This window comes from Watersipora subatra, chromosome 1 (assembly GCF_963576615.1).
Source record: "Watersipora subatra chromosome 1, tzWatSuba1.1, whole genome shotgun sequence".
Taxonomy (NCBI): domain Eukaryota; kingdom Metazoa; phylum Bryozoa; class Gymnolaemata; order Cheilostomatida; family Watersiporidae; genus Watersipora; species Watersipora subatra.
This window is the reverse complement of record NC_088708.1, coordinates 4,662,612-5,239,327: the sequence shown is the minus strand read 5'-3', so window position 1 is coordinate 5,239,327 and position 576,716 is coordinate 4,662,612. Positions and strand designations below refer to the sequence as shown.

Sequence of the window (576,716 nt, the reverse complement as noted above, 5' to 3'; positions counted from 1 at the left end):
TTATGCAGATTACCTTACTTTACCTGGGATTCGTTAAGAGCAACACTCCGAGGCAGTTCAATTAGAAGTTTTACGAGGTTTTACGGTACATTCTATATCACTCACGCTTTTTTAATAGATACTTATTGAATGTACACACGTATTCTGTGTTTAGGTCAAACGATGAATAGTTTTTTGTAGCTCAGACAACGTATACGTTTAATTACAACATTTTTTAAGACGTTCTAAACATTCAACATTCCGACGTTGATTCAACACGGAATCAACGTCGGAAAACTATTCATCACGGGCTAGCCGAGTCACGCACTCAAGGATTTTCGCCACGCACATACAAAACAACATGCGATTTTTGTTTTGTATGTGCGTGGCGAAAATTCTTGCGCGCGTGACCCGGCTAGCCCGTGCTATTCATCGTATCGCAGTATAAATCAAATTTCACCAAACTTTTAGAAAAGTCGTTGACAAAAATATTTTGCCGATGGTGGTAATAACGACGCTTATGAATTACGAAAAGATGAAGTTTACCTCTATGGCTTTGAATAAAGTGATTTTCTAAAGCGAAAACAACCGTTTCGGTAGCTGTTGGGCAAAAAAACAGTTCGAATTAACAGTGTTGAGTTCGAGTTATCTATAGCAATTTATCATTACGTGGGAACGGACCAAAGGAAATGTTCGAATTAACCATGTGTTCGAGCTATCCGTGGACGAGTTATCCATGTTTGACTGTACTAACAGCTGTGACATTTTGTCATTCAACCTTTCATCTACCTTAAACATCATCCTTAGACACGAGGGGGAGAAGCACAGGACAGCGTGAAAGCTGAGTAATTGAATATTTTAAGTTGTTTTAAAGAAACTTAATGTCTATTCCTCAATGTTCATTTTCCTTTCTAGGTTTACTCCATGATACCGGTGATTCGGAGGTTGACCAACTCAAACGCAAGGTTATTGACCTTCAAAAAGGACTCAATCAAGGAATTATATACACTATATATACATACTGCCGTTTTACTGTAAAGAATAACATTTTTGTCCAATTGTTACAGTGGGTGGTGTTTTTGCACATTGAATCATTCATGTATTTCTGTAATATGTGTCTTTAAATTCTTTCGTTTGCTTGGGTTGTGTTCATAATTTTGTTGTTTTAGGCACAGAAAGAGAAAAGGGTGGGTGAACCCAAGCTTAGACAGCACAAGATAAAGATGCGCATGTTATTTAACAAGGACCGGCTATCCGCATTATCTCGACGAAGCACTTGCGGTCTTGCTTGGGAGCTGGAGACTGTTAAAAAGTCTTTAAAGCTACGCTTCGCGTGTGGAACAACGGGCTACACAGAATTGTTAACCATGGAATTTCCTCTTCCTTCCATATGAACTCTACAACAGCAAGTGCAACATATAAACTTTTCTCCCGGTGTGCTGCGCTTAGTGTTTGAATATTTGAGCCCAAAGGTATATATATATATATACATGTTATGTTTTCTAGACAAGTCTTGATCCAGCAAAAAAGTCTTATCATAAGTTGCAAAAGTTTCGTTTATTGTGAACATATGAAACTGTTGGCGTTCACTCCTATCTCATGTTTGTTAAAATGTACCCAGTTGTCTGAGATCATTTTTATAAAGTCCAAAGATGTAAATATATTAAGATAATTTATACATTAGATCTTACAGTGATTATTGTATGCTACTTTAGGTTGCTTCTATGAGAGATGTTGACAAGCTCTGTTGTCTCACCCTTGATGAGATGGAACTGAAGAAAGCTGTTGAGTATGACCCTAGCAGCAAGAAAGTATTGGGCCAGATAACACTGCCAGGCCATCAAGGGGAGGCAAATCATGGATTGGTCTTCATGCTGGGTGGTAAGAGCATGTCTTCTGATTGATAAAGAATAGTGGTTTAATTCATAGATGTAATGGAGACAGTAGCTAGCTTTGTAACTACATATTGGGATCAAGCTTTTTTATTAAATAGATTTTTGGTTTTCCCTGTTGTCGGCATAATGTTGTCGGCCCTGTTGTTTGTATACATGATTTTCATGGCTTTCTTAGAGTCCAAGGGTTGTTCATGAACTAAACAGTGATAGGCAATACATCATTTATTTGTATTTAGCTTGATTCAATTTATCCTTCAATTTCATTATTATCACAAATTCAAACTGTACCCATTTATCCTTTCACATTTACATATGGGTGATTTTTGCAGGCATAGCCAAAAGATGGAAGCAAGTGGTCGGGTATCATTTTACTGGTCGCTCAATGTCAGCTTTCAGCTTAAAGATCAACATAATAGATATCATTGCCAAGGCGAAAGCACTCGGGCTGAATGTCATAGCAATCACCTCAGACATGGGTCCTGGTAACCGGAGTATGTGGAAACAGTTTGGAGTCACCAGCAAAATTAACAGTCTATTTATATCCGCGGTAATTGAAGGCAGTGCTGAGTTCATAGCTGATGTGGCGCATGTCATCAAAAACCTTGCCTTGTCATCAAAAACGCTTTCCTCAATCACAGGACAATAACTCTCTGCTACCACAGTCAACAAACATCATCTGCGTGTGAATACAGTGGAGAAAGGTCACGTCAAAGACCTCGTTAGATTCCAGGAAAATAAAGATCTTAAACTGACACCTTACTTTAAGTTAGGCGATCTGACTAACAGCGCTCACTTTAGAAAGATGAATGTTGGCAAGGCACTGCACATATTTAGTAACTCAGTGCAGGCCTGCAGTATCTCGTTGAGAAGGAGGGACGACCTGTGTCATACCTGACCACCGCTTGGTTTGTCAAAGCCGTTGACAAATGGTTTGATCTGATGAGCAGCCGCCATCCTGTAATGGCTCTCTCCGTGTATAACCCTGCGATGTATACTGCTGCACTTGCATTTCTTAGTGATTTTCTCACAACTGTCCAAACCTGTCAAATCGGACAGAAAGCAACATGGAAGCTAGTACAGGCAGGTTTACAACTATCTACAACCACTGTTTTGAATCTATGTAAATCACTCGTAGCTTCTGGAAAGTTGCAGTTCCTGTTAACATCACGGCTGACACAAGACTAGAAAATCTTTACTCCGTTATCTGCAGTAAAGACCCTGTACTATCACCCCGTGACTTTAAATATGCTTTAAAAAATATTTGCATCGTTCAGTATTTAAAAGAAGTGAAAAGTGGAGACTATGCGATTGATAAACGTCAGTATTTAGCGGAGTTTCTGCCTGCTAACTTAATGCCTTCGGTCGATGAAGACTACTGTTGAGATTCCATCAGCATTCACAACTGGAAGTGTTTTATGTGAAGCTGAGCAGCAGTCTCACTATTATCTCGGCGGATACTGCGTTCAATCGTTGATGAAACTGCAGCAACTGTGCAAGACCTGCACAGACCAACTCCGTGTTACGGAAAGCTGTCATAGAACCAATCAAGGTTCACCCAGCTCAAGAATTTTAAAGATGGTGCCCTTTTTGAGGTGAGCGATGAGTTCTTTACTGAGCTTATGAAATGGGAGGTTGCTGTACGTGCCTATGAGACAAAAATTAATCTGCCAAAAATAGCTGAAGTATTGACCAACCATTGCTTAGAACTGAGCGCCGGCGCCGTGCACTGACATCGATAGGCTGCCAGCATCAGCTAGGGCATCATCTGGCGAAAAAGTTCGTAACGGCACGCCTGCACTTCATGTGTAGAAAAGCCACTGAAGCGCGGAAAAATGGATCGTCTGTGAGCTTTGGGAGTGCTTCAATGGCCATGCGAGATCTTGTGCGAAGAGTTGGCGTCATCAGTTAACTCTTAGCTTAAAGCGTCTGTTGAGGATCAGAACCGAAGAGCGCCTTCTAAGCCAAATGTTCTTTTCATTACTAGCTGTTTATATTTTCTTGTGCTTAATATTTTTCAGCTTAATATATTGTCAAAATATTAGTAGTATCCAACTGCTCACCTGAAGCCAGTGTTGTGAATGCTTTTTAACAGAATTCCAAATTTTACTGCACTATTATTTTGTTTTTGTGGTTTGTCACTGCTACATGAATTATATTTTTATTTAGTCACGTGCAGATCTTAATATCTGTAACTGCTTGCCTGAGCCTGGTTTTTGCATATGTATTGCGATACTACATGTATATACAATATGTTTTGCTTAATTGATCTTCAGCTGATAATACCTTGGTGTTTGTGAGACGGAGAATTGAAGGAAATGTATCCACAGGCAATATTCAAATGAATATTGCTTGTGGGTACATTTCCTTCAAGTTTAATATATTCAAATTAATATTGCTGCCAGCCACTATGTCATATCTGATTAGTTGCGGCATCATGGTTTTTACACAAAAATTAAAACGTAATTCCTTTAGAAACCCAAACAGAAACTGGTTGCCGATACAAAACCTATCAGTACTCGAGCTATAAATCAATATAGGTAAGATGTTTTTTAATTTAGGCTTTAAAAGGGTTAGTTTCTTAAATAGAAAACAATTATCAATAGCTTCTTGTAGGGAATTTTGTCCTCTTTCAAATGGTTTATAATGCAACCATCAATTCTAGAGCGACTGCCCATGGGAGTGATTTTTTGTGGTTAATGTTGCGGCCTCTCCATTGTAACTTATATAAAAATAGTGGGCGTGGCCAGTTTGTTTGGAATCGAGCGAGCTCCCGTATACGCTTCTGTTGGTCGCGGGACTCTGTGAAACTATACGGCACTGGCAAATATGGAATAAAAAATGCTAACTCAGTTTTTACCCCGATGGCTACTGATGTGAAGTTTATGAAAGACGATGGTAGTAAGCTAGCAAATGCATGTGTGTACCAATCGATGGTAGGTAGTCTCATGTATGCGGCATCTGCTACTCGTCCTGATATATCTCATGCGGTGGGAGTGTTATCTAGGTACAACTCATCACCAACCAAAACGCACATGACAGCTGTAAAATAAGTACTCCGAGATCTCAAAGGCAGTATAGACATCTGTTTTCACATTGAACAACATAATGGTGAACTGTTCGGGTATACAAATGCTAGTTGGGTGGACAATTGTGATAACCGACACTCAATCTCCGGATTAGTATTCATGCACGGCCTTACATCTGTTAGCTGGTTCAGTAAATCGCAGAGAATTGTTGCCGTGTCTATCACCAAAGCAGAATATGTAGCGCTGTATGATGCTGCAAGGGAGGCTGCATGGCTTCGTCAGCTATACGACACCGTTACTAACTGCCCGACTCCAGCAAATAACGTCTATGTTGACAACCAGTCAACTATCACAATAGCAAACTCAGGTTCAAACAAGAAACAAACTAAGCACATTGACATAGTATCACCACTGCAGAGAAGTTATCAAAAATGGTCTCATAGTAACTTCTTATTGCCCGACTGAGAAAAACAAATGACATTTTCACAAAACCACTTGCTCGCCCCGATTTGAAGAGCTCCGTAAACTACTCGTTCATGGACAATAATAATTCACTTGTTGGTTACGTGTATCAACTATTTTCCTCTGCTAATTGTAAAAACTATGTAGGAGTATTGTTTATGTAGGTTTAATGGAAATCATATCAAGGACACAGTTCGAAGTTGCTTCCTCATGTTAATCAGAGGGGCAACTCCCTATAATATTCTTGTCTTTATCTGTGCAAACCTATCACTTTACTGTTTCCTGTTTCTCTCTGTATTCAACTGTTTGAACAAATACAAGACTATGAGAGTCTAATCTTAAATAACTACCGTACTTTTCGGACTATTAGCCACTACTTTTTTCTGATGTTTTGAACCATGCGGCTTATACAAAGGTGCGGCTAGTCTGTGGTTTTTTCTTTCACCGCTAGGGTGCATTAACCGGAATTAGAATCAACACTGAATAAAAAAGAAGCAAGTAAGCAGACGTTTCTTTTTTATTAAGCTAGCAAATAAATCAGGATTATAAATTAAGCATTATGGGACGCAATTGAAGAAGTTCGTATGAAGCAAGTTTCAAGCTGAAAGCCATCGATCTTGCTATCCATGAAGGAAACCGTGCGGCTGCACGCAAGTTTGACATCAATGAATGTATGGTGAGAGGCTGGAGGGGGCAGTATGAAGAGCTCATGCGATGCCAAACGTCAAGGAAAGCTTTCAGAGGGCATAAAAGCAGGTGGCCTGAACTCGAAAATGTATTATATGACTGGGTAAACATTCAAAGAGCAGATGGCAGAGGTGTATCCACCGTTCAGATCCGACTTAAAGCCCAAACAATAGCGCACGAAATGAATATTGAATATTTCAAAGCGCGGCCGTCATGGTGTTTAAAATTTATGAGACGTAAAAACCTGTCCATCAGGGCACGGACCACTCTCTGCCAGCAACTTCACCCTGACTATCACGAAAAGATTACAAACATACACACATTCATTGAAAGTAAGATACAAGAGCATTCCATTAGACTAGACAAGATCATAAACATGGATGAAGTACCACTTACATTTTATCTGCCTCTGACTAACACGGTTAAAAAAACTGGTGAATCATCCATGTGGCTGAAAAAAACTGGCCACGAGAGGGCACACTGCACATGTGTGCTGGCCTGCGCGGCGTCTGGACGAAAAGTTCCTCCTATGGTGATTTTTAAGCCCAAAACTATGCCTAAAGAACAACTACCGACAGGTATAGTGGTCAAAGTTAACGCCAAAGGATGGATGATTGAAAGGCTGATAAAGGAATGGTTAAGTGAGTGCTACAGCAAGCATCTGGGAGGATTTTTTCACAAGAAAAAAGGGCTGCTTATTTTAGTTAGCACGAGGGCGCACATCACAAATTCGGTAAAAGAGGTGATCAAGAAAACAAGCTCATTCCATCTGTAATTCCTGGAGGTACAACATTTGCAGCCGCTTGACATCGTGTGAACCGGGCATTTAAAGCAGCACTCCAGGTTGAGTGGGAGACTTGGATGACGAGCAGGGAAGTCATTTACAAAAACCGGCCGAATGCGAAAAGCATAATTTTCTGATGTCTGCCAGTGGATCCTAACAGCGTGGAGTTCTGTGAAAGAATCCACTATCACCAACGAGTTTAGAAAGGCAGGACTGCTTCGCAAGCCTTCAGAGCCAACTTCACCGGAGGAAGATAGTGACACCGAGAGTGAAGCAGACGTGGACAGATGTGATGAAGTGCTGATGAGATTGTTCAATTCCAATACTGAAGAAGAAGACTTTATCGGCTTAAGCGAAGATGCTTAATGTGAAGTGGGTGAAATAAAGTTACCGGTAAGTAAATTCATACTGGATATTATCTAGTTCTGCGGCCGATACAAAGGTGCGACCTATGTTTTGTTTAATTACTGTTTTTTTAAAGAGAGTGGGTGCGGCTTATAGAAGGGTGCGGCTTATATAAGAGTGCGGCTAACAGTCCAAAAAATACGGTAGTAATTGCCTATAAAATCATGACATTTCATTGGCTTTTGACATAACCAATGCAACCAAATACATTGCCAAATATACTTCAAATTCTGCAACCGCAAGTACTGAATACACAAGTTTACCATCAAATTATCAAACAACAGCTTCCTCCTGAAGCCAACATACAACGCACTACAACTGCTTTACTCCTCAACACTATTGCTAGAGATGTTTGCGCACAAGAAGCAGTTTATGTCGTTGCCAACTTACCTCTGTATAACTCCTCATGCAGCTTTGTCACTCTTAAAGTTGATGGTCAAACAATACAAGACAACTTACCTGGTCAAGGAAGCTTTGATGTGCAAAAATACATGGCCCGTCCTCCTGCCTTCCATCCCATGTCTTTCTTTGCATTCACAAAATCATTCAGACTTATCCAACACCGTAATGTAAACTTCCTTACAGCTCACGCTCGTACCAGTGGAGATGCAATCATGCAAATCTTCTCCAAATACAGCTCAGATCCAGTTAGTGACACGTTTGCCAAGTATTGCATGCAGTTTTTAGTTCTGCATAAACCTTTCACCCAGTGGAACCAATTGCTCGCAGGCTTTGAGAACCCAGTCGATGCTTACACACAATTTATTCATGAAAACCCCCTACTCGTTGACCGAGAATAACCACTTGATAATGCAGTAGAACAAGCGGCGACCCAACTTGCTCAAGGCGCAGAAAACATTCCTGAAAGCCCTCCCCATGAACATGAGCCCTGGATGGGCCTACTTGACCAAGAAGATGACTGGCCTCTTGCTTAACCTGCTTTACAAGCCAATCCGGATTTTAACTAGGTTGCCGATAGCCAAGATCTCCTACACCTTGTCCCACACGCTCCTACTTTTCAAATTGATGTTCGAAACAATAACAACCCACCTCCCATGGAAATACCCCTTGTTGGTAATGCCCAACTTAACAATGAGCAAAGGCATGTCTATGACCGCATAGACAACCATTCCCAACTTCCCAATTCTCCTCCCCTCAGAGCACTTGCCCTTGGTTCCGCTGGAACAAGCAAAAGCTTCCTAATTCGAGCATCGCATCAACTATCCAGTCAACGTTGCAAACTTTTGGCTCCTAATGGTGTTGGAGCATTAAACATGTCTGGTTGGACCATTCATTCTTTCCTACACTTTGCTAAACCTACTGACATTCGGCAGCTAAATGGCTTTGCTTTACAAATTCTTCAAGCTAAATGTCTGCAAATTAAATACATCAAAATTGACGAACTTTCAATGATTGGCTGCCGTCTGATAAATGCAATTGATAAACGTTTGCAAAAAGCCTTCCCTGAAAATTCTGACCATTTTTATGGTGGCTGCTCCATAATCGTGTTTGGCGATCTTGGTCATCTTCTGCCTGTTTTAGATGCCAGAATTTTTCAACCCAACATCAGGAGTGCTGTTTGTTTGCATGACAACTCAGCTTACCAAACCTTTGATAGTGCGTTCTTCTTAGCCCAAAGTATGCGTCAAGCAAACGATCTAATCTTCCACGATATATTACTAAGATGCCGTGATGAAGAGTCGACCGAGCAAGACTATGAACTCCTGTCGCGCCAATTTCCTGGCATTGCTGATCATGACCCCGTCTTTGATACTGTTACTCGTTTATTTCTAACATGTGAATTGGTCCGCGACTAAAACTCAAACAAACTTATGCTACTTGACAATCCCATTGCTCAGATTAACTCAAAACACGCTGGCCGCAATGCTCACTTGGCATCTTCTAATTTTGCATGCGGTCTTCAACGCAGTGTATCAGTCGGTTCACGAGTTATGCTTAGAGCAAATCTTTGGATTGAGAAGGGATTAGTCAATGGTTCAATTGGTACTGTCTTGCGTGTCATATCCTGTGCAAATCAAGGCCCACCGCATTACCTGCTTTCGTTGTCTGCATATTTCTAGATTATACTGGTCCAACATTTTTTTGTGAACACCCCAACAGTTTCCCAGTTATAACTACCAAGCATACTTGGACAAGTGCGCAGGCATTCCTCTCGATCTAGCATGGGGTTTGACAATACAAAAAAGTCAAGGTCTTACTATGGCTATGGCTGTCATTGATATAGGCCACCACGAAATGACCGCTGGAATATCGTTTGTTGCTCTCTCTCGAGTTCGAAACATTAATGACTTGTTAACAATTGTGCTAGGGAGCGCATCACTCGATTAGCTATCAATGACCAAATCCTAAGGCGTAAAAGAGAGGAGACTAGCCTATGCGACCTTTAACAGAACACCGCACTTATCTAACAAAACTATTTCTATTATTTTCTATATGAACTTTTTCTAAACACTTTACATGTCTCCTTTTCTATATTTCCATTATTATGTTTCCTTTGTTACTAGTTCGTATACAAAATACTTTACATATACTTATATAGGGCCTGCATATAAATCTATTTACAACATTATTCTATATCATATACCATTATTCCAATGCTATTACTTTATATACAACTTTACATACCCCATATGCTTTCCATTCAAAACATTCCTAACATTTTTCTATACTTACACTTCTAAAATAGAGCTTTTTCATCTTTATATATCTATTTATATTACACTACCAAATACAACTGCAATATCAAAACAATTAACCAATCACTCATATAACTAGTTTCAATCCAAATTTACCTCCAAAATTAATTGCTAGTTGCATATTATTGGAGTCATGCTCCCTCAAATTTATTCTATATCATCTTGAACAACTCTCATTTACGCTATAGGGCTACTCTGTTAATTCCTGATGACAACTACTTTTTCAACAACCAGCAGTACCCTTTCTTTTTCTCATTAGCACTTTGGTCGTGGGCTGTATGAGAGGGGAATTTCTAGTTGAAATATTTTGGTTCGGCTCTGGGAGAGCTTCCTGACTCGATGAAAGAAATTGAGATTTGGTTTCTTAGATGAAAAACTCTTAATGCTTATATTTAGGAAAAAATCTCCGTGTTGTGGTTCATAATTACTGTTACGCATGAATTGTTTTGACGTCACTGCTGTGCTTAATTGGCAGTCAGTCGAACTGAATACAGTACATGATCTGCACGCATGTGATCTTGTTGCTACAAGCTATTTTGGCCATTTTTAGCAATGGCTGTGAAGTTATCTGACTTAGTACGCTGCTATGAGGACAACAACTCTGATGACTTTAGTGACTGGTGTGATAAGTTAGAGTTGGTTGCTAAATTGCAAAAGATCGACGATTTATCAGCATTCATGCCATTGTTTCTGGCAGGGCCTGCATTTGCTGTGTACAAACAGTTATATGAGGAAGTGAAAGCAGACTACAAGCTAATTAAGGAGACGTTGACAGCGTTTAATGTCAACAACTTGGGCGTTTACGAACAGTTGCGAGTAAGGACACTATCAGAAGGAGAAACGGTGGACGTTTACTTAGCTGATCGGCGACGTCTGGTTGCTCTCACTGGCCAAGAAAATGCTGATCCCATACTAAAATGTGCGTTCATGGCTGGATTGCCAGGACAGGTATCTACACAACTAAAGTCAATCAGTTCAGTAGAAAAGCTGGAGCTCACTGAGTTGGTGACCCGTGCACGAATGATGTTGCCAACAAACAACACTACAAGTAGTCATGCTATGTGCTGCTGGTCAGGTTAACTCATTTAGAGGAAAGAAATCAGCATGGCTAGTGAAGTGTTGGAACCGTGGCCAGTTTGGACATATTTCCCGTTTGTGTAAGCAGCAACCACGGGAGAGGGAAACGCCGGTGTTGGAGCGTCGTCAGTGCCGGATGTCTCCCCAACATATAAGAAAACGCAAGCGTGTTGGATTTAAAAAAGGCATACCTCCAACTGCATGTGAAACAAGTCCTGCAGAAGTTTCAAGCAGTCAAATACCATGGTGAGTTGTATGTCATGACTCGTATGGCTTTTGGATTGAACGTTGCACCAAAAAACATGACTAAAATCTTAGATGAAATGTTGTCACTTGATGAGCAGATTAAGCTGGGCACGGACCATTATGTAAATGACATTATTGTGAATGAAAGTGTTGTGGCAGTGAAGCTAGTGAAGGGGCACTTGCTCAAGTACGGTTTAGTAACCAAAGAACCTGTAAAACTGACTGATGCGCGAGTGCTAGGGCTGAGAGCGACCGAGTCTAACGGTGCACATGTTTGGCAACGGGATGGTAGGCTACTAACGTTGAGTGATAACGTGACTAAGAGAGAGCTATTTTCAGTATGCGGAAAACTCATTGGACATTATCCCATTGTTGGCTGGCTAAGGGTTGCCTGTGGGTATATGAAGCAACTTGCTAGTGACACTGATTGGGACAAAAAGTTGCCAAAGAAAATCGTAAATATGCTGCGTAGAACATTAAAGAAGGTTGCAGTACATGACCCAGTAAAAGGAAGTTGGAGCGTGGAGCAGACAAATGAGGGAAATGTTTGGTGTGATGCAAGTAGCATTGCAATAGGAGTTTGCATCGAAATTGGTGGACAGATTGTAGAGGATGCATCGTGGTTAAGACAGGCGGATGATGGCTCGCATATTAATGTAGCAGCGATGGATGTGGTGTTAAAAGGCATTAATTTAGCTATCAAATGGAATGCGCGGCATATGCATGTATATACAGACTCGGCGACAGTGCAAGCATGGGTTAACTCTGCTGTGTTGACCACACATAGGCCAAAGGTCACTGGTCATAGTGAAATGATTTTCAGAAGGCGGTTAGGGTTGATCACACAATTAGTTGACGAGTATGGCCTCACTGTGGATATAAATATGGTAAGGTCTGTCAACAATTGTGCTGATCAGCTGACTAGGGTGGAGAAATGGCTAGCACGTGACATGCCATATGTGAGTGTAGCTGTAGAACGAAATGTAGAGTCTGAGAATGTTGTGCAGCAAATACATAATGTACATCATCTTGGTGTGGCAAGGACATTTTATTTAGCCAAACGCAAGCCGGGCACTGAAGCATCATTTGAAACTGTAGAGAGAGTAGTGAAACAATGTTTAACGTGCCGCCGGAATGATCCCGCTCCCTTAAGTGGGAAAAGAGCACTCTAGAAGTCTCCGAAATATGGCACAGGCTAGCAGCTGATATCCCTCATTACAAGAACGTTCCGTACCTGACCTTGATAGACTGGCCCTAGTCGTTTTGCAATGTGGGCAAAGTTAAGCAATGAAACAGCCGAAGTTGTATCGGCGCAGTTAGCACGTATATTTGGAGAGGGGTGCACCAGCAGAGCCGCTGTCAGATAATGGGCCGTGTTTTAGGAGTGCTCACATGGCTTCATTCCTGCAGAAATGGAACATGACCCACATATTCATTTGTGCTTACCGTGCCTCGGGGAAAGGATTAATAGAGCGTAATCACAGGACTATTAAACGAATGGCTATGCGTACTGGTCGAAGTTTAGAGGATATGCTGTTCTGTACAACAATACACCGAACAAAGAGGGAAGCGTACCAGCGAGCTTGCTGTATGGTTACGCAACTCGTCTACCAGGCATAACCGTAGACAATGTTACAGGGAATGACTGCTCGGCCAATACGTACCAGGTGAATGACACTGTCTATGTAAAACCAGTCAATGCGAAATGCACAGCTACCTGGCAGGAGGGCACGGTTACTGGTATTTTGTCTAATGTTGCCGTCGAAGTTGATGGAACTCCATGTCATATTGCAGATATTCGGCCTGCTCGGCAGAGGTCCCACGCTCATCCAGTGGGCATGGTCAATAATGCTCCTGTTGAGGTTTCCCTCGATTGTCATGCAGACGAAATAGATAGCGATGACAATATACTTGCGCTATACTATATCTAGCGATGATAGTAATGAAAGGAACAGTAGTAGCGACGAGGGTGTGGAAAATGAATGTGACAGTGCTCTGTTAGCACATGTACGGAATCGGCGGCCACCACGTTGGCTGGCTGAATTTTACGTTTCATAAACTTTGCTGCAAAGAATTGGCTGTCAAGTGCTTTGTATATAGTATAATTTAGTCTATAATCTTGACAATCATCCTTGCTCAGTATAGTGTACGTACACACATTTGCATTTTGTGTTTCAACATTTCATTTTGTGATCTTATAGACCATGGAGGCATGTGGTTCATAATTGCTGTTACGCATGAATTGTTTTGACGACACTGCTGTGCTAAATTGGCAGTCAGTCTAACTGAATACAGTACACGATCTGCACGCACGTCATCTTGTTCCTCACGAAAATTCCGATCAGTAAAACTTACAATAAGAGAGAAAAAGGAGTCCTCAATATCTGAGGTACAGTATGTTAAAACATACTATGTACAAAAACTGAATAGAGTGAATAATATAGATGTTACACCGTCAATCGCTAAATATGTAATTCGCTGTATGGTTAGTTACAGAGACCTGTTATATAAAATAGGCGGAAACATCCATCCATGGATGAGTATAATTGGTGGATTAGGGTTAGCCACTCATTTTAGGATTCATGGCAATTTCTCAAAATTAAATAATATCAAACTAACTTCCTTTAAACAAGGCTATAACCCGCATACTGTAAAAAAACATATTTAACTGAGCCAAACAGATTATTTAGTCTTGTAAGGCCAGAGCTGTGACGAGTGGTACTGAGTCGTGCAAAATTGACGTCTTAGAGATTAACTTCATCCTGTTATTTCATCACTTATGTGACTTTCTGAAAACAAGCAAGATCTCGTGAAAACTTATTATTGCAGTCCTCACCTGCTAGAGCTCATGGAGCTGCAATGTGACGCCGAGTGACTCAGTTGGAACAAACAGTTCTCTCTAGACAACTTCTACTGACTAATGGATGACAACTGGTTTCCAAAATGTTGAACATTTGCTAAGACAATGCTGAGCTTTTTTGTCTTCAACATATTTTGCTCAACATATTGTGCAACATCAGAACCACTAATTAGGTAGCTACATGTATATGTATATACTCTTTGCAGTGAGTCTTGTGTTGGTGGAGTAGTAAATGCAGTGCAGAAAATCTTAACACTAGATTGAATAGGTCAACTATCATAAAATCATTAGAAGTGTTGTAAAGGAAGAATATATGAGGCTTGAACAAAGCACCGATGCTGAGACAGTAGATATAGACATTCTTTACAATGGTACACGGCAAAAGTGTAACTAATGTAGGGTTAGTTGAGACTGATAGGGTATTTGGTATGTCTAGTTTATTTGAAGTAGTTTGTAATGATTGTAAGACCATAGTTATGGTGCAGCACACATCCCCGAGTGTGGTAAATGGTAAGGCTTATGATATCAATAATAGGTTTGTGTATTCTTGTAAGAGTAATGGGGTAAGTTATGAACAGGCACGTAGCTTTATTTCGGATTTTAATTTACCACTGCCTATTACGAGTAATTCAGACTTCGCTAAGTTAGGTAAGTTAGCTACTGCATGTTCTACAACTTTAGAGGAGCATTTTAGAATCATTAGGAATATTGTGAAGGCAGAGTATCTAAAGCTTGATGGACGTAGCACTGATGTAGATACTGTAGATATAGCTGTAAGTTACGACGGTACATGGCAGAAGCGTGGACATACTTCATGCAATGGTGTATTTGTTGCTATATATGTTCTTACTGGATATGTTGTAGACTTTGAAGATATGTCAAACTACTGCCAGGTATATGAGAAAGAACCGAAGAAGGATGCGAGTGATTACGAATTCTGGAAGAAACACCAAGATGCTTGCAAGAAGAACCATGATGGCTCGAGCAGTGCTATGGAGAAAGAAGCAGCAAAGATCATCTGGCAGAGATCTACAATAGGGCCTTTACGATATACTGCTTATCTTGGTGATGGTGACAGTGCAGCGTAAGATGCGGTGTGTAGTCTGTGTATGGTAATGTCAGCGTCAAGAAGTGCATAAATCATGCTGATAAGCGTTTGACGACTCATTTGAAAAAACTCAGATTCATATAGTAAATCAGCGACGCTTGTTTCCGGGAAAGGCAAGGTTACAGAAAACTTGATGATCTCTTTGCAGTCTTATTATCGCAGTGCCGTCAGTCGGAATCCGGGTAACATTGATGGAATGAAAAGAGAAATTATGGCCGCGCCGTATCACATCACGTCTGATGATTCGCACCCGCAGCATGATTATTGCCCTTCTGATAGCTGGTGTTGGTATAAGAATCCCAGCAAGTCGCCTTCGAAACCTGACTTACCGAATGCTATGTTGAGTATGATCCTGTCTGTGTACGAGAGATTGTCAGAGCGGTGTGCAAATGTGGGTACGCAGAATGCGAATGAATGCTTGAATGGGAAAATCTGGCAACGTTGCCCGAAGACCCAGTGCCGTGGTAAGCGTGCAGTGACAGTGAGTGCAACGATGGCTGTGATGGTCTTCAATAGTGGTAGGACTGAAGTATTTAGGGTACAAAAGTAATTTAGTTTGCTTGTAGGTGAGAAGTCATTGCTGCATGATAAAGCCAAAGATGGGCAGAAACTGAAGAGAAAAATCCTCAGTAGCAGCCAAAGGAAATCAAAAGTACGTCGCAGAACTACTGAGCAACAAAGACAGCGACATAAAGAAGGGGTAGCCTATGCGGCCAGAAAATTTGGTGCCCAATTCAGAGGTATGGTGAAGTGCTAGTTAGAGTATTATAAATAGTAGTATTCAATAGTAGTAAGATTGAAGTATTTAGAGTGCAAACATATTTTGGTTTCGTTGTAGGTAAGAAGAAATAGTTGCATGCAAGATGAGCAGAGGTTGAAGAGAAGGAGCATCAGTAAAGACAGAATAAGTCAACATCATGGTACGGTTTACTTCCTCCTCTCGGTCATCGGCTTTTTTCTTTTGCATCGGTAAGGTTGACTTTCTTTTGCAGTTGGTTAGGAACAATCTCTTGAAAGAGTTGAGATTATTTCCATGAATCTGTCGAAGTAGGTCAACAGCACGTCGTAGAACTACTGAGCAACAGAGACAGCGACATAAAGAACAGAAGTTGAAGAGGTAGTCGGTAAGGTTTACTTTCTTCCGCAGTCGCTTGGTTTTATACTCTTGAAAAGGTTGAGTATAGAATTGACGGAACTGCTGAAGTAAGTCAACAGCATGTCGCACAACTACTGAGCAACAGAGACAGTGGCATAAAGAGCTGAAGTTGAAGATAGCATCAGCAAGGTTGACTTTCTTTTGCAGTTGGTTAGGAACAATCTCTTGAAAGAGTTGAGATTATTTCCATGAATCTGCCGAAGTAGGTCAACAGCATGTCGCAGAACTACTGAGCAACAGAGACAGCGGCATAAAGAGCAGAAGTTGACGAGGGAATCGGTAAGGTTTACTTTCTTTCACAGTTGCTTGGTTTCATACTGTTGAAAAGGTTGAGTAGAGAATTGGCCAACTGCTGAAGTCAACAGCAACTACAAACAAGAGCAGCAGTTGAAGATAGGATTGGCAAGGTTGACTTTCTCTTGCAGTTGGTTGGGAACATTCTCTTGAAAGAGTTGAGAAACTTTCCAACTCTCTGCCGAAGTAGGTCAACAGCACGTCGCAGAATGACTGAGCAACGGAAACAGTAGCATAAAGAAGAGCAGAAGTTGAAGAGAGAATCAGTAATGTTTTCTTTCGCAGTTGTTTGCTTGCATGCCTGAAATCAGTACCTTTGTTGTTATTCTGTAATTCATGGGTCACGGTGTTGTCATATCGATCGGTATGATTATTTTTTGCTCAAAAATTTGTTTTGTAATCGATATCAAAATTCTGTTCCTACCACTTTTAGAAGCACATTCTGAGCTTCAATTTGACACCAAGAACAAGCCTTTTGGTGTAGCAGCTGATTCACAAAATCTGAATGGTAGACCTCTGAAAAATTTTATTGATGGCCACATCTCGAAAACTACTGCATCAAACAATGATTTTTTGGGTGGTTAATAAGTACCTAGCTTCCAAACAGTGCAAAATTTCAGCTCTATATGTCCATTTTGAGCGAAAATAGGTTTTAGGGTACAAAATGACCCATGTTGGATTGCACATGCTGTAGGTTATACTTTGATTATTGTCGCTAACTTTTAATAACTTTTGATTTCCAAATACAGTTTTGTTAATCTTCTATTCACAATAGTGCTATACTAACCGTGAGAAGTTATAGGCACAGATGTATTCACTTTTGGTGGTGACTCGGATCTAGTTATTATTGACTACTTCTTTAAATGAATTGAACCTCTGCCATTAAAAACTCAAAGATCAGAGTGAAAGGAATAATTTAAACCATTTGTGATGCTATTTGGGATCGCTTGCGTCCTACTTATCTGGCAACTCTATCTACTGAGGATACCTGGCTCGATATCGCCAAAGGGTAAGATATTATCAATAATTGTTCATTTTCTCTCAGTTAAATAAAAAAAACGTTGTTTACAAAAGTGCTATTTTGTACCTGCTAAATTATCATGTATGAGGAAACACTAATTGTTATCTTAAATACTTCAGTTGTTCACATCAATTTATGCATCATGTAACATAATGTCTCAACAATGAATTGACAGTTGATTTTATTCGTATTACAGATATGAGCAATCATGGAATTTTCCCAATTGTTTGGGAAATCTAGATGGAAAGCATTGCCAAATTCAAACACCACAAAACAACGGCTCAATGTATTTTAATTACAAGAGGATTTTTAGGTAACAAGATGTTTGAAAAGCATTTCTTATAGGATTGTTTTTTCTTATTTCCCCTCTCCCTCACCTTCTCTCCACACATTTCTTTTCTAGAGTTGCAATTTTTTTATTAGTGATGAGCCAACCTGTGAAGTATGTCACAACATATAACCATGTTGCCATTTGAAACCAAGTGTTGGGTCTTAGCAATCTGCTTGTAAACTAACACATTACTTGTCACATGGCAAATATCTTTTCAATTATTTTAGTGCTGTACCTATGGCATTGTGTGATGCCAAGTACCGATTCACATATGTTGATGTTGAAGTACATATTCACATATGTTTACTGCCGGACGATTTTCAGATGGTGGGACTTTAAACCAGTCTTCATTAAATTAACGCTGTAATGGAGTCTGGCCAGCTCAATATACCACCCCCAACAAACTTGCCAGGTAATTAACAATTTTGTTAAATCACAAATTTCTTGTTTTCAAATATTTCCACAAAGTGCTGAAATATCACTTAATATTCATCGGCATTTGATGATATCCTCAATTTCCCAGAGTGGCATGTACAATAGGAGTCATTTGATGATTTAGTATTTATTTCAGGAACTTCTCAGCCATTACCATTTGTGATGGTAGGAGATGAGGCATTCCCTCTTAAACCATGGTTAATGCGTCCATTCTCTGGGAGAGTGCTAGACAGCCATGACAAAAAAAATTTTACAATTATCATCTAAGCAGGGCAAGGAGGACCGTAAAAATGCTTTTGGCATAATGACTTCTAGGTTAGTGTTCTCAATACACAAATCTGCAATCAACTTTACTACTTGAAACACCATGTGCACAAAATTTCTTTCTATTAGGCACTATGCGACATTTTCATTATCCGCGGTTTAAGATTTACTTGAAATTTTTAGATGGAGATGTTTGAGGGATAATACTCTAGTCATGTCACCAGATAATGCGAAGAAAATTATTCTAGCCACTTGTGTTCTCCACAATCTTATGAGAGAGCAGAACATAAACCCATACAGCCCACCAGGGTTTGCCGACTCCATAGCACCTGGAGGAGAAATCGTAGAAGGTATCTGGCGAATCGAGACACCTGCTTATAACCACATACAAACAAACTGTAGCTATAGTCAAGATGCCACAGACATCAGAAATCACTTCAAATCCTACTTCACTGGACATGGGGCCGTGGAACGGCAAGATGCCCATGTATGCAGAACGCAATAAACTCTGTTGTTGTATATTGTATGTAATTTTAATGTCACAAGAATTTTGAAAGCAAATACACTATTATATAATTAGGCAAAATACATTTATCATTATTATATTATTAAACAAAATATATTTATTATTATATCAAGCAACAAATATTTATTATTATTTTATCAAGCAAAGTATATTTACTAAGTTTGTATTGAAAATGAAATCATAATATAAAGCTATTCGTTCAATTCCTCAGTGTGGGCAGCATGTGCACTTCTGGGAAACTTAGCCCTAAATATTACATTCATTATCTCCCTCATAACTAGCTCCTGCTCCAGCTCTTCGTTAATGGAGCGAATGTCTCTGGCTACTTCTGCCCCAAAACTGTCTAGTCTATCTTCTTGATTCATTGAATCAAAACGTTTCAGCAATTCTTGTCCGAAGCCAACTTCGGCACACTTCCTCTTCAATCTCTTCAATCTTCCTCTTATCTCTTCAATAAAGAAGGAGCTTGGGGTGTTTGGGAGGCTGATGCAAGTGAGAAGATGGTAGTAGATAGGCATTCTTCGTCATTGATGCTCACAGCAGCCACCTCCTCTAATCTACTAGTCTAAACAATTCGACAAAACTGACAAAAAAATTTCACAAAACTATTCTTCAAATATGAAAAAGTCCCAGCTGTGGTTCAAATTAAATCAAACTGAGTGTGGCAATCATTTTGTAGTCAAATACCAAGCAAAGCATGGACATAACCGTCACTATGTGGCCATCATAAAAGCTTGTGATAAAAAAATTAGGGAGTTTGAAGTACAGTTTCTAAAGAGAGTTAGGGGGCCTGCGGTTTAAAAATTGTTATATAGGAAAACAACCCGTCTTGGGCAGCGAAGGAACAAATACTCACTATCCTCACATGTCCATTTTTAAACAACAAATTACAGTATGTTTGCTGAGTTAGATACAACTGCTATATCTAGATGTGAGCGATTGTGTTGTTCAGATCTTTTGCAGTTATTTGCATTCTTAGATGGATATTCAGCTGAATAGCTTGCTATTGTGTAATTCTGTTTAAAGTCTTTACTAGTGTCATGTACTTACGCTTGTTGTTATGTGTAATGCTTAATTTTATAAACTATTATTGTGCTATATTACTACATATAAATATGGAAAACTATGCTAAATTAAAATTACAATCAATCTGAGCTATTTTTCGTTTCAGTATACAAAGTACTTTGCATCAAACCAGATCAGTACCAGACCTTCCTTTCGTTCAGGATTGTTTTATTTCTCTTCAATAAAAAACTATTCTGGCCATCATCTCGTTAAAAAGCACAGACTGATGCGAGCGTTGTTTGAGGTGTCGACAAAGATCAGCTTATACTTTTAAACTAGCCACTGTCACATTTGAAAATGTTTGCACAAACTCGTGATAATTTTTTCAGTTGTTCGGTTTTCCCATCATATATAGATATTCATTTTCGGACCAAAAAAATCTGAGGACGACTATAGAAAAGGAGTGGCAGAAGAAAGCTGAATTTCACTTTTAAAAAGTCCTCGGAATTCATATGGCTTGTTTTCGCTACCCAGACCGATCATCAAAAGCAAATGCTAAGCAGATATGGCAACGAAATAAGTTTTATGAATGCAACCCATCGAACCACCACGTATGCTCTGCCTCATTTCTTTGTGGTGGCGAAGACTTTGTGGTGGTGAGTGTTGATATTTACAGCTATCAGTTAAGTGACAGCTATCAGCAATGTGACAGCTATCCGGAATATTTGGACATACCATACAAAGGACATTATTTTAATTGCTGATCAGGATTTAAACAACCATGCGTTTATATGCTACCTTTAGTAGTGGAATACATTGGTAAACCACAAACTTTATTCAAACTGCAATTTTGTGGTACTTCTTCATATTTAAAATTTAAAATTTTTGCAACAATTATAACTTCATAAGATGTGAAATTTTCTCAGCTTTACATAAAGTATGTTCTATATGAAAATGTGAGTGCTTTTATCGTTAAAATGAGATCTCGTGGACCCATGTCTTAATCTGTAGATAATCTTGATTTAATTGTACCTGAACGCAAAATTGGATAATGTAATTGTACCTGGAGTGGCTAGGCTTACAAATTACATGAACAGCCCTATAACATAGGCTCTACCATCAGTGTATTACAACAATCTTTATATATGTAAAATTGTTAAAATAAACTAGATATGTGTGTTAGAAAGACTACCGGATTAATCAAATGATTTGCAACAGAAAAATAAATGCCAGATGCATGTAAACATGCAAAAAAATTCATAATGATCTGCAGTGCCAAGTTTGTATTTCTCAAAACATAATTTGGAAACAATTTATAACACTTCACTCTCATTTGTTTCTCAAGGCTGTCAACCTTTGCCTTAAAACTCAATTAATTGTATACATAATTTAATTGGTAAATGTTTCTGCATCTAATAGGCATAATGACTCTCAATATGTCATTACGTCATTAAGGTTGATTTGGTTGGACAAGTCACACATAATTGCTTATGCTGTTAGTCTTTTAAATACTCTAGCCGAATGAATTGTTTGCAGGTTGGCAGAGTGTGCCGTGATGCTGATTGATGAAATTAGCATGCTGTCAGTCCAGACTTTATTGACATTATCTGCCATGATGCACGATATCAAAAGAAATTCCTTGCCTCTAGGAGGTGTGCATCGCATAATTGTTGGTGACTTCTTTCAGCTGGCTCCAGTTGCCAATCTGATCAATGGGGACATTGGCGAGCCTATATATCAGCATGTAGACATTTCCGCTTATATTCCTCACAAAGTGAATCTAGTTGAGGTATGCATCCAACTACTGACCACACCATACTATAACCCAGTACTCTGCACTAAACTTCAATACAATCAAACCTCAACACTTGCAGTAAATTTGTTCCAATGTTCACTTTTTTCTCAAAATTCTTGTTGGAGCAAATTTTCTTATGAGAATACATTTTATTTTGTTCAATTACTTTTTAACTAAAACCTCATGTGATTGGAATGCTGTTGCAGATAGTAAGAACAAGGGATATGGTGTTAGCCAATGCTGTAAGAGAGACAAGTGATGGTTCAGTCTTGGCAGAGACCATGGAATTCTTGAAGTCCAAATGCAGACCTTTTCCGTGTTCCGATCGCGACAAGACTGTTTTTAACGCGCGTAATTTTGACGCATGGGCCCATAATATTGCTTGTGTGAACCGATGATCTGGAAAAGTTGAAAAACATCTGGCAGAAGATTCAGACTCCAAGGAAATACTTCGCAGAAGCCCTGCTCATGAGGAATGGCTATTTGAATAACACAAAGTTAATAGTTGGCCCGAAGTTTTTAGCAGCGAAATTTTTGAGTCTTTTATTCTAAGCAACACCTTGTTATTTAGTATTGCTTACATTTTATATTGTAACTGTTCTTAGTCTGTTAATGTATACAAAATGATCTTATTACCTCAATCTCTTAATAGCGTGTAATATATTTCTGTTTAATTGTTGTTCTGCATCGCTTGAAGTTATTTTGTGTGGCTATGGTGGTAGTGACATGTTATTATTACACTCATACACTTAGCTAGGCGTAAAGAGATTGCACATTTTATTTCTGACAGGCACTACTCATTGCAGCAATACCACATGCATGTATTAAGAGTCTGTCCTTCAATTACTGATATGCATTCATCTTGATTTGGCTTATCATTTACCCATGCTGTTGCATTGCACAATAACAATGCATGGATTTATGGTACTATCTTTTTCTATATATACACTATAGATTCTTTTTTTGAATGGAGCGCCAGTTTTTCTTATCATCAACTTGACAGTCATTAGTAAATGGCTCCCGCGGAGAGATTGTTGCAATGGAGGATACTTGGGGTAAGGTCAAGTTTGAATGTCACGATGATCCCATTGTTATCAAACCTCACAAGTTTATCTAGTAAGTTTTTAAACAACTTCGGGATGGCTGCACTTCATATCAGTAGTGAGTTATGTAAGGCAGTGTTATTTGGGTAAACGACAGTTGTGTTGCTAAATATAGATCATACTGAAGATCTGTAATGGTACGCCATGACTCTGTTGTTTAGCTTTTTTAGTTTATAATCACATCGTTTTGTTCGTAGTTTCAACCCCTCACGTCAGATGACTAGTGGCTGCAGATCACAGTTGGCTCTGTCATTAGCATTTGCGTTTACAGTCCACAAAGCCCAAAGAATTACGCTTAATAATGTTGAAGTATGCTGCAACAATATGTTCGAGCCTGGACAATTGGCTGTAGCTATAGGGCATGCTAGAACTGCAAACAGGCTATGCATCACGAACTTCCATCCTGAGCGCATTGTACCACCATCGGCACAAAAATTGAGCCAGCTATCTAGAATGAGTTCTAAAAGCATAGTAGATGACTGTAAATGTTGCAACATGTCATCTTTTCTTCCGCTTCATTGATCACTTGCTGATCAACATTGATCAATGTCTGACAACTTGCTATCGAACAGCTCAAATGAGGAAATGGATGCAGTACCCACTGCCTATCCTAACCACAATTGTGCGCAGTTAAGGTAAAAACACACTAGGTGATAATAAGAGCCATACCACGCAGCATGGCGCTAATCTGCGCTAGAACTTGCTGAGCGAGCTTATGCAGAGCGATAACACTACTTTCTCTACACAACTTTATCGCTAGTGAGATGCAATTCGATTGATTGGTTTTTTACCAGAATGCAATTTTATGGCGGGTAATTATTTCTTATCGATGTTCACCAACATGCAGCAGCAACTATTTGCTATTTTGTTACGACTGAAAAATATTCAGAGCGAACACTGAATTGTACACGAATTCAATAAAACTACTCCTAGTCCTGCAAACCATAATAAACAAAAATTACAAAAAACCCAAGTTGAAAACCAACATTTGGAGTCGATCGTTGCGAAGGTTGACCATCTTGAGGATGGTAAATATCTAATATATTAAACATGAAAAACTACTACAAGATAAAATATATAAAAAAAACGTAAAATATTATCGTTAAAAATACAATAATCGTTTTTTTCTTATGTGGTCTTGTAGTGTAGGCAGTGTACAATCTGTGAAAGTGAGATAAGTTTAATAACAAAAGCGAAAGTTGTTTACATTGGTGCCTAGACGGCGCCATATTGATTTACCTAAATATATTAACTACGAAAAAACTAATGATACGGAATTTTATAGACAGCTTGTGAGGGTGCCCATTATATGGTTTGCTAGTGAATCACTCAAGTCTGTTTAGGCGCACGCCAGCAATATCTCTGTCCTCCTCATGAAGCTCGCGATAAAATCGCCTAGTGTGTTTGGACCTTTAATTTTGCATGAGAATTTATTCGCAGCCCCAGTCACTGAGGAACGGAAGATCTATAATGACAAAGTTGAAGCGATATGTTCCAATTTTCGCTTAGGAAACACTTGCGCGCTTATAAAGCAAAAGCTGGCAGACTTGTGGCAACAATTTGTTACAACAAAAACTAGTTCCCAGTTCACAGACTTTATAGCTGCTAGCCATGCTTACTCAATCGGAGAGTTGCAAACAAAGTAAAAACACTACAATGATATTTATCTTGACATTCTGGTCTGTTTTGAAAAACTTGAGAAAAATTTATATGTGAACAACAACAGGTTGCTAGTCTGCCCTCACCTCTACAGAAACTGGCGATGATCAACCTTGGTCAGCTGCTGGACAGGGTACTCTAAGGAGGCTAGCTGGGCGTACCGCCCTAGATGCTAAAAAACACTTTCAACGAAAAATGAGAGCAGAAGTTTTTCAAGCACGCGACATCTCACAGCTTGATTCTATTTTAAACCACGTGCGCTATTTGAAGACCTCATCTACAGCAGTTCTCGCAGGCTGCTATCCAAATAATGCTGAAGAAACAGAATGCTGTCAAAATTATACTCGAGCCAGAGTAAACCTGCACTCTTTCGCCATCGACTGTTGGTCCTTTCATCGTGCCAATAGATAGAAATACTTCATGCAGTACAATGCCAAACTGTCTCTTACTCAGTCCTGAACAATGACCTCTATAATGTTCATATGCAGAGCTGACAAAAAAACTCTCTGTGCCTTGAAACATTTCCGAACGCATAGCTTTCAAATGAAAAATGACAGGTGTTATACTATTGGTTCCAGATATATGCGCAATATATATGTGCGATACATACGCGCGATACATACGCGCGATATATACGCGCGATATATACGCGCGATATATACGCGCGATATATACGCGCGATATATATGCAATAAATCTATAAATCTCAGTGTTGGTCTTTCTGCACTTTTGTCTTTTTGTTTATTAAACCCTGTGTCCAGTTATAGCAATTAAAATCTAGCAATGAAAAATCCACAAAGCACAAGATCTGATCTCGGAACCTCAACATCGAACACCAGCAAACTTACCCATTGGACTACACTTGCAACTAAGCATAGCTATCGATAATAGTGAAAATAATCATTCATTGGTTGAGTGTTTTAGAAAAGACTTTAGTAGAGATCTAGCTGTTCAGGCAAGTTACTCAAGTTCATTAAGCAATTATTCTATTAACGGTGCAACGTCGGGCTTTCAGCTAGAATACATGTATATAGTAGTAATCTATAGGACTGCAATGTGGAGAAGAAAACTATGGCTACAACGAATATATTATTTTGCAACTATAAAATTGACGCTGATAAACAGTTCTATAAATGATAGTACAATGTATATTGGCATATAAACTAAGAAGGTTGGATAAAAAATTGGAATGACAAGTTGCATTTAACTTGCTCGACTGCCCAAGTGCACATGGAAGATTATACAATGATCATTAGAAACTTGTTGCAAGTAAATACCATAAAGAGTTTACAAAAGTTTGTTCTTGAGTCACACAATCAAATGATGTCTCACACGAACAGCTGCTAGGTTTTATAGCAGTCAACTATCAGTTTTTTTACTATTACAATTAATCTAAATAATTCATACTAAATTACCATATTTTGGCTGCTACTTTAGCTGGTTTTTTCCTTCATTCATTATGATAGTAAATAAATATAACCCAAAAACTAGTTAAATTTCACAGCTGACTATCGGCCTAAAATCATTAGAGCGCGCAACTAACTTTCTCAGCAGCCACCAGTACGGCACATGTCAATCTAAGTTCAACCATGTAATCTTCTTGGCTAATAATTATTGTCGATGCAGAGCTTCGGAGTCGGTTCTGAGGTTGATGAACTGAAGGGCAAATCCCAAAGTTCTTGCATTTTGGTAAATACGTGTTTGTGGCCAATCCAACGAGGTCAAAAGTTCATTGCATAAGCTTGTCCTGTAGCCGTTATATATCGAATCCCGATATTCAAAGATCTACATTAAACGTGTGTTAAACGACGTGTGTTAACTTTACGCGACATTAAAGTGCCCTTTGAAAGCTGTATATCCTTAGAAGAGTGAGTGTTTTAATTGGTAAAATGTTTGGTTTCTAGGTTATTTGAGGTATATTTTTAATTGAGAGCATTTCTAAACGTAAATGAGATGGTGCGCTTTTTGTAGTATACTCTTCTCTTTCTTCTCACCGTCACCTATGGCAACGCTCGGAGTACCCGTGGTATACACGCCTTCAATGAAAGACCTGCTGTCAAATCTAGACTCTAAGGTAGAGACAATTAAAACCATGGTTTCAGAAACAGTAAAAACTCTAGATCCTATGCTGAAGCTCCGGGCAGTGTCTCGGCTACAAGAGCAGCTAGCTAAGCAAATAAAAAGGAATTTAAAACTATTACGAACACAATTCTGGAACAAAGACTAAGGAAAAAGAGAGCCTCAAGCCGTTTGCTATTGCCCATAACATAGATAAAGTTAAGGGGAATAACTGTAAGAAGAGTGTTTCTGAGTTAATGACAGAATTAGGAACACCTGAGACAAACATGGTTCACATCAGACGTGTTGGCAAGCAACATGAGAATAAAATTATCTTCATTAGAATTGGATTTAAATCTGAAATAAAGAAGTATGATTTCCTAAGATGTCTCAACTTAACAAACCCAAACCCCCAATTTTTGCCACCAATGACATGACCAAACAATAACGAGCAAAAGCATATGCTCTATGCCAAAAGAGAAAAGAATTGTCAGACACTAATCCAGAGACAAAAAACAAGATTAAAAACAAGATTAAAAACAAGATATATAGGGCTCAGGAGACAAACTATTACAATGTTAAACTCAATAAAATGTATACCTGGAATGCCAACGGCTTAAGCAACAGAACACACAAATTAAATCTTTCGATCTACACCCACTCGCCTGTCATAATAGCTATTACAGAAACCAAGCGTGATTCCAGTGTGAAAGATGGAGAACTGACAAAACCTTTATACAATCTACCGTCTAAACCAAACCAAAGGCCTAAGCTTAGGCGGTGGTATCCTTATAGCCATCAAAGACAGTTCACTCATAAAGATGATATCATTTGTAGACCAAATAATAGACTCTGAAACTCTTACTCTGAAAATCAATATCCAAGGTCTGACCTTCTATTTTTCTTGTTTTTAACACCAACCTAGTATCAAAAACATAGATAGCTTACTCGACTGGGTCAAATCTCACACTAGCGCCTTTTTTGTTGTTACAGGCGACTTAAATTTACCTGAAATACAGTGACTGGAAAAACACTGAAATCTAGTCGAGACAAGAAAACGCATACAAATTTTCTTCATCTCATTAAAACACATGGCCTCTTACAACCTGTTGATTTTAGAACGCACATCAAAGGAAACACACGATCTTGTCTTATCCTAGATGGAAATTAAAAAGGCCCATGGAGAGCGAAGCACTTCTGACCATTTTCAGGTGAACTTACCCGACTACATTAAACAGACAAACCCTACCAAACTAACATCCCTTTTTAAATAGAAATACAATCAAATTATTCATGTAAAACTTACCATCTAATCCCAAGCATTTGATAGACAAGTTACTAACCTTATATCTGTCAATGCTGACATAGATGAAGTCTGGGAATCATTTAAAACTGGAGTTGTAACAGAGGCTAAGGCCTCAATCTCTCACTACCCTCTCAAAGCAAGAAAACAAAAATTTTCAATTAAACACATAAGCATTAAGGACATTCACAAAAAATAGACGGTTCAAAACATGTAAAAAGTACCCAACTGCCGAAAATAAAGAAATACTTCAACTAGAAAAAAAAAGTGTAAAAACTTACAAGAAAAGACTAACTTCCTAAATATTCACATCTTTCATGAATTGACGAAAAGTAATAATAAACCTCTCTAAGTTTATATCAGCAAAAAAAGGCTCCAGCAACACTGTCAAGACCATGCATGATCAAACTGGAAAACCATCAGAAAACATAGTCAACACCTTTGCTGAGACTTTTCTCAATTTCCATGTTTAATGATGGCACTAACCCAATGTTTTTAACAAATGAAAACAAACCAGTAAACCCTACAAAACAAAAACCCCAAGCAATAACAGTTTCCGATGATGGTGTCTTAAAACTCTTACAAAACCTAAACCCCTCCATAGCCGCTGGCCCAGATTACCTGATCACCTCACTGCTAAGGCACCTAGACCCCTATACCGCACAGATGTTCACCAAGTTAACGCAGCAATTTGTCTCTACCCACACTGTCCCTGAAGGATTTACCATCACTGAATGTGAGACAAGTTCTTTTGTAAAGTCACAGGAAAGCCCCTTTTTTCACAAATACTTGATGAAAGGCCAATAGATAACATCTGTCACTCACTTTAAAGGTTGACTTGCAACAAAATTCACATTACAGTTATTTGGTATCAAAAGATTCACCATGTCTTACTCTCTTGTGTTGTAAGTGCCAAATATGTGGAAATGTGATTACAAGCTCTTAATAGCTCAAAAACGAAAAGCCGCCGTAGATTAGAATCTTTTTATTTCGATGACATAACCACGAAATTTGGTTATCGTCTTGTCACGTATGTTCTTACATGAATTGAAAGGCCTATAAAAAGTTCAATATAAAACTTATCGTAGCACTAGTGCTGGATAACGATTCGAGTGCATTCGGTTTTTCGATAGTTGTTCTCTCTCGGTTCATCGATTTAGACGGAGAAGACAACTGCGTATGAAGACAACTGCGTTTGCGCATGCCCAGGCAGCAGCTTCCTGAGCAAATTTTCGTGAAAGCATTGACCGTTCAGCAAATGATTTTTTCTTCATCCAAAATGTAGCAAGACTTGACTGTTGCCAAATTAATTCGTGATGTTTTATAGTTAAGAAACTTATATTTGTAATATCTTATTATGGCATTAATCTTCATTGATTGTAGTTGTCCTTAGAGTATTGCAATTTTTTTATTTATATTTATTCAATCGTTTGGATACAATTGATTAGATACAAAGGTCATTCAATTAATTTTTTCATGCAATTAATTAATGAAATATGATTTACTCCATCAGTAACAGTGAGAATGATTACCAAATTAACACAGTCGAATTCGAATTACATACATAGTGATACGAATAGTAGGAATAGAATGCATAATGGGAAGACTTTTTTTCTTAAAAAATATTAAGTTATAAAAATTAAATAGCAAACATATATGTGTACAGAAAGAATTGTTATGATCATTATTATAAACTTACTCAGGTAATACCATAGATATATATACCTAGATTGGCCAATAGGGAAAAAGCCTGTCAGACATAAATAGCACGACGTAACGTCACTGTATTGTACCTCACGCTTGACTGCACTGTTGTTTACAATGAATCTAATGGGAAGAAGGTAACAAAATTACATTTATTTTCACATAAAAACCTTCTTGTATACATAATCCAGTAAACTAAAGCAATTCTGTGATAATATCTGATAACCACCATAGATTAAAACTATAAAAGCTATGAATTGTTGCACACAAATCATGAGCCATCATGGCTTTATTTGCAACCTCTCTTATCCCCATTCTCTCTTTTCCCCTTCTCCAAAGAATAAGTTAGAAGGGGAAAAGAGAAAAGGGGAATGGAGAGGGGAGGGGAAATAGCCCACCCACTCAAAGAGCCAGACCTTGGCTAGGTATATAGACTAATATGCTGAACTAAACATGACTAAATATGATGAGTATGCAAGTATGTCTGAAGTCAAAAATGAGACAGAATGATTATTTTACAGCTGGCTATGTAGCTGGCTAGGTCACCAAAGCTGAAGTGTAATGATTGTATCACTAGCATCGTGGATGTTACCAACGTTGATGTAAACCAAGCAACGAATTCCCTAATCACAGTTAAGAATCAGGGTGGCTTGACTTTGTCTTCGCCTGTGGTGATTGAGGTTTGCAACCACAGCGAGAAAGCGACAAGAGTGTTGCTTAGTAGTGCTGGATTGGTGAAAAACTTTGCCAGGCTAGTACTAATTGCCACCACTAAGAAGCCAGTCACGAAAGGACAATACCAAGTTATTTGTACAATATGCAAAAGCAAGTTAAAGGTTGACTTGCAACAAAATTCACATTGCAGTTATTTGGTATCATAAGATTCACCATGCCTTACTCTGTTGTGTTGTAGGTGTGAAATATATGAGAAGGTGATTACAAGCTCTTAAAAGCTAAAAACTTATACAGTCATACTTCAACTTACGAGCTTAATGCGTTCTGAGACTGAGCTCGTATGTTAATATACTCGCATGTTGGCGCAATTTATTTATATATCGAACAATTAAATATATATTGCTTGGTTTCCATACTCTAAAAATGCAAATAAAACACTCAAAACAAGATATTGTAACAGAAAGAACATGTTGGTTATTGTCATAATTTACCACATGCTTTCAAAAAGCAACAATTAAAAAATAATACAAAAAATGTGATTATTTAAAATGTAAAATTAAATATATACAATAGCAGCTAATGCTAGCATTTGCGAGGGAGGGAGATAAGTTATCCTTCATTACAACAGTTGTCTTTGATAAATTTGAATTTTATCAATGTCTTAAAAGACAAACTCAGAAGCAAACCTAAAAGCAAACTTTCATTTTTAACTTGACGTAATTAAAATTTCTTCGGCGTTCGTAGTTTAAAGTTTCTCGCTGGTTAGCTAATTTTTCCTTTGTTTCGCTTTCACGACTAGCCGGCCGTCTTAAAATAAATCTATCTAAATACGTTCGCCTTTGTCGCCCTTTCAACATGTTGCGATTAGGACGAACACATGTGTCGTCACAAAGGATTAATGCACAACCACTAGCCAACTTGTCCGAATGTCTATTTTTATAGTTTTGATAGATAGCACTGGCCTTTTCACGTAGCATCGTTTCAGTTACGCTGTCACCGGAGAATTGTTTATCTTTTATCCAATTAAATGCCTGAGCAGTCTCTCCATCAGCGGTCGTGAAGATCGCTGCGCCGTTTAGAAACTATGGTTAGTACTTTTGCGAACTAAATGCCCTGAATATAATCCTTCTGTTTGATAATTGTGGATGTATTTCTGTCATATTGCTGAGCTAGCTCAATCACGCATACACATTTCGCATATTTTTCAATAATTTTCTGTTTAATATCAACTGTTATCAGTTGCTTTTTCTTTGCATCATCTTTCATTTTACTGGCAAACTTTCAGTCAACGCAGAGTACTTTTAATTCACATACAGTGTAATTCTGCACTGAAAATCGCGCACAAAAACGCAGTACCGAGGTATAAATCTGAGTAGTTGAAAAATACAGAGTGATGCTGTTCTCATAAAACACCTTCGGCATACTTGGCAACTGACTCACGTGCTCGTATCTCAAACATGGCTTGTATGTTAGTACTGAAACTTGCTTAAAAGCTGGCTCGTATCTCAAGTTTCTCGTACGTTGGAGCACTCGTAAGTTGAAGTATTACTGTACTTAATAATGTTTAGTTCAACATGATAATAGACTTTTACCTAGCCAGGGTCTGGCTCTTTGGGTGGGTTGGCTATTTGCCCCCCCCCCCTCACCTTTCCCCCTTCTCTCTTTTTCCTTTCTCACTTCTTCTTTGGAGAAGGGGAAAAGAGAGAATGGGGATAAGAGAGGGTTGCAAATAAAGCCATGATGGCTCATGATTTGTGTGCAACAATTCATAGCTTTTATAGTTTTAATCTATGGTGGTTATCAGATATTATCACAGAATTGCTTTAGTTGACTGGATTATGTATCCAAGAAGGTTTTTATGTGAAAATAAATGTAATTTTGTTACCTTCTTTCCATTAGATTCAATGTGAACAGCAGTGCAGTCAAGCAAGAGGTACAATACAGTGACGTTACGTCGTGCTATTTATGTCTGACAAGGCAACCGATGGGAATAGTTATTATTGGCCAATCTAGGTATATATATCTATGGGTGATACTCACAAGTCACAAAAATATCACTGAAGGAGGATCTGAAACCGAAGTTGTAATGATTGAGGATGAACCCGAAGAGGATCAATCCACCTCTAATGTGTCAGCAACCCCTAAGAATCCCAAGATGAAAAGAAGTGCTTGCTGGACATACTTTACTGTTACAGATGAGAGCAATAAGGACTAGGTATGTAATGTAGTGAAGGCTAACACTGTTTTTATTAATATAAATCCTGGGTCGCTCAGAGATGGAAGTAAATTTTAGCCATTCACCGGCCAACTGATTGTATTATGTTTGAGTGATGTTTTGATAACAACTTATTTTTCATGGTATGTCATTTGTTGTAGGGAACCTGTGACTTATGTAGCAAATTCGTCAAAACAACCGACTCGGGTACTTCAAACCTGTTTCAACACCTTCTAAGATACCATCCAGCACAGTACAGCGTCTCGCCAAGAGGAAGCACATCAGCTGCTCACAGTCACAAGTGAGGTGGCAGAGATAATGCAGATGAAGATCCTAAACAAAAGAAGCTATTTGACATGATACCTTTCGACAAAAATAAAGATGAGCACAAAGAATTGGTACGCGCAGTAACCAACTTCATAGTATCTGGAGCTGTTTCTATTTACACTGTAGACAAGCCATCATTCAGGAACATGCTAGCTGCGTTAGAGCCTAGATTTCAATGCCCATCAAGAAAATTCTTCTCCAACACCGCCATACCTGCCTTGTACAACTCTATGAAAAGTGAACTTGTATCGCAAGTAAACAACTTGAGTGCATTCAGCATCACCACAGATGGCTGGAGCAGTATTGCTGGGGACCCCTACATGTCATTGTCCATTCACTTTATCGATAGTGAGTGGTTACTACAGACCAGGTGTTTGGCTACTATGTATCTGCCAAAGGCACACACAGCTGAGACCATATGTGACTTCATACGTGAGGTTCTTTTAGAATACGATCTCTACTTAGAACAGAAGGTATTCATAACAACGGATTCCGCTACTAACAACGGCAAAGCGTGTAAAGACATGGATGTAAATAGGCTGAGTTGCTTTGGGCACATCTTACACAATGCGCTGAATACTGCCATGGAGAAGTCTAAGGATATCACTGCTCTTGTGAAGGCAGTGAGGAAGACAGTATCCGTGTTCTCTTATTCACACGGCACACGAAAGAAGTTAACAAAGGTGAAGAAAGATATGGGAATAGATGAGAAGGCTCTTATTCAAGACGTTTCAACCCGCAGGGGAAGCAAATTCAAGATGCGGCAGAGGTTCTATGTACAATACAGAGCAGTAAATGAGGTCTTTGTTAACAGCCGAAAACACAGAGATTTAATTCTTTCTCAATCCCAAATCGACCTTCTAGGAGAGCTTATCCCTTGCTTAGAGCCATTCTCTGTTCTGACTGACCTCTCAGGAGATCAAAATGTAACACTGTCGTCTATTGCACCCACACTCAAGCGAATCCAAAACATATGCAAAGCTAATGAAGATGATGATAGAACAGAGAGTGAAACAACAAAGTTGAAAAAAGCGGTGTGGAGTTATATCTGTTCCAAATTTAAAGACAAGAACATAAACCTGCACATAGCTGCAGCGTTGTTCCTGAATCGTCGCTATGTCTACAGGTGAGTTAGGTCATAGGTTCAAGCCGAGCTGTAAACCTGTTGAATCATGATTCATTGTCATACAAAAATTTTTTTCTTGCGTGTTTAAATAAAAAGGCTATTAATTGATTGGCTACATTGCTTATTAATCACTATTGCAGATCTCCTCAAATTGAAGAGTGGCCGACAGAAGTGAAAAATTTCATATGTTCCTCAGTATCGGTGGAGAGCGAGTGTGAACCTTCTGGTGCCTCCACATCCCACGGTCAAACGTCCTCCCAGTCATCAACAAACGGTGAGTGCTCTTATCTTCTCTTATGATGGCCATTTGATAATTAAACTTGAAATCATCTCATTGTAACAGGAAAATAAAAAGCAACATTTTTTCTGTAATCTCTCATTCTGTAGATTCCTAGTATGGCAGTCTAACATCGACAAAATATAGTATAAGATAGATAAGTTTTTTTTCAGTTAATTTTGCAGAATTTCATAGTTTGGTGGATTTTCTAATAGATGACGAAGAAGGGAAAAGAGATATAGTCTATGGTGATGAGGTGGATACAAGCCAATCAAGAATAAGCAAGGAAATTGACTTCCTACAGGCGATATATCAGAAGATAACCAATGCAACAGACATATTATCATGGTGGAAGGCTCACCAATATGAGTTGCCCCTCTAGCATCATTTGTACGCCGTATATACAGTGGGTGTGCCACCAGTGTGACCAGCGAGAGAATTTTTTCTCTTGCTGATCATATTGTGTCAAAAAAAAGGAGTTGTCTAAAACCAGAGATGGTTAATATGCTAACATCTTTAGCATTTAACGGTAACATTAATGGGAAACAGTAAGACTGATGCTTTCAAGCCTTAAGGTGTCAATTGTAATCAATAGATTTTGCTGCATAAGTCAGATGTTACCAAGTACTTATAAACTTTTATTTTATTATCCTGAAATAAAATAAACCAGAGTTGAGTTGAATCCAATGTAACACTAATACAATACCATAGCTAATGCTAATTATTTTTCATAGCTTTGTGTTCTCAGACGGATTGATCTAATTATCACTATTGGGTTCCCAGAGCAGCTAGTGCTGTCCAATTTAATAACGATATCACATCGCTAGAGCAGCTGTCTTCTCTTTCTCGGTTCGATGCAGTTCATAATGCCGATCTCAGTAAACCGAAGTAACAAATGAAGATTCGGTTTTCAGGAGAAAACCACTCTGAAATTGAATGCATAGTGCAGGTAGACATCGAACAGCTCTACGTAGCACTAGTTTATGTCAAACACTTCGGGTTTTACTGAAGACCCCGTATCAAATATAGATGCTCGCTACTTTACAGATTTGTTTCGGCATTATTCAATCGTCAAGTCGTAATCTGATCATGTGACCCATTACTTCGCAAATAATTTTTGCAGCACTTTTCGATTATCACAGGTGACCAACAGGCTCATCATGATTATCAGACAATGATATGTACTCTTTCGAGCTAAGGTTAAAAAGTTTAACGATTTTTTACGGTAAGTTATAAGATATCAGTGCTAAAAGTGACAGCATTACAATGACGATAAAACAGACGCGAAAGAACAATAGACACAGTTTTATTGAAAGCGTGAAGTATATTTGTGAAAATATTTCGACGAATAAGGTTGCAAAAAAGTGTTAACAGAAACCATCTCTCACAGCTACATCACATTTGAGCCGTTTTGAAAAGGGAATCCAAACTACGGCAGTTTCGTGTGGCTGCGACTTTCTGTTCATTTTTGAGCTTTTAAGAGCTTGTAATCACATTTCCACATATTTTGCACCTACAACACAACAGAGTAAGACATGGTGAATCTTTTCATATCAAATAACTGTAATGTGAATTTTGTTGCAAGTTAACCTTTAAATACCTTGGAGCTATCATTGACAACAAACTCGACTTTAACCTCCACATAAAAAAGACCATAACTAAGTATTTATTCACTCAATACAATGAGACCTCGGTTCTGGGAACATAATCCGTTCCAGGTTGTCCGAAAACTAAATTGTTCGAGATTCGAAACAATTTTTCTCATTAGAATAAATGTATGTAATTTTTAATCCATTCCAAGTCGAGAAAACAACTTCAGTAAAGTATTTCACATTTTACACCATAAACTGTACTGCATACTATAAATAAAAACGGGTAGATATAGATCGTGTTCACTTTTAATAAAATGTTTTCTATTTAAGATGATGGAGAAAAAAAGTAAACATTTTGTATGTTTTGCTCTAAAAACATCAAAGACATTAAAGGTTAAGATACAATAATAAAAATTGCAGAAATTGATAATGAAACAGCAAGAAGATGCAACAGATCAGTTACATCAAAAATCGCAGAAAAAATAAAGTATAAACAGCAATGGCATGTTTAGTTCACATCTTTGAAGGAGAATCCTTCAAGACAATTAAGGGCAACTCGAGGAGAGGGGTTATCTCCCTAGCAAATCTCTTCAGTAGAGGAGACATCATCTCAGATGGTTCCTCCCTTTTTGTACAGAATTTATGATGCATAAATTGCTTCTTCAATTGTTAACTAATGTTTCCATGCTGTTTCCGAAGCTGTTCTAATTCCAATGGGCATGCTCTGGTTCGGTCGAGAACCGAATTTATGTTTGAGATCCGAGACGAACAAATCTCAAAATCCTTGGTCAAAACCCGAATTGGTAGAGAAATGAAGCGTTCGAGAACCGAGGTTCCACTGTATATGTTGATGAGGTCCCTAAGAAATTGCTCAACCGAAAAAAAACCCTTTCTTTTAAAACCATCTGTCGCCCAGTCCTTGAGTATGCCTCAACTGTCTGATCCCCATTTTTATCGAAGCACATTAACTATCTCAAATCGGTGAATATGAAAACTTTTAGGTGGATGTTCAACCTTAACAAAAACGACATAATTCCGACTTCATGTCTGAGTGGTCATGGGCCACTCTGGCTGAACGTCGAAGAAGCTCAAAACTAATATCCAAAACTAAAACCTTAAACAAAACCATTACTGAAGAAATTGCAATCCCGGTAAATTTTTACTTTAATGCCCACCTACACTATACACACCACAAAAGTACCAAAGGTACCATTAACACAAACATAAAAACCCTTTCTTTTTAGTGAGGACACATAGGTTTACTTGCAACGAAATTCACAATACAGTTATTTGGTATCAAAAGGTTCACTTTTGACCCTGTCACACTCTGCTGTGTTGTATGTGCCAAATATGTGGAAATGTGATTACAAACTCTTAAAAGCTAAAAAACGAACAGTTAATCGCAGCCATCACGAAAACGTCGTAGTTTGGAATCTCTTCATTTTAGTGACGTTCTAAATCATTTTGGTTATTGTTTAGACACGTGGTGTTGTGACGTGAAATGAAAGGCCAATAAAAGGCTCAATATACAATGTTTTAAAGCACTAGTTTATGACAAACACTTCGGGTTCTACCGAAAAGCCCGTATCAAATATAGATGCTCGCAAATTTAGTTTTGTTTCGGTTTGGTCTAATCATCTAGTTGTAATCTGATCCTGTGACCCATACTTCCTGCCAAACAGTGTGAACAATTTTTACAGCATTTTTTGACTATCACAGGTGACCAACAGGCTCGTCATGTTTATCAGAGGATGACATGCACTCCTTTGAGCTAAAGTTGACAAAGTAAACGAATTTTTATGGTGGGTTTTGAGATATCAATGCTCAAAATGACAGCATTACGATGATGAAATGAACGCGTAATGACAAAAAACAGTTTTATTGAACGTCTGAAGTATATTTGTGAAAATATCTCAATGAAGTTGCATAAAAGTGTAAACGGAAGTCATCGTGTTCAACTACGCCCCATTTGAGCCATTTTGAAAAGGGATTCTAATCTACGACGTTTTTGCAATGGCTGTGACTAATTGTTCGTTTTTTAGCTTTTAAGAGCTTGTAATCACATTTCCACATATTTTGCACCACAGGTGTCCTTTAGCGGGATATTGCCGAAGCCGGGCCGTAGTCTACACACACAAAAAACAACAAAGGTCCACGTAGTTATGAGCAAAAACAAAAGTATCCACCTAAATATCTCACCAATCCGATGAGCAGCACACACAAAAACTAAACCAATCGACAGAGCCACCCATCATGTCAAAACATTCCAAGTCATGTCTTGCACAACTCGCCTTATGTTTTCTCAAAACTTGTCCCAAAGTCCCTATTAATTTGAGACTATTTGATTGCTGTTTTAGAAATGGTTGCAGCTAGCCTAGCGTCCTGATTGAACATCTCAGTAACTATCGGGGCATTGCTAAAGGAGGGAATCAAAAGGTTCGGGAGCACTCAGCATTGCTCCGATAGTTACTGAGATGTTGAATCCGGATGTTAGGCTTGTTCATGTTTTGAACAATTTGGAGTTATCCTCCCAAATGCAGTTTTGAATATTTACTTTGGTTTAAAACATTTTATCATAAATATTTGGGTTCTTTACATCGTGTCCAATATTCTACTGAAGAGACTGAAGTAAAGAAATAAACTCGAAGTCAAACACACATATGATCAAGTTCTGTCAACAACAACCAGTCATTTAATACTAACTTACACACCCACCAACTATAAAACAAACAAGTCTAGCGGCGACCATTTCTAAAACAGCAATCGGACAGTCTCACATTATTAGGGACTTTGGAACAAGTTTTGAGAAACCATGAGATGAGTTGTGCAAGACATGATTTGAAACTTGGAATATTTTGGCATGATGGGTGGCTCTGTCGATTGGTTTAGTTTTAGTGTGTGCTGCTCATCGAACTGGTGAGATATTTGGGTGGATATTTTTGTTTTTGCTCACAACTACATAGACCTTTGTTGTTTTTTGTGCGTGTAGACTACGGCCCAGCCTCGGCAATATCCCGCTAAAGGACACCTGTGTTTTGCACCTACAACACAGCAGAGTGAAACATGGTGAATCTATTGATACCAAATAACTGTAATGTGAAGTTTGTTGCAAGACAACCTTGAACAATTAACTCACATTTTCCCTACTCTCTCACTTGATACCTTCGTAACACTTTTCATCTCCCAACCTGTTGTTAACTTCAAAAGCTCAATAAATAATGTAAACTAAGAGTTATTTTCTCATGTTCCCAATAAAGATATCGCTCTAATGCCCCATTTAGTGATGAATGCAATCAACTAAATTGACTGACTTGAATGCAGCACCTAAAATATAGAAAACAGCAAAATGCGTTCAAAATAAAACTTAACATGGAGTTGTACAATAGCGTTTAACTATTGGATATCGCAGTCAACTTCATTAATAAAATGTCAACAGCCAATCGAAAACTTCGACAAACAAAAATACTCTAAATGTTGTCTAAAATGCGTCAGTAAGGTAAACTAAATAAATTGAGAAAAATTAACCCAACCTACACGCAAAAACCAAACTTGATTAACATTTTTTAAATGCGTTGTTTCATCTACATGTATTATTGCTATCAAAGCAATAACCTGATCGTAGTAACTTCGGCAGCAATCATAAAACCTCGCTTTTATGAAATGATTATTGCAATCAACTCTGTAATACTCGCCAGCTCTACCGCGAAAGCGTTATACAATAACAAACAAACGCTAAGCTTTTTGCGCCCGTGCACACGTGTAGTTCAACTTGACAATTGAATAAAGCCGACTCGTTACTAAAAGTTGCACGAGCATATTCGATTCGGTAATAAACTACTTTGAACATTCAATAAATTAAAGAGTTACTAAGGATCCTAAACTATGTAATTGTGAATTTTCCAGTCCAATGAGCGATAAGAGAAAACGTCAGTCCAGTGTCGTATAGTTTCGCAGAGTCCCGCGACCAACAAAAGCGTATACGGGAGCTCGCTCGATTCCAAACAAACAGGCCACGTCTACTATTTTTATATAAGTTATAATGGAGAAGCCTCAACATTAATCAACAAAAACTACTCCTATTAGCAGTCACTTTAAAATTGATTGTTGTATTATGAACCATTTGAATAAAAAATAAAAAATTTCCTACAAAAAGCTACTAATAACGTTTTTGTAAAAACGTAAAGTAAATGCAAAAAAGAGCGGTATTGAGAGCGAGGTATGAATATTCCATTAGAGATCAGTATATCGATCGGGTTTGTTTGGAATCGGACGTTTTTGTTTCCGGTTTTGGTCGCAAGACTTTTTAAAGCTATATGACTGACAGTACAGAGCTGTATAACTTCACAGAGTTTCGCTGCTAACGGATGCGTATATTGTGTTGGATCCTGCGACCAACACGTAGAGGCGACTAGGTCGGCTTATTCTACCGGTCTGCATTCACCCTTCACAGAGGCTGTGTGCGGGTTGCCCGTGACCAACACGCGGAGGCGACTAGGTCGACTTACACCACCGGTCAACATCAACCACCTTGCACAAGGGATAGCTCCCAGAGTGGGTTTTGTACCAGGTCGACAAGGTCGACGGGGTCGACGATGCTTCTATGAATTTATCACCACAGCACAGCCCATAGACTAGGTCTTTAGAGTTAGCTATATGCTTGGTGTGGTTCTGCTATCGCTCAAGGTAACAGAAGAAGTATGGTTCCAAATGCAATGCATATATTTGAACAACTAATAAGAGCCGAGGCCCTGCCTTAAATACATTAGATTATGTAAATGAAGTACAAGGACCAGCCTTCTTTAGGGGCGTGGTTACAAAGAGAGCAAAAAGGGAATATAACTCCTATTAAAATTTATACAGAAGGATGGCAACCTAACGTTCCATCACAATATCAGAGCTCGCACGGCTCCAAACAAACAAGCCGCGCCCACTATTGTTTTATATAAGTTACAATGGAGATGCCCCAACACTAACCAACAAAAGTTACTCCCATTGGCAGTCACTTTAGAATTGATTATTGTATTATACACAATTTGAAAAAAGACAAATTTTCCTACAAAAAACGACAAATGATTTTTTGTAATAAAATAAAGTAAATGCAAAAGAGTGAGATGTTGAAAGCGAGGTAAGAATATTCCATTAGAGATCAGGATGTCGATCGGGTTTGTTTGGAATCAAGCGTTTTTGTTTCCGGCTTTTGGTCACGGGACTCTGTGAAACTATACGGCTCTGCGTCAGTCAATATCAAAAGTATGTGTAGACAACTTTACTAAAATTTTAGCTATCGGTATGTAGGGTAATATCAATTGTGTAGACTATTTATTGCTAATAGAAAAAAGGTCAGAAAAAGCTAATTTGGCATGCATATATGGATGATGTAGGCAAATTTTATTAGTAGAAACTTTTAAAAGATTATAAAAACATTGTTAGTACAGCAGCAATTATGAAGTAGTAAATTATAAATTAGATTTTTTTACTGGAAATGTGTTTGAGTCGTCAAGTAGCCCAAATACATTTGCATTTAGTGTTAGCATTTATTGTGATTCTTTATTTACTCTTTCTACAATTTACTCTTTCCACAATGAAAAAAACTCGCAAGAGTGGGGTGGGGACAACCCCTAGCTCTAGTTCTCTGCGCTTTAACTAACGCTACAACCTGCTGAAACCAACTCATTTATGCTCTGCTGAATCCAACAGAGTGCGCTGAACCCAACGCTGCTGACTGTACAACCTGCTGAAACCAACAGGAGGGAGCTGAACCCAACTCACTTCCGTTCTGCTGAAACCAACAGAGTGCGCTGAAACCAATGCTGTAACCTGCTGAAACCAACAGGAGAGAACACAACTCTTGTAAGAATAATTATTTAATTATCCTATTTATTTGTAGTCATTTTGTGTGAGCTTGCTGTTAGTGACGATTATAAACGATATTTCTCCAACAATAACGACTTTATTATAGTAATACTAATCATGCATCCAATTCAAGAGTCACACCCAAGCTGAACTGCCTAAAAATTAGTGGCAGTATTTATATTACATAAGCGTTTGGCCTAGAGATTGACGGTTATCGTTCAAACCGACCAATCATATAGTCTTGCTGACTGCCGAGTTTCTAAGAATTTTCACATACAAAACAATAAAAAATTATTGCTAGACAATGAGCCATTGTACCGTAACAATCTAAACACTAACAAAAAGCCCAGAAAATTCTACATACACTGGGTAGCGAACAGTAATTGTAAAAAAAACAATAAGACATTTCGATAACGAAAAGGGCTAATTACAAAATCTTATCTCGAGAAAACGTAGAACAAAAACGGAAACAATATTGTTTAAGCAATCTTAAACCACTAACAATTAATTATAACAGAAACTTAGAATATTTTGACATGTAACCATGAACATAAAAAATGTCTTCCTATGAGTGAACGGTAAGAAATAAATTATAGAAGATTGTTCACTGCGTAAAAGCCTTAATAAATGGCGTCTGTTATCTTTTCTAGGTCAACCACTATCCCAGAAGTCTCTTCTCTATATATATATATATATATATATATATATATATATATATATATATATATATATATATATATATATATATATATTGGCTACGTCACCTTTTCCCTTTGATCAGTTCACCATGTTTTTCTGCGCCGGGTGTCCGGAGCGCCTTGATGAGCCTGACGTCCATAGGACCGATAGCATCCAAATAAGACAACTCTTCGGAGTTATTCCCCCACAGTCTTTTTCATGGCCACTACTCCTTTCATAGAGTTTGTTCTTTAGAATATCTTGCTTTATTTTTACGTTTACAACAGTTAGCATTTATTGTGATTCTTTATTTATTCTTTCCACAATTGATTATGGTAACAATATAGGTAACAATAATGCATAAAAATGAAGAGGTGGCTGCCAAAAAACACAGTGTTCAAGACCACTCAGCCAACGTTCGGTCTGTAATACTAAAGATGGTTTCGGACATACACTACATCAATGATATACAGCCCCCATCATGGGGGCTGTATATCATTGACTACATAAAGATCAACATAATCTTATTCTCATGATCGTTGGTGCATAAGCCGCAAACTTGAAGATACTCAAATATGTATCTGATAAAACGACCGCTAATGTTTTATTTTGTATACTATACGTCATTTATCGTCACAATATAAGTAAAAGTCTGCATAAGTCTACTGGAAAATCTCAGTCCAACGACTTAATGTTTTGGCAATTGTAAAGTGAGCATGTGCCTGAATACTTTCTCTCATTTTTCATGCCCATGAAGTAATGTTGCTTATACATAGTTGCTTACAGCTGATAAACTAGGGAATGTATGAATATACAAATTTGTCTAATTTTGTCTCCGATTAAAAGCAATCATGAAAGGGCACGAAAGCTTTTGCCAAAAGTTTTTTCTTACCAAATATGATAAAATGTTTGTAGACAGTTTTTGGTAAAGGTATTGGTTAAGGTTGTTAGCTTTAAAATTATTTTTTTGTATTTCATTTTTCACAAATCTCTCCATGTAAAGAAGCTTAATATTTTGCAAACAATCAGCAACAATAAACTTGCATTAAGTCAAGATCTATTTTACCTCTCTGAGCATGAAACGTCAAAATCATTTGACTTGTTGGAGTTTTGGTATGCAATAACTCGGCATTCAATCTCATATACCAGTTCATATACATACCTGATATACTATAGTTCATATACATATCTCATATACTAGTTCATATACATACCTGATATACTATAGTTCATATACATATCTCATGTACTAGTTCATATACATACCTCATATAGTAGTTCATATACATATCTCATATACTAGTTCATATACATACCTGATATACTAGTTCACATACATATCTCATATACTAGTTCATATACATATCTCATATACTAGTTCATATACATACCTGATATACTATAGTTCATATACATATCTCATGTACTAGTTTATATACATACCTCATATACTAGTTCATATACATATCTCATATACTAGTTCATATACATACCTGATATACTAGTTCACATACATATCTCATATACTAGTTCATATACATATCTCATATACTAGTTCATATACATACCTGATATACTATAGTTCATATACATATCTCATGTACTAGTTTATATACATACCTCATATACTAGTTCATATACATATCTTATATACTAGTTCATATACATACCTGATATACTAGTTCACATACATATCTCATATACTAGTTCATATACATATCTCATATACTAGTTCATATACATACCTGATATACTAGTTCATATACATATCTCATATACTAGTTCCGTTGTAAGTTGCTTAGTCTGCTGGTGTTTGTTTAGTATATGACAATAATTCAGGTCAGTTTAAAAACTGCAGCAAAATACAATCAACATCATGTGAAATGGCAGCATAATCTTGTAGTTATTTATTATTAGTGTAATATTGTAGTAAAAATTGTAGTTATAATTTAATCATGAAAACTGTCTAACAAAGTCTTGGTATAAACAAAATATGGAGTGGCAACATTTTCTCACGAATGTTTTAAAAAGTCCTTTATCACAAGTTTATTATCTATAAACAGTTACTCAGCGATTGCTATTCTTGAAAGAGCAAGGAAGTGGGATTTCTGTAGCAAGCATTCATCTAATGTAACTGTCATTAACCTGCTATGGATAATCTTTACTGGGAACTTTAATATACAGTGGTGTGAAAAATAAACGAACCACCTTATAAAACTTGATCATTGCTAGCGCTCAGCACTCAAGGTGATTAAATCCCTCATTAAGCTTTTGTTATTGAGTAGAACCTATACATAGTATACATCAAAAAAAAGCTTAGAATGAGTAGAACTTGATGAAACTAATTTTAGCTTAAAACAACAATGTTAGATAAGTTTTAGAGAGAGTCAAAGTTAACAATTATTTTTGGCATTTTCACTCATTTTGAATAAAATTAAACCTCTATTTTATTTATGTTCAAACTTAAAGCAGTGATGCTACTCAGATCAAAGACGTTGTGTGAAACAATCTTCATGTCATTACGTTTCGCACAACAGAATAATTTGTCTTTGAAGTTGCTAACTTGCTATAAAAGTGAACTTCTAGCGTTGGTAGATTCATTCAGTCAAACCTCGACATCATGCGTCGTCATCTTAAAGAAGCAAAGCGAGCAGTCATCGTACACCTTTACCAGGAAGGCAAATCACAGCGGGAGATTGCCAAAGAAGTAAAGGTTGCTAAAAGTACTGTTTGTAACACCATCAAACGATTCCTGGTAAAAGTGTACAATGACTGCTCGCTTTGCTTCTGTAAGATGACGACGCATGATGTCGAGATTTGACTGAATGAATCTACCAACGCTAGAAGTTCACTTTTATAGCAAGTTAGCAACTTCAAAGACAAATTATTCTGTTGTGCAAAACGTAACAACATGAGGATTGTTTCACACAACGTCTTTGATCTGAGTAGCATCACTGCTTTAAGTTTGAACATAAATAAAATTGAGGTTTAATTTTATTCAAAATGAGTGGAAATGCCAAAAATAATTGCTAACTTTGACTCTCTTTAAAACTTATCTAACATTGTTGTTTTAAGCTAAAATTAGTTTCATCAAGTTCTACTCATTCTAAGCTTTCTTTTGATGTATTTTATGTATAGGTTCTACTCAATGACAAGAGCTTAATGAGGGATTTAATCACCTTGAGTGCTGAGCGCTAGCAATGATCAAGTTTTATAAGGTGGTTCATTTATTTTTCACACCACTGTATATTTCATTATTCTCAATAAAGGTGGTTCAAAAATAAGTCTATAGACTTATTTATTGAGAGGAACAGAATAAGTCTATAGAGTTATTTATTGAGAAAAACAGAATGAGTCTATAGACTTATTTATTGAGAGAAACAGAATGAGTCTATAGACTTATGCTGTTCCTCTCAATAAATAAGTCGATCGAATTATTTATTGAGAGAAACAGAAGTCTATAAACTTATTCTGTTCCCCTCAATGGAAATTTTTGGTGAAAGGCTGAAGTTAAAGCACAACAGAAAACACTACATGTGTTATGGTTTAACCCTTTGCACGGAGAGTTATTACTGGTTGATTGACAACAGGCTTAATCTTTGCCTCACGGCATGCAGCTTGACCAACAGGAACTTGTCGCCGATGATAATGATAATACGGTGGATCGGCTCGTGTAAAAACAAGCAGCTACCAATGCTCGCTTATCTCATTTTTTTGACTAACTGAATAATTTGGAGAATTAGGAATGATATGGTCCACAGAGACAAACGGGAATGTTTGCACTTCACCTGGCAGTTATTTGTGTGTCTGACACTTTCCTCTCGAATTTCAAAATCTTTAGTGAAAGGCTTAATTTGGTTAAAGCACAACAGGAAATACTATGTGTGTTATAGTTTAACCCTTTGCATTAAAATGATGAAGTTAGATTAATGCAGGATGATTATATCCGTGGCTGGCCCAAAGTAGGAGTCAAACTTCAATCTCTCTCTTTAATTTGTTTTTAGAGTCACAGGATTACTAATTTAAACTAGTAGCGACAAAGATTTAAGTAGAACAAATGGTTATTGAGTATTTAAATTGAAGAAGATAGTGGAATTAGTCAGAAGAAAATACACAAAGCAAAGTGGAGACATTCCGCTGCAGCCGTACCGCAGTCAAAAATGATAAGAAGCATACCTTTTTTATCTCTGCCAAACTCAGTGACAGGAGACAGAGTCCGTCAATAAATTTGATAATGAATAAACAGGATTTGAGTTTAACTGATTCAGATTGTATAAAAAGTGTGTATACCGGTTTATTCTCATTTATACAAAAAGCGCATTTGAAACGCTAAACCTAGATTTCCCACAGTAGATATGCTGTTAGACAATGACCAGTGTACTTCAAGCAGATGATGTAGTTGCCAAGGGAGTTAACACTTAACAATTGTGGAAGTCCAGTTTGGAATAACATGACAGTGCAAGGCAGCCATTCTTGATTACAAGAACAACCTGTTCCAGTCATAGACACCAAGAACATCGGCAATACACACCGTTTGGGTGCACTATCTCCTATAGCCGAATTATGTGAAATTTACAGTTAAAACATGGTAGGCTAAAAATAATAAGAAACCTAAGAATTTAATCTGTAGCAAGGATTTAGACTCTGAGATCACACCACAGCATGTAGCGAAAAGTGTAACAAGTGTCTCAATACAAGGGGCAGACAACCTCACTTTATTTGTTATCACATAGTAAAAGTTTTCTAATACTCTTCAGTGCTAGTACTAAAGGCACCTCTTGCATGAACATGTTGTTAATAACAATTTATTTATTGTTGGTAGTGCATGAGTCTGATACTTCGGCCTAGGCTGCATTCAAAGAATCAGTAGATAAATCATGTCTCGTAATTATACAAAAAGTGAAAAAGCTGGTCATTATAACTTCATAGCTAAGCTGTATTATGTGCTGCAGTAATTATAAAACTAAAATGCAATCAATCAAGATAAACAGTTAAGAACAATGCACAACAAAGAATATTTAATAGCGTAGATGAAAAAAGTCAATAAAGAGCAGACAACTCTTTTCAAAGTTATCCATGTTGAATAGCTATAGCAAATCGAAGAGCCTGTAAAATCGCTTATGTTTAAGTTTCGCTGTTTCTTCTACCCAGTGTGTCAAGCATTTCAGTTTCATTATTCTCGCCCTAAAAAATTTAAATGCAAACATTCTATATTCTTAGTTACAACTTTTCAAGCAGAATCATTGGCATCACCTTTTTGGTTTTGAAAACCTTAGAACTACATACATTAACTGCCTGCAACAGAAAAAAAGGAAATTGATAAAAGCTATGATCCTATAGATATTAAATAATTCATCACTATACAATTCTCAAGAGAATTACTGCATCTGTTACAGGCACCATCCTGTCACAGGCAGTCGTGTTTATGTCAGCTTATATTATACATACGCTTAGAAGTAATTTTGTACACCACTGGCTGATACGGAGTGAGTTTCTTTTTTGGAGCTCCATCTCTTTGCTCTCCAACTGTAACGATCAAAACACGATGATGAAACCTTATTTGTCTATCTGTTGGATATTCAATTCACTGAAGTTGCTATAGCCTACAATAGATTGCTATAGAACATTGGCTCTTACCTAGCAAATCTTGCTGCCTTCCTTTTGGGCGTGAAGATTTAGAAACACCGGAATTGCTTGCACCATTTATATCTAATCCTGATGCAGAAGACACAGCAGCTACAATCGCCACGTCAGCTGCAACTTGCAGAGCAAGCCCAACCGATTTCTCACCATTTACATCCATTTCTAGCGATATAAGATTTTTGCTTGCCTTTTAATGCTTGCTGCAGGCAACTGTATTTGTACAAGTTATGAGCCTTTAATGATTTTGTCTTGTAATTGATCAGGTTAATTGAAAAACTGCCAACTAGTCAGATCTGCTACCAGTTAATCAAATGGTGGGAGTAATTCATATGAACACGTTAAACAAGACCTAGTCATAAATAGTGTTGATTCCCTGAAGATTAAACACTGGTACATGAAGGAAAGCACACTTTATGCAAAATAATTTCTAAACTTTTATAAGTGTTAGGTGACTCATGTTTTGTAGCTATGAAGAGTTGGTCATGCTGAAAAATAGTAAAATATAGAAATTTAGAGGCGATGTGCCAAATTACAAACAGAAAATAGATTACTTTCCTTTTCCAAGAATTTTAAATCAATGTGGTTAACATATTCTAACATAGCAGAATAGACTAGTACCAAAATCACAAATACAAAAATATATGAAGGCAGCATCGATATAGGAAGCAAGTACATATAATTGGGAAGTCATCACAGCCAATGAAAATAATTTCTTGTTTTGCTTCAAGTGATAGTTGTGCAAATACATGTATAAGAATAATATACACAGAGTTACAGCATGCAGTTCATGTTCGTAGAGTTAATGGAATTTGCTTTTCAGAAAGAGGAGTTATCAGCCCAGGGGTAACTGTAGATGAAGAGCACTTGCCTCCAACTTTCTCCTGATTAGTGTGTATGTCTGGAAACGGGTCAATGTACAAGCCTCCTGTGAAACAAATAATATAATAATAATAATATAATAACATAATAAAGAGTAAGAAGGGGTTGAAAGTTTGCTGTAGAATTGTGAAGAAATTTTGCGCAGTTCTGGTTCAATTACTGCCAAACTGTTTTATAAACAAATTAGGTGAATGCCTGGCGTAGCAAGGGTAATAAAAGACTTTTGCACAAAAACTTTATCCTTCAACTTTTTAATGAAGGTGTTTGTTTGGGCGCTATAAGTTTAATTAAGTTTATACCATACATATATATATATATATATATATATACATATATATATAATATATATATATGGTGTAATATAGGTGTAATGAGTATGTACACAGTTAATCTATTGTAGGTCTATCTACAAGTAGGCTGTGTAGCTTAGTGGATGGAACGTCTGCTTGCAGACCAGTAGGTCCTGAGTACAATTTCAATGCGAAGAGGTTTTTCATTCCTTTAACCTTGTTGCTATAGCTGTACACACGAACAACAGACAAACACTGTAATTTATATAGATAGATGATAATGGTGCAGCCAATCACTTAGTCATTGTGTACCTTGAGTCAAACTGTGTGGCTCAGCACACCATTTGCATATGGCCAAAAACCGCGTGGGGCATCTTTAGTAAGCTTAATCAAGACCCTCAGATTGCTGAGTAATAAATCAGTAAGCATATTGCTTCTGTACTTGAAAAAAGAGAACTAACTATCTGCTGACTAGGTAGAGCCCAAGAAAACATGTTTACAACCCACGTTGAGTTTCATTAAGTTTTTACAGCAGTTTCTTTTTATGCAATTACTAGCTGGTTAAGATGCATTGCAACTACTGGGCTTCACAAATGATCGAATTATGGACTTCAGATTATTGTCTGCTGAGCAATAGTACTAGTGACCGCGACTATTCTATTTCTAACAATAATACATGTAATAATAATAATCTCGTGGTCCATGGTAATAACTTTTCTGACTCGGAGCTCAAGCTGCTACTCATGATAGTAGGGCAACAGGCAAAAAAGAGTCAAAGCTCAATCTGCAACACATTTTACACTTGGTTTTATGGCATCAGCTGACATAAAATTTTACGCTAAATAGTTTGCTATCAACACATTTCTCATAGAGCTTGTAGTCCACAAGTTAAGACAACTTATGTGCCCAATTTGAAATATTAGGTTTTACCAAATATTTAACTATGTCTTTCAGCAAAAAAATTAGTTGGGTAGCGAAAGAGTTGCGATAATCCAAATTTATAAAAAAGAGGAGACATCTTCTATTCAATGCCAAGTGTGAAATATTTTTTGGGGTGGAATGTTTCAGTGAGTTAGCTTAAAAAGTAACCAAGTCAAACTTACGTCATCTTTAATACAAAGTAATGAGCCTCGGTAGACAATAAGAGACACCGATAGAATTGATTGTATGAATTACTGTAAATTGTTTTAAAGTTGCTTCTTGTTATCCTTGACACGTGTCCAAATTGATGTTCCACCTTTTATTCATACCAAGTCGTCAAAATTTAGTTGCTAATTAGAAGCCAACAAAAAATGACATATTCATATGTCTTTGGCAGCTATACATAACCAAGGCGTTGTCCCTGCAATTTAGTTTATCATCCGTGTTGCTGATGGTAACACGATAACTTTGACCCGTGGTAGAACTGATAATAAATCTTTAAAATTCTTTTAAGCGCATCACTGGCATGTTAATTACATCAATGGGCTCCGTTCAAATAATATTGGAGACTGTCAGTTGAAGCATCATCTCACCACCTGCCTTATAGACCAGGACAGGTGGGGATGTTTGTTGTTTCCCTAGCAATGATGTCAAGAAGCAGAACCCAGCCAAATCTTTTTATTGATTTTAGTACTTTTTGTTTCTGCCTAAATAATTCTTGACCAAGATATTGGAGTTTTCTTATCCTTATCTCCTAGTGTAATAACCCTGCTTAAATTTTCAGTGTACTGAAACTTCATATAAACTAACTATAAACTGAAACTTTTTTATAAACTAATGAGCCTTGGCACACCGTGACAGACAGTATTAGCCAATGTTTTTTTGTTAGACTGAGAACTATAAATGGCAGTCTCTCAAGGTAAATTACGTACAAACTAAACTCTGAATTGTATTAGACAACTATCAGCGACCATCTTTGCATTCAATGTTGCCATCAGCATTCTTTCAAGTGTATTGCTGGCATGTTAATTACATCAATGGGCTCTTTGATTTCTGCCTGAGCAACTACTTCTTGACCAACAACCTGATAAAGTTGTCATACTCTTCTTTTTGTCGGCGTAATAACCATTCTGACATCTCTGTGTACTAAAACTTGGCTATGAAATCGACCCTTTTTGAGTTTATCTTTTAATCCACTACCTTCAACTATTGTAATGTGGAAAATCAAATTAAAGCATTTAAATGACAAATGCTATGTTACATAAATCTACTCTATTATTGTTTTTGTTATATCTTGCTATCTATCCATATGCCCATTAATACCAACCTTGAAATAGTTGTGATCCCAAATCATTGCTCAGGTTGATGAAGACTTGTGGTTTGTTGAGCAGTTTTTCCTCGGAGTATTTTACCTTGGTTTGTGCATCAAAGATTGTTTCGGGTTGGAAGACAACGCGTCGCTCCTTCGTGTGAGCATCAGCGTCACTGAATGCTGACACTGGAACATTTTTATGAGTAGCTAGATAAGCGGGAGCTGCGTTACGATGAGGCAATTTTGTAATGGGATTTCTAGGATAGCAGTCTTGCAAGTCTGGTTGATAGTGGCCCAGCAGCTTACATTGAGGCGAAAAGTTCCAATCATCTTTGACACGAAACTTATTGGCATTGATTGCCAATCGCTTTTCTCGAACTGTGAGAAGCTTATTCTCCTTTGGCGGTGTGGTCTTTTCGTATATAGCATAATAATCAGTGCTGTCAGGAAAGGAATCCATTGTGCGGTCTCTGGTTATCGGGGTCAAGGACTTCGATGCACCAGTTAAAATGTTTGATCTTTCAGGCATGCGGGCATCTGATATAGAGTTAGGTACATGAAGACCGCTCATCTGTGTGTTTTCTTTAGTACCCAAACCAACTTTAACTTTCTTACCTGATTTAATTCTTCCTAAAATCAAGAAACATCGTTAGCGAATGTGAAAACTGATGGCGGGAGAAACCAATTGTTTAGAAATCAAAAACCAGGTTGAGACAAGCCATTGGTCTCTTATAAATATGCAAAAACACTTGCTTTGGTAATCAGAGTTAAAACCATGCTACATACACATGTATTCTTATCAACAGTTGGCATGCATACAAAATGTATTCCCACTGGGAATATAAACCATGCTACAGCATAGCATACACATGTATTCTTATCAACAGGTGACATGCATATTCCCATTGGGAATATAAACCATGCTACATACACATGTATTCTTATCAACAGCTGGCATTCATATTCTCATTGGGAATTACATGTACACTACCACTATGAGTTGTCATGTACACTACCCCTGAGAGTTGATAAGTACACTATCCCTATGAGTTGTCATGTACATTCTCACTGAGAGTTGTCATGTACACTACCCCTGAGAATTGACATGTACACTATCCCTATGAGTTGTCATGTACATTCTCACTGAGAATTGACATGTACATTCTCATTGAGAGCTGACATGTACACTACCCCTATGAGTTGGCATGTACACTACCCCTGAGAGTTGATATGTACACTATCCCTATGAGTTGTCATGTACATTCTCACTGAGAGTTGTCATGTACACTACCCCTGAGAATTGACATGTACACTATCCCTATGAGTTGTCATGTACATTCTCACTGAGAATTGTCATGTACATTCTCACTGAGAGTTGACATGTACACTATCCCTATGAGTTGTCATGTACATTCCCACTGAGAGTTGTCATGTACATTCTCACTGAGAGTTGTCATGTACATTCTCACTGAGAGTTGTCATGTACATTCTCACTGAGAGTTGACATGTACATTCTCACTGAGAGTTGACATGTACACTACCCCTGAAAGTTGTCATGTACATTCTCACTGAGGGTTGTCATGTATATTCTCACTGAGAGTTGTCATGTACGTACATTCTCACTGAAAGTTGACATGTACACTGCCCCTGAGAGTTGACATGTACATTCCCCCTGAGAGTTGACATATACATTTCAATTGCTTCTAACAGATAGATGCACCAAAATAGGGCTAAAGTATTGTTGTAATGCTTCCAACAACCTTCTTTGTCAGCAGCAAGGCCTCTGCTATTCAGCCAGTCTTTATAAGCATCGGCACCACAGAACTGTTTTCCGGCCCTTTCATCTTCTAGAATTGATAGATTCTCCAACTCGTCAATCATTTTTTTTTTTTTTAGTTTCGAAAGTTCCTTGGCAACTTCATCTTTTTCCTGGTGCCATTGCTCAGTCGCTAGGATTCTGTAACAATTTTATAAAGAACTAATCTAATGGTTATTGAGGTAATAAAAAGATAACATCTTTTTGTCTACTTTGAAATAAACGAAACAAGTATTTAAAATTTTTTTTTATAATGACATGTAAGTACCTGGCACATTGTCGATGACCCCAGAGTTTTGCCAAATCAAGGGGAGTATGACCTCGATAATCCTTAACATAGATTTTTGCTGACCTCTCTATCAAAGCCTTCAAACATTGTATGTGTCCTTCGGAAGCTGCTTGATGCATAGGAGTTATTCCATCGTCATTAATGCTGCCAAAAAAAATGTTTATGCTGAGCGAAGGTGTAGATATTTAGAATACATTATTATTGGGATTAGACAAACTATTGTTTAGTAGACTAGACTATTATTTGTAGATTATAGTAACTTCAAATGCATGCTTAACTTACACGGAAAAGTCGGCTCCTTTACGAAGGAGATATTGCAGTACAGCAAATGACATTTTGCCAGTCTGGTTGCTGATAGCCAAATGTATTGGTCTCCATCCTGTAGAGCTGGCGAGATTTACATCATGGTTGAATTTTTCAATAAGTAACTTGACACAAGCGAGTCTACCATGAAGTGAAGCCAGATGGAGAGCCGCTAAACCCTGTAGAAAAAAGTAAGAGTTTCAGATTATAAAAAAGTGTTCCAAAGCTTGAGACTGGTCTGACAGCAATAAGTGTCTACAGAAGAGTGCCTACATTTTTATCGAAGTTAATTTGCTTCGAGTGCCTCACACTCTGTCTCAGCCATTCCTCATCTCCAATTGAAGCTGCCATGAACTCATCTTCACTGTTCCGGTCCTTAAATGTTGTGCCATTTCTGGCTTTCAATCCGTTCTTAGTTTTGCTACTGCTACTTGTGCTCATGGCACCTGATCTTCAAACCTAAAAATAAACCAATTGTCAACAAAATGCGACTACTTTGCAATAACATTAGAAAATTGGGAAATTTTTTCCAAGCTTTTAGCAACAATCTGATGACAATATATGAGAGCTGTTTTTTATGAATAGCACAGATAACATTGTCCATTATCTTATTTAAAACCATTAAAAGGTTTGTTATGAAAAAGAAACAGTCTGCACCATGCAGAAAAGTGAGACTGCTGGAAGGTAACAAATTAACTATGAATTCTGCAAAACATTGAAGATGAGAAACACAAACTAAAAATTACAGGCAGACATCTTTTATATCGAAATTGCAAAAACCCAAAAGCAAAATTTAAAAAACTTATGGATCTCAACACAATAGCTTACGTAAAACCTATACAATCTACACAAAGTCACTATATTTTAATGGCTCAATCTATAGGGGAGATCCTTCAAATCTCAGTAACTTAAAGTAGGGTCGTTTAGGCATCTAAAACTTTATTAAATGCAAATACAGGATAATTATTTTTATTTGTGAAAGTTTACTCTTAAAAATCTTAAAACCACAGGCATATTTTATAAGTCATTGAAATCATTAACACAATTGATAACAACTATAGAATTAACGAGTTAATTTAATAAAAATTGGCAATTGTAGCTCTAACAGCATTGTTTTTATTGCATTACTAGCTGTACCACCCAGCGTTGCCCGGGTAATAAAAAAGTCTTTGGACAGAAAATTGATTTGTATTTAACATATAACAACATTTCCCATTCTTACTTTCAAACTACATATCATGAGAAAGGTGTTTTGTGTAGTTGAAATAAGTTAAGGAAAAAAATAAAAACAACTGGAAAGGTTTTAAAACTTTGGCAAACAACTGTACCTTTCAAGCTAGTAGCCTGTTGTCCAGCTCCGCTGTTCTAATAATAGCTATAGCCAGGATGCTTACCAACAGACCAACATATATACATACATACATACTTTGAGCAATATATATATATATATATATATATATATATATATATATATATATATATATATATATATATATATATATATATATATATAGATATATATATAGTAAGTTTTATGATTTTAATAAATTTTACAAAAGTACTATTTAAGGACAAAAAACAAGTTAATAATAAAGTGCTTGAGTGATTAATCAATTCCTATAAAACTAATTAGACTGTAGTAATTACTTAATCATCATATGTATAAAACTATGTGAATACCGATGCACGTATTAACATTTTAACAACGATTAAAAACTTTATAAATTGATCCATTCAAAACGTTCGTGTGCAACGACGATTCTTGCCATTGATAGCGAGTTAGATTCACAAACCTGGTGCATGACAAAACTTTCTAACTTGGTAAGAACTAGAACAATATTTAACGTTGCTATGCGTTGACAGGAAATGCCTCGACGAAAAGCTCGAGACTCACATTAACACCCGACACGTCGAAAAAATTAGTCGTCGTTATACAGACTACCACTGTGAATCTAATCGCATCAAATGTATTGGCCGCAGAATGCTACGAGAAAAAGGCGTAATCAAATGCAACAACTCCATTTACTTACATTTTCTCAAATCAACACTTCCGGTTGTTCCATTATATTTTCATTGGTCTCACCTCTTGCTCGTTGAATTGTGTATACAATTGGTTACTCATCGATTCGTTCAATCGATATTAATTTTTATCATAAAGTCAGTTTCAGATTGTCAATATCAGCAATTAGTAAAGCTTAACCATTTTTATTCGTCGAAAATATCCAATAGACTCCATTGTTTACAATAACGCGCGGTCTACTCCAATGTTCTTTTCTGCACTGTGAGATTTCATTTATTTTGCATGTAGCATGGGAAATATTTGACAGTTTCCCACTCTATAGTTAAAAGACTAACTTTTACGTCATTTCTGAGATTAGAGCATTAAACCAAGATTTTGTAATAAATTAACACGTCCCCAGACCTGCCAACCCAAGAGTGGGGCAATGCGTGAGATTTGGTTTTGGGGCAATTGATGTATCAATGATAGTATATAAAATTGTGGAAATTGGCGCAAAAATCTCACGCATTTCCATTTTTTCTTTGGGGTGATTGCGTGAGTCTCACGCCCAATGCGTGAGAGTTGGCAGGTATGCACGTCCCTGACGGTTTGCAAATATGCAGCTTGGGCTTATAACTACATATACATTAGTTGGTTTATTGCTTTCAAATCTGTCAGTGTGCACATTCTTTGAACATTTACCTGGATCCGAAATTACTTACCGCAGACCTGTATTTAAATGACATCTTTATTTTACAAACCAAATTTAAACAAGCTTATAATTATCTAGCAAATGACTTAAAAACACTGAATTCCATCACACAACCATTTTTTATACATTTGCACGGATGGCTGCTTAGATATACAAAAATGCTAGCTATTATACATGCGAACAAGGCTTTAGATTGTTGCATCGGTTATGGTGTTAAAAAGACCAAAGGGCATCTTTCACCAGATCATTGAAAAAATCACACGTAAATACATGTACTCATCTATTAAAACCAATATTTTTTGTAGTGATTTTAGTTAATTTTGATTTGGGCAAATGTGAAAGTAATTTGAAAACCAGCTTGAAAACGAATACCAGGACTTGAGATTTAACTCAAATCATGGAGGAATATGTTTCCATATGGCGCCTTACAATGCCTCGCGTTGCGCGTCCACAACTCGAGTTGTACAACTCGAGTTGCACAACTCGAGTTGTGAACACGCATCGCGACTTTTCAAAAGTAAGGTGCAATACACTGGTATTACGGTAGCATAACCGGAGATCTGGTTATATTAACAATGGTAAATCAATAGGCACCCGTTAGCTGCTAGAAATTAAACTATGTATGTACTGTAAAACTAGAGCTAATAGCGAATTATACTGCGCCGAGTTTGCAACTCGAGTTGTACAACTGGAGTTGCACAACTCGAGTTGTACAACTCGAGTTGCACAACTCGAGTTGTACAACTGGAGTTATATTTACCAACTCGAGTTTGTAAAAATAACTCGAGTTACACAACTCGAGTTCATCAAAAATCCAGGCCGAGTTCTTTTAACAGCAACTCGAGTTCAACAACTCGGCTTGAGAACATCTCATAATTTCATTTTTTCTAGCTATATTTTCTATATATGGAATTTATTTTGGTGCATCATTAAACGCCGTTGAAATAATTTCTATGTTCATTTTCGGTGTTCATTCAGTTTTTTGTCAGGTTCTAGAAAGATAACTCTTTTTTCATTTGAAAAAGAAGTGGCTTACCTCCCCAGACCTGCCAACCCAAGAGTGGGGCAATGCGTGAGATTTGGTTTTGGAGCAATTGATGTATCAATGATAGTAGGGTCAAGTGGGGTAAGTACACCATCAAAAAAGGGTAATTCAATTTCGCAGTCTTACTGCTTTGCTTTAACTAAATATTTTAGTCTAATATTTGTCGTTGTGAAACTCCAGAATGTTCTGAGCAAGAATATCAGCACTAAAAGACTGTTAATTAAATATCATTGCTTTATATGAAGCGCTAAAAATGTGTGTCTAGGTGGTGCATTTACCCCATATACAGGGGTAAGCGCACCACCTAGCCTTCTTTGCCATTGTTATGCATTGGTTGATAAACAGAGGCAAATGCACCAAATTGCTGATATTGAAATTATATAAAATTCGATAGAGATGAAAAAAGTTTTTTTGAGCTCGTACCGCACCACTGAAATGTTGATCGTATTGAACATTAAAATTTTAAAAATTAGCAATTCTACACCATTGCCATGCAAGTGACCAGCTTTACTCAAGTGAACCACAAATTTGACATAGACTAACTCAAAAGTATAACAAAAAAGACTATAGAGATTGGAGAACTTAAAATGAGATTGAACTGTCTCTTTTGATGGAGAACTACATGTTTGCTGGGTGGTGCACTTGCCCTGCCCTTGTTATATATTAAGGTGCACATAGGTTAATGTTAATGTGTACTACATAGGTGCACTTGCCCCTGTCTCTAAAATTATCAGGGGCAAGTGCACCACCCCAGTTAAAATAATACAAAATTATTTGTTTGGATTAAAACAAGAAAAAAAGTATTCTATGGACAGACACCAGTTGCACTCAATAGTTAGCCAAAACAAATATCCACTAAAATGAAAGTTATAAAATTATCAGTGAACAGCTCTAAATTTAAAGCCAACTACTTAAATAGCGCATTTACGTTTTTGTTGCTCACTTCACAAAAACTTTGAAATCCAGAATGCAGGGACTATAGCTTCCTGTGGAGGATCATGGGTAATAGTCCTGCAACTCATAGACAGCTATGCAGGGATTGGCTGATAAAATATCATCAGCTGGTGCACTTGCCCCATTGGTGCACTTACCCCACTTGACTATATATATAAAATTGTGGAAATTGGGGCAAAAATCTCACGCATTTTCATTTTTTCTTTGGGGTGATTGCGTGAGTCTCACGCCCAATGCGTGAGAGTTGGCAGGTATGTACCTCCCTCATAGATTGTTTTTAGTTTGCGTTTTACATTCTACAATTGTTTTTGTCTCGTTATATTTATAAAAATAAATATGCGCAAATATCGCCAATAAATACATGTATATAATTTAAATGTGTATATATTTAAACTATTATTATTAAATTTCTGTAAATGTTCTGTAAATGAGACACCCCAATTACTCACTGCTTTTTTACAAACCTGTGTTAGTTTTGCGTATAACACAACTCGAGTTAATCATAAACCCAGGCCGAGTTGTACAATTCGACAACTCGAGTTGGACAACACGGCAACTCGAGTTGTGAACGCGCAACGCGAGGCACTGTAAGGCGCCATATTTCCATGTACTTGTGCTAATGATTAAATTATGATATTTAACATAAGTAAAAGTTAGCCCAGCTATATAGCACTTCTAAGGTAAAATTAGTGATTACTGTATTAAGTTTGAGTAGCAATCTTAGGGCAATAAGGCCCAGTGTAGTGAGAAATACCATATTTTGTCAAAGCTATTTTTCTGGAAGCAGACACCTGGCTGAAAAATCTGAATTGCAAAATTAAAAACATAAGCCAAATTGAAGGGAAGTTGCACCTTTGTATATAACTGCTAACTTTCTTTAACCTTCACTAATTTTAGTATTTGTATGCTTGTACTGAATGGAACCCCAAAATCACTCTCCAACAACGTTCAACATCACAATGCTGAGAGCATAGTTACTAAATGTTAGACAATAGGCTTTCATTGGATGGAGTATTTTCATGTTATATGTTTAGCTGTTAAACCACTCATTGAGCAAGCAGTGAACTTGCGTAATTTTCGGGTAGTATTGTTTATTAGCATTAGCAATAAAAACCAGTAGTGTAGTTGCAAATGTTTGATTACTCATTTTACAGCAGATCTGGAAGTGAATTATGTTTAATCAAGCTAAGAAGTGAGGAGTTAATTTAAGCTGCCTTATTTGATCACAAACCTTTTGCCCCAGCATTTACCAGTTTAAAATAAAACATTATTTGAAAAGCAGAGTTAAAAAAACCTAATCAAATTATGCAATGATTATCATGGGGGTGATAGAAAAAAAGTGCCCAGAACACAAGATTTTACTCGTATTTGCTGCTTCGCGTGATCTTACCTCCAGTTTTCTTCAGCCATATGGCCATCATCGCAAAATTTGTTTATTTGATAGGTATGGCAATCAGCGATGCTTGATTTAAAAAATTTAATTGAATTTGATTATAAAAATTTTTTGGTTGAAGACGACAAATAAGGCCACTTTTTATCAATTCATTGGAAATCTAATCATACTTACCATGTACTCATTATCGTCTTAAAAGTTGTCATTTTAGATCACTGTAGCAGCTTTAGTGACATCTAGTGGCATATCAAGCATACACAATGGTTTTTACACTACAATGACATTACCATACCAAAACCTTTTGTTGTCAGGCTGGCACATCCAGTTTATTTTCTCATCTTAAGAGTATTTCATAAGCATGAACTTATTGGTCAGCTATTACCTAAAAATGTATATGGTTCACTACACAACTTCTCAAGATAAAATAAAAAGCGAAAGTTTAGAACTTGGTTAAAATCAGCAAGGGAAACTAAGCTAGGCAAGTACCAAGATATTATTACAGCATCAAGCTGTGCTCATACCAATTGTTTTTGTTGTAATGTTACTAAAACATAATCAGCAATACATAATAATTATCCAAGCACGATTATTCTATTTACTGAAACAAATTTACGCATAAAAAACTATAGTTTAGCTCCTACAGCACTGAACTATTGTAAAATTTTAGTTTTAGTTACATAGCTTCAATTTTTATACGCACAATGTCCAAACTCACATCTTAGATTTACTCGTATCTAGTCCATGTTTGATGACAATTTATTGGTTATCGTATTGGTCAAAAATTAAAAACTGATTAGTGGTATACATAATTAATTTTAATTATATATAATTAATTTTAATTAAATATAATTAATTAATACTTCAGACTTTTAACTCATTACAAATCTTACCTTATAGGGAAGCATCAAGTTCTTTAATTACCGAACAATGCTGAGTTTTAATAATTGCTTCCTTCCTTCAGCACTTACTAATGATGCAGAATCAATATAATTTCCTGCACTATTTACTAATTAACTATATGCTGTCAGCATTTAAGTATCACAACAATCACTGCAATGACTCACCATGATTTGTCACCCATTAAGCTGTGTTTGTTGTCGCTCTGAATGAGGTCTTTGCGAAGTCTAGCGCGTTTTATTCTACTTTAGCTGATACGTCTGGCTGGGCATATGGAAAGCATTGGGCCTGATTGCAAGGATCTCAAGGTCAAGTATGACGAATGTTTTAACAAATGGTTTGGAGATTACCTACAGGGGAAAAAAAGTGACGCATGCCACTCACTGCTTCAAGAGTATAAACAATGTGTGCACAAGGCACTTGGGCAGCAAGGGATTGATATCAGTGAAGCCTACAAAAAAGTGATGAACACCCAAAATGATATGTCTCAGACCAGCTCTACTAAAACTCAATAATTCCACTTCTGTATTTATAGTAATATCTTTTGTAACAACAGATTCGCCAATATAATATGTATATAAACAAATAAAATGCTATGAAAATTTTTTCTCTCAAGTCGCTACACAAGTGTAGATACTTATTATGAATTTGAATTCAAGACTAAGCTCTGCGGATGTAGCTAGTTGATCTAAAGTTTGATCAATAAAGGCTGAGCAACAAGTTGTAGCCATTGCAGGCTTCGGCTTTCCCTCACTATTCATTACTTCTCTTCGATGCAGTCATTGACTAACCCGAGAAGACTTGCGTTTTCTAGGGCTGCTGCAACCCTTTCCTTGTCATTGATCTGCTTGTTTACTGCAACAATGTAACATGCTTTACTGGAGGATAAAAGATATAAAAGACACAAATATGGTTTACTAGTAGATACTGAACAAATTTATGCGTTTTAACAGAGGGCATCAAGTTTTGTAGATAGAAAAGCACTGGTAACTGACAGTTTGTTGCTGACTTTTTAGTTATGTTATGTGAATTATTATGAGAATCACAAGGCAAGTTTCATCAACTGTGTCTATAATTGTCTGCAATCCATCTGCACAATTTGTCGCGAGCCGCTGTGAAATGACACTTTAGTTTGTGATTTCACAAAGAGTGAGATTTTCGCAAACTAATATACCGAGTAATACCCTGTAATTGCTATTGGCTATTACTAAGGGTAACTTGCCCATTGCTAATTACTGATGGACACAAAATGAATTTCATGCTCACTTTTGTGCAATTTTTCCAGAGGATTCAAATGGTACAGCCATCCAGCTCAAGTGCCTTCAAAATGCTCATGCATCAAGCATAATGAACTGGAGAAATCATAGTTGTGTTTGTATCTATCACAGCCAATTAACCAGAGCACTTTTCTTTAATAATGAAAAGACATAAATGAAATGGTATAGTACAAGTTGACAAGAATGTAATGTAATTGCAAGTGTCACTTTAAAGCATGAAAAATAGTTAGTCAATATGCCACAACCCTTCAGACTACAAAAAAGACCTGAAACCATGTTGGTATCACGCCTACTATCTATCTGGAACTGTAGACCAGCGGCGATGATTGAGGTGGCCAAACTTTAAACTTTCATGATACCATGAGACATGCTAAGTAGTTGTTACCCTCTTCCTCAGTCGAATGAGTTCCCTGCTTTATCAAGATATTAATCTTTGCCCTATATGGCAGCGTCCTCTTTAACTTTTCCCTGATGCACAGACCTATTTGTGTTGCTAGACTGCAGTGCGGCACTGTAGGAGTGAATGTAACTGTAATAGGGACCAGAATTGTTATCAGAAATTTTTTTATAACAGTCACTTATATATATGCATGTATATATATATATATTTGTACGGCAAGACATTAATAAGTTTAAGAGCATGTATTTTCAAGTGACAGATACCACAGTTAGCAATTAATAGGAAGCTAAATTGGTGAGGTTCGCATGTGATGAAACCTACAAAACCAAAACTCGGGACCTTTTCTGAATGAAACCACAAGATATCCATTTCATATCAATGCTAAAAATAGATTCAAAAAGTGCTGCAAAAGGCCCTTTAACTGCATTGGTCTAATTTAAATAAAAATTTGTAGATGATTTGACCAGCACCTCTACCTGAAAATTCAAATATAATATAAGATATGACTTCTACTCTTGGCTAATTGAACTCCAACCTTGCCAAAAGCTTGATATGATAAACATAACCTCACGCAAAATTCTATTACCCCTTTACATACGAAAATTACCTGTGGTTTGAAGGTATGTATCAGAAAGCTTTTTGACAGAAACGCTGTCCTCTGTTAAAACATTCAACTCTTCCAATGTTGCAGCTTTCTCTGGATCCCTAATGTCCTTTATGATATCTGTACAGATTAAAATTAAAAATTATGCTTTTAAGATTATTAATTATTGTTAAAGATCATGCATAGGTAGCATGATCTTGACCTACCTATGTTGGTTCATACATACAAGTGCATAGGTGATACTGGGCAAATAATACTACGTGCATCAATTAAACCAAATTTAATCTTTGCTAAATTACACTAGTATTTACGTATTGCATTTGTTTCAACAAACAAAGATAAATTGGAAACTGCCAGCATACCCTCGAATGAAGCATGCTTTGCATATACCACACCAATGATATACAGCCCCACACTGGGGGCTGTATATATCATTGACCACCCTAACATTGTGTAAATGTTTTAAACATACCGATAGGTTTAGATCTTGAAAATTTTCAAAAGCATTATTTTTTAAATGTTTTTTCTTGTAACAGTCATTAATATAACAAGGACATTTTTGAAGTCAAGGTTAAACATACCAAATATATCAAGTGCAATTTCTTCCTCTGGTTTATCGTCTATAGGTCGGAAGTCTTTAAATTTAGCCATTCAACCTAAAAAATATACTGCATGTTAGTCTGCATAATGATAAAACGCCATATACAAAGAGTACATACTGAAGAAATACAATTTACAGAACTGTTCACAAAACTGCTCTAAAAATTATTGGTAATGGTATTTGAGCTATGCTGCATTTATATTATTACCAACTCGCTTGAACCGTCTATTTAGAATGATCTCAGTTTTAAGATGAGCATTGCCCAAAGATCATTAAAATGAAAAAAGTTATTCTTCAAAGTTAACAAACTCTATGAAACACTCACTTCCTGCAACTAAAACATGTTTAAGCATATAGAAAACAATGATATTCTATTCGTGTAGAATAGAGCTTGTTAATCTGCTAAAACAAAAAAGCTATAAGTACTGACAACTATGTAGAATACGCAACACAAGTATGATCACTGGTATTCTAAATTTGATCTGTAGAAGTACTTGGTACGTATACGTTCGAAAGAGCAACGAAAACCAACCCGAAAGTGACAAAAACAAGAGAAACCAGCAGACGAAAAGTAAACTTAAATATTATTAATAGCTTCATTTATATAGATAAATTCTAAATATTGATGCCAACCTAGCCCTGTGTATGAATTCCGTGCAAAATGCGATACAACCCATAACAGTCTGTACCGCACACTTATTACATAGCTGAAGACCAGCTTATAGTTTTGGCGCAAATGTGAGGAATGCACATTTTGTAGAGGCACGTTCGTGTATTACAGTTTTATTGCCTGCATCGTTCGAATTTAAGAAATTACAAATGATCAACTATAGAAAAAAAAACGCAAGCTACATATCAAAGACCGCTGCGCATCTGACATTTGCGATTTGCCAGTGAAACGTTTATATTCTCTATTTTTCTTCCGCAGTGCCTAATCATTCACTTCTTTGTAATTCTTTTTAGACACATTGTAAGTATATTTCAGAGTAATAGTGAGTAAGTATTAGTGAGTAAGAAAATGATAAAAGTTAAAATTGATGAAAATTTCTAAAAAAGCATTAGAAAGAAATGAATGAAGAGGCAATTCAGAAGGAAAATAAAAAATATAACATATTCACTGGCAAATGGCGCACCAGTCTTTGATAACATGTAGTTTGAAGAAAGGATGAGAGATCAAATTATACACATCGACATGGGTGCACTCAGAGCCGTATAGTTTCACATAGTTTTTGTGAAACTATACTACACTGGGTGCACTTTATTACCGAAACGTATACCGCTGCTCTGATGTTTAGATACTCGGACTACAGAGGTCGATTCAAATGTAGACAATTACATGTATAATAAAATAAATAAAATTTAATCTAACAACGCTAACTTTTTTGATTATGTGTGAATAGTTAAGATAACTTACTGAAATACAGACCGATCAAACTGGATAACTCATAAAACTGTGTTGTATCATCTAATCATAATCGCTGATAATGAAGTGCAAGCTAGAAAGTGGAAACACGATTGGGATTGAGAGAGCGACAAACAGCATGGTGCCCTTCTGATTTGTATTCTACTCGGGGAAAAGTAATGCAATAAAACATAGGCCACACTAACATGTTTTACATTACAACATTTATGTATGTACTTGTGTATTTTTTGTAACATGTGTTCAGACCTGCCAACCCAAGCGTGGGGCAATGCGTGCGATTTAATTTTGGGGCAATTGATGTATCAATGATAGCATATATAAAATTTTGGAAATTGGGGCAAAAATCTCACGCAATTCTCACGCATTTTCATTTTTTCTTTGGGGTGATTGCGTGAGTCTCACGCCCAATGCGTGAGAGTTGGCAGGTATGCATGTGTTTCCACTGTGCTCTTCATGAGTATCTGGTATCTAAATAGATTCTTCCGGGTATATAGCTAGAAAAACGGAAGAGGATTTCTCCCATAAATTCTATACATTCAGACTGTACACTGTACTGTCGCGGTCAAGTTGGGCTTATTGCTAGCTAGATAGGGATGGTGTTAATAAGTAGGGAGTAGTAAACAATGCATCTGGTTTATTAGCAAAGTTAGCCGAGACGCGATAGTTCAAGTGTTTTTGCACAAGTCTAGTTGAGTAGCGTTGGAGCTAGGATTTATAGAACCGACTCACTGCTTACTTAGGTATGAGGTGGATAGACTGGAAAAAGACTGAGCAAGATAGTATAATTGCCAGCTGTTGTTGCTGTGAAACGTATGGTACCAAACTACAGATAAGAGCATAAGCAATTTGCTTTACTTCATGGTGACCTTGTACTAAATATTACAGATTGGCTGAACTATAGCACTGCAACTATTGCACCTGATAAATGCTAATAAACCTGATACAAGGAATGAGAGAGCAGTTCTCTATAGTATGTCCATTACTTTAATGTGCCTTTCTCATGCTGTTATATCTGTTACAGTGCTACAGCGTGAAATATTTTTGAAACTGGCTAATATTTTGGTTGTTGCACAAGTCTGCTGCCTTTTCGATCTGAAACAACACGAATTTTGTGTATGTTATGGCAGATTTATCATTTTTACAAGTTGTAAAATGTTGGCATGGTTATTAGTCTTTTTTGCTGTAATTCTAAAATCTTAGGTTTTATATCCTGATAGATATGCTTCACTTTATTCAAATTTGCACATTGTCAAACTTGCCAATGCTCATCTTAATGTGGCGATGTTCCCTTTTTCTTTATCGCCAAGGTGAAATTTCAAGTGAAGTCATGGGGGGAAGTTGTACAAAAGTACTTTTTCATTTTCTGGTTAGTTAACTTTTACCTTGATGTTATAGGAAAAATGAAGCTGCATTTTTTACATAGTCATTATGACACATGGCTTGGTGCTAATCTTTGTGAAGCATGTTTCAGACTGATCAAGCAGTTTGCTAAAAGTATTGTGAAAAACGTTGCAGCCAACCAGTCTCCGATTGATGGAATAGAATAATTTTCTGCAAACAGCTTTGTACTAGATGGAGCGGTTATGCTGTTTCACTGGTGTCTAAATAATGTTATCCAGTTGGAAGGGTGTATGAGCGCAAATCTTTGCTCTGTTTAAGCACATCAATTACATAAATACTTTTATCATATATTTCAGTACATCAGAGTCTTGGCTTTTGAGTGAGCCTATATTTAATACACAAAGAATAATAGAATTATGGAAAACAGGGTGTCAAAAGTATGTCCTGCGATAAAAAAACACTTGATTGTGGTTCCCACAATTTGATATCATAATTATCATTTAGCCTTAGGTCGTCAATTCCTTTCGCTGCCATTGAGGCTGCGCTTTTCTGTGATAATCGGTGCTCTTAAACCCAGAGAGCGCTAATAATAAACTAGCGTTCTAAATAATCAACAATGTCTAGGGATCGTGCTAACGCCCGACCAATGCAAACACATGTTCTGGGTTAATAGATTTCGGGTGATTGTTAGAGTTTACTTTTTTCATCCTTCCATTCATTTTAAATATTTATAGTAATTATAATCACATCGTTTTATATGATGACATTGTTTGTCCCATACAGAAATGATTAATAACTTGATTAATAACTAATTAGCAATTAAATATTAAAAAGAAAAAAATATGAAAGTAAGATCACACAACACCAAATATAAAAATTTTGATGTCACAGTTTCCGAGCCTACGCCATTAAACATTTCTGCGGTAGACCTCTGGAGAAATCCCATAAACACCAACCGATGTCTGTCTCACCATGACAAACAATGGCTCATTTAAAAGCCAAGCTATTGAAGAACCTGAATAAGCTGAAACAGTAATTATGTAATTGATGTGCTTTAAACAATTGTCATGCATACCTATTTATGCTATTCATGTTAGTTTTTAACCCTCATAGTCCAACCCTTGAATGCACAAGCTCTTCACTTAAGCTGAAGATAGCAAGGCTAAAAGAAACTGACTCACAGACTATGCATAAGTCCTATCCTTAGGTGATTGGGAGTACTCTATCTAGTGTTGGTTATAGCGTATGATAGGATTTTATCATGAAAGACTAAAGTTTGAAATGAACTTGGTAGAGAAGGCCAGGTAGACGCGGGTTATCCTTTCAGAAAAAGCAACCTGATAAGACCAAACTCAGTATAAGCCAAGATAGGTCGCATATCCTTGTAATTCATTAAATTATGTTTTGTTGAACTCTTTGCTCCTGCTACTTGAGCATTTTAGTTGTATGCTTTCAAGAAGCTTGCATTTAATGCAAGTCTCATTCGAAACCATGCGGTAAGAGGTTAAACTAATATCAAGTTTATCATAGGATGCTGATGTCATTTGATAAGTTTTTTTAAAAAGGTTTAAAAATGTTTTTCTTTTAGGCTTTAAATATGGAAGTATTTGTCCAAGAACTTACGTTGGCCAAGCCAGTGGAAACTAAGTCAGAAATGCTAGAAATAGCGAAACTAAAGGATGAAATTACACAGCTAATTGATGAAATGAAACCAATGGTGCAAGGTTAGTTTGCTCTTTCATTCCAATCACTAGAGTAGTATCAGTATGAAGCTAGATACAATTTGTAATTTCAATTTGGCTTTATTATACATGTGGTCCAATTGAACATTTTTGATTGCTTAGTTGACACACTATCACCCTTTTTATAAAGGCTTGTTTTTCTCTAAATGTAGACATGACGAAAAATGTCAAAAGAGTGCGCTGCACACAAACACAGCTGGGTAACCAACTAGATCGTCTACATTTAACATCACAACAAAAAGTCTTCTCTACAGACCTGACTAATCTTGAGTAAGTAAACATTCATTGTATCATTCAAGGATATTTTAGTGAGAGTGGAGTCTAGCAGTTAATTTTCTTCAGTTATATTCTGGACATACCTTCACGATGGAACATACATCATCATATTGCAGTGTGTCAGAATAAGTTTTACAAATTTACTTCTTAATTTTTGTACATAAAACCAAAAATGTTGTTGACATCCCATCGAAGTGAATGCTAATATGTAGTGTATTACACTTTTCTGATGCACTTGTCCCCCACTTGTCATCTTTAGTTATTGTGGTTTGCCAATCCACAGCCCCTATCACTATTCATTTTAATCTAGAAGCGCCAGTAGTAATTCAAGTATGATGTGTAACACTACATGATGGGGATGATGAGATTGCCAAAATTTTACAACACTGCCATAATTTTTATAAATAATTTACAGAAAAAAAGCTTGTCATAACATAAAACTAAATACTTCAAAGTTTTTTAGTGCATCATGGCAACACTTCGTGGTTCGTTTTGTGGGTTTTGCAGATATCTGAAGTGCTCGAGATGACTGCTAGCTGGTTTGATGGTTTAGAATGCGGTGTTGTAGTGGATAGTGCAATATTGTTTCTACAATTGGCATTGAATATGATTTTTGTTGTGTTGTAGAATAAAGGTAAAACTTTTGTCTAGGGCTACAGGTGTCAAATTTCATAGTGCCAATTCAGGAGGTAAGTGTGTCACAAGTTTTGATTGTGCCATTATGAATTAACAAAGCTGTAAGCCATATCCTTCAAATTATATATATGTAATAAGTTCATTTATGATTTTAGGGCATTTCATTCTATTATATACATAGAATGCAATTTGCATGTTTTTAGTCAAAACATTAAATTGTGGTTTTGTTTATCCTGTTAGTCAAATTCAGTGTAGCTTGTATAAAAACTAAAAGTTTACCACGTAAAAATTGTGCCATCTTTCATAATTACATACAATATTATTCAGGTTGATAGGGTTGTTTTTGTACCAAATCACCTTTGAATAATCAGACTACCCTCTAATATATTTCGTGTGATTTCGTGGAGTCTGTCTCAAATTCTCCTTTACCATGTATCGTACACAAATATTTGCAGTATTATATTATTCTAATGAAAAAACAGCTGTTTCATCCCATAGAAATTGGAGGTCATCAAGTTTTAATAGCAGCTGGGCTACCAAGTCACCATTTAGCTCACTGCTCTGATTTGACTCATATTACTGGTTAATCAATGTCTCAGCACAATCATTTCTTCTTATACGAACAGTGCTAGTATTTATACTTCTGCTGGTGACTCGCAACTTAGTTTAATGCAAATGTAAAACAATACACAAATCTTATATTATATTCTTTTAAATTGTTCATCAATCATTTTATTACCGAGCTGCACAAAGAATCTATAGCTATTACAATGAGATCTAAACTTTCAGTCTTTCCATGAACAACCATCATGTCTATTCAATTTCTTTAGAAGTCTGTTTCTGAGGTTTTCAGCGTTCTGCTGGCGAGTAACTCTTGAAAATTGCTATTCAACTATTTGATAATATGAGTTGAGCGTGGCATCTGTCTGCCGTATCAGGTTTGTACACTCAAAATCAACGTAACGTTGTAACGTTACATAAATCAAATCTCTCTTCTAAATAAGAGCAAGAGTTATGAAACTTATTTCTAGGCATTCAAGATGAAGAGTTTAGTGTTGACTGCTATCACTACATCTAAATAAATAATGACTAAATTAGATCAACATGAATATATGCATAGCAATTTCTTGCAGTCTTAGTTCACTGCTTGCATTCCTGTCTCATCTGTCCGATACAAGGCTCCCCAATTATGGCTATTGTTTCAGTGCTAATGCACAAGGCAAAGGTGTGCAGCTTCACAATCCCAAAGACACAGTCAAAGCAAGTGACAATAGATTCTATGTGGAAGTACTTGGAGAAACCTTAGTCATGTTAAGACTAGATATTGCATGTAATCCCTTCTATATTTTCCAGACCCAAATAGTGTGCCATTCATTTACTTTTTTATCTACATTAGATAGTGAATTTTATGCTCTTGTAAAACATCTATTAACTTATAATTTCAGTATATTATTAAAAATATATTTTATGTAACATGCTGTATAATACATATAAATATATAGAAAAATGATTATATGATGACATGGTCTCCTTGTTTGGTAAACAACTCGTAAATTCGACGCGATGTCTCTTTGCCAACTCTTCTAGTAGTCTGTACAACACCACCACCTCTTCGTATCTGTAAGGCACAAAGTCCTTACAACTACTACCCAATTTAATTTAAAGGGAAGAGGCATATGCAAAGCAAATACTGTGGTAGTCATTTGTTACTTACACGAATATCTTGTAACAATAGCTCAGCCTCCTCAGCACTTGAACAACTTTTATATGCCTAAAAATAGTACAGAACGATGATTAGTGCCACTTTTAGGACATTGTTTGACTATTTTTGTTACGATTCATGCAAGTACTCACCTGGTAAAGCATGTAAGGAGAAGGCCATTCTGTGATGATACTGCTTGATACATCGGATGATATATTCCTAGACTCTTGCAGCATCCGCTGCCACACTTTCAGACAACCTTCGCTGTTCTTTCCTATCCTTAGCCCAGTTGTTTTCACTGACAAGGCTTGTTTTTCATATTTGCCCCTTCTAAAATTTATGAAAGATAAAAAATTTTATTTTAATATACCACATGTAAAAGGAAACAACTTGTTTTAGAACAAAATTTTCTATTTTCTGCCGTTTTCTGAGATACATTGGTTAGCTGCAAATGGCTAGATTTTTAAGTCTATAATTATAATCTGGTAGAATACACAGATGTAATACAAGTCACTTTATCAGCCTAAAATCAATGTGGATCAGACTGTCACAATGGCATGAATAGATATCACAATTTACTTTCGTACAGGGTTTGAAATAAAATCTTTATATGTTTCGTGCCGAGTTTGATAATAAAATTTATGGTGAGTACTACCTAACCATTTTGAAAATGAGAACAATCATTTTTAGTTATTTAAGTTTGCGTTAAGTTGTTAACTTTTTATTCTAATCTCAGTAAAAATATTGCAATATTTGTAGCAAGTATTTACTGAAGCTAGATGTATGTCATTATTGTAAGAACTTTAAATACGTTTTTTTATCTGAATAAACTAGCCATTGGAGAGAGCAAATCTTCAGCTGTATGTTAATCACAAAAATAACTGCCTTACAACCCAAAGAGCAACAGCATGCATCTCTTTTTCCTCACATGGAGCGGATCCATTAGTTGGACGCACGATCAGGGCAATCCAGCTGATAGCCGCAATATGAAGCGCTACATCAAGCCTTCATCTCACATGCAGCTCTCATGAGAGTGTTTCAATCAACTGTCAATGTAACATGGAAAGCCTACCTTCAGAGTTTGGAGCAATGCATATAATCACAATCACCTACTTTACTGGAACTTCAGCAATAGCTTTGTTTAAGCGCAGCAGTGTTTTGGCTACTCGCTCTTCTGTTTCAAGATTGATCACGGCTGTATCTGAAGTTATTTGCAGGGCAGTCACTGCCTAAAAGCCGACGAACAATTAATCTCGACTGACAGCAGCAGTACAGGAAAGAATAATGCGGATTTGCAAAAACCTTACGTTGTGTATAAAATGTGTACCAAACATAAAATAGTTTGTGTAACACTTACCTCTTCATATTGCAGGCGAGTGACAACTTTCATAGTTTTGTTTTTCCTAGAATGATGTTGAGTTCCGAGAATATTGTCCTTGTGCACCCTGTTGCTCTGAGTCTTTAGCGATCTATGACCACGTAAATTGTTTCTTACACCCATTTATATCATTAAAAGCTCAATACTACTCCATGCTATGTCGAATACTGACAGCTGACTAGCTGTTCAGTTATATGGAAGGGATATAAATGAAAATAAGGTTCAGCTAGAGAGCACAAGAATATGAAGATAAACACATAATGCTACTAGTTTTTGTCATTTTATATATGAGGTAAATTCCTACAAACATGTTAAGGTAATGAGGTGATGAGGGTGTTCTGTGAAGAATATATTGAAAGCTTAAAAACAGAATGTTGATATTTCAGCAATCAGCTCTATTACCAGAAGTGTAGTTATAATGATCTCTACATATACAACCTATTACTTGAATTGTAGGCATCAACAATATTAACGCTAACAACATTCTTAGACATCTGTAGCAAAATTAATCAATTTTAAAATTAAAGTATTACCCAGTTTTCACAAAAGAATTGTGCCGTTTGTCAACCGCGTCAGTAATAAAGCATAAAGTGACCAATAAAGCTAACGTTAATACTAAAGTGAGAAAATGGAGCAGCAATTAGATTTTAATAAAGTTAATTTATATAACCACAAATTACGGTCTTTTCATTGTCTTTCCCTTATATTGATTTACCGTATATACAGGAGCAAACTCGAGAAGGCTACCAGACTAATATAAGTCAACAGTTATTTGTGGTTCGTGGAATGATTAACATAAAGATAGTTGCCTTCCTTGACTCGGGAAGACAACTCCATAAGATTGTTAATGGATGTAGAAAGCCTTGCTTTGAATTGATGATCAGGTTGAAAAACAGGCTATCAGGCAATTAATTTACAATTCAAGTCATAGAAAAGTTCCTGGCTGAATTACAAATCAAATATCTCTGCGTTAAAATATTTGAAAAATTATGGTAATTACATTTGGATAAAATATAAAGCATTATTTACAATTTTACTTACCTAAAGTATTTTTCACAGCCAACCACAATTATAGAGGGTTTAGATTGACACGCTTTCCTCAAGTTGTCAACATAACTCCCCAGAGAAACCGAAGTGTCATTAGTACACTATAAAATGTTTGTCAAGCATATTAAATTGTTAAAGACATCACTTTGGACAGTTCAACATCTCAAGTTATATAGTTGAAATTACACAAGAATAAATATTACCATAGAAATTGACGAATACCCCAAACAACAATCATATTTCATATAGAAATAAAATTATGTTGAAATTGAAATATTTCATTACGTGTATAACGATTCTATTTAGTATCAAATTTGTATTGATGTTGTGTAAAAAAATATCAAGAAAGCTTTTCTTATTTCAGGAAAGCCAGCTCTGTCCACTACGAATTCAGAAATTGTTGAACAGATAGTCCTAAAATAACAAACAGAATTACTCACAGGTTCAACCAATTGAACCATATCAGTCATTGGCAATACCACAGCCATGTTATCTTCCAGATGATAACTAGTAGTACTAGTTTCTGAAGAAACGTGCTTCCTTTTGAACAAGATAACATTTTTGGCTGGAGTATCAGTGTAGGTGAGCGGTACAGAATTAGCCAAGCACATGGCACTGATACAGACGCCCAGTGTTGTGTTCTCTACATTCTTATCCACCTCCAACAGCATGTGCTTCAAATATAAATGCACCAAATAGCAGTTTGATTCAGAACTTGTGACAACAAGATTATAGGTTTAACAAAAGTACCGATTTGTGAAAACATGATCTTCACATTTAGCCCCTACTTCTGACAGAGCATTGCTATTACGCCTCTTGAACTCAAATCATTTAGCGCGCAGCAGAACAAACAAGAAAGACTAGTTATAACAGCACACAAAAAACATCGCAACGCTGTATTAGGTGTGAAATTTTGAGTAACTCATAACCACTGATATACCCGATGGCATTCTCCTGGCTGTGCCGCTCTTCTGGCCTCTCTTTCTGCAACTTTCATGGCTATCGCTCGTTTCTTCTCCAACTCTTTTCTTTCTTTCTCTTCACGTTTTTTTTGTTGGATTAACACTTTTTCTTCTTTACCATTTGTTCGTTTAGCAACTTTTTCTGTAGCTAGTGAACTTGGTGGCCGTTTCTTCTAAAATAAGAGTTGCCTATGTATGGCAAGTGGTCAATGCGTGAATGCAGTACCTCAGGTCAATAGTATTTAGATGATATACGAGCACCTTAATCTGGGTGAACTCCACATCTTCCTTACATATACTTGTCAGGTTATTAACCTGTACATGCTGCGAAGATTGATTAAAGAATTCTTGATCTGTTTGTTGGTTGGCAAAATCAGCTGCTTGAAAGTCAGAATTATGATTGGTCAAAGGACCCATATCCGCATTTATATCTGGCAAGGATTCTAAGTCACTTGAACAACTGTATCTCTCCGTTGACCCACTATACTCCTCAGTTTTCTCACTGTCATAGTTAGGAAATATTATGGGTTTCAATGTTTTAACATCAGTTTTAGTTTCCTCAAGCATCAGCTCTTCATCGTCACTGCTTGAGAGCTCTATGGTCTCACTAGGCATGGATGGAAGCGATTCCAATTTCTGTTTGGTCACTGTAGGAGTTACACTAGTAGGAGAACTGTTTTTTGATGCAGGAAATAATGGAATGTCATCATCGCTGTCATCCAGCAAATCAATGCATTCCATTACTAGTTTCCTAAAAAAAAAATAAGAAAGGTGTTTAAACGAGTACAGGAAAATAAATATATTTGTGTCTCATTTAATTAATGACAACTTCAAATATTCGAGGGTTACCTTGCTTGAAAAAATTTGTGATGTTATGAACTATAATTGGTCAAACCTTTGCTCAAGCTTATTTAGTGGCTGAACTGATAAAAACTTTGTGCTTTTACATATTGACATGACAAGTAACTTAGCACAACCCCTAAAAGTAACCAAATTAATCTAGTATTTAAAAAAGTAAGACTAGCAACATTGGTTGTCGGAGAAAATCCAAAACTTATTGGTAAATCCTTCCTATCTGGTTTATTTTCTTTCTCCTGCAAAGTTTGCTTTGCATACACATATCATATATATAGTATTTATGCAAAGCAAACTTATACAACATATACATAATATATATAAAAGTATATATATTATATTTTTATATATTATATAATTATACTAAATTTTTTATATATACTATAATATGTAAAGAGCATTTAGCTGTTAGTCAATCGCTACAAATTTGTTTCAAGCAGGTATAGGTCTGCTTTCATCCTAATATGATGAAAGCATCCATCTTTCTCAAGTTATATTATAACTTGAGAAAGATGGAATTGAAGATGGGTCATTTGGTCTCCAAATATGCTTGCTATGTTTGGTTTTCTTTCTGCTTATCTTTTTTTTCCAAACATACTTGTTAAATTTGATCTGGTGTCTTTTACTTACATAGCTGAATGGTGTTTGTAGTTGTTGTACCAAGCCTTAAAGTCAGTCGCACAAAGTCCTACATATTTTTCATCCGTGTGTTGTCTGTTCTAGTCACAGTTGCTTGATACACTATGCTCTTAGTCTTGCAATCACCATCAAATGAACAGTCATTTTTTTGTCTGCAAGTTATAGCGGTTGTAATCGTATGGTTTTGTGGCTTTTTGATAATGGTTTTAGTGTGTGCATCAAGCAAAGCCTTCGGGTTTTGCATTCAAGAATAGCAGTCAGGAAGGTGTGTGTGTGTGTGGTGTAGTAAATATGTAGTGGAGCTTACGGGACCAGTGAATTTTTTTCTACGAATTGATATTAATAATGACTAGATAACGTTGACTATACATGGGTTTTGTAGGGATGCAGTTGGTTTCGCTATATATTCAAACGTATTCTTTTCAAAGAAGCGGCTTGCTTTTTTTATCTAGTAACTAGTTTCTGGTGTGCGTAGCAACTGAGAACTTTGCTGATACAAAGGCCTCGATGAAATAAGTTAACTCGACGACCAACAACCACTAACAACTAGACTAGCAGAATCATGGTCGGTACTCAAATATTTACACAGCTTTTAAAAGAAACTCATATGACAAATTTTTAATTATCATTATTTGAGACCTTTGAGACATTTATAATAATGTATTTGTAGCTAGATTTAAACTTTTATTCTAGCAACCATGAGCAAATACAAAATAAAATATATGCCAATACAGGTAGGGCTAGACATTTATCGCAATAGTCGATGTCAATATGAGAGACAGAGGCAGGCATATTTTTTATATTTTTACCGCGATCATTCTTCGTCGATTTTAATCTTCAAATATCTTGACAGTGAGAGCGCTTAAAACATTAACAACATCTCAAATAATAGAAAAAGATTGATACTTTCTGTTAAAACCAAATAAAATTTGGCGCAATCACATCTTTTAACACACAATTAGAAATTCAGGAATGTGCATCATATGCATTAAAGACGATTAACCTTAATGTACGTTCATGGACTGTTTTCATGAAAGCAGTCTAGCAACTTGTGTTAAGAATCTACACATATACTGCAAGCTACCTGGTTGAAAGTGAAAAAAGTTCCAGACAATGCCAGGCTTAATGCTGGCGTAGAAATAATTATTTAAAGTCTACAAAGATATCATTAAACCAACCTTACATAAATGCTGCAAAACTGCCGCTGCGTTTTTGGAATTGATCAGAACAGCTACTCAAAAATGACTAAGATCAACGCTAAGAACTCATCAACTTCTGTTCTTCCATAATAAATAAAACTTATATGCCGATATAACTATTTGAAAATCACAAAACTCATAACAAGGAGCACTATAATATAAAAAAGCATGAGAAAAAAAAAATTAACAGAAAAAAATAAAAACACGACTCGAGTATTATACACTAATTAGTGCAAATCCATGAAAATACAACATTAACCAATCTTATGCGTATTCAACATACTCGGACTTGGCTACTGTAATTTATACTAATCCAAACATAATTTCACTTATGGTAGTGTTTAGCCTAACAAGAAAAAGAAGGCAGGACCAGTCATAGACTATAGTCATGAGTTCAATCAATAGCGTAATCAATCGTACATAGCAATATTCTGGTAGTTATGTGTATGCCAAAAACACTGAAAAATTGATAAAATACTATGGCAATGTTTGTTAGCTAGACTTTCAAAATATTCATTTTTTAATTTCATGTAGCTGTCTGCAGAGATTTCATTTCAATCATAAGCTCTATGTGATAACATGTATGTTTATCGAATTAAATCTCGCTTCAAGGTCATCACAAAAATGTTTGCTAATGTTTTGTCACTTGATAAGCCTAAGCATTGTAGAACTGGTCATTATATAGATGACATACTGGTCAATGAATCAGTGGTATCTATGTCATGAATAAAGAACCATTTGCAAAGTTACGGCTTGATATCGAAAGAGTCTAAGAGACTAACCAACTCAGCAAGAGTTACGAGTCTGCGAGACAAAAAATTCACATCTGGTTTCCATGACTGGCATGGAACTAGCGAGCAACCTAAATTGCAGCTAAAGTCACCAAAAGCAAGTTACCCTAGGACACTTATATTTCGCGAATATTTAGTTTCGTGAGTAGCACACAGAGTAAAATTTCATTGCAACTTAATTTCGCGGCTCTGATGAGTGCGAAAATATAGTGATGTGAAAATAAATGCAGTGGAAAAAACATTACATTCCTCAGGTCCAGTTCACTAATAAGAAAAAAATCCAATTTGAGAATAGTTCGTATTTGTAAACCACAGGTTGAAATGTGTGGGTGAGATCGACAATTCAATTTGATCACTTGCTGCCATTTGTTTCTTAGACTATCAATGACGTCTAGGTCCCTCCCGCCGTGTTTTTCACACTAAAATCCCAAGAAGAAGAAAAGAGATAGGTAACAACCAACTTCACAACCTAAACTGTATAACCCTTACGCTGCCATAAACACATTTATGCGTTTTCTAGGGACCACTGCCATAAACACATTTTTGGACTTTCTCAGCAATTGTGCGGTAACCTGATTTTATTATTTGTTGACCACATAACCCACGGTCTTTAAGAGTTTTATGAAATTGACTGTGTTGTCCGAAGATTTCTCTATAAAATCAGCCTAAAACAACGAAGCAATTTTAAACTTTTGTTTGAGAATTTCTAATCTAGAAACGAACATTTTTCTGTGAGTTCATTAACTACCCCGCGCGAGTCATAAAACAGGTAATTAGTTGTTGATGACTTAATAGCCAATTTAGATTTTTTATACAGATAATTAAAGTAGAACTTGAAAAAATACTGTATACATATCATGAAGCTATATCGGCAATTTCGGTAAAATGGCTGGCACTAGGCCGGTAACGAATTTGTACATGGTTGGCAGTGAAAGAGATAATGTGGTTGGACCTGATGAGGGTTGATATTGTTTTTGGATGGTAATAAAATTCATCACTACAATAATTATTCTTCAATTTTATGACTTCACCTACCAGACTTTCATCCTCATTAGTTACAAATTCGGTGACAAAACTGATATAATCTTAATTTGCTTTGCCATGCTGCTCAGTCGGTGTATTAGCTATAATGAGTGTACCAGAAATTTCCCATTTATCCCAACCACAGACGAAAATTGCCTGCATTTTTAATATTACGATTTTATTGTGGATATCAATGAACAAAGCTATTTAACTTCGCGTTTTCGCTCGTTCGTTATGATAGTTTAGTTTCGTTCATTAAATTTTCGCGAGAGGATGACACCGCGAAAACGCGAAAGTTAGGTGCCGCGAATACATAAGTGTCCTAGGGTATATTTTCTTTGTGGAAAGTATTTTGGACACTATCCTGTGGAGAGGTAGCTATGAGTAGCCTACATTTACAGGAAACGTGAAATAATCTCATGTGAATGGAACAATGTAATACCGGATAATATAAGAAGTGTTGAAGGAAGTTTTAGGGCGTGTAACAGAGGGAGGCACTGTTCGTGAGCATTGGAGTGTCATTACTACAAAGAATGGTAGGGTTTGGTGCATTGTAAGCAGCACGGACATTCGATGTTACATAAAGATAGACAATAACATTGTAAATACTTCTTAGTTAGGAAACGTCAATGGTGGTGCACATACTAAAGTTGTCAAGCTAGATGGCATGTTAAAAGCCATCGATATGACAACAAAGTAGCCATTGAGAGGGATGGCAATAATGACAGCCTTGGCAAATGTATTTGGGTAGGCCAACTCTATACTAGATAGCAGCGAGCATCCCAAAGATATACATGTAATAGTAAAATGGCTTGGTTTAATCAATGAGATGATCAAGGAGTATAGGTTATCCATCTAAATGACCTTAGTATAACCAGAAAAAAATGAAGCGGATGAACTCGCACGAGATAAACATTAGTGCGTTGCTTCGATAGCATCAGATGATCTCATTAACAAGTTGCATGCTCAGCATGACTCACTTCACTTGGATGTTGAGAGAATCACTTAACCGGCCAAATCTAAGTGGAGAGTAAATCGCAACAAAAAAAATATCAAAAATACAATGAAAGAATGGCATTCATGTAAGTGAGTTGACCCTGCTCCAGCTCGTTGAAGACAGGACAGAGATGTGGAAAGTAACTGGCAGAAACTAGCTACAAACATTCTTACTATAATGGAGTACATACTATATCTTACCGATCATTGACTCTGGACCCACAAAAAATTCCGTGTAAAAATGAAAAATAAAACTATCAAAGTGGTTAAAGAACATATGGATCACATATTTACAAAAAGAGGACCACCAAGCTTGGGACCCATACAGGGTAAAGCACGTAGATATGATTGAAAGAATTCAGCCACATGCTATCAGATTTATTAAAAATGCAAAGAGAGATTTTTCAGCAAAGTTAGCAAGAGAAGGGTTAAATCTAGATTTGCTAAAGAACAGAACTAGTTTTCGAAGACCATGATCAGTTCCCAAGTCAAAATGATTCATATAACCAAGTTATTGAGACCGTTACCAATATACAAACAAGATCTGGTACAAAAGCCTTCACATGTAACACAGATCCTTACCTTTTCATTTTCTTACCATGCACCACAAAGGAACTTAAACTAACTTAACACTATCTCTTGAAATTCTGCATACAGCTTTTTCATTCTTTTTATTTTCCTATGTCATAGTATAGTATAATCCAGAACATTCTAGACTAATACTCATGCTTACATTATTGCATCATTTACTAGTCTTGTTTATATGTCATACTGTTATACGCTTGTGTGCATGGCAAGAATTGCGCAAGTCATGTTTTCTATTATTCTGGCATATTCTAGAATATTCTTTTCTACTATATAAGCAAACTTCCTGGTTATGGCAAATCAGTTCAGTATTACACTTTTACATTACAGTTCAATACATTGTACATACAGCTCTCCTCTTCTATTCTTCTATAATAGACATACACACTTACGTGGATACAGAAAAAAACTTTCACATGGTGTCAGGAGTGGTATACCTGATCCACTACTGATTATCTACTTTTACTAGCAGGTCACTATATTTGGAATATTATTTTCAGCTACAGAAAGGGAATTACTCTCTAGCCAGTTGCCTTAATACAGCATCATGGCTGATAAGTATAAGGCGCCTGTGATGGATTGGTCTTCTCCTGGAGATTTACATAAACGGTTCAAGCTCTTCAAACAGAAATGCAACCTGATCTTCGATGGACCTCTCGACGACACAAAAGAGACCAAAAAGGTAAAGACGCTTCTACTTTGGATTGGTGATTAAGGACTGGAAATATACAACGCTGCTGACTGGACAAATGCAGGAGACAAAGACAGGCTAGTACCAGTATTAAATAAACTTGAGGAGTACACTAAATCTCAAAGCAACGAAATACTGGCACGTTTCCAGCTACGATCACTCAAACAAGGAAGTATGACCCTAGAAGAGTTTATTACAAAAACACGTCTACTCATTGACGATGGCGGATATCCTGAAAATACAAAGGATGATACACTCAGAGACACTCTTGTCTTTGGACTGAACTCAAACAAGGTACGGCAAGATGCTATTTATTGGGGAATGGTCTAACCCTAAAGCAAGTATACGACTTAGCTAAGGTTGAGGAAAGCGTCAAGTCACACATGCAGGCTATCAGCTCAATGGAAGAAAACAACTCTACCATCTGTGCAGTGCATAGCAAGAAAAAAGCAAGCACTAGAACTTTCCAGAGCCACAACCAACAGGTTAGACAGAAAACTACACATAGGAGCACAACTCCGACCTACCCACAGAAACAGTACAACAAATTCAAAGGCTGTATGAGATGTGGAGGAAAACACGACAAGATGGATGACTGTCCAGCTAGATCAGCTCAGTGCAGATTTTGCCACAAGACAGGTCACTTCATGAGAGTTTGCATGAAAAGCATTAAGATTCATCAGAATGCAGACAACTCAGATTATCAGGATGAATACACACCTGATGATGTACATGTACCCCAAGCTCAATACACCAACAACACATTCCTGGAATCAATTACAAGCATCGACAACATTCAGAAAGACCGAGACTACACAAATAGAATCTACGCTAAGGTAATCATAGACAAATCTTACACTATGAACATGAAGGTTGATACAGGAGCAGACACCTGTATAATCACAACTGATGATACCCAACTACTCCCAAACCTGCCTGAGATCAAACCATGTCACAAGAAACTACGAGGATATGGTGGGAACATGATACACAATGTTGGTATAGCACACCTCAACATCACATTTCGAGATCGGAGCACCGATGTAGACTTTAACATAGTCGAAGCACGTGGATGCCCATCTATGATTGGCTGCAGACAAGCTCAGGAACTAGGAATGATATCGGTCAACGTCAACAATCTATCTGTTACAAATAGTTCTCCAGAACAGTCTACAATAGCAAAAGCTGCAAAACATGGAACTCTAGACAGAGAGATGGTGTTAAAAGAATTCGACGACTGCTTCGACAAGATAGGACGTCTACCTGGAGACAATTACCACATAGAACTGGTCGATAACCCAAAACCGGTGATACACCCACCACGCACCATGCCTATACATATTTTGCTACTATACAAAGCAAAACTGGACAAGATGATCACAGATGACATCATTACAGAGGTTTCAGAACCGACTGACTGGGTTAACTTAATAGTGTGCAACAGTACACTAACATCAGATGGAAAAAATAAGGTCCACTGTGTTTAGACCCTAAAGATTTAAACAAGAGCATCAAACGAGAACACCACAGTAAAACTATAGATGAAGAGATGCCATTGCTACATGGAAAGAAATACTTCTCCCTAGTCGATACCAAAAAAGGATACTGGCACGTGGAGCTTGATGACGAGTCTAGCCAACTCTACACTTTTAACACACCGTTTGGGAGATATCGATTCACGTGATTACCATTCGGGATCATTGTCAGCCAAGATGTATTCCAACGGCGACTAGACAACATATTTAACGGAATGAAAAATTTCATCGGAATTGCAGACGACATTATCATCAGTGGAGCGACGCCACAGGAACACGATGAAGCTTTACTCAACATGCTACAAGTAACAAAAGAAAGCAACATCAGAGTAAACTCAGATAAACTACAGTTCAAACAAGAACAGATCAATTTTTTTGGCCGCACAGTATCGAGCTCAGGTCTAGAACCTTCCGCCGAAAAGCTGCAGGTAATAAAGAACCTGAAACCACCATCTGATGTAAAAGAACTTCAGACTATTTAAGGTCTAGTTACATATCTCAACAGATTCTCAACCAAGTTGGCTAAACTTACATCACCACTACAAAGCTTGGTAAAGAAGAATGTCCACTTCAGTTGGGAGCCACACCATCAGGAAGCTCTGGAGAGAATCAAATGTGAACGGTGTACAGCACAACTGATCTCTTTCTACGATCCAGATCCAAACGTCACAACTATCCTACAATGCGATGCGAGCAAAGTTGGACTTGGAGCATGGCTACGACAGATTGACTCTACAGGTCAAGAAAAGATAGTAGCGATGGCTTCCAGGTCATTGACAGACACAGAATCCAGATATTCACACATTGAGCGCGAATGCCTAGCTGTCGTGTATGGGCTTGAGAAATTGGAATATTACATCCTTGGAAGAAAAGTAGCTGTCGAGACCGACCACTAACCACTCAAGCAGATATTCAAGAAAGGAATTGCAGAAGCTCCAGCGCGACTGCAACGTATGCTGATCAGATGCCTGAAGTTTGACCTTGAAGTCAAATACAAGCCAGGGAAGACAATTCCCATGGCTGATGCTTTATCATGTGTGTGTTTCAAGAAGACCGGTAGAACTACACAGCACAACAAGGATATACATTTCCTATCACACTCATCAGAAATGATTAATCTACCACGACTCAACTCTGAAACAGCAAGTGATACTACACTGAGGAAACTGAAGAGACAAGTCTACGAAGGATGGCCGCAAGTAAGAGCACACTGCCCTGAGGAACTATGGGACTACTGGAACTTCAAATGTGATCTTGTGATCGAAGACGGTCTAAGTCTTAAAAATGATCAAATAGTTATTCCAACATCACTACGTCAACATCTACTCCAACAGATTCACCAAGGACATCAAGGTGAAACGAAGTACCTACTCAAAGCTAGAGAATCAGTATTCTGGCCAGGCATGGCTAAAGATATACGTGAAATGGTGCAAGCATGCGAACGGTGCAACAAACACCAACCGGCACAGCAGAAACTACCACTACTGCAACCTGAACTACCAACCAGACCATGGGAGAAACTAGGCACAGATATCTTTGAATTCAATGGTCAGAAACAACTAATCGTTGTAGACTACTACTCAAGATATCTAGTAGTATGTACTCTGACAAATGTTACAGCTCAGACCATATGCGACCAATTCACCAGCATATTAGCTGAATTTGGACTACTTTCAGTAATAATAGCAGATTTCGGATCCCAATACACCAGTGAAGCATTTCGAAGCAAATGCAAAGCCAGTGGTTTAGAATTGACCTTCAGTTCTCCATACCACCACCAAGCTAACAGTGTTGCAGAACAATTTGTCGGAAACATCAAGTCACTATAGAAGAAAGCCCTAGACGACAAAACATCGATCAAACTAGCGTTATGGTCGTACAGGACTACACCCTTAGACGATCATATGGTATCACCATACGAGTTGCTATTCGGACAAAAGCCGAGGACTTTACTACCAAACATAAAAAGCAACCTCTCATCAAACCATCCTAGTAACACTGAACATCAAGATGCCAACCAAAAAAGACAATTCCATTGAGCAAAATTCTACAACAGACGATCTAGACCAACAACCTCTACAAACCAATAAGGCTGTTTACGTCTGGAATACCCTGAAGAAAGTATGGGAATCTGGTAAAATACTATACTGGCCTGATGCCATTTTCAAGCCGAGAACATACTCTGTGGAAATCAATGGTCCACCTTACATCAGGACCCGAGAACACCTAAGACCCCGTTCATCGATAACAAGGGAATCATCAGTGAGCTCTAGACTACTCAACCTCACTATTACCCAGCCGACTCTATTACCATCACAACCAGCCCCTCCGGCAGAAACAACTACTGAGAACATCACTCAGACTACAGTTACGCCCTCAGCACCTATTACGACAATGCGAGGTACAACCTATATGCCCAAGCCTCGGATTACACACGCAGGACAAGTAACTAAAGTACCAGCGAAGTTTCAAGACTAACTTTCATTATCATCCAAAAGAGAGGGATGTCATAGTACAGTGCAACCTCGGTTCTCGAACACAATCCGTTTCAGAAGGTTGGTCGAAAACCGAGTTGTTCGAGATCCGAAACAGGTTTTCCCATTAGAATTAATATATATAAGTTTTAATCCGTTCCAACACCTTGAATGTTTACCTTTTTAGTATTTTATACATTATTTTATGCATGAAATTGCACATTAAAATGCTGACCAACACATAAAAAGCAATGTATATCTCAGAAAATGTTAAGCAAAATGGCAAAGACACAAATAACATAAACATAAATGTAGCCCCAGGCTAATCGTACGTTCGCGTTGTCGTAATCTTCCATACGAAAGATTACGCTAACACGAACGTGTAAAAATAAAAAAAAGGATAAAGAAAAGAATTATGAATAGGATTTTTTACTCGGCTACAAGATGTTCTTTTCTCTTAAAATATCTATTCAATGACACTTGCTTCTGCCTTCTTTTTAGCACTTTTCGGAAGTGGTTCATGATAGTGTCGTTAAAACCATTGATGACTCTGGCGGCTGCAGCTTTATCGGGGTGGTGGAGTTCGACAAAATTCTGTAACTCGGCCCATTTGCTACACATTTGTTTAATCTCGGACAATGCGACAACAGTTGGTCACGGGGAGAGCGATCTACACCCGTACACCGCTCAGCATCCCACCCTCATGTACGCACTCACGCGTCCTACCGGCGTTCGAACTCCGATTTTTGTTCGAACAACGAAGCAAGAATTTCTTGAATTTTTTGTTCGGACTCCGATTTGTTCGAACTGAGAGTCATTCAAAAACCGAGGTTCCACTGTATAGTATAATCCAGAACATTCTAGACTATTACTCATGCTTAGATTATTGCATCATTTACTAGTCTTGTTTCTATGTTATACTGTTATACGCTTGTGTGCATGGCAAGAATTGCGCAAGTCATGTTTTCTATTATTCTGGCATATTCTAGAATATTACTTTCTACTATATAAGCCAAGTTCCTGGTTATGGCGAATCAGTTCAGTATTAGGTACAGTATTGGTATTAGTACAGTTATTACAAGTGACACCATAGTGGCTTTAGAGAAATACGTCCATTTTTCAAGGCAAGTCCTTGACAAATGGACAAAAAGATTTATGAAAAATGTCATATTTTAGTTCAAAGAGTATTCTATTATGTTTTAAATACAACAATTAGTTACCTTGATATGTTTGAATAGTCAGAAAATACATATATGCAACAGTAGTTAGAAATTCTGAACAATTCAGGGAGTGGCCATTTGTGCCCCAGGGGTAGCCAAAGCTGTCCCGGATGCGGGGCAGCTTTGGCCATTAGCCAGGTACTTTTGTAATCTGTTTTTCCGCTAACAAAAGCAGTATTAGATTTTTGAAAATATTTGTTTTAATACATCAAATATATGTGAATTGCATGTCCAAATTTCAGAAAGTTGTAATTACTATCACACAGGTTATGGTGAAATAAGTGAATTTTGGCCAACGGTGCCCCGGTTACCCCTACACTTCTACATTACAGTTCACTACATTAATCATACAGCTCTACTCTTCTATAATAGACATACACACTTACGTGGATACAAAAAAAAACTTTCACGTCCTACTAAACTGAACTAATGTTAGACTATGTTTTATTGCAAAGCATTTCAGTAAAAAAGCTAGAGACCATCAAAGAGATCCTCCCCTTCCCCATCATAAGGGTCTAGAGGATTAATGAAAAGCAAGATACTATCAAACAACAGAATGTATTAAAGCCTTAAAACCTGTGCTGGAAATGTGAAGTGTAAATCAGATATTCAGTTGCCCTTATAAGGCTTCAAATAATGATGCATTTCAACGTAGATGAATATTAACTTGCTCTGAAAAAAATTTTAAGACTTGCTGATGTGGTACAACAGTTCAAAAACACAGAGTATTGCTTGATGTAAAGAACCATTTAAATACCGAAAATAAGTACCAGAACAAACAATGCCAACAAAGAATGTATTGCGAAATCCTTATAAGAGCGGAGATCATGTCCGTGTAAAATTAGGCAATTCAAAATGTACCAGTTTGAAATATTGTGAAGGGAGTTAGGGTACTGACTTAGTTTCTAACACAGAAATAAATATAAACAGCATAACCACACATGGTGAAGATATTAAAATGTGTAAAACAATTATACTTATAAAGCAATATTAACAGACGTTCTTATTTTCCGGGAAAGTTTTGCACGCATGAAACTACGTACTGTATCTCTATATTTTGACCAAAAAGCGCTCTTTGTTTTGCATTTGGCTGACGATGGAATCGCCAAGTTTTTAAAATTGTGGTCGAAGAAAGGATAACTCCGTAATGCTAAGCTTCCGACCAAATACGGTACTGTATTGTAGGTATAGTAGTACTGTAGTATAGTACCTACCTAAAAGGCTGTGGGTCGAGCACGCAAAAGAGCTCTAGAAATGATGTTCCGTTGGCACTCCCTTTCAGTGGCCATTTCTGCAGTGATTTGGCCTAATTTTGGTATAAAGAATTCAAAACTGAAAAATTGCTGCAGCTGCCATTTTCACTTCTGCTAGAAAAATGATTTTTAAATTTTATCTCCCCTGCAAATAAGATTTCCATAGAAGCATCAGATTTGCAACATTTTTTCATAATTATTTTGCAGTGATTTAGGATGTCAGTGGTGGAGTCAAAATTTATTTTCTATCTACTTTCTAACATTCCATATCTTACAGTTGTTACACGTACATGTAAACTATATACAAATACATGTGCATATATATGGTTTAATAGCTTTATTTTACAAAAAAAATTCAAAACCCCATAATTATGTTTTAAAACTTGACACTGATGAATCAAAGAAAATAATAAGAACACTGCAAGCATTATTATTAGTATTATTATTAGTAGTATTATTAGTAGCCAATATCATCAGTCTTACAAAACAAGCTGGTTTATTTCAAAATATCGCATACCCTAACCATTTGTTCAATCTGCTGAGTTCTTTATCATTGTCTTCACTATCAGCATCCTCTACTACTGCTGCTCCAGTTTTTATTTGTTTCAGCGCATGCATGTGCAAAGCTCTGTGTAAGGCAGCTCTGCCATGATACCGACACATCAGTTCCTTCGATGGCTAGATTTTTGACACTCACATAGGACTGCTTGTAGAATATCAGGTGAGGTGATGATCCTGGTATGACACTTTACTGCATCCTCATTGTTTTTCTTACCCAGTATCCACCCATGTAAAGAAGGAAATGGTGCATTGGCAAATTGTGTTGTTACCTCTTTCCATATACACGTAGGTAGCTGCTACATAGTTGGCACAATGCACATGTTCTTTTAGCGACTGAAGGCAGGGAGGGAGGGACTGACTTGCTCCAAACCTGAAAACAAAAAGCCTGTACCTTAGTCATTTGAAGTCTGTGCCATTTTCCTGGGTGCTCTCTTCTTGGCCATAAAGTCTGCACATGTAAGTCTCACAGAGAGAATAAAGTTGCCCCAAAACTTAATTGATTCTCAGTCCTTTTATTGCCTGCTAAAGATCGACTTCTGTTTTGATGAGTTTCCTATGACTCTTTTTCCCTTAGCCTGCAAAAGATGAAACTGCATCACAGACAGAAAAATCCTGCAAACCTATGAGATTTCCACATTGGTAGATTATATCCGCGCTTAGTACCCATTGCACTGACATCTAATAGCCACTTCTCGTCTCTCTGTTCAATAAGAAAGATAGAGCCGGCAATTAATACTCTTACCATGGGCAAGTGCCATGATAAAAACGCTATGTCAAAATATTTGATCACTGCCTGTGAATAGTCATCAGCAGCATGAGGTGCATGCAGCAAGAGACGCGTGTCTACCTCCTCGTAATCGCAAGCCAAAGTAGGCGCTTCTGTAGTGGTGAGTTGAGCATAAGGGTTAATATTAGGCCGGTAGCATGATCTTGTTGTTGTAGTGTAGAGTATCAGGGTATCATGCTTGACTGTGGTCTTTCAGTGTGAAACATGGAATGGCATCCACAAGGATGGCCCCACATACTCAATAGCTTGAAGTCACTGCATTTATGGTAGTTTGATCATGTCTGCCATAGATATGAATTGGTCCTCTGAGAAAGTTTTTAACCCGGTTGCCCTCTAAGAACCTGGGCTGTACTATCTAAAAACGACAGTTAGAGGCACAGCTCTCTGCTAGTCCCTTTACATAAAAAGCTTCAAGATACCATAGGTAATTGTTGAACAATCTTCTTAATTAACTCTGTCAAGGCAAGATTGATCAGCATTTTCACCCCTTATGCGGTTGTGTATCAAACATGACACAGATATACTCGTCATAACACTTGCTATGAGAAGCCATCTCGAAAGCAACGATCAAAACAACCGAGCATCTTGATTAAAGTTCTATAAAGTGCATATTCTTCCTGTTTGATGGTAGCAGCATGCTTCAATCCATCTGCATATGTAGGCAGATGCCCGCTCATAAAATTAGCATGTTGTTTACACCAAAGCATACTAGAACATGTCAATATGTGGGAGGCCATAGTTGCTTGTAGGGCGATAAGATGCCAATCATTGGTACCATATCAGTACAAGTTAGACTGCAAAACAAAATAGGTTACTGCTTATCATTTACTCAATCATAGTCAAAGCAACTGAAGAAATCATATCTTAAGTTAATTTACAGGATAGATGGACATACCAGCACACATGAAGGACAGCTTTGAAAGTAATTGGTTTGTGTGAGTAGTACTGCACTTTTTCCTCACAAATCGTGCATACATGTTTAAATGTAGGTTTTGATGCTTATAAGTGGACAGCAGAATTGGATCTTGCAATGTTCATTGTTTGCCCATCTTCATCTTGACAATGTGTATCATGAGTAGCAGGTTTCCGACTTTCTTCATGTGGCTAAATGAATGCCAAGACAACGTTGACTGAAGAAATCACTATCACTTAGTTAGCTTACACTAATAAACTATATTGAATAAATGTGTGATTTGTCCATTTGATAAACAACAGCAAGACTAATGGTTAATGTCTAGCAGAATTGAATTTTAGTTAATTTTTAAATTGAATACAAGCGTCTTGATCGGTAGCCACCATTACTCTTTAGTAAAGATTATCATGTCAGCTTTCCTTTCATCTTAATAATGATTATTAATTATGTAGTTTAATCACACAATAATTATTTTATAGAATAAGTATAAGTCACATTATTTCACCTTAAATGTTTGAGTGGTAAAGTATCACAAGTCTAAAAAAAATACTCACCTCACTGTGTTTTTCCTAGCAAGCTCAATTTTGCTGTTGTTAGTTGGTCTCTAATTAAAGCATGTTGTGCGAATCTGGGGGCCCTTGTAGACAAGTTGAAGGCATACACCATTGAAAACAGACCTTTCAGGCTCTTCAAAACGTCTTTTTCCAGATTTCTAGACAGTGACTAAGTGTTTGATTTGCGTGCTTAGTCAATATTTATTAAAATAATTTCTGGAGAACCATTTATGTGGACTACACAAGCAATGTCAAAGCTCAAACTATGAATGCACGGCATGAAAGCAAATTACAGCAGCCGATGCTTTGACCGTGACCTTCGTATTAAATGGACAAACCGTGACTCACTCCATAAAGAGTCAGTTACAATTCGGCGCGAAAGAAGACAACTCCTTAAAATCTGCCAAACTCAAAATGGGACAATTCTCCCACCAATGAGAATGGTAGGCATGGCAACTCATTGGATATTAATTTTACACCATTAAATCTGTCTACTAAGTGCAAAAAACTGCCATTGAATAAAGGTGCCAACAGAGATGCAAGATAAACTGCCTTGGCCCACGGCCTATAACTGTTTACTGCAAGCCGACTAGCTCACCAATTTTGCGCCAACTAGTGAAACTACTAAGCCGTTTTATAACACAATACAAGTACAATAGTACTAAGACTATCTTTGTGACCTTGTTGTTGTACTATGGGATTTGTGACGCTCAGAGTGTATTGACGTTTGACCCCAAAACAGTAGTGAGTGGTCGCGGCAGTTACTGGGAGTGGATAAGTGGATAAGTGGATACAGCTAGTGAATAAAGCTAGTGAATAAAGCTAGTGAAAAAAGCTAGTGAATAAAGCTAGTGAATAAAACTAGTGAATAAAGCTAGTGGATAAAGCTAGTGGATAAAGCTAGCGGATACAGCTAGTGAATAAAGCTAATAAAAAAGCTTATAGACAAAGCTAGTGGATAAAGCTAGTAGACAAAGCTAGTGGATAAAGCTAGTGGAAAAAGCTGGTGAATAAAGCTAGTGAATGAAGCTAGTGGATAACGCTAGTAGATAAAGCTAATGGATAAAGTTAGTGGATAAAGCTAGTGAATAAAGCTAGTGGATAAAACTAGTGGATTAGGTAGTATTAGGCAGTATTGAGGGGGTATATAAGAAAAAGTAAAAAGAAAGATGACTTCTCCTTTTTTGCTCCAATTCCATGAAAATAGGTACACTTGTTTATAAAAAATGGGACAGCTGACAAACCTTTGATATTTATTCTGTGACTATTAACGAAAGGGTGTAGGTATTGATGGTGTAGTAAGTTTAATGCTTGTCCATATCCTTTTTACAGGCATGCAAGTGAGGTGAGGAGGAAGGTGAGGAGGAGAGGGGAAGTGTAAAGTAAATCGTGTTGGTTATGCTGAGTAGATTGTGTTGTGATGGAGTTTGGTTACTGGAAGCTGGTGTTCGGTCAGCATGATGATGGTTTGTGGGGAAGACTTGTAGAAGATATCAAATGGTGTATCGAGAGCGCAGTTGAGAGGAGAGGTTATGAAGATGGAGATAGACATCCTATTATGAGAGGTAGAGCTAAGTTGGTGCTGTTATTGAGAGAGCTATTAGACACAATGGTAGAAACGTGTTAAAGATGCAGAGTTTGATGGTGCGAATTCTATTCATGAAGGGGCCATAGAGATTTAGCAGAAGTATTATGGTAGATAGGAATACATGTTTATGAAAAGCATAAATTTCTTACGGCTAGGCAGGCAGTTGGTAAAAGTGATATAGAGTTTTTGCAGTGAAATAAGAGTTTGAGCCGAGGTAGCTAATAATACTGATAGAATGAGATTTGCTGTAATAGAGGCAGTTAACGGATTGAGAGTGAAGTGAGTAAAGACTTGATGAAGAATGCTGATTTGACATAGGATATGTTGAATGAGGCATTGAGGACTCGTAAATGGCCAATAATTCAGATAGATTCTTGAGAGTGGAGAGTGGTGGTGGTAACTTGAGAAGTGAGATTAAGGAGGTAGCAAGGATGTCAAAGGAAAGCAGTCGGAAAGCAGTACCCTACAGGTAGTGATGCATAGTATGATTTGAGAGGTATATCTTTTCCAAGAAGTAGTTATAGAGGTAGTAGAAAGTATTATGGAGATGGCACTGAAGATCGAGATGCTAGCAGGTGTGAGGTAAAAAGTCAAAAATATAGTGAGGACAGGGACAGTAGGAAGTATAAAGATGATAATGAAGAGCGGTATGTCTTTAGGTAAGGAGCAAATAGTAGAGTTTGTAGTAAACATAAATATTGCTACAATTGCAAGCACATTGGTCATGAGATGCAGAGTTGTCTAACCATTAAATGTTCTTTTTGTGAGGAACGCAGTCATGCGTCTTAAGACTGAAGAGATAGGAGCAGAGAAGTGTGTTATGACAGAAGTTGAGGAAGCAGCAATAGGCAAGGAGGTAGCCATAACAGCAGCGATGGGAATTATGCCAGCTGAGATAGCAGTAGAAAGAAGTATGGCCAGGTATAAGCGAGAGACAGTTGGTATAAAACACAAGAGACGGATAGGCATGATGAAAAGTACAGTGACAGTAGCAGCGGTAAAGTGTATGATTTTCTGACTCTTGGGGTACATATGGTGAAGACCAATGATTAGGCTTGAAAATTGCACAGTTTTTAAAAGTCAATGAAGGGTCTGTTGAGTTTACGTTCGATACTGGTGCTGAGGTGGTGATAGTAACTAAAAGAACAGTCAATAGGTTCAACTATGGTTAAAGAAGCCATCAACAGCTTTAGAAAGTGTTGATAGTAGTAAGTTGAACATAGTCGGAATAGTGGTATTTTATTTGGAAAGTAAACACAGACTATGGATGCTGAGGTTCATGTAGTCAAAGAACTGAGAACAAACTTTTTGGGCATAACTGAGTTAAAGCAGCTGAAATTATTGGCTGTTGTATATGTGTTATGTGAGGGCAAATATGAGCCTGTTGAGGAGTTCAGTGGTATTCGGCCACTTGGTTGATTTTATCAAGACCGATTACCGCCCCGTTAAGTGTCAAGTTTCAGATGATGCCAAGTTCAGATGATGTCAAGTTACAAAACTTGACAAATAAATCAAATAAGAAGGGTGATGTTGAAAAGAGCTGTACAGGTCAAGATTTGTGGGCTGGTGAAACCAGTCGAGGAAGTGAAGTAATAAAAAGGTACACCGGAAACCAGCACAAGAACAGTGGTGGAAAGATTGGCACTCAGGAGAGGACAGATCAAGACACTAAAAAGGTAGAAGTGTTTATGGGTATGATGGAGAAGGTAGCCATGCTAAAGTGAGTGAAGATGCTAAGAAAGTGGCTAAACCCATATCCGTAATCAGGAAAGTATGAACTTTTAGCTGAGGTGTCCAGCAATGGAATGTTGAACAGAGATGGTTATGAAAGAAAGGTAGCGGAGATTGAGGGTGAGGAAAATAAGGTACAGAAAAAGTTTGAGGAAAAAATGGCTAGGCTGAAAGTCAAGCATGAGGCAGCAGTAACCTAGTTAGAGAATGCCGAGGCATTCAGGGTGGCTATAACAGCAGTTAGCCAAGGTTTGGAAGAGGATTATCGATAGTAGACCTGCCTCAATTAAGGGTCAGGCCGAGATTGATAGGTCTGAGCCTATGACAACAATCATAGGTCTGAGCCTATGCCACCATCTGTGCAAGCAGTTGCGACCCAGGTGAAACTCCGCCACAGACAGAAGAGACGGAAGAAGAAGTTGATGAGGCGCTATTGACCCAACCAACAGGCTCCGGTCTAATCAGTATAGGTGGAAGTGTTGCTGGATGTGTTGGTGGTGGCAGTGGTCAGGGTGATGCAAAAGAGAGTGCATACTAGCAATTACGTTGGCGTTAAAGAAGAGAGTAATTTTTGGCAGTGGCGCAGTGGCAAACAAGCCGGAGGCATAGTCTATGGAGATGACTCTGACGGAGTCAGGTAACGAGAGTCACAATAAGGTACATGTAAGTTACTCTGTGTGCTCTTTAGTAGTTATAGTTTAGCTAGAAAAAAGAAAAGGCATGTTGTATTATGGGACTTGTGGAGCTCAGGATATAGTGACGTTTCAGCTCAAAGCAGTTGCGGGTGTTCGCAGCAGTTATGAGTGGATAAAGCTAGAGGAAAACTAGTAGATTAAGTAGTATTAGACAGTATTAGGTGGTATATAGAAAAGTGAAAAGAAAGACGGACTCTCATTCTTTGCTACAATCCCATGTAAGTAGATGCACTTGTTTATACAACACTTATAGCCTTATCTCACTGTTAATGCAAAGTATCATAGAAGCACTGTTAAGCAAATCTTGCTTTTTGCAAATGTGTTTGTCATTCTATTTAGCAGCTATGCAAACTCAGTCAAATAGCAGTAGTATTATATACTGTTGTGCTTGATTTATCAGCACTTTTGTCTACAAATCGCTTGGTGACAATTTATTTTTTTAAATAGAGAAAATGTAATACGATCAATTAACACATAAGCAGTGGCTGTACTCAGGTACCCTGCTGGAATCTTTAGTTGGACATCAAAAAGAAAAGTAAAACATAGACCGGAAAACAAAGAAGTTGTTAACAACGATTGAAATGCTTTACCCAAAAGCTAGTGTGTCACGGTTGTGCCTACCCAGGGAGGAGGTTGAAAAATGGACTTACATCAATAATAAAAACAATACAGGAAAAAAGTATAGACTGTCAGATCATGTGAAAAACAGAGAAAGGTAACAACAGGTTACTGAAGTCATCGGAGAAAGAAAGAAGCAAGAAAGAATACAAAGAAATGAGAAAGGAGAAGAAAACTAAAGACTAGACAGAAAAAGGATTACATGGGCAATAACCTTGGCTACTGGCAGACATTGAAAGCAAATAAACGTATGCATGTATAAAATAATGACTATATGAAGAAAAAGACAGAAGTGATGTTAACAGCGGCTCTGGATCAGGCACTACCAACTAGATAAATAAGGAAATGTATTAAAAAGCATATAGTCATCGCATTGTGCAGTCTATGTGGAGAGCAGGAAGAAACTACATTCCATGTTTTACGTGAGTGCAGTAAGATGGCAGCAACAGAGTACAAGAAAAGACACCATAGAGTGGCAAAAGTAGTGCATTAGAATCTATCTAGATAGTGTGGATTCAAACTATCCAACTACCACCAGACATAAACAGTCTTAGACAATGAAAAGGTAATGATAGTACGAGATATGAGCATAGAAACAGAGCATGTGATACAGGCTAAATGACCAGATATAGCTTTGAAGGACAAGGAGCTAGACTCGACCCAGGCCCGTATTCCCTGGGGTGGCTGGCCGGCCGGCTGAGCCACCCCAACTTTTTAGTGATTTTCGGTGGCTAATTACTAAGAATTCCAGTCTAAGCTCATTCACTTGGAATTTCCAACAACTATATTACTAGCTACTAGCGTTCTATATTGTCTGCGTGATGATCTCGCCAAATGAGTGATCTTGTAAGACATTGTTAAGATTTGGAAACTGAACTTTATTGCTTATAGTAGGGGTGTGAAGAAGAACCCCAAACTTGCATTTTCCTTATCGTAATATAACCAAATCAAAACATCGATGAGAAGCACTATGGGACAGACTCGTTTAAATAATTTCTAATATTACACATATATAACGATGTTGAAATAGATACAGAATCAGTTGTGAAAGATTTCTGCTGTGGACACATGCCAGAACAAGAGCTATTGCAATAAAAAAAGTAATAGCTCTTGTTCTGTCAGTGTCCCTTACAGAAATCTATAGTGTCAGGAGTTTTACATCGGAATTTTATTATCGCTCGTTGAATAAAGAAAAAGTTTTGCCTTCCATGAACCACAAACAATATATTTATGTAAATTTTGATGCTTACAATTGATTGTATTTATGCTTAGTTTGAGAGTTGTTGATGCTTAAAAGGTTCAGAGCTTCGAGGCGCTGCCTCAAGCCTTGTTGGGGGTTTACACCGCCACCAAACCCAAAAGGTGTTCATAACTAATCGCCTAACATTTGCCGTCCCAATTTGCAACCAGAGAATACAGGCCTGGCTAGACCACACATGGCTGATTGATATAGCTGTACCAGAAGATAATAGAGTAAAAGACAAATTACAAAAAAAGTGGAGAAGTACCTGAATTTAGTAAGAGGGTTGAGGAAGGTCTGGAAAACATTTGTGAGCATTTGTCCTTAGGGGGGTTTAAACATCAGGTGCTGTCAAGAATCTGGAAAAGAAGCTGATCAAACGGAATATTGAAAAAAAGGAAATCCCAAAAGTGTAATTTGCTGCACTGCGGGGATCGGCTAGAATACTAAGGAAAGTTTTGGATCTCCCAGGTTAGTTGTTCTGACACGAGTTCCAAAGACACCGACATCAGCTTAACATCGTGCTGTGTTAACTCCCAATAATAACAATAATTACGATAACAATAATAAAATTCAACACAAACGCTATCATGACAAAGTAGTAGGTAAAACAGTGCAACAATGAGTACATTACAAGAGTCACAGTAAATAAATAACAAGAGCCACAGTAAGGGCATAACAAGAGCCACAGTAAGTACATTACAAGAGCCACAGTAAGGGCATATCAAGAGACACAGTAAGTACATTACAAGAGCCACAGTAAGGGCATAACAAGAGCCACAGTAAGTACATAACAAGAGCCACAGTAAGTACATAACAAGAGTCACAGTAAGTACATTACAAGAGCCACAGTAAGTACATTACAAGAGCCACAGTAAGGACATATCAAGAGACACAGTAAGTACATTACAAGAGCCACAGTAAGTACATTACAAGAGCCACAGTAAGGACATATCAAGAGACACAGTAAGTACATTACAAGAGCCACAGTAAGGGCATATCAAGAGACACAGTAAATAAATAACAAGAGCCACAGTAAGGACATAACAAGAGCCACAGTAAGGACATATCAAGAGACACAGTAAGTACATTACAAGAGCCACAGTAAGGACATATCAAGAGACACAGTAAGTACATTACAAGAGCCACAGTAAGGGCATATCAAGAGACACAGTAAATAAATAACAAGAGCCACGGTAAGGACATAACAAGAGCCACAGTAAGGACATATCAAGAGACACAGTAAGTACATTACAAGAGCCACAGTAAGGGCATATCAAGAGACACAGTAAATAAATAACAAGAGCCACAGTAAGGACATAACAAGAGTCACAGTAAGGGCATAACAAGAGCCACAGTAAGTACATTACAAGAGTCACAGTAAATAAATAACAAGAGCCACAGTAAGGGCATAACAAGAGTCACAGTAAGTACATAACAAGAGCCACAGTAAGGGCATAACAAGAGCCACAGTAAGGACATAACAAGAGCCACAGTAAGTACATAACAAGAGCCACAGTAAGTACATTACAAGAACTATAGTAAGTACATAACAAAAGCCACAGTAAGTACATGACAAGAGCCACAGTAAGTACATTGCAAGAACTATAGTAAGTACATAAACAGAGACACAGTAAGTACATAACAAGAGTCACAGTAGGTACATTACAAGAGCCACAGTAAGTGCATTACAAGAGTTACAGTAAGTACATTATAAGAACTATAGTAAGTACATAGCAAGAATGTGATTGTTCTGTACTTGGAAGAAGATGACCTGGTTTATGTGTAAAGTATTTAATGTGATGTCAACCATTCCAACACTTTACCATTCTGCATTCAAAAGAGATTCTGATGGTGTGTGGTTTCATTTTAGAGTCATGCATCATCTACTACAGCGGTAGATTAATATGCAGCTGCCTGATGACTGGTTTATACTAAAATGAGCCATAAACACCAAATACCGGTAGTGTGTATAAATTTTATTCGATCCTTTTTTCAAATGATTGTCATATTTATAGATATACTATGGTTCCATTGAGGCGAATTAACAGGTTATTAGAGGTTTAGTTGTATCATCGCGTAAGGTCTGTGATGACAACAGTCGGATCCAAGGTATTATGCCACAATTCTGTGTAATAGCTAAGCTAGGATTAATGGGTAGCCAGTCTATTGAGCCAACAAGCTTGATCCATATTGGATCATTTTGGCACATTACCTTCATGTAAAAGTTTTAGTTCATGTCTACGTGATGAAGGTTGGACAACTCTAATCAACAAGAGCTTCATGTAAGTAGGCAGCGTAAAAATTAACTCTTTAAATAAAGTTAAAGTTTTAGATAAGTTAATTAAAAGAATTTTTAGTTTATGCCTTGCTTTTGATAAAAATATAGAGTTGTCTGCTCTTGAAGGGTAAATTAGTAAAGTAAGCGATTCTTAAGCTATAATGTCAATTCTTATACTATAAAATCTAAGGTTTTGTTTCATTTTCATTTATATCTCTCAGTGATGTAGCCGAGATAGCAAAAATATGCCAACTATTGATGACAAATAATGACAATACCATGGTTTGGCTGTAACTTAAACACTTTAGCAGCATTCAAGAGCTGTTATATGCAAACCCACTACAACTTATTTACTGGTTAAAGGTCAAAGATTTAGCGTACATAAACCACAATTTTGTTAACGAAATCACACCTTATCAGAAGAGATAAGCCGCAAGATGACTGGCTATAAGAGATTTGTGATAACACTATAGCATCACAGTTTTAGCTGTTAGCAGGACCTGACAAGTACCTCCAACATTAGCTAGTCGCTATAAATTTCTACATGGCAGACGAACGACAGCCAGTAAGCTAATTCTTATTATATTTTTGAACAAATCGTCAGCTTTTAGGCAAAAGGCATGTTTAATGTCTCGCATAGAAAATATAGCATTGTAACAACATTTGCAATCTTGCTATTTGCTATATTTAGCAACAGTTGCTATTGCTAAATGTTTGAGCTAAATTTCTTTGTAGCTTCTTGATTTTAATCAAAGCAAGCGAAAAACTGATATTTTTAGCAAATCACTGATGCTAACTGAGCACAGCTGCTAAAAGCTTATAAAAAAAACTAGAATCTTGAGATATCGTAACAAAATTACATCTGCCTTTTTGCTCGACGCTGAAAGATTTAGCTTGATTGAGAGTTTGCCATGCCTACAGTCAATAAAAACAGACTGAGTATGTTATAGCTGTATGTACCAAACCCTAAGACTGATATACATATCGCTGTCCGTCATTGCCTAACAGTTATGGCTATAGAGAGTGCTGTTGCACGGGTGGTACAATGAGTTGGAGTCGTGCTAACAGCTTCATCTTTTTTGTCTTTAAAAGTTAAACTAATGATGGCACCTATTATATTCTCTTAAAATGTGAGTGTTGTCAGGATTGTTAACATTGTTTTCATCTAGTTGCTTGCGTCATACCCTGACATTTCTGGTTTCCTATTAAACAGAAGAAAACACACATTGAGTCACTAATACAACTATTAAGCTCGAGTGATTGGGATCTGTGATTGAATCACTTGTAATAATCAATGTATTGATCAGCTAATCAGTTATGTAAGCATATACATAATATATACAGTGCTTATCTTTAGACCAGACTCTAAACTAACTATATAATCACCTATTTGAAGCAAATTTGTTCGATTGTGCAGTAGACCGGTTCAGCGAGGCGATTCTATACCTACGAACGAGTGCACGCTTGGTTTGTCGATAAATTTATTCTCTGAGAAAAAAGCATTCCATTGACAAGAAAAGACCATTGTGTTCATTAGATGCATGGTTGTGGACAGATTAGTTATAAGCTTATGCCGAGGCATAGCATATGGCAATAGGAGCTCGTAGACACTACACCTGAGGCCGACCTGCACAACTCGCCTATATACAAAATACAAAAATTTCGTACTCAGATAGTTGATTGCCGACAGGAAAATCATATTCATTTGTTAAACCTTCTGCTTCACATGTAAAAATGTCAAAGACAAAAGTTGCAAACTCCTTGAATCCAGAGGTAAGTGACAACCCTCTAACCAGAACTAAATAACTTTTGAGAATAAAATGTTATTATTTTTCGTGATGAAATGTTTTTACTGGCAAGTTTTGACTAGTTGGTGTCAAGAGTTTGAGCATCTGTAGTGTCTGTTATTTTTTACCTTTCTTATTTAAAACACTAGGTTACAGCTTACTACATTATTGCTACATCATGGTCCACTAGCAATATGTAAACCTTTGTAAGGATCAAATTTATAGCGCTGCTAGTCTAGTACCCTGACATGTAAGATAATCATCTATAACAAAGTAAAATGTCCAAACACTAAAATACAATATTACAAAGAGAGAGGTTGAGTCCTTGATATGTAATTATGGGTTCTTTGCTACTGGTGCGGGGCTCTAAAGAAACCACTACTAAGGTTTTCAAGGTTGACTAAGACGACAGAGTTGTCAGAAGTGCCAGACAACAACTCTGATCATTCTATAGTTCAGCAGTCTAGAAGGAGAGGATCACATGACTGACAGTTGATGGATCCCACTCTTTGAATGGACTCTAATGACACGAACAAGCTTTTTTCAGTTGCTCAATGAATATAAATGCAACCTTGTGAGGTGTTTGATTGAATGAAATGGGGACAGCTAGAAGACAACAGACTTCGCACTGCAGTGCTTATTGTTTGTGTTTATATAGCTATTCTACTGCTCTAGGATTGTTGGCAGTATACGACCATAACTCCCTAAAATCTTCTCATATACTAGAGCTTGATTGTTTGTCTCGCCTGAACGATTTTTTAAGAGCAGAGTCTAGTTATTCACACTTCAGCATATCTCAGAGAGAGTAGGACAAGTTCATCGAGTAGCCAGTAATGTCAGAAGACACTGTACCAATTCTTTCCAGCAGCTCAACAAACATACAATCTATAGAGGATGATGTAAGTTGTCTCCATGCATGGTTTGCAGGGGTACGCTGAGAAGGTCATATGACTCCATCTGTTGCTTATATAAGTTAAAAATTGTTATACAACTCCGTGCAGTAGCTTATCATCGGCATTCAAGTGCGCAATGATCGGTTGCTCACTCCTTATCAGCGAGTCAATGCTGATATTTGGGCTGCACTGAGCTAGTAATATACGTCCTTTTTCATTTATCTTTGAGTCAACAAAATATGTACTTCATTTGGAAGGCCAGCTGATGAGCGATAAGCAAGCCAACAAGACCACGCTTTACTTGTATAACATATCTTACATTTTAAGTAGCTTACTGTCATGAGTAGAGGAGCTATCTCTTGTGGCTTTCAGCCAGGCTTAACAAGATTATGTTGTTTTCTTGCTGCTACAAGACCTTGAAACGCGACAGAAATAATTTGCGTCAGACAATCCCATCGATGTAGAATTGGGAACCCACAGTGATTGGTTACTATAAGACAGCAGATATTTTCAGATACCTCAAATTATTATCAGAGGAATCTGTGAAAAATCTTCACCAGTTTTGAACGCAAGAAGACATCCTTTTTACCCATCCCACTATATTTCATACATAGTGTTGATGACACATAAAATACAGCATACAATGTTTGCTTGTTGTGTGTTAAAGCATGAATTAGAAGGTACATCATGCACCTACATGTATTTTAATTGAAATCAAGAGTGCAGTTTGATTCACCACTAACTAACTCAGTCTCAGGAGTGTTTATACTCACCCCGCTGGGTAAGTAGAAACACTCCGTTTTAGAGACGAGTACGAATTATAAATATTCAGAATCGCGCACAAGTGTTGAATGGAGACACCTTCATGACCTTTAACCTTTTATCTGCAATGCTAGCAACAACTGTTTTAGCTTGAGAGTCATTAGTTATAGACTGAGTATTGGTTGTGGCAGATATTAGAAGCAGTCAATAGAACAAATGAATAGTATACCAGTGCATTAAGTAGCTTGAGATTGGCAATCATACTTACAGAGACGTATGTGACCAATGTGCATTGTCAAGGAAAGCAGCTCGGTCTGCGTTTCTCTTGAATTTAAAATGAATGCTGCCTATGATATGAGCTGGTGAGACCACAGCAGCTTTCTCCAATGGAGACATCACAGTCATGTTAATGATTTTTGTGGCCTCTGTCAGTAGTTCCTTATTATCAACTTCATACCTCACGGCAGCGCCATTCATCATGAAGTGCCTCATCCTGGTGTCCTCCAAAAGAATGTTCTCTACGCTACACGAAATACTGCCAATCAACACAAAAACCTGTATAAATAGTCGTTTATAGAAAATGTAACTTCTAAGTCATCTTCTTGCTCATAGAGTCAAAATACAATTTGCTGATAGCTTTTTTATCTGGTCAGAAAATGGGTTTTCGGTGACGAGTAGTAGGAAGCGTATTTGAGTGCTGACAGCCGCTAAAAGCGGTTTGGCGGTCCTTGATCTCTCTTCATAACAATTATGATCCTTCCTTTATGTGCTGCAGCTGCTTGGTGGCCCTCCTGCTGGTACTTATGGAAATACATCAGGGGAAAAGACAGGCTTACCAGTACAGCCTCCCAGTTCAGAGGTAAACAAAGAAAAAACGATATGAAATATTCATGATACATATATTAGTGGTATTTATGCTAAAGTCTAAAAGTATTTTATCTCCTGTACGTAGTGCGATGATGTTAGCACTAGCCAGACTTCAGCTGAGTAATACACCATTGTTTTTCTGCTTGTTTTTTCTTTGAGTAAAATAATGAGCTCCAAATATTTTTTTAGCCAAGGAAGCTGCAACAAAAAATATAATGCTGGATAGAGAATTAAAAGGTCATATTATTGGAGATAAATCAGAGGATAGATTAGCATGACAACTCAACTGGTAACAGTGTTTGTTAGATTATCCTGAACAACCCGAATGTGGTTTCATTATGGTGTTAAAAAACTAAAAAAATGGTAAACATTTTTAGGGTTTTCTGCTTCTCTACAGATAATGTATAGCCTGATTACAAGCACATTACTCGTTACCTACGCCTGAGACACATAGTATAGGTAGCAACACGGACATCCCTCCCTAAACAAAATCATTAAAACGACGACAAGAGCTCAAACTCTATAAATAAAAACCTCTATAAGCCAGTTCAAACACCCTGTTGGGTTGTTTTGATTGGTCAGGCCTGTAAAGTACCTCCTGTTTGTTACTTCTACCAGGGCTGCTCAGCCTATTCTAGTCACAGATAATACTACTGATTTCAGGTTCCAGGAGAGAAGACATTCAACAGATATGTAGGCTCCGTAGTATCTTTTCACAATATCCACTATGAAGTAGATGCATCAGCTGGTTGCTGCAAATGGAGTCCAAAGGAAATCATCAAAGATGTCAGGTTTGATTATTTAAAATCTTCCGTTGATGAATATCTAGCTGTGATTTTACTGAGAGAGTCAGCACTACCTCTACTCTGATATTACTTATGTTAATATTTGTTGAACCATTTACATGATTAGATGTTATAAATACGGTGGAAGCTTACCAGCTATATCCAGCAAATTCTATTACCAGCAAAAAGAATTACAGATAATCTAAAATAGCAATACTGATCAATAAAGGCTGCTTTTCACTACCATCTATAGAACTTCCTTGAAACTTAATAGTTCTATCCTGACATAATTTTATTAGATAACATTTTGGGTTTTTCTAAATACTTTGAATAGTTTTAAGCGTGACTGATCAACCACAAACCAACAACGGACAATAATAAATCATGCAATATGTAGAGCTGCACTTCACATATATTAAGGTATTTACTGATTCGTATTTCTGTTAATAACTTTTGATATTCTGGAATAAATGTGTTGTAGCGGCCTGTTCAAGCCTGGCACCATGAATGCTATTATGGGACCAACTGGCTCAGGAAAGTCATCGTGAGTATACAATGCTTCTCTAGAGCTAGTTAGTAATAATCAATGGGTTTAATAGAATAGTGAGGCTATAAAGTTTGCGCTAGCTATTATGTAGTTCACTGCTGTCACACAGTTCACTTGCTGTCACACAGTCTACTCACTGCCACACAGTTCACTCACTGTCACATAGTTAACTCACTGCCACACAGTTAACTAACTGTCACACGGTTTGCTCAATGTCACACAGTTAACTCACTGCCACACAGTTCACTCACTGTCACATGGTTTGCTCAATGTCATACAGTTAACTCACTGTCACATAGTTAACTCACTGTCACATAGTTAACTCACTGTCACATAGTTAACTCACTGTCACACAGTCCACTCACTGGCACAAAGTTCACTCACTGTCACACAGTTAACTTACTGCCACACAGTCCACTCACTGGCACAAAGTTCACTCACTGTCACACTGTTAACTCACTGCCACATAGTTAACTCACTGTCACATAGTTGACTCACTGTCACACAGCGCACTCACTGTCACACAGTCCACTCACCGTCACACAGTTAACTCACTGTCACATAGTTAACTCATTGTCGCACGGTTCGCTTACTGTGGTGTAGTTTACCTGCCAACAGCTAAATATTTTAGCTTTTTAAACTTTTGAACAACTCATTAGTTGTGTTCCACAGGTTGCTAGATATCTTAGCTGCACGTAAAGATCCAACGGGTCTATCTGGAGAGGTGCTTATTAATGGTCACCCACAGCCAGGAAACTTTCGCCTAATGTCTGGATATGTTGTCCAGGATGACGTGGTAATGGGCACACTCAGTGTCCGAGAGAACATTCGATTCTCTGCAGATCTCAGATTGCCGAAAGGATATTCAGATGAAGAGAAAAAGGCCAAAGTTGATAGGGTTATTAGCGAGCTGAGTTTAGGTACGTAGGTGCATCAGTTGTAGCAGTCGGGTATTTAATAGCTGTTGTGAGCATCTCCAGGCGGAAAAGATATCTCATAAAAGCTGACGTTTTTTGCTTATATACACCGTAGCTTACCAAGTGACTTATAGTCACAAAGCAAACTTCAAGCTTTTTGGATTTTGATTGCTTTCGTTACATAAATGTAGTTATGCTGCGAAATCTTCTTCAACATGAGATTTGCTTTTGAGCTCGTATTTATTTTTAGGTAAATAATGAAAATCATAAACTGTTATGTATTGCAGGAATTTTAATAGCAGTTGCAACTTATTTTAATACATTTTATACAGACTAATAGTCTTTTCTACATCATTTGTATCTTTGATTGTTGTCAATGGCAACATAGTAGCAAATATAATCATCTACAAGTGCTTTGGTGTACACAAATGCTGCCATTGTTTATTCCAGAGAAATGTGCTGACACACGATGCGGTGATGATTTCACACGAGGTGTGTCAGGTGGCGAAAGAAAAAGATGCAATGTTGGTATGGAGTTGGTCACAACACCTGGAGTACTATTTCTCGATGAGCCAACTACTGGTCTAGATGCCTCAACTGCCAACTCTGTCATGAAAAATCTCAAACGGTGTGTTCTCTGTTGCCATCAATCAAAGCCAAGAAAATTGATATTTTGAGTTAACAATGCAGTTACTAAAAGTGAAACACAAAGAAATCTAGCAATTGTCATGTATTTATTAGAAACATGATATTTAATATTGAAGGTTTTGTGAAACGAGTACTGTCAATGTTTACAGAATTGCTGACATGGGAAACACTGTGATATTCTCGATCCACCAGCCACGCTACTCTATCTTCAAACTGTGTGATAACCTGTGCTTGCTAGGCAATGGTCGAACAGTCTACCATGGCCCAGCTAATCAAGCCATCCAGTTCTTCGCCTCATTAGGTGATTGTAGCCCAGCATTCTTACACACATGTAAAACCATCGCATCCCATTATTACAACTTAGCGAGTTTTTTTAACATTCTATTATAAATTTTACAAATTTTAGGATTTCATATCGAGGAACACGATAACCCTGCAGACTTTTTCTTGGACGTTATTCTTGGGAATATAGAGTCGACAACCCCAGAGAAGCTGCAAGAAATTGTTGCAAATGAGCCAGGGGCTGAAGCCACTGTGGTCATTGTCCCTGAGACGGAAAACTCCGCCGGAGACCGGGTACAATTATAGCTCACTTTAATCTTCTTTATTTTAAAAAGTTAATTCTACAATTTTTTTCCATCACTTATCTAAAAAGACCTAAATTGCATAACTAGTAGAACCTACCAAGGTTGTATGAGTGGAAACAGACCTACCGAGGTTGTATGAGTGGAAACAGACCTACCGAGGTAGTATGAAAGGAAACAGATCTGCCAAAGTTGTTGCAAAAGTTCTAGCTGTTGGTCCAAGTTCTTAACAAATCATGGCAAGTATGGCACATCATGGCATCAAGTACATGTAGGTACTGAAAAAGGCCAAAAACTGTAAAGGTTAGTTAAATAATGTTAACGATGGTCTGTTCACGGGTGGTCTGTTCACGGGTGCTCTGTTCACAGGTGGTCTGTTCACGGGTGGTCTGTTCACGGGTAATCTGTTCACCAGTGGTCTGTCATAGGTGGTCTGCTCATGGGTGGTCTGTTCATGAGCGATCTGCTGTGCAAGGTGCGCTACTAGCTAAGTAGATCTACCTTCAATGTTATAATTTGTTTAACAATAGGCATCTACGTGTATTTATTTTGGCCCTCGCTTGTTAGGGCTTTGGAGCCTGCCTGTGGCTAAACATGTACTAAATCTCATCATGAGTGAATGCAAGCAGAACTTGCAAATATAAAGGACAGTCTACATTGTCATGAATGTTTTTAGATGTTGACATCTTGTAAATAAACCCGTAGTTGTGGCAGATGGAGCTCTTTTCATGGTTTCTGGTTCATTTATTACAGATAAATGCAATATCAGATGCTTTGGCCATATGTTATGCTAAGTCAGAATGGGCTTGCAGGACCCAGGAGGAGCTGCAGCCCTATCAGGATGCTTATTTGTCCAGTAATGAGCACCTTCCTACAAACCCACAGATTTCACAATTGTCTTACCACACTAACCCTTGTGTGCAATTCAACATTGTGTGTCGGAGAACTTTTAAAAACTTGATGAGAAATCCAAGGACTTCCTTTTTACAGGTAAGTCTTAATGCTGTAGCAGAATGAAAAGTTGTTACATTATATTCATAAAATATTGAGGCCATAATGAGGAAACTATTTATAGCATGGATACAATACATAGAAATACACAATACATAGACTTCAATACATAGAAATAAGCAATACATAGACTTCAATACATAAAATAAACAATACATTGCCACAATACATAGAAAAAGACAATACATAGACCGCAGTGCATAAAAATACACAATACACTGACCTCAATACATAGAAATACACAATACATATACCTCAATACATAGAAATAGACAACACATAGACATCAATACATAGAAATACACAATAAACAGACCTCAGTGTTAGTTCAAGCTTTGCATAGGTAAATTGGCAGTGTCATATGTCATAGCCTCATCAACACACTTGCACTCACTGCTCAGACCAGGTGGATTAATAAAACAGAAGATGTTTTACAGCTATATCTCTGTGTTTTGTTTTTATTTTGGTCAATAAAAAATAGTTTTTACCATTGAATTTTAGGTGATGACGCTGGCGGTATTTGCCGTAATAGTTGGAGCGATCTACTTTCAGACGCCAGATGACTGCGCATCTGGTGTCCAGAACAGGTAAATGATTTCTTTCACAATATTTTAGACAAATATTTTATCCTTACAAAGATCAATAAAGAGCATATAGCGTTTGTCGATTAGTGTCAGTAACACATGCATATCGGTCAAACAGCCCATCTTCTACTTTCCATCAGTGTTCTGTTTACTTAACAGGGTTGGAGCCTTCTTCTTTATGCTAATGAATGTCGTATTTGGCAACCTCTCAGCTATTGATCTCTTCATCAATGAACGGAGAATATTCATGTAAGTATTCTAACACATCTCTGAGATTTCATTAACTTACGTAATGCCTAATCTCATATGTCGACACCTTGCGGAAGCATATCACATTATCGCTGACTAGAAGGTCCCAAATTGACAATCCATAGTGTCTTGTACCTTTAAACTTAACATTTAGAAGTCTCCACTACAGAGTTTGCCGTTTAGCCTTAAATATACCTATTCATGTTTTTAGCAAGTCATGCCTCACATGTGATGGGCATATCACACGCAACATGTCACATGTCACAGTGCATGAGCGTACGCGTGTATTTTATTTCATCATGCGTAGCAGATAGTCATATCATAGTCACATTAGCCTTATGGGAAGACTAATGTGAAAACCTCTTTACTATAAGAACACAATGAACAATATTATGAGTTAAAATTAAATTATTTAAGTTTTTAATATATTATTATTTTCAAATATATTTAAGTATTTAGAGCAACTTAGTGCAAAGAGATCTGGATAAGGATGAGGAAAGAATCATATTGTTATCATATTGAATCATATGTTAATCATATAAATATGATTAACATAAAATAATCCCCAAATCAAGTTAAGATGGTTATATAATATATAATGGACATAACAGACATAATAGATGGTAGTGTTAATGCTGATGTTCGGGTCATTTGTAGATGTGAGAGACCTTACCCGCAATAAGTGATGGTACATGTAGACATTTTTATTCACTTTTACTCCACTTTCACAAGGACCATAAAAAAATCCTGTTGAGTACCTTATAATATCCATTCTTGTTTTCTTTTACAGCCATGAGAATATTAGCGGGTTCTACCGAGTTTCTGCATTTTTCTTTGCCAAGCTTTTTTGTGATATTCTTCCCAACAGAAGCGTTCCAGTTCTTGGCTTTGGCATCATTACCTACTGGATGATAGGTACTATATATTTGGCATTTATTAGTCAATAAACCAATTAGACAAAATTTATTGTCATTCACTAGGTAATCTAAGTCAAGAAGAAGTGTGCTTTACATCGACTATGGATATTAAAAATTACAAATTTTGCCATCATACCACATCACATCACATCGTATCACATCATACCACATCGTATCACATCATACCACATCGTATCACATCATACCACATCGTATCACATCATACCACATCATACTACCTCTCTCTTTGTCCAGATCAAAAACTCATATAGTCTAGCTAACTTAATAAATGCATGACTTGAAGTGATGTTTAGGATCAATTATGGATAGATTAACATCCTGAGAGTCTCTCAACCTGAATTAGAACTCCAGACATCATGTCTGAGAGATGTGCTCAAGCAAGCATAGACAGCTGCCCCCTTAATGTAGTTAGCTAAAATAGCATGTTTTCTTTTGCTGTTGGAATAAGGAATCAGTCAATAGTCAGTCTTCCAACCGAGCCCAGTATTTACTTTGGGATCAACCACCATGCAACATACTGCTACTTACATCTACAGCCGATAGTTAGCGACAACCAATAAAATACTATTACATCTTTGCTACCAAGACCAAACTGACACAAAAAATAAAATTAAAGTGCATTTTAGTAAATAACATATTTAAAAAAATTGAAGTTGCGTGTTATGTTTCTGCACAGAAGCAATTAAATAGAGTATTAAATTAGAGGAATGGTTTATTGCACACTCCAGAGACAACTGATTTGATAACAGAAAACCCAAGTATTTATATGTTTGGTCATAGAAAAGCTTTGTAAAAAGCTACAAGCATTATTAATAGCTATAATGAGACAGTACTATATAATATTAGCTTGTATAAAGCTTTAGCTAAAAAGCATAATGTTTGTTGGCAAAGTACCAGTAATACTTGGCACTTGCATGACACCTCCTCACTAAGCTAAAGGTTCTTTCTGGTTCTCTTAGACCTTCGGGGTTTGTCTCTGCTATACTCATCTCCATCAGGTAGACGAGGGTTGCGTGGTCTTCTTCTAGACGGAGGTTGCTCTGTTACAGTTGTAGGGGCTGGTAGTTGCAGTTTTGTCTCCTCTGTTATATCAGGTTTATCTCCAGGGTCTTGATCTTCTTCTGTTGAGTATCTTGGTCTGAGTTGTTCAACATGTCTTCTCCAAGTAGGTCCCTTTGGTACCACTTTGACATTGAGACTACGAGTTCTATATATCTTAGTAACAATGGCTGGAACCCATCTAGGTTGTCTGTTGCGTCTAGGTCCATGATACAAGGCATAGCATGGTGCTCCAAGATTGTAGCTGTGTATCTTGCTAACTGTCTTTTCTGCCGATCGGTTGACTTCTCTGGATTGATGAAACTGTGCTATGTGTGCGGGTGATGGCAATAGGGTGTCAATCTTGCATCTCATCTGTCTTCCATTCAGCAGCTGACTGGGAGAGTATCCTGTAGGAAGTGGTGTCCTTCTATAGTGCATCAGGAACTGTTGTAGTGCAGATTTAGGTGAGAGTGACGATTTCTTCATGGCTTGTTTGAAGGATTGTACTAGTCTTTCAGCTGTGCCATTTGTAGCTGGATGGTAGGGTGCTCCAGTGAGGTGAACAATGCTTCTCTCTTGACACCACTGCTGAAACTCTCCTGAGGTGAAGCTGGTAGCATTGTCAGTGACTATGGTGTGAGGGTATCCAAAGTGTGCGAATATCTCCTCTAAGATGTCTGTGGTAGCTCTGGTAGAAGTAGATGACGTCCTGTGTATGCATGGATACTTTGAGTAGGCATCTATCATCACTAGCCATTGGCTGCCCATGAAGTTCACTGCATGATCTAAGTGAAGACGACTCCATGGTTTCTCAGGTAGCATCCAGGGATGTATAGGATACTTCTGTGGAAGCTTCTGGTGTTCAGCACAGGCAGTGCACTGTCGGCTTGTCTCCTCTATATCAGAGTCAATGCGAGGCCAATAGACAGCCGTTCGAGCTAGCTTCTTCATTCTTTCCCTTCCAAAGTGTCCAAGGTGAAGGATCTTTAATACTTCCTGTTGTAACTTGACAGGAATGACTACTCTGTTGCCATATAGAAGACAACCTTCAGTGATAGAAAGTGAATCTGAGATCTTGTGGAAGAGTGACAGCTGAGTCTCCTTCATCTCTTTGTTACCAGGCCATCCTTCTGCTGTGTAGCGCATTACTGTGGCTAGTGTTGGGTCTTTCTTTGTCTCCTTTGCTAGAACATTGTAGTCTGTAGAGTTGAGCTGTTGTCCAATAGTGTGAATAGTGCATACTGTATCAACATCATCCTCATCTTCTCTTGCATCAAACTCTTTATCAGGTCCAACTGGCAGTCTTGAGAGGACATCTGCATTTTGATGATGCTGGGTAGATCTGTATTCTATGGTGTAGTCATACTGATTTAGTATCAGTGCCCATCTTGCTAGTCTGTTGGCTGCTAAAGCTGGAACTCCTTTGGTAGGTCCTAGAAGTGTGAGAAGAGGTCTGTGGTCAGTTACCAAGATAAACCGTCGACCATACAGGTACTGGTGATACTTCTTTAGAGCAAATATGATTGAGAGAGCTTCTTTTTGTATTTGTCCATATTTCCTCTGTGTGCTGGTCAGTGTTTTTGAAACATTGGCTATTGGTCTCTCACTTCCATCAGGATAACGATGAAATAGTACAGCTCCCAGTCCAGTTTCTGAAGCATCACATGAGATTCCAATGTCAAGATCTGGGTTGAAGTGTGCTAAGACACTATCAGTTGATAGCATATCTTTCAGTTTGTTGAAGCTCTTTTCTTGTTCAGTGCCCCACTTCCAGGTCTCTCCTTTGCGTGTCAGTTTGTGCAATGGTCCTGTGAGTTGTGACAGATTGGGTATGAACTTGCTGTAGAATTGTGTAGCTCCTAAGAAAGATCTTAGCTGAGTTAAGTCTGTTGGGACTGGCATCTGTTGTACTGCATCTGCCTTCTTTCCTTTAGTGATTCCCTTTGAAGTGAGTTTGTGTCCCAGATACTCTACTGTAGGTTGAGCAAAACAGCACTTGTCTTTTCTACATCTGAGCCCTCTTTCTTCTAATCTTTGAAGAAGTCGACGTAAGTTTTGTAGATGGCTCTCTGCATTGGCTCCACTCACTAGTATATCATCTAGGTATACTGCTACTCCTGGGAGGTCTTGTGTCAGTTGCTCCATGATTTCTTGAAAATACCCTGGTGCTGAGCTTATGCCAAAGGGCAACCTCTTCTGTAGTAGTACTCCTCGGTGTGTTGATAGTGCTAGTCGTCGTTGACTTTCTGGTGCCAACAATATTTGATTGTAGGCATCTGCTAAATCAATCTTTGTGTAGCAATAGCCTCCACCTAGTTTTCTGATTAGATCTTCTGGTAGTGGGATAGGTTTCCTATGTGTTTCTAGCTGATTATTGATAGTCTTGGAGTAGTCTCCACATACTCTGATCTTCCCTGCAGCTTGACCTGTTGTAGATTTGCGTACAGGTACAACTGGTGTTCCATACTGGTTGAATTGAGTTGGTTCCCATATGCCTTTAGCTACACCTGCTTCGTATGCTTGGTTGAGCTCTTCTGTCAAGGCAATAGGAACTGGTCTGGGTCGGCAGAAGACTGGCTTTGTTGAAGGTTTGAAGTTTATCTCTATTTCAAAGTTCTTGAGACATCCTAGCTCGTCTTTGAATATTTCTGGAAATTCTTTGCACATCTCCTTACACTTGATTTGTAACCTCCCATCTGGCTGGTTCTCTGTGATTGTTGATACAAGGTTCTGTTGTAGCTTGTCATCAATAGAGATGCCTAGTTGCTGTATAGCAGTTCTTCCTAGTAGGTTGAGATCTTGTACAGCACTAATCACAAATGGTAGTCTGACTTCTTTCTGTGCATCCAATTGGGCAGTTAGCTCACATCTGCCAAGCGTCTCTATGAGATGTCCTGAGGCTGATTTGTAGTTAACTGTAGTAGGTTTTAGGTTTGGCTTTCCTAGCTTCTCCCATATTGATTTACAGATGAAGTTGTCACATGCTCCAGTGTCCAGTTCAAGTGTGAAGTTGTCTCCCTCCAGTTTGATGTTTTCAGCAAGTTTCACCATCTTGGTTGATGTGCATTCTATCATCTTTACTGGTTTTTCTGCTGCAGATGATTTCTTTTTCTTGCATGCTCTTTCTATGTGACCTTGTTTAGAACAAAAGTTGCAGGTGGCTGCTTTGAATCTGCAGTCATCCGCTGTATGGTTAGTTCGGTCACATCTGTAGCATAGCTTTCCTTCCTTCTGCTTGTCAGGTGTAGAGTTGTTTTTCTGGATTGGTTTGTATCTTGATTTCTGTTGAGCAACCTTGTTGACTTTAGACGAGTTTCCATAAACTGTCTCTTTGGCAACTTTAGCTGCTTCTTCTGTTTCCTGTGCTACCTGTATAGCTTTGTTGAAGTTGAGTTCATTGTCCTTGACCTTGAAGAGAGATTTTAGAACTGCTTCATTGTTTACAGAGCAGATAAATCTTGTTCTGAGAGCCTCATCTAATGGATCTGTAATGTCTATGAAGGCACATGTAGTTGCATCCTGACGAATTCTGGCAGCTAACTCTTGAATAGTTTCTCCAGGTTTCCTCTGCATGTCACTCCAATACTTGTAACGCTCTCTAACAATGAAGCGCTTAGGGTCATACTGGTCTTTGAGAAATTCCAGTATTTCATCCATGTTGAGGTCGTTGATCTGCTTGGGTGTTGAAAGCTGAGCTGCCATATTACTAAGCTGCTTGTAGAGTGTAGGCTGTTGGTTGGTGAGAAAAGTGCCAGCAATCTTGTCTTGATGAATAGAATTTGCTGCAATGAATGTGTTGAATCTGTCTATGTAATCTGTTAGTAGCTCTGCTGTTGGGTCAAAACCTGGGAAGGCTGGAACAGCGGTTGCAGCTGTTTCTTGTTTCCGTTGTAGGTTTTGTAGTAGTAGCTCCATCAGTTTCTTATTCTCCTCCATTCTTTCATCTTGCTGACGTCTGTATTCCTCTTGTTGCTGCTTGAACTCCTCATGCTGCTGTTGTCTATGCTCTTCTTGCTGCTTTCTCTGCTCCTCTTGCTGCTGTCTCTGGTCCTCCTGCTGCTTCTGCATTAGCTTGATCAGGTCTGCTACTTCTGCCATTGTAGTGGTGCAATTTTGAACAGTTACTCTTGTAATAAACTAGAACTCTTTGTATCGATTTTATCAATGATAAAATCTGAACAAAACTCTTTGTAACTGTTCAAAAGAGAAATCCTTGTCGCCAATTAGCTTCTGTTATGTTTCTGCACAGAAGCAATTAAATAGAGTATTAAATTAGAGGAATGGTTTATTGCACACTCCAGAGACAACTGATTTGATAACAGAAAACCCAAGTATTTATATGTTTGGTCATAGAAAAGCTTTGTAAAAAGCTACAAGCATTATTAATAGCTATAATGAGACAGTACTATATAATATTAGCTTGTATAAAGCTTTAGCTAAAAAGCATAATGTTTGTTGGCAAAGTACCAGTAATACTTGGCACTTGCATGACATTGCGTTTTTTCCTATTCGGTGATAAACAATATTTGCTGTAACTAATTGCAGGTCTGGTGAATCGCTGGCAGAGCTTTCTATTTTATTTGCTGACACTCCTGCTGACCTCATGGGCTGGCTCATCTATAGCTTTCGTCTGCAGTGCAAGCACAAGAACCCCAGCTATTGCAAGTCTCGCTTCAGCAACCTTATATGTGTTTCAGATGGTAAGAGCTGGCAGGCTACACCCATGATTTCTAGTTTATGTTAAAATATGGTAGATATATTTTATAAATTGCTAGTTAAAACAACCTTATTTATTAACAATTGTACTCAATACTAAATTTTTTCGACATACTTTGACTTTAAACAGTGTCTCCAAATAACAGTAGATGAGTCTTTGGTTTATGTTGATTAATGATTTCGATGGGTGATCTGTAGCTTTGGTAACATACCTATGTATCGATATATAGCTCTGGTTAGATTATGATAAGGCACTGTGTATTCCACTAGTTGCATGAAGCTTTCCGAGTGTGAACTATTACATCTATGTATATATTTCTCAAAGTTTGTGTTTATGTATGTGTATATGTGTGTATGCGTGTCCAGCTATAGCTGTTAAAATCTTGGAAATGATATTCCGCAATCTGATGGATTTGAACTCATTTAGATTTGCTTTGTTGTATACTTTATGCGAAGTAATTAATAAACTTTTCACAGCCTCCGCGCTTATAGAAATTTATTGGCTGTCTTCTAACATGTTTTAGATCTTCAGTGGACTGCTGGTGAACTTGGATTCACTGGGCCAGTGGATTCAATGGGCCAAATACATCAGCATATTCAGCTATTCAATGCAGGTACGTAAACAACGAGTACTGGAACTTCAGTTCGCGCATTGAGAGAGGGAGAGAGTGAAGGAGAAAAGGAGAGATTGAGCAAAAGAAATCTGTTTTGTGTTGAATCTTGTTAGTAGCGCTCGGTACTTTGTGATTGTAGGCGCTGCAGATCAATGAGTTTACCCATGTTGATTTCAACCTTACAATACCCGATACCAATCGAACGGCTAGCTGGTAAGACATTTTTTACCTTTTTTCTCTTTGTAGTATTATCTCTCAATGAATGTGCGTCATCAGTGTTGTCATGGAGAATATACCAGCCATCTTAACATTTCTTTGTAGTGTCAAAGGGAACGCTAATGCTTGGTTGGAGAAAAATAATATAGCCTACAAAACTGACTGGGACTTATGGAGAAACATAATGGCGCTTGGGGCTATAACCGCTGGCCTCATGGTGATCGCGTATATACAGCTGCGGCGGATAAAAAAGTTGAAATAAGCTAAACCGATGGAAGTATTTAAAGCTGTGACAACCATGCAGTTAGTCGATAGATATGACGGTAACCGTTTCATCATTCCTATAGCAATGGCCAATGGTGTCAGTCTAAAGTACACGCTCTATTCAATAGTTGAATATATTTCTTAATTCATGCAGCTCAAAGAATTAGGAACCAAAGTTTCAATTATTTTCGGTTTTATTATTACATGTACATACATGACTTCTCTGACTTGATTGATTCTGACATTCATAAAGGAAATCATAATTCATTAATTAATTAATATAGGACAGGATATTGGTGAGCACAACGCAACAAGCACACAACCACATTCCTATGAGCAAAACATGATTGCAATTAAATAGAATAAATTTGCAGAAAAACAGTTAATATGTCTCCAAGTAAAATAGCGCGAATGATTTTCATAAAATCTTTGAAAAATGCACTAAGTATAAATATAGACTATTAATATATCACATTGTGGGTAGAGTACTTGTAATAACCAGAGCTGAATATAGATACAATCAAACAGCATCCTGAACGACGACCATATTGTGTTTCATATAGAAATCGCTGATCACGCTACAGACTCGCTTAACAGCCTCGTTATAGCGATTACCATCGGCTATCAGACTGTTCCGAAAGGCATCAGTCGTCGTGTCAGTATGGGGGTCATCGGCCAGCATTGTTATAAATGCTTCCTTGTAAGGCATTGCTCGCAGCCCAATCTGTGTACAAATAAAAGCATACATGAACAGAGCCACAAGACTAATCATAGGGAGACAATTAATTTGTTTTCTCTCTTACACATGACTGACTCTGAATGCAGCGATAATATATTAAAAATTGGAGTCAAATAATCACACACGCTTATTGAAAGCCAAACTGAACAGATCTCAAATGTAATAAACTGTAAATCTGTCCGAGCGTACTTGACTCTACGCTGATCCGACAAGTTGCACGTACATAAAATGGAAAGCTAGTTGGTGCTCCTCTTACGACTTTAGGGTACAAATGACAATGATATTTAAATGCTGTCTGCATTTAAAGTTTGTCCATTTACTATTGCAATATAGTTAATGTTAGTCAAATGTGCTGAGTCGGTATATCAACAGTGCTTGTAAGAATAATGTGTACAATCTTGGCTGAAATTTATAACTTTGAAGTTACATTGTCCAAAGTACACAAACCAGCTCCAGTAGACTGGCTAGGTTTACAAATACAGTGAAACATGGATAACTCGCCCTCGGATATAGCGAACACATGGTTAACTCGACTGGATTTGCTTGGTCCGTTCCCACGCAATGATAAATGGCTCTATATAACTCGAATTCAACACTGTTATAACGAACTGTTTTTTGCCCAACGGCTACCGAAACGGTTGCTATCGCTTTAGAAAATCACTTTATTCCAAGCCATAGAGGTAAACCTCAACTTTTCGTAATTCATAAGCGTCGTTATTACCTCCATCGGCAAAATATTTTTGTCAACGACTGTTCTAAAGGTTTGGTGAAATTTTATTTATACTGCTATACGATGAATAGAACGGGCTAGCCGGGTCACGGGCGCAAGGATTTTCGCCACGCACATACAAAACAAAAACAGCATGTTGTTTTTGTTTTGTATTTGCGTGGCGAAAATCTTTGAGTGCGTGACCCGGCTAGCCCGTGATGAATAGTTTTCCGACGTTGATTCCGTGTTGAATTAACGTCGGAATGTTGAATGTTTAAAACGTCTTAAAAATGGTTGAAATCAAACGTATACTTTGTCTTAGCTAAAAAAACTATTCATCGTTTGACCTAAACACAAAATACGTGTGTACATTCAATAAGTATCCATTCAAAAAGCGTGAGTGATATACAATGTACCGTGAAACCTCATAAAACTTTTAATTGAACTGCCTCGGAGTGTTGCTCTTAACGAATCCCAGGTAAAGTAAGGTAATCTTTCCATAAACTTCAAGAAAGATCGGCAAAATTGATCGTAGGTGAAACGCTCAAAAGAAAAAGATGTCTTTTCTTTGAGCATTTCAGCAACGATCAAGTTTTGCCAATGTCAATCTAAAAACGTCCTGGCAATAACATCACCTCAAACAACAAACCAATCTCAAGTGATAGAAAAATCTCTATAATTTTTGATAAGAACGTTTTAAACTTTACATTAGAAGCATTTAATTTGAAACAAGCCATTTGTGCTTTTGATTTATATTATAGTTTGTATATGTTCATGTATCTACTAATAAATAAGTAAATACATGGACTTGTGACAGTGCTCTGATAACTTGAACACTCTGATAATTCGAACACTTTTGCTCGGTCCCTTGAAGTTTGAGTTATCCGAGTTTCACTGTAGTTAACTAAAGTGGCAGGCACATTATGTCAACTGCAAACACAGTCAAAATTCAGTTTTTGCATATAGATTTCAGCATTTAAACAGATGATAGCCTATGATAGCTTATATTAATAGAGCTATCAAGCAAGAAAGCACAGGAAAAACTGTTAAAAACAAAGGTAACAGCTACGCATCAAATTGACAAGCTGTGAACACATGATACACATATACTAGGAATAGATCAAGATGATACTCACTGAAACCACCCCTTTAACTACAATGTTATGGAAGGGCTTGAGTGTCCGCTCATAAGCCAACGATACAGCTGTGTAAAGAGTGTCGTGCTGAGGGTACTCTCCGACAATATGCGCCACAAACAACAAACCTCTGAAAAACACAAAGGCAAGCTATCTGGTGAGCTGATATTAATAACAGACCAAAGAATAACTAAAAAGATTTATGTTGTGTCAATAAATAGTGAATTCCAGTATAATGTCGAGCTGCTACAGTCGCCACAATTATTCAAAAATTTGGAAAGTTAACTGGATCTAAAAGGAAGTTTTACAAAACTAGAAACAAGGCTTAAACAATGAACATAAAACATACGAATCAATAAATTCTGATTGTTTCAAGATCACAAACAAAACATCTTTGAAATATTTCAAATATACGAACTTTTCGCGCTAGTCTGCCACCTAATAGCTCACTATTTGCAAGTTTATGTTGAGAGAAAGGTTCAAGGTGAAGGTCAACATCCACCACGTCTACACGTCACCACGCATGGACTAGGCACTATCTAGAGATGTTATTGACATCGCTGCATCTTACAGCAAATGCTACCTGATAATAACATACCTGGTGAGCCAAAGCAATGCCTGGGTTGCCGAATTTGGGTCTAGATGTTGAGAGTGCTCTATTTCATAGCTAACCAACTTTTGTAGAGTAGAGAAGGTCTTTGGATCTGATGTCCATTTCTGCTCTATTTTCTATGATATAAAATAGCCTCCCTGAGCCAGTAGAGCAAGGCATAACCAACCTACACATTCTATTTGTTGAACTAATTGCAAATGAGCAATCCTTCTAAACAGATTGATCCAATGGAATTTCTGTCTAAATGATCATTTAATGAAGCCCGTATACAGTTAGTTATGTCAAAAGATGGCATCAGATGATGACCTAGTGTCTCGGAAAAATAATGGTTAAAAGCCCAGAGTGTTGCATCATGGCATCAGCACGCTTTAAATAACATGCTTTATGTAACACACTGCACACATTGCAGGCTACCTCACACACTGTACATGCCACACTGTACAAACACACTGTACATAATATACTCTACATAACATAATGTACATAGCATTCCGCACATAACAAACTGTACATAACACATTCTACATAGAAATGCATAACATATTGTACATAACACATTGTACAGACCACGCTGTACCTATCTTTTGCATACTTACTTTTACATTCCCTAGAAGGTCATTCTTCACTGGTGAGAATGCTGCTGAATTGAGTTTGTCTACAGCAGAAACAAGAATATTAATGTGATGTCAAAAGTCGAGCAAATGACATGTTTATCGGATGGTGTGTAAGTATCAGATATAATAATATAAATCGACCTCACAGTTTTATTGTCAAAATAGTATCAAAGCAAAAATTGACAAACTAATGCTAATATAATACATTTTTAGTACATTTCCTACATGCAATTTGATTTGATTATGCGAGAATGAGATTTTTAGCTCTTCGCAATCACTCTGCAAACTCAAATAATACAAGTCTCACTTCAGTATCCATAACTTTATGTTAAGCATATTACAACTAGACACATGGATAGGCAAATATTTGTATAAAACACAGTAAATGTATATGTTTAGCATACCAGAAGTATACATGCGATACTCTGATAATTATGTGCATGTAGACAAAAAGTAGCGATGAAATAACCATACCAAACAGTTTGGCAAGTTCTGCTGAGCACGCTATGAAGTCACGAGTAACTACCCCCTCGCCGAGGTGGTCAACCATGCAGTTAAAACTGGAGCCCATGGCGTTAAAAAAGTTTCCTATAATAGGGGGTGTAAGAGGTTCTGATGTGTGCTGACTGGATACAGACTCTTCAGCTGTGATCAGATCAGCGGCAGATTCGGAGGAAGAGGCTGGCAATAGAGGCTCAGCGTTATTAGGTAATTCTCTGGTTATTCCATTGCTCGTATGGTGAACATCAGCAGGGCTGCAATGGGCAGACTGAATAGCTAGAGAAATAGCTAGTTAATGAAAACTCTAAGTAATTGAATAAGAGATGCAGTTTTGACTGTCAATACTTTGATTTGTTTGAGTATGCGCGTATTAATTATTGTTATGTTCACAGACTAACAAATTTGGTTAGGAATCATCATCAGCCCCTCATCACAACCTCAAGGTCTTATGCTAATACATAAGATATGGCTCACTACCTCAGTTTGTGACATTATGGCTTTGCCAATCAATCCTAAGCAAGTTTGAGGTTTTTAGTGGAGTTGTCTTTTCTTTATGCTACTAATTGAGCCTTTTCTTGAGAAAATAACCATCTCTGTAGCTTGCCAACATCACTGAATGATGGATCACGTAGCATATAAGTATGCTATCGATATAGAGACGATTCAAATAGAAAACTGGTAGTTCAGGTTAGAAGAGGTCTGTTTATTACACCAAGTAGTAAAGATGAACACTACTCACTCATTCTCTGTTGTATGAAGAGCAGACATGAGCGAGGAAGAGGGAGAATCTACTTCAGTTTCTGCGTTCACTGAGCTCTGTGACGTTGACCTGTGTGTAGTCTTGAGTATGGAGCGAGGAACTCTGTACATCAAACATTTGCTAATGTGTACCATTTTATGTACTAGTGTATGTACCAGTTTATGCACTAGTGTATGTGCCTGCGTGTTCCACTGTGAATGGTACAAAGAGTTACAGTTAATGAATAATTTCAATGTTAACATAACCATCACAAACGTCTCATGATATACCCACTGGAACACCCACTATTATCTACATGTATGTATCTGTTGACTTTATTCAATAAGTAAACACCATAAATAGTATGAGGAGTTGTGTCACTACATACAACAAGTCTTAACCTGATATAAATACATGTATTATGATTGGACAGTTCATTTCGTTACACAATTCATTGAATTGCAAAGGATTGAAATTTGTAAACTATTTGAAAAAATAACAAATCTTTGAAACAAGAAAAATTAGACAATTCTCTTTGGAATCTAGAATATGCTAAAATAAAAAATAAAGCTGAAACGTAGCACGACGCATATGCAACTAGAGATTATCGACGCGAGTTAGTATATTTGTGAGACATTGCAGGCGTTACCTCTCTTCAGTAGGGGAATGCGTTAAGGTAATCCGTTTCATGCCAGGGCTGACCGGAGATGAGGGCTTCGTTACTTCTCGACTCGAGGAATGCCGCAGTCGAGATGGTCTATCAACCAACTTCATACAGTCTTCCAATGTGTGAATGAATGTGTCACATGTCTCACTGAGCAGCACTGCGCATTGCTCAACTTTCTACAAAAGAACAGCAACAATTAATTCTCATGCGCTAACATGATTAGAGCAACAGGATAGAACAGACTGATGACAAAATAAAAATTAGCTTGTATTTACCGAAGCAATCGTAATTGATAGGAGAGAAGGCTAGAAAATAATATATGGCTCAATAATAATTGCTCATTTACAAATGTTTTCTTCAAAGAGAGGCAACTCTAGAAATGTACACATAGTTAAAATAAGATGCCTAAGTAACATGATGACTAAACAAAAAAATTGTCTAGTCATCAACAATTGTTTCTTAAGCAACTTCAGTGACATCGCACATGTTTTCGAATAATTTAATCACAACTCATCAGAGCTAATATTCATATCCTTAGATTCATAATCATAGTCTGCAACTATAAACAGCCAAATCACTCGCTGAACCATACATACAGGTACATGTATATAGTACCTCCCATTTTTCAAGTTCACCAATTTAAATCAGACATGTTTACATCATTGTTAAATATACTTATACGATAATTGATAGCAGCAGATAAAAGATAAAATTTCAAAGATCGGTGGCTGACCTACCCCTATCACACTTTAACAGAACACAACTGACATATATATATAGTTAGTGGATCTTATAAGAGAGGCAGAGGAACTCAACTCATAGCAGACTTCTTATCAACTGCTAACATCAACTGTAGGCTAGCTAATGTATACTATTGATCTAAATATACATACTAGATAAATACATGTAACAGGCTTTTACTAACTTACTGCTATGTTGTCTAATATAACAGTGAAAATAAGAACACATTTATCAAGTAATAGTAGAAGTACTCCTACATGGTTACTAATGTTTATAGTTGTAACATTAATAATCACATTGACTGGAAGGCCAGTACTAACCAAAGTTAAACATTATACCATACCAGTAGTACCGCATCATATCAGAGTGACTCAAACCACAGCCATCAGATGATGAAATGCATTATTGTTGCTTAGAGCTGTATTTGAGCTTAGCTTGCTACCAGTGTGCTGCCATTAACTAAAACCTTGATCAGATTGAGAGATTTATACAATCTAGAAAAGAGGCACAATCTCAACCGCTGTCCTTCATCTAGTTAAAAAATAGGGAGAAGATTCACATTACACGTATAAGATTCACATTACACGTATAAGATTCACATTACACGTATAAGATTCACATTACACGTATAAGATTCACATTACACGTATAAGATTCACATTACACGTATAAGCGTTTTCGCACGTGTTTCTATAAACGTTTCTCCTTGTCTTTACACTATGGCTAATTCAGTTGAAAGGCTTTTTGCTGACTACAAAAAGATGTCAGCATGAGAAGAACTTCGAGGGATCACCTACTTCAGCGTTTACAGGTTCGCTTGCTCCCGCCTCCTTTATAGCTTGCACTTGCTGCATCAAGAGATCGCAGTAAATACGCAACTCCGACTTCTTCTGTTTCACTCCTGAATGCAACAGCTTGTGATCTAAATACCATAAAAAATAAGCTCAAGATAAAAAAACTTGTAAAGTTTTGATTAAATTATTTTAAACCCAACAACACACAGAATTTGGTTTCATAAACTCTTAAGCAGAGGAAACATTCAAAAGAATACTTGAATCTGTTTGTAAGAAGAAACCCGTATGTTCATATGTCAAGGGAGCAACACGCATGATTTGAAGATGGAAGATAATAAAATCACACCTTGACATAAGAGTGCCCCAACATACGAGCAAATCGAGATATGAGCTAAATTTCGAGCCAGCTTCTGCCTTAAAATACAGAAAACCTTAGAGATACGAACTGGTTCTTGATGGCCACTAAATGGCAAAGTATGCGAAAGGCAGTTTTCAAGAACAGCATTGCTCAGTCTTTCTCCTCGAATCAGTTTTTAAAAAGTCAGCTAAAAGTTATAATGAAAGCGAGGCATAAAGCGCCAAGAAACAGATAATACAAAATTAAGATGACAAAATTAACGTTAAGTTTAGTAAAAGATTAATACTTACATGTAGCTGTAAGTGTGTGTTTAGTAAGTTAAACTTGTTTAAGTTAAATTCAAAGTTTGTGTTATTATACGTAGTGTTACAAGTCTAGTGTGATGTTATTATACGTAGTGTTACAAGTCTAGTGTGATGTTATTATACGTAGTGTTACAAGTCTAGTGTTATGTTATTATACGTAGTGTTACAAGTCTAGTGTGATGTTATTATACGTAGTGTTACAAGTCTAGTGTTATGTTATTATACGTAGTGTTACAAGTCTAGTGTGATGTTATTATACGTAGTGTTACAAGTCTAGTGTGATGTTATTATACGTAGTGTTACAAGTCTAGTGTGATGTTATTATACGTAGTGTTACAAGTCTAGTGTGTAAAACGTTTTGTTATTAAGTCTCTCTCACACTGCCATTAGCCACTACATCTGCCTCGAAGGTAAGAACTCCATACAGTACTTCTGTAGTAATATTACATTTTATTGCAGATCATAACCATTAAATAGGTGTTTGTTACTTTGTGAGCATAAATATTGCATTAACCCTTTGGCTGGGTAAACACCAAAAATCTCGTATATCGGTTGCGTGGGGACCGTTATATTGGTTGCGTGGGGAGACATTTATAAAGCTGTCGCCTAGTAACGTTAAACAAAGGGTATGAACGCTAGTAAATTTTAAATATCATCAACAAGATATTAGTCGATGAATTACAATATGAAACGATTATCTGAGAGGCGTTGCCTTGAGCTAAAAGCTGAAGAAATCGGGCCTCCTTGGAAAAAAATGGAAGTTGGAAAAACCAGTCAACATTGGCTCGACGTTCAAAACGGCAAAAAATAATAATTTATTTGATCCTACGATCGTTGGTGATCTTTTGTCTGATCAACATAAAAATAATTCAGATAATAGAAGTGATGTAAATTTTTAGGAATTTTTAATATACGGAGAAAAACGATCGTTATAGTAGCTCGCGCGGCTACGCTGTAGCATTGGACTCTACCGAAAGGAATGCTTCCAAGCATTTCATACAGGGACAATTGTACATAGTTGTAGCTTTTTTGTAGTAGTACATATGTAAATGAATGTTTATGTACAAAATATTTTGTTAATAGAAATAAATTTGAATTTGAGCATGTTCATAAAATACTGATTTTATTGAATTTTCAAAAATAAATTACACGACTTTCGGGTGTTTTTGCGGAGCTTTAACCCAGCCAAAGGGTTAAAACAATAGAAAGCCCATTTTTTCATCATAATATATTGTTTTTAGGAGTTTTTTATAGTGTGGGAACGAATTAATTTTTATTTAATTTTTCATATAGGAAATATTACATTGAGATACGAGAACATTCACATACGGCCACATGAAGGCCTTAAAGGTTGACTTGCAACAAAATTCACATTACAGTTATTTGGTATCAAAAAATTCACCATGTCTTACTCTGTTGTGTTGTAGGTGCCAAATATGTGGGAATGTGATTACAAGCTCTTAAAAGGTCAAAAATGAAAAGCCGCCGTAGATGGGAATCTGTTTATTTATCTGACGTAGTCATTACAGTTTGGTTATTGTCTTGTCACGTGATGTTCTCACGGGAATTGAAAGGCCAATAAAAAGCTCAATATAAAACTTATCGTAGCACTAATTTATGACAAACACTTTGGGTTTTACCGAAGACCCCGTATCAAATATAGATGCTCGCTACTTTACAGTTTTGTTTCGGCTTGATCTAACCGTCAAGTCGTAATCTGATCATGTGGCCCAATACTTCGCCAATAATTTTTGCAGCACTTTTCGATTATCGCAGGTGACCAACAGGCTCGTCATGATTATCAGACAATGATATGTACTCCTTCGAGGTAAGGTTAAAAAATTAAATGAATTTTTACGGTAAGTTATAAGATATCACTGCTAAAAGTGACAGCATTACAATGACGATAAAACAGACGCTTAAGAACAATAGACATGGCTTTATTGAATGCGTGAAGTGTATTTGTGAAAATATTTCGACGAATAAGGTTGCATGAAAGTGTAAACAGAAACCATCTACCACAGCTACGTCACATTTGAGCCGTTTTGGAAAGAGAATCCAAACTACGGCGGTCTCGTGTGGCTGCGATTAACTGTTCGTTTTTCAGCTTTTAGGAGCTTGTAATCACATTTCCACATATTTTGCACCTACAACACAACAGAGTAAGACATGGTGAATTTTTTGATATCAAATAACTGTAATGTGAATTTTGTTGCAAGTCAACCTTTAAGCTTATATGTCGAGGTATGATTGTTTGGCTAAATCAAACTACTTCAATAAGACTGCCAAGCAATAGTATTCTCTAAGGCTGGAAAGAACTAGAAAACTAACAAGATCTACACCGCCACTTAACCAAAATCTCCGGATTAACAAACAGACCTTTCTCCGATATATAGTTGGTCGGGTCTGACAGAGTTTGCAACATTGCTTTGCAGCTGCCTAGAGCCACAAGCCATAACTGCCTTTCCTTCTCACTTGCTGCCTTTAGATAGAAATGTTGCTCCTTTGCAATGTTCAGCTCCAGCTGACACGGATCAGAGGCGTTCGCTAAAAGTAGACCAAAGGGATTGGCTATAAGAGACGGAGATAAGAATACAGCATACAGAATAAAGTGATGATATTATTACTATGTAGGCCTACATCCCTGGGCCATTGATAGAGCAATTCGCATTAAACTAAAACCTTGAAAGTGTATATGATTGGTAACTCATCCTAAAAGTCGGGCATATCTCGATTTCCCAGTTTCTTGATAACAAACATTCCATTCTGAATGAACAAATTCTTGCAACATTAAAAACGAACATTTAAAAAATGTTCAGTTCACCAAGAATTCACGTGTCGCTGAAGCTCAAATGCAAAAAAACAATTCTCAAACAAATGCTGAAAAAATAAACTGGAGGCGTATTAAAAACAAGAAAATGTTTAAATGGCCGTTATTACTACAGTGCACCCCGGGTTCCGACGCCTCGTTTTATTTCTATTTCGCCTTACGATATGGACCACGACGATTTTTCGTCCCCTAATTAGGCCCTTCTTGCCCTACGACATCAACAAAAGTGTCTCTCAAAATTCAAACATTGTGGTTGGTGGTTGGAATAATAAAGATGATTATTCACACAACGCCTGAAAGAGATTATTCCCTCCCACAATGCCTGAATGAGATAAGAACGATGCTCGCTCACTCTCAGTTCAGCACTATCCGTTTCAAGTTATGGTGAAAACGAAGCTGGAAACAAGTAATAAAGATTAAGACAATAAAAAAATTAAAGTTCAGTAAAATACATACTAAAACTTGGCTTCAAGTGTGTGTTTAGTAAGCTAAATTCATTTAAGTTTAAATTTAAAGTTTATGTTATACGTCTGTCTCAAAGGTAACAGTTCCATACAGTATGTACTGTAGGCCTACATAGTAACGTTACATTTTATTGCAGATCATAACCACTAAATATACTAAGATTAATGTAGGTAACCATAGTTACTAAGGTTAATGTACTATTTTGTTACTAATTTTTAATATATACAGTACATATATGAAATTGTGATGTTTTTTACAAAGAGGTGATTGCATTAAATAATTAGTACTATGAGTTTCTCTACCTCTATATACGACATTTTCGCCTTACGATGCCAGCACCGGAACGAATTAATTTCGTATGGCGAGGGTCCACTGTACTTCCATTTGTTATTAAATGGCACTACGTAACATAAAGTGCAAGTTTAATATGAACCACATACAAAGAATATAAAAGTCAGCTTTGTGAGCAGCATACAAAAATTTAAATTAAAAATTGTGTAGTATTATCCAATTTATTACACAATTCTTCTTCATTATATTTTGGACTCACAATTATCTGGGTAGAAGATATCTGGGAGGAAAAGATGTGTCACAACATGGGATAATTAGTCAAGTTATGAGATCATTTTGGAAAACTGTTCAATTTAAAAAAAAAACAATCATTTACCGATTGGTCATTTTTTTAATTTTGAGAGTTTGACCGAATTTCACTTTAATACTACTTATAGATTTAAGCAAAAAGACAAAATCGATTTGAGAGTCTACTACACTGATTTGTCCTCTAAAACATTACCGTGAATACAGATAGTATTTAGGATTTTCAGTAGACAAGCAAAGAATGACAAGGGTAGAACTACTAAAATTACACGTGAATATTTGAACTCAGCTCCGGCATATAGCCTAGCACCTTATAGATTATCTAGAGTGTAATACATCATCGAATAAACTTCTTTAGCTGCTAACTATATAAATCAGATCAAAATATCATTAATCTGTATCTATATCAATTGATAACTTATTCATAACCCTGATGCATTAGTGCCCAAACATGATAGTCTTACTGTTTAAACTACAACGAAAAATGCTGATTTCACAAACTTAATCTACCAAACTTGTTTATTGAATACAATTACGTCTTCCAACGCATTCTTTCACTTTTTGAATTTCAAGTTGGACAAATATCAACAATTATTAACTAAGTTTTGTTTTGCCAATCATTCATGCTTAACTACATTCATGTTGACGCATCTGTAGGTATACCATGACCATCAATCAGCTGCCTAATGAGTCCAAGAAAAAAACAAATGCGACACGGATTAACAGTGCAATTTCAAAAAGTTCTCTATCCATCCAACAAGGCAGTGTCTGTGAGAAACTAGGTACTTTATTTGTAAACAACATCAACTGTAGCCATGCACTGTAATAGTTAGTATATAAGCAAAAGCTGGGAAGGGCAGTTATCATACAATGGTCAAATTCGACTTACGAAGGACATTGCAGACAGACATCTTGATAGAACCTCTACAGCCCTTGCCAACCTCATCTTGCGAGTTATAATACGATAAAATTCCATTGTCTAGTATAAACCAGCGAGGCTGCCAGCCTAAAACAGAAGATTGCAGTTTTCATAATTGATGTTCTAACAGGAAATGAATGATAAACAATACCTTAGCGATGCCAAGCTTCCCTTCTAAATAATCACATTTAACGGTGTTAAACAATTTAAAAGGAGTCTGACATTTTTGTAAAGGCCAGAAGCTGGTGACAAATAAAAATGTTTACATTAATGACTTATCTAACAGTGTTTAAAAGACATGAAAAACTTTACGAACAACAAACCATAGCCCAACACTTGTAGTTTTATCAGGCTAATGGAGCTTTTAGCAGCAATTTCACCGAGTACATGCAAAGCTTCCAAGACATGAACCTTGAAAATGGCACCATATACATGTACATTACAAAAGAGTGTGTGCCTTACAGAGAACAAACTTAAAACAACTGATTCAGAAACTCTCATAACTTTTGATGTGATGAATTGACTAATTTGCCTAACACAGAAATGATATCGGACCTTCATTTAACATTGGATTATGTGACCCGCTGAACCAGGATATATGAAAGTACACATGAAATATATGATAAAATAAGAAAACTGGATGGTAACAATCTGCACAACACTTATGCAGATTACCAATTTTTGATAAAATGTATAAACGCTGAAAAACTGACTTTTTAATTACCGCTTTCATAGTTCAACTATGAGAACCTGCTGATCTGATCATGTGTTCCGTCAGTCAAAATGCCATTAAAAAATCATCCCGATTTGAGGGATTACGCTTGTTTATCATGTTACGGAATCTCATTTTATGGAATCTTGTTATTTTGGAACCTACTCTTGTCGAAATTGAGGACTGTGATAAACACATGAAATTTTAGCTGGCAAATCTATCAAAAATATAATCACAGATAAACTTCTTGAAAAATCTAGACAAACAAGTGTCCTGAACCCGAACCCAGCTATCAGAGGTGTTAGGAAAAAACTAGCACAAGAACATAATTTTTAGATGTAACCAACAATAAGTACATATTGCAGAACTCTGGACAACTGTGGCAGCTGTTGTTGCTAAATAGCTTTCTAAAGATAACAAAGTCTCAAACCATAAAATTTGACTAATGGTGTACAAGTGTTTGCCCCATAAAATCGAGTTGACTGGTTATAACAGGATAGGCCTATACATTTTCTTGAACGGTACAAATCTCTAGACAAGAGCAGTAGCAGTTTATTGACTTTCACTTTGTAGTGTTCAGTAAAGAAGCTCTACTTTAAATTTATGTAAGTGTATATACTTATATGTTGGAGTTACTCTCTTGTTATGGTCATGTAAAAAAGTTTGATTTGCCTCCGATAGGAGTTAGCTTTACCTGGGCTTAGATTAAAATAAATTTTTGTTGATTAAACTTCAATTTGGAGCTGTCTATTATTAGGAACCCCTAGATTCTATATAAATAGCCACTGAGGCAGCAGATTTAAGTAGTTCGTCTATTTCTAATGGTACATTAACGAGTGCTCGGTCGGTACAGTAACAAGTGCTCGATCAAGTAATCACGGAAAGATGTTGCAAGTGGTGGTTTCAACCTCTACTTCATTTCTAAGGCAACAATATATACAACAAAATATACAATATAAAACCAGGATAAAAATGTATGATTTTGAGTTGCTTTGTGGATTTTGTCACCTGAACAATGCCATCAAAAAAGCTCAGTTTATTGCCAATTTAGGCAGTGAAGGTCAGAAGACATTTGTTTAAAGTATAAAGACTAAAGATGATAGCTTGGCAGCAGCCAAGGATGCAATCAACACACACTACATGGGTATAGTTTGTGGAGACACAATGAGATATACGTTTATATCATCTGCAAAAGTCAGATTTTAGAATTGTTGAATAGACGAGGGGCGGTCATTAATAAAGAGGAGGATGAAAGGGGGTCTAAGGACAGATCCCTGAGAAACTCCTGATGTTACTTGGCAATGGGATGATAGAATACCATTAGTAATCACTCTAAAAGTTCTTTGGGCAAGCCAGGCTTTAATCCAGTTTATAATGAGGTCGTTAAACCCATAACTTATCAATAAGTTTAGTGAGACTGACTACATGAAAGACTTTTGAGAAGTCTAAAATGATGGCATCGGTAGGAATTACTAAGGTCATAGTTATCAGCAAAATCGCTTACAGCTGTTAATAACTGGCTGGCACAGCTTCTCCCTGACCGGAAGCCATGTCGGGTGTCAGATAGGATATTAAAATTGTCAATATGTGAGTGGATATAGCATAAGACTATGTGTTCAGCAACTTTCGATATAATAATAGCTAGGGCATTGGGTCTATGGATAAGGGGCGCGGTTTTACTTCCTTTTTTTGTAGATCGAGATCACATTAGCTGTCCGCCAATCAGTAGGGACTTGACCAGAGGATAGTGAGTAGGCGATAATGATTGATAGAGAGTCAGTTATGTATGGCGCAAGGAACTTGATGACAGCATATGACAATCCGTCCGGGACACCTGATTTCCTGGGATCAAGGCTTAGTAGGCCTAGCTGTTTTTTCAGGCCAACTGGATTAATATTTATGCTTAGATTCTGTTTGGGATAGGTATTAGGTGGGGTGTAAAGAAGTTTTCCATCATCAGTGGTGAAAACAGATTTAAAAGCCTCAGCAAAGCATTCTGCCATAGCCGCTGGAAAGTTTTCAATTAGAATGTCACAAGATTTGATATGGTTTGATGATCCCCGTTTCGCTCCTATAAACTTGAAGAGTGGCTTTGTGTTGCCTTGTTCTAGTTCGCTTGTTATGTGGGTGTTGACTTATCGATTGTAATCATGTTTTACCATTTTTTTGACTAAGTTGATTTGGTTAAATAATCTTTTTTCTGTTGGCTTCTGTGTTGTGTATTTTACAGTTTGAATAGCATTTTCCTTTTGTTAATTTGAAAAATTGTATTTTTTTTATCCAGTATTTTTGGTTATATAGATTGTAGGATGTAAGTATGATAGGTATGAAGCTAAATGCAAGAAACAGAATGATACAAGATCAGACGGTGGAGAAGGTGAAGGGCAATAAAGTTAGAGAACCATTGCTACTGAGAGCCAACGAACTGAGTAGACAGCCAAACATGCCTCTTTACAGGATGCTCTAAAGATCTGTGTGGCAGTGTCTAAATCAATCAAACACCAAGCAAGCTTTTTGCAAAAAATCACTCCATTACGAGTGGAGTGACCAAGGTAAACTCTGCAGAGAAACCTAATCAGTCTCATTCAGCTCCCAGGAACGTAGTCAAATGTTATGCCTGGTTTTAAATGGGTCAATTGACTTGCCATTTTGAAATTTTATAGCTCACTAAGTTTGTCTTGAAAATGAGTCAGCATCTATTATTGTTGTTACAATCTGGTGGATCATTTTTATTAACAATGTTGAACATTGCCTTTGTTATTGTAATGCTGTTATGATTATTACCCCAAACCCCCAAAATTAAAATAGCAAAACCATAACAAATGATTTGTATAGCTTACCAATATGTCATCTTCCGTGGATCCCCCACTGAGAGCATTTACAGTATTTATTCATTTTGGCATGCTGACACCTTCATATATACATTTTATATGTATACAGGCCTGCCAACCCAAGAGTGGGGCAATGCGTGAGATTTGGTTTTGGGGCAATTGATGTATCAATGGTAGTATATATAAAATTGTGGAAATTGGGGCAAAAATCTCACGCATTTTCATTTTTTCTTTGGGGTGATTGCGTGAGTCTCACGCCCAATGCGTGAGAGTTGGCAGGTATGTATGTATAGGCCTATACATAAAAATTTAAACCAGTGACCTTTTTGTATTGAAAATCTAGTCTGAAAAATTTCATCAATAAATAATCATCAAACGAAACAGTCATAAACATATGTTTGGTAATTGCTAAGATTTTAACAAAAACTTACCAGACCAATAATTGGTCCACTTCCATAACAAACCCTCCATGTGTAATACAGAAAATTCAAAGCATTGTTTCGTTCGTGTTTAACCAAACTAACAAAAATTATTAATAAACTTATTAAATAATTTATTAATTTTTTTAATTTGCAATTATAAATATGTAATATATTTGATGTTAAACATTAATAAGCGAAACAATAGCTTGTATGCCTCAGCATTAGCCATGCGACATTTAGCCTGTAGATTTATATTCTTTCATTATACCTTTACGAAGCTTCACAAAAAGCTTCCGTAATTTTAAGAAAATTCTTTTTTATTCACTTGGCCTAATAAATGGTAACTTTTCGAATTATCTTCATTTATCGTCTTTTTATCGTATTCATAAAACGCAGCAAATTTTGACAAAATTTATCTATTTGTTTAGCTAAACATGGTTAAGCTTTCTCCAGAGCTTATTGAACAATGTGCTTCTTACACAAACCCAGTCAAAGATCGTGAAATAGATTTTCGAGGTAAGAACTACAATCAACTACAACAAGCAGTCTACCACTTTTTATTATATTTCACAATTCATAGTTTATAGTTCAATTAGTTTGAGAATTTATCAAGTAGTTATAGTAAACGTTATAGTACGGTTCACAATCTGCTCACAATAATTTAATATAATCGTAATTAAACTTTGTTCACTTTTATTTCATCGTTTAGGTTACAAGATTCCGGTCATTGAGAATCTGGGAGCTACTTTGGTACGTACGGTTGGCCTATTTATGCTATTTTAGTTTAGCTGTAATTTTTCAAATTACTGTTAAATATGAATAAATTAATATAACCGTAATTTTGTTAATAGATCGGTCAAATGACTCTACCATGGGCTGCTGTTATTAAAACTAGCTCCGATTATAAGAGAGTGGCAAATGCTAATTTGAGTGTCTGTTGCGTTTTCGATTAGTATTTTAGCTTGAACCATTTCAAGTTCTATTTTAGTACTGAGAATAGTTGACTAACATGTCTAGGTAATCATTATTCGCATGTTTCAATGATCGAGGGCAAGGTATAGGTTACTATAATTTTAGTTTTGATTTAGTTTATATTTGGACGTAAAGGTGAACGTAGTCATAAATAAATGTCAAGAAGGTCTTCTGTGAAATTCATTGTAGTGAACGCTGATGCGTTCAAAAATAGATTTTGGTATTACTGACTTATCATTTCAACCGTGATTCTTAGAAGTGTCATCATTCGATTCAAGTACAATATATAAATCAATTAGATGTCTGATTCAAAATTGTTTTGGCATTCGCTTTATGCTGGTCTACGATAGAAGGCAATATTACTTAATATTTGAGATACACCTTCCTTAGCACACTATTCAAGTCATCTACTCAAGTACAGTTGTTTAAAGTAGATTATGCCCAACCTCACCAATGTCTCCAATGCAAAATGACATAGAACGGTGTCTTTATGGTGTAATTTAGGTGTAATTATGTCACCATGACAGCTTGGTGTAAAACAATATGCTTACAACATCACATAGGTTTGAAGTTTTATTGTAATTTAAAATTTTTGTACGCTGAGCACCCAAAGATAGGATATAAGGAGAGTTAACTCTTGCAGAATGGATGAGATTTGTCTCGGTTGCATATGAAACTTATATAGAAGAGCTAGGTAGGAAGTGATGTTGAAGCAATAAATGAATAGGTCTAATCATGTTAGCATTAATTACCTGAGTTAACTATGTTTGTTGTGTGTAATTGTTGCATTCGTTCTAATTGGTATTTTAATTGATATTCACCTCTGACTCATTGCTTATTTTTAGGATCAGTTTGATACTATGGATCTGTCAGACAATGAAATAAGAAAATTGGATGGTTTTCCATATCTAAAGAGACTAAAAAATATATTAATTAGCAACAACAAGGTGATGTAAGTATATATTAATTAGTAACAACAAGGTGATGTAAGTATATATTAAATAGCAACAACAAGGTGATGTAAGTATATATTAAATAGCAACAACAAGGTGATGTAAGTATATATTTAATCGCAACAACAAAGTGATGTAAATATAATTATATTAATTAGCAACAAGGTGATGTAAGATGCTAGTTTTAATAAATCCTGTTTGTAGGTTCAAGCATTATATTTAATCTACCACTGGAGTGCTTCCTAATGAGATTTTGCTGTTACTAACAACTACACTCGATTCTCTGGCATTTAGTTTTATAATTTGTTGCAGACGTATCGGAGAGAACCTAGAGGAGAGTATTCCCAATATAGAGTCAATCATTCTCACCAACAATAACATGCAGGAGCTCGGTGATCTTGATGTTCTTGCCACCCTCCCTAACCTCGAGTGTCTCAGGTACCTTCACATATTTGTACAAAGAAAATACTTATGTCTTTATAAAGTTCCTTCGCTGTTTTGTTATGCTTGTTGAATGACAAGGTTCTGCGTTCCTACTTATTTATGGTCAGTGTAACAAAATCCGTTTATTTTTTGTTCACTTCAGCTCTCTTGCTAGCAATTTGTACTCGTTTACTTTGGTTAATGCTATCAACTGGTTAAATCAAATCAAGGAACAATTTAAATGAGAGTAAAGCAAGGTCAGCAAAATGGCATTGATTGTTGATATTACTAGCGATGCAGACACTAAGAGTTGATCACCATGATGAAAACGACCTTTTAGTAGTCTTTCCACTAAGTCCAACTGAAAATCATTGCATGTTGACTAGAAACAGTAGACACTGCTTTTGCGTCAATCCAATATAATTCATCCACAATTTGAACGTATATTGTTAAGCAAATGAACCATGTAGTAGGCCCATATAAAAATGGATGAAATACTAATATTCACATTTTTAATGCTATAATAATAAATATTGTGTAATATAATAGTACGAGACAAGTTTAGCAAATATGCCCATTCTGTCGTGTCATTATATATTACCGTCCATGCTTTTGCCATGAACTTCTGTAACACTTGCAATGTATGATATAGATTGATGTTATCGCTATATCAGCTTACTTTAAGATATGGTACAATTCTTTATTCTAGGTTTTGTATCGCTATATCAGCTTACTTTAAGATATGGTACAATTCTTTATTCTAGGTTTTGTATCGCTATATCAGCTTACTTTAAGATATGGTACAATTCTTTATTCTAGGTTTTGTATCGCTATATCAGCTTACTTTAAGATATGGTGCAATTCTTTATCCTAGGTTTTGTATCGCTATATCAGCTTACTTTAAGATATGGTACAATTCTTTATTCTAGGTTTTGTATCGCTATATCAGCTTACTTTAAGATATGGTGCAATTCTTTATTCTAGGTTTTGTATCGCTATATCAGCTTACTTTAAGATATGGTACAATTCTTTATTCTAGGTTTTGTATCGCTATATCAGCTTACTTTAAGATATGGTACAATTCTTTATTCTAGGTTTTGTATCGCTATATCAGCTTACTTTAAGATATGGTACAATTCTTTATTCTAGGTTTTGTATCGCTATATCAGCTTACTTTAAGATATGGTACAATTCTTTATTCTAGGTTTTGTATCGCTATATCAGCTTACTTTAAAGGTTGGCTTGCAACCAACTTCACATTACCGTTATTTGATATGAAAAGATTCACCATGTCTTACTCTGTTGTGTTGTAGGTGCAAAATATGTGGAAATGTGATTACAAGCTCTTAAAAGCTCAAAAACGAACAGAAAATCGCAGCCACACGAAACTGCCGTAGTTTGGATTCTCTTTCCAAAACGGCTCAAATGTGATGTAGTTGTGCGAAATGGTTTCTGTTTACACTTTCTTGCAACCTTATTCGTCGAAATATTTTCACAAATATACTTCACGCATTCAATAAAACTATGTCTATTGTTCTTACGCGTCTGTTTTATTGTCATTGTAAGGCTGTCACTTTTAGCACTGATATCTTATAACTTACCGTAAAAAATCGTTAAACTTTTTAACCTTAGCTCGAATGAGTACATATCATTGTCTAATAATCATGACGAGCCTGTTGGTCACCTGTGATAATCGAAAAGTGCTGCAACAATTATTTGCGAAGTATTGGGCCACATGATCAGATTACGACTTGACGATTGAATAATGCCGTAACAAAACTGTAAAGTAGCGAGCATCTATATTTGATACGGAGTTTTAGGTAAAACCCGAAGTGTTTGTCATAAACTAGTACTACGATAAGTTTTATATTGAGCTTTGTATTGACCGCTCAATTCACATGAGAACATACGTGACAAGACAATAACTAAATTCCGTGGTTACGTCATCAGAATAAAGAGATTCCAATCTATGGCGGCTTTTCGCTTTTGAGCTTTTAAGAGCTTGTAATCACATTTCCACATATTTGGCACTTACAACACAACAGAGTAAGACATGGTGAATCTTTTGATACCAAATAACTGTACTGTGAATTTTGTTGCAAGTCAACCTTTAAGGTCTGGTTCAATTCTTTATTCTAGGTTTTGTATCGCTATATCAGCTTACTTTAAGATATGTTACAATTCTTTATCCTAGGTTTTGTATCGCTATATCAGCTTACTTTAAGATATGGTACAATTCTTTATCCTAGGTTTTATATCGCTATATCAGCTTACTTTAAGGTATGGTACAATTCTTTATCCCAGGTTTTGTATCGCTATATCAGCTTACTTTAAGATATGGTACAATTCTTTATCCCAGGTTTTGTATCGCTATATCAGCTTACTTTAAGATATGGTACAATTCTTTATCCTAGGTTTTGTATCGCTATATCAGCTTACTTTAAGATATGGTGCAATTTTTTATCCCAGGTTTTGTCTTCCCAAGATCGCATGGCTCGTCTTTACAGCAATGAATATCTACTTCATTCAGCCTATAGTGAACATCTCAAACCTCCTGCCATATTGTTGTAGTTTGCTAGGCAATCCGGTGACGACTAAGCTACACTACAGGCAGTATGTGATCAATAAGCTACCCCAGCTGAGAATACTGGACTTTGCAAAGATAAAAGAAAAGGTTAGTCCCTTTAGTGGCTGGTCTGACAAAATGGTTGCCCGTCTTTCCCTAATAGTGTTGTTAATAAAATGTTATTTCTTGAATGAGTGACTTCAAAGAATAGAGACTAGAGCTGGCTTCTTTCAATACATGTAAGCTGAATGTTGTGTGTGATAAAAGACAACTCTTGCAAACTCGGTGATGGAAGGCAACTCCAATCAGGTCTGCAATACCCATTTTCAGTCATTTTGTTGTATTTCTGTTTTTTGATAGTTTCACATCTTGCATGCCTAAATTAACTTGACATTTTTCATATTCACATTATTATATCAATCATACTGGCTGTAAGACAGCCTTTGACAATTTATGTCACAATTATGCTTTATGTTGGTTTAGGAGAGAAAGCAGGCCAAGTCATTGTTCAAGGGGAAAAAAGGTGCGGAACTGGCTACAAATATTGGCAAACGATCAAAGACTTTTGTGCCTGGTGCGGGTTTAGATGTAAAGAAACCCTCCTCCAAGCAAGACAGAGAGCGTGAAGAGGCTATCAGGGTACCTGGACATTCTCTTTGCGTACTTTTAAGCTCTTAGGTTCTGGCACTTACCGCTCGTTGACATTTAGATTTGTGTTGTTTGGCTATCTGGTGTATTAGCTAGTATCACACATGCTTCTGCATGTGTTGCCTCAGGTAAAAACACATCTGTCCATACTTATGTTACCTCAATTGTTGCAGCCAACAGGGGTAGTGGTTTGACTAGTCATGCTCTTTTGTAGAAAGCAATATCTTCTGCTAAAACACTGGGTGAAGTGGAGAGACTACAGGCAATGCTTGCAGTAAACCAGGTGCCTGGTCTGACCAATGGAAAAGGGACTGGTGAGTCTGTTAATCATCTGTCATTTCTTACAGCCCGCAAACCTTGTTATTTCATCGTTACATAAAATGAATGACTCTGTCAATATAAATGTCAAAGTATAAAGTGTTTGGAGATGGTAGGCTGGGCCTCCCGCGTGTTACCTTTTAAACCAAGGGCAAGACAACTCTCATTGTGACTTATCTTAAAATATATAATAATATAAAAAAATTAGCTAGTAATTGTAAGTTCTTTCTCTTATTTATGCCCTCATTTCCTCTGTATTGCTCACAACATATGCACATATCTGTATTTCTCACTAGGTGTGCTCACTTCTCCTCTGCAGTTCTCACTTGATACACACACACCACACACACACACACCACACACACCACACACTCCACACACACACCACACACACACACCACACACACTCCACACACACTCCACACACACTCCACACACACTCCACACACACTCCACACACACTCCACACACACACCACACACACACCACACACACTCCACACACACTCCACACACACTCCACACACACACCACACACACTCCACACACACACACCACACACACTCCACACACACACCACACACACTCTACACACACCACACACACACCACACACACTCTACACACACCACACACACACACCACACACACACACCACACACACACCACACACACTCCACACACCACACACACTCCACACACACACCACACACACTCTACACACACCACACACACACCACACACACTCTACACACACCACACACACACCACACACACACACACACACACAATGCCTATGCTCACTTAGGCGTTTACTAGCAGTAGAATAATAAAAACTTGATACAGTTTAATCAACTACTTTGGTACTCAGTAAAGTAATGGTGACTTTTAAGTTTTCATTCGCCTCTTTATAGTCGTTTTTTTCTATTTTATTGCTTCTTTGCAATGCATATATCTATTCATTACTTCTTGTATGCTTATAGACACGGTGGAGGAGATGGATGAGTGATGTTGGCCATACTCAGGCAACGCTTGGTTATTGTACAGATAGGCACTATCGTGTGCCTCCTCACTGCAGCACTGTATAGCAGCGCTTGGTTATTGTACAGATAGGCACTATCATGTGCCTCCTCACTGCAGCACTGTATATAGCTTCACTAGCATTTACATTTTGCTATTTTTCTTATAAAATATCATTTATTGAACTGATCAGAACTGTACGAGATACTGCTGTTTGATCACACTCAATAAAATGAGCCCAAAAGAAACCAAACATTTCTTCGGCTTGGAACATGCCATTGGTCCTTGCTTATCAGCCGAGAAGCGATACAATGCTGAAAGCATATACGACCTAATTACTTGCGTACTGCCTAGTTGATGCTCATCAGTATTTTCTGAATGGGACATGTCGAACAGAGTTGTGTTTATTTAATTTAGCAAATTATTATCGATGCAGTGCCAACCAGGAATAGTTACTGCTGTCTTTTGCAGGTATTGCTCTTTTCACCTCTGTTCTTAGTGCTGCCCGTGTGTGGTGATAAATTTTTCGTTTCAGCCGCAAATGGATTGAAAGGGTGAATGAGGGTAATTTGACCGGACATCGGAGCCTTGCGACCTTTGAATGTCCTAGCTCTCTGGTATTCAACTGTTGGGACATTTCTAAATGATAGAAATGACAACCTATTGAAAGCATTGCATCCCACATGGCAAATATTGCATCCTACATGGCAAGTATTGCATCCTATATGGCAAATATTGCATCCTACATGGCAAGTATTGCATCCTACATGGCAAATATTGCATCCTACATGGCAAATATTGCATCCTACATGAAAAGTATTGCATCCTACATGGCAAGTATTGCATCCTACATGGCAAATATTGCATCCTACATGACATGTATTGCATCCCGCATGGCAAGTATTAGTATGGTAGTGTAAGTGTTGCATACAGTATAAAAGTTTCAGGTACTGTAAGGTAAGTGATGGTTACTGTATGCAGAGTATCTAGTACTGTATAGTAAGTATCAGATACTGTATGGTAAGTGATGGTACTGTAAGGTAAAACTTGATTGCTTCGTGTCAAGTATTGCACACTGTATGGCAAGTATCAAGTACTTTATAGTGGGTGTTGATTATGGCCCAGCAAGGGTCAGGTTTGCGACGAGTATTGTATCGTAAGTATATTGTGTAGGGTATTGTGTGACTATTATCCGATGGTGTTTGACATATATAAACGTCAAAATTTTTAATTGTAAAGAACGATCTATCTTAAATGTAAAAATAGTCAGTAATAGGTACATGACTTTCACTCGACCTCATCAACTTTACCTAAGTAAGGTGATTGATTAGTTGTCATTATCTGCATATAATAATTATTATTTGATCATCGGATGATTACTAGACACCATATTTATCAGGCTCAGTACTAGGTAGTGTCATAAAATATGTTCTATTTCTAAAGGGCAAATATTGGCAAGCCTTATATTACAGTATTTCCGTGAATACTTGACTTTAATCAGAATACTATTGTAAGGAAACACGAGCAGTGCCATGAAATCGACATAAAAATACTGTTACCAATTAGCATAAGATGAAATATCTCAAGATCTTAACATTATTAGCTGACTATTACTAGAGTCATATATAACATTATTAGCTGACTATTACTAGAGTCATATTCATATATAATATTATTAGTTGACTATTACTAGAGTCATATATAACATTATTAGCTGACTATTATGAGAGTCATATATACAGTCATACTTCAACTTACGAGCTTAATGCGTTCCGAGACTGAGCTCGTATGTCAATTTACTCGCATGTTGGTGCAATTCATTTATATATAGAACAATTAAATATATATTGATTGGTTTCCATAATCTAAAAAAAGCAAATAAAACACTCAAAACAAGATATTGTAACAGAAAGAACATGTTGGTTATTGTCCTTACGTACTACATGCTTTCAAAAAACAACAAAAAATAATGCAAGGAAATGTGATTAATTAAAATGTAAAATTAAATACATACAATAGCAGTTAACACTCGCATTTGCCAGGGAGGGAGATATAAGTTATCCTTCGTTACAACAGTTGTCCTTGATAAATTTGGACTTTATCAAGGGGTTTTAAGACAAACTTAGAAGCAAACCTAAAAGCAAACTTTCATTTTCAACTAAACGTGATTAAAATTTCTTCGGCATTCATAGTTTGAAATTTGTCGCTGGTTAGCGAGAAATTTTTCCTTTTTTTTCGCTTTCACGACTAGCCGGTCGTTTTAAGATAAACCTATCTAAGGACGTTTGCCTTTGTCGCCCTTGCAACATGTTGCGATTAGGACGAACACAGGCGTCGTCACAAATGGTTAACGCACGACCACTAGCCAGCTTGTCCGAATGTCTATTAAACAGTTTGGATAGATAGCGCCGGCCTTTTCACATAGCATCGTTTCAGTTACGCTGTCACCGGCCAATTATTTGTCCAATGCCATCAGCGGTCGTGAAGATCGCTGCACCGTTTAGAAACTATGGTTAGTCCTTTTGCGAACTAAATGCCCTGAATATAATCCTTCTGTTTGATAATTATGAATGTATTTCTGTCATATTGCCGAGCTAGCTGAATCACGCATACACATTTCGCATATTTTTCAATATTTTTCCGTTTAATATCGACTGTTATCATTTGCTTTTTCTTTGTATTATCTTTCATTTTACTGGCAAACTTTCGGTCGACGCACAGTACTTTTAATTCACATAATTCTGCACTTAAAATCGCACACAAAAAAACACGGTACAAAAGTATAACCTGAGAAATTGAAAAATACAGAGTGATGCTGTTCTCATAAAACACCTCTGGCATACTTGGCAACTGACTCAAGTGCTCGTATCTCAAACATGGCTCGTATGTTAGTGCTAAAACTTGCTTGAAAGCTGGCTCGTATCTCAAGTTTCTCGTACGTTGAAGCACTCGTAAGTTGAAGTATTACTGTATAATATTATTAGCTGACTATTACTAGAGTCATATATAGCATTATTAGCTGGCTATTACTAGAGTCATATATAACATTATTAGCTGACTATTACTAGAGTCATATATAACGTTATTAGTTGACTATTACTAGAGTCATATATAATATTATTAGCTGATTATTACTAGAAACATATATATCATTATTAGTTGACTAGTTTACTAACCTGCAGAAGATGTCTCTGTAAGACGTCTGATAGCTTCGATTAGTAGTGCATGCTGAATGATTGATGAGAGGCAGGTCAACGATGCTCTCTGGTACATGCCCAGAATAGCCTGGTATACCTCGTTTGCAGCTGCACAACGAATAAAAGTGCATTATTGCTCATCTGTATTAGACAAGTTTTCTGAATATTTACGAGTAATCAAATCATCCGCAACTTATTAGTACCAGCAGACGACTTACAATATGAAAGATAAACAATCATGTAATAGCACAGTATAAGACCGCAAGCTTCATATCATAATTCCTGTCATTAGGGATTTTTTATGTTGAAGGATGCCTTTTGAAGCCGATATGCTAGCTCATTGTTTTTCCAGGTGTCTAGGCCTTTGCACATCTAATATTCATGTAATCTGTCGTCTTGTAGCTTTCTTGCATTAATAAGGCATGATATTAACTTACAATGGATAGTTTATCTGATTAGTAGCTAATAGATATTTCATCTTTTCTAGCCCGCTCTTCTCCTTACTGCCTGGCATGCTGGAACATAAATCATATACATCTACATACATAGGTATATATTTATGTATATACCTATATGTATACCGAAATATTTGTAGCCTACATGTATCAGCAATATTAGCCTCAACAAGCGATGTTAGCTTGTTACTTTATACTCCACAATAGGGCTGCGCAAGCGTTAGCATCCACATTCACTCATCCCTGCTGCAAGCGAATCTGTGGTAGTATTTCGAAACCTAATAAAAACTTATGTACCAATACATGTGTAACACATTCTACGCATGAGTCCTCAAGTTAAATTACTATACTGTAACTTAAACAGTTTGTATATTTCAGCAACATACCTGCAGTCTTCATTCTCGTTTGCTACAAAGTTGTACACTATATTGTCCTCTTGGGAAAAATAGTCAGTCGGTACATCACTAATGCATTGCTGAGAGTTTGTATCCATGTAACGGTAATATCTCCCTTCTTTCATTGCCCTTAATTTGTCAGTAGCTGATTCAGATAATGCCCTGGTGATTAGTTCTTGTCCTTGTAAAGGTACGTCATCTTGGGTACAGTTACAAGCATTGTTGTTTCTGTTCTGCTTACCAATTTGTGTAATCATTCTACTGCTATCCTCGGAATAGGTAACTTGGTCAGCCCACGAAACCTGCTTCCTTGTTCTCTGGGCATTTCTTTTGGTGGTTGCTGCAATTTTCCCTTCTACCTCTCTCTGTGTCTCTTTTTCTAGTGAACACTGTTCTGTGTTTCTGTTGCTGATGGACTGATTCTCTTTTGCACTGCCAAGGTTTGTCAAGCCACACTCATGGTTGTAGTTGTGTGAGCCGCTACTGAATATTCCTTGGTCCCTTAGACAGGGTATAGATCGATGTTTTTCTAAAGGGTTTTGCAGGGTGTGTAGAGATGCTGTCTGTGGATTTGGTAGGGTGTAGCGGCTGTATGTCTGTCTCGGTTGGTGGTAGTCCAAATCTGCCAATGCTTGATAGCCAGCGCCAAGAGCTTCATGCTTTCGGGGAGGCTTGTAGATGCTTGCATAGTGACCAAATGTCGTTGTTGGCCTTCTCATCGGCTTCAACATACAAATGGGTGTTATCTATATCAGCTGTTATCTATATCAGGTGTTATCTATATCAGCTGTTATCTATATCAGGTGTTATCTATATCAGCTGTTATCTATATCAGCTGTTATCTATATCAGCTGTTATCTATATCAGCTGTTATCTATATCAGCTGTTATCTATATCAGCTGTTATCTGTATCAGCTGTTATCTATATCAGCTGTTATCTATATCAGCTGTTATCTATATCAGCTGTTATCTATATCAGCTGTTATCTATATCAGCTGTTATCTATATCAGCTGTTATCTGTATCAGCTGTTATCTATATCAGCTGTTATCTGTATCAGCTGTTATCTATATCAGCTGTTATCTATATCAGCTGTTATCTGTATCAGCTGTTATCTATATCAGCTGTTATCTGTATCAGCTGTTATCTATATCAGCTGTTATCTGTATCAGCTGTTATCTATATCAGCTGTTATCTATATCAGCTGTTATCTATATCAGCTGTTATCTGTATCAGCTGTTATCTATATCAGCTGTTATCTATATCAGCTGTTATCTATATCAGCTGTTATCTATATCAGCCTTCACCTAGTAATTGTTTACAGATTTGTTAAATAGTTAAAATCCTTATAAGTAGTTGTTTTGATAAGCCCAGTTGATCAAAACAGCTTTCACAATGAATTATCGATAAAGATTGCAAAACATGAACTTGAAAAAAAGTCTAATGTACGTATTGTGTATAATATTGTAGGTGCCTTGTTGCTTTTTATAGCCTAATGAGTAAGTATCAGGCCATAAATTTAAGCGACTTGTCTCCAAATCATGGAGCACAAAATGAGGTTTTATACTGGTACATTGTCAAAAAACAAGTGATGCTGATTGCTGACAGTAAGCTATTCAGTTGTTAATTATAATAGCTACTCATTACACTCTCCTTTGTTGTTACAATCCCCTCTGTTGTTACTCTCCCCTCTGTTGTTACAATCCCCTCTGTTGTTACTCTCCCCTCTGTTGTTACTCTCCCCTCTGTTGTTACTCTTCCCTCTGTTGTTACTCTCCCCTCTGTTGTTACTCTTCCCTCTGTTGTTACAATTCCCTCTGTTGTTACTCTCCCCTCTGTTGTTACTCTCCCCTCTGTTGTTACTCTCCCCTCTGTTGTTATATTCCCCTCTGTTGTTACTCTCCCCTCTGTTGTTACTCTCCCCTCTGTTGTTATATTCCCCTCTGTTGTTATTCTCCCCTCTGTTGGTACTCTCCCCTCTGTTGTTACTCTCCCCTCTGTTGGTACTCTCCCCTCTGTTGTTACTCTCCCCTCTGTTGTTACTCTCCCCTCTGTTGTTACACTCCCCTCTGTTGTTACTCTTCCCTCTGTTGTTACTCTCCCCTCTATCGTTACTCTCTCCTCTGCCGTTACTCTCCCCTCTGTTGTTACACTCTCCTCTGCCATTACACTCCCTTTGTGTTGTTACACTCCCTTTTGTTGTTAAGCTGCCCTCTGGTGTTAAATTGAAAAAGTTCACATCCTGTTCATAAAAATTTTTGGCTTGGACCATTTTTGGAGTGTTTTTACAGACAAGCCTAGACACATGCTTAGGAAACTGGTGGAAAAAGATACAGCCCTATTATACGGTACAAAACACTGTTTACTATTTTACGAATATTAGTTAATATAAACCAATTATTTTTTGATATCTATATTTATAGACAATTGTTTGTAATATAGTTGTGACCTATATACTGAACGGCTTCCTAAATTTAGTAAAACTGGAAAAGTTATAAAAAAATTTGTTGATGTTCTTCTTGGAGAAGTACAGCGGTTTGTGTTTGTCAGCAATGTTAAGTTGTTAACTATGTTGGCTGCGGAGTTGTCTGTCTACCTATTTTTAGGTGCACCTAACAGCTAACACTGAAGATAAAACTTGGTAGAAATGAGCATGCTGATGTCAAAGATTTACTGATGTCATAACTATGACGTGTTGCTATCTCCCCTGTCATAGCTATGATGTGTTGCTATCCCCTCTGTCATAGCTATAAGATCCTGTTATCCGACTGTTACGACTTCTTATTCTAAACGTGTATACGGTAACGTTATTTCACACTCCTTATGATAGTATTATCAGAAGGCCGGTTGTATAAGCTATACCTGTTCAGTACGCTATATGTATACAACTTATATATATAGATGTATATACATATATATTTATACATTTTATATATAAATATATATACATCATATATATTTATAACATTTTATCAAATAAGTAAGTTTGAGTAAGCTATTGGTTTGTCTTAGTAAGAGAAATAAAACATTTTATTTCTTTTACTGATACAAAATACACACACTTCTATTTGCATATAAGATGTATATATATAGATGATGTATATTTATATATAAGATGTATATAAATATTAAATGTATATATTTACATTTATATATATGACCCCATCCATACTACACCAATTTGACAGATTACTGCATGATGTATGCAGCATGTATGATGTATGCTTTCTGCCGAAAGCTTCTAGAAAATTTTATCCAAAGATGTGCTAGCAGCCACTTGACACGGTTTCTATTATTTTTGCACTACCTAAATATTCATATTGTTCTTTGGTTTAGCTAACTGTTGACTCCTTTGCACATAAAAAATACTTGGTGCCATCTTCTAAAAAGAATAGACAATCAAGAGACAGACATGCATGTCTATCCTTTTGCATGAACAGCTCACATAAAGCACAAGTAGAATACATGTCAAGGTTAGTGAATCCAGGCTAAATTCTAATGCGCCAAAAGGTTATGCGCAGAAACTTAGGCAAGATTCTTATAAATGTACATGAAGGTAAGCATCATTCCTTAGATTAGCAGGTACTCCCAAATTGACATCAAAATTAATGATAATCGCAAGTTCACATGAGTGATATGTTATATCATAAGTATTGGCCTATTACAGTCAAAAAAACAGCTATGCTTACAGGCAGAGATTTGCATAAGATGAGACTAAAACAACCCCTAAAATGACAAATAGCGGGTTCCAAAGATAAAATAATAGGACACTAAAAATATACAACAGCTGCATGGAGCATCAGCCTATTTATAAGCAAGCTGATCAGAACTTCTGCGTAAATACAGCATATTAATCACAAAGCAGTATCACATGCATTCTCTGTGTTGCAGATTGGGAACAGGTATATCTTATACAACTGGCTTTCTGATAATACTATCATGAATTAGGATTGTGAAATAAGGTTATACACATTTAGAATATATATATAGTAAACTATATATGTATATCCTACTCGGCCATATAGTGGCCAAGTAGCTAGTCCATGTATATAAATCTCAAAGTTTGTGTCTGCGATTCAGTGTGACTCTAGCTATTAAAATCTTGAATGAAGAATTCGTATCCCAGAAGATTTGATCTCGGAGCCTTCTATTTCCCAGGCATTGTGCTAGCCAATTCAGCAATGCAAGATTAATTAATTTATTGGGTGAGATGAGTCGTCATTTCGGTTAGAATATGCATAGCTACCCTGCATGATGTTACAGAGCAATGTCAGTAAAGCTTGCTCTCACGACTATTATTAGTAAGTTTAGCAATAGGATAATAGCTTACTCAAAGTAGCCATTGACAATGTACCATACTAATGGCAAGTGGCAGGCAATTATGTTAACTCCAACTGATTATTAATACCCATGCAATGCCAGGCATTTAACTAGTACGCCTATATATATAGTTTTTTTTATTTTGCTGTCCTTAATTAATTTAATAGAAAATTCTTTATATATATATATTGTGCAAAAAAATCAATAAATAAAAAGGTATCGGCATGTAGTGTCATAAACACAAAAAAAAATGTATGCGAGGAAGACTTGAAACTACTAAGTTTATGTATGCATTGTATTTCTTTTGACAAAAGATTAAAAGAATCGGTATTATAATTGTTGAGTGCATCTTTAGATTGATGGTGAATTTTGCTATTGTTATTGATATGCTGTACGAGTGAACTGCTAATAAATATACTAATAGGGCTAGCTATAGACAGCTTGTAAAGGTCACTTGCTATCTCTTCTGAGATTTACATAAGCTAGCCACCATTATGATAAAACGCCATGTACATACATGTATCACGGGTTTAAGATCCTTCCTATTGCTTGTGCGCCAAGTAAATTTAAACTGTAACATAAGATAATACATTTATAATTGTATAGAAGTGTTAGGCTAACATTGCATGACAGAAACACCTTAGAACTAGGTCATTGGTGAGCGTGAGTATTGTTCTCTGATGGCAAGTTTCACTGCACTGAACAACTCACTAAATATTACATGCGGTTATCTACCTGATTCCAATATGGCTTAAGGTCCTTCACAACGGCATCTAAGGCGCTTTGCCCTTCTGATCTGTGGTAGTATGGGTGTGTCCAGTCAGTGAACTTATACCAGAGGAGTGACTCTCCTTTCTGTGAGCTTGATATTGTTTGAAAATCGCTATTTCTTTCAGCTTCTGTAGCCAGGCAAAGGTTCAAGCAAGCTAGTTTATGACAGCCACTACAGAATTGCATAGTTAATATTTTGTTACCAAGGACGTATATGAGTTTAAAAATAGCAGATTGCACTCTGACCAGCAATGTTGTATGGAGACAGAAAACGGAGCTAAGTTAGTGGGGACAAACTAGGAAAGCTCAAGTTTGCAATTGAGATAATAAGGGATGTATGGCAGGGGCACAGCAGCTTGAGTTGGAATGGACATTCCTTGAGGAGAGCTGAATAGCACAAGAAAAAACAGGTTCCATATCTCTTATAATAAATGGGTGTACATCGAGTACTACAAATTACTTTTGCAACTGAGAATTTAAATGACCTTCATCTCAAGGCATTGACCGTATTTTTATGGTTGGATGCTCAAATAGAAAGTGGGAATGTGGCAATGAGATATAAACTAAGAAATGTCAGTTTATTGTTATTGTTTGAGGTATGAGCGGTTCAAGATGAGAAAAATTAAGTAGTTTTTACAGATAGTTTATTATCGTATCGAATATCTGTTGGTTGACTAATTAGGAGTAGGGACAACTATTAGCAATCCTTCTTTTGTATTTTCACTTACCTGCAAGGACAATGTACTGATGATTAAGTGTTCTAGCTGACTTGAATGCCATTTATTTTTAACAAAAGTGAAAAATTATTCATATGAATTTTTTTAATAAACATTGTCTCAACCAATTGAGTAATAAATGGAAAAACATTAGTGGTAGATTGATTATTGTTCAGGATAATATACAGATTGTACGAAGAACTGGGTAACACATGAAGTCAATTTCGGTGTTATTTTTATGCAGTAGAATGTAGCATGTAGAACATTGCCCAAAGATTGCTACCGTTATACAGTCATATATGCACTGATAGTTTAAGCACTTGAATAACTAAGGTAAGAGCATTGCTAGGGCATGACAAATGCAATTTCAAATATTGGATTAGTCTTGTTAAGCTTTAGAAAACATGACAGATATGTGACTGATAATAGCGGTATCAGGTCGGCTGATAACAAGGGTAATATTTACCATAGCGCATTGAGTTGAAAACATTGAAGGAAAAACGTGCACAATAATAATTGTAGCTACCCGTTCGTCGTTGACGATAGTGTTTAGTGGAGTTTGTGATCATGCTGTCATAGAATGTGTATAATACTGTTACGTGCAGCAACGAGAAACTAAATATACTGGACTCTGATGGGGGCAGGCCTGCTGCTATTGCATTTATAGCAGCAACATGGGTCTACTACATCTTCTCACAGTTATTAATAGGGGATCTGATTGAAGTTAGTTAATTGAAACTCACCTGTACGAGGTTTGATTTTACCGTTTAGTTTTCTCGGTCTAATAATATTCAGTTCCAGCTTATCCCTATTGAATACAGGTTGTTCATCTCTTGTAGTTCTCAGTTTAACGCAAGAGCTATTCTGAACCATCTCGGTTTATTTGTACTAGGCTTTTCAGAAAATCCACTGATGTTTTGCATTGCTGGCAACAATACTAACACTGTGTAAAAAATTTGCCGTAAATCTGCAGATTTGGTGCCACTGATTACATATATATGTACTGGCCTAAAGAAGCTAACAGAGTTTATTAGTGAAAAGTCTTACGCACATCAACCGATTCCATCAATAAAAAGCGAATATTGTATAATCACGCTCAGCTTGCAGAATTACGTAAGGCTATCATATTTTATATGAGATCTTGTTTTAGCAAAAATGCTAACAATGTTGGAACTTATGATGCTGCATTGTGCTAAGCAGTCTCATGAGTTTGCTTAGCATTTATGGTTATTTTATTCAATCATTAATGAACTATTATATAATTAAAATCGTATATCATGAGACTGCATTGTGCTAAGCAGGCTGCAACCTCAACTATAAAGCAATACAACACAAATTGTAAGCCATTATTGCCTATCCTCAGAGTCTAGGTGATGCCATAGACATCGAAAAGGTTTTAACATAATAATTTTGTGTTTTTCAAAAGTTTAATTCTTTAAATCATAGACACTAACAACTCGGCACAGTTCTAATAAGCTAGGCGCACACACTGACAAAACAGCACAAAAATTGGACGGAAATATCCTTTTAAATACTGCTACTTCTATTCCACACCCAAAATGTCACACACACTGTCCAACTAGCATTATATGCTTTAAAAAACAAAGATGCTACAAAATCGTTTTATCTATAATGCTAGTAACATTTGACAATTAATATACAAACTACTACCATAACCAGAAAAAAATCATAATTACAAAAAATTTCACTGTTACGAATATACGCAAACATTCTTATACAAAATACTAAACCTGATAAATAAAAATGCGTCTATTTGAAATAGTCGAAATGTTTTGAAACTCGAAGAAATTTTTTATTTCCACAGTTTGGTCTGCCGCTGTCGGTGAAGATACTCGCTGAGTTTTGTGTTGTGTTCTTGAAGAGAGTTGGTCGACTGAGTTAAAGTGTGATCTGACCACAGCCCATCGACCGTCCTTCCATTGCTAGTCGACGAACTCGAGCCACTTCTAGAGTCTGACCTAGTCGGGGAGGCATAAAAGTTGCTGTGGGAGGATACTCTGACCTAAAATGAGGTGTTTAGCTACCATAATGATATGTTACAATAAGGTGCTTTGAATTTAGAACACAAGTAATCAAGAAGCTAAACTTTCATGGCAGCTGATGACTAATGATCAATCTGGCTAAGCATTCAAACATAATCAAAGCTCTTATGACTTTTTGGTAGAAAATATGATATGCACAAAGTTTCCAGTAACTTTAGTTAAATAATAAAATTGATATTAACATAAAAATTAATATTTTATTCAACCATTAATGAAGTATTATATAATTAACATTGTATATCATAAGCCTCCTTGGGAAACTATATTATTCACACTTTTCATAATTGATAGAATGGTATTTATTGATCTTTGCGCAAAAAAATAAACTAATTGCTATGAGGCGTGCTGCTGAGCACTGGCATAATTGCTCCCTACTTCAAATGATGCAAACGACACAACATTTTTTAGTTTTATTTATGTTCTTTGAATTCAGCTCAGCACAAAATAAAACTTGCGGTCTGAGTTGAACGTCTATTTAGAATACTGTACCTGCTTTGAATGTCTCTGAGGACTCACATCATTTCTCAACATGCCAAAGTTATCAAGCATCAGGCTTGAGATCTCCTTCTCCTGGTCCTAGAATATATTCACAAAGGAATTGGATTAGCAGATGTGAGATACAATACTTTTAATAAACAGTAAGCAATCAGCTCTCAGCGTGTGTCTCTTTGCACATATAACTAGTGCTATGAGCCACTTCGTAAGATGCCATTCACGAATCATTCAATATTCCTGCCCCTTACAGTGCTCAAGGATTTAGATACATAGCGAGTGGAAGGCTTGCTGAAGAAAGGCTTGCAGACAATTGAGAGAGCTCTCCTTATTTTTAGAAAGCTCTTGCTAAGTTATTCTATATACCAGCATTGCTTTACAGTTTGGTTAACGTCATGTCATACACATGAAGGTCAAGTGTAAATGCACTCAGCTGTAGGGTTTGAAGCAGGCCAACTATAAACACTACTAAGAGATTGCTGGTTGACTTTTAATGTTAGATATTTTACTCATGAATACATTTGAAGTTTGTTAGAACTAAAACACAACTATGTTTGAACTTTAAAAGCAGAATACTGTATGACAAATTTTTGACTGAAGTTGTTACAATGTGGACTAGCGGTATTATCGTATTATTTTTAAATAATTATAACATTTCTAACTTTTTCTGACAACCTGTGATAACAGCCAAGTCAGTATAAAAATGCATACGCAACTTTTAGGTATTTTCAGTTGGCTTTGGAACAATAAAACACAAAAAATGGCAGTACTTCAGACTCCCAGCTCATCTTTTTACAAGGATTAAAAAGGAACATTTGCTATAAATGCGCCAAATTCATACTTTTAAGCAAGAAAGTGAAATACGTGTTGCTAGAGAGCATGAAAGAACACTGGAGCAAAAATGGAGCTAACATGTAAATATGTTTGAAGATGACATATTATAATTGGCATGTTTAGTCTTGGTATGTCAGGTTAGATAAACTTACCTTAAGCAATTATCCTTAAAAAATCATACTGTCCACTACATTTCTGATATAACAATTTGTAAAGCAATAACTAGGACAAGTTTTTTCAAGCTAGCGCAGGCCTGAGAAGATGACTCTGAATATGCGAATCAAAGAAAATACCAAGGAATTACTGTTTTCACAATCTTGTCTTCCACGATAAACCTTTGTCACATACTAATAAGTAAATGAATGGAAACCTCATTTCATCATAACCTCAAGTTCAAGAAACAGTCATTATAATTTTAGTTGCAGTGTGTATAACACATCATGTGGTTTTTTAATTACATCTGTCTGCAACTAATCTTTTTCTAATGGCATTTTCTAACAGAAGACCTTTCAGAGTTTATAGGGAATTATTACAGCATGCTCATGAGCATTGCTCAAGTCAAGTAGGAGTTTACTCAGGCAAACACAGAGAGCTTGGCCAACCTGGATGATTTGTGCTGAGGCATCATACTTCTCCTGAAGTTTCTCGCAAAGATCCAAGGCAGCGATGAGCACTAAGTCTGCAGGAATGCTGTTCGTCTGCTGAGCGTGACGTAGGGCTTTTACAGAGCAATTCTTCATATTGATCATAGCCAAGCATTCCTTTAAATCCGCTTCTCCCAAGCCGTCAGCTAGTGGAACAAGAAGTATTTGATTTGCGTGATTGATAGGTACTTAGTATAATCCCATGCATACAGCTTTGGTATACATACTAACAGACCGCATGGTGAATAATTTTATTCCCAAGGAGCAGCAGTTCTCACAGCCCCTGATGAGGAGGGTATTGATTGTAATCATTGCAATATTTTATGTCGCAATAGTTCTCAGACTCTAAACAAATTCTCAGCAACTTTATACATTGCATTTTTGTGGCAACTAGAAACAGTCGATTTTATTTACAGTTTTAACTTGCATACACTCTGCAGAAGTGCTCAAGGCCACCGAGCGTTTTATATTAATGTTAAATTGTGAATCAAAAAGAGTTGCTAGACAAGGTCGTATCTTTCACTTTGTAAAAAGCATACCATTACTCATGGTATCTAGTTAAGCAGTTGTTATAATAACAAGAGATTCCAAGGGAAACATGAGTAAATATCACGCAACTGAAAGTTATAAACTTCTAGTATTACACGCATCATCAATAAAAGTACTATATGCAAACAAAATCAATCAGATTAACTATACTGACAAACAACATCTTACGAAGAATGACTTTGATTACAATTTACAGCTACGTAAACTTAATACCAAAATAATACAATTACAAAGGTTGCTTTTTACAATGACTTCAAATGAAATTCCTTGGGGCACACACTTAATGCTTGATCAGATACAGCTACTTGGACCATGCTATAACTACTAAATAATGAGTGAGCAATTGCAGATTGCCTCAATATACACTGAGCAGAGCTATTGAACGAAGCAGATCATGAACTCTATGACATACTTGTTCCGTGATGAATAATTACTAAGCTTGAAGCACAATCCAGAAGGTGTCCAATTTGTGTTCGCTATCATGGGTATACTGTATAGTCTATGATCATATCTTATCTATATGTAGTTGAGACTATGTAGGCTCACTAAGGGTATTGAACATCACGCTATTCCTCATAAACTGACACTCTCTAGGCTGATTAGCATCTAATATATTCCAATAGTTTACTGTAGTTGGCTTATAGGCTCAGATTGATTAAATTTCCAGATAGCCATTTGTAAACTGCTCAAAGTAATACTGGCACTACAGCCTGTAGAAATTATTACGCCTTTTTAGACGCTGTTTGGTATGCTAAAATACATACGCATTGCTAGCCAACTGTTTACACAGTATGTAAAAATAGATCAAAAGCTGCGGTGATACTAGGTCAATAGTATGTTTGAGAAAGAAGCAAGCAAGCCGATTCTTGCAAAGAAGGCATGGAAAGTTTTGTCTGTTTTTTATAATGATGTAATTGACTACTTGCCCGCTCCACCGCCCTTCATGGTCTACAGATGATAAAGTGACAGAGTATCGATTTTGAATATTTACTTACATTTGCTGTTTAGCAAACTCAACACGTATAGTAAGTTGTCTTGGCATGAAGCCTGGTGTAATTCCAGTCTTCGAATGATTTTCATGAAACCGGCGGCTGTTAGATGATCAGCATCTACACGCTTTACAAGATTTTCTGCGATAAGATCTTTAGTTAGTTCACTTAAATTGGCAGGGTTCACTTTTTCAGCAAACGAGATTAATGCATCCTCCGACATTTTTAGAATGCTGTCCCCATCTACTTGATTCACCATTGCAGCTGCAATGCTTCCAAGAACTATGTCACTGCCATCTACTTGTGAGTAAGCTTCTAAGAGTGGCTTTAACCACTTGGAAGCAGCGCCTTGAGAGATGTTAGGCTGAATATCATCTAGCAGTTTCTGAACTCTTTCGAGCTTCTCTGAACTAAAGGCAACTGGAAGCTCAGTAGACCCGGCTTGACCAGACTCTAAAACACGAGTCTCCGTTTCTTTATCAGAAACCTCAAGTTCTTTTCCATTGCAGCTATTAACAGCGTCACCATCCAAATCTTGAAGTATGTATTCGGATACGAGCGCATCTAAAGCATCGGAGTTGGTAGATTTCCGCTTAAGTATCTTAAGCAATGAAATGAAAAACTCAAACTCCATATGCATAAAAATTGCGAGAATATCTTTTCTTTTGATTTGTTCAATTGCTGTAGTACTGAATTGAGTCTTGTTCCAATAATGCACTAAAGCTGAGCAGCACTGATCAAGAGCGTGTTTAGTAGTCTCATTGGTCTTATATTTAGGAATGCTGGCTATCAATTTAACCAACAGCGGAAGATCTTTACCCTTGCGCGCGTTGCTCAATATTTCCTCAATAAGCACTCCAGTTTTTTCGTAAAGGTTTCCAGAGCCATACATCTCAAGATACTTTGCCCCGCATCGAAGTCCTACGACATTGTCAACCGTTATATCTACAGAGATATTGTAGCAGTAATCAGCAATGATGGTGAACATGTCTATCCCTCCTGGGAAGCTCTCCAGCGCTATAGAATTAGTCAAAGTTAATTTCGCAAATTCTTTTAGAAAGAAGTTTGATCTTGTGTAGAGAGGAAATCTATGAAGCTGCAGTTTCTTGCCATTGACAACTACTTCAATATCTGAGAGTTCACCTCCAAGACGAAACTTTCCAACATCCATCATGCGCTAGAAAAGCAGTGCAGTGATTCTATTATGCGCAGGTTGATTATCTGCTCCGCTTATGCTTGAACAGCATCAGGTGTTGCGGTACAATGGTTTATTAGAACATTGCGCTTTGTTTATCAAGTTGCGGCACCCAACAATTTAATACCTTATCACTAACTGGACAAACTCAATAAATTGTTTGGCTTCTCACACAGGCTTTCAAATGCTTAGCTCAGCTAAAACTGTATAAACAGGTCAAGAAGCTAATTATGTGAGATTGCTTTTTGTTTGCTTGCATTGATCAAAACAATATGGCATTACTGTTTTTACCGTAAGCTTTTACTCACGGAAATGCTCAGAGATTTACTGAGAATATTTGCAAATACAAGTGGTATGTCAGATCTCAAAACATGCCAATAACAAATCTGAGGCTATGTGAATCACACATCAATGTTTTCGGAGCAGGAGCGAGAGAGCGGAGTGGGCAATTATGACTGATTGAAAAGCGAATCAGTACTACAAATAGTTTAAATAGCTAATCATAAGAAATTGACAACACAAATGACTAAGTTATAAAGTTGCAGCCAGACATTTAATTCCTACATCTATGCAAGGCTTATTGTCTCTGACCGGTATGAAAATCGTGTTGTGTTACAAGCTATCTATATGGGCAATCGTGTTGTGGTACAAGCTATCTATATGGGCAACCATGTTGTGGTACAAGCTATCTATATGGGCAACCATGTTGTGGTACAAGCTATCTATATGGGCAATCATGTTGTGGTACAAGCTATCTATATGGGCAATCATGTTGTGGTACAAGCTATCTATATGGGCAATCATGTTGCGGTACAAACTATCTATATGGGCAATCATGTTGTGGTACAAGCTATCTATATGGGCAATCATGTTGTGGTACAAGCTATCTATATGGGCAATCGTGTTGTGGTACAAGCTATCTATATGGGTAATCACGCTGTGGTACAAGCTATCTATATGGGCAATCATGTAGTGCAACAAGCTATCTATATGGGCAATCATGTTGTGGTACAAGCTATCTATATGGGCAATCTGAACGGAAAACACTAAGTTATTCAAGACTAGTTTGTTTTTTAGACCTGATCAAATCTGTAACGAGTTAAAATTTGCGAAACTAACCAAATGAACTGCTGACGTAATTCTGTGTCTTCAAAAGTTAAATAGAAACAAACTTTTTGGCTTTTTGTAATCAGTTGTAGATAATAGAGGGAAAAGAGTACCAAAATGCAAAACAGAACTAACCAATTTCTGCTGTGAATGAGAATGGCATCTTTAGGCTTTACTCTAATGACCTTTAAAAGACCTTTAAGTCTATTCTAATTCAATCACTGCACACATCGCTCTGCTAGTTGCTCCCATGATTAAACTAAAGCGCACAGCTGTGTAGGATTCAACCGAACTGGCCATTGCTTCCTCCTGCGAAACAGAAAAATGGCACAGCTGCAGCTAGGCACAACTTAGATCACATTATGAATAATCTACGACTAACGTTGATCAGGGTGGTGTGACACAATGAATTCATTTTAACAATGTGATTTCTGCTAGTCAAAGTAAATCACTATCAACACCAGAAATAACAATACAACCAAGCGTAACGAAGCTCCTCAAAACACGATCAAATGTACAAGCTGGTCTTTTGTACAATTGGTACAAAGTTAGGCGCAACCAAAAAGCTTCATGTATATGCTACACGTACATAGAGTCAAACATGGATAACTTGCCCACGGATAGCTCGAACACATGGTTAACTCGAACGGTTTCTTTGGTCCGTTCCCATGTAATGATAAATTGCTATAAACTAGAAATTCCACTGTCATACAGCCCACGTCCAAAGTGATATTGGAAAAAAGAAAGGGTACGGATGGTTGAGAAATGCAATATTAGCAGTCAAATAGGATAACTGCAATGGTAGCTGTAATGTACTAGGTGTGGGTGTTATTATATATACAACAAATAGCAATAATGAAAGGAAAAGATTATATGTTTATATCTCTCCTCCTGCAAAAAGAGAAATGCAATATCGGCCAATATTAGAAGTAAAATGCACTGATATAGATTTTTAGAAAATTTGTACTACGTAGCCATTGTTCTGTAGTCATCCAAACCTATAATTAATTATTGTAATAATCTCATTAGAACCGTTAGAAAAAAATATCATCGTCTTTCCCTTTAGGCTACTTACACTGCGTTAGATTTTTAGAAAATCTTTACTACGTAGTCATTGTTCTGTAGTCATCCAAACTTATAATAAACTATTGTAATTATCTCATAAGAACTGTTAAAAAATATCATCGTCATTTCCTTTACTTATACTTCGTTGGACATCAGTTAGAATACGAAAGTACTCAAATGTGTCAGCAAATGAAATTGAAAATGAAAAAATTGAAATCGACAAGAATGAAACGATTTCTGTACTCCTATGTTAATTGCCGAAACCTTGGGAACAATGCTATAGACTGGTGAAAAGTGCAATATTTTTTAGTGAAATGCGCAAGACTTTATCGTTCTATTCTCTGTTCCTCGGCGTTTCAATTTCCGGTCTTAAATTTTATTAAACCAAGCTTTTCAAGCGTTTTGTGACGATTTTCGTCCTAATAAATCTGTCTATTTATGTATAATCCGATCCGATGGGTTAGTTTTAGGAATTTGCGGTAACCTTTCAAAGGCTTGGTAACATATTTAAATAGGTTTATATGCGTTCTGTATCGTTATTATACTTAAACGACTTTACTGAAAAATAGTTAAATCTGTTGATAGGATTTCGTTGCAAGGGTTTGGTGACGGCCGTTAACGGATAATTTTTCGGGAGTTGTGTGCACATGTGCATTTATCATAATTCTCCCAATCAATCGTTTCACTCTTGTTTGGTCGTGGGATAACTCGACCTCAACTCTGTTAACTCGAACAGTTTTTTCCCAACGGCTACCGAGACGGTTGCTATCGCTTTAGAAAATCACTTTATACCAAGTCATAAAGGTAAACCTCAACTTTTCGTAAATCATAGGCGTCATTATTACCACCGTCGGCAAAATATTTTTGTCAACGACTTTTCTAAAGGTTTGGTGAATTTTGATTTTTACCAAATATCCGCTTAGCGATTGCCTTCGGAAACATGGAAAAGTGAGGTGACCTTCGCATAAACTTCAAGAAAAATCAGCAAAATTGATCTCGGTTAAAACACTCAAAAGAAAAAGATGTCTTTTCTTCTGAGCATTTCAACAACAATCAAGTTTTGCCAATTTCAATCTAAAAAACGTTCTGGCAATAACATCACCTCAAACAACAAAACAATCTCAAGTGATAGAAAAATCTCCTATACTTTTTGATAAAAAAAGTTTTAAACTTTACATTAGAAGCATTTAATTTGAAACAAGCCATTTATGCTTTTGATTTCTATTATCTGTATCTACTAATAAATAAATAAATACATGGACTTGTGACAGTGATCTGATAACTTGAACACTCTGATAACTTGAACACTTTTGCTCGGTCCCGTGAAGTTCGAGTTATCCATGTTTGACTGTATATATACATTTTCTCTTTACTTGGCCAACACACGCAGTCTTGTTGCTAAGACAGCATGTTTATATTATTATGTTAGGCCTACATATTATAGAACATACAACGCCAAGTGCACACAACGTCAAGTGCACTTCTGCAAAACTTAGAAAAAAACACAACAGATAAACAGTGATTTTTAAAACTGGAGTTGCTTGACCAGTTCAAACGCAACCAAGCTGTGTATGGACAACACCAACTTACCTTTGTGTTTCAAAAAGGTTACTCATGAACAGCTGGCATGTTAACAAATAGCTAGTATCAGTGAAGGTAAATTTGTATCATTTTAGCTCTATGCAAACGCCAGATTCTTCAGCCTATACAAGCAAATGTATTCTTAAGCAACTCGGTTTGTTTAGCCAATGAGTTGTGACACTACTTTTAAACTGCCCATTTTGACTTACAGATGGCTCTATTTTAGAGACATTTAGCAAAACCTTTTCTGACTTACAAACTTGAAACGCGAGTGACTACCGACCTAACGGTTAGTGTGCTTATGTTATACATGCTTTGTGTGCGATTTTTAGTGCGCTCGGACTAATTTTGGACCTTTATCAAAACATAAGTCTACAATATGTACTCTTACAAAAATAAAACACAACATACATAATTCAGATTACTAAGGTCACTAACTTGGTTCACAATATTTAATTTGCCAGTAGTGAGCACCAAATTTTCGAAAGTAGCACACTGATCTCATAGATTTGAGTGTATAACGCATGCACACATGGATATACTTGTGTATTCACTAAGTGTTAACAGTTAAACGCTGGCATACAAAATCGAATTAATTCAAGACTTTCTTCATATGTCAAGGTAGAGATACGTTGGACTGAATTTTACAATTAAATCACACAACATATTGTTTAATTTGTTCCACAGTTCTAAAACTTAATGATAAATACTTCACGTATGACATATCGCAGTAAAACCAATTTATAATAAAAACTAGCTAAATAATTAAGCATAAAATTAAAAATATGTAAGACACCATTATAATATTCAATAGAGACATTTTAATGTCACTTCGCCTTAACACTAAATACAAATGAACAAAAATATATTCCAGCTGATGCATGAAAAAATGGCGTGCAGGTAGAGATTGCGGGTCGGCAAAAATGTGTAGGCAGTGGTAGTCCGTAGGTAAAAGTGTGCAGGTGTGTAGGCAGATGTCGCGTGTACGCAGAGGTGTGTAAGCAGAAGTCTGTAAGTAGAGGTGTATAGGTAAAGATGGTGTGTAGGTAGAGGTGTGTAAGTAGAGGTGTGTAGGCAGAGGTGTATAGGCAGAAGTGTGTAGATAAAGGTGTGTAAGTAGAGGTGTTTAGGTAAAGGTGCTGTGTGGGTAGATGTGGTGCTTAGGTGGCGATGGCATGTAGGTACAGATGGTTTTTAGGTAGATATGTTAATAGAGGTGTGTAAGTAGCGGTGTGTAGGTAGAGGTGTGTAGGTAGAGGTATGTAGGAGTGTTGTGTAGGTAAAGTGTCGTGTAGGCTGAGGTGATATGTAGATAGATATGGTGTTTAATAGAGGTAGTGTGTAGGCAGAGGAGTGTAGGCAAATGTAACTGACCTCCCAGAATTAGTAATGAAGTTCCGCACAGACGTATAGATGTATTTGTTGTGGTACATTTACATCTCAACACCGTGAAGCTAAAAGTTTTTAAGGCTTGATTAACATATGACATATAGCTAATAAAGTATAATGTGAAGTGTTGATTGAAATTGCAAAAACTAAAGACATGAATAAACAACATTAATCCAAAAACTAAAATCATACATATAGATAGACATACCTTTTTCAACCCTTCCCAGGAAAGCGTTAGGTGTACAATAAGGTTTCTGTTACAATCTAGTCACAAAGAAGTCTACACTCTCTAAGAATACAGTATAAAATTAATGAGAAAACAGTTGCTAAAAATTTATTTAAAACTGGAAGAGAATCATCATATTGCAAATGGTGGCAACATAAACGCAGCAGTGATTTCATTTATTTCTTTTACTTCGTAGGGCAATACTAAAAACATCTATTTTCGAAAGCAGGAAGATGCTGAAGAGTGGTGAATCTTACTAAGGTAATCAATTTGAGCAGCTTGTGGTTGTACATTTGCAGCGATAATGCATTGCACCATTGGGCTGATTTCCACTTCTGGTTATACGCATCACATTGATGGATTTGCAACTAGCTGATAGTAAATAGGTTAGCCGGAATCGGCATTATAAAATTTTGCAAATACCTTAAAACCTCTAATTGAAGGCCACCTCTATTTGAGCGCCAACTTCAATTGACTGCCTCCCTGAGAGAAGGGTTGAAAAATAGACCGCCACTCTCCAATTGAACGCCACTTTGACATCATTTGATCTTTCAGAGCCCATATTATCAACTGATCAGTAGAAAAGTGTACACAAAATCGTATTATAATCAATCGTTTATATCAATAACAGTTAATTCTCTCATTGTTCAATTCCAAAGTTTTTCATTTTTTTCGTTAAAACTTTGAAAGCAACAACAGAGCAATAATCAATCTCGGTCTCAGGTTAGTAGTAGCTCTCTGTTTGAAGCGGTCTTTCTACTTCGAATTAGCCTACATCTATAAAAATGACTTAAATTTACGATGGTAGATGGAACCTGGAAAGCGACGCCATAGAAATAACAACTAACTACCTCAGGCTAATAGTAGTTCTTTGTTAAACAGTCCTAATACTTCAAAGGACATGCATATAAAAACCGGTTCGCAAATTTTGAACCAACGGTTATACGTTTAGCGAGCAAACTTAGCACCCGCGCTAAATGGAGCACGCGAAAGTATTGCTCTGCCAAAAAATTGTTCGGATGCTAATATCGACAGATTCAGCAGTGCAGAAGAATTGAAGCAAGACGATATTGTGGAAGGTATTGGACAACTAGAAGATGTTCGTTGAATCGAAAGCAACAATCAGAACACAGCTATCTGAGCAAACGATGGAAATATTTTTTGTTTTAAAAACGTTAATTCTTGTTTTTGCATGTAATACCCTACAGGATGAAAATCTTCGTCGGTTATAAAAAATCGCGATTTCGCGAACAGTCAATTCCGCGAATTATTAAATTCCGTGAATAATTAGTTCTATTTTTAATCACAAGGGAGAATAACTACTGCATCAAATTAAAAACTAGCTGCTAGGCTAGTTTTTAATATAAATACTAAACGTAGTTGAGTTCCAAAACATTTTTAAAATCATTGCCTGGGCTTTGAGCTAACACCATTGCCAATGCATCACATTTCTTTACAAAATTATTCAAGGTTGTCACAAGATATGCAGAATGGCGTCATCGCAAAAATAGCCGCTAGGCAGAAGTACTAAACGTAGCCGAGTTCCAAAACTTCTTTAAAATCATCGCTGGGCTTCGAGTTTTATTGCCATTGCATCAAACTTCTTTACAAAATTATTCAAGGTTTTCACAAGTTATTCGGCATGGCTTCGTCATCGCAAAAAATCTCTCCTAGTCTTTTTACATTGAAATCAACTCCATCAATCTCCAATACCGAAGTTGAGGACGATCATGATTCTGATCTGAACATTATGGTATGTATTTGATTTGCAGTGCAGATACGTTTTTCCATAATTAACTGCATTAGTTAATTCTTTTGCTTAAAAACTGATCGCTTTCATTAAATACTTAAGCTATTGTTTTTGTACTTCCTTAATACTTATCAATATTTTTTCTTTTTTGTGTTTACTGCAGATGGAGAATAAAACAACCTACTCCAATTACGAAAACTAGAGACAAGTAGTAATATTCATCAAGGCAGGAATATTGGCAAAGAAGCAACCAGTCAACCTAGACCCCTTCATCGACAACAACTCCTTGATATCGCTGCAGCAAACATGATTAAATTATATATTTTATTTCATGTATAGATATATTATAATTTATTACAAACTTGAGTGTACAAATAAAATATTTCAAATACAAATAAAATTTTACAAATGATGAATGGAGTAAATATAACCAGTTTAGTCTATATGGCGGTTGACCAGAGCAATAAAATTAAACTGATACTCTTGATAAGTGAATACTAGCGTGTAATGGTGCTCTCTGCCTAGTTATTTTGGTAATAGCAGCTCTATATCGCTGTCACTGTTTTGGGTAGATGTTAAAGGCGATACTGTCGCTACTACATGTACATGGCTGGTAAGGAAGTTATCATCAGAACTCTCCTCGTGGCTTCCTATTGCAATGTTCTGCCGGTTGGCCAAAGATTTGTGCTCGTAAAGGCGTTTATGTTCCTTTTTAAAACAGATATATTCTGCTCGTAAGTAGCTGCGGTCACTTCTACCTCAATTTCCAGACCTCCCTGAATGATTGGTGATCTTATAAGAATGACATATACCATCCTTGCAGTCATTGTGCTTGCGTGTGTGATGAAAAATCTCTCTCTCACACTAAAACAAATAATGAAGCGGTAGGGATGGAAAAAATAAATATTGCGTTTTACCGAAGAACCAAAGTAAAATTCAACTAATTTAGTAAATGGTTTTGAAAAAAACTCCTTACTTACCACAAATTGTTGGTTCATCAAAGGCCTCCAAATCTGTGAATATGAGTGAAAACCTCTGAACGCAGCAAAAAATTTATAGCTTAGCACGATCGACCCGTAGTTGTTAGCTAAATAGAAAACGAAACACTCAATGCGCGCATGTGTAGGGTTAACTCTATTGCTAGACATAATACAGTTAATTCTTCATAGAGAGTGACAGTTTTCAGCTGCGAATAATTTAATCCGCGAATATGCATGAAATGGCAATTTTCGCGAAATTTAACTCCACGAATAAATTCATCCTGTAGGGTATAGGTCTGGTTCGTTTATGTCACTTGTTCATGAAAATATATTTGTATCATTTGATAGATTATTGCTGTATAACTTATAAATATGCAAATTTATAGCATGTTATTTAATAGCATTTTGCGGCTATCTTAACACGGCTTACAAAAGAATGATGCCCATAACTCCACTTCTATTGCACATAAAAAACTAGGTTTGGCTGCAAACTGTAGCAAATATATCAGTGAGTGTAATGAGCTTTCATTCAACGATGTTAAATATAGATATAAAATAAAAATTGTCTTCAACTTTAGAATGAAATAAAAATTGAAAATACCAACAAATTGCAAAGAAGGACACAGGCTATAATATCATAGCAGGTCTATTGCAAGCAATAGATATCAACTAGTAGAGATATTTCTCAGTTTCTTGATGCATATTTATTAAGAGATCTTTGACAAGTTAGAGGTAAGTTAGCATATTCATTGCATTCAAAATGTTTAATATCGGTCCATTGGAAAAAGGGCAAAATATAGGCGATGTTCGCTTCACCCGTAATAGGGCTAAATTTATCTTGGGAAAATTCTGACGAGCTAGTTGAAAAATAGACCGCCAGCCTCTATTTGAACGCCGCCTCCAACTGACCGCCACTATCAAGAAGAGGTTGAAAAATAGAGCGCTATGGCGTCCAATAAGAGGTTTTACGGTATTATTAAAAAACAACATAATACAGGTGATGCATTAGATATGATGTGTAGGCTGAGGTGATGTGTGGGTAGAGATGATGTATAGGTAAAAATGATATGTGGGTGGATGGTGTGTATGTAGAGATTGTGTGTAGGTAGAGGTGTGTAAGTTAAGGAGGTGTGTAGGTAAAAGTGGTTTGTAGGTAGAGATGGTTTGTAGGTAGAGGTGGTGAGTAAGTAGAGGTGGTGTTTAGGTAGAGGTGGTTTGTGTGTGCAGGTAGAGATGAGTGATGATACAAAGCTAGTCTAACTTTAAAACACCAAAGCTAATTTACACTTTTATTGATTAATTTGCTATTTTTTAAATTTGATCTTAGTTATTAGGTTACATTTTTCCCCATTCACATTTCAGGCTTTTTTTTACATCATTCTCATGTTTTGTTCAGCTGAAAACTAGTTTTTTTTAAATTAATGCAATGCTTGTTTTTTTTCTAGATTTTTGCTTTAATTCTCCCTTTTTTATCACTACTTGTACACTGTGAGAGATAATAATGTGTAATAATTATGTAAACAATAATGCTGTGATGCAGCAATTTGGTCTAGTGGTGCAGATGGTAGTGCGATATCTAGGAATTCGAATACCCTGGTTCGATTATTGTGCAAGGCAATCTTTTTCCCAACGCTCTGAGTTAGAACAGATGAACAAACACAGCTCTTGTTGTTATAAAGATTACCACTCATACCAGTCTTGTTAGAATCCACTGCTTTAAAACTAAAAACACACCTATCAGGGCCAGAGATACTCTGTAGCTCCTGAACCAGGATGAAATACAGCAATTTGTCGAATGCTTTGTTTAAGTCAATGACTATGACATTTGTAGGGTGTACATGGCTGACAAATGCAGCTAGTTCATTGTAAGTGGTCCAAAGTAGAGTAACAATACTGTCTATGGTATAGATTTTTGTCCGGGTTATTACAGTGGTAGTGTAGTACAATTTGTTCCAAAAGTTTGTATGAAATACATATAAATAGTATCAGCTTATAATCAGTACACAACTCGGTTATATCTTAGTTGTGTACATGCATTGGAATAATATTTGTTTACAATTTTGGTAATTTGTTTTACAATTTAGGATCTCTTTGAGGATGGGTGAAAACATGTAGCACTATCATGCAAGTCGACAAGCATGCCAGGTTCACTGATTCCGCCAAGCCCCAAGAATTTCCATTTGTCAGACCTATGATGGCATTAGCCATAGTTTGCCGTAATATTACGCTACGTAGATTCTGTTGCGCCGCTTTGATATTCATCAGCCAGAAAGCCAGCCCGAAATTAATTAATGAAGAAAAAGTTGCGAAGCTCTGCACACACGCGACCTTTCTATGTTTTCAACCAATACCCCGTGACTAAGCTTTTTGCTTTTATTTGCTTTCAGGCGCGCTTTAAAATGTTTGGAGCTATCATTCTTGTAGTTGATATATTTTATCAGCATAGTAGGCTTTAAATCATGAAATCCTTTTAGTGGTAAAAAGCTGGCCACTGTAAACTAAGCTCATTAAGGAATGATTTCAAGTAATGTATCCATTTGTACGGTAAAATACAATAAGCTATATAATTTTGTAAGGTTTCGTTAGTGGTTCAATAAAAGTCAAAGGTGCAAGGTAGCAGTAACGACTGCGAAACTATGAGCCTTAACACAACTTTAACGTACCCAATATTCAAACAGTGTCTCTGAGGCTACATACGAGCTGTTCACACAAATTCATTGATCTTCCTCATTGACTCCTGATCTTGGTTGGTTATGCGGGACTTCAAAGTGAGACAGTTTCAAATGTAAGTTTTAAGACTAACTAAATCTTGAGCTTTGTCATTTAAACTTTTTAAATTGATGATCTATTAAAAATTAAAATCATTCTTCAATTAAAGGTTATAACGTCTAAGCAAATTCTTTCGATTACAACGAACAGGTACAAAAAATCTGCGCTATGTTGAGTAAAATTCAGAAGTTACAGATATGAGTAGTAAATTGGCATATAAACCTATAAACTCATACAAAAACTACCTACCGTATGTATGACAACAAATTTTTACCACTATGCTAAACTCGCCCATTTAATTTCTAAGCAGTACCTGGGCATATACGTACTACCTCATTGACGTCGAGATGAACAAAAGCCGAATTTGCACATATACGTATTGTCTTCGATTACCAGTATCTACTCATCTAGGGCGAATATACGTTACGTATATTCCCATACTGGTTCTAGGAAGCGTCGACTTCCGTGAGCTCAGTGTTTGCACGCGTCGATGTTAATTCCTGTCCATTCATTATGGATGCAACATAGACCTTATGGACAAACATAAATCTACATAACATTCTACATTATTTTAAACCTCATTGTGGCCCAACTAAAACTTTTATTTCTCGGAATTTCGAACCAGCTACAGTATAAGGTTGCTATAACCGCACATGTATCCTATGAGGAGGCTCTGACAATGGCTTAGACTGAGAACAAACGTAAGTATTCGGCGAGCGATCAATAAGCTCATTTTTCGTAGCTATAATTATAGGCTCCACAGCCAAGCGTCGGTCAGCTCAGACATGATTGCTTACAAACTCGGAAGTTTTCCTTTCTGTATATTATATTAATAACAACGTAGTTTTCGATATTGTATGATAACAAGTTTTTTTGCAAAAGAACAGGTACTATGCTTGTACTAATCGTATGTGTAAAGAAAACTTGAGAACGAGTGATTTATACCATCTAGTGGGTTAGACTCATTGAGGACATGTATTACAGCCGAACGTTCTTCCTGGTGATCCATTAGGCAAATCTGGCACAACATTCTTTTTTCTTCTATAGCGACTGCACTTTTTCTTTACATATTCGTATTTACCCTTCTTTGATTTCAGAGCGTCTGTTTTTCGTATTACTAGTTCTATAACTCAACAAGCTATGATTTTGAAAAAAAAACTGAACAGGCTAGGTGTGCTGCGTATAACAAAACTTGTTCAATAGCAGGAATCACAATAAAAACATACACAATAGAAGTATAGCTACAAATACCTGTTATGCTTCAGATACAATGAGCTGCTTAAATTTTATATTGGTTTGCTGCTAGGACTATATTTGTTGTGTTACTCGTAATCATGCTTTAATATATAATAAAATTATTATAAAATGTTATGATTGGATGAGATTTTTATGGTTCTCATGATGTTATGCTTGTAATAATTCCTTTTAAGTATCAGGTATTCATAATCCTTCAAGAATAAAAATTATTCCTAAAATCATTCAGAGTTGATAGTTTAAAATGTTGTCTTAGACCAATCACTGAAAACTTTTATTTTTTATGCCACATTTTACGTAAAAACCAACTCGTCAAATAGAACTTTTATCTATAATTTTTATAGCAGCCATTATATAGGCCTACTTGAACATACATGCTAGCCACTTACAGCAACATGCTTACTTCTTGACAAGTGCTTACTACAGTTTCCTACTAGTAGTTAGCAGGATTTTGTTTTATTCAGTTTGGCGTTAATTTCAGAATTTACATACAGTTCATACTTCACCTTTTTATTACCTGGAGATGGGTCTTTTTTATGATGAATACCAGTTATTGCCAGTTCATTATGGATAGTGGTTTGTACAATAATTTTGTTCACATAGATTCAGAGAAAAGGCTTCGTTCCATAATTCCCTGCAACCTTTCTGCTAACCTCTCCTTACAATTCAAAACTTTGCGATCATCTCTCTCTCACTATTGAGTAACTGTACAATCCAATACACAAACATGAATATAAAAAAGAGTATATATTCAAATGCAACAGTATAACAAATTCAGTATTGTGTATATTCGGAATAAAAACCAAAATCGGAAAAGGAATATTGTGTTGGTACTACTTACATATACTTACGTCTACTTATATATATGGCTTTAGACACTCAGCAATGACAAGCTGTGTTTTTGGATCCAAAGTTTCACTTGCACCTACATTTCTCATCCAGCTACTTTGACTAGACATTTTACAAGTTTTACTTACTAATGAGTGATATATGTTAGTGCGTAAATAAAAATATAGCTAGTTTCTTTTTAGTGTGGTTTGTGAAAAATAATCAAAATTATAGTGGTTAAATCAAATATAGTCTATTACGGATAATATGTGTGATTCGCAATATGCTTACTTTAGCTGAAATTTTTTTGTTTGTTTGTCAATAAGTTGTGTGAATAAAACTATATTAACTCTAGTAAATGTAGTATGTTTACCGGAGAAAATTAACGGTACTGTTTGAGAGGATAATATCAACAACGTTCATAATTTACTCATGGAGTTTTTGTTTTCTGTTTGATAGCACAGTAAGTTTGACATACAAAATTGTAGTGGCCTTAGGCTCATTTCAAATTTGTGCTCCCCTGGGTTTGCTTTTTTTATTGACTGGCCAAACTACAATTTTAAGGTTCCACCAGTTGTAGGGCCTCTGAAGTCTATGACTAATCTCTAACACATTTACTTATTAACCTATCAGATTGACCATATGACCTACAACCAAACATATGATTCCCAATCCGCGCGCAAAAGGCTTGAAGTATCTACAGGACCAGCAACTGAGCCAAGTTTTAGAAGCGAATTCAATTTTCATCCAATTTTGTCCAATTATAATCTTCATATTTCAACCTTCAGTATATCGTTAGGCAATTGGGGTTAGGCAACTCTCATATATAGCTATGCAGAGGCTGATTGCACAGCAACTTCATGGAGGATTTCTATCACTTTATTTCATCCTCTCACCTCTCTCCTACGACCATCGTCTATTTTAAAACTACTTGCAATTCACTTCATATGTATAGCAGATTTGAAAAATGTAATTGATATCAAAAATAATGCCATTATGTATATAATAAAAGCATAATTTCAATTGCATCAGTGTAAAATTGTAGATATTTTTAGGTGCATTAATTGTAATTTTAAGCTGTGTTGACATTCGTTCATTCATTTTCATTGCTGTTTGTTTTATTACAATTTCGCTTAATGTAAGACGTTTGTGGTAAATGCCGTCTACTTGATTTCATGCCCGATTCAATGTGTTGTCCGATATAACATTACTCATTTTAAACTAGCGTGGTTCCAACCTGGTTTGAGTTGATCAAGTGGTCGAAGGTCTTCATACTAACAACTTGTCTAATGATATTTTACAAGTGTTTCACTTGCCCGAGTTTTAGGTGAAAATTGATAATTAAATTAAGACTTGCACCTGCAGTGTGTGACCATAGCTATGGCTAGGTTTCATACTACATGATTGTAATCGTGTGGTTTATTAGCAGGTAATACATAGCGTGGTTATATATATATTTTTGTTTATGAGAAGAAAATAGTAGCTAAGAATGTGGTTGCCTTATTTTTTTTACTTGTGTTTTTCTAATGTCTATAAATTTGCTACTAGTTGAGACTTGGTTTTAATCGCGTTCTGAAATTTTTATGTGACTGCATATTAATTAGAGATGCCCCAATTCCAAATTTGACTGATGATTCAGATACTGATCCGATCTACCGATTCATATTGAAAACTAATCTGATCCAGATACTGAAACAGATCTTTTGTGTTGTATTAGCATTACATTTTAGTTCTGGATTTTTAGAAATGAATAGAACTTACTCAGTTATATTTATTGGCTTCTAAACTGAGATAACAATGCCCGCAGCATCCGCATAAGAACTGTGGTTTTTAATAAGCCTTGCAATAGTTTACTCACAAACAATTAGTTCATTGATTGATCTTTAAAGCCGTATTTATTTAGATAAACTTCAAAAGTAAATGTGTAAATTCAGATTATGATATCTTGTGTTGCATAGATAATTGTTCATTTTATATAGAAAATATAAATATTAATGTATTTATTTGTATTTATTTATGGAAAAAAGAGGCATATATATATATATTCATATACTGACATACCGTTCATGTAGTAAGAAAACAACAACGTTAGCAGCACCTGTAGAAGAACAGCGTTTTTTTAGTTTATAGTAAGAACTGAAATAGTTACTAGTTTTACTCACAAAAACTAGCTCGCCAAATGATCTGTAGGACCACAATCATTTAGATAAACTTTGAAAGTAAAATGTGTAAATAAATATAATAAAAGAGAAAAACAAATTACTTTCACAACACAACCAAACCAAAGAACAAACCAACAAATAATGTATCGTCAGGATAAAGAAATAGATGGATAACTTTATGGATCATCTGCTCAAATTTCTTTTATAATGCAATTAAATAGAAATATTACATTGCATTCGTACATTTTTGTTACCTTGTTCGTCATTGGTTGCATTCAATCCCATAGCTGTAATTAAGAAATATCACACTGTTTGATTACGTCCTAGCTTTCTCCGTACCTAGGTTTCTCAGCTGTGTTGATGTTGATCAGGCGATGAACATGAAATAAATAGTGTGGCAGGCCCGGAGTTCATTAGGTAAGAGTAAGAAACTTGCAGATGATGATCTTTATTACTGTTACAGGCTAACTTGCTATTTTCTGCTAAATAGTTGATCCGTAAAAAGTATCTGTAGTTTTAGATTTTTTAAAAAAAGTTTGGCCGATCTAGATACTAAACACCCATATCGGCACCGATACTGGTACCACCGATACTGGTACCACCGATACTGGTACCACCGATACTGGTACCACCGATACTGGTACCACCGATACTGGTACCACCGATACTGGTACCACCGATACTGGTACCACCGATACTGGTACCACCGATACTGGTACCACCGATACTGGTACCACCGATACTGGTACCACCGATACTGGTACCACCGATACTGGTACCACCGATACTGGTACCACCGATATTGGTACCACCGATATTGGTACCACCGATATTGGTACCACCGATACTGGTACCACCGATGCTGGTACCACCGATGCTGGTACCATCGATGCTGGTACCACCGATACTGGTACCACCGATACTGGTACCACCGATACTGGTACCACCGATACTGGTACCACCGATACTGGTACCACCGATACTGGTACCACCGATACTGGTACCACCGATACTGGTACCACCGATACTGGTACCACCGATACTGGTACCACCGATACTGGTACCACCGATACTGGTACCACCGATATTGGTACCACCGATATTGGTACCACCGATATTGGTACCACCGATATTGGTACCACCGATACTGGTACCACCGATACTGGTACCACCGATACTGGTACCACCGATACTGGTACCACCGATACTGGTACCACCGATACTGGCACTACCGATACTGGCACTACCGATACTGGCACCACCGATACTGGCACCACCGATACTGGCACCACCGATACTGGCACCACCGATACTGGCACCAAAGTCGGGGCAGCTCTAACATTAATCCATTCATTCTGAACTTTGAGTTTCTTTATTTAAATAGGTCTTAAAAAATAGAGAAAGCATAATATTATTATGCTTTATTATTTATCTTGAGGTGTTGACTGATGTTCTAAAAAAAGAATCAAGGAGATTGACCAACCAGAAGCTGAGATATAGCCAGCCAAACACAGGCCTACCAAAAACATAATTGTTTTGGTAATCATCAATATATGACGTATGAAATCGACTTGTGTGCCATTGGTCAATTAAGCCAACTAATGCGCTCTCCTATAACAATCACGGTGTTTTAATTGGTTTAATCACTGGAAGTATAGAACAATCAAATTGGGCCTAACAATCATTGCTCTGAGAATTCCAAACCAGTCCCTCTGACGTGTAGATTAATTTTAGCATAAAATAATTACACGCATCTATTATTTCGCAACATTTCGCTATCTTTAGTTAGTTAGGTCACTATCTTGCTAGTTCAGCTCAGTTTTGTTGTTCTCCCACTTAGCTTCCCTACTCAGACTCATCTTTAGCACTATTCAGATTTTTTCAACTATAGCTAATAAATGGAATCAATTAAATCAATCATCAATCTCGGTTATCATTTGGAATTTTCTACAAATTATATTAGTTACATCAATTATTCTAGAGGCAGTTATATTATTATTTTGTATAATATGCATTATGATTATTATATTAATCATAAAAAATAATCATAGATAAGATAATAGATAAATAGAAAAATCAAATCAAAAGTTATCGTTTTCTTTTCTTACAGCAAGAGCAGAACGGTCAAGTTATTCTTTTTAAAATTATGGCTGTAGTGAACTTACAGTCTGTTAATAGGGACGATAATCATGAAAATCAACTGAATGCTGCAGTAGGTACACAGAAAAATGATGAATGAACAAAAATTCACATTCCCATTTCTTATTCTAAACAAACTGCAAATCGCGGATGTCACATATAGACTATACACGCGCCGTTTGTGAACAGAGGATCTTCGGAGCATATCCGTGGAGATCGAGTTAAAATTTGAAGCACAATAGTCAAAATCTGCTGTTCTGTTTTGGAAAATCATGGCGAGGGGTTGTGGGCAAATGCCTTTACCACACAATGTTTGCTTAATTTTCCTGAAAAACCAGAGCTAGCCCGTAAATTCTTTACTATCGCGAGAAGCGTTTCACATCTCATAGCCTAAAATAATCATTGTACGTAACTCCGGCATATTACCAATAAGTCGATTTCATACGTCACAGCTCTCTGGATTTTCAAAGGGTTTTCCTCTGATTTGTTATTAGGTAGACCTGTGTTTGGTTGGCTATATCTCAGCTTCTAGTGGGTCAATCTCCTTGATTCTTTTTTTAGAACATCAGTCAACACCTCAAGATAACTAATAAAGCATAATAATATTATGCTTTCTCTATTCTTTAAAGACTGACAGCCTTCGTGTACATGTATAATTAGTCTTATGCTTGATAGTTTATAGTTTCTTTTACAGATTGTTACTATTCGAAATGTTTAATGTATGGCAATATATTTTTGCATCCCTAGTTGGGTACTGCGTAGCAGGTAAAGCGTTAACGTCATCCTCCCAGTTCTACTACTGACCTTCACTGTTGACCTTCACTGTTGTGACTAAAATAAATGGTCAAACCTTGATGCACGAAGTTAATCTCTCCTGTATTTGCTTCTTGCGTTTGAGCAAAAGTTCTTATGAAAATACATTATATTCCGTTTAATTTATTCTACAGCTGAATATTTTTAAAATACTTCAGGTCATTGCAATAAAATGGATACATCACATAGAACTATTTAAAATTTAAAGTGCTGAATAGTAGGCAAGAAATTGAATAAAGTAAAAAAAACTTTTGGTTGTTGTCCTCCTATCTTAAAGGCGGGTAAGTAAAGTGTAGCTTTGGAGATTCAGAAGACGTACTGCGTAGGTAAATGTGTTGATAGATTTATGGAGCTAGTTTCAGAAGACGTACTGCGTAGGTAAATGTGTGGATAGATTTATGGAGCTAGTTTCAGAAGACGTACTGCGTAGGTAAATGTGTTGATAGATTTATGGAGCTAGTTTCAGAAGACGTACTGCGTAGGTAAATGTGTGGATAGATTTATGGAGCTAGTTTCAGAAGACGTACTGCGTAGGTAAATGTGTTGATAGATTTATGGAGCTAGTTTCAGAAGACGTACTGCGTAGGTAAATGTGTTGATAGATTTATGGAGCTAGTTTCAGAAGACGTACTGCGTAGGTAAATGTGTTGATAGATTTATGGAGCTAGTTTCAGAAGACGTACTGCGTAGGTAAATGTGTTGATAGATTTATGGAGCTAGTTTCAGAAGACGTACTGCGTAGGTAAATGTGTTGATAGATTTATGGAGCTAGTTTCAGAAGACGTACTGCGTAGGTAAATGTGTTGATAGATTTATGGAGCTAGTTTCAGAAGACGTACTGCGTAGGTAAATGTGTTGATAGATTTATGGAGCTAGTTTCAGAAGACGTACTGCGTAGGTAAATGTGTTGATAGATTTATGGAGCTAGTTTCAGAAGACGTACTGCGTAGGTAAATGTGTTGATAGATTTATGGAGCTAGTTTCAGAAGACGTACTGCGTAGGTAAATGTGTGGATAGATTTATGGAGCTAGTTTCAGAAGACGTACTGCGTAGGTAAATGTGTGGATAGATTTATGGAGCTAGTTTCAGAAGACGTACTGCGTAGGTAAATGTGTGGATAGATTTATGGAGCTAGTTTCAGAAGACGTACTGCGTAGGTAAATGTGTTGATAGATTTATGGAGCTAGTTTCAGAAGACGTACTGCGTAGGTAAATGTGTTGATAGATTTATGGAGCTAGTTTCAGAAGACGTACTGCGTAGGTAAATGTGTTGATAGATTTATGGAACTAGTTTCAGAAGACGTACTGCGTAGGTAAATGTGTGGATAGATTTATGGAGCTAGTTTCAGAAGACGTACTGCGTAGGTAAATGTGTTGATAGATTTATGGAGCTAGTTTCAGAAGACGTACTGCGTAGGTAAATGTGTTGATAGATTTATGGAGCTAGTTTCAGAAGACGTACTGCGTAGGTAAATGTGTGGATAGATTTATGGAGCTAGTTTCAGAAGACGTACTGCGTAGGTAAATGTGTTGATAGATTTATGGAGCTAGTTTCAGAAGACGTACTGCGTAGGTAAATGTGTTGATAGATTTATGGAGCTAGTTTCAGAAGACGTACTGCGTAGGTAAATGTGTTGATAGATTTATGGAGCTAGTTTCAGAAGACGTACTGCGTAGGTAAATGTGTTGATAGATTTATGGAACTAGTTTCAGAAGACGTACTGCGTAGGTAAATGTGTGGATAGATTTATGGAGCTAGTTTCAGAAGACGTACTGCGTAGGTAAATGTGTTGATAGATTTATGGAGCTAGTTTCAGAAGACGTACTGCGTAGGTAAATGTGTTGATAGATTTATGGAGCTAGTTTCAGAAGACGTACTGCGTAGGTAAATGTGTTGATAGATTTATGGAGCTAGTTTCAGAAGACGTACTGCGTAGGTAAATGTGTGGATAGATTTATGGAGCTAGTTTCAGAAGACGTACTGCGTAGGTAAATGTGTTGATAGATTTATGGAGCTAGTTTCAGAAGACGTACTGCGTAGGTAAATGTGTTGATAGATTTATGGAGCTAGTTTCAGAAGACGTACTGCGTAGGTAAATGTGTTGATAGATTTATGGAGCTAGTTTCAGAAGACGTACTGCGTAGGTAAATATGTTGATAGATTTATGGAGCTAGTTTCAGAAGACGTACTGCGTAGGTAAATGTGTTGATAGATTTATGGAGCTAGTTTCAGAAGACGTACTGCGTAGGTAAATATGTTGATAGATTTATGGAGCTAGTTTGGCTTAGGTTACGTGAACTTTAAATCACACTACCTTTTCTACATCGAATATTTTTTTACATTTTGTTTATATTTATTACAGCCAGCCTCTTCACTTTCAGCGGTTTCAGGCATTGTTCACATAACTTTCATCTTATTCCTTATGATGGCAACTAAATGGTTTCTAAGAGTTTTTAAATATTGATCTGAAGATGTTCGTGCATGGTTTTCTTTCATTTGCTCATCTTATTCTAGGAACTATATTGCCTTCTTTCCACCACTAGTAGCACTCGCACGCGTCTTCTTGTGATCCGAGATTTTAAAACTAAAGAAAGAAGGTATGGAGCCTTGTTTAATTTAATTTGAGCACCCTTGAACCAAACTAGTTGAAAAATAACTGTATAATATATATTAGTTTACAATGTCTTTAAAACTTTAAATGTTTGCAATTGTGGTGCATATCCAGACAGAAATCCAGACAGAAATCCAGACAGAAATTTGCTCAAATGTTAGGGCTGTATGTTGGAAAATTCGTACATTGAAATGATCGTAAATTGAGGTTTGACTGTGCTTAGAATTGTAAGTTAGCGTGAAATAGATGTTATGAGTGTACAAAGTTTGAAACCACCATACCGTTGTTCTTTTAAATGCGGTTGTGTTTTATTTAAGACTAGAAGAATGCCTGGCATTATACAGGCAATAAAAAACCATTTATAATCAGTGGCAGGTAATTTAGTTACCATAAGCTAAGTTTCACCATATCTTCTAAAATTAGCAGCTAGGCTAGTTTGAGTAACTTAAGCTAGTGTATAGCTAAATTTGCTACTATAGGAGCTGTGAATATAGCTTTTGTTACGTTACGTGTCGCTATGCGAATTTCAACTGATGTAATGACTATGAACACGATTAATCCATTGCATCACAAGTAACTTGTGTGGCTTAATGGGTTAGCTCGCCTTCCTTCAGATGAGTCCGGCAATTTAAGGTGCCGAGTCCAAAATCATTAAAAAGCACGTTTTTTGTTGCTAAAACTTAATCTATCGCTATAGCTGGACACACCACAGACAAACAGCAAACACAGATTTATATATACACTAGCCGAATGCCTGGCGTTGCACAGGTATTAAAAACAGTTTGGTGGCAGTTAGTGTAGTTGCCTGCCACTTGCCATTAGCCTGGCACATCGCCAATGACTAATTCGAGTACACTGTTATCGGTAATGCTAAACTTACTAACAATAGCCGTGAAAGCAAGCTTAAGGGGTGGTCGAGTAATTTATTTTGAGCTGCTGAATGATCTTCTGATAAATCTGCTGCGTAATTATAATTAATAATTGTTCCTCAAAGTTTGTTGTTTACAATAGAAATATTTAGCTCAAATACATAAAAACTACCAATGAAACAATGTCCTGTCTCCATACGTATGGTATTGAGGAAGCGGAGTGACTTTGGATGCCATGTGACATGTGGTATAGCCGAACCGAAGTAAAACAACTTCCAAACCTAAGTCGGTTCGGCGCTCGTGTGACCACGCCTTTAGAGCGTTGCGTAATCCGAAGTGCTATGCCAACGGAGTATTTTAGCCGACATAACTCATATATCGCCAAAAGAATTACTGCATTTCCCGTAGTTCAATTGGTAAGGACCTCGCCTGGTTACCTGGAGTTTTAGAGATCAAATCTAGGAAAAAGTGAAATTTGCATTCTAAGTTTTTAATCCTATAACTGGACACACTGAACCACAGACTGAGATTTATTTATATAGTTGCATCGACTGAACAAATTCTTTTTTATTTACTGCTTGTAACAAGTTGCGTGTTTAATGTTTATTAAAAGTATGGTCTTGCTACTATACGTAGCAAGACCATACTTTAGTATGGACCATACTTTAGTATGAATCATACTAAAGTATGGACCATACATTAGTATGGACCATACTTTAGTATGGTCCATACTTTAGTATGGACCATACTAAAGTAAGGACCATACTTTAGTATGGACCATACTTTAGTATGGACCATACTTTAGTATGGTCCATACTTTAGTATGGTCCTTACTTTAGTATGGTCCTTACTTTAGTATGGTCCTTACTTTAGTATGGTCCTTACTTTAGTATGGTCCATACTTTAGTATGAACCATACTTTAGTATGGACCATACTTTAGTATGGACCATACTTTAGTATGGACCATACTTTAGTATGGACCATACTTTAGTATGGACCATACTTTAGTATGGACCATACTTTAGTATGGACCATACTTTAGTATGGACCATACTTTAGTATGGTCCTTACTTTAGTATGGACCATACTTTAGTATGGACCATACTTTAGTATGGACCATACTTTAGTATGGTCCTTACTTTAGTATGGTCCTTACTTTAGTATGGTCCATACTTTAGTATGGTCCATACTTTAGTATGGTCCATACTTTAGTATGAACCATACTTTAGTATGGACCATACTTTAGTATGGACCATACTTTAGTATGGTCCTTACTTTAGTATGGACCATACTTTAGTATGGACCATACTTTAGTATGGTCCTTACTTTAGTATGGTCCTTACTTTAGTATGGTCCTTACTTTAGTATGGTCCTTACTTTAGTATGGTCCTTACTTTAGTATGGTCCTTACTTTAGTATGGTCCATACTTTAGTATGAACCATACTTTAGTATGGACCATACTTTAGTATGGACCATACTTTAGTATGGACCATACTTTAGTATGGACCATACTTTAGTATGGACCATACTTTAGTATGGACCATACTTTAGTATGGACCATACTTTAGTATGGACCATACTTTAGTATGGACCATACTTTAGTATGGACCATACTTTAGTATGGTCCTTACTTTAGTATGGACCATACTTTAGTATGGACCATACTTTAGTATGGACCATACTTTAGTATGGACCATACTTTAGTATGGTCCTTACTTTAGTATGGTCCATACTTTAGTATGGTCCATACTTTAGTATGAACCATACTTTAGTATGGACCATACTTTAGTATGGACCATACTTTAGTATGGTCCTTACTTTAGTATGGTCCTTACTTTAGTATGGACCATACTTTAGTATGGACCATACTTTAGTATGGTCCTTACTTTAGTATGATCCTTACTTTAGTATGGTCCATGCTTTAGTATGGTCCATACTTTAGTATGGTCCATACTTTAGTATGGTCCTTACTTTAGTATGGTCCATACTTTAGTATGAACCATACTTTAGTATGAACCATACTTTAGTATGAACCATACTTTAGTATGGACCATACTTTAGTATGGTCCTTACTTTAGTATGGTCCTTACTTTAGTATGGACCATACTTTAGTATGGACCATACTTTAGTATGGTCCTTACTTTAGTATGGTCCTTACTTTAGTATGGTCCATGCTTTAGTATGGACCATACTTTAGTATGAACCATACTTTAGTATGGACCATACTTTAGTATGGACCATACTTTAGTATGGACCATACTTTAGTATGGACCATGGACCATATGGACTAAAGTATGGACCATACTTTAGTATGGACCATACTTTAGTATGGACCATACTTTAGTAAATACATACTATTATAGTATGTATTTGCTTACCACAATTTCCACCGTGGCCTTCATAGTTTTGCATATGCCCTGACATAGCGGTTCGTGGAGTAAAAATTTTTGATGTTAATGTTACTGCTCACATGCCTCAGTATTTTTGTTCCGCATGCCAAAATTTACATAATTTTCTCGCCCGCTTTAATCAGACAGAGTATCTCCTCTGAACGTTTTACCTAGGTAGATTGAACATCATAAATATGCTCAGTTTTATCCTGGCGCATATTTTGTGCTGCCTATCATGAAGTAAATGATGTGCTGCTAGTGTTGATTATTGTCTGTTTTACTAGAATTAACTGACACTGAGGCTATTGTTCACACAGTTGCTATGTTAAAGATAATGGAAAGTGTCTTTGTCGGATTGTTGATTATCGTGTTGGCTGACTTGGCTTATCAAACTTTGTGCCACTGTATTCCAAAGTACTATACATTGGAACATTAGGCCACTTTGTGCCACTGTATTCCAAAGTACTATACATTGGAACATTAGGCCACTTTGTGCCACTGTATTCCAAAGTACTATACATTGGAACATTAGGCCACTTTGTGCCACTGTATTCCAAAGTACTATACATTGGAACATTAGGCCACTTTTAAATTAATTTAGTGCAGAGATGCTTGATGCATTTTGACTCATTGTACTATGATGTGCTTTGTACATTCGGACCACACTATACATCACTGACAAAAGTTGATAGACTCTGAAGGAGTGAAGCTTTTTTAAAAATTACTTTCACGTCTAGGGCTCAGCAATGTTCAGAAATTTATAACATACTGATGTTATGTAAACAATAGGTAATGAATAAACTACTTTGTAACATACATATCCTTAGATTGCCAGTTTCTGTTTTGTCTTTGACCTCGTAAAAATCTTTATATATAGTGCTACTTTTTGGCTTTTCGATTTACTAGATTCTTCCTCAGATTTTTTCAACCAGGGCTATAGGGTATGCAACTGCTTTATGGTCTCTGCCAGTTATAGGTAATTTTACCCAATTATAGGTAATTTATAAACTACCATAAAACAATTTTCTGTTCATATAGCCAAGGTATCAATAGCCGTATTTCTACAATGTTTGACACGGGGAGGGGTTAACGCAAACTCAACAATATAAAAATAAATTATTTGCCCATGACCATTTACATTAAAAACTAGGTTCGGAAAACAAGCATTACTTGATCAGCTTGTTGTTTGTCAAAGGCTACGTAAATGAAGGTCATTGCCGAGAATTGCTTCGGCCGCTTCACCCAACTGTTGAAATGATGATTAACCAGCTAGAGTTTTGGCTGTTCCTTATGTAACAACATGGTGAACTAAATATATGTTAATTATAGGCTCGCTATATTTTTTATGAATACTGTCTGTTAGCCATGGTGCATATATAGCCTGCTTCTTCAATCCTATTTCATTTTTATCCACAAACGCTGTTGTGATTATTTTTCTAAACCTAATTTCGGTAAAAAAATATCTCTAAAAGTTGATGACAGCTTAAATAGATGGCCGTTGTTTTACAACGTCTGCATCTATAATCACGCTTAAATGAACCAGAAGTGTCTTTTCAATAGCTGTTTCATAATTTTCTGCCAGTACTGAGCGTACAGGGCTCACCAGACGTTAGGCTTTGTCTCTCCATTATAACGATCATAAGAATTCATATGTATCTGCACTGACTACCACTCTAACACAACTGTCTACTTGCGCTACATAACATAAATCTGCAAGTATGTCTTAATACTTTTTGCTCTAGTGACACTCATAAGTGTTATGTAGTTAACATATACTTTAACAAGCAGAAGAGAATGCCACCTAAAATCAGTAGTTATGATTATAGATGCATTCATGTGATGAATACGAATAAAAGATTTTGTCCAGCCATAGCAATACAGTTTGTGTGAGACACAACAGCTTCCTTTGGACCAATGATTGGAAAATTATTTTCAATTGTTTGATATGGTGTAGTTGTAAGTGGTAGCAAATGACATGATATTTAACGGCTGTCCATGTAACTAGGTGGCAGTTAATTCCACTAAGTAAGTGAAACTGGCACGAAATGTGCTAGATGGTTGAGGTGACAGTAAATTGCCATAAATGGCACTAGGTAACAGTTGCTGGTAGTAAATGGCTCTAAGTAGCTGTATGGGGTACTAGGTGGTAGTAGATGGTACTTCATGTTAGCGGATGCTAAGCGAAAGTAGGTAGCAGTAAATGACTAGTGGTACTAGGCGACACCTGATATTTGATAGCAATATTATAGATGGTACTAAATAACGGTTGGTGCAGTTGATGGAATAGCCCTACTACTCCTACAGTAGGTAGTAAGCGCCAGTAGAGAGCCCACTTACTAGTGGTAAATAGTAATGGCTGACACTAGATGACAGTAAGTACAGTAATGATTAATAGAATCCCAATAGTAACGTCATGCTGCAACAGTTTCGTGAGTTTCAAATTTGTAATATGGCGGAGGGTAGTTTGTTTATATCTTCCAGATGTAACATAATCATTCCATAAGTGAATAGTTTGCTGCTAGGCCAGTACATACATACTGAAGTAACTGCAATTCCAGTATTGCATTAATGGCAGCTCCTCAACAATGAATATAGATAGCTAAGATAGTCGAGAAAGTTTAGGCTCATTCCTTAACAAATTCTCATTTTCAGAGGTTTGTTTTGACAAAAGATTTGTGTTGAAAATATTCTCTTCGCAGTCATCTAGAATCATGTGAGTAGATAATTTGTCCTATTTAGACTCTAGTTATTACTCATAGGTATACTAGCTATTATAGTATTACGGATCACATCGTATTTACTGTTGTGTAGATAAACTATTAGCTTTTTTTTATTTAGACATCATGCCAATCTCTTCGAATGATGTGCCAATGCGTGCCTGTCGCAAGCGTCGCAGCAGAAACAGTAGATGTACAATAGTCTGCGCTGAAGAAGCTACATGCTCGCTACCGAGCTGCTCCTGTCACTCTCCTAGCTTTGACACTCGTCACATACCTTCTCACTCTCCTATTCTTGATCTCGAGCCACAGCTTAGCCCAGAAGGAGAATGTTCTAGATCCCCCTTGACATTCAGTATGCCTGAGCCATCATCTCTGCCAGGCTGTTCACACATGCGCGCTTCATCTTCTGATCAAGGTTGAAAGAGCTCTACATTCACTCCCCTGTCTATATGCGTGTACATATACAATTTGAGGTTGTCTCTGAAAAGTTAATGGCTGCTTACTGTGTAGCCAGAACTTGTAAATCTGTGCCTAGACTTTCACCTTTGTTCGTCATAAAGTCTGTATCGATTATTATCATAAACTTATTTTATAGAAGCTGCTAAAGTTTACATTTATGAGAATATTATTTTGGAAACTTATATACATGTACTTTCATTGTGGAGTGTTAGTAGATAGAGCGATGACTGTGTTATTTTAGATACGGATGGTAGTGATAACTCCATATGCATGCCTGGCATGGAGAGAGGCAGTTTAGCCAGCATCACTACCGACTACCTCAATGCCATATCTGAGCGCTTCAGCACCCATCACGCTAAGGTATCCCTAATCATTAGAAGTTATGCCATTTTGTTTTTTTTAAGAAGACAACTCTTATTAATTATGTGCACTTATTGCTAAATGAAACATGCCTCAACGGAATAGTTCATACTTGATGTTGTGTTGTGACTAATTGTAACCATCAGTCGGTCAACATATGTACTATTTGCCTGCTATTGATCCAATAGTCTCCTCGCCTAAATAAAGACAACTTTACAACTTTCTCCATGTTCAGAATTTTAGGCGTTGATATTTAAAGCTTTAAAAGAAGTAGTGAAGAAAACTTTGCTAAAATTATGGAACCGATATTTATGATTTGCATGGGTAGTTTGTTTAGTGGGGAGAGCTGTGCTGCATGATGAACCGCTGCAGACATCCTGTTTTAGGAGTTGTTTATCCATAGTCACTCATATATTTGTCTATGTCTATGCAAAGTCTATGCAAGCATTGATACTGGCACAGAATATCACTGAATACAGGCTGCCCATGCTCTGTTTACTTTCGTCTCTCATGCTCAGCATAAATTGTTTTCACCACATTTTGTCTCGGCCACCAACCACAAACTGCCCTCCGTCCTCATAGCCGAGCCTATATGAGCGTGGACAAGATATTGGCACAGAGCATCAGCAAGCCCTTATCATGCTTGAATGTAATTGGAATATAGAAAAGCATAATGCAGGGATGAGAGGGCACATCGCCGCCCCTGTATTGTGTAAGGTGACACTATACGTTTTTGATAGATTGCCTTTGTTGCCTGGCAAACACTGCTGATCTTTTGAAATGCTTTTAAATCGACTGGAGTATTTATGCCTGATTGCAAATGCAAATACTCCAACCATCAATGCTATAGCTGCTAGCATTTTGAGGTAATTACACCCGTAGTACTCATGTAGGTGCAACTCTTTACAATCAATCAGCTTTGTCGTCACTCCGCATTCGCTTGTTTGAAGGCGCCTCCTTCAGCCATTAGTGGAGTTGTTACTCCTCTGGTCCGCATCACTGATCATGAATCAGAGTGTGAGATACGGGTGCTGGTAGCCAGCTTGTACGGAAATGTGACTTGGCCACTTTATCTCTTGTTTAGCCTATCACCACGGGAGTTGCTCCGGCTCAACCCTCCTTGAGCCAGTTCTATTTTATGCCTTTTCATTTTCTCATTGATGTTACCCATTCTGCGTTTGATGTTACCTCTGGTTCTTTGCAGGCATGAGCTTGTGATATTCAGACAGCTTGCTCCATGGCCATTTGTTCTGAGACTTAAGGAGTCTCTTTTAGAGTTAGCGCGTATACTGATCCACGAGTCCACAGTTTCGGTGTTTGAGACTATATTCCATCGACCAGCATTAGCCCTGTAATATCCACATCTCACCACTGGCTTTCTTTCATCGTGTAGAATGTGAGTGAGGCTGCTTTATTGGATAGAGTTGGCTGGTATGGCAAACTAGTACAAACTACCAGGATGTGAGAGCCTAGCAATATAACTAGTAGCTGTCCTGTAATTACTGTTCGTCAGCAAGCTGTGCGAATACAAAACTGTTCACAATTGTTCACGCTCTAAAAATCCTTTAGTGTTTGTTATAGCAGATAAAGAAAAACAAGGGTCATCCGTAGCTTGAGATTGCCACACAACTCCTAGTTTGACTTAAATGATTCCGTCTAATGGGATGTAAGATCATAACTAGCTGGTACTCCATTGCATTTGCTTGGAAGTAGTTATTACTAACTACATTAATGTGTGGCAGGAATTCCTTGTGATAAAATCATTCAAACAGCCATTTTTATACTGATTATATTAGCCATCTAGGGATTGCGGTATAATAATTTGCTAGTTGCTTTCTCATTATTCATCGTAACTCGTAAAAGAATTCTCAGAGTTGCTGATGGGGACTCGGCTGGTCCTACCACAGCATAAATGTTGCAGGTCTTCCAACTGTGAATCACTGAGACCTTGTATCATGGACACACGTTGCCTTGGTTGTGGTTCTGGTGTTGAGTTTTAAACGCCCTGTCTGTAAATTCGCTTGCAGTCATTGTCTATATGTTAATTTTAAACTCCATGATTACATGATAGACTTGGGAATGTCTTCCTTAGCTCGTAAGTAGTTGTACTTGTTAATCCTTGCATCTATTTATTCGAGACTGAATTAATTGAAGTGGTTGCTGCTTTTTCTGCTAGACTTCCAGTCCAATTTCTGCTAGAATTTGAAGTTATAAATGCTGTAACTCAAACATAAAAACAAGTTATCTAGAAACAATGTATAATAGAATCCAGCTGTACGTCATTCTCTAAACTGGCTTATTGGTAGTGACGAAAAACTGGTGAGGCAATGAATGTATGGAATGACAACAACTTGATATTTAGACATTTGCTTTGCTTGCCTGTTTGTCAAGTTAAGCAACTTCTCTGCACTCAGTCATTGCGTGAGCATTTGTGATAGTCAATTATTTAGGAGCTCATACACACAGTCATCAGATTCTAAAAGTTCAGTATGCATTTGCTTCAGTTCATTTTGGGTAGAACTGTTGTATCTGACTATTGTTCCGCTAGCCCTCTAGATGATGCTTCCACAAAACGTAATGCTCGACCAAAAAAGACAAGACTCGCTAATTCAGAATATCTTAAACTCGCTTTATTTGTCTTGTTGCTCATATATTCATCATCCTTATTAGATACACAAGTCTAGCTTATTATAGAAATGAGCTCTCCGTGAAATCCCAACAGGTTTGGATAAGAAATAATGGATATATCAGCAGGCTACGCCATGCTGAATGGCCTTTGTGAGCGAGTGTTTTATTGCTTGTGCCGAGACTAATCAGCCTGCGCGCTATTAGTATACGCATGGCCTTCTGGGATAGACCAACGATGATATGAATCAAATCAATATGCGTCGGGCAATCTATTTAGTAGAAGGAGAGGAGCGCAGTTGGCTGTACATAGTATTAGCTGATTGACTAAAGTTTAAGTATAGAGATTGTAGTTCGACACACCTGCATCCCTAACCGATCACCTCTTGCTTAACTCATTTCACTGAGGATTAGTCAACATCTGGCTATCAATTCCAAACTCACGACAGCTTATCCTATTTCTAAGGAAATTGAAAGTAGAAGCAACTATCAATACTCAGTCTAGCTCAAAAGGCATAGCTCGATGAGCAAGAGTCAGCATCAAGAGAACCTGTGACACAGCAGGGGCGGTGTCTCGCACCTGACCAAAGCTTCGTGTCTGTTTGGAAATCAAAAGGAGTGCTAGTCTAAACTGCTGTCGCAAAGTGTTGGATTTTAGGTTTCGTGTCGATGGCATCAGCAGCCACTCTTGGATATCAGTCTTTACCACAGACATCTGCATTTGCTATCTCAGCCGAGGTGCCGTCTACTAGTAGCAGGGAAACACAGTATTGGTCCTCAAACACATCCACCTCTAGTGACAGGCGTGACACTTCTAGGGACAGTGGGGCGCTTGATACCATACAGGTTTGTTTTCTTTTCTTCCAAACATTCTTTCAGTTTGAGCCGATCTAGAAATTGTTGGTGAATGCACCGGAAATTATTTCTTTAAAATTGCACTCGCCAGTCAGTGAGAAACTCTTTCACAACTAATCTGCAAGTTGTATATCGGGTGGGTAGCTTATGTAGGTTTCATATTGGTTCATGAAGTGTACAACTCCGCTTGCTCGACCACATGCCTGGCCTTGCATGCTTGCCATTCACATGTTTCGAGTATCGCCTCCTGCCTCGAGTATCGTACTACACGAGTCTGGCTTTGTACTCCCAACCTCGCACGACCAAACTGCCTTCTTTTAAAAGTTTGACTAGGAGTATATGGATAGCACTTCATTCCATCCCTGAAATGGAAAGAAGTGAGTAATCTGACTACTTCAGAAGAGTGCTGTCTACTCTTCCTATCATTTTAGTCCACTAGCAATATTTTACCACTGCTTCATAAATATCTACCATTTCACCTGATACCAATCCAGGCAGTGAAGGCTGATTTGTATTCATACTTTCTTATGGTCTTACTCTTTTGTCTTGCACTTTTGCTAGTATTGATCAGCATAAGAGTTAAAGGTCAGTCCAATGTTATGCATTCGCTGCTCTCATTTCACTGGCTGTGTATGGCTGGTCTCGTAGTTAACTTCACTTTGCTGCTTAGCTGGGAAGACGGCGAAATCAGTCTAGATGGCAGCGGCTCTACCGAATTACCCAGTGCACTGCGTACCAAATGTAGGGATAAGTTGACAGATCGGAAAGAGGGGTCACATCGCTAGATAAAAACTAGTCATAGCTGGGATCATGAGGCCTGTATTTAGCTAGGTTGGCACCGTGGTGCCAAATATATACACTGTTATATAAATCCGGCAGCAAGTGGCTGAGCAAGGTTTGTGTGCATAGGGGACTACTAGATACAGGCCACCGGAAGAGGGGTCAGATAACCCACCCTACCAATGTTGACATTGTGAATGAATGCTGGCACTGTTTACGAATTTTCTTATAAGAATGTGTTTGAAGTGAGTCACTCAGTCAACTCAGACCTTTATTGGATATTTATGGCTTGGTCAGTCTCAGCTACCCTATACTCCTGATGGCATGGCTATCTTGTGGCCACTGCTTGTTTATGATCGGTGACGAAATGTTGTTTTTTGATTAATAGCACCTATCTCTCAATCAAAGCGCCAGTGAATGTACTGCGCACTGGATAAGTGGATTGAGCTATCTAGAGTTCTTTGTTCTACATTGAAAGGGTGCTTTTTGCCTGAGCTATGATTCATTAGCCCGCGCCATATTGGACTAATGATTTGAACATGTTGTCATTTTCGAAATTATCTACACCGGTCAAAAACATGATAGCTCATTGTAACTGTGTGACCTGACCTTTCTGTTATTGTGCATGGCCGGCTACAAGTACCCTAAAAACACCAACAATAAATAGCCATTTAGGGTGACACTGCTGAAGCACACTAGTGGATACTTTTGTTTGTGAATTTAGCACGATTTCTTCTTGAAACCTTTGTAAAATAAAGCAGCCATTCTACTCACTATCATAGCATCTTTTGTTTGCTGACAGAGTGAGAGCCCGAGTAGGAAAAGACGCAAGACATCAGTTGTCATTTCTCAAGGCAACGCCTCATCTGCCGAGACAACCCTCAGGGCATCCCGTCCAAGATCATTACGCAGGCGCACTGCAGCAACGATGCAAGCTCAACGCATGGCTGCCGCACCCCATGACAGGGAGTCGAACATGATACGCAACAGGGGGAGGTAAGTACTGTTTTAATGTTCAACTATTGTTATTCGATCATTATTTTCTCATAAATTCCGACTATGCAAACTTAGTAAAACACACCGGTAGCCTGTAGTCATTTACTTGGGTATCACACATCCCTTAGTGCAGATATCACGTTCAAGCCTGTGGTATACCTACTGGGGAGGCACTGCAATGGATACCTCTCATTGGCAGTATAGTAATGCATGCTGCCACCAACTATAGAGTTCTTTGTATGTGTATTTAGCCATTGACTGGCCCAGTGCTTATCCTTCGATCTGCATTATTAGTATATATGCTGGTTTTTGTGAGGTCTGTCTAAGAAAGCTATTGTACATGTACCAACGGCCAATAGCTTGATTGATTATCTCAAGCTGTTCACGGTGTATGAAAGCTTAGCTCAGTTTGCACTCATTCGGTGCTGGGTACCTGTTGACATTGCGAGTAATCAATGGGGCCCAGTCGATTCACGGCGAGGCCTCCAAACAATCGCCTCAACTATATTCAATGATATAATGACAAGCGTATCAATGCGAGCGTATCAATGCCACTACAATAGTCACCAGTGCATTACTTTATTTTCCTATATTGAATTTCATTCCTGCGAGCCAATTCCAATAGTTGCTGCCTTAAGACTGGTATATATGCTCACCACAACCTCAGCCGGCTTCGACCGCAGTCTTGTCGCTTCTTGTTGTTACTCGGGTATGCAATCCTTCATCTATTGTTCTCTTCATTTCTCTGTCTTTCACAGACATCACTATCATCTGTGGGATTTTGTTCACCCTATTTGCTTTGGCAATTGAAAGCAAACTTTGCATCAATTATTTTTAATGCGCTACAGGCTTATAAGAAAATAGCGAGTCGGATAAGCCATAGCATTGTTCATGGGAGCAACTGCTCTTTGTCTAGATTGAAGCTATACACTTCTGAGTGAAAAGAGAGACCCTTGGGACTGCGGACCAGGCAGGCCCTCACCAGCGCGTATAGCGAGCAACGCTTGCTCGCCCACTGGGCTATACACTATACACTAGTCAGCCTCTGCGCCTGCTAGGCAGTAACTGAATAAGTCTGAGATGACAAGCGATATTGACTCAGTAAACCTCCACTGTTTTCATAACTAGTCAAGTAATGTTCTTTGTTTAGTCCGAGGAACAGGAGATCTCAATACTCGCAAAGCAACCAGTACCAATCCTACAGAGATTCGAGTGACAGACCACAACGGGCCTTCCTCCAGCATGGATCAGCTCCACATCTTCCACACCCAGCTCTCGCCCAGAATTCTCATCTCATGTCCTCACAGCACGGTGGTATGCACCAACAGCCAACTGTTACTTCTACGAGGCAGTCTCACCTAACAACCAGCAATCCATCGGGTGGCGGTGCCCACCAGTCATCGCAACCGATGCCATTTGTGCTTGACTTGTCCCAAGTGCATCAGGTAGGATTGTCTCTCTCAAGCTCTCCTAACCACCCTAGTCATTCCCATAAACCTACGAGGGCTACTCACAATTGCTATAATTATTACTATCTGATTTGTTATTAGCGTAAATGTCAAGGCGCTTTTATAAGCAGCTGGTCAGACTGAGTGGTTGGCAGTGAAGTACTGGAGGATGCCATCTACTAGTGCTCAGTGGTTTGCTTGCTAGTAATTTGTACATCCATTTCACAGGCCACTTGCCTGCCAAGGCTCCATTCTCCCTTATCTCTCAGATTTATGGCTTCTGCAATGCCAAGCCTGTGGTCCATATCTCATTATTAATCTACCGCAATATTCTTGGCAACTCATTATCTTTTGCAGATGCCAGTCTCAGGAGCGTCGGCCTACCCTGTGCATACCATATGCACCCGACCCTCGTTTTACCATTTGCCCAACACAGCCCAGTCACAGAACATTTGCAGTTCAATTGTGCCATGGCCCTGTATGCAGCCACGTCTTCCAAGCCATCAACTCCCCAACAACAGTCACACCCTCCAGCAAACAACTGGCTCAGGTGTGAATCCCATGATGACATACACATCAACAGGACATACGGGTCCTGTAGCATCAGCTCCCCATGGTACTGGACCCAACTCATCAAGACTTCATCTATCAAATCACAGGAGAACTCAGGTATGTGGTGTAAGTTCGATTCCATGCCTTCAGTGAGGCAGCTAAATACAGTGTTGGAGGTGGCAGAATTAAAGTATTCAATTGGACAGTCGGGGTTTGGCTAATCCTATGTGTATGTGTTGTAGGCAATGATGGACATGGGTGAAATTCCAACAGAAAGACGCCAGTTGCTACACCAGACACACGGGCAAGCCCAGAGTCAAGCCCATGGTCAGACGGCGCACATTCCTCAGGTTGTGAACACCAATACCGCTAGTCAGTCCAGTCAACTTCGCTCCTGTCCAGCCATGCAGGTGGCAGCTGCCCCTCAGCCAGCAGGCATCCTCCTAGCAGATCATATGTCACATCAGGTACTGATAGCCTCTCCTTCAAGCACTGCACTTGCGGTGTATGCGCTCTACTATTTGTCTCAACACCCTATGTTGGCTTATATCACACTCGCCACTAGTGCTTGGCATTGGCCATCTTTGATAGCTTCCATTAGCCATTTAGCTCAACAATTGGCAAGGGAGGTGAGACTTTCTTATTGCTGTTGCTTGCCTCAGGCTCTGTAGCAGTACCTCAGTAAGTATCATTTTCCAACCTCACTTGACTTATTTATTCTAGAGGGGGCACATGGATTCTATTTCTGCTGCCACAATTAGTCCCTTTCCACAGTACACACGACCTTTTCAGAGTCGGCGTATGCGACAAATGCCAGTGGGCGCTGGATTCCCTCCACATCTTCACGGTGCGCCCCAACATCCTGCAATCCTTCTGCAACTATGGTGAGTAGTAAATCTCGTGTCGGTGAAACATGCTAAGGCTAGGCGGTTTTACATTTAGAGACAATGATTGCTTTATTGAGTTAGAGTGTCTACAACAACTGGCCACAGGCTAAGGCAGGCTGAGTGCTCAGAATGCTTTTTCATTGTTAAGCCATCCTTGCCAACCACAAAGTCGCCACTGAATCCTTTTCTATGAATTCAGCTACCAGCTGAGGTGCCATGTTGGTGTGATGTTGCGAGTGTGATACGAGGATTATGTTCCTTCATTCCGTACCCTGAGCTCACTGATCTTTTCTGCTCGAATGCCTTGCTCTCAGTGATCAGTGAGGTGCATTAGGCGCTTCTGCTAGTCTGCTAGAGCAGATAGGCTTGTCTGAGGGCACCTGTCATCATCTGCCTTCTTACCGGTTGCCCCTCATCGTGGCCCACCTCAGGTTTCCACATCGACCAACAAAGACTAATAAATTCAAATGTCATGCTATATGTTAATAGCTTGATTGGGAATATGTTGACAGTTTTTCTAAATGGAAGTGTTGTGGCGTTACAGGGCGATGCTAGGCAATCAACGAGGTAGTGCGGGTCCTTTCCGAGTAGCTGAATTCGCTGAAGAGGCACCTGAAGTGGAGAACTACGAGGCACTGTTGAACCTTGCAGAGCGGCTAGGAGAAGCTAAACCTAGGGGTCTAACTAAATCAAACATTGATCAGTTGTTTTCCTACAGGTATGCCTACCTTGGTCATTTGCATTTGTCTTGTATTTGCATTTGTCTTGTATTATCGCAGCTATGCTTAAAATGCTGCAGTTGGTCGTTTAAACTGGTACAATACAAACACACTAGTCAGCCTATCAATTATCACACTTGTTTTTGAAGTCATGCTGTGTATGCTTGACATTCACGTCATCTGACATTGTTTGGGAGATGGCAGTATCTCTTTCCTCGTGTGCTGTGCGCGGCATCACCTGGGCATGAGGGCGGATGGCATCACCAGAGCTTGAGATCAGAGGTGCCTGTTATGGAAAATGGTTAATTATTCAGCATCGCCCTTGTCTTTGTTATAGATTTAGCAGTGAAATGAAACGAGATTCAACTAAGGAACAGACGTCTTGTGTTGTCTGCATGTGTGACTTTGAATCAAGACAGATGTTGAGGGTACTGCCATGCTCCCACGAGTTTCACTCTAAATGCGTAGACAAGTGGTTGAAGGTGAGTTTCTGTGATTTGTCATGCTCTAGTCGATCTCATTTGACTATATTTATGCATTGCAAGTGGTTCCTCTGGCTGTAGACAAGTGGTCATCAACCACAAACTATACTTGTTGGCTTGTTGAATCACAAGAACTGTTACTCTCCTTGACAGTGCTCTTGAGATAATGGTTTGCCGTACCATATCACTTGATATGGTACTGCAAGATACTTGAAGCCTTCGAGTTCAAATACAGTGACCTACATTTGAACTTGCTTGGTAGATTTCTAAGCAGTACTGAGCCTCACCAGTTATCATTGCTAATCCAACAACTCCGTTTCTTATGTTTTAGTCAAACCGGACATGTCCAATATGCAGAGCAGATGCATCAGAACGGTCAGGCAAGCAGACCAGTTAAGATGCATTCAACTGGCTGATTACCTGTAGACTGCTCTAGCCTTTGTTAAAATTTATTTGCTCTTAACTTTTAAAACAATCAGAAAGCAATGATGCCTCGCGGTGTTTCTATTTTTATTTTTAATCTTTACGTTAAGACCAAATGTACATCTTTGTATTAGCGCAATTACTTGATATATGTACAGTTAGATGATGTCACTAGTTGCTCTTGATTTGCTGCCATTTGTTTTTTGAGGAGTGACGATTTTATCAGTCATTCCCATCCAATTATTTCAATTTTCATATAATGCGCAGCTGACTGCTGCTTTTCTTATAGCTAGTTGTTCACCTTTGTCATGAGCTGTGCCCGTAACCCAGCACAATCAGTGTAATGAAAAACCAGAATATATAGAGTTATATCAAAATTCCTTTCCGATATTCATACTAACAGGGAGTCTTGCAATATGTTACTTTAGTCCTTGCTTATGAAAAGGTTGCAAAGTTATGAAGATGGAGACAAGTTCTGCGGCGATGTGTCTCTTCGATGTATTCATATGTAGATGTAATAGGCTGTATAACATACTAGCAGTAGGCTTTTCTACCTCATTATAACCCGCTTACCTATATTACCTTTTACAAAACCCCATTGTGTTTATATCTATTGTCATATGTGCTGGAACAGCAATGAAAGTGTATTCTGAGTCTAATTCTTTGAAGATTTCTTTTATGTTGCTTATAACATTCTAGCACATTCTTTGTTCAACTAAATTAGCATTTGAATTTTATGCTGTGAAAATCTATTAGCGCACAAGAGTTGTATACTGAATCCTCATAGTTATTGTTAATCAGTGATTTTTGTTTTATTTTGCTACAATAAATCGCTCATGTCTTGTTTAAAGCATCCACTGACTACGCTATTTTAAATTTGCATTTAGATGGAATCACTGGTAACTTGTCAGCGCGGTGGTAACGAATTATAATGTCATAATGCTGGCTATTTATCAATCCACAGTGATCGTTGTCAGATCTAATGCATAGCATGTGATTCACTGCCAACAGTATCAATGGCAATGGCTACCAGTAATATCCGAGTGTTATAGCCAGCCGCGCTATCTGACCTGTTTGTACTAAACTGAACAGTCTGCCAATGAATCGCTGAGTTAGAAAGAGTTAATGGTCTGCAGTTGAAACTACAAAGAAAAGTCTGAGGCTTTATTTAATGGACACAAATCTTTATTTCAATCTAGCATGACTATTCGCCAGCAGATCATTGTGAGGTGATGCTTTAGTTACTTCCATAAGCATTGCTTTTCCGTTATACAATAGAACACTACAATGGTAGCAAGAGGCCATGTTGGAGAGGTATTCAAACTCATCAGCCAGGGTGATCGAACTACAGTTTGTGATGATTAAAATATACATATATAACAAGCATTCCACATCATATGTTGTATGTTGCAAATCTAAACATGGATTTTGCAATCTGTCATATCTCTAGGCCCAGACTTCCTCCGGTAACCACTAAAGTAACAAAAGAGGTAGGCACCCAGTCAGGGACAAGAGAAGTTCTCTGCCATGAAGGTGAAATCCAAGGCCTTGGTCAAGGTTGTAGCTTAAATCTGCTAGAGCTTAGGCTAATACCAACGAATCCGCTAAGCTACTGTGGTATACCGAAATTGCCATAAACTTGGATTAGCTGAGCACGCTATGTAGTAATAATTACCAGTAAATATAATCAATGGAAGGAGTTACTAAAAGTGCTAAAGAACAAGCTGGTGTCTTCTATGATGGACCTCTTTAAGAACATGTTGGTGTGTCTTCTAATGAACCTCCTGAAGAACATGTTGGTGTGTACTTTAATGGTCCTCCTACAAAACATGTAAGTGATCCTCCCCCTAATGAACCTATGCAGGTACACCCATTAACCCATTATTTGTTGATTACAGAAAATAATACATTTTTATTAAAATAATTACAATAAAACAAGTGAATGACGAACAGCTACAATGACAATAACACACAATAACATCTCATCAGTAGTAACAGAAATGATGTGGAGCACCAAACGTATTAGCTATCACTTTTTGTGAACTCTTCCAAGCGCCTGTGAATTCGCAACTTCCAAGACTTAACGCAGCCATCCCAGGCTCTCCGACTGTATATTGCAAACTTGTCAGGTGTTCTTGGATCTCTCCTTTGTCTTTTAGATCTACATAAAATTTTTTGAATACATTGTAGCTACATCTGATGTGGTTTGACGAGGCTTCAGACCAGCTGGTTTATGCTGGTTCATTAATGTACTTCAGCCTGTTCAAACTGTTGCCAAGCTACAAGAATGCCTAGCAATGGAAAAAAATGTCCTCATGACTGTCACAGAAAAATGTGAAGAAACGGAAAAGCTATGAAACTATAGCCAGCATTACTATGAATAATCAGTTTGGTAAGCTATGGCAATACTAGCAACTCATCATGCAATTCATCATGCGTTGATTGAGACAAATGAGACTCCACCGACCAGTCAAACACAGAGCAGTCTTATGTCACTGGTTCGCGCAACACCAGTGAATAAAGCGTGGTTTCTAGGTCGGCTACGAGCCCCCAGCGGTAATCTTACACAGCAAAGCACTTGCGGTGCTAGGCTCGACAGCTTAAGCCTGGTTCCCATATGCGCCACAAAGCACCAGCAACAGCACCGCAGGCTATGGCGGTGAAATGTGAACCTATACGCCATGTACCGCCGAATATCGTCAGTAGTTGCCCGTGGTCAACGCAAGAGTTTAGCGCTGTTCAAGTTTCGCGAAAAGCCGCAGGAAAAACCTTCCTGAAATGCAATGTACAGGTGAATGTCACCATTATCGAAACGGCATGGCGAGCGAACTTTTAAGTTAATATGCGATTATGTTTTGCGATGCAGCTTTATATGTGAACAGACGCCACTGAGCCTAGCGTCGCAAGCGTTTTGCTGCGCAAGTTACCGCCGTGGTCTTGCAAGCGAGATGGGAACCAGACTTTATGTTCACATAAAACTGCGTAGCTAACGATCACATAAAAATGGCTCTTCATCATGCCGTTTTGAAAGTGCTGACCTTCACCTTTACAGTGCATTTCGAGAAGGTTTTGCCTGCGGATCCTGGCAAAAGTCAAACAGCGCTGAGCTCTTGTGTTGACCGCCGGCAACTCCTGACAGTACTCGGCGCGTAAGTTCCCATTTCAGTGCAAGTATCCCTGCAATCCTGCCACCAGTACTTGCTGCATATATGGGAATCAGGCTTTAGGAAGCCTTCAGCAAAGCTATAGCCAAGATGACTGCTTAGCATGTAGCTGAATAGTTTGAGCACCCACTTTGCTACTTAGAGAAATAACAAATCTAGACTTATTTATTTCGACAGCATATGAAGACTTCAAATAGCAAGTGAGGTTGAACTGAATCACTATTCTGTTTAAGTTGCTTTAAATCAAAGCAGAATAAAAAACATAAACATACTTGGGAATAAGTGTGAGACACTGAAGGTATAAACATACTTGGGAATGAGTGTGAGATACTGAAGGTATGAACATACTTGGGAATGAGTGTGAGATACTGATGGTGTGAACATACTTGGGAATGAGTGTGAGATACTGATGGTATGAACATACTTGGGAATGAGTGTGAGATACTGATGGTGTGAACATACTTGGGAATGAGTGTGAGATACTGATGGTAAGAACATACTTGGGAATAAGTGTGAGATACTGATGGTATGATCATACTTGGGAATGAGTGTGAGATACTGATGGTATGAACATACTTGGGAATAAGTGTGAGATACTGATGGTATAAACATACTTGGGAATGAGTCTGAGATACTGAAGGTATGAACATACTTGGGAATGAGTGTGAGATACTGATGGTATGATCATACTTGGGAATGAGTGTGAGATACTGAAGGTATGACCATACTTGGGAATAAGTGTGAGATACTGAAGGTATGAACATACTTGGGAATAAGTGTGAGATACTGATGGTGTGAACATACTTGGGAATGAGTGTGAGATACTGATGGTAAGAACATACTTGGGAAGAAGTGTGAGATACTGATGGTATGATCATACTTGGGAATGAGTGTGAGATACTGATGGTATGAACATACTTGGGAATAAGTATGAGATACTGATGGTGTGAAAATACTTGGGAATGAGTGTAAGATACTGATAGTGTGAACATACTTGGGAATGAGTGTGAGATACTGATGGTGTGAACATACTTGGGAATGAGTGTGAGATACTGATGGTGTGAACATACTTGGGAATGAGTCTGAGATACTGAAGGTAGGAACATACTTGGGAATGAGTGTGAGATACTGATGGTGTGAACATACTTGGGAATGAGTGTGAGATACTGATGGTATGAACATACTTGGGAATGAGTGTGAGATACTGATGGTGTGAACATATTTGGGAATGAGTGTGAGATACTGATGGTGTGAACATATTTGGGAATGAGTGTGAGATACTGATGGTATGAACATACTTGGGAATGAGTGGGAGATACTGATGGTATGAACATACTTGGGAACGAGTGTGAGTTACTGATGGTATGAACATACTTGGGAATGAGTGTGAGATACTGATGGTGTGAACATACTTGGGAATGAGTGTGAGATACTGATGGTATGAACATACTTGGGAATGAGTGTGAGATACTGATGGTGTGAACATACTTGGGAATGAGTGTGAGATACTGAAGGTAGGAACATACTTGGGAATGAGTGTGAGATACTGATGGTGAGAACATACTTGGGAATGAGTGTGAGATACTGATGGTGTGAAAATACTTGGGAATGAGTGTAAGATACTGATGGTGTCAACATACTTGGGAACGAGTGTGAGTTACTGATGGTATGAACATACTTGGGAATGAGTGTGAGATACTGATGGTGTCAACATACTTGGGAATGAGTGTGAGATACTGAAGGTATGAACATACTTGGGAATAAGTGTGAGATACTGATGGTGTGAAAATACTTGGGAATGAGTGTAAGATACTGATGGTGTGAACATACTTGGGAATGAGTGTGAGATACTGATGGTATGAACATACTTGGGAATAAGTGTGAGATACTGATGGTATGAACATACTTGGGAACGAGTGTGAGTTACTGATGGTATGAACATACTTGGGAATGAGTGTGAGATACTGATGGTATGAACATACTTGGGAATGAGTGTGAGATACTGATGGTATGAACATACTTGGGAATGAGTGTGAGATACTGATGGTATGAACATACTTGGGAATAAGTGTGAGATACTGATGGTGTGAAAATACTTGGGAATGAGTGTGAGATACTGATGGTGTGAACATACTTGGGAATGAGTGTGAGATACTGAAGGTAGGAACATACTTGGGAATGAGTGTGAGATACTGATGGTGAGAACATACTTGGGAATGAGTGTGAGATACTGATGGTATGAACATACTTGGGAATGAGTGTGAGATACTGATGGTGTGAACATATTTGGGAATGAGTGTGAGATACTGATGGTATGAACATACTTGGGAATGAGTGTGAGATACTGATGGTATGAACATACTTGGGAACGAGTGTGAGTTACTGATGGTGTGAACATACTTGGGAATGAGTGTGAGATACTGAAGGTAGGAACATACTTGGGAATGAGTGTGAGATACTGATGGTGTGAACATACTTGGGAATGAGTGTGAGATACTGATGGTATGAACATACTTGGGAATAAGTGTGAGATACTGATGGTGTGAAAATACTTGGGAATGAGTGTAAGATACTGATGGTGTGAACATACTTGGGAATGAGTGTGAGATACTGATGGTATGAACATACTTGGGAATAAGTTTGAGATACTGATGGTGTGAAAATACTTGGGAATGAGTGTAAGATACTGATGGTGTGAACATACTTGGGAATGAGTGTGAGATACTGATGGTATGAACATACTTGGGAATAAGTGTGAGATACTGATGGTGTGAAAATACTTGGGAATGAGTGTAAGATACTGATGGTGTGAACATACTTGGGAATGAGTGTGAGATACTGATGGTGTGAAAATACTTGGGAATGAGTGTGAGATACTGATGGTGTGAAAATACTTGGGAATGAGTGTAAGATACTGATGGTGTGAACATACTTGGGAATGAGTGTGAGATACTGATGGTATGAACATACTTGGGAATAAGTGTGAGATACTGATGGTGTGAAAATACTTGGGAATGAGTGTAAGATACTGATGGTATGAACATACTTGGGAACGAGTGTGAGTTACTGATGGTGTGAACATACTTGGGAATGAGTGTGAGATACTGATGGTATGAACATACTTGGGAATGAGTGTGAGATACTGATGGTGTGAACATACTTGGGAATGAGTGTGAGATACTGAAGGTAGGAACATACTTGGGAATGAGTGTGAGATACTGATGGTGAGAACATACTTGGGAATGAGTGTGAGATACTGATGGTATGAACATACTTGGGAATGAGTGTGAGATACTGATGGTGTGAACATACTTGGGAATGAGTGTGAGATACTGATGGTATGAACATACTTGGGAATGAGTGTGAGATACTGATGGTGTGAACATACTTGGGAATGAGTGTGAGATACTGAAGGTAGGAACATACTTGGGAATGAGTGTGAGATACTGATGGTGAGAACATACTTGGGAATGAGTGTGAGATACTGATGGTGTGAAAATACTTGGGAATGAGTGTAAGATACTGATGGTGTGAACATACTTGGGAATGAGTGTGAGATACTGATGGTATGAACATACTTGGGAATGAGTGTGAGATACTGATGGTGTGAACATATTTGGGAATGAGTGTGAGATACTGATGGTATGAACATACTTGGGAATGAGTGTAAGATACTGATGGTATGATCATACTTGGAAATGAGTGTGAGATACTGATGGTGTGAACATACTTGGGAATGAGTGTAAGATACTGATGGTATGAACATACTTGGGAATGAGTGTGAGATACTGATGGTATGAACATACTTGGGAATAAGTGTGAGATACTGATGGTAAGCTTCGGTGCTCTTACAATAGTCGATATTCTTCTGTCTCCTCATCAGAGTCTCCTCATCATTCTCTACGACACGCGACTTGATCTTCTTCCTATTATTATCAGAAGCAGCTGTCTTATTTATATCCTATGTATATACACGTACACGGTATACATATATGATGGATTCCTACCTCTCTTAACCGCAAGTTGCAACAAAACCACTCAAATTCAGGTTTTCTAGAAAAACCTTGGAATAGCAACAGCCGCCTGAAGATATTAGCTTTTCCTAGGAATATGCCATATCTACATATCTACGTATCTACCCATCTGACTGTCTACTTATACATCTATCTGTTCATCTATGTATCTATCCATCCATGTATCTATGTGTATCTATCTATCCAACTATAAAATCTATAGCTTTCTATGTGTCTATCGAACTTGGTATGGATGGAGATAAAATGTATATATATACATATATATACATGTATACAAATGTATATACATGTATATATATACGTATTTACATATTTATATACATATATGTGTATATATATGTATATACATATTTATATACATATATGTGTATATATATATATATATATATATATGTATAGTGAAAAATCGAGGTAAAATGGGTGAGAATATGACACTTTACATATTATGTAAATTGTAAATTATTTATATGCATGCTACCCACATGATATGCCTCTATAATAGATACATATATGCAAGCTTGCTAGAAATCAATTATGTGTAGGAATAATGTAAGATATGAGTTTATAATAAGAATACTAAGACTACATCAGATAGAGGAAGATGTATCTTTTAGAATAAGCATAAAATGGAAAGTGGTTTACGATAACTCGTAACTGGATGATAAACTGCTGTTACTTTAACTTTCTAACTACGACCAAAACAAAGAGCACAGGCTATGAGTAGCTAGTACCATCAGCTGCACAGCTGCCAGCACCACAGCAACACAATGAATTACTCTGAATGTCACGATTAGCGAGTCAACAGCCCTAGACAGTCGTTAAAAAAACAATTTAGAATACATTCATGGAGGATTGCTTGCGTGTATCATCTGCATGCAAACACTAACCACAAAACTACTTACAGTGTCTAGATGTAATTACTATTCATAATGGGCCAGCAACATGCAAAGTAGACCAATGCAGGAAAGAGTTCATTTTAAAACAGGACAGTCATGTTTATTAATTAAAGTAAAACTCTGCTACCCTAATTTGTAACCAGAAAAAGGCTATTCAGAGTGCATTAGAGAATCATGGCCCACATAAGAATCCATTGGCATTTGTGCTATTATATGAGCAATATTACACTTTTTTATTGAGTATCAGCGTATGCATCGGTGAGGCATTGTAATGAAGTTTATTGAGGTGCTGCGGTGAGATATTGATGTGAGGTACTACCAAGAAGAGCTGCCATGAGGTGCTGTAGTGAATGACTGAGGCAGCGAACTGAGATGGCATAATGAAGCGAGATGCCGAGGCGAGGTGTCGAGGCGAGGTGTCGAGGCGAGATGCTGAGGTGAGAACACAACGGTTTTTTGTCTCTTCCATAAAACATTTTTTTGCCGTACGACATTAACCAAAATGACTCTCAAAATTCAAATTTGGCAGACAGTGTGATGAATACGTCGAAATAATGAAGATGCCGATATGCTATTCGCGGCAATCCCTCCCACAATGCCTAAAAGAAATTATTCCCTCCCACAACGCCTGAAAGATATACAATGCTCGCTCACTCTCAGTTCAGCATTATCCGTCTCAAGTTATGGTGGAAGCGAAACAGGAAACAGGTAATAAAGATTAAGACAATGACAAAATTAAAGTTTAGTTTAGTAAAATACATACTAAAACTCAGCTTCAAGTGTGTGTTTAGTAAGCTAAATTCATTTAAGTTAAATTCAACATTTATGTTATGTGTCTGTCTCGAAGGTAATAGCCCCACACGGTAAGTACTGTAATAATAATGTTACCTTTTATTGCAGATCATAACTACTAAATACACGAAGGTTACTGTAGGTAACTATGTTACTAAGGTTAATAGACTACAGTAGACGCTCCTATGACGTATACATTCTATAACGTAAATTCCAGATAATGTAAAGAACTTATGTGAAGTTTTTGCTACGTAAAAAATTCCACGTAACGTAAAGTGTCAAGTCGGGCGAGTTCTCAAATTCGATTTGAATGTTAATCAATCTTGCCGCACTTGCGCGAGAGAAAAACGACGCGCGTGTAAAGCTATACCTATTATATATACAACTTTCGCGACATTCTATTTCGTCGTGGTAAATCATTATATGCGTCGACAAAACAAAAAACAGCTGCTGCGCAAACGTTCCTGGAACGGATTAGTTACGTTGTAAGAGCATCTGCTGTGTTTTGTTATCCATTTTTTAATATGTACAGTACGTATATAAAATTTTGATGTTTTTTACTCAGGGATGTGAGCATTAGATATTGCTATGGGTTTCTACACCTCTCTATACGACATTCTCGCCTTATGATGCTAACGACGGAACAAATTCTTGCCGCATGGAGGGGTGCACTGTACTACAGAGAGGGTTAGAGCTGTATTGAAGTACTACAGTGAGATGTGTCGCTGTAATGAATTATTACAGCGAGGTGTGGCGCTGTAATGAATTACTGCAGTGAGGTGTGGCGCTGCAATGAATTATTACAGTAAGGTGTGGCGCTGTAATGAATTACTGCAGTGAGGTGTGGCGCTGCAATGAATTATTACAGTGAGGTGTGGCGCTGTAATGAATTACTAGTGAGGTGTGGCGCTGTAATGAATTATTACAGTGAGGTGTGGCGCTGTAATGAATTACTGCAGTGAGGTGTGGCGCTGTAATGAATTATTACAGTGAGGTGTGGCACTGTAATGAATTACTGCAGTGAGGTGTGGCGCTGCAATGAATTATTACAGTGAGGTGTGGCGCTGTAATGAATTACTCCAGTGAGGTGTGGTGCTGCAATGAATTATTACAGTGAGGTGTGGCGCTGTAACGAATTACTACAGTGAGGTGTGGCACTGTAATGAATTATTACAGTGAGGTGTGGCGCTGTAACGAATAACTACAGTGAGGTGTGGCACGGTAGAAGCAAAGTTTACAGTGAATCTAATTGAATAATTCTGGAGATGTATGTTATCTAACAATGCCAGCAATATTCTCTAAAAAAATGTTCACAGCCAAAACAGGTCTCCTAACAAACGTGTAAAAAAGGGAGAGTGGAGTAATAATTACTTTTCTAGGATTTCGGCTACATCAGCTTTCCATTGGTTAAACTTGGCCATCCATTGAGAGGGCGGAATGCTCATCTGATCTGGTGTTGGCGGTCTCTCATACCTTTTGTTATGCCTGTGAAATTATGAAGATTCACTTGAAATCATTGAAAACAACTAGCTCATCTGTGACAGCACAAACTGCATAATTATAAAGTTTTTAAAATAATTCTGGTGTGATGGGTAACCGATCAGTTCGGCATTTGGATCATTTGGCCAATATAGCTTTCAAATGGTATTTCGTGTTCTGGATCACCAACTATTTCGATAGTGTATGAATTTTGCGTGGGTGGATCTCTGTTTAAATGATGTATGTAATATTTTATTGTTTGCACACAATACTCTCATTTAATTATAGTGCATTAGTCGGTAGACTAGTTTATTGTCTGACAAGCAATCAGCTAGATGTCATGGTGACATAACTCAAAAGCGAAATTGTAGGTTTGTCAGTGAAAAAATGCTCCCACACCAAAACACAGTAATTGCTTTTGTTCCAGTGATATGCAATGCCAGCGATGTCTACATAGAGCTATGATAAGCTGAGCCATTGCTTGACAGATGAATAAATAGTGCAGGCTAAAGTCATTATCATTATCTAGCTTCTGAAGCAGCTAATGCAGGTAAGAAAGCTGAGGTTACATTCTCAAGGGTGAGGACCGTCTCTCAGACAAGAAAGAACACTGAAACATTATGCATAGCTCGTTAAATGCAGCCATAGACCGATCTACATGCATGCTGGGTGTAGCATGTACACGCACCATAGAAAGTATATACTGGGTGTAGCATGTACAAACACTATAGAAAGTGTATACTGGGTGTAGCATGTAATTGCACTCTAAAAGTGTATACTGGGTGTATCATGTACATGCACCATAGAAAGCGTATACTAAGTGTAGCATGTACATGAAGTATAGAAAGTGTGTTGATGACTGTGGCATGTCATCTAAAATTTATGCACAGTTACTGAAAACACTAGTTAGCATTCATAGCATAGTAGTGCTTCAAAGCATCTTAGTTGCATTTTGTGAATTTAGGAATCGTTGCCTCAGTGAATAATAAATAGAGCAAGGAGATAAAGAGCAGCCAAGCTCCAACTGTACACCAGCATGAAACGCTAACACGCAAAACCTGTCTATTCAAATTTTGTGACATCCAGGTACTTAGCAAAAAATGTCTGTTTGTATATGATAAAAGTTGATGAAAGTGTGCCGCAACATTTATTGAAAAAGGTAACGATGAAATATCGTTAAAACTCATATAATTGTAATGTCGAAAACTTGATTTTGGCAACCTTCAAAATTCAGAAAGAAACATATGGCAAAAATACCAGTAGAAACTAATCTGTTTGCTTCAATTGACCTAATAATGTGCGTGTGCGCAAGTGCATCAATCACAGTGCATATACACCCAGATGACACCTAATAACTGGGATAAGCGTAATTAGATATACTTACTTGATAAGATAGTCATCTACTAATAACTAACAGGAGTGTAATTAGATACACTTACTTGATAAGATAATCATCTACTAATAACTAACAGGAGTGTAATTAGACACACTTACTTGATAAGATAGTCATCTACTAGTAACTAACAGGAGTGTAATTTGATATACTTACTTGATAAGATAGTCATCTACTAGTAGCTAACAGGAGTGTAATTAGATATACTTACTTGATAAGATAGTCATCTACTAGTAACTAACAGGAGTGTAATTAGATATACTTACTTGATAAGATAGTCATCTACTAGTAACTAACAGGAGTGTAATTAGATATACTTACTTGATAAGATAGTCATCTACTAGTAACTAACAGGAGTGTAATTAGATATACTTACTTGATAAGATAGTCATCTACTAATAACTAACAGGAGTGTAATTAGATATACTTACTAGATAAGATAGTCATCTACTAGTAACTAACAGGAGTGTAATTTGATATACTTACTTGATAAGATAGTCATCTACTAGTAGCTAACAGGTGTGTAATTAGATATACTTACTTGATAAGATAGTCATCTACTAGTAACTAACAGGAGTGTAATTAGATATACTTACTTGATAAGATAGTCATCTACTAATAACTAACAGGAGTGTAATTAGACACACTTACTTGATAAGATAGTCATCTACTAGTAACTAACAGGAGTGTAATTAGATATACTTACTAGATAAGATAGTCATCTACTAGTAACTAACAGGAGTGTAATTTGATATACTTACTTGATAAGATAGTCATCTACTAGTAGCTAACAGGTGTGTAATTAGATATACTTACTTGATAAGATAGTCATCTACTAGTAACTAACAGGAGTGTAATTAGATATACTTACTTGATAAGATAGTCATCTACTAGTAACTAACAGGAGTGTAATTAAATATACTTACTTATTAAGATAGTCATCTACTAATAACTAACAGAAGTGTAAATAAATATACTTATTTGATAAGATAGTCATCTACTAAAAACTAATAGGAGTGCAAATCAATATACTTACTTGATAAGATAGTCATCTACTAGTAACTAACATGAGTGTAATTAGATGTACTTACTTGATAAGATAGTCATCTACTAGTAACCAACAGGAGTGTAAATAGATATGCTTACTTGATAAGATAGTCATCTACTAATAACTAACAGGAGTGTAATTAGATACACTTATTTAATAAGATAGTCATCTACTAGTAACTAACAGGAGTGTAATTAGATATACTTACTTGATAAGATAGTCATCTACTAGTAACTAACAGGAGTGTAAATAGATATACTCACTTGATAAGATAGTCATCCATTAGTAACTAACAGGAGTGTAATTAGATATACCTACTTGACAACATACATAATGGCATGCTTTTGTCATGTGGTGACAATGCTTGGTAGTGTTCTCATGTTCTAGTAGAGAAACACACCGCCAAGACTAGCTTTTTATAAGCTACCTTGGTGGTCTTAACACTTATCAAGAGCTTCTTCTAGAACTGTCAGATTAACCCGAAGGGATGCATTTTGCAACATGTCCAGTCTGACAGAGCCAGGTAGCCATTTCACTTGCCCAATGTGCAAAGGACAGAGGTGGATCTTTAACATGCCCACGTTGTCAGTGTGGCACACTAGGCCTCCAAGCTATGGTCTAGATCCGAACAACCCAGCAATTTAGGATTGAAAGCTTGTTGTCGGATCGGCATTTAGCAGCGCTCAAACCACCAACCCCATGGTTGACAGTCAAAGATGCTACCAACTAGTGATTAACATAATTGTAGTTGTGAAAGATAGCCTATGTATTTAAGACTTTAAGCTACCTTTTACAGGTATTTCAGTAAGTCAATGTCAAGTGTGAATGACCCTAGGCATTATGGTCATTTGAATGATTACATTATTTTTCAAAGAATTTGAGACATTTGTGAGGTGTTACAAGTTATGATATCCATAGTATCCAAGACCATGACATGTGATTTTGTGAATCAAACAAGAGCTCTATAAGTTTAAAAAGTAGCCATTTAAAATAGAAATAGCCAAGTGTTAAATTTACTGTAGTCTCTCCTTCAATTCAATGGAACAAATCAGAAATGGAGGAGAACATAAAATGAAGTAGTGTGGTTACAACCTTTTACAATTTTTGTATATAAATACAAATAGAATCAAAAGCTCATATACGACAGACCTTACATGGGCTTAACAACCTTTAAGGGCTTGCTGCAAAACAAGATCTAAAGACTGTAAGACCATGAAATGAATAATAATCATTCAGTATATTTTTACTAGAAATTCCCCTGTCATACAGCCCACGACCAAAGTGATAATGGAAAAAGAAAGGGTACTGCCGGTTGAGAAATGCAATATAACAGTCAAATGGCACTGCAGTGCAATAGGAGAACTGCAATGGTAGCTGCAATGGTAGCTGTAATGTACTGGGAGTTATTATGTACAACAAACAGAAATAATGAAAGGAAAAGATTATACGCTTATATCTCTCCCTGCACTTGGAGAAATGCAATATTAGAAGTAAAATGGCAAGCTGCTGTGTAATATACACAGGCTGGGGGCTGTATATCGTTGGTCATAGCAACCAATATCAAGAAGTTGTGATATTTATCTAGATTTCTGTATTCCCACGACCAAACACGAGCGAAGCGATTGTTTGGGAGCTTTATGATAAATGTATATGAGCACACAACTCCCAAAAAGTTATCTCTTAACGCCGATTACCAAACCTTTGTACCAAAATCCCATCAAAAAATTTAACCATTTTTGTGTAGTCGTTTAAGTATAATAATGATACAAAACACATATAAACATATTTAAATATGATACCAAGTCTCTGAAAAGCTGACGCAAGATCCTAAAACTAACCCATCTGATCAGATTATATATAAATAGACAGATTAATTAATTTACAAGATCGAAGTATATAGTGACCGATGGTGTGCAATATGTTACTGTTATTATTTTTTTTAAGATTTCGTTGATGAGACTGCGGCTGTGCCCAATATCGCGGTACTGCCAAGCCGTTTTTAATATCTGCAAAATTAAGTAATAGGCCTACATTTTCTTATAGATACACATCTATTTCTATGACAACCAGCTAAAATCTGTTTAGATTTTTAAATTCAGCATAATTTTTTAGATATAACTAATCTAACTTGCATATATAGTACAAATAAGATCTTGTAAATTCGAATGATTATTCTTATAACTAAATCTCATAATAATCTTATAAAATCGAATAATTATTCATACAATTAAATATTGTAATAATTTTATAAGAATCGTTAGAAAAATATCATCGTCATTTCCTTTACTTTCACTGCTTTGGACATCAGTTGAAATACCAAAGTACTCATTATAGTTGTCCAAAATGTCAGAGTCCGGTAGAATCGGCAAAAAAGAAACGATTACTTTTCAGTACTTCTACATTAATTACAGAAACCTTCAGCAATTGGACAATGCCATAGACTGGTGAAATGTGCACGTTTTTCTCGTGAAATGCACACGACTTAATGATTCTACTTTCTGTTGCACGGCCTTATCGGCGTTTCGTTGGCGGGTCCTAATTTTGATTAAAAGAGGCTTCTCAAGTTTTTATTGCGATTTTTGGCCAAATTAATCTGTCTATCTATGTATAATCTGGTCAGATGGGTTAGTTTTAGGATATTGCGTCAACTTTTTAAAGACTTGGTAACATATTTAAATATGTTTATATGTGTTTTGTATCATTATTATACTTAAACGACTCTACACAAAAATGGTTAAACTTTTTGGTGGGATTTCGGTACAAGGGTTTGGTAATGGCAGTTGATGGTTAATTTTTCAGGAGTTGTGTGCGCATATGCATTTATCAAAAAGCTCCCAAGCAATCGCTTCGCTCGTGTTTGGTCGTGGGACTACTGTTGACTGGATATCCAAGCGCCAATCTTAACGAACTTACTTTGGAAAATGTTCATCAAATACTTTATAGTCTTTAGAATCTTTGTAAATTCTTATTTGGTCCATCCTCGCAGAATGCTGTAACCTGAACAATCAAGTTTTTCACAGTACGCAATCAACATATTTACAGTATATATGCATCAAAAGCTAGCATAACAGCAGAATAAATGACTGAAGATCATCATAAATTCTATCGGAAGGGATGACCAGAGGCTAACATAATACCTATATCAGAAGGGATGACCAGAGGCTAACATAACACCTATATCAGAAGGGATGACCAGAGGCTATCATAACACCTATATCAGTAGGAGTGACCAGAGGCTAACATAACAGTTATATCAGAAGAGATGACCAGAGGGTAGCCTGGGCATAGCTCTCGTGGGGGATTGGGAGAGAGAGCCTGGGACACATAGCAACACGCGAGGAAAACAACTCTAAAAGTCGACTTTTGCAGTCGCTAATATCAAAATCGTTATTTCCGAAGGAGTATCATGTGACGGTCTTTTTTATGATCTTCGCGAGTATTGTGTATTATTTTTAATCTAAATTGACAGCAAACAAACGCTGGTTGGAAGTATGAAATGTTGGTTGCATAATAAATCAATCACGGGAGTTATATTATTTCATATGTTTAATTAATTAGGTTTTGATTTAATTATAATCTAAAATTAAATCAATTGAATAAAAGATTTTCACAATAACAATACAAACGAATAGCAATAGAACTACAAAAATGAATCGCACGCTGCTAATAAAAAAAGTTTACCTAGTAAAAAGTAATCTCAGTTTTATTTTACTCGCGAGTATTGTGATTACTCGCGACAATTATTATGAACAACTCGGACCTACCACTGCAAAACGGTGCCATCTGAAAGCAAATACTCTTTCCGAAGCCAGTAGGACGAACTATAAATTAGTCAAAACCTGCGATAATATGTTGTAAAGCTTGAGACTGTTTTAGTCTCAGCGTGACTATGCCTAACTTTGATAGATGAATTTTGAATCGCTACATTTTTTATCAGTATATGAAATGAAACTGCAAACGTGAAAACGCAAGAGAATAGTAACCTATGGTTCTTATCATTCTGTTATCAAACGGGGTATTACATAACTGCCCAGTCTATCAAAAACATAGGGCCTTTCACTAGATCAAGTCACTTTACCGTGACGATAGGCATTTAAACGCGCCACATTTAATACATCGTGAGACCTGAATCTATCGACACGCTTTCATTAGTATCAGTCTGAGCGTCATATGTAACATATGTCGCTCGTTTTGCAGAAGTTATCTTATCTTTTTTTCGCTATGTGTCCCAGACTCTCTCTCCCAATCCCCACCAGAGCCATGCCCAGGCTAACCAGAGGGTATTATAACACCTATATCAGAAGAGATGACCAGAGGCTATCATAACACCTATATCAGAAGGGATGACCAGAGGTTAATATAACATCTATATCAGAAGGGGTGACCAGAGACTATCATATCTACCAGCAAATATGACCAGAAGCTATTATAACATGTCAGCAAAGATGAGCAGAGGTCATAATAACATCAATCAAAAGAAATAGCCACAGGGTATGGAATGAAGGAAGAGATCAACTATGAGCTTTACCTCATTATCTCTGCAGCAGTAGCCTGTAAGGACTCCAAGTGAGAAGCAGAGCTGGAGCTGACTCGGCTCGAACCAGCGATTGCGCTTTGCGTTTCATCTTGTCTAGCCTCAAATAGCTGAGCCTCAGCAGTATGGCCTAGCCTCTGCGCTATGCTCTGTACCCCATCCTCACCTCGACAATCCATCCTTTTACACTCATAGTCCATGCAAATCATAGAGGCATGCTTGTAAACAGATGGTGAGGGTTGAGACTCACGAAAGTTGATACGGTGTCTAGCATCTGCATCCCCTAGATGGTTCAAACACCGGCGATTGTCTAAACGGTGACTACGAACCCGAACCTACAATGGGTAAGTTTGCTAAATCTGCTGTGCATCTAACCGCTGTATAAAGACGCCATCTAGACTATCACGTACAGATATGACTCAACAGAATTCGAAAAAGCTGAAATCACCATATTACAAATGATAGAACTGACAAAGCAGTGAAAGCGAAATTGAAAATTGACAGGCATGTCGATCTCTTTAATCATTTTTATAAGAGCTCACCTCTGGAGACATAATATCCATGAGTCCACCTGTACATTCGCTTCTTCCGTATTCCCTCTACAGTAGTAACTACGATATAACTACCAGAGACACCAGTTCACAAACTATCGAGCCCTTAGAAAAAGCTTGAACTGATGTGAATAAATGATATTAGTGTAGTGGGGTTAGGATAGACTAGTAATCATCAGTCACAAAGGTTTAGATAAATATGAAGAGAATAAAGGGGGACGTCAAATTGTGACTTGTAGTGGATTTCTAGTGGCTGATTATGCAATTGATTTCTCTCATTCTTTCACTGACAAGCGCATAAGCAACCACTAAATTATTAACTAGATGCCAGTGCAACTATGATTGAATGCTATCTTATTTGATGTTTTGCTGAAGAACTTTTTATCAAAATCTTAAATTGCATATACAATAAGTCAGTCATTAGCACATATACAGAACGGCAATACATTGAAATACGCAATAGAAAACTGCATAAATATGCAATTACACAATATGCAAGTGAAAACTTACCTGTGACAAGCCGTTTTTGTTACGAAGCAGGGGTGACCTACTTCGGGTTCTTCGAGTCTTTTCTTGCTGCAGTCAGAGACATGTAACATTTGTAGTTGAAAAGAAAATTGAAAATTCAGGAAAATCCTCTCAATGCAAAACACACAAGTGTACGACAAAACAACTGTAATCCAACAAGGAAAATGTGTCCTACCAAAAAGGGGACATCTCTTCCTCTTCTTGATTCGCTGTATCTTCTGTGTTTATACATTTTGCTCTCAGACACCCAGAGTGAGGCTACCAATTGCAAACAGATAAATACCGTGAAGATTTTTTCAGCTTTTTATAGTGCTTTTTAATGATGGCAGCATGTAACAGTTAGATTGAGCGATTGTCAGATTGAGCGATTGTCAGCATTACTTTGTGATAATCATTATTGCCAAAAAAGTGTTATAAACAAAGAAGCAAATGTTAATGCATGTAAGGATAACACAGATCAGTAATGGTCAAGAATTTCAAGTGAAAAGAAACTTGTAGCCACTATGTGGATGTTCAACAAACATTTGATATACACTTGGAGACCATTATTATTTCTTTAGACTAAAGCTAAAACGAAATACTAGCATATAGTAGACTCTGTTACAGAACCTGATTGGCAGAGTTTTCTAGTTTATGCAAGCACCTGTTGTGACTGACAACGCTGAAGAAACAAATTTATAACTTGACAAAATATGACACCATGTTTAGTAGGTCTTTGCATTAACCAAGCGCTTCTCCCGCTTTAATGATCTCTACATCAGAGGGCTGGTAACACTAATACATATGAAATATCACTCTTGAGAAGTCAGTGATTAGCTTGAGTGTCTCAAATGTTGCCACGTCTTCATTTTCTGGCAGAGGGAAATTGAATTCAAAGTGGAAGCAATTTAAGGTAGATACCTCTTTTGTCATTCCAATGGGCTTTACGGGAATCAAACCCCAACCTGCTGTTCAAGGGCTATAGGCGGACTAGGCCGCAATAGCTCCAACTCAGTTTAGTAGACAGTTACATTAAAATATATAACTCAATACATTTTTTGTTTGAAAAAAAGATACGAGAACCAAGACATGCATCGCCCAGCAAGTAGTAACACTATATAAGTAGGCATACACCAGCAGGTGTTAATATTTAAAAGCTAAAACGTTGTAAAAAAGTTCTTTCTGCGGGAGAATATTATACGTAGTTTTAATTTTGCTCTCAAGTATTCTAGACTCTTGTCAATATAGAATATAGAAGTGGCTTCAGCAAGTAAGAAAACATGTTGACTGCAGCTGCCCAACAAATTTATCTTCAATCTACCAGTTCTCACTACTGCATAAACTGGCATACGCGGTTGTGTGATACAACCACAAATATTTAGCATCGACTAACTTTCCCATACTATTGTACCTTTGTTAACCTTGACCTATACAAACTATACATAGTGTTTAGACTAATGCTAAGATTAAGTTGTCACAATAAGGCCCTGCAATGCTACTGTATGCATATATGTGATCATAACTTTTCAATGGCATACATGTCACCGCAACTTTAACAGAGTTAAACGCAACGTACAGCGTGAACTGTCTGTCATTGTAGTAGTCTAGCTCAACAGGTCAATAACAGCTGAGTTGTACACACACTTGTTCATGAGATGGGAATTTCCCCCAGATCCTTGTAGATTCGGATTAAAACATCACTCATTGATAAAATACAACTAAAGCAAAACAGCAAAAACTATATTTTGTTTTTAACAAAAATAATTTTGTTAAAAACTCTTTGTTGTAAAGTCTCAATTTTAAGTCTTAATTTCGTTACAGCAAAAATATTGTTATAACGTTTACATTGAGTTAGTATGAGATATTCTGATAGAATCTAAGAGATATAATTTCTGTAACTTATTAGGATTAGTGGCGCTTCACAGAAAGCAAGCAACTCCGACTCTACAACTTTTTACAAACTGGATAAATTATAATAGCTTGTTAAGCAACATGGTACTACTGTGTAAGCTGGGCAGCATTCTACCATTTGCAGTAAGGACAGAGAACTCTGGCTGTTATTTAAGCTCGCTTTCTGCAGCTGCTGGTATTGTGATCCCTTATAGCGCAACTAATCTTCTACTGAGTGAAATACATATTCATTTCTTCGACGCCCTGATTTTTGCAGAGCTTACTGACTATAGCGCATAAGTCACCTTAGATAACGAAAACTTGTAGACTTTTGCCGTAAACCAGATGCAACTCATTACAATCCTATCAACGCTGGCTCCAACAGACCAATGAGCTGCTGTGAGAGTGAGATTCAAAATGACCATGACCCTTATCGAGCATGAACTAGTATGAGTGAAATCCAGTTTGCTGATTACACCAACATTATATATATTGTCTAAAAATGAAGGGAGATTTTGTCTATGTAAGTACACAAACATATAAATAGTAAACGGTATAATATTAAAATAGGTGAGTGGAGCATGACCAGAGAAAGGCCCTAATGTGCCCTTTTTTATCTTTTTGCCCTGAAGCATTAATTGTTGGAAAGCACAAAAGATACTCAGAGTACATATCAGTGTTGTCTTAATCCAAGACTACCTAAGAATGCAACAATAACAATGTGGGAGTAGCAAGCAGCAGCAGCACGAGATTTTATCTGTCACAATACCATCAAACATGTTGAAAAGCGCAACAAAGCTGATTGGGGAGCCAAACAAAATTGAACAAGTGTGATGTAACGAGAAGATGACTTCAAATAGTGCTAATGTGGAGCGGTGCAAAAATGATATAGCAACATGCAAAGAACAGTGTACTTATTTCATTAGTAATTCATAGTCAAAACTGCACCGAGCTGATCATAAAAGCGTGATAACTACAACATTCACCAGACCTGAAAAGCTAGAAGTCTGCATATGAGCAGTAAGTTTTTCCAACAAGAATTTACCAAGATGCGTAAACTAAAAAAAAGGCAAAAAAATTGAGAGAATATATAAAGACAGACCAATTTTATTAACCAGTAAGCTTGCCAATTTTAACAATCTACAGAAATGAGCTTGGAATTTTTTTAACCGTCTACAGACAGAAGATGTAACTCTACAAATCATGTGAATTTACGCAAGTGGAATAAGCACCATAGAAAAAGTGGGCCGTTGTTCACAAACATACAATAACATGCTAAACGCCTACCCAACAACATCTGTCATACAACATTGTAATGTACAGCTCAGCATATAACCAAATAAACAGCAAAGCAGTAAAAAATGAAGAATATTTTTACTGAATTGTAGGCTACTTGTTATATGTTGTTACATTGTAACTTTTTTCATTGCAATTTTAGTTAACTAAGAAATATAGAGCAAATACGAATGAAACTCTGCTATGTTCACAGTTATGCAAAACTTCCTTTTGACTTCAAGCATTTAGACATGAGTAGATCTCGCTCACAACTTTCTAACAAATATCCATGCATACCAATCACGAAACGCAGCTACACAATAAGTAATAGACAGAGCTAACTCATGTATAGCTTCTTTAAAATTTTATCACGCGAATATTGTATAATCATAGTTTTAAAATTTTATAACATTGTTTTAGCATTGTCAATTCAACCTCAAAAGTTAGTTTTTTTTTAATAAAAACGGAAACATGAAATTTTATCAAAATGTGTAAGTGAAACGAAACTTTTAGCCAATATGTGAATGTTCAACAAACATTTGATATACACTTTGAGACCCTTTCTATTTCTTTGGATTAAAACTGAAACGATATACTAGCATATGATACAAACTCTTCGTTTGTAACAACCAAAAATAAACAACTACAAGTAACATGTATATTAACACCGGGCATAATGGTTCCTTACATCCTATGCAAAATAACTCTAGTTCGCTAGCTCATCGTGTGTACATTGACCTAGCTCGATTCTTTATATTAAATCATAACATGGAGCTATTTGGGACGGTGATCAAGGAGTTATTTCCTCTTCCAATTTGCAGAACAACAAAAGTGGACAACTATCACTTTAGGAATTTATTAGGATTTATTACTTAAGAAAACAAATGTGCAGGCCGAAGTTCCTTTGATTTCTCAACAGAATCATATTTAAATTTTTAATGACAAAACAATTAAAATGTAGCATGACCTGAAGTATTTGCATCTGCAGACTTGTGTAATTAAATTCTACTTTTGCGGTCAACTTCGTTAATGCTTTTTCAAAATTGGCTGTCATGGTTTTTCACCTTTCCTCAGTGAATTACTAGTAGTAAATTTTTTTGCATACTTTATATAGATCGAACAATTTTAAATACGCCTTTCCATAAAATGATTATTTCAATGGAATACAACATGGCTACAGCACTGGTCCTATCTCCAGATATTGAAGACTTATAGTTAGCTATTAGTACAGAACAGTTTAAAACTTGAGAACCAGAGAGAAATAGCAAGTCAGCTATGACAAATGTATGAATTACTGATATATTGGTCTACTTGATCACTTTCTAGTTTAATCTGCTTCTCAGCAATTGTTAAAACTCTTAAGTTGAAAAGTTAAAACGATGGCTAATAGTATACCGTATATTTCTGCCAATGTATAGCACATACAACGGCTGGTAGAATACACATAAATCCTGAATTGTTCAAAGATACTAGCAATAGTACAAAAGTAAAATTGAAGCCACATCTGATGATAAAGTGTGCTAATTAAGCATTCGCAAATGGAACGTCCTCTGAGGCATACATACAAAATGGAATGTTGTTTTAGAGATAAAATCAATCAGTGCAAACATTATATAAAAATAATTATACACAAGAATGGAATGTGGAAGAATAAAACTATAAAATATCTCATCTTGCCAATGAAAATGGATTGTACACCGAAAACTCTTCTCTCAGTCTAGAGCCAAGTACCAATATATCTGTACAAATAATGCACCATGTTCATTGAAATGTGAAGAATTCACAATGTAACGCATATTTCGCAGCGCATGTCATAATATGACATGCGTGTACGTGTGAGAACAAAGCATATGCTGCTCAGACAGGTAAAAGGCCCCTTATATCTATATGCGAAAAGATGGCCAATAGAAATGGTAGACCGAGGAGTATTGTCTTTGAAGAAAGAGTCGGAGCACTATTACACCCATCCACCCTACAATGACAATATTTGACCTTGACCCTATATGTTCCTAACTTGTCATAGCAACTCCAGTCCTGCCTTGGATTTGTCGCGTCTAACTCACCCTCCTTAGCGCATTGCCGAATGAATCTCATATGCCATTCGCCTTCATAATAGGCTAAAAAAGGGAGACAATATTGTCATTCGTCTGTGACAGGCTACAACAGGAATGAACAACTGCTGCCTGACAACTCTAAAAATAGTCTACCAGAAAAGATCAGAGGCCTATGAGTTTAGTAACTACAACGAAGACTGCTGAGCTGAACACTGCATGTATGCTAGCTACAACGGATATATAAAAACACGACCAACCCTGTTGGACCACTTTTCTGCAATATTTGGCATCCTCAGGACAGGCATGTATAACATATGTCTTGTTGTCGAAGAAGTCAGCGCATCCAGGGTCATCATAGGAGTTACACTGGTAGCACTGTATACTGTAGGCTGTCAATAGTAAGTTCATTTCATATGAATTAAAGAAAATCAAACCTCTAATGTAAAACGTCAATCAAACTATGGTTAGTTGTGATGGACTGATGGTACTAGACCTAATATGAACTGACGTGTCAATAATATGCCACAGTATATGAAGTTTATATGCCATACCGACTGAGAATATTACATGTTATATAGCAATATATGTTTAGATTGCCATATAAGAAATAGAAGTGAGAGTTTGCAAGCATACATGAGAGGCACCAATATAATATGCTCTATCCGCTCCACTTACTATTTCAGTAGGCACAAACTTTGTTATCCTAGAAAGCTCAGAGTTCAGTTCATACTGGAAGAAATATAAATGGTTGCCGGTAGATTCCTGCATTTGCGCAGTTACAATTGTTAATAAAAATTAATGGTGTTCTATTATAAGTTTAATATAAAAAAATGAACACCTACATTTATCAAACAAAAAACTTGGCAAGATTGAAAGATCCCATCTATTCATCTTGTTGAAAGAAACTATCTGTCACCAATGGGGTTCACCATGAGATGGTTTTGGCATAAAATGTATGAATTTCTAGCTTTTCAAAAGCAATTCTTTCTGAATTTCTTCAAAACTCCTTGAAATGTTGATTACTAGTAGAGTCAAAACTTTAAAATTTCCAAGATCTACTAAAAGCTATTATCATTATAAAATTAAAACCAAAGCATGACTTGTAAGGTTGAACATTTTATCGTGAATGATCCAAATAGCTGTATGGACCCCAGTATTACGTCTTATTTATAGATTGCATCAAGACACCTGCAAGTTTTGATCGAGTTTGCAAAAGATTTATATAACAAATTTTGAAGATTAATGTTAAACATACTTCCAATGGAATAACTGTATACCGGTTTACCAGAGTATTGCTGTCATCATAGCGAGTGACAAAATGTGTATTCTTTAGTAATCATTGTATTTTGGCTGCCGCTAAACTTGAAATTCAAATGTTCAATTCAAGCCACGAGTATGTCTGCTCCACAACACATATAACCAGATGCGTCCATTACATCTGTGAACTTTGAAGTTTAAATAATAACTTAACCTTCAGCTTTTTCATAACCTATTCAATTCCGATACATATGCTTCTATTTACTAGCAGTATAAATCTATTTAAGGCCAAATGTTGCAATCTTTTACCTTCCTTCTATGTTGCAACTAGCCAATGATACTATGAACGTTTCCCGGTGACTTTTTCAAAAGCTATTTCTAAAAACACCACGCATTATGAGAAAGTGAAAGGGCAGTTTCATTCTTTCAAACACTGGCAATTTGATGACGCAGCCATATAATGCCTGCTAGTAGAATCCTAAAACACAATGAAAAATAGTTTTACTAATTGCCTGCTCTAAACGCAGTAGCACAAATGGCTTGGAGATGAATTATGTCCAAGACGCACCATCTCAGTGCGAAAAGCATATGTTGCCATATAAACTGAGTTTTCGTCCAAGTATATGGCTGAAGAAAAGCTGTTGGTGATGCTATTGCGTTATCCTTGAATGATATATTCCCAATTCACATTGCTTAACATTTTCCATTAGTAATATTTATATCAAGTCAACTGGGTATATGGCGGAACAATAAGTATCAAACTTCAATTATTTGAGAAACTTTGACCTATTTCCAGAGCTATGTACAAGGAAAGAAAATAAGTGAATTCAATTGAATAAAAGTTTTACTAAGATCATAGTACCGCGTATATAACCACTTAGATATAAGCCAACAAGACAATTTGTATGTACACTTCTGTAGTAACACAAAAAGTGAAACTAACAATAAACAGTCATTCTCTAACTCGGTTGCAATCTAATTATTACATCAGCAAATTACTGAAGTAAAAGTTTAATGCTTTCCGAAACCTACGAGATGGTTATTTGTTGGAAACCCAACTACGAATGATCCATTTTTAAAGCTTAACAAATTGCTAAAATTCACAGGATCTGTTGAGTTTTTTGAACTACGAAAAAAAATTAGTTTAAAATATTGTTCACTACTCTAAGAATAACATGTATTATTTTAACAAAATACACGCAAAACTACTACAGTACATTTACCACTGCTAAATGCAAAGGGAAGCAAATAAAATAGGGCTAATTTTTAAATAATTCATATCAGTGGACGATTGCAATATGTGCCTTCGACATTAGTGATGTAGGCCTAAGATTTCTTTAATCAAGTGAAACTCTTGCTAGCTATTAAATGCATGACAGCTTTCAAGGCATTGATAAATACCCACTAATTATTATAGCATCATATTCTTGTACTTCGAGAGACTTTTAAACACATGAACAGCATTTCAATGCATGAATAGCATTATTTGCTAGCAATTTGCCAATTGCTAGCAAATAAATTCTAACATCGCAAGCACTAACTTTTCTCTGTGTTGCCTCGCCATGCACAACAAAATAATTTCTTTCACAAACCGAATGTCAGCTAATTTTTGCAAACCTTCGCTGATTATTCACCTTAGTTTGAGATAGGGTGTTATTAGAGAGAGTGAGTGTTATGGGAGTGTGGATATAAAGAAACAAGCATCCAGTAATAACTAGACGAGAGTTATTCTAACTTTAACATTTTGACAGATTCTTTACCTCGCATGGGATATTTGAAAAGAAAGTCATTACAAAAAGTAAACTTGAAAAACTATACTTTAGCTATACTGGTTAAAAACCGTCGATATGACAAAATAAAGATAAAACAAAGCCGATTCGGCATGTCAGTATCGGACTGTGTTTCCCATAAAAGCCCAACCCTACATATTTTACTGTAGAACCTTTGTAGTTTCAGACCACATATTTGCAGTACGTGCATAGAATATCACTGATACCACAACTAAGATACAGTTAATATAAGATATCATTAGAAGTTAAGTAGGTCAGTTTTTTCGGTTTGTGGTGATATTATACGAATATAGGATACGGCTTCCAAGAGCCTACTAATGTTAGCTAAATTCTCTAGTTTATGTTGTTAATACAATACACATCTAAAAAAATATTTCAATAACATAATTTTCCGCAATGATTTACCTATATGAATTGAAAATCCAACAACGATTAGTGAAAGCAAACATATCGCTCGAGAGTCCATCTTGTTTCCTTTTCAACTGCAAGCGCGCCCCTAAACTGATCGGGTTAGAGGGCTTCACCACGATGTTAGTGTGAAATATCTTGCTATAAAACATCAAGAAAGGCGAACAGAACAACTTCGTAGATGAAACTCTAGCGCAACGATTTGTTCAAAAACGAAAACCAAATATCGGATTGGTAGACAACTAGCATCAAGCTAATTCTTATTGGCTCGTAAACCATAACATCATGCGAACGCGGAGCGGTTTCGCTTCATTGTTATCGTGGTTGAGTCTGGTCAGATCAATGAAAAGGAGAGATTCATAAATAATTGTGGACGCGCTTGTGGTAGATTAAATAGGAAGTAGCTGCAAGCTTAAAAGGAAGTGTAGCTTTATCAACAACGTTTGTTTATTTACGGAACGGAACGACATATTTTGGTTTTGCATCAATATTATCGTCATATAGCTAGCTGCAAACGACATCAGCTTTTGTGGTTACAGGAACATTAAGAAGTGGACAGTCAGCTGGGTTTAACGAACTATATCAGTCAAAATAAGAGCTTGTGACAATTAGTTTTTTTACAATTAAATTTCAGCTGATGCACAAAAAATCGAGCAAATTCCTTTTGGGTATGCGTCTCATTTCTAAAGAAATCGAGCATTCTAATAGAGGAACTTTATAAGCCTTCTCAAAGATTCAACAACATCAAAGATAATGAAAGCAATTATTTATATTCTGGGATACAGCATACTTATAAGTAAGTACAACATGAGCTTACCTTTCTTGCCATTGCAGTTATTCGATATCTATGAGCTGTTGACACACGAACTAGAATTTGTCTTGAGAAAAGAATTAAATATTGTCAGTTACTGAAACAATCTTAGGTTAGTTATATTCTATGCTAATAGTTATATTCCATGCTAATAGACTTTTACAAACCTGTTACTTTGTGCTAACTTACCAGATTGTTAGGTTATTCCTCAAGCTAGCCGTGTTAATTTATCCTTTGCATTCATGATGTTTCACATATCCTGAAGTTCACAAGAAAATATTGATCCTGGAGTTTATGCTGTTTGTCAAGCTGTGTCCTTTGTTTATGCATCGGTGAACAACCCATTGAAAGGTTACAACTTTTCTGTCTCATCAGCGACATGTTGCTATAAGACCTCAGGACAAAAAGCAATGATTACGTCTATGTACTTTGATACTACAATTCTGTGTGCCATATTGTAGCTCATATCTTACAATTTATTGTTTTTCTAGAAAAGTTGAGCAAAATTATTTAGTTGCCCGGTGAAGTTCACATCTGTATTGAAAAATACTCTCATGGCTATTTCCAATTTGTTACAAATTAGGGCTGCTAGTTAACTTGAGAGAACAATAGGCTGACGGTAATTAGTTCAGCGGTTTTTTCAAAATGTCAACTATGATTAGCGTAATCAACGAATGTTTAGCTGACAGCCAACCCAAAGCATGCTCTCTAATGACAAACAAACCTCATTGCCTGCGAGCATTCGCCTAAAACCCAAAAGAGTATAGAATAGGCTGTTACAGCACTCTGCTATGTTAAGGAGTTGACTGCTTGTTTGTCAAACGCTAGGAATTTGATACGATTTTCTGTTGCACTGAACAAAAGGCTTCTAATTGTATTTCTTTTCAATTATGATAGATCGCCTCTTCATTTAGCTGTTTGCTCTCTCCTCAGGTATTTGATGAGGGAATGTTGTAAAATGCTTTATGACAATCAATTAATCTCACCTTCTTTGGCGCGTTTATGAATAAACATCAAGTATTTATCTTGCTTCTCTCAAAGACTGAAATAAACAAATATTAACTCTGTTTACGAGCATGTATGTACACTAGCATGTACACTAGTATGTGTAAAAAGAAAAAAATCAAGTTCACCAGAGTTAAGGAGCTGATAAGAGAAATAAAAACAGTTTCCTTTGCTACCCTGCTGAGCGTCCAGATAGGAGCCTACATGTAGTATTTACTAAAGCTCCTATGGGTTGATCTGAGAGAAGCTTTTGTAATATAACCATTTGCATTAGTCTGTTTGTTGCCTCAACAAGCCACTCTATCGTCCCTCCTGGGAGTATCTTATATTAGCTATAGGTAGCCACATCATATGTGCATCATCGTTTCATTTAATCTACTCTCTTTCCGAGTTAGTCGTTAGTATGCGTAAACCACGTCACTTTCATTTTCCACCATTTTTATGTTACAAAGAATATCCTTGACTGGTGCTTCACCATCATTGTCTATGTCATGACCAACTATGATTAAAGGTAACTGCTGTGGGCCATTGTCTCATTAATGACACAAGCGACGATTGACAATTCCTTTCAAAGCGTCACGACCGGACCAGCTACCAAGTAAATTGTTAAATAGAGAGTCGTTGGACGGAATGCTTTAATATACTCGATACCTCGAGTCTAAACACATAATGTCGACTGCGTATTCTATAGCACGCTGCAAAGCAAACTTAAGCGCTGAAGAGCGATGGTCCAACTGATATCAAGTTTCGACGTGCTGCAGGAAACATAAATGTAGCCGTAAATGTAGTCTGTTGGGCTGGCAGCTCTTTGAGGATACGAGTTACATGTCTGTGGAATTTATAACATCTTGTTTAATCAATGTAATGGAAGAGGCAGTTGTTGAGAAAAGAACCTGAGCCGCTCGTAGCAGTCAATCACTGTTAGAGGCAGTAAATCAATTAGGTTACTGCTTGCTCTATAATAGACATTACTCACTGTTTCCTGTTGAAGGAGAGTGAGAACTGGCACCCGGCATCATCATAATATTTGCCTAACTTTCATCAAATCGTAGTTTTGTTATTTGACAGCCAGTATTGTTGTCATGAGAACAATTAGAATTCCTGTTCCTGCTGCCAGCTGTCATTAACACAGATTTTTATATATTTGTTCAGAGTGCTCCATTGTGGTCTTGCCAACAGTTTCTGGCAGACAGCTCCATGTCTTGCCAACTGTTCTGTTATATAATGAGCTTTTAAAAGTGTAGGACCCCCTTTCTGGCCCTCACAGTAAACTATTGGCACTCGTTAATTGTATTCATACATTTTTGATAATTTACCCATTTCAGTCGCTGGAGATGATTGTCGGTTCCCAGCCCACTGGCACGGTCTCTGGCGATATCAGGATTACACATCTGTCAAAACGCTTGAGATTACCAGTGATAGTATAAACACTACCGGCAAATGTGTAAGATCCGAAGGTATCTCAAAATACCTCCTCAGTAAACCAGGGTATGTACTGCAGCAATATCTGTGCTATTCAAACAAATTTACTCGAGCTTTTGCGACATGTGATTGCGATTTTTGTTGTTGAATATCTTTTAACAAATGTTGGCAAGCGACTTCTATTACTTACAGCAGCGCTGCGTAAAGGGGAATTTGTTTACCTTCAGGGTTAGTCAATAGAATCATTGCTGAACATCCAATAGTACTTACTGCTTACATGAGTTTACTGACTGCTTTACATGAGTTTTCTTTCAAAAATTAGTTTTAGCAAATTAAAGTGTTTGCTGATGAATTGGTCATGAAAGAGTTCTAACAAATGACGTATGTGATGTTGCTGTTATTGGTCAATCTTTGTGACAGACGGCTTCAACTCGGCATAGTTTGATTTCTGAGTGTCATAGTAGCAGTTGGTTGGACATAACTTACTTGTTTATACGAGCAGTTTTTGTTGTGAGCAACGCAGACCTGCGACATTTGTCAAATCCTTTAATAAAAATCACCAAACTTTGCTTTCAAAACAATATTCTTCACTTGAAAGCTCCTCATATTTAGTTCTGCTGCAACTGAAAATATTTCAGGAAGTCCGTCTGCCACAATTATAAGCAGCAGCTTCGAGGGAATGGCTTTGTGAGACAAAGTCATCTGGAAATATTTTATGTCAAGGCTTTGTTGACGTAGTAGAATGTGATTGCACTGATTCACAGATCCTTAGCTGTGCCATAGGTATCCCGCGCTGACTTATTCATCGAGTTGACCCCCGGCTGTAAATTTTCCTTCGGTCGCTGCCAGTCGACTCACGTCAGTCAAAGAGTTTAAGGATACTCTCGCCAACATTCACCTGACAGCGTCAGCCTGGTTATTGAATTATCTTTGACTTTATATCCTTCCAACTAGCTTCGCTAAATCTCTACTAAGCAGCTCGTAGTACTACTTCATCAATGCCTTTTAAATGTTCAATAGTTTAATAGGTTTTACAGCTCGCCTCACTGCTATTTCAACCAGATGTTGGTGCAAGTTTTATGCCACCTACAAAGGGTTGTGCTGGCCAACGGAGTATCAATGTTAACTCCATAACAATCGCAACACGGCCCACTTGGATTAGCTGAATAAAATCACCTTTCATTGGCAATTTTAACTGTCATGTATTTGGCATCAGCTGGAATTGTAAAACAAAAATCTAACAGACATTTTTTTAGTAAGTTTTTATGGGATGATGTCATGACAGCGAAAGAGTTATGGGATATTTTGACTAAAATTTCGTTATCACAGGTACAGCCAGTCTAATACAACTTACTGCTTACTCAAGTCAACTGCTCATCTTCGGTAGGAAGTAGAAGTAAACAGAACTTTTATTCTTTATTTCTGTTCTGTTCTATTTGATTTTTTTTATAAATCCTTAGATGACACGTAGCTTACACTATTTTTAGATAACATCCAAACTTTTATTTAGCTTGTAGCATAAATAAATATTTGAAATATATTGAATAGATTACTATAATATATATTTAGCGAGCGCTGTTGCTGCTCTTATTATTTTATGATTTGCGGAGTGAATTTATTGCTCATAGGAGCAAAGAACACACAGAGAACTGTTGGGGATATTTATCTTTCAGGTTTATTCGTTTGGGACAACCAACAACCTGCTACACATGTATGATATTTACCCCGAGACATGTTAATGTTATCCAATACAAAGAAGGTAAGATTGTATATTATATTTATTGTGGTTTCGGGCGACAAGATTTTACTCATTGGAATTGTTCGATTGTTATGTCCTCAAAGACGCATTTAGGCAAAGATGCAACAAGAAATCAGATTTTAGGATCACCAGTGTACTAAAGACATGTCCAGCCCATAGCCTAAGTCCTAGCCTCTTGTCACACCGCTAGTCATGGCTTCCGTTTATTTATTAACAATTTTATATCTAATCATCACTTCGTGATCAGACATTTGCATTTTTAGTTTTAGATTCCAATAAAATAATATAATTTGTATTACATTATAAGAAACATTATATCGCTTGCAACAGTTTGACAGTTGAAATACTGGAATATTATTGATTTCATTCATCCAAGGATCCTTCAGGAATTTCCTACAAAAACAAACAATTGCGGAAGGAGCTTCTTTTGAGCGTTCAAATTTTTATGTAATATGTGGTTTCATTAGTTGATATATGGCAAAAAGGAATAATCTTTGTTATTTGGAGATTTGCAGTAATCTCACGTTTGAGCTTGATGAAAAGGGTAATCGAATAACAGCAATTTTCACTGTTCTTATTAAACAGTGTCTCTGGTAGCAATTAGTGTCTTCTGTTCCAAACTACACCTGACCAGATATGCCAGATATCTGGTCTGGTAGTGCCCATAATGTTTTGCTTGATAATCCCAAACAGCTCCTACCGAATGGCCAATGGCCGTATAACCATCGGTGTACAAATTTTCACAACTAACATCTTAGCAGTCATTTATCATGGTGAACAACATGCTCCGATGATTGTAAGTGTACGTTTCCTTTTCTGTCAGAAAATGCTTTGAGATAGAAACTAGCGAAGCTCTGATTGTCCGTAGTTGCCGCTCTCATTCTGTTGTTTTTTCAGCGCTTGTCGTAACATCTTGAAAAGAGCTACCCATATGTTTGCATGTTTGTTTTATATCTTCATTGTTTGCTGTTATTTACTACAATTGTATACGACTTTTGAAAGCTTTGTTCCCTTAGCCAGCAGTTGAGAGCGGGCAGATTACTGTCGTATTACACTTGATCTCTAATCTTATCGAATCGCATCTTTTTACCTTTCGCTCTGCGCTATTTTTTTGTATATAGTTATTATACTTCTTGCCGATTTCAAACAAAGACCTCCAAAGTCTCATATGTTCACTGTTTTATTTTCTGTTTCTCTTGAAGGAATTGTCCAGACTGCTTGTTAGCTACCTTTTATTTCTGCCAACAAGTTGTCTATTTTCCGAAATTAATATCTTAAGCCTAGGCTTCATTGGCCTGCGAATACAATAACTGTGGCCGTGGAACCACAATCTTTCTTACTAAAATAATGGTCAATCTGTGGTCTAGCGGGAATGCTAAGCTACCGCGGTTATGTCTGGTGGTAGCGCTTATCGTAAGCCACAGCAATCAGTTGGTCTATCCTTTTGCTGATGCGGAAGGTGTTGTGTACTTTTTAATAACAATTCATCTATGCGCTTTTAAAATAGTTGCAGGCAGTCATGCAATGACAGGTGGACAAAGTGAGAGTTCAATCTTTCTAGCACTTGGAGCCAACTATTTTAGAAACATCACAGCTGCCTGGACAGGGGCTTGTCAGTAGCAAAGAGATAGTCGCTACACTAGCCACTCAGTGTCTTGGCTCTGGTGTTGCACGAAAATGAAGTTTTTCTATTTACTAAAAAAGTACTTGCAAAAACCCTCCGGTTTGGTCTGCCTGCTGCTTGGCAGCCATGACAGTCACAGCAACAAGCTTTAGGAGCTGCAGTAAATGACACCTGTTGGATAATGCCATGTGTTTATAGCAGCCCCAGCCTTATCCTATTAGAAAGGGCTGTCCTGATACAATTTCCAGCTCCGGTATGTATTGATTGAATATTTCTCTTTTAGGGCAAATCTGTGATAATTTTGAAAACCCAGTTGACATGGATACTCTGTGTAACCAGCGTGGGGTCGGCGCAAACGAAAGGCTAAAAACCTTAGTCCGAGGTAGGCTGGTCAAATAAAATTTTTATTATCATAGCTAGGGATGTAAAAAGTAATGCATAGATTTTATTACAATTGGCTAGACTCAAGCAATACATGGCTGGCAGAGCTCGTACCAATCTATTTTTTATGAGAGAACGTATTCAAACATTCACAGAGCACGGAAATGCACAACAATCCAGTAATTGACTTGATTAACCTTTAGCAAGACATTGAAGAGGCTACAAAATCAATCTCAGCTGGGAAACATTAGCCATAAATGTACGTTCTTATGGCCAGCTTCTAGCTAGCCTAACGATTCAATCAACTTGGGCACCGGCTATGAGTCATTATTTCTAGATTTCCCTATTAAATGTCTGTTTTTTATAACTTGTTAACTTTTCTTGCAAAAGCCATAGTTCATTTGTGTCCTAATTAATTGCGCTGGCCAGTAATTGTTCATCGACTCTAGCGGACAAACTTATCCATCACCTTGACTTAATGATAATTTTTGCATAATCGTTCTCCAATGAAACTCACAGGAAAACTTCCCCTTGATTTGATATCCACCTATACACATGTTGTAAACACATCTGTCAGTTCTCATCAAAGCACAGTAGTTTAGGTGAGCAGCTCAAACGCTGTCATCAAGTATTTCCTGTGGCTGTTTATCGTTATTTTCTTTAAACATAAGGTATGGGAGGCAGGTTTAAATTTGCTTGCAATTTTTAGTTTAGTTTCCCATCTGCAAGTATGAGATAGCCGTGAGTTGTGTAGCCCATTGCTAAGACTATTGTACTCCTCTGCCGCAGAGCAAAGTATGCAAAGCAATAACCCTTACATGTCACAACATTCCTTCATATATTCTCTATCTTAAAGGCAAATTATTTTTCAGACAAAAATTGTTATGAGTGTAGCACTCGAGGGCTGACAGTATTTAGACACGCTGAAGAGGAAATTATAAAACAGGAATCCTTATTTCTAGTGTAGATTGCAAAGCGTTCACATAAAAATAAGTTATTGCTGGAATTGCATAAGTCTTGTGCAAAGCCCAACCATCAAAGTGGTGACGAAAGAATTCACGCTAGTAAGAAAAATGGATGGCAGAGGCTGATGTAGGAAAACACAGCTATACAAAGTAACGACTCCATTTTTTTGTTTTAGCTAATGCGACACCATTCAGCTGTCCGATCAATCTCTTTGCATATTCTATAAGTTTCACATACGCTACATACGATGGCTTCTGTGAAGAAGATGCACTTCGAGACTCCAAGATGTACCAGTGCGCGTCTGAGAGCAAGGTGAAGATGGTTTTCAGCAACTGTCCCAAACCTACAAATGGACCTGAGGGTAAGTAGCTCTTAACTACTGGTTGCTGTTGAGATACAGACTCATGAATTGTGTGGTATCTGTAGTCGTGTGCAAATGCATAAGACAGCCTATAATAATCTAGCATTTCTGAAATGTATATAACCAGTTGGAGTTTGTTTAAAAAACGACAAGAACACAGAAACTTTGTATCACTTTAATGCTCAGAATCTCATATCTGTTTTTTTCTGCTGGTTCTTAAAGACGATACTCTGGCTGTTACCTTATGTTGCTAAGTAGTATTAAATGTAATTATTTTTTACTAAAAGCGATTTTGAGAAATGATGGGTTTAACTGCCAAAAGTGACCGAGTCTATACTGCTAGGAAAATAAATATGTCAAACATTTGAGAAAACCATAAAGTTTAACACAATAGCTTGAGAGAAAAATTGATTTTTGTTAATATTTTATTAAAACAGCAGATTTTATCGCGTGAGAGTATTATGTAATTGTAATGTAATAGAAGGAATAAATTTCAACTCGCAAACAACACAATAAAATGACAGGAAAGTGTATATTTTTAAGATTAAAATGATAAAAACATTATTATATTACTGTGGACTATATTAGACTCATCAAGACCTAGCGTTCAAGTGTATGAAAATCGTCGGGCAGTCTTATAATTTTGCATATGAGTGTAATGAAAAGCCCTCCAACCCCTGTCATCCTTTGGTCTTCAGTGCTGGCTATGATTATTATTCTTGTTTACTAGTGTTCCTAATTACCCAGTTAGCTGTTTGTTGTTTTTATAGCTGCCGCCACGGTTGCTGTGTATTAAACATTATTGATGTGCCATTGATCATTATTTTTGCTCTACAAATAGCTAAGTGTAACAGTAAAACATTCTATTATTATGCATTTATACGCATGACTTTGAAAATTAAAAGCCTTTTTGAAGTCGGCGCTTGTAAGTAGTAAAGTGTATTGCATCGATTAAACTCTATACAATCAGCCATCACTGAGATCAAGCAGCTCTGCCATCTGGTGACAAACAGCCAGTTCTTAAAGCATGTCAAACACTCAATGATCAATTTATATAAATCGGAATCACAACTGAGTTCGTTATACAGTAGAAATCAATGCTGTACTAGTTGATAGTCTTTGTTCCTTCAAGTAAACTTGCTCTATCATTGCAGATGGAAATTACGAATTTGTATGTCTGGCAACCTGGATAAGTGGAGGCGACTGGCTCTATGCAAAACTGGGTACAGATGACTACAGATGCATGGTTAGTATATGATATATGTAATCAGCTCTGTCACTCATTTCGAATGACATTAATTTTTTATATCATGAATCATTGTAAGTTTTTCAGTCGACATATTTGATTTAAATATGTATCTGACAATACGATTGTTTGAGTACCAGTAAATCTAGGTCTATTCATTCTAATGTCAAATCATTTCACGGCTGCCCTTCAGTAATCACTGGCCTATAGAAAAACTTTCCATGCATTGTAATAGCTAATGGTTTTCCCTGAGGGCTGGATACTTACTGTTCAGAGGAATGAACATGAAAAGCACTTGAAAAATATTTGTTGCTGCATGAGTTGCTGGTGAAGAGCTCGGGGCCGGTGCGGTTTCACTATTGGCTTATTACCTCGCTACTTAGAGTCGTCCGTTCCTTTTTCACTCCCCGCAATCTTATAAATACGCATTGTATTCGGAAAGATGGAGGTATTTAATCACAATGGACACACATTTAGACGACCTTTCACTACCAGCCCTAATTATCCACAAGGACTCACCATTAATATTTTACTATCTTAAACTTGTAATAATTAATTAACGATGGCAGATAGTTTGTAATGAACAGAAGTCTCCATTGTGCTCAGGTGATCTGCTAAAACGCAATTAGCTTCTGTTTGTCTTCAATTTGTCTCTGCTCCCTATTCTCAATTGTCTCCATTTTATGTTACTTTTGGATAAGCAGAATTACATGTTAATAGCGTTTCCCTTTCTGTTTTATCCTAGTATTACGATCCAACCTCAAAAGCTTTCTCAATCTCTATGAACGCGGATTGCGTTGGACTCTCAATTCCTCAATCATCCCCTATCAGCATTTCATGGCTCGAAGGTGAGATATATTAACATAATACCTTCATCAATTTTACATAATAGCTACTACGAGTTACCCGTTACTCTGTTAGGGCTTAAGTACATTTCCTCTAACAGATACCATCTGCATAACAATAAGTGTAGAAGTCATTGCTTTACACCCTAGCATGAGAGCTCTTGCTGTCCCTAGCATGAGAGCTCTTGCTTTACACCCTAGCATGAGAGCTCTTGCTTTACACCTAGCATGAGAGCTCTTGCTTTACACCTAGCATGGGAGCTCTTGCTGTCTCTAGCATGAGAGTTCTTGTTGTCCCTAGTAGAGCTCAGTTATTTTTTACAGATGTACTTACACAAAATTTTAATAGATTTTATTAAAAAATATCGATATTTTTATCATCTGCGATTGTTTTTTATATTTGAAGTGATCTGACTGCCAGGATGTTGCAAGATTAAAATCGACAAAACTTGACCGCGCTAAAACGCTCAGATCAAGCGAAAGTGCGATTATGACAACTATAGTTGCAGACTGACATAAGGGAGACACGTCACGCCGCAACATGATCATCGCAATAGCCGACATCAACTATAGCAGCGATTTTTCTTCTAAACTTGGTAATCGCGACAAAGTTTTGACGATTTTCTCTCGAAACATCCTGGCAATCTTATCATCTCAAACATCGACAGCAATTGCAAATGATAAAACATACCGATACTTTTTGATATAATCTATGAAAATTTAGTGCACGTTCATCTTTAATGCTTCTATTTGCTCCTATGCACCGGCTGAGCTGTTTGCAGAAGTTAGCTCTTCGCTACAGCATGTATGTAAAGCTGTCGGCAGCTTTTTGTCGTGTTAGATTCAACAGTTATTTTCTTGCTTCCGGTTATAGTCTGGCCACAAAATTAGCCTGCAGTCCTACATTTAGCTTGTTAGACCAAAATAGCTTAGGTTTATATCTTAGCTTGACCTCATTTAGCCTAGTAAAACCACTGAGACTAACAAAATGGTGATAGTAAGTCTGAATGGGAGACACTTACTTGTAGGTACGCAGTTATACAAACCTGCACCAACCTGTCGCTACCCTTCCTGGTTTACCAGCAAAGAATGGCTCGATCTGAAAGGAACTTATATTTACCGATTCGATCAGTCGGCCTTCCAAATTGTGGTGGATACGCGATCGACGAGCGAAACCAACCACAGGTTCACTTGCCACCAAAAAGACAGTAGTAACCGATATATAGCTGAAGTAATCGATGACTGGTGAGTGAATTTACCGGAACCCGAAACCCCCCCCCCCCATTGACCTCCTGTGACCATTGTTCCATTGTTTTTTTGCTTTCTGTGCCAAAAAGGTTAAATTGTTGGCATTATACTTATCCAGCATAGTATTACCGTGGAATGTTTGTGGATTGAATAACATTTTGGTTGGGCTGTTGCAGTGACCATGGGTACCAATGCATCACCTTGCAACCAATCACAGATAGTGTGGCACGGATAAGCATAGGTGAGTCAAACAGCTTCTTTCTCTCACATTCACATTTTTATTAGCTGACAGTTGAAAGGTCACAAGCGATGAAGATATCTGGTGACTCATAGACTTGAAATTCAATCATAGCTATCAATCTGTATATTAATTACCAGGGCCTTATTCATAGCCTCAGTTGAGCTCCTTTCGAAGCTCTTGTGGGAGAATAGAGAATATTTGATAAACTGTAATGTGCAAAGTATTGGCTAACAATTCATAAATTATAAGCCAAAAAAACCATTTATTAACTTCACCGCAAAAACCGAAAGGCTAATATGGGTTTAGGGTTCAATGCTACACGGACAGCATTCACTGATAGCACTGCTAGTATATACTCAAGAGATGCGTAAATGGAAGATATATACATGTATGTGTAAGCATGAATAGCTAAAATATTGGCTTGCTAAATCGGAAGTGGTAGTGAAAGTGACAGAATGATTGCTATGTAAGTATGCCTGCCCTAACCATTATTTGATGACAGAGGAGCTAGTAGTCTGTCAAGGATAGACTAGTGGTTGGAAATAGTAGAGGCATGAGACAGCTTCTTTTCGTTCCTCCTGTGCGAGTGCATTTATATTAATAATTAATAGAGTTGTTTAATGTTGATTATGGAGCTATTCCTCATTTGGCTGGGCATAAACGCATAGACCACATTATTTATGCTGAGAGAAAGTACAGTTTTTTGCTTCTCACAACTAGCTGTGGCAGAGAACACTGTGTCAAGCAAATCAAATTGTAATTTGTTATACTGGTACACCATTTCTTTATGTCGCTCTTAAACTGTGTTTGTCTGCATTTACTATAATTAAGCCATAACCTGTGAGTGGTCACATATACACAAAATGGCTTTCTGGTAAAAAATAACTTGTTCATTTTGCTATGTTCTCATTACGAATGTTTTGGTCGTGTGAGTTTTTAGCAAGACGTTTATTCATTATGAGCACGAGCAGAATTGCTCAGAATTTATCTTCAAACAGGAAGGTTGTAGGCAGAAACTCACACTGGTCAATTTGCACATAGCCACATACTAAATATACATGCTCAAGGGCAGATTAACACATCGGTAGAGGAGTAACCATGCTGGGCATATATGCCAAGCCTGAAAGCACCTGTTAGCGCCTGTCATTACAAATTTATGTTGGCAGCCTGGAAAGTTCTAAGGCTAGTCATGGTCCGCCTGAGACTTGTTTTTCAAACTCGGTCTGTTTTTAATCATGCAAAATCATAGAATCTAAATTAACTAGGATTCATCAAAGGACAGGCAATTAAAGTGAGATATTTAAAATTTGATATATTTTCATGCAAATCACGGGTTATGATACATACTCATATTTATGCAAATCTGTGTTTTATGATACATGCTAAAATATTCTCAGAATTATTTCATCCATGAAAAATGGCACAAAAAGTAATGAGCTAGCTAGGCTTGTTTGATGTATTTTCAGATTCCTATCTTGATTGATATCATCAAAAATATATTCAAGTTAATTAGTTTTGCTATAATATCTGCATATGCCTATCTATAAACATACGCGATGGAAACGGAGCTTGTATATGCTAAATGAGGATAGCGGAGGGTGGGAGTATAGAACATTCACTACAGATTCATAAAATTACAGTAGAATAAATGGTTTTGTTTAATAAAACAATTCCTTCAACCTATTGGTATGTAAAGACTGCTTCTGAGCTGTGATGTCATGATATCAAAGTATTGGTTCATTCCTAGCTGTGTTTGCTTTAGAAATAGAATCTCGTGCTAATAGTGGACCTGTAACACAAATTCAAAATCTTTTCTCCTAATTTAAGGTTCACATATCACATATGCTCATTCTATCAAACATGAGTGCATCTGTATACAAATGAGGCAGAGAATTTTTTACGCAAATTCTTTCCATACAGGGTTGGTAGCAGGAAAAGACTCTGGTTACAGCAGCCCTGGCCAGGCTATTTCGCATCATTTTGCAGTACATTTTGGTATTTGCAGAGCAGTGATTGCAAAAGAGGACAAGGCAAAGTGAAAGCACATTTTTCAATTGTAGGGCTGCTGTCTTCAACTCCAGCCACGGCTTGTTCTGACAAAAACACACGACCATCGGTGTCTGATACCATGCTAGTGAGAGACAACGGCGCTAGCCCTGAGGCGTGTCCAGTAACGGGACGGTACTCCCTTCGCACAACAGAGCCTCGCTGTGCGGCCGTTGCAGAAGTACCTTGCAATTTTCGTTCTATGATCACACTCAGCACCTGTAGGAATACGAGTAAGGCATAGTCTCTCTCGTTTCGACCACTTTCGATGTCTACAGTAAAAACCTGTACCGAATTCTCATTCCTTCAGTCATGTCTAATTATAAAACTTTCAACACAAAAAATGTTAGTTGATTGCATGTTTTCAGGATACACTTTCATTTATGTATGACAAGATTGTTAATTGATCCTGAGTATTTGTCACTGCCCTGAAGGCACTCGGTAACTGCCAGTGCAAAGGAATCCTTGCAGGTCTCTCTAAATCCATACATATCTGTGTAGATTCCTGCCATATCGTAATTGTGTCAGACAGCTCTAACCAAAGTGAAAGTATATAGTTTTATGTTTGCACTTTTTGTACCAATTCGTATTAATTGGTTATTCAAAACCAGAGTTTAATGCAGGCTGTCCTGGCTAATCGCTTTTGCAAGGGGATAACTGTGTGTTGAAATCGGTATGTTGAAATTGTAACAAAATGGTAATACGGTGCCAAAGAGTCTTGTTGTAATTTATAGATGGTCTGTATTATTAGTCACTAAACAATGCGTGCGGGCTGTCTACCCGTACCGCAGATAGCCTGGCAACCATCATCAATAATAATATATGTTACGTCGCTTGCAGCAGGGACATTATTCACTGTCTGAGCCAGTTCGGAAATGAACTTAGAGGAATTGTTAAATATGATGCATGACTGGCGTGAGAATTAGCCCACTGATTTCAGTGCTTCTTTAGGGCAAACTAATTGATTTTTTTTTCAAAAACTTGTAATTAATTTTTTCCTTACGGGTTCATAGCTAGGCTGCTGACTAATTGGTAACAACATTTTAAAGCTCATCTATAAAACCGGCAGCCGCTGCCTGATGCTTTCTTGCGTGTAACGCTCAGACACATTTTATTCTATTTGACAGATCAGACATTTTCATGCTCAGCTAGCTGGAGCGATGGTGGTGTCGAGAGGCTCATCCTTTCTGACAATCGGCCCCCATATGGGAGCAACTGCTATGTAAGTGTTGACAATCAGCCTTGAAACTCTATACTGACTTGTGACCCTTAGAAGCGGATCAGTGCTTGGCTAAAGCCTATAATACTCCTGTAGCTGCTGTAATACCCAGTAATACTCGCTACTAAATGACAGGCTGATTGTTCTACCAAGTGGTATCTGGGGCCGAATTGTTTAAATACCACTTCTGGCTGAAAGGATTGTTCTTCGTACTTTAACAGTGTCAACCTGCCAGTGCCAATCATATCCAAATGCAATCTGACAGCTTCAACCTGTCTCGCTATGCTTGTGAATACTCAGAATATTGATGTCACTTATTCATCCAGCATATTTTACACATTCGAGTATCTTCCTTCTCGTGCTGATAAACAAGGATATGTTAGCCTAATAGTAACTGATGCCAGTTATATGCTAGTTCGACCAGCCTATCACCGCTAACTTACCATGACTAGCTACAGCTTCTATTAACCTTCTCTATTCGCTGCAGAGATATGAAAACAACGGGAATGAAAAAATATTTACAATAGATGAAAGTTGCAACTATCATTCCCCACCGATATCTCCGGCCATTCAAGACGCACAGATCAAATTATTTAACCGCAACAGTAAGTATTATTGCACTCGTCTTTTCTAATGTCTGTGGCTTTATTATGACCGGACATGAACTTGGCTTCTTATCCTTTTATCTCATTAAAGGTTTTGTAATAAAACTTAATACATCAGCAGTTATTTTAAAGAGTCTAAAAGCTACACTCAGCATCTCTATGCAGGTAGACAACTTGTGGTTTCTAAACCGGTCACTTGTCAGGCTTCAGCAAGATCCCTTCATAGAACCTTTTTGTGTTGAAGCCTTTGGGGTAAAGGGAGCCATCAGTCGCAAACATGTGCGCCGTGATGTATAGAACAAAAGATAATGGGCATCCTGAACTTTGTTAACTAATCACAAGCATGAATCGTTTTGCTAGCAGGTCTCCTGTCTTGTAGCGCGCGACTTTGCTAAGTGCGTTTTACACTTAACCTGAGCTACTGCTACTCATGCGTCAGCCATTGAATTGTCTAAGTTATGGTAGTTTCCTGGGTAGGTGTGAAAACCTTATCGAAGGCATGACATAAAAATCTTTTACCGTTTTCGGTATGACGAGGTTTCTGGAAAGCACTAGAAGCTTTTGCCAGATTGAGTCGGCAACGTAGATGTCTGTGTCAGATGGAACCCCACTACATAATTGCACTTGGTCAACAGGTTCACAGCGTCTGCAGTTGCTCAACAATAGCTAGAATTGGGATATCATACATGTCTAGACAACATTTTCTATCACCTATTTTAAACACTATAATAATAGCATAATATAAAAACAGAAAAATGATAAAACACTTGGCTATATAACACCAAGAAATATTCACAGAACAAGCTGCACTATATGCATACTAAGCACACAACTGGCTTCTATTAAAATAGGCATGAGTTAGCAAACCATGTGACAGGTTTCCTCTGACTTGTGAAACCTGAAGGATGAGTGTGGAAGCATCAGCTTTATAAATTAAACAGGATGTGTCCAGTTTGAAAAGATTGAAGTACCTGATACTTTGGTAAAAATAAAGATAAATTGACAAGGAACTAGTTCTTCCTCAACAAGATGTATATCAAAATTTTGAAGTCCATGTAAAGGAGCACACAATAATTGGTCAAGAGATTTTTTTGACAGCATCGATGGTCAGGTAGTGCACTAACAATGCATTTCACCATTGCAACAAACCAATTGGAGAAACCCAAGCTTAAGCTGGTTAAAATCTGTCTATCAATCAGCTACATTGCTAGGTACAGTTTTTGCTAGCTTAAAATAATATGAATAACAGTCACCTAAACATGGAATACACACGGTGATGAAACCAGTGTTGTTGAACTACCAGAAGAGTCATTGTTTGCCTCGACATAACTCCTGTATGTGAATGTTATTGCAGGAGGATGTGCTAGTGAGGCTGGCTACGCAGGTGTATACAATGAAGAAAGTACCAACATGGCCCAGACATCGACTGGCTGTCTATTAGGTGTGTCTCATGGACTTATACTTCTTTCTAGTTTCTTGCCTGTATTTTTACAGAAGTCCTGCCATTCTCAACTACAGTATACACTAGAGAAACTCGCAAATTATTTATAATGTTTTTTTTATATTTTACTCATGAGAATTAACTGCTCTTTGTTCTATCATTTTCACTGAGCACTATTTAACTTATGTTCATATTTCACATGGAGCGATTAAATCGTTTCCTGCACATATATAGAAACTGCCAAAATATCTTGTCAGAAATGTTTTTGCTTAATTGTCATTGTTAGTCATCATCATGTGCATTCTGTTACCAGCTTAGGTGTCTGAACACTGAGACCAGCAAATGCGGGTTATTCCAACTGTTCCGAGTGTTTTTTAATAAACTGCCATAGCGCTTATTTTTGTTGTACATTATACAGGCTGTGCTGTAACATGCTATCGCTATTATATATTTTTTTATATGTTACCTGCTCAATAAGTTATTCAAAGAATACATGACTCACAGTGAGCCACTCTCAGTATGAAACTAATGTGTTTTATTGAAAACGAATTTACATTAAGAAAAAAATTGATGCTGTACAGGGAGGGATGTATGTATAAAGAGCATTGAGATCATTATAGAGCGCCATTAAGTGAGTCCAATTCTCATACATTCTCTAACATGAAACTGAAGCTCTTCCCCTGTCATAGTCTTGGCCTTATTTTTAAGATCATCTAACAGCGTGACAGCCCATGACAGGTCATCTTCCCACAAGCTCTTGTTAGCAGGGTTTATGTGAACAGCCTTTTGGAAGCTCGCTATGGCTGCGTGTACCTCACCGATGTTAAGCAGCGCTCTGCCATTTGTCTGCCAACCGATCCACCATCGAGGATTGATAGTTACAACAAGCTTTGCTGTACTCACAGCAGGATAAAGTTCGTTTAGCGCCATCAAAGCCTGCGCTTTCATCTCTAGCACAGTTTCATCACCATCTACCAACTGAAGGCAAGCATCCCATTTGTTAATTGCTTCCCAATACCTGAAAGATACTGTACTAATAATCGCGTGTATTTATGGGTAGATGAAAGGATTAAATGTCACGGTAGACTCTTTGTAATGCAAGCTATTTACATAGTTCTGTATTTCTAATCATGTAAAAGGTATTCCGTTTGCTACTCAGCCGATACAGTCCCAATAAATACATGGAAGGCCGTCGAATATACCATCTCTCAAAGTCAGTTAGACCGTGGTGTCATACTTAACTAAGTTTCCATAAAAAGATAGCGTAGCGACACATCCACATATGGTGCTGCGCTGCCATCATGGAAAACACCGGGAATTCTATCGTAATTCAGTGACGCAGTTTGGAAGCGAAAGACCATCTTTGTGCCATAGAAATGACCTTAGGGGTCAACAGAGTTACACTTGCGCATAGGTCTTGCTTGACTGCTGATTCTCAATCAAAATATTTTGTTTTAAAATGCAGAGTATCTTGTATCATAGCTTGAGGCAGCAGGAAAAAAAGCTGACGATTAACTAATGTCATGTGCATTTGAATAACGCCATAAGTAGTTTTTCCTTCAGATCATCCAGGTTTTTTTTTGTAGTTGACCTCTTAAAGATACTTTGACAAAAAGTGTGGCGCAACCATAGTTCTAATGCAGCGCCTTATGGAATCATATCTGCTTGTTGGTCCACCGTAGCGCTTTGGCAGTGGTGCACCCAGGTGTCATTACACTATCGCTGTATGGAAACTTAGTAATAGCTGAGGTCTATGCAAGGCCAACACACCTTTCACTTTCGGCTAAAGCAACCCCTTCATTCTTTAAGCGCTTTGCCTTCAGCTCGCAATCCTCCAACAATAGCTTCTGTTTCTTAACCGGAACGCTATGTAACCAATCAACATTATCCTCATCAACAGAACCCTCTTCGACCTGCGCTGCCTCAGAAAATGCTTCGGGGTTTAACTTTGACTTGTTTAGTATCTTTCTCTGTTTTACCTTCCAGCCGAATGAAGTGCTTGCCATGTTGACAATGATTTGGCAGCTCGTTTCCTACAAGTAACCGGTCGACTAAAATGTTTCTAAAAACCTATGACGTTTTGTTTCCAATCTTTCTCTAAAACTGCGGATACGATTTTACGAATTATGTAAAAATAATCAAGATGTGAATATTTATTTCTAGCAATGAATGTATTGGCTATGATTATCATTGTATTATATGCTGAAGGTAGGTTTAATTAAGGAAGTTTTATATGATACTTTACCATAGAAAATCTTCATCTTATGCATGTCATAACCTCAACTATGTCATAGCAATGTAAGCTCAATGATCGCTGATACATACTTCAGCCATAAAGTTGAGAGTGGGAGAGACAGGGTATTGCAGAAATTTATAGAGACACATAGAGGCGCAGCTGCCTAACATGGAGTTCAAGAAACGACTTTTTGCTAAATTGTTATGACAGCACTTCAATATAAATATCCTGGAATAGTAAACAATTTACAACAATAAAACATGCCGAGTTCACTCCTTGTCAATACATCGTACCAAACTCCCCAGCGCCCTCATCCCTTTTTCCTAACCCTCTCCACCACCTTTCTCAAACCACAAATATTATGATTGCAAGGCACCAGAATTTGATAATGTCTACATATTGAGCCAATCAGAACGGATTACAATTGCAATCGCCGCAGTGACTGCGCAGCGAATTGTGAGCTTTACTGAACTGGTATAGCTGAAGAAGCGGAGGGCATGACCATTGAGCAAGCTGCTCGAGCGGGCACTTGCAGTCGCTTTTGAGTGACCTCTGATGTATTTAGACAGAAATAAACAGGTTTGTGTTTACTAGCGATTTATTGTAAAAAAAATCAAAAACTGGACTATCCAGTTTAAAAAAAGGAATAACACTGGCAAGGACAGGTCAGATTAATCGAGAACCAGAGGTCTTGTAAATATTAAATGTATCTAAAATCTAAATATAAGTTGATAGAGAAGCTTAGAGCATACTGATTGGAGGTTAAAAACACAGCATCAGCAGAGGTGAACACCTGAGTTATGGCCTTCTGCATTTTTCAGGCTACTTAGAAAAGACATATATGTTGCCGAGCCTGTGACAGCACCAGGATCAGCAGGATTCTTTCTCTCTGTATGCACATGGAAGGCAGTTCCGGCTGCAATGTCACCCTGACCCCATGCATCAACCTCCACAACGTGCCACTTGCTCATAGCAGGGTCTGCTACCAGCCGGCCTATCACCTGCGTAAGATGACAAAATGAGATAAAAATACCAGCATTGCTAAGAGTCTGCAAGAACTAGACAGTAGGATTGACAAACCTGCTCGAGACAACCAATCAGCATGCAGAACAAATAGCTGGGTATATTTTTTCCGTTACTGGTTGACGGTTTAACGTGATTATTTATTTACATAATGCATGTAGTGTGTAGTGCATGTAGTGTGTGGTGCATGTAGTGTGTAGTGCATGTAGTTTGTGGTGCATGTAGTGTGTGGTGCATGTAGTGTGTAGTGCATGTAGTTTGTGGTGCATGTAGTATGTGGTGCATGTAGTTTGTAGTGCATGTAGTGTGTGGTGCATGTAGTGTGTAGTGCATGTAGTGTGTGGTGCATGTAGTGTGTGGTGCATGTAGTGTGTGGTGCATGTAGTGTGTAGTGCATGTAGTGTGTGGTGCATGTAGTGTGTAGTGCATGTAGTTTGTGGTGCATGTAGTGTGTGGTGCATGTAGTGTGTGGTGCATGTAGTGTGTGGTGCATGTAGTGTGTAGTGCATGTAGTTTGTGGTACATGTAGTGTGTGGTGCATGTAGTGTGTGGTGCATGTAGTGTGTGGTGCATGTAGTGTGTAGTGCATGTAGTGTGTGGTGCATGTAGTGTGTAGTGCATGTAGTTTGTGGTGCATGTAGTGTGTGGTGCATGTAGTGTGTGGTGCATGTAATGTGTACTGTATGCAGTGAGAAGCACATGTAGTGTGTAGTTCATGTAGTATGTTGTGCATGTAGCGTGTTTACCACAAATAACAGCCATCAACCTAATGGCATGATTTTGGCAACAGCAAATAATTTATGAAATCTCTGAATGTCAAATCGCTTGTAACTTGGCATTTCAGTGCATTGGTCTAGATCAGGGTGTCACCAAAATACTTTTTTATGAATGAGTCTGATAACTAAATGAATGACAAACTTGGGCTACCTTATTCTGTTTTAATACTCGAAAGTGCTTCCAAGTTGGAGAAAAAGAAAAAATGCTAGGTTTACTTTCCATGTTAATCATGAGTGAGTGGCGTACAATGAATGAAAAACAAAACAGCCAACATGTTCATTTACTAAAGAGTTATCAAAAAAGTGACATAAGCTAAGAGATGATTAGACGCGACATGATGTGCACATAACCGAATCTTATAAACTAAGCAGCAGAAAATGGTCAGTGAGATTAGAGAAAGTGATGTTAGGCTTACAAAATATTAGGAGGTCTTCAAATGCAAGAAAATCAGCTAGTATCTTGTACATAATATTCAAATATAAATTTTATGCGTCTCATCAAAAAAATTCAAGGACCATTGGCGGGCTGGATGAACCGATTTCGCGGACTGTTTTTGGTCCCCAGGCTGTAGTTTGGTGACCTCCTGCTCTAGATCCCTGATATTTAAGTGGCATTTAGCCAGGCCATTTGCTAATAACAACATCTGTGTCACTAGCATTAATTTACTATGATGGAGTAGATTACAACTCCCAACAGTATTGACATGGTAACATGTTAAAAAGTAAATCATAAGGAAGATATTAGCCTGTCTTGACAAACTGTTGTTTTTGCGGAGTTGTCTCCCGTCGCGCGGGCGAGCAACACAACAGCTTGTCACAAGACGTACTGCACCTGATGCATCAGCTGTACTTATAGGGAGTTGTTCTCTTCCAACTATGCGGCTTGGTTGCGATGTTATGTCGGTCGCTCTATTGGTAATCATAACGGATTCCATGCAAAAATTTATGTAGAAAAAAATAAGATTACAACGTTTAACCAACGACCAGTCTCTGCGGTAAACTTTATTAGAAGTTGAGAACTTAGGCAACAACAGCGACTAAACATGTCGTTATTTGTGCACTCAGTCAGTTTAATTTCTATTTTTGTATCAGTCTGCTTTATTTGTTCTTATGGATTTTATTTTCAATTTATTTTATTCTTAAGTTTTACTAAAGTTTACAACAGAGTTGTAAACAACCAACAGTCTTTGGTTAAACTTTGTGATCTTATTTTTTCTACATAAATCTTTGAGTGAAATCAGTTACCCATGATTACCAATGGAGCGACCGATATAACATCGCAACTAAGCTGCAGAGACGGAAAAGAACAACTCCCTATAAGTGCAGCTGATGCATCAGGTGCAGTACGTCTTGTGACAAGCTGTTGTGTTGCTCGCCCGCTCGACGGGGGACAACTCCGCAAAAACAACAGTTTGTCAAGACAGGCTAGGAAGATATGTACAAGTCTGTAATTATGGTTGACAGGTCTAACATAAAAAACAATACATAAGCAAATAAAATATCATAATACCTTATCAAAGCCAAGAGTTGCAGCAGCCATTGCGGCCACAGCCATGGTATTGACATTGTTAGGAGCAAGAGGACACAAATCTCGAACAGAACCCTCATACAAGGTAACAGCTGTATTCGCTACTTGCGCATTCTTCTCCTTGAGCTCACCGTTGAGTTTAAGGCAAGAGGGGTGCTTAGTCATAGAGACTCTTAGGGCCTGTAAGCAAACTGTATGAGCTGAAAACACCTATTAAAGGTTCAGATATTCGATACAACTTTGTGATTCTAGTAAGAATCAAGAAGCGAGCACAGTCACAGCCATAAATGAATCAGTTCACTCAACGAACTCTATTTGTAACATACAAAGGGGAGATAAACACTAAATTGTTCACCAACTTAATTACTAAATAATAGACTATTTTGTTTAGCTGATGAAATGTTCAAAAAGCACATCCAACTAAAAGTATCCTACTATTGTATCAGCACCTGACATAAATCCTTGTTGAGATGCACCGATACAAACCTCATCATCTCATCATTTTTTAATGAATATGAATGAAAAATAAACATTGAAATAAATAACCAGATCTGACTAAGACTACTAGGCTGCACTCTTGCTATTTGTAGATGTAACCAGACTAGAATAGGATAAGGGTTGGTGAACATCGATAGTAGCCAGTATCATCTCACTTGTATCGATACATCAACCATAGGAGAGATGGACATTCGAAGGGAAAGTAGACAACTACCAACTAGAGGGTAATAGGAGAGACTTGGTTAAAATGTTTTGAGGTAATTACTATATAGTATTAACAACGGCATGGCTGCCCTAAATTTATGGTTTTGAATCAGCATAACAGATTTCTATAGATTACTTAGCATAAAAAATATTCTGTTGGTCATCAAAATCAGATGAAAACTGCATGCTGAGCATTGCACATGCATTGAATGGTTAAGTATTGCATATATTTTGCGATATTTAACCTTAACCGAATCTCCAATACATATGTCATACTCAAACACGGTGTTTGAGTATGACATATGTATTGGAGATTTGGTGACAGAAGCTGTTCTGAACTGTAGTTAAATTTGACATTCTTTGCTTGTGAAAATGGTTTGTATAAGAGCTAATTTCCACAGCAATTTGTTTCCAGGAAGAAAATTTTAATATTTGGAGGGTTTAACCCTGACAGAAAAAAAACTTCCCATAAATTGAAAAACACTAATCAATGAGGAAATCACTTTACATACATACAACAGAAATATTAGAAATGTTGTTGAACAAACAACAAAATGAATTGACATTTGACTAGTTTTTGAGTGTATGCCCCAGCTTTCATATTTGTTTTGTAACTCGGATCTAAATCTGAAGCCAGTGCGATTACTTAAACTAAATTTTGATGTTCAAGACATTGTTAAGGAATAACAATGTGATTAATTTGATGACTTAATCGAATTGAAGAATTGGATTAAATAGAAAAATCTTAGAGAAAATAAAATATGAAGGAATTAAATTAATTAAATAGTAATATTAAACGAAAAATTGCCTCCAAAATCATCAACACTTAACCACAAAAACCATACTGCATTTCCAACGATTTTGTTATATAAAGACTTGTCTGCACATAAAAAGTTTAATTCTAAATGTATTAAAAATATAACTTTCATAGAGCACACCGACAACATATTCAAGCATTAAGTGGCAATACCTGCAAAGTACCACTATCGGCCATTTTCTTGATATCGTGGCCTCCCCAGAAAGCTCCTGCAGGTAGATACAGAGAGTGGGCCATGCTTGCATGCCTAAGTTCCTGTTCAACAGCAGGGTCAGCGAATGCAGTTGGTGAACCCACAAGGTAATCAGCTACCTAAAAAGGCAAAAGTAGAGAAGTTCTCTATAAAGGTTACTAACATAAATACAAACAGCAAGGTGAGAAGCTTATGCAAACAGAAAATTGTGTTTACCTCCAGAAACAATTTTCCATAATCCTTAGAAATACAAGGGTGGGCAACTTCTACGATTATGTCCGGTGAATAAGCAGCACAGTTTTGTATATCTGTAAGTATGTATTGGTCAGCGAGCTTGCCCCGAAGAACCTCTTCGTGTCTGTTCCAAACGAATGCGAGCTCAAAGTCTTGGTCAGACAAGATTTGTTGAACCAGAAATTCTCCGAGTTTCCCATAACCGACTATACCTACTCGTCTCCTCTTCCCACCCATCAACACCTCAGCAAGCAGAGATCAATGCAAGAATTAGGGTGAAATATATAGTAAATCTGCTATACCATAACTAGATTATTTTGCGATACCTGCCACAAACTTTAAAACGAAAAAATATTTTCAAGCTTCCTCAGCAGCTTAGCACACACACTGTTTCTCTATATTTCATGACAACAAACAGAATAGAGACAACTAGCAGAATAGAGCAGTACCATCTAGTTCTCTCTCAGCTGCTAACAGAATAAAGCTGCATCAGCTAGTTCTCTCTCAACTGCTAACAGAATAGAGCTGCATCAGCTAGTTCTCTCTCAACTGCTAACAGAATAGAACTGCATCAGCTAGTTCTCTCTCAACTGCTAACAGAATAAAGCAGAACCAGCTTGTTTTCTCTCAGCTGCTAACAGAATAGAACAGCACCAGCTCGTTCTCTCTCAGCTGCTAACAGAATAGAGCTGCACCAGCTAGTTCTCTCTCAGCTGCTAACAGAATAGAGCTGCACCAGCTAGTTCTCTCTCAGCTGCTAACAGAATAGAGCTGCAGCAGCTAGTTCTCTCTCAGCTGCAACCAGAATAGAGCAGCACCAGCTAGTTCTCTCTCAGCTGCTACCAGAATAGAGCTGCACCAGCTAGTTCTCTCTCAACTGCTAACAGAATAGAGCTGCATCAGCTAGTTCTCTCTCAACTGCTAACAGAATAAAGCAGAACCAGCTTGTTTTCTCTCAGCTGCTAACAGAATAGAACAGCACCAGCTAGTTCTCTCTCAGCTGCTAACAGAATAGAGCTGCAGCAGCTAGTTCTCTCTCAGCTGCAACCAGAATAGAACAGCACCAGCTAGTTCTCTCTCAGCTGCTACCAGAATAGAGCTGCACCAGCTAGTTCTCTCTCAGCTGCAACCAGAATAGAGCTGCACCAGCTCGTTCTCTCTCAGATGCTAACAGAATAGAGCTGCACCAGCTAGTTCTCTTTCAACTGCTAACAGAATAGAGCTGCACCAGCTAGTTCTCTCTCAGTTGCTACCAGAATAGAGCTGCACCAACTAGTTCTCTCTCAATTGCTAACAGAATAGAACTGCACCAGCTAGTTCTCTCTCAGCTGCTAACAGAATAGAATTGCACCAGCTAGTTCTCTCTCAGTTGCTACCAGAATAGAGCTGCACCAACAAGTTCTCTCTCATCTGCTACCAGAATAGAGCTGCACCAACTAGTTCTCTCTCAGTTGCTAACAGAATAGAACTGCACCAGCTAGTTCTCTCTCAGTTGCTACCAGAATGGAGCTGCACCAGCTAGTTCTCTCTTTTGGTGGTAAATATCGGTATTTCTTATAGGCTAATAGCTTAATACTTTTCATTGATGTCTGAAACAGTAATAATCAACTTAGTTCCCACAACTTACGCAAAAGTGCACAAACGAAGCATAGTCAAAATAGAATAAGATGACTAAGCAAATTTAAAACTGATGTATGTATGAATATAAATTGTTTTATAAAACTAAGCCTTCTAAACCATACATAACAATTCTGATGGAGGTGCAGGGTAGCTGCACATTAAACATAACAATCACTCTGGAGTACCAAAGCATGAGTTTCAGTTGCTGAACACATCAAACCCTTCCTGCGCTCACTTCAACCCACCAAATGAAGCTATTCACCAAACTATAAACATATCTCCACCAACTCTCTCATACACAAAAGAATGGTTGCATATCATGAGAAGTCTGGCACAATATGGCTACACTGATATCCTACCCACCTCATCATGGAGCACTATCATCAAAACCTTTCTAGCAGATTTAAAAAAATGATAGACAGGCATTTCCAATTAGACAGCGTTAGTCACAAACGCCTTTCTAAAAAGTCAATCAACCAAACTATAAAAAAAGAATGGTCAAGAACATGGAATTTACAATTGCGCCAGGGAGCTTGCCCATATGGACTGTTGTCGAAACTAGCCCCTGATCATCTTGATGAATATCCAGTCCCACTATACCACAACAGACGCTTTCTCGGCCCTTAAGCAATCTTTTAACAGGGTATAGTAAGCTTCAGCTGTTTCAGTATCACATCAAAAAAACCTATACTACAATTTGCTCCTGCCTGACAGATAATGAAACCCCACGCCACTATCTATTTTACTGTCTAGACTATGAAGTCATGCGACAGACAGTACACCCAACATTACACAAGTGGGAGCGTATAACCCAGATCAATATTCTGAGAAACAGACTGTGTATCTATCTGGTCAGGTGATAACTCGACTATTCAACTCGATCGGAGAATGACTAGCACTGTTATGTAGCCGCGACAGTCACAACCTGGCGTTTGAGATTTGGTGTTACGGTTCCTGAAAATGAGGTGACATGTGTCGCAGACAATCATCGAAAAAGAGTATCCCATACAATACTCACACTATCACTTAATCAGTAAACACTCATTTTGTATTTTCTATGCCATCTAATACATGATTTATTTTATTATATCTTCTGTCATATGGCTCATATATATCTGTGGTTCATGGTTTTAACATCCTGTGATATAAATTTTTTTTACTCGTCATCGATGTTGTTAATATCACCCTTTCACCTTGTCTGCAAATAGAGGCTTTTTCCAATTCAATATAGAACTCATCATCAACAACATACAATGCGTTTGAGCAATGCATTTTTTCAAAGATTATCCATGCACTTTTATACGAACCAGTCTGAACGCTTTTGAAAACGGTACCACAAACGGTACAGAAAGGCGAGGCCTTAGCAATTACACCGCTTAACAATGGAAAGACAACAAGCCATAGGATTATGTTTGCAAAGCTATTTAACACAACAAAAATCAAGCACTCGGTAGAACCTGCTTCCACGCAGTAGTGGCCACATTTGAGAACGTTGTGAGATATTTCATCTGGTTGTGTAAAGCAATTTTTACGGACAAGCGATGAAGAGAAATTGTGGCTTGGCCAACCTTTCAGGTTTGCACAGAGGACGGTCCTAATTGCGGTAGCCTATGAGATGTGATGAGATGTGAAACACAGCATAATATACATTACCAAAGGTTCTATAAAGCTTTGCTATTTTAGGTTTTGAGGCTATTTTGCTGATTTGCTAATTTTATGACATGAAAACGTCCTTTCTTATGTCTATGGGTTTACCAGATATTTGATCAAAGAGGCGAGAAAACTGGTGATTCTTATAAACCCGCGCCTATTATTAGTCTTTTTGTTCGCCAGACCCAAGTTTTAGGAATATATTCAGTGATTTTTAATCTAAATGCACATGAAATTGTAGGAAAAATTGCCTTTATACTCGAGTTTGCAACGTTATAAAAACGTAAATTATGGCTGTAAATGCGAAGGTTAAAGAATCAAATTCTATCAAGCTGGACGCTTCTGTGAAGTTTCTTGGAAACGCTAAACTCTTTGTTTTTATTGAAGACATTGCAAAGGTGAAGGTTGGAGGTGAGAATTATGTATCCGTTTTTTTGTTGCAAAAGTTTGAGCAATAGGATAAATGTGAACTAAGTGCTCGGTGAACCGAACACCTAATTAACCTGAATGAACATCCAGGCATCACGTAATAAGGCTCGATGTTACTGGAGCGATCGCCCAGTGATATATCACTTAAAAATTTATAGCAAGAAGTGCTAGTGTTTCAACTTCAATAATAAAATGTTATTTTTGTATTACTGTAGATTAGTCTCATTGTGTGTATCACTATAGCTCCCTTTTCTCTTTTTCTCTATCCACTTTCTCTTCTCGCCTTCTCTGTTCATCTCATATCTGTTCGACCTTTCCTTTCTTTCCATTCTCTCTCTTCTCGTTTTCTTTTTCTTCTCTTTCCTTTTTTTCTCCTCTCTCTCTTCTTCGGTCTTGCTTTTGCTTTTTCTTGTTTTATACCTCTTCTCTTTCGCCTCATTTCATCTCTCTCCCTTCTCTTAGTTTCTTTCTCGCCTCATCTATGTTTTTATGTCTCTCTCTTTTTACCCTTCATCCCTTCTCTTTTTATTTCTTTCATCTCTTAAAACATTTTATCAGTTAGAGACTGCCATTTATACATGTATGTCATGGACCAATGTTGGAAGTGGACCACTTGGCCTACATAATTAACTTCTTCGAAATAATGTATTTTTAATGTAATTACATTTATTATCAACATTAGCATTTGTTTTGCCAACAATTTGCCAGCATTATCAAATTGTCATTGCACACTTTCTGGTCATGATTGATAACTATCCAGTCTTTAAATTATTCTGAAATGGTTAAACCCTTGAAGCTTTTCCTAGCAGTGTGATTTCAGATGAGAGCCTTTTAAGTTAAAGTGTTACAAAGTGTGTGTTAAATGTTAACTCCATTTTGCATTTATTCCGGTTTCATGAGTTTTGGGTTATAGTAAAAGAACTCTCTGCTAAAGGCAAAGTGATAGCGAAAAAGAGCGAGGTGTAAGATATTTTTGTAAATGGTCAGATTTGATAGGTTACATGCTGTATGTTTCGTTAAGTTTGACTTCTAGTTCTAATACAGCTAAATATTGCTGAATAATAGTAATGATAAGATAACTAGCATTAGCCATTCACCTACAAAAGACACGGCTTAGAGCTAGTGTAGGGTAAATTTAGTATCAGAAAAACAAACACCAAACGTTGACACTTCTCGAAATAACTACAAGTAATACCCACTGATTTAAGATTTCATTCTAGCACTTATCTTTGTTCAATATAGCAGGCTACTTGAAGCAAGTAAGCATTGCATTTACTCTTGCAAGTTGTAAATCTTATTTTTAAAGAGATCTAATAGTATGCTAATACATGTAAACAAAACAAAATTAAGCCAATGCGTAAACTTTAGATGAGGCAGCAAGTTGTCCAATGTAACCTGTTGGACAGATGATAGGCCACCTGATAATCCCTCATTTGAATAAAAACTTCTGTTTTTATTGAACCTTTTACATTCTTTCAGTAGTAAAATTATTTTCTTTTAAAGGTGTGTTTGAATTATGTCACAAATGCGACAACTATTATAACGAGGAACGCATTTATTGTTTAATATCAAACAACATAATGACAATGTTATTATGCAAGTCTGTTATCAGCAGTAAACCTTACAAAGTAATTGTCTTAGTATTCAGTTAAAGTTGTTTGTCTTGTGCTTTATAAAAAAAAACCTGAGTAAACAAGTTTTTTGAAAAAGACTCTTTGTCCCGCTCAGGTTAATGTATAGTAAGGCATGACAGCATTACAAATGCTTCATTATTTATATTTTTAATAAAACAAGTAAGTTGATACTGCCAATAAAACTCCACTAAAAATCAAAGCTATAAAATAATGTTACAGTAGTGTTATTATATTGTTACTGCTACTCTGACTTAAATGCAAATTAATGCATACAGCCAGGGGACATCACAGGATCACAAATAGGGGTGTTCTTGTTTAAATGGCTGTTTATACAAAGCAGTTTCAAGAGAGCAGCAAAGTCTATGCAGATGGAGCCGGTAGTATTGCATGGGCCTACAGAAAATTGTTACTAGTTAGGTGAATTGATGTGGGATATTTTTGGTGATTTCGTTATTTGATTTTGTTGGATCATTGAGTTTATGAGACACAGAGCAGACAACAAATCCATAGCTTGTCAGCTGCTGCAAGTGCTCGCTGAAAATGGTTATCTCATGATGTTTGAGCTGATGGGCTTACCAAATCTGCCAGTAGAAATAAAAAAAGTATTGCTTTCTAACAGCCACAGTGCTTCTACGATGGTTCAAAATACAAACAGGGATCAATTTGTGCCATTCATAAAAGGTTCATATGAATTGTCATAGTAGTGATGGATATGAGCATTGCTACAAGTTTATAATAAGGAAGTAGCGTGTCATGATCAGAGTATCAAGAAACTTTTACTCCTTGTTGAGAGAAATTTATTATATAAATACAAACATGAAAAATTATCGATAAATGTTTTTTAAACACGAGCATTTTGAATTGTAAATAGGTTTGGTTCAAGGGCACTGTTTTAATTAATATGCAATATATCTCTGAAAGCAGGTCCAAGAACAAGATATTCACATAGTATAAATGCTTTTGTAAAATCATCTTATCATAGATTGACCTGCAACAAGTTAGGCCAGCTCCTATACAGTTTGAAAATGAATTGCATGTCAAGGACATTTGAGTTTCTACAATGGCATACGTTTCAGCTGTTGATAGCTGTTGATAGATGTTAACTAAAGAAGTTGCATTTGTAGTTTAGGTAAACTACAGATTAGATTTGTAGGTATTAATCTTGCAGTTTTAGCCTTGGTTCACACATGTTGGTCTGTTATTAAAGTTCAGTTTTAGCCTTGGTTCACACATGTGGGTCTGTTATTAGAGTTCAGTTATAGCCTTGGTTCACACATGTCGGTCTGTTATTAAAGTTCAGTTGTTAGTAGACTTCATCTACTCCATATTAATTCAAACCTTAGATTTTTAAGATTGCACTGGTGACTATGATTATAATCTTTGTGTGGGGATGTTAAAATGTTTCACTGCTAGGTTGAATTAAGCGCTGAAATGAATTTTCTTATCCAATGTTACTCATTCAGGAAAGCACAAGCGGTACACTGTCAAGGGTATTAATGTACCCGGTGTTTCTAGCAAGAAACCTCAACCAGCAGTTGCTTGTTCAGATGAAGAAGATCTACAAGAACCCGAGGATGAGTATGACATTCACATGACTCAACACGGTGAGCCTGTGCTCATTAACAGTGATTTCATTTGATTATATTTAAATTGTGCTGCTGCGCATTTCTAGGCACAAATGCTAAATATCATGTACTGGTTTGAGCACTTTGTTCTAAAATACTTCATCAATGATTGCTGTACCCCTATTATCAGTTGACAGACATCAATGGGCATACCAATGTGCAACAAGATTAGATAGCATAATACTATTTTTGAGGTTTCGCAATTTTAAGGAGTATATTAAAGGTTGACTTGCAACAAAATTCACATTACAGTTATTTGGTTTCATAAGATTCATCATGTCTTACTCTGTTGTGTTGTAGGTGCAAAATATGTGGGAATGTGATTACAAGCTCTTAAAAGCTAAAAAACGAACAGTTAATCGCAGCCACATGAGACCGCCGTAGTTTGGATTCTATTTCCAAAACGGCTCAAATTTGACGCATTTGTGAGAGATGGTTTCTGTTTACACTTTCATGCAACCTTATTCGTCGAAATATTTTCACAAATATACTTCACGAATTCAATAAAACCATGTCTATCGTTCTTACACGTCTGTTTTATCGTCATTGTAATGCTGTCACTTTTAGCAGTGATATCTTATAACTTACCGTAAAAATTCATTTAACTTTTTAACCTTACCTCGAAGGAGTACATATCATTGTCTGATAATCATGACGAGCCTGTTGGTCACCTGTGATAATCGAAAAGTGCTGCAAAAATTGTTTGCGAAGTATTGGGTCACATGATCAGATTATGACTTGCTGATTAGACCAGGCCGAAACAAAACTGTAAAGTAGCGAGCATCTATATTTGATACGGGGTCTTCGGTAAAACCCGAAGTGTTTGTCATAAACTAGTACTACGATAAGTTTTATATTGAGCTTTGTATTGGCCTTTCAATTCACGTGAGAACATACGTGACAAGACGAGAACCAAATTTCGTGGCTACGTCATCGAAATAAAGAGATTCCAATCTACGGCGGCTTTTCGTTTTTGAGCTTTTAAGAGCTTGTAATCACATTTCCACATACATTTCCACATATTTGGCACTTACAACACAACAGAGTAAGACATGGCGAGTCTTTTGATACCAAATAACTGTAATGGGAATTTTGTTACAAGTCAACCTTTAAGCTTGCTATGGGAACTTACATTGCACACTCTGTATTTCCAACGTGTTTCCCAAAGTTAGTACAGTTCCACATTTTTATAGTATGTATATTGTATTTTAGTTTATAAACATAAATATTCAGAGTAAACTTTGCAAAACAGACTATAGAAACATTGAGAATGAAAAGTTAGAATAAGCTAAAAATTAAAGTTATCAAAAACATAATTAGCCGTTGAAGAGTCGAGACCAAAAGGTTGTGGTAAGAAATGTTCGGTAGTAGTGGACAAGTACACATGTTGCTAAGCAATGAAAGAGTCGCATAGTCCTTGGATTGCTTAATTGTATTTAAATTGTAAATGCAAGGCAAAAAGCTGGATGGATGGTTGTTCTTGTAAACACATCTTTAGCTTGGCGAATTCATATCAACAAAAATGGCTGCTAATTGTTATAGTCTGCAAGTTAGAGAGTCCTTCTCATTCAGGAACCATAGTGCCAATATGTCTGCTATATCAGAAACATTGTCTCGTTTGTTAATTATGTAACAAAGGAGTTGAGGCTATTATGGTGGATGAAATTGTTTCTCAGGGTGTCTTTTTCTGAAAATAGCTCGTACTAAGTATTAATCAATCAAGACAATATAGTTCTAGAACTCTGGCTGCCTTGGTGTAATTTAACAGGTCACAAGTCAGCTCTGACCTATTAGAACGAGCATGCCATACCAAGGCGTCGAGATATATACATGTATATATATATATATTTATTCTATATACGTAAATCTCAAAGTTTGTGGTCTGTCCAGCTAGAGCGACTAACATCTAGGAATGAAAAATGCGCTTCGTACTGGATTTGAACTCACTAAGATTGAAACAGCTAGTTTGTAGACAAGCACACCTAACCACAAGGCTGCACCGCTCTTGCCTTTACCATCACACTTACCATATACTGTATACTCTTTTTCGCCATTACACACACTAAATTATTAATTCATACAGTGTGCCCATGCGTTATGATGCCCCTGTTATAAGATTTGTTCGCCTTTATGAAACACGGTGCTTTTTCGTCCTCGCCATAATTGGACGAATTTTTTTTCCACCATGCGATATCAACAAAATTCTTTCTCGAAATTAAAATTTGATGGTCAGTGTACTGATTACAACGAAAATGCCGATATGCTATTTGCCAAAATTCCTCCCTCAATGCCTGAAGGGGATATATGATGCTCGCTGTTTCAGTTTTGTGTTGTTCGTTATAAGTTATAGTAAAAACGAGTTCAAAAACAGATACGTCATAAAACTTTAGCTTACGACAAGGTTGAAGTTTACTAAAACACATACTAAAACTTAGCCTTAAGTATGTGTTTAGTAAGCTAAATTCATTTATGTTAAATTCAACGTTTATGTTATACATGTACGTCTGTCTTGAAGGTAAGAACTCCTCACAGTACTCACTGCACGTAGTACATTGTAATGTTACATTTTCTTGCCGATCATAACCACTAAATACACCAAAGTTACTGTAGGTAACTACTGTAACACATTTACAGTTTTATTTTTTCGCCTAGTTCATTTCAATTGCGCTTTTCTCATGATATGAAATTTGAAAGTGAGAATGGTAACTGTTGTTATATGTTAAATAAAAATAAGTTTACTGTGCAAAGACATTTTTATTACCCGGGCATTCCTAGACGTTCATCTAGTACATATGTAAGATTATATACCCTTGTGGGTCATATAAGGAAATATTTGATGTGTCTGAAGTGTTTGATATACATGTGCTGAAATCTCCTGCTATCACTTGTAATAAATTGTTAAGATTAAATAATGTAAAATGGTAATCTTCATTTACTCGGACTTTTGAAATGCACTGTATTGGTAGCCATTGACATGTGTCTAAGATTTTGGCATCGCAGGAAATGTTTGTGTAGGCTTTTTAGTGGTTGTGCCCGATGCATTATGGGCATTATACTTTTTTGAAGGGGATGTTGATGAGGAGGATGTTGCAGGAAAGTCTATGTTCGGATTTAAAACTCCGAGACGTACGAAATATTCAGGTTTGTTTTCAGCTGGATTAGACCTCTTAGTACCAATTCGTTGGCAGTTATTAGCTATGCTAAGGGATTGTAATGTCACTTTCTGCTGTAAACAATTTGGTTCAACAGGTCTGCTTCCTTCATCAGTTCTTCTGCTGGCTCAGTCAATGTATAATTATTCTAATCGTCCATTTGCAGCTGTTCAGCCACTTTCTTCACAGACCAAGAAAAGCAAGAAAGAAGCTGAAGGGAAGACTTATGATACAGGCAGGCTTTCAATGCTTAACAATTATGCATCATTCGTTTTACTTTGTCATTTTACAGCAGCAAATCTAAATAGAAAGTATGTGCTTTCCAAAGGACCGGACACGAAAAATGCTAAAACCAGACATGATTGTAGAATGACGAAATGACTTAGTCTACTGCTAACCTGCCTGCCTTGGTTCCTTGTATTGGTCTGCTGCGGTTGTCAGCCTTTTGAGACCAGAGTTTACGTCCTTGAATATATTATCAATGCCATTTTATTAAAAAGTTGCTTCAATGTTTGTCTTGAGTGGCAGAAGTACCCTACAGGATGAAATTATTCGTGGAGTTAAATTTCGTGAAAATTGTCTTTTCATGCATATTCGCAGACTAAATTATTTGCAGATGAACACGTTCGCGAATAAATTAATCCGTAAAAGCAGCTAGTAATAGAGTAAAGCCTTCATGTGCATATACCACGCGTTTATACATATACCAGGTTTCTATTTAGCTGAAAAATTTATGTCGATTTTGCTAACCTATAAATTTTTTGGCAGCATCCAGAGGTTTTTATGAATGTTCGTCGATTTGGAGGCTTTCGGTGAACCAACAACTTGTGGTAATTTATGAGTTTTTCAACGTAAAGAATTGCAGGAGAGATTTTTCTGATGATGATGCTGTGCCGAATTCCGAATAACTTGTGACAACCTTGAAAAACTTTGTAAAGAAGTGTGATGCGTTGGCAATGGGCTTAACTCAAAGCCCCGACGATGATTTTAAAAGACTTTGGAACTCAACCACGTTTACTAACTCAGCCTAGCGGCTAGTTTTTAATTTGAGTTAGTGGTTATTCTCCCTTGTGTTAAAAAATAAAACTAATTATTCGCGGATTTTAATAATTCGCAGAATTGACTGTCCGAGAATTCGCGAATTATTAATTCCATAGAATAATTTCATCCTGTAGGGTAATTGTATGATAGATATTGCCTCCATTATAGCTTATTTTTCTCATGGTTTTAGATGAGGAGGTCTCGTCGAGCTCAGTTAAAAGATCCCGTCGACAAGTGAGAAAAGTTCAAGCTACGACCCCGTATCGCCTTGCTTTGAGGATGGACCCAACTGTAGGCAAGTTGGCTAAAACAGCTCACAACTTTGCCATGTTGTTTACTGATATAGCAAGCTTATGATATCCGTATATTACAGTGAGCAATTTTATTTTAAGTAGTTCACCTATAGTCCATAGATTCATGCTCTACTCCTCGCTGTACTCCACTCTACTCCTCGCTGTACTCCACTCTACTCCTCGCTGCACTCCACTCTACTCCTCGCTGTACTCCACTCTGCTCCTCGCTGCTCTCCACTCTACTCCTCGCTGTACTCCGCTTTACTCCTCGCTGCACTCCATTCTACTCCTCGCTGTACTCCACTCTACTCCTCGCTGCACCCCACTCTACTCCTCGCTGCACCCCACTCTACTCCTCGCTGCACTCCACTCTACTCCTCGCTGCACTCCACTCTACTCCTCGCTGTACTCCATTTTACTCCTCGCTGCTCTCCACTCTACTCCTCGCTGCTCTCCACTCTACTCCTTGCTGCTCTCCACTCTACTCCTCGCTGTACTCCATTCTACTCCTCGCTGCACTCCATTCTACTCGCTGCACTCCACTCTACTCCTTGCTGTACTCCACTCCGCTCCTCGCTGCACTCCACTCTACTCCTCGCTGTACTCCACTCTACTCTTCGCTGTACTCCACTCTAATTTTCGCTGTTCTCCACTCTACTCCTCGCTGCACTCTATTCTACTCCTCGCTGCGCGCTACTCTAGTCCTTGCTGTTTCCTTCAGACTCGGACAACAGCATCGACTCCGAGGATAGTGATGTGGACTCTGTTCAGGATAATCACCTGTCTGGTCGTACATTCGGTCACAACTCTCTGGTGAGTGATAGCTCTATTGTCAGTGATAGCTCAATTGCCAGTGAAGGATTTATTGTTGTTTATCGATTCATGGTAAATGGTAGTTTTTTTGTTATTGCTAGCTCAATGGTGAGCGATAGATCTATCATCAGTGACAGTTTCATGGAAAGGAATGGCCATATTTTCAGTGATGACTATATCATAAATGATAGCTCTTTTGTTAGTGATAGTTCTATTGTTAGTAACGGCTTTATTTTACTGATAGCTCCAAGTTGCTTTTTGTAAAATTGAGTTACACCACAATGAAGACTGCTGTATCATATTTTGCAGCTAATGCAGTTGTGTTCTCTTTGCAGCCCACTATGACTGATGAGTTCTTTAAAGCCCAGACCGGCAAGTCAGTCACAAGCAATCACACATTGGCAAGACTTCGAGAAGATGGAATCCTTGACCATTTATCCTTGTCAGATATTCTTAGCTCTCGACCTAATCAGTATAAGAAAGATGTAAGGCAGTTGTTGAAGGAACACCAGACTATGTTTCAGACTTGGATGCTGCAACTCTGGTGAGTGAAAGAGAGGGCTGATTTCGCTAACTGTAATAAAATGAGAGACATCGCTAGCTCTATTGAGATGAGAGACATTGTTAACTCTATTGAGATGAGAGACATTGTTAACTCTATTGAGATGAGGGGCATTGTTAACTCTATTGAGATGAGGGACATTGTTAACTCTATTGAGATGAGGGACATTGTTAACTCTATTGAGATGAGAGACATTGTTAATTCTATTGAGATGAGAGACATTGTTAACTCTATTGAGATGAGGGGCATTGTTAATTCTATTGAGATGAGAGACATTGTTAAATCTATTGAGATGAGGGGCATTGTTAACTCTATTGAGATGAGGGGCATTGTTAACTCTATTGAGGTGAGGGACATTGTTAACTCAATTGAGATGAGGGACATTGTTAATTCTATTGAGATGAGGGACATTGTTAACTCTATTGAGATGAGAGACATTGTTAATTCTATTGAGAAGAGGGGCATTGTTAACTCTATTGAGGTGAGGGACATTGTTAACTCTACTAAGCTGAGAGACATTGCTAGCTCTATTGAGATCAGAGACATTGTTAACTCTATTGAGATGAGAGACATTGTTATCTCTATTGAGATGAGGGGCATTGTTAACTCTATTGAGGTGAGGGACATTATTAACTCTACTAAGATGAGAGACATTGTTACCTCTATTGAGATGAGGGGCATTGTTAACTCTATTGAGATGAGAGACATTGTTAACTCTATTGAGATGAGGGACATTGTTAACTCTATTGAGATGAGGGACATTGTTAACTCTATTGAGATGAGGGACATTGTTAACTCTATTGAGATGAGGGACATTGTTAACTCTATTGAGATGAGGGATATTGTTAACTATAAAAAAGGGATAGTTGTCGTAGTATTAAAACAAGAGATATTGTTAGCCCTCAGACAAGGGAGTTACATATGATACATTTGTATCGCTTGTAGCTTGGGTTTCAACCTGCTGCTTTATGGCTATGGTTCTAAGAAGGGGCTGATAGAGGAGTTCAGGAAGTCAGTGTGCAGTCAATACCACTGCGTAGTCATCAATGGCTTCTTTCCCAGTCTGACACTTCGCAATGTAAGTCCTTCATCTGACATCTACCAGTTGAAGAGATTGTGAGACTTATATATGAACCTGTGTCTGATTCCTGTGTCTATGTTTACATAGAGTTGGGGCAAGGCAGACTTGCGTCTGATTCATGTGTCTATGATTACATAGAGTTGAAGCAAAGCAGCCTTGTGTCTGATTCATGTGTCTATAATTACATAGAGTTGAGGCAAAGCAGCCTTGTGTCTGATTCATGTGTCTATGATTACATAGAGTTGGGGCAGGACAGCCTATTACGGCTCTAGGGAAAGTAGTAGTAGCAGCAGTTTATTTGAAGCGATATGAACAGTGAAAGTGAACTCTTTTCAAACATGTTGAATTATTTGGATGTATGAATGTATGAAGTGTCAACCTTTGCCAACAGCCTTCCTATCATGAGGCCGCAACCCATCCATCGGCTCTTGCATTCCAGAAAACACTTTTCTTCTATATCCAACTATATTGATAAATATATTGATAATCTAAAGGTCTAAATGCTCCAACAGTCATGTGACTTGACTCGCTGGGCAGTGTAGCAATTTATTAGTATTTATGCTGTTGTGAAACTTATCGTTACAAATGTTTGTATTTCGACAAGTGATCCAAAGTGTGTTCAATATTAGGAAAGTTTTGACAATAATTTCCACGTTTTGGCTGCAGAATATTAAGGCTACTGTTTCGGTACACACTTGTCGCTTGATTTCAGTTGTTTGCCATTTTGTTTAAGCTGATGAGCAATATTCGAAAGGCAAGTGATCCTTCTCTCTCGAATATTGTTCAATATCTTTAACAAAATTGCAAAGAACAAGTAAAATTAAGCAATACCTGGGTGACGTTCAAGTTGGTTTGACTGCTACAGTCAGTCTGTACTGTAATCAATTGGAGATAGTAAAATTAGACAGAGTTTGAGGTGATATATCAATATCATACATTCACTTACCAACACTTATCTCGATTTACCAACACTTATCTCGTACTCAAAGGTGCAGTTGGTTCTTCATTGCACTCTTTCTATAAGTTAGATAGTTTGGTGTTGCATGCCTTCCTAATTGACTTCAAAGCGTTAAAACTTTACCAAGAGGTATGAATGTACTTGTATAGTGTGCAAATGTTAATTGTTGTTGTTAGGATTATCTCAACTAAAATGCTCTCATACATTGTCCCGCATGAGCAAGTTTTATCTTCTTAATGTTTTCAAACATAGGTAAATCATTATTATCTCGTATTAGCCATGATCTTGTGTTGCAGATATTGTGGGGTATAGCGGAGGAATGTCTTGGGCTCACTCTAAGTCAGCTCACGGATACGGATGCCATAGTCACACAAATACACCGACATTTGTATAAAAAAGGTAAAAAAATTCTAACCCTCAGCTCCTGCCTTGTTTCACTGAAACATTCTCAAGGTTTTATTGAGTCGAGTTTAACCTGAAGCGATTGAAGATTGTTTATGACATTGTAGATGAGGCCCTGTTCATATTCGTACACAATATCGATGGGCCAATGCTGCGAGGTGCCCCTCTGCAGTCTGCTCTTGCCAGCCTCGCATCTCATGATAATATCCACCTGCTGGCCTCAATTGACCACATAAACGCCCCACTCAGTGAGTAGTTTGCCTCATGTAATGCGAGAATGAACCTCTTTATTCATTTCTAAAATAGACAGCAGGTTTATTTGACCTCTTCATCCTTTTCTAAAATAGGCAGCTTTCAAGTTGCATCCAGAGCATTAACAAAAATTGGCTGTATTATGTATTAACGTTTGTCAAGCATATGTACACTCCGATGCTTAGCGGGGGGCTGGAAGGCCTGTGTGTGACTCCCTGGGATACAAAGGTTTTTCATTGTGAGCTATTGCAGTTTCTCTATCTCTCGGTTCGTGTATGATATCTTGCAACCTTCATGCTCATACCACGCACTTGGTTTGAATACAGAAAAAGCAATTTTATTTGGTGATTCTATTGACACATTGTAGTGTGGACTCAGTCAACCATAGCAAAATACAAATGGATCTGGTATGATGCGACGACCTTTGACCCGTACATAGAGGAAACGTCTTACGAGAACTCCCTTATGACTCAACAGACAGGCACCCTCGCCCTAAGGTCCATGTGCAATGTCTTCAAGAGTCTCACACCAAACGCCAAGAATATATTCTTGCTCATGGCCAGATATCACACAGAAAACAGTTCAAATCCAGCTTATATTGGTGAGATTATGCTGAGGCCACTCCATCTCTCTAGTGCATGGCTCTTACGAAATAATGTCTTGTTTCTGTATCTGCACAAAAATGTGTCATTATAGCCTGTGTGCCAGATTGAGTTGTTATAGCCTGTGTGTCAGCTGGAGTTGTTATAGCCTGTGTGCCAGCTGGAGTTGTTATAGCCTGTGTGCCAGATAGAGTTGTTATGGCCTGGGTGTCAGCTGGAGTTGGTATAGCCTGGGTGTCAGCTGGAGTTGGTATAGCCTGGGTGCCAGCTGGAGTTGGTATAGCCTGGGTGTCAGCTGGAGTTGGTATAGCCTGTGTGCCAGATTGAGTTATTATAGCCTGTGTGCCAGCTGGAGTTGTTATAGCCAGTGTGCCAGCTGGAGTTGTTATAGTCTGTGTATCAGCTGGAGTTGTTATAGCCTGTGTGCCAGCTGGATTTGTTATAGCCTGTTTGCCAGCTGGAGTTGTTATAGCCAGTGTGCCAGCTGGAGTTGTTATAGCCTGTGTGTCAGCTGGAGTTGTTATAGCCTGTGTGCCAGCTGGAGTTGTTATAGCCTGTGTGCCAGCTGGAGTTGTTATAGCCAGTGTGCCAGCTGGAGTTGTTATAGCCTGTGTGTCAGCTGGAGTTGTTATAGCCTGTGTGCCAGCTGGAGTTGTTATAGCCAGTGTGCCAGCTGGAGTTGTTATAGCCTGTGTGTCAGCTGGAGTTGTTATGGCCTGTGTACCAGCTGGAGTTGGTATAGCCTGGGTGTCAGCTGGAGTTGTTATAGCCTGTGTGCCAGCTGGATTTGTTATAGCCTGTGTGCCAGCTGGAGTTGTTATAGCCAGTGTGCCAGCTGGAGTTGTTATAGCCTGTGTGTCAGCTGGAGTTGTTATAGCCTGTGTGCCAGCTGGAGTTGTTATAGCCTGTGTGTCAGCTGGAGTTGGTATAGCCCGTGTGCCAGCTGGAGTTGTTGTAGCCCGTGTGCCAGCTGGAGTAGGTATAGCCCGTGTGTCAGCTGGACTTTGTTATAGCCTGTGTGCCAGCTGGAGTTGTTATAGCCTGTGTGCCAGATTGAGTTATTATAACCTGTGTGCCAGCTAGAGTTGTTATAGCCAGTGTGCCAGTTGGAGTTGTTATAGCCCGTGTGTCAGCTGGAGTTGGTGTAGCCTGGGTGTCAGCTGGAGTTGTTATAGCCTGTGTGCCAGCTGGAGTTGTTATAGCCCGTGTGCCAGCTGGAGTTGTTATAGCCTGACTGCCGGCTGGAGTTGTTATAGCCTGGGTGCCAGCTGGAGTTGTTATAGCCTGTGTGCCAGCTGGAGTTGTTATAGCCTGTGTGCCAGCTGGAGTTGTTATAGTCTGTGTGCCAGCTGGAGTTGTTATAGCCTGTATGCCAGATTGAGTTGTTATGGCCTGTGTACCAGCTGGAGTTGGTATAGCCTGGGTGTCAGCTGGAGTTGGTATAGCCTGTGTGTCAGCTGGAGTTGTTATAGCCTGTGTGCCAGCTGGAGTTGTTATAGCCTGTATGCCAGATTGAGTTGTTATGGCCTGGGTGTCAGCTGGAGTTGGTATAGCCTGGGTGCCAGCTGGAGTTGGTATAGCCTGTGTGCCAGATTGAGTTATTATAGCCTGTGTGCCAGCTGAAATTGTTATAGCTTGTGTGCCAGCTGGAGTTGTTATAGTCAGGTAGGTTATAGTTGTTAGACTCTGCTTTTGTAATAGAAGGGATGTGGTAAAAGGAAGTTAATCTAAGAGATTATCTTCCCTTTTTAAGTTACACTATAAACAATGGTAAGGATGAATAACTCCACTTGATGTGGCACTCACTACCCACTTGAGATATTATGATATTGGAGTTAAATTGATATGTTATTATACTAGAGTTAAATTGATATGTTATCATATTTGATTTAAATTGATATGTTATCATATTTGGAAAGTTTTTTAACAATAATGTTCACAATTTGGCTGCAGAATATTTAGGCTACTGCTTCTGTACACACGTATTGCTCAAATGTTGCCTACTCCACACTCTAAGCTGTAAGCCAATTAAGCTACCAGGAAAGTGTTACAAGTATGCAGAAAGTCGTCCGCAGATGCAGGCTGTACTCCAGCTACTGTACTTCTTGCAAAAGTCAGATAATTTTGGTCCAGTTTTGTCGCAGTTTCTTTCTTTGGCCTTAGTAGTTGCACAGACCTGTTGCTTTGCCTAGAGCATCCAGAGCTTCATACATCACCTCAGATAGTTACGCAGAAACTTGGCTTTATTATTGTTACTCATCAGCCCAAGGCTACTCGGACTCATTCATAGAACACCAAGTTTGTTAAAGTGCTTTGTGGAAAGTACTGGTTTGTTTGTAAAGCTGATGACTGTCTGATGCTTACGGCGTGCTTGTTTATATACGTGAGTGTGTGCAAGCAGTTCTTTCTGATTGTCTCACGTCTCCTGTTGCTCATATATGGATAGGCAGCACTCCTGTTTGATAGTCTCACGTCTCCTGTTGCTCATATATAGATAGGCAGCACTCCTGTTTGATAGTCTCAGCCATTTTTCCTAACTGTTGGTTAGCCACCTTTTTCCTACTGCACCGGTTGATGTCTGTTTTCTTGCTTACTGAGGTATATAGTTAGCGATAGAGGTTATCTGGTTTGTAGCTCCGCTGCCAGCTGATCCTCATGGCAAGGGTTTTTGTTATTAATCATATTCGTTGTCACATTACCCAAAGGAAGTATTGTACCATGGCTCTGTTTTAATTTTAAATAACATCATTGATTTTTACATTTTTGCATTCAATATTACCCAATGGATTACATTGTGTTGAAGCTATAATTAAGATAGTTTTGGTGAGGTAAATAAGATGCAGACTGGTTCTATTCTAAGCTTAATCATGCTGGAAGGTGGATACACGGGCGTATCATGATTATACTCATAGCATGATTACAAATGCTTTGTGCAGTGTAGTTATTCCCTGGCCATCAGACTTGATAGACAAGTAGCCAATATAATCACTTAACACACTAATTGTTGCGCTTCTGCTTGGCATTTCTTCTAGCACGATAGGAAAGCAGGCTAATAATCGCCATAGATTCTCGGTGTGTAACTGCATAATTACTTGTATACATTACTAATATGATATTTATACTCTGTGTCAAGGCATTATCAAATTGGTGGTCTTGAATTTAACGCTAGTTTGTCCGTTGACCACGCGTTTCATTTAGTTAGTTTCACTGAGCATTCTGCTCACAAATGGCTAAACTAATCTCTTAATTTTAATAAATTTTATAAAAACTACGTTTAGGAGCTTCATATATAACGTATTTTATTTTTGTTGTGGTATTCTTTACCTTTAGTCCCATGACGTTGATCATCACCCGTATGATAGTACTCGTACCGTTACATCTGAGTAACATACGAGTTTCCTCACCGGTATGATAGTACTTATACCGTTACATCTGAGTAACATACGAGTTTCCTCACCCGTATGATAGTACTTATACCGTTACATCTGAGTAACATATGAGTTTCATCACCCATATGATAGTACTCGTACTGTTACATCTGAGTAACATGAGTTTCATCACCCATATGATAGTACTCGTACTGTTACATCTGAGTAACATGAGTTTCATCACCCATACGATAGTACTCGTACCATTACATCTGAGTAACATATGAGTTTCATCACCCATATGATAGTACTCGTACTGTTACATCTGAGTAGCATATGAGTTTCATCACCCATATTATAGTACTCGTACTGTTACATCTGAGTAACATGAGTTTCATCACCCATATGATAGTACTCGTACTGTTACATCTGAGTAACATGAGTTTCATCACCCATACGATAGTACTCGTACCATTACATCTGAGTAACATATGAGTTTCATCACCCATATGATAGTACTCGTACCGTTACATCTGAGTAACATACGAGTTTCCTCACCCGTATGATAGTACTTATACCGTTACATCTGAGTAACATACGAGTTTCCTCACCCATATGATAGTACTCATACCATTACATCTGAGTAGCATATGAGTTTCATCACCCATATTATAGTACTCGTACTGTTACATCTGAGTAACATGAGTTTCATCACCCATACGATAGTACTCGTACCATTATATCTGAGTAGCATATGAGTTTAACATTAGACGTTTCTTTCTTCCTTCTAGGCATCCCTTTTCAAATTCTCTATCAGAAATGTAGGGAAGGTTTTTTAGTAAACAGTGATCAGACATTGAGGACACAACTCACAGAGTTCCGAGATCACAAGCTTGTTAAGTCACGCAAGGTAAATAAACTTTCAAACCTCTTAGCCGCATGCATAATGTAGTCTGTGTACCTTGATTAAAACCTAGTCTGTTTACCTTAACTAAAGTTAAGTCTGTGTATTTCAGTTAATGTGTAGCCTATGTACCTTAACAAATGTTTGGTCTATGTGCCTTGCTAGAGTTGGGGCCACCTTATTATTATAACAGTTGCAGCAATAGAAGTAATGAGGTCAAGTTCTAAGTTAAACATAACTCACTAAGGATGGGGCATTTCTCCTGTTATTAGCTTTCTTGGATAAGTGAATGTCTGAATTAGCAACTTTTACTGAAAATGACACTACTCGTATTACGGAATGTGATTATCTCTACAACTTGTATTGTGGTGCCAAGCAGGCAACCATTTAAAGATAGTCTTATTTAACATAATTATAGCCAGCGACGAACCTTTGATCATGCCAGAATCTGGAGTGAAAGCAAAATCAAATGGTTTTAGCATTAACTAACTGTAACACCAGATAACTCTTGGAGCATCTGTCAACTCCCCGAACCTATATGTATAATCACAGACTAGTCAGAGATTTCTGTTACTAGACCTTAATGAAAATACTATAGTTTTCATGGCTTTCGTTTAAGGCAATCTGACAGAGGCATCTCATCATTACTTGTTCTTAAACACAGCAGCTGTGTGCCTAAAGTTAAACTATACCTCCTTAGCCCATGTACATACTCTTCTCTTCTAATGTCTAGTGGCATGTTGAATAGTAGGCACAACTTAGTTCGCTATAGAAAAGAAAACATGCAGACACGCTCATGCCTGCACGGCACGCATTCATCCTGACATAAAATTAAAGGTTGACTTGCAACAAAATTCACATTACAGTTATTTGGTATCAAAAGATTCACCATGTCTTACTCTGTTGTGTTGTAAGTGCCAAATCTGTGGAAATGTGATTACAAGCTCCTAAAAGCTCAAAAACGAAAAGCCGCCGTAGATTGGAATCTGTTTATTTCTCTGACGTAGTCATTACATTTGGTTATCGTCTTGCCACGTGATGTTCTCACGTGAATTGAAAGGCCAATAAAAAGCTCAATATAAAACTTATCATAGCACTAGTTTATGACAAACACTTCTGGTTTTACCGAAGACCCCGTATCAAATAAATATGCTCGCTACTTTACAGTTTTGTTTCGGCCTAATCTAAGCGTCAAGTCGTAATCTGATCATGTGACCTAATACTTCGCAAATAATTTCTGCAGCACTTTTCGATTATCACAGGTGACCAACAGGCTCGTCATGATTATCAGACAATGATATGTACTCTTTCGAGCTAAAATTAAAAATTTAACGAATTTTTATGGTAAGTTATAAGATACCAGTGCTAAAAGTGACAGCATTACAATGACAATAAGATAGATGCGTAAAAACAATAGACATGGTTTTATTGAATGCGTGAAGTATATTTGTGGAAATATTTCGACGAATAAGGTTGCATGAAAGTGTAAACAGAAACCATCCTATACCAACTACGTCCTATTTGAGCCGTTTAAGAAAGAGAATCCAAACTACGGCGGTCTCGTGTGGCTGCGATTAACTGTTCGTTTTTAGCTTTTAAGAGTGTGTAATCACATTCCTACATATTTTGCACCTACAACACAACCGAGTAAGACATGGTGAATCTTTTGATACCAAATAACTGTAATGTGAATTTTCTTGCAAGTCAACCTTTAAAGTTATTGATAAGACATTCTTTGGGAATGGTAAGATATGGGTGTGAATGTAAAGTCATAATCGTAGAAGTGAACGTAAAGTCATAAGGGGTTTGGTGTTAAAATGAGAAACTCTACCGCTTGTCATAGGAATTTGGGAATTATCTCTTTGATTAATTTATGATGACTATTAAATCTAATGTTGTATTTAATCTTCGTGAGACGTGACACTTTCTTCCTCTGTCCCTTACTCGGTTACATGATATGACTGCTATAGGTAATGTTTGAGCATGTTTCATTGACACACCGAAACCATGCTACACGCGCTACAGGAATTTAATGTATTTTAGGGTGCAGATGGAGCCGAGCATCTCTTCCTACCCATTGATCCCGCGACCCTTAATGACTTCATGGAGCAAATCGAAAACATTGATGCCTGAAGTAGTTATAGCATAGAGCAGCATATGTAAATAATGTATTACTGTTTCCAATTTTATAAATAAATGATGCACTTAACAGCGTGTGAGTAGAAGATGCTGTCTCACCCTTTGCTTATCATCAACATTCTCAGCGCGGAGAGCAGTCATTGGCATCGGATCTCAGCGTCATTTATTTGAGCCAACTATTGTCACAGACACACTTATTCTTCTTGACAATGAGCAGGAAGTAGAGAATGTGCAGGGCCATCTTATCTAATCAATACAGTCCCCTGCACCAACCAGCATACTACTGCCACTAGTAACCAGCGCTTTTTATCTACGTTATACATCGGCTGATTGACTCAAATTTCTACCTAGCAGAGATTCGATTTTTCATCGATATTCAATACTGACCTCACCATCCTTTCTTCTGTTTGCAGAGAAGTCTCATAAAGGCGTGCCGAAAGTCGCGATTAAATATACTATAAAGTACAGGATTCACAGCTGAGTTGCAGTAACCTAACCAAAATATCACTGCGAATGCTTTTGTTTCTCTCATTCCGCAATTACAGATTCTGTCAGTGAGGTAAACCAATGAAAAGGGCAGCCAGCAAACGGCAAAGGCGAGTACGATGACGGCTATGGTGATAGTGGCTCGTCGCTCCCTCGCTCGCTGATTCCGCAGTTTCTTAGCCTGTTGTTGGTCTCTCAGCATCGATTCGACTTGCCGAATATCTTTAGAGTTGATCTTTGATGATCGGTGCATGAATCGAGAGGCGAAGAATGTTAGCTTTCTGGTAGTGTGCTCATTCTCATCGCAATGGGTAGCACTTTCCTGGCTTGTCTCTCTTATGTTGTGGTTCATCAGAGATTGCTCGCTGCAAGTTGCAGGGTCAGTAACACTGTTTTCTGTCAGATTGTTTGAATCAGTCGATGGCCTTGCATCCATAGCTGTCATATGAGTTTCCTTACCTTCTCCAGTTGCACCAGTATTCTGGATAGTACCCAGTTTGATGTGTTGCTTACCTCTCCTAAATGTCACAAAGTATGTTTAGTGTACGAATAGTGTAAAAGTACAATCGCTAATATTGATGAATGACAGATGAATAGTTTGGCAGTAATATTTGTGTTTGTAATCAGCCAAGTCAGCATACCCACTCACTAGTTTAAGTTATTAACAGCTTTCAAACTCAATAACGGCGCTTAGACACACTCCACAAACAGGTGTTTAAAAATGTTATTTCAATTAAATTACTGATAATGTGTAGGCACAATCATTCTGCCAAGCAATTAATTGATGTAGACGTTATTAGAATGTGTCATATTTTCAGAGTTGGTAGAGTGTATGACCTACCTGAAGTTGCTTTCAAAAAACTACCGTCTGTAGCTATGGCTATATAAAAATAATTACTGTGTAAGTCTAGTTTATATTATTACATCCTTTCAATATTATTTTACTAAACTAACGCTGCACGCATACAATAAATCATATATGAAATCCTCAAGATGGACATGTCCCTTTCTTGTTATACTAGAGGTAGTAAAGAAACACGTTACCTTCTAGCGACTTGGAAGATTCGGCCATAAGCTATGAATATGATGATAAGAGGAATGTAGAAAGATATTGTAAGAGAGTAGATAATGTAGCCGAGTTCATCGCTCAGGTTGCACTGTGGCTTAGCATCATGTTCTAAGAGAGGCTCGGCCTGCCAGCCAGCTAGTGGAGGTAATGACACTAGCGCTGACGTCAGCCATATACCCACAATGCCAATATTTACTTTTTTGGCGGTGCGTAGTTGGGGATACTCGAGGGCATTGGTTACACTCCAGTACCTGTCCACACTGATAACTACAAGGCTGAGAGTAGAGGCTGTACAGAGAAATACATCCATGGCAAGCCAGACCTTGCACAGAACGGTTTTCAATGCCCAGTGGCCGAGAATCTGAAGGTGTAGCGAAATGGGCATGATGAATATTCCCAACAGCATGTCAGCCACTGCCAATGATAGGATAAACTTGTTCTGGTGAGATCTCTTGAGGTGGCGGTCTTTGATTACTGCGATCACCACAATGCTATTTCCAAATACAATGACAAAAATTATCAGTCCAATGAACAGACCAGCCAGTATAGAATCGTGCAGTTCATGGTCCCTCCAGCCTGGCCTATGCGCGTCTGTGGTAAAATTGTTAACTCCTGTCAGAAGGTTGGTAAGGGCTGCGGTAATGTTGTCTTTCATAGTTGATGCAGTACACTCTTGCTGTGAAAAAGCAATCTAGTTCTAAGATGGTAGGATCGATGGTGGTCATCCTATGGTGGAAAGAAACATGCCATCACCAAATGGTGGTAAAAAGTGGCAGTTCAATTTTGGTATAGGGAGAGTCGCCCTCGCCAATATTCAATCAAGTGAAGCATGCTCATAATGCGCAGTAGCTTATATTGATTGAATGATTAGATCATAGCCTGGGATCTATCCTACAAGGGTTGCACCTCGGGCGCCTACCAATTAAAATTGCACAAGATATGTAATTAGCTAGAGACGTGTGAAGCTGCAGGCATCTGCTAATTACTCTGTCATTACCAGCAGCTGCTTGACAGGTTGGAGCAACCTGACAGAACCTTTTGTAAAACTCACTAGCTATGTAAGCCTATTAACTTTTAATTGTACAATAATCTCTCTTCGTGTCATTTTAAAAACATTAACATATGCCCGGCACAAATTATGTTGAAGAATCAGAAATTTTAGAAAAAGGCTTACCGTATTGGGCATAGATCCGTGATCTTTTACCCAAGTAAAGGCATGCTGGTGTTAATATATATCCTCATTGCTTTCTGCAGCGTTCACTGCACCCTTCACTTGGCATAGAAGTATTGCTTGCATCCAATACAGGTGACAGTTAAATCTTTACAAGAGATAATTATACAGAGGTGTAAATGTGCTGATTCATATGCGGACATCGTCCTAGAGGACGGCTGGGCAAAGCCGTACGTTGTAATAACGCTATTCATGTAAGTTTATAGGCACAACAACAAATGAATAACTGTCTTTGACCAACCCGCTATTCACCTCTTGCTCAAGATGTAATCACTAGGTTAACAGTTCTATTCTTTAGTGTACTATCACTTCCCTTAATACAATATTTTGAAAGTCTTTCTCTGGACATGGACATCTTACTGAAAACTCCCGCATGCAGGCTGGTTTGGGTTAATCTGCTTTCCTTACCGCATATTTTTTGCATACTCGGAAAACATTTTTAAGCCAATTAAAAATGAGCAGAGAATACAAACATACTAATGTAGTTTTGGTCAGTCAATATGAAATAATCTCTTTTGGTTTCTTTTTAACAGTTCTCTTCAGAAACTCCTAACATCCTCTGGCTCTTGGCTTTATTGCCATCCCAATAGGGTGTTAACAACTGTTCCTTAGAGAAAAGGCTGTGTATATACTTTTATTTCATGATAAAAATAATGAAGTGAAAAGGGTACAATGTATGGATGTACATTTGCATAGAACAGGTGCTGGGCTGCCTCACCGGCAGTCATTACAACCAGTGATTACGGGTGCATAGTTCTTTAGAGAAGTTGAGAAACATTTTAATCCAAGCCTACAATCATAGATTGTGAACAATCCAAGCATTTACTCTCTGTGACTCTATAACGTGCAAGACTTTACAAACTAAATTAACATTTTGATCTGAGCGGACTGACTTATCGTTGGGGCAATTGCATGCCCATATAATCAGCTTATAACAACAGGCAGTGGCTAGACTCCTGATTGGTATTTGCAATGCAGCAGAATGAAGGGAATGGAAAGTGTGAAGTCGACACAACTCTAAATTGTGAAGGTGGAATGTGACGCAGTGTCTGTAAAATACATTTGTATGTATTTTGAATATACAGACAAATTTGGTTAAAGGAATAAAATGAATGGAAGCAGTTAATATTAGTTACTGGTAATATTAAGGAATATAAACGAGAGAGCATAATCTTTAGGTCCGCACAAGATAAAAATGCCTGCTGCTTGCAATTATGGCAGCGCAGGGTAACAGTGTCTTCTGCTAGCTGTTGCAATCATAGACAACAACCCAATCAGAAGAGTCCTCATACTATTGATAGCCTCAGTACACTGAGAACATAAACTCGGTGATAATACGCCTTTAGGCTGTTTTGTATAATAAAGGCCTCTCAACTTAACTGACCTAAATGAGCAAGTCTTTTCAAGATAACTTTGTAGCTAAACGACCCGTGTCTTTTGACTGTTTCTTTTGCTCTTTCTCCTGGTTTCTCCTTTGATGCTCAGCCATACGTCGCTCTCTTTCAGCCTTACGAGTCTGGCGCAGAGCTTGTTCAGTTTCTAGCGTGAGATCCTCATCTTCCCAAGCACCACCCGATTCATCCCACTCTTCCAGATCTGTTGTCTAACAAATAAACAAAACAATACAATAAGAATATGTCGAGGTTACTAAAGCTGAACAGACGCCAGTAATCTTTTTGATTCCAACTCGGATTTGATTCGCTACGAACAAATGCTAAATTTGGAAGTGGAAAGATTAGTGTGATTGGATTAGCTGCAAGCATGGCCGACACGGATAGCTGAGGAAAATGTAAGACAGCTTGCTGTGACTGCTACTAAGTACTAGCTAAAGCTCATTTGTATTACTACTTTTTGATGAGGATTTTGTATTCCGGTTCATTTTTATTGCATGTAATATTACATCAATTAATGATGTTTTGTTAGGACACAAGATATTTACAGAAGAAAATAACAGTGATTGGTAGAAAATGACCCACACTATAATTATAACATAAAATTATCATAAAGTCATGGCTACACAACAATCTACCCAAAGCCTGTAAGGTCAAAAGCCTCGGTTGGGGTAATCCACCGATTTAATTGTAGCCTGTCAGCTCGCGCCCTCAAGTTAGCTTCTTACCAGTCTGGCAGCCCTTTACGGTATATGCGTGTGACAACAGCTAAACTTTCACCCTGCCTATAATTATACTCTGTGTATGACTTCACTGTTTACATGACTTCAGCGTGTCTATGGCTTCACCGTGCGTATGACTTCACTGTGCGTTGACTCCACTGTGTCTATGACTTCGCCGTGCGTATGACTTCACTGTGTGTATGATTTCACTGCGTGTATGACTTAACTGTGTGTACGACTTCACTGCGTGTATGACTTCACCATGTGTATGACTTCACCGTGCGTATGACTTCACAGTGTATGACTTCACTGCGTATATGACTTCACCGCGTATATGACTTCACCGTGTGTATGACTTCACTGCGTGTATGACTTCACTGTGTGTATGACTTCACCATGTGTATGACTTCACCGCGCATATGACTTCACTGTGTGTATGACTTCATTGTGTGTATGACTTCACCGTGTGTATGATTCCACTGCGTGTATGACTCAACCGTGTGTATGACTTCACCGTGCATATGACTTCACCGTGTGTATGACTTCACGGTGTGTATGACTTAACCGTGTGTACAACTTCACTGCGTGTATGACTTCACGGTGTGTATGACTTCACGGTGTGTATGACATCAGTGTATCTATGACTTCACTGCGTGTATGACTTCACAGTGTCTATGAGTACAAAGGTTACTAGACTCTAAGTCTAAACCATCTAAACAGCACGACTAATCAGAAGCAAGTGACTGCAAGAAAAACTGACACACAATGGCAGCTCAGTTAGCAGTTATAAACAACTACGTCTCGCACAAGTAGAGCAACTCCAAAATTAAAGGCTTTATAGAACCTGCAGTGTGAAGTTTTAGGTCTTAACGAATACAAAAAGCCATAATAATAAAATTTAAAATTCAAATTCAGAAGCAAATACTATAATAAGCAATTAAAATGCACAAAAGCCTCAGGCTTCAAACCAGCAGCTCATAAGAAGTTTGAGCACAATATTTCTTAATATCAATTAAATCGAAAATAATTAACTATGTTTGCTTCGTTGCAACTTTGAAAAACCAAAATGAAGCACTAGGCCTATAGAAGATAGAGCTTTAGCAGCATTGGAACAGCATCTGGACAACACCTCAGCATTATTCTACATGTAATAGCGTACAATAACGCTCGCTGTCCATAATTTGATTCTGGCAGCTCCAAAAACACTCCGCGACTATAAGCTCAACAACATAAAGTAATTCCAACAAATAGTTTTAGTTCTTTTTCCAACTTCCTAAAATGCTAGCCTATATGCCCGTGTTCATATAATGCTAGCCTATATGCCCGTGTTCATATAATACACGCAAACTAGTCAATACTTGAAAATAGAGGTACTTATTACCATTAGAGTAGCTGAGTCTGGGCTGAATGCAAGTCTGTTTGAGCCTTGAGATGCCTGGTGAGAAGATGCTCCAGAAGATTTTATCAGCACCTACAATGTATATAAAAAAATGACTTGCATTTTGCGAAACAAATAAAAGTGATGCAAAGAAAATGTGGATAAGGCTCTATAAGTTTGCGACACATTCAAAGATGACAGATAAAACAGACTTATATAGATCAACAATCTTTATATAAACTGATAGATCCACAACAGATAGTCTTAACCAACATTCATATACTAATTGAACTACCCATGGGTTCCTGCAATATGAACATTTCTACTTGTGATAAATATATGGTTAATTATAATTCATGATTTTTGTGAAGTAAACATATATTTTAATATTCATATATGCTTGAAGTGCATAAACCATGCAATCATCGTATAAGCATATAAATTTTAAAATATATCTTTAAATACCTTTTTTTAAATGAAAAACCAAATATTTATTATTTTATTCATGATTATAATGAAATTATATGTAGATATTAGCTATATAACTTTTACCATGAATGCGTATACTTTGCTACTAAATGTTTACATACCTTATCACATGAAGTTAAAGAATATATCTATGATAGGTATATATCTCCAAAATCCTAGGTGTTTGCATGCAGACAAATCCATGCAGACATTCGGAAAAGATGGCAGTTTAACATGCTGAGGGAGTTAAGCTCTCATTAATATTAGCAGCTAAACTAAGAGGGAATTACCCCAAATAGAGACCAAGATATCTCATCACAACTTGTTATTACAGACTTGGATTGGTTAAAATACTTGTACTACAACAACACTATTCATTAACTATCTTTATTGGATGATTAAATGAGTGAGGTAGGTGATAAGGTGAGTGAGGTAAGTAATAAGGTGAGTGAGGTAAGTAATAAGGTGAGTGAGGTAGGTGATAAGGTGAGTGAGGTAGGTGATAAGGTGAGTGAGGTAGGTGATAAGGTGAGTGAGGTAGGTGATAAGGTGAGTGAGGTAGGTGATAAGGTGAGTGAGGTAGGTGATAAGGTGAGTGAGGTAGGTGATAAGGTGAGTGAGGTAGGTGATAAGGTGAGTGAGGTAGGTGATAAGGTGAGTGAGGTAGGTGATAAGGTGAGTGAGGTAGGTGATAAGGTGAGTGAAGTAGGTGATAAGGTTCTACCTTCTTTTGTTTTTGTATGGTTGGAGCTAAACCGAGGTCTGAAAAGTAGTCAGGTTCTGGTTCGGGCTCAACTACTGGTTGCTTGGAAGAAACATTTTGTGGCTGAGAATCTGAATTAGGAACAGAGGCAACAGGTTTGTCCCAAGTGTCCCATTCACTGTATCCTTCCTCAGGTAAGTCTTCCACGATGGGGCTGTCTTGCAGTTGCTCCTGCGATAGCTACATCATATAATCGCTTTGCGTATTGAATCATTGTTAGGAAGCCAATAACCAAAATAAAAAATCTACTGGTTATGTACTACGTAACAAACTCGGTTGAGCACATGATCTACAATTATACATAAATAATAGAGTATAGCTAAAATGAGGGAAGAAGATAAGACGTTCTGCTGTGAATGTGGTGAATGTATAAAACACTTCAACTTAACTTTTAGGGCGTAAAAATATTTTTCTAACATGTAGCTGGTCCCAAAGATGTATAGTAACGAATTGGCAAAACATCTACTAACCAGAGCATCATTTGAAGGAGAATGATTTTGAAAATTATCAGAGAGCACATGTGTTGGAATATTCACATCAGCATCCTGTATATGTGTAGGAAGAATAGCACCAGAGTTTCGTCTTTTTCGATTAAGAAAACAGAGTGCTCGTGAAATGAGAGATGAAAGCCCAAGCAGCAAAGACTTGAAGAATCGTGTTAATGTGGCAATCATTGCTTGCTGTGCATATCCAACACGACACCAAAGAGGGAGTCTATAAAAATAGTGGTAATAGTAATTAATAAAGTGGTATAAATATTTACTTTGACACGTAAGATAATTTCTGATAAGAGGCATCCAAAAATTCTTGAAACACACAATTTTGTAGGTGCATGTAAAATAACGAAACTGCTGAATAACACAATATACAAATTAAATAAATATAAACTAAATTTACAGTAAGTTAAAGTGAATTACATTGCACATTTGTATCACTCAATTTATTACTGAACTGGCTCAGGGCTGACCCTGTTCACGCGTCATTAAGTTACAGTGATAATAAAAACATGTTTTTATTATTACTTTACTAATTTCATTTCTATATATAAATTATGTTTGTAACTACTCGACCTCACGTCTCCTATTAGAGACCTGAGAGTTAGAACACTCCTCTCAAGATCTTAGTCGTTCCCAATAGCGCTCTTTTCTGCAACACTTGTGTTGATTGTTGGCAGTATTTGGGCAAGCCACATTTGAGGTGCGGGTGTTATTGCACCCAACGCTCCAATGACTACCAGAATTACAACTGCCCTTACATGCCAGTACTTTCCAATCTCCTCCCAGAGTGGGAGATATTTTTCCACTTTTTTATTTTTCTTTGATGGCTATGTTGTAGTTATTAGGTACTGCTATATCAATTATCTATTAGCCCTCTTTTTATCTTGTTCACCACTACAATATCTGGTTGGTTTGCCAAGACATGCTTGTCAGCCTAGATGTAGTAGTCCCAGAGGAGCTTAGCACGGTTGTTCCCATTGACATTTTCTAGAGCTTTCGACCAGTGTTGTAGTTTATTGAGGCCATACATATCGCACAGACCCCTGTACACTACACCAGTGACACGATTATGCCATTCAGTGTATGCATGTCTGGCTAGCTTCATGCATGCAACACATTCATTGATGATGTGTTGGACGGTTTCTGGCACATCCTTGCACAGCCTGCATCTACGATCATTTCTAGTGTTATAGATCTGTGTTTGGAGTAGTCTAGTTGGGAGCACATGCTCATGCACTGCTATGATTAGCTACTCTGTATTGGCTTTTAGCTCCTCTTTGTTCAGGCATATATATGTCTGGTTGAGTTCACCAATCTCGGATACAAGTTGGTGGTAGAGACCATAGAGGGGCTTGGTGTGCTGGTTAGCTTCCTCATCATTGGTGTGTAGTTCTATTGTCATAGCAATCAAGTGAAATTTAGCTACTAGCTTGTCTATGGTGGTCATGGATGCTGCATAGGCACTGTACACATTTGAGCCCTCTGTCTCCATCTTTTTTATTAGGATATAACCTAGCAGAATCTGATTTTAGGTATAGTGCTTCATGTATGGTCAGTAGGTGGTGAGTTGCTGTATCTGTCTCCTTGATGACTTCCCCAGTCTACCTTATTATGACTGCTGGGTACCTTATTGCCAGCAGTGTGTACATATTTATTGCGCCGACTTGGTTCCTGTCATTTGGTTGGCGTCGAAGGACCTGCAGAACGCGTTTCTCGTAATCGGTATATGTACATGTATACATGCACTCACAGCTAGTATTACTAAAATGCGAGCTAAAAAGCAGAGACCATTCTCTAAATTACAAGTTAATCCATCTAATGTTTACCATATCAAATATGAACATATTATAATCAATCTATTTATAAATTGACAACTTCAATCTCATAAACAGTAGAGAACCTAGTTTTCACCAATTAACTAGTTTACAAGCTTCTCGTTATTCATCACAAATCTAAAATATTAGTTCATCACCTGTTAATTTTGCAATAGCTCGCTGAAGACCTATAAAATAAATTAATGAGGCTGCTCTTATGGTCTAACTGTCAGTTAGACAGTTGTAATTAACTTGCTGAAGTTTTTCCTAGTTTAGTGTTGTGGCGTCTTAAAAAGTGCATGGGCTGAATGGAAAGAAACATTTGTGTTTAAAACTGTGACAAATAGCTTTGTTACATGAGAAAACAATAGAGTAATATAATATCATGTTATGTATAATACGATGATCAAAATAAAGTATAAAAATAATTTTGGTGTGATAAATTCTGTGTAAGGGTAGCACTGCTGATTGAGGTCATCGCGTAACAAAAGAATTGGTTTTCATCTGGTAAAGCAGCTCTCTACACCTTCAAATACATGTACTCTTATACGATAGTCAACTGTGTACAGTAATCCAGCAAATTTGTGAATGACCTATGATATTTGTCTAGGACTTCGATCAGATTTGTGTTCTCCTAAATAGATTCTTAACTCTTAATTTGGTTGGTGTCTTGTCTCTTTTGAACATAAATATTTGTTTTTCAATTTGCTATTTAAATAGCCGTTTTTATGCATCAATAATGTGAACGCAAATCTCGATTCATCTGTGATTGCATAGCCTCTTTTGGGCATCATTTATAAATATCCAAGCTATATTGCAGTATCTTTTAAATGTCAATGTAATTATCTAGTCAAAACAGATTGGCCTATTTAAAGCTACACGATAACTTTATTGTAATAATAATACCGGCACAAGAATATCCCTTGTGCACAAAAATAAAAGATAATTATTCTGATACAGCTTAATATATACACGTTTATAGAAGTATCCCGTAAAATACTGCCAGTCAAGGTTGTCCTTTGAACTCGTGTATAAAACAAAGGTCCTCTGAGAAAAGGTGGAAAAAACCTCATCTACGAGGCCTCACTGGTCTGCTGATAGTTGAAGCTCTTTTTGAGTCATCTTTTTATACTCGCCATTCAAAAAATCTGGTTTTAATCGGTTTACGAAAAAGCTGACTCTGCATTTGCTAATTTCTGATTGAAAAATTTCTTTTGCCTTGGATCTTTCAAGATCTTGAATAACTTATGAAGATTAAAAAAACATTGTTAGTTTTGCCCTTGGTTAAACAGAAGTGTCTGTATCTCATATTTTATTAGCTTTACTCATTTAAAAAACTTGTGTAGTGTAATCAGTTTTTTCTTTTAGATCGTCTTTTAGGTGTCATATTTACAAAGAAACTAATATAGACAGAAAAAATTATTGAGCCATGTTTTTCTCTAGCTCCTAGAAGCTTTTAAAATCCAGTAGCTCGAAAATTACCACAGTGATTGAAATCCCAAAATGGGAGGGATTTCTATAGCGCTTTGGAAAATTTATTTCTTTGGTTTTTTCTAGTTTACTAACTCTTTAAAGCACATCAATTATATCAGTACTTTTATCATATATTTCAGTACTTCAGAGTCTTGGCGTTCGAATGAGACTGTACTCAATACACAAAGAATACTAAAACTATGAAAAACAGGGTGTCAAAAGTATGTCCTGCAATAAAAAAACTTGGTTGTGGTTCCCACAATGTGATGTCATAATTAGCATTTAGCCTTACGTCGATCCCTTTCGCTGCCATTGAGGGTGTGCTTTTCTGTAACAATCGGTGCTCTTAAACCCAGAGAGTGCTAATAATAAACTAGGATTCTATATAATCAACAATGCCCGGGAATCGTGCTAACACCCGACCAATACAAACACATGTTCTGGGTTAATAGATTTCGGATGATTGTTAGAGTTTGATTTTTTCATCCTTTCATTCATTTTAAACATTTATAGTAATTATTATCACATCATTTTATATGCCCCTGTTGGTAATTCGTATCGCTTTCTATGTTGCTTTCTAAACATGATTATGCTTCAATAAATATACTGTGGTTGATAAAGGTAATGAAATCACATCGATTAAATTGTGATTTGCAGTGGCGTGGCCATAGGACTATATGTAAATTGCACACTCGCGAGATCATGCGATGCTTGAAATTAATTAGCTTCAGTCGTGCCCCTCAACATCACAATAAAAAGAGAGGGCTAGTGCATAATATCATCAGGAAAACATAGTATGGTGCTTGGAATCTGAGCTATTTATCATCGAAATAATCTGTACATAGAGAGCTAATGACACTGATACCTTTGTCATCTTCATTAGTTCTCTGGAGTTTTCCTACCTTCGCCTGCCACTAGCGTCATTATCGTAGTTAATAAATAAGCGGTAAGAGCACACAACACCAAATATGAAAATTGTGACCTCATAATTTGCAAGCCTATACCATTGAACATTTCTGTGGTAAATAGAATTTCTCTGGAGAAATTCTATAAACACCAACCAACGTCTGCCTCACCATGTCAAACAATGGCTCATTTGAAAGCCAAGATATTGAAGGACCTGAATAAGCTGAAACAGTACTTATGTAATCGATGTGCTTTAAACCCTATTTCTGTAATACCCAAAAAGAAGTTAATATTCCCTGGGTCCATTCTCATATTATTCGGGAGCGACTTTTCTAGCGATTTGTGCAAAAGTTATTCGCTCTAGCGTAATTTTGTTGCAATATTCAGAAGGCACATATTCTACGCTTTTAAATTAATACCAGTTTGCTATAGGTTAGAGTTTGTAATACAGACCAATAAGGCTTTTTCTCGAAGTCAATGTAAGAAAAATCTACCATATTGACCAAATTTGAGGAATGTTCTTTTTTAACAATGTTGTTATAATTTCATTAGTACAACTTTATCACCTTACCACTAGCTCTGAATAAGTTTCAGGAGCAGATGGGATTATAAGATTTACTTAGAGGTAAGTACTAGACTTTGAATATAATGTGAAAAAAACATTGAAACAATAACTATACTTTTTACTACTTGACTGAGTCTGACTGCTATGATAGTAGTTTTTTTGCCTGGTAAGATGTTTTGATGTAGTATGATTATATTTCAATCAGCCTTACTACTTGCTGCTAAATTATGCATATTGGCAATAACAATTACTCAATAGCAGTTAAATGCAGTCACCAACCACGTTTTACATAATCATGATTATCACAGCTTGGAAATGCACAAATCTTCATAACGATAGATGCTTATCCTAGAAAATGTACTTACACACTAACCTTACAGTTTGCCAAGTTAAGGTTGTTCATCATGCTTTTAGTAGCTAGTACCTGTCGTGAATCGGTTACTGATTTGAAACAATTTTTGTCTTTTGCTTATAAAAGTTTTTCAACTTTCACATAACTACATTATTTTAATACAGAAATGTAGCTAGATATGTCTTTTTCCTGAATAAAAAACAGTATTAAAATAAAACTAATAGAAATAGTGGTCATTTAGTGACACTGGGCATACCTGCCAACTCTCACGCATTGGGCGTGAGACTCACGCAAGCACATCAAATAAAAAATGGAAATGCGTGAGATTTTTGCCCCAATTTCCACAATTTTATATATACTATCATTGATACATCAATTGCCCCAAAACCAAATCTCACGCATTGCCCCACTCTTGGGTTGGCAGGCCTGACACTGTGTCCATTACTTGTAAACAGGCTATAAATATTGAGCTATTCAATTAGGCCTGAAAGGGTTAGGGCAATTTTGATATGCCAGTTTATAATAAAAGCATTTGATATAATTTAATTAGAAAGCTGCGTCATATACTATCTAAGCAATGCGTAAAAGCTCCTAGCATATCCAAAGAATGCACACAATCGGCGTACTATTGCATTAATTAACCAGAATTACATTCATTTAGGAGAATAGCCCTAAATTGAACCAAAAAATATGACTATTAATTACCACAATAAAGATTGCTCATATATATAAACTTTGTAGCTTACTAAATCCGTTTGACCATTTCAATAGGTGAATTTAGCACAATCTCGCAGCTGATATTCCTAGTATCAGTTATGATAAATCCTACCTACAACTAGCTATGTTAGCGCTACAAATATGTCAAGGTCAAATATGTCATTTGAAACCGTTTTTTCCTATCTTCTTCGTTCAAGGGCAGTTTCCGTTGTGAGGGAAGCAATTCAGGATTACCAAATTAAGAAAAAACTTTTCTTTGTACAGCTTCAGCATTTACAACTTTTTCCGTGAGTTTATATGTTATTACGTTAAATATATTTGGTATTTTTTTGACTATTTTTTAAAAATTTAGTGCTGTGTGCAGTTGTTTGCATCAGAAGGGACAGAATCTTGAACTCGGGTCAGGATGACTGAAAATTTGCTGTACATGTACTAAAAATTGCGCTTATATATGAGCAATCTTTATTGTGGTAATCAATAATCTTAGTCTACAATATTTTTTTACAAGGTTCCACTAACTGTAAACAAACAAAACTGTTTAATTAATAGAGCTGATCAAGACAGTGGGTTTTTGCGTAACATGAAAAGTAATTTTTTAAACGTTTCCCAAGTCTATCTTTAATACCGCTAAACACTGATTTTGTTTTGTTTATTACTCAATTACTGCTAATTTTTTATTTTAGGATAAAACCATACATGGCATCTAATTATTTTAAAGACTTGGGTTTGAATTTGGATGCTACAGCAAATGATGTGCGTGATGCATACAAAAAACTTGCTAAGCAGTGGCATCCTGACAAAAATAAAGAAGAAGGAGCAGAAGAAAAGTTTAAGAACGTCTTAGCAGCATATACTTATTTACAATCGGAGGATCGCAGAGACACTCATGCTCGTGAAATCCGTCGACGACAAGAAGCTGCTGCAGCACCTAAACCTTCTCCTCAGCCTCCACCACCAACTCAATCAACAACTCCTCATCGTAATAGCTCATCAAAACCCTCTGAACCACAAGCAACTAATTCTTCAAATCCCAATCCAAAAACAAAAAAACCAAAAGAAGGATCATCGCAAGGACAGAAAAATTGGTGGGAAAGTTTCAAGTCTAACAGCGCTAGTCAGACTAAACAGCCAACTACAAATCAAACTAAATCTAACAATAAGCGAAACAAAACGCAACGGAAAGCATTTTTTATGGATTCTTTTTTTGAATTAAATGATCCATTTGATGACTTTGTATTCAGCATATTTATGATTCCTCCTGAACGTCCTTCACCAAAGACAAAGAAAAAGACTGATTGTTTTGGCAATCCATTGCCAAAGAATATTGAGAACGATATCTATGATTGGAAGTCAGCAACAAAGTCAGCAGGGCAAATGCCAGATTATCAAGAATACATAGATGGTAAGCATGTGCTTTTTATTTACATCAAGATTAAAACTGTCAGTTTTCATTTGCAAAATTTGTATTTGCTTTACTTTGTACCAGTTATAACATGTTGCTTCACAAAACATTTCAGGAAATAATCACAGAAATGTAAATAATGTAGCTAAGTTTATAAAATTCAGAGCTGAATCTGATCAGTGTGTATACTTCTTGACAACCACCTTGCTATTAATAAATCAACATAAAAAAATAGAATTTAGAATTATGATGTGTAATAAAATAGTAATATGAGAAAAGAACATTTCTAAGAGTCATGTGATGGCTGGTACAAAATTTCTAAAGCCTGTGATAGCCCTTCTAAAGACCTGTGCAGTACTCGAGTTTCATCTTTGGAATGACATCGATCATTTATATCATCAGCTATGGCCATTTATGTGTTTAGTTTACAATTATCAGTATCATTTTACCATTCAACATATCTAGTCATTTGCGAAGCTACAAGCTCTTTATGAGTAGCAAAAATCCTGTATTATTGTTGGGCATATTAATCCAGCGCAGTAATTGGTTATGGTCCAAGTATATATAATCTAATTTTCTTTTTGTATTGCTACCACATTGTTCAAGAGAAGATATTTTACTCAAGCTATATATAGATTTTTAGATTTATACATTATTCTATAAAATGTTCTATATCTATATATTATATAAAGTCTGGTATGTCTTATATAAAGTTTACTATATCAATAAATTATGATATAAAGTCCCCTATATCTATATATTATATAAAGTCTACTATATCTATATATTATATAAAGTCTACTATATCTATATATTATATAAAGTCCACTATATCTATATATTATATAAAGTCTACTATAACTATATATTATATAAAGTCTACTATATCTATATATTATATAAAGTCCACTATATCTATATATTATATAAAGTCCACTATATCTATATATTATATAAAGTCTACTATAACTATATATTATATAAAGTCTACTATACCTATATATTATATAAAGTCCACTATATCTATATATTATATAAAGTCTACTATAACTATATATTATATAAAGTCTACTATACCTATATATTATATAAAGTCCACTATATTTATATATTATATAAAGTCCACTATATCTATATATTATGTAAAGTCTACTATATCTATATATTATATAAAGTTCACTATATTTATATATTATATAAAGTCTACTATAACTATATATTATATAAAGTCTACTATATCTATATATTATATAAAGTCCACTATATCTATATATTATATAAAGTCTACTATAACTATATATTATATAAAGTCTACTATATCTATATATTATATAAAGTCCACTATATTTATATATTATATAAAGTCCACTATATCTATATATTATGTAAAGTCTACTATATCTATATATTATGTAAAGTCTACTATATCTATATATTATATAAAGTCCACTATATCTATATATTATGTAAAGTCTACTATATCTATATATTATATAAAGTCCACTATATCTATATATTATGTAAAGTCTACTATATCTATATATTATATAAAGTCTACTATATCTATATATTATGTAAAGTACACTATATATTATGTAAAGTCTGCTATATCTATATATTATACAAAGTCTGGTATATCTTGTATAAAGTTTGCTAAATTTATATAAAAAAATTGGCAGATCTCAAATATCCACAATGTTCAAAGTCAAAAGCCGTAAGTTTGTTGCTGGCCTTATCATTGGAATATAGTAAGATACGTGCCATCAGCAAATAAAATTATGTGTTACATAACATTCTTTTTTAGCTTTCACCACCGATGAATCATTAGTTTATTTGCTTAATTTTTTTTTCACGCTCTGCAGGTGAAACTGAATTCTCATGCAATTGGTGTGGATTAATGATGGACATGGACATGCTGGTAAGTTTATAGCATAGCAACAAACCTACAGTTGAATTCAGCCTCAGCAATCATATGAAAGTATCGGATTGAAAGATTTAAATCTGATAACAAGTGTCATTATTATAAAGCACAGATATGAATGCCGTTTAGAAAATGCTTTACTAAATACATGTGAGTAGCAATACAATGTGACTATCTTCAAGTGTTATAAGCATTCCCATTGCCGCTCGTACAACCGTTAATTCTGATCATTTATTTGAAAGTGCAAGTTTTTTGCCAAAAGTAAACATACATCAAAAAATGGTTAACTTTTAGAGAAAACATGAACCACGATGTCAAAGATTAGGTGGCAAACGAGTGAATAGTGGCTACCAATTTAATGATGAAGAAGTCAATGAAGCATACGCTAGCAGTTCGATACCCCCAAATTCTAACAAAACTACGAGATCCTCATCTTCTATTAGAAAGATCAAATGTCGGTGGTGTGGAGAGAGCTACAGCAAAACTGTCATTGCTAGGCATTTAACAGATTGCGAGCAGAAGTCGTACACTTCTACCTCTGGCGTAGGTTGTCTCCCTATCTCATGGCTTGTAAAATGTCATTGAAATAAAATTACTTATTTTTAAAATGTTTATGTTCTGCACTTTTGCTAATTGATTTTAGAGGTCATCTGCACGACCAGATTGGAACAACAACTTCACAGAAACAGAATACAATGGTAAGGTTGTGGGAGGTTCATTAGCTACGCTGTTTTATGCTAATTTGTTCAGAGTACTGTTGTAAAATTGACATTAATGAGAACGGCTCGTTTGGTTTGCTTATTGACAATATATTTTTATAGATCCCTCAGATTCGATATTTGAACGCCGACCAAGGTCAGCAAGAATTGAGTAAGTAGTAGGTATATGCGTTGTCACATGCACATCTCTGTGAACACTGCATGCCATGATATTTATATCTTCATCAACCTCACACCCATCCTACAACACTCTACCTTGACTAACCAAACTGTCTTGTCTTATACTTTTTTTATGGGTCAGCTGAAAAACTTTTGCATGCGCTCCACTACTGTTGACCTACATATATCAGTTTCGGCTTTGCCCTTCCATCTAACCGCTTTTGAAAAGGTAGATACTTTGAAGAACTCTCTTTGTGAAAAGTTCTGCTACTCTTCATAATTGAAACAGTGGTAGAGGTTTAGCGCTGCATCGCTATTTCTACACAGGACAATGTGTACACGGGCAATGTTTACACAGGGCCATTTGTACATGGGGCAATGTGTACACAAGGCATGGTGTACCAAGGACAATGTGTACATAGGGTATGGTGTATACAGTGCATGGTGTACACAGAGCAATGTGCACATGAGACAATGTGTACATGGGGCATGGTGTATACAGGGCAACGTGTACATTGGGCAACATGTACACAGGGCATTGTGTACACATGGCATTGTGCACACAGGGCATTGTGTACACAGGGCATTGCACACACAGGGCATTGTGTACACAGGGCATTGCGCACACAGGGTAATGTGTACAAGAGGCAGTATTCCAGAGCTGGTTCTGATGCAAATGGGTTAGATAATTGCTGAGAGTTTTTTTGATAAAAATATCAAAGCTCAGACTCCAAAGTATGACTTGAAAATTAAATGCTCTTGTATTTGCATAGCCAGTATAGCATTACCATTATTTCTAATGGGGGTCCTCCCATGTTTTGTGACGATTCTGACGACCCGACGACAGGGATATTTAAAAAGTGACAGACGAGACGACCATTTACCAATGTAGGTGACGAGGATTGCGTAAATAGGATTACTAAAGGTACGGCTGCACGTAACGAATTTTTCGTTGGTTCGGAGTTCTGGCCGAAATCACGAAAAACGCAGAATTAATCGGTCAAAATTCACAGAATTATTTGAGCTGTGCATGCCCACCGAGTTCGTCGACGAACGCTTTTAACAGATTAAACAAATTATTAGCGAGCACGATTCTAGCGGCCTTAGTAATTAGTATAGTCCAAGACATGTACCGTGACACACAATAAAAATACGAAAGCATTTGAACATAGAACACACGATAAAACTATCTAAGTCGCGCTATTATTAGTTAGCAAACACGACTTTAGCAAATTTTAAGATATATGTAGTCCGAAAACATAATGCGACACACAAGAAAATTATTACAGAAAGTTATCATAGTAAATACGATGCAACTGACTTGTTTGCGCTAGAAATGTCGACATTCTCTACCACAAAACTTTTGCTGCTAAAAAGGAAAAATAATTAAAAAAATAAACAAATTGTAGCTATAGCGTCCAAACAATAAATACATTCAATAACGCAATCTAAGCAGTTGCATCGTGTGTACTATGTTGATTTGCACTTATACTTTTACTTTCGTGTGTCATTATACGTCTCTTGGACTATACTAATTGCAAAAGCTGCTGAGATCGTGCTCGCTAGCACGATTCTAGCAGCACAGAATAATTCTGTGTGTTTCAATCATTTCGTGATTTTGGTTAGAACCAACGGAAATTTTGTTACGTGTTGCCGTACCGTTACTAACTTATTATTTGTTCATAAATCACCACGGTCAACCAAAACTTCACTAGTTTTGGTTTGAAGCATCTGGCCCAGCATTTATAGACTGCCAAATAATTAAAGCAATGAAATGCCACGACATTGACAGCAAATCAGTTTCCAAGTCTGTGACTGACAGTGATTATTAAAGGCAATCTCGGTCTATTTTCAGTACAAGAAATATAGCTCTAAAAACCTAAGACGGCTGTCACTCTTCGCGGAGTAATCAGCAACGCTCCCAAACATCACTAATATGTTTGTGAAGGTCGCTGGTTGAGCCATGCTTTTGGTTAGCAGAAGTTCAAACTGAGCGAGTTTCAGATTTTTAACGCAACCCAGTGCCACCAGTATAGATATTTGTATTAAAATAACGAATGTGAAGAAAGAGGTTGTTTTGGTTACCAATTTGAAAAAGGTGACAGTGATTTTAAAAGTGACGACAGTGATTTTAAAAGTGACGACAGTGATTTTAAAAGTGACTATTCTGACGACAGCTTTGTGTGGTAGGACCCCCTCTAATACTGTATGTTTCAGTTTGGAAATTTTGTATGCTACTTCATGATAGAGCAATATCATCTATACCTACTTTATATTTTATAGCATAGGAAACTTCAATCCTTTTGCTCGCCCACCTAATACAACTTGTCTGCAATGCAAAGTGAAGTACGGGCTAGCTGCAGCCAACTATTGCACTCACTGAAGGCCAGATGTGGGCCGTGAGACTGAAAATGTGACGTTCAACTCCCTGCCTTTGTCAAGAATAGTATGGTTGTTCAACTAGTTTGAGGAATGAGCGAATTCCTCAATAATGCAATATCCTTCAATCACCGGAATATCAAGTATACATTTATGATATTTATATTATCAGAAAAGTGTTATTATTAGCAGGTGTCAAGAATTGAACTCGGTGCGGTAGGAGTAACTAGGATTTTCCAAGCAATTTTGAGATACATGTGCAGCCTATACTGAGGCTAGCAAGTGGAATCTATAGCAATCTATGGATTAGACATCAAACTTGCAATATAGTTTTTAGTTTTAACTTTTGAAACTGTACATTCCTTTTATAACTTTTGCAAAGCCATTTTGCAGCTGTTCAAAGATGATGGTGAATGTTGTGGGCAAACATCACATAGACATGTGAAGTACAACTTCTAAAGTTGTACTTCTACACCAGAAATCTATGTACATTCATGAGAATCTGTGATAAAACTCATTCAGAATACTCAATACCATAGTCATACTTGTAACATCTATTATTTTGTATCAACAATTCTTCTACAATTGTATTGATATTGTGAATAGCAGTCAAACAATATAGAGGAAATTAACCATTCCACCTAATTTTATGCTGTTCTAATTAGTAAGCAATTGCTAGCTAAACTATGATATTTCAGAAAAACCCCAGCCAAGTTCAATCACAATGAAGAAGAGCAAATCATTAAAAAAAGTTGTATGATCAAGGAATTGTGTAGGTTGAGTGATGTCAAAATTGCAAAATGGAAAATGACAAAAAAATTATTAAAATTTAGAAATGATCCTCAAGTAGATGTTTCTAAAGGTCTCAAATAATAAATGTTGAAATGGCTGTCATTCCACATTCACTGATATTCTATGCCAAGAGTTATTGAGTAGCCCTCTCAGGTTCCAGATGCCCTCCACATTTTCAGGTTGCACATTGTGTGAGCTGTCAATAGCTTTACAAATTATATCCAGTTTTCCGTTGTGACCATGAGGAATGGGTACTGTTGTTTCCCACAATGTCCATGCCCATGACTTGTATGGACTTTGGCCTAGAAACATTAAATGACAAAAGATTTATCTTATGCGCTTATCTTGACTTGAAGATAATTTCAATGTTGGATTAACGCGAAGGCAGATAACTTCACAATCGATAGAGCTCAAAGCACTCAAAAAGCACTCGAAAAGCACTCAAATAACTATTTCTACAATGTCTGCTAGTGCTATTGCTGGTTGGTTGTTAACAAAAGTGGAAAAGGACATTACCATTGTTGTCTAGCTCAGGGTTACACCAGGTCTTTCCTCCATCCAAGGAGACATCAACTCTGAAAATCCCACGGCCTCCTCCGCTGAAGGCATAACCCTTAACGGTAACATATTCATCCTCTTCGCTAATAACTGCACCTTCAGCTGGCTGTGAGATGGCAGACTGGACGGGTGTTTCTATGATGGCTTCCGATAAGTCTACAAATAATATTAGTGAGACGCAATAGGAAAAATGTGTAAAGCTCTGCAAATACAAAGTACGTATAGGCTAAAATTTTAAGCAACTCGAAGCATAAATAAACCCCGATCATGAATATTTCTACATGCGTTATTGCATGGGGCTAGTGAGGAGCAATAGAATGTCCTCATATGAGCTGACCATTACTATATGGTCATATGGTCAACTGTAAGTCATAGTTCTGTCTATGGTTACTATTTGTACTGTAATAGAAACAAGACCTCCTAGTACCTATTCTATTAACTACGTGTAGTACTCACACAGACAAGTCCTCTCAGACACAGAATATTACTGTGAAGTTTATAAAACATCTCTTGAAGTGAGAATGTAGCCGCAACTTTTACACATGAAACTATTGTAGGGAGGTAAATAATACCTATGTGGTCATGCTGCCAGAGCTGCATGGCAGCTAACCAGCTTGGTGCTGCCTCTAGCAGCTGCACCAATCGACAACCCACAAAACTTTCAGAATAACTGGGCACATAGTTATTACACCTGAGAATCTCTCACGGCTCGATAAACTGCCAGGGTAATAGTAAGAATAATAATCATTTGATTCAAAGTAGTAAAAATATGACAACGGCACTATAATGGTAACAAACGACCAGTGTAGTCTTGTCTCAATGTCATGAGATGAGAAATAGCAGTTATTAGAGGCATGTAATCATCTGTGTAAAGGTGCTGATATAGAGACCTAAAGGTGCTGACATAGAATCCTAAGGGTGCTGAAATAGAGTCCTAAAGGTGCTGACATAGAGTCCTAAGGATGCTGACATAGAGTGCTAAATGTGCTGACATAGAGTCCTAAAGGTGCTGATGTAGAGTGCTAAAAGTGCTGATGTAGAGTCCTAAAGGCGCTGACATAGTCCTAAAGGTGCTGACATAGAGTCCTAAAGGTGCTGACATAGAGTCCTAAAGGTTCTGACATAGAGTCCTAAAGGGGCTGACATAGAGTCCTAAAGGTGCTGACATAAAACCTTAAAGGTGCTGACATAGAGTCCTAAAGGTGCTGACATAGAGTCTTAAAGGTGCTGACATAGAGTCATAAGAGTGCTGACATAGAGTCCTAAAGGTGCTGACATAGAGTCCTAAAGGTGCTGACATAAAGTCTTAAAGGTGCTGACATAGAGTCATAAGAGTGCTGACATAGAGTCCTAAAGGTGCTGACATAGAGTCCTAAAGGTGCTGACATAAAGTCCTAAAGGTGCTGGCATAGAGTCTTAAAGGTGCTGACATAAAGTGCTGAAGGTGCTGACATAGAGTCCTAAAGGTGCTGACATAGAGTCCTAAAGGTGCTGACATAGAGTCCCAAAGGTGCTGACATAGAGTCCTAAAGGTGCTGACATAGAGTCTTAAAGGTGCTGACATAGAGTCCTAGAGGTGCTGACACAGAGTCCTAGAGGTGCTGACATAGAGTGCTAAAGGTGCTGACATCGAGTCCTAAAGGTGCTGACATAAAATCCTAAAGGTGCTGACATAGAGTCCTAAAGGTGCTGACATAGAGTCCTAAAGGTGCTGACATAGAGTCCTAAAGGTGCTGACATAGAGTCGTAGTACTCTTAAGTTGCTGGTACAGCATAGCAGGGTGATGAGAGTTACCAAAGTCACAAGAAGAAAAGTCAATGCTAGGGTTAAAGCACTTGTAGTCTCTCCTCTGCCAGTGGCTCACTGATTCTTCATCGCTCAGTACAATTCTTTTCAGCCACTTCACACTTCGTGCACTCACCACTCCCGGCAGCACCACCCTTAGGGGAAAACCATGGTCCTCCGGTATAGGCACCCCTAGAAAGAAACACAAGCTTTTTACCGCAACTTGTTGATCAGAGGTTACTACCCTGATTTTTCTGATAATTACCTGCTGCAACTCGGATTAAGGACGTGTAGAGAGTAAGGGGGGAGGGGTAAAGAGTAAGGGGGCGGGGGTGTTATTTAGTCTCGCTATTGGTTAACTGGGTTTAAATACTATGTATAAGATGTGCAGTTTCCAAACAAAGAATTAGCACCAATTACTAGTAAGATGTGACGCTAGTAATGTGACAGATTTATAGCTGTGATTAATATAAACTGGGAGAAAAGATAGCAATGATTTTGTCAAATTATGACACTTCCATCTATTCAGAGCACCTGAGCTCACTGCGAAGTATCCCCTACAAAACAAAGTGCACAAAGCAATGAGTACTTTTCCTGAACACATGCTCTACCTGCTCACAACTATTGTCCTAAAGTTTCAAACATATGTAACAAAAAACACAAAAACTGAAATAAAAACAAGAAAGTTCTTTATTAGCCCTTTGTTACTTATATGTAGCTTTGTTACTTATAAGTAACTTTGTTACTCATACATAGCTTTGTTACTTAAACGTAGCTTTGTTACTTATACGTAGCTTTGTTACTTATACGTAGCTTTGTGTTCCAGTAACAAACGAACGATACTAAAACAAAACTTCATGGCTTCTGGAAGCTTCACTTATGCATGCAGGAGTCTTACCGTTCATCTCGTAAGCTATGATGACAGACTTGTTAGGGTCAAGGGCCATTTCAGAGGCTACAGAGGCACCATACGGGGTGCCTGAAGGATCTATGTCCAAACCTTCAAACTGTACATACTTGGCTGCCAAGTCTTCCTCTTTAAATCCCATAGCTTTTAGGACATCTATCAATCTCGCTCCTATAAGTTAGGAATAGCAGACAACTTATTCAATAAAGGGCTATATATTTGTAACCACTACGTGCAAATTAAACTCGGCAACCTTTATTTATTCCCCAAAGCTTGTACACCTACAGGAGTTGTCATCTCCTGATTGTTTACTAGCGAGTGTGAGTACACACAGACATGACTTGCTACTATAAACATACTCAGCAGTTAATCATGTAATGTGAACATAGTCATGTTCTTCAAACAATGTTTTAGTGACTGTAGAGAGTTGTCTTCCTTACAGAGAGGTCATTTTATATAAAGCCATTAGAAGAATAATCCTTTTTGAACATTTGTTCCGGTTGAAGGCGGCTCTTACCTTACAAATCTCATACAAATAATTAAATGCAAGTGTGCAAGAAAAAGAAAAAAAAACACGGTTAATTTTGATTTAAACTCAATACCATATAACATGATTTAGTCTATAAAGCAGCAACGCGGAACAAAGGCTATTACCAGTCCAAGTAGCAGTACTGATGGATCCGCAGTTCCAGGACAGTCCCTTCACCTCCTTAACTTTAGACATTTCTTTCCTGCGATTACCAGCGCACTGCATTGTGGCTGTAATGCTATATTTGGGTAGCTTCTTTATATCCCTTATATGCAGGGGTTTGATATGGCTTGAACCTTTCCCTGAACATATTCATGGCAAACATGCACCTGCACGTCAAGTCACAAACATTGAGCTACCAATATGTCTCAAATTGAAAAGTTTTAGAGTAAAGTCTTCTAAGTTTCTGGTCAAATAACTATGCAATAGTTGTGTCAAAAAACTAGCAATAACGGATACTGTGGAATATAGGAGTTATCTTCCTGTGGTATGATAAATCTTATTGTGTGGAGCCGTGATAGCATAACCGTGCATTTGATTAAAAGGTTAAACTTTTGATTACTGTAAATGTTTAGGCTTGTACGCAGTGCTAGTAAAGCTTAGGATCTGTAGCATCAAGTATATTTACACTTATGTTAGTAGTAAGTGTAAGTGCACTCAGACAAGACTTACGGCTATAAACATTTGAAATGCATTCTGAATATTTTAATCTGAAACCTTTGAAATAGATTTAAAAAATCGGCAAACAGAAAGCACTTCACGAGTATATGAACTGTTCAGCTACTATTCATAGCTACCTGACTTGTCAATATGTGCATCCAGTTGGTAACCATCGAGCATCTTCTTGTCGACGACAGGTACAGGCAGGTGATTACGCACATAAAATATAGGGTTGGGAGTGATGAAAGAGTCAGTGAGAAGTTGAAGAGGAGGCTCAGCATTGTAAGGTTTTTCCGAGTTGACTATTAGCGCCACGCTACGCTCTGGATCATTCACATATGCATCCTTTATTTTGACAGGCTTCATGTCAAACACGTTACCTATGCGGAGTGCCTGCAATGTACAGTGTGCATCTATTTCTAGCCTTCATGCCTAATTCATGTTCACAACAGTACAAACTTGAAATTAAGAGTTGTCTCTCTCCTTCATTTTCTTGTTAGAGAATTGATGAGGGAAACGAGTAATAAATCTTAATGTTTTCAAGGAAGGTCCAACATCATCCTATTAGGTCAGGTCAACAATAATGTCTTTTAAGAATAATTTAAACTGGCTATCAAATTCTAATTAGCTAGATTTATGAATAGTTTATCTCTATTTGCTGTGCATCACCAAATTTTGTTATCTAGATATAATATTCTTGAGAAAAAATATCCTTGAAATTTAGAAATATTAGAATTTATCATAGTTATTTAATGACCTCTACAGTCTCCTGAAACCTCTATAGTCTGCTGAGACCTCAATAGTCTGCTGAGACCTCTAGTCTGCTGAGACCTCTACAGTCTGTTGAGATCTCTAGTTTGCTGAGACCTCTATAGTCACAACTGAACATTTGTAAACGCTAATAAAGCCAACACTCCGGCACTCAAACGTACCTCCACCATCTCCATGACCTCTCTTGTTTTGTGGATACCGTAGAGTTCAAAGTAAGGCTCGACAGAGCGACCGGCAGCGAGCAATATTTTATCTCCACCTGGATGTTCCGAAACGAACTCTGAGACGTCATACACTCCATTCTTGTATGTCACCTGGAGACACCCACAACACTTCAGACATAAAAGATAGCCAAGACTTAAGTTATCATAAACTTTATTATAAGTTAAAACTAATTCTACTTGCATTAAAGTCTTGAGAGAGAACGGGCCAAGCTTTACTTAGTATAGCAACATAAATTATACAGCTGTACCTCAGTCTATTTGGGTATAGGTTGTTGCAGAAATCACGCTCTATGTCATAGCCTATCCGCAGCAACAACATGAATTGTGTTAATACGAGGAGAGTAGACTAATCGACTAGTTGAGAGCAATAGCCCAAAAACAGGCTCCACAAAATCGTTACATGATCCATCCAACATCTCACAAATATGTAAATAGTAAACAGTTTACACAGATAAGTACTGTCTTGTATCACGTGCTGAATTCAGCTGTGATCCAAGACAGTATGACAGCCGATTTCTATTGGTTCATCTACTATAATAATATAGCTGCTAGACAATAACTCATCGGGCCAGTCATGTATTCTTACCCATATCCCTGTGGCAGCGCTATTGTGCTTGCTCACATCCTCAGAGGTATAAGTCGGTAGTTTATCTATAGGGGCTCCTGGCTCCACCTCAGCCTTGCGTTTACACATTGCCTGCTGTCGGTTATACCACAACCATGCTGCTGTCGCTGCGACAATGCCGGTCCCAACAAGAAAAGCTTGAGCAGGCCTCCAACCCGCACCATGCTGAAAACGAGTAGATTCCGTGTGCAAGCAAGAACGAAAGTTGTGCTTTTTAGAGCATGACAGCGAAAGCTTTTCTTGTCGAATCGAATATGACAATGGAGCAAATTTGGTCGCTATGTGAGAGAGCTGTCTGTGTTTTAACAATTTCTGCATCCCTTTAACAGTACTGACAGCGCCTGGGTTCATCATTCTTCTGCTGCAATAAAAGATATAAGTTGAACAGACAGACACATTTGTGTCCTGATAATAGTCACTTGACTAGAGCAAACGCATGAATCCTTCAAACAAAGCAAATAATAAATAGCATACCATGATGTAACAACTATTATGTAACAAAAATTCTACATTATTTTAAAACAACTTTTGTTAAAAAAATAGTCTTCAAGTAATGTTATAATTGTTACATGCGAAAATGGTGTAATGGTGTTGTTACGGCCCACAAGGACAAACAAGCAGTGTAAACCTCTCAGCATACGTGACCTTTAATAACAGGAGTATATTGATTCACAGCTTCATCTTGTACCTAATTATATATCAGTGTCTCGCGTCACTCACAGGCTGAAGGCAAACATTAACACCTTAGAGTCAATAAATTGTTTACATCGCTGTAGTTAGACTAGAGCTTTGCAACTTGCAAAAATCACCAGATGGTTCAATATTGCAAATTTGCAATATCAAATCGCGATATATGGCATATTTATAGACGATTTGCGATATATCGCGATATTATTATGTAAAAAAAGAATTGTAAATTTTTGTTAATATTTATTTGTATATTTTAATTTAAAAGGAAACTGCTTTGTGTTCGTGGTAATTAAAAACATTCACTTCATGAATGCCCATGTGCGCGGAAGGCCATGGAATGAACTTATAAGATTAGAAGGCCCGTGCATTTTAGTTCCAATATCACTTATTCGGAGAATTGTCAGACGTGAGATAAATCGCCATAACACGATTATATCGTTTACACAATTGCTATATCTCTCTAACTGGTGGCAATTTTTAAATCGTCCACCTTCAAAATTGCCACCAAACAATTAAACCGCCATATCATGAAGTTCTACATTTTACTATCTAGAATTCTAGACACTTATTTCTTCCTTTAGTTGATGGAAAATGTAGTAAGGATAGGCCAAAACTCTATTACTAGTATTCATAGATGATTGGAGATAAAGGATGTGATTGCAGGTCTCTCAGGATGTCTATGGCAGATGTCTATGGTAGTATGATTATACCTCAGACCCCTAGTCACTATATTGACTATTGGAATGAATACATATAACTTGTCTATTATAGACTAGTGCCTTTGGCACACAGTTAGTGTTCTCTAGCGGCATTGGTAAAAGGCTGATATGGCCCATTGTTAGTGTAAAAACTTCAAATGTCAAGGACCTCTGGGATGCTCTATAGCTTCACATAAAACCTAACTATTGGTGCACAAGCTTGTTTGTTAAGCTTCTATAATAAATTGAGATGAAAAGAGCACATTCAGGCAGAAGTTTATGAGAAGTGTTTGCACTTTTCAGTAAAACCTCTACTTACTAACACTTCAATATAAATGTAGTTAATAGATTATAAATATATTAATAGATTTAAAAACAAATTAACTCCACACATAGAGATGTAAAGCTTTGATCGCATATTATTTACTATAGCTCATAGTCATATTCCTAGCAGCTTGCTAGAAGCACTTTCTCATCTTGCAAAACAAAATATAGAGGGTGGCTGAATTGGGGTAAAGCTGCTTTCATAACTACTGTTTATTTACACTCAGGCTGGTTGGCGTCACACTGATAGCACTAGTCTGACGTGTCAATATTCAGCAGAAGATAATAGTGTCGGGCATATTCGCATCGTACATGTCCTTCATTTCATCTACCATGTGGGGTTAAGTTATTAAGAAGGAAGTGGTGCAGTAAGCTGGATATTTACAAAACGTGTGTGCGTATATGGCTGGCGAATCTTTGGTCTTTTGACATGAAAGACAACTGGTGAAACATTGACTACTAGAGCAAGACAAAGGTGAGTTGTAGAAGTCTTATTAAATATTGTAAGTAGATAAACGGAGAATGTCAATAAGTGAGTGAAGGAGCAATGTGTAGGTGTTAAAGTAATGTGTCCATGTTGATGGAAAGATAGCAGTATAAAATAGATAACCAAAGGTGAACCAGAAGGAATATTTAAATCAGGCGTCATGTACACACAAAAAAAATTCATCCTTCATAGTACGAAACACAGCAGGTAAAATAAGCCTCAGAACTGGTTTAATAATGCTGAAACATGCTTGTTAACTTGGACAACTTGATCTTTACTCAATTGTTAATATTTTCCATTTTTCCGGAATCCATTTTTAAAATTTGATTTCTATTGTCATAAATTTTTCGAAATTATTTATTTTGTTTTGCGAGGAATCTCCAGAAAATCCTCAATAGATATTATTACCTAGTTTGTTGTAATGCGAACATGGCCAATGGAACCTGCAAATTTGGAATTTTTGCAAAAAGTGAATCATCGATTTTGAGCAGGTACATATAATTTTGTGCAATAATTTCAGATATATGGTCTGGCCTTACATCATTTGCTTGCTAACTTCAAAAAAATTTTAAAACACGATTCACGCTACATTTACATTCTTTAAATGCTCAAGTAGTATTACAAGAATATTGAAATTTATCTTGGCATAAGTTATATTGTAAATTTAAACATCATTTTCAGCTTTGAACAAATTAGCTAGTACTTACTCATGCCATTTTTATTTTACTAAAAAATTTTACTGCAAAAACAACTCGAATAACATATATTACGGAAGGATATTTTTCAAGATTGTAATTGTTGATGTATGCTCAAAACCATTGCTGCGATAGAATTATCAAGGCCTCTAACACCTGCATTATTAGTCCTTTCTTTTAGCCATAAAAGTGTTACTTATCACTGCTAAATTTTCTGTATGTTCAACACTTAGAAATATATAAATCGGAAGAAAAGCAAGCAGGTGACTCTACAAAAGGCAGCTTGTTGATAAACAAAAGCTTGACCTATCACCGTGCAAAAGTGCTATAAAAATGTTGCATAAATATTGACGCTTTGTTATGGAAGTACACATTTTACAGCAAAACCGAGAGGAAACAGTTTTCTCAAATTATTTAGCCAATGTTTCCCAACTAATTATTTAGCCATCCATGGACTAGATAAAAACTTAGCTTAATTTAGGCTCCTAGGCGGCTTCTCTTACATGAACATACAAAAAGCAGCACCAAAAGTTCTATATACAAAAGCAGCACCAGCACACAAAAATGCAGAATGTTTTAATTCTTAGATTTAGTAGCAAAAGCCAAAACTAAACAACTTAAGACCAATAGAGATACCTTTACTCATAGCGGTTTGTGTTGGATGAAGCCAACTAAAGTTTCCAACCATTTGTTTGCAATGTGAGCTGCGTATATACCATAACATTATAGTTATTTATCATAGCATAGTGATGGGCAGGGTGTTATGCTTGAGGCTTTTTCACTACGAAGAAATATCATCAAAGAGCAAACTAAGGAATGCATGGCTAAAGGGGTATACGTAATTGTCACATTGGATCAATATGACATGACCAGCAGCAGATTCAGTACGATTCATACATATTTAATTTGCAATATGTTGTACAGTGTCAAATACTTTATTTTTGAAAGGATAAAAAACGTTAATACTTTTAGCCAAAAGGCTACAAGGTCATAGCAGCTACGAGGTCGTAGCAGCGACGAGGTCGTAGCAGCTACGAGGTCGTAGCAGCTACGAAGTCGTAGCAGCTACGAAGTCGTAGCAGCTACGAGGTCGTAGCAGCTACGAGGTCGTAGCAGCTACGAGGTCGTAGCAGCTACGAGGTCATAGCAGCTACGAGATCGTAGCAGCTACAAGGTCATAGCAGCTACAAGTTCGTAGCAGCTACAAGGTCATAGCAGCTACAAGGTCATAGCAGCTACAAGGTCATAGCAGCTAGAAGGTCATAGCAACTACAAGGTCATAGCAGTTACAAGGCCATAGCAGCTATAAGGTCATAGCAGCTACAAGGTCATAGCAGCTACAAGGCAGGGATTACGTGTATGTCACAATTTCCATTTCTATAACATTTCCATATTTGGTTTCTATTTCCATAACATTTCCATAATTCATTTCCATTTCCATAACATTTCCGTATTTTATTTCCACTTCCATTACATTTCCATAATTCATTTCCATATTATTTCCATTTCCATGTTTTTAAAATAAAATTTCCATATCTATTTCCATAAAATTTTGGAAATATTTGTTTATGGAAATAGAAAAGTAAACATTTCCATAATATGTTTAGCGATCCCTGCTACAAGGTCATAACAGCATGATGACAAGATATGATCTTTTAATTCTGTTATGAAATGGGCGACTCTACGTTAGACCTTGATTTAGGTACGGCCTCTTTCATAACTTCCTTTTAATATCTATCAGTTATTGTAATATTTTCAGTAGTGCACAAAGCTACAAAACTCAAAAGCTTTTACAGAAACTACGTAAAACTGAACTAGGTTTGTGATAGTGGACAAAAAAAAAACTGCCTACTCTTAGAATTTTTAACAACAGCTGCTGACGAAAACCAGACTACACTAAAAAAGAATGTATGGTTTAGGTTGCCATCCCTGGTTTAAAAAATAGAATTTCATAACTCATTTTCATAGCTTCTTTCCCTTTCAGGTGTCAGTAAGCTAGACTACAGGCATATTATAGCATGACAAGAAGCTTGCTGTGCTGTATGTAAATTGCAAAATACTATAGACAACAGGCTAAAGAAATGTCAACTAATCATGCAAACTATACACTGATGTACTAATTCTATTATGAAATACTCTGATACTAAACATGTGTCAATGTATGAAAAAGCTATATATTAAAATTTCTAACAAAATGAAACCCTAATAGATGAAAAGAAATCCAGTTACACAGTCTACTCAGTATAATAAGCTATTGACCGTGCTTCTGTAGTTTGCATAAGAAAAATTGTGGTCTTATACATGCCACTTCCTTACTGTACAAGATTGATTTATGCAACAGTAAAGTTTAATGAAAGTAGAAACAATGTTAGGTAAAGATTTATACTAAAAATAAATGAACTCCCGGCAGCATCATACACAGGTTGCATTTTATAGGACTTTAACACCCATTATCAATAGTATCAGCTCATGTTAATTATATATGTAAAGTGTGTCATATCTGTCTGGCTGAAGCTGTATTTTTAAAAACTCCTCAAATCTTTAGAGATGATTTTTAGGGAACAGGATTTTCCAGCTACAATCTCGAGAAGAAACAAATGATGACAAGGATACTTTGGCAAACAAAAAGTAGGACATTTTTGGAGCATTTATATACACGTTTAACATAATTTATTAATTGCGTTGAACGTGCATAAATGGAAAAAAAATTGAAACTGAAAAAAATTGGGAGGACAAATAACAAAGTTGTCTGTTTCCCAATTTAAAATAAAAATTCCATATAGTGGATTCCAAAATGAGTACAAAAGATATATATTCTTTAGCATCAGTACAAAAAAGAGCTGTTTGCAGTGCATTATGAATGTTTTGAAACATAGAGGTATCCAATATCATCCAACTAGAAATGGTTCTAACAAAGAGTTATAATCACTGTTTTTGCTCACTAAAAGAGCAAGAATTGTTGTGCTCGCTTGTAGTTGTGTGAAACTGACTTTTTTCCTCTGACTGACAGATCAATTACAATGTTCAATAATCAATAGTTTTTAATCCATTAAATATATCTCTAAGCTTCTGATTCAGAATTTCGTTCATAGCTTTTCTAGTTTTGGAATGAAATGTTTTTAGATTTTCTCTGAGCATCCCTGCCTGTCTATATACCAATGAGGCAAAACTTCTTGAGCTGACTGTGCTATTTTACTGCAGAGCTCTATTTTTGAAGATGCATGTTGATTTGTATGTCCACCTTCGATATTGTTGTCAATTTTACTTTTTTTTGCAAAAAGAATAAGCTAAAATTAAAAAATACCTGTCAGGAATAAACGCAAAACTGCATTTGCTCATGCCTTGAAGAACCAGATGATATCAAAAAATATGTGATGTTGAAGGATGATGTTTTATACTAAACCATTTGCATGAAATGAAAGCAAAAGAGCAAATCGAAGCGGTTTAGGAAGTCGCAAGTCATAGATCAAGCTAAACCAATTACTGGGTGCTAAGCCCTCCAGTGCCTAGCCTCTACCAAAGAGAATATGCCTATGTCACACAGAGTGTGGTTGCCATTTGAACATCAGCATCTTACACTACAAAAGCTAGCGTAGGCAGGATAAAATTTTTCTATTTGAGACCAGACTCTTGTTTTGTTTTCAGTGGCCTTTAGTGCATTGCCATATCTGTATCTCCTAAGAGTCTGCTTATGCAAATCTGACACCTAAAATGCTGTGAAAAAAATATCCATATTACATGTACCTTAGATGACGTCAACGATTAACCAGATGCATTTTATGGCAACATTCTACTTCTCAATGCTTAGCTAGAAATCGAATCCTACTATTCGAGGTGCATAGACGAATATTTCCAGTTAATAGGATTGAGTAAGTCTTGGTGTTCTGCCAGCCAATTTAGCCAGACAGTTTCAACTATAATCTTACTGGACATGTGCAAAATATGAGGCTTACATCGTTAGATGATAAATAGTTAAATTATTCAGCTGACTGTTCGAGTTGGGTGAACGAGGTGAGTTTCACTACACAAGCAGTGTATTATAAAGATATGCAGACTGAATAATAACATTTTTTTTCATTTCTTGAGACCTGTTTTTTAGTGTTTTAGAGTTTTTTAAACACTTTTAGGGAGAAGGAAATTATACAGCCATTGGCTAGCCTGCTGCTACTCGTAGCACTACACTGTTGTGCACTTTGAAGTGGGCTTTTACCAAGGGAAGGGAAGATAAAACAGGTTGCTATTGGCAACATAGGACAAGACTGATACATATATCTGAGTTGGGTACTGGTAAGAAAAGATAACTCTGGCTATTTTATTGCATCGGCATTTTGCAACTACTACTGTGGTGCCTTATATACCCATACTACACTTGACTTATAAAAATTTGTTCGTTACCTCCACAGCCCTTTAAAGTCACACAAATTGAGCTAGTTGTCACTTATTCACATGAAGAGAAAGACAGCATAGACAACACATACAGTAAGTCAATGTTTAGTGAAGTTAAAACAAGTCAGATGATTTTTTCTACATGTTCAACACAGTGGACAGCATTTAGCGAACATAGTAAATTTCAGTCTAAGGAAGGGAACGCAATTCAGACTCGTTTTGCAAAACAGCTTTGCTCCGGGTTTTTGTCATATACAAATGTTTAATATAGAAAAAATAAGGCTGACTACACAAGTTAACACTCTAAAAAAAGAAACATACTTATCACACATCCAACGAGCATTTTGAAAATTATCACTCCTGATTATCAGTTCCGGGTGTCAACAAAGTCCATTAATTTTCTTTGAGCAAAAATTGTTGCAAGATCTGTAATATCATGTTTCTATCAGGCGGATTAGGTAATGATTATATATATATATACAAATTGAATTATTGATGAACTGCTTGTTGCTACCATCAAAAAAAGCCATTCCCGAAGCTAATCAAAACATTCAATTTATTGAGATATACACGCATGAATTAAAAATTTTTGGAAAAGGCCGGAGATTTGCTGGCGCCTGTAAATTTTTAATCATCTTTTCAGTAAGGTGTAAAAAGACTACTGGCTTCCTCTATATTCCTAATTCGGATAAACCAATAGGTGCAGTAAAACAATAACATAAAACTTGTATTGGCCGTCGATGATAGACAATAACGTTAAAAACAACAATATAGAAGTGGTCTACTGTCTCTGCATTTTTATGGCTACCCTGGCTACTCCCAGTTTGCGACGCCTGATAACGCAACTAGCATCGCGTTCTGGTGGTAATGGAACCATGAACTAGCCTGTAGTTATAGTGTCTGCGTAAATGCGTATGCTTAATAATTATGGCGACTAAAGTTTTTTGCTTAGTATTCGCAATTTCAGCGGAGCACCACCGCGCTGTTCGAAGTTAAAACATTTTCTTCTTTTTGTTACAACTAATGGTGGCATTCACTGTAAAAAAACGCTGACACCGCTAGAACTTAACTATCAAATAGAAATATTACTGCCTTTTCTAAATTAAGCTTGGCCCATTGAAGGATATTTGGAAAAAACGATAAAAACATCGGAGAACTATTGTGTCATCCAGCATAATTTGTTCATTGGTAATTTATCTTTAAAAATGTTTAATATCAATAGTGACAAATAGACGTTGTGTGAGTATAAGTGTATAGTATTAGTAAAAAGTAACTGGTATAAAGTAACAGGTAGTTGAGATTAGAGGCATGTTGTCGGATGTTGCGTTTGTCATCTCTGGAGTTCCTCAAGGCACAGTTCTTGGTCCGTTGTTGTTTTTACTTTTTATCAATGACTTGCCAGATATCATTAATTTCTAGTGTAGACTTTTACTGATGATGTTCAAGTACATGTATATACTAGTCAAGATAAAACTATTATGCTGCAACAAGATTTATACTCTCTTGAATCTTGGGCCAAACTTTGGCAGATGAAATTTAATCCGCAAAAGTGTTATCATCTTTCTGTTGGCAAGTCACCTTTGTTGACTGATACAAATAATTCTGTAAGTTCTAATAATTCTGTAATTCTAATAAGTTATGCCATCAATGTCTTCAAAGTGTGACTTCTAATACTTACTTTGTGGTAGAGCTGCAGAGTGAGCTGAAATTCAATAGACATATTTGTAAAATTGAATCCAAAGCAATTAATTGGCCTGCTTAAGAGAGTTTTCAAAAATGCTGACCAAAAAACAAAAATGATAGCTTATAATTCACTGATTAGACCTGGTCATGAGCATGGCTGCACGTTTTGGGACCCTTACCTAAAAAGGGATATTGTTTTACTTGTGCGAACTAAAAATGTTGCACTGATATTTATATATAGACTAAAAGACAGTTAGTTTTACTGAACTACGAGAAATCAGTTTTTTTGAATACTTGAAAAAGAGACAAGTTAAACCTTGTAATAATGTTTTTAGTAAAATTCTGGGTAGTGATATTGACATAGCTGTAGGAGTTAGGGTTAGAGACAGTAGTTTGCCAGAGGAGGCTAAGCCTCCTGCATTCTCTACTTGTTTTGGCCACCACTACCTATCTTTAATTAAAACACACTTAAATACTCTTTCTGGCCTTGTGCTGTACGGGAACTGAATACTGAGATTCAGTAAATATTTAGAATTAAATTAGTGTCCACTGTAATTTTTACCTCTTTGGAAGATCTTTTAAGGATAATTTTAAACTGAACTGGTCACAATTGGTGCAAAACCTACAGAATGAATTACAAATTTAACTGGCTTTATTGTTAAGCAAGGTTTTGGTGACCTCGGTGACTTTGTGTATTGCGTTTCGTTCTCTAGATCAGCTGATGATTATCTAATTTAGTCAATACGGATTTGACCATACGCTCCAAACAGTTGGAGAATATTATTCAACTGATATTTTCTGTTGCGACTAATAGCATTTGTAAAAGCTAGCAAAAATTGCACTATTGATGTGGCAATAAATACAAAACAATGCTCAACTTGTCTTAGTCTCACTACTTCCGTTCCTCAAGTCTTGCCCAGAGAATTTACTAAAACACAACACTCCCCTATACTATTTCTTTCATTCTTTGTTTTCTCTATTTTATGGCTACAGCTAATGCCAAGCCAACTGTAACCAACTGTCATCTGCATAATAAGCGGAATAAGTGTGCCAGTCTTCTCAATTTTGGAGTAATTATTATCTTCTAAGTGCGGTGGTAGGCAGCTTGTTTTATCTCACTTTGCATACCAGTGATCTCCGATTTGTGGTGGTATTTGTTGATTTTCATTTTCGTATCCTGGTCTAATCCTTTACTCCATTGCTCATGTCAAATATAGGGTGAACAGTATGGGTGATAGGCAAATTCTTGCGGTGCCTCTATGTTTGCCTTGAACTCTCCTCCTGTCGAATCATTGAGCGTCACTGCTAATCTAGCATACTAAATCAAAACCTTTACTAAATGGAGCTCATTTGGGGTAAAGATTCTCTTGAGATCTCTAATGATTGTATTCATTCTCCTCTGGTCTGTCAAAAAGGTTTGCCCATGTCCATCATCAGAAGACGAGTATTATATTTCATGGTGGTCACTGCTTTCTCTGCAAACAGTTTTACGGCTAATAGGTGTTCAGTGGTTCCTCTTCAGTGTCAGTATGCTGTCTGTGTCAAGAGGAATTTTTGGTTAATATTTTCTCCTATTCTTTTGATCAAATAGATTGCTAGAACCTTTCTAAGTATTGATAGAAGGATAACTAGTCTCAGGTTTTATGGAGGTACTTTCTTTTCCTCTGGCTTCTGGAGTGGTATGAGAAGCCATACCTTGATTTCTGTAGGATATTCTTCTGTTTCAGCAATGTGATTGAGAAGTTGTGCCATCTTCTCATGAACTATTTTTGGACCATAATTTATATGGTCTGCCGTAACTTATTTAATCCTGGACTTTTGTTGTTCTTTAGGCCCTCGATAGCCTTTCTAATTTCTTCCTCGCTCAACTCTTACCTCATTTTCACAGGTTACGCTTCTATATCCTTACTTGTGTTACTATTAAACATCTCGTGAAGAATGTTGTTATGATGCTTATCTGGATGTGTGTAGGTTCGTTGTTGCTGGGTTGTTGGGGTTTTACATTACAAATAGTCATTAATATATTGTTTGTAATTTCCTAACCTGAATGAATAATTGGCATTATTGGGACATGCTTTTGAACAGCTATAGCAGCTAATTTACTTGATTACGTGAAACCAGCTCCACAAGATGTTTGTGTTAGCGTTTTTGTAAGAAAAAGGGCCTTTCTTTTTGAAAATGTTCTTTAGTCACTTCTAGAGATTTTCATTTGAATTGAGATCTAGAGATTACGTTGACCAGTTGAGTGTTGTGTTCTGTGTTCTCATTCTGTGTTCTCTTCCATCTGTCAGTTACCTACTTTTGATTTGTGGCAAGAAATGTTATCTTAATAGATGCTCATTCCCAAACATGTCCTCAACTGATCTTAAAATCTCTTGCCAGATTTTATTTTGTAAACACATGCGTTCAGTCTTTTCAACGATCTGAATATGCCCAACTCCCTTTGATGACATGAATGACCATATTGTAACACTAGCCGGGTGTTTTGTCATCTGTGCAAGGCTTTCTGGCTGGTGTTTTTTACCTACTCCTTTATTAGTTAAATAGTTGTTACCACCATGACACTCCTCTGCTGTTGATGGCTCATTACTAAAGATGACCTTGTACCAGTTTTAACACTCCACCTTCCATATCTATTTGCTGATGCTTGTTGTTTTCTTTGTTGTGTTTGATTTATGAGTTAAAAAAATCAAACTATGTGAAAAATAATTGTGTACATATGTATTTATTCACAAAACTGCAATGTTTTAAAAACCTTGGAAAAAGGGTTGACAGTTCATACATTCATTGAAAGAATGTTATTTTTAGACTTATCGGCTTTGAAATTCATGAAATTATTGGGAAGCCATTATAGCGTTGCCAATATTTTTAACTTTTATTGCAATAGCCTGTTTACCAGTATTTAAAAAGTACAGACTTAGGATGAGTTAAGAACAATTGTATAGTTGATTTTTGCATTCTCTTGTAAAGACATGAAAGAGAACAAGCATATTTTTTCTATATAGGGCCAATCAGCAATTATTTTTAAGGAGCTCAAATATCTAAGAAGGACATCATGCCATTAATGTCGGTTAAAATTATTTTTAGCTTAGATAATTTTCTGAACAATCAGATTCGAGCTTGACATTTTGTTATTTCTGAAAATGCACATACTCATACTAAATATTTTATTTATCACATAGCTGGACAGTTAGCTAATGAAACCATATGGCAGTGTGTAATTGGATTGATTCAGTTATTCCGATTGGTAATTTCTTACATCATCAATATCTGCAAACTAGGAATTAGTGCAATAGTATGCTATTTATATATATATATATATAAATTGAAAAATTAAATAGTTCACTTATCTTTCAGCTACTGTCAGTTTCCTGCTAGTGCATTTTTTAGGCTGTAGACTTCAACTCCTGTAGACTTCAGAGTTGAAGTCTACAGCCTGAAGAATGCAATAGCAGGAAGCTGACAGTAGCTGAAAGATAAGTGAACTATTTAATTTTCCAATTTATACTGCTCCATCCTATGTTGAGCACTCTGAACTTCTGAACTAGAGGATGCTACTTTTGGTGAATTTAACCAAATCTTGAGGTTGTGAAGGCCCATTTAGAGCATGTTTGATGTGACATCACAAAATGACTGGCTTTTGTGGACCTATTTTTCATGTGTAAATTTTTTGGTAAATTCTGTAAAGTGACTGGTACTACCCATTAGACTTTAACACGTGAGATAGCCAAGGTGTTAAAAATGCCTTTTATGAAACAACTATAGGGCTTATTGAAAGAATAACATGTTTACATGGTTGAGGGTGTGTGTATGACGTGACCAGCAAATTGTGTATGACGTAATGCTGTGATTTTCATATGGTTATTACCCACTTATTTCTGTTGAAATTTATAAAAAGATTAGCTCTTGATTAAAATTTTAATTTAGCATAATTTTCCATATTTACATATAATAATATAGCACAATAATAGTTTATAAAATTAAGCATTACACATAACAACAAGCGTAAGTACATGACACTAGTAAAGACTTCAAACAGAAATACACGATAGCAAGCTGTTCAGCTAAATATCTATTCAAGAATGCAAATAACTGCAAAAGATCTGAACAACTCAATCACTCACATCTAGATATAGCAGTTGTATCTAACCCAGCAAACATACTGTTATTCGTTGTTTTAAAATGGGCATGTGAGGATAGTGAGTATTTGTTCCTTCTCTACCAAGGACTGGTCGTTTTCCTATATAGCAAATTTTAAACCGTAGGCCCCCAAACTCTTTAGAAACTGTACTTCAAACTCCCTAATTTTTTTATCACAAGCTTTTATGATGGCCACATCGTGACGGTTATGTCCATGCTTTGCTTGGTATTTGACTACAAAATGATTGCCACACTCAGTTTGATTTAATTTGAACCACAGCTGGGACTTTTTCATATTTGATGAATAGTTTTGTCCTCAGAACCACCGACACAGCTAACACATGGTTCTTTTTGATAGGCACCATGTTGGACACAATGAATTTTTTGAGTTTCTTTTACCCCTAAGACGTCATTCCATCTTAGAAAGGCTTTATTTTTACGAATTTCCTCAGGATTGATGAAAACAATAAATGCCTCTGATGATGAACATTGAGCATTGAATCAATCTGCATCTTTTACAATAGCTCCACCAAGGACCTTTCGTCTTGCCGTCTTCTTCAAGCTCTCTTATAGCCTACCTACAAGTCCCTTTCAGTGATCAATGGAAAAGAAGTTCCACTTTAACATAAATTCAAACTCTTCCAAACCAAGTTATGTTTAAAAACAGGTGGCAATTTTTGAACTGCTGGACGCTCCCATTCAAAAAACTTCTACTGCCTCTCCTACGGGACACTACTCTTTGATGACACAACTCTAAAATATAACGCTCATGAATTTGAATGCGGAGACTTTCCCATGGTCAAGATGGCCAAATAATACCCAGATACTATTTACACCTTGTGGTGTATAAACACAGCAATTTTGTAATGTGATTTCTAACTCTCTCAAAATTAGTTTTGCCCATGTTGGTTCATAAGTGAAACTCACTGTGTAGGTAAAGCGCAAATTCACTATAAAAGCTGTCTGTGATAGCGTTAGTTCCTTGTATTTATGGCGACAAAATCTACTAAACATTTTGCTTCTCACAGTTGAACTATGTTAGAATCCTCAAGATAATCCCATCACCAATTATGACAAAAAACATCATCCCATAATTCAAATTCCTAACTGAATTAAATCAATCAACTAATTAAACTAAGGGTGTCACGCCATACATATTTATGACCTGACAAGATTAAATATTCCTTCATTAAAACTTGACAAACATATTTCTTTTATATAGATCAATTTGGATATATAATCAATATAGATCAGATAGAATATAATCAATGTAGATCAGATACATAATTTTTCTGTGCAGTTATGCTTTTCTGTCCTGATTTTACTAAACCTCAATATTACCTAAACAGAGATTTTAAAAGTTTAACATGAGTTAGATTTTGTTAAAAAGCTGCTGTAGAATCACGAAAGTTTGACAGAAAATCAACTTTGCGTCACTGCTAGAGGAAAAAAACTTACTCAAACTTACAGTTTGAGATCCAAATATTGTGAAATTTAAACATGCACGCTTGAATATGTGTATAACAGGCATGCGAAAAATATCAGCTAAACTCATATTTTATGGACAAGGCCAAATGCAAAAACCAAAATGTTAATATAATTTTATGAATACTGTTGAAGAAACCAGCATGAAATAAACAATAATCGTATACTAAAATCAGTTTTGTGGGATTCGAAGTAGTAAATGTACAAGGTATGGTTTCGTGTGCTAGTACATATGTTGTATTATATACCAACAAATAAATGAAGTGGCCATGACTATGTCTGGTGGGCATATTTTAACTACAACTATTTCAGACTATTACCGCACTCCAACTGAGCCTAAAACAGTGAATGACACTCACGTCTATAATCAATAAGACTGCAGATTTGATTGGTTTTGCCTTTATTTAAACGCTTACATTATATATTATATTATATGTATAGTAAAATTGTATTTGCTGCTTTCAAACATACATGTACAAGTAGATGCAAACAGACATTTGATTACTGTAAATGCAAGGAGTCAATATGGGAAGTGAAAACGTATATAAATATTATAAGCCACGTTATAATAATACAAGTTTAGCAAAATTTTAATCCATATTATTATGCGTTAAGCATAAGCAAGATACTGGAGCTTGATATAGCACGTTTCTATATATATATTTCTCAAAGTATGTGTGTGTATGTGTGTCCCTCCAGCTATAGCTATTATTAGAATAGCGTAGCTGGACAATGCTGACGCAACGTAATGGCGTACGCCATTAGAAGCCTACTCTCTATTTGCAAATTAGCGTGTGTTTTCTTATCTAATTATATTTCGATTAAGTCTTTCTCTAGACCATGCAGTTATTTGCAAGTTGGATAAACAGCTACCGCATAAAACTGATTTTCTTATTCCTTTTATTGATCATTTTTCATCTCCTGTGCATCTTGTTAATGTTTAAAATCGAAAAAATGCATGTTCAGCCCCTAGGGACGTAGTGATAGGAATCATGCACATATTTAGTGATGGTTCAGTGGTTTACCAATTTCATGCTTTTTACCAGCGGAAATTTTTTCTTTTTTTAAATAGGCACATTGTATTATGCATAATATTGTGTGAAATTTAGGTAATATTAGTGAAAATTTGTTAACCTTCTACGCAGAGCATTTTTTCTAATCAATGTCATCAGCAACTCAGTCAAACCAACCTTCAATAAACAAAGGCTAACGATTAATCACTAACAATAGACAAAGGCTAACGATTGATCACTAACAATAGACAAAGCCTAACGATTGATCACTAACAATAGACAAAGGCTAACGAATGATCACTAACTATAGACAAAGGCTAACGATTGAGCACTAACAATAGACAAAGGCTAACGATTGAGCACTAACAATAAACAAAGACTAACGATTGATCACTAACAATACACAAGGGTTAGCGATTGATCACTAACAATAGACAAAGACTAACGATTGAGCACTAACAATAGACAAAGGCTGACGATTGATCACTAACAATACACAAAGGTTAGCGGTTGATCACTAACAATAGACATAGACTAACAATTGATCACTAACAATTATTTATGTTATTGTCTTTTCTCGTGTTCCAATATTATTCTGTCATTTTGACAAAATTATGTAACAGACTGAAACTAGCAGCTGTTGGTCAATACAAGGAGTTGTCCTATACTGGTTGTACAACTGGCCTACAGCCAAGCCTGTTGTAACTTCTACATGTAGTATTGTTTGTTCAGAGGAGCAACCGCAATATGCAAGTCACGCATGCCTGCTCTTATATTTTTTAGGTTTCGTTTTCTCGAAGGATACTATAGCAAAATAACTGAGCAGCAAAATGGTATGCATTCCACATTTATCTCTTCGATTTGAATATTGTAGATGACTAAAATGATATACATGTACTTGTATTTAATTTGAATAGCAACTATGCGCAAAGAGCTAATTGGTTGAATAAAAATGTTCAAAACATTTAGCTATTTCAAAGCATTTAGCTATTTCAAAACAGACCGCTCTGTTTCATAATCCCCTGGTGAACACCAAAGTTCTCACATAAACAAAACCCATCTAACATGAAATTCTTTTTGTTTTCAGCTGCCGCTATCACTGCTCCGGACTGCAGTTAATCATCCTATGGTAAGAGTATGGTTAGAACACTTGAAATTGTTGGCAGCTATCCTTGGAATAGGTTTTGGTCAGCATAGGGTTCATTCACACTTGTTCTAATTCTTTAAATCCTACATGTTTAATATTCCCTTGACACACATGCTATCATAGACAGTCTTTTTTCCCTCGACTGACTGCAAGAAGAATGCATCTACAGACTTGACCAGTGCAATTCTGCCCTTTTCTTCTACAATTTTAGTATATTCAGTTTAGTAAGTTTTGCTAATAGTTAAGTATTTATGTCTACACATTTGCTAAGTCATGTCAAGTCTTGTTTGTCCTTTTAAACATTTTAGTTGGTTGAGTTAAAGAATGGGGAAACATACAATGGACACCTTGTGAACTGTGACAACTATATGAACATCAATCTGCGGGAGGTCATATGTACCTCAAGGGTAAGTCATCTCTATGTGGGGTTTGGAGTATTATCATTATGTGGGGATATGTATCTTGATTGTATGACAGGCACATTAGAGTGATGCTCCGGTTGGTACATGCATACAGTGATGCAAATTAGGTATGTGCATTGCTGGTATGCATGTGCCCACTAGTACATCACTTGATATACACATTAGATATGTGCATATCAAGTGATGTACCAGTGGGCATGTGTATAGAGTGTGTACATACATATAGAGTTGTGCACTTGTGGTTACCTGCGTACAGAGCGATGTTCAGTAGGAATATGCATATAGAGTAATGCACCTGTGAGCATATCTATAGAATGATATACAGTGGGTACAGTGAAACCTCTACTTACAAAAGTATCAGTAATTCTTTCTGAAAGATGTTTTGTAAGTAGAAACCCATTTTACCATATTAATGCCCTAATTCGTTCTAAATTCCACAAAACTCAGACATAGGATTTGTATAAATGCAGAAATATAAAAAAATCTAAAATTGCTTGAAGCGAAAATCGCTGGGAAGGCAGAGGTCAGTGTTGTGTTGTTGTCTTGGTTTTGTTTTGCTCAGTGCAAAATGTTTTAAGAACGTAAGTGAAAAAGATTATTCACATCTGCTTGAATTGAAAAACTGTCATACAGAAAACGCAAAACTTCAATTGCTGGAAACATGAGTTGTTCTACCCTGTGTGATTGATAACTCCAAATTGTGTTACAAACAAAAACAACACGTTTTGTTTACAAACTTTCGCTAGCGGGTGAAGTTAGGTGAGACACGTTGCATGTCGCAACTATGAGAAGCAAACGGGCCAAAAATTGGAAACAGATAAACGGGTCAAAATACGAAAGGCCTTTTGCATCTAAAAACATTTTTCGTAAGTCAAAGCAAAATTTCTACTAAAAGCCGTTTCATAACATGAAAAGTTCGTATGTAGAGTCTTTTGTAATTAGTAATTCCACTGTACATGTGTTCAGTGTGAAGACTAGTATGTTCATATATGCAGAGTGATGTGTAAAAAATGCCCACTTGTCCTTGTGCATAGGATGGTGATAAATTTTGGAAAATGCCGGAATGCTATATCCGAGGGAGTACAATAAAGTATCTTCGAATTCCTGATGAGATAATTGATATGGTGAAAGAGGAGGTGCAGAGGCCAAGAGGAGAAGGCAGAGGTAGAGGAAGAGGTGGAAGGGGCGGTAGAGGTGAGGTTCCTGCATATGATATCCCACAGCAATATAATATCATTGATTGACATGCCTTGTGTTGACATGTTTCATTTTAATAGGCTGATGAGATAACGTGCACTTTATAAACAAATATTGAAACTAGATGTTCTTGCTGCTTGCCTAGGCAACTAGAGATGTAATTGTTGCCTGTGGATTAAATAAGAGCCTGTTTTAGGTGGCTTTGGTGGGAGAGGGCGAGGAGGTGGCAGAGGAGGTGGCCGAGGAGGTCCGCCAAGCTCAGGTGGGCAAAGAGGTGGAAGAGGTAATCCTAGTAACTAAGTATAAGCATTTTTATATTTAAGTTTTATGTATAAACCAGTTTCTGTACATAAATATCTCAATTGTAACTAAGTACAGTACATGAATATATCTCTATATGTAAAGAGCAAAACAAACCTGTCTCAAGCCTTTACCAACATGACTCCTAATTCTGATGCAGTATTATATATCACACTGCTGGGACTGAACGTTTAAGGATGTTTTTTAGTAATCACATGCGCTGAAAAACCATTGTCACTCTCTACAATGCTGTCATGCTGCTGCCCAGCAACTCTGTCATGCTCTTCTGTTGAGTCATATTGCTCTGTTGTACCAAATGTGTTGCCTGGAAAATGAAGGATAGGGTTGGCAACGATAACACTCAATAATCAATGAGAGAAGTCAGGAAAAGACGATATACGTATAACATATGAAGATATGCGTATAACATATAAAGGTATACGTAGAAAATAGAAAAATTAAATTTTGTAAGAAAATAGTGCCACAGGGTTTTTGTCAATGATGTTATCCCGCTAAAAATTATAGCAATAGATATTTGTACAGACACAGGTTGGGCTTCATCCAACTGAATAGCTAGCTAGTGGACCTGTCATCTGTAGATCTATTGCTAATTAGCATAGAACTATAGATAGAACATTTGAAGCGTACTAGTGGAACATGAAAAATATCACATAGAATAAATGAAAGCTGTTTAGTTTTAGATAGAATGACTCGTCTCTGATAGACAAAGCTATAACACTAGGGGCTTTATGATACTCTCTTGTAGTCTTACCTGCTTGTGTCTTATGCTGCCTTTTTCGCCGCTCAGCAAAGTCATGAACCAATGAATAGAGAAGAGGCCTAAAATATTAAAACTTGAAGATAAATGTCGATTTATTAAGTCGCATAAAATATGAAAGCATTCATATTGGCTGCAATGTTAGATTAAATTTGGTTCACAAGTCTTACAGTTCTCTAGTCTTTTGAGTCGTTGTTACACCTAACTCTGATTCAATGAACTCTCTGCTGAGAGCAAGTCCAGATTCTCCTGATTCTAAAACCAAACAGACAAGCTGAAGCATTCAACGTGAGTTGCTACAATGCTTCATATTAAAATATGCAGTGACCTATGTGTTATTTCGACTCATAAGTCATAACGAGACAGCTAGATAAGTTTGGGTGCAGTATTAATCTTTTGGACATGACTGGCTGATGGTTAAACAGGTATAGTTACCTAACCTTGTGGTTATACATTACTGAGATAGCTATTACAAATATGTGTGCTGGTCTTGTGAAAATGCAAGGCCTAAATAAAAGCGAAATATTGTTTCCTGTTCTGTATTCCCCACAACTGTTGAACTGGATGTAGGTGCAGCTTCAGAATATTACAGGTACAGTATCCTATGAAACAACCAAATCTTCAGTACCACAAACATCTTACCTGCTGCCAGTGTCATTGCAGCATACTTATAGTTGTTGTAGTTTAAATATTCTTGAATTAGTTGGTTAATAAGTATAGTGTCATTGCTGGCCTTGGGCTTTACTACAGACTTGTCATCTAGTGCGTTAAACACTTCTGCGCGCATCTTCCCTTGTATGCTGGATAGCACACCTCTTCTCTCCAAGCTTTCCACAATAACTAAGAACATACTAAACATGCATATATTTGCATATCATAAATAAAAAATTCAAGGCAAAAATCAAATTGAACCAATTAGTATGTTGCTGGTACAGCAAACTCTATATACATAGCTTGCTTGTGGTGGCACCATGCAAAACATTTGTACAGGGATAAATTGAAGTTTGTTGATTGGAGCGAGACATTGGTGAAGTGCCTTCGTAAGATCGCTTCTGTCATATCTTCATGATTTTATCAAAAATGAAAAGAGAATGAAGTGAAGCTACCATAATGTAAGACTGGTAAGTCTTGCAAAAATTATAATCATATTATATAACAAGATTTTTATAACTTGAAACTAAAAAACTGATATTAAAAATGTAGTTCAACAAGAATGTATTTGGAACAAAATTATGGACATTTAACTAAATTTAAAATGCCTAAACTAAAAAGTGCATACATAAAATAGCTCTTTTCGGGTTTTAGGTAAAGTTTAAATGTTTTGCACTGAAATTTGGAGTGCACCAAAATCACAATTTTTGACAATACATTATTTGCACCTAGAGGTTTGGGCTAGGCAAATAGTTTGGTTTTTTGAACATGTGACATACCAATATCATGTCCTGTATCACATTGATAGCAATAGTTGAGTATAATCACCATTGCGACGTGATGTTTCAAGTTAAATGTTCTACAATTATATATTCTAAATCATTAACTTTTATCTATAATGGAACTCAAACGATGTACAGCAATCCTCTAAAAGCGTTAAAATTAGCTACAACTGCTAATAACAGAATATCTATTAGTATAAACTATAAAGTATAATGGGCGTATAATAACATGTTAGACTACAATGGTAAGTAAAGTCGGGGGTTTGCACTCTTGGGTAAAGATGTTTTTCAATTGAGTTTCAAACATTTGAAAACTCTTGAACGGTTAGCTGTACATTTCATACTAAAATTATAACACTTTGTTCAATAGTTATCAAAATTTAAAAGCAATTTTATGATAAGACAATATCTGAGTTGTCCTGTCACCTGATTTTAAGTCCTCCAAGTGAGCCATCGGAAATCGATATGAATTGTAATCGATTAAGACACTTATTTAATAGCTATTACTATATAAATATTAGTTTAAATACAGTTATTGTTTAGCGGGTTCTTTAATTGAAATTCGAGCGAATGCCCATAGGCTGGTTCAGAATACGTAGATTTATTTGAAATTTATAAACTTATGAATTGCAATCGTCATAATTGTTTGATGATTTAGCGATGTAAAATACCGTTTGCTTTCTAAAATGATGGCGTAATTATATAAGTTGCGTTTCAATCCACTTCGCCCAGGCTAATGCGAGAATTCGGAATTCCCATTGTTTAATACAATTACAGCCAATGGCTCGGAATATGCAATAATAAAATTTTTTTTTGTTCAAGTTTTCCTTCACAGTCGTGTGGTGGTAGGTGACTGGTTTTAGTCTGTGTTGAGTCCGGACCTTAAAAAAGGCTAAAGGACCCAACATCTTCCTCAATACCACTAAGAGAGAACGTTCCTCAATATGTGAGCTGTTCCTATTATTATTATTATTATTATCATTATTATTATTGTCCTTGTTGATTTCTTCAGCTGGTGATACAATAATAATGGCTAGGGCTCCTAATCTGGGATACTCAACACTTTTTTCAGTTTCTTCACTGATCCTAGTAGGGTCGAGAATTGTAGGCCTACTTCATCTAATTCTTTTTCTCCATGTCCAGTAGCTGCATTTGCTCGTGCAGGTTTTCTTCTGCTTTCAGTGCTCTCACGATAATTGGTACTGCCTTTGCTGATGTTTTCCATATTATTCTTATATTTTTTGCCAAGTCTTGATATCTCTTGACTTTCTTTTTTTTGTTATCTTTGCGTCTCCATGCATAGCAATGTTGATGATCCATGTGTGGTCAATCTTTTTGTCTTGCACAACAATGTCTAGTCTGCGGGCTGGTATGATTTGGTCTGTTTGTATAAAAAAGTCCCACAGTGTCTTTGCTTTGTCGTTTTCTGTCATACTTCCCATGTGATGCTCATACCAATTCATCTTGTGATCTAATCCATACCACTTGCACAGATTCCAATGAATCAGTTGTGCAACCTTGTCTTGTTGTTTCTTATACTCGGTCTGTGCCATTTTGAAACACTCACTGAGTATATAAAAGACTGTCTCTTCCCTTTCGTTACACATTCTGCATAGTGAAGTTTCTCCTGGTTTCTCTATAAAAAACTTTCTTCCATCGTGTTGGTAGTGCTTGATCCTGTGCTGTAACCGGTAGTCTTTCTGTTTCCTTTCTTATAAATCCATTCTTTAGCCATTTGTATGTTGTCTTGGTGTCTGTTTTGTCTGCAATTTTGGTGCATTGTCTATGTAGTGCTTTGTTCTTCCATTCCTGTTGTTTCTCTTCTGCCTAGGTGTCTTTATACTCTTGCTTGGTCTCTTCCTTCTCAAAACTCTTCAGATGTTTGTTGAGGCTTTTTTCTTCACATTTCACGTAGTCAGATAATTCGTATTCCTCGGTTCAAATAGTTTCCTCCACATTTTTCAGTCCTTTTCCTCTTTCACTCTTTGTCAGATACTGCCTTGCCACATTGACCCTAGGGTGTAATGCTTTGTTCATGGTCACCAAATTTCTTGTTTTCCTATCCATCACCTGTAATTCTTCCTTTGGCCAGTCAAGTTTTCCTCCAGAGTATTTGAAAATAGCAATCGCCCATGTGTTTATTGCTTTGATTAAATTTCCTTCATTCAGCTATGATTTCAGTAGTAGTCTAGTTCTCTTGTAGCTTTCTTTCCTCACTTTGTTCATTTTTTTCATTTTTATGTCATCTGCTTCCAGCACCCCTAGGTACTTATAGTCCTGTTTTTCGAATTCTTTCATAATATGTCCAACAGGTAGCCATATGCTCTCATCTTGCTCACATCTACCTCTTTTCATAACCACTGTTGCACATTTCTGAATTCGGTACTTCATCTGAACGTCTTGGATCAAAATCCTCACCGTTCGTATGAGTGACTCCAGCTCATTTTTGTTTTTCCCATATAGTTTCAGGTCATTCATATAGAACAAGTGGTTTATCCTAACTGACTGTGGTCTGGCAAAAAAATACCCTTGCTTTATCTCTCGTAGTATCACCCTCAGAGGATTCAGACACACCATGAACAGCAGTGGTGACAAGGAATCTCCTTGGAATATCCCTCTCTTAATGTCTACACTCGCGAGTGTGTGTCCTCTGCACTCTAAGTTGACATTCCACTTGCTCATGCTCTTTTTGAGAAATTTGTAAGTTTGCTCCTGTACCCCCACCATTCCTAATGCTTCAATAATCCACAAGTGTGGCACTAGATCATACGCTTTCTGGAAGTCAATCCAGCCCATGGCTATTCCAATTTTCCGGCTCTTACAGTCCTTCATTATCACCTTGTTCAGCATCAAATGGTCTTTGGTTTCTTTGTATCCTGATCTGCATCTCTTCTACTTTTCTTCTATGAGATCATATTTCTTTAAGTGTCTGTAGATTTCTCCAGCCACCATGCCAGTCAACAGCTTCCAAACAATCGGTAAGCAAATAACAGGTCTATAGTTTTCTGGTGCCCTTCCTTTGGTCTTGTCCTTCTGAATAAGAACAGTTCTTCTATTTGTCATCCCGATAGATGTATGTGCTGTCTCCAGGCAGTTATTCAGGTATAATACAATTTTTCTGTGCAGGTTGGTCAGGTTCTTGATCCAGAAACCTTGTACAGAATCTGGCCCTGGAGCTTTCCAGTTTGGTAGTTTCACTAATGTGCTTTTCAGAATGTTCTCTGTGATTAGTAGCTCATCCTGGTGTCTTCTTCTTAGTTTGTTCCTTACTCTCTCAATCCATGGTGCTGTTCTGTCATGTTCAGTCAAATGTCCCCAAATCCCTGTCCAGAATTCCTTGGGCTCTTTCTTGTTTGGTATTCATTCTCTCGTTCTTCTTTATTATTAATATTATTATTATTGTCCTTGTTGATTTTCTCAGCTCTTCAGCCAGTGATACATTTATATCGGACTAAGGCCCCTAACCTGGAATATCAAATACCTTTCTCATTATTATCATCATCATTATCATCATAATTATTAGTATAATGAGCAATTTTTATTGTGGTAAGTATTTATATTGTTTAATACAAGTACATGTACAGGCAATGGCTCGGGTATGCAATAATAAACTTATATTATTATTGTAAAAGTTTTTCTTCACAGTCGTGTAGTGGTAGGTGACTGGTTTTAGTCCGTGTTGAGTTCGGGTCTTAACAAAAGGCTAAAGGATCCAACATCTTCCTCAATTCCACTAAAAAAGGACCTTCCTCAAAGTGTGAGCTGTTCCTAAAATGGCTGTTTTCTGTATAGCCTCAAAAGACATGTTCACTCCCACCTCGGCCAAGTATGCTATATGCCTCATTGATATTGTTCCGAGTGCACCAATTACTATTGGTATCACTTCGATCTTCACCTTCTATAGTCTGTTTATCTCGACCCAAGCTCTTTGTATTTACCAATTTTCTCATCTTCCTTCTGTACTACCCTTGTGTCTCCAGGTTTTGCTATGTCTATGACCTGACACTGTTTGGTTTCTTTGTTTATTAGTATCAGGTCTGGTCTTCTAGCTTCAACAATCTTGTCTGTCTGCACATTGAAGTCCCATAGCAGCTTTACTTTCTCATTCTCCAATACAGCTTCTGCATGGTGGTCGTACCATTTTTCTGTGTGGGGCAACTCATGCTTCTTGCATATGCTCCAGTGGACTGCACTTGCCACTTTGTCATGCCGCCCTTTATATTCTGTCTGTGCGATCTTACTGCATTTGCTGACTATGTGGGACACTGTTTCATCTTTCTGCTTGAACAATCTGCATTTCGCATCGTTTGCTGACTTTTCTATTTTGGCCTTCTATAGTTGGTTTTTAATGCTTGATCCTGGGCAGCAATGATCAGGCTTTCAGTCTCTCGTTTGAGACATCCCCTCTTCATCCGTTGCCATGTCTCCTTTGCTGCTTGATCCTCTGTCTGTCTTAGATGTTGTCCGTTCATTGGCTTATCATGCCAGTTTTGCTTTCGTTCAGTTTTCTGATAGTTTCTATACTCTTGTCTTTCATCTTCACTGTTGGTATATATGATCTTACCCGCTGTTCTTATAAATTCGACTGGGCTGCCTTCTGTGTACTTTTTCAGGCTGTGGTTTTTGTAATTCACAGTTTCCTCAACACTCATTAATCCTCTTCCTCCTTGGTCCCTTTCAACATATACTCTATCTACATCAGATCTTGGATGAAGACTTTTATGCATTGTCATTATTATTATTATGAGCAATTTTCATTATGTTAAGTAATATTAGAGGTACACAATGCTTAAATTTATCATCATCTGTTGGTAACTCGCTCTTTTCCATATGTCATTCTATTGTGTTATGGGATTTGTTGGGCTCAGGCTACAATGGCGTCTGAGCTCAAAGCAGTTGCAGGGGGTCATGGCAATAATGATAAGCGAATAAAACTTGTAAATAAATCTGGTGGATAAAGCTGGTGGGTGAAGCTGGTGGGTGAAGCTGGTGGGTGAAGCTGGTGGGTAAAGCTGGTGGGTAAAGCTGGGGGTTGAAGCTGGTGGGTAAAGCTGGGGGGTGAAGCTGTTGGGTAAAGCTAGGGGTGAAGCTATTGGGTAAAGCTGGTGGGTGAAGCTGGTGGGTAAAGCTGGTGGGTGAAGCTGGTGGGTAAAGTTAGTGGATAAAGCTGGTGGGTGAAGCTGGTGGGTAAAGTTAGTGGATAAAGCTGGTGGATAAAGCTGGGGGGTGAAGCTGTTGGGTAAAGCTGGTGGGTAAAGCTGGTGGGTGAAGCTGTTGGGTAAAGCTGGTAGGTAAAGCTGGTGGGTAAAGCTGGTGGGTAAAGTTAGTGGATAAAGCTGGTGGATAAAGCTGGGGGTGAAGCTGTTGGGTAAAGCTGGTGGGTAAAGCTGGTGGGTGAAGCTGTTGGGTAAAGCTGGTGGGTGAAGCTGTTGGGTAAAGCTGGTAGGTAAAGCTGGTGGGTAAAGTTAGTGGATACAGCTGGTGGGGAAAGCTAGTGGATTAGGTAGTATTAGGCAGTATTGGAAGTGGAAAGAAAGACGGATTATCCTTCCTCTGCTTCAGTTCATGTAAGTACTTTCATTAATACAACACATTCATCATTCGGATTAACCTCATTCTCTTTTTAATTAACATTTTATGTTGACATATAAAAATTGTCTTTTCTCATTGCGTTCATTGTATCAAGTCATTTTTAGCTCTTTTGGTGCAGGAACATAGAGCAATACTAAGATTGGAAGAAGAGGTGGATTAATGGAAAGGCATTGGAGAAAAAAGCAGTAAATTTTGCTGTATGAAAATATGAACAAACTCGAATGCTAGCAGAATCTAATCTTTAGCTTACCGGAGATATACACAATAGTCAATGAACAAAACATGTTGTGTAAACACATGCTTGACCTATGAACTTACGAGGATAGCCGAAGATCACAGTGAGCTATTATTAGAACTTGTAAAATTTTGTGCATACTTTGACAATATTACTAGATTCCCTTTTCCTAAGGCTGACCCAGCCTTGTCCAACGAGTAGTAATAGCGATACAGCTTTGAAGTCGACACGACCAACAACTAGTCCTCCTACAATTATAATTGAGGAGCCACAGGTAATATTACTAGTAAAACAAATACAACAAAACCATTGGTACATTGAGGAATAAAGTCATTATATGCCCATCTACAAGTAGATTAGAAACCGCTAGTAAAAGTAATGATTCATGAAAAAAGAGGCATTCATCCTGCCAGAAACTAACTATAGAAAATTGAATACAATTAAATGTACCAGTTACTGCCAGACATGAATACAGTAACAAGAACTTATAATCTCCCAATCCAGTACATTTTCTTTGACGTATACCAGGGCTAACCTCTCTGGCGGATGTGAATTACATCATAATGCCAGCTGTTTGGTGTAAGGGTATATTTGTTATTTAGCTTTTATTATTTTTTACTTATTCTAGAATTTTTTTATTTCTGTAACAAAGTGTTGATTTGAAAAATAAAATCCGTCTTTAATACTGAACACTATCTTGGTATTAGCATCATTAGATCCGCATTAAAATCTAAGCTAAACCTCACAGGCTAAGCTATCAATACCAAATCATTTCCATAGACTCATACACTACAGAGATAAATAGTTACACAGTCATAACATAGTCGGAGGTGCAGGAATAATCAATTATTTGTGCTAGAGTTAAGGTGTAAGAGAACTCCGCACATTAACCACAACAATATTATTGGCCTTAGATCATAGTTATAAGTTTCTTTTATTAAATATTATGTGTTCGGCACTAATTTTAGATATATTCTAGTTGCTTGTTTCCAACAAAAAATCGTGTTGAGAACTTGCAATTATAGTTTTAATCTTTTTAATGTTTACATATGAATAGACAGCTCATATTGCATATAAGTTACTTTTAAATTTAGAGACCAAAAAATTTGTATTACTTTTTAAAATTGCACTTAGTTTAATCCAGAGTCGCTAGTTAGCAATATTGCTAGCTAGTAATATTGTACAAAAAGTCTAATGCTTCTAATCTCATTGCTTTTATATTATTAGCGTCTGGTTTTGTTTTTATTTCAAGTTCTGTTGCGTTCAGTTAAATTCAGATAATATTCAAAGAATAGTTTTAAATTAACATTTTACACTTATATAAAGTGAGGTGTACACACAGCACTTTGTTTGGTTGTGCTTCAATTACCAGTTTTATGACAGCCTTTTGATTTGCTTTTAAATTAATCTAGTATGATTCAGAAAATATAATAAACTTGATCAGCCACTAATTTTAGATCTGCCACAGGTTTTAAGTAAGTGTTGTTACCACAGTTATGGCTAACATAAAAAGGCTCATTAAACCTTGTAGCTTCCTCAATAGCTTAGTCAGCCTATAGCTTAAGTATAAGATGTAAAAATAGCGTATCTGCGCTGAAAAGATGTTTTTAATGTGTAAGAACAAAATATGTCTAGGCAGAGTATAATCAGCAAAGCAGAAATAGATTTCATAGACTCATTGTTAGGAGAAACTGTCTATTTAATGCTGCAGCTTACTTTAGCCCTAGAGCCAGGCTTTTATCATCAAATCATGCTGCAGCTTACTTTAGCCCTCGAGCCAGGCTTTTATCATCCAATCATGCTGCAGCTTACTTTAGCCCTCGAGCCAGGCTTTTATCATCCAATCATGCTGCAGCTTACTTTAGCAATAGAGCCAGGCTTTCATCATCCAATCATGTAAAGATTATGTTGAAAATGAGAACTATTGTTCATCGCATGAACAATAGTTCTCATTTCTGATTGATTCTGATTCAACATTCTGATTGATTGTTCATCGCATGAACAATCAATCAGAACAAGAATCAGTTTAGACAAGTTTCCTCCTATGCATAGTTTGTCAATTATCTTGTGTCCTTCCCTGAATACACGAGTTTGCACAGCATTATTCCAACACTTGGCTAAATTCTTGAAACACAAACATTAACACAAACATTAATACAAACATTAACATTAAACAAACATTAACAAAAACATTAACATTAAACATACATTAACACAAACATTAACATTAAACAAACATTAACACAAACATTAACACAAACATTAACTCGAGTCACTTAGATTTAAATGTAGTTATATATGTAGTACTGAGTTTACTGAACATAATGATTAATACTAGTTTATTAGGAGTTGCTTTACCCTCTTCCCTCTTTTCAAACAATAATTTAATAATAAATTTCTTCTTGCTATACAATAAAGATATATTAAAATTGTATAGTCTGAAATCTTATTAATGAAGTTTGTATGGATATATTTAGCATTGTTTTTTAAATGCAGAGACTTACCTTTTAACAACTAAAAAATATGATCGATGCAAATATATTAGGCAAGCAACATTCTATCTTCTCCACTTTACTTTCTAATTATTGTGAGATAATCATAATTGTTAGAGGTCTACCTTGTGTAGGATAGCCTTAGTAAGCTGACCTTGTGTAGGATAGCCTAAGTAAGCTGACCTTGTGTAGGATAGCCTTAGTAAGCTGACCTTGTGTAGGATAGCCTTAGTAAGCTGACCTTGTGTAGGATAGCCTTAGTAAGCTGACCTTGTGTAGGATAGCCTTAGTAAGCTGACCTTGTGTAGGATAGCCTTAGTAAGCTGACCTTGTGTAGGATAGCCTTAGTAAGCTGACCTTGTGTAGGATAGCCTAAGTAAGCAGAAACTGATTGTTGCATTAGCAGCATACCTTTTATACCCGCTGTTGTGTTCTGGAATTCAGCACTGCTATAAGCTGTAGCCAAAGTAACAGTCATTTATCCAACACTTGCGAGGTTTAAATTCTACGTTGGTTTGCCTCTCCGTCTTGACTGAGATTAGTGTCTCAATGCCAGGGGCCACCGATCCAAAACGAGAAAGGTATGTGGCAGCAATGGTACTTGCAGGAGCTGGTGATGCATTAGGATACAAACGTGGTAAATGGGAGTTCAATCAGAGCGGACCTGAAATTCACAAAGAAGTTGAGGAAATGGGTGGACTGTCAAGTGTGAATAATAAGTGTAAGTAGACAGTGCTTGATTTGTTGTTTCTACAAAGAATTGATGGCTCTATACTGTGTAATATCTAATGCGATTATACATGCATCAATCTGTAAGAAATCAGTTTAACTAAAAATAACATACAATAATAAAAAAATGGTCATGTGAAACTTGCATAATCCGTAACAGACCGATATGGTTTCTCTGAAGTTCATTGCAAATGAGAATGTGGATAACATAAAAACCAGGTAAGTTTTTAAAAAACAATAGTAACTAAATACTGAAAAACTGTGTTTATTTAATGGTGCATCTTACTCACTAGATAGCAGATTGAAACTCACCAAATAACAGCTTGAGACTAACCAGATAGCAAATTGAGACTTTTCAGATAGTAGATTGAGGCTCACCAGATTGCAGATTGAGACTAACCAGATAGCATATTGAGGCTTATCATATAGCAAATTGAGTCTCTAATCAATATATAAACAAGCGATAGTTGAAAATCTTGTAAGATGCAAACATTAATCTACACAGAATACTCTACTAGACCCATACAACACAGAATACTCTACTAGACCCATAAAAACACAGAATACTCTACTAGACCCATAAAACACAGAATACTCTACTAGACCCATAAAAACACAGAATACTCTACTAGACCCATAAAAACACAGAATACTCTACTAGAAACATAAAAACACAGAATACTCTACTAGAACCATAAAAACAACTTTTTTTGCATTTGTCACATTCACACTATGGTGCACGCTCTGTTGGAGTAAAGCTGTTTAACTACTCCATCATGTGCTAATATTTGAGTAGATGCTATATTTGTAGGATTTTTCTAGAGTAGGATGCCTAAAACTTGAGTTTAAGGTTTCAAGATCATTGTACAGCTATAACACAAGTGTTTGTGGCAGCTGTATGTATCTTAATACTAACACAAGACTAAAACTTTATTCTGCAGTGCATGACTTCACAGTCAGCGATGAGACAGTTATGCATTTGGCAACTGCAACAGGTTAGTTTTTATGCCTACTTATTACAGCTAGTTTATTGGTAGTAACTACTACTATATTGTTTATATATCTCACCACTACTAGCAACTACTACTATATTGTTTATATATCACACTACTATTAGTAGCTACTACTATTTTGACTCTGTTGGCAGCTTTAGTGACGCATGTGCAAGGAGCTGGTTCAGAGTCTCTATATAATAACTTTGCAGATGAGTACATAAAATGTGTGAAGGATATGGCTGGACGGTCTCCAGGTACTGCCTTAAATATATTCTATACTCTGTTGTGAAGGTTCATCTTTCATAAATTAATAAAATACGTTGTCTTCACCATAGTGAGTGATGAAATGTTTATTTGAAGAGTTATCTACTCACTGTTGATTTATTACATTGTCTAGTTTCTTAAGTTTTAATCTTTTATATTTGTAAATTTCAAAGTGTGTCGTTCAGTGTGTTCAACCATAGCTACTAAAATCTAGGATTGAAAGATTCGTTTCATTTTGGATTTGATCTCGGAACCTCTCGTTCATCAGGCGATAATCTAACCGATGAAGCTACGCAAAATGCAATGAATTCATTAGGTGATATTAGTCGTAATTTTGGTTAAAGTATGCATAGCGCTCTGCATTACGCAACATCACTAAAGCTTGCTTCCACGGCTCTTATTAGTAAGTTTAGCAATACATAATTATATAGTAACTTACTCAGATAAGTCATTAGCAATGTGCCAGTCTAATCGCAAGTGGCAGGCAATTACATTATCTGTCACTGTTTGTAAGCTGTTTTTAATACCAGTGCAACGCTGAGAATTTGGCTAGTATACCCATATATAAAACTTTGAAACTTCATTTAATGGCCATTGATATTTATCAGCAGTATTAACTGACCTTTTTGTTGGTAGTTTCATTTCTATAACTGATACTTCAAAAGAATACACACGCTGCTTATGTCTACATCCGCAATACTTATCTCCTATTATTATTGTCTACAAACAACAGACATATATATATTTTGTTTACATCAGTAACATCTACGTTCTAGTATTTATGGTGTTAGTTTATGGGGTCCTGTATTATCACTAGTTTATTGAGTTGTTTATTTTTTTCGATTTATAGCTAGCCTACAGTTAGCATACACCGCTAGCTCTCGCCTTTGCTGCTTGGTTCCTAGCAGCATGAAGGTGCTTAGCCTCACGAGGCATGTGAACACTAATCCAATAAATCTTCCTGAAGAATTTGAAGTTGTGCTAAGATACTAAACGACCAATCTATAAACGCTGCCTTATTAGCTCCGAACTGTTGCGTTACACATTTCTGAAGAGTCGAAAGCATTAGAAAAAAATGCATATATATCTACAATAAGCTGGTGGCCATGTTAGTTAAAAGGGTGCAGGGAGCGTTGCGCACCGAGTCTAGTTTTATTGCTCAACATTTCCTGATATAGCCATAGTTTTCAACTTTTGTACTTACTCCCCACTAAATACTTTTGGTTATAGGTGAGACGGTCCTCTCATCGTGCCATCAGCTACTTTCCAAACGTCAAAGAAAACCTTTAGAGAAAATACACACAGTACCCTTCAGTAACTCGTTAGTACCTTCCATTGTTTCCAGCTCATGAGTTCTGATGGATCGTACATCATTTTCATTTACTGTATATATGTATGCTCATGTGTCAGAAAATACTAGTACGTTGATCTTGTCGATTCTATTTCTGTCGCTTTATAGCAACATTGATAACTAATTATGTACGATCAACTCTTAGGGACAAGTATAAAATAATTTTATTGTTTGAAGTAGCGGTTATTTGTTTGTGTAATATAGTATACTCTTCATGATTGTTATCATTATATTCATTATTACCACTATTCTCAACAGAATCATTGTTATTGTTATCATTACTATTGATGAGGTTTATTGTTGTTAGCATTATTACTATTACTATCACTCAATCAACATTTATTTACCCTCAAACTACCTGCTAGCATTGACTTGGTTACTTTAGTAGTATCTGTTATTATGCAATAGTTCATTTGTGTTAATAATAATGTTTTATTTCTGCTCTTATTATTTAAGATTGCTTGATTTGATAGATCCTTTTAGCACCTAAACTATAAATATAAGATTTCTTTTGAAAATTACTCTATATGGTAATTTTGCTAGTTGCTTATCATGTCTAAAAATGAACTACAATCTCTGACTACATATCTCTACAGAAATGTTGCAAGCATATGCGTAGTAAACATATTTAATGTAGCAACATTTATGATGTAAGAACAGGAAGTAAAACTCGCCAAATAAAATGTTTTATTTATTCAAATTATTATGTTGTTGCTAATTGTTTTATTACACTTTTATGTTAAAAGCAATTAAATTTTTAAAAGGGTACAGCAAGTCTTTGTTTTTTTTAAAATAATCACAGTAGCATATGCATTTATGTGTCAGCAATAAAAAAACAGTGAAACCCTTGAGTGAAGAATGAAGGTTATTGAGTGCATTTGCTCTCCAGTATGGGTTGTGTTTACAGAGGTGGAAGCTGCTTGGCAGCGACAAGAGCTATGTGCATTGGACTGAGATATCCAGGCTCAGCTGACTTAGATCAACTAATCGGAGCCAGCATTGAGAGTGGACGGACAACTCACAACCATCCAACAGGTTATTTAGGAGCTCTGACGTCTGCTTTGTTCACTACATATGCCATCCAAAGTAGGCACTGATTCTCTCTAGCTTCTGCCACTTTATGCTAATTTTTAGTTTGGCAAACTATTTTAGGTCCAATTCAGCCCTTTCATTGACATTTTAGTATTAGTAGTCCATTAGTAGTTGTTAAAATGGATTCAGGCCGCGTAAAACTGGTGACACAAACTTACTTTTATAATAGTTACACGAATTTCTTCCCATACTCCACCTGTCTCTCATTGACCACTAACCTATCATTGAAATATTATAAATTAGCAAAACCTTCAAGAGTTATAACTTGCTCTTTTAAATGCAATAAGTTTTCAAACACAAATAGCTACAACTTGCAATTATATATTACAAATCATGTTGTGACGACATGTTATATCCACGGGAAGGATTCTAGTCTTACTGCTGGCCACATTTGCCAACCTCTGCACAATTATGTTCATCATACATTAACTACATAGACAGCAATGACACGCCCTTTCATACCTGTATTTAGGTAAGCCTGTGAAATCATGGGGAGCGGCACTAGTCGATTCCATACTTCCCATGGCAAAGTCATACATAGAAACTTCAGGTGCTGATGTTGAGAAGAATCTCCAGAACTGGTGAGTTCAGAAACCGCTTGTTCAGCAACGGCTTGTTCAGCAACGGCTTGTTCAGCTACCGCTTGTTCAGCAACCGCTTGTTCAGCTACCGCTTGTTCAGCAGCCGCTTGTTCAGCTACCGCTTGTTCAGCAACCGCTTGTTCAGCTACCGCTTGTTCAGCAACCGCTTGTTCAGCAACCGCTTGTTCAGCAACCGCTTGTTCGGAGGTAGTCAACTCTGCACTGACTTCCTCCTCACAACTAGTTGCAAATCGTTATTTGTTTTCTACTTTCAACTTAGATTCTAGTTTAGCGCTTACGCTCCCTGATTCAAGCCAAGCTCTTCCCTGCCTGTCCGTCCGTTACTTAATTTGAACTAATGAAAATGTATTTTAAAACGCAAAAATGTTGTGAAAAATGAGCAGGCATCTAAGAACTAGGTTTGCCATTACCATGATGTAGTTAGCTCAACAAAATGTCTGTTTTAGGCAATTCTTTGAGAAACACTGGACAGATTACATTGCTCTAAGACAGATCAGAGATGGACTAGCTGAGCCAGTCTTTCCTGATGCATATGGCGTGGAGGAGAGAGATGCCTACTACAAAAGTATAGCGTATGAAGATTGGGGTGGAACATCAGGACACGACTCTGTGATAATTGCGTGAGTTTTACATCCTTGTTAAAAAACCCTTAATGGCTAGACAACTCCTTGCTGGTATCAGCTGATAACGGTGTGGTTTTAAACTGCTTTAATCTTGCCTCATGAGGTGTGTTCAAATTATTACTCAATCTGGCATGGCAAACATATCGTTTCTATCTGCAATGAATAAAAGATGACTGTACTCTTCTACTCTGTTTGTCCTTTGCAGGTATGACGCCTTGCTAGGTTGCAATGACAACTGGGATGAGCTTGTAAGCAGGTATGACTGCTTGTATGTTTTAATGGATATTTTACCACCAATTGGTTTATTATCTCTATGAAAATTATTTTGATGAAAATCATCTTAGAGAATTAGTTTGAAATTATTTTACGCATTGGCCACTCATTCATTTCTCAATTTGTCCATTTACACTATTAAGGATCCACTGCAAACCTTCAACTGCTCCAACTAGAACCAACCGCTTCGCTCGAATATAAAGGTATATATACATGTATTTACAAAATAAATATAAGATACAATTAAGTGTGTGCGCATGCAATCAACTGCATAGGAAGGGGTTTTCCTTTGCTCAGCTGGCTCATAGCTGTCATGCCTCTTGTATACTGACCGGGATCGCGCTAGGCTCCACCTCCTTATTCCGGGGCCGCTGTCTTCTGTCAGCATGCCGACTGGTCAGCCTTCTCGGTTCTGGCTTGGCAACTGGTTTTTCTCCTACCGCTTGACAGTTGACTGGTCATACTCTCAGCCGGTTCAGCGTCTCGGCAAGGTCGAGCCGAGTCATCCCCTCCACCTGGCTTGCGGCTCTGGGTCCTGTCGTAGTCAACTCCGTCTGTCACAATACATTTAATTGGCATCTAAAGTTTGCAGTCTTGGGTGACCTATATTGACACGAATATTCAAGTGATATAAAAATTTTTCAAGTTTTCTTTCATTTCAGGGCATGTTTTCATGGCGGAGACAGTGATGCCACAGGAACTATTGCTGCCTGTTGGTTCGGAGCTCTCCATGGCTTTAAAGGAGTCTATGAGACAAACTACAAGGTAAGAGAACTGACTGCAATGAAGTTGGGTCGCTTTCTTATGTTTATGAAACAACTACATGTACTTGGGTGTAGCTGTTCATCTTACAGCTCAAATTTCGGTCAACTCTTCAAATTGCAGAACATGTCAACTTCCTTCAAGAATTAAAAAATCACCCGTTTCCATTTAAAGAACTACAAATGAAATACAATTGTTACAGGAAATGGAGTACAGAGAAGAGATGGAGCAGTTGGCCCACAGGCTATACAAACTAAGTCATCCAGCTGCAGAGTAAAATGTCTCAGCTGATTCCTACCAGCCCAGTCAATACTATTGCTTCCCTAACTGTATCAAGCTTATCGGGAAACTTATATATGGTGCAGTAACGAATAGACTCATTCTCTGCGTATCTTTAACATAGTTCATAGACATGAACAAAAAGGTCGATGCCATTTATTAATGAAATACGTACTATAACATTTTTCTGTAACACTAAATGTTTCAGGTTCGTCTACTGCTAGCTAGACTCCTGCCTTACATTGTTCATTTTCTCTACGTAACCAAACGAACAACTGCACTTCTGACCATCCCAATAAGAACATTTTGTTGTTGTTGTCAATGTTTTTGAACATTAATTGTATTTTATTGACAGCGAAATATATGTTATCCATGTTTGAGTTTTGTACTGTATGAACAGGTCTACAGTCATAAAAATGAGAGCTGTACATAATTGATTATAACAAAAGATAAATTTGTATATACATACACGAAACCGAAATACTATACAGATGTTCTAGTGAACAAACAGGATAGAGGCTGTACAGTTATGCTATAGTTAGCAAAGACGACTATTGGATATTACAATTATAGTCTTACAAATATTACAATCATGCTTTGAAAAAAATCTAAATTGTGAGAAAATTTTAGCAGTTAAAATCCTGAAAACTCTAGGTCGGGGCTTTCATAGCAAGCGATGACTTGGTAGAAGACAATTCGTACCAAATGATGGCTATAATCGCGGGCAGGTTGATTTATGGTAGTCTTCTCGCAGATGAGTCATATGTATGAGTAACTCTATTACAGCTCAAGTATGAGATTTTAAAAATCTTCGTATGAACAGCCTCATTTATGGCTCTCTATAAAGGAATCAAACGCCCAATGGGAACCTATGAAGTTGTCATGAGTTATATCAAACATCTTAAAGCAAGCTGCGTACGAGATCCTAGGGCAAGGTTGAAAACATGAAACACCATGACACTTATTTTTCCAGACAAACCAAAGATTCATCAGTATCCTACCATGAAAATAATACACTTTAGTTTAGTTAACATGAAAAAAAAATTGTTGATTTCGTAAGTTTTGACAAAACTTTTTCCACTAGTATGAGGCTTTGCTATTTATACATAAGGTTATACAAATAAAGCTGTTCAGCTTGTAATAATCTTTCCGAAATGATGCACCCTTTAAAGCAGGTGCACAACCAGGATAATCGCCACACCACAAAAAATGAAAAGGTTCAGAAGGAGAAAGAGGGAGGAGAGAAAGGAAAGAGAGAAAAAAGTGAGAGAGGAAAAAGATTTTTAAGTGAGAGAAGAAAGAGAGAAAAAAAGCAAGAGGGAGAGAGAGAAAAAAAGTGACAGAAAAGAGAAGAACAGCGAGAGGAAAAAGAGAAAAAAGCGAGAGGGAAGGAGAGATGAAAGAGAGAGGGAAGGAGAGATGAAAGAGAGAGAGAGGGAAGGAGAGAGCAAAGGGAGAGAGAGGAAAGAAAAGAGGAAAGGGGGAGAGAGTAGGAGAGAGAAAAGAGAGAGGAAAGTGAGAGAGGAAAGTGAGAGAGGGAAGGAGAGAGAGATAGAGGAAATGAGAGAGAGAGGGGAAGGAGTGAGAGAGGAAAGAGAGAAAAGAGGAGAGAAGAGAGAGAAAAAAGGGAAGAGAGAGAGAAAAGAAAGGAGAAAAAGAGAGGAGAGAGAGAAAGGCGAGGTAAGAGAGAGAGAGGAGGCAGAGGGCGCTACAGCTGCTAGCATTGCATGCTATAGATGCTTTGCAGCAACTATGAGAATTGGGTAAAACTCACTAGAATATCAACAAGTGTAGACAGTATTTATTATGCTGTAATATAAACCAGCAAGACGAAAATAACACCTGTGTTAGTGTCAACAATAATCAAATACTTGCCCATATACTAGGTTAAAAGATCACATCCATTTCTTTGTGAGTCAACATATTTCGTTATATTGTTTACTACTTGTACAAGTCAGATTGTTTAAATGATGAACTATTAGTAAAAATTTCCCAACATTTCCTCCTTTCCCGCTTTCACCTATTCAATGGCAAAACTTGTAGTAGCTCTGCTAGGCAGACTGAGCAAAAAAGCAAAAGCATGTCTCGGTAGCTCATGGTCTATGCAAGCAGCAAGCTACACAACCGAACTCTCTTTATACCAGTTTCCATTGGAGAGGAAGTTATAAACTTCTATTCACTTTAGGTGGGAGCTGTGCAGTCAAACAGAGCTGAATGGGGATTCTCAGAGCAGACTTCATTCATTGCCTGAATATGTATATTGTGGAATGATGATAAACATAACCAGTAGCAGGTACTACTGAGGATATTAAAAATGGTTGGGGATCAGATGACTATTATAATTAACACAAGATCGTGGTTCATCATCAGAGTGACAGCCAACAGTTCTGACGGCCTTTGTTACATGTGTTTATACATCACCTTATCGCTATGAAACCTTTGACACTACATACATACATAGCCTATTACATATCGGACTGTCTCCTAGAATCATTGTATTTGTAAGGAATTTCAATTTGATGACATTTTTTTATCACTGATTATCATAATTTATTTACTGACATTTTAAAGCTGTAGCAATATTATTATTACTTTTTCAAAGCTATGAGTGTTTAGATCCACTCTTCTGCACACTCAGCTGAATGGTGGCTAACAACCCTGCAGAACTAAAAACAACAAGTTGGCAAATTGAAAACTACTGTTGAAACCTGACAAGAAAAGTCATGGTTATAGGAAGTGGGGATGAACCATAGTCACCTACGTCCTCACAGGATGTGGTAACTAGAGAGTTTGCTGATACCTTACCACTACCAGGCAATGCATGAGTGCTAATCATGCAGGAACCATGCTACTCTTCTCTACCAACTAGGTCCTTTAGTTTGAGGAGCTGCACTCCAAATGACTGTTATCAGTAGCATGTGATTGTATTAAACATGATCCTTGGCCATCCGCACACACATAATAAGTGTATGTCATAAGTGGAATATTCAACTATTTGGTCAAAAAACTTACTCTGAATATTAATGAATTAAGTGGCATATATATACCTAAGCTAGGAGTTACCTTCTCTTCTTCCTATAGCCCACCAACAGACAATGCTTGCTCTATTTCAAGATTGTCTATATTGTTCTATGTATATGTATGATCAGTTGTTAGCTCCATTCTCAGCAGCCTTAGCCCAGGCTTTAGTAAACAAATTACTGGAGAATCGTTGGCATTCATGTTCATTCATTTATGTTTCACTGCCATAAATAAATCAATTGTTAACAGAGCTGAGGCTAGATAAAAGTGTACTCTGATCTTATGTACACCGACTACCAAGACTGACATTAACATAAAATGTTTGTATTCATGTAAGTAGCACAGGTCGTAAACAACAACCGAAAATAAAGCTTTTAATGTTATTTATTACTGTTTATTAATTGTTGCTGTTATTTATTAAAATAAACAACAGTAACGGAAGACAACATTAAGATAAATGTTAACATTAAGATAAATGTTTGCATCCTATTCAACTAGCTGTGGTTAACATTTTATCAACATCCATCAATTGTATCATATTTGTGTTTGATTAAAATATGACTAGCAGTACAGTGGCTGACTGAACCTACACATTTGTCAACTGAATATCAGTACGTACTTATAATCAGATCTATGAAAAAAACTAAACTCTTTGCTTCTACGTGACAAGAATAACTGTATACTCTATGATGTCTATACCCTGAATAGCAACTATACCCTGAATAGCAACTATACCCTGAATGGCAACTATACAGTGTATAATAACTATACACTGTATAAAAACTATACACTGTATAATACAAAAAGGGAGTAGAATAAGGAAACAGCTCAAATGCTTCTAGAATTAAATGCAAGTGATCAAAGTTAGATCAATGCAGTTAATCAGACTGCTATCAGTGCAGTTAATCAGACTGCTATCAGTGCAGGTAATCAGACTGCTATCAATGCAGTTAATCAGACTGCTATCAGTGCAGTTAATCAGACTGCTATCAGTGCAGGTAAAATACGACCAGCAAATTAAAACAAACTTCATATATACTAAACGTTGAAGTAAAACCTGAAAGATTGAGACAAGTGCAATGTCAAGCGTCAAGTGTAATAGAGGTATGGATACACGCTTTAAAGCGTTTAGGGAAAAGGTTGTGAAATACTGTGCCCATAGTCAAAGCTTACGGTTTACAGGAATGAGAAAGTTTATATAAATCTTTTGCAAATTCATCCATCTGTTCTCGGTATTCCATTTCCTGTGAATGTATATTTACAAATTTACCGGAGTGACTGTAGAACAACACAGTGAGTGAATGTAATAACCATCAACTTTAGTGCTGCCAAAGCCTGGTTTCCATATGACAGCGCAAGGCGCGCAACAAGGCGCACGACGTCGTGCGTAGGCCAGTTGTGATATGGAAACGTCAACGTACGACGGTCGCGCGACGTGCGTACGCTGATCGCAAGTATCCAACAGAATGGATCCTTGCGATGGGTGCGTGCGATTATGTATCCCACAATACACCGCTAGACCTTTTCAACCTATCCCACAATTCCAGCGAAAGGCTTTGTTCCGAAGAAATCGGTCTCCCGTACGAAAGAGTAAGCCTGATTTTTATATGACAGCGTAATTTCGCAACGGAGGTCAGTTTTTCCGAAGAAATATGTCTCTCCTACGAAAAAGTAAGGAAAATATCCACCCTGTCCAATGCAAGCATGGAGCTTACGCGCGATATGGAAACACTGCCTCGCGGCCCAAGAAATGCATTGCGCACGATCACTGGGCCGCGCGCGATCATTGCGTTGTCATATGGAAACCAGGCTTAAAATACAGCTGACCTTAGTTGTGCTGATTAAACATTTCAAGCATTCTTTATTGGCTTACATCATCAATCTACCATAATATGTAAATAGTTCCTTAGAAGGCTGATCTGTTAATGACATAGATATAATAAATATATCTATGGGTTTATTATCATTATATCCATGGTTTATGATCAACAGATGTCCTGAAATTTGAGGTGAAAAGTGATAGACAAAAGTTTGTTATGTCTATGTAAGAATGAGACAAGGTATTAGAGAGCAGATAGTTATAAATCAACAAGGCTTATATTACGGTAGCATATAAATAATCCATCAGCAATTTGTATCAATGACCATCTCAGCAAATAGATAGAATAGGAGACCATAGCATTTACTGCTGTGGTAGTGAGATCATAGGTCAGCATCAAGGTTAATATACACCAATAAATCTTATATCGCTGAATTGGTGAAATTGATATAACTAAATCATATGTATAGTAAGGATTCGTTTCCACACTACGAGAGAGAACAACTTCATATCAGTTTATAATGTTACCTGATAGTTTTTCACGTAAACTCCTTTATAACCATACAGAGCTCCAAACCAACAAGCAGCAATAGTTCCTGTACTGTCGTTGTCTCCTCCATGAAAAATTGCTCTAAAACATCAAGAGAAAACATTCCATATACCGGTATGAAATAACTCATGGTTTTTAATGCCAAAGTACATAAATGCAGCAAATGCTTGAATTACAAGTATGACGAGTTTTGTATCTAAAGATAGCTCCAGCAACTGGCTGCTTATGGACACTTCAGATCCTCACCACCTAAGATCACGAGTGAGACCAGTTTAAGTTGAATGAAATGAAGACATGTATGCAGCAACAAGCTGGATAACCAATGGCTAACATTAACTGAGACATCAGAATTTGAACAAGACCTTAACTGATGCTGCATGAAAAATAACGCCCGCAGTGACTGGAACAATAATAACAACGCTTTGAAAGCTTTACTGTAGGAGAAAATAACTCCAGCGATGGCTAATGATGCACAAAAAGTTATAAAAAGATTTATTATGCAATTGTAATAAAGACTGAAGTTGGTGAATAAAATGGAAAGTGACTGTCAGACACCTAGTAACTAGTAACAGCAACTAGTCAGAATTACCGTAAAACCTCTATTTGAACACCATGGTGCTCTAGTTTTCAACCATTTCTCTATAGTGGCATTTTATTAGAGGTGACGTTCAAATAAAGGGTGAAGTTGTATTTTTCAAATACCTAGTCAGAATTTGGGAAGATAAATTTAACCTTTTTACAGTCTATATTTTGCAATCTCCTTCGGGCGGAGCGACCTTAACGTTTTTAGATGTAAAAATCGGCTATAACTTACCTCCAACTTTTTGTAGATCTCTAAATAAATATGCATTGGGAAGCTGAAAAATAACTCAACCAGTTGATCTAAAAATATACCAATTGACCAGAGATACATTGCTTGCAATTAACATACGATGATCTTATAGCCTGCGTTACAATTTGTTGAAGCAATAAATATTTTATTTCATTATTTAAATTTCAGGCATAATTTTATTTTATAACTATTTTTAACAATGTTGCATAAAAGCTCATTGCACTCATTGATATGTTTGCAACAGTTTGCAGCCAAAACTGGCTTTTTATGTGAAATAGAAAATGAGTTATGAGTGGCGATACATCGAAAGCCGAGTTTAGATAATGACAATGATGCTATCAAATATTATGTTGTAAGTCTCCAAACTTATAAGTTTTATAATAATAATCTACCAAATGCTACAAATATATATTCAAGATCAAGTGACATAAATAAACCATATTAATAATACATGCAGAAATAAAAATTGGCATTTTTCAAACAAAACATTTGTATTGCTTGCTCAGCCAGTTGCGTTCTGATTGTCGCTTTCGTTTGAACTCATTTCATCTCTTCTGGCTGTTCAATACCTACCGCAATGTCTTCTGGCCCCAACTCTTCTTCTGCACTGCCAAACTAGTCAATATTAGCGTCCAAACAATTTTTTTAGCAGAGTAAAACTTACGCGTTGCCATTTAGAATATTTTTCACACAGATAATCATAAGCTTTTAGCATGGGGGCACAGCTCGCACGCAAAGCACAAGTTTTAACTTCAAAATAGTACTACAGATTCCATTGTAATTGCTAAATCGTTTTTTCATATACGACAAAGTATCAAGACCGCATTAAACAAGTAACTACTATTAGTCTGATACAGCCATTAATTATTTCTATGGTGTTGCTTTCAATGTTTTACAGAAAAAACAGTAAAGATTTTGAGTTAGAAAACAGACTTCGATAGGAACAGCAACCACAAAATAATTCTTTGTTATTGATGTAACCGAGTCATTATTAGTACGATTTTGTGAACACTTTTCTATTGATCACTTGCTATTATGGGTTTGTAAAAATGAAAGAATGTCAAAATGGCGGTCTAAAAGAGGTAGCGTTCAATTAAAGGGTGGCACTCTATTTTTCAACCCTTTTCCTAAAATGGCGGTCAAATAGAGGTGGTGTTCAAATAAGGGTGATGTTTAATTAGAGGTTTTACAGTATGTTGATTAGTTAGATGATCAACAAACTGTCAGACTCACCTATTAGCAAGTTCATCCCAGTTACCTTTGCTACCTAACAGAGCATCATATCTGCAAGAAGTTGCATATACATGGATCTGATGTGGATCTGATATGCATGAAAATCGTATGTGTTCTGTTAACTAGCATTCAATAAGAACAGTATAACTATTGAGGCTTGCCAAGAGGTCTATAACAGTTGACAGCCAGTAAAAACTCCTCACTCCAGTACAAACGCCCAGGGTCATGCTGACCCTGGATGACAGACAACAAGTAAGCCAACTACCAAGTATGAGACGGATTCCACCAAAACAATAAGATGGCGCAATGAAAAATTATTCTCGCAGAAGAGAGTAATGGGAAAGAATTGTCCACTTACGCAATTATAACAGAATCATGCCCACCAGAACCAGCCCAGCCGGAATAAGATATCTTTTTATAGTATGAGTCTCTTTCTTCCACACCATACACTTCAGGAAAGACAGGCTCAACATCTCCGTTTGTGATCTGTCTCAGGTCAAGGTACTCCTTCCAGTGGTCTTCGAAATATGACCTGAATATATTACAGGAACCAACTTTATAAACAGAATAATAATGTAATATGATACAACTTTCTAACTTCCGTCTAAGATTGAGGTTAATATATCTCCACAATTGAAGGGTCCAGAATAAACCATAGAGACACTTACCAGTTAACAAGATTGTCTTGCACATCTATTCCAACAGCTTCTATATAGGCTTTTGCTTTGGGAAGCGCCTCCTTTAGCAAAGTTGCACCCCAAGTGACCAAAGGCTTGTCTGCAAGATGTCCAGATATCACTATTCAGCTTTTGATAAACATGAGAGAAAATTGTGATCTGTAAACTGAAGGTTCAGTAAATACTTTTCTAGCAAACTCAGGTAACAGTTCAATGACTGGAGCAAAAAGGTGTAATGGTACATTCCTAAATATGAAGCACAGAATTAAAGAAGTAACCTCTCTTATATTCTCACCATCATTAGCGAAGGAGCAGACAACTTTCCATGTTAATGTAAACTACAATTTGTCACACCTAACTAAGCGGTTGCCTAAACTAATATTTACATGTATGTAGTGTTTAATAAACAGGTTATGAATTTCTCTATTGTAGCAACAGTATCTAATCACAGTTAGATATCTTTTCCACAGTGAGCCATCCATCAATGCAATATTATGTCTCCTATAACTTCATCTTGAGGTGTCAGGGTGGCCTAGTGGTAGCATCTTTAACTGTGGGGTTGGTGGTTCGAGCCCTGCTTAATACCAATCTGACAAAAAGCTCTTAGCAAGCGTTCAACCCTAAATTGCTGGGTCATTCGGATCTAGACCACAACTTGGAGGCCCCGTGTACCACATTGACAACGTGGGCACGTTAAAGATTCACCTTCGTCCTTCGCACATTAGGCAAGTGAAATGGCTACCTGGCTCTGTCAGACTAGATGTGCTGCAAAATGCATCCCTTCGGGTTAATCTGACAGTTCCAGAAGAAGCCTTTGATAAGTGTTATGAAAAAGCTAATCCTGGCTGTGTTTCTCTACTGGAACATGTGAACACCATCAAACATTGTCACCATATAACAGCAGTATGCCATTACTATAACTTTATCTGAGCAAATATGTACCAACTAATAGTTGAAACTTGTTTGCTCAGAAGCCAAAGAGTTGTCCACTACTAGTTGAGAGCATTTGAGAGCTATCTGTTAATACGGTGTGAGCAATATATCAAAGGTTGAGTTTAATTATCTGCTTGCTATAAACAGCGGTTGCGCTTATTTGTAACAACACTGATGCGTGATCTTTCTGCGATCTTGGCTAGACATGTCTGAGCCTAGTGGCAAAGCAACCTCAACGGCTGGAAACATGCCGAGTCGCGGAGAGCAATTTAAGGTTGGATGCCATTCCTGACGCCACTGGTCTGATAGCATTTCTGGGAATTGAATAACAACCTGCTGTTCCCAGGGCAGGCGTTGTAGACCACTAGGCCACAGCATTACCACTTGCACTCATGTGAAAGCTGTCTACTAATACCTGAACACAAGTGAGAGTCGCCCATAGATCGCACAGAGTGCATTAATAGCTGTTGACTGATACTTGAACCCATGAGGCACATTGGTGAAACTACTTAGATGAATTTGAGAGTGTCTACAGGTACTTGAGCTCATTTAAAGCATGCACGTGTCTTACTGTAATTAAAAAATGTGCATTTGAGTGCCTGCTAATATTTGACATCTGAAAACTGTTAGCCAATGCTAACCGAAGGCTCTTAAAATTGGACAACTAAAGCCGCCATTCAGTGAAAAGGTTTAATAGAGTCTCTTAGCAAACCAAAAGTTGACACTAGCACCATGTATTCCATGAAGGCAGCTAAGTTGACACTAGCACCATGTATTCCATGAAGGCAGCTAAGTTGACACTAGCACCATGTATTCCATGAAGGCAGCTAAGTTGACACTAGCACCATGTATTCCATGAAGGCAGCTAAGAGATTCTACATTCAGGTTTGACATACTTTGAATAGCGTATGCAGTGAAGAGAGCGGACACCAGAGCTCCTAAATAGCCTGTTGGATGGTTGTGAGTCATCCTTCCACTTTCAACGCTGACTGCCACGAGCTGATCCAAGTCAGCAGTAGTTGGGTATCTCAGTCCAATACACATAGCTCTCATCGCTGCCCCACAGCCTCCTCCTCTGTAAGAGTGCAAAGAGAATTAGAGTTGTGCACTCTCTGTTTATACAGACATGCAGCTCATCAGTCTCCCCGTTCTTTTAGTAGAATATTTGCTGGTCACTGTCGAGAGTGAGGATAGGGGTACTACAGTAAAAAAGACCATCTGACAAAAATATTTGACTGAAGTTGGTGAACAGATTGCCATGTCTCTGGAGCTGACTACAGCACCTTCACAATGACATATTAATACTGTTACAGGAATTGAACATTCAATTATTCATGATAGCTGACAAGTTAGGAATGTTTAGAACGGATGAGTACTCTTATTTCATGTGCCAAATGTTAGCTTGTGAACGAGTCATGAGAAGTGCATAAAACTGCTGCCAGCAATTATACACCTACTGATACCATAAGTATAGAAAAAGGAAGTTTTGCGCTAGCTCACGGTTGCGCTTGCAAACCAATTTGTTACCAGTAAAATCTTTCTGTTATGTTACTTCTTAGACCAAAGAATCTGGCAAAATACCAACCTAGCGTTAAATGGTAATCGGTAAATCTTGGCCTGAGGGTTCTTGTCACGCATATCCGAAAGTTTCTTGCAAGAACTAATGCATGTCTTGCCTACAAAGTCAACAAGGGTAGATACTAATGCCATGGTGATACACAGCAAAGGGCAGCAGGCTTCCACTTGGTTACATGTAGCTCTTTCTACTCAATAAACCATGCCGTGTTTGAAACGAGAGCACCACACTTCAATTCACTGCACGTGTAGAACACAACTCTGGGTCAGATTATAAGAACTCGAATACTATATTCATAAGTTATTTCAGTCAGAATAGAATGATTCTGAAAAGACAGCATCTCGTGTACTGTATTATAGTCATAATTTGGGATGTGGACACGCAACATATGAACACTACGCATCAGATCTTACAGATTGATATGCTATAAGCAGCCAATGTAAGGAAGGAGTGGCAGTGACAACTATTCCTAAAAATAACATTGTCTATAATTTATAAAATTAGTGCATAAGCAGACATCCGGTTTTGTGCATATTACAAAAAAACTGGCAACTTCATTGTATCCCAAAGCTGATTATTTTGTCTGACTTTTAGATGGTGACAATTGTTTAAATGCATCTTTTTCATAAAGCCATGAATAAAGTTAGTCAACCAATTTGTTATACAGTCATACCTCGACATACGAGTGCCCAAACATCTGAGAAATTTGATAGTTAAGTAGCATTTTGAGCAGGTGTTTGATTTGCGATACGAGCATACGAGATGGTCCTTGATGCGGCCGCTAGATGGCTAAGTATATGAGAAGCGGGCTAAAAGTGATAGCGAAAGCGAGGCAAAAAAGGCCAAACCGGAAGACGATAACAAGAAAAATTAAAACGAAAACAAAATGAGCATCAAATTTTGAGTAAGTTTAAAATTTATTTCTAAGTCTGTGTAAGTCTAAGTAAGCTTAAGCAAAATTCATTAAAGTTAAATTTAAAAGTTATGTTAAAAGTAGCGCCATGAAAGTGTAGCGTACCGAATACGTTGCATCAAGTATCTCTCACACCACCATTGGTCGCTACATCTGTATTGGAGGTACGAACTCCATCCAGTACTGTACATAATAGTTTTTCCATCGTAATATCCTGTTTTTACGTGATTCTTTTTAGAGAATGAGAACGAATTAATATATATTTATATATTTTAGAATGAAAATATTGCTTTGAGATATGACAAAATTGACCTATGAGTTCAGTCACAGAACGCATTAAACTTGTATGTCAAGGTATGACCGTACATTGCATATAACATGACTGTGCTAGAGTGGTCTGCTCTCTGGACTGAGTACAACATGAAGTAGAATTTTAAATAGAATCCCAGACTGGAATTAGCTGAGCTATGCGGTTGTAATATCAAAAAATAAGAATTCAGTACCTAACCCCGTTTTCTCAACCAAACATCTTTAGCAGTTGAAAATGTGAAACAGTGGCAAAATAATAAAGACTATGGAAGAGTTACATGGGTTATTGATGGCATAAATGATAAACTTTCATTATACCTAAAGGAAAAAAGATGACTACAGGCAAACTTACTGCAATTAATGAAATGAAACACTGAAAACTGTGCACAATGCCTGAGACCACCAGCTGTGCAATCTAAAATACAGGCAACTAAGGCTTCTATGAAAAGTTAGCGCTTGTTACATTTTCAGCGAGCTCAGGTTCTTCAGGTTTGCGATGATAAATTTTTAAACTACAAGACTCACCTGATCCTCTTCCACTCATATCTTCCATGCATGTGATATACTCCTGAGCCAGAATGTCATAAAGTGATTCCAGGTCTGTTCCATCATTATGCATTACCAGAGCTGAAGAGAGACACTAGAATAGTAGTAGTTACTAGTAGTAGTGAGATATATAAACAATATAGCAGTAGTTACTAGTAATAGCGTGATATATAAAAAATATAGTAGTAGTTACTAGTAGTAGTGAGATATATAAACAATATAGTAGTAGTTACTAGTAGTAGTGAGATATATAAACAATATAGTAGTAGTTACTAGTAGTAGTGAGATATATAAACAATATATAGTAGTAGCTACTAGTAGTAGTGAGATATATAAACAATATAGTAGTAGTTACTAGTAGTAGTGAGATATATAAACAATATAGTAGTAGTTACTAGTAGTAGTGAGATATATAAACAATATAGTAGTAGTTACTAGTAGTAGTGAGATATATAAACAATATCGTAGTAGTTACTAGTAGTAGTGTGATATATAAACAATATAGTAGTAGCTACTAGTAGTAGTGAGATATATAAACAATATAGTAGTAGCTACTAGTAGTAGTGAGATATATAAACAATATAGTAGTAGTTACTAGTAGTAGTGTGATGTATAAACAATATAGTAGTAGTTACTAGTAGTAGTGAGATATATAAACAATATAGTAGTAGTCACAAGTAGTACTGAGATATATAAACCATATAGTAGTAGTTACTACTTACTAGTAGTAGTGAGATATATAAACAATATAGTAGTAGTTATTAGTAGTAGTGAGATATATAAATAATATAGTAGTAGTTACTAGTAGTAGTGAGATATAAAAACAATATAGTAGTAGTTACTAGTAGTAGTGAGATATATAAACAATATAGTAGTAGTTACTAGTAGTAGTGAAATATATAAATAATATAGTAGTAGTTACTAGTAGTAGTGAGATATATAAACAAATATAGTAGTGATTAATACTCAACCTTTTGCCGTGGCCAAATGCATCACTGTATCATCACTGACCCGGAATTCTGGTACTACAAATTTAAAAAGTTTTAACAATACTAAAGCTATACGATAAAACATTCTGATAAAGCACAAAGCAAAAGATTAACTGTTGTAAATCAGTTTAACAGCCGGCCAACAATTGGTGGGAATACTAACAGTAGTGGGCAATTTTATTAAATATTTTAACCAGAATCATTTTGGCAACTGCAGCCAAAGAACTCACAGAAATATACATGGAGTGTAACACTAGTTCAAGTCAGATCAGTAAGTTCAAACATGAAGTACTGCGAATATTAGAAGAACACCTGAATGTATAGACCGATTACAACACGAAACTTGTAAAATTCCATACATATCTAATGAATATCATACAGATATCCCATCGGCGATGTATTAACTGCCATAAAAATAATAACCAACAAAAATTTAGAGCATCTTAGGAGCCCTACACTTATTAAGGAGATTGGATAGTCCTCCCAAGGCATGGAGTTCATTGTGGATATCTGGACCACTAGAGTTGAGCTCCCAAGCACCACATCTGTAACCTAATGAATCACCAGCACCCGCCAGCACCATCGCCGCTTTATAGTTTTCTTGATTTGAATTCATAGCCGTGGCCATTGCGCAAGTGTGATGACCCTGAATCACCAGTGCATTACTATAAGTATAGTAAGTATAGCTGACCAAAACAGAGTGAATGCGATTCAGAGAGATTATCATCCTTACGAATAGAGAAGGGTGACCAGTTTGGCAGACATTTGCTAAATACCTATATTTGCTTGCTTCAGTGCTGGTATGTTGTTAGCAGTTAAACCTAATCCACTTTTTAAATAATGGTTTAGGTACTGTTTATGGTAAGCAATGGTAAGCAATGCATACTGGCATATTAGCATTCCAGGCCTCTCTTTCATTTTTGAACTGAAAAATCTCCATAATCATGTTGCGGCAAAGAATTTTTGTTCACATAAGATGAGAAATGTGAACATACATGTAGCAGCTTTATTAGCAATCTCTTTCCAGATTCCAAAGACCAACACTGTGCCTTCTGCAATCTTAATGTCCTCAACAACATAGGTTAGACCTCATCATAATCAGTCATTCCACAGTTTTTAAACCTGCTTGTATCTACAACATTCTGCAAACATCTGAGAATAAAACAGCAAACGCTTGAGACTAAAAACAAATTTTCTTTAACTTGAAGTGGTTAAAAAAAAACATAATAAAACTAATAAGTAAATGTCACAAAAAACTATTTCCTTTGAACAGCTAAAATAGCTATACATAATACTGATTATAAATTTTCAATCTAAATGCTTTAGTGTACATAGTCAACATGTCTTAAGGACACTCACATTTATCTTTTGGATAAGAAAGGCTAATATTAACAACTGCCACTAGCGGCTTAGCTAGCAATAGCAATTTTCATCCTTTTTGATGAGTTTTATCATTTTGCTTTTGCCTATACATGTACTTAACGAAAATGTCTAGTTACAATTTATCTAGTTTTGTGATTCTTATTACAGGCATCATGAAAAGAAGTTTTTTACAAGGCAAGAAAAGAATTTTAAAAAGTTCGTTTCAGCGTTTTGAAAGAAACATATGAGAGCTTGTTTAGAGAATCTGTATCACGTTTCATTGATTAGCAATTGCCACAAAAATGCTCTTCTATTCTCTTAAATTATCATTAGTGCAGAAGCTGAAATCACCCCAGTTCTTTCATTATAATATTATTACTTGTATTTGAAAATCTGAGTAATATTGAAGTCAGGCACTTGTACCTGCTATCAAATAACCATGAAGACTGGTACAACCTGCATCATGGGTTGGATTAACGGCGACTAAATTGGTGACATCAGCTCTAAGCGGGGGCTGAATCTAGGCATCCAGTAGGAACGAAGTGAAATACCAAACGCAGAGTCTGACTAGACTTCCTAGAAAGTGTGTCGTGGCCATGTTCAAAGGAGGATAGATAAACTTATCCTCTGGGTAGCCATTGCAGCAAAACGAAAATGCCAGTATGTCTGGACATGCTTTTGCCTGCTAGATTACATTTGTGTACCGCCGAAAGAACGACTCTCGTAATGCAAAAGCTAGTGTTCTTTAATACCTTTTGCATGCAGTTTTATGGAAATGGCACAAATCAACATTAGCAGCGTATGTAATAACCATTATACCAGTTCAAACGCCACCCGACCTAAAAAGGTTCGTTTTAGGGCTTTCTGCTCCGGCATCCAGGAAAAAATCAGCTAGGAAGCAAACAAGAGTGACAAGTCTATCTTGAAAATCGCAGAATAGAAATTAAGGACACTTTTTGATAAAGATCACTTAAATCGACCAAAATAACAGATTGCACTGGTGACAAAGAAACTTCAAAAATACCAAAATGATATCGGAGCACACTGCAAGACTCGTCTAGCGCTCTCAGAGAGTTTGGTAGACAGTGGCAACACATTCTACTGGAGTGACAAAGAAGACCACGAATGAAAAGAAGCAGGATTTGCCTTTGCAATCAGAAATGACTTATTCAAGAAATGGAACAATACATAATTGCAGTGAGAGACAGGATCATGACTGCTCCCGCCACTAAAGAAGAATACGTACTTGCTTATTATAAGCCTCTATGCTCCAACTATGACAAATTCTGATGAAGCCAAAGAGGAGGAGATGTTTGATGTCAGTTGAGATGTCTGATAAAAAGCATTTCTGTCCCAAATAAGCTGCTCATTGCAAGTGACTTTAATACAAAAGTTGGATGTGATCATCACAGTCGGCAAAGAGTTGACAAATATCCTGATAGACAAAATGTCGCACACTCTCTATACAGATCTCAGCGATCCGTATCCAGTAATGCAGAAATTGATAAAGACCTTAGTCACAGAATTGGAACTGTCAGTGCTTCTTTTGGAAAACTTCACAAGCTGATTCTAAAGTTACTAACATATGAAATGCAGTTTAGGCCTTGATGGTCTCCTCAGCTACAGCCAAACGTATTAGGCCTTCTTTCTATAATTTTATCAATGTTAAATGTAACTTGGTTATATTTTTAACCCTTTCGCGGGCAGAGCGACGTTTTTGTCGCTTCGCGATACGGCTGCTAATGGGCAGTGCGACGTTTTTGTCGTTTCGGTAACGTATTTTATTATTGCCGTTTCTGGTTAGCTAAATGCCGTTTTTTGTTTACTTTTTTTACCAATAGCAAGCTACGATATAGCAGTTTCGGTTAGCCTCAGAAATTGACTTTAAGGTTGACCAAAAAATGATCGTTTTTGGCAGTGATGAATGAATAAACTTTCGAAAAAAATTAGAAAATTGTTCTAAATAATTTATCAACTTTTATTTTTCTTGATTCGGTTTTAGCTTTTATTTACCGAATTTTTCGAGAGTTTGAATTTAGTTTACCATCATGGCGACTTCTAAAAGAACTTCCCGAGATTATTCTAATAAAGCAAGTACTAGTACCAAAATTACTAAGAGATTCAGAGCTGACAGTGACTTTTTAGATTTAGTAGCAAGAGATGACAGTGAATCAGGTTCGGATTGTGATTGGAATGACTTTACGTCTGGAAGTGACAGTGATGAAAAGGCTGGTAGCAGCAATGATGAGGATGTGAGTAGGAGTGAGGCCAGTGCCTGGAAGAATATAACCAACATGAACAGAGATAAATCTCCTACAATTGAGCAGTTTATAGCAATGACAGGCCCAGTATTTACTCGAGTAGATGCTCAAGCAGTAGAGTATTTTGAAAAGTTTTTTGAGCCTGTCAATCCAGGAAGTACATCTTTGTGGGAGCTCTCTGTTACACGAATAAGTAAATGGTGCAAAGACAGTGATGTGGGCCTTTGTAAAGGAGAATACTTTGGAAAATATCATTCGTAAATAGACAATTATTATGAAAAGCATATATTTTATGTTATACATTTTTATTCGTTTATAATATATATATATATATATGCTTATGGACATATACATGTATACATATGCACCTTTAAACATAGATATATGCACATAACAACACACAGAAAAGTGTATGAACCCTATAAAAAAAATTGATTTTGTGGAAATTAATTCACCCATGGGGGTCTGATTTAGTTTTGAAAATTCGCCCGCGAAAGGGTTAATTAATTTTTCAAATAGTTCAAAGCATGCCTTATATACATCATAATGAAGTACGAAATGTATCGTTGCCCGTCGCTATAGATACTATTGTACCTTAATAATTCAGTAAGTTTTATAGAAGCCAAAGATGTGATTCACAAATGACAGTTTTTTAATTTGTGTAATCATCAATAGCTCTACTAGCATATTGTAAAGAAAACCTTGTTTTAGAACAACATTAACTATAGCTAATGACTGAAACACCATGTCAGCAAAAGCTATTGCATACCAACTATTTAAACTTTGAATGAAGGTTGCTGAGATGGCTATCACTTCTAAATAAGGGAGATATCTGAATAATACACATACATGGTAACCCAAGTAAAAAATCATGATTAGAAATTAAAATCAAATCAAATTATCAATGATAAAATAGAATTACGGGCATCAATTATGAAAAGATCAAATCGAAAAATTTATGCTATTAATAATAAAGGACTGGATTTATTGATATAGTAAAAACCATGAGTAGAGGATTTTACTGTGTGAACCTGTGCCAAAATAATTGTTTGTATGTCTTAATACAATGTTTGAGGTTTTCTGTTGATATTTGGAAGATGTGTGCAGCACTTAGTTAATCGGTGTACTGAACATATAATAGGTATATCATAGGTGTATGTATTCTAAATTATTGTCCAATCTTTCTTTATGTAAACTAAATTTTCTATAAACAAATCTTTTAGAGCAACCTCAATCTGAATTTACCAGCAATTGGAATCTTTATGAGGTACTCAAAGTATGTGACGGCCTGTTTTTTTGCAAACTTTTGAGATGACATATAAACTTCTTAGTAGAAAGACATAAGCGTATGTGATTAACCAATAATCTGATCTTCGTCCGATCTCCTATAACCATTTCTATCATGTAAGAATACTATTAAGTTCATTTTTTTTATAATGATACATCCACTATTTATGCAGATTCTTTGCATTTTGACAATAAGTGTAATAACGCCGTATTTACTGAAATAGCCAAGCTGGTGCGTTGGCATTAATTAGCTGATGTAACATGGTATGGGTTTAGTGAGCACAATTACATGTTTTGGGTTCTCCCATCCCACGACAATTGTTTTTTTTTCTTAGAAGCTAACATCCTACTTTTTATATTACCTTTTTGTGAATATGGAATTTGCAAAAAAAAATTTAGTCAACTCACATTGCTTGAATGGCACCTACAAAAATTTCAAGCAAAGTATTTTGCCAAGGCAAAGTTCTTTGGCACACTTGACTTAGCTCACGTTGTTGTATAGAAGTATTAGCAAAAGCAGATATCATAATGAAGAGACGACTCAACACCGGAGACATACGCAATATTACGACGAGCATGATGGCTAATACATTAGAGAACGAGCAATGAAGACAGTCATCATATACTCATTTACAAGAAGCTTAAAAACTTCCTGTGGAAGTAGCCCATGAAGAAAGAGACAACAATTGACATGCCAGAAAACCGTTAAAAGATATCCGACCTGTACCAGACACGATCAAGACAATTGGAATTGGTCATCATTGCCAATCATTACACTCCCATGACGTTCTTAAAACAAGTTCGCTAATCCTCTGCAACATAAAGAACAGAACCTGAGCGCCTAAACACCTTCTCACAGGCTAACAGAGACATTTATAAAAAAAGAACAGCTTCAATGACTCAGGGCCAGGCTACCTATCTATCCATCCCTCTCATATCTTTTCAAGGACCTGCTGAGGTGCATTCCTCTGCCTCTGGAGCCTCTCTCCCTCTTCTTTTTGCTTCTAGAGCCTTTATTTCTTCCCTCTACCTATGGAGCCTCCTCCATCATCAACTGCTCCGCTTCTACTTCCCTATCTCATCTACCGAGCCTCTATACATAAGGACTGCCATGACTCTCATTTGACTATTGAAACTTGCAGCCGTACAGACCGAGGAAGCAAACATGGATGACCGTTCGAGTAAGCATGTAACCTTTATTGGCTATTTTAATCTTTTGTCATTAATATTATTGCTTAGAATTCTGTTAGTTGTGTATTTTAATTGTTTGACTTATAGAATAAAAAAGTAACTTTTACTGGCAAATATCAGTACTGCTTACAATAGCTTATATCTTCACTTGTACCTGAACCAGTAATAATCAAATTAACTCCGACATGACAAAGCCAAGTACACAAACTGAACATAGTCAAAATAGAATGAAATGACAAAGCAAATTCAACACTGATGTTGTATGTGGATTCGGATTAGTTAAGCGTCACATAATTTCTTCACATCCACCCATAACAACATGATGATCACAAGATATTACTGTCTCATAAAACAAAAGTGAAAAATTAGTAGTCACTTTAATTACAGATGGATACGATAATTTTGTCAATAATAGTGTAAAGAGTATTTTGTATTTACGATGCCTGGGTGTTGTATTGGTACTGGGCTTATTGGTAACTTATATGGATTCATATGGCTCAAAGCCAATGACAAGGAAAAAATAACAATACCACAATTTGTACAGCCACCACAACGATCTGAGGAGAAAAGCGCACGCAAAAAAATGCTAAAAACGTTCTTGCAAGACCTTACACATGTACATGTCTTTAGTTTGAGGCTGGACAGCTAGGTCAAGACGATTATTCAAATGATGGCAGCCTAATGCAGCATGTCAAGATAACTACTAGTGATACATCATTGAGGACGCTGCAAGTAATCTTGATACCCTAAAATAAATTTTACTAAATGCATTGAATAATTGTTTAGACAGATAAACATAATTGTAGTATTTCATTGTTTGTGTTATGCTTGTTGCATGCATGTTATATTGTTTTATCAGTTGACTTGAGCTATTGTTATTTCTGTTTTGTAGTTGTTGTGAATCGAGTGGACCTTACATTAAAGTACTAAACTTACAAGTCTCAAGTTGATTCTTCACCAACTAACAACAAACACACAAGTTCTACTAACAATCACAAACATGGTACCCCAAGTGAGGAAATAAAAGACAATTGTCCAGCTGTCTGATAACAATTGTCCTGAAGAACAATCTACTCTGTCTGACTCAGATAGTGAGATTAAGACTGACCAGCAACTAACCACAAAACTGCACCAGTATGAGTGTAGATTTCTTAGCACCAAAGCCTATCCACGATGGATCCGATCTGTCCAACCAATAGACAAGATTCAAAGAAGAATTTGAACTGTTTCTCACAGCTGCTGAGAAATCAGCGTCAGATGACAGAATCAAGGTGGCGATCTTGCTAAGATGTATTGGACCAAGAGGAGTAGACATATTTAAGTCATTCAAAGAAGAAAGTCGAAAGATAGATATGCAGATGTTGTGGAGAAGTTTGATGCTTTTTGCAACCAAGGAACAAACAAGCTGGTGGAAAGACATCAACTATTGTCTACAAAACAGAATACCATGACTGTAGATGAGTATGTGACCACTCTCCATAACATTGCTCGGGAATGTCAGCTAGATACAATGTACGATGATTTTATGTTACAGGTCCTTCTTCTAGGCATTAATGATGGGCACCTTCGACGAAAACTATTTGATGATGCTGGGGGAGATGGCGGTCTGAGTCTAGAGCAAGCGATTAAGAAATGTCACATTGCTGAGAGCTCACAAAGAGACATGGCAGTACTTCAAGGTGAAGAAACAGTGAAAGTTGTCAACCGAAGAAGGAAGATCAGCAAGAGTCATGCATCACAGCATGACCAAGATGAGTCAACAAGGTTCACTCGCCCACTACGGAAAACAAAAGGATCATGTGGAAATTGTGGCCAATCACATCCACCGAGACAGTGTCCTGCATACGGACAGCAATGTCATACCTGCAAGAAGTACAATCACTACAAGGCCATCTGTAGATCAAAGAAGCAAGTGAATGTAGTAGCGGAAGAGGAAAGTGATGAATCCAATGAATCTCTTCTCTGCTTGCAGGTAGTGAGAAAGAATAAGAAACTGATGTTCATTATAAAAACATGTGCGGGTGACAGTCGTAAAGATATCACGTTTCAGCTAGACACTGGAGCCTCATGCAACATACTGAACTACCGGGACTACTGTGATCTTGGTAAACCGACATTGGTTGGTAGTCAATCTAAACTCTGTCAGTTTGATGGATCAGTGACTCGTGCCCTGGGAGGATGTAACATACAGGTTTTCGAGAGATCTCTCTATGTCCTTGTTCACAAAACAAGCAACCATAGTTTACTATCTTTGGATGCATCATTGGAACTAGGCCTCATATCACTGAAAGAGGAGTGGGTGAATCTTGTGTCAGATGAAAACTTACAAGATATACTTGCCAGCTATGAGGATGTCTTTGAGGGAATTGGTTGTTTGCCTGGAGAATATCACATTGAGATTGACAAAAGAAGTAGTGCCAAAACAGTGTCACAATAGGAAAACACCTCTCTCGATGGTGAACGATCTCAAAGCAAAACTGGATTTGTACACACAGAAAGGAATTCTTGCTACAGTACATCACTCAACAGCCTGGATTAGCAATCACGTAGCTGTGCGAAAGCCAAATGGAACACTCCGAGTATGCCTCGATCCGTCAAATCTTAACAGGGTAATACAAAGGAATCATTTTCGAATGCCTACTTTGGATGTGCCATCAAAGCTGTGTGAGGCTAGTCTTCTCTTTTTGCGATGCAAAGGACGGTTTCCTGCAGATAAACCTGAGTGACAGTTCCAATGATCTTACTACCTTCTGGACACCTTTCGGAAAGTAAAAATGGTTGAGAACGCCCTTTGGTCTGTGTTCGAGCCTCGAGGAATTTCAAAGGAGATTTTCTGATGCGTTGAGTGGACTCAAAGGAGTAACTGTGGTTGCAGATGATATTTTGATCTATGGAAAAGGATCAACATATGAGGAGGCAGTCAGAGATCACAATGAGAAGCTACTGACAAGAGCTAGGCGAGTCAATCTTAAACTTAACAAAGAAAAATGCAAGTTCCTAATGGACGAGCTCTCCTACATCGGACATGTGATAACTAAAGAGGGTATCAAGCCAGATGGTGCAAAGGTAGCTGCTATAACCGCCATGAATCCTCCAGCTGACAGTGATGGGGTAAGGCGATTTCTTGGGCATGTGAACTACCTATCAAAGTTCATCCCACATTGCTCTGCTGAATGTGAACCTTTGAGACGACTAATCGGTAAAAGCTCGTAAGATTTTGTGTGGCAAGAGGAACAGGAGGAAGCTTACAAGAAAATCAAACAGTTGATAACTAGTAATGAAGTTCTAAAATAATTTGACGTTAACAAACCGGTCGTGGTACAGACCGATGCTAGCACAGACGGCTTAGGAGCGGTGCTGCTTCAGGATGGTTGCCCAGTAAGTTATGGGTCAAGGAGCTTAAATTCTGAAAAGAACTATGCACCTATTGAGCTGGAACTGCTAGCCATCGTGTATGGCATGCAAAAGTTCGATAAGTTGTATTTGGCAGTCCTTCTGTAACTGCTCATACGGATCACCGCCTTCTCGAGCCAATTTTCCTCAAGCCACTGAACAAGGCGCCAAAACGACTCCAATCCATGCTGTTGGCTCTGCAGCGATATCCCATTACAGTAGTATACAAGCCTGGGAAAGAACAAATCACTGCGGACTTGCTATCAAGATCACCAGTAGAACCAGCCACGAAGAGAGTTCCTGTGGAACAAATATTCATGGTGAATCAACTCAAGTCCTTCATGTCAGATCTCTGCACACAAAACATGAAAAGTGACATACCTGTTTCAGAAGCTACCTACAATTTCATACAGCAGGAGACCGGCAGAGATGAGGTTCTCAAACAACTCCAGTCAATTATCCTAACTGGATGGCCTCAGAAGCCAGCAGATGTGGTGAACAGTATCAAGGTTAACCATTCTTTTAAGAACGAGTTGGTTGTTCTGGATGGTATCGCGTATCGTGGTTTAAGACTGGTAGTACCAACTGCCGCAAGGCCAGAAATTGTAAAAAAACTGCACAGCAGTCATCAAGGGACCATAGCAACAATCAGACATGCCAGAAGTGCTGTTTATTGGCCCAACATAGCAGAAGAAATACGACAGAAAACGGAACGTCGTGTAGCTTGTGCAGTAGACTCACCTGCCCAACAACGAGAGACAATAAAACAACATGATATCCCTGGTCAACCCTGGATCAAAGTCGGGATGGGTATTCTCACACAGAAGAATAGAGACTATCTCCTGCTTGTGGATTACTACTCAGATTTATTTCGAGTGTGAGCCTCTCTATGAACTCCAGCCGCGCGATGTGATTAAGCTGTGTAAAAAGACCTTCTTGAGATATGGCATTCTTTAACAGCTTCAATCCGACAACGGATCACAGTTCACATTTGCATAATTTGCTACTTTCAGCAAAGAGTGGGGTTTTCACCATACTACCTCCTCCCCTGGACATCAGCAGTCAAACGGGAAAGCCGAATCTGCAGTGAAGATTATAAAGAAGTTAATGAAAAGAGCTGAAGATCCATATCTGGCTCTTCTAGAATATCGCAGCACTCCAACAGCAGGACTAACAACATCACCAGCTGAATGGATGTTTGGACATGCCACCAGGTCTATACTACCAACTACCAGTCAACCAAAGGCAGAAGTTTTGCAGCAGAAAGCACATCGCAAAACACTGATCCAGCAGCAGTGCAATAAATCAGCCAGAGATTTACCGCAGCTCGAGATAGGGTCTCCGGTGCTGTTGAGAGACTTTCAAACTCTCAAAAATCGATAGCAGCTAGGTTGAGTAGTTGATCAACTCTCTGATAGATCCTATCTCATAATAAATGATCAAACCAAGCAGTCTGTCAGATGTAACAGAGTAGATTTGAGACCGGTTACAGATCCAGATACAGCAGCTTCATCAGCTAAACAAAATGTTCCTGATATGCCTGATGCAGATAGTCCAGTTAACATACCTTACACGTGTCCATCAACAGAGTGCAAGTTGAGCGCTCTGTTGCGGTTGAGCCCTCATTGCCTCACCAATATTCCAGTATTGATTTCGAGATTTTCCCAGTGGAAGCCGTTTGTGTCCAAGTAGAACTGGACTCACATAATAATTCTAGATTAATTATACTTTGCGTATATATTCCACCTATCATGGTAAAAGACTCGATCGTTCCTTTGAGTGATTTGTTAGATTTTATATTCAAGAGGTTTGCTGGTGACTTTGTGATGATAGTTGGAGATTTTAATTTTCCAGATGTAGATTGGGAGCATATGGCCGTTAGGCCCGGTTCAAATCAAAGAGAGGTACACAAATGTTTTTTAAACTTAGTTTTGTTTTATGGGCTCCACCAATTGGTGACACAGCCGACTCACGTTAGAGGGAATATCTTAGACCTTGTTCTTACTAATAATGAGAAGCTGGTTGACAATCTGAATATTGTTGAGCCTGGCCTGAGTGACCATTTCATGGTGGAGTTACAGCTCCAGTCAGTCCAAAGCCATCTTGCTACCTCAAAAAAGTTCTTAAATTTGTACAAAAAGGCTAATACCCCAGCTGTCATAAAACCTGGATAATACACTGGTGAAAGTAAAAGATCTAATTAGGGATAATGCAAATATAAATGTGATTTGGAACTGTTTTCACAGTGATTTACAGATGGCAATTGAAAGGTTTGTTCCCAAATACCAGATCAAAAATTCGAAACCAAATGAGCCTATGTGGTTTAATAAAGAGGCCAAAACAGCTGTTATGCAACAAAAAAAGATGTATAACAAAGCTAAAAGATCGGGCTTGCCAGAGGACCTTGAAGAGTACAAGATACTCAGACGAACAAACAAAAAGGTTTTCAGAAAAATGGAACATGAGCATTATATTAGAACTCTTTTTGAACCGCTAAGCAAGGGGGACAGTAAGCCTTTTTATTCTTTTTACCGAAGAAAGTGTGGCCGGAGTGGTGGTAGCGGTACGTCAGCTTTTAAGGACAAGTCTTGCTCAGAGACAGCTGAGATTTTTAACACATTTTTCCAAAGCGTATTTTCAAAAACAGACCACAGGCCTACTTTTTATAGTGATGGGGTAGCAAAAAGTCAGATAGTTGTTTCTAAAGATGGTGTCATAGTAATGCTGAAAGGTCTTAAAGATGGCAAAGCTCCGGGCCCAGATGGCTTGACAAAAAACGATCTTAGTATTGATATAAATAATACCGCTGAAATTTTAACACTAATTTTTCAATACTCTTTGGATACTGGAGTTTTGCCAGACATCTGGAAAACTGCAAATATTGTACCAATTTTTAAAAAAGGGAACAAAGAGCTCCCTGGAAATTTTAGACCGGTGTCTTTAACATGTATATCATGCAAACTTTTAGAGCATATTATTCTTAGCAATATAAGCCCAATACTTGAGGAGTTTTTAAGCCCTGACCAACATGGGTTCAGGAGAGGACTCTCCTGTGCTACTCAGCTTGTTTCTACATCAAATGAAATAATGGCGGCTGTTGATAATGAAACATCAGTACATGCAGCAGTCTTGGATTTTTCCAAGGCTTTTGATAAAGTCTCCCATGGTCTGTTAATTGACAAATTGCTTCGTACTACATTTGACAAGTCGATAATCAAACGGATAGAAAATTTTTTGTTTGATCGATTTCAGAGAGTGGTTATCCAAGGAAGTAACTCAAGCTTTTTGGCAGTTACATCCGGAGTCCCCCAGGGTTCTGTTTTGGGCCCTTCACTGTTTTTAGTTTATGTTAATGATATTGGAAGTTCTCTTCAACATTCTTCTATAAGCCTTTTTGCTGATGATGCTCTCTTATACTGTCCAATTACAACGGCCTAGTGATACGCTTTTATTTCAGCAAGATCTTTTATCTCTTGAGCGATGGGCTAACACATGGAAAATGGAGTTTAATGTTAAAAAATGCCAGGTAGTTTTGTTTGGCTGGAAGCCACCAATCAACCAAGTTAATTTATCATATACCCTTTATGGCGTACACTTGGAGATTGTGGAATCTTTTAAATACTTGGGAGTGAATGTCTCTAATGACTTTAAATGGGACATACACATAGATGACATTACCTCTAGAGCATATCAAAGGTTAGGGATGTTGAGGAGAGTATTACACGGAGCACCCAGAAACGTCAAAAAAATTGCATATCTTAGTCTGTGCAGGCCCGTTTTGGAATTCGCTTGTGAGGTATGGGATCCATACCTCATAAAACATGAAACACAACTGGAAAATGTCCAGAGGAGCGCTGTGCGTTTTATTGCGGATCTTAAAGGGGTGGAAAGCGTAACTATGGCCAGAGACAAATTAGGGTTGGAATTGCTTAAGAACAGACGGAAGTCGGCTCGAATGGTTTTACTTATAAAAATTCTCTCCAGCAGTGTGCATGAGTCTTTAATCAATAGTTTTAACAATATACACAATGACACACACTCACATCATACCAGATCGGTATCCAATGACGTACCTAGGGCTGTTCTAGCCAGCAAAACATTTTATCATAACAGTTTTTTACCGAGAACTTCTCGCGACCTACGAGGAAATTTTTAACGCACTTTTTATAGTCATGATTTTACTTACTTCGAATATTACTTGACTTTTATTGAAAACATTTGAACTAGATCTAGATACGTACATGATGGCCCTTTTTTTCCTCGGAGATCGAGGTCTTAGGGTTCGATTGACCAAGACCAAGTGCAGTAAGATACAGAGTGCTATGCAACCATCATCAGATAGCAATGAAGAGTCGACTTGTAACACCGGTACTGTATCTAACTCCAAGATGACACCAAAACCAACATGGCAGAGATCTAGACCCACGAAAACGCCCAGTAAATTTAAGCTATATGTACTATACAAATAGTTTGACACTTGCCACAAACGGACAGTTGGGTGCTTGTGTTAAATTGTCACAAACCATGTAAATTTGAGTTTATTTCTCATATTTTGTCAGGTGTTGTTTTTGTTTATATATTTCTTACAAAGTCGTGTTAGCTGTCACAATTTTTTCCATGTGATATTTCAGTTTGATAAGTTTCAACTTCATGTATGTCACATGTACGATATGTTTTTTTTTGTTTTCAAACTAACCACTTTCAAGTTATGCAAAATGGGATTTTTGTGTTATGCTTGTTGCATGCATGCTATATTGTTTTATCAGTTGTTTTGAGTTATTGTCATTTCTGTTTTGTAGTTGTTGTGAGTCGAGTGGACCTTACATTAAAGTACTAAACTTACAAATCTCAAGTTGATTCTTCACCAACTAACAACAAACACACAGGCTCTACTAACAATCACAAACATTCATGAAGGTAGGCCCCTATATGTAGACCTACATACCTGCATATAAAACTAGAATAGTAAGATATATGTAAATGATGACAAAAAGTATCGATACGCTTATTATAATAATTTGCACGGATCGGATAAACTAAAATTTGTACATGCGTAAGCTAAATACAAAAAACGGTAAAACGCGAAGCGGCGGCATGAAAATTAATATTCTTGCGTTTCATCACGAAGTTACAAACTTAGTCTTGCGACTAATCCCTCCCACGAACAAAATTAGTTTACGGCTAATAACATAGGGTACAATCACATAAACCCAGAGCCATCGAGTGTTACACTCGATGGCTCTGCATAAACCTAAGTGCTTGCAGTCGTCTATTTGTACGTCTCGTCGTCTTTGCTTCCTGGTGCTTAGTAGCCTATTTACCTATGTAGCCTATATATAGCCTATAGCCCATATACGTACTGGTATGTAGTCAAGTTCTGGTTGAAGTTTTGGATAAAAAATCTGTAATCAGACCCACGCATGGAATGGCATCGTTAGCTTGTCGTGGCCACATACACAAGTTTGGCTATAAGCTTTTAATGCATGTTAAAAACCAGGTTCAATGCGTAAATAATTAAAAATTCATTCTCGTTTTACTTTGTGCAGATCCTTATTAGCAAATTGGTTTCGCTTTGTTTTGTAGTTTGTTTGGGTTGAACAGCTTTCCATGATTCTTGGCTTTCTCATTTGATGCATTTTACTCCTACTGCTTTTTGTTGTATCTACTAAGACTACTTACATGTTGTAATCTCACAGAAGGGGACCCTCTCTTTTACTCTCTGTATATCTTACATCTTTTTCATAGAACGTACTAGAGCCGGTTGCGGCAAGCGGCACGCCTCATATGTTGAGCAGTTGTTAACCCTAGATAATATTGTAATTTATTGCCATATTAGCAAATAATTGTTTATTGTTGATGTGATGTGTAGTTTTTAAATTCACGAACAGTCTTTGGTAAAAAGCTGTTGTGATAAACAGACGTTCTTGCATATATAGTAGGAGGATCGCCTCTTCCAGCAGCTCGTGTGACAGTCGTACTAACTCGGTCCTGCATTAATTCATCATAGGTGGTAATTAATGAGTTGTGATTCTGGTCAGAGGAGAGGAGTCGCATTAGCAGATTTTGTCTACTGACCTTCCGTCTTTCACATAGTGTTTGCATATTTAAAGTATCTAAAGCTTTGATGATGCTATCTCTTCCTTTCAGTTTACATATAAAACGTAGTGCGTTGTTTTGCACCATTTCAAGTTCATGTTGTAGTAGCTTAGTAGAAGGGTCCGACACAGTGGAGGCATACTCAATATGTGGCCTGCAAAGACTAGTATATGCTAAGAGTTTGGCCTTTTCAGGAGCTTCATATAGCACACGCTTAATCATGCCTAACTGCTGTCTCGCCCTTCTGGCTTTGGAGTCTATATGTTTGTCAAACTTCAGGTTAGATTGTAGGATAACACCTAGGTATTTGGTTTCTTCAACTATTTCTAATTGTTCAGTGTCTAGGAAGTATTCAGCTGAGGGAGAGTTATTTTTGTCATTAAAAATTATGACAGAGCACTTAGATACATTAAATAGCATTTTCCATTTGTTAGCCCATGATTCCAGGGCATTGATGTTTACCTGAAATCGTTGTTTATCAGCATGGCAGTTTACGGGTTGGTATATCAAGGTGTCATCTGCAAATAAACTAATATTGCAGTCAACTTGCTGGGGCAAGTCATTAATATAAACTAAAAACAGTGTGGGACCTAGCACTAATCCCTGTGGAACTCCAGATGACACAGCTAGTTCATCGGATTTGTGTCCATCAACTACTACCCTTTGTTTTCTGGCCATTAGGAAGTCATGTATCCACATAAGAATTTTATCATCTATGTCAGATATACTGGATAACTTGTTCGTCAAGAGTTGGTGAGGTACTTTGTCGAAGGCCTTTGCAAAGTCTAATACTACAGCATGAGTGGTGTCTCCCTGGTCGGTGCTGCGTGCAATATCATGATAAGTACTACACAGCTGAGTTTCACAAGAAAGGCCTTGCCTAAAACCATGTTGTCTACTGTGCAGTACTTTATCAAGTTTATCATTGAGGTGATGTAGAATAATGTGCTCCATGAGCTTACAAGGGATGCTTGTCAGTGAAATTGGCCGATAGTTGTTTATTTGGTTGTATGCCCCACGCTTGTGGAGTGGTGCTACATGAGCTAATTTCCATTTGGTTGGTAACTTGGATGTTTTATATGATTCGTTATATATATATGTGAGACATTTGGCAGTCATTATTGGATCAATTGTAAGGTCTTCCTTTCTCAGTCCATCTGGACCTGGTGATTTTCCATTTTTTAAGCTATATAATAATTTCAATACGCCCTCATAAGTAATGGAGATGTTATCGTTATCACATTGTGTACGTTGATTAATCGGGGTAAGTTGATCTTCAGTACAAAATTGTTTGTGAAAGAAACTATTGAGCAGGTTTGCACATGTAACTGGCTCTTCAGTAATGGTGTCATCATTGTCAATAAGCTTCATAGCTGGTTTGGTGGAGCTTTGCATCCATTTCAAGTGACGATAAAAAGGCTTACTATTTCCCGATTCCAGAGGTTTACATATTTTATTGTACAAGTAATTTCGTTTAATTTCTCGAAGTTTATGTTTACCAAGCCTCCGTTCTTCTTTGTAACGCTTGAGATAGAATGGGTTTGATGTTTTCTTAAACAGATTGTAAGTTTTTCTATGTTTGTTGACTAGTTTCCTAGCTTCTTTATTGAACCATAAAGGCTCTTCCTCATTTGCCTTGTGTATTATTTTGACTGGGACTGTTTTATTGACGGCATTTATTAGTTGCTCAGTAAACAGCTCCCACATTTCTTCGACATTGTGCATTACACTTAGTTTAGCTTGTGTAGGAAACAGAAGTTCCTGAAAAAGGTCAATGTCTACTTTTTGATAGAGCTTTTTCGGTTGCATATGCACACGCTTGTTCGATTGGCTAAGTTGTATGTCAGCAGTGATAATGTAGTGATCACTAATACCTGGAGTAATTATTTCCGCATTTATTTCTGATGGATTTGTAGTGCAGATAAGGTCTAGAGTGTTTCCTAGGACATGAGTAGGGTCATTGATAATTTGTAACAAGTTATTTTCATCTAGGAAAGACTGAAACTGCTGATGTAGTAGCTTATATTGAGTATTTGGTTTAATAATACCTTGTTTCCAGTCAAACCCTGGAAAGTTCATGTCACCAACAATCAAAATATGGTCCTGTGGCTATTTGTTAAATACATAATTAATTGAATCTATGAATGAGTTAATTGGTCTGCCTTGATGAGGTCTATAATAGCACCCAATAGATATACAGTCTTTTAATACTCCCTTTGTATACTCCCTCATGCACCCACTTATATACTCGCTGGTATACTCACTCGTATACTCACTTTTTCACTCGTTTGTATACTCACTCATATATTCACTAATCATGGCTAATGAATAGACTTAGGTCATGTACCAGTTTATCTCACAATTGTCCATGCATGTATTTTCCAATTTTCTATATATCCAGGCTGTATGCTACATGATTGGAATATTAAATATAGACATGCCTCTTTTGCCACTCAATTTTACAATAGCGTGACTGTTCATACGCCGGGAAAAAATAGTAACAAAGAATAATCAGATCTATTGCTAACTGACACAAATATAAGCAAACCTATCTAGAGATAGCTTTAAAACACGCTAGTCGTCTTTAAGCCTGTGGTCAAACTGTGCCTAATCACTCACCTTGCTACATCTCTCTGGGTACTAAGTCTGTTTCATTTAGGCTAAACACGCCTGTGCAATGGCGAAGAAACTGAATGAAGGACATGAGCGTTACAAAGCAGCGATGGTTCTCGCAGGCGCTGGCGATTCACTGGGTTACAGATGTGGAGAGTGGGAATTTAACTACAGTGGCCCTGATATTCACAGAGAACTCCAGGCCTTCGGTGGATTGTCTAACCTAACAAATGAATGTAGGTACCTATTAGTGTGCTGACTGTTTCTTTGACTGAAAACATGAAGCTTCTCGCATTCAAATTTGGGTCCTTTGAGAGTTAGCTCAATGTCATAGATGTGATAGCAGCACCATTTAATTATATGATCAGAAATAACATCAGTAATAGTCTAGCTGAGTAGATAGGTAACGTCACCATGATTAGAGCTCATAACGAAATGAAACAACATCGTTGTGCTCTTCTTAGCTTTATAAATAGGTGAGATATTTATACCATATCAAAGCGGTACCCTAATTAAAAAATGCTTTTTTAAAAACACGTTGTATTTTGTTTATTCTGCAGCCAAAAAAACAAAGATAAATATTTAAAATAATTAAGTATTACACAAAACAGATGTGTGATATAAAATGATGTAGGGCAATTAATGTAAAACCTAAATAGTTTATTTAAATTAAATTAATAAAGTAAAAAGCAGTGAAAACCATTTATTGTTATATTATTTTAAAAAAGGTGGTCGAAAGTGTTGGCATGGCAATGATTAAGTTTGGTTTGAGTGTGATAAAACTGCATAGCATGGATTCTGTATTTTACACTCAATATAGTTTAAATTAACCCAATTCATATATTTTTATTATTTCACATGTTTATCAGCAGTTTTACTTACAAACCTGTAATGTTGTCAATAATGTTGAACATTGCGTTTTGGAAATTATTTTTAATCAAGAGAGTTGTTTGTTCAAGTTGTACATTGTACATCAAAAAAATCTTATGTAGAGTTTGGCTATATGGTATTACTTTGGTTGTCAATTCTCTATCCTGCACACATTCAGTTTCACCTATAGCGGCTTTTGTTTATTTGATCTTTGTTCCAACTAAATTGTAGATTAACTATTTAGTGTAATACTGTTTTACCTTGTAGTGCCAGGATTTAGGGTCAGTGATGATACAGTGATGCATTTGGCGACAGCTAAAGGTTGAGTATTAACCACTACTCTATGGTTTATATATCTCACTACTACTAGTAACTACTACTCTATGGTTTATATATCTCACTACTACTAGTAACTACTACTCTATGGTTTATATATCTCACTATTACTAGTAACCACTACTCTATGGTTTATATATCTAACTATTACTAGTAACTACTACTATATTGTTTATATATCTCACTACTACTAGTAACTACTACTATATTGTTTATATATTTCACTACTACTAGTAACTACTACTATATTGTTTATATATCTCACTACTACTAGTAACCACTACTCTATGGTTTATATATCTCACTATTACTAGTAACCACTACTCTATGGTTTATATATCTAACTATTACTAGTAACTACTACTATATTGTTTATATATCTCACTACTACTAGTAACTACTACTATATTGTTTATATATCTCACTACTACTAGTAACTACTACTATATTGTTTATATATCTCACTACTACTAGTAACTACTACTATATTGTTTATATATCTCACTACTACTAGTAACTACTACTATATTGTCTGTATTATAGCTCTGGTAACACATAAGGTCGGCGCAAAGCTGGAATTACTTTACAACAACTTAGCTCACGAGTATATCAATTGCATGAAGGATATGCATGGAAGGGCACCAGGTGAGGCATAACATACCTTAACAATATTTTATTGACGAATTAGCCGATTAGGTAATAGAATAATTACCTAATGAATTTGAGAAACTTACTTGAAAAGCTAGATCTTTACTAAAATCTTTACTAAAACGATACCCCTATTTTGGTTAACAATATCGCAATCACGCATAACTTAACAGTTACGCATAACTTAACAGTTACGCATAACTTAACAGCTACGCATAACTTAACAGTTACGCATAACTTAACAGTTACGCATAACTTAACAGTTACGCATAACTTAACAGTTACGCATCACTTGACAATTACGCATCACTTGACAATTACGCATAATGGTCAACAGTGCCAGTTATTAACCGCAAGCAAGTGCTTTAAGAGTGAGTATCTTAACCAATGTAATGACTTTTTACCTAATGAATCTATTGATTTGTATTCTGTCTAGCCCAATGGGTAAGTTTGCTGCCTTTAGAGTTGGAGGTCCCGAGATCAGATCTTGTGCCATGGGAATTTTCATTACTAGATTGTAATTGCTATAACTGGACACACGGATTAACAAAGAGACAAACACTAAGATTGATATTTATAGACTGTGAGCAATAACGTTGCATGCGTATTATTGAGACAGCGATTTGATTTTTCATCAGCTTGGTTTCAGCCAATCACATTTAGAAGCTACAAATAGAGAAAGATGCGAAGGTTGTGCTATTTACTAACTCTATATTTGTTTTTATTAACTTCTTGAGAGTTCCGATGCTCTCCGCTACTTTATCTATGTTTATGAAGCCTAAACAGTTCTCGGTGTAATGCTGCAGGAATTATTTAAACTGAAGGATTTTGGCCAGAATTTTTAGTCAGTTATCCAGATATGATCAGTAAGTTCAGCCGTGAAGCAGTTATTTATTGAAAGAATGCTTTTACCAGTCAGGATTTGTTTGACTCCAACATTGAAGTCAAAATAGTAATGGTAATGCACGTGTACATGCAAAGTGTACAATATGCACTGCAAGGCTCTTCTGTACATGTACCTACAAAGTGTACAAGATGCCCTGTATAGCTCTTCGGTATATCTACATACAGAGTGTACAATATGCACTGCATGGCTCTTCTGTACATGTACCTACAAAGTGTACAAGATGCCCTGTATAGCTCTTCGGTATATCCACATACAGAGTGTACAATATGCACTGCATGGCTCTTCTGTACATGTACCTACAAAGTGTACAAGATGCCCTGTATAGCTCTTCGGTATATTCACATACAGAGTGTACAATGTGCACTGCATGGCTCTTCTGTACATGTACCTACAAAGTGTACAAGATGCCCTGTATAGCTCTTCGGTATATTCACATACAGAGTGTACAATATGCACTGCATCGCTCTTCTGTACATGTACCTACAAAGTGTACAAGACAGGCTGCATGCTTCTGATGTACACTTGACTATTTATTGCATCACACTTGCTTTTCACTTGCTTTTTGGTATTTTTACATTCGGTCCAGCTGGTACAAGTTAATCCTGCTGGGTATGTAATGAAAACTTAACTAGTTGCTATTAGCAACCTTGTCTGTGTCTGCACGCTGCTGATGTTTAAGACTTTTGTCTCTATAGGCGGAACATGTATGGGCTCCTGCAGTAAGCTCTCAGTGTTACGCGACAAAGACCCTCAAGCTAAACTATATCGGCTACCATTTAATCCGAGGTATTATCCCATGTTGTTCGTCTGAGCTGATAGAACAGCTTTGCAATTTAATTTCAGCTTGTTAATAAGCAAGCTAAACATTGAGTTGGTGATTTGTTCCGAGACGAAACGCTAGTAGATAAAGGCTTGGTTACACACAACGACGAAATACATATTTTGTGTAAGTAAAGTGTCAGTAATGCAATGTCCGGGCGGTTATGTTGAAACGAACATGAAGACCCCAATAGAAAAACCAGTGATGTCATACTTGGGCAGTTTTGAGCAAATCAATTTTCTAGTTTTGATATTGGATTATGCGATGAATATACAGTTTATATTTTATAATAAAGATTTGCAATTTTTTTAAAAGATACATGGTTTGATGCTTATAAAATAACATTTTCAACTCTGGATATTGATGTCTTATGATGCCATTGCCAAAATTGAACACGCATGTTGGCAACAGACATTACTTATTTTTCGATATGAATGCAGTAAATGAGATTTTGTTTTATAACGCTATAAACATTTTAAACATTTAACAATAATGCGGAAATAAACTATAACCATAGAAAAACATGCCATATTTTTCATTTTGGTAAAAATAAAGCTTACGCATTTATGATTGACTATTATAGTTTATTCTAGCTCATGTAACTCAGCATAAACTACCACGGTAGTTTCTTATAAGGTCCACTCTCAAGTGACCCTGACAACAAGGTTTCTCACAAACAATTGTTTATATACGTTTTCTTACCTGTAGTAGATATATGAAAATCAGGAGTGTAAATTGGAACAGTTTATTAACCCTTCTAGATAATTCGTCAGGTAAATAAATCTTTTAAACCCTGCTCTATCTATAGCTTGATCCATGTCGCAAATGCAAAGTATTTTTGTACCTGGCTGTTTGAACTACTTACATATAAAAAAATTTTCTTGAGCAAAAATATAGCATGGCACATAGCTACACAGCTTTACACTCTCACAAATATAGCATGGCACATAGCTACACAGCATTACACTCTCACAAATAATTGACAAAACTAGATTAGATAATAAATATGCTGATATATTTTAAGGAACATCAAACAAGGATGTCATAGCCTTCACACAAGTGTGGCCAATTGCTATTGGCCGATCCATTTGTCAACATGACGCAAGGTTTAGTAGCGTTGGTGTTTGTAACCACAGTAAATATCTACACTATGCATCGACTACACATGTTGTTGCTGATTTTATCCCCAGTAAATATCTGTACTATCGCTGTGTGTAGCCAGGGCTTAACCAATAATATAGTATATGTAATTGATTCACGAAAATGGGAAAAGGTGTCTAGAAAATAATAAAAAGGTGTCCAGAAGTTTCCTTTGGATACGGTGATTGATTTGGATTTAGAATGTGATTTTTCGTATATTTAAGGTTTAAAGTTTGTACTGATATACCATATAATAAAGAGTTGTGTGCTTATGAAAATACTAGAACTAAAACAATTGCAATGCTCCTGCACTTAACTCAGGCCTTCTGTATAGCTCATATGACATGCAATAGTTCGGCAGGCTGAATGTAGTAACTATACAAGCGCTGATGATGCATGACGCTAAGATTACTCTGTCAGATAGAAAACAGTTAACATTTGATGTTATTGTGGGCTGTTAACGGACAGAAAGCAGTCACCTTATGAACAAAGATGGTTGTGAAGGCTGTTGACCTCTGACTCCCTTGCTTGAAATGTAGTCTTGTTATAATGTAGGCCAATGTATGTTTTCTTCAGCAGCGCGTCACTATGTAGATAACGGTCTGACCAAAATCTCAATGGGTTACAACAAACCATTGGCTCACCAATTTGTACAGTGTAACTAGTTTTTGCATTAAATCAATAGCATGAATCGCTGACTTGAAAACAGAAGTACAAGTGTTTAGGCAATATTTATTGCTTGGAACAGATTTGAAAAGACCTTGGAATACTAACAAAGATGAAAAAATATGCATTTCGTTTTTGGATAGTGTTCGCTCTTCATTTATTCCAAGACCTTGGAATACTAACAAAGATGAAAAAATATGCATTTCATTTTTGGATAGTGGGAGTATGTTAACCACTCATCCGCAGATGTTATAAGTTACGTCAGCACTAACTTATCTTGTCTTGCATCATGTTTATTGTTACACTCCGTGACTACTACTATGACTCATATAAAGGTCAGGGAAAGGTCATGCCACCTCAGCTTCTTGTAACCTTCACCTCTGACGTACGTGTAGCGGTGTTATCACTCACTACCTCTTAACTTCCCGACCTAATGCGCTTGCTTTTTTCATGCTATTAATTGTGAAATCAATTTTACACAATCTTCCTTCATTTTTTTCCTTTATTTCCTTCTTACTTCCTTCATTTGCATATCTGTCTGTCTGTTCCAGTCTATTGTTGATTATCTTATGCTGCCTCCACTTTCTGTTTCATGGCTAAGAAGTTTCAGAATAACAGACAATCAGTATCAGTCCTTCCTCTTAAGTGTAAACTATGGCAAGGTATCTTGTCTTCTTCTACATAATAATAATAATAATACTGTATTGTTATAGGATTCATTCTTTATCTGTCTCTGCAGAGAGCGCACGACTCTAATTCTCTTCACATTCTTACAGAGGAGGAGGCTGTGGGGCAGCGATGAGAGCTATGTGCATCGGACTGAGATACCCAACTACTGCTGACTTAGATCAGCTCGTAGCAGTCAGCGTTGAGAGTGGAAGGATGACTCATAACCATCCAACAGGCTATTTAGGTGCTCTGGTGTCTGCTCTGTTCACTGCATATGCTATTCAAGGTATGTCAAACCTCAGTGTAGAATCTCTTCGCTGCCTTCATGGAAATACATGGTGCTAGTGTCCACTTGTTGGTTGGCTATAGGCTTTCCTACATATGCCTTGAATCTTGCCTTTTCTGTAATCCTTTGCGGACATCTGGGTAGGTTGTTCATTCTGTGTGCACCCTGGCTTCTTCAATGTTTCTCTTTTATGCTTACTGGAGTTGTTCTCTCTTCATAAATAGTCGAAATGCTTGAAAACAACACAGTTGGAATGTTATCATAATGATGTTCATATTAGCTGAGAAACTTGTTATTCAAACCTGTTGTAGTTACTACCTGTCAATGGTTAGAGATGCCTCTAATCGCTATGGTGAGAAAGGTTCATGTCAAATCTGCTCAGCTATTTCTCTTGCACAAATCTTATCAATCGTGTCCCCCTCTGCTGTCACCCTCTGCTGTCGTTTAAAATCATTACAACTTGGTTCAGTGTCTTGTTTCTATACTTAGAAGAACTCACATATATCTCTTGTTGGGATGATTTATAATATGTCAGCTATAAGATATGCTGTTCTCTATCAGCTCTTCTGTGTAATTTATATGTAACTGTTCTATCACAACCAGTTGGCACTTTGTTCCTATCTATTTGCATTCTGTGCTATCAGTAATGAGTTTGACACACTATTCTGTCTAAATTCTGTGTGCTGAGTGCAGGCAAACCTCTGGTCACTTGGGGAGCTAGTTTAGTAAAAGAAGTTCTTCCCAAAGCAAAAAATTACATAGAAGAAATTGGAATAGATGTGCAAGAAAATCTAGCAAACTGGTAAGTGTCTCTATGTCTATTTCTCTATTACTGCTGTACATGAACCGGTGTAGTCCATGTTGCTGCTGCGAGATGTCAATTTATTCCGACGGTGATTTGATAACTAGAGATAATGTAACTATAAGTCAAGTAGTATTCGAGTTAGACAGTTTTTTATTTCTCAACATTATCGCCAGACGAGTCAAAACATTTCACGCTCATCATACGTCACTTGATCTGACGCCTTCACTTAATTAATATCTTATTACTGCCTCAAAGCTATTAGAAAAGATTACAGTGGTAAGACAACACCTAAATAAAACCACTCCAACAAATTATGCATGTATCACAATAATATTTTAACTTATAAAAAAATGGCTTTATTATCGAATCGCCCTAGTATCTTGATGACTTCCTATTTGGGTTAGTGATTGATTTTATGTTTAAAAAGAACTACTATCTAGAATTACCTTGAAAATATAATTGATGAATCTTACTGTAGAGTGTAGAGGATGTTGAGACATTACACCGCGGCACCGAATGTCATTATAACTTATCTTACAATTGTTATCTATCCTTAGATTCACATGTTTCTAGTGATCTGTGTACAACTCACCACAAAGGCTAAAATGTACATTCCCTATTCCCAGTAATTAATTGTTACCAATATTGATATTGTTAGGTATTTGATTATGATTGCTTATTACTGACACATAACTCCTCGAGCAAATCTATTTTAATACTAGTAGAGCGGTGAAGTTATTTGATAAAGTTCTATCAAATGGATCATCTCTTGTGGTTACTTATGCAATGCTTCTCTTTTCCAAAATAGCTTTTTTGCAAAAGTGACCTTTTTAGTGTTGTTTTTTCTTTGCATTTTGTTAGAGCAAAGCTTGCTAATTTGCCATTTTTAATAAGCACAAATGTTGTGGAAAGACCCCTTGTACTCGGAGCAGTGCGATTAATGTATGGAGTATTTATAATGCACATCTCAACCGATTGTTCAGTGAAAACAAGCAACAATCTTCTATGTGAGATATAATTATCCCCGGGATGTGGGTAATCTCTGGATCGATTTAATAAATGAGGAAAACATATTGAAACAAATTAAACAAAGAAAATTGAACAAAAACAAATTGAAATGGCATATACCGGGTAACTCTATTTCAATTTGGAGTAGTCTCCTCATACAAGGCGGCTTGTCATTGTTACTAGTACCCTGGCAGTCTAGTGTGCTGTGTGAGATGGTCTGGTGTTCTCTGAATAAAGCACAGATAATCACTATACGTACAATTATTATGAAATACATCTGGGCAGTCGATTGATGCAATTGTTAGAGTATCGGTCTACCAACCTGAATGTCGGAGTTCTAATCCTGAATGAAGCATTCTTTCATCCCAACACTAATCATGGATTCGAACAGACGACCGGACACAGCTCTTATTATAGTAAAGGTTGCTACTCGGTCGACAACTGGCACTGTGTTAATGCTATGCTATTTTGTCATATTTGAGGCTTTTATAAAATCTTGTTTAGAAAGACCAAACATTAGCGAATAGAGTAAATCCCATCGTCAATATAATTGTGAGTGTCGTGTATCAAATCTAATCGTTTGTATGTGCTGTAATGTATGAATTAAAGTTGATCTGCTCTTGTCCATCATCAGGCACCTTATCATATCACTCTAATTCGCGCAATATTGTATGCATTGACAAATTTATTACCGCTTGGTTCTCAATTTCATTTTTATCAATGCAGGTTTTCCTGGTCAAGTGCGTTAGAAATATGAAAATCAAATAACTTTGCTATATATGAACCCTCAGACAAACAACTGTGAGCATACGTAGGTGACAGCATATAAGCATATCATGGTGTATAAGGCAAACCAAGAGAATCAAATATTAACTTTTGTTTTGGTATAATTTGCTATGCAAAAAACTTATTTCTAATCATTATCGCTATAATTCTTGTATCTCACCTCCTTATACATGTAGACAGTTTGATCTTCAGCAAATTTTCTTTGAATTTGCTGTGTCATTTTATTCAGGTCATACTTTGAGAACCACTGGAAAGAGTACCTTGCTCTCAGGCAGATTACCGATGGAGAGCATGAGCCAGTCTTCCCCGATGCGTATGGCGTGAAAGAGAGGGATGAGTATTATAATGAGTTGTCATTCTCTGGTTGGGGTGGTTCCGCTGGACATGACTCAGTCATAATTGCGTAAGTTGCCCATTTAGTTCTTCTAATTACTATCTAATCAGGGTATGCCTTTCATTCACCTGGTCATTGCATTCTTCACGTTTAGTAGTACTAAAATATATAATAGACTTTTGATCTGGATTTGTCCCGTCTTGATCTTTTTAAAATAGTCTCCTACATTTAACATGTTGCGTCATTTAGTTAGACTCGTTTGCCATTTTTACTTGTGTTACTTCTATTTGTTCTCTTGCCACATGTATGTCGTTCCATCACATTTTACTTGCGCTGTTGTGTCAGTCTCTGAGGCTGTGTATGTTTATATTTATCATTTCATCAAATAGTTGACGCCTATTTTTGGTAAACTACAATTCCATTTCACACGGGAAGGGGGCGGGGTAAAGGACATAATAGTATAACTTGTGAGCAGTTAGCTCCACAACACCTATTAAACTCGGAAAAAGGCTACGAAGAAGGGCAGAATCAGGGTCTACTTTTCAATTGATATCCACACCAACTACAATCTACCAGATAAAAGCTACTGATATTTGTAAAACATACATTATCGCCAAGTCGCAGATACTAGTGGTAGGACAGTCCGTGCTAGTTAAATCACATTGGTTAAAACAAAACACATGTGTTTTGCTCCAATTTGTTCTGCAGTTTGGAGAGATTACCATCTCAAATCAATGTCGATTGATGAAAAGAAGCCTTGCTCAGACTCTCCTCAGATCTTGTTTAGAAGAAAAATCGCAGGCTACTGAATGTTAATAAATAAGGAGATCTAAATCAAAGTTTTTATGTGGAAGATTTAGTATTTCCCTCAAAAAAGCCAGTTACAGCAGGACCCTGAAATAAATATGCTACAAGCTGAAACCCAAAGTCCAACCAACACTTTTGAATCAGACTTACCTAGACCAGAGCAGAACTTGACTGTGGCTGGAGTCTTTGCTTAGTGTCATCATTAGGGGAAGGTATTTCCTAAAGAGGAATGAACTCCATTCCACTTCCATTTTTTCTTCTACAAGACATTAGAAAAATCGTGTGAACTTATGGGTTATTAGGAAACGGTGTCTACTGCTAATATAGAAATATAATATAAAATTAAAAGCCAATGGAGTTGAAACGATCTCCAAATATTCATAAACTTTAATATTATAAGGGCCTTGCAAGTTATCAAAAAACAAGCAAGCAAGTATAGTATACTATAATATGGTATAGCTTCAGGCAGAGGAGTACACCTAACAATAGGTACTCGATTGAGATATCTTTTCCTTAGACTGGACTCTTATTACGACTTGTGTTTTTGTCTTGCTAACTTGTTTTGTTGTCATGTTTACATAAATCACTGATATCAGGTATTTTTAATCATACATTGGATTCCATTTTGTTGTTCATTAAAGTTGCATAATAGTTGCATCATACGTCTCCTTATGACTAGATAACAGGCCATAACATGCTCGAAAGATTGCTTCCTTTCATCCTGATAAATTCGAACATCACGAGTCCCACTCTAGTAAAATTAGTTTCAGTTTTTTGTTGGCGCTAGCCTGAGATTCAAAGTACACATGCTGGTGTTTATCGAGTTTGTACTGACTTACATCCACATACCCTGCGTGGCACATTAGATAATGCCAGACTGTTATGTACCTGAGTGAAGGTATAATGAGTTCAGCCGCGTTCATTACTTCAATTTATTGTTTTATAGATATGATGCTCTGTTAGGTAGCAAAGGGAGCTGGGATGAACTCGCTAACAGGTGAGTCAGACTTATTATTATTAGCATCATTAGTCTTTTCAAGACGGAATACCTCTTGGCACTTTGCTTCAACCACTATTGTTTGATTATACCACTGTCTTTTACCATTGTTTGTTACTATTACTCACTACTATTACTCACTACTATTACTCAATACTATTACTCACTAATATTACTCACTACTATTACTCACTACTATTACCCGCTGCTATTACTCACTATTATTACTCACTACTATTACTCGCTATTATTACTCACTACTATTACTCACTACTATTACTCACTATTATTACTCACTACTATTACTCACTACTATTACTTACTACTATTGCACCCACCAGTGACAGTGCCTAATGAGCAACATTCTGTGAGTGTTGTACAAAACACTGGTCTTCCATTTTACTTGCACCATCCATACTCTAGTTCCGTTTCATAACATCCTATGTATGTTCTCATACTGGATGTCTTCTCTTGCTTTTTTAGAGCAATTTTCCATGGAGGAGACAACGACAGTACAGGAACTATTGCTGCTTGTTGGTTTGGAGGTCTTTATGGCTTTAAAGGAGTCTACGAGAATAATTATAAGGTAACACGATCTCCTTATGTTTTTCGTACAGAGCAACTTTAATATGATAAATTATACACCTTCCCTTGTGATATAGCTCATTGATCCAAACTGCTGGCAAGTTATTTCTATGTGCTGATGTCATAAGACAACTCCTATCAGTTTGTCAATATCAAACATCTCGCACATGTACATTGATGCATTACATTTCTTTTTTTTCTAAGGATTAAAAATATGTGATACTGCAGTAGTTTTGTTGATCATTTGGGCCAGGTAATAAAACGTAAGTTGACAAATTTGCATTACCTGCGCTACATGGCATTACCTGCGCTACATGGCATTGCTAGCAGAGAGTTGACATGAAAGATAACAATTACAGGAAGTGGAGTACCGAGATAAGATGGAGGAGTTTGCAATAAATCTTTTTGAGCTCAGCCATTCCTGTCATGAATGAGTTTCAGCCAAGTGATGCAGTGGTTCACAGCTTTTAGGATCTGGATGCTTCTTTTACTGGCTTTATAATTAGTTATGAGAAGAACTTTTTTTCTCTGGTACAGTGTTATAAGATTATTGGTTTAGATTTATAATTTACTTTGCTTTCAGAGGTTTATTATACTGGTACAATTTTAATTTATACATCTGATTTTATGGATACATATTGTTTTAGATTTTATTATTTTAGGTGCTGAAGACATTATTCATTCAGCTATATTTTATTTGTGACCAATTCAGAAATATTGGAATGAAATGGATTTTTGAATTTGTTTTCTGGAAGATTCTTAATGGTTTTTGCAAGAGATATCATTTGTATAATGTCTATCAACCAATACATGTATATGCATACACATATGAATCCTGTGAGCTGTCAAAACTATTTGGTTGTGAAAGCATTTTACTCTAAAATAGTACTGTCAATATGTTGTTGTTGGACAGTATTCCTTTACTGTCAGAGTAATGACTTTTGGAATGTAAATGAGTACACCGGTCAGGTAAAGAACATCTAGCCGCAGTATAAAGCCTCTTCACCCTTTTTCGTTTGCTTTATTTAGAAAAATTAGTTTTTTAATAGGGAGAACTATGATCAAAGACAGGTTGATGCATAGTTTCAGACGTTTCATAATCTTTCTTTTGAACCTTCGCAGCCATTTTATGTGGCTATCAAATGTAGCAACATTGTTTGATGCATTGCCACAGAAATGAGTAAAAGGAATGAGTGCGAACAACCTGTCTTCCTTTATCAAACAAACCACATTTTATGACTTGCATTTCTCTCCAGATAAGAGACATTTACGCGATCCAAGTTTGAAAAGTTACGTGGGAAAATTGATAAAAAATTCACTTTGTCAACAGCCGAGTCGTTTGATGCTCAATAGATAATACGCAGTAGACTATGCAAGGAGACCATAAATTAGATCAACAGGCTAAAGTTGTTACTAGTTTGCATGTTATTACTATCTGACTCGCTGTTACAATATCAAAATGTGATAAACCACAAGATTAAGAAGATGGTCCAATAGAGAGCAGCAGCTAGAATAGGTTTTAGTTCTAAGGAGTGAACAACACATAATCAAATGCATGCAAGATTTATTAAATTATCAAATTTTTCTCCAAAATGGACAATATTTTATATTAAGTTTCCAACCTAGGGCTCTTACATATTACTAAGAGTGTGAAGTGAAGCTATACATATCATGGTTATCAATATTCTGTCTCCTCTTGTAAGTTTAGACTCCACTCAATGCTTCAAAATGTATCTCCAAAATGAGAATACCAGTTCTCATTTTGGAGATACATTATTGCATACTGCAAAGTCCATTTATGGCTGATATTGTGCTTACTGACAAGTATGTAGATTTACTTAATTATAACCAAATGGCCTATCAAACAAAAAACTTGTGACTTAAGCAGTGAGTCTATGAACTGAGTCTGAGGAGTAAGTCTATGAACTAAGTACAGCGAGTAAGTCTAAGAATTACGAAGTACAAGAAGTAACTCTATGAACTTGGTACAAGGAGTTAGTCTGTGAATTAGGCACGAGATGTAATTGAACAACTTAATCAGTGTAAGCCGTACTGGACAAAACTGAGTCACTTGCAAGTTCATAACTATGAAGTACATCAACGGTTAGTTAGCTGCCAAATAATAATTGTCTTCACTTACCGCTACTTTAATATGTGATCTTTTTATTTCATTTACTAGGTTCAGATTTGTATAAACATGAAAGTTATTTATCAGTTCATGCTAAATGCTGGCGAATGTGGTAGCTTTAGTTAAGTTAGCAGTCAAAACTTGTGCTGCACATCCCGCATTTGTAGAAACTCACAGCTACTGCTGAAAGACTAATAAAGGAAACGTGAGGTAGGATAACTTTACAATCATCAGCTATAAAATAATTGATGATTGTAGAACCAACACCAGCAGCAGTTTTAAATGTGTCTAAAAATAGGAAGTGTTAGTTTCTTTGGCAAATCATGTAGAACAAACCTGAACCAACTGCCACTACGGAGACAGTACGAACAAGTCAGAGCATTTCATCACCTGATGTATGATGTTGCTTTTTAAAAGGTTGAAGATCTTAAGCAAAAATACTTAACATTTAAATGTATGACTAGCGCAACTCTTTTTATTTTTAACAGCTTTAGAGGAGATCGCTCAACTCGAACTCCTAGGCAAAACCAACATGAGTTCAACCGACTGCTGTCAGTAAAATAACAAACGCAACAACTGACTGAAACTATGTTAAAAATAACTTTTGAACTCCTTTAGATTCATGTTTAGGTCATATTAAATTATTGTCTGTTTTTTCAGCAACTTTCTAGGAAGCATAAGTTGATGGTTTTAATAGAAATCAGAATTTGAAGAACTCACATCAAACAAGCTTTTAACTAAGCAAATGACTTGTTGCTTGCTAGCTACATGCATGTCCTGTAACAATTCGGTAACATTATTGTCTACTAGATGAATGCAATGAATGGTAATAAAAAGGTTTTTTGCTCAATCTAAAGTAACTTAAGCTACAGTAGTAACTTAAGCTAGTACACTTGAATCTTTACTATAAGATGATCATCAGTCTGAAGCCAACTTGTGCTTATAATTGTTATGTTACGCGTTATGATCTCTCAGGCAACCATGATCTTCAAGAGTACTAATAGTAATCAATAATATTTTCGCAAGTGCTTTAAGCATACGCATTCTAACTGGTGTACTAAGTATGTGCACAATTATTCATTAGTACGACCAGTTGGATGAGTAGTGTAATAGATAGTACACCTGTCTACGCAACTAGAGGTTCTGAGTTTAATTCTAGTACGCAGCAGATTTTTCATTTCCAAAACATCATCACTATAACTGGACATACAAACAATGACAGACACTTGGATTTTTATATAGAGATCGATAGATAATGATAATGATCTTTTCATGCTATAGGAGTCAATTTAGAATGCCATATATTTATTAATAGCGCAAGAAGAAGGTAACTCCATATGGTGTGGATAGATGTGCACATTGAGATGCTATACCCCTGCCTCTCTATGGTTGGCATGCTCGATAAAGATGGACATGTAATACAGATACTTAAGCAAAAGAAACAGCCTACTTCTGGAATTTTTAAGATCAGCTCTAATTAAGTTATTGTTTTTTTGGTTTTTATGTGCTGAGAATATTGCAGCGGCCTATGTCTGTGTTACAAACAGCCTTTCCAAAAAGAAACTAAAACTATTTCTGCAACTGGCCACACAATAACTTAACGATTCTCATTATTTTTATTTTCTGTAGTTTTAAAGATGTTGTTCAAGGAAACCATTTAAACCAGGTTTTACATTTATTCAAAGAGCACGAGTAAATACTGCCTATTTTCAAAAAGAGCGATATCAGCTATGATAAGAAACTTCAGTAGATATAAAAGAGCTTTATTATTAAAACTGCATATCATACAACAGCTTTATATTGTAATATTTTCAATAAGATCTTTGAAGCAGCGACAACGAAACTGCTCAATGAAAATGGCTGATCACGCCGTCAACCTAAATGAAGACCCGCAGCTCTAATAGCTAGACACTAACATTCATGTAGATCATTTGGCCCTCTCTATTAAGAGTCCTATGAACAGCATGAAGCCTTTCATCTGTCATCATTCATTGTCTGACGCAGACTCTGTGAAAGCTGGTATGCTATGAAAGTAGTCTGTGTGCAAAGCTCTTCACATCCAAACGGCTCAGTTATTACCTATGCTAGCAGCAAATGGCAAGCTCTCAGCAAGTGCTTGGCCGCCTTAAGCAAACTGCTATACACTCATCAGAGCCCTTGATGGCTAATCACATGGTTCTACAATTCATTCCAGTCCTTCAGTAGTGATTACTTTTTATGACACTTACCACGGACGGACGCAATTCATTAGCTGCCATCTCAAAGCTTATCTCTAGATGAAAGTGGGCGGAGCAATTGTGATGCGCTTAGCAGGCTGTAGTCTGTATTCTAGAGACAGTCGAATACGTTTTTACTTTTGTGCAGTGAATAGGTCAGAGACAAGCTAACGTGAAGCACTGCAAAAAGAGAAACGGGACGACCTCATACAACAAGGCAAAATCTCTAGAAGAGACTAATTAACCATTATCAACTGCAGAAGAAAATTTCCGATAAAAATGTTTGGCAGAGCTCTGTTGCTCCTACTCGCCAACCTTTTCTTTATCGCAGATGTAGATGCACTGGATTTGGATGACAATTTTCTTAACACTTGGTCAGCAGTGAGCTCAGGCAGAATGTTTCAGCCAACATGCGTCGCTATTCCTGAAAATATGACGCTCTGTCATAACATCGGCTACGACCAAATGAGAATTCCAAACCTTCTAGATCATGACAACCTCGAGGAAGCCATGACTCAAGCGTCCAATTGGAATGCTCTTATTGGAATACGCTGCCACCCAGACACTCAAGTTTTTCTCTGTTCTCTTTTCTCTCCTGTCTGTCTCGAACGAGTTGTCTACCCGTGCCAGTCTCTTTGCGAAGGGGTGCAAAAAGGCTGCGAGGGTTACATGAAGCGATATGGATTTCCATGGCCTGAAATGTTCAAGTGTGATAACTTTCCCGAGGATACAGAGTTGTGTATTCCAGGACCTTCAGGAATCGAAGAACAAGGTAAGCGATGCGACAAGACTATTACCCTAGTCTTCTTCAAGCTACTAGTCTAAAATGTTAGCAACTATTCAAGCAAACAGAGACATCTAGAAGAGTTGAATGTTGTGTTTTGTAAAAGTTAATAATGAATATTAAGTGCTCTACAGAATAAGCTGGTTATATTGATGAGTACTGAAACAACTTGTACTAAAGTCTGAGTCTATGGTTGCAGCGGATGACAGAGTGTGCAAGCCATGCCAGGAAGCAGACACCTACGAAGGAATTCTTCACAACTTTTGTAAAACTGACTACGGTAAGGATCATGTATCAACAAGTAGGTCATGAGTCAATCGTTGAGAGTGTCTTAGCAACTCCTAGCCTACAGCGAGTTAACCCGCACGTATCAAGGCAGTTCGACAACTTTACGGTGTTTTATGAGCGCGTTATAATGGATTTCGTTGTAAAACTATACTATACATAGCAACATTTCTGTATATATATAAAGGCATCGATGCAGGATGTTTTGACATTCAGTGTGTTAAAATGCAGTTTTGTCAGCTTATCGTAGGAATGCCAGTTTTTTACTCTAGCTATGCGAAAATACCTGAGGGCATTTGTGAAAATGAATCAATTTATAATTTTTCATATAGCTACTAAAGGTAAAGCTTTATTAATAGTAGTGTCGCAATAATCTGAAAGGAATCAAAGTGTTGTTATTCATTAAACTGCAATCCCAAATGGTAGTGCTTAGGGCGCTATCAGTTCGAATTCAATTTAAACGATTTCAAGTTTTTTCTTTTCTCAGTTTTAGGTGATCTACATACTGTCATCAAGCAAGTCGGTCATCCTTATTCTCAACACCTTCACATATGTTAGTTCTATGAAAAATTACAAATTGAGCCATCCTTTATAAAGTGTCTGCTTCTGCAAGTTTTAACGTATACAGTAGTTTATCACAGACGTTAGGACCAATTTGTTACGCCAAAATTATCTTTTCTAATTTCTATAACAAGTTTATATTGCGTGTACCGGTACATTGATTAATTTTAAAAATACCCTAGGTTGCTAAATGGTATCTTTCTTGTCCTCTAGAGATCATTGTTATGAATACAGAGGTCAATTTAAAAGGTTAAAGGAAAAGTACAAGCTGGCAGCACTGTACATATGCTAGACTGTAAGACCTGGTCCGAGACTGAAAGAGTGGCATGATTTGAGAAAAGATATAACACTGGCAGCATGAGGATGTAATAGATACATGTCAGTCATAATAAGTCTCACCGCATGATCTGCAGGCAATTTGCACTGCTGAGAGTAGCTCCAGGCCTCCTAGTACGGGTCTCTTAGAAATACCTGAGTAATTCGTGCACCGAGAGTCCTAGACAAGAAATTGTATTTGCTTTCTTCACTGGTAATAATAAAGCTCGTAACTCTATACATATTAGCATTTATTGAAAATTCAAAACAGAATGTGGAGCGTATTATTTACAGAATTTTGAGGGCAAATTGTATTGAATTACTTCAACATTTTTTAGAGGAATTAGTACATAGTGTTAGGTCTTTGTGTGCTTAAGTTGTAATCTTTTTCAGTAGCAAACTGGTTCGGCAATGGGTTACTTAATCCATTGTGAGAGCGTAAAAACCTTTTTCAGCATTCCTAATGTACAAATAATAAACTCACTTTAGTGCCGCTAACATGAACTGTCAGCAAAAATGAAGTTTATGAAATTCAAAAACGTACAAGCACTACTATTTTGAACAAATGTAACCGGATATTCAAACCATACTAAAACTATTATAGGTAATTTAAATACAGCTGCCTGACTTGTAACAAACAATTGCTCCAGCATATGAACAGATGTCAGCCTTCTGCTAAATTACTTATTTTCATTTTAAAAGGAGATTAAATATGGATGCTTTTAGTCACATTTCCATGTTCTGCAACTTAAAATTTAAACTTCAGTTAAGTCACTGAAGTCTACAAACCCTGTAGACTTCAAATAGTTTCTTACCAACTTGTAGCTGATATTTGGACTGATAATTAAAGTGATTAGCTCGATGAGCATTCTTATTTTCCTCATTTCTATTGGTCACAAGGGTAGGCAGATGGAAGCAATACTTTAGTCCTATAGGCGGTTGGGGATGAGCAACTTTGAATGTTCTTCCGCAGACAAAATGGATGTTGAAATACAAACAAGCCACTCTATTAAATATGAATATGTTAAGCACTGATTATTCCTCCCAAGAATATGTTAATCTGTTTAAATTATTGTGTACATTTATGAATATTTTAGCATTTCCAGGTATAAATAGTTTAAAGATTATTTAAGTTGTGCAAATCCCAAGTAGAGTTCTGTCTATTGACAGGTCAATTTTGTTAGAAAATTTTTTAAAACAATTTGAATGGTTTCCATAAACATTAATTTTTAGTGACCTTTTCTTTTACGCCTAAAGTTTTAAATACACCATCCTTTAGATATAAAAACCGCTTAATAATAACACAATAAAAATTAAACAGTAGTATTCATGCGCTAATAAACCAAGTTCAATCTACTTCTTGTCCGCTCTGATGAAACTGCAACAAATAAAAAAATTTTTGTTTAAAAAACAGAGTTCCTACTAAAGACTTGGTGATTCTGTGGTACATCACATTTTAACACTATTACAATAATGTGTTTATGACTTACCTAAGGTTTACTTCACTACAACCGTTTTGTATTTCACTTTCTAATCTGGTGAAATACAATAAATGTGACAATATAAGCTAAGTTACACCCCCAGGGGTTCACTCTCAACTTTCATTCCCAGGGCTCAACGGAAAAAGCATGTTTTAGGTGTGTTTTCGGTGGCCTGACACTCTAGAGTGTTTTCATAAAAAAGGGTGTGTTTTTAGCGCGGTACATGAACACCTCTTTCCACACAGTGGAAAGGGGTATTCATGAGCAAAAAAAGGCAATTAGTCTTTGGTGATGAAGTGATAAAGAGTATTTTTTATTAATGTGTAAGTCAGTGGAAAGGGTGCATTTTATAACATCTCAGACTAGCCCTTCAGGATGAATAGAAGAGAGTCAAACCCCTGGGGTTACACCATAGCTAACTTTAGCTATGCTTTGCTATTCCGCCATTATAAAAATTGTTAACTAAGTGTGTCTAATATCGTCTAAAAGGGAGACAAATTTTAGATTATTATAATAACACAAATTGATGATATTGTGACATACAAAACATATAGAAAAGTAAAACCAATTATTAAAAGTGTAAGAGTCTTTTCTGATTGGTTATTGTAGCGGAGCAGTTGCTTGAAAATCGAACATGAGCAATTTGATGTTTGACAAGTTTTCGATCAGATAACGTTCAAAAAATGCTTTCTAGCAAGATCTAACTCATGTACGCCCAACTAAAAGCAAATGACATAATTAAAATTTTATTGCTTCTATACTATTGGCGAGTTGAGGAGATAATTGCACAAACAGCACTTGGGTCTAAAGATTTGGCTTCAACTCGAAATCACTTCTGCGCAGTAGAGGTATTTAAACTCTAAACCTTTTTAGACTGCCTGCTACTCCATGGTATCTAACTTTCATACTATTTTTGCCTTTTTTCTAGAAAGACTATTGCGGCAAAATCCTGAATAAATATCCTCTAGAACAGATTTAAAGGTTGACTTGCGACTAAATTCACGGTACAGTTATTTGATACCAAAATATTCACTATGTCTTACTCTGCTGTGTTGAAGGAGCAAAATATGTGAAAACGTGATTACAAGCTCTTAAAAGCTCAAAAACGAACAGTTAATTGCAGCCATCACGGAAACGCCATAGATTGGAATCCATTTCCAAAACGGCTCAAATGGGACGTAGTTGAACAAGATGGCTTCTGTTTACATTTTCATGCAACCTCATTCGTCGAAATATTTTCACAAATATACTTCATGCATTCAATAAAAACCATGTCTATTGTCCATACGCGTCTATTCCATCATAATTGTAAAGCTGTCATTTGAGCACTGATATCTCAAAACCTATCGTAAAAATTCATTTAATTTTCTAACCTTAGCTCGAAGGAGTGTTCATCATCCTCTGATGAAATGAGGAGCCTGTTGGTCACCTGCGGTAGTCGAAAAATGCTTCAGAAAATGTTCGAGCTATTTGGCAGGAAGTATGGGTCACATGATCAAATTATGACTAGATGATTAGCTGATGATACTGTGAAGTAGCGAGTATTTATATTTGATAAGGGCTTTCCGGTAGAACCTGGAGTATTTGTCATAAATTAATGCTACAGGACGTTTAATATGAAACCTTTTATTGGCCTATAATTTCACTTTAGCTTGTAAACACATTTTCACATATTTTCCACATGCAGCACAGCGAGTAAGACATGGTGAACTTTCTGATACCAAATAACTGTAATGTAAATTTTGTTGCAAGTCAACCTCTAAAGTTTCAAATGAATTTAGCTTACTAAACACATGACAGGTACCTAACCCTTTGGCAGGGGCAACGATCAAAATGTCGTTTACCGGTTGCGTGGGGGAAACGACATTTATGTCTATTTCGGTAGACGTTTATAAAGCTGTCGCCTAGTAACGTTAAACAAAGAATATGAACACTAGTAAGTTTTAAATATCATCAACAAGATATCGGTCGATGATTTACAATATGAAACGATTATCTGAGAGGCGTTGCTTTGTGCTAAAAGCTAAACAAATCGCGATTCCTTGCAAAAGATTAAAAGTTGGAAAAACCAGTCAACATCAGGTCGACTTTCAAAACGGTAAAATAAAAGATTATTTGATCCTGCGATCGTTAGTGATTTTTTGTCTGGTCAGAATAAAAATAATTCAAATGATAGTGATGTAAACTTTTTGGACTTTTAATATACTTGGAATATGCAGAGAAAACGATCGTTATGGTGGCTCGCACAGCTACGTTATAGCGTTTGACTTTACCGAAAAAAAATGCTTCCAAGCATTTCACACAGGGACAATTGCACATGGTTGTAATTTTTTAGTAGGTATGTGAGTGAATGTATATGTACAAAAATTTTTGTTCATAGAAATAAATTTAAGATTTGAGCTATGCATGTTCATAAAATATCGATTTTATTGAGTTTTCGAAAATAAATTACATGAGTTTCGGTTGTTTTTGGGGGGCTTATACCTGGTCAAAGGGTTAAAGGTTTACTTGCAACAAATTTCACAGTACAGTTATTTGGTGTCAAAAGATTCACCATGTCTTACTCTGCTGTGTTGTAAGTGCAAAATATGTGGAAATGTGATTACAAGCTCTTAAAAAGCTCAAGGACAAAAAGCTGCCGTAGATTGGAATCAGTTTATTTCTCTGACGTAGTCATTACATTGTTATTGTTTTGCCACTGAAGCTTTTGTCACTCTCAAAAGCTCCAAAACAAACAGGTAATCGCAGCCATAGATTGGAATCCCTTTCCAAAACGGCTCAAATGGGACAGTTGAAAACGATGACTTCTGTTTACACTTTACAGATTAAAACAATAACCACAATGTTTACCACAATAGCCACAATGGCATCGAAATAGGCATCGAAATAGAGATTCCAACCTACGCGGTTTTGTGATGGCTGTGATTAACTGTTCATTTTTGAGCTTTTAGGAGCTTGTAATCACATTTCCACATATTTTGCACCTACAACACAGTAGAGTAAGACATGGTGAATCTTTTGATACAAAATAACTGTAATGTGAATTTTGTTGCAAGTCAACCTTTAAAGTTTTTTTGTAGTTATTTTAGGTTAATAGCCGCTATACTTGTAAGTTTTTTTTACAAATCCTTATTTTCAACCAGTCACTTGAGGTACGACGAACATTGAAGGCATGACAGAAGATTTAATCATTTGATTTATCTTAAATCTAAATTCAGAATGACCTGCCTTTTTGTAGGCGAATGCTCATGTGCGGTTGGCTACACATTTCTGTAATTGCCTAAGGAACAGGTCTCACAAGCCCACATAGCAGTTTCTCAACAGACCTAAAAATCTAATTTTAAATACTTTGTTTGTGTAATACTTAATGTTTTGTTGAAAATTAATAAAAAATAGATCAGTTATCAAGTTTTGCGGCTTTTTAAAAAAAGGCTGAGGATTTTTTTAATAGGAAAATAACATTGTACATAATTATTGTCAAAGTAAACCTAAGCTATAAACAACATGCATCTAAATATTGACTCTGACAGCTGCCAGCATTCTAATCATTGTTCACAGTTTACTATATTTGCTAAAATTAAGCATAAAAGCCAAATAGAAAATGGTCTACAATGGCATCAACTGTTCAACTTTTAATAGTTTACACAAAGGTGTAGACTGAGTAGCTGCCAGACTTTTGTGAAGAATGGTTTGCGGCCATTAGTTAAAATTTCTATCAATTGTTAATGCAATGTTTGTGCCTTATCAGTTAAAGCCAGGAAGACTTTACACGAATGCCTAGTGGTTTCTTGCTTACATTCAAAGTGTCATAGTAATCAGCTTCTATGATTTTGTTTAAAATCAAGTTTGATTAAATTTTATTATAACAATCTGGTAGCAACGATAGAAATTACAAGCAATTTCAAATATGATAAATATTTCCAAAGGACCTATACGTCCAAAATATTAAGGATAAATAAGCATCCGCAGAGGTTCAATCGAATCTTTGTATTTTTATGCATTTTCATTTATTTAATGGAACTGTAAGAGACCAATCTTCACAGAGCTGTACTTTTCATACATTTTATACAAACTGGTATGTTCTCTTCTGCTGCAGTCGTACGAGCGACGATTAAAGGTTTGGACGGTGAGTCAGACAGCACTCAGCCAGGTGAGATAGAAGTTCTCATGGGGAAGCGCAAGAAGCGATTCTACAAGAAGTCATTGGAGAAGAAGATCTTCAAACAGTTGGCTAATAAGGACACCAAGATTTACATTTCGCAGGGTGTCGGATGTACTTGCGGAGACCGAATCCGCCCTGGCGACCATCATCTCATGGGCATTCGAGCTGATGAGAAATATGACAGCAGCACAGGACAGAAAGTTGTGAGATTCTATGCGGACATTATTACTAGCTGGAATGATGAAGAAGGAGAGATTAAGATCGGTATCAAGAAGGCCTTGAGGGCAATTAGGAAAAGCGAAAATATATGTGATGGCGGAATAGATACTCTGAAGATACACCAGCAGGTTGAGGAAGGCAACTCGGACAGAGAAATAAGAAAACAAGAGAAAAGAGCTCGAAAGCAGCGCAGACTCTAAAACTAATGCCCTGATAAGGGGTCATTTCATTTCTGTTAAGTTTATAAATTTGAGTAGAATTGTTCTATATCTAGTCAGACATCCAGGGTTAGTCAGCGATGGAACTGGCTGCTGTTATAGCTGTAGTTCATCCGAGGTCATGACACGAAGCTGACATCTGAATAAGCTAGACTCCACAATCCGATATCGGTTTTATGATTAAAAAACTACGTGACTCTGTGTTCAGTAACAGCATATTCTAACAAAGACTCCTTACAACTATGAATAGTGAGGAGAGAATATCTCGATGTACGAAACAATTCTTCCTTGATAGCTCAAACAGATAGTCAAACAGAGACCACAACGGCCGGCATAGAACTGTAACTGGCATAGAACTATTACAATTATTATATTCTCACTGGAGATTCTTTTTTTAAGAATAACTGTACATATTTTTTCTGTTTTACATATTCGGATAGCATGCTATGTACTCTGGCATTATACAGTATTTCAAAAGGGTTGCCTTTAGAGACACAAGTAACAAATCTATATTCTCTCTGGGCTGAGGTATTCACTTACAGTGACTATGTAATAGTCAACCAATACAACAATATATACATGTTAAACTAAATAGAGCTTTTGCTTAGGCAGCGAGTGTTCCATGGTACTCAGTTATGCCTGAGAAATAAATGTGTGTATTATTATTATAGATACACGCAAATTCCGGTGAACATGCTGAGTTATGGAGTTCCTTATCACTAGCACGATGATATCTCTTCTTTGACGCTCCAACTTCTAATATTGATACAGAAATCTAACTCATTTTCTTTTGATAAGCGACCCAACAGGAGGGGCAGATGTAACATTAGCTGCCTGCTGTGATGCGTTGTCCCACTTGGTCTTTTTATTACCTGCAATGAAAAGGATAGACATAGAGTTCATCACAGAGTGCACCCCGGAAATCCATCAAGTCTACAATACAGGTTGCGCCAGTGTTTAAAATTTATCTCTCTCAAGCTCTCAGCAGAGCAAGGCTTTATGTACACCGCCACATGTGGAATAGCACAAGTCCAACTGTAGTACCACACCAGCCAGGCATAAATAACAATATTTTGACAGATGAGTTAGACAAATGCAATTAATGTAGATAAATGCAATTACTATAAGTACAATTACAGGATTATGAGCACTTAGGTATTCCAAAGAAAACTAATGACTGACATAGGAGAAATGTAGATTGAATGATCATAAAGGCAAGCTAACACTTGTGGGAGTGAAATAACTCCTAAGGAATCTGAGATGTGTGTTTGACATGTTTATTGGTGTTTTACTATTATGTATACGTTTTGGTTTCCGAGCTATACAAAAATAATCAATCATTTTCAGGTTTGGCTCAATATTGTCCTGCCCAGGCTGATCCAGTCTAATAATACACCAACAATTATACTACAGTACTCTACAAGCACCAGCCTACACAAGGCATCAGCCTGATAAAGGAATAATTATTTTCAACTAAGTGAATGCCCAGCATTGCTTGGGTAATAAAAGTCTGCACAGAAAATTTATTTTTATTTAACATATAACATCAGTTACCATTCTAACTTACAAACTTCATATAATGAGAAAAGTGTTTTGTACAGTTTAAATAAATTAGGAAAAAAAAATAAAACAACTGTATAGCTTTTCAAACTTTGTCAAAACAACTCTAACTTTTAAACTTCATATTGTGAGAAAAATGTTTTGTGCATGTCAAAAAAATTAAGAAACAAAATAAAACAACTATAAAAGTGTTTAAAAGTAAATGTGAAATAATTAGCAAGTAGTCTAATAACTAAATTAAGTCTGTTTTGCTACGATTACAATAAAATGTGATTTGATACTGATACATTGTACAATTAATATGAACTGAGAAAGCAAAATAAAAGTCCTGAATATGGTGTATTAATAATAACAATTCGTGCATAGAAGTGTGTGTGTGCGCGTGTGTGAAGCTATCTATCAAAACTTTGAATACGAAGACACTGGTGCCTCTCGATACTGGTACAAATGAGATATCAGAATGTCTTTTTCTGACCAAACAGAGAAAGAATGTAGAGGCTATTCCTACCCGAGATAATACAGTTGTCCTTTGTGAAAAGCCTTGACCGCATTTTAGCAATTGAGCCTTGCGAAAAACCGGAAATAGAAGTTCACGAAAAAGAATCGCGTTTCATAGAGTTAAAGGGTTTCAATTAATACGTAATAATTAATAGTTAGTGCGTGCAATCGAAAAAAGGGTGTATACAGTATATGGTAAGAGCTATGAATCATAAGAGCTTTCGTATACTCATGGTTAGGCAGTTGAAATACTAACCTTGAGTTGCGTTCTTCGTAAGTTCAAATCCAGCGGAATGCGCACTTTTAATTCCAAAATTCTAATAGCTATAGCCGGATACACAGACAGACAGACAAACAGACAAACTTCAAGATTTATATATGTAGATAAGGGATAGTCGGAACAGGAAGTTCAAGATGTGTTCAGATAGAAGCCTATGTAGAGCTCAGAGGAGTGAATACACCTATAACTACATATCAACTTGAATTTACCCGTTATTTGTCACACTCAATGATACACATTTATCATGGTAATTACTCTATCAAATAGAAACATTTTTTAGCATTCAACGAATACGTATGTTAAAGCTAAATTGTAGTGGAGAAATATTGAGTAACTCAGCAACCGCTGATGCTAGTGCATCTAGATGTATATTAGGAGTGCTTGTTACAGCTGCCTCTTTATTGTGATTAGCTGATCATCCGAAGAGTGTGTTTGTAAATGAAACCTGAAGTGCACTGAGAGTGAATACTGTAAAGCCTCAAATTGAACGCCACTTTTATTTGCTGTCGCTGTAGGAAAAAGGTTGAAAAATAGAACGCTACCCTTTAATTGAATGCCACCTCTATTTGATCACCACTTTGACATTCTTTCATCTTTATGAACCCATAATAGCAACTGACCAATAGAAAAGTGTCTAGTGATCAGTAGAACAGTACTAATAATGACTCAGTTACGTCAATAACAATTAATTCTTGCGTTGTTTCTGTTTGTATCGAAGTCCGTTTTCCAACTCCAAGGCTTTTCGGTTTTTGTTAAAACTTTGAAAGCACCACCATTGAAATCATTAGTAACTTTATCAGGCTAATAGTAGTTCCTTGTTTAACGCGGTCTTAATCCTTCGACATATGTAATAAACAGTTTACTTTTACGATGGTATATGAACGACTAGTTTAGGCTAATAGTTGTGCTTAACACCCATGCTGCTAAAAGTACATCATCGGTGTGTGAAATGCAAAGCGTAAAAGTTTTGCTCTGCTAAAAAATTGTTCAGATGCAAATATCGACGAGTTAAGGAGTGCATAAGAAAAGTTAAGGTCAGAATACATTGTGAACGGTATTAAACAGCCAGAAGATGTTTGTTACATCGAAAGCAACAATTAGAACGCAACTGGCCGAGCAAATGATACAAATATTTTGTTTCATTTATTTATTTCAAATGTTAATTTTTGCTTCTACGTGTATTATAAGTATGGTCTGTTTATGTCACTTGTTCTTGAATATATAGGCCTATATATGTAGCATTTGATAGACTTATAACTTATAAACTATATAAATTATAAATTTGCGGTTATCTAGCGGTTATCTATCTACTCCATCACAGTTATCTAAATTCGGCTTACAATGGATCGATCCTCATAACTCCTCTTCTATTGCACAGTAAAAGTGGGTTGTTCAGAAATAACTTCCAATGATGGTGAAATGCTTCCTTCAACTGTATTGTGAGTATATTTCAGAGGTGACTGCTACTGTTTATAACTATGCTATGGTCAGTAAAGGTGTTAAACTTTTACCTGCAGTAGTTTTGTTTAGGCAAATGCTACATTGCTAAATCATTAGTAAAAGGACAAAAACATTACCTACCATCCAGTTGTACATCTAAGACTGGATAAAACAAGTTAAAACTGGCTATTGGTTTGACTATCACGCTGTTAAGTTCAATAGTAATTTGTAGGGATAAACTTTAGTTGTTTTTTAAGCCTGGTTCTTCAAGGGCTCTTTCAAAACACTGAATAAATACATAAATTACAAACTGTCTTTACTTTTGATAAGCCAGTTTCTGATAGACTGGCACTTTTGAGTTCTCAGAACCAGCGCCCAGCAAATGAACACATCGAATGTGCCTAAATTATTTAACTCTCAGTCATAATAGGGTTCTGAACCTTATTAGATTGAAATTTAAAGTGATATAAATCACATCATCGCTAGCGTGTCAAAACTAAGAATAAATATTACTCTGTTAAGACTACAGCAGAGACACATTCCTGTGGCGATACGGTCCCGTCAGCTTGCTTGAGCAATCACTCTTCTTGGCAAAGGGAGAGAATTGTAGAACAAAAAATAATGTCAGAATTGTTATGATAAAATGATGATGGCAAACCTTAGAAGGGTGGACATGTTGGCTGACAAGCAATCCGTCTGTTTACCTATGTAATTCAGAACATGTGACAGACGTCAACTGACAGTGACCAAGCATTCGCGAGGCTATGGCAGTTGCCATCCGTGCATAATCTCATAGCATTCTTCTGCGTCTGTCAGCATTTTTCAACAAGCTACCATAGCACTGTTATTGACTAACGTAAGTAATGAACTACGGGCTACATGTTGAAATAAGCATGGCTGTTGTGTTACACCGTGTACCAGTCATCTACAGGCTCATCAGCCTCTAATCAATTAAATTACTCCAAGAAATCAGTGCTAACATAACACAAGCGTTGACAAATATCGGCGTCTTAATGAAAAGCGGTGATAAGATATGCGGTATGGATTGACTAAGTGCACTAGAGCTCTACATGACCCTGTCACCAGCCACTAAGTCCAATAACGATATAATGTGGCAACATAAATGAATTAATTGTGACACCAAAAACTGCCAAGCTCAAGTGCACTGCTTCTCTACCACTTGTTTCAATTATCAAAAGGCCTTCGCAGCTGATGAGCAGTTGACAGGCAAGTAGTATGGCTCTATAGATGAGCTCCGTATGAGGCTCATATAGATGGCTCTATAGATGGGCATCTATAGATGAGCTCCGGTCAGATTTTCGGTTTTAGCGTGGAGTACATCCACATAATCTAACACCACGTACTGTACTCATTTTCAGGCAGCTTCTGGTGAACAAATGCATAGTGTTATGCTGGACTGCTATTGACGGAATTACATATATAAAAAACTGAAGTCAACCTTCACACGCATTGAGCAGATATTAATGTGATGACCACATCCTGCATGACAGATGTTTGTATGGGTAAGACAGGCAAATGAACCAGACACAACTAGGGACACCAGCGAAGAACTCGATGAAGCAACAATGTGAGACAATGTTACTGTAATGACTACAGGCAGCGAACGATTAGGCATAGTGGACCCCTGCCATAGGACATTAATTCATTCTGGTGTTGGCATCAAAATACGAACGTGTAGTATGGAGGGGTATAGAACTGATAGTTATTATCTAATGCACATCCATTAGGAAAAACATCAAAGTTCTGTATACATAGTGTACATATATCATAAATTAGTACTGTAACAAAATAATATAGTAACCTTAGTAATTATAGTTATCTATTCAGTGGTTATGATCTGCAATAAAATGCAACACTACTATGTACAGTCCTGGATCATCCATTACTTTCGAGACTGCCATAGTGGCTGACTGTGGTGTGAGAGAGACTTGGACAGCAACGCATTCGATAACTAGACTTTTGTGACGCCACGTAACATAAACTTTGAATTTACCTTAAATGAATTTAGCTTATTAAACACACACACTTGGAGTTAAGTTTTAATATTTTATTAAACTTAGCTTTTATTTTGTCATCGGCTTAATTTTTTATTACCTGTTTCTGGCACTTTTAGCCTCGCTTCCAACATAACTTTTAGCTGATCTTATGAAAAAATTTTTCAAACTAATTTTACAAGAAAAACAGAGTGATGCTGTTCAAATCTGAATTTTGGAGAAGCATGTTGATGTTGTATGGGTAGGGAAAGTGCTGTAACGAGGGGCTGGAAAAAATTTGTGTTCCATATCGTAAGGCAAAGAACCGTAAAGGTGCAAACACACTAGACGATATTTAGTGCGGGTATCGCGCTGCGTGGCGCTAATCTGTGCTAGAACTCGCTCAGCGAGCTAATGTAGAGCGATAACGCTAGTCATTCTCTATCACAACTTTATCGCTTGCGAGATACATTCCGATTAGTTGGTTTTTACCGGAATGCAATTCTACGGCTGCTAATTCTTTCGTATTAATGTTCACCAACGTACAGCAATGACATTTTGCTATTTTGTTACAATTGAAACATCATCAAACGAACACCGAATTGTTTATAGATTTAATAAGAGCACACCCAGTCCTGTACGACACAACACATACTAATTACAAAGAAACCCAGTTGAAAACCAACATTTGGGAGTCAATCGTTGCGCAGGTTGACCATCTTGAGAATGGTAAATATTTATTATATTAAAAATAAAAAACTATATAAGCTATATAAGCTATATATAACAATTGTAAAATAGTACTGTTAAAAGTACAAGAATCGTTTTTACTCATATCTTCTTGTAGTGTATAATCGGCGAAAGTGAGAAATAAGGTCATTAAGAAATAAGTAAAGTAAGAAATAATGTAAGAAATATGTGAGAAGAAATAATAAGAAAAACGAAAGTTGTTTACGTCGTTGTTTAGAAGGCACTATATTGACGTAAATTTATTAAAAGCTCCGAAGAAACTGATGATACGAAGTTTTATTAAAAATTTGTGCTCGCGTTATCATTTGCTGGTGAATCGCTCAAGTGTGTTTAGGCACACGCCATCTCCGCGCTCCTCATGACGCACACGATAAAATTGCCTTGTATGTTTGCACCGTAAGACTGTCGTAACCCGGGGGTCCAATATAGAGATAAACTAAAAAAATGATTACGACGGATAGCTTAGAGAGCTGAGGCTAAAGGCAGCTCAAACTCGAGGAAGTGACTAGAAGTATACCACACAACTAGTAGTACAGGTGCCAATGCCACCCTCTATTTGAACATCATCTCTAATAATACGCCGCTATAAGGAAAAAATACAACTCGGTGATATTTTTTCCTACAGTGAATTTTTCAAACAAAATCATAGTTTGAAAAATATAGCACCGTGGCATTCAAATAAAGGTTTCAGGGTATATACAGTATACATATAGATATACAATACAATATTACTTCAGCTAGCTTATAATTTTATCAAATACAGGAGGCTGAAGGGATGATAAGGGAGTCGTAAGGAATTGAGTAGTAGCTAATTATTTGGGTAGAGGCCAATACCATGACCTCAGTGTTTATATCAGGACAGATGTGACCTGTTATGACAAAGGAATTACCAAGCCTAGTCTGTTTACTGAGTGTGGTGTCTCCTTTGTTAGTAAACTCCAATTGTAAAATAATTATTATGAAATAGGCCTACAAGGATATACCAGTGTCAACCGCCAGCCTTGGTACCATCAAACTCAATTATGGTGTTTACAAACTGTCATGGAAACTTAATAAGATTTTTCAAAGATATATTAAATTTATATATAGATATAAACTATACATTATATTTTATATAAAACATATATTTACTATATAAATATAGTAAATTTTTTATAAACATATTTACTATAAATATTGCCTATACATGCAATACTACACTTTTCCCACCATGTTTGTTTCGCCAAATGCTTGGGAAGGTCAGCAAATGTGAGATGGAGAGTGATTAGGGCCAAACAAACTTGCTTAAACATTGTGCAAGCTGATTACCGAATGATAAGACTGTTGCTAGTATCAAATATCAGCTCTGACAGCCCGTATCCAATGTTTACAATTAACAATAGACAAGCTGTCTCAGCCAGCCGTGCGGTGAGAATCCCCACACATATTGTGTAGCTGTCATCGCTTGCTTCCAAGTCATAGCCACAAACTAAACTAGTCAACCTAGAATTTATATTTTAACAGAGCTATTGACATGCCAATGGCTGGCTTCTTTAATAAACACACAAAGAAAGTTGAACAGTACAATTGGCACAGTTCTAAAAGGTCTTGGAGTATCCAAGTGACTACGCAGTCTGGCTAGGAACAAGGTTCACAGTGTTTGGAATAGCAAAACACAGCACTGATTCAGCACGTAATGAAAGAAAAGCGGGTTATAATGCTAGCAAAAGTTTTGAACAAACATAGACCAATTGATCTAGACATGAGTTTTAAACTCATGTTTGCAATGTATCTAATTCAGACCAGCGAATAGAATGTAAGAATGCAAACAATAAATATATTCCAGTTAATCGCTGAGGAAGCAAGCATACAAATAGTAATTATCATATCATTATAATAGGCTTTTAACTATCAAGAATTGCAGCCCGTTTAAATGCTTTACATCTCTCGCAACCTCAGTAGAGCAAGCAGGGACAAATTGAATAATGTATAAGAATAGCACACAAGAAAGTGTTTCCATGTAAGAATTTGGACCTGTAGACTATTACTCTGATGCCTCGATAAAACTTGAAGCAGCTGCAATCCGCAGCACACTATAAAACAGAGTAAATGCGTTTATACGTAGCAATTGCAAATCGTACTCTATGGATATACCGTAAAACCTCTAATTGAACACCACCTCTAATTGAATGCCACCTCTTATTGAACGCCACTTTTATTTGACCTTCACTATAGGAGAAGGGTTGAAAATTAAGTGCCACCCTCTAATTGAATGCCATCTCCATTTGACCGCCACTTTGACAATCTTTAATCTTTATGAGCCCGTAATATCAAGTTATCAGTAGAAAAGTGTCCACAAAATCGTATCAATATTCACTAGTGTTACATGCTACGAAGTTTTGTCATATTTTTCATCTTAGCATGTAAATGGTTTAAAACTTCGAATCTTTAACCCTTTCACTGCCACCCATGTACAAATTTAGCTATCTGCCTAGTGCCAGCCATTTTACCAAAAATTGCCGATATTGTTTCATGATATGTATACAATATTTTTTTCAATTTCAAACTCTCTCTAGAACATTTTTGTTACATATTTTATTTTTCCAATATTTTAACCAACACTGCTATGCAAAAAATTCCATGTATAGGCTTATATACCTTGTGCGATGATAAAGCTATGTAAAGCTACGGTCGCTTCAAAGCTAAAACGATCCTCCACAATGTTCATTATCCTTACAAAACTATTACTTTCACTACTATCCGACTCAGTGTTGATATTTTAAATATCTGTATAATCACGAAAATGTGGATTTGAATTTGCTATAATGTCATCAACGTAAGTAATTACCTGTTTTCTGACTCGCGCGGTACTCAACAAAAATTACACCAAAAATGTTCGTTTTTACGTTGGAAATTCTCAAACGAAAATTTTAAACTGCTTCATTATTTTAGGCTAATTTTATAGATGAATCTTCGGACAACATTGTCAATATCATAAAAGCCCTAAAGACCATGGGTTATGTTGTCAATGAATAATAAAATGAAGTTACTACGCAATCGCTGGGAAAGTCGCAAAAATGCGTCTACGGCATCGAAAGGGTTAAATCTTCAAAGTGATTCTAACCTCCATTTCAAGGGGGGTATTTTTGAAAACATCATATCAACAACGAAGTACTGCATATCATGTAAACATCAATATTCGTATTATTGCACAAATCTTTGCGATCGGAGGTTCGATTTTCATCATCTTCATTAGTTACGTCCTTACGGCATCCCTATGCAGCTCTGTTTTTAATGCAAGTGTTCTAAAAATATTATCTCCAAAATAAAAAATATTATCTCCGAATTTAAAAGAAAATTTTCTTACACGCTTTGACATGTGACCTTGGATGTATTTTAGGAGTGTCATCTGCGATATAAATTATGCACCCCGTTGTAGATAAAACCGCAACAGACTAATATAGAAAAGGCCGAGTTGTGCGACAATTTCTTTGTAGCATGTAAACTCGTCAGCTAAGCATAATTGCGAGTTGTTCGACCACTCCTGCGTATCATGTAAATTCGTCCTCCTCATTCCTACGATCAAAACCACAACTTCGAAGCTCAAAACTTCGTAGCATGTAACACTAGTGAATGATTCGTTTACATCAAATAACAATTAATTCTTTCGGTGTTTAACTCCAAAGCTTTCCAATTTTTTGGTTAAAACTTTGAAATCAACACCGTAGAAATAATTGATCTCAGGCTCAGGAACGGTCTCAGGCTAATAGTAGCTTTTTGTTTAACGCGGTTTCGATACTTCAAAGTACATGTATTAAAAAACGGTTTACATTTATGATAGAAGATGAGCGACTAGTTTTGAGCCAAAGGTTACATTTAGCAAGCAAAACGTTTAAGCGTTGCATTTGGTCAGAAGACATTGTTGAAGGTATTGGACAACTAGAAGATGGTCATTCCACCGAAAGCAACAATCAGAGTGCAGCTACCTGAGCAAAATGCAAATATTTTTGTCCCACGACCAAACACGAGCGAAGCGATTGTTTGGGAGCTTTATGATTAATGCGTATGCGCACAACTCCCGAAAGATTATCTGTCAACGGCCGTAACCAAACTGTTGTACCGAAATTCCATTACAAAATTTAACCATTTTGTGTAGTTGTTTAAGTATAATAATGATACAAAACACATATAAACCTATTTAAATATGCTATCAAGTCTTTGAAAAGTTGATGCAATATCCTAAAACTAACCCATCTGATCGGATTATACATAAATAGACAGAATAATTTGGTCTAAAATCGCCATTAAAACTTGACAAACCTTTTTTAATCAAAATTAACACCGGCCAACGAAACGCCGATAAGGCCGTGCGACAGAGAGTAGAAAAAACTTTTTTTTATTTCATTAAGTCGTGCGCATTTCACAAAAAAACGTGCACATTTCACCAGTCTATGGCATTGTTCAATTGTCGAAGGTTTCTGTAATTAACGTACAAGTACTGAAAAGTAATCGTTTCTTTTTTGCTGATTCTACCGGACTCTGAAATTTTGGACACTTATAATGAGTACTTTGGTATTCCAACTGATGTCCAAAGCAGTGAAAGTAAAGGAAATGACAATGATATTTTTCTGACGATTCTTATAAGATTTATTACAATATTTAATTGTAAGAATAATTATTCGATTTTATAAGATTATTATAAGAATTAGTTATAAGAATAATCATTCGAATCTACAAGATCGAAGTATATAGTGACCGATAGTGTGCAATATGTTACTGATATTATTTTTCTAAAGATTTTGTTGATGATACTGCGGCTGTGCCCAATATCGCGGTATTGCCAAGCCATTTTTAATATCTGCCAAATTAAGTAATAGGCCTACATTTTCTTATAGATATACATCTATTTCTAAGACAACCAGCTAAAGTCTGTTTGGATGTTTAAATTCAGCATAATTTTTTAAATACAAATACAGAAATCTAGATAAATATCGCAACTTCTTGATATTGGTTGCTATGACCAACGATATACAGCCCCCCAGCCTGTGTATATTACACAGCAGCTTGCCATTTTACATCTAATATTGCATTTCTCCTATTGCAGGGGAGAGATATAAACACATAACCTTTTCCTTTCATTGTTGCTGTTTGTTGTATATAATAACACCCAGTACATTACAGCTACCATTGCAGCTACCATTGCAGTTCTCCTATTGCACTGCAGTGCCATTTGACTGCTAATATTGCATTTCTCAACCGACAGTACCCTTTCTTTTTCCATTATCACTTTGGTCGCGGGCTGTATGACGGGAATTTCTAGTTTTAAAAATGTTAATTTTTGTTTCTGCATGTAATATAAGTATGGTTCATTTATGTCACTTGTTCATGAATATATATATTTGTAGCATTTGATCGATCAACTTTATATAACCTATAAATTTTGCAGATTTATAGCATAGGAAACATGCCTATTATTTAATAGCATCCTTGCAGTTATCTTAACACGGCTTACAATAAATCGGCGCTCATAACTCCTCTTCTATTGCACATAACAAACTAGTTTTTGCTGCGAACTCTAGCATCCATATCAATGAGCTTTTATTCAACCTTTTTAAATATAAAATAAAAATATGCCTTCAAATTTAAAATGAAATAAAAAATTGAAATCTTTAACAAACTGCAGAGCACGGCATAGGCTATATGATTGGAGATTAATTGCAAGCAATAGATATCAACTGGTAGAGATATCTCTCGACTTTCCAACGCATATTTTATTTAGAGATCTTTGACAAGTTGGAGTTAAGTTAGCAGATTTATTGCATATAAAAGGTTTAACATCGCTGCACCAGAAAAAGACCAGAAATGGTGACATTCGCTTCGCCCGAAAAAGGGCTGAATTTATCTTCCCAAAATTCTGACGAGCCATTTGACAAATACAACATCAGCCTCTATTTGAATGCCACCTCCAATTGACCGTCACTAGAGAGGAAGGCTTGAAAAATTGAGCGCCATGGTGTTCAATTAACGGTTTACGGTACTTTGCCTTCAATAATTGAAAGTTATGACTTAGCAGTAATGATAACAAATCTATTTTTCAATCAAATATAACATAAGACACCGTGCAAGATGACCACCACTTTCGAACCGATTTCGATGGACTGCTGAGTTACCACCGCCAGTTATAAACAAGTTATGGTCGATTACTGAAATATCACTGTATTAATGTCATGAGAAACTGTTTATGTTGACAAGAAGATATCTAAATACTGGTATGGCTTTTTCTGGACATCAAGGTTCACCATCACAATTGCAAATCACAATACAGTTGTGTGCTGTTTTTAAATTACTCATAATGGATTTTAAAGCCATCTTATAATTTTTCATCGCATTGTTTAATTTGACAGGAAGCTAGTCTACCATTTCTGTTCTGTGATAGCGCATCCGATAAGCTCTCATAGGATTCATGAACATTTTGAACATGACAACATAAACTCTAAGTAGTTGGAAACGGTAAATATTTTGCTAACCAACTGTTTGCCGTTTTATTCAGCCATACACACCAAACATCTGATAAAAAATATGGAAAAAAATGTCTTACTCTTTGGTATCATTGACATCATGGAAGCAGTTTGGCTACAATTGTATAACTATTATAAGTATTTTGACAAAGGAGCGACTTTAGCAAAAGGCAGCACTTGAAGAATTCATACTGACAATCAAGTGTTTATAAATGCAATAGTCTTTGCAGATGAGACGAGCATAAATATAGGATTTGAACGGTTTTAGCCACTAAAAGGCCAACCAACCTAACCATGTTTGAAACTTACAAAAAGCATTAAGCCTTTACATGACATTTATAGCCGATATTTAATTATGAGTAAAAATCTTACTCAAATTAGTTCTAGATTCTAGAAGGTTCCAAAGGTATTGACCAACTAATAGTCAATGCATTTGCAACTTTTTCAAACTTATATGAGTAGGTTCTCAGGCCGATACACAAATAAAGGGATAAACACATTCAGAAGTTTTTGAGGGTTTTTAAGTTTCACTCATGCTAACTCCTCTGCTTTGGGTAAAAGAACAGTAAGCTCATAAATATCTAGCTCGCTGATTAGTTGGTTTATGGGACAACCTAGTTGATTGCGCCTTGACTGCAAAATAATTTATTTTGAAAGATTTATCGAGGCAGCAGAGAGTCACAGTATTCTGACCACAAAAATAGGCTACTTCTGTAAAATTTGATGACTTGAAGGATTTTGTTGGAATACTCAAGTTAGACTACAGAAAGTTGACATGTTTTGCTCTATTGGAATACCAAAATTGATAAAACAAATTAAAAATAAACACAATTTATTTTATTTGTTGTATTTGAAATTTTGTACCCCTTAATTTTGTAATCCTTTATTTAATTTCAACTTCATACTTTTCGTAACCTGTTTTTTTAAACACAGTGTAAAAAATTTGCGAAAAAGTTTTGTTCATTTTTCCACTTGGCAGACATATGGTTGCTTACTGAGGGAGATGCGTCATACGCCACCGCATTTTCTCAACCAAAACTTGTGTGTTTATACTGTAATACCTCTCAAGAATGAAGTTGCAAAGGAAACAAATCAAACCTCAATAAGGGAGTTTTATTCAGCAAAAATTTACTTTGTAAGTTGAGTAGGTAACTTTACTGGAGGAAGGTATCCTAATGATTGTGGCACATTTGAACCAAATATATATCAACTTTCTTGCAGGATTTGTGGCAAAATTTTAGGCCCAAACATCCGCAAACTGCAAGCTCAAACAAATGAATCAACCCTTATCTTTGCTTGCCAAGCTTGACAGGTGTCTTTAGGCACCGATCTTTTTCCCCGACAAGCGAGCTTCAAGGCGTGACACATGAATTATTTTACGCTTTATACAGTAATAAGCTTTTCATTGTCCTGATTTTTCTCATAAATAACCTGTCCAACTTAGTTTGCTCATTATGCAATGATGTGTTCACAACACAATGGGTTGCTTGCATATTTTAACTATAGATAAAAATAGGAGATGTCGTACACACTTTAAAATTATACACCATTTTGATAGAAACAAAAAAAATCAACTCGTAATATATTTTAAACTATTGCAATATTGCTCGCAATGACAGACAGCAGTAAGTAATAAACGCACATTCCTTAGCAATGTTTACTTGAAAAGTTAGTTTCAATAAAAACCTAGCAATAATTATATTGATGTATTGTCGTGATGAATATTAGGCTATTTTAAAGATTTCTACAAAAATATAGAATAAGAAAAAACGAAGCAGTACTAAGGCATTGCCATAGCATAGCTTTGTAGTTGGCTGACTTGGTATACAGTTACAGAGCTGTAAAGAGAATAACTCACCGTTTGTGTGCAAACACATCAAACAACAGCTCCTTTAAAAAAAAATACTCCTGATTAAACGAAGTTGTCTGTCCATAACAATTTTCACACTATGCGCAGACTCTGAACCCTGAGCAAGCTCAATGCTACTGTGTGCTCTTCTGCTTCAAACAAAATAATCTACTGTAGAAAGCAAGTTGTTTTTTAATAATTTCATATGTACTATATGTAAACTCAAAATCTGCTATTATATGTTATATAATAGCATTATAAGATATTATTATTTGTTATATAATAGTTATATATAAATTATATTATATGTGAACTCAAAATCTGCTATTGCATTTTATTATCAGTTACAGTATTACAACGTATTCTTGTGATTATTTTATGCAACTTTTAATGATTTTAACGTACAAACAGCCCCACCGGTTTCACCTCTGCATAATATGAAGGACTCATAGAATCTATACCAACAGCGACTTGATTTAAGATTGTTAGCGAGTGTCTGAGAAGAAAAATGCAAAGATTCTGGGTGTGTGACAAGTGAGCATCCTCCATCAATTCTCATGTTAATTCTTGACCAATGATCCAATGATCATCAGCATAATAGCTATAGTGTCAAGAATGCAGTATAAAGCTCTACCTATTTATCTTTATCATTATTTTCTAATTTCTATGCAATGCCTTTTTATGCCGCTAGTCAGTGCGTTTGTCAAACTATTAGAAGCAACATACTGTGTGGCTCAGTGCACGTACTACAACAAACTTCTCTAATTACCAGAAAATCCTGCCATGATAAATCATTATTCAATGCCGCGACATACGAACTTTATGGTGACTGATAGAAACACAGTGAATAAAGACACTGTTCTAACTTCAATGAAACTCTTACCATACCTAATCGATGGATGAATGTTATAAAGATAGAACATACCTGGTTCACTAGAATCTGTGTGCGCCGCCGATGTTGGCTTTGTAGCTGTTATAAAGTCCACCTGCGAATCAGAAACAGGTTCATGGTATGGCTTGGTGTACCCTATTCCTGCATTTATGGGCCAGCCAGGATTACCTTCTGGGCTTGGTGAGAGTAACTTAGATATGCAAGCAGCGGCAAAGCCCTAACAGTTCTGGTGATATGGCTGATAGAATTATCTATGGGGTAGGGTAGAATGACAACAGGGTTTTAAAACCATTCAGTACAGTATTCAAAGCAGAAATGTTGGCTATCACCATTAGCCAGAGACTACTCAAATAAATACAATGTGTTTACCTTCACTCGGTCCTTTTTCTCTGCTTTCCGCTTTTCCATTTCTATATTTTGAAGTTTAGCTGAAAGATGGAGAGAGACAGCATAAAACAGAGTATTAAGATGCTATATAATGTACAGTCAAACCTCTACATGCAAAGTTATACCGTTCCAAAATTTGCTTCAAATGTTAAAACCTTTGTATTCTAAAACAAATATTCTTATAAGAATACATTGCATTTAGTTTAAATTGTTCCGGAGACCTCCATAACAACAAAGACAAGTATTTCATGTAATTGCATATGGCATTACAACAAATATGTTATATAAAACTGTGCATAAAAATAAATGCAAAAACCTAAATTATTTATAAAAACTAATATAATGAAGTAAAAATGAGTAAAATACGTTTTCATTGTTACTTTACTTCAGAATAGGTTATCTGACATGTAGACTAGGCAGTACTTGGGTTCAGTGGTGTGTGACATACATGAATAAGTGGCTCCTCTATTTCACACTCAATATAGTTTAAATTAACCTAATTCATATATTTTTATTATTTTTACATGTTTACCTGCAGTTCTCTTACTAATATCTCGAGACATCTCTAAGAGCATATGCTCAAAATTACTTGGTATGTTGAGACAAACCTTCACTCAAACTAAATGATGCGTATTATGCATCGAAGTCACTCGAAGCATAGAGATGGAACATCATTCCTTCAGAGTTTATATGTAAGTATAAGATGAAGGTGCTGTATCCATCCTTTAGTTAGTTTAATACAGACTGTCCTACTCAAGGCGATACTAACGCAGACCTCATGATTCATGGACTGCATACAACATAAAATGATTCATCACCTTTTAAACCAGATTGAGGTTTAGCCACCGACAAAAAATGGAAGCTGCTGGCGGTATTGTAGACAAGACTTACCTAATTCATCATAAAATGAGCTTTTGTCCCAGATAGATGGATCATACAATTCCTGGAAACATATAAGAATGTGGGAATGAGTGCGAAAGTATGCAATCATTGGCCGATCGCTCGCAAGTAAGAACTATTTAATGAGATCATGGATGGCGTGAGCCAAAGTATGACGGAGTTATCAATAAAACAACCGCAGCATCATAAAAATATACCAGATATTCCAACTATGAACTATTGCAAAAAACACAAGTACAATAATTTATATTCTTTATTAATTTATATCCTTACAGGGGGGTAGTTAGTGCCTTTCTCATCAACTCCAAGGTGAGACAACAACTTCTCATATATGCTTGGATTCCTGAACTCTTTTCTGCTGGCGATGGAAGCATCGAGACAGCCTTGGCCACGTTTACATATCCTTGCAATGTTCTCCTACATGAGGTAAAAAGGTGAGATGAGGAGTGAGCCGTCTTGCACATGAGCAGTACTATGGAAACAAGATTTTAATAACATTAGACAAGTAGAATACGAGTTGAGCTATGAAGTAATAGAATTAATAGAATAACGCCAACCCAAATCATAGTTTTTTAGAACAAAAAAACAGACAAGTATCAACATTTACACTCGTGTTTACTAAAGTAAATGCTTTACTTGAATACACAAGTATGTGTTTCAAGATGTTATCATTATGCAAACATATACAGAATTAGACAAAAATTAATACCCTCAGTTTGGTGTTACCCTTATTAATTGTGAGCAGACAAATTCTTGATTGGGCTCATACAAGGTAAACTGTAAGATTATGATAACAGCACAGCTGATATTGCCAACTTTCAATGAAAATTTAATTTATAACCAAGTACATTAAATAACAAATGTATAATAAAAGCAATTAAATATATCTGAAAGAATAATCAAATACTTGTATTGTTCAAAATAATGCTAGCTTGCAGGGGCTGTACTTAAGTATGGTTCGTTATGAAAATACAACTCTTGTGGTATTGACATGTATAGCATTTGAGAAAAAACTCTTGCATCTGTTTTGTACTAGCATGCTAAAAAGCTGTCAAGGCCTTCCACAAACAACATTATGTGCTCACATCAAATGTTGAGAGAATAACTCCTTGAAATGAAGGATGTAAAGACCAACATTTGGCACTGACACTCATGTGTTCAGCGCAAACTTCCCTCAACATTTAAACACATAGCTCGCATCTCATTGGTCAATCATGTTCTCATTTCTCAATGACCATAATTTTTAAAAGTTGATAAGTTATTAAAAATGATAAACGCACGATGCTGCAAGATAATTTTGTTGTAACTAATATAAACAATTGTTTGTAAAAATAGCCATCAACGGGCAAGTTTATAGGTCAATATATCACAAGCTTGGGTAGTGTGAGAAACATATGAGCCTATTCATACACGATTATCGTGTGAGAGCAGCACAGCACACTGCTGCTTGCTGAACATTGATGCTCTAAAACTATTAGCAGCTTTAGCTACTCATGCAATATAGTTTTATGGCGCCAAAAATCAAAGTTTACAGCTCACACACTCAACTTACAATAAGTGATTTGGGAGGTGAGCCAGGAGGAGAAGGAGGGATTTGAACATCTAGACTCTCCACTTGAGAAGGGGAAGCATTTGCGGATGACTGAACCAAATCCTCGGTTGTGAAAGTCTTATCATAGTCAACCACACCCTTATCGTCACTCTCCTGCGAGTCATAGACAAGAATAAATGTTTATGTTTTGAGATGAGTAAATATCTGGCTCATTGATTAGATATGAAACAGCTGAGCGATGGCTACCTGTTTGTGAAAGTGCGTGTAACCATGGCATGCTGTAGAAAGCGGATACATACTGCACAAAGATACAAGTCGAGAAGAGACAATACCTCAACATACAAGGGTAATTACAATACCTCAACATACAAGGGTAATTACAATACCTCAACATACAAGGGTAATTACAATACCTCAACATACAAGGGTAATTACAATACCTCAACATACAAGGGTAATTACAATACCTCAACATACAAGGGTAATTACAATACCTCAACATACAAGGGTAATTACAATACCTCAACATACAAGGCTAATTGCAATACCTCACTATACAAGGGTAATTACAATACCTTAACATACAAGGGTAATTACAATACCTCAACATACAAGGCTAATTACAATACCTCAACATGCAAGGGTAATTACAATACCTCAACATACAAGGGTAATTACAATACCTCAACATACAAGGGTAATTACTAATTTGTTTTAGTATTTGATCCTCAAGTCAAAATCATCATGCGTTGGAGCAAATATTTTAATAAAAATACATTATATTGTGTTTAATGCTTTCTACAGTGTCAAAATATAATGATAAATACTTCTGTTAGTTCCTTATAGCATTAAAACAAATTAATTACATAAAACTTCATGTATGCAAAAATTGGATGTAAAATACAAAATTATATGTGATAAACTAACCAAACAATAAGAAAGCTTTGTATTGCAATTTGGTATTATGTTATGAACACCGGTTAAACAGACAGTGCCTAGGTAGAGGTGATAGAGATGGGAAGTTAGTCTGACTTATACTATGTCAACTTTAAATTAACGTAACTTATATCCATATGTAGGCCTATATAATTCCATATTGCAAAATTTTTACATTATATTTTTACTCATCATGACCAGCCTCTCTATTTACCCTACAGGATGAAAATATTCGTTGGTCATAAAAATTCGCGATTTCGCGAACAGTCAATCCCTCGAATTATTAAATTCAGTGAATAATTAGTTCTATTTTTAATCACAAGAGAGAATAACTACTGCATCAGATTGAAAACTAGTCGCTAGCCTAGTTTTTAATGTAAATACTAAACGTAATTGAGTTCCAAAACATTTTTAAAATCATTGCCTGAGCTTTGAGCTAACACCATTGGCAATGAATCACATTTATTTGCAAAATTATTCGAGGTTGTCACAAGATATGCAGAATGGCGTCATCGCGGAAATAGTCGCAAGGCAGTACTAAACGTAGCCGAGTTCCAAAACTTCTTTAAAATCATCGCCAGGCTTCGAGCTTTATTCCCATTGCGTCAAACTTTACAAAATTATTCAAGTTTTTACAAGTTATTCGGCATGGCTTCAGCATAGCAAAAAAGCTCTCCTAGTCTTTTTACATTAGAATCAACTCCATCAATCTCTAATACCGAAGTCAAGGACGATCATGATTCTGATCTGGACATTATGGTATGTAGTTGACTTGCAGTGCAGATACGGTTTTCCATAATCAACTGCATTAGTTAATTCTTTTGTTTAAAAACTGATCGCTTTCATAAAATACTTCAGCTATTGTTTTTGTACTTCCTCAACACTCGTTAATATTTTTTCTTTTTTGTGTTTACTGCAGATTGAGAATGAAACAACCTAGTCCGATTACGAAAACTAGAGACAAGTAGTAATATTCATCAAGACAGGAATATTGGCAGAGAGGCGACCAGTCAACCTAGACCCCTTCATCGACAACAACTCCTTGATATCGCTGTAGCTAACATGATTAAATTATATATTTTATTTCATGTATAGATGTTTTATAATTTATTACAAACTTGAGTGTACAAATAAAATATTTCAAATACAAATAAAATTTTACAAACGATGAATGGAGTAAATATAAACAGTTTAGTCCATATGGCGGTTGTCTAGCAATAAAATTAAACTGGTACTCTTGATATGTGAATACTAGCGTGTAATGGTGCTTTCTGACTAGTTATTTTGGTAATAGCAGCTCTGTCACTGTCTTGGGTAGGTGTTGAAGGCGATTCTACCGCTACTACATGAATGGTAAGGAAGTTATCATCAAAACTCTCCTCGTGGCTTACTATTGCAAAGTTCTGCCGGTTGGCCAAAGATTTGTGCTCGTAAAGGCGTTTTTGTTCCTTTTTTAAAAACAGATATATTCTTCTCGTAAGTAGCTGCGGTCACTTCAACCTCAATTTCCAGACCTCTCTGAATGATTGGTGATCTTCTAACAATGACATCTACCACCCTTGCAATCATTGTTCTTCGGTGTATGATGAAAAATCTCTCTCTCACACTAAAACAAATAATGAAGCGGTAGGGATGGAAAAAATAAGTATTGCGTTTTACCGAAGAACCAAAGTAAAATTCAACTAATTTAGTAAATGTAAAAAACTCATTACTTACCACAAGTTGTTGGCTTATCAAAGGCCTCCAAAGCGATGAATATTCGTGAAAACCTCTGGACGCAGCAAAAATTGTTTACCGTAGACTAGCAAGATCGCCTCGCAGCTGTAAGCTAAATATAAACCGGAAGCGGTGTGCGCATGCGTAGGATAATCTATTACTAGCCGCAATAGAGTTAACTTTTCCTAGAGAATGGCAGTTTTCAGCCACGAATAAATTCATCCGCGAATATGCATGAAAAGACAATTTTCGCGGAATATAACTCTGCGAATAAATTCATCCTGTAGGGTACTATAGTTTTAAAGTTGGTGGCTTATTATCACTTACACTTTTTAAATCTCTTAAATATTTGATCTAAAGATATCGGCTCATAGTACTCGATAAGTTCTTGATTTAATTCTAAAAAGACCATAGCCTTCTTCCTTTTGCACCACACAACCAAATCACTTGTCTTCTTGGGATGTATGATTTAACCCTTTGGCTGGGGAAACGACAAAAATGTCATTTATCGGTTGCGTGGGGAAACGAAACTTATGTCGCTTTCGGTAGACATTTATAAAGCTGTTGCCCAGTACCGTTAAACATAGGATGCGAACGCTAGTAAGTTTTAAATATCATCAACATGATATTAGTCGATGAATTACGATATGACACGATTATCTGAGAGGCGTTGCTTTGTGCTACAGAAATCGCGCCTCCTTGGAAAAGAATAAAAGTTGGAAAAACCAGTCAACATTGGCTCGATGTTCAAAACGGTAAAATAAAAATTTATTTGATCCTGCGATCGTTAGTGATTTTTTGTCTGATCAGAATAAAAATAATTCAGATGATAGAAGTGACATAAACTTTTTGGACTTCTAATATACTTGGAATATAAAGAGAAAAACGATCGTTATGGTAGCTCACACGGCCACGTTATAGCGTTGGACTCTACCAAATGGAATACTTCCAAGCATTTCATACAGGGACAATTTTACATGGTCGTAGTTTTTTGTAGTAGTAGATATGTAAATGAATGTTTGTGTACAACAAATTTGTTCATAGAAATAAATTTCAGTTTGAGCTATGCATGTTCATGAAATATCGATTTTATTGAATTTTCAACAATAAATTACGTGACTTTCGGGTGTTTTTGAGGGGCTTTAACCCAGCCAAAGGATTAAAAGCTCTGAAGAACAAAACTATGTGAAGGAGAATTGGGTACATATGTACTGATTTACAAAACTAAAAACTTTAGAGAAACTTTGTACATTGAATGTTGGAAAGGACAGTAGATGCTCCCACAACGTAAACGAATCCATTCTGGAAACATTTTACGTTTCAGGATTTTACATTAGGGACAGTGAGATACGTGTAAATTGCCTCCGTCCCGCGATCTTTCCAAACTCATCCATTTGATACCTTGAAAAGAAAAAATAATAGACAACTTTTTAATTTAATGACTGTATGTATTTTAATTTATGTAACTGGAGTATTATTGGTTTGTATCATAGAGTTATCTCCCCCTAGAGTGATAACTACACGAGCCCTTCCGGTGCCAACAAGGAGCGTTTAGGCCACGCCCCTTTTTTGTGCTAGTCAGTAGTAGTGATTGACTAGATCAATAACATCAGCCATGAGAAGGGTTAAATAAGGATCCCGAATTTCCAGTTAACATAGTAATTAATGCTCATATTAAAGAAATGATGATTATAGTTTATTACTCTAATATATGCTTATTATTTAAAGCAATTCAATACCTACCAGGGATCGCTAAACATATTATGGAAATGTTTACTTTTCCATATCCATTTCCATAAACATAAATATTTCCATAATTTTAGGGAAATGGATATGGAAATTTTATTTTAGAAATATGGAAATGGTATGGAAATTATATGGAAATGAATTATTGAAATGCTATGGAAATGGAAATAATATAGAAATGAATTAGGGAAATGTTATGGAAATGGAATTAATATAGGAATGAATTATGGAAATTTTATGGAAATGGAAATAATATGGAAATGAATTATGGAAATGTTATGAAAATGGAATTAATATCGAAATGAATTATGGAAATTTTATGGAAATGGAAATAATATGGAAATGAATTATGGAAATGTTATGAAAATGGAAATAATATGAAAATGAATTATGGAAATGTTATGGAAATGGAATTAATATGGGAATGGAATTAATATGGAAATGAATTAGGGAAATGTTATGGAAATAATATGGAAATGAAGTAGGGAAATGTTATGAAAATGGAATTAATATGGAAATGAAGTAGGGAAATGTTATGAAAATGGAAATAATATGGAAATGAATTATGTAAATGGAATTAATATGGAAATGGAATTAATATGGAAATGAATTAGGAAAATGTTATGGAAATAGAAATAATATGGAAATGAATTATGGAAATAAATTATGGAAATGGAAATTAAGAGGAATTAAGAAGAAAAAGAAAACAACTGTAAAGGTTTTCAAGTTTTTTCAAACAACTACAACTTTTAAATTTCATATCATGAAAGAAGGGTTTTGCTGAAATAAATTAGGAAAAAAATAAAACTGTAAATGGGTTTAAATGTAAAATAATTAGCAAGTAATGGCTAAATATAATCTGTTTAGCTATGATTACAATGAAAAATTATTTAATAAATAAGGTAATTAAAAAGTCTATTTTATTTTTATATAATTTAGTATAATTAAGAATAATTTATTTTTATTTAGCATATAACAACATTTGCCACTTTAACTTTCAAACTACATATTATGAGAAGTGTTTTGTGTAATTAAAATAAATAAAGAGAAGACAGAAAATAAAAACAACTAGATGTTTTCAAGCTTTTTCAAACAACTACAATTTTTAAATTTCATATGATGAAATAAGTTTTTTGTTAAAATGAATTAGGAAGAAAAATGAAACTCCAAATGTGTTTAAATGTAAATGTGAAATAATTAGCAAGTAATGGCTAGATATAATCTGTTTAGCTAAGATTACAATAAAAAATTATTTAATAAATAAGGTAGTAAAAAAATTCTATGTTATTTTTAAATAATTATAATTTAGTACAACTAAGTATAATTTATTTTTATCTAACATATAACAACATTTGCCACTCTAACTTTCAAACTTTTTGCTTGTTTACATCAAGCAAAGATGTCCACTAGTTAGTGGACATCTTTGCTTGTTTCAAGCTAGTCTATGTATTTGATTGATATGTATTGAAATCTAATATTACATGCAAGGGCTGTTTGTGAACTGTGGTGTCAATGAATCAGTCAGAATCACTCTATCACCATACAATGTCAATACTTTCAGTTGATGGCAGTCGATTAGCTTCCCATCACACCAATGTATTACAACCCCAGTATGACTATCTATCTTATCTATGAATAACCAATGATATACAACCCCCATGTGTGGTGGGCTGTATATCATTGGAGTAACTGACTGCATTAACTCACTTACTTAACACTATCTATTCAGTGCCTTTGCAAGGCATGTAGGTATTGAATTGCTTTAAATAGTAAGCATATATTAGAGTAATAAACTATAATCATTATTTCTTTAATATGAGCAATAATTACTATCTTAACTGTGGAAATTCATGATCATTCTCATGGCTGATGTTATCGTTCTGTCAATCACTACGACTGACTAGCACAAAAAAGAGGCGTGGCCTAAACGCTCCTTGTTGGCACCGGAAACGCTCGTGTTGTTGAAGGCGCAGTTATCACTCTAGGGGGAGATAACTCTATGGTTTGTATCGACAACTTTTTTCCTTTTTTCATCACTTTCACTTAATTCGTAGTCCATGATTGCGGTAATTTTACAATGAATTAAGGAGAAAGCACACCTTCGATGTCAATTTACCTCAAGGTTTTCTTTTATTCAAGACAGCAAAGTCGAGTTTGAAAAATGAAAACAATAAAAATGTTTTATATGTCTAAAATAAACTAATACAAAAGTATAACTTTCCTACACTAAGAACAGTGTCTATCTCGCCGTCTGTCTATCCTTCAAACAGTTTTACGGTTATGATAAAAAATAGTTTTCGACGTTACTCCAACTCGTGACATTCAGATCTGTAGACCGACACTCTAACATCTACACTGAATAATTGTGCAGCTACTGTACTTATTATCTGTACTTTATCGACTAGACTAGCAGACTAGACTGCCAGAGTACTGGTATATATAATAGTCATAACCGGACATCGTTTGCTCTCTCAAGAGCGACAAGAAGGAAAGCGATATTTTAAGGCAAACCACGTGATGCGCGTTATTCAAATCTAATTTGAGATTATATGAAACTTTTTACATTGTACGAAGCAAAAACTTTACACAAACTCTTTACGTTAGATGGAAATGAAGTCATAGGAGGTATAAATTAATGGAGCGTGTACTATACTTTGTATGACAAGACAAATATTTACTAAAATTTTACCGTAACGTTCATAGTTTGAGGTGGCTGCAAGTCGAGGTGTTATTATGTTAACTACGCCAAATAACTGTTATCAGACCTGCAGTTCAGCAGAAGAGGCAGATTTTATCTCATCTTCTTCGCTCTCTGATTCCTTTGGCTCTCTATCACTCTCCTCTTCCTCGTCATCATCATCCTGACCCCCATAAGACACAAGGCCTAGACTTGATACTGCAATGTACCAAACACAGGCTTTGACAATTATTTAAGTTTCTACTAGTTACAGAAATAACTTAGCTAAACTGAGTTCAAAAGAAGTAATAAAAAAAATTGTCAACCGATCAAAGATGCGTACCTAGTAGAATATATTGAACCCATAATTCCGATATGACCGAATCACCGTAGGTTTCAAGGAAACCACTTAATCCAATTTGGTTTCTTAATTTTCCTATGACTCTTTTAAATCTGATTACTGGAATTCATTTAAACTTTTGTTTAAATCTGTTTTAAAATTTTTTTAACAGAATTGTTTTGAGCTTGAAGGTTGACTTGCAACAAAATTCACATTACAGTTATTTGGTATCAAAAGATTCACTATGTTTTACTCTGCTGTGTTGTAGGTGCCAAATATGTGGAAATGTGATTACAAGCTCTTAAAAGCTCAAAAACGAAAAGCCGCCGTAGATTGGAATCTGTTTATTTCTCTGACGTAGTCATTACAGTTGGTTATTGTCTTGTCCCGTGATGTTCTCACGCGAATTGAAAGGCCAACAAAAAGCTCAATATAAAACTTAAAGTAGCACTAGTTTATGACAAACACTTCGGGTTTTACCGAAGACCCCGTAACAAATATAGATGCTCGCTACTTTACAGTTTTGTTTCGGCTTGATCCAATCGTCAAGTCATAATCTGATCATGTGACCCAATACTTCGCAAATAATTTCTGCAGCACTCTTCAATTATCACAGGTGACCAACAGGTTCGTCATGATTATCAGACAATGATATGTACTCCTTCGAGCTAAGGTTAAAAAATTAAACGAATATTTACGGTAAGTTAGAAGATATCAGTGCTAAAAGTGACAGCATTACAATGACGATAAAACAGACGCGTAAGAACAATAGAGGACATGGTTTTATTGAATGCGTGAAGTATATTTGTGAAAATATTTCGACGAATGAGGTTGCATGAACGTGTAAACAGAAGCCATCTTGTAACAACTACGTCCCATTTGAGCCGTTTTGGAAAGAGAATCCAATCTATGGCGTTTTTTTGTGATGGCTGCGATTAACTGTTCGTTTTTGAGCTTTTAAGAGCTTGTAATCACATTTCCACATATTTGGCATCTACAACACAGCAGAGTAAGACATGGTGAATCTGTTAATATCAAATAACTGTAATATGAATTTTGTTGCAAGTCAACCTTTAAGGAAATCCTCACTGGAAAGTGATTGATGGTTTTTCACGCTACACTCCTGAATGAAATGTGTAAACAAGGAAAACACCACCAACGTAGGTAACAAATAATGTAAAAAAAATGGGAAAAATATATGCCGAGAAAAGGCTGTGGAACCTTCAAAATGAATTGTCTCTATTTTGCTACTAAAAGCTCACAACACTCCCCTTTTTGCATTTATCGATTTATGCAATCTAGATTTTTTTTAAACTTCCTCTATCTTTCTTCGTTTTTATTTATTGTCTTATAGGACTGTTATAGACATATTGGTTAGAAATTGAGGCTTTGGTGTGAAGGAACATGAATTCTTGCCTTCTCTTTGTAAAGCCAAACATTAGCATTTTAACACTAGTATGGATTTTTAATGTTTCAGATATTTCTCCATGAATCACCACAAATATTGTTTAACTCTTCCTGTGCTAGTTTTAAGGTTATAACAAATTTTTGGCTCTTCAGCCTTTTACATTCAGATTATCCTAAGCTTGCAAGAGTCTCTAAATTTCTCTCTTAATGTCGGTTCACTGAAAATTATAAAGCTGCTGATTCTAACAGGTGACTCTGCTAGACACAGGCAGAGGTCAAGGCAAGCTCAATGGCTACAGTATAGAAACACAAAACTGTTTAAGGGCAACGACTGACTTCTATAGAATGGTATGATAGAGTACCTGGAGTCTTCCTTTTTTCAATAGACTGGTCATCTTTAATAACTGGAGAATAAGTACGACTGGGTCGACTGGGTGCAGGACTGTGTGAGGAGCCCTCATCATCTGAGCCCGATATGGTGCCAGAGAGTTTATGCAGATCGCCTGCTTCTTCATCAGATTCACTCATAGCATAGCCAGCAAGAGATCCAAGAATTTTCTGTGATGAACTGTCAGAGGTCATCCTACCTAGAAATGCCTATTAGAGAAATATAAAAACACCAGCTGCACTCTTATATTTGAATAAAAGTTCAACTAAAGCCTGATACATATAAAATATGGTTTGAATGCCATGCTGACTAAATGCCAACAGAACGACTGTGGCCATTAAGGCATGTGTGCCAGTCATGTTCGGAACATTTGGCACGGTCACATATTTCGATCCTGTTTGATCATTGCCAACATTAATGGCATCTTTGTGAACAGAGTTTTATATTGCTTACACAAATTTAAATGAATTTAAACATTGTAAATATTCAAAATATTCCTATCAACAGTGACGAATTATCTTGGAATTTAATTTTTTTCTTTATTCCATAGCCCACAAACACTCAACAGATTACGAATGCAGTAAACCAAATAAAATTTATCTGTCATTAAGATTACAGTTGGGTATATTGAACAAGATCTCATTCACCATCTATACAATGTAAAGGTAAGTGTTGGTTCCAAACTAAAAAATATTAGTTTTGAAAAACCACTCATCATCACAACCTTCATCTATGTGAATGTTTTTGCTGAGCCTGTTGTCATGATTAGCGCTGAAACTGGGCAGTTACACAAAAGCACCTCAACCATGCGAACAATGTTCAGTAAAAATCAGGTTAATTTAACAACTAGGTTTATCATCAGACCTACATGTAGATACTTTCAAGTGACAATTGATAATCTATCTTATGCTGAATAGCAAATCGAACAGCTTAAATGTTAAGACAGAAATCACTATTTCAGTTGGTAACGAATTACTATAAACAACTGATTTATTGCGTTCTTGTGTAAAATGTGACTATATTTAGAAAATCTGCAATATGGAGCTTTATTTAGATACATCATTTTGTTCTAAAATGAAAAAGTTACATGGTCTGCAACATATACTTTGGATATAGTTTTGGTAAACCTGTTGCATCTTTCACAGTATTTTGTTTAAAACTGAAGTAGTAGTAGGCCTATATAGTTTATTGCAATAGGCTTAAGCAATTGTTAACAATCCTATAAAGATTTAGTACCAATGTAGGAATGATGAGCAGCCCATGAAAACAGTTCTTGAACAAATCAATTAATTATTCACAATAGTGTTTGAGACACATAGAAAAGGTAAACCATAGTGCTAAAACATCTAGAAAAAAGGTAAGTATTGCTGTAGCAGTATAGGCCTAACAATAAGTTTTTTAATTCTACAAATTTGATGCCATCTCCATCTTTTTCAGAAATGATAGCAATCACGTAGAAATGTGGAATGAATCTAAAGCACTTAAACATGTCCACCCACTTAGACAACTTACTTGCACACATGTACATTCATGTCTAACGCACTAGATACAGCAGCCCACTACAAATTTCATTTTGCCACCCACATGCCCAGCATACTTCTCACATTAAATAACACCTATTCAGCCATATCTAAAGCCAATTATATCTTCTTCAAACATCTGAGATTAATCCATCTTCCCCAAACAACCACCTCACCGAGTGATATTTGTTGTTAAACAAGCAAAGAAAACATTATTCAATGTGAGCTCGCTAATACTATTGTAGACCAAAAGCATCAAATCGCACCAACATTACTTTATTAATCATAGTTGAATATTTATAAACTTGTGGTCTGTGCGATTAATGCATATACATGTCATGAAATAAATTACTTCGGCTAATGTAGGTTGTACTATTAGCGCCTGTCTTCGCTGATAATTAGTTAAGCAAACATGTGTAGTATAATTGTCTAGTTGTATCTGGCTCGTTTTGATAATACAACAATCATAACCATTCTATTTAAAAGAATTTACACCAGTAAACGAAAGATATGTTTGCTTTACTAAGTGATTTTCAACAAAGTTGTTAAAGGTTTGCAGACAAAATGGTACGAGAAAAGCTACTATTAAAATTTATTATTTTCGTATTAATCACCTTCGGAAGCTTCAAAGCAAACTGACAACCTTTAATTTAGTGTAACATATAAGATTTTTCCGTAGAATATATCTTAATCGATTATACGGGAGACGCGCAATAATTCTTGAAAAATATATATATCTATAATAGATACAGATAAATGGTTAGTTAATATAGAAAGAATGGGATAATCTTTCTCCATCGAAAACAGGCTATTCGAGTGGTGTCATTCGCTATTATTTAGACTGGCCTCCTAGAAAGTAACTACAGTACGGGCTTTTCTATTATGGGAGTATTAATATTGGGAAATAGAGATTTAGTCGAAAATCTATTGGTCGAAACCGTTGTTGCCGACAGGCTATTTGTCGAATTCGTAGACTTTTAGTCGAAATTTAAGACTATTTGCCGAATTCTTAGACTATTTGTCGAAATCTAAGACTATCGGTCGAAATAATCAAACACTTTCGCGGAAATGTTATTTTTTAAGAGAGCACAACTCTAAGTACAAACAAACCGATTGCAGTTATAGTACTGCCATATCTTCTGATTTTGGTAGTTGCTAGTTAATACGATTATTAGGGTTGTGGCTCATTAAAATAATGTTGAGTCAATGTGTACTAGCAACAATCTTATTGCATCTACAGCTGCACAATTTGCAGTAGGCGATTCTCCATTGCATCAATAATACTTACTGAACATAAGGAAATAGCAGCAGCTGTACTCCATGTATGCTGTGATAGTAAAAGTACTCAATGCATATACACTGCATGGTTGTGAAATGCTCACTACTGCATTGCTTCAATGTTATTGCAACTTATTTTACATCTTGTCATCTATAAGGACTTATCAATCTACTGTAATAGTTTTTGTAATGGTCACAACCTTAATTATTATATATGTGTGATTTGACTTCACAGTACAAGATTATACTACCAGAACATAAATATATATACAAATATATTTTAGTATGTATACATTGTAAATTAAAACATCTTATACATTGTATGGGATGTTATGTCATGTCGCCTGCTATGTCGTGCCGCACCTACATGTCATGTGGGTGCGGCATCGAGGCTGTAAGGTAGCCATGACTGTAGCCTTGAGCAGAAAATCTTTGAGACGTAATATGCTGATTTATCATGAACATAAACACTGTAAAAATAATGTATTTCAATGGTAGCTCACAAAATTTGAGATAAATTCAGTTAAAGTTACAGCCAAACAATAGAATGTTATGTTTCATTTAAGACTGCCGTACTGAAAATCACTAAAACTGAGTAACTCAATAGTGTGTATCATTTTTATTCAGAATTTGCAAGCAGATTAAATATGCAATTAAAACTTTGTATATTTCAACTCTATTGCTTTCATTTAACAAAAACCTAACACATGTTTATAGTTCGTGAAAAAGATAAATATAGAGAGAGTGTTAAGAGTTGTTGAGCATTGGTTTCAAATGCTCAACAAACTCAAACAAGGAAAAGTGTAAACCCTGGAATGACTTTCCATAATTTCCTTTACTTGTGCTTTAAATTTACTCATACATTTGGGACATTTTACTGTGATTTTTAATTAATGTTGAGAAAATAAATTTCAACATGCCAAAATTCCTTATCATGCAAATACACATAATCAAAGTTTTTAGGGTCAGCACTAACGTCAAATTAAGTTGTTGATAATTGAGCTTGCTCTGCACACCAACTGACCAATATTAAATGTGAAAGTTTAACAGCCATTTGATACATAGACCCATCGTGTAGGATAGATACATGAGATATTAGTTTTATAAATAGATTTGTGTGCAGGCCAGAGACGTTCTAAATCACCTTTTTTGTGATTTGAAAGCCAATCAATTGCAACAGCTTGGACGAAAATCAAGGTGTCGTATTAATGTACCTATAATATGTATAAGGTACCTATAATATGTATAAGGTACCTATAATATGTATAGTGTACCTATAATATGTATAATGTACCTATAATATGTATGTTATAATATGTATAAGGTACCTATAATATGTATAAGGTACCTATAATATGTATAATGTACCTATAATATGTATAAGGTACCTATAATATGTATAATGTACCTATAATATGTATGTTATAATATGTATAAGGTACCTATAATATGTATAATGTACCTATAATATGTATAAGGTACCTATAATATGTATAAGATACCTATAATGTGTATAATGTACCTATAATATGTATAATGTACCTATAATATGTATAATGTACCTATAATATGTATAATGTACCTATAATATGTATAAGGTACCTATAATATGTATAATGTACCTATAATATGTATAAGGTACCTATAATATGTATAAGATACCTATAATGTGTATAATGTACCTATAATATGTATAATGTACCTATAATATGTATAATGTACCTATAATATGTATAAGGTACCTATAGTATGTATATGTACCTAATTCAAAAGATATAAAATATAAAAATAGCAAAATTAGTGAAAGTTACATATAGAGAATATGAAAATAGCAAAATTGGTGGAAGTTACATGTAGAATCATTAAGGTGTTAAACTCACTCGCTTATCTTTATCAGCTTTACTCTCTGTCAAGGTGCAATTGAATTTTATCAGATACAGTATTTATCTACTCCCTATGAATATCATTGACCAAGAAGTTTTTAACATTATGCTAGCTTTTTTCTATTTATAGCGAGGATATAACCTGAACTGGCTTCAAAACTAACTTAATAATAATATGGCTAATTTGCTGGACTAACTTTTACATCCAATAAATTATTTTAACATCAAGGTACATCAAAACTCTTTGATAATTCTTTTGACAACTTTAAAATCATTTTTATTGATTTCTAAAATCAGGATTCTAAAATTAAATCCTAATTCACATTAGCCTGTTTGAGTAAAAGACTCTTGAGGCAGAGTATTTGTTACAAATATTGGAGTACTTGAATCCGCTACTTATATTGATACAAGTTTGAACAGGATCAACGAACAGGATCATGTATCATTTTTGTTAGGTTTACCATCAAGTTTGGTAGTTGTAAGTCTTAAGAACCCCATTAAATTACTGTTCTTTCCAGCATTTTATAATCCTGGGTTTATGCTTCCTGCTAGCGAATAACCTTGCAAGACACTTGCCAAATATTGACATTATATATAACGCGTAATAGTTCAAGTGGCTTACCATGAACACACATGTTTATGTATTTGTCATGTTGTGATGAGCAGTGATGTTCACTGTAACAGTTCTACTGTCATGGTAGCGGCTTGTTATTAACAGGACTACTAAAAGGTGTTATACTGGTAACCCTGTGAGGCCCATACACAGAAGCTTTGCTCTAAAAATTTTCAAACTTTTTGGATAGTTTCCAGATATATGTATGAGTGTTTTTCTAATTTTTTAATTTTCTACAACGACCCTGACCTGAGATATTAAATGTTGCACTCACGCAACATTGGGCTTTAATGCTACCTATATACATTACGCATTAGACAAAAGTGTTATGAAGTATTTGAGCCAGTAAAATAACTTTATTTGAATAAATAAATGGTAAATGTACTTATATACATATACATGTATACAGATACATACATATACATATATATAGTACATATATTGAATATATATACATTCAGTATATATAAATTGTATATATACATACATATGCGCATACATATATATGTATATATTGTATATATGCATACATATATGCACACACATATATATACATATATAAATATATATATATACATATAAATATATATATATATATATATATATATAACACAAGCATATAAGTTTACATCACTGTTTGGTACAAATGGACTAAATCCTGGAGCAATATCAACTGTTCCAAAGTAACTATAGCTCTCCATTCGCTTGCAGTGATAGGTACGAAAATAATTTCGTTCATCAAGAAAGCAGAGACTATTTCACATTCTGTAGTAGTTATTTTCTTGAACAGCTTGCCGTGATTTCGCTTTGGAGCCTTTATTGGCCAATGAGCAAAATGGTCATAGTGAACATTGCACGGACCTCTTCCAATTTTTTAGCTGGTGTAAGGCAAAGACTAGCATCACCTGCTGCAGCTGGTCGTCCTTGTTTGGCAGCACCATTGACCTGGATGAGACTGCCGGCAACTTCAGCTTGGAATTCTCTTCTATTTAGTACTTTATTTATGGTAGCTTGAGAAGGCGACTATCACTTCTGTAGATATTCCAAGTGTTGATTTTGGCTACCATTACAAATGTCGTTACAGGTAGAGATATCATCACCGGCTCTTCATGGCAAAATGATACTCTGCTAAAAATAAATCTTACAAATCACTGCCTCCCATATTTTTATGTGGTTGTATAACAGCAGGCATGTTATAGAAACGATGCTCTTTTGACAACTTGTCCCACCGTTTGGCTTGAGCAAAGGGCTGTACACCAGTCAATGAGGAGAGAACGGTGATAATTTTGTTGTTACACTATTTGACAGCAACCACAATGTTGACCTCCTTTACATAGCTGTCATAAGATCCTTTACTATCTCGTTTGAGGACTTTGCATTATTGAGCATGCATTCTTGAACCCTGTTGGTTCGAACAGTATCTGTATAGAACATCCCAGTTTTATTTAGCTCAGAGATGAAGGGAATAGCAATAAACAAGTTGCCTCCGACAATTTTGTACCTCCAGTTCTTTTGTAGAGTAGATGTTAGCTTGAGCACAACATCAGCTTCTTAGCCCAACTCCATCTGCTTACCATCACCACCTTGGTATACTTCAGTCATGCAAAATGCCACTGACTCAAGCTCGATGCTAGATCTTGAAGCGCCATGGATGTGGCTTACTCTTTATGTATTGTCGGGTTCTATTTATAGACATTCATTCCATGTGGCACCTATCCTTCGTCACATTTTCCAGAGCTCGTCTAGCAAATTCATTCCATCAACTCTGCTTCTCATTCGAAGGCAATTGCCGCTGCTGTTTGAAGTGGAAGGCTTTGAATGCATTTTGTATCTACAAACTAAAACAGAATACTTTTAAATACTATTCATCTAACACCAAAAATTGCCCAAAAGAAAGTCTACACACCTAACTATCATGCTATATCAAGTGAAATAATTGCACAATTTTGTATCATTCGGAAATACCAATTTGCTTTGGTAGTAAATGACTAATAGCAGTAGTACTAGTAGCAGTGAAGGTAACCTGGTAATATTACTTCAATGGTAGTCAGTGTACCTCTACTACCATCTTTACAACACTAAGTATTATGCACATCAACAAGAATGAAGAGCATTAGCCCTAACAATGGTCTATTGGAACATCCGATACTAACCCCTTGGCTTGCAGCTTAGCTATGTAGAGCCCAATGTTGCACTCCTGCACAAGAAATTTTGAGGTCATATAGATCGAAGAAAAAAATTTACTTCTTTGAAACATTTAATGTGTGTAAAAATATGGTCAACATAGTACCAAAAAACAGAAAATGAGTTATTCCAACTTACCTCAAAGAGCTATAAATCTTTGCCTAAAAAGTTGCTTTCCTCATGTGTGGTCAACTCTCAATTCCATGGAATGTTCTAGAGTTATGTGATGACATCACGAGCATGACATCCAATCAATTTTGGGTTTAGGGTTGCATAAAGATATGTAAGAAGCCACTTGAGAATAATATTTGGCTATAAAACATTTGTAGTTGCTCTATCTAGTTTTGAAAATTATGTTGCACCAGTGCAACAAGGGGCCCCAGAGGGTTAAGTCTGTTAAACTGCTTTCATTGTTATCCATAGCATCTGCTTCCCAATTGTACAATTCATATACTATCCAACTACATAGTCTAAGTCAGTTATAATGAACGTTAGAATGGATAATAACTAAAGCAACTTTATTGCCAATTCATTTGCAAACCAAACACGTGAATTTAGCTAACCTAAAATTGAGGTATATTAGTTTGATAGAAGTATATTGTAAGTGCATCAATAACAAAGATTTGGGCATTGGTGCAACTAAGAGGGCCATACAATGATTAGGGAAATACACCTTTATCGGCATGGCACAAATTTTAAAATCAAAAACAAATTATTGGATTGTGGAGAATATCAAGCTTCTTGGAGTTTTTTATGACAATATAAAAAATAACTAAAAACATTTGAAAAGAACTGGATTGTACAGTACACAATTATATTTAGATGATTTTGTGTGAAATAATCACTACATTATTTATGTACAGACGGTATCAAGCAGTTGCCAGAGACACTGTACACGCAGAATAAAAACTCATTGTATCTGAAAGAGAAAATAACAAGAGACCATGCTATCGTATATACAGAAGGAGCAGAGCCCGAGAATAGTAAACATGTTGCTTTTCACTAGATCACATAAACAGATATAACAATGTACAATTATTACTAACTACGGTAACAAAACAAAACTTTATTGACCATAACTACCACTCCATCCCCGCTGCTGGTTTCCATAACCTCCACTCTGTTGCTGGTAGTCTCCAGCGCCCCCTCCATATTGTCCTGTCTGTCCCTGGTTCCACCCCTGCTGATAACCCTGCTGTTGCTGCTGTCCTGCCTGCCAGTTTTGTCCTTGCTGATCTGTGCTGGCATAACTAGAAGCATCATTGCTCTGTGGGTAAGTCTGCGCACTATAGCCATAAGCTGGTTGCTGACCCTGAGTTCCATAACCTTGCTGGCTTCCACTATATCCACTTTGCTGTGCACCATAACTACCTTGCTGAGCTCCATATCCACCTTGCTGTCCATAGCTCTGATCGTAGCCCTGCCCTTGATTGCTCCAATTGTTATATCCACCTTGATTATAACCTCCTTGGTTATAACCACCTCGGTTCATTCCACCACGGCCTCCTCCGCGGCCACTGAAGCCACCTCGCTGTCCTTGGTCACCACTTCGTTCTAAAAAAAAGAAGTTCAGTTTGGCCTCTGTGGTAGTACACGATGGTAATCTTTTAATGAACAAAAAGGATGAACAACATCTTCCAATGACACAAAATGTTGACAAATTAAAATTTTGTAAACATACACTTCAAATTAACGATAACTTATAATGGTAATTATTAATTATTGCTGTTGGACACCACCACCAAATCTAATAAGCAAAGTGATATGGCATGTTTATAACAAAATATATTTGATAAACATTCAAGATATTGTGCAATTTACATTTTTGACTTGCCTAAATTGATACATTAATGAGCAGCAAGCAAAGATATCTAGCACTATTCCTACACATGAAAGGTAGTAACTATGGCAGGGTTAACATTTGGAACGTCATGTTTTTGCGAACACTTTTAATGCAATGGGTTGCCATTGCACCGAAGATTTTATGATCTTAATTCATAAACACATTCAAGATGAGTGAAAAGCAGGACAAATGGACATAATAGTTCATATGCAATTATTTAATTACAATGATTGAGGATAGCCAATACAGTAGATACTATTATAACGTACACAATCCTTTCCGGGAACATTTACGTTATAGGGAATTTACGTTATAAGAACAGTTAAATCCATGTAAATTGCCTAATCCGTTCCAAGATCTTTTCTAACTCACCTTTTTGGCGATGCAAAAAGGAAAAACTTTACTGAACTCTTATAATTTGTGGGCTGTACCGTAACAGCAGAATTATTGGTTTGTATCAACAACTTTTGTCCTTTTTATGACCAATCTCACTGGTTTTATAGACCATGACTCCTTCAAATTTACAACAAGTTGATAGGGGCAGCACATTTTTCGACGATTATTTACAGTGATTTGTTCATTTTTCTAAATGGCAAATTCTATTTTGCAAAAGCTAATAACACGTAATTTGTACGTCTACAATAAGGCAAAACAACAAAATCTTTTCACGATAAAAAGCTGTCCTACCTGTTTGTCGTTTATCACTATCCAGGGATCAAGGTTAGAATAAAAAAGATTTTTGACTATACTTCAACTCATGACATTAAGACTGGTAGACCGACGCTGTAATACCCGCACCAATCGATCGCCTTTTGTTTTTATGAACAATTGCGCAGCTACTATTCGCCTTTTTGTCGACACTTAACGATCTATTACGACAAACTAGAATGATGCGAAAATTGTATATAATAGATCTAACAATCAGCGTACGACGTTTTTTCTTTCGCAAGTAGGGCGAAATAAACTAACATCCAAATCGCTTTTGAAAAATCGCTCGACTTGATGCTTCATGTTATATGGATACTGTATATCAAAGCAGATATTTAGGAGCCGACAACCAGGTAAGTTGTTCAGATGACTACCGTATTTTTCGGACTATTAGCCGCTACTTTTTTCTGACAATTTGAGCCATGCGGCTTATATAAGGGTACAGCTATTCTGTGGCTTTTTCTTTCACCGCTAGGGCACATTAACCAGAATCTCCGGTTAGTGCGCCTCTAGCGGTGAATGAAAATACGAAACAATGCCTAACGGTACTGTTCTATTAGACACTAAGTTAAAAAGCGTTGGTTAATACGGAACAGTGCCTAACGGCACTGTTCCGTTTCTGCTGACTGAGGACCGTCCTGAGTTCTGCGACCTATGCAAAGGTGCGGCCTATGTAGTTTTATTATCGATTTTTGGAAAATAAAGCAGATGCAGCTTATAGAGGGGTGCGGTTTATAGTCCGAAAAATACGGTATGTATAAATCATTATCACTTTGTCATTTCCGCAATCAATCTACGACCAGGGATGGCAAAAACCATGGTTTTTTTCTCGACAAAACTGTATAAACCCGGTTTTTGTTTATACTAGTATTATTTATTTCATTTAGGTTGCAAAAAACTGCAATAACTGGTTTACACATGTATATTGGGTGACTATTACGTTCTATATTCTACAGCAGGAATGTGAAACTCATATGTACAACGGGCCAAAATTCAAAACACAATCTAGGTCACGGGTCGAACGGGATAAGTATTTATTGAACACACTAAAACTAAATGTTTTTGGAACATAAATATGGAAAACAGACAGGAATATCGTTCTGAAAAAAACTTCAGGTTAAATTGACCCGATAAGTACGCAGCAAGGCAGCTGAAGCATTGCATTATGGGATCTATAGTTCTGAGCAGTATTATGTCAACAGCGCTTCATATTGATGGGCCGAGAACAACGGTAATGTAAAATGATCTTGAGGATCAGATATGATTACAAGGTGGGCCGGATGTGGACTGCGGACCATGAGTTTGACACGCGTTCTACAGCATGATTACCGTAAAGCCTCGGATTGAACGTCGCCTCTATTTGAACACTGCCTCCAATTGACTGCCACCGTGAGAGAAGGGTTGAAAAATAGACCGCCACTCTCCAATTGAACACCACCTCCATTTGACCACCACTTTGACATTATTTGATCTTTACGAGCCCATGATTTCAACTGATCAGTAGAAAAGCGTCCACAAAATCGTATTAATAACGAATCGTTTATAATTTGTATCAATAACGATTAATTCTTTCGTTATCCAATTCCAAAGCTTTTAGTTGTTTTTTTTTTTGTTAAAACTTGAAAAGTGACACCATAGAAATAATCAATAACAATCTCAGGCTAGTATTAGTTCTCTGTTTAACGCGGTCTTTCTACTTCGAAGACATCAAACGGCTTAAATTTACGACTCAAGCTAATAGTGGTTCCTTGTTTAACGCGGCCGTGCTTCTTTTAAGTACATATACAAAAACGGTTTAAACTTACGATGGTAGATGGAACTTTGAAAGCAACGCCATAGAAATAACTACTGTCTCCGGCTAATAGTTTCTTGTTTAACGCGGTCCTAATACTTCGAAGGACATGCGTATAAAAACCGGTTCGCAAGTTTTGGACCAAAGGTTAAGTTTACTAGGCAAACTTTTACGCTTTGCGTTCGTGGTAAATGCATCACGTGAAAGCTATGCTAAAAATGTTTGCAAGCTAATATCGACTAATTCAGCAGCTGTATGGCAGTATTTCGTGCGAACAGTTGAAGGAATGGGTTTCAAGTCGTAATAATATTTGGTCTCAAATATAGTCTATATCTGTCCTTTCATTTATCTTTATATGTCATTCAATGTCTATGTGTAATTAAATAAACCATATAAATACATATACCGTAAAACCTCTAATTGAACACCACGGGGCTCTATTTTTTAACCCTTCTACGGTCGCGGTCAATTGGAGGCGGCGTTCAAATAGAGACTGGCGGTGTATTTTTCAAATGGCTTGTCAGAATTTTTGGAAGGCAAATTTAGCACTATTACCGACGAAACGAATGTCGTCTATATTTTGCTCTCTTTTTTCGGTCAAGCGATATTAAACCTTTTGGATGCAATAAATCTGCTAACTTGCCTTCAACTTGTCAAAGATCTCTTAATAAATGTGCATCAATAAACTGAGAAATATCTCTATTAGTTGATAGATATTGCTTGCAATTAACCTGCGATGATATAGCCTGTGTTCTTCTTTGCAACTTGCTTGAGTTTTCAATTTTCATTTCATCCTAAATTTGAAGACAATTTTTTTTATATTTGTATTTGACATTGTTTAATAAAAGCTCATTGCACGCTTTGATATGTTTGCTACAATGTGCAGCCACAACTGGCTTTTTATGTGCAATAGAAGTGGAGTAATAAGCATCGATCCATCGTAAGCCGATTTAGGATAGCTGCAAGGACGCTATTTATTAAATAACATGCTATAAATCTGCATATTTATAAATTATACAATAATAATACATCAAATGATACAAATATTTATATATATGAACAAGTGACATAAACGAATCAAGAAATGTTACATGCAGAAACAAATATTAACGTTATAAAACGAAAATATTTCCATCGTTTGCTCGGATAGCTGCCTTCTGATTGTTGCTTTCGATGGAACAAACATCTTCTAGTTGTCCAATACCTTCCAGAATATCTTCTGACTGCAACTCTTCTTTTGCGCTGATCCTGATTTCGAGGCATTGTGAGATCCAAAACTTGCAATGCTTTACACATAGATGTAGATAGACTGCTAGTTACTAAATGAATGAGGAACATGCCATGGATATCCCAATAGTAATACTTGATTTTTTATGCTTGTTAGCGCAAACTAAGAGATCTGGAGTTTGCTGTAGGTGAAGATGAGCAAGTCTGGCATTAAAACTTCCAAGCATTATTCTTATGAAAGCGTAAAGAGACTGACTATGACATTAGCACTTCAAAGTCTGGATATTTAATTGAGTAAATACTAAATCCTTCAATTTGAGGCTTACATATGCATTAAAAGAACAATGAATGAGCTTCCATAAATATTTCTTACCATTACCATTAAAATTTGAGAAAATAAAAAACTATATAACACTTGGTTTTTTGAACACTATAATATAGTGGTTTTCTTATTTGTATGGCCAAAGGGGTGAGTTTAGAAAGATCTTGGAACGGATTAGACAATTTACATTTTACTGTTCGTATAATTTAAAACCACTATAACGTAAACGTTCCGGGAACGGATTATTTACGTTGTAGGAGCATCTATTGTATACAATAGACTTAATGTATATGTATCTAACATGCATATACAATATGGACAATTTCCAGGAATTATGAGCCAATATATTGCATGGTTATTTCACTAGGCAACACAAGCAACACTCACCTTTGTCATGCGCATAGTTGATTTTGACATCGCGGCCATCTATGTTACGGGTACCTCCAGGACCACCAACACTGTCCAAAACATTCTGAGCTTCAACATTTGTGCCAAAACGCACAAATCCATACCTACAATTAGTTATAAATTGAAACAATGTTGCAATAAATAGGACTTGTGCTGAATCTTGAGATGATAGGGATACCGCGCAAGAAGTCGTCTTCTCTATTGAAGAATGTCTGAAGTTCACACTACAGGAAATCCTTTGAGACTTTTTCTATAAGAGCTTTCACGTAGCACCTGATCATATGTGGCTCAGAATTGCTGGTGCATGTACAGAGATTTATGACCGATGAACTGCTAGGGTGACAGGCACCCAAAGGAAGGAAGAAATATTGGAAGCATTCGGTTGCTGTAATAACCTCTGACACTATATTTGCTGTACTTTTATTCAAATTATATTAAATTGCAATATTTCTATATTGGACACTGTACAAACCAATAGCTTCACTGCCATATCCAACACAATCCAATTGCTGCACAGCTATGTCTAACACTGTTCAATTGCTGTACTATCATATTTAATACTGAGCACTTGCTGCACTACGCCCAATGTTTGATTGCTACACTGCTATACTCAATAATGATCAATTGCTGCACGTAAATAATAAACAATTGCTGAATTGCCAATACTATTTCAACACTGCACTACTGTATCCCATACTATAAAACAACTGCGACACTGCCAAATCAAGCCTAACCGGACACTGTATTAATATGTTTAAGAAGGATGAAAAGCTGAATTAATCCACCCAATACTGTTTGATCAATGTGTCTCTAACATTGCTCAATTGCTGCAGAGTGCTACGCTAAATACTTTCAAAATTCTGCGCTGTTCTATCTCATACTGCTCAATTGAATGCCATGATGCATAATTCCAGATAATCGTGACAAAATATTATTCATACTGCCGAATTGCTCTACTAATCTTGAACGAGTTGTAACTTGTTAAAGTATACCAACTATACTTAGATGTTTTTGCAGTGTGTGCCAGGCTGGCAAGTAGTAATGCTGACAGACACAAACTAATGTTGTCATGAGTCGATGCACCACTACTTACACCTTTGATAGATTGACAAAGCATCATTAACCTGCCGGCCATTACGCAGGGTGAATGATGGGTATGGTCGATATGATGTTAGCTGCAAGATGTGATAATCTTTTCACCGCAGCACATGTATCAGAACCACCTGAAATATCACATATCAATCATCTAAACAGCTAACAATAATTATAGAGACAACGTAATTTGAACATTAGCTCTCACTCATTATAACTTCTGGAACAATGATGAGACGAAAGTTATCAAACCCTTCAAGGTATGGGAACAGATGACATTCGGAAGACCATTGCTGAGGATATCGCTATGATCACTAGCATTAAATTGAATGACAAACAACAAGGACTAAAATGATAGTTATGTTGACAAATAATCTAAGCAAAACTTGACACAAAAGGCACTCTGAATTAAATTGCCAAAACCAATCGGAAAGCTGTCCACCACTAAAATTGGATTACTATTTTTGCCAAATATTTTACTTACCCTTTCGATTTGTCCGTGTTTCGATCTTTTACTACCATGGCATTGACGCATCCTGGAAAAGCTTGTTTGAGACTTTCACTGTCCGAGTTGTAGCTCAAATTGCTTACGTAGAGAGAATCACTCCGAATAGCAGCTAAAGCAAAACAGTAACAATTTGAATTACCACTGATGAGGTAGAACACTCTTGTAACCGTTGGCGTGATGAGAGTGCCAATTACGTTTAACAGTAGGTTATGATATATTTGGTCCTAAGTTCAGCAGTACCGCTGATCATGTTTAGCTCTCTGCTGGTCAGCCCCTCATTTTGGGTATGGTCCTTGGTAGAAAGCTTTGACGCACGAACATATTCATCAAATACTTACTGTTCAATCTAATGGCAATACAAAAAACAACAATTGAGTAAATCGTTTAAAACAGTTCGTATTACTTACCCATGTGTATGTCGCAGTGTAACTTTTATTAGATCGTAGATGAAAACTAGAAAGCCGGACTCCAAAAAAAGGTAAGATGGCGGAAAAGGTTTCCAAAACGAGGCTCGCTTACATAGTTTCATCAACATTACTGAATCTGTCGAGGGCTCGGTTTCAGGCCCGCATACTCTTACGTGTAGAATCCTTTCGGTCATAAACCACGCCCGTCTGTTTTTCGTTGACCAAAATGTCGTGAAAAAGCTTCATCATCTGCCGACACTGTTTTTAACTATTTGCTGTTTGCGCGGCAATTTTAAAACAAAACACGTCTCATTGAGAGTTGTCCTATAAATGTTACATGATGAAGCAATTACGACACAGAGTCGTTAATAAAACCTTACCAGTCTATAAGTCAGTACCTTGTGGAAAACATGTTGTGACTATTGATTACCACAATAAAGATTGCTCATATATATATATATATATATATATATATATATATATATATATATATATATATATATATATATATATATATATATATATATATATATATATATATATATATATCTATATGTATATATATATTTCATAAGTTTTTTTACTGATATAAAATACCTAGCAATGCATTAAAGTGGCAAAAACTATAAAAAAAGTGTACAAGATTTGTCAGCCTTGTGAGCTGACAACTCCAAATTATAATTATTTGTTTTTAAAAATATTTGTAACAAATGGGGCAGTGAATGTATAAAATTTTGGGGAACAAAATGCCCCTAAAGTGGTATATATATATATATGAAAATTATATATGTATATTTGCCTTGATTTGTGTACCATATATATGAAGCCCCTTATGTTCCACAATATGAGTATATATATATATATATATACAGATAATGGTTGAGACTTCACTGATATAGTGCTCAAAGTGGTCCACCGAGCCTGTATAAGTACAAAGATACTTTGTACTTATTTGTTGTACCACACTGTTGCTAAAATCTTTTTCCATCTTTGTACTTATATATATATATATATATACACTGTATATATATAATATATATATACACTGTATATATATACTCATGTTACAGACAGTACTGTTTCAGCTATTGAAGCCTCATCAGTGCAGCTCAGAGCTTAGTCAAGGGACACAAATCCCATTACCAATGAGGGTTGACTTCCTGCCATGAAACAACTGAGTTGCCTTACAGACTTTAAAAAAGTCAATGTGCTGACACCAGAGTGCTCAAATCACAAAAGTGATGAGCTTTGCACAAAGGCTAATAGTGCCGCACCTCTCACAGAGTGCTCAACCAAACCGAAGTGAGGGAGCATATACTCATGCTACAGACAGTACTGTTTCAGCTATTGAAACCTCATCAGTGCAGCTCAGAGCTTAGGCAAGGCTTATATATATATATACATGTATATATATATAAATATATATATATTTATAAAGAACAGCAATCACTCTCTGAAAACATATCAATGCATTAAGCAAATTCTACGCAGTACATTTACCTCACCAGAAGAGTCATTACGACTCATATTTAGTATAGTTCCACACAAAATAACCTGCTCATTACAAAGGTTATCAGTCATAAAACAAAAATTTAATTTTCAAGACTTATCCACTGTCAAAGAAAATACTAGAAGTACTCTACAAAAGTAATTTATATCGGTAAGTGATCTAAATAAGCTAATAAGTAAAAGTTACAAAATAGAAGATCTAATAAAAGAAAATTTTAAAACATCCATTATTTAAAATTTTTAAAACACTGAATGGGAAAAAAAGTGGAAACTACTTTTTAAAAACACACAATGGTTCTGATGGTCTGTTATGCTTATTATCACCTGACCACCTACATGTATTCAGAAACAAGATCAATATGCCTGCAAGCTCGACGCACGTGGGATTGGTAGTATCTCTGGACACTGTCAACAAATATCAATTGAGCATAACGTACACTCCGACGTGTTCATGTCTGTCAGAAGATGAATCTGTACATCATCATGCATTTCATTGTAAGATACACGAGTCACTCAGGAAGAGAATTGATCTCTCAGTAGAGAGTATGATCAAAAATTGAGCTATTCTGCCAATAATGCGGAACATAATAATTTCAGTAGAACACTGACAAAATATTCAGACTGTTGCTATAATGGTCATTCAAGAATACTTTGGCAACTGTCCAAAAAAAAAGAAGTTTTAATTTATCTTGGGTGATCACTTAAATACTCAACTCATACATATAAATATACTAGCTGTGCTAAGCGGCGTTGCCCGGATATTAAAAATCAGCTTATAAACAATGAGAGGTAATGAGAGTTACCTGCTACTTGCTATTAGCCTGGCACATTGCCAATGGATAATTTGAGGAAGCTTACTAATAGGAGCTACAGCTTCTATGTCATTACGCCATGACTTTGCACCGTGACCGAAAGCGTAGCGTATTTCCTCCCATATAGCAGCAACATTAATCGCCTAGCAAATCCATCAAGCCGTGTGGCTAAATTGGTAAGGTGTCAATCAGCCTGGTGAGCAGGAGGTTCCTAGATTAAATTTTTGCTTTACAGATTTTTTGTTCCAAGATTTTAATAGCCATAGCTGGACATATATAATGATGACAAACTTGGAGAAATATATACGTATATAGATAATTATACATATAAATATGCGTTATACTTTTATTCCATGTTGTAAAAATTGTGCCTGCAAATAGAGGCATTTTATTTTCCATACCACAAATAGAAATCCCTAACTAATTGAAAACCTTACGCAATCAATAACTGGTAATTGTTTGTGCTCGCTACTTATCAGATACATGCCATGCTTCATGTCATTTTACATTGACAAAATATTTTGCCATTCATAACAATGTACTGTCAAAAACTACAGAATGAGAGAGTAAAAGCTAGAGGTTTGATTAGCCTTTTTGGTTATGTTTTGCCAATTTTAGCTATAGATATCCTTTTTCTAAACAGTTTGAAACATTTCCCTTTTCATACAGATTTTTTTAAAGACATTTGGTTAGAATTTTCACTTGCGTGACTATTCATATCGATCCCATCCTCAAGCGGCAGATTGAATGTGCCTGCATATAAAAAAGTGAAAAACTTTAACCAGCATTTTAGCCACGATTTTTTGCTCTTATACCGTTTCTTAAATCTTTGAGATTTAAACACTCTAATTAAATCTTGTTACAAAAATAGTAAAGTTGTGTCACTTGTCAGAATATATTTGAGCCCTCACTTGCAAAAGCAATAGACCTCGCTGGCACTCAAAGATGAGCTCTGAAAACTCATTAGCTCCAAGAGCAAGAATTAGTCAGCTGAATATATGTCGAAAGTTCTGGCAGAGCAGGTAGTTGAGAAGCAGACATTAAGTCAGGTTATTAAACATACCCGCAGTGAACAAAGAATTGAAATGACATGATGATTATTTAATATAATGGTTTAGAAGATGAGACACTTTTTGAGGCTAGTTGCAATATTCAATTGGCTTTTGCTATTAAACCTGGTATGACTAAAAGACAAGAATATTTGATTAAAGTCAAGCAGAAGGCTTTCAAAACAGTTTTTACAGATCATAATTTGGTTTGTACTCTCAGAGCAGTTTGTCATCAGAAGCTTAATCGATTTGTCGTATCCAACCCAATTATGGAGCTAATTTAGAGCCATTGTAGAAGATAAGTTCTGAAAAATGATGCTTTTAAAACATAAGAGTACAGTTTCTCACAAGTTTTTGACATTTTTGTTTATTAACACCTATAGAGGTTTGAGCAGTAATCTAACTTTCACAGAATTCACCGCTAAAAATTTAAGATAAGCTCTTGATTAAAATTATAAAATTGATTTACTAGTATGTCTCTTTTATGTTGATCTAATTTCAAAATAAAAATGTTTATCTTAAAAAACTTATTCATACATCTACTTGAGATAAAGTTGCACATTTAAATCTTCAACCAAGCTTTTATGTTAAGATAACTTTTTAATTTCTCTAAAATGATTTACTAACTTAAAAGAAGTAACTAATTTTTCATCCTGGCTGATGTAATTTTCGCTGTAGTAGTGATGTTCCAGTTGGTGTGGCAATATGTGGTTGCTCCCCATTGTACAAGTTTGTAGCATGCTATGTCACTCAACAGCTCTCACCATAGGTTTTAATATGTATTACTTATCTTGACTGAATTGGATGCCATGTGCTAAACATGATTTGATTCAAACACAAATAATTAAACTAGTCTTGCATTACAATGTCAACTAAAATTTGGTAAACATAGCAATTTTGAACAAAGATTTTGACAGTTTCAGTAAAACAATGTAATCACTAAGACAGAATGATTAAAGATCACCTATACTCTTCAAGCATTGTAGCCTGTCTTGACAAACTGTTGTTTTGCGGAGTTGTCCCCCGTCGAGCGGGCGAGCAACAACAGTTGTTGCTCGCTCGCTCGACGGGGGGACAACTCCGCAAAAAACAACAGTTTGTCAAGACAGGCTACAAGCATAGCAGAAAAATTGCTTTTATGGCAGGATATACCGAAGAGGTGAAGTAATACCAGGTGTGAATTAGATTTTCAGAAAGCAAACAGTTTCACCCACAATGCATGTATTTACTTAGAGTTTAGAAACTTACGTTGTCAGATTATGCAAAGGTAGCGTTGACCGATTAAAGTAAATATTATTTTTACGTTTTTCACAGACGCTATTGTTGTTGTACCATAAGCCATGAGGCCATTTTTAATAACTTTATTGTAGTGCTATTGTATTGTTTTCATTTGGCACAGTTTGTCCTTGACTTAGGAGCTGTAATCTAAAAACTAATCAAATACCTAGAGTACCACACGGAGTACTATGTGTTTGTAAGGATTGCATACAATGTTGCTGAGGAAAGCTCTCTGCCCCGTTACCTTTAAATATCTACAAAAACACAAGGCACAGCAATACCAAAAGTATTAGTTGAAACTCTGTAAAACATAATTTCACATGGTGTTATAATCTATATATATTTCTCAGATTTTGTGTGTATGTGGATATGTGTGCAGTACCAGATATAGCTATTAAAATCTTGGAATAAAGAATTCGTATCGCAGAAGAGTTGATCTCAGACCATGTGGTTCACCAGTCTAACACCCTACCAATTTGGCCACTTGAGCTTTATAGGTACCACTAGGTGATATATGTCACTATATGGGAGCAAATACGCTACGCTTTTGGTCACGACGCAAAGTCATGAGAAACCATAGCCCTTATTAGTAAGCTTACTCAAATTATTCATCGGCATTATGCCACGCTAATAGCAAGTGGCAGGCAACTCTCATTACTTCTCACTGTTTATAAGCTGATTTTTAATACCCAGGCAATGCCAGGTAGCACAGCTAGTTTATGATATAATAGCAAATTAGATTAAATAGATTATAATGGGAGCTGTAATGAGGTTGAAAACGACAAAATATTAAGGGGAGACAGTTACATATAACGGATATTAGCTATGATGTGGCTTAACTTGGTGATAGTTTGTTAAATGCAATTGCAGAATATTCATTTGTTTTGTTAGATCTGTAAAATGATACCGTTTAATATACCATTAATTAAGTTTTTCACTCGCAGTTGTACCAGACTTGATATGGCAGACGGAAATTTGTCTCAATGACCTTGCCGGATACATTTCACACACTTGTTATTGTATGTATTGTGCGGGCTTTCACTCTTAACTCGTTTCATCAAACAAGCAACATTGTGTATGCTGTGTTTACAGTAATCCAATTATGTAGAGCTGTCAATGTGCCGTCTAAAGACATATGTAACCAAAATATTTGGAAAAAAGCTTAGGGATTTTGTTTTTGTATTAGTATTGCCTCTGATCTGATCATCCTTCATATGCTTAAAGCCTGGTTCACAGAGGATGCCAGTGAAATGCAGTACTGACGGCACGGACAAGACTTAAAGGTGAACAGTGGAGAAATAGTCAGGTGCCTATCATAAACATTTTTGCCTTGGTCAGGCATTCTCACTGACCTCCATCAATGCGCTTGATAGCATTTCTAGAGGCGGAGTGACATCTGCTAAATTCAAATGAATGTTAAACATTTAAAATGCTTTGAAATATATTTATAAACTGCTACCAATATTTTATAAATTTAATCTTTTCTATATTTTACGTATTTCAACCCTCAAAGGATTAAACCACCAGTTTAAAGGCAGAGTACTATTAGTAAGGAGGTCTCACTGACTAATTGGTATTCATGTTGATTTCACGAATATACTTGGCAACTCCCTTTGTTGTAAGTCTCACAGCTGAGTATAGCGAATACTACTGTTTGTGAGGCTGTCTAATTTTTTATAAAACCTCACTAACTATGCAATGTATATGTAAGTTCTGGCTGCAAAGAAATCGTGATAACTTTCATAAATTTCAAGTTTATCCTTCTGGGATATATTTGTTATATACACGTGAAGGTGAATGATTCCCAAAGGCAAAGTCTAAAAAGCAATTGGGATCATATTTGAATGGCATTCATTTGAGCCACGCACCTAATTTCTGATATGAGCAAGCTATTATCCAAATGGCTGCACAACATGTTTTTTATTTCTTTTATGGCAGTCAGACTGTACAGTTATGCTTGGGCTACACCTTAAAACTTCGTCTGTGTTGATAATATAGTGACTGAAGAACGCTGATGGACAAAAATGATTTTTTACATATATATTTATTGAGTTTTGGTTAAATAACCTATAGAAAGAAATGGAGACACAGTTGTGTAGGGAGTTGATTACCTTGTAACACGATCATTGCGTATTAATTACTTCATAGATACAGAGTCTGGCTGCTGCCATATATTGGTAAAATGAATTCTCCCTGCTGTTAACACTTCCATTCCAATTGGCTAATTAATGTGCCAGTCTTACACTAATCTGCACCAACATCGTATATACATGCATATATGCCCTTCTCAAAATACTTTAAATATCAGTGTTTAATGCAAATTTCCCAAGCATTTATTTATTACTGATTGGAAAATTAATTTTTTTAAACGAAAATCTTTTTTATGCGATTTTAGATCACATGGCCGCTAATTACGGTTAGCTAAATTTATTTCTCAAAATTACAATGACAAATTTAAAAATCCTCTGGCAATGTTCACTGTCAAATTTGACAAGAAATGTTGACACTTCAAATTTGACAGTGAACAAGTGGCTGAATAATCCGAGTGATTAAAAAGAGATTATCCGCTGTAAGTGAACCGTAAATAAGCGGCTGTACTACAAGCTTTAGAAAATGAATGTTTTTGTCATCAAAAATAGATCATTGCGCAAGTCGTGCGGTGCTAAAAATGTTAGTACTACACTGTCTAATATCTGGAAATGATTATTTGGCAGTGATTGTCTTCCCTTGTAACAATTGATAACTGATCATATTCTGGCCAATCAGAGAGCGGATAGATGACAGATACATTAATCAGTATGCACTCATTGCACAAATTCACAAGATTCGAGCAAAACAAACACTCTTTATATTCAAGCGTATTTAGGCTGTTGCAATACTACTCTCTACCCTTTTCTTCTCTGCAGCGTCAGTCAGTTTGCATCTTTGCAAGCCGGTTTGTCGGCGTACAGCTTGGAGGTTTGAGAAGAGCTTTAAGAGTCTCTCAAGATGGTGTATACGAGCTAAGGATAGATCAAGCATGGCTGGAGGAAAAGCGTTTCACTCATCATACCGCATGGATAGGAGAAGAAAAGCCTTGGGCTGTTCAAGTCCTACAAAACAATACATCGCAAGGTTCCGAAAGAAGGATTGCCATATAAGGCCGTGGCAAGGCTGTGAACTGCCGAAAAGCAAATGTTATCAAGAAACAGCTAGCAGATCATTGGTGACTTTAAAGAGACCTCGTTGTGGCGCAATTCTACATAACCTATTAACTATTCTTCCTATAGCTGTCATAGTATTAGCTTTAGCGGCTGGTTTTTCATATTTATTTTTTACATATTATGATTTGGAACAGCGTACCTCGAGCATAGAGGCTAGTCTCGTACAAATTCGTCTAGAAGTTGCTTCTCAAGCTGATTTTAGAACTCAGGAAATCAACAAGGTAAGAAGTATACAAGATCTTAACTGTTGACTTTCTAGTTGGGTTATATTTTCTGCCTATATAAAAGGTGTCATCATTGTCATCATTGATCCAAGAAATTCTGCAGACCCTTCGTCATTGTTCATGAGGTCTATGACACTAACCAGCTGTAAATGTGCCCGCAAATCTTGTAGCTGTGTAACTTGTCAAACGCATAACGTTATAGTTCCACAAAAGCTCTGCTTGCCGCTATTCATGGCTTAGTCTTTTGAATGGTCGGCTAGGACAACTTTTCTTTGTGTTCGCCCTAATGGACCACCTATTAACTTTTGTTTTACAAAAATAACTATGTTTGGTATGCAGTTGTAAGCAAACTAAATTATTGCCTCTACATGCAAAAATAGTGAAGATTGCCCAATGATCATGGGTACTAGATGCATGGTGGGAGAGGTAAAAATGCTCCTACCGCGTGTAGTATCGGCGTTGCCAATATTACCTGCTAGACAGAAAGGCAGGACTGAGAGCTTATACATGCTGTTTAAAAATAGGATATCGGGTTTGTGACAGACGACGAGATGTCAAGCTTTTATTTTGGGTTGCTTCATCGGTGTCATTAATTTTATGTTCAATAATATAAATGTTATATTGTTGGGTTGCTTGTGTTTGTCGACCATTCCCTTCATGTATGTGAGCTTTTTTGAGAGGTCAACATATTGATTTTAAACAGATGTTGATATAGCTAATGGTCAGTATGATTTGAGAATTCTATTTATTCACACATTGCCTTATAGCATTTTTTTTACATTTAATAAATATAATATTATAATAGTAAGTTATGAACTGCTTGTATTTTAGGTGCTAGATAGTCAGACAAAAGTGAATATTGATGACCACTTAGCCAGGCAGCAACGCTCTCCATCTGATTACAAGTGTTGGTGTCCTCCCGGTAAGCATTTGCCATTTCTTCTGATAGCTCCTTCTCATACCGATGTGTAGAACACAGTAGAGGTAATGATATTTTTCTGCACACAGAAAACTTTGTTACTCTTGCTGAGTAGAGTAATCCACGTGTATAACCATTTTAACGTAAGACACAACCGAACCGTGACTCAACAAGTTAATAATTTCTCAAATGAAAATTGTCGTGATGGTGGCTCATATTTCAGTCACATCGGTCTAGAGATAAAACTCGCAAAGAGAAACAGCATCTGATATAAGAGACGGTTTCAAATTTCTTCATAGTGACTTAGATTGTAAACAGCTGATGAGAGTTGTAGCTTCGCTCAATAACATATCCGCTGCGAGATAAGTGGCTATCTGGACACCGCTGCGCGCTGCCCATATTTCCTGATGAAATAGATACGTATGAGACTCCGAGTTATGTATTTACAAATGTAGGCTGCAGACAGCCCTGCGTGATCACCATGTTTACCCAAGATTATCTCCTTACGTCATATTAAACCTGCTGTTTACAGGTGAAAAGGGTGGTAAAGGAGAAACTGGTGCCAAGGTATGTATTTTACGGAGTCTGTAGATACCAATCTTGGCGTTAAAACCATTTTTTGAGATCTTTGAGAACTGTTTGATAAGTTTCATGTTAACTTTGAAAGTGTTTCTGAGTGTTTTGTCAACGGGAGTTTGTGACAAATATGTAGAGAGTAAATGGCCATCAGCCTTTATGATAAAATTATCAGAGAAGATTTTGGTAGCTGTGTTTAAATCAAATGACTTTTAAATACATCGAGTTGAATAAGCGTTCAAATAGGTTTGAATAGGAGCAATACAACTCCACTCTGCTATACAGAAGGTTTCCTGCTATTTTATTATGGCAAGTGGATAATGGGAATGATTTTTACGTAAACAGCATCTCGAAAATCATACTGAAAAAAATCCCGAGTCAAAAAAAAACAAATTTGTATAGAAAAAATAGGAACCAGTTTTTTAAACATTAGTCAAAAATTGTTGGTGATATGATGGTGACTCATTCACCGAATCACAGGCTGCCACTTTCACTGACTGTACAGTGAACAGCTTGTCCATTGTATATAACCGATATCAGGATTGAATCAGAGGCTAGAAATAACAGGTCTGTTCATCTCCTGCACAATTTTATGAGTTATTCTCTATGATTCTCTCAGCTGTAATAAAAATAGCTTGATTTAATTTGTTGGCCTGGCGAGGTTGAAGAAGTGCATTATTCTGAGCTATGAATAAAAGCCTATTCTTCGCAACTTCTCAACTTCCCTTTCCGATTAGATTAGACCGACAAAGACCTCTGTTGTCTAAGAAAGACTAGAATGTAAAAGCCCGAAGCCAGACAATTACAGTTTTATGTGTTGAGAGATGGGATACCCTCTCTTGTATTTCGGCACCATTTTCCTGAGACGTATTGAGTATGCTAGCCAGAGTCACCTGACTCAAAAGACTAGAGCCTCACCTGATGCGAAGTTTTAGTACAGACGCATTTGAAATGTAACCTTTTACTTGTTTGGATTCGAGCTGGTTTGTTGGCTATATTTTGCATAAGTGGAAAGGAGATCCAAGTGAGGGCTATGCCTAACCGATTCTAGAAATGTTTTTCAAACAAATTAGAATAGTTTACTCATAGGTCAAATGTTTAAGGCTACTTAGTGGCTTGAAACTAGCTAATTGTGAACAGGAGAAGTGCAAACGCATAAATCGTTAGACGCTGACTTGGGCAGCAAACCATCGAAGGCTCACTGCTAGTATTCCGTATACATCCAAACCTCGACTTACAATTACCTCTAAACACGAAAATCTAACAAACGATATAAATTTACAAGGTGTCTAAATTTCTCAGAACATTACAGCTCTGCAAGCAAAAGTAGAAAAGCTGGTAAAAATTAAAAATAACATAGAAATAATACAAAGTGCATAAACTAAGCTCAATTATACTATATTTATTGTAAGTTAGTGTAAGTTACAGTAAGTTATTGTAATATAGAGTTAGTTGTGTCACATATTCTTATCACTCATCCAACAACTGATCCTACAACTTAAACATTGCTGAGTCTGCTCTTTCCTCTCCATAGCAAAGTAACAATAAAACATTTTTTCACTAATTATTACTTTGTTCATTTAGTTTTTACATTGTTTTTATCAGTTTCTTACAATCTAAATGCTTTAGTACTAAGAACTTAATTTAAACATATTTTTGTTGCTTTTGGGTTCTGAGAGGAATCAAACAAAGTATAACATATTCTTTCAAAAATAGTTCCGTGTGATGGTTTTGACTTATGGTATGAAGCGAATATCAGTATGTATTAGGAGGTTGAATTGAGGAGGTTTGACTGCACCAGTTTTGAGTAAATAATTTTTCGTATATCCTTATAAGTTATTGCGCAGCTCTGCATGACCAGTCTAGCAGTGTTGTGTGGCTCAGTGTAGTCTTGCTGCCAAGCACTGTTGTTTGAGTTGCGGTAGCCATGCTGCCAGATAATAAAACAACAAGTAAATATTACAGGGACCCGTTGGGTATCCCGGCTGGCCTGGTAAAAAGGTAATCGCGTACTGCCAGTAGTTTAGTCGAGTGTAGCTAGCACATGCTCATTTCTTATTGGCTTAGTAGATAACGCATTTCTTTCAACTTCGCCAAGCATGTTAGAAGTTTGTTAAGGTCTATGCTTAGTTTAGACCTGTTTGCATTATTTGCAGCAAATTATTTAGATAACATAATTGCTTACAAAAATATAAATTTATTCTTTTTCCACGTTTGAAGTAAACAGTTGCATTAGTTTGTTTGATATTCTGGACAATTGATAAGAATTGAAGATAGAAGTCTGATATAACATGTCAACTCTAACTAAGGGCTTACACAGCTACTAAAGCCTTCTCGAGCTAGTTTGTCTCTATGTCATAGTAGAGCTGACGATTCCTAATGTTTTTATCTACTCACATGGTATATAAAAAAAGACTGAAATAGAAATTTACAATTGCTGGCTCGATGCTCTGGCTCGCCTGCCTTCTTACTTCTCACTACCAATGCTACTTTATTCCAGGGGGATAGAGGGCCTAACGGCTACCCTGGATGGCCGGTTCGTACGCTCTTACAGAGTGCTTCCTTTTGCCAGCTTTCCCTTTGTTTACCTTCTGCTATCATAATAACTTTTCCTCGCCTTCAATTTAACATCTGTCCATCACAAATTGTTCCTACTTCGTTTAATCCCAAAGCCATGATTTGACTGACATTAACATTTATATACAAGGTATCTAAGGAGTACCTTAACACAGTCTCTCATCTACCCTTTAGTGCGTAGGCTGGAGCGGGGAGCTTTCTTTCCGACAGCATAGCTATGACATCACCAAAAAATTGAAGCCGTTTAGGCAGCAGATTGTTGTGCCGTGTTGTGTGTATATAGTACTAATTAATCTCATACAGTCAGTGCAATGTCAAAACTGTCTGAGTGCATGATAGTAAAGGGGAAGACTGATTAGCCTCTATCTCTTGCTAAGCTCACGTTCATTAGCATCAAGGTAATGATACACAGGCCTTTCTATAGTCTAACATTGCCCCTCTTGCCTTATCTGTCATCTGCTTGTTAAAAGTTTTATGTATTCAGCCATGTCCATAATCTGCTACGACGGGGTCTTAATAAACTTGGATTAAATTTGGATTAGCCAGGAGCAATTTAGTTAAGTCCATTTAAACTTGGTTTCTAGTAATATAATTTTTTGATCACAAAAATTTTAATCAGGAAGGATATTGTGTTCTTCCTTAGAGGCTGTGTGACAGGGCTGCTAGCCATCTGCTGTCAAGACTGTCTTCAATCACATAGTTTGAACTGGTTGTTGTGTGAAATCATAGTGGAAGGCTGAAATAATGTAGTGTGATGAGAAGAGAAAGCTGTTATGATTTTGTGTTTATCGCTATGCTTAGAGGAGTTGGTACAGAGCTTGAATACACATGAGCTGCCAGCCCAGCGTAAAGTGGGGCTGGCAGCTGCAGTCGGCTGTGTGGTTTACCGAGTGACACCAAGACTCTGCACTCCTAAGAATTCTGACATGTGCGTCTGCAGTTTTGATAGCTTGTCATCAGTAACCCTTACCTCAACCTTATGTTAGTATATTCTAGTTATGAGCCCTTACTCTACAATATTGACAGTTGCTGATATTTATGCTTTTCCTATGCATGTATATATATATATACTATATATATATATATATATATATATATATATATATATATATATATATATATATATATATATCAGTGGTTTATACTTTCGGTCGTCTGGTATTTTGTTTTCATTCGGTCGGTCGTGTTGAACCACAACTCGTGTGTTTTGTTTGTTGAAGGGAGCCATTGGCATACAGGGACCAAAGGGCCAGTCAGTAAGTTTGCTTACGTCTGTACCAGTCTGTTTGAGTGTTATTTATAGCATCATTGGCATTATATATGAATATATAGCATTTGATGTTCGTTGCCATTCTCTAATAATTAAATTTTTTTTATTTTGTTCCTTGGTTATGATTGCAACATTTCATCATTTTGCAAATAGAGTGTATTGTATGAGACATTTTGATTGCAGGGCACTGATGGCAAGACAGGACTCAAGGGAGACAGAGTAAGTTACCCTCTATTTTAAACTTACCTCTCGTAACTAACTGGCACCTCTTGCACGCTGGGAACTGAGTTGAACAATTAAGTTCTAGTGGTTAAGGAGTTATCTTCTACACGCTTTGTTGATCTTGTGGAATAAGAATAATTCACTATAGAAGTGTTCAGTATGCATAATATGATCTGTTTAAAAAGTTTTGATGACTTCAAACAATCGTGTAGTTAATTTAATGCAATCTGTTGTTTTTATTTCATGACGAGAAGAGCTTGCTCACAGGTAATTAAAAGCTTATGTTTTTGCATCTGTACCTTATCTCATCTCCGAAATATTCTAACATTTTTTCATCGGATAGCAACATTTGCCCAAGTAAAACATCTGGTTTTCAGCAACCTCAAACCTTATGGTGTCAAGATGCATTTTTTCATTTTTAAAAATTCACCGAAATATTCTAAGAAATCTGTCATAGTCGAAAGTGTTTTCTTAAATTAATTCCTTGAAGACAGGCTTCTTATATTACAGGGATACACGGGAGCAAAAGGAGAGAAGGGTGAGGATGGCCTGCCTGGTTTTGACGCGGCTGGTCAAAAGGTATGCGTACCTACCCATTGTTTAAAATATCCTATTCTTTCAGAATAGCAGCTCTGCCGAAATGTAAAATAAATTGAAGTGAAGATAACGTTAACGCACTTAGGCCTCTATGAGGTTGGCATTAGCCGCTGATTTGCTCAAAGATAGAAGTGTACATTGTGGTCTAGAGCACTCTCAACATTCATTGATATTTGTCGTCGACTGCAGCCCATTGACGCTTGCATGCATATTTGTACTGCAAGTATATGTATGCAAATATTTGCCTGACCAGTTTGCTCAAGATAAGTCTTCTCTACGAGCTTCTAATTTTCTATTTATTTGGAAGGATTTGTTAGTCATATGTAGTAGCCTGAGAAGTGGCGAGTAACGAAATGGGTGATTCGCGGATACAACCGTACAAACCTAGACCGCCTCGGCTAGCTTTTATGAAAGTCCAAACTACAGCATATATAATTGCAACAACTTCAACAACTTGATAAATTAATTTTACTAAAAATAATGTTTGCTACTAATTCGTAATCATAAGTGATCATATCAAATAGTGTCAAAATATTTTTGTCAGGGAAAACGCAGCTGATAAAGAAATAGAAATGTGTGCAAGCCAGTTCTTTCCTTTCCATAGATAATGTCTTGTAGGAAGCTGCAACTGAGCAAGGTTTTATCTATGGTTTTATCTATGATTGCCAAACCAAGTAGTTTCACTATATTTAGCCGCTTGAGCCAAAATTTTGATAAGAGAAACCACCTGCTGGGAAAAGTAATCTGGAAAACATGGAAGAAGAAAAGTTGTTATCAAAATGTTATGATGTAATCAGTAGCTAGCATTCTTGCTATAAATGTGGGGCATCACAGCTGAGTGAAGCTAACTTATTGCACATGATATGACTATAGGGGGCAAAAGGAGAACCCGGTTCAGCATGGCCACTTCAGAATGACTTCGACGAAAAAGCATTACAAGTTCGGATTATTGAACTGAAAGTAGGTTCTCAGCTGCGTACTAGTCTAGCCTTTACTCCATACTATGTATTTTAAATTTTATGTTCTATCTTGAACAGTCATGATAACACCAACCTTTCAACCTATGTCCATTATTATGTGCAAACCCAAGCATTATTGGTTAGCCAAACAATTAGGTCTCATGCAAATATGCTAAATATGTTTATGGCAGGGAGAGACAGGTGAACCTGGTTCAAGGGGTGAACCCGGTCCAACAGGACCTAGAGGACCTCCAGGAAAAGATGGTAACATTGGTCAACTAGGTCCCAAAGGAAATGCCGGAAAACCAGGCTTCAGAGGACCTCCAGGACTAAAAGTAGGTTTTGTTTGTGACAAAATTAATACCACCTTTTCCTATGCTCTCTTTCTGTGGTGGCCTCTTACTCCTGTGGGCGAGTTAATGTCTAACACTGTAAACCTAAGCTCTGCTAACTTGTTCTTTACCCCGGTAGTGTTTTCACATGGTTATATGGTAACCCATTTCCTGTGCAGGGGGTCAAAGGTATGGCTGGCATGATGGGACTTCCTGGATTAAAAGGCGAACCAGGTTTGACACCTAACATGAATTTGATAAAAGGTCAAAAAGGGGAATCTGGAAGGCCTGGAAATAAAGGATCAAAGGGCCATTTAGGTTCTATAGGGCCAATAGGTCCACGTGGGTTAGTTGGTTTCCCTGGTGAGGTTGGTCCTAAAGGAAGACAAGGACTCAATGGAATACCAGGTAGTCCAGGTACACCTGGCCAAGATGGCGATAAAGGAGCTCCTGGCAGAGACGGTACACCTGGCCTCAGGGGCCCAAAGGGAGAGCAGGGGTTTGTGGGAAGGCAAGGAGTAGCAGGACCGGCAGGGTCTAAGGGAGTTAAAGGAAGTTCAGGTATAAAAGGAGAAAAAGGAAGTCAGGGTGCAAAGGGTGATACAGGAGTACCAGGAGACCGTGGAGAAAAGGGACAAAAAGGAAATCAGGTAAAACTACTAGAGTAGTTCTGTTCCTCAACAACTGCCATCCCAGCATTTTTTTAAAGCTGTGGGCTAACCCATTCATTGATATGCAGTGGATCCTTGCAGGGTGCTGTTCTCGAGGTTGAAGGAAAATCCGGAGAAGTCATTGTTGGGCCACCCGGGCCTCCTGGTGCACCTGGTCCTCCAGGCAAAATAGGTGCTCAAGGTATAGCTGGTCTAAAAGGTGAACCAGGGGTTAAAGGTGATACCGGTGCTAAAGGTGATGATGGTGCTCAAGGAGAAAAAGGAGAGCCTGGTCCAAACGGACAAGATGGTGTTACTGGTGCTAAAGGCGAGCGCGGTGTTGATGGAAAGAAGGGAGACACTGGTTTTAGGGGTTTGAAGGGCAATACGGGGGACAGTGGACCCGCAGGCCAAAAGGTATTCACTCGCATGTTACTTCCCGTCAGTGGTGTTCAATGGATGAGCTTTGCATTTTATCTGCCTATTTTTTGTGGGTTCAAAATATTTCTGCGTGCCGAACATTAGCCAAAGCCTGTATCAGGCATGTGGTTAGCTGTGCATTCAGACGCGCAGTCAGCTGCAGTCAAGGTCACCGCCTCTCCAGCTAGTTGGACACTTGGGCCAGTCTATAAGTTCATTGATTGTTGATTATTGCAAGAAAACTGTCTAGCAGACTGTTGAAAGACTAACGGAGTACATTTCTACAGTTAGAAATACGCGTATATATGCTCTAAATGTCATCAATAATCTAAATTACCGGTTTGTGAGAATTTAAAGGTTCTGCTTTTTATTATAATTACTTTCGTCATAATAACATTAACGCTGTAGAAAATATTGTTGCTGACTAAACGCTGCGAATATGGGTCATCAGAGGTGTTGGCAAAAAGTCGATCAGTCGTGAGATTTTGCTGAATACAAAGGCTCGTTTGTACCCCTGAAAGGCTGCTTTCTCGCTAGTCAGGACAGGAAGCCGCTGACCGTGAGAGCATAGGTCTTCCCAGCCCTCCTTCTGATGAACAGCTGTGTAGCTTGAGCGCGTAGCCAGCTTCATATGTGTAATAATAGTTCTGGTTTATGCAGCTAACTTAAAGAGAAAGAGCTCAATGTAAAAATACAGAGCTGTGTATGAAAACGAAAAAGTTAGCTTTAATCTAAAAGGGATATGCTTCTCACACTAACAATTACCTCGTACCCCTGCATTCGAGATGGAAGTTGTAGCGTAAACAAACAATTTTAGTTTACATCTGTGTGTTTTTGTTTTTATCTGTAATAATATGTTAAACAATTATAGCAAGTTTTATATTAAGATTTTCAATTTAAATACATGATGCAATTATACAAAAGTACCAGAGATTCCTTACTATGAATGATTATGAGAGAACGGATCACCCCAACCCTATATAAATAGGGTTGGGGTTGTTGGGCTGGTCGGTATGTCTTATTTTCTGTTATCTTTTGAACCACTGCATCAGGGTCAGTGCCCATCTTCTAACACAAAATTGGCTTTCTAAAAATTTTAGGGTGAGGAAGGAAGACAGGGTCGCAGAGGCAAGCAGGTAGAGTGATAACTCGCTCCGACCCTTTAACTCTAACTAAGTTTTCCATTGAAGACTATATTTTTATATTTTGTTTGCATTTTATGAAACTAACCAGCTGGGAATCGTCATTGATAACTTTCATTTTTAACCGATTATAAAAGCTTGAGAATATTTGCTGAGAACCCCTGCTTGCTGTTCCTATTTCTTAGTTCTTCTCGCTTTATAGCCTGACCACTTTTCTCTGCATGCAACCATGCTTTCTCTATTCCACTTCTTGCATTTCTGCTTCTTTCTAGCTATTTGTGGGGAACAAAACAGTGGTTATGCATCTTAGTACCTATCAATTTTCTTTTACGTTATTTGGTTAATCGTGGTTTACAAGCTATCGCATGATAATATTGTCTCATGCTAGGTCATAAGATGAACATTCTCTAAAGGCGAATAGCATAGACGTTGCATGATACTTTAATATTATAATGCGTGTAGTGGCAGTAGCGTGGTGATCCAAGGTAGTGCTCTAGTAGTTGTAAGTTTGTGTGATAGACAGTTATATAGTAGGTATGATAGACAGTTATATAGTAGGTATGATAGACAGTTATATAGTAGGTATGATAGACAGTTATATAGTAGGTATGACAGACAGTTATATAGTAGGTACTACAGACAGTTATATAGTAGATACTACAGACAGTTATATAGTAGATACTACAGACAGTTATATAATAGTGCATATAGTATAACAGGGATATAACATTTTATCAGGGATGTCTAAAGGGACTCTAAAGAGACTCTAAAAGGAGTCTAAAGGAGTTTAAAGGAGTCTAAATCTTTGCTAGCTGGAAATATCAAGTCAAGCATGTACTTTTGCACTATTTGTAAATTTCTATACTGTTCTGGCAATATTTATGTTTGTACCCAATATTGCAGCTTGCCGGCCCACCGGGGTCGCCTGGTGCCAAAGGCGATAAGGGCGACTTGGGTCCTCCTGGCCGGGAAGGCAGCATGGGACTAACAGGCCCCACAGGCCTTATTGGAAAACCTGTGAGTTCAGCTAAAAATAAATGCAGCACTAGGTATATGGTGCTGCTAACTGATTGAAGTACAGTATATACATGTAAATGTCTATGAATTTAATTAGAATATTATAGACTGAGAAACCTTCTCTTATAGATTATTATAGACTGATGAACCTCCTTGCTAATGATCAGAGAGTGAGAAGCCCCTTAGCTATCGATCTAAGGCTAAGAAATATCTTAGCTACGTAGTTATCATAGACTAAGGTACTTCTCGACTAATAATTGTTGACTGAGACACCTTTCAACTAGGTGACTTTTGTCTGATAATTAGTCATGTCTGTAGGGTCAAAAGGGGGAGCAGGGAGTGTTGGGACCAGCTGGAGCCAAAGGGTCAAAAGGAGACTTTGTAAGTGGTCAAACATTTATCGTACTGCTTTATGTTTGACTGCGGAAGTGACCGATGGTTATTGTAAGAAATAAATTGTAATAAATGGTTCCAAATTGTAATAAAATCGGTTTTTAGCTTCAAGATTAGTAAATAAGTAAGCTTGTTGATTACTGGAAACCATAGAAACAGTACATTTGGACGTAAACGACAACTTTCATCTAGGATGCAGCGTGGCACTCGGTGCGCCTATGTCAATATCTTATAAATATATCAAACCTTATTCAAAACATATTGCACAATGTAGACTTTATCACGGAAGGTTCATTGAATTGAAAGTCGTGAGCTACTTGACAACTACGGTTAGTAATGACAGTGCACGCTGAACGACTCATGTAGAAACCATACAAAGCTGTTTAGCAAATCTGCAATAGAAGTTTCTTCAAACTTTATGTAGGCCATCGGAATCGGAAACAGTATTTTGTGAAACAGGCCATGGGCGAGGGAGACAATAATGAAGCAGAGTTAATTGTGTACACTTACTCACCTTTTGTTTGCTTTACTCACCTAAAATTAAAAACAAGCAGGTTTTTTGTTTATTTAACCTGATATGTATTATAATGTTTATGTACTATTTGTAAGCACCATAGTTACTATTTCAGGTTTTTGGTTTACAAATCTCTCAAAACTCATAGTACCAGAAAAGGTATAACCAAGAGTTTTGTCAAGTTTTGCTGATATTTTAGGGTCCAAAGGGCAGACAAGGTCTACAGGGTTTCGATGTAAGTGCTGGGCTTGCTTTCTTCTTAAAACCCCGCTCTTCACGCGTAAAATTAGCATGATTATTTTTTTAAATTTTCGATTGTCATTTGAGAAAGCTGTTTTTTTTCAAATTTGTCACAAATTTAGCGGTTTTCATTCAGAGATTGCAAACAACCGCAATAGTAGAGTATGTAGGAATCAACTACCCACATGGTCTATACATACGCCATTATTACCTGATATTGCATGCATCTTCCCCTCCCATTCGCTTCCAACTCTATCATGAAATGGATCTTGGCTCAACCTCGGCAACTGAGAACAGACTCCAACATGTATCTACTCCAACACCCTCTAACTTGTTATTAACAAACAAATTCGTTGCTTAGTTTTTGGTTTCTCCATTACAGATATTGCCATATGAATATTAATACCGAGGTATTAGTTGCTGATGTAATCTAATCATGTGCCTATCAGCTTATAAGAGTAAATCTCTTGGAACATAATCGGCAGTTGAATACAGACTGGAACAAGCTTCTCTTCTATGCCTCCAGTCACGGTCACATAGAAATAGAGGTTTAAATAGACATAAAGATCAAAGTGCAGAGCATGCCTGTGTGTATGAGCGATGTCTATTGATTTTAGAGATTTAAACTTCTTTATTTTAGGGAAAGAAAGGTGCTCAGGGACTTGCAGGACCTCCGGTAAGTGCTGCCTCTTATTGCAATTTCATTGAAGCTTGCTGTGAAAAACAATTTTTCTTATAATTTTGCAACTCCTTAAATAAAATATGTATGGCAATTCACATTTGTTTCAATCATAGTTAATTTGACAAAACAACCTCGTAATTATATGTATAACTCTACAGTCTTTACAATGCTGCAAAAGGTTGAAGTCATAGCGTGTTAGGATAGTTTATAAACCTCAACCAGAAGCTCAGCTGTCCTTGTCCTGTTAGTTGCCTCAGGTAACCACCTGGAGTAAATAAGACAACTCATTTTCTTTGATTCTAGGGACCCAAAGGCGATCGTGGTGAGCCTGGAATCAGAGGATTGAATGGTATCGATGTGAGTTATTATTATCATGCTCTGGTTAGATATAAATCTGGTAGCGGTTAAGCTATAATTAGCTTACACAGTTAATTTACCAATGGCAGAAGTTCTAGCCTGTTCTCTCAGCATCAGTAACTTAGTACAGTGCTTTTGTCTAAGAGCTATGCTGTATTGTTAGATTAGCGTGTAAAGTGTGGTGAAGCCCAAAATGTGCTTAAATAATACAATGATAAAATATTCCATGAAAAGGAAAAGGAGTGATAGAATAAACAATGAGATGAGTTGCTCGCTGACGGAAATGTAAATGTTGGTGGTGTGCCGTGGCCTACAGGTTATCTGTCGTACCGATGGTTGCTGGCAGTGTGCTGTGGCCTACAGGTTATCTGTCGTACAGATGGTTGCTGGTGGTGTGTTGTGGCCTACAGGTTATCTGTCATAAAGATGGTTGCTGGCGGTGTGCTGTGGCCTACAGGTTATCTGTTATACAGATGGTTGTTGGTGGTGCGCCGTAACCTACAGTTTATCTGTCATACAAATGTCTGTTGGTGGTGTGCTGTGGCCTACAGGTTATCTGTCATACAAATGGTTGTTGGTTGTGTGCTGTGGCCTACAGGTTATCTGTCATACAAATGGTTGTTGGTGGTGTGCTGTGGCCTACAGGTTATCTGTCATACAAATGTCTGTTGGTGGTGTGCTGTGGCCTACAGTTTATCTGTCATACAAATGTCTGTTGGTGGTGTGCTGTGGCCTACAGGTTATCTGTCATACAAATGGTTGTTGGTGGTGTGCTGTGGCCTACAGGTTATCTGTTATACAGATGGTTGTTGGTGATGTGCTGTGGCCTACAGGTTATCTGTCATACAGATGGTTGTTGGTGGTGTGCTGTGGCCTACAGGTTATCTGTTATACAGATGGTTGTTGGTGGTGTGCTGTGGCCTACAGGTTATCTGTCATACAGATGGTTGTTGGTGGTGTGCTGTGGCCTACAGGTTATCTGCCATACAGATGGTTGCTGGTGATGTGCTGTGGCCTACAGGTTATCTGTCATAAAGATGGTTGCTGGTTGTGAAGAAAGAAAGTTGATCATAAATGTGCCTTGGTTCTTAAAGGTTGACTTGCAACAAAATTCACATTACAGTTATTTGGTATCAAAAGATTCACCATGTCTTACTCTGTAGTGATGTAAGTGCCAAATATGGGGAAATGTGATTACAAGCTCTTAAAAGCTCAAAAACGAAAAGCCGCCGTAGATTGGAATCTGTTTATTTATCTGACGTAGTCATTACAGTTTGGTTATTGTCTTGTCATGTGATGTTCTCACGTGAATTGAAAGGCCCATAAAAAGCTCAATATAAAACTTATCGTAGCATTAGTTTATGACAAACACTTCGGGTTTTACCGAAGACCCCGTATCAAATATAGATGTTCGCTACTTCACAGTTTTGTTTCGGCATTATTCAATCGTCAAGTCGTAATCTGATCACGTGACCCAATACTTCGCAAATAATTTTTGCAGCACTTTTCGATTATCACAGGTGACCAACAGGCTCATCATGATTATCAGACAATGATATGTACTCCTTCGAGGTAAGGTTAAAAAGTTTAACGATTTTTTACGGTAAGTTATAAGATATCAGTGCTAAAAGTGACAGCATTACAATGACGATAAAACAGACGCGTAAGAACAATAGACATGGTTTTATTGAATGCGTGAAGTATATTTGTGAAAATATTTCGACGAATGATGTTGCATGAAAGTGTAAACAGAAACCATCCTGTAACAACTACGTCCCATTTGAGCCGTTTTGGATAGCAAATCCAAACTACGGCGGTCTCGTGTGGCTGCGATTAACTGTTCGTTTTTGAGCTTTTAAGAGCTTGTAATCACATTCCCATATATTTTGCACCTACAACACAACAGAGTAAGACATGGTGATTCTTTTCATATCAAATAACTGTAATGTGAATTTTGCTGCAAGTCAACCTTTAAACTAACTCAATAGGTGTAATGTAAAGAATCCACAGCCACTAACAAGCTACAAAAATAAGAAGAAATCATGGTCGGCCTATTGCTAGCTCAAAAGTTTTGTACGGGTTTTGAGTGTTTTACTGCGAGTAAATCCATTCAAGTTGCAATAAGATTATCATGTTTGCATCCTACAACAGGGTATTAAAGGTGCAACAGGTGAGAAAGGGCCCAAGGGTGAAAACGGACCGCCTGGCAAGCAAGGTGACATGGTAAGTTGTAGTAAGTTATATCTTAGTGCTGGATAACTGTTACCCTGGCTAGTAACACTTGTATGGAGCATTGATAGAGCATATTGTCGCGAAATTAGGTCACCTTGAAATTATGTCTTAGAGGCTAAATGCAAAAAGTGTTTCGGATTTCACTGTAATTAAGGTTTCTTTAGGACCCAATGCATACTCTAAGATATATAGTATCTGTTCCAATACCCATTCCTAGCATCCTTCGTGGAATAGGTAAACTGTCGGCATTTTTTAGTTTAGCACCGTCATAAACCTGGAGTTGTCTTCTCACGCTCATGTTTCAAAACTGTCTGGTTCCTGAGAACCAGCCTCTTGAACACCCATATTTAGGCTATTTGGTCGAATATGAAAAAAATCTTGGGCAACGCTGAGCGTTGCTGCTAGTTGTTCAATATTATTCTAATATTTTTAGTTCTTGCACCATATCCCTCTAGTCTTGAATATAGAAAGCTATTTTAGTGTTGATTGTTCACCTCTATTTCAGCATTTGACTAAATCAAAATTATAAAATGTGAATAATAGTTTGCATTATCAGACCAGCGCACAGTCTTATTGAACATTCAAAAATCTTCTAACTGTATATCTGGTAAAAGGACGCTAGAACTAGAATATAGTCATGAGTAAATGATATCTACTTGATAAACTCAATGAGACATACAAGCTGATTGTCTCGTTAAATTTATCTTTCAAGCTATTTACTTCTTTAGGAGACCATCTAACCTACTTTGATCATAATTGTCTGCACTAACTGTAGCCTAGAATGTAGTTGAGACTTGTTGTTGACTCAGAAAGATAGCAAATATCTGTTTTGAAATTGAGAATAAGAAGTAATAGCTAGAGTAAAACTTGTAGGAATCATATGACACCAATATACGTATATATGTATACACTTTTATTGTGTACTTGATTATATATGCATATGATTATATGATATATGTACGTATATATATATATATATATATCTTTTATAAATTCTCAAAGTAAACGTGTCTGTCTGCTTTGCGGTTAGCTATTATAATCTTGAAATAAATAATCCGTTCGGAAGAATATTTGAACTCAAACCCTCCCATTCACCAGTCCGACGCCGTACCAATTAGGCTACAGAGATTTATTTGCTAGCTAGCCGATATATGTCCCTATATGGGAGCAAATACCCAACGGCTTTGCGTACTGCGCAGGGTGATTGCATAACGCAGCTGAGGCGAATAGCTCTCATTAGTAAGCTTACTCAAACTTTCCAGGCAATGCGCCAGGCTAATAGCAAGTGGCAAGCAACTCTCATTACTTCTCACTGTTTATAAGCTGATTTTTATTACCCGGGCAACGCCCGGTAGCACAGTTAGTATGTATGTATACATTTATCATATATTGCATGTTGGTATTTGTATTACACTACAATTCACTACCAGTCATCAGCTCCAAAATTAAAGGTTGACATGCAACAAAATTCACATTACAGTTATTTGGTATTAAAAGATTCACCATGTCTTACTCTGTTGTGTTGTAGGTGCAAAATATGTGGGAATGTGATTACAAGCTCTTAAAAGCTCAAAAACGAACAGTTAATCGCTGCCATCGCGAGACTGCCGTAGATTAGAATCTCTTTCCAAAGCGGCTCAAATGGGACGTAGTTGTACAAAATGGCTTATGTTTACACTTTCACGCAACCTCATTCGTCGAAATATTTTCACAAATATACTTCACGCATTCAATAAAACCATGTCTATTGTTCTTACGCGTCTGTTTTATTGTCATTGTAATGCTGTCACTTTCAGCACTGATATCTTATAACTTACCGTAAAAATTTGTTTAATTTTTTAACCTGAGCTAGAAGGAGTACATGTCATTGTCTGAAAAAACATGACGAGCCTGTTGGTCACCTGTGATACTCAAAAATGCTGCAAAAATTATTTGCGAAGTATTGGTCACATGATCAAATTACGACTAGACGATTAGACCAAGCCAAAACAAAACTGTAAAGTAGCGAACATCTATATTTGATACGGGGTCTTCGGTAAAACCTGAAGTGTTTGTCATAAACTAATGCTACGATAAGTTTTATATTGAGCTTTTTATTGGCCTTTTAATTCACGTGAGAACATCATGTGACAAAACAATAACCAAACGTAATGACTACGTCAAAGAAATAAACTGATTTCAATCCATGGCGGCTTTTCGTTTTTGAGCTTTTAAGAGCTTGTAATCCCATTTCCACATACTTGGCACCTACAACACAGCAGAGTAAGACATGGTGAATCTTTTGATATCAAATAACTGTAATGTGAATTTTGTTGCAAGTCAACCTTTAACATTGGAGAGCTAGGAAAGTCAAACATTTGTATAGTAGTGGACTAAAATAGAAATTGTGGCATTGCCATTTTGATAAGTTAGTAAGTATTGTGTATTTTATATATAATTACAAAACAACATTAAAGGGACACCCAGGTGTTGCTGGTGCTTCCGGAGAACGAGGTATACCTGGCATGAAGGGTGAACGAGGAGACAATGGAGAGCCTGGTGAGCCAGGACCCCCGGGTGTCGATGGCCAACCTGGACCTCAGGTAGGTTAGCATAGCTGCGCTCTGTATTACATAAGCATGATAATACACTCATAGAATGTTGTTAAAAGTAGAGTACCTAGTTGCTGATTCTCAAGTACTGTATATTTTATGAATAACAGCATTTCAGATTCATTCATGAACTTACTTGACTTACTTGACCTTGAATTACAGCTAAAATTACAGCTTCATGTCTGCTGACTGACCACAATATTCTTGTTTATCGATACTGATATTCTTTCTGTTTATATAGGGTGAGAGGGGCAAGAGAGGGCGGCACGGGCTCAAAGGAAGTAAGGGCGATGAGGTAATAATAGTATGCATAGTTATTTAGAATAATAATATAACATAAATAGTAATAAAGAGTCGTCTGTGAACTGCTAGCCAAAGTAAAGTTTATTCCATTGTTTATTAACTAGGGAATCCCAGGGCTAGATGCCTTTCCATGCCCGCTCGGGCCTGATGGGCTGCCGGCGTGCTGAGTGTAGGTAAGGAAGTGTGATGCATAGGCATACGATTATTATCAATTGCTGGCATGTTACTGATTGCTTCTCCGCTTCTACTATAATATAGCGCTACTAATCATTAGAGTTTTGCATGCCAGCTTTGCTTCTGAATTCATAAGACCTTAGCCATTTATTCTAAAACGCTTGACCATAAGAGAGAGTCGCGTGTGAGTATAGTTACTACTCTAGCATAAAAATCAGAAAGTACTTTGGGCTAACTTTTTTTCAGCACAAACTTAACTCACTGATTAATCTTTTGGCCATTTTTGTTGCGAAAACCGTAAGTACAGTTCGCTGTACCAGCGTACTTAAGCTTCACATTATTCTATTGAACAACTGATTTATGCTCAATCACAACTTGTAAAAAATTATGAAATATGTTTTTGTTTGGTATGGTGAGGCTTTAATATATTCTTATGGGGCATTCAAGTGTTATTCTTGTTCGATTCAACCAAAGGAAGAAGATAAAAATAAACATGGTATAAGTTTAAATAAGCATGACTTGGATGTTTATTTATTTTGTAGAATAGTTCAAACATGGTCCTAACAAACCTTTGGTAGAAAATTTGCGAACAATTATACATATTTTTGCAACTAAAACCATAAACTTGGTCCAAAATAGTTCTGCAAGGGTTATCTGTCCTCTTGGCTAAAAGTGTACAACTCTAATACTGTACGATTTCAAGATATCACCTAACGTGGCATCTGCTAAATACATTATAGGTAGTCTATGGAGCTGTACCTGCAATAATGTGATCAGTTATATAGCAAACTAACCCATTAACAACCTACTGTTCTATATTTGTTCATTGCATGCGAGTGCCTACCTTATAGGGAATTCCTGGATTTGATGCCCCTTGTCCAATTGGACAAGATGGTCTTCCGTTGCCAAACTGTGGCAGACCAATTCGCCATACCGGTTCCAAAGGTATGCCAAAACCAAAGTGTGATTTTGGTGTTTACAACTTTGTCTCTAAAGCAGTTGTACCAATTCACGCAGGTAGTATCATATTTAACCATAGGGCTTGTAGATGTATCACTCAATATAATTCTGCGAGTTTACATATTTACATAAAGCATTCATAGCTAGTCGTCTCTCATTCAATAAGGATTTCTAGGGGTGCTGATTGTGGCTTACTTTCAGTTGGAGAAGGCTTTTATTAATTTCATTATATTTCTGCTATATAGGCTGGTATGACGATGGTGGCAAGAGATGGTTGTAGATAGTGTACATAGCGCTGTACAGATGGCCCCAAGGGTGCACAATTCCTCCAGTTCCTTCCACTTCTTCTTGTATCTATACTGACCAGAGGAACTTTAGATAGTTGAGTAGGAGACACTCTTAAGCAGTTCTTGTCTATGTAGAGAGTTGATAAGCTCTCGTCTCATAAATCTTGTTTTTTACTAGTCGTTACAAATCTACTTTCAGATAGTATTTTAATGGTGCAGTTTTATTTTTAACATTATTTATGTTATAATTTATTTATTATAAATAACAGAAGATGTTGTTTTTATGGAGTTTAGCTATCATTTTTCTATATATAGGTTCCTCAGCATAACATTCTTCTTTAACTTAGTGCTTAAAGGATAAAAATAGAAACTACAATATTAATTTATGTTAAATATTTTCATATGGTTAAAATGTACTTTTAACGTAGTAGTATCAAAGTCAATATTGGTCCATCTCTCACTTCCTTTAAGCGCATCTTTTATGAATGGTGCTTGTTGATTGGTTGGTTGATTGACATATATACAAAACCTTGAAGAACTCAGGTATCTATTGTTTCTTCACAGCACACTCTAGCGCAAGGCTTTCCTTTTTGATTATCAGCTTTAGTGATTACATTTTATTGCAAGAATTTGCTTATCTACCTTGTTCAGTCCGAGTTTTTAAAAACAAAGATTTATACCTATCTTATTATAGCAAACAATTTCTTAGGAAAATCTGCCAGTTTAGGTAAAAGAAAGTTGGTTTGAGAGATGTAAAAGTTTTTTTATAAAATTTCATGTGCACATCAGTTAGCATCAGCTAATAGAAATGCATACGGCAACGGAAGTCAAAGTTGGTCATGTTCATTTATATTTAGAGACTGGTTATAACTGGGAAAAACAGAGTAGTTCTATGATAGAGCTGATATATGTACTAAAAATTTTGAATCACTAGAAAGCAACACACGATTTGCTCCTAACAATTTTTCTGCCGCAGAGGGTCCAAAACAGCACTGATAGTTTGCAGACTATAATAGATGCTAATGCAGTTGGAGCCATTTGCGGTTCGGTTTACCATTTGATTTGCTATTGGCAGTTAATATTTTAAAACTCAGCCAAAGTTACTAATTCATGCCTGTCTTTGCGACAGTTGAATTCCAGCGTAACATGCATTTGTGCAAACAAGCCAATCGGGTGTGTCTGCTTTAGGTGAAACACATAAAATCAAGAAACTGTACAATGTAAGAAAAAGCAAAATGACTGGATATTATGCGTGTTGATATTCAATCCTCGATTATAGCGTTCTTTTCTAAAATACTGCACAAGCTGCAGAGATTTCGTCGCAACAAAGCACTTGCTTGTCAACTAAATTTTGATAAAATTAAAATCGCCTTTAAGACTATGCAAGGTCAAGCAATTGTGAAAAGCCATTAAAGATGGCGGTCAAGCTCCTTCAGCTAGACCATTGCCACCCTACTGGCTTCAAACTTTGTGAGTGCTCAGTTGCTGAACACGTGAGGTGGTTAACTTGACTCACTCTGAGCATAGACATAGACATGAAGGCAATCTAATAAATATCTTGATAATTAATTATTGGTCTATTATTAAAAACATCAGCTTATCATATCAAGAGGATATGCAAACTATTTATTAACTATATACTGACTGACAGATAAGTACTCTTCATTTTTTATAGTATAAATATAAAGAGCTCTTACGTATCTGCATGCATGCGTATATATGTAGGTATGTACATTCATACATGTACCTATATATGCACGTGCATACATATGCCCATATATACATGCGTGCGTACATATGTGCATACGTACATACATGCACATACGTATGTATGTACATATGTATTTATGTACATACCTACATATGTATGTACGTACATACATACAACAGCATGTATGTATGTACATACATGCGTATGTACATACATGGGTACATACATACATGCGTGCGTACGTACATATATGCATACGTACATACATGCGTAGACACATGCATGCGTACATACAAACATGCGTGCGTACGTACGTTTGTACATATATGCATACGTACATACATATGTAGATACATACACGCGTACATACATACATGCGTACATCTATACACAGGGTGTCTGTAAAGTCCTAATACAACTTGAAAATTTTATTACTAAGCCAGTTGGTGAAATATGTTAACCAGATTTGTTTTATTTCTATAAAGTGATTTGTTAAGTTTTTTTTACATGATCTAATACACCCCTACATAGGCAGCATACACACACCCATACATAGGCAGCATACATACACCCCTAATACACCTCTCACATTAGTTACACTTTTGCAAATTGCAATAGTGCGCTTTGTTAGCGTGCAGCCATAAGTTTTTATGTACGACCTTGTGTACTGTCGAACGTGGCATTTCCAACTGTCTGGCACCAGCTCGACTGGATTTCCTAGGAGACCGATAAAAGGTTTGCCTTATTATTGCCCTCCGAAGTTCTTGGTCATCTACTCTTCTGTTTATCGAACACCATCCCGGTCTCCATAAAAGTTTTGTGCCATCTACAAATTGAAGAACATGAGGGTGGATCTCTCCCGCACCTAGTTCTGTAGTTTCGCTGAGACTGCACATCTCACTTTGTCTCAATGAACCAGGATACACATTGCGCCTTCTGTTGAAGAGTATCTATCCTAACCTATCCAGTTTGCCTTCTCTTACTGGAATGACTGTAATTTCAACTGTCTGAAATCAAAACTGCAGGGGGAAAAGGGAATTTCCCCTCAATAAAAAGACTTTACAAATCACTGACAAAATTAAAACAAGTCTGGTTAACATATCTCAACAACTAGCTTGGTAATAAATTTTTCCAGTTGTATCAGGAATTTACGGACACCTTGTATACACTCATATGTACGTATACTAGCTGTGCCACCCGGCGTTGCCCGTGTAATAGAAGAGTATTTGGACAGAAAATTGATTTGTATTTAACATATTACAAAATTTGCCATTCTAACTTTCAAACTACATATCATGAGAAAAGTTTTTTGTCTTATAAACAATGAGAATTAGTGAGAGTCTTGCTATTAACAAGTTTAATAATGTGAGTGAACAACTTCTCGTGACGTTATGCTATGACCCGCGTCACACGCGAAGCAGTTAGGTTTTGCTCTGATATAATGAATTATATTGGCAGTCTAGCGATTCGACTTCCGTAGTCTTGTGGTCAAGGCGTCAGACTGGTGAATGGCTTGGTCCAAGATTAAGTCCTCTTCGGTACGGAATATTTATTCCAAGATTTTAAGATCTACATTATAGCCGGATTTCCGACGAAAACACGGACACACGACGGACTTTGGGACTTTAAAAAATATATATAGATATAAGATATATAAAATACATATATATGTATCATATGTATTTTATATATCTTATATCTATATATATTTTTCAAAGTCCGTCGTGTGTCTGTATACGGACATATATAATACATATGTTGATGGATACACAAGGATCATATATATATGATACATATATATATATATGTATCATATATATATGTATCATATATATATGTATATGCATGTTGTGTATATATATACACACACACGTGCGCATGCAAATATATATATTTATATATATGTGTGTATACATATATATATATATATTCATATATTCATATTCATTTTATCTGAAGAGTGTGATACTTATTATACCACATGAAACTATTAGTAATAAAATGTTTAATTTATAGAGTAAAGTTCAACTTTTACATATGGAGAGAAAGAGACTTTTTTAAAGTCTCTTTCCAAATCTTTTTTAGCCGTTCACAATAACCGCTTTTCTGCAATTCACTTGTGTTAATTGCTGCCAGTATTTGGGCAAGCCAAATTTGGTGCGCAGGTGTTATTGCACCCAATATGTTCCAATGACTATCAGAATTACATGTACTGATGTTCTTACATGCCAGCACTTTTAAGCAAGGCTAACAAAGAGTGCTCAACACAAATATGGAACTAAATCCACAATTACCGGTATTTTAAAGAATAGTTTGTACTTACTTTCCGCTTCTGTTTGTTTCATGGATGCGGTCTTTCTTCTCATCAGATTACAAATACAAAAAACTGGGTATTTGCTTGCACTGCCCGCTTAGCATAACAAAATCTACCAATACAATGCAATAATGAGCTTATGCTACTGCGAGCAAAACGGCAAAAAGTTGTGTTACGCAGCACCAAGCTGCACTGATGACACACAAACCTCTCTTTTGCATCAACTTTCACTACCACGGCTTTACATATCCGAATCACTATAGCTACAACCAATTTCACACAAATGCAACAGTTCCTACATCCAGCACTTGTGCTCAAGCCAATAACTGCCTAGCAGCTTTCAGTGCTACACAATAGTTCTGTCTGCCCAAACTACCACACGCTGAATGTTTAAAAAAGGAAACGCGCAGCAACACGGCAACTCAGTAGCCTAGTTAACACATTCTGCTCTCCTTTACTAGGCTTCTGCCTAAACTCTGATTCCCTGTCCCATATATAGTAAGTACTGTTACCCTGTCCCTGGCTTTCCATGCAAGCCAGTTAATCACAAGAAAGCCTCAGGCATTCACATAATATTCTACAAGTACCAACAAAAAATTGTTGGCTGTTAATTACAAAATTCACAAGCTAATATAATAATGAAACATGTCTAATCAACTGTACATTGTGTGAGCTGTGTGGAATGCTGGCAAAATGAGTGAAAAAAATGTCAAAGAAAACTTATTTATGTTAATAATTTTAACTAAGATATTTGATAACTCTGAAGCACACTAAATAGCAACAAACATATTTTCTTTGACGGTGTTTTGTACGATCCAGCATCGTGCCAGCGCTGAACTGTTGAGCACCTTCGTACACAAAGATTGGAGTTGTCAACTTACGATTAATAGCGATGGGGTGATATTGCTCGGGCTTCGGACGTAACGATAGGTGACGCATCCCGCTTCCTTCACATAATTATACAAGGCTACCAAGGTCACGTGACTGTAGTCTAGTAGAATAGGATAGATGCCAGATGATGTTCCTATGCGTGGAGCGACAGGAAGGATAGTAAGTAATTAACCCATAATTATTCGGAGTGAGACTCATTGTTTGTGTTTACTTTGTAAAATGTTATGTAATATCAGCGAGCAAGATAAAGCTTATTAATATTCGGGTACGAGGCAAGCATCGGTTTAGCTGGAGGCTGAACAAGACGCCTACTATGAAGTTACTTTTCTGATTACAGTCACGTAGGCCTAATGAGTATGTTTTGTCAGCCGTTTTTTTCCACTACTTACTTTCAACGCTACCAGTTTGTAAGTAGTACTTGACTTTTCCAAAATGTGATCTTTTTAGTTATTGTAATTGATCTGTATTGAACATGATTATGGCAAGTAGCTAGTAGCAGTTGTATGTAATTAAGTGTGCTTAATAATCTACTTTTATGTATAATTTGTTATTAAAAGCATTTTATATTCTGTTGAGTGATGTCTATTATGGTAATGTACAGCTTCATGAGAGTAATCTTTTCTAGCTTACTAACCCTTGGTCAATAGTTATTATTTTATTACTCATATAATATTTTACTCAGCATTACTTAGTAATTATTTTATGTCCTAGTTTCATGCTAATTATTATATGTTTTCATTTTTAAACAATGCGTTCTGAATCTTATCACTAAAAAGTGGTTTAGTTTCATGTGTTTTAGTTTTATCAATTCTAAAATTTTAATTTATTTAGTAATGTGAACAACTAGTAAGCATAGGCCTACTAGTTATATGAAAGAGTCAGTAAAAAAGTGTTACGATTTTGGTTAATACTGATCATCACTCTAGACAGATAGTAGTTCCATTCTATTTTATGATCGTGTGATCTTCAAACAGATTATATAATATATGGGTTACGTAATGCATTCCATGGTAGTGTCAGTCTGCCTTACTTGTTTACTTCCTCCATTCAACTAGCAATCGAGAGAAGGATAATTACCTCAGTTTTCAAGTTTGCTATTCATGCTTCAAATAGTGGAGCTGATCTCAGATGTTGGTACTATTGTGTACTGATATGATCATTCTACATTTATATCAAATTATATGTGGGATGTAGCCAAATCTTCTGCTCTGTTTGAACATTTTTTGTTGACTCACAGTTAGGGCTGTTTGATCTTTTGTGCCTGGTTCTTGGTCTCTCCGAGTGTCACTATAATTGTTTTCAAGTTTGTTGTGGTTGGGCAGTAGTTGCTAATTAATTGTTACAGGCCATTAGTTGCTCTAGTCGATAGGAATGTAAAAGCTGATGCCTTATTGGCCCATCAAAGTCCTCTAATGTTGACCATTGTAAGCAGCCATGTTAGAAGTTTTCTCTTAGGATTTCACTAGCATATGGAAGCACCTTTCTATACCTACGAGTGTAACTGTTCATCTGCAGATAGCTGCAGATAGCTGACAGTTCTGTTATCAATTGCCAGCTCTGGGAAGGGTCAATAAAATACTAAACGCTTAAAATCAGTGTGTATCAGATCCCTAACAATGAAATGAATCATCTAGAATTACTCGGAATGCAGGTGGATTAAAGCTTTGTCTAGTAGTGTAGACTCCCTTCCCAGCTAAGCAATATTGATTTTGTGATCACTGATGCATAATGCTTTGCTAGATCTGCTTTGTTTGAATGAGTTGATTATTGGTTTTTGACTCTTTCAGTTTTTCCCCAATGACCAATGGCTTTGCGTCTTCAAAGACTGTTGAAGACTGGCATCGCTAACAATATGCGGTAATGAAGCTAGATGCCTCAAGTTTTTTAGGCTAGGATGATTAGCTGGCAGCAATTAGCAAACCAAAAATTTACCTGGCCTGGATAGATAGAGTACAACACGTACGGGTATACGGTTATGCCGGGTATACGGTTATGCCGGGTATACGGTTATGCCTAGCGGGTTGAAATAAATAAAGTATATTACATGCTGGTGTGCCTACCTGGTTTAGATAGTTTTAGTGCAATACGCATCGCATCTGTATGCCTAACTGGCAAAGGGTAAGCAGGTCAGAAACTCGGCAGCTACCAACATCTACTATTGGTTGCAGAAGCCTCATTGTTAGTTGGTTACTAACTGCTGGTGTTTGGGATGACAGGAGTTACTGCTGCCGAGTTACTGCTGCCGTCATGCTGAGAATAGATGTGCCTTAGTCATAAGTTTATGCTCTCCATTCATCGTGTATCATTCTGTCTTACAACTTTGAACTAACTTGTAGTTGATTGCTTTATTATTCTGATTCTATATTTTGTAGCAAAATGAAGAAGTAGATGCCATACAAGCAGCCAGCCCAAAGCCCCACAGTCGGCTGGCCATCACCAGGCCAGCCGCCTGTACCTGATATGTGGGGCCAGCAACTACACTCACCTCACGTAGCTCCAGCTGATTTTCATCAACGCCTTACCTATGCATCACAGCAGCAGGCTGCCATAGATTTCTGCAGGAAAAATGTTTTTGGTAATCCGACTGAGATCGGTGTTATGGGGCCACCACCGGTTCCCCACAATCCGATCGCACATAATAATATGATGGGAGGCTATCCAATAATGAACACTCTTTTTGCATCTCAGCCACCGATGGCATTGCCGCCCTCTCAGAATGAAGGGGTTAATGCGTCCCAACAACAAAATGATCAACATTCGATACTGGACAGATCTCAACTGCCACAACCTTTTAGCAACAAGGATTCCATAAATAAATATCAACTGATGGGGCACTCTAATAGCGTAGCAAATGTTACCTCTCACCAATCTCTAGCAGTGCCACCCCACCCAGATATTCCAAGCAGCCCTGGTATGCTCAGCGATTCCCACTCTCAGATCAGATCTGCAAAGATTAGCAATGAGCTGCCAGACTCTCAAACTTATAACTCAAACAACCCCACCTCCAAATCCAACCATAGCAAGCCATGGCCTACAAAATCGATGCAAGCGATTCAGTCGGAACAAGTTGTTAACCGATCACCAGGAAGTGGACCTACAGGAAGTGGACCTACGCCGGACAACATGCCTTCTACGTTGCCGACCGATCTTCACAATGTTTTAGCAAATTTTTTATCATCAAATGCCGACTTACCAGAAACGATGCGACCCAGCGAGAGCAAACCCTCTCTACCGACAACACTGTCTCACCAAGTCTCCATTACATCATCTTCTTCGCCGGAGTCACTTTCTGCTGCGCTACCCGGATTTAATAGACTCGTTCCACCCGGGCCGACTGCTGCCGGTGCAATGCTTGGCGTGGATCAGCAGAGTGGGGCTGATGATGATAAAGACAAACCAAAACGACGCAGAAGAAAAAGATGCGGAAACTGTGAGCCATGCAAAGTCAGGGAAGACTGCGGAGAATGCTACGTCTGCCGTAACAAAGGCCAAGTAAATGCTATTTGTAAACTAAGGAAATGCCTGTTACTCAGGAAAAAGGTAAGCAATGGAAAGTATCTAGTAGTTTTGAAGTCTTGCCAAAACCCTGGAAACATATCCTCATGTCAGTTAGGACACCTGTCTTGATGTCACATTTTAAACACTCAAGAGAGAGAGAGAGAGCAGTGAGAATAGCATCAGTGTTATATGTGTGCTATTAGGTTTTCAAAAGACTAATAATAACAAGGTCATTTAGTTCATAACCTACAAAATTGTAATGGAAACGATTTATATTTTTACAAAAAGGTAAAAAGGTGCTATGATAAGGGAAAGACCCCTCCTTAGGCTAATTAATGCTTTTGTATAATTATAAGACGAAATACCTTGGAATTAGGCATGAGAGGATTGAAGGAATATCAGTTTTTTGACTGCAATTAGCACCTTTGGAAAAAATACCTAAAATTCCAAATATTATAAAGTTGGCTACAATTATAAAGTACTCAAAAAAGTATTGAATCTGTAATACTCTCTTTACTATAACACTTAAATAGTCTATAATAATCTTTAATTTATTTTGAAACTAATCATTTAGCTTGCTTGTTGAACTTTACAAAATTTGAACTTCGGCCGGTGATATTTGCAGTTGTTTGCTCTCAATAAGAGTGTCACTCTAGGACTGCACTCTTCTTCCGCGATACCAAACTTGTTCAATTACGTCTGTTCCTAAACATTTCTGAGTCCGGTATGGATCAATTAGTGCCCTTGCCTAATCATTTTTTAAAAACTAAATTAAAACATTTACTTCTTCCTAACTTTTGCAAGATAGTTTCAACATTACTGTTATGTGGAGCTGTTGGGCTACCAGTTAGACTGTAGGCAAAGTAGATGGATTATACAGTGTGGATCACTTGTGCTAGTGATTTGAAAGGCTATAGTGGCAATTACTATAGCAGGCAAACCTTTGAGCAAATAACAATAAGATTGAAGAATAATAAATATAGATTCTAGTCCTGTTATTGTAAAAACTTTAAAATCTTGGCTTAACTTTGTTTTTTTCAAGCTTCCAATAGTATCACATGCAACGATACTACAAAATTATTTATTTGTCTTTGTTTATTTTCGGCTGAGACTGGTACAAAAAAACGTAAAATATAAGGTTTTGCCATAATATAATCTTAATCTGCAATGTTACTGCATTCAGTAGGTACTTGAATGTTAGTAGTAGGAAGGACCAACTAGCTGTTAGCCGATCAATAATGCAAAAGTTAGTAACCGCAGGTAAAACCATTGACCTTTGCCTCTACTAGCACTCTTTAACGCTTAATGTCATGAACATTTGTTGGTCATCAAATTATTGGGTATGACTGCTAAGGAAAGATCTGGTCAAACAGATAGTTTCTGTTTGCAGTATTAAACAATCACGCTCACAATTTTAATTTACCTAGTTCACAAGTTCAGTAATAATATAAGGTCATTATTTGATTACTAGAACATCTGGTATTTTAATAAAACTTTTTAAATGGGTTTATATATTATTTGTTATATATTTATGGGTTTATATATTAAACCAACAATGCCTCTAAGCCGTTTTATGTTTTATTAGTATTATAAGTTTAATAATACTGCTAAGACATACAATGGCTTTACCTTAACGACATGGAAGTAAAAAATATCAGTGGGATTGCTCCAGCTATAGGTGTGATTTTAGTAACCACTCTTAACATCCTTACCAAGTTCAGTCACATTCTACAACTGTATCTATTGAATTGATTGATGGAATATGTGTGTGCAGAAAACATTTGCTTATATAACATAAAAAATGATTTGGTTAAGCTGAGGTTTAGCAATCGTTGCGAAACTGAAACCGCATATTTCAATGAGTTGATGCTATGAGCTGCAATGACAAGAGCTCCATAAGTGCATTTCCTTAAACATTCTTTACTACAGAAGTAGAGGATTCTGATTTGGTTACCATCTTTACGATTGTTGGTAGCTTCTGTTATCAACGTCATATAAGCACTATTACGAATTCGAGTTCACGCTATCGGGTTTAAGTGAAGCTGCAACAACATGTCTTCTGCAACAACGTGGCTCAGCTGAGCTTCACTGCAATGAGGACATAGTCGTGAAGTACTGGTGCAACTACACACACTATATATACAAGATAGCACACCCAGTTCATTAAATGTTGTAGTATTCCCAGGAACTCACTGGTTAAACTGTCAGCGACATACACTATGTACAGTGAAACCCGGATAACTCGCCCTCGGATAGTTCGAACACATGGTAAACTCGAAAGGATTTGTTTGGTCCGTTCTCAAGCAATGATAAATTGCTTTAGATAACTCGACCTTAACTTTGTTAACTCAACCAGTTTTTTGCCCAATGGCTACCAAGACGGTTATTATCGCTTTAGAATATCACTTTATTTCAAGCCATAGAGATAAACATCAACTGTTAGTAGTTCATAGGCGTCATTATTACCACTATCGGCAAAATATTTTCGTTAATGACTTTTCTAAAGGCTTGCAAAAAATCAAATTTTACCAAACATCCGCTCGGGGATACCCTTTCGAAAGCAAGGAGAAGCAAGGTAACCTTCAGATAAACTTAAAGAAAAATCGGCAAAGTTGGTTTTTGTTAAAACGCTAAAAAAAAGTCTTTTTCTAAGCGTTTCAACCGCGATCAAGTTTTGCCTATTTTAATCTGAAAACGTCCTGGCAGTCATATCACCTGAAACAAACAAACAAATCTCAAGTGACATGAAAATATTTATACTTTCTGATAAAAATTGTTAAAACGTTACATGAGAGGCCCCTTAACTTGCAACGAGCAATCAATGCTTTTGATTTATTAATAGTTTGTATATCTACTAAAAAATACATGTACTTGTGACAGTGTTCTCATAACTTAAACGCAGGGTTGGAAAAAACCACGGTTTTTATGAAAAAACCAGGTTTTTTTGTTTAAACCGGTTTTTATGGTTTAAACCGGTGTTTTGTGGTTTTTATAATTTTACCAAGGTTTTTAAAATTTTAAGTCTAATTAACATCACTTACTATAGCTGCATGATTGAGTATTGAACATACATATGTGGAATCATCTGTTAAAGATGGTACTGTGGGAGTTGTTATGGGAGAAAAAGAGAGAAAATATATGGAAATTTCAGAATGAGTCTTAAATCAAACATGATCGATGAAATACAGAGCAGAAATCTTATCACATAAAAGTGAATATTTTACATACAGCTCTATGTACAAGTAGAGACTTTAATCCCAGTGATTGGTCGTGTGGTAGTGTAGAGCAGAGCATAATGCAGATGCATTGCTAGTGTTTGGAGCTGTGGCATATGACTCAACTTCTATCACCTGAATACTAGCATCACTGTCTAAATTGGTGTTTTCAGCTTGACATTTTGCTACGTGAGCTTTAAGCCTATCTGCGTGACCTCGCGTTACGCAGATAGGCTTAAACCTCGTGTTACGACAACACACCTATTATGTTTTGCCTTAAAACCTTTGCCTTTCAAAACACAACAAACTTAATAAACTGAATTCTAACAATCCAACTACAGTGAAACATGGATAACTCGCCCTCGGATATATCGAACACATGGTTAACTCGAATGGACTTGCTTGGTCCGTTCCCACGCAATGATAAATGGCTTTATATAACTCGACCTCGGCACCGTTAACTCGAACAGTTTTTTGCCGAATTCACAAACGTGGTTTCCTTTCAATTTATTTCGAAGGAGTTTCCACTAGTCGCGGAGCTGAGACTACTCTGCTTTCTTAACGAAAGCGCTTTTTATACGCGAATAGTGTACATATAATTTCCCCCGTACCGTATAATGGAACCGAAAAAGAAATCGTATAAAAATGATTAATAGGGTCACTAAGACGTTCGCTCAGTTACGGCCAAGCTATAAACGTTAGAAGGTATTAGCGATAAAAATTTAATAAAGATAGACACAGCATGCAAAATACATATTGTAACAGTGATTATATGCGGATACATAAAGATAAAATGTCACAAATAGGCTCGTGGCTTGGCGTCCGCTAAAACAGACATCCGCTTTACGATGGCATCACGCAAGCAAAGAAAAGTGTGGAAACCTTCTGACAAACTTAAAGTACTCGAGGAAATCGAAGCAGGACAAAAGCTATCAGCATTATCAAAAAGAGAAAATCTTCCAAAAAGTACAGTGTCAACATGGATTAAACAAAAAGAAAGAATAAGATCGTTATGTGACCAAAATTCATCAAGGCTAAGAGATCGTTCAACGTCGCCCGATGATTTGGATGGTGTATTATTGACTTGATTTAGACAAGTGCGTAGTGAAGGCGTACTGTGGGCCAATTTTGTTAGAAAAGGCTAACAAGTTTTTAAGGACTATAATAACTGTTTAAAATCTATTTCTACAATAAGTCACACTGTTGATCTTTGTCAAAAAAAATACCTTGTCACAGACTACACTCGATAAGTTTTTTAAATGAAACAACTGATCAGATGTAAAGCATGCTTTGTTGCATTGGTCATAAATGTTTACTTATGTCCAGTTTTAAAAATTATCAGAAAGAATAGATATTTTTCTATTGGGCTGAGATTTGTTTGCAGTTTTAGGTGATGTGACTGACAAGACGTTTTAAGATTAAAATTGGCAAAATTGATCTCAAGTAAAACACTCAGAAGAAAAAATGTCTTCTGAGCGTTTTAACTGCGATTAGGTTTTGCCAATGTTAATCTGAAAAAGTTCTGGCAGTCACATCACCTAAAACAACGCGCAAATCTCAAGTGTATAAAAATATCTATACTTTCTGATAAATACTTTAAAAACTCTACATCAGATGCCCTTTAACTTACAACAAACAACCTATACTTTAGTTTTATATATACATGTAGTTTGTATATGTATCTACTGATAAATACATTCACTTGTGACTGTGCTCTGATAACTTGAACGCTCTGATAACTCAAACACTTTCGCTCGGTCCCGTGAAGTTTGAGTTATCCATGTTTCACTGTACTTTGGCTTGTGCCCAATAAATAAAATATTAGTTTGCAAACTTGAAGCTTTTGCCCAAAAGGGTTTTATTGTTTTAATTTCTAATTATAAGTAATCCTTTCTCACTGGCCAGACTTGAGAAAGTATTTATTCATTATTAGAGACGATGATTGGATTAGTATATTTCACATGGTTTTTATATTTCATCAATAAAGAGATCAACATATTACTTGATAAAACCAATTGAAAATGAAATTCACTAATTCATTGTTGTGCTAGGATTTCATGTAGTTTCAACTTGAACTCTGCCATCAATTTACTACTGTATCCTAAATGAACCTCAACAGTTGATAATTACATATACAGTGAAACGCGGATAACTCAAACTTCAAGGGACCGAGCAAAAGTGTTTGAATTATCAGAGCGTTCAACTTATCATAGCACTGTCACAAGTCCATGTATTTACTTATTTATTAGTAGATACATGTACATATACAAACTATAATATAAATCAAAAGCACAAATGGCTTGTTTCAAATTAAATGCTTCTAATGTAAAGTTTAAAACGTTTTTATCAAAAAGTATAGAGATTTTTCTATCACTTGAGATTGGTTTGTTGTTTGAGGTGATGTTATTGCCAGGACGTTTTTTAGATTGACATTGGCAAAACTTGATCGTTGTTGAAATGCTCAAAAGAAAAGAGATCTTTTTCTTTTGAGCCTTTTACCCACGATCAATTTTGCCGATTTTTCTTGAAGTTTATGCAAAGATTACCTTACTTTACCTGGGATTCGTTAAGAGCAACACTCCGAGGCAGTTCAATTAAAAGTTTTACGAGGTTTTACTGTACATTGTATATCACTCACGCTTTTTGAATGGATACTTATTGAATGTACACACGTATTCTGTGTTTAGGTCAAACGATGAATAGGTTTTTTAGCTAAGACAATGTATACGTTTAATTACAACAATTTTAAGACGTTTTAAACATTCAACATTCCGACGTTGATTCAACACGGAATCAACGTCGGAAAACTATTCATCACGGGCTAGCCGGGTCACGCACTCAAGGATTTTCGCCACGCAAATACAAAACAAAAACAACATGCTGTTTTTGTTTTGTATGTGCGTGGCGAAAATCCTTGCGCGCGTGACCCGGCAAGCCCGTGCTATTCATCGTATAGCAGTATAAATCAAATTTCACCAAACCTTTAGAAAAGTCGTTGACAAAAATATTTCGCCGATTGAGGTAATAACGATGCTTATGAATTACGAAAAGTTGAGGTTTACCTCTATGACTTGGAATAAAGTGATTTTCTAAAGCGATAGCAACCGTTTCGGTAGCCATTGGGCAAAAAACAGTTCGTTATAACAGTGTTGGGTTCGAGTTATATAGAGCCATTTATCATTGCGTGGGAACGGACCAAGCAAATCCATTCGAGTTAACCATGTGTTCGCTATATCCATGTTATCCATGTTTCCATGTTTCCACGTTTCACTTATTTCACTTTCACTTCACGTTTCACGATTCAGTTATCCATGTTTCACTGTAATTGCATTTCTACCGCACATGAACCACTAGGAGCTTAAAATATTGTTTTTTACAAAAAATAATGAAAAAACCGAAAAAAACCCATAAAAAACGGTTTTTTCGGGCTGGTTCAAACCGGGTTTAAACCGAGTCAACCCTGCTTGAACGCTCTAATAACTCGAACACTTTCTCTCGGTCCCCTGAAGGTCGAGTTAGCCGAGTTTCACTGTACTTGTATATTTGCTCAAGACTGTATTAAAATATTTCAGAACTATCACTAAGCACAAGTCTAACTTGTTCACTTTAAGTTTAGATGAACTTTATTTATTCTTGTATAGTTTAAAGTAATTTACACACTTAGCCTTCTCCGTTAACCCTTTCGTAAGCGATGCGACATTAATGTCCCCCCGGAGTTTTGAGCGTAGAGACATTTATGTCGTTTGGGAAATCCCAAAAGCCGTTATTCGTCAGCCGTTTTGTTATTGGCTATTTTTGTTGAGTTCATCAAATATTCTTTTAGCTTTATATTATAAAGCATAATCTCATTGTGTTCGCTATAATAGTCAGTCAAACCTAACAAAAGAACAAAATTCTTATGGTTATCACTACGGCGATCAACTACCACCGAAACATCTTGTATCGCGAACTACTACTACGCCTAAAACTACTATCGAAACAATGGCAAGTCAAACGAAACGACCGCGTCGAAAAATTGCTACTAGAACCAACTACGAGGAAGATATTGCTGATTATGTGGTTGAAACTGATGAATCTTGTTCCAGTGGAAGCCATATTGATGCCAATGATTTCGATGTAGAGTCAGAAACCGGTAGCGATAGTGATGAATCTGAACGTGCCGACGGTCATGATCCACAACGACGGTGGGGTTATGCAAAGGTGACTGCTTCAATAAATATTACATGTAGTGACTTCTATGTGTGTGAGTTACATGTATTTTATATTTCATGTAGTTATTCCTGTAAATAAAAAAAGTTATGACGTTTTATGTATCCCTATGTACAAATTGTTAGTCGTTTTGCAAATATATTCACTCTGTACCCAAAGGTTTAATTAATTAATATACTTGTGAAAGGGTTAACGAACTAATCTAGCAAAATCAAAAAAATTCCACCGCTAGCCCATGGTTGTGGATGTTAAGTGAAAAAATGTTTTGGCTCACTTTTTTTCCAAGTTAAAGACAATGATTCTTTATAGTTAGTTCGGCAATTTATGAATCACTCGCAAATATTAGGTTTAAGGTGAATCTGTTAAAATTTCAATTAAGAGTGAGTGCACAACTCCATATAGTGTCATTTGACTATTACTAGTCTTAGATCAAAGGCCTGGCTTCGGATTTAAGCGCACAAACTTGGAGATGCTAACATTGTTTAACAGATTATGAAATCCAGACAAATGAAGTCGGTTCTAATAATATACTAGCAATGAGTGAATTGTTATAAGATATTTGTTTTATTGTGTTAGACTAAGCAATAATAATCATCTTATTAGTATTATAAATGGATGCAATCGGTGGTAAATTCAATCATGAAATGTTCTTTTCCAGCAAAAACATATTCGTTTAATGATTTAGAGTCATTTTGCAGCTATGGACTTGGGCTGCAATTAGTTAAGCCAAAAGCTCTCGATTTTACTTGATCTGCAGATAAATGTATATTTTATCTCAAATGTTGTTGATATCCATCATTTTATAGCTGAGATTTTTATAGTGTAAAATTTCATCTGTAACCATTTTTCAGCACTTCCTCTTTTTTGCGTTTCACCAGATAGAAGCTCTATCCTGAGAGAGGACTGGCTTAACTCTTTCGCTACCGAATTTACATGTATTTCTAGCCCTGCCCAAATTACTTTTTCCTATTCACACAAATTTTGACATAATGTCACTAATTTTGTGATAACTTGGGAACGAATAAAGATATCCACTTAATTTAAAAAACCGATTGTTGAAAAGAAGATACTTTATTAGGACATAATAAAAAATCTTAAATTAACTTCATTTAAAAACTGTAAAATCTTTTACAAACTTCATCAACAATATTTTGCCAGCAATTTTGATAGTCATATTTTGATTGTCTTCATAATATTCGGTTACTATTACAATTTTTCACATGAAATACATGCACTAGTGGAGTCAAAATCACTCTATAGAGTTACTGGAGTCCCAATGGCTAAGAATGTTAGACGCTTCTACAGCTTAAACGATCGCGGTATTCTTTTTTTGTCCGTGTTTTTTCTGCGATGAACTTTCTGTTTGATATTCAGTGAGCCGCTAGTGAGAGGTTACTGATTAGTCTATATCGTTAGCAACAAGCTTGTTTTCATGGAGACCAAATCTTATTGGTCTATCTGAAGCGAAAGCTGAGTAATTATAAATAAACTAACGCACTGTCGAAAAGCCGATGTATCTGCTTCCGGCCACAAAGAGAAGGTAACCCGAACCAATACATCGGCTTGCGGTAGTGAAAGAGTTAAGGAAACATAAATTTGTTGTGAATTGATGATCCTGCACTCACCTTTGCTCCTTATAACCTTCATTCAACCACATTTGTCCTCTAAATAGCTTTTATCAACTATTATTATGATAATTTCCAAAATGTTCAACTAGGGCTCTACTAACTGACAAAGGTTTTAAGTTGAAACAGTATGCAACAGGCTAGCAATATACAATAAATCTGCTAAAGAACGTTGAAGACTACTTTAATTCCACAAAGACCAATAACGCAGAGAAAAAATGTCACTCAGTTTGTCAGATTTGGGTCACTGACCTGAATGACGGTCTTCTTATATCTGTCGGTGAGTCATTACAGTAATTTGTGGTGTGCGGTATATTTTTAAATGAAAGTGAAAGTTTTGCTAGCAAATACAGCAGACATAGTGCTGTTAATACATTTGTACCTAATACGACAGTTTTTGGGGTGGTGAAGGTGTCATCGCCTACATAGAATATGCATGCTATATTGATATCAGCTGAAATATTTATTGACTATTATCTCATGTGTATGGTTTTATGAGATCAACAGTTTGGATTGACCAAATAGAAGTTTTTTTATTATAATGCGCTATAAATTTTATTTCAATGTTATCGCAGGTTCAGCATGAGAAAACTGAAGAAAAAAGAAACTTTCCAAAACACAGAGGCGATTTATTGGAGTTACAGCAGTATGTAAAGAACAAGTAATATTCTCCAAACTATGATTTTGTAGGCAACAAACTCACTGTTTAAATTCTACACCTACTTTCAATTTTGTAGAGTTGTCAGTAAGATCACAGATACTATTACCACTCAATATTGGATGATGTTGAATGACTCTACAAATGCCAGCGAAATATCATGGTTCCTTATCCAACTTATCATTTCATCTATACCAACACCTGACACAAGTCCATCACGTCCATAGTAGTCTTACAGAACCTTTACATAGATCACTGTCGCATATACTTACTGGCTTTTTCTCTGCATCAGTATCCATATTCTGTTAGATTATTTTTCATCAGCTCTCAAGTTATAATTTTTGTCAAGCCTTAGCCTTTGACACAACATATTATCATGCTTTCCATTATTTTTCATGATGTATGAAAATATTTTAGTTGTTTTACTTTGTAATAGACTTGATGCAAAAAACTTTAAAGTTTAATGTGATATTATTTTATATTTATATATTGCGTTATTTTAATATATTACATATTGCTTGCTCTTAGGTAATTTGCAACTAGTGCAATTGTTGTTTTTGTTTCTTTATACGAGTACCGGTTATTCATTTTTGAATTGATCAACAATTATTATCATCAATCTCTTCATATATAGTTGTTTGCTCAAATCAGTAATCAGATGTCTGAAAACTATCATGCTGCTTTATTAACTCAATATAATGCTAAGTTAAGAGAGTTGTCCAATTCTATTCATCTCCTCTAACCATTTGAAGTACTAGTGAATATGGTTGTAAGACCAAATAAAAACTATACCAATCTGTGAGGATGGCCATAAATGGGGCATGCTAGTACTGCTATGAAAGATTTTCATTTCTGTGATTAAAGCCCATTTAACATGCCACAAAATTATATATTCAGTATTGACTAAAATGCTTGTTTCATAGGTTTGTGCCATAAGCCATTCCTAAGGCTCATTGAAAGTAATGATTTTACGAACAATTTCACAATCTCTAATCATCTATAAAAATCCGGTGCTTAAACAATAAATTTACATTGTCTATACCTTCGGCAAGCTATGTTCTAAATAACTTTGGTTCACAATCAATATTTATGTTTTTTATGACGAAACAACGTCGCGCAAACAGTATTATTCAATATGCTGTAGAACCTTTGTTTGAATGTCATGGTACTCTATTTTTCAACCCTTCCTCCATAGTGGCGCTTTATTAGAGGTGACGTTCAAATAAAGGGTGGTATTGTATTTTTCAAAAAGCGTGTTAAAATTTTGAGAAGATAAATTTAACCCTTTCACCGGCGAAGCGAATGTCGCCTATATTTTATTTCGCACTCTCTTTCGGGTGAAGCAACATCAACTCTTTTTGATACAAGAAATCTGCTGTAACACACCTCCAAATTGTCGTAGATCTTCAAATGAATATGCAGTGGGAAGCCAAGAATATCTCTACCAGTTGATTTTTATTGCTTGCTATTAATCTATTTTATAGCCTACATTGCAATTTGTTGGAGCTTTCAATTTTTCATTTCATTCTATATTTGAAAACATAATTTTATTTTATAATTATATTTAACAAGGTCGCATAAAAACTCATTGCACTCATTGATATTTGCTATAGTTGGTAGCCTAAACTGGCTTTTTATGCGCAATAGAAAATGAGTTGTGTTGATCCATTGTAAGCCGAGTTTGGATAACTGCAATGATGCTATCAAATAATGTGCTATAAATCTGCAAATTTATAAGTTATATAATAATGATAATCTATCAAATGCTAACAATATTTATTCGAGAACAAGTGAAATAAATTAACCATACTTATATTGCTTGCAGAAACAAAAATTAACATTTTTGAAACAAAATTATTCGCATCGTTTGCTCGGTCAGTTGCATTGTGATTGTTGCTTTTGTCTGGAACTATTTCATCTTTTTTTGGCTGTTCAATACTTTCTACAGTGTCTGCTGACCTCAACTCTTCTTCTGTACTGGTGAACTGGTCGATAGTAGCATCCAAAAAATTCTTTTAGCAGAGCAATACTTTTACGCGGCGCTATTTAAAATACTTTTCACAGAAATAATGAAAAACTTTTAGCCACATGCGTGCTTAGCGCAAGCGGCTAAAAGTTTAGTCTCAAAAGATTGAGTCCCGAAATTCCATTGCAATCGCTAAAACGTTATTCACTTTCGTCAAAGTAAACAACGGATGTCTATTAGCCTAATACAGTTATTAATTCTATAGTGTTACATTCAAAGTTTTAATGACAAAACTGTGAAGCTTTTTTATTTAGAAAATAGACTTCGATACAAACAAAAACAACAAAAGAATTGTTGTTGATGCAACCGAGTCATCATGAGTATGATGTGATGATCACTGATCATCTACTGATCAGTGATCATCATAATGATGACTACTATGATTGTGATATTATGATCATAACATGATCACGATCACCCAGCTATGAGACTTGATGACTGAGTCCATTTTAAGAGACATTCTTCAGTTATATTTGTGACGTTGACATAAATATTAATTTGTCAAAAGAAATTTATATGGAAAACTAATGGAGTTTGATTGAGCTATGAAAAATAAAGTTGGTAACACATTTGTAAGTTTAATAAATATAATTTGAAGCTCATTGATTGGCTGGAAATAGTTTAAATAGCGTAGGTGAAACAATACTAGTCCACATCAGACACCGTGAAAATACACAATAAAATGGTGCTGTAAAGTTTGACTAGTCAAAGTTTCTGTTTGCGTCGTACAGCAAGTGTATGTCTGTTGTGACAATGATCTAACTCAAGTTTGGTCAATTTTCCATTACTGTCGATGTAGTTGCAAGACCTTTGTCATTTGAGTTTAATTTGGCTCATCAATGAGCATTTTTTAAAGAAAATTACTGTGTTGATTTTTCAGTCTTTATTACTGTTTTATGATGAATTTTATTGACCAAAACCAAGGGAACTAAATTGTTCATTAAAAAACTAAACAAGTGAATTGTATGCCAAAGAAATTTTTTTAAAGAAGCTCTGACTGTTAACATTAATGTCTTATTAATCTAGTGTAAACCTGTTTTTGTGCCTATTAAGTGTGCCTTGTGAGTGTTGTGTAAAACATTAACATCTTTGTGTAATGATGTGCTTTCGCATTTTATAGGCGGGTGGCTCAGATTGTGGGTCCACAGGCGAGATATCTGCCAATGGACAATTCAACTACCTTGACACCGGAGAAGAATCTATGACAGTAGGTTCTTCAGGTGGAGAACCTACTGCATACACACCCTCTGAAGCTGGTCCTGCTGGAATGAATCCTGCTGGGATGAACCTGGTGAACGGAGGCCCTACAAGGATGGACTCAGTAGTAATGAATCATTCAGGAATGCATTCTGCTGAGACACACTCTGCTGGGACACACTCTGCTGAAATAGCCCCCACACAACTCAAGATTGGCTCCTCAGATTCGAAGGCCACCACAATGAGCTCTCTTGGAATGGATACCTTCTTAAAGCAGTCCAAACCTTTCAATGCAACCCCAACAGTGTCTACTATAGCATGTCGCCCTTCCATGACGGGTAGTGATACAGTTCCAGTGCAGAACACGTCAAACACTTCCCACCCATTAACCCATACCGCTTCTTTACCTCGATATTTTGGCCAATCAAACCCTACCAATGCTTCTGGAGCCCAGAATAATGAATTGTATAGAATACCCTCACATGTAAGTGCCAGGTTAAGGCTTGCTACAAATTCAGGCTCTGCATGGAGAGTGCCAGTTTGTTTGAGTTTGATTTGGACTCTGATATGTAATCAAGAAGTTATGTTTCTTCAGCGTGCATGAATATATATACATAGCCTATATGCAAGTATATTCCTAGGTTATTCATTCCGGGAAACCCCCTATTTTTGATAGAAACTTTGTAATGCATTATGAAAATTCATTTAACATGTAATAATAGTAGTTGAGTTTGCTCCCAATTTTTGTTACATTTTTAGTATTTTATTTTATATTTATGCTACAGATTAGTCAATTTATCTAATAAGATTAATTCTGTCTCGATCATTCTAGATGAAGCTTGTTGTGACCTTATTTAATAGGGTCACGAGAACTTCTGTGTCATCATTATTAACAAAACTCGTCGTATTTCTATTGTTACATATATTTTCAAACATTGTCTATTATGTTCAATTCGAAACTTATCATAATAATAAATACAAATTTTAAAGGTAACTATAACAGCCATCACAATAATTTAAAAAGAGAAAACAGCGAAGGAGATCTTATTTTTTTACAAACGCGATTGCAATTGAGTGTTAGAGATTCTACCTACTGAAATTAATAAAAACGAGCTAAAGGTGATAAGCAGGTTTGATATGCAGAGTCGATTGTTTTTATCATCTTATTGTAGTTTGTGGTTTTCATGGGAATTCATTCAAACTTGAAAGTTGATTGGCTGTTACAGAAGTTTAAAAGAACAAAATATCATCATTCAAATGTATCTAAAAACATTATTACGCAACTTTTTTATGAATATAAAAAAATTTTATGAATAAAATACGAAACAGTTAACCAATAATTTTGAGATGTTTTATGCTCAATTATTAAGAGAATGTCTAAATATAAAGCAGTTATTCGTTAAATTGGACGATTTTCTACTGGGAAAATTTTACTACCGAAAAGATCAGAACTAGTTTGAGCTTGTTTATTTTGACGATTAAACAAAAGTTGCTTAGAAAATTAACAACTTTATAAAAATAATTGTTATATAATATATTGGGAACAATATAGAAAATGGTTACTCTGTCATTGCTTTCAGGCGCTAAATTCATGCCTTTTTGCATAAGATTTTCAAGTATTTGAAAATGTTGCTTATGATGATAATTTGCCGTAATAATTAGCTCAATGTTTGTAAAAAGATTGATAAGTTTTTAAATTCTAGAAGTTGTATCTAATCATCTAAGAATAAACTCATCAGTTTCTTTAAAATCAGCATAAATAAGCAAAACTATAAGTGATTGTATTATTTTTGGGTATTCAATTTTAGCTTATAAGTTTACTAGCAACAAAGCTCTGCTTAGGGTAAGTTATCTCTATGACTGTTTCTAGCTATGACTTACCTCAAATCTATGTATTGCTGAGTCTACTCTTTCCCCTGTCTGTCTTTAAGGTAGCGTAATGATAAAAACCTCTTTCTATAGATTTATTATTTTATTTACTTTTACATATAGTTGAGTTTTTACATAGCGTTACATAATGCATGTGCTTAATTTTTATTTAATTACTTGTGATACTTATTAAAGGAGCTATAGGTTTTTGGACTGAGGAACGAATTAAATGAATTACTGTGTATTCTTATAGAATTATTTGGTTCAACCTATGAAGTATACTCGAAATGAATTGACTTCGTATTTAGCGGTTTGACTGTATTTTGCTTTGTCCCCAGTATTCCACTCGTTTCTAATAGTTCCTTCGAAAATTGAAAGTTTTGATATTTTGATTTTGCTTTGAAATCTCCCATCACAAAGCCTTTGCTAAGTAGTTTTTTTATGTTAAGATATTTTGCTAAAAGCATACAGTCAAACATAGATAACTCGAACTTCACGGGACTGAGCGAAATTGCTCGAATTATCAGAGCGTTCAAGTTATCAGAGCACTGTCACAAGTCCATGTATTTACTTATTTATTAGTAGGTACATGTACATATACAAACTATAATATAAATCAAAAGCACAAATGGCTTGTTTCAAATTAAATGCTTCTAATGTAAAGTTTAAAACATTTTTATCAAAAAGTATAGAGATTTTTCTATCACTTGAGATTGGTTTGTTGTTAGAGGTGATGTTATTGCCAGGACGTTTTTTAGACTGACATTGGCAAAACTTGATCGTTGTTGAAATGCTCAAAAGAAAAGACATCTTTTTCTTTTGAGCTTTTTACCCACGATCAATTTTACCGATTTTTCTTGAAGTTTATGCAAAGATTACCTCACTTTACCTTGCTTCCGAAGGGCAATCACTAAGCGGATGTTTGGTATAAATCAAATTTCACCAAACCTTTAGAAAAGTCGTTGACAAAAATATTTTGCCGATGGTGGTAATAATGACGCTTATAAATTACGAAAAGTTGAGGTTTACCTCTGGCTTGGAATAAAGTGATTTTCTAAAGCGATAACAACCGTTTCGGTAGCCGTTGGGCAAAAAACAGTTCGAGTTAACAGTGTTGAGTTCGAGTTATCTATAGCAATTTATCATTACGTGGGAACGGACCAAAGAAACCGTTCGAGTTAACCATGTGTTCGAGCTATCCGTGGGCGAGTTATCCATGTTTGACTGTATATGCGAAATTTTCTTTTAAACACGTAGTTATCAGTCTCAACATTTTTTGGATTCACATTTGACAGGTTTACTGGTTAGAGTTTGGTATGAAAGGTTTCTTTAAAGGTTTACTTGCAACAAAATTCACATTACAGTTATTTGGTATCACAAGATTCACCATGTCTTACACTTCTGTGTTGTAGATGCCAAATATGTGGAAATGTGATTACAAGCTCCTAAAAGCTCAAAAACGAACAGTTAATCGCTGTCATCACGAAACTGCCGTAGATTAGAATCCCTTTCTGGAATGACTCAAATGGGACATAGCTGAACAAGATATCTTCTGTTTACACTTTCACGCAACCTCATTCGGCGAAATATTTTTACAAACATAGTTCTCGCATTCAATAAAACCACATTTATTGTCCTGGCGCGTCTATTTCATCATCATGGTAATGCTGTCATTTTGAGAACTGATATCTCAAAACCTACCGTAAAAATTCATTTAATTTTTAACCATAGCTTGAAGAAGTGCATATCATCCTTTCATAAACATGAGGAGCCTGTTGGTCACCTGCGATAGTCGAAAAATGCTGCAAAGATTTTTGGCGCTGTTTGGCAGGAAGTATGGGTCGCTTGATCAGATTACGACTAGACGATTAGACCAAACCGAAACAAAACTGTAAAATAGCGAGCATCTATATTTGATACGGGCTTTTCGGTAGAACCCGAACTGTTTGTCATAAACTAGTGCTACGTTTTATATTGAGCCTTTTATTGGCTTTTCAATTCACGTGTCAAAACAATAACTAAATTTTTCGAGTACGTCAAAGAAATAAATTTATTCCAACCTACGGCGTTTTCGTGATGGCTGCGATTAACTGTTCATTTTTTAGCTTTTAAGAGTGTGTAATCACGTTTCCACATATTTTGCACCTACAACACAGCGGAGTAAGACATGGTGAACCTTTTGATACCAAATAACTGTAATGTGAGTTTTGTTGCAAGTCAACCTTTAACCTCTGACATGCTAGGCTATCATGTTCAGTCTGTTGAAAATATGGCAAACGCTGTGTCAATGTTCAACAATAGCATAACTATAATAGGCCAAAGACAGTTTGTTCAATAGGAGGTATGGATGATACGTGAGTGATAGTTGGAATAGTGTGCGGTTACGCTGAGGTTTTGCGGGTGAGCGGGTGACAGAGACGCTTGTTTGAACGAGGATTGCCTTGTCTTCTCTTTTCATTGCTACAATAGAGGTTTGTATGCTCAGCCGACCCGCTTGACATTGCGGTCAGCAATTGGAGTCTATTAGCAAGATTGTGGGACAGATGATCTGCCAAAATTCGAGTGAGAATTCTAGTTGGCAGCCTCTCCAGCGCCTCCCTCAGTCTAATTACTGATCAAACTCACCAACCTAATTAATCGTCCATCCATGCAATGGAGTCGAAGCTCTTTGTCCAAGGCAAAGCTCCTAGCAGTTGGAGATAAGCATGCTAGCAGTTGATTGCTCACAGCATCGAGTAGTGATAGCGAAGTAGCCATGTAATCAGCTACGAGGTCACGTATGCAAATCATCGCTCCTTTGTAAACTAGCTAACGACTCTAGGCTCTGCCATTATTCATTCCTACTGAGCTCATCTTCATTGTCAGTCCCTTTGTGCTCTCGCACGCCAGGGAATAACTTCAACTATCCTATGAAAAGTTATTGTCCTTATTTGAAAGCTAAAGTAGAGCCATTTGTGCCGGAGATTTGCTGCCATTGTTGCCTGAAGCTTGTCACCGGTATAGCTCTTGAAATGTTGGTCAACTTATGGCCTGTCTCACTCTGGCACACCTGTGCTCACTCACATGCCCTTGACCATGCTTATAGTTCATCATTGCTTAGCTGAAAGTTTTTAGTAATGCTGCAGCTAGCAGTGGGTTGGGCAAGCGGCTGTGTACATTGCATGCCTCACCATTCTTCTCTTCCACCCTGTCATAATAGCCAATTGTTTATGCCTTTGTATACTTCTGCCACAGTTTGTTGAGCTCTGTTTGTATAAAGGCGTCGCTCTCGTAAAAATGTGGGGATGTTATCAGCTCCACTAATGGTTAAAAGTAGTTTATTACTAAGCGCTGAAGCTATGCTTCTAGTTACCGCTGCTTTGTTCTCTGATAAGGATATTGTTTTACCTGCGTACTGGTCTGTGAGAGCTTGGGCGAGTCTGAGTCGGTAGTGAAAGCTATGAGTGCTGACAATGCTAGTCTCTGGACTATTTAGTTAAATTCAGATGTCACTATCTGTCTGGGGATTATATAACACGAGATGACTAGCTGTGCACAAACCACTGTTTCATTATTGGTCCACGTAAACAGATTTCTAAAGCGAGTGAGTGGAATTTTTCCACTAAGTTTCTTGTTTACAAACATTACTCACTTATTATTCTCTGACGTAAGCCTCTTCCATTTATGTTGCGTCTGCTGCATTGCAAAACATTACAAAGTTAGTTTGGTTGCAGTGGAAGGTCCATCATGGTTATGTTAATTTGCAACAATATATTTCATTCAAATGACAGTCTGTTGTTTTGTGGTGGTTTGCTGGCTCCTAGACTTGTTCCTTAAATTGGCTTTCAGTATGGTCTCCTGGTCTCTTTCCAGCCACGTAGCAATGGTGATTCAGAAAATCCATTGAAGCAAGACCAGTCAGTCAGACATTCCAGAGATGGTCCCCTTGCACTCACATCACACAAAAGACTAGAAACACGAGAGCAGCTCTGGCCCGCTGCTAATCCACCACCATGGACGGTACATATGGAGAAGAATGCCACTATGCCGGCGAGAGTACCTGCTACAGGTTGTCCCAAGCCTGGCAAACAAGCCCCAACAGCCCTTCACAAGCATTCGTCAGCAGTGCCTAATAGCCAACTGCATGACCTTTATAGCACATTCAAGGATGATATGCAGAGGATGAATGAGCGGACCTATGGGCGAGCGAACGGTGTGAAGGTTTGCAAGGTCAGTGCAGCCTTTGCAGCCACTAGCCCAGCAAGATCATGCCGTTGAGCGGTTCTGTCAATTCTTGTGATCAGCTGATACCCGGGTTTTCCTGTCATCTAGCCGTGTTTACACCGGTGAACTAGATTTGTGACCTACTTTTGACTTCTATGCTCGGTTGGTGAATAATACTTGAATATTCCCGCAGAGGTCACTAGGTAAAATCATATAATCTTGTGGTGGCTGAAAATTGGCAAAATGCCATAAAGACGAAGCGCGATTGGGCCGCTTAGCTCTCTAAATTATGACTTCACCTCGGGTATAAGCGCGGATATAAGCGAATGCCACAAGATACTCTTTCTTCCGCAATATTTAACTTCACCTGTCCGCTTTGCATCTTGGCTTATGTAATCTCACGGTTTGACCACATAGGTCAATGGTATGCATGACGTGTTTGGTGCACGCTACCGATGTCACTGACGCTACCGGTGTCACTGACGCTACCGGTGTCACTGACGCTACCGGTGTCACTGACGCTACCGGTGTCACTGACGCTACCGGTGTCACTGACGCTACCGGTGTCACTGACGCTACCGATGTCACTGACGCTACCGGTGTCACTGACCCTTGTTTCTAAATTGCTGCCCATTACTCCGTTTTCATCTACTAATTCTCTCCGACTAAAAACACAAAACATTAGCCTTCTTTATGTTTACCTTTTAATTTTAGTGTTTGAAAAAAATACTTGTTCTATTTCTTTGTACAGCTCATGTCCAAGCTACTCAAGTTGAATATAACTGATGAGGAACTGCGGTCTAGCCACCCCCCAAAACCCCCATCCAATGCTTGGGAACAGTTCATGCCAGACATTAAAATGGGTGAAGGCCAGCTGGCGGACAGGCTGGACAGCCCGGTAGACCAGATAGAGGGGGACAACGCTTCCTCTGTGAGCAGTCAACCGATGGTCGGAGTTGGAGAGTCTGTCATCAGGGAGGTGAGCAAGAGGCTCGATGACGCTCTTATCAGACTTGGTATGCTAATTATCTGGCCGGGCTCTAAAAAGTTTATCATCGCCACGCGGCTGTATTTCTGCATAATTTACCCTGGTTCTTCTCACCTTGTTTACCAGTTGTCTGTCCGACCAGCTCCGGCATTCAACCAGGAATGTGACACTTTTTTCCTCCTCACCTACCTAGTATTTGTTTTTGTTCGTCTGTTTGTCTTGCGTAAGGTGCACTGTCTATAAATGGCTGTCGACACTTATAAATAGCATTACTATTAATCACTGTGAGTCATTCATAGTATATCTACGTCAGTCGGAGTTTTGCGTCATGGCAGAGAAATCAACTGCGCTTTCGCTCGCCTCTCACTCAAGCTTTACGCCTCCTGCTACAGCATCCCTCATGCTGCCCTGTAACATCGTTAGGATAATCATCATTAATAAGCCACCGACTTTAAAAAATTTCTGTTTTTTTCTCCCGGTTGCTATGTAGGTCGATGTGTTACTTTGCTCCGCTTATGCCATAATCATAGTATTTATTGGAAATTCCACCTTAAGTGGATTTACCATATTATTGATCCAATAGCGTTATGTCATGTGGTTGTTGATTGGCCGATCAAGTTGTAGTAGTGCTAGGATTACTGAAAATACTTCGCCCGTGTCTGCAAGCCAGTCTATCATTGTGGTCATCTAAGATTTTTATTGTCGCTCTCTAGGTTGTGAGCGATCGACTATCTGACCAGGAAGTTCTGAATTCCCACGGCCCACCCTCTGATGTTGAAGGTACGATGCTGCCTTTATCAAAGGCTTTGCCTTGCTAGTTAGCTTATCTTTGATTTTGTATAATTCGTTTTATAATTAATTTATGGTTGGCCCATAACTTACTGAATACAATACAGTATCGTAACAGAAATGTGGGCGCACGCTTTAAAAAACTGATTAATACAAAAATAATACAAATAAATACTCATAATACAAAAAATGTTTTGTATTATCAGCTTTTAAAGCAAGAGCTCCTTAGAAAACGGAACAATAGCTAGGAAGAAAAAAATAATGGCTAGGGAGAGCAAAGAAATAAATTATTCGTGGCTGTAGAAGTTGATGATCCTGAATGCAGACTGCCTCTTGTAGTTGACCCTATCGGAGACAGTGCGCAAAGCCTTGACACACAGGCTGTCGACAGCGGATTTTCTTCTTCTAGTCCTGCAGATAGACAGAGCCCCTCACCTAAGGTGCGCTTCGGTTGTCAGTCAGAGAGTGAGGACAGCAGGCCGGAGGCGCAGCCAATGCATGCGCGGGAAAGGCCGATTGCCATGGAGAGTAGTGAGGGCAAAGAACATACCCGAGAAGAGCAAGCGTTTGCTTATACTCAGCCTCTTCTAGGCTCTGTTCTTTCCATTAGCAATTCAGCGCAGCCACTACCCACTAGCAATTCTCCACCACAATCCTGCACCACTTCAGCTGGTCAGGCAGAAGCGGTAGACTGCGCCCTTGATCTCTCCGCCAACTCTACCTCCTTCCCTAGGTTGCCTGATGGCAAGCCGGGTGCAACAAGCTATGAAGCTGGGCAGCCATCCTCAGGGCCTGTGTTGTCCGCCTGCACATCGACAGAGGCTGCCTCTGTGGAGTCCATTCTAAGCACATTAAAAACTCAGGTAACCGGCTTGGCACTGGAATCCAAGTTGAAGGTCGGGCAAGAACAAGATGCTGCCCACCTCATAAAGCACAATAAGATAGCCGAGCCCCCAAACTGCGGCTGCGTCAACAGACCATGTAAGCAGGCATCTTCTTTAAATTGTTAAGGCTTGTTGAGGCGTGTCTGGCTCCAACGCGGGCCACTAGTTTTCTACGGTGACTGCTGAATGAACCCAACTGTCTTAGATTGTTATTAATTGCCAATTAGCCTGTGGGGAGCATTAACTGATGCGGGGAGTAACTGGAGCTCATTTGGCTCCTAGCTCTTTAGTTTACTTATTCTGTAGATGATGAGAATTCGGAAGGGCCCTACTATGTGCACCTAGGTACTGGCAATTCTATCGGGGCCATCAGAGAACTAGTTGAACAAAGGTAAGAAACTGGCGATAGAGTGAGACTCAGTTTAGAACAACCCAGCATCAGTAAGTCTAACAGTCAAACTGTACTGGGCCAGATTGTATGGCGTAGCGGCAGAAAATTAGACACTATCAGCACTTTAGACTCTTTAGACACCTTGGATGGGGATTTCTCTTGTACAAGGAAGTATCTCTCGTTTAACTCATGATGTATCGAGATGGTTAAAGCGTTGTGAGGTTAACAATACAGCTAGTCGATTCTACGCGTGTGAGAGATCTTGTGTTGCCAGACTGGGAGGGTAAGTGGCAGGTTAAGGCAGGTTATCTATTTCACTACAACTTTCTACTTTTCTATCCATCAGTCTCATTAACCGTTCGTAGTAGCTAACCAAACGCAGCAAGAAATGCTTGTCTTCTCAGCCTTCTCTCTTATTCCCGAGCCATGTGTTTGGTGATGGTCACTTTCTATTCCTGGCTCTCTCTATCCGCTATTCCACTATTTATCATCTCATGTTTCCATGACGATGAGTTGCTGGCCTGACAGCGCGCAGGGAGGAGCGGTCAGGAATACGCAGTGCTTTCCACTGAGCAGGCAGTCAGTCGGAAAAGCTGTATCAAGTGATTAAAACTGCGGACGTGACTTATGTGTGTAATTTCTCATTGAATAGGCATAGAGGGGTCAAGCTTGCCGCGCTCTGTTAGGCCACCGCTAACTACTTAAGTACAACTTTTCAGTTGCTGATGCCTAGCTTGTGAGTCTCTGAATGCACTCTCACTCACCAGTCTGTTTCTACTCTCTCTTTCTACTTTCTCCTAATCTCTCCGCTAACCATTGTCTCGTCTCCAATTCTAACCATTCCAACTCTATCTATCCTTTCAGAATGGGCCACACTGGAGAGTCTATAAGAATAGAGAAGGTTCGCTATACTACAAAGGAGGGCAGAACCTCTCTTGGCTGTCCAGCAGCTAAATGGGTAACTACTTAGCACTATTGCCTGACTTTTGTCCTGTTTTATGCACTGGTTTCCCTTTCACACACCCAATCACTTCTGCTCTTGCCCTTCGCCGCGATGAGACAAATTATTTGATTGTTGCTATGGAATTAGCCACCTGTCTTAAGACTTTTTTGGTGTGCATTCTGCTTGCAGATTTTGAGAAGAAGTGGCGTTGACGAGAAAGTGCTAGTTGTCACCAAACATAGACCCGGTCACTACTGCGAAACGGCATGGCTGATCATAGCTATAGTTGTCTGGGACGGTGTTCCAGGTCCCGCAGCCAATCACATGTATGACTACCTCACAAGAACACTTCCTGTCTATGGATATGAAACGGAGCGGCGTTGCGGCACCAATCAGCCGTGAGTTTGATCTTTTAATTTTCTTTCAAGATTAGCGATTGTAATGTCAACTGTTGCTGATTGTAGTGTCAACTGCTGCCAATGTGTCAGCAAATTGGCTGCTTAGAGGAGTTTTCTCTCAGAATGGCTAGTTGAGGGGCATCTCTCCTTGACATTGTATACTTGGTTGTCTATAAAGATGTTTGATAGACAATTTATTTCTTGGCCAGTTTTGAGTACAAATGATAAAAGTAGATGACTGCGTATCTTATTTGACAACCTTGATTTTTTACGCATTGAAAATTTTGTGTAAGTAATTTTTCCAGGAGTTTCTCCAAATTCCTCAGCATTTACTGGCATGCATTACATATTCTTTTCTGTAGTATTTCCTTGCTTTGCCACCTTTTGTCATCTCACACGTAATTAATTGTCTCTTATTAAAGATTCCAGATAAGATTGTATCACCATAGACCTGGGGGCTATTCAGTGTTTTGCATTTTTCTGGCGTTTTACATTTTTCTAGGATTTTCTGGTGCAGACTTTCTGGCAGTGCTATTTTTACACCGAAGAAGTCATTTATGCTTATCGAGCAGTAAATAAATAGCACGATGATAATAACATGAAAATACCAAAAATATTTCATTCATGAAACTTCACACATAAGAATATATATACATAAGAAAAAATAAACTGAAATTTTATGTTGGTTCTGTGTATTTTACTCTTTCAGTAGTTCACTTGGCTCGTTATTACATCTAATGTGAGCAGCTTCAGCTAATGCAGCTCATAATCTATGGTTATTCAGTTGTTAGTCATGCAGCTCATGATCTATGGCTATTCAGTTGTTAGTAATGCAGCTCATGATCTATGGTTATTCAGTTGTTAGTCATGCAGCTCATGATCTATGGCTATTCAGTTGTTAGTCATGCAGCTCATGATCTATGGTTATTCAGTTGTTAGTCATGCAGCTCATGATCTATGGCTATTCAGTTGTTAGTCATGCAGCTCATGATCTATGGCTATTCAGTTGTTAGTAATGCAGCTCATGATCTATGGTTATTCAGTTGTTAGTCATGCAGCTCATGATCTATGGCTATTCAGTTGTTAGTAATGCAGCTCATGATCTATGGCTATTCAGTTGTTAGTAATGCAGCTCATGATCTATGGTTATTCAGTTGTTAGTCATGCAGCTCATGATCTATGGCTATTCAGTTGTTAGTAATGCAGCTCATGATCTATGGTTATTCAGTTGTTAGTCATGCAGCTCATGATCTATGGCTATTCAGTTGTTAGTAATGCAGCTCATGATCTATGGCTATTCAGTTGTTAGTAATGCAGCTCATGATCTTGGCTATTCAGTTGTTAGTCATGCAGCTCATGATCTATGGCTATTCAGTTGTTAGTCATGCAGCTCATGATCTATGGCTATTCAGTTGTTAGTCATGCAGCTCATGATCTATGGCTATTCAGTTGTTAGTAATGCAGCTCATGATCTATGGCTATTCAGTTGTTAGTAATGCAGCTCATGATCTTGGCTATTCAGTTGTTAGTCATGCAGCTCATGATCTATGGCTATTCAGTTGTTAGTCATGCAGCTCATGATCTATGGCTATTCAGTTGTTAGTAATGCAGCTCATGATCTATGGTTATTCAGTTGTTAGTCATGCAGCTCATGATCTATGGCTATTCAGTTGTTAGTAATGCAGCTCATGATCTATGGCTATTCAGTTGTTAGTAATGCAGCTCATGATCTATGGTTATTCAGTTGTTAGTCATGCAGCTCATGATCTATGGCTATTCAGTTGTTAGTAATGCAGCTCATGATCTATGGTTATTCAGTTGTTAGTCATGCAGCTCATGATCTATGGCTATTCAGTTGTTAGTAATGCAGCTCATGATCTATGGTTATTCAGTTGTTAGTCATGCAGCTCATGATCTATGGCTATTCAGTTGTTAGTAATGCAGCTCATGATCTATGGTTATTCAGTTGTTAGTCATGCAGCTCATGATCTATGGCTATTCAGTTGTTAGTAATGCAGCTCATGATCTATGGCTATTCAGTTGTTAGTAATGCAGCTCATGATCTATGGTTATTCAGTTGTTAGTCATGCAGCTCATGATCTATGGCTATTCAGTTGTTAGTCATGCAGCTCATGATCTATGGCTATTCAGTTGTTAGTAATGCAGCTCATGATCTATGGTTATTCAGTTGTTAGTCATGCAGCTCATGATCTATGGCTATTCAGTTGTTAGTAATGCAGCTCATGATCTATGGCTATTCAGTTGTTAGTAATGCAGCTCATGATCTATGGTTATTCAGTTGTTAGTCATGCAGCTCATGATCTATGGCTATTCAGTTGTTAGTAATGCAGCTCATGATCTATGGTTATTCAGTTGTTAGTCATGCAGCTCATGATCTATGGCTATTCAGTTGTTAGTAATGCAGCTCATGATCTATGGCTATTCAGTTGTTAGTAATGCAGCTCATGATCTTGGCTATTCAGTTGTTAGTCATGCAGCTCATGATCTATGGCTATTCAGTTGTTAGTCATGCAGCTCATGATCTATGGCTATTCAGTTGTTAGTCACTTTTTCATTTTTAATCACTATTTCGTTAATTACATAAATGTTTACGTTCAGATTTCCAAATTCGATTGAAGGATCTCATGAACTACATCTATCAAATACGTAAATGTAGCCATTATGTACAATTTCTTTTTCGCTTTGGTTGAAATTTGTTGAGCCGTATAACTCACAACGACAGGTAGATAAATTCTGAACTCGTAATCTGCTTCCGAATGTCCGCGCCAACAAGTGCCATCCCGAGCACATATAATAGTTACCATATGTATCTAAGCGTATCGTGTATGTAGCATATTATGTACATACATGTGTGACTTTATAATGTATTATGTATGATGCAAGTAATATTTTATACATTTTAATATGAACGATGTAATGATACTAATAGTATATACATCATTATATGATCGTTTTCTGTTATGTTTATATTATATACATGAGTTGTTGCTAGTGCCACTTTTTTGTAAGTGTGCTTAGAATGTCCCCTCAAATGATTTCCCTCGTCTACCGCAATCCAGGAGTAATTACTCAGTCTCTTCCGCTCCCAGTTCACCTTGACAGTAACAGTTGTAGTTGTTGACGGATTTATGTAATTTGGTTGCTTCTCCGCGCATTTTTAGCGAATCTATCATGTACTCTCCATCCCACCGTTTGGCACGCTTTTGGGAAGCCCTGACAGATCTACTAAGTCCTCCAGTTCAATAATCTCTTTAAAATAGTTTTCCTTCAGTAGCTGACGGATGCCAGCAACACTTACATATACTATAAATATTTTATAAGTAGTGAGGGTACCTGAGCTAGTTAGACCAAGGCCTGCATTGCATGTACAAAGCAGTTCTGGAGGTGTCAATATACTGGTAAAGATAACAATTGTGTGATACTCGTCAAAGAGGGCTTGCAAGATGCGTAAGACTTGGTGTGACATTGATGTGGACATGGAACTGTGGACATGGAACTGTGGTAAGCCCCGTGTGCCATCATTAGAATATCATGATTTAAATAATATGCATATATTTCAGGCGAGACTGCGCGTGCCAGGGTTGGGACATGAACAGGAAGGGCGCTTCCTTTTCTTTTGGCTGCTCGTGGAGTGTCTATTACAACGGATGCAAGTTCGCGAGGTCACACGTGCCGAGAAAATTTAAATTGAGAGACCAGAGCTTTGAAGGTGTTATGGAGAGCAAGTTCCAAGCACTCGGCCAGCACCTCGGACCACTTTATAAGCAGATGGCTCCCCTTTCCTATGGGGCTCAGGTATAAATTAGCTGGCCAGCGCTAAAACACTTCAGCTTCGCTAGGTGTAAAAGCACCGGGCTACAAAGCAAATGTTTTATCGTGACATTAATTGATATATAATATTAACTGATACATAATATTAACTGACATAATAATAACTGATACATAATATTAACTGATACATAATATTAACTGATATATAATATTAACTGATATATAATATTAACTGATATATAATATTAACTGATATATAATATTAACTAATATATAATATTAACTGATATATAATATTAACTGAAATATAATATTAGCTGATATATAATATTAACTGATATATAATATTAACTGATACATAATATTAACTGATACATAATATTAACAGATATATAATATTAACTGATACATAATATTAACTGATACATAATATTAACTGATATATAATATTAACTGATACATAATATTAACTGATACATAATATTAACTGATATATAATATTAACTGATACATAATACGGGTAATACATTATGGCATTAATACATTAAAATAGCATGACTATGTAGTCATGCTCTTTTTAACAATGCTTTCCTTTTTTTCTTGGACGCAATAAAAGTCCATCATCTCAATGGTTGGATATCATTGTTAGCAACTTTTCTACATACAATAAGTGTGTTAGTTCTTAGTAGCGTTCGCCAATGAGATGCAAGAGATGCAAATGCTTTTTAAACATAAATAATTTAGACTACTGTCAGTATTTTAGACTAGTTTCAGTACCTGAGGCTAGTGTCAGTACCTAAGGCTAGTGTGAGTACCTAAGGCTAGTGTGAGTACCTAAGGCTAGTGTCAGTACCTAAGGCTAGTGTCAGTACCTAAGGCTAGTGTGAGTACCTAAGGCTAGTGTCAGTATCTAAGACTAGTGTCAGCACCTAAGGCTAGTGTCAGCACCTAAGGCTAATGTGAATACCTAAGGCTAGTGTCAGTACCTAAGGCTAGTGTCAGTACCTAAGGCTAGTGTCAGTACCTAAGGCTAGTGTCAGTACCTAAGGCTAGTGTGAGTACCTAAAGCTAGTGTCAGTACCTAAGGCTAGTGTCAGTACCTAAGGCTAGTGTGAGTACCTAAGTCTAGTGTAAATGTCATAGGAGTGTAAAAAGTACAGCATCCCAAAAATATTTGTGGCAAAAATTGGTCTGTGTAGTCAAAGCTTAACTTTGTCCAAATGTTTTATTTCTATGCTAATAGCAATCAGCAAGTCTTTATTTGACTGTTGCTCGTTGCCTAGCCTGCTTTTTTCTCACAACTAGTTATAACTGCGGAGATACTAATGTACCTTCGCAAACCCTAGCATGTCCCATCTCACATACATAACTCTCCCTTTTTCATTTAGGTACGATATGAGGCCAAAGCCAGCGACTGCCGGATCGGCTTTAGGACAGGCCGACCTTTCTCAGGCTGCACGGCCACTGTTGACTTTTGCGCTCACCAGCACCGTGACACTCACAACATGAACAACGGCTGTACTGTGGTGAGGGTTGTCTTCCATCTCTAGCTAAATGATAGGTCTGGATAGTTCTCTACCCCAAACCTTTAAATTATCTTAACTTATTTTATGACCAACAACTTTCATTTCTTTGGTTGATTGCTGCCAGGTGGTGACACTCACGAAGCACAGAGGTCTAGGCAAACCAGAGGATGAGCAGCTGCACACCCTACCTATGTATTGTCTTGAGGGCACTGACGAACATGGCAGCGCCGAGGGCATCCAAAGGAGGGTCAGCAATGGAGCCATTGAGGTGGGTAGACAAGTCTTATGTATGGTAAGGCCACTGAGGTAAGATAAATCCAATGTGTTCTTCAAAGAGAGTAGATAATTCCAACATGTAATGGGTAGATAACTCTAATGTACACCGGAAGACACGAGGTAGGTAGACAGTCTGATGTATAATAGGGCTATCAAGATAGATAAAAGAATGTAATATGTAGTAGGGTAACCATGGTGGAAAGACTAAAATACAATTAATTACATGTATGTTAATTTCTACCATCGTCTCTCTTTTTGCATGCTTCACATTTACTTTGCTTGTTTGTAGATACTGCATGCATTTTCACAAGAACAAAGACGTCGCTCTCGACCGTACAAAAAGCGTCGAAAAGGAACCGAAACGTACCAGAGTCCAAAAGTGAAAATGGCCTTCATGGAGTCTATTAGAGATAAGTTTATACATGACTCAAAAGAATCTTCTTTACTCAAGAAAGATGTGTCCCAAAAGCCAATGGCGCCATTGCCTCAGGACCGCGAAACTGCCAAGCAAGATTTGTTCAATACTCAATCTAATTACAGTCATCCTTCTCAACAGTCTCAAGCTAACCATCAGCCAGCTCAGGGACTCTTGCACGGCCTTCCCATCTCGAGCAACCTTGGTCAAGCAACTCAACCCGGTAACTTATTAACCTCTTTTGCCTTTGGTCCTCATCTGTCTGGTCTGACTTCCACGCCGAGCCAACAATTTACACCGGGGATGGTTGGGCCACACACGGATGAGACAGCAACTCCACAACAAATAATGGAGCAGCGCGTACGCCAACACATTCTCAATGCTCAGCTGCATGCTCAACAGTCTCCACAAAATCAACAAGGTCTACCTCAACCAATGCAGCTTTCGGAGAAATCCACTCTTTCAGAATCTTTAAAACCTCCCACACCCACTCAGCAGCCAGAAAAGAAGTCCGCTAACGCTGAACGCGAGGTTGAGATGGATGAGCAGGATGAAGAACTGAACCCACCCAAACCTCGGCCACCATCCCCTGAGTATGACGATATGGATGGCAGGGAGATACATGAAGATAACACTCACTTATTCAGGGTGAGTGTTGTCTTAGGTTCTCATTGAGATACATGGGGCTCTTTGTATGCATATGGTGATCTACTGTTGTTTGAAAGTATCTGGTCAGTTGGCGATGAATTCTAACATTACGTATGTTCAAATGGCGTTGGGGTATTGTAGGATCCAGATGTGGGAGGAGTTGCCCTCGCTCTGTCTCACGGTGCAGTTCTTTTTGAAGTAGCTAAAAGAGAATTACATGCTACGACTGCACTCCGGCAACCAGACAGATACAACCCTACTCGCATAAGTCTTGTCTTTTATCAGGTAGTTGTCTGCACATTACTATATTAATCTTTTAGATGCCTTCTTTAGATGTCATGTATGGCTATACCACAAATAACTATGCTCTGAATATAACATGTCTATGGTTGAATATAGCTAATAGTCAGAGGTCAATGCATTAGTCATCAACCGACAGCAACTCATCATAAGTAGGACCTACTTGCCTAAAGGTTTTGTAAAATAACTTTGTAAAAATCTATTCTAGAACAAATTCAACCTGTATGAGCAAAAACCTAAAAATAACAAGTTCCGTCCTGCTGTTGTAAATGTTTCAAAATCAGTATTTTTACTAGTGAAGCTCACATCGAAGTCGCTGGTAGTAGTTTTATTCTTTAAGTTGGTATACAGCATGTCTATTCCTTGTTAGTTACAATGCAGGTAGCATGTAGAAAAGTTTGGAGTTGTCTGATTGGTTAGCAGTGGTTTAGTTAAACTCTTATAACCCTCATAGTCTAGATACCTATCAGAGACCTCAACCAATAATTCTAACCATTATTAAAATAAGGCTTTTTACTTGGCTGATTAGCACCTATATATTGATTAACAGAGACATTATAAGCGTGTATAAACTAGTGCAGTATTGTCCTGACAGAGACATTATTAAGTGTGTATAAACTAGTGCAGTGGTGTCCTAACAGTGACACAATCTAACATTCTTATAGAGCTTCTTATATTTGTTCCTTCTACAAGGTTTTTGATTAATTGAAAGTGCTGTTTTTAACATAAACGTTGGACTATTTCACTCTAAGAAGAGAACCTGTTCTGATTTACTTACTACATGTAATTGTGCTTTGATAATGCTCCACCATCTATATATATATATTTCTCAAAGTTTGTCGTCGTATGTGTATTCGTAGGTTTGATTGTCCAGCTATAGATCTTAAAATCTTGGAATAAATATTCCGTACCGAAGAAGATTCAATCTCAGACCCTGCCATTCACCAGTCTGACGCCTTACCCACTAGACTACAGAAATCGAATTGCTAGTTTGCCAATATAAGTCATTATATGAGAGCAAATGCCTAACTGCTTTGCGTACGACGGCGGGTCATAGCATAGCATAACGTCACGAGAAGCTGTTCGCTCACATTATTAAACTGGCTAATAGCGAGTAACTCTCACTACTTCTCATTGTTTATAAGACAAAACACTTTTCTCATGATATGTAGTTTGAAAGTTAGAATGGCAAATGTTATTATATGTTAAATACAAATCAATTTTCTGTCCAAAGACTCTTCTATTACTCGGGCAACGCCGGGTGGCACAGCTAGTAAATTTATATTTGAAACCCAGCGCACAAGGAATTCTTTTTTTTAGTTATATTTTCACATCTGCTCTTATAAGCATTAGTGCAGTCCTGACCATTATTTGAAGCTTCTTTCTTCAATTCTTTTACACTCGTTACTGCGCTTCTACATGAGTTCCTTGTTATAAGTCTAATTCTGCAATGGATGCTGGCTGATATTTGAACATTAGGAGATGCAGCTGTTGTAGCCACGCCGTGCATCAGGAACTAAAGCTACTACCTTATACTTGTCTCTGTCCTGGTTGCTATTTACCAACCTAAGCAGTGATTAGACCTTTCTCGTCACTACAAATCACTTGAAATGTGATATTTGTCAATGGTATGCTCTTTTGTGTAGTTGTTTTCTCTCTCGCAAAGCTGCTTACCGCAGTGAGAGGACAAATTCTGTTTTATTCTTATCTCCACGAGTCTGATACTCTTTCGTATATATGTTTATAAGTCTGCTGCATCAATAGCCAATGAGCTTATGTATATGATTGGTTGGGGCTTAATCTATTAACCAATAACCGTGCATCTACTATTGTCTGGAGTGTCAAGCATTATTTAATTTGCTTTTTCTTTAGCACAAAAGGCTTAACTACCGGAACCACGGCATGCAGGAGTACCTGAAGGCTGAGGAGGAGCGACAGAAAGCCAGGCGGGCTGCTCAAGCTGCCGGCGTAGAGTATATACCTAAGGTCTGTTTTCTCATGTACTCATACATGATGCCTTTTATAGTCATTCTTGGGTATAGAAGTGCTGATCAAAACCATTGTTCTTTACAGGGGTTAAAGTACAAGCAGAAGAGGATGCAGGATGCTGCAATGAGGAAGGCTAGACTACCCGCCTGTAGCAGTGTGCCTACGGCCAAGTTCACCGGCATAAGAAAGGTAAGCTATCCAATATTTATTAGACATTTTACGATGTGCTCAATGTTTTTTAGCCTAGAAATGAGCATATGTGTATGTGTAAAATCATGTCCATTATACAGCCTGTCATCAGCGTTTGTGCAGCAAGTACATTCAAAGGCTAAAAACTTGAAGGTTGACATGCAACAAAATTCACCTTACCGTTATTTGATATGAAAAGATTCACCATGTCTTACTCTGTTGTGTTGTAGGTGCAAAATATGTGGAAATGTGATTACAAGCTCTTAAAAGCTCAAAAACGAACAGAAAATCGCAGCCACACAAGACCGCCGTAGTTTGGATTCCCTTTCCAAAACGGCTCAAATGTGATGTAGTTGTGAGAGATGGTTTCTGTTTACACTTTCTTGCAACCTTATTCGTCGAAATATTTTCACAAATATACTTCACGCATTCAATAAAACTATGTCTATTGTTCTTACGCGTCTGTGTTATCGTCATTGTAATGCTGTCACTTTTAGCACTGATATCTTATAACTTACCGTAAAAAAATTGTTAAACTTTTTAACCTTAGCTCAAAGGAGTACATATCTTTGTCTGATAATCATGACGAGCCTGTTGGTCACCTGTGATAATCGAAAAGTGTTGCAAAAATTATTTGCGAAGTAGTGGGTCACATGATCAGATTACGACTTGACGATTGAATAATGCCGTAACAAAACTGTAAAGTAGCGAGCATCTATATTTGATACGGGGTCTTCGGTAAAACCCGAAGTGTTTGTTTTAAACTAGTACTACGATAAGTTTTATATTGAGCTTTGCATTGGCCTTTTAATTCACGTGAGAACATACGTGACAAGACGATAACCAAATTTCGTGGTTACGTCATCGAAATAAAGAGATTCCAACCTACGGCGGCTTTTTGTTTTTGAGCTTTTAAGAGCTTGTAATCACGCTTCCACATATTTTGCACCTACAACACAGCAGAGTAAGACATGGTGAATCTTTTGATACCAAATAACTGTAATGTGAATTTTGTTGCAAGTCAACCTTTAAATTCTATTAAAGCTATAAAACAGAGATGAACTGGAATCGTCATCGAGCCCAAGGGTAAGATTTTATGAAAATAATTTATTGCTTGGTTTACTAAGTAATAAATCTGTTACCATCAATTGTAGTCAATTTGAGGTGAGAGTTAAACCTTTCAAGGAATTAAAATAGAATGTCAGCTAAAGAGAGCATGACTCCCATTAGTTCAATATTTCCATCTGGACTTGGGAATTTTTATAAGTAAAGCTATTTGGAGCTTCTGTTTGCTCTAGTCTGTGCACACTTATCAGATGTCTGGCTGCCACTTGTTTTACAGTAAACTCTTCTATTGACTTTAATGACACGCTTAGGAGCTTTTCAACTATGAACAATATACGTAACAACCTGTCATTTACTTCTTTATATGGATGTTGTATCTGCTATTACAACTTTATATCTATACTAGATGAATGCTCAGCATTGCGCGGGTAATAAAAACCACTTATAAATATTGCAGTATTTACATTACCTTTACACTACACTACCTGCAACTGTTTATAAGCTGTTTTTATTAACCGTGCAACGCCAGGAATTGGTGGACACAGCGACAACAGAAAATAAAAGACCAACATTGAGATATATATATATATACGTAGATACATGTATATCTTGTATCTATACAGTATATATAAATCTCAAAGTGTGTCTTTTTTTGTTTTCTATTTTCTTCTGTTTTTACATCAATCAATACTCTCATAATATGAAGATTAAAAGGTATGATGGTAAATGCTGTATATATTAAATAAAAATAATTTGTTGTGCAAAAACTTTTTATTACCCGGGCAATGCCAGGCATTCAACCAATAGATACATGTATGTTTTGGTAAGTTAGAATGGTAACAACAATTACCATTCTAACTTTCAAACTTCATATCATGAGAAAAGCATTTTGTGCAGTTCAAATAAATTAAGAGGAAAAATAAAACAACTGTAAAGGTGTTTAAATATAAATGTGGAATAATTAGCACTTAATGGCTAAAAAAAGTTCGTTTTATTGCGATCACAATAAAAAATGATTTGGCAATCTACAATTAATGCAAACTGAGAAAAAAACAGCGTTTATAAATGTATTGAATTAATAATAACAATTTGTGTATAAAAGTGTGTGTAAAAAAGATTACTGTTGCTGCACAAGCTATCCATCAAAACTTTGAATACAACAATACTGGTACCTCGATACTGGTATCTCTCGATACTGGTATCTCTCGATACTGGTACAAACATAAAAATGAGATATCGCACTGTCTGTCGGATACTTTGTCTGGCTGACCTGAGAGAGAATGCAGAAGCAGTTCCTACTCAAGATAACACAATTGTCCAAGTGAAAAGTAATTAGCCTTTACAGATTTAGCCATCGAACCTTAGAAAAAACCGGAAATAGGGAATGTAACGGCACATTTGGAATTAAAACAGCACATGTGAAAATTACAAATTGAAAAATTATGTAGGCTAATTGTAAAAAAATTAGCTTTTAAAAAATATCAAAAAATAACAAACATAAAAGGTAATTCAATCGACCCTCGCCATACAGTTTTAATTCGTTCCAGTGTTGGGAACGTCAAGCGAAAATATCGTATAGAGAGTTGTAAAAACCCATAGTAGTTATCTAATGCAAACACCCCCTGGCAAAAATCATAAAATTTTATATATGTACTGTACATATTAAAAATTAGTAACAAAATATGTTAAACTTAGTAGCTATAGTTACCTACAGTAACTTTAGTGTGTTTAGTGGTTATGCTCTGCAAGAAAATGTAACATTACAATGTACTATATGTAGTACGTACTGTAGGTAGTTCTTACCTTCGAGACAGACGTATAACATAAATGTTGAATTTAACTTAAATGAATTTAGCTTACTAAACACATACTTAAAGCTAAGTTTAACTTAGCTTAACTTGAAGTACTCTGTTTTCAGTTTTGTTTTCACATTAACTTTTAAAAGTTATAGTTCAGCGTTATTCGCTATAACTTATAACGCTGAACTGAGATGGAGATTGAGCATCATATTTTTTTTAGGCATTGTGAGAGGGATTTTGGCCAGTAGCATATCGGCATCTTTGTTATTTCAATGTAATTAGAACACCCACTGCCAAGTGTTAATTTCAAGGAAAAATTTTGTGAATATCGTATGGTGAACAAAATTCGAAAAAGTCTTATACCAGGGACATCGTAACCCGAGAGCACACCATGTAATAAAAAGTGCACATTTCGCGTGTGCAATCGCAAAAAGATATACAGTAAATGGTGAGAGTGATGGTTGTGATAAGAACGGCTTAGCCTTGCGGTTACATGCACTGGTTAGTAGACTTGCGATTTTAATGTTGCGAGTTCAAATCTAGTACAAAGAGGATTTTTCATTGCTAAACCTTTATTGCTGCAACTGGACAGATGAGTGACAGACAGACAAGCCCTGAGATTTATATGTAAAGATATATAGATGAACACTGTATCTAGTATTACAATTTTAAATCTGCATGTAGCCTATATGGACATTGCATTTGGTATTGGTAATTACAAACTGATTGTTTACAGTCCATATAATTATATAATGCATATAGTGGAAGTTGGTAAACTGTTTCATTGTCTGGTTTAAATAACTGTCTCAAGTGAATCGGGTTGGCAAATCGCTGCCACAACTCAGGCACACCACATCAGATGTTCAACACTGCTATAGGTCACTCAGAATTTTTATCTCTACCGGCTCATTGTTACATCTTTGATGTTATTCACATATTTGTGCTGATCGGAAACTAAATCGTGACGCAATTTTTCCATTTTTTCAGAATGTTAATTAGCTAAGCAGTTTTGATGAATTATATCTTCTGTGGTTGCAGAAGCCAGGAAAGAAAGCGGGTTGGAAGCAGAGAAAGCAGCTGAGATTTGCAGCATACCATTACATGTGGCCAAGGGCTGTAAATCACGCCAAAGCACTTACAACTACAACAACTGTGACCAATTGGGTAAAAGGAAAATGTGTGATAACAGGTCCATACCAGAAATGGATATCTCTTCACACACCCCCTTCGAATAGTACAGCCACTTCTCCCTCTCGGCTAACTAGCAAAGCATCAACTCTTTCAACAGCCACCTCAAATAGTGTGACCAAAACTGTAGCAAGCACCCCATTTGTGCACACAGTGAAACCTTGCATTTCTCTCAGCAGTTTATCTGGAGATAAAGGTAACATAGCGATCCAGGACAGCTCGCTTTCTCCCGCAGCAACTCAGAGCAATCCATTCGTAATTCAAAATTCAACCTCAAATGCTGCAAATCCAAATTTTGCATATTTGCTCGGCGGAAAAGTCTCTATGCAGCAGACCGCGGCACAAAATGATGCAATTTCTAAAACTGAAAACAGAGTGTTTAGTGAACCCCCTACTTGCACCGCTAGTCAAACTGAAAACAGAGTGATTAGTGAACCCCGTACGTGCACCACTATTAAAAGCACAGAGTTTGCAATTCCCATGCTTCCCACATCATTTGAAAATAAGCCAACACAATTGCACAATCTTCCACAACAATAACCGACGTTTTGGCTGATGTGAAACTCCCATGATCTCACTTGGTCCATTAGAAATAGTGGAGATGCGCATAGTATTATGCTTGATTCTCGTAGTATATATCCATATTTTAATAATGCTGTGCATGCAGGGGGTGCTCAGGCTATGGCATAGATCCATCCTTAGGATAGATCATCTGACTTTTCATTCCCATTACATGCCCATAAAATCTTTTTTAGGATTTGTAACATTTATTGTCAGAGACCGGCAGCGGCGGTGCCCCTGGGACTTGATCCACAAATAAGTTACTTATGGAGGCTTCTAATAGAGAAAATTTGTTAACTTAGTAAATTTGTACTCATTATTTCATAGAGGAATCATGTTGGTTTGAAGGATAAGTGTACCTGAATGGAATAATAGCTAGTAGGAGAGCTATGTAGCCAAGGATGTCGTAGCCAGATGTTGTCATAGTCCGAGTACCCCCTGCGCCGACCTTTTTAGTGGATATATCCTGTGATGTAACCCAGTGAGTCTATACTAACCGCTGAATGCCTTGTGCCCAGTCCTTGTATATGTCAAATAGATATTTGTAGGCCTAGTCTTTGTTCTAGGAAATCAATCTGTAACAACCTTATTTTCTGCTAGATAACTTTGAATTTAGGATTTGTTGATTTACAAGTTTTTTAAGATGACTGAATATTGTTTTCTGTCGAATCAGTATTTTGCACATATCTTGATATAACTGTTATTTATATATTTGGTCATTCTTGCATTTTTATATTTTGTAATAATATTATTGTTTTATTTGTAAATAGTCTTTGGAATGTAGATTATAACTAAAATTTCTCCCGAGACATTTCTCAGCCTACTTGTGTTTTTTGTGATTTGATAGCTGGTAGCAATGGTTTTGTTAGCTGTGGCAATTCTATAATTTAATGATTATCATTGCTATTCTCCTTTTGACTCTGCTTTTCAATTATGTACACGGTTTATGTACATATGCTTGTTTTCATTTCATTTACCCACTAGCTGCATGTTCACTATTTCTATGACCATTTTTACACTGTTTACCTGAGGTCAATGCTAGAAATAATTTAATCCTGTTTTATTCCTAATATAGTAGCAACTACTCTCTAATATTTTTAACTCTATCGTTATCACTAGCATTAGCCTCTATCTAATGACTTTTTTCTAGATTGATTGCACGTGGAGCATTTGTTAGCTGTTGTTGGTAGAGTTATGCTTTGTGATTCTCCGTTTAGACTTGTCTAATAAATACATAATCAACTCTATTCAGTTGGACGGAAAGAAGGCTTTCTCGTTTATTTGCAGAATTAAGGCTATCATCTAGACTTAGATAAAAGATGTCAAGTCTAAGCTTGTGGTTTTTAATGCTAGAGTATAAGGCCAGTTGGTGAACAGACATTTACTTTAACAAATAAAAGCAAGAAGACCATTGCTGATCAGAAACTGTCAGACTGGTGGTGCATAAAAGGTTGGCTTGCAACAAAATTCACATTACAGTTATTTGGTATCACAAGATTCATCATTTCTTACTCTGCTGTGTTGTAGATGCCAAATATGTGGAAATGTGATTACAAGCTCTTAAAAGCTCAAAAACGAACAGTTAATCGCTGCCACCACGAAACTGCCGTAGATTAGAATCCCTTTCTGGAACTGCTCAAATGGGAATAGCTGAACAAGATGGCTTCTGTTTACACTTTCATGCAACCTTATTCGTCGAAATGTTTTCACAAATATACTTTTCGTATTCAATAAAACCATGTCTATTGCCCTTAAGCGTCTATTTCATCATCATTGTAATGCTGCCACCTTGAGCACTGATATCTCAAAACCTACCATAAAAATTCGTTTAACTTTTAACCTTAGCCTAAAGGATTGCATATCATCCTCTGATAAATATGAGCTTGACGATCACCTGAGATAGTCGAAAAATGCTGCAGAAATTATTCGCGCTGTTTGGCAGGAAGTATGGGTCGCATGATCAGATTACGATTAGACCAAGCCGAAAAGAAACTGTAAACTAGCGAGCATCTACATTTGGTAAGGGCTCCTCTGTAAAATCTGAAGTGTTTGCCATAAACTAGTGCTACGAGAAGTTTTATATTGAGCCTTTTATTGGCCTTTCGATTCATGTAAGAACATCACGTGTCAAAACTATAACCAAATCATTTGACTACGTCAGAGAAATAAACTGATTCCAATCTACAGCGGTTTCGTAATGCGGCGATTAACTGTTCATTTATAAGCTTTTAAGAGCTTGTAATCACGTTTTTACATATTTTGCACCTATAACACAGCAGAGTAAGGCATGGTGAATCTTTTGATACAAAATAACTGTAATGGGAATTTTGTTGCAAGTCAACCTTTAACTATATGACAAAGAGCTAAAATGCATATTCACAAAACATCCAACAACGTGAACATGGTCAATAGCCTAAGGTTTGTCAAGGATGCAGCATTTGATGACACTTCTGGTAGTGCCATTCAAGGCCTGTGATAGTAGAACTAATAAGTTGAATGTCTTCATGTTGCAGAAGAACATTATTTGCTATGATTGCTGCTGTATGCTTAAATGGTGTAATTTATAGTACAGCGGAGTATTTCAGTGAAGTAATGTCATGAGACATAGAGGATACGAAATAATTTTAAATGGTATAATTTATAGTACAGCGGAGTATTTAAGTGAAGTAATGTCATGGAGACATAGAGGGTACGAAATAATTTTAACGAGCATTCATCATCTTTCCATCTAAAAATCAGTTGCAAAAGAAAAAGAAAAGGATAAAGATTCATAAAAACTAATATATACATGTTTGGTGTACACACGTCTATTCATGCGTTTAGCACTTTATTCTAATAACACATAAATTTTTAGTTTATGCGCTTGCGATACTAGGGTTATGCTTAAAGGAGATCCGACAACAGCCTGTCTACCCAATTTATAAAAGTTGTTACAAGGCAGGGATTACGTGTATGTCACAATTTCCATTTCCATGATTCATTTCCATAATTCATTCCCATATTATTTCCATTTCCATAACATTTTTATAGTTCATTTCCATATTATTTCCATTTCCATAATTCATTTCTATATTATTTCCATTTCTATACCATTTCCATAATTCATTTCCATATTATTTCCATTTCCATAACATTTCCATAATTCATTTCCATTTTATTTCCATTTCCATAATATTTCCATAATTCATTTCCATATTATTTCCATTTCCATAACATTTCCCTTTTTCATTTCCATATTATTTCCATTTCCATAATTCATTTCCATATTATTTCCATTTCCATAACATTTCCATAATTCATTTCCATATTATTTCCATTTATATAATTCATTTCCATATTATTTCCATTTCCATAACATTTCCATAATTCATTTCCATAATATTTCCATACTTCTAAAATAAAATTTCCATATCCATTTCCATAAAATTATGGAAATATTTATGTTTATGGATATGGTAAAGTTAAAGGTTGACTTGCAACAAAATTCACATAACAGTTATTTGGTATCAAAAGATTCACCATGTCTTACTCTGGTGTGTTGTAGGTGCCAAATATGTGGAAATGTGATTACAAGCTCTTAAAAACTCAAAAACGAACAGTTAATCGCAGCCACGCGAGACCTCCGTAGTTTGGATTCTCTTTCCAAAACGACTCAAATGTGACGCATTTGTGAGAGATGGTTTTTGTTTACACTTTCATGCAACCTTATTCGTCGAAATATTTTCACAAATATACTTCACGCATTCAATAAAACCATGTCTATCGTTCTTACGCGTCTGTTTTATCGTCATTGTAATGCTGTTGTAATGCTGTTGTAATGCTGTCACTTTTAGCACTGATATCTTATAACTTACCGTAAAAATTCATTTAACTTTTTAACCTTACCTCGAAGGAGTACATATCATTGTCTGATAATCATGACGAGCCTGTTGGTCACCTGTGATAATCGGAAAGTGCTGCAAAAATTATTTGTGAAGTATTGGGTCACATGATCAGATTACGACTTGCCGATTAGACTAGGCCGAAACAAAACTGTAAAGTAGCGAGCATTTATATTTGATATGGGGTCTTCAGTAAAACCCGAAGTGTTTGTCATAAACTACAATGTAGTACTACGATAAGTTTTATATTGAGCTTTTTATTGGCCTTTCAAATCACGTGAGAACATACGTGACAAGACGATAACCAAATTTCGTGGCTACGTCATCGAAATAAAGAGATTCCAATCTACGGCGGCTTTCCGTTTTTGAGCTTGTAATCACCTTTCTACATATTTTGCACCTACAACACAACAGAGTAAGACATGGTGAATCTTCTCATATCAAATAACTGTAATGGGAATTTTGTTGCAAGTCAACCTTTGACATTTCCATAATATGTTTAGCGATCCCTGTTACAAGGGATATAGCGGTTTACGCTAGGTTCGTAGCTGGCAAGTGTATTAAGCTGGAATTGATTCACTGATTTGGAGATGACTCGTTGCTGTTTTATTCAGTCAACACCGAAACCATGAAATCTACAATTGATTAACATATTTACAAGTTCTTCCATAGCAATACAAAAAATAACAATGTTATACAAAATAGAAAATTATTGGCACAAACCTTTTGCCGTCTTTTAAAACACTCACACAGCTATATCAAAAAGTCCAACGAAACAAATTAATAATAAATGCCAAAGTGTTCTGAACAGAAAAATTGTCTATTAACTCATCAGTTGCGTGTTACTCGTTGAAATTCAAATTTCATAATGCCAAGCTTGGATGGAAGATAATTGTAGGAAGTGAAGGCGTGTCGAGACACGTCAAAACAAAACACGTCGAAACAACCCTTGTGGCGCCTTAGACCCGGATACAGCGATGTTTTACTTAACATAAGACAATAAAATTGGTGAGTTAGTAGTAGACAGGAAATGTTAGTAGGGTTCTCTTACAAGGGAGATAACTTTGCTTTAATTGTGAGCCTTTTTCCGTGTTCGTGAAACAATAGTTCAGTGCGCTTCCCCATGAACAGCAATAAGTCAATAGCAGATTCCAAGTCTTATAAGAATGGTATGGCTTTCTATCTACTCGGGTGACTAAAATTTTAGCTCTCTGGGAAAATCCTTATTACCTCCTTATTTCCTGTTGGTCAAGGTTTTTTAAGAACTTTGCTAAGATAGCCTAGTATTCATCAGTAAAACAAATTTTATCGCTAATATAATTACGGTGCTTTTTAATTCTACCTAAACTTTCAGATACGCATAACTAAGTCATATAAATCTATTGTAAGTGCATCAGCACAGTTCACCATTAGATAAATTTTTATTCTTTTTTTATCAAACTTATTTCAACACGCATAATCTTTTATTTTTAGTTTGACTAAAATTATAAAAACAGCCAATCTTTTTCAGTTTATCGCTATATATGCATATATATAATGTACAACATAGTTAACAACTAAAATGCAGAGTTGTCACCATCCAAACATTCATTGCAAAAAGGCAAGACTATAAATGGAAATTTATAATTGGTTTGGAAATAATTCAAACATGAAATATTAGTACTGTGTAAAGTTATAAAATTCTTGTGTCACCCAATGTTAATAGGCTACACGTACTCCGTAATGCGGGTCTGTTCATATTAAAACCATTTTCACTCATCTCATATAAATAAACTTTTGTGACTGGGCTGTATAGCAGAACATCTGTAAGAATTCTTCTTGAAGCTGTTTTTAAATCTCATGTATGTTTTATGTAAGCTAGATAACCAGAAAACCCTAAACCCCATTTTTGAAATCAACAGAATAATAACCAATGAGTGTTTCGTTGCATGTGTGAGTAGAATCTACCTGAGCAAACTATGTGGTGATGGAAACTCAGTCATGCTTTTACAAATGTCCGAACGCGACGGAGAATCAGCACTCACTATTGCCTATAACTTGGTTACCCATTCCTTAACACAAAATGAATTTTGTGAGAAAAGTTGATAGAGTTGACCATAATATAAAACACATCATGCATATGATAAATAATATAATACAATGTTTTAAGGACAATGATAAAAAGAAAATCCTTTATCTTTTCTAGGCTCTCTTCTGCATTAAGATGGAACATTCTGGTAACAGAAGCCTGTTTATAGCTCACCTTTATAGGTCAAGGTTGATTAAACTCACCGCAATTTGTGTAGACCACATTTTCTGATGTTCGTGAGATTTGAATAATCTAGAGAAACCTGACATATCATAATAAACTTCGAGTTTCTCGGAGTTTGTCCTGAATAGTATCTCAGACAAGTCAAGGACCAGGTGAACCAGGCGTAAGTTGTCTGTAGCTACATAGTCTTGGAAAGCTTAGAACAGCCATGTGTACCTTGATGGTGTTACTTATCACTCGCATTCTAATCTTAGCTGTAGCATCTAAGACAAACTTTACAGAGAACAAGAGTCATGTGAAAAAAATTAAAATATACATAGCTCACAATATAATAATAATAATATAATAGAGCCTGTATAAAATGCTAGTCAAAGAAATTTGTAGAACACACTTGGGTCTCCCACGCCGCCTTTCCGCATCTTTAAAATCTGTTACAGGAGTTCTCTAACTTTGCTCTAGTTGAAGGTAAGTCAAGACATACATCTTTCTATGATGTCCTGGACAACGGCTTTTCTATTTTGAAATCTTTTTGAGTGTTTCCAATTTATTTACAAGTCTGTTTGAATTCATATGACCTACATTTTTATTGCAAAACATTTACGTTAGTTTGTCTTCAACGAGTGACTTTAAGAATACTATATCTAGCTAAAAACAGTGACATTTTCTCTAAGTTCGTTGAAGTTACGCTTTACTGCTGGACACTTCTGAACATAGACTGATTATAATGACACTTCTCTATTTACCCGCTTCAAAGTTGATAGATTGTGAATTTATTATATTACAATACATTATATTACAATACATTATATTGCAATACATTATATTACAATACATTATATTACAATACATTATATTACAATACATTATATTACAATACATTATATTACAATACATTATATTACAATACATTATATTACAATACATTATATTACAATACATTATATTACAATACATTATAATACAATACATTATATTACAATACATTATATTACAATACATTATATTACAATACATTATATTACAATACATTATATTACAATACATTATATTACAATACATTATATTACAATACATTATATTACAATACATTATATTACAATACATTATATTACAATACATTATATTACAATACATTATATTACAATACATTATATTACAATACATTATATTACAATACATTATATTACAATACATTATATTACAATACATTATATTGCAATACATTATATTACAATACATTATACTACAATACATTATATTACAATACATTATATTACAATACATTATATTACAATACATTATATTACAATACATTATATTACAATACATTATATTACAATACATTATATTACAATACATTATATTACAATACATTATATTACAATACATTATATTACAATACATTATATTACAATACATTGCCAAATAAAAGGTTTTTGTCTATTTTTCTCAATTTTCAGTGTTGCAGCGCAGCAAAGCGCAGCAAAGCGCAGCAAAGCGTAGCAATTCATCCTTCAACTTGGAGCATCTCAACAAAATGTTCAGCTGCTAAATTTTGCACAAGCATTTGGATAGTCAGAATTGGTTAGATATTATAAAACAGATCACTTCTTTACTATTTCAAAAAACCTTTTAATATAAATTCTTTTGTAGTAAAAGCATAGTTTTCCAATAAATCCGCAGAGTGAGTTGGGTTGAGGGAGCCTCGACCATTTGAGGTATTTGGACAACGTCGTCTTCTGGAATGCTCAAGCACTTGCTTGTGTGTTTATATGTCAATAGGCTCTGAACTAACACTGCTTTTAAGCTGACAGGGTCAAGCACTGCCTTCACTACTTGTTGATAGTCAAAATTCCTGACATCTGATATGCTGTCTGTCTTAGTTTTACAGTGTCTTGCCATTTCACTCATTGCAAGAAAATGAAAGAATGCAAATCTGTTTCATAGGTAGATCTCATAAATCTCATAACCTCATAAATCTGCCTCCAGGAACCATTTAATAAAATGTAGTACAATTTATTAAAAACACCTGGGCATATCTTCAACAACTTATGCAAGGCTCTGCTGTACATATCATGGAACCTTCCAACCACTGACTACACCAAAATAGACTATCATAACACAATCCACAGTTTCGATATCTATTACATCCAATATGTATTTAGGCATTTATCTCTTCTGTTTTCTGAATCGATCTAAAATACTTCTATGACTTGTCAAAATCTACAAACGGCGTTTGTGGATATTGTAGGACATATATATCAAACGCATAAATTCTTTGGAGTGTTTCAATGTCTTCTGTGTCCATTCCCTTATAGTAACTCTGGTAGCTGGAGGATAAGTTTTTTTTTTCATTTTTTCGTATTGTTTCGTTTCTGGTGTTGTTAAAGAAAGTTGATGGGTCAGTCAATCCTGCCATTTTTAGTATATAGTTTGCCTCTGGCTCCATATTCTCCACGGCCACTGTACGTACACACAGAGGAGCATATTTCCAAAACACCACTTAACGTCGCATTGTTATTATATCGAGCTTTTATAGTTGCACCCTAAGAGAATGTTTAGGAAAAACTTTAACTTTAAATATTAATAGCTTAAAGTTTGAGTGGATATTTTTCAAAAACCAAAACTGCCACATCGGAAATAAATAACTTACCTATAAAGTCGTTGCTGGATTTGCAGACTTTGCATCTTTCAGTGCTTGGGAGCCAGTGAATATTGTACCTCTGTTGCTGCCATTCAGCAATCACACAATCTTTCACAAACACTCTAGTAAAACAGAGTAATGACTCAAATATAGGATGGGTGACATATTGTAGGTGATTTTCAAGGTTATTTCATAGGGAGGCTGGCAGCAGTCATTTAGTAAAATATGATAAAATTTATTTGAAGAACTTGGGCATATCTTCTACAACTTAACCAAGGATTTGCTCTCCGACTAAACAACCTCTGACTAGACCAAAATAAACTAGACGAATACACACGCACACACAGGTTGTACATCTACTTCCTGTATTTATTTATGTATTTATTTTTTCTGTTATTTGAATCGATCGCAAAAATCTACAAATGATGAACAATATTACTTGAGGATAAAAGAAAAATTTGCAATGACCTAATTAAGATAGTAATAATACGGAAGAGTGTGCAGTCATTTTGCCGAGTAGGAACCAAAATTAGGTCAGTCAATGCAATTAGGAAATTTCTCAGGATCAACCTAAAATCTATGCATTAAACTTGCTTCATGTGACTTGATCTTCAAAGAATGTTATAGTTTATGTTCTTAAAGGTTAAACAATTAGGTTTCATTAAAATCCTAATAATTTAACTTGGATATTTTGAGTATAAACGAGTTTGCATTACAAGATATTGTAATGGTATTATAAATTTATTTGGTATCAATATCATCAATATTATCACCCAAAAAATTTTTTCCATAGCATTCAACATTATTTAACACTTGACCTTACATGCTAGCCAAATCTATGGTCTACTCCTCGGTTGACGGAAAAAGGTTATTAGATTATCGATTCAACCAAGCATTTGTGTAAGTTCATCAATCTATGGTAAAATACTGCCTGACAAGTTGTCTGCCCTTTTTCTAATAATTGAATGACAAGGAGAATTCTAAATTGCATAGGTCATTACTAGTAGAGTTACTCATGACGTATTTACAACCTCCTTATCAGACTTTAACTAAATTTGCTAAAAAAACATTTTTCACACATTCAGTATATATATATATATATATATATATATATACTGAATGTGTGAAAAATGTTTTTTTCACATATGATATATATATATATATATATATATATATATATATATATATATATATATATATATATGTATATATATATATATACATATATATATATGTATATATATATATACATATATATATATACACCTCACTCAGGTATACAGCAAGGACATCGGAATGACCTTCGGTATTGAGAAATGTGGAAGGCTAATTCTTAAGAAAGACCATTCTATGCTCACAAATGGCCTAAGAATGCCAAATGGTACCATCAAAGATATAGAAGAAGAGTACAAGTACTTGGGGATTATGCAAAGCAACATCAACCACGAAGCCGAGGTACGTCACAAAGCCATTACCGAATATAAGAAACGCCTTCGGCAGGTCCTACCGAGCCAGCTCAATGCCAAGAACCAAGTCATGGCAATAAATACCTATGCACTGCCAGTAATAAGATATCCAATAGGCATAATAAAGTGGACTGAGGAAGCCATCAAGGAAACAGATATAGCAACTCGTAAACTGCTGACCATGCATGGAGCACTCCACTCAAAATCTGATACTAATAGATTGTATCTCGATAGGAAAGATGGCGGTAGGGGACTCAAAAGTGTACAGCAGACAGTGAAAGAGGAAGAGCAAAGCATCAAAGCCTATGCAGCCTCCATGGCCACTTCAGATAAGTTGCTAGCTGAATTTCAATCGGCTGCTCTTACAATGGACCTTCGCCCTGATGATGAGGAAATTGACTGGCACACGAAACCTCTTCATGGTGTTTACCACTGACAAATATCTAGGGTTGGCGATCTTCACCAGACATATATGTGGCTGAACAAAGGAAACCTAACGGCCAATACAGAGTCGTTAATCATGGCAGCCCAGGAGCAGGTGCTCCCAACAAGGCAACTCCAAACAAAAATCTATCACACTAGAGACGATCCTAGATGCAGACTGTGCAACGATGCACCTGAGACCATCCAACACATCATCAGTGGATGCAAGCAGCTAGCAGGAAACGCATACACTGAGCGGCATAATCATGTCGCAGGTGTTGTGTATAGAAGTCTATGTGATGAGTATGGCCTTAATAAACTACAACACTGGTGGGAAGCTCCTGGTAAGGTCAATGAAAATGACCACGCTAAGATCCTCTGGGACTTCTACATCCGAACTGACAAGCATGTCCTAGCAAACTAACCAGATATAGTGGTGGTAGACAAGGAGAACAAGAGGGCTACTATAATAGATATAGCAGTACCCAATGACTACAATATAGCCAGCAAAGAAAAAGAAAAGGTAGAGAAATATCTCCCTCTTGGAGAAGAGATTGAAAAATGTTGGGATGTAAGAACAACTGTAATCCCAGTAGTCATTGGAGCACTGGGCGCAATAACACCGGCGCATAAAATGTGGCTTGCCCAAATACCAACAGCAATCAACTCAGGTGAGTTGCAGAAAAGTGCGCTACTGGGAACAGCTAAGATCTTGAGGCGAGTGTTCAAACTCCCAGGTCTCTGGTAGGAGACTCGAGTTAGAGCAGAAATTACCACCCATACGGGTTAACCGGGGTGAGGAAACAATTTTTATTATATATATATAGATCATCAATTTGCCTAAAAGCTGTGATCATATTTGTTCAGGCTTAGATATAGTTAGGAAGCAAATACAAGAAGTTGCTTCATTATCTATCATGATAATATACGAATATGAATTATTAAGGCTACTAGACCAGCTAGGCAAACGAATACCGATCAAAGCGTCCTGCCAACCTCCCGCTGCCAAACAACTTCAGATGGCCATTGAATGATTCATTTTATTATGAACACAGCTGCTGACAAAGATGCCATCTTTAGCTATATTTATTTGTAAGCTGTAGCATTTTTCTTAACAGCATGTTGGTATCTTCTTATGAATATTAAATTTTTGCTTCTAATTTAGATATTTGAACTTCTGGTTAAGCTGTATTTTGTATGAATGAGTCTCTACAAAAGATCTATTTAATCTCATACAAATTTTTGTCTCACCTGATCTCTCGACAATGGGAACATCTCAACTCACTGCAATCCATGATTACTAACATACTGTTCACAACAGATATATGTTATATAACAGTAACAAATGACATCTAAAGTAGAGTGTGAGAGATATTTAGAAGAAATAATTGAGGTCATGTATATTATTTAACAAAGGCCACTCACTTAAAACTTGGTTTGCCCTTGACTTTTTTTGAACAGAACTGTCGAACATGGCTCTTCAAGGTACGTCCGTACACCGTCTCAATCTTTTGTATATACATGCTTACCAGCCGATGCCAAGGATTTCTTACAGTTGTAAACATCTACAATGTAAATCAGGAAGCAGCTAGCAACAATGTCTTACATGTAGCTTTGTTGACTATAGACATTAAACTAGCTATAGAATAACATGTCATTTCCGAGTAAACTATAGATGCAAAAAAGTATACAATCGAATCCTTGGTAGATTAATTTTTCCGAATATTCACTGGAGTCTGGTCTTTGACTGCTTCTGCTCTGGTCTCTGTAGACCCTACTTAAAAATTTTCCCATTGGATAACGCATGTTCTATTTGTATGTTTTGGTAAAATGCAGGCATACATACATCCTTAACTTGCTTGGTGTTTGCTTTTCTACCCTGTGCTAAAATATATTATGGCATTAAACTAGAAATGCTCAATCATAGCTTATTGTTGTAGTTTTAGTTGAACTAGTAGATCTGCTATACTTTACAACAAATCATGTTATTGATTTGGGTATTTCTTTAGCATCAAATAAACAGCTCAATAAACCCACCAAAGAAGAGGTTTCATTAGAAATCTCACTCTCCAGTTTATTCTACAAACTGCTGAAATTGTGCAATAACATGGCTCTCACTTACCATTTCACTGCTCACCCGCTTCCTCTCTCTTTCCACTTACCGTTTTAGTTGGTGCTCCTCTCACATCTGTCTCTGTCACCCTCTGCAGTATATTTCTCCAAAAAGTGCTGCCGGCTTTGGCTGTGCAACAATAGACTAATCTCTTTGACCTGACCATCCTTAGTAAAGGCTTTGTCTTCCAGATGTTTCTCTCACCATTGTAGCTTTCGCACCTTTCTCTAACCATCCTCACACGATTTTTTAACAAAATATCAACATCGGAAACATTATACCAATCGGGCAACCAGTGCTCAAGGTGAGTGGCTGTGTCGATGGTGTTTCTCAAGTTGCTAAAATTTTTAGCTAAGAGCGGCTTTTTAACACTTACGATAAGTTTATCATTGTCTTTTTGAGTGTTCAGTTCCAGTAGCATAAACGCTATAGTCGCAGTTAGCAACAAAACACTGACTGAAACCACGAACCTTTTAATAGAATTCACTGCCATGGGTGTTGAAGTAGCAAGTACAGTACTAGGCTACCCCTGCTGAATGCCCATCATAGCTTTATTTAAGCAAACACAAAGAGGCGTGGAGTTGCCATTGTTAGCTTAGCCGATCCAATATCAATATTACCCACATTTGTATTTAAGAATGTGATTACATAGACTAGGCTATTGAAGGCTGAGCAACGAGGGAAGAGTTGAACAAGTCATGAGTCTAACAAAGGCTTTCCCACTCTAGACTTCAATGAATATAATTCGATACATGTCCTCGGTAATACACTTATCCCTGAGCAACTATAAAGCTTCGTTAAGGGAGCACCCCATTTCATGTATTCTCTCTTACAAATCAATCTTTATATTCTACTAAAAATCAGTGAGCAATTCTCGCTATCAAATGAGAGCTCATCATATCAGTAGGGATGTTGAGACTACATGATCGTATAAACTTTTAGTCGCATACCACTTTGGGGAATAAGATAAGAAATGCTTTAATTTTTTAGTGTTTTTATCATGAGCAAGTGCAGCTACTTTTTTGTGCAGAGTAAAGTTTCCTTAAATAGTTATGTATATATTATAGTATGGCCTATAATAGTTATGTATATGCATATAGATATTTACCTGCATGGAATAGTTATTTATATATTATAGTATGGCCTATAGTTATGTGTATGCATATAGATATTTACCTGCATATGAATAGTTATGTATATATTATAGTATAGCCTATAGTTATGCATATGCACATAGATATTTACCTGTGTATGAATAACTATGTATTTAATATAGTATAGTCTATAATTACATGTATTTGTATGCATATAGATATTTACCTGCATGGAATAGTTATGTATACCGGTATATTATCCCACGACCAAACACGAGCGAAGCGATTGTTTGAGAGATTTATGATGAATGCATATGTGCACACAACTCACAAAAATTATTTATCTGTGGGCGTAGCGAACTCTTGTAACGAAATCTCATCAACAAATTTAACCATTTTTCAATGGAGTCATTGAAGTATAATAACGATACAAAACACATAAACTTATTTAAATATGTTACCAAGTTTTTATTATTTGTAGAAAATTTCCTAAACCTTACCCATCTGATCGGATTATACATAAATATACAAATTAATTCGGTCTGAAATTGTTATTAAAACTTGACAAGCCTTATTTTTATTAAAATTAAGACCGGCTAACTAAACGCCGAGCGACAGAGAATAGAACCATTAAGTTGTGCGCATTTCACAAAAAGAAAATGTGCACATTTTACCAGTTTATAGCATTGTCGAATTGCCAAAGGTTTCAGTAATTAACGTAGAAGTACTGAAAAGTTATCGTTTCTGTTTTGCCGATTTCAAAGTAACTGACATTTTGGACACTTAGGAGTACTTTGGTATTCCAACTGATGTCCAAAGCAGTGAAAGTAAAGGAAATGGTGATGGTATTTTTTCTAACAATTCTTATGAAATTATTACAATATTTAATTATAAGAATAATTATTCGGTTTTATAAGATTTAATTATAAGAATAATTATTCGATTTTATAAGATTTAATTATAAGAATAAGCATTCAAATTTACAAGATCAAAGTATATAGTGACTGATGTTGGGCAATATGTTACTATTATTATTTTTTCTAAATAGTTTTGTTAAATAGATTTTTTTTAAATCTATATAAATATCACAACTTCTTGATACTGTTAGCTATGACGTTTTGAAATGTAAACAAAATTGTGCATTGGTTCTCTATTATTACTGTATTACTATATTAATAATATTGGTTATTCTAATAATATCAGTGCATTTTACTTCTAATATTGCATTTCTCCTATTGCGAGGGAACAGATAAAAATATATAATATTTTCCTTTCATTATTGCTGTTTGTTGTACATAATAACACCCAGTACATTACAGCTACCATTGCAGTTATCCTATTGCACTGCAGTGCCATTTGACTGCTAATATTGCATTTCTCAACCATCAGTACCCTTTCTTTTTTCCAATATCACTTTGGTCATGGGCTGTATGACAGGAGAATTTCTAGTAGTATGGCCTGTAGTTATGTATATGCATATAGATATTTACATGCATATGAATATTTATTTATATATTATAGTATAGTCTATAGTTATGTGTATGCACATAGATATTTATCTGCTTGGAATAGTAATGTATATATTATAGTATAGCTTATAGTTATGTGTATGCACATAGATATTTACCTGCATATGAGTAGTTATGTGTATAGTTATATGTATATACATATATAAATATATATGTATATATATATAAAAAATTGTTTCCTCACCCCGGTTAACCCATATGGGTGGTAATTTCTGCTCTAACTCGGGTCGCCTACCAGAAACCTGGGAGTTTGAGCACTCGCCTTAAGATCTTAGCTGTTCCCAATAGCGCACTTTTCTGCAACTCACCTGAGTTGATTGCTGTCGGTATCTGGGCAAGCCAAATTTTATGCGCCGGGGTTATTGCGCCCACTGCCCCAATGACTAATGGAATTACAGTTGTTCTTACATCCCAACATTTTTCAATCTCTTCTCCAAGAGGGAGATATTTCTCTACCTTTTCTTTTTCTTTGCTGGCTATATTGTAGTCATTGGGTACTGCTATATCTATTATAGTAGCCCTCTTGTTCTCCTTGTTTACCACCACTATATCTGGTTAGTTTGCTAGGACATGCCTGCCAGTCCGGATGTATAAGTCCCAGAGGATCTTAGCGTGGTCATTTTCATTGACCTTACCAGGAGCTTCCCACCAGTGTTGTGGTTTATTAAGACTATACTCATCACATAGACTTCTATACACAACACCTGCGACATGATTATGCCGCTCAGTGTATGCGTTTCCTGCTAGCTGCTTGCATCCACTGATGATGTGTTGGATGGTCTCAGATGCATCTTTGCACAGTCTGCATCTAGAATCGTCTCTAGTGTGATAGATTTTTGTTTGGAGTTGCCTTGTTGGGAGCATCTGCTTCTGGGCTGCCATGATTAGCGACTCTGCATTGGCCGTTAGGTTTCCTTTGTTCAGCCACATATATGTCTAGTGAAGATCGCCAACCTTAGATATTTGTCGGGGGTAAGCACCATGAAGAGGTTTCATGTGCCAGACAATTTTCTCATCATCAGGGCAAAGTTCCATTGTCAGATCAGCCGATTGAAATTCAGCTAGCAACTTATCTGAAGTGGCCATGGAAGCTGCATATGCTTTGTTCTTCCTCTTTCACTGTCTGCTGTACACTTTTGAGTCCCCTACCGCCATCTTTCCTATCGAGATACAATCTAGTAGTATCAGATTTTGGGTAGAGTGCTCCATGCATGGTCAGCAGTTTACGAGTTGCTATATCTGTTTCCTTGATGGCTTCCTCAGTCCACTTTATTATGCCTGTTGGATATCTTATTACAGGCAGTGCGTAGGTATATATATATATATATATATACAGGACAGATAGCGCAGTTGGTAAGGTATCGGGACAGTGATCATTAGGTCCCAGGTTCAAACCCCAACACCTGCACCCTTCTGGTGGTCCTTAGGCAAGGCCCTTGCTTGTATAATGTCTACAACCTCTATGATGAGTGCAATAACCAAAGCCATGCCGGCTTGGACGTCGCCGGGTCAAACAAGGTCCGCGCTGCCTGTAGCTGAACCAGGACAAGGCAGTGAAAAATAGGCTACTGGTTCAAAACAGATAAAATGGACTCGAACTGATAACAAGGACCTCATGGAGTGCTACTTTATGAGTGAACCTCAAAAGTGGGGTTACATGGGAAGGAAGCATCAACTGTGTATAAACATGCGTCCTGAATTGCCACTAACTGCTAAGCAACTTGTAGCTCAGAGTAGTAACATAATCAAGCGGCACCTCATATCGGAACTTGAGGTAGATGAAATTAGGGAACAGTTCACCCAAGTAACCTCGACCAACGATGAGTGTATATCAACACACACTGTCACACATACACAATCTTGGGTTGGCTCACAGGTTGAAGAACACATGCACCTTGACCCAAGGGTGAAAGAGCTTGCGGAAAATATCATCAACAAGATGCCAGCTGCTAATGATTATGGAAGCAGGGTACCACTACAGAGAGTTAGCAAGACCATACCTAAGAAGCTGTTAGAAGACATTAACTTGGCACTGGTGTCGATCTCAACTGGATCGATTAGTGAGACTAATGCCCTAATCTACAGTACAGCAACCGTCATCTTGGAGGAGATGAGTATTAAGCCACTGCCAACAAGTCTTTAAGCTATTCCATCCTGGCAGCTGAGGCTACAAAATAAGATCAAGGACTTGCGCAAGAAAGTTAGTAGGCTCAGTGAGAGATCTAACCACAGTTTGGAGCGTCTAAAAAGGGAAGCCACAATAGAAGCTTTAGAATCTGCCAAACAGCAGCTAGTAGCACTCTCGGCACGACTGAAGCGGTACACCAAAAAGCGGGATAACAAGAGAATGAACAAACTGTTCATTATTAATCCATCTAGAGTGTATTCCTAGTTCAAAGGTGAACTGCAGAGGCCAATGTCAGATCCTCCCCGATCCAGCACTTCAAAGTTCTGGAAGGACATCTGGGAGAAAGAGACTACTCATAACACCAGTGCAAATTAGCTGAAGAGGCTTAAAGAGAACCACCAACACACTGTGGCTCAGCAAGAACTCACCATCAGCGAAGTGGGCATCATGTGCAGAGTGCTGCGTATGAAGAACTGGGCAGCACCTGGCTATGACATGATTCAAGCCTTCTGGTTGAAGAAATTGACATCACTTCACACTAGAATGGCTAAGCAGATGGAATGCCTAATAGAACAAGGTGACCATCCGGAATAGTTGACCAAAGGACGAACTGTACTTCTGATAAAAGATCCAAAGCAGGGGCCGATTCCCAAAAACTATCGACCAACAACGTGCTTGCCCACCACCTGGAAACTGCTCTCAGGAATAGCTGCAGACAAACTGGAAGAGCACATGAGTCACTATATGACCAGTGCTCAGAAAGGAATTGGGCGCAACACCCGAGGAGCCAAACAACAGTTACTGGTGGATCGGACTGTCTGTCAAAACAGCAGAAGAAGGCATACCAATCTTGCCATGGCTTGGATTGACTACAAAAAGACCTATGATTCAATTCTCCATAGTTGGATACTTGAGTGCCTCAGTATGTACAATGTTCACCCTGCTCTTGTGGCATTCATCAAGATGTCAATGACCAAATGAAAGACGGAACTGGAGGCTAATGACAAAGAGCTGGCGAGTGTAAAAATTAAGCAAGGCATTTATCAAGGTGACTCCTTATCACCGCTGCTCTTCTGCATATGCCTAAACCCTCTAAGCAATATGCTGGAGAAGACTCAATATGGGTACCAGTTTAAGGGTGGCACCAAAATAAACCACCTCTTCTACATGGATGACATCAAGCTGTACGTTAACAAGGAAAGGGACATTGATTTGCTAATACACCTCACTCAGGTATACAGCAAGGACATCGGAATGACCTTCGGTATTAAAAAATGTGGAAGGCTAATTCTTAAGAAAGACCATTCTATGCTCACAAATGGCCTAAGAATGCCAAATGGTACTAGCAAAGATATAGAAGAAGGGTACAAGTACTTGGGGATTATGCAAAACAACATCAACCACGAAGCCGAGGTACATCACAAAGTCGTTACCGAATACAAGAAACGCCTTCGGCAGGTCCTACCGAGCCAACTCAATGCCAAGAACCAAGTCATGGCAATAAATACCTACGCACTGCCAGTAATAAGATATCCAGCAGGCATAATAAAGTGGACTGAGGAAGCCATCAAGGAAACAGATATAGCAACTCGTAAACTGCTGACCATGCATGGAGCACTCCACCCAAAATCTAATACTACTACATTGTATCTCGATAGGAAAGATGACGGTAGGGAACTCAAAAGTGTACAGCAGACAGTGAAAGAGAAAGAACAAAGCATCAAAGCCTATGCAGCCTTCATGGCCACTTCAGATAAGTTGCTAGCTGAATTTCAATCAGCTGCTCTGACAATGGAGCTTTGCCCTGATGATGAGAAAATTGACTGGCACATGAAACCTCTTCATGGTGCTTACCACTGACAAATATCTAAGGTTGGTGATCTTCACCAGACATATATGTGGCTGAACAAAGGAAACCTAACGGCCAATACAGAGTCGTTAATCATGGCAGCCCAGGAGCAAGTGCTCCCAACAAGGCAACTCCAAACAAAAATCTATCACACTAGAGACGATCCTAGATGCAGACTGTACAAAGATGCACCTGAGACCATCCAACACATCATCAGTGGATGCAAGCAGCTAGCAGGAAACGCATACACTGAGTGACATAATCATGTCGCAAGTGTTGTGTGCAGAAATCTATGTGATGAGTATGGCCTTAATAAACCACAACACTGGTGGGAAGCTCCTGGTAAGGTCAATGAAAATGACCACGCTAAGATCCTCTGGGACTTCTACATCCGGACTGACAAACATGTCCTAGCAAACCAACCAGATATAGTGGTTGTGGACAAGGAGAACAAGAGGGCTACTATAATAGATATAGCAGTACCCAATGACTACAATATAGCCAGCAAAGAAAAAGAAAAGGTAGAGAAATATCTCCCTCTTGGAGAAGAGATTGAAAAATGTTGGGATGTAAGAACAACTGTAATCCCAGTAGTCATTGGGGCACTGGGTGCAATAACACCGGCGCATAAAATGTGGCTTGCCCAAATACCAACAGCAATCAACTCAGGTGAGTTGCAGAAAAGTGCGCTATTGGGAACAGCTAAGATCTTGAGGCGAGTGCTCAAACTCTCAGGTCTCTGGTAGGAGACCCGAGTTAGAGCAGAATTTACCACCCATATGGGTTAACCGGGGTGAGGAAACAATTTTATATATATACGTATATATATATATATATGTGTGTTTACAGTATCTGCATATTTATATGTATGTATGTATATACATATAACGAGCACTATTATAAATTTGTCTGATTGGTATACCTGTGTTCTCAGGTAAAGTATATTCCTATATACGCATTTACTGTATTATGTTATACATGCATGTATGTTACTTTTTTTTCACAACATATAAACACAACATCACACTGCTAGTAAATGAGAAACACACAAGAAGTCAACTGTTAGACTTGACCATTTACTTCTATAAGTATATGTACACATATTTATTTATGTATATGATTGCCCATACCGTATATGTATATAAATATACAGTACTAATAGGAATACTCCCAGCTACTGGGAATTAAAAAGGAACAGTCTATTTGCAAAACTTGTTCTTTTTAGATAAAAGCTTTTCACAATTTCAATAGGCACCAAATGTTTTTATTTTATCACAAAAAATATTCTAAGAAACTTAAAAACTTTTCGTGTAAGTCAAAGTTTCTTTGTAGACAGTATATTTTGTTTTCCTTCTGGACCTGAAACAAACAGATATTTGCAATTTCAAACTGTAAAACCATTAGCAGAAACATGTCTGAATAAAATAAGATTCTTCAAAATGCGCTCTGCTACTTTCATTGTTTGCCCGGAAAAATTGTTTGTGTTTATGCTAATATAGGTAAATTGTGAATTGCTATCGCTTGAATTCCGGAAATTTGAAGGTCGTACAGGAACTTTGAGTATAAAATCTTTTGTTTCTGTATGACATCCAGTGAATTTAGTTACCATAACATGTGGCAAGGGCTTCCTTGTCACTAATCTTGGTTCCATTACCAAACTATGGTGCATACAGGTTTTGTAGTAACATGATGGGAGCCCTTGCTTACTACTAGCTGGGGTAGAGACAGCCCTAACTTTTACATTGTAACACACAACGTTTTAAGTGTTTAACTGTATCTACAGATTATAAATAGTTGAAGCGCCAATTATCAGCTTCTCATTCATCTGAGCAGACAACTCCAATAAAAATAGTAAGACTTCCCGAATATATAAAAAGTTATATTAAAAAAAGTTAAAACTTAATAAGACAAACTCAGTTTTCCAGCTAAGGAAGCAGTTGCCTTGATCTTTAGGCTACAAATACACCATTGCTTATGTGTATAAATAAATATGGACAGCCGTCGCTTGTGCATGTAAACATTTGCACAAGTGCATACAAACAGTCACAATAGATATATTTAGGTGACCTTGACTCGATGTAAATTCTCTCCTTCACTAAACCTTCATTGATTGGCCAGTAATCTATCTGTCAATTTTCAAGTGACTCTGCTGCTTAATGATTTGGAATAATTGTACATGCTTGGCCAGAAATGCAAAGATTAGTTCCAGTATCAATTTTGGATATATCTGGAGAGTCACTAGTGGTGGTGCCACCTTCAGAGGCATCATCAATGGAATTACATGTATAACATTGGTGACCGGACTGGTACTACGTAAAAGACATTGGCACTTTATTGGACAATCAAATTGAAAAAGCAAATTTATATAAGATTAAATGTTACTCAGATTAGCTAATTTGCTAATTTTGCCATTGGCTAATAAGTCAATATAGGCAATGGTAACTACATTACATTTATAGGCTGTTTTTTATTATCTGTGCAAAAGCTGGGCATTCAACTAGCTTGTTTACGTACATAGATGCGTACATAGATGTGTACATAGATGAGCTATAAACACTGTGAGAGCAAAGGTATGGCAGTATTTAACTATTTTTAGCATAAATTTCAGGATTTTTCTATTCATAGAAAGAGTGTGCTATCATAAATTATATACCTAACAAAAGATAGTTATTTAAACAAAAATACTATATATAAACAATATATAAAGATCTGCAACAGACATTCTGTAAAACTTATGAGTATTGGAAATCGACAAAGGGCGTTTTTGGATAGCCAAGTGCATATATATCAAAAGCATACAGGCTTTGGAGAGCGCGTATATCCGCAATATCGATATTTTTGTAATAGCTTTGATAATCTGCTGACAAAGCTTGCTTCTCGTTTGTACGTATAGACTTTTTTCTAATTTGTGAGACGAAGCTTTTAGCGTTTTTTATTCCGGCTTTTTGGAGGATGTAGCTGGACTCTTCTGCGATATTCTCAACAGCCACTGCATAAATAGAGTTATAGCACTTATACAGTGACACACAGCACTTACTATACTTGTTGAAGCTGCCTTCAAAAGAGTACAATGTTAATGACTAAGATCATCTGTTCCATATGACTGTAGCTCATGTGACTTTGATACTATACATCATTACACTCGCAAGACCTTGTGTCCATGTGACCTTCATAATGTACAGCAGTACACAGCAAGACCCACATGTGACCTTGATAATGTACAGCATTACACTAGCAAGACCCACATGTGACCTTGATAATATGCAATACTACACTAGCAAAACGTACATGTGACCTTGATAATGTATAGCAATACACTAGCAAGACCCACATGTGACCTTGATACTATACAGCATTAGACTCGCAAGACCTACATGTGACCTTAATAATATGCAATACTACACAAACAAGACCCACATGTGACTTAAATAATATACAGCATTGCACTAGTAATACCCACATATGACATTGTTAATATACAGAATCTTACTACTAAGACCTATATCAGATCATACATGTATATAGCTTAATATAGGTAATCGTCTCACCGATTAGGTCAACATGACCACCACAGATGTCGCAACCTTCCATCGTTGGCATCCAGTGCAAATTGAAATTATTCGCTCTCCATTGAGAAATAACACAGTTTTTGATGAACTCCCTGAAACATAAGTTTCTCAACTCACTGACATGCCGCGAACCTTTATTCTAGAAGTGCTATGTACACTCTTATGCCTACACAGCATTATGCACCTACCGAAAGCTTGGCCGTCTTTTAAAATCTTTCAAGCAAAATTTATTTATCTTTTGTTGCAGATGGGTTCCAGAGAGCGATACCATCTGATGTGTGTAGAGACTCACTAGCCTGTGCCATGGGTTTCTTGTGGTAGTCACTCTCTAAAAAGAAATATTTTCTCATGAGCAGCAAAATAATCAGTTGTATCCATTGTAGTCCAAGAAAATTATATAAAAGTTAAATATGGCGTATTTTTTAGCATTTATTTGTTTACTTGTTCTCTTACCATCTCTGTAGTTGCTGAAGTCATTATTCTTACAATTGTTGTTGTAAATGAATAGCTAAAGTAGCAGCTAGCTAAAGTAGCAGATAGCTAAGGTAGCAGATAGCTAAGATAGCAGATAGCTAAGGTAGCAAATACCTAAGATAGCAGAGAGTCAAGGTAGCAGATAGCTAAGATAGCAGATAGCTAAGGTAGCAAATAGCTAAGATAGCAGATAGCTAAGATAGCAAATACCTAAGATAGCAGAGATTCAAGGTAGCAGATAGCTAAGATAGCAGATAGCTAAGGTAGCAGATAGCTAAGGTAGCAGATAGCTAAAGTAGCAGATAGCTAAGGTAGCAGATAGCTAAGATAGCAGATAGCTAAGATAGCAGATAGCTAAAGTAGCAAATACCTAAGATAACAGAGTCAAGGTAGCAGATAGCTAAGATAGCAGCTAGCTAAGGTAGCAGATAGCCAAGATAGCAGATAGCTAAGGTGGCAGATAGCCAAGATAGCAGATAGCTAAGGTAGCAGATAGCTAAGATAGCAGATAGCTAAGGTAGCAGCTGGCTAAGATAGATAAATAGAGAATCAACATATAACTCAAGCAGTTGGTAACGTAGCTACATACTAGCGGTGACTGAAGTTGACTGCTCCTTGAGTTTTTTAAGAGCCTTTTCCAGAAGGTGCCTGCAGCTTTGTAGGTATGACAATACTCCAGGCAGCCAGATACAGTGACTTCAGGATGCGGCTCCTTACTCCAAGCATTTTTTGTATTATTGAAACTTATACACCGCTCCCTTGCATTTTTAATTCGATTGTCCAATAAAGTGCCGATGTCTTTCTCATAGTACCAGTCCGGTCGCCACTGTTCTACTTGTAGTTCCATTGATGATTTCTGTTCAATCTCTGAAGATGGGTCGACCACTAGTGACTCTCCAGATCTACCCGAGATTGATACTGGAACTAATCTTTGTGTCCTTGGTGAAGCACGTATTCTAAATCGAGAAGTATGTAGAACAGAGATTACTATGACAAATGCTACTAGCAAACACACTATGAAAATCCGACCCAGCTCCATTTAGCACTAAATATGTCCTGCAATACTAGCGCGCAACTGATTGATGCTTGTAGGAGGGATCTATTTATGTAGATGCGACTATTGTGCATCTTTACAGACTATCGTGTGCCTTTACAATAACGCTATTGTTTCTTTTTAAGTGTCCCTTTTCCTTGGCTACGGGTCTCTCCCAACTGATTGCACACGCATTACATTAATTCTTCTTACTCTGCCTATGCTAAATGTTTATTTTTCTTCAATTCAAGGTTTCAAGATTTTTCATGGTTCATGTCCTCGTTTTTTACAGGACAGTTACAGGTTCTCAACTCATTTCAACTTATGTGATGTGAACAAATTACATACGACCACTAACAATTATTTTGAAAATATCATTGTCAGATGCTTTAAAGATCTTCCACCTAACATCTGTTCTCTTAGCAATGAAAGGCATTTTAAACACCATTTGTCAGACTATTTATTCAATTTTAATGGCCAACTGTTGCCTTTTTTTGTTTTACTATTGTTGTATGGCCTAATTTGAAAAACATTTCTATTTTTGAAATTAAATTATTGCTAATAAAGTACTATATATATAATTCTTCAGATTTATTATTGCTCTTATTTGAAAAGTGATCTTTGTCAATATTTCCCCTAGTACATACTGTTATATATTAGGTTACAAATGTATGGATGTATGTACTCGCTGAATCAATTTGTAGATACAATTACATTTTGTAATGAGATATGACAGTTAAGTCAACCTTTTAGAAAGCTTATGCAAGACAGTTAAAATATTCCCGTTTAACATACCAGCTCATGTATTCGTTTACTTAAAGACTTGATAACCTTTGCATTTTTATCGAAGGAAGCACGTTCATGAGGGAAAGGATTCCCACTGGCCTACCTCGGTCAAATATACTGGTGGGTTGACTCTAATAAAGCACAATTGCTTTCAAGTATCATCTCTAAATCAATATAACAAAAAGGAAAAAAATCAAAATGGAAGAGTAAGATCCACAAAAGATAAATTAAGGAATTTAGCAATGTCAATCTTTGAAAAACAGGAACTGTGAGTAGTCCAAGAAAAGGTTTTGTTGTTGTTGTATCAGACAGCAAATGCTAACCTGGTGTCTGTACAATTGAATGTGTAAATCAACAAAAACAGACCAGCTTCAACAGCGAACGGACAATAAACAGTATAAATTATAAAAAGTTAACAGCAGGCGGTACACCGTATTCTATAGGCCAAAGAAAACTGTGTACAAAGAGGATAAACACAAGTTGGTTTTCAGAATGAAATTTTATAGCTTTATTGACCTTCACTTAGCATAGTATTTACACGCTGCTGAAGTTTCCATAAAAAGAATTGCACAAACCAAGGCACAGACAACTCTATTAACAAAACCTGACTCAAATGTATGAGCTCATGTCTATTCTAGTAAATAGACATGAGCTAGACACATGGTTGGATGAGACAAATAAATAAAATAAATAGTAAAAGTCGTTACAAACATGAAAAATACGCTGATGACTACGTAAACCGACTACTAAATATATCTGCAACTCTCTTGGTCCGACCCGGCTTATCACACTGCTCCCTGGCTATCTCTGATATGCGTCGTTTGGACAATGCAAATCTATCCTACAAAACATTAGTATAACTGAAATAAATCTATCAACATAAAACAGTCATGTGTCAGGTAAGCAGAAAAGGAGAGAGAGAGCGAGCGAGAGAGTACAGAGAGAGTTGTAACTAGATGATTTAGAGACAAACAAGATTCCGACAAAGATTGACATGCGATTGATGAGGTCACATAATAATTTTAGCATTGCTCGATATAGTCTAGTAAGCTAGTGAAAACTCAATTTTAAATTTTGAAATGGATAATAAACCAGTTGAAATACATGTACATACAGGTTGAAATACATGTACATACAGGTTGAAATACATGTACATACAGGGTGAAATACATGTACATACAGGTTGAAATACATGTAAATACAGGCTGAAATACATGTACATATAGGTTGAAATACATGTACATACAGGTTGACATATATATACATACAGGTTGAAATACATGTACATACAGGCTGAAATACATGTACATACAGGTTGAAATACATGTACATACAGGTTGAAATACATGTACATACAGGTTGACATATATATACATACAGGTTGAAATACATGTACATACAGGCTGAAATACATGTACATACAGGTTGAAATATATATACATACAGGTTGAAATACATGTACATACAGGTTTAAATACATATACATACAAGCTGAAATACATGTAAATACAGGTTTAAATACATATACATACAAGCTGAAATGCATGTACATACAGGCTGAAATACATATAGACACGTGCAGGTAGTAACCTCTGAAATAGATCAGTGGTTCAACTTAACACGGAGTGATTTCCGCTAGAGACTAGAGTAACTAACGATCAAGTGGATACACGTAAGATTCTCAAAGACAGCAATCAGAGTTTGTGCAAATGCCTACAGTGTAGATTCGTACCTGGTGTAAGTTATTGACAAACTACAGGATGACCTTGACAATTTAACCAGATCATAATTCAATGTGGATTGTCTGTCAGAAAGATGTAACGCGCACGACTAGAATATGCTAGAAGAACCTGAACCAACTACCTGAGTATTGGACTGTAATTTAGCAGCGTTAAGTTTTGCTGCTAATTCCTCTTTACTGGGAAAGAATAAAGGTAACGATGGCGCAGAGGCAGCGAGACCGGCATCATTCTCAGCAGGACCAGCATCATGCTCAGCAGGACCAGCATCATTCTCAGCAGGACCGGCATCATGCTCAGAAAGACCAGCATCATTCTCAGCAGGACCGGCATCATGCTCAGAAGGTAGACCGCCAGTACCACACGCTGCTTTGTCTGATAAGTTGACAGGTTCCTGGTCATTAACTTCAACATTGTCAGAGGGCGCCATGGATACTCTGGCATGTGTGTGGGCAAGCGGTCTGTTAAGTGGTGGCCTGTGACCATATTCTGTGGCAGTACTAGAAGAGGCTGCAAACACAATGATCCAGTGACAAAATGACTCCTGGAAAGATGAGCAAAGGTTCTTCATAATGAGCCTAACAACTGACAACTTGAACAGAGTACTGGCTTACTCGGGAATGAACATTCTTCATGTACACCATGTCTGGTCAACTGTGAAGGAACCAGAGCAGAGCTCAACGTTACCGGAGGCTTCACACTCATGTCAGTCACAGCATGATGAAGGTCAGGGGAAACCGCATCATGATAGTCAGAGTCAATCGGGGTATGAGACGGAGTGTTACCAACAGAGGGAAGGAGTCGCTGATCTTCTTCCATTACCTCTGCTGAGCCTAAAGTGTTCTCAGCAAAGCCTTGAGCTCCATCTTCAAATACATTTGAAGTTACAACTTCTATGCATCTCTTAAACTCACACAGCAATGGTATTTATAAACCACCACTAAACCTGCAACCCTGCCATCTTATATCAACATATTTACATGACTAATCCAGTTATAAAATTAGTTAATGATATATGGATGAGTACGCACCATGGAAAGCTCCCAAACTATCCTCTCCATGATCACCAGAGGGAAATACATCCTCATTAATTGTCCTGGAAACTGCTTCCTCCTCTTCATAATCTGTATCTCCTTCGGACCATTCTTGCATGTCATCAGTCCTATTCTGTCCTTGAATTTCTACATCATCTGATGTGATCCGAGTCCCAGACTCTGATGTCTTCCAGCTATACTCTACAGAGGATTTATCAGTACTTTCATATGCTGGCTTATCCTCAACCGTGTCTAGAGAAATTAATTTAGCTGACATCGAACCAATTGTACTCTGCGATGTCATATCCTCTTCTTCGACATTTTGCAATTTAGTAGTCTCTATAGGTGCTCTATTTGTCAAATTGTTTAAACATGGCTCGGACGGTATAAGTGAAGGTACTTGAGAAGGACCTTCACTCAACACGGAAGCGTTAATATCAACCTTCAGCCTAGATGGGTGTGTCGCACTACCGAATCCTGTGGCTTCTATTGACCCTGGCTCTCCCCTGATACCAGGGGCTTCTTCATCTTTAGTAACAGTTCCCATGATGTCCCCGTTCAACTCTCCATGAGAAAATTGCCTGGTGGAAGGTGGTGAGCTCTCAGTGTCACTCAAGTGTTTCACTCCATCACTGGCCCAGTCACTGCTCTCACACATCTCTTCGCTGACAGCAGCCTTATCTACAAGTAATTAGGCTATTCTATATCTTTCTAGATCTATTATAAGACTTTATATACATCTATTAATACTACTGCATGGAAGAGTCTTCTTGTCTATGGCATGCGTTTATCATCTTTATGTCTATTGCATCTGTTTAGTATCTCCATGTCTATTGCATGCATTTACCATCTCCATGTCTATTGCATGTATTTACTATCTCCATGTCTATTGCATGTATTTAATATCACCTTGTTTATTGCATGTATTTACTATCACCTTGTCTATTGCGTGTATTGACCATCTCCATGTCTATTGCATGCATTTATCATCTTTAGCCTATTGCGTGTATGTATGTATCATGCATTGGCCACTATATAAAATTATCACCTTAATATCCATGTCTATTTCATATATATACCGTTTTTATGTCTATTATATGCAGTATCATCTCAGTCTATTGTATGATACTATTCTGTCTCTTCATTGTATGTACATTTATATACCACATTTGATATTTTATGGACACACCGCCTCCGTTATTGCATATACTTACCCCCTCTATCTATGGTATTAACTTACCACCTATACTATTTCATATACTTATCTCCTCTATCTACTGTATTCACTTACCACCTATGTTATTGCATATACTTATCTCCTCTATCTATTGTATTCACTTACCACCTATGTTATTGCATATACTTATCTCCTCTATCTATTGTATTCACTTACCACCTATGTTATTGCATATACTTATCTCCTCTATCTACTGTATTCACTTACCACCTATGTTATTGCATATACTTATCTCCTCTATCTATTGTATTCACTTACCACCTATGTTATTGCATATACTTACCCCCTCCATTTATTGTATTCACTTACCACCTATGTAATTGCATATGCTTACCCCTTTTACCTATTGTATTTACTTACCACATATGATGTTGCATAGACTTACCTCTCTACCTATTGTATTTACTTACCACATATGATGGTGCATATACTTACCTCTCTATCTATTGTATTCACTTACCACCTATGTTATTGCATATTCTTACCCCTTCTATCTATTGTATTTACTTACCACCTATGTTATTGCATATACTTACCCCCTCTATCTAGTGTATTCACTTACCACCTATGTCATTGCATATACTTATCTCCTCTATCTATTGTATTCACTTACCACCTATGTTATTGCATATACTTACCCCCTCTATCTATTGTATTCACTTACCACCTATGTTGTTGCATATACTTTTCTCCTCTATCTATTGTATTCACTTGCCACCTATGTTATTGCATACACTTACCCTCTCTATCTATTGTATTCACTTACCACTTAAGTTATTGCATATACTTACCCTCTCTATCTATTTTATTCACTTACCACCTATGTTTCTGGTAAATATTGGCGGACTAAACTGTTCATCATCTGAAGTGTTGCTGTATGTAGCTGGAGTCCTGGAGGTGAAAGGGGAAACTGAGACGGACTCTGAATGTTGCAAAGGCTCATGAGCAACCTCATCTGTTTTGGTTCCGGTTGGAGGCAAACTATTAGCCGTAACAAGCTCTAGAGACTGGTCTCCAGTTCCATGAGATGCTTGAAGGAGAGAAGACGGAAGCATTTGGCTTGTAGAGATGACACCACGCTCAACAAGTTCCAAAACATTGCTATGCACCTTGTTGACAGTGCTAAGCAGTTGACTGCCTGGAACTGAGGCTAAAAAACACATATACATGTATTTTGAATTTTATTGGGAATAAACCATTAAAGCAGACAGAAGTTAGTAAACGCAAACATTTATGTACCGTAAAACCTTTAATTGAATGCCATGGCGCTCTATTTTTCAACCCTTCCTCTCTAGTGGCAGTCAATTAAAAGTGGCATTGAAGTAGAGGCTGGCGTTGTATTTCTCAAATGGCTTGTTAGAATTTTGGGAAGATAAATTCAGACCTTTTACGGGCAACGCGAATGTCTCTTATATTTCGCCCTCTCATTTCGACGTAGCGATATTAAACCTTTTGGATGCAATAAATCTGCCAACTTACCTCCAACTTGTTAAAGTTCTCATATTACCTAAGCATTGAGAAACCGAAAAGTATCTCTACCAGTTAATATCTATTGCTTGCAATTAACCTTTGATGATATTATAGCCTGTGTCCTGCTTTGCAATTTGTTGGAGCTTTCGATTTTTATTTCATTTTAATTTTGAAGACATATTTTTATTTTATATCTATATTTACCAGTGTTGCGTAAAAGCTCATTGCACTCATTGATGTTTGTTACAGTTTGCAGCCAAAACTCGCTTCTAATGTGCATTAGAAGGAGTTACGAGCATCGATCAATTGTCAGATCAGATTACCGCAACGATGCTATCAAATAATATGCTATAAATTTGCAAATTTATAAGTTATATAATGATAATTTATCAAATGCTATAAATATATATTCAAGAACAAGTGCCATAAACAAGCCATACTTATATTGTATGCAGAAACAAAAATTTAAATTTTTAAAACAAAAATATTTGCATTGTTTGCTCAGGCAGCTGCGTTCTGATTGTTGCTTTTAATGGAACGAACATCTAGTTGTCCAATACCTTCCACAATATATTCTCTCCTCAACTCTTCTTCTGCACTGCCGATCTAGTCGTTATTAGGGTCCAAACAATTTTTTGGCAGAGCAAAACTTTTTCGTGTTGCATTCAGCACAAATGCAACGCGTAAAAGTTTTGCTCGCTAAATGTAACCTTTGGCCCAAAACTGGTAATTCATCTACTATCAAGACAAGCAACAAGCAAGCAATTACTATTAGCCTGAGACAGTAATTATTTTTATGGTGTTGTTTTCAAAATTTTAATGAAAAAAGTGAAAACCTTTGGAGTTGGACAACAAGATAATTCATTGCTATGAATGTAAATAATTCATTTTTAATACGATTTAGTGGACACTTTTCTCTTGATCACTTGCTATTATGGGTTCATAAAGATCAAAGACTGTCAAAGTGGCGGTCAAATGGAGGTGACATTCAAATAGAGGATGGCGCTCGATTTGTCAACCCTTCTCTAATAGTGGCGATCAAATAGAGGTGGGAGTCAATTAAAGGTTTTACGGTATATTGAGCATACATATAACGTATAATGCATTTATATACATGTATACTAATACATATTGTGTACAATGATGGAATGTGGGTTTCGGAGACTAATATGCATATATTAAAGATGTTAAGAATGACCCTTGGAGTGGAGTGGCACAAATGTATTAGATAACATGTAGTGATTGAATGTATGATGCATAGGTTAGTTAACAAGACAGCATGTAGAAGGAGAAGCTAGTTAGAAAGATAGAATGTGGAAGCAGAGCTAATGAGTATTACAGTAACGTGACTAGCTGCTTACGATGCTCAGTCTCCACCCTGGTATTAGGCTCAGCATTTGTATAAAATGAAGGACCGTGTAGCCTCTTCCTAAGATTGCTTGTCATGATGTCAAGTTCTGACAGCTGCTTCCTGCAACATTGTAAGGATGTTCTTGGTGCTGACTGATTGATGCCAAGAAATCGAAAATTTGCTAAAAATCTCAATGCTTATCAGAAAATGTTTCATCAAAGTTATAGTGCAGAATGTACAGTGCTGGTTTTTCATTACATAGTATTATACTAGCCGAATGACTGGGTACGGGTAATAAAATAATAACCTAATGAATTTGAACAAATTACCTGGTAAGGTAATTACCTTACCAGGTAATTATCTGGTAAGGTAATTACCTGGTAAGGTAATTACCTTACCAGGTAATTATCTGGTAAGGTAATTACCTCGTAAGGTAATTACCTGGTAAGGTAATTACCTGGTAAGGTAATTACCTGGTAAGGTAATTACCTGGTAAGGTAATTACCTGGTAAGGTAATTACCTGGTAAGGTAATTACCTGGTAAGGTAATTACCTGGTAAGGTAATTACCTGGTAAGGTAATTACCTGGTAAGGTAATTACCTGGTAAGGTAATTACCTGGTAAGGTAATTACCTGGTAAGGTAATTACCTGGTAAGGTAATTACCTGGTAAGGTAACGGTGAAGTAAAGGTAAGCTTTACCTTTACTAAAACAATTGCTGTGCTTGCAGACGGTTTAAAGCTGGTTCATGCTATATCGCCGTATCGATAGTAATCCGCGATCACGGATAGCGTAATTTATTTATTTCCGTTTATGACAGTTGCTGCGAGACTAGTATTTGATTAAGCATGCAAAAACCAAGAGGTTTCTTCACAAAAATTTAAAAAGAAAAATGAGAACACTGCGTTACGTCACGGAGTGTTGGCTGATGCAAACACGAATGGGTTTGTTATAGTGTGAACATTGTTATCATCGGCGATCACCTAAGCATTATGGCAACAACGCCGAAATATGGCGATATCGTGTGAACCAGCCTTTAATGATCGTTCCGTTACGCGTAACTGTCAGCCGTGCTAGTTAATGACCCCAAGCGATTTAAGCGTGAGTATTTTAACTGATATAATGAATCGTGAGAATAATTTATCGCTTGGGTGCCGTAGTCCAATGGTTAAGATCTAGATCTGGAAAGTCTGAGATCAAATCCAGTGCCATGTGGATTTTTCATTGCTAAATTTTAATCACTATAGACTTAGAGATCTAGATTGGTATAAAATGAGGCAAACATTGGTAACAGACATTGAAAAGAAATTACTTGTAAGAGAACTTTACAAGTCAACGCTGGTGCTCAGGCTGATACGCAAGCTAGCTCTAGGTAACAATTGTAAGATCTAACAATTAGATGATGAATCTACCAACTTGTTTTATTCCTGGGCTACTTAGAAGTATATGATACCTGAGCAACTCTGATGATGTAGATGGAGTTGCTGCCGGTATATTCAGGTGAACTCTTTGCTCAGTGAACCTCGAAATGTGACTAGGGAATTCTGGGTAGCCAGACTGGGTAAAGTATTGATCAGTAGGAGAAGAGGACAACTTCTAAAGAAGAATCAGGATGACAAATATCACTGATTGTGTCAATGATCAGAGTGGACGCTACTGATTGATATTTAATCAGACGAATGAAATCAATCAGAGAATAACAAATGCTGAGTTTTCCACCAACCATATTGTTTGCATACTCAAATGATTCCACAATGCCTTGGTGCGGTATTAATCATAACTCTACTAATAGGCTGAGATCAAATGTGTAACATGCAGAGGGACCTCACAGGCTACAGGGTTTATACATTTCCTATAGCAGCAAATGTCGCTGAACTAAAATAACTATTCGAGTTAAGGAGAAGAGAAAAGACAGATATAATTATAATACATGCACAATTTCCACACCTTTATTTATACATGTGCGGTCAGTGTCATTGAAAGCTGTTTACAGTATCTCAACCCTACTACCATGGCAACACACCATGTTATTCTACAACAATGGTAACGCAATGTCAAAGCTATGACCCACACAGCAGGAATGAAGCAGCGACTAGAAAAGATACTTACGGCAACAGCGTGCTGTGGAGGAGTGCTTACGCATACACTCCTTCTCTCCAGCGTCTTAAGAGGCTGTATGCCGCACTTGATTTGACCTTGACACAACCCGGTGAAGTCAACAATGTTATACCAACCAGAGAGATGAGACATCCCAGCGAGTAGAGGTCGCAGGTCTATTGTAGTGAAACCTAATACCTGCGAGCCCTTATCCTCAGTCTTGCACCAAAGTTTCAGAACTAAATGCTGAAAAAAGAAAAGGCCTAACGATATATGCCTATAATACTCCTGCATTGCGTGTGAACCTACCAGAGAAATCATGCAAAACTAACGAAGGAACGGCCAGCTCGAAACAGATAATGTTGTCAGAGCAGTAGTGACACGCTGATATACATAAATTGTATTATTCACGTGCTCATATAACTTGTGGCAAAAACACATTCAACTTCAATCATACATTTCTTTTTAGCTGAGTAATAAAACAATTTTAGGAAACCACCGGAAGGTTTAACATGTATTTTCTCCATTTGTATAGAAATGAAAGGCAACCTAACTGTATGTACTGAAGACAATGCATACAGTTGTGGTACTTTATAAAGTATCGATGCCTACTGTTACATAATAACAAATGACCAAAATATCTTACATTTATAACACATGGGCGCAAGAGAAAGCTACAGGCAGTTAACATAGTAGCTTCCCAACTAGTTAGTGGTCATACAAGTTACATGCAATGTTGAGCCATAAGTCCGCATTGCCTTGCACAGATTCTAAAAACAACATTTGCACTTACTGTAACAGCATAACATCACCAAATCTAGCTGTATGAAGTATAAGACAACTACTTATTGCTCTGTTTTATAAAATGAGTACGACAGGTTAGATTAGAACTTACCTTGGCCTTTTCAATAGACGGTAGATGGAGTCGCACACACTTCTCATACATCCAACAGGGTTTGCTAGAGGAGGGGATACTGGGAGTCGTGTGCTCTCTGTCAGCCAGGCTGTAGCTCACGTGCAGCATGGTGCCAGAACTAGCGCATCAACAAGGATTTGTAATAAAGATACACCCATAGAGTTATCTCCCCCTAGAGTGATAACTACCCTAGCGTTTCCGGTGCCATCAAGGAGCGTTTAGGCCACGCCCATTTTTTGTGCTAGTCACTCGTGGTGATTGACAGAACAATAACATCAGCCATGAGAATGATCATTAATTTGCACAGTTAAGATAGTAATTAATGCTCATATTAAAGAAATGATGATTATAGTTTATTACTCTGATATATGCTTATTATTTAAAGCAATTCAATATCTACCAGGGATCGCTAAACATATTATGGAAATGTTTACTTTTTCCTATCCATTTCCATCAATGATATGCGACCCCCCACAGCCCCATACAGCAATGATATACAGCCAATGATATACAGCCCCCTGTATATCATTGTTTCCATAAACATAAATATTTCCATAATTTTAGGGAGATGGATATGGAAATTTTATTTAAGAAACATGGAAATTTTATTTTAGAAATATGGAAATTTTATTTTAGAAATATGGAAATTTTATTTTAGAAATATGGAAATGTTATTGAAATGGAAATAATATGGAAATGTTATTGAAATGGAAGTAATATGGAAATAGAAATAATATAGAAATGAAGCAGGGAAATGTTATGGAAATAATATGGAAATGAATTATGGAAATGTTATGGAAATGGAATTATATGGAAATGAATTATGGAAATTTTATGGAAATGGAAATAATATGAAAATGAATTATGGAAATGTTATGAAAATGGCAATACTATGGAAATGAAATAGGGAAATGTTATAGAAATGGATAATAATAATTAAATGAATTATGAAAATGTTATGGAAATGGAAATAATATGGAAATGAATTATGGAAATGTTATGGAAATGGAATTAATATGGAAATAAATTATGGAAATTTTATGGAATTGATATGGAAATGAATTATGGAAATGGAAATTGTGACATACACGTAATCCCTGATATCTACTTGACTTGCAAAGGCACTGAATAGATAGTGTTAAGTGAGTTAATGCAATCAGTTACTCATAGATGAGATAGATAGTCATACTGAGGTTGTATTGCATTGGTGTGATGGGAAGCTAATCGACTGCCATCAACTATGAGCTGTACTACCCGAGTTGCCCGAGTAATAAAAAAGTCTGGACAGAAAATTTATTTTTTATATAACATTTACCATTCTAACTTTTAAATTTCATATCATGAGAAAATATTTTCAAGCAGTTCAAATGAATTAAGAGCAAAAAGAAAACAACTGTAAAGGTTTTCAAGCTTTTTCAAACAACTACAACTTTTAAATTTCATATCATGAAAGAAGTGTTTTGTTGAAATAAATTAGGAAAAAAAACTGTAAATGTGTTTAAATGTAAAATAATTAGCAAGTAATGGCTAAATATAATCTGTTTAGCTATGATTACAATGAAAAATTATTTAATAAATAAGATAATAAAAAAGTCTATTTTATTTTTATATAATTATAATTTAGTATAATTAAGTACGTTACAATTTATTTTTATTTAACATATAACAACATTTGCCACTTTAACTTTCAAACTACATATTATGAGAAGTGTTTTGTGTAATTGAAATAAATGAAGAGAAGAGAGGGAATAAGAACAACTGTAAATGTTTTCAAGCTTTTTCAAACAACTACAACTTTTAAATTTCATATCATGAAAGAAGTTTTTGGTTGACATGAATTAGGAAGAAAAATGAAACTGCAAATGTATTTAAATGTAAATGTGAAATAATTAGCAAGTGATGGCTAAATATAATCTGTTTAGCTATGATTACAATAAAAAATTATTTAATAAATAAAGTAATAAAAAAGTATTTTTTATTTTTAAATAATTACAATTTAGTATGATTAGGTATAATTTATTTTTATCTAACATATAGCAACATTTGCCATTCTAACTTTCAAACTTTTTGCTTGCTTACATCAAGCAAAGATGTCCACTAACTAGTGGACATCTTTGCTTTAACCTAGTCTATGTATTTGATTGATGATATGTATTGAAATCTAATATTACATGCAAGGGCTGTTTGTGAACTGTGGTGTCAATGAATCACTCTATCACCATACAATGTCAATACTTTCAGTTGATGGCAGTTGATTAGCTTCCCATCACACCAATGTAATACAACCCCAGTATGATTATCTATCTTATCTATGAGTAACCAATGATATACAGCCCCCCATGCGTGGGGGCTGTATATCATTGGAGTAACTGATTGCATTAACTCACTTACTTAACACTATCTATTCAGTGCCTTTGCAATGCATGTAGGTATTGAATTGCTTTAAATAATAAGCATATATTAGAGTAATAAACTATAATCAACATTTCTTTAATAAGAGCAATAATTACTATCCTAACTGTGGAAATTCATGATCATTCTCATGGCTGATGTTATCGTTTTGTCAATCACTGCGAGTGATTAGCACAAAAAAGGGGCGTGGCCTAAACTCTCCTTGTTGGCACCGGAAACGCTCGTGTTGTTGATGGCACAGTTATCACTCTAGGGGGAGATAACTCTATGGATACACCATAGTGAAAAAAATATGAAATAGATTAGAGAAATGGAAAATATATTTCTTTTTAGAGGCTAATTATCACTTCCTTGTAGGTTTCTGTCTAATATTTAAATTAGTCTTTTAGCATGAGCTCCTTAGTGAGTGAGGGTGAAATTGCTACCTTTGTCCAATAGACAGTCTATTTGCTTCCTCCACGCTAATCATTGTTTCTATGATATCCTCATCGAGTGACTCCTCCTCTGAAGATTGATCCGATGACCCTGAACTATTCAACTCACAGGCAGCGGAAGTATCTAACTTCAATTTACGAGTTACTTTCTGGAAAACAAGATATAAGGATGAAAAGAGACCTTGCTGACCTTGAACAGACAACCTTCATAGCTGACAAACCGAAACTTACCATTTCATGGATGCCTACATCTTCTACTGGTCTCCGGGTGAGGTGTACTTGAACAAGGGCTCGGCCCATGCGCTCAGAGCAGAGTCTATATATAGGATAGACATCATTGACTGTGCACCGCCTCCGCTTGCTGAGCTCTGTCAGAGCGATGTGTGCACTGCCAAGGTACCTGTCTGAGCTTGAAGGAGTTATCTCCTCTTCCGTAGTGCCCAGTCTTTTTGATAACCAAAGCTCTAGCTCGAGTGGTTGATCAAACAAGTACCTATAAAAGGACAACCTTCAACATAGCCTTCCTCACAAACCAATAGTACAACCAGTCAAGGAACCAAACAGATTACACAACTTCAAATAATTCCACACGGGGACAAGAAGGTACAACTGGCACGGCAATTAATCTTACCAGAGAAAAGAGGTGCTGGCTGACTGCATGTACCTTAGCCTAACATCACACCTGCACTCAAAATTGTCTCCCTTGTCAGACAGCTGCAGAGCTTGTGAGTACACAACATCTGTCATGAGAAAAAAAAAATTACATCAACGTTTTGAAAATTATGACGCCTTACAGTGCCTCGCGTTGCGTGTTCGCAACTCGAGTTGCCAAGTTGTACAACTCAGCCTGGGTTTTTAATGAACTCGAGTTGTGTTACGCAAAACTAACACGGGTTTGTAAAACAAGCAAAGTGAGTAATTGGAGTGTCTCATTTACAGAACATTTACAGAAATTTAATAATAATAATTTAAATATATATACACATTTAAATTATATATATTGGCGATATTTGCGCATATTTATTTCTATAAATATAATGAGACAAAAACAATTGTAGAATGTAAGAAGCAAACTAAAAAACAATCTATGTTGGAGCTGGGCCACTTTTTTTTCAAATGAAAAAAGAGTTATCTCTCTAGAACCTGAAAAGAAACTGAATGAACACCGAAAATGAACATAGAAATTATTTCAACGGCATTTAATGATGCACCAAAATAAATTCCATATATAGAAAATATAGCTAAAGAAAATGAAATGATGAGATGTTCTCAAGCCGAGTTGTTGAACTCGAGTTGCTGTTAAAAGAACTCGGCCTGGATTGTTGATGAACTCGAGTTGTGTAACTCGAGTTGTACAACTCGAGTTATATTTACAAACTCGAGTTGGTAAATATAACTCAAGTTGTACAACTTGAGTTGCAAACTCGGCACACTATAATTCGCCCTTAGCTCTATTTTTACAGTACATACATACATAGTTTAATTTCTATTAGTTAACGGGTGCCTATTGATGTACCATTGTTAATATAACCAGATCTACGGTTATCCTACCGTAATACCAATATATTGCACCTTACTTTTGAAAAGTCGCGTTGCGTGTTCACAACTCGAGTTGTGAACACGCAACGCGAGGCACTGTAAGGCGCCATAGAAAATCTTTTTCATATCTACTGCAAGCTGGTCAGAGGTACACATGAGAAATGTGTGCTAGATGTTGTACAGACTGATAAGGTCAGAGGTACACATGAGAACTGTGTACTAGATGTTGTACAGACTGATAAGGTCAGAGGTACATATGAGAACTGTGTGCTAGATGTTATACAGACCGATAGGGCTAAGACTCAAGCTCAGATGTATACTACCGTTATTATAAAAAGAAGTCTTTATGTAGCAGGCTGTGCCAAATGGTAAATGATCCTCTTGTGTCTTGAGAATGGCCCAGACAGGCACCGAAAACCAGTCAACCTCTATCTTTACCTCTGTCATCTCATCCATGACAGCCTCTATATATAAATATATTTTATAACAAAAATACCTGGCATAGAAAATGTTTGATAATAAACGCAAATGCAATTAGAAAATAAGTTCCAAAAGCCAGATTTACAAGGTGCACAAAAAATTTAGAACAAGATTCGCCATTTGGGCATGGTTACTTTAAATCATTCTGGCACAGCTAAATAGACACTGCATTTTAAGAAATCAATGCGCTAGCGGGTGGTTTATACACACCCCTTCCTTAGAAACAATTTAACCTTGAGACCAACAAGCAATCACAGAATCAATACAATGCTGGTGGTAATCAACATTTGGGAACAGTTGAGGGGTAAAATACCTGTAGTGTCTAGACCAGGACTAGGAAGCTGATAACCCATTCTGGAAGCACTGTCAACAATGTTAGCCATATCTTGAGAGCCGGTGAGTTTGAGCTGAACTCTGATGGCCCCCATCATCGGGTCATGTGATTGAGTAGTGGTGTAGAGCTCTGGAGGGGCATTAACTGGGTACCAGCCCTTCATACCTGCGGGTTATATTACCTCTTGACACAGACTAAAGGCGCAAACACACTAGGTGATATGTAATCTGTGCTGGGTGAGTTGATGCTGAGCGATAACACGTGACTCACTCAATCATAACTTTATCGCATGCTGGGTGAGTTGATGCTGAGCGATAACGCGTGACTCGCTCAATCAGAACTTTATCGTACGCGAGGTGCATTTGGATTGGTTGTTTTTTTCTAGAAGAGAGTGATCTGGCAGCTAATTTTTTCGTGTGAACATTTACCAACTTACAGAAAAACACTTTGCTATTTTAGTATGATTGAAACATCATCAAAATGAACACTGAACTGTTCATAGATTTAATAAAAGCATAGCCAGTCCTGTACGACGCAACAGACAAGAATTACAAAGATACCCAATTGAAAATCTACATTTGGGAGTCGAGTTGCGCAGGTTGACCATCTTGAGAATGGTACATAATTATTCTTTATTATATTAAAAAATTTTAAAACTACTATAGCACATTATATATAAATAGCAAAAGTTGTTTACACCGTTGTCTAAAAGGCACCATATTTACTTATTCATTTCTTAACAACTCCGAAGAAACTGGTTACGCAGAATGTTATTGTCTGTTTATGTACTCGCGTTACCCCTCGCTGATGAATCGCGCAAGGTTTTGGGCACACACCAGAAAGTGCAGCGATATCTCCGCGATCCTCAAGATGCATGCGATAAAATCGCCCCTATTTGTTAGCCCCTTCACAGGTGACCACAAACTAATGCTGAATATTTTTTATGCGCTTGTTTAGATAGACTAATTCAAATTCTTGATATACTAGCGACCACTTGCAGGAAGTAATCACCTGCAGTTGCATTTAGAACTATTAGAAGAACAAGACAGCAAAAAACTCATCATATAATAAGACTTCAAAACAAAAATAACAGCACTAACCACTTTTATGGAAGAGAAGATCGGTGAGGGGGACTGAAGAAATGCCCAGCAATATGTCGGTCGAAGGGGCAACTCCAGGGCAGTCATCGAGAACAGAGTCTACAACCAAATAGGCTATTAATAACTTCTGTGTAATCAGGTCTGTGATTTGACGATAAAAGGCACAGCCATTTAACCCTGAACTAACCATATTCTGGTGTTACACTAACAACTAAAGCACAAACAAATGACTTGCCAATCAGACAACATTCAAAGCAGCTTTTAGGTAGCAAACGTGAGACTTGGGCAACTCCAAGGCATTACGAGGAGATTGAAAGTGCAGAGAGTATGGCAAGCTGACCAAGTAGGCGTTACCTTGTCAATAAGAAAAATGTTTTTTTGTAGAAAAATGAGGTACAAAATTACAAATTATTAGCTATTATTATCAGCTATTACAAAACCATCCCAAATATGTAGTTAGGAGAAAGGGGGGGCCATGTCACAATACCACAAAATTCCAATCAAACAAGCCAAGCTCTCAGAGTAAGTAAAGAATGACTCGTTTGAGTTATTTTTTTGAAAAAAATGATTTAATTTAATTTTTTGACGAGTATGCTTGAGCAAATGCATAGGTGAGAGAGCCTAGAAGGTGGCAATCATGGACAGGTAGTGGTTAAACAGAAAGAAGGTATGTATTGTCAAGCTTTCAGGAGTAACCACACGAAGGTGAAATATGGCCATTAGGTAGGCCTTCATCTGAGCTAGGTTAACAACAACCCTGAAAAGCAAACAACACCCTTTCCTAAGTTATAAACAATATGGCGCGACATTCAGCACCCAAGATTCTGCTCATCTAAGATGCACCAAAATCACTTTTAATTTACCAGAGCTAAACCATAGAGTTAACAGGCAAATGATGAGCAAAGGTATTTCCAGTCCCCTAGTTAATGGGGTGCATGTAAAAACCAGCACCAGCAAATCCAACGCTTGTTTGCCTATAAATTCATTTCTATCAATGTATATAATTATGGTTGACTCAGAGACTATAAAGGTGTGATCTCTCTCTTCCAACGAGCGATCCCTGTCGTCCTGACTCCAACTTGAAGGTATAGCAACTAAGGCTAATGCACATACAAGCGTGTCTTTGCCATCCAAGGAACGTACTTATACTGTATGTACATCAGAGACTCTTACCATAATTTATTAATATGGTATAGTATCAACCTAACATCACGCTGAATATGTGTCAAGTCATATGTTTAACAATGGGAGTCAAATCGAAATGCAATTCTTTGCAAGTCAATAATAAATAGAAAGTTTTTGCACAGAAAAAGACGAATTCATGGTTCAAGCGAGGTTTTGGATATATTGTCAGTCATTGCGCTTGCTTGTTTATACGAATAGATGTTAAAAGATATTCATTTCCTGACACAGATATTTGACACTTTGAAATGCTGTAAAGTCAGCGTGTGTACATCTAGTCTGGCTGCACGCAGTGGGAAACATACCCTTCAAGCTTTGATGCCAGACTTCAATAAGGAAATAGCCTGTGTGCAAGCACTGAGCCAAACTCGTCTGGTTGTCTACCATCAATGGCAGCTCGAATAAAGCCTTAAATCCAAAGTCATCAAGGTAGAAGACTCGGGGCTCTGTTTTACTCACACGGATATCCTGCATGTACGAAAAGATTTATCTGCATAGGAGGTTCTCCGATGAGATTATGTCAGTAACTATTACGACAGGAAAGGACTGCTTAGAGAACTTACGGACTTAGGCTGAAAAGACAGCATGGTTTTTACATAGAGATTCACACCAACAGTTGAATAGTAATCAAGGCATTGATGTCTATGAGACAAGGCAAGGGCGGCGCTCTTCAGACCGGTGATGGACTCAATGCAGGCACTGAGTATAACCTGCCCTGTATATAAATGAATGACATATACATATGCATACAAGTGCAGTAACAGATTGAAGACGAACTTACTGAAAATTTCAGCGAACTATATCAGAAAGTACCGGCATTTTTCATCCTTTATGACTGTTTGTGATGTTTGAAGAGATCGGACTGCTAGAATGTTTTAAGATTAAATCGACAGAACATGATCGCGGTTAAACGCTCCAATTCAAGCGAACATGTGATTACGACGCCTACAGTTGCACTTCGGCAAAGAGACCGACAGAATAGAGACACGCAGCACTGCAGCTTGAAAGCCATAGCCAATATTAATACAGTGAGAGACAGGCAGCCTTGCAGCTAGTGACATCATTCCAATATCAATACAGTGAGAGACAGGCAGCCTCGCAGCTAGTGACATCATTCCAATATTAATACAGTGAAAGACAGGCAGCCTTGCAGCTAGTGACATCATTCCAATATCAATACAGTGAGAGACAGGCAGCCTTGCAGCTAATGACATCATTCCAATAATAATACAGTAAAAGACAGGCAGCCTTGCAGCTAGTGACATCATTCCAATATTAATACAGTAAGAGACAGGCAGCCTTGCAGCTAGTGACATCATTCCAATATTAATACAGTGAGAGACAGGCAGCCTTGCAGCTAATGACATCATTCCAATATCAATACAGTGAGAGACAGGCAGCCTTGCAGCTAGTGACATCATTCCAATATTAATACAGTAAGAGACAGGCAGCCTTGCAGCTAGTGACATCATTCCAATATCAATACAGTGAGACAGGCAGCCTCGCAGCTAGTGACATCATTACAATATCAGTACAGTGAGACAGGCAGCCTCGCAACTAGTGACATCATTTCGATATGTTTTTTCTTCCGAGCGTTTTAACCACGATCAAGGTTAGTCGAGTTTAATCTTGAAACATCCTGTCCGTCAGATCACATTAAACATCAAAAACAAACGCAAATGATAAAAAGTACTGACACTTTCTGATCAAATCAGCTAAAATTTTGTGTAAGTTAATCTTTAAGATTAATTTAATATTTTATTAAATTAATCTTTAATCTTTAATTAAGGCTCAACTGTACAGCCACAGTGAAAGGAAACCTGTGTGTGCAGCAACCATATTGAAAGGAAACCTACGTGTGCAGCAACAATAGTGAAGTGAGACCTCTGCATACACTAGCAGTTTAAAACTGTGTAACAAGACTAGAGCTTACCTGAGGTATGCAAAGAATGGAGGGTAGGAACACTGGCAGCAGGTAGATGAAGGACACTCTTTGTGTACGAAATGCTGATGTCCAGCACTCCTACACTGCCCATCTGTAATATACACCATTGTATGAGAAAAGATAAGTTTAGTGTAAACAAAATATATCGTAACATGTCAGAGGCAAGCAGAATTGATATTGAAAAGTTGTAGGACTACCATAGACAAGGAAACTCTAACTGCAGACATCCCTTGATGCCTGCAGTTAGGGGAAGCCTGCAGTTAGCCTCTACATAACTGCTGATGCCTGCAGTTATGCTTCTTACTACCATTCATCATTGCATTCATTTCCTGCAGGCACTCCCTGATGCCTGCAGGAAATGAATGCGATGATGAATGGAGTAAGAGTTCGCGACTCCTGTCAGTACCAATAGTCACTATTACACCTCTCAATAGCAGTTGAGTGGTAGTATGGCTCAGGTATGCAAAGTATATTTGTGCATGTGAACAGTTAAAAAAGTGTTTGCCAGGTAAACCGTTTATAAAATTGCAGCAGAGTAAACAGGCTGCGTATGAGTGGTTGTCATGTAAATGCATTGCGAGGTGAACCAAAATATGATCGTACTATAACTGTGATTTTAGATGCATGAAGTTTTAATAGCAATGGCCTGCATGAGATGTTAGAGAGAACATTTTTGATGAGGTAGACATTATCATTCTCTACAACTGCTAGCATCAGCCTACTGAGGATTAGACCTCTTGCCACTCTGTTTGTAACCAGCGACATTGAGCAATCACTGCATGTCTCACCAACAGTACTGTGGGATATTTGTCCAAAGATGCAAGAATTACCAATTTGTTGATATTTCCGATAAGCACCCTTTAACGACCTACCGAACGGCGTTCCGCTGCGGCCACGAGAGGAAGGCTGTATGACTGACTGCTCTGTAACTCGCTGTTGTTGCCCATAGTGATAAGGCCTAGCAGCTTTGGAAGGGGCAGTAAACTTTTTGCCATAAGTTGGTCCCGGGTGTTTGGGTGGTAGAACCGACACCAGAGCTCAAGTGGGATGGCCGCACTGTGCAGTTGGCCAAATGCTAGCCAATATACAAAAGGAACAAATGCATAAGTATTCCCAAGACCATATACAGTATACGCGATATACGGTATACGCGATATACGATATACGGTATACGCGATATACGGTATACGCGATATACGCGATATACGGTATACGCGATATACGGTATACGCGATATACGGTATACGCGATATACGGTATACGCGATATACGGTATACGCGATATACGGTATACGCGATATACGGTATACGCGATATACGGTATACGCGATATACAGTATACACAATATACAATACATAAACAGTGTAAAGTACTTAGAACATAGTCAGCAGCCTTCAGCTATAAGGTACGCATGTGACTGATATGCATCAGGAGAATACATATAAGGTACGCATGTGACTGATATGCATCAGGAGAATACATATAAGGTACGCATGTGACTGATATGCATCAGGAGAATACATATCCCAAAAATCTTTGATTTTAGTATTTGAAACTCCCAAATCTCTGATAAAATGAGGCCTTTACAGAAGGCGAACGAGCTGAGGAAATTGAAGACAAGATATGTTTTTACAAAGACCTCCTAGAGGCCTAGTGTGGCAGCAAATAGAGATATCTTTACAGAGCCAAAGTTCTAGACTCATCTTCGTGCTAACGTCTCAAGCGCTTAAAGAACAAAAAATAATCTTACCAGAAATGAGAGAAGCCTGTAGGTTTTTATCTCCCCCGAGTGTAATGTGATGCGAATGAAAATCGTTGAAGGTAACAGCATCAGTGCAGAGAGTTGTGGGAGATCGGAACGCCTTTAATGTTAGCTCACCTTCTTCAACAAGATTGTATGAAGGTAACTCTATTAAGTGATATACATGTAGTTATATGGCTCTAGTCATGCAACGAGCATTCAACTAGTTGTCTACTCATAGAGCTAATCGTACATATAGACTATGTAGGGTTGGTACACGAGGAGCCAAAGAGTTACCTAATGGCATTCCTTCTCTTCTCAATGCAAACACAATAAATAAAAAACTAAAAAGGTTCTTTTTTAGTAAGAAATGAGACAGGCACTACCGGGCTCACCAGTGCCACCAGGCTGTGAAGGAAAATGGTACTGTATGAAGCAGTCGGCCTCTCCCATATACATTCCTTCATCTAGTATAAGGTCTCTCACCGCAACCAACCTTAAATCAAACCGGTGCTCTGCAAGGAAAGAAGGTAGGTCAAAGTCTAGGCACAAATGCTCTACCTCGATACACACATTGTCATTAAATCCTGGAGTAATTGTCTACACACAGGTACCGCATCGTGTATTTAATATAATGAAGAATTGGAATCAGATACAAACCATTTTTGTCAGAAAGACAAGGCTCTGTATCTTTTTCAGCAACTGATCTGTTAACAAAAATGAAGAACATTCATTGCAACATGCTTAACAAACTTCCAACCCAACAGTGAGAGGATAAGGTTGACACTTGTACAGTGAGAAGATACAGCTAACATCTATACAGTGAGATGATACAGCTGACATCTGTACAGTGAGATGATACAGCTGACATCTGTACAGTGAGATGATACAACTGACATCTGTACAGTGAGATGATACAGCTGACATCTGTACAGTCAGAGGATACAGCTGAACACCGCACAGTGAGATGATACAGCTGACATCTATACAGTGAGATGATACAGCTGACGTCTATACAGTGAAATGATACAGCTGACGTCTATACAGTGAAATGATACAGCTGAGGTCTATACAGTGAGATGATACAGCTGACATCTATACAGTGAGATGATACAGCTGACATCTGTATAGTGAGATGATACAGCTGACATCTATACAGTGAGATAATACAGCTGACATGGTTGATACCAGTGATTGTCAACCTGCAAACAATCCTATTGTAGTTCAAATTAGCCTCACTTCCTACTGAGGTCAGACAGAACCAGCAATATATATATATAGATTTATAACTATTTATGAATCTTGAATGTTCAATTAATGTGTATGGAGTATAATAAATTCAACCATGTAAATAAATTCTGTTGTCAGAAGATAACACTATTTAAAGTCGACTTTGCAGTGAGCAGACAACACAGAAACCTAGCTTAATCTGGATCAATCAACACCTTTCAAGGATTCACATAGCTTGGCCTGCCATGAGGAGACAACACCGGGTAAGGATTCATTGCTATTTAAAAAGGTTGCATTGTGCTTTCTTAGTATGCATTTTAAATGAAATTATGGAGTATGCCTCACAGAGCTTAGTTTAAAAACAGAAACATGGAAAGTGCTCAGATACTGCGCACACCTGATAGGCTGAGAAACCTGCTGCTCAAGCTGCTGCCGCTCCAGGTCTGCCACCGTAGCAATAACCTTAAGGGTTTGCAAAGACATCACCTGCTCTTGAGTACCCATGGCCAACAAAACCTTCACCTCACCCCTCTTTTTCCCTGTCAGCGGATTTACCACTGGAAGAAAGCTGTCCACTGCGATTACTGGGTACTATATAACAAGGGAATAAAATGTTGAGCACTGCATAACAACCAGTATATAATGCAGATTAACTTACAAGTGTTCCTTGATCGATAAGGTAATCACTGTTGTAGAATAAGACACGATATTACTGCGTATTGAATAGTACAGTGACCAATTACTGGGTACTGAATGGTACAGTGACCAATTACTGGGTACTGAATGGTAGTGACCAATTACTGGGTAATGAATAGTACAGTGACCAATTACTGGGTACTGAATGGTAGTAACCAATTACTGGGCACTGAATGGTAGTGACCAACTACTGGGTACTGAATGGTAGTGACCAATTACTGGGTATTGAATAGTACAGTGACCAATTACTGGGTACTGAATGGTAGTGACCAATTACTGGGTACTGAATGGTAGTGACCAATTACTGGGTGCTGAATGGTAGTGACCAATTACTGGGTACTGAATGGTAGTGACCAATTACTGGGTACTGAATGGTAGTGACCAATTACTGGGTACTGAATGGTAGTGACCAATTACTGGGTACTGAATAGTACAGTGACCAATTACTGGGTACTGAATAGTACAGTGACCAATTACTGGGTACTGAATAGTACAGTGACCAATTACTGGGTACTGAATGATAGTGACCAATTACTGGGTGCTGAATGGTAGTGACCAATTACTGGCTGCTAAATGGTAGTGACCAATTACTGGGTGCTGAAAAGTAGTGACCAATGACTGGGTGCTGAAAAATACAATGACCAATTACTGGGAACTAAATTATAGAGTGACCAATTACTGGGAACTAAATAATACAATGACCAATTACTGGGAACTAAATAATAGAGTGACTAATTACTAGGAACTGTAAGCAAATGACCTTGCGTTTCACTCTATGATAGCCAATAGTTATAAACATTAGATAATAATTCTAAACACCTACCTGTGATTTAAGCAGTACTTGTGTTATCTTTGGCTCCTTGTAAGACATGTAGAATGTGTTAAGTGGAAGCTTGGCGTATCCGATTAGCTACAAGAAATAACTAAACTCTCACACTAGTACAACAATATACATGTTGCGTGTCTGACAGACTAGTATAACAATATACATGTTGTGTGTCTGATAGACTAGTATAACAATATACATGTTGTGTGTCTGATAGACTAGTATAACAATATACATGTTGTGTGTCTGACAGACTAGTATAACAATATACATGTTGTGTGTCTGACAGACTAGTATAACAATATACATGCTGTGTGTCTGACAGACTAGTATAACAATATATATGTTGTGTGTCTGACAGACTAGTATAACAATATACATGTTGTGTGTCTGACAAACTAGTAGAACAATATACATGTTGTGTGTCTGACAGACTATCATAACAATATACATGTTGTGTGTCTGATAGACTAGTATAACAATATACATGTTGTGTGTCTGATAGACTAGTATAACAAGATACATGTTGTGTGTCTGATAGACTAGTATAACAATATAAATACTAATACAAATCTAAATATAATTTTTCAACACAAAATTTGAACCAATATATTTCTTGACATATGAAGTAATTTCCAACATATGATAACCAGAGTTTCTTGAAACATTACGGTTTAACAGAAAAAGTAACAAACTGGTAAAATTAAAAGCGTAAGAATAGCTGAGGCTACGCTTTCATTCACATATCTCCAAGGTGAGTTAGCTTCAGCAAATAATTTGGTCACATAGATTGATATCATACTGCATGTGATTACTTGAAGTGTTTATCATTGTTCTTAAAACTCTGAAATGAGTTAAACAAAATGCAATGCGTCTTTGTAAGAGTATAGGCTCCAACGTATAAGGGTTTCAACATACATGTACAAAATAAATATCAGAATGGATCTATTACGCATGTCAAAGTTTGACTGTACTAAAAGTTGAACTGACACGAACAACAAACCAAATAGTTTATAGTCAAGCCTGCTACAGTAAATGTTTAGTTGGTGACAGAGTATGGTAATTCATCTTTTTCTGGCATTGTTCCTTAGAGATGTCCTCAACTAGAGAAGTAAAGGTCAATCTCCATAATGTGGATCTTCGAACAAAATTAATTAGGTAATATTTTAGAAAAGTGTTGTCGGCTAAGATTTCTAGGGAACTTACATAGAAAAAGATTTGACGATACAGCCAGACTTGTCTGTGACCATCCTGTAGGTTATTAACCAACTCTATGTGATCACTTAGTGAGCAACAGAAGACAAAGGTTACCCGCCAGAAATTCTACCAATGCTTAGAAAGTATCAGTACAATTGTAATTATATATATATATATATAATAATATTAATACTAGAAATTCCACTGTCATACAGCCCACGCCCAAAGTGATATTGGAAAAAAGAAAGGGTACTGATGGTTGAGAAATGCAATATTAGCAGTCAAATAGGATAACTGCAATGGTAGCTGTAATGTACTGGGTGTGGGTGTTATTATATATACAACAAATAGCAATAATGAAAGGAAAAGATTATATGTTTATATCTCTCCTCCTGCAAAAAGAGAAATGCAATATCGGCCAATATTAGAAGTAAAATGCACTGATATAGATTTTTAGAAAATTTGTACTACGTAGCCATTGTTCTGTAGTCATCCAAACCTATAATTAATTATTGTAATAATCTCATTAGAACCGTTAGAAAAAATATCATCGTCTTTCCCTTTAGGCTACTTACACTGCGTTAGATTTTTAGAAAATCTGTGCTACGTAGTCATTGTTCTGTAGTCATCCAAACTTATAATTAATTATTGTAATAATCTCATAAGAACTGTTAAAAAATATCATCGTCATTTCCTTTACTTATACTTCGTTGGACATCAGTTAGGATACGAAAGTACTCAAATGTGTCAGCAAATGAAATTGAAAATGAAAAAATTGAAATCGACAAGAATGAAATGATTTCTGTACTCCTATGTTAATTGCCGAAACCTTGGAAACAATGCTATAGACTGGTGAAAAGTGCACGTTTTTTTCGTGAAATGTGCAAGACTTTATCGTTCTATTCCCTGTTCCTTGGCGTTTCAATTTCCGGTCTTAACTTTTATTAAATCAAGCTTTTCAAGCGTTTTGTGACGATTTTCGTCCTAATAAATCTGTCTATTTATGTATAATCCGATCAGATGGGTTAGTTTTAGGAATTTGCGGTAACCTTTTAAAGGCTTGGTAACATATTTAAATAGGTTTATATGCATTTTCTATCATTATTATACTTAAACGACTTTACTGAAAAATATTAAATTTGTTGATAGGATTTTGTTGCAAGGGTTTGGTGACGGCCGTAAACGGATAATTTTTCGGGAGTTGTGTGCACATGTGCATTTATCATAAATCTCCCAATCAATCGCTTCACTCTTGTTTGGTCGTGGGATAATAGTAATATAGTACATGTATAACAATCTTTTGTAAGCACTTAAGTGTAACTTATGACACGCAGTCTTTGACTTTAAAACTAGGGCAGCTGGCTGTTTTGCCGGCCAAAAGCTCACCCCATCCTTCTGTGCTTCCATCCTCTTCTCCCACACCTCTAGGACCATGTAATTGTTGGCCATATTTGACAGAACCTCCTTTGTTACATGCAGTGGTAAGGTCTGTAATGTAAACATATATGGAGAAAAACAAGACATTATGAATAGCCAATTAAGTGATAAATATATATTACAAAAAAAAAATAATTTAATCACAAACCTCATTGATCATATAGTTGGGCGTGCGGCTACTCCAACAAACTTCAGATCTCAGTTTGTCTGTAGACCAGAATATACGGCATATGATATAAGTGCTGATAGCCCCGCCCCTCACTATAGGCAGCGACTGGTGCTCAGTGAGCAATTGTCTCCCCTCAGAAACACTCAACAGCACGTGCAGCATCAGGTCAGTGGAAGACTGTAATATCGATGTCAAAGAAGACTTAGAAGCTCCGCTGGTACAAAACAGCCAAAGGAGGAAAAACTACGCATGAATTGAGGCAAAATATGAGCAAACCGGAATACCTCCCGGGCTGTCTTTTCTGATCCTTGCTTGTCCATCCTAATCCTCACAGGAGCATCAGACTTGACATAGTCAGGTTTGGAAGGAGCAACTATAAACACAAAACCTAGCATGAAATCATTTTTAAACAACAAAACTATCTCAACCAGTAGTCACATAGCAAACATTGACACCTACCTACAGGTGTACTGGGCTTTGGCTTCAAAAGAGGATGCTGTTTCCTAGCTTTTGACATCTGCAGCTCTCGCAGAGCAGTGGCGAATGATGGAGAGTCAGAATCTAATTGGATGCTCACCTTGAAAAATAAAATAACTATGGATTAGAACGCAAGACCGATAAGACATCGAATAAAATAATGTGAGCTTTCCAATACATTGTCCTATTAAGGTATCTAGCATACGCTACTTGGTATCAGAAACAAGTTACTTGCAATCTATTATATGCTCCCTGCTATCACATATATACTATACACTACCTGCAACCTGCTATATGATACCTGCTATTTCGTGCATCCACTCCTTTAGCTGGTACAGACTAGACTACCTACAGTTTACTATATACTCCCTACTACCAAGTATAAAGCTCTGCACTACTGACTGTAATAGGAACATCATCATTCCAGGGTTGGTATATTATTCCCGGTGCGGTAAATACTGGTGGTACTTACTGTCCTGGGAAAAAGTGTTTAGTGGGAAAAACTGGGATAAAACGGGAAAAAGTATGAATATTGACAGTCTGCGAAGAGAAATTTGAGCTATAGTTTGCTAAATGGAACATATTAACAATTTATTGATTAATAAAACACATTTATATTTAAATTTTCAGTAATAATACGCATATATTGTAATATATATATAATGTATAACAGATATACATGGTGAAACATTAATTTTCAAATTACATGTAAACATCAAAACACACAACTTGCAATATTGAACTAACTCAGATGAAAAATGTAATGTAAAAAAAAAAGATAATTGCAACCGCATATGATAATCATACAGATAGTATTCTATAGTCTCTCTCTCTTTTTGCACTTACTCTTGTTTTGCAAATTTAGCAGATCGCACCAATTGTTTTGCCGTTCTCATTGCTGATCTTTTTAAATTGTGTCCAAATGCTATCCACTGGCCCGTCTTGTACTGACATACATGTAGCTATGGTATACTCAATAATCAGCTATACCTAATACGGTGAAAGTTGAGAGGCAAATTAGACATTTTTACCAGCGTTATATGAGCTCAGTAACAGTAACCGAGTAACAATTTCATCATATCTAAAATTACTTTGATTTATTGTGATGAGCAGACTAGCATTTCTAACTAACTAAACTTAGAACTTCTAATCCTATCTGGCCCTGGACAAATTATATTTCATCTTCTCACAAATTAAGCTGGCCTTTTGACTGAAACATATCAGCATTTCAAACTTATCCAAGACAATTATTACTGTCAATGATATAGCTGTGTGTATTGAGTTGAACTGAATCTAGGTATGTTCGCTCCATTAATATAGACCCAGTCCAAGTGGAACTCACAGACAATAATCCACTCAAAATTTCACTCAAAATTCTGCCCAAGCAAGTATTTTCCAACATCTTATTCCTGGTAGCAATAAACTGTATGCATGAGCCTAATTGTTGGCAATTATCACTCTCAATATAATTCCAATTTTTTCACTTTATTCAACTTACTGCCAATTTTCCCAATTTCTTCCCCTTTCCGATTTTTCCAATGACTGGTTTTTCCATCCAAAAGCCAAACCTGCTTCATCCACATCCCTTGCTAACCTACATACCCGATCATAACTAACACGATACTCCATACTATTTATATGTTGTATTTCTTTGTAATTTGTGATGGCTTACTCTGCTCACACTCAATATGTTCTATCTTTTGTGATTTAGATTTGAGCTGTTCAGTTTGATAGGCTTCTTGGTTCTGAACTTGCTACGAGAAATCTAACTGATGAATACTCAACTATTGATGTACAACTAGCCATACACAATACTAGTAAAATCATACACCTACCAGTATGTTCTACTACCTGCGCCCTACTATCTCTTATCCAGCATACCCTCTGATGCATAATACATACTACCTGGTGACTTACTAACATGGCCAGCTATTTGGTGTATACCCCCATTTATTCACTCTTTCACACAAGTGACGTACTTACCTTCATCTGACCTATCATGTCTGCTCGATGTCTTCTACGTTTGGTCCTGCCAGCGGAGTGTCTTTGCAACTTTGTTATCGGAAGATCAAGGTCAAGACCAAATGTCAAGGACTGCAAGAGTTGCTTCATCGGTATAGAGCATGAGCCTATAAGGCTGGCCTACAATGCAAGTTGAGGTAATAGTAGTTGCTCTACTAACAAACCTACAGAAACAGCCATTTTATACTTTAACCTAACTAATGCCAACACGCGAGACAATCTGTCATGTTATAGTAGAGCTGCCAAACAATGTTATACTTTATCGTCTGTATTTGGTGCAAATAACTTTTAACATAAACTAATTCGAGGGAGTAGTAATTCTGGAGGGTTTCAATGTAAATCTTTTAAATACTAAAACTAGTTTAAACCAGTTTAAAGTGAATGGCTGATCCTAAGAGCTATCCTTTTTCTCAACTGATCACAAAACCGACGAGAGTCAGTGAAATGACGAGCATTTCGATTGACCACATAGGTATACACTAACAAGCCACCTCATATAAAAAAAACATCAATATTGGTGTTACCGATTAGTGACCACCGAAACTTCATAATTAAGAGAACTTGTGTAACACCTCACTCTGAGAAGGTAAAAATTTTATTTATTGATTACTCAAACTTTAATCATGACTCTACCACAATATCATATTCAGATGTAAATTAGGACCATGATAAAATAAGCAGCTCCATTGATGAAATGGTTGCAAATTTACCCAAAACTTCTTGACAAGGTTCAAACATGTGTGAAGACAACATCAAAATGTGTACATAGTAAAAAACTGCCACTAGGGCCTGGCAAAGAAGTCAAGCAGGAGTAACAAACTCCAAGATGATTTCTAAAAACTACAAAACTGGGTTAATTATTAAAAAAGATGGTTACTAACCTCAATGATCGAAAGAAAAAAAGGTATTTAGCTAACATTGTGTTTGGTTCAACAAATGAAAACACCAAACGAGTGCAGAACGCGTTAAATGTCAGAAAAGAAATGTCAAGTAAATAGTACAACTGGTAATATAAGCTATGACAATCTTTTTAAACATGTCCTTGATTGTGATAATGAATACTACTACAGGTAGTATTATACATACAGTATTATACTATACAGGTATAGTCAAACTTATCTTTCTCAGTCTGATTCAAAGCATGTTTATGTTTTAATTGAACTCCTTGTCAACTCCATTTGATGTTTGTTTATATCTAAAAGCTATTCCTTGCTCAAAGATTAATGGCCTTGATGGCTGAAATTCTGACTGATATGTTTAATAGAGCTCTGGCTACAGGAGTTTTTCTAATGACTAGGGAACTTGAGAGTCACCCCAATCAACCAGACAAGTGATGTTAACGATCCGTCCAATCACAAGCCCATTAAAATTTTACTGGTTTTGTCAGATTCTTAAAAAGCACATAAACATCTTCAGTCATTTCTTGATAAGCATACACTCATCAATTCACTACAATGAAGTTTTAAACCTAATCACTCAAGTTCAGGTTCAGCTCATAAAATTATTTTTGATATTTTGTTAATGAAATCCTGTTATAAAAAAAGTTATGCGTATATTTCTAGATTTTAGTAAAGCTTTTCTGTGTCTGAACCATATCATTCTGATAAAAAAATTAGAGCTTCCACATAGAATAACTATGTTGATATTCTCATTGATAAAATAAATATGAACATTAACCTTTTTAGGTTGTGTCGCAGATTTTGAATATATCTTCATTCAGCAAGACAGTTTTACCTCCAATTCATTCATCGCCATTCCGTTTATGCAATTTATGTGTACTTGAACCTTCCTCCAAATTCTCTATTAGATAGGTTACTCATTTTACAAAAGACTGCATTACGACTTGTGTGTAAATTACAAATGACACAACCTTGTTTGCTGCCATCTACATTTTGTTTAGAAGTGGATGTTCTCCCACTGCCAGATATGTTAACTTATTTTACTAACATTGCTGGATTCAGAATACTGGATGCTTTAACTTCTTCATACATCACTGATATGTTTCAATTCTCAAGTACCAGATATCCACGGTGTCCACCAGATATCCACGGTGTCGTGATTATATTTTGTACTTACCCAAAGATGCACTCAACAATAATTGTATTGATAATTCTTTTAATCTTTTATCAAAAGAGATAAGATCCATACATAAACTTAGTAGTTTCAAGTCTTCCTTGTATAAATTTTTTGTTTTTGTGTTTATGACACCACATGACAATGTATTTTTATTTTTTATTGATTTGATTTTTTGGTGGTCCCATATGTCAAGCATTGTTTTATAAAAATGATTATGGACTACCAAATAAATTGTGTATATATATATATATATATACAGTTTATATATACAGTTTATATATATACAGTTTATATATATATACAGTTTATATATATACAATTTATATATATAAAGTTTATATATAAAGCTTATATATAAAGCTTATATATATATATAAAGTTTATATATATAAGCTTGTTTTCTATACTATATATCTATATTATATACTAAATGAATGCCTACCGTTGCCCGGGTAATAAAAATGTCTTTGCACAGTAAATTCATTTTTATTTAAGGCCAGCTAGTAATCATTACTTGTGATGCAACGTCGTTATGCGTATTATATATATATATATATATATATATATATATATAATACGCATAACGATGTTGCATCACAAGTAACAATTACTAGCTGGCCTCACTAGGTGAATGCCCAAGGTTGCAAGGAAAATAAAACTAGCTTATAAACAGTTGTAGGTAATATAGTGTAAAATAAATGTAGTAGGTAGGGTGATGTAATGTCTATAAGCTGTGTTTTATACCCTATACAACGCAGGGCATCCAGCTAGTATATAGATATATATCAATAGTCTCTAACAATAGTTTAGATAGTTAATTGCAGCAGAACAAAGATACAACTAATACAACTTGAGCAATAGCAGAAATAGTCTCTATATCCAACGGACTTCGGGACACTAACTACAAAACACACGGAGATATGTTGAGACAGGCAATCCACGGTGGCAACCCTGGATTGTCCAGCTCATAAAAATGGCATTAGAGACAATTAGCATATTCAAGTTTGCTTGTTAGAGCTTAGTTGGAAGTTATTACATTTATGTTTATAAATGTAATAAATATGTAAGTTGTTACACTTATATTCACGCAGATGTGCCTATAGATACTTCATTTATTAATAGCTTGTATTATTATATATCAAACCAAATTAATATCAACTTACTGATAAACATATGCAAATATTAGCCAAATTGCCGACGTTGCACGGGTATTAAAAACAGCTTATAAACAGTGGCAGGTAATGTAGTTGCCTCCCACTTGCCATTAGCCTAGCACATTGCCAATGGCTAATTTGAGTAAGCTAGTATCCTATTGCTAAACTTACTAATAATAGCCGTGAGAGCAAGCTATAATGACGTTGTGTTGTAACTTAATGCAAAGTCGTTATGTATATTTTGATCTACATATCGACTCATATCACCCAATGAATCCAATGCATCAGGCGTAACTCTAGCGTAACTCAATTGGTTAGTTTATCGCCTGGTGAAAGGGAGGTTCTGAGATCAAATCTTCTGCGATATGGAGTCTTCATTGCTAGATACTAATAGCTATGGCTAGACAGACCGAATGACGACAAAGTTTGAGATTTAGATCAAAATTAAAAGAAAATATAATTAATCCTTTTGATAACTTAACGCTAAATGAAGAAAAAACATACCTCCGAAGAGCCCACCTATTCTATGGTATGCAATACTGTCTGAACAAATACATTTTACATTTTTATTTTAATGCTACGCCTCAAGTTATATCTACTTTCAGTATGAAATTACCAGCTTGCAAAATCTCTCACCTACATACTCGATCCAACAAGAAAACGGCAGTTCTAATAGTATAACACTACTGCAGCACTAATAGTATAACACTACTGCAGTACTAATAGTATAACACTACTGCAGCACTAATAGTATAACACTACTGCAGCACTAATAATATAACACTACTGCAGCACTAATAGTATAACACTACTGCAGCACTAATAATATAACACTACTGCAGCACTAATAGTATAACACTACTGCAGCACTAATAGTATAACACTACTGCAGTACTAATAGTATAACACTACTGCAGCACTAATAGTATAACACTACTGCAGCACTAATAGTATAACACTACTGCAGTACTAATAGTATAACACTACTGCAGCACTAATAGTATAACACTACTGCAGCACTAATAATATAACAGGTAGTTACCGTTCGGCTAGTTTGGATACGATGGTGGACTTTGAACACCAGCATAGAACTCCACCACTTCTCAACCGTCTGACCATCAAAGAACACCGGGAAGACTGTGTGATGGTTCCATGTCACAACTGGTGAAAAGCACATACAGCATGAGGAGGCAAGCTCAAATAGACAATGATTACGTTTGAGTTATGAACTATCATAGCACCGGCATAACTCTCCTGAAGAGAGTTGATAACCAGCTTTGAAAAGTCTAATATAATAAAAGTATTTTGGCTAGAAGTCGTCCCACCCTGACACCAATTGATTCAAAACCGCTGCCATAGCTATGTTTGTACTGAGTAAAACTTCATCCAGTTAGTTGTTAAACTTTTGTTCACTATTCTCAGCTATCTTATGATTTGGTTTCAGCAATTCAGCAAAACAAAACATTTTGCAATCAGCTAAATCAACACTGTCGCTGTAATTTGAGAGTAGGACTAAATATATCTATGATATGGTTTTCATTGTTAATGAGAGTTAGTGATAACTATAGAAAAGTAAAAACTCACACTCACAATGGTATACCGTGATAATCATGCAGCTCTATAGGTATTTAAATCGAGCCTTCTCAGTGTCTATTAAATATATATACTTAATTGGATATAAATAGTAGAGGATTGTCTTATCGCGCCCCATAAAAAGAACTCATAATATGTATATCTGTTATATAAAGCAAGCGCTGTAATAGTCGCCATGGCAATGCCAAAAGCCCAGCAATACTGTTACCTCGTAGATAAAAGTGCACGCATTCAATTAATAATATAAGAACTACCAACGAATTACAGAACTACACACTCTTAACCAATTACATAACAGAAAAAACATAATGCCAAATACAAATAATTATTGAGAGGTAGTCGCTGATTCAGAGCTTGACAAATAAATATCCACAATAAAAAATCAATTGGTACAAAAGTAAAATTATGTTGTAGCTGTACACTCCCTTAAAAAGACAATATCCCGTTTAACAGTAAACCTAGGTTCAGCATTGTAACTGGCCGAAATCACTTACTCATTCATATAACAAGCTTTGTTCAGATATTGATCTGCAGTCTATTGCTGGAGCTATGTTAGCCATAAACAGGCTAGACAATAGCTAAACTATTCACTAAAATTTATAGATTTATTGATAAGTTCAAATCTCATATGATGGAATCTTTATCCCAATCACCAACCTCCAGACTTGTGGATCCTATTATAGTAGATTTATAATTTGTTTTAAATTATTTGGTATCTTCCAATATTTTAAATATTGATTAATGGCATGTTTATAGCAAGTATGTCTATATAAAGATAGAATGCTACTTCCTAGTAAGTAGTGATTCAATTTTTGATTGCTTGGGAGCGACATTCATTGCAGAAATGGCACAATGGTTTTCGAAAAGTATACAATACAAGACCACAAATGCTGACATCGAATAATTTATCTTTGCCTGCAAATCGGCACAGATGCAGCATTCGTACAAGCTAGTCTTGCTGATTCTAATAATCAACTGTATCCTGTTTACCTCCAGATTTTTCCACCTTTTTAGATACAGCTCGAACTGTTTCTGTAGCTGGAGTGTTTCGCTCTCCTTGGTCTCTAGATGCAGCCACGACAGGAAACTGATATTCAATAAAGTATGTCCTAGAAAAAAAAACCTCATTTTGAGTATTATTCATGAAACACAACTTGACATCAGCATAAACAACAATAATAAGCATACATGTGTAGTAAGATTACAATGAGTAATAGCTGTGCTCACAAATATGCTGTCCTATGGAACTCAACTAGCTCAAACATTGTATCAGATCATATTGCATCAAAAACCAGAAATTCCTTATTTTTATGTCTTATACTTGAGCATATTTTTATGTGGATACAACAAAATATTATTTTGCGTAATGAGTAATTACATAATGAGATTGGCCAATCAGATACTTTGAGTAATTACGCTGCAAACATTTAATTAGCTAAGAGCACTTGCAACAAAAACTTTTCACTTAAATAGTGATTAAACAAAATTGAGTCTGAACACATAACTGTGGGATGCAAGAGATCATTACACTTGCCAGAGGCCATTGATTTTAACCCGTGAGAACAGTTGAACCAGCACACTTGGTGGCTATAAAAGGGCTTTTACATTGAATAGCTAACCTTATACAGTAATACTTCAACTTACGAGTGCTCTAACGTACGAGAAACTTGAGATACGAGCCAGCTTTTAAGCAAGTTTTAGCACTAACATACGAGCAATGTTTGAGATACGAGCACGTGAGTCAATTGCAAAGTATGCCGGAGGTGTTTTACGAGAACAGCATCACTCTGTATTTTTCAACTACTCAGGTTATACTTTTGTACCGTGTTTTCTGTGCGCAATTTTCAGTGCAGAACTATGTGAATTAAAAGTATGGTGCGTAGACCGAAAGTTTGCCAGTAAAATGAAAGATAATGGAAAGAAAAAGCAAATGATAACAATTGATATTAAACGGAAAATTATTGTAAAATATGCGAAATGTGTATGCGTGATTGATCTAGCTCAGCAATATGACAGAAATACATTTACAATTATCAAACCGAAGGGTTATTTTCAGGGCATTTAGTTTGCAAAAGGACTAACCATAATGCGTTTCTAAACGACGCAGCGATCTTCACGACCGCTGATGGAGAGACCGCTCAGGCATTGGAAAACATAAAAGATAAACAATTGGCCGGTGACAGTGTAACTGAAACGATGTTTCAATAAAGGCGAAAAGACCTATGTGAAAAGGCCGGTGCTATCTATAAAAATAAACTTTCGGACAAGTTGGCTAGTGGTCGTGCATTAACCCTTTGTGACGACACCAGTGTTCGTTCTAATCGCAACACGTTGAAAGAGCGACAAAGGCAAACGTCCTTAGATAGGTTTATCTTAAAACGGCCGGCTAGTCGTGAAAGCAAAAACAAAGGAAAAATTCGCTAACCAGCGAGAAACTTCCAATTATGAACGCCGAAGAAATTTTAATTACGAAAAATGAAAGTTTGCTTTTAGGTTTGCTTTTAAGTTTGTTTTTAAGACTTTGATAAAATTCAAATTTATCAAATTCAACTGTTGTAATGCAAAATAACACTTACATCTCCCGCCCTGGCAAATGCTAGCGTTAGCTGCTACTGTATGTATTTAATTTTACCTTTTTAATTAATCACATTTCCTTGCATTGTTTTTTATTTGTTGCTTTTTGAAAGCATGTGGTAAGTTAGGTCAATAACCAACATGCCTTTTCTGTTACAATATCTTGTTTTGAGTGTTTTATTTGCATTTTTTAGAGTATAGAAACCAATTAATATATATTTAATTGTTCTATATATAAATAAATTGCACCAACATGCGAGTAAATTGACATACGAGCTCAGTCTTGGAACGCATTAAGCTCGTAAGTCGAAGTATGACTGTAGTTGCGTCGCTAAGACAAGATCATTTTAATTCCCGAGCTACAAATACGTGTTGAGAGGACAGGCCAGCACTGCGTTACAGTGTGACTAGAGTATCACAAGTGCCACCAGGATGAGATAGGTAAACAGTTTCCCAACATACCCATACTTGGTTGTCTTTGCGGGCGGAGGTCTTCCTTTATAAACCTTTTTCTCCACAGGCGTGCTCGGCCGCTCTTTCAGCTCCATGCTGCCGATGTGAACTCGAGCTACACTTACCCTTGCAAGCAGTGTCAGCTGTTCAACACTCAGTCCTTCGGCAGCAGACCTCGTGTCTACAAGGTTTAATAGTAATGCACTGAGAGAGTGAACGTGAGGATTAATAGTATAATAAAATGAATAATAATTGTTACTATCATAATAATCATTATAATAATAACATGTCCAATCAAATTAATCAAGTGAAGATCAAACTACAATTGTACAAGGACAATTGAAATTTTGACAAGGTTTACCATACCCTCATCATCACTTGATGTCATATCAAATGAGACTCTTGAGGTGGCACTATCTGATTGGTTACCCAAAGGTGATGGGGATCGGTTGAGCAATATCCTGGGCGATGTGGAGCTAGACCGAGAGGGTGGTCTCTGTGAAGTACAAAAATACAAATCTACAGATGTTTTAATATCTCCTTCAGAGGCTGCCGCTATTCATGCCATTACTGCACTACCTACAGGTCAATACTTAGTATCATGGCATTACTTTATTCTCTGTAAATCTTTTCAATTTGCTCTTAAAAGATATTCGTAATCGAGTTTGTATTTGGATGGAAACTTTCTTGGCCGATCTCATGTTTCACTTAAGAAATAAGCTTCAGGAACTCCATAATGGCAAGTACAATAATGTTTCCTGTAACTCCATAATGACAAGTACAAGTTGGTTTCCTGTAACTACATAATGAAAAGTACAAGTTGGTTTCCTGTAACTCCATAATGGCAAGTACAATATGGTTTCCTGTAACTCCATAATGACAAGTACAAGATGGTTTCCTATAACTCCATAATGGCAAGTACAAGATGGTTTCCTGTAACTCCATAATGGCAAGTACAAGATGGTTTACTGTGACATGCTGCCAAGTAAAATGTGACCATGTAAAGCACTACCAGTCAAGTAAAATGTGACCATGTAAAGCACTACCAGTTAAGTATAATGTGACCATGTAAAGCACTACCAGTTAAGTAAAATGTGACCATGTAAAGCACTACCAGTCAAGTAAAATGTGACCATGTAAAGCACTACCAGTCAAGAACACACATAACAAAGTGAGCGGGTTAAAGAAGCTCAATACATTAAGTCATTAACAAAGCTATAGAACCTTTAGAATGAGTTGATATTGTGGTGATAAGAAGATGTTATAACGCCACTACCCTTTAGTTTATCCATTTGTTTCGTTCAGTTGTTATAAACCTCGTGTGTAAAATCACTCATCTACTCCTCCGGATATTACTAGCATATGCTATTGCTAATCACCCACTTTTCATGGTGTTACTAACGTGTGCCATTTGATAAAACATGATACTATATTTTATTTTAAAAATAGCAAGCTTATGCGCGTAATGCACTGTAATGCAAGTCAATGTATTAACGACCAGTTAGCCATTAAACAATAGGAAACCCATAAAATAAAAAATAAATAAACAGGAGTAGCTGTACAACTTGCGAGCTTTTCTTGTTCATAAACTTCTTGTTTCTTGTAAATAAACAAATACAGTTGAACATCTACTTACAATGAAACCTCTGCTTACAAAAGTAATTTATCCTGCAAGCCACTTCCTAAGTAGAAAATTTGTCTGTGAAAACTGATTTCACCATATAAATGCCCTAATCTGTCCAAGCCTTCACAAAACTCAGATACAACATTTGTATAAAATACAAAAACATGTAATGATTAAAACCTGTAACAAATACGTTAGAATTATATAACTATATAATAAATAGAAAAAGTGCACATCAAAAAAACAAAAACTATTAACTATGAATGGTACTTTTGTTTATTTACCTTTGGCATAGGCCGTCTAGACGTGGCTAAGAAAAGACCGTGGGAAGATGGAGAATGGTAGTCAGAAGTGTGTGTAGTATTGTTGTGTTGGTTTTGTTTTGCTCAAAATGTTTTTAAAAACATAAGTAAAAAGATTTATTTACATCGGCACAAACTGAAAAACTGTCATCATACAGAAAAGACAAAACTAGCTAGAAACCAAAGTTGTCCTACTCTGTATGCGATACATGATAGCTCCAAACTATACAATGAACGAAACTAAACCACTTGTCATTTGCGGATATATGTTAACAAAAGAAACTCAGTGATACGCATTCTTAAGTCGTGCCCATGGGAAGCAAACAGGCCATGATACGCATTCTTAAGTCATGCCCATGGGAAGCAAACAGGCCATGATACGCATTCTTAAGCCAAGCCCATGGGAAGCAAACAGGCCATAATACGCATTCTTAAGTCGTGCCCATGGGAAGAAAACAGGCCATGATACGCATTCTTAAGTCGTGCCCATAGGAAGCAAACAGGCCATGATACGCATTCTCAAGTCGTGCCCATGGGAAGCAAACAGGCCATGACACAAAACTAACAAAGGGGACAAAGTATGAAAGGCCTTTCGGTCATTCGTATCTGAAATATCTTTCTTAAGTCAAAGCAAACATTCTACCAAAAGACATTCTACCAAAAGTTTCGTAAGTTGAAAATTTTGCAAGTAGAGTTTCCGCTACAGTTCAAGAGAAGAGCTTAGAATGAATCCATCTTGTACAGCAATGCCATCTGATACGATAGACAACACTTACCACATTGCCCACATCATCGACGATAGATGTGTCCTCTTTTGCACCAGCACTCACAACGCCCTCAACATTAGCGTGTTGACTTTCTACCACCCTGGGTAATGGCATTTTACCAGATAAGGGCTCCATAGATGTGGCTGCATCAACTTGAACACCCTGGCATAAACTATAGAGTTAACTACCAAGTGTAAACTCCAATGTATCTCATAGATTCATCTATGGCATGATAACTAGCTTGTCTTGACAAACTGTTGTTTTTGCGGAGTTGTCACCCGTTGAGCAGAACGAGCAAAACAACAGCTTGTCACAATACGCACTGCACCTGATGCATCAGTTGCACTGAAAAGGAGTTGTTCTCTTCCGTCTATGCAGCATGGCTGCGACGTTATGTCGGTCACTCCATTGGTAATCATAACGGATTTAGCCCAAACATTTATGTAGAAAAAAAAGATATGAATATTTAACCAGAGACCAGTCTCTGCGGTAAACTTTAGTAAAACTTTACCGCAGAGACTGGTCTCTGGTTAAACGTTTTTATCTTATTGTTTTCTACATAAATTTTTGGGCTAAATTTGTTATGACTACCAATGGAGCGACCGACATAATATCGCAGCCAAGCCGCATAAACGGAAGAGAACAACTCCCTTTCAGTGCAGCTGATGCATCAGGTGCAGTGTGTATTGTAACAAACTGTTGTTTTGCTCGCTCCGCTCGCCGGGGGACAACTCCGCAAAAACAACAGTTTGTCAAGACAGGCTAAATGATAACAGGTTTCAATTAAATTAAAAGCTGGGAAACGTAGGGAGATGCAAGGAGATATTGCTGCTAGAGCAATGCAAGCAGGTGCTTCACCTGGTTATTTTCTCTTGACGAATTCTTATAGAAAAGTAAATCAAGTATCTCCTGGTCATGCAATGGGTCCTCCCAATCAGAGAGATCAACAGACGCGGAGCTCATACTCTCACTATCTGAGACATAAACAGCCTTACCCTACAACAAGAGGGATCAACAAACACTGAGGTCATACTCTAACTATCTGAGAAATACACAGTACTACCATACAACAAGGGAGATTGGACCCTAAGCCCATACAGTAGTACCAAATCTCAAGCAGTCTACTAGACATAAAAAGTGCAATTGACTTTGATTTTAGGGTAGACACTGCTAATCTTTTAAAGATATGTAATATATGTAACAAATACCGGAGAACTTCCAAGAACCAGATTAACAGTAGCCTTTTCTCGGTCATGTCTCCTGGTCTCCCTGAAACTGATATGATCAGGTGGATTTCTGTAAAACAAAAACCAGACGAATGGAGAGAGCCAACTTGTCAGACACACATCAAAGTCACAGGCAACAATGAGCGCATGAACAATTTGATATTTAAACTTTCATCAGGGGAAAAGTAATTTCTTCGACGTTTGAAGAAGTCATCAAAACGGTGTGTTCCGCAAAGCAAACAGTGCAATCTGTATCACAAGCCAACAGTATGTAGAGTTAGCAGAATGGAACCAGATCACAAAAAACTGACCAAAATGCTCATAGTTTCATGGTTTTTTTAACGCCTCATTTAACTAAAGCTAACAAACAGACAGACATAACAGAATCTGAGATCTCTTGGTCTTACGCACCCGTCATTTTGTAAGATTTGCTCATCTGACTCAGCTGCTCTATGCATAAATACATGGTTAGCTAGTCCTCTGTCTATAGTAGAAGAGATCATTTCATTGCGTAGCTGTTCCCCCTTGACTAAAAGATTAGTAATAAGATCTTCCTCTGCTACAGGTGTGGTGTTGGAAATATCTACAATAGTAATAAGGATAGCTGAATGTAGTGTGAGTGACTACTGAACTGCATGTGTGAGACTACTGCATTTCTAGATAGACACCATTGCACTGCTAGTGGAGGAGAAAGAAAGGTGAGATAAAAGAAAGATAAGGAGAAAGTATGTGAGAGGGGAGGAAAAGAAGGAAGGCAAAGCCGTGTACAATTAAAATGTTAAAAATATTTGAATATACTACAGCTTTTTTCCAAATATTTAAAAACTTCCTTAAACGATTGCCATCAGTCACCACATACCTATCCTGAAAGTATCCATGATATTGAAATGCTATTTATATAACTATGTTAATAATGATACACATATACAAGTATAAAACTCCCTTATACACCCACATGACATTAACTCAAAAAGATAAGACAACAAACGGCTCAAAAGTTCACCATTGTGTGTATGTAAATGCCTTATAATCCAGATTCACACGATATGCCTTTTATGGGAAGATACCTAGACAAGTATCGCGAATGGCTTACCTGCCACCTGGTGGTCGGTTGAAGATAAGTATGGAATCTCTTCAACCTGCTCAACAAGATAAAAACTGATATATAAACATTAGTGGAAGAAAAAGGTGACCAGGTGAAGCTTGTTTACGATATTATACAGTGAAACTCGGATAACTCGCCCTCGGATAACTCGAAAACACGGTTAATTCAACGTATTTGTTTGGTCCGTTCCCACGCAATGATAAATGGCTTTAGATAACTCGACCGAAACTCCGTTAACTCGAACAGTTTTTTGCCAAACAGCTACCGAGACGGTGTTACTATCGCTTTAGAATATCACTTTATTCCAAGCCATAGAGATAAACATCGACTTTTAGTAGTTCTTAGGCCTCGTTATTACCAACATCGGTAAAATATTTTCATTAACGACTTTTCTAAAGGTTTGCAAAAATCAAATTTCACCAAACATCCGCTTAGCGATAACCCTCTGAAAGCAAGAAAAGCGAGGTAAAATTCGGATAAATTTAAAGTAAAATCGGCAGAATTGATAATGGGTTTTTAATTGTAAAGCAGTTTTGTAATAACTGACTTACTACAAAACTGATCTTGGTTAAAACGCGCGGTAGAAAAATACGTATGTATTTTTTCTGAGCGTTTTAACCGCGATCAAGTTTTGCCAATTTTAATCTGAGAACGTCCTGGCAGTCACATCACCTAAAACAACAAACAAATCTCAAGTGATAGAAAAATATCTATACTTTCTGGTTAAAAATATTTAAAACTTCACACGAGAGACCCTTTAACTTGCAACAAGCAATCTATGCATTCGATTTATATATAGTTTGTATATGTACATGTATCTACTGATAAATACGTGCACTTATGACTGTCCTGATAACTTGAACGCTCTAATAACTCGAACACTTTTGCTCGGTCCCTTGAAGTTTGCGTTATCCGAGTTTCACTGTATATCTATACTTATATACTATAAGAATGCCCTCCGTTGTCCGCGTAATAAAGACGTCTTTGTACAGTAAATTTATTTTTATTCAACATGTTAAATAAAAATAAATTTTTCATGCAAAGACTTTTTTTATTACCCGAGTAATGTATGTATGTAAGTGTATGTCTGTCGTTCGTGTGTCTTGTTATAGCGATAAAGTTATAGGAACAAAAAATCCCCTTCACACTGGATTTGAATTCGGTAAGTCTAGTTCTGCAAACAAGCGGAGTATCCATTAGACTATATGTCCAACTGGCAATAATATGGGATAATTGTGCACAGCATACTTATTACACCTGCCAATTTTTAATGCCGATTGTGTAAAATAGCATGCCCTACGCTTCAGCAAGCATGCTTGAAGATCATGATTGCATGAGAGATCATGATGCAATCTTTTTTCCTAACGCTAGCTTCAGAGGGACAGACATGGCTCTTATTATAGTAAAGATTTAGACTAGCTTAAGTTACTCAAATTCATTGAGTAAAAAAACTTAGCCAATTCAAAACAAAAACAGCAAAGCAAAAACCTTTTGATTACCCGGGCAACGCCGGGTAGTGCAGCTAGTAAATATATATATAAAAAAACTGACCATGTGATGAGAAAGACCACTACTATAAGCACTCGGGGTCCCCAGCTTCGCGTCAACCCTTTCCTCATCTGCTAATCTTTCTATGAGCTCTGTGTTGTCAAGGTCAGTTGTCGGCAATATGGAGGATCCGCTATCTTCAAATGCTGTGGACAAAATAAGATACGGAGTAATGTGTGTAAGAATATTTATTAATGCAAATGGATGAATACCACAATAACTCGACTAGGCTAAGCAATACAACCATTTTAAACAACATGTATGTCTTCAGTATTCTGAAGGTATGGCAAAGCTGCTTAAATCACAAAAATTTATTCAATTGTATGTTAGAAAAATTGAGATTGTTTCAGAGAGATATGACCAATTATGGGGTAGCACTTGTTGCTGTAATAAATGCAGTTGAAAAAACGGCTAAGAGATTTAGGAGCCTTAAGCCGACATTTAATTTTTAAAAACTGTTCATTTTTTAAGACCAACATATTGCACAAATGTATTAGTATACTAAACTGTGTGCAATGAAACAGTAAAAGTTATATATACTATATATTAAGAGAACTTAATAGTGAATCGGGGTTTTTAGCTTTTGAAAAGACCAGCAAATACATAAAAGCATGGTAAAAGCTTTAATGCAAATTATGTCATTTTTACACACAATGTTTATGCAGACTTTGCATTGTCCTAACACATCAATTTTGACCATGAAAATGGTAACACATAAAAATTGCGAGTAAAAATGAATATGTTTTAGTGACTTTCAGATGAACTCATCCTTCTATAATTTGGTTGTGCCAGTGACACATTGTGAGTGCTCTCATGTGATATATGCGTTTAACTTACAGTAGGCCATTTATTGTAAATAATATTTAAGGCTTTTTTTCATGATGCATTATTAAATTACAGTAAATGTTAACTACAACTAAACAATCTCCTATTGACACAGAGGTGTCAGCCACATGCTAGAGCACTATAATTACACACCACACACTCTTCTCCAACCACTAACTCGATGAACTAGAAATTAAAAGCAAGCCCAATTCCTTATACCCAATGATATCAATCAATTTAAGCTAATGGCTGGTTTTTACCCAATCCTTTAGCTAGAACTAAGTGACTGACTATCTAGGGCAGTGGTTCCCAACTACCTTGGAGCCATGGACTCCCTGAGCTTCTTATCTAAAAGTCATGGACCCCTTTATAAACATCATAATATATTGTGTTTATAACAATGCATTGTAAATTGAAATGTTTTATTTTCCATGGATCTTAGTATATCGCTGAAATTGAAGAGGGAGAGAGAGAGAATTACGCGTTTGCTGGTTAGAGGTTTTGTTGTTTTGTACTACTAGCAGGAAATCATGTACTCTCCAGCGATTGATGCACATAAGTGATAAAAGTCCGGACCCAAAAAACCTAACAAGGCAACGCGACCACCCCGTCGGAATTGCATTAGCCTCGAAACCCAGGCTAGCACAATCCCAACAGAGCTCGATCATTAAACCCCGCTCTTATGATGGCCATCGCCTATCCTTTTAGAGTTTTATATCATTGATCCAACCACTATAAGACAGAAATAGCTGTAAATAACTAGCTAGAAAAACCAATGCTGGCACCAGCCTGTGGACCCCTCAAAACCTCCTGTGGACCCCTAGGGGTCCATGGACCACCAGTTGGGAACCACTGATCTAGGGTAACATGTAGGGGGCAGACAAATCTAAGTTAGCATTTATTATCCCTTAATCAGGTGCCGGTTGTATGGTTATGCAATACAATATGAATGTAGTAAATCCAAAAAATAAAAACATAAGATAATTGCTTACAATATCATTGTGTATAACTAACAAAGATACTCACTGTGCAGCGCTTGCATCGAGACATCAACATTTATATGTCCAATAATTTCACTTTTTGATGAGAAGATTGGATAAGGTCTGCAATAAAGGCAATCTGCAGGAAAATATGTCATTAATAAAGCCTTTGGAATAACAACAATATAAGTAATAGTAACCATACCCTGCCATAAACACTCTGTAGCTCTGACAAGCAGCGACTCAACTCACTATATGATCTGACTGACTGCTCGACATTCAGCAAGTAAGAGAAAGAGAACTAAAGTGACATACCCTGAGAGAGACTTGCCTGTGGCCAAGGCACTTAGTCCGTATATCTGTACTTTCCCTATGACAGCCATGTCCCCTCCTCTCAGTACATCCACATGAAGTGTTCCTATGTTTACCATAGAGGTTTAAGCAAACAGGACACAGCGGGTAACCAACAAGATGGTGGAACCTTGACAAAAACTAACCTGCATCTGTCAGGTAAGCGGCCATCTGCTTTGGTCCTGAACGAACTGGATATCTGGCAACAACCTTGTTTTCCGAAGGACTACAAGTATGTACTATTAACCAAATTTTCTGTATGGATAAGATTATCGTATAACAAAGCTATGAATACTTTGTAGTTTATAATATAGCAGCTACATGTGCCAAGTAACAATCACTGTTATCTTACGAGCAGAGAAAAAAATTCAGTGATCATAAGGATAAATGGTCTTGTTTGACACAGACCAGGTTTCAATGACAATGATAAACATGTTTGCTGACCTGAAAATGGCAGCAGACTCGAGGCTGTCACCCCACCAGAGGCAGCGGAGAAAAACATCCACAGGATACTTGCTGGTTTTCCATGTCACCTTCTTTAGACTGACCACAACATAGCACCTGATCTGCCCATCGACCTGAGGAGGGAGGCAGCCGTGTACCAGTACTTCTCGTTCAGCTGAGTAGATAGATCAATAATGTGAAGTATTAAATGCCTAAGTGGCGGGTTGTTGTGTCTTTCACTGAGATTAAAACTTTGGATGCTAAGCCTTGTTTCGTTACAAATTTCCTATGCTTCGTATATATGCTTCCAGAAAACAACTAGAAGTCTCTTTAAACACAAATCCTTGAAATTATTTAATTAATTTTAGAATAGTATTAGTGGGTTTAGTCGAGCAAGATAGGACCAATGTATTGTGGGAAACTGGGACCTACTCAATAAAAAAATCTCATACAGTATTAATCGAAATTTTCACCGATCCAAGAAAATATTCAAGTCTAATATCGATCCACAATTCAGATAGAAGGAAGTGTGCTAGAATGCCCGTGTACATAAAAAAATGACTCGTACAGTGAATCTAACAGCACTTAATTTGGTCAGCAAACAGAACATTAGTCACACATACAGAACCGTAACATAATGTACGGCAATGGAAAAACATCGTTTTGCACATGACTCTCATAGTAAACAAGTATATAGTATAATAGGTAGTAAACTTTCCATATTCTATCAGCAAAATTTAGCAAATACCTTTGATTCTGCTTTTGGCTTTTTTAGATTTTTGTCTACTTCTCCTCGGTGTAGTTGCTCCTGATCCAGTACTTTCAGGCATTGTTATATTATTCTTGCATTACCATCTATTTCTATCAGGCTACTTACAATTTACTTCCAATCAACTTGCCTACAACAACAAACACATAAGGCGCCTATGTTCACGCATTGCACTGAGAAGTTGAGCTCAGTTTTTTGCCCAATTGCTCTATATGCAAAATGCAAACATCCTTAATTCATTGATTGGTCAGCGGTGGTAAGCTATTTACACATCATAAAATAAAAGATTGAAACTGTCATTGCTTTTCGAGTTGCGACCAAAAATGCATGTACATTTTTGTCAGCCCAAGAAAACTGATGATTAAAATGACCTAAAATTTGGTTATTTTACATAAAAGCCACTGCTTCACAACACGGCGTTAACAGATTGTTCCACCTTAAAGAAAAATCCTTCAGCAAGCAATACTGAACGTTCTAATATGAAACAAACAAATGAAAATTTGACACAACTTCTCAGTTCCAGTTTTCAACAAAAATTAACTCAACCCTAAAATCACAAACAACCAACCTAAAATTATTAACCTACAAAAAACCCATAATTATAGGTTCGATACAGATTTAAAATACTGTATTCTGATCTACTCCTAAGTGTGAAAACACAAGTGAGCCAATGCGAGTGTTGAGTAGAACATGTTGAATGATTTTTAAATAAATTGCTTAGTTGAACATGTTCTAAGCAGCAAAAAATTTGTAATTATTTGAGGCAGTGGAACAATTCACTAGTTATTCTGAAGTAGTAGATTCTTAACAAAAAGTACAGCCTGTAGATAGAATCCTTAATTTTGGGCAGTGACAGATTCTGCTAGTTAAAGAGATATGGTTTTTGGAACAAAGATTGAAACATAAGTTTTAGTTGAAACCTTTTTGTAGAAACTGCAATAGTAGTAGAACTGGTGCGAGTATGTTTTTATAACTTTAGGCTTGAAGCTTCTTGCTGTT

The 576,716-nt window shown here is 36.9% G+C and overlaps 37 protein-coding genes and 2 long non-coding RNA genes across 56 annotated transcripts; 19 read left to right on the top strand and 20 right to left on the bottom strand.

Moving 5' to 3' along the window:
• Positions 1-11,334: 11,334 nt before the first annotated feature.
• On the top strand, positions 11,335-12,450 carry LOC137392047 (uncharacterized). Its single transcript, XM_068078695.1, has one exon. The coding sequence runs from the start codon at positions 11,335-11,337 to the stop codon at positions 12,448-12,450; it is 1,116 nt and encodes a 371-aa protein (XP_067934796.1).
• Positions 12,451-33,146: 20,696 nt separating this feature from the next.
• LOC137391966 (E3 SUMO-protein ligase ZBED1-like) lies at positions 33,147-35,072 on the top strand. Its single transcript, XM_068078577.1, has 4 exons — positions 33,147-34,243; positions 34,384-34,517; positions 34,706-34,868; positions 34,928-35,072. The coding sequence occupies exons 1-4, from the start codon at positions 33,147-33,149 to the stop codon at positions 35,070-35,072; spliced, it is 1,539 nt and encodes a 512-aa protein (XP_067934678.1).
• Positions 35,073-48,737: 13,665 nt separating this feature from the next.
• On the bottom strand, positions 48,738-61,319 carry LOC137385959 (protein phosphatase 1 regulatory subunit 12B-like). Its single transcript, XM_068072590.1, has 7 exons — positions 61,264-61,319; positions 54,370-54,555; positions 54,076-54,275; positions 53,773-53,937; positions 53,449-53,645; positions 51,704-52,318; positions 48,738-49,211 (listed from the first exon to the last, which is right to left on the bottom strand). The coding sequence occupies exons 2-7, from the start codon at positions 54,535-54,537 to the stop codon at positions 49,072-49,074; spliced, it is 1,485 nt and encodes a 494-aa protein (XP_067928691.1). The 5' UTR covers positions 54,538-54,555; positions 61,264-61,319; the 3' UTR covers positions 48,738-49,071.
• Positions 61,320-61,604: 285 nt separating this feature from the next.
• On the bottom strand, positions 61,605-64,716 carry LOC137385960 (cytosolic iron-sulfur assembly component 2A-like). Of its 2 annotated transcripts, XR_010977811.1 has the most exons (6): positions 64,612-64,716; positions 63,959-64,033; positions 63,381-63,497; positions 62,759-62,902; positions 62,363-62,505; positions 61,605-61,951 (listed from the first exon to the last, which is right to left on the bottom strand). XR_010977811.1 is itself a non-coding variant. In XM_068072591.1 (5 exons), the coding sequence occupies exons 2-5, from the start codon at positions 64,026-64,028 to the stop codon at positions 61,857-61,859; spliced, it is 426 nt and encodes a 141-aa protein (XP_067928692.1). In that variant the 5' UTR covers positions 64,029-64,033; positions 64,612-64,716; the 3' UTR covers positions 61,605-61,856. The 2 variants fall into 2 exon arrangements, 1 of the variants encoding a protein (XP_067928692.1); XM_068072591.1 differs by lacking the exon at positions 62,363-62,505.
• Positions 64,717-65,313: 597 nt separating this feature from the next.
• LOC137403697 (uncharacterized) lies at positions 65,314-70,885 on the top strand. Its single transcript, XM_068089708.1, has 5 exons — positions 65,314-65,522; positions 68,331-68,466; positions 68,637-68,754; positions 69,388-69,449; positions 70,602-70,885. The coding sequence occupies exons 1-5, from the start codon at positions 65,463-65,465 to the stop codon at positions 70,700-70,702; spliced, it is 477 nt and encodes a 158-aa protein (XP_067945809.1). The 5' UTR covers positions 65,314-65,462; the 3' UTR covers positions 70,703-70,885.
• LOC137403678 (crossover junction endonuclease EME1-like) lies at positions 70,873-75,231 on the bottom strand. 3 transcript variants are annotated; one of them, XM_068089697.1, is made up of 9 exons: positions 74,747-75,231; positions 74,464-74,658; positions 73,952-74,197; positions 73,518-73,624; positions 72,456-72,567; positions 72,212-72,327; positions 71,251-71,428; positions 71,111-71,167; positions 70,873-71,014 (listed from the first exon to the last, which is right to left on the bottom strand). In XM_068089697.1, exons 1-9 carry the CDS (start codon positions 75,224-75,226, stop codon positions 70,907-70,909), a joined length of 1,599 nt encoding a protein of 532 aa, XP_067945798.1. In that variant the 5' UTR covers positions 75,227-75,231; the 3' UTR covers positions 70,873-70,906. The 3 variants fall into 3 exon arrangements, with proteins under 3 accessions (XP_067945798.1, XP_067945782.1, XP_067945789.1); XM_068089681.1 differs by having other exon boundaries at positions 73,964-74,197; XM_068089688.1 differs by having other exon boundaries at positions 73,964-74,197; positions 74,464-74,655.
• Positions 75,232-99,176: 23,945 nt separating this feature from the next.
• On the top strand, positions 99,177-116,364 carry LOC137385459 (broad substrate specificity ATP-binding cassette transporter ABCG2-like). 2 transcript variants are annotated; one of them, XM_068071922.1, is made up of 16 exons: positions 99,177-99,279; positions 102,932-103,015; positions 103,687-103,814; positions 104,290-104,352; positions 105,028-105,275; positions 105,723-105,900; positions 106,070-106,221; positions 106,327-106,496; positions 107,258-107,494; positions 108,017-108,102; positions 108,259-108,348; positions 109,139-109,263; positions 114,873-115,027; positions 115,568-115,657; positions 115,797-115,870; positions 115,979-116,364. In XM_068071922.1, exons 1-16 carry the CDS (start codon positions 99,259-99,261, stop codon positions 116,133-116,135), a joined length of 2,058 nt encoding a protein of 685 aa, XP_067928023.1. In that variant the 5' UTR covers positions 99,177-99,258; the 3' UTR covers positions 116,136-116,364. The 2 variants fall into 2 exon arrangements, with proteins under 2 accessions (XP_067928023.1, XP_067928022.1); XM_068071921.1 differs by lacking the exon at positions 99,177-99,279 and adding an exon at positions 101,297-101,400.
• Positions 116,365-116,498: 134 nt separating this feature from the next.
• On the bottom strand, positions 116,499-132,878 carry LOC137385460 (pleckstrin homology domain-containing family A member 3-like). The gene is made up of 11 exons (XM_068071923.1): positions 132,839-132,878; positions 128,835-128,951; positions 126,433-126,600; positions 123,394-123,518; positions 121,838-122,031; positions 121,189-121,311; positions 120,423-120,703; positions 119,931-119,989; positions 119,320-119,450; positions 118,722-118,851; positions 116,499-116,861 (listed from the first exon to the last, which is right to left on the bottom strand). Exons 1-11 carry the CDS (start codon positions 132,876-132,878, stop codon positions 116,658-116,660), a joined length of 1,572 nt encoding a protein of 523 aa, XP_067928024.1. The 3' UTR covers positions 116,499-116,657.
• Positions 132,879-133,167: 289 nt separating this feature from the next.
• Positions 133,168-140,423, top strand: LOC137402485 (U2 small nuclear ribonucleoprotein A'-like). Of its 2 annotated transcripts, none has more exons than XM_068088990.1 (8): positions 133,168-133,345; positions 133,539-133,579; positions 134,647-134,753; positions 135,067-135,249; positions 137,749-137,851; positions 138,227-138,382; positions 138,606-138,705; positions 139,691-140,423. In XM_068088990.1, the coding sequence occupies exons 1-8, from the start codon at positions 133,264-133,266 to the stop codon at positions 139,714-139,716; spliced, it is 798 nt and encodes a 265-aa protein (XP_067945091.1). In that variant the 5' UTR covers positions 133,168-133,263; the 3' UTR covers positions 139,717-140,423. The 2 variants fall into 2 exon arrangements, with proteins under 2 accessions (XP_067945091.1, XP_067945096.1); XM_068088995.1 differs by having other exon boundaries at positions 135,067-135,192; positions 139,691-140,348.
• A 10,565-nt stretch (positions 140,424-150,988) lies between these two features.
• On the bottom strand, positions 150,989-156,401 carry LOC137400119 (uncharacterized). Its single transcript, XM_068086434.1, has 4 exons — positions 155,158-156,401; positions 153,572-153,759; positions 152,133-152,219; positions 150,989-151,603 (listed from the first exon to the last, which is right to left on the bottom strand). The coding sequence occupies exons 1-4, from the start codon at positions 156,323-156,325 to the stop codon at positions 151,394-151,396; spliced, it is 1,653 nt and encodes a 550-aa protein (XP_067942535.1). The 5' UTR covers positions 156,326-156,401; the 3' UTR covers positions 150,989-151,393.
• An 11,614-nt stretch (positions 156,402-168,015) lies between these two features.
• LOC137400127 (uncharacterized) lies at positions 168,016-183,908 on the top strand. Its single transcript, XR_010979221.1, has 3 exons — positions 168,016-168,100; positions 183,122-183,418; positions 183,704-183,908. It is a non-coding gene; the product is annotated as an uncharacterized lncRNA (long non-coding RNA).
• Positions 183,909-186,699: 2,791 nt separating this feature from the next.
• LOC137393620 (RING finger protein 44-like) lies at positions 186,700-194,442 on the top strand. Its single transcript, XM_068080256.1, has 9 exons — positions 186,700-187,293; positions 188,885-189,078; positions 190,229-190,523; positions 190,884-191,195; positions 191,321-191,545; positions 191,802-191,962; positions 192,510-192,683; positions 193,022-193,166; positions 193,498-194,442. Exons 1-9 carry the CDS (start codon positions 187,117-187,119, stop codon positions 193,561-193,563), a joined length of 1,749 nt encoding a protein of 582 aa, XP_067936357.1. The 5' UTR covers positions 186,700-187,116; the 3' UTR covers positions 193,564-194,442.
• Positions 194,443-194,769: 327 nt separating this feature from the next.
• Positions 194,770-212,540, bottom strand: LOC137405420 (uncharacterized). Of its 2 annotated transcripts, XM_068091684.1 has the most exons (9): positions 212,184-212,540; positions 211,991-212,056; positions 211,472-211,528; positions 210,924-211,264; positions 209,309-209,392; positions 203,847-203,960; positions 200,560-200,679; positions 196,634-196,790; positions 195,616-195,750 (listed from the first exon to the last, which is right to left on the bottom strand). In XM_068091684.1, the coding sequence occupies exons 1-8, from the start codon at positions 212,238-212,240 to the stop codon at positions 196,682-196,684; spliced, it is 948 nt and encodes a 315-aa protein (XP_067947785.1). In that variant the 5' UTR covers positions 212,241-212,540; the 3' UTR covers positions 195,616-195,750; positions 196,634-196,681. The 2 variants fall into 2 exon arrangements, with proteins under 2 accessions (XP_067947778.1, XP_067947785.1); XM_068091677.1 differs by lacking the exon at positions 196,634-196,790 and having other exon boundaries at positions 194,770-195,750; positions 212,184-212,523.
• Positions 212,541-216,536: 3,996 nt separating this feature from the next.
• On the bottom strand, positions 216,537-220,786 carry LOC137398533 (UPAR/Ly6 domain-containing protein crok-like). Its single transcript, XM_068084659.1, has 3 exons — positions 220,659-220,786; positions 217,464-217,595; positions 216,537-217,269 (listed from the first exon to the last, which is right to left on the bottom strand). Exons 1-3 carry the CDS (start codon positions 220,717-220,719, stop codon positions 217,010-217,012), a joined length of 453 nt encoding a protein of 150 aa, XP_067940760.1. The 5' UTR covers positions 220,720-220,786; the 3' UTR covers positions 216,537-217,009.
• A 255-nt stretch (positions 220,787-221,041) lies between these two features.
• Positions 221,042-238,406, top strand: LOC137407696 (uncharacterized). Its single transcript, XM_068094351.1, has 13 exons — positions 221,042-221,457; positions 223,803-223,965; positions 225,573-225,658; positions 227,566-227,664; positions 228,805-228,990; positions 230,145-230,236; positions 230,982-231,084; positions 232,110-232,326; positions 232,506-232,570; positions 234,631-234,849; positions 235,744-235,838; positions 236,323-236,440; positions 237,795-238,406. Exons 1-13 carry the CDS (start codon positions 221,415-221,417, stop codon positions 237,989-237,991), a joined length of 1,683 nt encoding a protein of 560 aa, XP_067950452.1. The 5' UTR covers positions 221,042-221,414; the 3' UTR covers positions 237,992-238,406.
• Positions 238,407-248,627, bottom strand: LOC137410553 (tetratricopeptide repeat protein 33-like). The gene is made up of 3 exons (XM_068096024.1): positions 248,579-248,627; positions 239,652-239,914; positions 238,407-238,899 (listed from the first exon to the last, which is right to left on the bottom strand). The coding sequence occupies exons 2-3, from the start codon at positions 239,885-239,887 to the stop codon at positions 238,509-238,511; spliced, it is 627 nt and encodes a 208-aa protein (XP_067952125.1). The 5' UTR covers positions 239,888-239,914; positions 248,579-248,627; the 3' UTR covers positions 238,407-238,508.
• LOC137410463 (aspartate dehydrogenase domain-containing protein-like) lies at positions 240,679-248,591 on the bottom strand. Its single transcript, XM_068095916.1, has 5 exons — positions 248,468-248,591; positions 245,373-245,633; positions 245,117-245,275; positions 243,427-243,624; positions 240,679-241,118 (listed from the first exon to the last, which is right to left on the bottom strand). Exons 1-5 carry the CDS (start codon positions 248,516-248,518, stop codon positions 240,894-240,896), a joined length of 894 nt encoding a protein of 297 aa, XP_067952017.1. The 5' UTR covers positions 248,519-248,591; the 3' UTR covers positions 240,679-240,893.
• LOC137408505 (origin recognition complex subunit 2-like) lies at positions 244,151-268,096 on the top strand. 2 transcript variants are annotated; one of them, XM_068095587.1, is made up of 13 exons: positions 244,151-244,199; positions 252,187-252,327; positions 255,415-255,489; positions 255,667-255,735; positions 256,732-256,836; positions 257,556-257,647; positions 257,983-258,191; positions 259,155-259,287; positions 260,545-260,647; positions 260,758-260,898; positions 261,270-261,503; positions 265,664-265,782; positions 267,820-268,095. In XM_068095587.1, the coding sequence occupies exons 2-13, from the start codon at positions 252,315-252,317 to the stop codon at positions 267,907-267,909; spliced, it is 1,383 nt and encodes a 460-aa protein (XP_067951688.1). In that variant the 5' UTR covers positions 244,151-244,199; positions 252,187-252,314; the 3' UTR covers positions 267,910-268,095. The 2 variants fall into 2 exon arrangements, with proteins under 2 accessions (XP_067951688.1, XP_067951483.1); XM_068095382.1 differs by lacking the exon at positions 244,151-244,199 and adding an exon at positions 248,782-249,071 and having other exon boundaries at positions 267,820-268,096.
• A 207-nt stretch (positions 268,097-268,303) lies between these two features.
• Positions 268,304-269,915, bottom strand: LOC137391694 (alpha-2C adrenergic receptor-like). Its single transcript, XM_068078257.1, has 2 exons — positions 269,446-269,915; positions 268,304-268,919 (listed from the first exon to the last, which is right to left on the bottom strand). The coding sequence occupies exons 1-2, from the start codon at positions 269,874-269,876 to the stop codon at positions 268,304-268,306; spliced, it is 1,047 nt and encodes a 348-aa protein (XP_067934358.1). The 5' UTR covers positions 269,877-269,915.
• Positions 269,916-271,753: 1,838 nt separating this feature from the next.
• On the bottom strand, positions 271,754-281,814 carry LOC137385476 (receptor-binding cancer antigen expressed on SiSo cells-like). Of its 2 annotated transcripts, none has more exons than XM_068071943.1 (5): positions 281,736-281,814; positions 275,894-276,137; positions 275,385-275,603; positions 274,196-274,285; positions 271,754-272,304 (listed from the first exon to the last, which is right to left on the bottom strand). In XM_068071943.1, exons 2-5 carry the CDS (start codon positions 276,095-276,097, stop codon positions 272,104-272,106), a joined length of 714 nt encoding a protein of 237 aa, XP_067928044.1. In that variant the 5' UTR covers positions 276,098-276,137; positions 281,736-281,814; the 3' UTR covers positions 271,754-272,103. The 2 variants fall into 2 exon arrangements, with proteins under 2 accessions (XP_067928044.1, XP_067928045.1); XM_068071944.1 differs by having other exon boundaries at positions 281,777-281,800.
• Positions 281,815-281,967: 153 nt separating this feature from the next.
• On the top strand, positions 281,968-285,442 carry LOC137391600 (uncharacterized; the record flags this gene model as incomplete). The annotated part of the gene is made up of 4 exons (XM_068078148.1): positions 281,968-282,034; positions 282,431-283,149; positions 285,012-285,067; positions 285,365-285,442. Coding segments are annotated over exons 2-4 (840 nt in total), but the record flags the coding sequence as incomplete, so codon positions are not given.
• Positions 285,443-285,444: 2 nt separating this feature from the next.
• LOC137385638 (uncharacterized) lies at positions 285,445-288,732 on the top strand. Its single transcript, XR_010977786.1, has 4 exons — positions 285,445-285,613; positions 285,714-285,768; positions 285,892-285,940; positions 288,232-288,732. It is a non-coding gene; the product is annotated as an uncharacterized lncRNA (long non-coding RNA).
• A 133-nt stretch (positions 288,733-288,865) lies between these two features.
• Positions 288,866-295,551, bottom strand: LOC137385637 (sulfite oxidase-like). The gene is made up of 8 exons (XM_068072142.1): positions 295,141-295,551; positions 294,492-294,644; positions 293,697-293,952; positions 293,025-293,201; positions 292,362-292,541; positions 291,473-291,655; positions 289,636-289,833; positions 288,866-289,421 (listed from the first exon to the last, which is right to left on the bottom strand). The coding sequence occupies exons 1-8, from the start codon at positions 295,531-295,533 to the stop codon at positions 289,219-289,221; spliced, it is 1,743 nt and encodes a 580-aa protein (XP_067928243.1). The 5' UTR covers positions 295,534-295,551; the 3' UTR covers positions 288,866-289,218.
• Positions 295,552-297,325: 1,774 nt separating this feature from the next.
• Positions 297,326-313,952, top strand: LOC137402621 (U6 snRNA-associated Sm-like protein LSm4). Of its 2 annotated transcripts, XM_068089134.1 has the most exons (7): positions 297,326-297,366; positions 302,201-302,360; positions 311,564-311,613; positions 311,868-311,909; positions 312,236-312,334; positions 313,384-313,543; positions 313,743-313,952. In XM_068089134.1, exons 3-7 carry the CDS (start codon positions 311,611-311,613, stop codon positions 313,844-313,846), a joined length of 408 nt encoding a protein of 135 aa, XP_067945235.1. In that variant the 5' UTR covers positions 297,326-297,366; positions 302,201-302,360; positions 311,564-311,610; the 3' UTR covers positions 313,847-313,952. The 2 variants fall into 2 exon arrangements, with proteins under 2 accessions (XP_067945235.1, XP_067945230.1); XM_068089129.1 differs by lacking the exons at positions 297,326-297,366; positions 302,201-302,360 and adding an exon at positions 303,443-303,647.
• A 72-nt stretch (positions 313,953-314,024) lies between these two features.
• LOC137402617 (centrosomal protein 20-like) lies at positions 314,025-316,612 on the bottom strand. The gene is made up of 5 exons (XM_068089124.1): positions 316,484-316,612; positions 315,267-315,464; positions 314,795-314,879; positions 314,619-314,686; positions 314,025-314,171 (listed from the first exon to the last, which is right to left on the bottom strand). Exons 1-5 carry the CDS (start codon positions 316,509-316,511, stop codon positions 314,038-314,040), a joined length of 513 nt encoding a protein of 170 aa, XP_067945225.1. The 5' UTR covers positions 316,512-316,612; the 3' UTR covers positions 314,025-314,037.
• Positions 316,613-320,895: 4,283 nt separating this feature from the next.
• On the bottom strand, positions 320,896-324,854 carry LOC137391422 (YLP motif-containing protein 1-like). Its single transcript, XM_068077928.1, has 2 exons — positions 324,788-324,854; positions 320,896-321,509 (listed from the first exon to the last, which is right to left on the bottom strand). The coding sequence occupies exons 1-2, from the start codon at positions 324,852-324,854 to the stop codon at positions 320,896-320,898; spliced, it is 681 nt and encodes a 226-aa protein (XP_067934029.1).
• Positions 324,855-324,925: 71 nt separating this feature from the next.
• On the top strand, positions 324,926-331,726 carry LOC137391334 (ADP-ribosylhydrolase ARH1-like). Its single transcript, XM_068077815.1, has 10 exons — positions 324,926-325,097; positions 326,047-326,100; positions 326,253-326,354; positions 327,595-327,685; positions 328,623-328,801; positions 329,280-329,388; positions 329,856-330,029; positions 330,238-330,288; positions 330,968-331,070; positions 331,270-331,726. The coding sequence occupies exons 1-10, from the start codon at positions 324,926-324,928 to the stop codon at positions 331,342-331,344; spliced, it is 1,110 nt and encodes a 369-aa protein (XP_067933916.1). The 3' UTR covers positions 331,345-331,726.
• A 3,770-nt stretch (positions 331,727-335,496) lies between these two features.
• On the bottom strand, positions 335,497-359,257 carry LOC137402582 (ADP-ribosylhydrolase ARH1-like). Of its 3 annotated transcripts, XM_068089094.1 has the most exons (12): positions 359,184-359,257; positions 345,740-345,876; positions 345,201-345,390; positions 344,727-344,780; positions 343,735-343,836; positions 341,997-342,087; positions 341,308-341,486; positions 339,470-339,578; positions 339,160-339,333; positions 338,802-338,852; positions 336,715-336,817; positions 335,497-335,611 (listed from the first exon to the last, which is right to left on the bottom strand). In XM_068089094.1, exons 2-12 carry the CDS (start codon positions 345,821-345,823, stop codon positions 335,537-335,539), a joined length of 1,212 nt encoding a protein of 403 aa, XP_067945195.1. In that variant the 5' UTR covers positions 345,824-345,876; positions 359,184-359,257; the 3' UTR covers positions 335,497-335,536. The 3 variants fall into 3 exon arrangements, with proteins under 3 accessions (XP_067945195.1, XP_067945189.1, XP_067945201.1); XM_068089088.1 differs by lacking the exon at positions 359,184-359,257 and having other exon boundaries at positions 345,740-345,877; XM_068089100.1 differs by lacking the exons at positions 345,201-345,390; positions 345,740-345,876; positions 359,184-359,257 and having other exon boundaries at positions 343,735-343,849; positions 344,727-344,755.
• On the top strand, positions 352,293-353,282 carry LOC137391248 (uncharacterized). The gene has a single exon (XM_068077698.1). The coding sequence runs from the start codon at positions 352,293-352,295 to the stop codon at positions 353,280-353,282; it is 990 nt and encodes a 329-aa protein (XP_067933799.1).
• A 186-nt stretch (positions 359,258-359,443) lies between the features above and the next one.
• Positions 359,444-375,438, top strand: LOC137402600 (ADP-ribosylhydrolase ARH1-like). 3 transcript variants are annotated; one of them, XM_068089117.1, is made up of 11 exons: positions 359,444-359,513; positions 362,994-363,183; positions 364,085-364,138; positions 364,697-364,798; positions 366,404-366,494; positions 369,111-369,289; positions 369,983-370,091; positions 372,118-372,291; positions 373,976-374,026; positions 374,510-374,612; positions 374,971-375,438. In XM_068089117.1, the coding sequence occupies exons 2-11, from the start codon at positions 363,012-363,014 to the stop codon at positions 375,043-375,045; spliced, it is 1,110 nt and encodes a 369-aa protein (XP_067945218.1). In that variant the 5' UTR covers positions 359,444-359,513; positions 362,994-363,011; the 3' UTR covers positions 375,046-375,438. The 3 variants fall into 3 exon arrangements, with proteins under 3 accessions (XP_067945218.1, XP_067945212.1, XP_067945206.1); XM_068089111.1 differs by having other exon boundaries at positions 359,464-359,600; XM_068089105.1 differs by lacking the exon at positions 359,444-359,513 and adding an exon at positions 359,591-359,642.
• A 3,643-nt stretch (positions 375,439-379,081) lies between these two features.
• On the top strand, positions 379,082-387,572 carry LOC137397435 (secreted frizzled-related protein 5-like). The gene is made up of 3 exons (XM_068083970.1): positions 379,082-379,727; positions 379,939-380,019; positions 386,478-387,572. The coding sequence occupies exons 1-3, from the start codon at positions 379,235-379,237 to the stop codon at positions 386,960-386,962; spliced, it is 1,059 nt and encodes a 352-aa protein (XP_067940071.1). The 5' UTR covers positions 379,082-379,234; the 3' UTR covers positions 386,963-387,572.
• On the bottom strand, positions 387,184-417,051 carry LOC137398324 (SAP30-binding protein-like). The gene is made up of 9 exons (XM_068084698.1): positions 416,924-417,051; positions 414,764-414,998; positions 412,743-412,873; positions 405,580-405,732; positions 404,301-404,444; positions 404,019-404,070; positions 403,110-403,168; positions 402,774-402,834; positions 387,184-387,852 (listed from the first exon to the last, which is right to left on the bottom strand). Exons 2-9 carry the CDS (start codon positions 414,981-414,983, stop codon positions 387,761-387,763), a joined length of 912 nt encoding a protein of 303 aa, XP_067940799.1. The 5' UTR covers positions 414,984-414,998; positions 416,924-417,051; the 3' UTR covers positions 387,184-387,760.
• A 5,719-nt stretch (positions 417,052-422,770) lies between these two features.
• Positions 422,771-430,666, bottom strand: LOC137392322 (uncharacterized). The gene is made up of 4 exons (XM_068078999.1): positions 430,575-430,666; positions 430,144-430,276; positions 428,547-428,671; positions 422,771-423,821 (listed from the first exon to the last, which is right to left on the bottom strand). Exons 1-4 carry the CDS (start codon positions 430,576-430,578, stop codon positions 423,334-423,336), a joined length of 750 nt encoding a protein of 249 aa, XP_067935100.1. The 5' UTR covers positions 430,579-430,666; the 3' UTR covers positions 422,771-423,333.
• A 7,540-nt stretch (positions 430,667-438,206) lies between these two features.
• LOC137390999 (uncharacterized) lies at positions 438,207-444,231 on the top strand. Its single transcript, XM_068077363.1, has 6 exons — positions 438,207-438,646; positions 439,481-439,571; positions 440,101-440,135; positions 442,645-442,680; positions 443,942-443,977; positions 444,175-444,231. The coding sequence occupies exons 1-6, from the start codon at positions 438,242-438,244 to the stop codon at positions 444,229-444,231; spliced, it is 660 nt and encodes a 219-aa protein (XP_067933464.1). The 5' UTR covers positions 438,207-438,241.
• A 2,099-nt stretch (positions 444,232-446,330) lies between these two features.
• Positions 446,331-458,516, top strand: LOC137405465 (collagen alpha-1(II) chain-like). Of its 4 annotated transcripts, XR_010979764.1 has the most exons (14): positions 446,331-446,751; positions 446,854-447,168; positions 448,272-448,307; positions 449,217-449,330; positions 449,649-449,711; positions 450,437-450,472; positions 451,118-451,153; positions 451,463-451,516; positions 453,668-453,739; positions 456,205-456,330; positions 456,581-456,634; positions 456,747-456,815; positions 457,668-457,761; positions 458,022-458,050. XR_010979764.1 is itself a non-coding variant. In XM_068091739.1 (13 exons), exons 1-13 carry the CDS (start codon positions 446,350-446,352, stop codon positions 458,054-458,056), a joined length of 1,437 nt encoding a protein of 478 aa, XP_067947840.1. In that variant the 5' UTR covers positions 446,331-446,349; the 3' UTR covers positions 458,057-458,516. The 4 variants fall into 4 exon arrangements, 3 of the variants coding, with proteins under 3 accessions (XP_067947840.1, XP_067947858.1, XP_067947849.1); XM_068091739.1 differs by lacking the exon at positions 456,747-456,815 and having other exon boundaries at positions 458,022-458,516; XM_068091757.1 differs by lacking the exon at positions 457,668-457,761 and having other exon boundaries at positions 458,022-458,113.
• A 4,551-nt stretch (positions 458,517-463,067) lies between these two features.
• On the top strand, positions 463,068-504,872 carry LOC137397549 (methylcytosine dioxygenase TET1-like). 2 transcript variants are annotated; one of them, XM_068083844.1, is made up of 18 exons: positions 463,068-463,138; positions 465,352-466,519; positions 479,331-479,891; positions 485,129-485,485; positions 486,231-486,458; positions 487,181-487,247; positions 487,596-488,237; positions 488,447-488,531; positions 489,396-489,489; positions 489,664-489,872; positions 493,454-493,688; positions 495,053-495,190; positions 495,315-495,458; positions 495,756-496,529; positions 496,671-496,814; positions 498,702-498,815; positions 498,903-499,007; positions 502,910-504,872. In XM_068083844.1, exons 2-18 carry the CDS (start codon positions 465,368-465,370, stop codon positions 503,597-503,599), a joined length of 5,739 nt encoding a protein of 1,912 aa, XP_067939945.1. In that variant the 5' UTR covers positions 463,068-463,138; positions 465,352-465,367; the 3' UTR covers positions 503,600-504,872. The 2 variants fall into 2 exon arrangements, with proteins under 2 accessions (XP_067939945.1, XP_067939952.1); XM_068083851.1 differs by lacking the exon at positions 463,068-463,138 and adding an exon at positions 463,267-463,333.
• A 6,867-nt stretch (positions 504,873-511,739) lies between these two features.
• LOC137410594 (carbohydrate sulfotransferase 14-like) lies at positions 511,740-516,917 on the bottom strand. The gene is made up of 4 exons (XM_068096037.1): positions 516,448-516,917; positions 515,711-515,850; positions 512,406-512,518; positions 511,740-512,215 (listed from the first exon to the last, which is right to left on the bottom strand). The coding sequence occupies exons 1-4, from the start codon at positions 516,889-516,891 to the stop codon at positions 511,959-511,961; spliced, it is 954 nt and encodes a 317-aa protein (XP_067952138.1). The 5' UTR covers positions 516,892-516,917; the 3' UTR covers positions 511,740-511,958.
• Positions 516,918-525,464: 8,547 nt separating this feature from the next.
• Positions 525,465-528,068, bottom strand: LOC137385325 (carbohydrate sulfotransferase 11-like). The gene is made up of 4 exons (XM_068071774.1): positions 527,631-528,068; positions 526,756-526,895; positions 526,547-526,659; positions 525,465-525,987 (listed from the first exon to the last, which is right to left on the bottom strand). The coding sequence occupies exons 1-4, from the start codon at positions 527,886-527,888 to the stop codon at positions 525,731-525,733; spliced, it is 768 nt and encodes a 255-aa protein (XP_067927875.1). The 5' UTR covers positions 527,889-528,068; the 3' UTR covers positions 525,465-525,730.
• A 917-nt stretch (positions 528,069-528,985) lies between these two features.
• Positions 528,986-575,778, bottom strand: LOC137390936 (C2 domain-containing protein 3-like). The gene is given in 43 exon segments (XM_068077273.1): positions 528,986-529,701; positions 530,724-531,109; positions 531,214-531,465; positions 531,631-532,314; positions 533,688-534,020; positions 535,702-535,811; positions 537,145-537,287; positions 537,801-538,034; positions 538,684-538,822; positions 541,542-541,699; positions 541,782-542,043; positions 542,182-542,290; positions 543,413-543,553; positions 543,883-544,068; positions 545,004-545,102; positions 546,491-546,653; positions 546,749-546,900; positions 548,119-548,221; positions 549,003-549,205; positions 549,882-550,013; positions 550,268-550,387; positions 550,533-550,579; positions 551,500-551,693; positions 552,622-552,708; positions 555,208-555,309; positions 555,407-555,604; positions 555,712-555,800; positions 555,887-556,004; positions 557,888-558,046; positions 562,199-562,317; positions 563,740-563,858; positions 565,786-565,957; positions 566,143-566,272; positions 568,479-568,631; positions 569,328-569,465; positions 569,678-569,765; positions 570,107-570,351; positions 572,352-572,494; positions 574,200-574,276; positions 574,469-574,571; positions 574,651-574,730; positions 574,949-575,123; positions 575,697-575,778. Coding segments are annotated over 43 exon segments (7,038 nt in total). The 3' UTR covers positions 528,986-529,590.
• Positions 575,779-576,716: the final 938 nt, after the last annotated feature.

Excerpts from the sequence above, each read along its gene's own strand:
- LOC137392047 (XM_068078695.1), top strand. The coding sequence starts at position 11,335 with ATGACTAAAATCTTAGATGAAATGTTGTCACTTGATGAGCAGATTAAG.
- LOC137391966 (XM_068078577.1), top strand. The coding sequence starts at position 33,147 with ATGATACCTTTCGACAAAAATAAAGATGAGCACAAAGAATTGGTACGC. Across the intron at positions 34,518-34,705 it reads CTCCCAGTCATCAACAAACG|AATTTCATAGTTTGGTGGAT; the intron begins GTGAGTGCTCTT and ends TTAATTTTGCAG. Across the intron at positions 34,869-34,927 it reads GCAACAGACATATTATCATG|TGGGTGTGCCACCAGTGTGA; the intron begins GTGGAAGGCTCA and ends CCGTATATACAG.
- LOC137385959 (XM_068072590.1), bottom strand. The coding sequence starts at position 54,537 with ATGAGCACAAGTAGCAGTAGCAAAACTAAGAACGGATTGAAAGCCAGA. Across the intron at positions 54,276-54,369 it reads AAATTAACTTCGATAAAAAT|GGTTTAGCGGCTCTCCATCT; the intron begins GTAGGCACTCTT and ends TTTTTTCTACAG. Across the intron at positions 52,319-53,448 it reads CCTTGCTGCTGACAAAGAAG|GAAGAATTAAATCAGGTAAG; the intron begins GTTGTTGGAAGC and ends TCTTGATTTTAG.
- LOC137385960 (XM_068072591.1), bottom strand. The coding sequence starts at position 64,028 with ATGGCTAAATTTAAAGACTTCCGACCTATAGACGATAAACCAGAGGAA. Across the intron at positions 63,498-63,958 it reads AATTGCACTTGATATATTTG|ATATCATAAAGGACATTAGG; the intron begins GTATGTTTAACC and ends TAATCTGTACAG. Across the intron at positions 61,952-62,758 it reads TCATTCGACTGAGGAAGAGG|TAAACAAGCAGATCAATGAC; the intron begins GTAACAACTACT and ends ACATTGTTGCAG.
- LOC137403697 (XM_068089708.1), top strand. The coding sequence starts at position 65,463 with ATGAAGTGCAAGCTAGAAAGTGGAAACACGATTGGGATTGAGAGAGCG. Across the intron at positions 68,755-69,387 it reads ACAGACCTGACTAATCTTGA|AATAAAGGTAAAACTTTTGT; the intron begins GTAAGTAAACAT and ends GTTGTGTTGTAG. Across the intron at positions 69,450-70,601 it reads TCATAGTGCCAATTCAGGAG|TGCTAATGCACAAGGCAAAG; the intron begins GTAAGTGTGTCA and ends CTATTGTTTCAG.
- LOC137403678 (XM_068089697.1), bottom strand. The coding sequence starts at position 75,226 with ATGGAATGCATTGATTTGCTGGATGACAGCGATGATGACATTCCATTA. Across the intron at positions 72,568-73,517 it reads GGCTGTGAAAAATACTTTAG|ATCGCTAAAGACTCAGAGCA; the intron begins GTAAGTAAAATT and ends ACGTGGTCATAG. Across the intron at positions 71,168-71,250 it reads CTCCTTACATGCTTTACCAG|GCATATAAAAGTTGTTCAAG; the intron begins GTGAGTACTTGC and ends TACTATTTTTAG.
- LOC137385459 (XM_068071921.1), top strand. The coding sequence starts at position 101,335 with ATGTCAGAAGACACTGTACCAATTCTTTCCAGCAGCTCAACAAACATA. Across the intron at positions 105,276-105,722 it reads TATTAGCGAGCTGAGTTTAG|AGAAATGTGCTGACACACGA; the intron begins GTACGTAGGTGC and ends TGTTTATTCCAG. Across the intron at positions 107,495-108,016 it reads CAAGGACTTCCTTTTTACAG|GTGATGACGCTGGCGGTATT; the intron begins GTAAGTCTTAAT and ends ATTGAATTTTAG.
- LOC137385460 (XM_068071923.1), bottom strand. The coding sequence starts at position 132,878 with ATGGAGGGTTTGTTATGGAAGTGGACCAATTATTGGTCTG. Across the intron at positions 119,990-120,422 it reads AGAACTTGCCAAACTGTTTG|ACAAACTCAATTCAGCAGCA; the intron begins GTATGGTTATTT and ends TTTCTGCTGTAG. Across the intron at positions 118,852-119,319 it reads GCATTGCTTTGGCTCACCAG|AGGTTTGTTGTTTGTGGCGC; the intron begins GTATGTTATTAT and ends TGTGTTTTTCAG.
- LOC137402485 (XM_068088990.1), top strand. The coding sequence starts at position 133,264 with ATGGTTAAGCTTTCTCCAGAGCTTATTGAACAATGTGCTTCTTACACA. Across the intron at positions 134,754-135,066 it reads ATTAGCAACAACAAGGTGAT|ACGTATCGGAGAGAACCTAG; the intron begins GTAAGTATATAT and ends AATTTGTTGCAG. Across the intron at positions 137,852-138,226 it reads TTGCAAAGATAAAAGAAAAG|GAGAGAAAGCAGGCCAAGTC; the intron begins GTTAGTCCCTTT and ends ATGTTGGTTTAG.
- LOC137400119 (XM_068086434.1), bottom strand. The coding sequence starts at position 156,325 with ATGATGGATGTTGGAAAGTTTCGTCTTGGAGGTGAACTCTCAGATATT. Across the intron at positions 153,760-155,157 it reads GAGTTTGCTAAACAGCAAAT|CTGACGGCTTGGGAGAAGCG; the intron begins GTAAGTAAATAT and ends TTGTTCCACTAG. Across the intron at positions 151,604-152,132 it reads CTCAGAGACATTCAAAGCAG|GTCAGAGTATCCTCCCACAG; the intron begins GTACAGTATTCT and ends ACCTCATTTTAG.
- LOC137393620 (XM_068080256.1), top strand. The coding sequence starts at position 187,117 with ATGGCATCAGCAGCCACTCTTGGATATCAGTCTTTACCACAGACATCT. Across the intron at positions 191,963-192,509 it reads GCAATCCTTCTGCAACTATG|GGCGATGCTAGGCAATCAAC; the intron begins GTGAGTAGTAAA and ends GTGGCGTTACAG. Across the intron at positions 193,167-193,497 it reads GCGTAGACAAGTGGTTGAAG|TCAAACCGGACATGTCCAAT; the intron begins GTGAGTTTCTGT and ends CTTATGTTTTAG.
- LOC137405420 (XM_068091677.1), bottom strand. The coding sequence starts at position 212,240 with ATGTATAAACACAGAAGATACAGCGAATCAAGAAGAGGAAGAGATGTC. Across the intron at positions 200,680-203,846 it reads GTAGCCGAAATCCTAGAAAA|GAAGAAGATCAAGTCGCGTG; the intron begins GTAATTATTACT and ends TGATAATAATAG. Across the intron at positions 195,751-200,559 it reads TATCTCACACTTATTCCCAA|ATCTAAAAGACAAAGGAGAG; the intron begins GTATGTTCATAC and ends AATTTTATGTAG.
- LOC137398533 (XM_068084659.1), bottom strand. The coding sequence starts at position 220,719 with ATGGACTCTCGAGCGATATGTTTGCTTTCACTAATCGTTGTTGGATTT. Across the intron at positions 217,596-220,658 it reads TGGATTTTCAATTCATATAG|CCTACAGTATACAGTGCTAC; the intron begins GTAAATCATTGC and ends TACTATTGACAG. Across the intron at positions 217,270-217,463 it reads CAGAAAAGTGGTCCAACAGG|CCTATTATGAAGGCGAATGG; the intron begins GTTGGTCGTGTT and ends TCCCTTTTTTAG.
- LOC137407696 (XM_068094351.1), top strand. The coding sequence starts at position 221,415 with ATGAAAGCAATTATTTATATTCTGGGATACAGCATACTTATAA. Across the intron at positions 227,665-228,804 it reads GCTAAAAACCTTAGTCCGAG|CTAATGCGACACCATTCAGC; the intron begins GTAGGCTGGTCA and ends TTTTTGTTTTAG. Across the intron at positions 236,441-237,794 it reads CAAATTATTTAACCGCAACA|GAGGATGTGCTAGTGAGGCT; the intron begins GTAAGTATTATT and ends ATGTTATTGCAG.
- LOC137410553 (XM_068096024.1), bottom strand. The coding sequence starts at position 239,887 with ATGGCAAGCACTTCATTCGGCTGGAAGGTAAAACAGAGAAAGATACTA. Across the intron at positions 238,900-239,651 it reads GCTTTAGCCGAAAGTGAAAG|GTATTGGGAAGCAATTAACA; the intron begins GTGTGTTGGCCT and ends AGTATCTTTCAG.
- LOC137410463 (XM_068095916.1), bottom strand. The coding sequence starts at position 248,518 with ATGAAATATCTCACAACGTTCTCAAATGTGGCCACTACTGCGTGGAAG. Across the intron at positions 245,634-248,467 it reads CCACTACTGCGTGGAAGCAG|GTGTTGATGGGTGGGAAGAG; the intron begins GTTCTACCGAGT and ends CTGCTTGCTGAG. Across the intron at positions 241,119-243,426 it reads CAACTCTTGGCTTTGATAAG|GTGATAGGCCGGCTGGTAGC; the intron begins GTATTATGATAT and ends CATCTTACGCAG.
- LOC137408505 (XM_068095382.1), top strand. The coding sequence starts at position 248,951 with ATGGCTGTAAATGCGAAGGTTAAAGAATCAAATTCTATCAAGCTGGAC. Across the intron at positions 249,072-252,186 it reads TGCAAAGGTGAAGGTTGGAG|GAAAGCACAAGCGGTACACT; the intron begins GTGAGAATTATG and ends TTACTCATTCAG. Across the intron at positions 255,490-255,666 it reads GAGACGTACGAAATATTCAG|CTGTTCAGCCACTTTCTTCA; the intron begins GTTTGTTTTCAG and ends GTCCATTTGCAG.
- LOC137391694 (XM_068078257.1), bottom strand. The coding sequence starts at position 269,876 with ATGCTGTTGGGAATATTCATCATGCCCATTTCGCTACACCTTCAGATT. Across the intron at positions 268,920-269,445 it reads ATCTTCCAAGTCGCTAGAAG|GAGAGGTAAGCAACACATCA; the intron begins GTAACGTGTTTC and ends TGTGACATTTAG.
- LOC137385476 (XM_068071943.1), bottom strand. The coding sequence starts at position 276,097 with ATGATTGCCACATTAACACGATTCTTCAAGTCTTTGCTGCTTGGGCTT. Across the intron at positions 274,286-275,384 it reads CCATACAAAAACAAAAGAAG|GTGCTGATAAAATCTTCTGG; the intron begins GTAGAACCTTAT and ends TATACATTGTAG. Across the intron at positions 272,305-274,195 it reads CAGACTCAGCTACTCTAATG|ACAACAGATCTGGAAGAGTG; the intron begins GTAATAAGTACC and ends TTTATTTGTTAG.
- LOC137385637 (XM_068072142.1), bottom strand. The coding sequence starts at position 295,533 with ATGATGAACCCAGGCGCTGTCAGTACTGTTAAAGGGATGCAGAAATTG. Across the intron at positions 293,953-294,491 it reads AGGTCATGGAGATGGTGGAG|GCACTCCGCATAGGTAACGT; the intron begins GTACGTTTGAGT and ends TGTACATTGCAG. Across the intron at positions 289,422-289,635 it reads CCCTGAGCTAGACAACAATG|GCCAAAGTCCATACAAGTCA; the intron begins GTAATGTCCTTT and ends TAATGTTTCTAG.
- LOC137402621 (XM_068089134.1), top strand. Across the intron at positions 311,910-312,235 it reads CTGCAGTTAATCATCCTATG|TTGGTTGAGTTAAAGAATGG; the intron begins GTAAGAGTATGG and ends TAAACATTTTAG. Across the intron at positions 312,335-313,383 it reads AGGTCATATGTACCTCAAGG|GATGGTGATAAATTTTGGAA; the intron begins GTAAGTCATCTC and ends CCTTGTGCATAG.
- LOC137402617 (XM_068089124.1), bottom strand. The coding sequence starts at position 316,511 with ATGGCTCACTTGGAGGACTTAAAATCAG. Across the intron at positions 314,880-315,266 it reads TGCAATGACACTGGCAGCAG|AATCAGGAGAATCTGGACTT; the intron begins GTAAGATGTTTG and ends GTTTGGTTTTAG. Across the intron at positions 314,687-314,794 it reads ACTCAAAAGACTAGAGAACT|GCCTCTTCTCTATTCATTGG; the intron begins GTAAGACTTGTG and ends TTAATATTTTAG.
- LOC137391422 (XM_068077928.1), bottom strand. The coding sequence starts at position 324,854 with ATGACTGTTACTTTGGCTACAGCTTATAGCAGTGCTGAATTCCAGAAC. Across the intron at positions 321,510-324,787 it reads CACAACAGCGGGTATAAAAG|CTTTACCTACCAGCTTTACC; the intron begins GTATGCTGCTAA and ends TTTACCCACCAG.
- LOC137391334 (XM_068077815.1), top strand. The coding sequence starts at position 324,926 with ATGCCAGGGGCCACCGATCCAAAACGAGAAAGGTATGTGGCAGCAATG. Across the intron at positions 326,101-326,252 it reads GCATTTGGCAACTGCAACAG|CTTTAGTGACGCATGTGCAA; the intron begins GTTAGTTTTTAT and ends CTCTGTTGGCAG. Across the intron at positions 328,802-329,279 it reads CACTACATATGCCATCCAAA|GTAAGCCTGTGAAATCATGG; the intron begins GTAGGCACTGAT and ends ACCTGTATTTAG.
- LOC137402582 (XM_068089094.1), bottom strand. The coding sequence starts at position 345,823 with ATGTTGTTGAGGACATTAAGATTGCAGAAGGCACAGTGTTGGTCTTTG. Across the intron at positions 342,088-343,734 it reads TATGAGTGGAAGAGGATCAG|GCAAGACATGCATTAGTTCT; the intron begins GTGAGTCTTGTA and ends TTGACTTTGTAG. Across the intron at positions 339,579-341,307 it reads CACTGCATACGCTATTCAAA|ACAAGCCTTTGGTCACTTGG; the intron begins GTATGTCAAACC and ends GACATCTTGCAG.
- LOC137391248 (XM_068077698.1), top strand. The coding sequence starts at position 352,293 with ATGACTGTAGATGAGTATGTGACCACTCTCCATAACATTGCTCGGGAA.
- LOC137402600 (XM_068089117.1), top strand. The coding sequence starts at position 363,012 with ATGGCGAAGAAACTGAATGAAGGACATGAGCGTTACAAAGCAGCGATG. Across the intron at positions 363,184-364,084 it reads GTCTAACCTAACAAATGAAT|TGCCAGGATTTAGGGTCAGT; the intron begins GTAGGTACCTAT and ends TTTACCTTGTAG. Across the intron at positions 374,027-374,509 it reads TGGGATGAACTCGCTAACAG|AGCAATTTTCCATGGAGGAG; the intron begins GTGAGTCAGACT and ends TTGCTTTTTTAG.
- LOC137397435 (XM_068083970.1), top strand. The coding sequence starts at position 379,235 with ATGTTTGGCAGAGCTCTGTTGCTCCTACTCGCCAACCTTTTCTTTATC. Across the intron at positions 379,728-379,938 it reads TTCAGGAATCGAAGAACAAG|CGGATGACAGAGTGTGCAAG; the intron begins GTAAGCGATGCG and ends CTATGGTTGCAG. Across the intron at positions 380,020-386,477 it reads CTTTTGTAAAACTGACTACG|TCGTACGAGCGACGATTAAA; the intron begins GTAAGGATCATG and ends CTTCTGCTGCAG.
- LOC137398324 (XM_068084698.1), bottom strand. The coding sequence starts at position 414,983 with ATGACCTCTGACAGTTCATCACAGAAAATTCTTGGATCTCTTGCTGGC. Across the intron at positions 402,835-403,109 it reads AGAAAAAGGACCGAGTGAAG|GTGGACTTTATAACAGCTAC; the intron begins GTAAACACATTG and ends TCTGATTCGCAG. Across the intron at positions 387,853-402,773 it reads CACAGATTCTAGTGAACCAG|GTAATAAAAAGACCAAGTGG; the intron begins GTATGTTCTATC and ends TTTTCATTGCAG.
- LOC137392322 (XM_068078999.1), bottom strand. Across the intron at positions 428,672-430,143 it reads AACACGGACAAATCGAAAGG|GTATGGATTTGTGCGTTTTG; the intron begins GTAAGTAAAATA and ends AACTAATTGTAG. Across the intron at positions 423,822-428,546 it reads CAACTATGCGCATGACAAAG|AACGAAGTGGTGACCAAGGA; the intron begins GTGAGTGTTGCT and ends TCTTTTTTTTAG.
- LOC137390999 (XM_068077363.1), top strand. The coding sequence starts at position 438,242 with ATGGCTGGAGGAAAAGCGTTTCACTCATCATACCGCATGGATAGGAGA. Across the intron at positions 439,572-440,100 it reads CAAGTGTTGGTGTCCTCCCG|GTGAAAAGGGTGGTAAAGGA; the intron begins GTAAGCATTTGC and ends TGCTGTTTACAG. Across the intron at positions 442,681-443,941 it reads ACGGCTACCCTGGATGGCCG|GGAGCCATTGGCATACAGGG; the intron begins GTTCGTACGCTC and ends TGTTTGTTGAAG.
- LOC137405465 (XM_068091739.1), top strand. The coding sequence starts at position 446,350 with ATGAATTTGATAAAAGGTCAAAAAGGGGAATCTGGAAGGCCTGGAAAT. Across the intron at positions 447,169-448,271 it reads GTGGACCCGCAGGCCAAAAG|GGTGAGGAAGGAAGACAGGG; the intron begins GTATTCACTCGC and ends TAAAAATTTTAG. Across the intron at positions 449,331-449,648 it reads CAGGCCTTATTGGAAAACCT|GGTCAAAAGGGGGAGCAGGG; the intron begins GTGAGTTCAGCT and ends TCATGTCTGTAG.
- LOC137397549 (XM_068083844.1), top strand. The coding sequence starts at position 465,368 with ATGCCATACAAGCAGCCAGCCCAAAGCCCCACAGTCGGCTGGCCATCA. Across the intron at positions 479,892-485,128 it reads TGTATAGAATACCCTCACAT|CCACGTAGCAATGGTGATTC; the intron begins GTAAGTGCCAGG and ends GTCTCTTTCCAG. Across the intron at positions 489,873-493,453 it reads CGTTGCGGCACCAATCAGCC|GCGAGACTGCGCGTGCCAGG; the intron begins GTGAGTTTGATC and ends CATATATTTCAG.
- LOC137410594 (XM_068096037.1), bottom strand. The coding sequence starts at position 516,891 with ATGGCAGTGAATTCTATTAAAAGGTTCGTGGTTTCAGTCAGTGTTTTG. Across the intron at positions 515,851-516,447 it reads GAGGAGCACCAACTAAAACG|ATGTTTACAACTGTAAGAAA; the intron begins GTAAGTGGAAAG and ends TTTACATTGTAG. Across the intron at positions 512,216-512,405 it reads ATCCAGCAACGACTTTATAG|TGGCCGTGGAGAATATGGAG; the intron begins GTAAGTTATTTA and ends GTGTACGTACAG.
- LOC137385325 (XM_068071774.1), bottom strand. The coding sequence starts at position 527,888 with ATGGAACTACAAGTAGAACAGTGGCGACCGGACTGGTACTATGAGAAA. Across the intron at positions 526,896-527,630 it reads GTCAACTTCAGTCACCGCTA|AGAGTGACTACCACAAGAAA; the intron begins GTATGTAGCTAC and ends ATTTCTTTTTAG. Across the intron at positions 526,660-526,755 it reads AAAAGACGGCCAAGCTTTCG|GGAGTTCATCAAAAACTGTG; the intron begins GTAGGTGCATAA and ends CTTATGTTTCAG.